We start from the raw sequence: 547408 nt of genomic DNA, 5'->3' as shown, positions 1-547408 counted from the left end.
GGCGACGAGTAAATTGCGTGTGGAAATTTCCAGTGCGTCGTTAGCAAAAAGTGTGACGAGAACATACAGAACATACAGACTTACGGTGTATCGCTGAAATTGGCGATAGGATAGTTACAAATACGCAGAGTGCGTCGAAGAAATACGATAAGAACATTCAAGTGCGACGCGAAAGTGAAAATTGGCGGTAAAACGCATAAAGACATACATACAAGTACATTTACACAGTGCACGCTACATTCAAGTGTTGTGCACTATTCTACGAGATTAATTATAGGGAAAAAAGAACGCAATCCATTTCTTTCAAAGACGCGCACATTAAAGTGAACAAAAATGGCGGAAGCAGAATACGCGGGAAGCAAGATGGCCACAACCCAAGCGCCTGTCCCTTCAACTTTTACGATCGAGCCCTTCGATCCGGCGGACATGCCGTGGACACGATGGCTACAAAGGCTTGAGGGAGCATTCAGAATTTTCAAAATTCAAGAAGAAGACAAGGTACCATACATGCTACATTACTTAGGTGCCAAAACGTTTAACGTGCTTGCAGACCGACTCGCACCGGCGGACCCGTACGAGCTGACGTACAGGGAAATCAAGGAAAAATTAAAAGAATTTTACGAACCAAAACCGCTGGTAGTTGCGGAAAATTACAAATTAATGCAAAGGAAGCAGCAGGAAGGAGAATCAGCACGAGATTTTCTAGTTGCCTTACAGAAGCTGTCGTTAAATTGCAAATTGGGACAGTATGCAGACACGATGTTACAGAATTGCTTCATATGTGGCCTACGAAACAAGAGGATCCAGAATAGGCTTCTGGAAATGGCGGATCAGGACCTGGAAAAGACAATACAAATTGCAACCACGATGGAGTTGTCCGAGAGGAGCACGAAGCAGCTTCGAGGAGAAGAAACAGTCGCAGCCGTTGGAGCAGCAACGAGGAAGGTGCCTTTTGTTAAAGATAAGTCATTCAATACAAAGAAATTTGAACGCGGGAAATTCACGAAAAATGGCGCGAATAGCGAGCGTGAAGATAGGCGCGAACCGAGGCGCGAATCGAGGCGCGATAGTCATTTGGTCGTTTGCTATAGATGCGGTAAAGATCATTACGCGTCCGCGTGTAAAATGGATAGATCAATCAAATGTTTAAAGTGCGGGAAAGCAGGGCATATTAAAAAAGTTTGCAAAGCGAAATCGTTTCCAACGAATACAGTAGACTACAGGGAAACGACGAGCGAAATACTTTCAATACAAGAACATACGCAATTTCGCGAGAAAATATATGTTACGCTTAATGTGAATGACAAACAAGTGCGATTCGAAATAGATAGTGGCGCGGCCGTTACATTGATGTCGGAAAGCGACGCGAGAAGATTGTTTGCGGGCGCGCGAATTCAAAAAACGGATTTACATTTAATATCGTTTTGTAAAGCACAGATACGCGTGTTAGGATACATTACTGTTAAGGTGAGGAGCGGTGAGACTTTGCGTAAACTAAACATTTACATTACCACGCAAGATCGCGAACCGCTACTCGGTAGAGAGTGGATATTGCAGATGAAAGAGCATGATAAAGTACAAAATTTTACGAATATCTTGCAGTCGATACACTCATTACAGGTTATGGAGAAAGCTGAATTGCAGAAATTATTACGGGAATTTAGAGAAATTACGAATCCAACAGTATCAAAAATCTCGAAAATACAAGCGCGACTAAATCTAAAAGATAACGTTCAACCGGTATTTTGCAAACCCAGGGGGGTACCGTTTCGCTTACGAGCTCAAGTAGAGGAAGAGCTGGAGAAACTAGTAAATACGGGAATTTTAGAAAAAGTCGACTGCGCGGATTGGGCAACACCGGTCGTGCCTGTTCTAAAGAAGAATGGTGCGATACGGTTATGCGGGGACTATAGTGTTACATTAAACCCAAGATTAAAGATCGACAAGCATCCGTTACCGACGCCAGACGAACTCTTAACACAAATGGCGGGCGGTACAGTATTTTCAAAAATTGATTTATTGCAAGCATACTTACAGTTAGAAATACGACCAGAAGACCGCGAATTACTTACTATCAACACACACAAAGGACTTTACAAACCGACGCGACTAATGTACGGAGTAGCATCAGCGCCAGCGATATGGCAACGCACAATTGAAAATATTTTAAAAGATATTCCGGGTGTCGTAGTATTTTTGGACGATATACGTATTGCAGGCGTAGATTCGAGAGACCATTTACAAAAATTACGGCAAGTTTTTACGCGATTACAAAAATATAATATAAGAATTAACGTAGATAAAAGCGAGTTCTTTACAGACCAAATACAATATTGTGGTTACATAATTAATAAAAGCGGTATACACAAAGCGCCAGATAAAATAGAGGCAATTAATAATATGCGAAGGCCCACAAATATTACAGAATTGAGAAGTTTCTTGGGCATGATACATTACTACGATCGATTCATTCCGAATTTAAGTTCAATTTTGAAACCGTTGAATACATTATTACAAAAGGAAGTAAAGTATGAATGGTCTCCCGACTGCGAAAAAAGTTTTCAAGCCGCGAAGAAAGCTTTTACAAGTCCGCGATGTTTAGTACATTTCGACCCTAAACTCCCAGTTACATTGGCGACAGACGCAAGCCCATACGGAGTCGGAGCAGTTCTTTCGCATATTTTTCCGGACGGTTCAGAAAAAGCTATACAATACGCGTCAAGGACATTATCAAAAACGCAACAGGCCTATGCACAAATTGATAAAGAGGCGTTTGCAATAATTTTCGGAATTAAAAAGTTTTACCAATATTTACAGGGATCTAAATTTACATTAATTACAGACCATCGTCCGCTTACACAAATATTTTCACCCGCAAAGAGTTTGCCAGTATTTACAGCCGCGAGAATGCAGCATTACGCGTTATTTTTACAAAGTTTTAACTATGATATACAATATAGAAAGTCAGAATTACATGCAAATGCAGATTGCTTATCTAGGCTTCCAATTCCAGCTACCGATACATACGAATGCGATACAATTGACGAATTCCACAAGGCTACATTCAATACATTGCCGGTTACAGCAGAGCAAGTTGCACAAGCTACATTAGAGGATAAAGAATTGTCTAAATTATTAAAATGCATTCGAACAGGACGAGGGGATTTGAAGAACAATAGATTCTATTCAGTTCCGCTCACAGAATTTACGCTTTTCAATAACGTGATTTTTAGGGATCATAAGGTAGTTATTCCGGTAAAATTACAAAAACAAATATTACAAGAATTACATTCAGGACATTTTGGTGTGGTACGAATGAAACATTTAGCCAGAGGATATGTTTGGTGGAATAAGATAGATAATGACATCGAAAATTTAGTTAGAAATTGTTCCGAATGTAACGCTTACAAAAATAATCCAACTCAGATTACACACCATATTTGGGAACCAGCTAACGTTCCGTTTGAGCGAGTTCACGTAGATTTTGCAGGACCATTTTTAGGGCATTATTTCTTTGTTCTGGTAGATGCATACACTAAATGGCCAGAAATACACGTAGTTAATAATATAAACTCACAAGTTACGATAGAAATTTGTAGAAAGATATTTGCAATTTACGGTTTGCCCCAGTACTTGGTCTCCGATAACGGAAGAGCGTTTGTTTCGAAGGAATTTACAGATTTCCTAAAAGTAAATGGAATTACGCAAAGGCTCACTGCTCCATACCATCCTGCCACAAACGGACAGGCAGAGCGTTATGTACAGATATTAAAGAACTCGTTAAAGCGAATGAAAGCGGATCGTACGAATATACAACCAGCGTTACAACAATTGTTAATACAGTACAGAAATACGCCACATGCGAAAACAGGAATATCACCCGCGGAATTATTATTTTCAAGAAAATTACGTACGCGATTAGATTTATTACGTCCTACAGTCACAAAAGAAAGATCATACACGCCCTCCATTATTTTCAAGGAGGGAAAGAGAGTCAGTTGTCGAAATTACATAGGAAATGTTAAATGGGTTTTCGGAAAAGTGTTAAAGCAACTGGGCGACTTACATTACAATATACTTTTGGATGACGGGCGTATTTGGAAACGTCATGTTAATCAGCTGAGACCGATAGGGGACAATACACCAGTTAGGAGCGAAGATTATATTCAATTTGAAGACGATATTCCTCCGACCGATATGGCAGGGAGTACAATCCGAAACACAGGGAACAATTGTCCAGAAAATGCGAGTTCCGAATTAACTGATAGTGAAACAATTGTTAATACTCCGGGAAATGGAACAGGAAAAGAAAATACACATGCGAATACAAGCGTTAGATTTAGGAGCGAAGTAAATACACCGTCCCCATCTTCTCATTCTCAATCTCATTCTCATACTCAGCCTGAAACCACATTAGAAAATTCTGATTATTCTACACCTAGAAATTCATTCCGTACATCCACCCCTCAACATTCCCCTGAACCGATTACCGAAAGTACACCGATAAATTCAAATACGCGTCCTCAACGTACGAGAAACCTACCGAAACGTTTCGAGGATTATTATTTATTAGAAAAGAAATAATTGCATTATGTTACGTTGCTTATAGTTTTTATTTTACACGAGGATTGGTATTCATAAGTAGGGGGAGTGTTATATACGCGATTGGGGAAGTAGTCCCACGAGCGGACTGCGCGATGCGGTCACGAAGATCGCCGGAGACAACCGAACGGTACCGAGCGAAAACCGCGCGATAATTCGATCGGCAATTGTTTTTACACTGCGTCTTCCCGCTCGGCCATGCGTTGGCGTCATTCTACGTTTTGCCTACGTCTCGTTCACACCGTATTAAATAAAGTTAATTGTTATTTAAAAGTATTACAAAAGTGTTCATTGGTCTCCCCGCCCAAACACAATAATATGTATATATGTATTAGTGTGCGCTGTAGTACAGGATATTGTAGAAAGCTAATAAAAATCTGTTGAGAGAATAAAGATAATGTAGCAATTAATTTGCTTCTAAAATGTTGAAGAAAACTGTAAGTTATGGAAGAAAATGTGATGAATACATAAATCGGACGATTGCTTTCTTCCGCTGTATTGAATGTCGTTCACATTAGGCTATTTTGACATGTATTTGCCTAATCTGAACGCCCCCTTATGCAGGTTCGCCGCAGCGCAATCTTGCAGTGAAATGCGGAACTTTGATTAAATGTCGTTCACATTAGGCTATTTTGACAGGTACTTGCCTAATCTGAACGCCCCCTTATGCAGGTTCGGCGCAGCGCCATCTAGCAGTGATACGCGGAACTACAATAGAAACTTCACAGATGGTATATTACCGTTGAAATGTAATCAATTATTTACCGACAGAACCGTTATTATATTGCGATTGTACTTTTGTTTTGACTGTAAGCTTAAATGCAAAATTCAATTCTGATTGCTACAAATTATTGTGATGCAATTGTTCATTACAATATTCTAATGTATAATTACTGTAATTAATGTAATAATTAAGTCTACAGAATACAATGAAATAGCTAGATTTTAAACGTAATAAATTGCTTGCGAAAATTCGTTATTGATTTCAAAGTAGCTATACCTCTTTTAGCATTTCTTTCTCACGCTCTTTACCCATGCAAAGTAGATTTCTACTAGCAGTGTACTATTATTCTTATATTCTAGGAGGGCCATCTAAAATTGTGTAATAGCCAAATGTTTTTCCAGATCTAGTACCTATTTTTCTATGGATGATAAGAAATATTGTTCTAGTGGTCACACTGTTACTAGTAACCGGTAGTGTATAAGAAGACTCTGTTGTAGGATGCGTAAGAAGGAAACGTGGGTTAAGTTTTAATTTTGTAAGGAATTTAAACAGTTATTGTCCATGTGTATTAATCAAATAAATATGTTTCGTCAAGTAAGTTACAAAAGGTAGTGTAACATAGAATGTACTGAAAATGTATCATCTATATTGTTAAATATACCTTTTTTAGGTTATACCCAGAATCATACCAAATATTTCCACACCAAGAAGTATACAAATGTGTACTGCCACTGATAATGTAAAGTTGGAAAAGAGTGAGTAAGAAAATTGAACACTTTTAGATATACTTATTAATAATTTCTCAAAGGACATCATTCATAATATGTACCATTCATGAACTTTATTTTTTAAGCGTGTCTCATTTCTTTTGTCTTTGAACATATTAAATGTTTTGAATGTAATGTGTTATGTTTACTAGTTAATATAGTTTGTTTTTATATTTTACGTTTTTCCAAGCCCTCTGTTATAATAATATTTCGTTTCTTCATTGTTTTCTTCTTAGTAGCAAACAAATGCCTGATTGCTTATTGTCATTTTTGAGTTTATTGTTATTATTTTTCTTCTTATTTAATCGTCTTGACATGTAACACAAGAATTATAAAAATTTTAATTATCAAAATAGAATATTGATGTAAGGAATTTAAATTCTGAGATAAATAATAAAAGAAATAAAATAAAATAGTTGTCTTAAAACTAAGAAGATTAAAGAACTTTTAGTATCAATTTTAATTAAAGTTTGAAACACTGATTATTAATTTGGAATATTATATTGAAATTTTGTTCTTTAACTTTTACAGCAATAAATCAAGTTACCTTATTAGGAAGGGTAGGCATTGATCCACAAAAAAGGGGTAACCAGGAACATCCTGTTGTTGTATTTTCTCTTGCCACGCATAATAATTACAAATATCCAAATGGTACGTTAATAAATTTTATAATTTTAGAGGTCTCATAATTTAATATCGCAAATATAGATTTGTGCATTTAAATGCAAAAAGGTTTTGAATTTGTTGTATTTTGTTCAGTTTATTAGTAAAGTACTTGAAAGACGTAACTATTTTCATAAAAATTCGAAAAAACATTTATACAATTAAGTATAAATATGTTCATAAAATTGTAACTAAAGTTTGTTTCAAATCAAAGAAGACTGCATGCGAAGTTTACTTATTTTAAACAAAATTTCAGGTGATTTTATGCAAAAGACAGAATGGCATAAAGTATGTGTTTTTAAACCAAATTTGCGTGACGCAGTTTTCAATTATTTAAAGAAAGGACAGAGAGTATTAGTTTCTGGGAAAATAAGTTACGGAGAATTTAAAGACGAAGAAGGTATTACGAAGCCCAGTACTGCTGTAATAGCGGATGAAGTAATATTCTTTCAAACACAACAATGATTTATAAAACTTTATATAGCTTATTATGTATATTTTTTTTTAATAAAATATAAAAAATTGATGTGTAAGTAATTTTGTTACCAAAAAATATATGTTTTTATTATTTAAAAAAAATGTTCATAAACTCATTGAAAAGCATAATTCATGCTCCAGCATTATATCGATGACAAAGTTTCTTTCTCCTTAGATTTCTTCCTTGTGACACTTTTAACGTTGCTCTTGAAGAGGAATAATAAATTGACTCAAAATTTACCTTAATAAGTAAATAAATCTCTATTTACACATTGCTAATTCATTTGCAATGAGTTATACAATGAACGATCCATATTTTCCTAAAATTGTACAAGTTTTATTTTATACAGAACCTTTAAAAAGAAAATGAAACATAAACTTTCTTAATAAATCGAACGAGTAGTCTGTAAATGCTAGAGAAAAGACCGTTTTTCTCAATAGCGTCGATATCGTTCAAAACTCTACGATGTGTACACATGTAAACGGTATATTTCTAAAGATATGTGATAACCCGAATTGAAATCGTAATCGAGATCAAAACGTGGTACTTCAAAGTAACACATTCCCTTTTTTTTTCCTTAACCGTTGTCGGTGAACATAAACAGTACATCCACAAAATTATAAAGATGTTATATGATTACGTATCAATAAATAAATTTCAAAATCTTATGAACTTTATATTAACATTACAAATGTACGGCACATCGAAAGATTTAAATTCATTTTACGGTCTGAATTCGGGTTATTGCCTTTAAGAACACAATTTGTGTACGTATTGTTTTTTTCTTTTTTTTTTGTTCTTTTAAATATATTTATCATTAATATAAATCATTCTTTTACGAAACTATATACACGAAACAAAAGTTTTTCTATGCATCCGCATTTGTTACTATAAAAATTTCACGGAGATCACAGTATACAAATAGCCAAATACAATTGTTTTTATTTCCATTTATAAATCTCTCTAATGCACTATTTATTTTCGCGGGTTTAATCTCTCTTTCACTCACGCGCGCACACACACACACACACACGTGCATCACACTCTCTTATTCTGTCACTGGTTTTTCCTATTCTTTCCTCGTCTCACAAATTCGTAACAATATTTCGTACTTCATGTCCGTCTTTTGTAGCGATTCCTTTGAAAAAATACGATCTTAAAACCTGTTCCTAATCGTACACACGCCTTCGGTCCCTAGTCACATTTTTTTTATCATTTTAATAGCCTAGGGTCCGTTGGCGAGGAATGTGAGCCACAATCGCATCGACAACGAACATAGAAATTTTGAATATAAATTTCTCTTCGGTAGTAAAATATATATATATACATATATATATATATAATATATATATATATAATATATAGAGATTTATTTTATACATAAATTTATATTCATATATGTATATGCATATATATGTATACATATGTGTATGCCCATATGTATACATATATAACTCTGGCCCCAAATTCCATAAAACTCTTTCATATTTTTTTTTTTACTACTTAATAGAGTTCGTTATTATTTTTTCTTAATAGTTTATCAACTTATTTACAGATGTCCGCGATTTAGGTATACGAACAATCCTTACAGTCGTTTTGACAGTTCCAAAACGATGACACGCTTTTTCTTCTCCATTTATACAGATTACTATAAACGCATACATATATGTATATATGTAATTATCGACGATTAGATTGGCACAACTGAGTGGGTGCAACGGGAAACTAGTTTAAGTTTTATCAAATTCAAGTATTTACAGGATAGATCTTCCTTTCTTCTCGTACAAAAGTAGATCCTTTACAAGATTGAACTAACATTACCTTTTATATTACAGTAATTGTTTTTATAAACTTATGTAAAGTTTCTCTTTTTAAATAAAAAAAAATTCTTTCTTTCAATAAATTTGATCTCTCGTTAACAACTAAGCATATTTCACCACGGGCAATTTATCTTTGAGCTAAATTTTACATCACAGAATAACTTTGGAATAAAATACCTTTCGATCCGTTTCCCGAACACCGATTTGTACATTCGTCGATAACGACCCTATCCAAGCCTGTTCTTTTTTTTCTCTCTCTCTAAATTAGTTCGTTGTAGAAGCGAGAAACGTTTCACACTCGCGCACGTGCGTTTACACGGAGGATGGAAAACAGATGGCGGAATATCCGCGAAAGTTTTAGCTTCATCGAAGCGTCCTTCACAATTGCAACACGACAATTGGCTGCCGGTTTTTCGTAGGCGACCAATCATCTTACGATTCGAAGCGCGCGGAAATTTGAACCGCGTTGATTATTCGATCGTTAAGTAGACTCAGAATCGGCAAAGAACTGGACATTGTTGAACATATTGTTGCGACCAACGTTCAAACGAGAATTTTTTAACGGTTCCGACCGCTACATTAGTAGATTTCTAAAAGCAAATCGGTACGTTACCGACCGAGCGAGACAAGAAGATTCTTCTTGATAGTTTTCGCAGGCTGATATCCGTAAACTTGTTGTTTTTCAGTCTTTTGTCATTACATACGTCCCGGAAACGTCGATGACTCGGCAGCTTTCGATTAATTTTCTCACAAATCTTCTTACGTGAACGGTGATTCCGACAGCTGACTCGGAAACAGATCTCTTCGAACGTTTCTTACAAGCACGGTCGTTGTCGTAAATGATCAGGGTGACAAGGACGTGCTGCAGCAAGGAATCCATTTTGTCAGTCGACAGAAATACGTAGCTGAATCAACGTTATGTCTCGCGTCACTTCTTCTCTTCCGACTCCTGATTAGTTTTTACCAGGTTATACGCGTGACTTCTGTATTTTGCAGGTGGGTCGTGAAGAGGTAGTGGTTGTTGCGGTTGCGATTGTTGCTGCTGTGATTGTTGTTGTTGTTGCTGTTGCTGCTGCTGTTCGGTAGATAGCTGACTCATGCTAGACATCGAGAGGTCTGTTGGCATATCGGTTTCCGGCTCGACGCCATTTCCGCCTTCTTCTTCCGGTTCTAATTTTATCCGCATTTGCTGACGCAGCAAAGATATGTTCTTTATGTTCTTCAGCTCTGTTGGGTTTCGCAGAAATCTGAACAAGAAAATTGTGTTGTTTTAAAGCTCATTCCTTCTTACATTTATAGTGCAATTATATTAATAAATTTCTTGTGTTTAAATTGAAGATGGGGATATTTGCATTCAGTAATAAAATCTTATCTTGAAATATAAATTTCTTTTTTCTTAATTTAAGAATATACACTTCTGTTCAAAAGTCATAAATTATTTATTAGATATGGTAATCAGTAATTTTGTAGTATACATTTTTTAAATTATGTAACAGCTTTACTATTATATTCATGCATATCTATATATATTACATAACTCAGACAAAATATTTCTGTTACAATGTAAATCAATAAGTACAATAGTACAATGTTAGGTTAGGTTATGTTATGTTAGGTTAGGTTAGTATTGACATATTTTGTCACTAACTGATTTACATTGATTATAATATTAAGGGAAATGTTAATAGAAATACTATTACAGAAATTAAAGACAAAAATAAGTTATTAGCATATTGAACGTTTTAGAGTCAATATTTATTGTGTGAAGTAGAACATGTTTTAATTAATGATTTCAGTAAAGTTTTAAATAAATTAGATTATATAATTGATTCCTTTTTTTCTGAATATCATAACGGTTCTAATAATTCTTTAGATTTTTGTTAAATTTTACTATGACTTCTGAGATAGGAGCGTACCTAGGTCTGGGTATGTTCTTTCATAAAAATGATACAATTTTGATTTTCAGAATATTGAATAAAATAACACTATATTAGATTATCCGGAAAGCTTAATAAATCTTTTCTCAGTAAACAGTAGAAAATTTAGTAATACTTTGAGGCAGTCCAAAATATACAGAACTTTGTACAGTCCAGGATAAAAGTAAAACTTTTACGTTACTTTTATGTAATAATCTAAATTTACAAGCTTTAAAATATGAAAGTTTCCAATTCTATAAATAAAAAAAGTGTTTAAATTTAAATTGTTTGTCAGAAAAAAAATGTAAATTTCATATGAGACGTTTTGCAACCGCAACACCTTCCGGATAAAAAAATACACATTTTTTGTCGTTTTGATCGTAAATTAAAGGTAAAAAAATAATAACGCAGAACTTACTGGTAACAATGTCGTTCTCCTTGAACCTTTCGTAAAATATTCACACGGTAATAGTATCGTAGAGCTCTACTCATTTTATCGTAATTCATGGAAAGATGATTTTTCTGAATGCCCCAAAGTCTCGCGAGTCCTGGAGGATCGACGATTTTGAAAACACCCATTTCCCGATTTTTCCACGCGATGTAGTGTGTGTATCGTTGTGAAGGATCGTTTAATAATTGTTGAAGGAAGTCCCACAGAAGTCTACCATCTGCAATAAAGAAGAATCATTTTAGTATAACGTACATTTTAATTCAATTATAGGCAGAAGTATGTAATTCAATTTTATATTAATAAAAATATTACAAAATTATTGTCAAATTGGTGCTGTCTTAAATTAAATAAATTTAGAAAATTTTTCAAATATTTAAATTCTCAAAATTTTAGGTTTTCAAATGCCCAGATATTTACAATTTTAAATTCCCAAATTTCTGACTATCAAAAATTAAATTCTCAATTTCCTAAATTTCCAAATTCTTCAATCTTTCAATCCCAAATGTCAAATTTTCAAAAATTCTAAACTTCCACATCTCATTCGCCTTTCCCACAAAACATTATACATTACAGAGTTAATTAAACGTATCAAAGCATGGTCAACAAGACCCCAGTGAAGTGTCATAAAAATTATCTGCTAAATTAGAACAAAAATTGCTAACAGAAACGACTTTCCTCACACAAGAGGAAACGACTTTCCTCTCTCAAAAGAGGAAGTTTATAAAAAAAGCGCTTACTGGTATTAGGTTCTGGGGAATCGTTGGGGAAAAACTCTCTGGCAACGTTGGTAGTGTTCGTCCTGAAGGCACCGGGCGTCAAAGGCATCATGGGCTGCGTAAGGGTAGGGCTGAGCTGATCCTTAACGCAAACTTCGCTTAGCCTTTGGGCGGCGAGGGCTGTGGGCGTAGCTGGCGGGCTTCCTGTTGCCGCTTGTTGATTATCCTCGTCCGAATCGCTCTTGTAAACCTGGCTCTGATTGCTCTCCATGTGTCCCGGCGAACCTGCTTGGCTGTCCACGGACGGCGCCGGCGATAACGTCACCGAATTCGCGGACATTAACGAGGCCAAGTTTGCGGTGTACGAGTTCTCCGTCCAAGTCGGTGTCGGTGGATGAGAATGGGGGCTAAGGGGATACGCGGACGGCCTCGTGGGCGTCACGGGGCTACTGGGCAGATACCTTTGGAATTGGTTAAAGTCCCTAGCCAGCATCGACAGCACATTGTGCAACACGTCGCCCGCGCCCGGGCATCTTTCGCCCAGGTCCGCTTTTGTTAACAGGCAAAGCGCTTTGCCGTTCATTTGGAACATGTCCATGTCGAATTTGGGCAGGTCGAACTCTCGCTCCGCCCATCGCAGGAACGTCGCCACATCCTCGCGGGACCACAGCCTTGGATCCGAAGCTGTTAAAAAAATTCTTTTGTTAGTTTTCTTTGTTTTAATGAAATATCTTTTTTTCTTATATAAGAAAGTAAACATTAATTAATTATTTACATTAATTTTATTAATTCTTATTAATTATCATACAATTAAATTCATTTTATCAATTTTTTATTAATTAATGTTTTTGTTAAGCATTAAATAATTAAATTAATTTTATCAATTTTTTATTGATCAATGTTTTTGTTAAGCATTAAATAATTAAATTAGTTTTATCAATTTTTTATTAATCAATGCTTTTATTAAGCATTAATTAATTAAATTACTTTTATCAATTTTTATTAAGCATTAATTAATTAAATTACTTTTATTAATTTTTATTATGCATTAATTAATTAAATTGATTTTATTAATTGTTATTAATTATTAATTACCAAAATTAATTTTTAATTCAATTTAAAAAAACGAACATATTAATAATAACATTGTATTTGTTTAATAACAAAAGATTTCTGAGATAAAAAATAGCTATGGGTACTAAAAGACCCTAAAGACCGTCGATCATTCAAAGTTCAATAAATAATTCATAAAGTTTAAACAATGAAGTTGCAAACAAAAAAGTTTTAAACTACATAGTTCAATTCATAGTTCCATATAATTAAATGATTTTTTAACTAATTAATTACTACTAATATTTGGTAATTAATTCATAATTAAATTTCTTTAATTAAGAGTCAAATTGTAATTATCATACGGACGATTATAATTTGATTCGATGATTAATTACTGGAAGTAATTAAACTCCTCTTAATTACGAAATAAATTACAATTGTTTGAATAATTTCTTAATTGAAAATTAGACAAATTATTTTATCTCATAATTAAAGAGATTTTAATTATGTAGAAAACCACTTATGGAATAAAATTAAAATGAGAAATAAAAAAATTTTAAGTTGGAATGAAAGCAAATATTAACTGAAATTTAGAGAAAGAAATATATAAATAAATATTAATATGTTGATTATTATAATTTTACTCCTTTTTAAAAAGCCTGAAATATCCGCATATAATTTTCTAATAGTGTACTAAAATTTTTAGAACTTATATTGTGGACGCCATATGCGAACTTATATGGCGCCAAATTCAAATCGTATACCGCCAATTCAGATCGCACGGCGCTAAATTCAAATCGCACGGCGCCAAATTCAAACCACATGGCGCCAAATACAAATTTTAAATTACAATTATCGTTTCTGTGCTCTCCAATATCGACATTCCAATAAGAAATGTAAATTCTTTTAAATGAATGACATTAATATAAAAATATATATTTTGCAAAAATTACCACCATTAGTAAAAGAACTATATTTAACTGTACTCAGAAAAGATTTATGATTGTCACATAAAGTGTTTGCTTTCATCACTAAAATTTAACAAATTGCAGGAGTTCAACTCACCGAGGCTTGTTGGCAAGTGCGTCTTGAAGTCTAGAAAGGGGCTGGGCGATGGATGAGAGGGTGGAAAATTCATGGCAGGGCTGTATCGCCAAAGTAACTCTGTAGGGCTGAAAGGCAATGATATACCCGGTGGTAGTCGAGACTCCATACCCGTCACTCCACCCCCGGCCGAAACCGGCGGCAATTGCGGCAACTGGATCGACGGCAACAATTTCATAACACGCCTTGTTTTGTGTCCTCTCTTTCCTGAAATCAGTAAAATACAATGGTCAATTTTCTCTATTAAAAGCGTATAGGTCTGCGGAATTAACGACACCGTAATTACAGCCGCAAAATGACGGTCGAATTGCTGCCGCAATTTTGCAACAAAGTTTATACCGCGAAATTCAATTTGTAAATAATGGAGCATTTTAAATGAGAAACACTGTTAAGTTTTAATAATAGTATTTTATGTTAATCAAATATCGTTCAACGTACTTGTATGAATAGAACATGTATTGTCACAACATGAATTATTTGCGAATAATAAGCAAATATTAAAATATGATTTAAATTATAATCCTTTTTAAAATGGTTATTTCTCGTAGTATTAAAAGTGAGATTAAATGTTAAATAATGATAATGTTAAATTATTTATCGACAAAAAATGTAGAAACGTTTACATGCATCGAGATGTGTAGTGCGCATGCGCAGCCGTGTCATGCGCATGCGCACGCAGCGTCTACGCAACGCAGTGTCTACGCAACGCAATGTTTTCTTCGCGTATATTTACTTTGTTCAAGAAAACATTTTGTTTCGTCTTTTTGGAATACCGTATATATTATATAATCTCACACACTGCGTCCTTATCTCAAGTATTGTTTAAAACTGATTAATCGTCTGTTGTCATACATATTATCACATTATTATTAGGTTATATAACACGTTGTAAGTACTTTACCCTCGTATGTAGGATATTTAAGACGAATGATTGAACGATATTAACCTATAAATACATTAAATTATTTTTAACAAGGACAGTAACAAAATGTTTTTGTAATAATTTTTGTGTAATACATAATAAGAAAAAATGATACAAAAATAAGGAACAGTAAAAATGTAAGTGCAATTGAAAATTCATTTATTCCTCTACTGTTAACACTTTAATTACTACTTAAATCAATTGATTTCGGCAAACAGTTGCATAACGCGAGGAAGCGTGTTAGATGAATGTAATCAATCGGGAATTCAGAACGGACATTTTTTAACTTAGAGGTCGTGACAAGCCAACGAAAGCAGGAAGTCGTGCCGGAAGTCGTAATCAATGCAAGAAATCGCTCGAGAATGATCTTCAGCACAAAAAATTGCCTTTTCAATCTTCGTTAGAATCTTTCCGAGTGCAGCCAACCGAATCTGCGTCTAGTATTTAAATCCAAATACATTACTGACAAAAATAAAAAAAGAGTACCATATCTGATTTTATTTCACACTAAATGATGATAAAACAATGTATTGTATCTAGTACAATAATCAGGAACAATTAATCTTGCATTCTTTCTGCCATAGCCCCTAGACGATTACAAACATATGTCAGTACACTAATTTATCACTATGAGAAAGTACTCGAAACAATTTTTCACAACTTTCAACATTTCAATTTTTCTTTAGACTCATCGGAACATTGGAATTTCGGGATTCTAAACTAGCAATATAGGGAAAGGGGAATCTAGGGAAATATGGTTCTAGTGAAATAGAGATCTAGGCAAATAGGGATCTAGGGAAACATGGATCTAGGGCAATATGAATCTAGGGAATTAGGGCTATATCGAATGAGAGATCTAGGGAATTAGGAATTTAGGGAAATGAGAATCTAGGGAATTTGGAATCTAGATAATTAGGGATCTAGGGAATTTGGAATCTAAATGAATTAGAGATCTAGAGGAATATGAATCTAAGGAATTAGGGATTTAGGGAATTTTAAATTTAGAGAATTGAGGATCTAGGGAGTTTTGAATCTAGGGAATTTGGAATCTAGGGAATTTTGAATTTAGAGAATTGAGGATCTAGGGAGTTTTGAATCTAGGGAATTAGGGATCTAGGGAATTTTGAATTTAGAGAATTGAGGATCTAGGGAGTTTTGAACCTAGAAAATTAGGGATCTAGGGAATTTGGAATCTAGGCGAATTAGAGATCTAGGGAATTAGGGAATTCTGAATTTAGAGAATTGGGGATCTAGGGAGTTTTTAATCTAGGGAATTAGGAATCTAGGGAATTCTGAATCTAAGGAATTGGGGAGCTAGGGAAATAGGAATTTAGGGAATTAGGGAGCTAGTGAAATAGAGATTTAGGGAAATAGGGATCTAGCGATATCTGGTAGAAATCTATGATCCCAGATTCTAGGGATATAGGAATTTAAGAATATACGTCTCAATTTAACAACATACACTTTTCTTGTACGGTATATGTATACTAAAAATGAATAAAAAATTAGTTCTCCACTGTGAGCAGACTTAATATCTACTAATATGCATATGGTGCTGTAGACACTTTTTTTAATCGCCGTCTACATGCAATGGTAAAGGTCTATTACGTATACGGTTGAAAAACGTATTTGCGACGTATTTATTGTTTTTGCTAGTATATACGAAGGAATTTCAGTAAAGCTGAATGACATAATTCTATCTAGGGTGAGAAACAGAAGGCGCACACAGGTGGTAGCGATAGACGTACGAGAATGTAAATACAAACGTAAACAGACGCGAAACGAGTGTTTTAGCCGATCTTCGTTTTCCTTAATGTCAGAGGTTCGTTATTCCTTATTCATAGTTCTTACGTAACTAACGAGAACACATAAACGAAGCTACTACAATTTGGTCGACATTAGCTATCCCACGCTTTGCAAGATTCGCTTATGAGCAAACTTTATCTTGACATTTAAATCTGACGGATAAACGCATGTGCATTTTCTTCTATTCTCAGTGAAATATTGAACATGTTTATAGATATGTATTTGGATTTCATTTTCATAAATTGTTAGTGACAATTACTAGTAAATAATTTTAGATTAATGATTGCAAATAGTAATTGTTAAATAATATTAAGAATTATTAATTGTAAATTAATTGTTAAAACTATTAATTATAAAATAATTAAACAATTATAGTTTAAACAAACTGTTAAATAAAATTAATTATCTCAAATATAAATTAATATACAAAATTATTTATTAACTGATTATGGCCATATATAAATAATGATCTATATTTATTAATAACAAATGAATTATTTATTAAAATACTATAGCAATAAATTTGACTACAAACATTTTTACTAAAAAATGTTTTCAAACAATAAAATGTATATACATATAAGTTCCTTGCTTGGCATACGCCATTTTAAAAATCGCGTCTCAGTGCATGAAGATAAATATGTTTAGCGAAAGAAAAGCGTGAAACTCGAATTGAGCACGAATTCGTTTCGGTTTAAAGTAAAGGTAGAAGGCGGAAGATCCTTGAAGATGATTCAAGATTTATCGCAGAGGGAAGAGTCGATTCTCTTTTCTTCCGGGTACTCAAACGTTTCCTCTCTCCTTCTCTCTTTCTTTATCTTCACGGCAGTTTCAAATTTCTGTCGAGCTCCATTATGAAGCAATCTACTATTGATTTATCGATAACACGGGATACATCAACGATAAAACAAGCTGATTCACTACCGTTTCAATACAAAGTATTAGCTACTAATTGACTAACCATTCGAGCAAAAAAGGTATTCAATTGTGTTCGTTTCTGCAAAGAATTAAACGGTTTTAATAAAAGGTTTACAGTTATACATTAAAATACGGTTTGACGCGGTTTGATGACGATGTATTGCAATATGGCGTCTTATGGTGCCATGGTTTTGATGGAAAATCAATATGGAGATATTTTATAATTTATATTTTACCATGAGTCAATTTTTATATTTGAAAATTTAGAAGTACAGAAATTTTTAGTTTTTCAATAAATAAATTTTCACATTTTAAGTTTCTATATTCTAAATTTTTCACTTACCAATTTTTCAAATTTAAAGTTTTCAAATTTTTAATTTTTCAATCACCACCTTGTCAAATTTTTAATTTTTCAATTACCATCTTGCCAAATTTTTAATTTTTCAATTACCACCTTGTCAAATTAAAAATTTTCCAATTACTATATTTTTAAATTCTAAATGTTTCAATAATCAAATCTATAAATTTCAAATTTCGCACTCACCAAATTCTGAAAGTTTCACTTTCCAATTTCCCAAACTTTCAAATCACCACATTTCAAAATTAATAATTTTCATGTCACAAAATTTTCAACTCTTAAATCTTCCACCAACCTCACATTTCTAAAATGTTCATAAATAATATACTTCATACTGTTCATACTGTAAATAAAGTATGTAATAATTATTGTGTTGCAATTTACTAAAAAATTGCCTATATAAAACTACTAATACAAACTTTACACTAAGAAAGTTGTTTTCATTAAAAGAAGCTTAACTCCTACGACAGGTTAAGTATACAACTAACCTAATATTTTAAACTCACAAAAAATCAGTTTATTGTCACTTATTTTATTAAAGATCTACGATAATAATTGAATATTATTGAAGATATACAATAATAATTTAATATTATTGAAGATAAGGTAACTGTAACACTATAACCTTTAAAATTGTTCATACCACAGTTATGGTGTCAGGTTAATTTTCTCGGTTCTTCGAGATCGTTGAAAGAAGTATCGTTCAGATGTCGCAATCTAAGAATAAGAGACGGTGCAACAGATTACATAATACCGGCTGTGCATCTATAGAGAACCGCAAAGAGTGAAGACTTTCTCCGATCTCGGTGCACTGTGTTTACCTCCTCTATAATTCACGTTACGCTCCAACTGCACAATGATTTATCGACCGTGCACTCCGTAGATCAACGATTATATGGATTTCGATATTCTTGCGTTCGAGAGGGTTGAATCGATACTACACTAGTTATAACGCCACTGACGGCTATTAAGGTAACTAAATGGGACTTGGGTGGGCCTTTAAACGTCTTTAAATGTCGAGAGAATTATTTCAGAAATTACTGATATAATTAGTCAAATACTTTTTTAATAATAATATATGTAGTTTATATGTATTAATGTGTTTATGTATACTTGACAGGTTTTAAATTTTATAATTTTCAAGTTTGAAGGTTTTTGACTATTAGTTTTTGTACTTGAAAATTTTTGAATTTTTATATTTATTAATTAATATTTATATGTATTTCGAATTTTCAAATTACTAAATTATACATTTTTTTATTTTCAAATCACTGAATTTATAAATTTTTTATTTTCGTGTTAGCAAATTTCAAAATTTCAAATTCTTAATTTTCAATTTCCAAAATTTCAAATTCCAAAATTTCAAATTCCAAAATTCCAAATTCTTAATTTTCAAATTCTTAATTTTCAATTTCCAAAATTTCGAATTCTCAATTTTCAATTTCCAAAATTTCAAATTCCAAAATTTCGAATTCCAAAATTTCAAATTCCAAAATTCCAAATTCTTAATTTTCAAATTCTAAGATTTCAAATTCTTAATTTTCAATTTCCAAAATTTCGAATTCTCAATTTTCAATTTCCAAAATTTCAAATTCCAAAATTTCGAATTCTCAATTTTCAATTTCCAAAATTTCAAATTCCAAAATTTCAAATTCTTAATTTTCAAATTCTAAGATTTCAAATTCTTAATTTTCAATTTCCAAAATTTCAAATTCCAAAATTTCGAATTCCAAAACTTCAAATTCCAAAATGTCAAATTCCAAAATTTCGAATTCCAAAATTTCGAATTCCAAAACGTCAAATTCCAAAATATAAAATTCCATAATTTCGAATTCCAAAACTTCGAATTCCAAAACGTCAAATTCCAAAATTTCGAATTCCAAAACTTCAAATTCCAAAATGTCAAATTCCAAAACGTCAAATTCCAAAATGTCAAATTCCAAAATGTCAAATTCCAAAACTTCGAATTCCAAAACTTCGAATTCCAAAACGCCAAATTCCAAAATGTCAAATTCCAAAATTTCAAATTCCAAAATTTCACATTCCAAAATTTCAAATTCCAAAATTTCAGATCCACAAATATGTAAAAATCAATGTTTCTAAAATACACAAACTATAAATTTCCAGATTCAAAATTATCACAAAAAAAAAGAAAAACGTAAGACATATTATGCAATATAAAGTAAAGAAACATTCAACATGATAAGTGCAGAAAAGAAAGAAGTCAAGCGTAAAGGAAGCAAACAGAAAGCAAGGAAAAACAGATTATACCGAATGGAATTATATTAGCAATTTTTGTTTACGAGACAGTTACAGCATTGGGTTATCGGTCAGCGGTATGAATTCGACGTCATTACATTCTCTTTTAACACCGAGTAATATTATTACTTAATATGCTTCACCATTTTGCTAATTATATCAATTAAATTTAATTAAACTCCAATTACGTTCAATTAAACGATTCCTAAAATGTCACCAGACCTATCTTATAAAACATAACAAATTACAATAAATTACAGCTCATCAGAATTTTAAATTAAAATATGTAATATCGGTATTTAATAAAAACTTTGTAATATCAGTATTCAAATTTGACATATCATGTTCAATAATTGCAAATACTTGAAGTTTTATAGATATCCAAAAAAATATTTAACTTATCAATACATAACGCTATGGATTTTCATAATTTTATTTTAATTAAATGTTATGATGGACTTCAACGACAATTAGAAAAATAAAATATCGTTCGAGTCACGCACGACGTAATTGACGCATGATGCACTCATAAAAACATAAAAATAAAAAATTTTAAATATTATTAGAATATCAGTTTTTGTTATCAGTTATATTACTATTGTACTTTATATACTATTGAAAACAATATTTATTTTCCACCACAATTAATAGTAATAATAGTATAATATATTAAATTTTAATATCTCACATTAAATCGATAAGTAAAACCTGTTACGTCACTGATTGTCCCAAAACAAAATTTTTCGGTTTGAATTTTCCCGCCGTTCGAGGTCACGTCTTGTTTAGATCAATATGGCGGGATATTTTCCGATCGCTCCCTCGAGGATCACTAACCTTCACCGTTTAGCAGTGCCATCTAACTTCGACGACGGGGAAGGATCACAGTTTACAGTAAGTGGAGGGCGTTGATTTGTTTGTGTGCGTTGCTTCACCACTGACTGGCTATCTCGGCCCGCATCACTCTTTTCTGATTCTGTTTCTCTCTTTCCTTCTTTAATCCGTGGGGAGAACCGAGAAAGTACTTCCTCGTGAAGTGTCGGCGAGAGCATGACGTAAGCGGACACACGAGCATCGGGTTCACCGACCAACTCAAGGTCGCGAAAACTCCACTTTTCTTCTTTTCCTCGATATTCTCAGGTTTGTTCCTCGGTTTACATACATCAATTCTTTTCTATTCACCTGTTGTTCGATTGTTGGATTGTGTTAAAACGTGTATAGTGGAACGTACATTATAACGATTTACATTTCAAGATTGACAGGTTGATATATCTTACATTCACAGCTTTCAAGGTAACAAATTTTTTAATTTATAAAAATTCATATTAATAAATTATCAAATTTTATAATTATTGTAATTCTAGATTTTAAAATTTTCCAGTTGTCAAATTTTCAGTTTTCAATTTTTTAAATTTCAATTTATTTAAATTCATAAATTTATTAAACAATCTGTTTCATTCTACAAAACACGTAAATAATATGCAGACAGTTATAAACATAAATATTTAAATAAAGTTCAATAATTTGTCAATTACAATTATTATCAGCTATCAATAAATTCTTATTTTAGTGCTCATAAATAATTTTCGTTAAATTATACTATCATATTTATTCAATTATTATTATTTTACCATTATGTTATTTTTAAATTATTACTACTATGCTACTACTAATTTGTAGTACTATATTATTATTAAAATATTACTATTACACTATTATGCTATTATTAAATTACTACTATTATGCTATTATCAAGTCATATATAATCTGTTCTAAATTTGGCCGAAGTAATTAAGATCGGTTAGAATTGAATTCAGCGATAAAATAAAAATATCAGAGAGAGAGAGAAAGATGGCGAGAAAGGGGGAGAAGAGAGAGGGGGAAGAGAAATAGCGTACGAACAGAGGGATAAAGGAGAGGGTCAGTGACACGTCGTCGAACAGAGGTTTATCAGACGAACGAGCAACCCACGTGGTTAGTGTTCTCCGCCCTCTTTTATACCCTCAATCGCTTCACGACTATGAACTGCTCCCGGAAAAAGCGATTGCAAACTGCTTCTTACATTTTATATCATTTTTCCACCACCTTGAATTCGTTCAAATAATTTTCACCTATTTTTTCCACGTACTACAATTCCCACAATATATTACGTTATCTTAAATCATATTTTTTTACGGGTTTCACTTTAATTTACTAAAACATTTCGCAATAAATTTTTCACTCGTATTCGACACTCGTTGCGTTTAAATTACTCGGATTCTGCTTTCGAACATTTCTTTCACACATTGTAATTACTATTATACATTACACATTATAATTCTTATAATAGGTTTAGTGTGCTATTTTAAATCATCTGAAATTGTACGAAATGTAAACGAATTGTTATAAGTCTAGTTGTAACAGTTTAAGTTACAAATATTAATATAGTTCAAGTATTTATTGAAAATAAGAAATGCTTTCTTAAAGCGATACGTGACGCGCATGCGCGTGGCACACGTGATACAGCGCATGCGCAGTATCAGTATACACGCTATATTTCGTAAAAGATTGTCACGAAGAATCATTATTAAAGAATTGTTTTAAAACAAAATTTGAACCACAAATATACAATAAATCGAAACAATTTATAACCTATAAATTGTATAAACCTGTGCTATAATATTCTATTGTTCGATGTAAGATTTTGTACATAATAATCTAATAATGTTTAGGTTAGATATACTGTCAATTTTACGTGACTACAGACGTTTCCTAAAATCTGCACAATGTTACAAGTGTTATTAAAACGTGTCATCAAGAGCAGTTATTAAAGAATTATATTGAAATTAAATTTGAAGAATGAGATAATAAATTTGAAGATTGAATAAATCTACGTAATTGTAAGTTATCTATTCTGCCAAGTACAATTTTATACACAAATATTAAACCCTAAATAAATAAGCAGTGAATTTACTGTTGACATATGTACAATACAAGTTTATTGAAACATTCGAATTTAATCAACGATATTTATCAAATGTACTAACACTACTTAATAATTATTTTAATGCTTACAGTCAGCAAATATTTCTCACAGATTACTGTCAAACAGATAAAGAAAAATCCATTCTTTAAACGGAATAACCACTAAATTTTATAATACTGGACTTTCATTCGTGGGGAATTAAGAAGGTGATAATATATCGCAGAAAATAATTAATATGTATCGAGAATTGATAGCAAGTAAATACTTGTGTATTAATGGTACACTTGCTGAGCTTATAGAAGGATGTATGGTGGGGAGCATGAGAGGTTAGAACAGACAGCGATATAGAAGATTGAGTCGTTATTTGATGAATTTTTATTGATGGATTTTTAAATTTGTATTTTGAAATGGGAATGTTAGAATTTTTGAAATTTTTGAATTTTGAGAGTTTGTGGGAATATAGGGATATAGAGATTTGAGAACTTTTTAATTTTGTAATGGACAAATTTGAGAACTTCTCACTTTGGGGAATTTTGAGTATTTGGGGAATTTGAAGAATTTGGGGAATTTTGAGAATTTGTGGGAATTTAAGGATATAGAAATTTGGGAACTCAAACTTTGTAATGAACAAATTTGGGAAATTTAGCACTGGAAATTTTAAGGTTTGGGGAATTTTGAGAATTTCGAAATTTGAAAATTTGGTATACAGAAAATTTGAGTTTTCAGAATTTGCAAATTTGAAAATATGAAAATTTAAAATTTTGAAAATATAGGAAATTCGAAAATTTTGAACTATGAGAATTTGAGAATTAAAGAACATGGAACACTAAATATTTGAAAATGTGGAAACTTGAGAAATTATGAAATCAAAAATGTTGGAAATTCAAAAATTTGAGAATTTGGGAAATTGGAAACTCAAAATTCTAGAAATTTGTGCATTTAGTAATTTAAAGATTAATCACTCTGAAAATTTAAAAATTCAAAAATCAAAAATTTTCAAAAATTCGAAAATGCAGAAATATAAAAATTTCGAAAATTCGTAAAAGTACAAATTTGAGAATTTGGGAAATTGGAAACTCAAAATTCTAGAAATTTGTGCATTCAGTAATTTAAAGATTGAATAGTTTGAACATTTTAAGATTAAAAAATCTAAAAATTTTCAAAATTTGAAAATTCAAAAATCAAAAAATTATTTAAATTTGAAAATGCAGAAATATAAAAATTTCGAAAGTTTAAAAACATAGAATTTAGTTATAAATTATTTATAATTTTAAAAAATTAATAACTTGGCAATTTGCAAATCTGCAAATCTATTCAACAATTCTTAAATTAAAAAAAAAATTGAAAAACCTCCACGTAAACACTCGTAAACATAAACACACGTTCCTCCCACATCAAATCCGTGACATAACTTTCGGTCACCCCATATATAACCCGAACAATAACAGCGTAACAAAGCTCCGCTGCGATCAAGAGTCCGAAAACTCGAAACAACGTGAAAGCTTGCGTCCCCGAACAATAACGTTCGCTACTTTCGTCCCGAAAACCTCTACAAGATCGGTATCTTTCGAAAAATTTGCCTGGTCGTTACAACTACCTGTTACTCGAAGAAAGAAAGAAAGAATGAAGGAAGGGCCCAGTAGGGTGAATGAGAATCTCTGCGGAGGTACAAAGAGAGCATCGAAGGCTCGGATGCACGTGCGTGCAACTAACGCCGACCGGAAGTCGATAAAAAGGCTGCTTCACCCTCGTCACTCGGCAGCAGCTCCTCCTCATGGGAACCAGCCTCTTTCTTCTCTCTTTATCCCTGCGCGTTTCTTGTCTTGTCTTTTGCCGCGCGCCATTCCGCGTCCACCCTCTCCCCACGAGAAAAAGGTTTCTTTCAAGTGGCCCAGTAAACTTGAAAACCATCCTCCGAAGATGCACTTTACTCTCCAAAGGTATTCCTTTCTCCCGACATGTCTTTCTCGACGAAGAACATTCCTACTTCTCGCAACTCGACAGTTTATTTTAGTGTTTCTTTTTTGCTTCTTTGCTTCTTCTATGGTCTTATGATTTGTACGCGTAATTACTGGTGGACGAAGAGATGTCACGATCGTTGACACTTTGATTTGATTCAAATTTTGGGGAGTTAGGTGTGGTAAGAGGAATTATTTGGTAGGAGGAGAAAGTGCAACTTTGAGAAATGGGGGAGTTATTCGCGTTTGAAGTTTGAGGGTGGGGGATATTTGTAGTAACTCAGAATAGAGGATTTTGGGATTGGGATTGGGATTTGGAAATATAGGGATTTTAATTTTGGAAATTTGGGGAATTGGAAATGTAGGGATTTTAATTTTGGAAATTTAGGGAATTTAATTTAAAAAATTTGATGAATTGGAAATATAGGGATTTTAATTTTGGAAATTTGGAAATTGGAAATTTAGGGAATTTAATTTTAAAAATTTGGGGAATTGGAAATATAGGGATTTTAATTTTGAAAATTTTGAATTTTTAGAATTTGGAAATTTGGAGCTTTTAAAACTGGAAAACAGATTTAGCACTTTTGAAAATTTAAGAATTTGGGAAATTAGAAATTTGGAAAATTTGAGAATTTAGAAAGAATTTATAAATAGGGAAATTTGGAGAATTAAACTATTAGGAATTTGGAAACTTGAGAATATAAAATTTTAGGAATTTGACATTAGAAAATTGAAAACAGGAAATCTGCAAATTTTGCAAATTGGAAAATGAAGATTTGAAAAATTAGAAAATTGGAAAATTAAGATTTGAAAAATTAGAAAATGGGAAAATTAAGATTTGAAAAATTAGAAAACTGGAAAATTAAGATTTGAAAAATTAGAAAATGGGAAAATTAAGATTTGAAAAATTAGAAAACTGGAAAATTAACATTTGAAAAATTAGAAAATTGGAAAATGAAGATTTGAAAAATTAGAAAATTGGGAAATTAAGATTTGAAAACTTAGAAAACTGGAAAATTAAGATTTGAAGAATTAGAAAACTGGAAAATTAAGATTTGAAGAATTAGAAAATTGGAAAATTAAGATTTGAAAACTTAGAAAATTAGAAAATTAAGATTTGAAAAATTAGAAAATTGGAAAATTAAGATTTGAAAACTCAGGAAATTGGAAAATTAAAATTTGAGAATTTGAAATCCCACAATTTGAAAAATTAGAAATGCGACAATTTAGCTTTCCAAAACGTGAAAATTTGATAATATAAAAATTTGAAAATGTAAAACTTTACATTGAAAAATCTAAAAATCCAAAAACTTGTAAATTAAAATTTAAAAATTCAACAATTTTCAAATCAAATCTTCACCAACCCAAAATTTAATATAAAATTCCTTTCCATTCTCCTACAATTCCACATCACAGCGTACATAGTTTTTCCAGTATATAAGTCTCTCATAAGCAAATTTGAATATCTAATTTTAATCGTAGCACAGCGCACGTCCCCCAGATTTGGGTCACGATTTCGTCCAGCGGTCACTCCGCGGTTAATTGATTGCACATTGTAATTACAATAACGATGCACGATCGAAGCGGTTTATTTTGATACCATAATTGTACTGCGCTGTGAAAAGTGAATAGTTTGGCAAGTTATCGAGCGAGTAGGAAGTCAGTGTTTATAAATACGAGATGGAGGAAGTACTGCAATAATACCAGTGGCGACCAGAGTCGATCGTTATTACCGTAATATCGAGCAGCCAAAACCGACCCACTCGTAAAGAGCTTTACTTATCGCTAAAATAATTCTCCTCAAATATCTACTCAAACGTGTTACACGTACCGGGTGACTCCCTTTAATAGATCATATAAATTATTACTGCTGTTATTAATAAATTATGGCGCTTTATACAGGGTGCCACATTTTGCCATCTAAATTTGCGTCGTTATTATTACTCATAGCAAACAATGTTTTAGATGAAGCTGAATGGTTTTCAGGGGGGCACAGGTGGTATATTTTTTTGTGGTGGACGTGTAAAGGACATATGAAGGTCATTAATGTTTTTCTAAATGTAATCATATATTTTTTATTGCATCAGCTGATACTCCTTCATATTCTTTACAAAAAAGTATTAATCATAAAAGTATAATAATATCGCTTGCATAACTAATTTAATTACAATCACTGTAATTAATAAATCACCCATTTGATCCGATTAAAATGTTCATTGATCGTTTTACATTCACCGAATGTTTACAATATAATACAATACACGTGTAATACCGACACAATACAAATATTTGAGATTGTCTAAATAATTAATGGAGACGATTAACGTTAATTCGAAAGAAAGTACACGATTAGTGCCGCAGGTATTATAACCGCGCATTAAATGCAATCAATTTGATCGGTAAACTTCGAATCATATATAATAGGCTATATTAATCAAGATACTATTATAGTATTCAGCGAGGGAAAGCTGAGTTCTGGACCGAAAGATCTGTGGCGCAGATAAGGGGCTGAAGGGAAGAAACCAAAAGGAGGAAAAAAAAGCAAAGGAAAGTAAGTATAATACGTGGAAGAGAAAGGAACATCGTCTCCTTGAATTCGATTCGTCATAATAGTCGAGGAATGTTGCAATCTACACTCGATGAGCGTTGCGCGCTTTCTTGGGAAAAATAACGACGTACGGGAAAAAAGCTCCGTCAAGCGTACATTTTTAGTTACTGAATTTGTACGTATGAAAGCTCAGACGTTCTCGAATTTACATATTTTTACATTTAGAACTCCGGCAAAATGGAAAACTTTAAGATTTGGAAGTTAGGGACTTTGAAGATTTGGAACGTATGGAATTTGGAAAAGTAATTTGAATCTAGGGAATTTTGGAGATCTGATATTTTAGGAATAGGGAATTCGGAGAAATAGTGATTCAGATCTAGGGATTTTTGGGGATTTGATATTTGGAAGCTGGAAAATTCAGAGAAGTAGTAATTTTGATCTAGGGAATTTTTGAGATCTGATATTTTAATTCTAGGGAATTCGGAAGAATAGTTATTTGGATCTAGGAATTTCTGAAGATTTGATATTTGTGAGGTAGGGAATTCAGAGAAATAGTAATTCCGATCTAGGGAATTTTTGAGATCTGATATTTCAAGGCTAGGGAATTCGGGGAAATAGTGATTCGAATCTAGGAAATTTTCGACGTTCGATATTTGAAAGCTAGGGAATTCGGAAAGAAAATACTTTGGGTCTAGGGAATTTTGGGGATTGATATTTTAATGCTAGGGAATTCGGAAAAATAGTTATTTGGATCTAGGGAATTTTCGAGGTTCGATATTTGAAAGCTAGGGAATTCGGAGAGAAAGTAATTTGGGTCCTGGGAATTTTTGGATTTGATATTTTAAAGCTAGGGAATTCGAAGAAATTATAATTTAGATTTAGGGAATTTTCGATGTCCGATATTTGAAAGCTAGGGAATTCGGAGAAATAGTGATTTGGATCCAGGGAATATACGGAATTGTTAATTTAGAAACAAGAAAATTTGAGGGATTAAAATTTTGAAATCTAGTGAATTTAAAGACCTAGGGAAATTTGGTAACTGAAGAATTAGAAATTTCGAACGTCGAGAATTTAGGGAATCTAGTGATATTGAATCTTGAAATTTCTGGGAATTTGAGATTTAAAAACCAGGGAATTTTGGGAGTTAGACTTTGGAACCTAGGGAATTTGAAATTATATTCATTAAGAAATTTGAGAAATCAGAGATTTGAAAAGTAAGGAATTTTGGTAACTTAGAAATTTGCAAAATTTTAGAAACTACTAATTTTGGAAATTTAGGGACGTAAGAATTTGGGGACTTACAAAATTAAAAATTTGTACACACTATAAAAATATAAAATCTATTCGCATTTTCTAAAAATAACAGGCACAATTGAATTTTTCGCCAAGGTAATTGATCTCAATAAAATTATCTGTCAAAAGTTAAACAAACTTTCCAAGACGAAGAGCCAGGAGGAAAATGTCAGAAGAAAAATGAGGGTAAGTGCCTGATCGAACATCAGCGAAGATATTTTAAACGTGACTTCCTCTTCGAGTTTTCCTCGAAAGAGGGGAACCGGATGCCATCTATCGCGACCGTCTTGCTTCCTTTTGCTCTCTCTGGGAATTAACCGGACGAACGAGAAAGAAGGAATACCTCTCGTCAGACAGCTTACCAAGAAACAGAGAAACGGAAAAGGAAGCAAGAGACAAGAAAAAGGAGATGAGAGAAGCGAAGAAGATCGAACCGAGTAAAGTATTCGTTCCTTTCGAAAAGAGAGAGAGGCGACATCGGAGAGAAAGAGACGTCCAAGGTCCGCACTTCCGGTCCGGATACAGACCGGTTCTCCTCTCTGTAAAGAGAGAAAGAAAGAGAGGCACAGACGGACACATTTTCTGGAATGCTGCTCGTTACGGGATTCGCTTTTTTCTCCTTCAGACATGTTAGATTTTTTATTCCCTCTTGTGTTACTTCAAATTTTTACCTAAGCGTCATTTAAACGTATAAGGATCAAATTAGAAAAAGCTTTACAACCTTCAAGGTTTTCAACTTCGAATTTACGACACTGAAGTCAGTACATGTACTTTAATTCTCCTTAAAAGCTTGTACCTAACCTAATATATATTCAATTGTTTTATCTTGTCATTTTAATTAAAATAATTAAAGTAACTTGTTCTACAGTAAAAAATTAATTTTCAATATCACAGTCAATATCATTAGAATACAATTTTGACACTACAACAAGAATTAAAGACGTACGTATTATGATTACCTATGTATATTCGCTGCACGTGTGTCTTAAATTCCTTGAGAAAACAAATTAAATAGAAAACTACTCTTTCACATATATTTTTTGAAATAAGAGTTTAAATTATTTATACTGGTAGAAAATTGTTAGAATTACAGTTCTAGTTGGTTAAATTTAAAATATTACTACAGTTGAAATATTTATTAACAGAAGAAGTAAGAAATTGTTTTCTGAAATGAAGTGCAACGTACATGCGTAACGCGCATGCGCGGTGTACTACGCGCATGCGCATTACGCATCTCGGCTAATGAGAACATTTCCGATATATTTCGATATTTTATATCGTATTATATAATACCAAAAGTGGTATCCAGAGTGCGCCACATAATTCTCTTCCTTAGTTGTGACATTTAACCTTTCAATAAGGTTATATTACATAAAATAATATATATAATAGACAATTCTTGTTACTTGTTAAATACAAATAAATTATTAATATATTTCTTTTCATTCCGAATTGATATAATGTTGCAAACTAACCTACGGTTAATTTAATCTATGGGTGAGTAAATTTGTAACACAGATATTTATTTACTGTTATTCTTTACTCCTATCATTTACAATAAAGCTAAAAATATAACTATCACAAATGGAATTGACAATTACGTAAAAACCTTATATAAAATAACTACTGTACAGTTTTTTATTATACAATTGCATAGATTGCATAGATTATTTTCTTTTTATTTTAACCAAAAGAATGTGTAAAATTGCGTAGATTCAGAGAATGGTGTAATGGTGGTCAGCAATGGTGGTTACTATTATTGCAAAACGAAACCTCTAAAGCGTGCAACAGTTATCCAACACTTTCCATTGCACCCCAAACTGATTTATTTCATTTAATGTAACCAATGTTTTTGTTATTTCGTTTTTACTCAACATCATTCGCGTGCAGAATACATAGTATAAATGATAGCTTCAAAGTTTTCTTTACAAATTAGTTTCATTTAAATATATTATACATCGAAGCAGAAGGTTAATTTTTTATTATAACAAAATGTTTTGCAGTAGTAAAAGCAAGAAACCTTTGCCCGAAACGATTAAAACGTACCTTTTAATATTACATTATTTAAATTTTCTTTCATAGATATACTATTTAAACATAATGGTATGTTAAAATTTCAATGTTTGCAATTCAAAATGAACTGATTCGAATTCGTAAATAATTTATGAAAATCAGGAATCTTAACGAAGTTGTAGGAACAATTGCAAACCACTATAATGAAAATAATGAAAGAAAAAAGAAAGATGGAAGAACTTTGCCAGTGGTTAGACGTCGACACCTCGTCCGCGATCTTAACGATCGATCGAGCCCTCCCTCGAGGCTCTGGAAAATTTTCCACCTCCCTTTCCACCCCGCTAGCATAGTGCTTCCTCCCTTACTTCCGGGTTCCCGGCTCTTCCGGCCGGAATTACGTTTCGAAAGGCTTTCTTCTCCCGCCCTCCCGCCACCCTCCCCACGCTATCCACTTCCTCTTCCTTCTACACCGTTTCTCCCCTTTAACCTCTTATCAGCTCCCTTTACTGCGATAGAAAATGGATGCGAAAATCTTTTCGCTAAATATACATCATTATTTATTTAAAAATTTTCTTTACTTATAGCTTAGAAATTATTTAATATTTCTACCTTTCATGCTATATATAAACATTTTTATTGCGACAAAATGACGCGATTTTAGGGTAAATAAAATGAGTAAAAATAATTTTTATATTGATTATTGCAGTTATAATATAATTATAGTTAGGGACTAGGAAATTGAGGGACTTTTGAAGTTACTAATTTTCAAATTTCAAACTTCATGTTTTCAAATTATAAATTTCGAAATTATCAAGTTTCTAGATTTCTAACTATCAAAATTTACAAATTTCTAGAAAGAAAAATTCCTAGATCTACAAATTTCTACAATCGAAAATCCTTAGATCTACAATTTTCTAGACTAGAAAATCACTAGATTTTCGAATTATTAGATTCAAAAATCCCTGAATTTGTCATTTTCTAGACTCGAGTCACTAGATCTATAAATCACTAGATTCTAAAATCCATAAAGCTATAAATCCCTATATCCAAAAGTCCCTGGATCCAAAAGTTACTAGATTCAAAAATCTCTAGATCGAAAAGTCACTAGATCCCAAAATCCCCGGTTCAAAAAGTCGCTAGATCCCAAAATCCCTGGTTCCAAAAGTCACTAGATCCCAAAGTCCCTAGCTCAAAAAGTCACTAGATCCCAAAATCCCTGGTTCCAAATGTCACTAGATCCCAAAATCCCTAACCCAAAAAGTCACTAGATCCCAAATCCCTAGATCCAAAAGTCACTAGCTCCCAAAATCCCGGGATTAAAAATCCCTAGGTCAAAAGTCGCTACATCCCGAAAATCCCTAGATCCAGAAATCCCTACATAAAAATCCCTAGATAGTATTATCATCAAATTCCTAAATCCCTAGATCCCTAAATTTTAAATACTTCTGTTTCAAAATTCCTAACTATTCAAAACCCTAGATTCTTAATATCCTGGCAGCGATGTCCGTAAATCCCTATATCCCTAAATTACGAAGTTACTAAATATAGCTACATTCTTAAATCCCTAGATTCTTATATTTTTATACCTTGAAATTCTTCATCGACTGCCAAGTTACTAAATCGTTGAAAGTCCCTAGAAATTAGCGAATATCTCTTTTCTCTCGGAGAACAGGGAGATATCTTTTTCCTCCGTTGTCATATTTTACCGAAGGAAGTCAGATTTGCTTCCGACTGTACGTACAAATGCTGATTCGCGTCCGCGCATGCGCAAAACGCATACAAGTAAAGGTTAAGTTTGTGACGCGACGCGCTAAGCGTAGTAGCAGTTGCTTACGCTCCTTTATCGTTATTCAGGAAGTTGCACGTTATCATTTACATAACACGTGAGCTTGAACAAAATCATGCATAATTCCTTCCTCCTTAGCGCAGCCGCGTTTACCACTTCTCTCTCTCTCTCTGTCTTTGGTTTCCCTTTTTCTTCCCCACTTCGGAAAAACGAACGACTTTTCGCCTACGTTCGCGTTCAATTTCTCGTACATTAGCCTCGAACAAATGCGTCTTTTATTCGCGCAACTTACATCGCGGCCTTTGCCTTGTTCTTTGTATCCGGAAGAACGATATTCTTTCCAATTACAATTCATAGCGGTGCACTAACTTTGCGCTATTTATGTAACCGATACTTTTATTGAGGTTAGGATTTTGCTCTTCTCTCGAATTGTGAATTATGTCCATAATTGTGGATTATTTTCGTTAAATTATGAACGATTCGGTTTTATTGCGTGATTGATTAATAGGGACTTCATTTTGACGTTTAATGTGGAGGACTTTACGGTGATTATTTATCGTGCGAATAAAATATGTGGATATGTAATGATTACCGGTTCAATACGTAAAGATCACGGTTTCTAAAGTTATCTAAAGTGTAGCCAAAAAAGTTAAGAGAGTTACAGGAAGCGTTGCGTAATATACAAAGTCGTGTATTAGACTGATCGTATTATATTTAGTGTGTAATTTTCGACAGGTATGCGCGGGATATGGCGGATATCTGACACTCTCGGATGTTATGTAAAGTTTGATTATTCATAGAATTTTGTGATAATTAAATTGTTGGAACTTTGTTAATAAATATTGTATCAAATATTACGATTTTAAAAATTGAGAATTAGAAATTTTTAAATTGATTGATTTCGAAATATAAAAATTTTTAAATAGAAAATTTTGAAAAATTGGAAATTGTAATATATAAATTTACAAAATGAAAAATTCAGAAATACAAAAATTTGAAAGTCGAAAAATTTGAAACTTTGGAAAATTAAAAATGTACAAGCTTGAAAATTTTGAAAAATGTAAAAACCTGAAAATTTGAAAAATGGAAAAAGTGAACAATGAGATGAAAGAATAAAAAACCTTAAAAATTTGAAAATTTATTAATTTCGAAATCCAAAAATTTAAAAATAGAAAATTTTGAAAAATTGAAAATTCTAAAATATAGAAATTTGAAAAATTAAAAATTCAGAAATACAAAAATTTGAAACTTTGAAAAATTAAAAAATGTACAAGCTTGAAAATTTTGAAAAATGTAAAAACCTGAAAATTTTAAAAATGGAAAAAGTGAACAATGAAAGAAAAAAAATAGAAAAGTTTGAAACCTTGAAAAATGAAAAAAGTGAAGAATGAAATAAAAAGAATGAAAAACCTTGAAATGTTAAAATTTTAGAAATGAAGAGTCTTCATATTTTAAGTATAAAAAATATGTTCTTATATAAAAGAGAGGCTACGTTGCATTCCGGTATGCAAGTAAAAGGGGAATATAAATAGGGAGGCGGGGACACAGTTTCCATAAATCCTTCGTATGGCTGGAGATTAAGAAGCAGAGAAGATAACGAGGTTATGTTAATTTCTTTTTTATATCTCCTATGGAATCCGCTTCCTCGATCGTGAAACTAATTAATTCGCGGAGGCCACGAATTTATTTAGATGTGTCCATTTAGTGGGACATGAATCGTGATGTAATTGAAGGAAAAGTGATTTCTTTTAGACAAATTATTGGGCAACGTAGTTGAGCAATTTTGCACATGGTGAGTTTTATGTAATTGTTGAAGCGGTTGTTGAACACTTGGTTTATTACTACGTTTACAGTAATAATTATTGATACATATACTTGTATATAGAAATAATATACAATGTGTAATACAATGTATAATGAGTGGGAAAGTTGTGTCAGTTCTTTTTATCATTTACAGTTTTATGTTGATTTTAATTAAATTTGATAGTAACTATAATATATTTAGTATGATGGACATATTGGATTTCTATATCCCTAGATTTCCACATTCCCACAATTCTAAATCCCCAGATTGTTATATCCCTATATTGTTAGATGACTATTACTATAAGATTATTATTATATTCAAATTATTATATCCCTAGATATTTGCACTCCTACATACGCATATCCCTAGTAATACATTAATTTTCAATTTCCAGATTTCCTAGGGTCCCTAGATTCTTATATTCCCAGACATCTTTAATTTAAGATTGTTATACTTTAAAATCACTAGGTTTCTATGCTTGACTTCAATATCCTGGGGTCCCTAGATGCTAATATCACTAAATATATATGTAACTGGAGATGATTATATTTTCATACTTTCAGATTTTAATTTTCGAGTATTTCTAGATGTATATATATCCCTAGATTCTTGTCTCTCTATATGTATATAAACATCCCTATATTCATGCGTCATTATATAAAAATCCCTAGGTACTTGTATCCGCATGTATAAAATCACTAGATTCGAGAATCACTACATATAAAAACACCCAGATTCTTGTGTCTCTATAAACATCCCTAGACCCGTAATATCACTACATATAAAAATCCCTAGATTCTCTTATGTCTGCGAATAAAAATCTCTAGACTCTTGTACCAGTATATATAAAAATCCCTAGATCCACGTATCATTAAATATGAAAATCCCTATATTCTTGTATGCGTGTGAATAAAAGTCCCTAGATTCAAGAATCACTACATATAAAAATCCCTAGATTCTCTTATCTCTGCGAATAAAAATCTCTAGACTCTTGTACCAGTATATATAAAAATCCCTAGATCCACATATCACTAAATATAAAAATCCCTATATTCTAGTATCCGTGTGAATCAAAATCCCTAGATTCAGGCATCACTACGTATAAGAAGCCCTATATTCTTGTATTACTATTTATACAAATCCCTAGATCCACATATCACTACATATAAAGGTCCCTAGATTCTTGCATCGCGTCCGTAAAAATCCCTAGATTTGAGCATTGCTGCGTATAAAAATCTCTAAGTTGTTGTATCACTATATATAAAAATCCCTAGATTCCTGCATCACTGCATAGAAACATCCCAGGATTTCTATACTCCTATGTATATCAATCCCTGGATAAAAATCCCTAGATTCTTGTATCCCAATATCTAAAGGAAAGAAATAGAGCTAGGATTTGTTGAATTTAATGAACTAACTAGAATGTACCTAGTTTTCAAAAGATACCTATATTTAAATAATTTATTAATATTAATTTCTATATTATTATATATATATATTTTTTTTTAATAAATTAGAATAAATTAGTTTGTAACATTTTTTTTCCACCATTCCTGTGTCTTTATATATCACTATTGTATACCTAGATCGTCATATTTGCGGTAATAATTACATATTCATGTTGTAAGATAACATATTAAAAAGTGAACAACTTCGTGATAGTACGACAACTCATACTGACAACATTAATTACACAGCATCGGCGGCGATGAAACGAGAAACGCGAGCCATAATTAATGCGAAATAATTGCATAATTAGTTATCTCGTGAGATAAAATCAAAGCTACGTGATTGATATTGTCGTTTTCATTCCTTAAACTGTTATAAAATTATCAACATATTTGATTGTAATTAAATATTATTGAAAAATAATTTGGTTATTTTATGTTAATTATCCACACTCATATTTTAGTTGTTAAATCATAATAAATAATAATAATAATAATTAAATGTATAATAAATAATAACAATGATTAAATATATATGTATGATAATTAATAAATAAATAAAAATAAAAAATAAAAATAAATAAAAATCCCTATAAATTTGGTAAGAAAACTAAATATCTGCAAAATTCTGTAAAAAGATATAAAACTATTTATTGCTTGTTAAAAAATTAAAAAAAAAATTATTTATTATTTACTTCTAATTATTTTGAATTTTAAATTACTCTCATTTAATTATTATTGTTTATTATTTACTTAAAAATTGTTTACAAAAAGATTTCATAAAACGATACAAAAATTATCTTATTATTTTATATAAACCTTTCGTATAAAAATTATCTTACTGTTTTATACACTGATCTGTCTGAAGAAGCAATTTTTCGCTTAATTATATTCATATTGATTTTCGGTGAACATTGAGTGGGAAGGAAATCTCTCTAATTAATAAATATGCAAGTATTATTTACGTTGTAATTGAATTATGGATTAAAGCATTTTCTATGGAAGAATAAGCCAGTTTTCCTCTTTGAATTTCAATTAATTACTTTCCGGCTGGTATTCCATTACAACAGCAGGAAAACCCAGCCATCATAACCTCGATGACATATTTCTCTCTGTGCGACAAGTTTCTCAGAAAGTCGTCTTATCTTTATTCTAAAATATCTTAATTGACAGAAATTGCACAAGAATTTCTAGTTTTACCAAAGTTTATAATATATGGGTGTTCCTGTAAAATTTAAATGGTAATTAAAATTGTAAAAAGATGTTGGATATTAATGGCGGGAATTTTAAATCTTTAAATTGATGATGGGGTGAAATTTCAATTTGCTAAGATAAAATTAATATTTAATATTTATGGATTAATACTTTCTACTTAATAATATTTTCTATTTAATAATAATGTTGTTTATATATTTATAATATTTTCTATTTAATAATAATATTTTTTAATAAAGTGATCATTGTTTTTTAAAAGTGCAAATCTTTTTAACAAATGAGTCATTTGAGAAATTATGGAATTATTTTAGTTTTATGTCACAGATCAGTATAAATTAATATTAAATTAATTAAAATCGTTTTATTTCATTTTTATTTATATTAAATATTAATAAATATTTAATAGTAATTTTATACAAAATTAAAGTTTATATTAATATTAATATAAACAATTATTATTAATTAGTATATATTTATACAATAAAAATTCATATTAATTAACATAATTTTATGTAATAAAAATCAGTATTAATTTACATGTTAAAAATTAATATAAATTAATACATTAGAATACAGTATATATCAATGTTAATTTATTTATTAAAAATTATTATAAACTTTTCTATTTTAAACAAGTTTAATTTAGTATAAATTTATGCATTAAAATTCAATGTAATTTAGTACAAATTTACTCAGTAATATTTAATATAAATTATTATAAATTCATATATTAAAATTTAGTTATTAATTTATGTATTAAAAACCATTATTATAAATCATTATTTACATTAAAGTCACTACAATTTCACAAGTATATTAAATATTAATATAAATCACTATTAGTTTACATATTAAAAAGTAATATTATTTACTATAAATTTAAATATTAAAAGTCAGTATTAAATAGCATAAATTTAGAAATTAAAAATCAGCATTAATATATATAAATTTCTATATTAAAAATTAATATTATTTATTTCAAATTTAAATATTAAAAATCACTACTAACCACTATAAATTAATAAATTAAAAATCAGCATTAACCATAATAGAATTACATCTTATCAATTAATATTATTTGCTACAAATTTAAAAATGAAAAATTACCAATAATCAATATAAATTTCCATATTAAAAATTAATATTGTTCATTACAAATTTAAATATTAAAAATCACTATTAACCACTATAAATTAATAAATTAAAAATCAGCATTAACCATAATAAAATTACATTTTATCAATTAATATTATTTGCTACAAATTTAAAAATGAAAAATTACCAACAATAAATATAAATTTCCATATTAAAAATTAATATTATTTATTACAAATTTAAATATTAAAAATCATTCTAAATCGCGTACACAAAATTAATAAGTTGCAGTATCATCCCAAGTAAAGATATCGAAAATAATATCACCTTAACCCCTGTCCATCTTATTCGTTAAAATAAACGATAAAAAGTCACGTACAAATTTCATCTGGCCATCCGGAATATTAATTTCGCGATAATCACGAGTAAACATTTTTAAAAATATTTTTTACCACGATGATACGCAGAATTTCATTATATTGACACGTGCTCGGCCGTATAAGAAAAAATGAAATAACGGAAAGGAAGTGTGTTTACAGTGTGCCTAAATTCGATAAACACGCTCGATGATAAGCCGCGTATAATTACAAGTTATCAGTTTAGGACAATTTCTCGCAGCGTTAAGCTATTCTTGAAAATCCTTGGTTGAGTCAACGGTTTAACAATAAATCAGTCGTTTATTTTGAAAGTGGTCTAAGTCCATTTGTGTTTGAATTCGGATATTCAACAGAGTCGATAAAATTAAAAATATACGTGTGGAAATGTATCACCTGAAGTCCAAAGTTAAATTTATAATTTCTGTTAAAATAATAGGAATCGTCTTCTCACCAAGAAATGTGCTTTCAAAATAACTAGATTTGTCATCAAAGAAGCTTAATATAATTCCAAATGCTTCGAATCGGAAAAATATTCAGTTAATTTTATATTTTATTGCAACGCTCGAAAACATTGTTTATGCGATTCAGGAAATCTGACTATGTAAATTACATAACAATTTACTGCTCTATATTTTGTGTAGGGATTCGAAGTTGTTTTGGTGGTATATATCGAATTAATACTAATTAATTATTGTATTAACTAGTTAATAATTCGTTGTAATTACCGTCACTGTCTTCGGACATTTGAAATTTCGCGGCTTCTGACGTCATCGATAATAGATTGCACTTAGGACGCTTTCGAACTCGGCCGTCAAAATAACCGCGAAAATTTAAATATCCAAATAAGCGTATGCTCTGAATATACTTTAAGTCAATATGTTTTTTATGACAAGTACATGTGACTATAGTTGACAAACTAGCAAACGGATTTAGGTTTTCAAAGTGTTCACTACAACGCATTACTACTTCCAGTAAACGCGGGAAGAAAAAATCTAAATATCAAGCTAATAGAATTTAATTGTGAAACAATTAGAAATTAAATGTGGAGAAAATACAAATGCAAATATTGTAAGGCGATTAGGAATTAAATAAACAAAATTTTGTATGAATTGTTTAGGATTAATATTTATTTGTGAGCTAATTGGAAATTAAATAAATTTAATATGTTTATGGGTAACATTTAATTATCTAGTAATTTGAAATTAAATTTTGAGAAAAGTTATATAAAGGCTATTTATGAAAAATATTTAATTATTAAAGAATTAGTGATTGAATTAATAAAAACTATTATGTATAAATTATTTATTATTGAGATTTAATTATTAAGTAATCAGAAATTAAGTTTTGAAAATGTTATATAAAAACTATTTATAAAAAATGTTTAATTATTAAAGAATTAGTGAGTGAATTAATAAAAACTATTATGTATAAATTATTTATTATTAAGATTTAATTATTAAGTAATCAGAAATTAAGTTTTGAAAATGTTATATAAAAAATATTTATGAAAAATGTTTAATTATTAAAGAATTAGTGAGTGAATTAATAAAAACTAATATGTATAAATTATTTATTATTGAGATTTAATTATTAAGTAATCAGAAATTAAATTTTAAGGAAAGTTATATGAAAAATATTTAATTATTATGCAGTTAGTAATTAAATTTATAAAGATTGTTATATTATAAATTGTTTATAAATATTTGATTATAAAGTAGTTAGAAAATAAATTTAAACAATCTTTATGTTGAAATTGTTTATGAACAATATTTAATTATTAAAAAATTAGAAATTAAATTTTAAAAAATTGTACAAAAATTGTGAATAATATTTAATTAATTACTAGACTTGCAATCTTTAAAAATTATATATTATGATACTTGGTGAGTCGTAAAGCAATGACAACTTTCATAAATAAATTACAACTTTCCATTTAAAATTATAGTCTTTTCTTAGATCTTATCAAAATGTAAATTTGCAACATTCAAAACTATGTTATTTTTTCTAAGTCAAACATTACATTTTTAAATAATTAAAAGTAGTAGAAAATATATCACTTTTATTATTTTCTTACTATTATGTATTTATAAAAATTAAAAACTACATTTTTCCAACCTAATATGTCATTTCTATACCTTCTTTAATTTATATAAATTATTTTGTTATTTTTGTTACAAACATTTTACTAAATAATTATTATTAGTATTATTACTACTAAATTATTATTACTATAATAATAATTATTACTATAAATTACTATAATAGTGATTTTTATTTTTTCAATAATGCACTAAATATAATTTTTTAAACAAGATTATATCAAGTTCAAAACGTTAGCTCGAGAACAAAATACAGTACAATTACAAATGTTAATTTAAGTGCGAAATGTGGGTATGATACGACCCATGAGAATATTCTGAAGAACGCATGGAGGTTGCAGCGTGCAATTTTAAGAATAAAATGAATGGGTAATTAAACCAAATCAAAAGTTAAAGAGTAAACTCTATTCCTAATGCGGCCGATAGCGATCGTGACCATAATTCTAAGCGTTATTAATTTAGCCTGTAATTTGCTGAACTATGCGAGACAGGTTGTCGACAGCGAGTTAAAAAAAATTCACATGACTCAGAACCTTAGTGTTTCAAATCATTTCCAAGATAGAATCATTATTTACGTCAACGCGTTATTTAAATTAAAAAGCTGGTGATTCAAAGAAACTTGGAAAATAATTATCCGTTATTACGATATGCACTTTTATAAAATTAACTATGCATACATTGTTCATGCAAAATTTCCAAAAATTAAGAAACCGTGTAATTTTAATTTTAGAAATTATTATTTCATTCATCTATGATTTGTACTTATCAAAATTTAGAACACTATTATAATTTATATAATAATCACAAACATGCAAAATGTTTTAAAAATTCAGAATATTTAATGTTAGTTGTTAAAAATTAATTTTTGTTTATTTATCATCATTTAATATATTTACAAAGTTTATAATATAATCATAAACAAAAATTTTCAAAAGTTAATAAATCACACAGTAATCTTAACTGTCAGAAATTATTTTGTTGTTTATATATCATAATTTCGTGTATTTACAAAATTGGTAATACGAAACATGCAAACATTCAGACAATAGTAAATTTGTTCATTAATAAATTCTTCTAGTTTGTAATACAACCATGCGAACACTAAAAAGAAAATATAAAACACGGTAATTTTACTGTTAGTCGCTAAAACTGTAAACAAAAATTAAATTTTTGACGCAATAACAAATCACAACATTTTTCAAATTTGCGCGCCAAAGACCACCATTTTCCACGCTCCGGATTAGAATCATTGCAGTGCACATAATTTCAAACAACCCAAACTGAAGTTTAGTCTAAACTATTACGTCGGCTGTCTACATTATATTCTTCCGTTAATTTACAGACTTGTATACAAACCCTGTGTTTCATAACTCTTCCAAAACTGAACGTATTTTAAAGTTTCAAGAGAGACTTTGAGTGTCCAGACACCCAGGTGGTCCTCAGCGGGTTTAACCAAACATGAAACCATTATGAAATAACGGTTGTTACTGGATGTTTGGTAATGACCAAAAATAGTTGGTTACATCAGTCAACTCTCAAGATCCATGATAGGGTCACATTTGACCCTGTCAAAGTTAAACACACTTTCCTCGTTCGAAAATACACAATGGTTTGTTAGTCAAAGAACTATTTTTCACGAGCTTAAATATTTTAAAAGAGGTATACACTGTTTAATAAATTTGTAAAAATACTATAATATTAAATAAATATGTAAATACAAAATTGTACTCTAATAATTTATAAGTAAAAATAAATACCACAGAAGTAAAGTAAGAACTATAATAAACTGCACTTAAATAAACACTTAACATAAATAAATACCTACATGTATAAAAAAAATTACAATACTTCATAAAGGGAATACATAATTCATAAAACAGAAATACTCAATATATACACAAAAATAAAAATGTACTATATAATAAGTATGAAGAGATAAATTGAATATAAAAGATAAAAATATAAATATAAAATAAAAATATGTATAAAGATGCCACCGATTTCTTACTAAAATGCTGGTCTATTTGAAAAACGTTGTGTACATGCGCGTCGAATCGAGAATCTTGTTTTGAAGTGGGTTAAAAACCGACGCGAAATGTGCGATGTAGAATAGATTCGAGAACCGTGGTTAAAGGGTTAAAAACAGTATCGTATTGAAACGAAGCGTAACGCGGAAGTGCATGCAAGAAAGAAGACGCAGGAAATAAAGACAATAAAGTAGTTACCTCAATTGCGGCTTAGCCGATAAACCATCTGACGCGGCGTAGTATCAGCGTTGGAGATCGGCTGGCAAGTAGAAACGAATCTGTACGGCGGTCATCGGGCAGAAATCCGCGCCCTAATACGTCGCGACTCCAGGCTGGCATCCACAGGTATCCTCGAGACACCGACCGACCACGTGTATCTTTTCTTCCGCCTCGAATCTCTTTTCTCCGATTCTCTTCTTCATATATTTATACATCCACTCCAAATAGCTCGTAACGATCATGCATACTATCGTTCGTTTGATCTTCGCGCACAACGTACGTACTTAGCATCCGCGACGAACGTTTATAGTTTCCGATATCTCTCATGCGAGTATCATTCCGATATAACGAGAAAAGTCCAGAGGTATGGAAATATCCATGTGTGCACGCGTATATCACAGAGCCTATCTACAGTTGGCTAAGTGTGTATCACAGTATCGGCACCACTCGAATCACACTCCTGTCTCTCTCGTCGAAGTCTTATCGAAGACGGGGGGTTAATATGGTAGAGCAGACGGACTCGAGGAGGACGCGGAACACGAACGAAACGGATCTCCTTTCACCTCGGACACGATTCGATTTGTCCGGCTGGCCGTTGAAAGTCACCGGATAACGTCTCGACGAAACAGATCCACCCGGTGTCGGAGCTGGCGAACGACTGAGTCGCGAACCGCGATCTCCGCTGGAAGCTTGCCGCCACTCCCCCCACTCCGCGCCCCCACGGAATAATGGCAGAGCGCATGCGCGTGACTAACCGCGCCGTATTACGCGTTCGACGAACGGAGACAAATGGACCACCGGATCGTACGAGTTGAACGGGTCGAACGAGGACGGATAGATGGACGATTATACGGCGCGAACGGAAATAATCGAAGCGTTGTAATCGAGTGGGAAATACCGTGGAACGATGGAGGGGCGGCTTTACCGACTTCCTCGTAGCTTCCTCGTAATCGCGATTCTGACTGGCGACGCGACGCGGACCTGCTTCTCGCCGGGTTCAAATGTCTCCCCGAGGTCGAACCGTTCGCTACGTTTTTAAATACGTCCAGACTGCCGATGCGATTATCGATTATCGACACCTTATCGATACCTTATTGATATTTAACCACAGTCGCGCATCATAAACCTATCATCTAATATATTTTTCATTGCTCTTCTCAGACTGATGGTTATCGGTTATCGATACCTTATTGATATTTAGCCAAGGACGGACGTATGATAAACCTATCATTTAATATATTTTTCGTTACTCTTTTCAGTCGGGTTGAGGATGGATACCTTATTGATATTTATCTGTAAACGAGATACATAACCTATCATTTGTTATATTTTGTGTTACTTTTTTCAATAGGTTTGTATTGAAGATGGATATTGATTATCGATAACTTGTCGGTACCTTTATTGATATTTATGCATAGATGTAATAGTCCTATTATCTAATATATTTCTTATTACCTTTCAATTGATTCAGACTAAAGGTGACTATTGATATTTTATTGATACCTTGCCAATATTTAGTTGCAGACAAAATACATAATTGATCATTTAATGTATTTTCTATTACTTTTTTGACAGTTGAGATGTGACGATTATCGATATTGATATGTAACCGTAACAATTTTATTATCTAATATATTTTTAAATTTTTATAGTTAGTTGAGTCTGGAGTTACGACTATCGATTACCAGTACCTTAACGATACCTAATCGATATTTAACTATAGAAAAGGTTAACTATAAAACATCGAATATATTTAAATCAATTGAGGTTAGGGATGTGACTATCGACTATCGATATTTGGACGACAGATTATCGACATTATCCATAGATGAAGTACAAGATAGATCTATTGTCTAATGCATTTTTCTGTCCTAAAGCTCGATTAACAATTTCAACGATTTCAACGATATGTCGATAATATCGATAGTACGAACAAGGAGAGGATACATTGAATAGGAATGCAGGTGGTATGCAACGAGTATTAAATTTAACATTACACGTTCTTAAGGTGATTGTATCACGATCTTTGTTATGAAATGTCTTTAAATATCAAATAAATGCAAATAACAATGATATCTATTCAGCGATGAAATTTCAGAAAGGTTAACGGTATCGAAAAGAATATAAATTCTGAATATTCAAATTTGCAAATTTTTTACTTTTACATATTTGTAAATTGGAGGTGTGAGAATTTTACGTTTGGAATTTTACTTTTTGGGAATTTGGGGGTTTGAGGTAGGAAGTTTGAGGAAATGGGGAGTTGGAAATTTGAAATTTTGCAATTTTGCAATTTTTGAAATTTAGAAATTTAGAAATTTGAAATTTGAAATTTTGCAATTTTGGAAATTTGGAATTTTCGGATTTAGAAATGTGAAATTTTGCAATTTTGGAATTTTCAGATTTAGAAATGTGAAATTTTGCAATTTTGGAATTTTCAGATTTAGAAATGTGAAATTTTGCAATTTTGGAATTTTCAGATTTAGAAATTTGAAATTTTAGAATTTTGGAAATATGGAATTTTCGGATTTAGAAATTTGAAATTTTTGAATTATGGAAATTTTAGAAATTTGAAAATTTGGAATTTGAAATTTTTGAATTTTCAGATTTAGAAATTTGAAATTTTTAAATTTTCAGATTTAAAAATTTGAAATTTTGGAATTGGAAATTTTTAAATTTTCGGATTTAGAAATTTGAAAATTTGGAAATTGAAATGTAGAAATTTTGGGACTCAGAAATTTGATAGTTTGGAATTGGAAATTTTTGAATTTTGAAATTCTAAATTTGGAAATGTGGAAATTAAAAAATTTCAAAATTTAAAATATGGAAATTTGAAAACTTAAAAAATTAAAAACTGAGAATTTTATAATTTAAAGATTTGGAAATTCACATCCACTTCAATCACACCTGTTTCGATTCGCCTTATCGATATGTCAACAACATTCTCGATATATCCAGATATCGATAATTGCACCTAATATGTAGCACCTGACTAAAAGCTTCCTAAAAATAGTGACACGTTTCCTTTCTAACGAATTACCGTTATAATATGCTAAAATTACTATACATTTGCATATTAACAGATAATTATGCAATACTTTTAAGTATCCTGATATTACGATAAAAATTGTAAAAATATTCAGAATTGATAAATTATAAAAATGGCACTTGATATGTAACTTGTTAAAAATACATAAAAAGAAATAACAAAAATTTACATTTTATAAAAAACGAATATTTATTTAATTACAAAAAAATGTCTAATTTATTTAATATTTATATTAAATTTATCAATTTTTAATTTTTTACGTTTTCAAATTTTCGTATTTTAAATTTTGAAAGTTTTTAATTTCCACATTTCCAAATTTTGAAATTTCAAAATTCCAAAATTTAATATTTATATTAAAATACGTTTACAAGTATTGGACCCATTATTTTGATTATTATCTATAACGTACTTAGAAAGATAAAAGCATAATACTACATAATATTAGCAATGTGTATGCACTCAATATGTACTTTTAACAATAACATAACACTCAACTGCGTCCCCATTTCGTCATCAAAATAATTATTCCACGAAAATAAATTTGATAAATCATACAGAGATTTCACAATTTACTTTCACTAAAAGTTTTAAATATTTAACTTACCTTTCAGAAACTTTTGTACTAATACTAATGTACTTTTGTATTAATACTAATTTTCTGTTCATAACGAAATACTTTCCACGGTCACAGATTCTGCTACTTGTTTGCGGAGACGCGGTGCCATATTAGGCGCTGTTCCATATTAGGTGCAGTTGCCCTACGATCGTAAAGTGCGTAAAATGCGCGCATTAAAAGTGCAAAATAAATCAGTGGTTTCAATAAAAAGCATAAAATAAAAGTGCGGGATAAAACAATAAACGTACAATAACAATGAGGGCAATAAACAATAAGTATAAATAAAAATTCAGTGAAGTCCTTTGACACGTAACGTAAACTAACCTCACTTTCGAACGCGACTATTTACCATCGGAAAGATTGAACAGAACGGTTTACAATTAATCGGAAGAATGAAACTGCGCATGAGTCACGAGAAGCGATAACAAAGTGATAACGAAGTAATTCAAGGAAGAGTATCCGGCTTGGTTAGCAGAGAAAAAGTGTTAGTTTTTACAGACAAACAAGAATATGACGTTCCGGTAGAATTGTTAGATCATAAAAACCGTGTGGAAGTAATCGAATCGAATAATTCCAATAAGCCGATAAGAGATAACGAATCAATAGCGTAATAATCTCCGAAAAATAATTTCTCTTTGTTTCCGTCGATTGTCGCACGAAATCTTTGTTTGTTCGGGCAATATTCATCGTTTCGATCACGAGCTCTTCCTCGTTTTATTTCGATACAAGTGAATAATCTTTCTCCTTAACTGACGCAAACGATTAAAATGATCTGTGTGTGCCTGTTTTATTTCCTTATTCGAATTTGCATAAAGACGTCTTTACGGCCATCTTTCAGACACGTCGAATCGACTAAGTGTCTCGCGTGCGTTGTTTTATTACACATGCATACATTATTTAAATCGGACTGATAATTTTTTTGTTACGTTTCTTGTAAATATTATGTCATTATTATACTGTTACATGTTATAATAATGTACTGATATGACTCTAATGTTTTTAGCAGTATGATTATGGTATTGTGTTATGATATTACGTCATACTTTGTTGATATTTTCAGCTGTGTAATAATTGTATTATGATGCATATTGTGATATGTATATTTAATAGAGATATTATATATATTATATAGTTAATACATAGTAGATATATTGTATATTTAATACATGTTATATATATTGTATATTTAATACATATTACCATTTGTATATTTTAATAAATAAATTTTAATATATGTTAAAATGTAAGTATGATAATGTGATAATATGGCAATATGATACTGTGATAATATAACAATACAATAATATAATCTAATGATAATATTCCAGCAAGATTAATACTATAATTATGATTTTATAACAATTATAATGATATAAGAACATGACAATATGATAATATGATACTATATGATACTAACAAAGTAATTATTAGAAATAGGTTGTAATTAAACCGTCACTTGATTTTCAAGAAACTTTATTAAATAAATTGATTCCTAACACTGTTACTACGCAACATGAAGTGAAGTTGCGATCAAGCACTCGTCGGAAAATATGACAGTCACTATGTATTGTTATTTGAAATAAATACTCACTGTTTCCCAACACAATTCGTTTCTGCTTCAAGAGTTACTTTCAGATAAATCAATAATAATAATTGTTAAGGAAGTAATTGCAAGATATACTGATAAGTCTATTCGATGACACGTGGCTTATAGCGAAGTGACGTCATCAACAAAATGAAGTTGTCGCTGTGGAGTGTAAAACGGTGCAACCATGGGTTTACAAAATGACTTGAGTAGTGGAATTAAGAATTTTTTTTGTAAGCGATGTATGGAAATGAAGGTTTTGAAAATGGCGCCAATTTGTACTTAACGATTACACTGTCAAGTCGGGTAATAATTTGTATAACCTAAACGAAGGTTTTGAAAATGGCGCCAATTTGTATTTAATAATTACACTGTCAAGTTGGACAATAATTTGTATAACCTAAACGAAAGTTTTGAAAATGGCGCCAATTTGTATTTAACTATTACACTGTCAAGTCGTGCAATAATGTGTATAACCTGAACGTCATTTTCTGTCAAAAAGAAGTAAATAAAAAACTGCTACAGTCTAAAAGTAATTATATAGCCTAACTAATAATAATAATTATTGCAATAAAATCACTGGAAAATACTGCACTCAAGAGACAATAATCGGTTTAACGAAACAGGTGCACGGGGTGGCCCGTTTCTCCCCTTTCTTCGGTTTTCTTCCGCAAGAATCGGCAGGCGAGTTTGAAGAAGGATCCCATCGAAAACCGATGCAGGTAGCCCACATTTCTGGACGCCCACAAACCTGTTTTACCTGTTATATCCTGGCTGACTTATGAGTACCACCGATTCTTGTGCTCGGCCTTTTCCCCGTGTCGCTTTTTTCCCGTTTTCTCCACGATCCATTCTCGAACAGGGATGAAGGAAGGAAACGCTGAAACGTCTTATCGATCGAATCAGCTGATTCATCGCTAATCGTCCATTGTGCACAGCACATTTCACATCCGCTCTGTATTCTTGTTCGTCGTGGAAAATGATATATGCTCTTTCGAATGATATATGCTCTTATAATAAATGTAGGCGTTGTTTATTTAAATTTTTAACGTGGAATTTCTTTTTCAGATGCAATTTGAGTGATGAAATTTCTTGAATTTTTGGGAGAGGCGATGGCGACTTTAAAGAGGTTTAGAGAGGTTTTGATGTCATTGGTGTTCATAGTTGTTTGGAATTGATTTATCGATGTTTTGCGTTTTGGGATTTGTAAATATCATAAATTTGGGCGTTTGGAAATAGTGAATTTGAGATTTTGGGGAGTTTTGAATTTGAGAATTATTAAAATTTCAAATTTTGGAATTTTAAATTTGGGAATTTTTGAAATTTGGAATTATAGAATTTGGTAAATTTTCGAATTTTGGGAATTTTTGACATTTGGAATTAAAAAATTTGGTAAATTTTTGACTTTTTTAAATTTAGAATTATGGCATTTGGTAAATTATGGGAAATTTTGGGATTTTTTAAATTTTGAGTTTTTGAATTTTGAAATTTGGGAAATTTTTGTAATTTGGAATTATAGAATTTGGGAAATTTTGGGGGATTTTTGAAATTTTGGCATTTTTGAAATTTTGAAATTTTGGAATTTTAGAAATTTGGAATTATGGAACTTGGTAAATTTTGAATTTTGAGAAATTTTGAAATCTGGGAAATTTTTGAATTCTTGAAATATGGAATTATGGAATTTGGTAAATTTTGGCATTTTTGAAATTTGGAATTTTGGAATTTTTAAATTTTGGAATTTAGGTTTTTTAAAAATTTAAGAAATTTTGGAATTTTTATATTTTTGAAATTTGGAAATGTTGCAATTTGAGAAATTTTGGAATTATGCAATTCAGTACATTTTGTAATTTTCAAATTCGGAAAACTTGAATTTTGGAAATTTTTAAATTTGAAAGTGTAGGAATTTTTGAACGTTTCAATTTGCAAATTCGAAAAAAGTTTAAATTTTGAAAATTAACCATTGATCACTCGTCATCTAAATAATCCAATTCCTTAAAAATTCGCCATTCATAAAAATCAAATAAACCTATAAATTACACAAAAATTCAAAAATCCTCCTCAACACAAAGCAATTTAAAAAACATCAAAATCTCCGTTCCACTCAAATTCGCGAACCAATTTCTACCACCGATAAAAAAAGAAACTCAAATTGCATCAAAAAAAAAAAAGAAAGAAAAAAGAAAATACATACAAGAGTGAATCAGTAAGAAAGAAATCGAGAAAAATGTTGACACAAGTTTAAGCGACAGATTGAAAGGTTGTTCGGTGGTGGGTGTATTGAAAGTTTTCCGTCGAAAAATATTGTGTCGGTGGTTCTTTTAGAACAAGATCCGTTGGAATTCGAGTTGAAGATTTCATAGGTCCCTGAGTAGGGTAGAAAGGAGCCGATAACTTTTCAGGCGGATCCTTTCTTCGATCGATCAGACGCAAGCGTAAGCAAGGAAGATCCGAGGAGTCCATTGTGGATCATCGTTCTTTCAGAAAGGAAGAAAAAAAAAAAGATTTCGACCTCGAGCCTTGGCACATACCTCCACCATGATTAATGTTACGCCTCCTCGGGAATCTTTTCGGTGCTTGACAATCCCCCGGAAAATCCAGGTGGACCAACAACGTTGCTTTTTAACCCTGTGTCCTATTAGAAAAAAAAATTCTCAAATTCAATAAATCTAGAATTTCTAATCTTCTCAGGTTCTCTGCATCTTGAATTTTATGATCTCTAAATTTCCTGATTTTCATATTTCCAAAATTTGTAGATATTAAATTATCAAATTCCAATTTTCAGATTAAAAAATTCTCAGGGTGTTAAAATTTTATATATTAACTTTCCAAATTTTCATATTTGTAGTATTCAAAAATTCTCAAGTTTAAAAATTCCTAAATTCCCTAATTTAAAAATTTTTCAATCCCAAATTTAGAAGTTTCCTAATTCTTAAATTGGAAAATTTGTAAATTCCCTAATTTTTAAATTGAAAAATTTCCTAATTTAATATTCACAAATTTAAAAATTCCAAAATTACTAAATTTCTTAATTTCCTAACCATGCAGATATTAAAAATAAAACTAAAAATTTACTTGTGATTTCAAATTTATTATCATAAAAAATCGTTCAGCTATTTAATTCCCAGCATTGTTTACTTCACCTAACAGAGACTGGCATTTTAAATTTTCAATTTAGCATTCTGTATGGTTTTGACATTTAACCGCAGGACATTTAAAGTGTTCGGTGGCTTAAGGGTGGTTCTAAAGAAAGGGTCATTTTATATTTAGATATATGTAGGCGTAAAAAGTTTGTTCTTTACACGACAAAGTCATAGAAAATATTTCAAAACTTGTTTGTGAGAAAAATACGTAATCAAATATAAAAATAAATTGTTGGTATAAAAATGGTTGAAAAGAAAATTTCTTGTAAAAGATATATATAAAAATAAATAAATAGATAAATGTAGATGTTCTGATTTGTTAGAGAAATTGTGATAATGGAATTTTGAAATAGTATAGTAGTTTATGCTATAGTATACTGTAGGAGTATAGTAGTTATTATAATAGTATACAATAAGAGTATAGTATATTATACTATGGTAATATACTATATAAATAGTAGTAAAACAGTATATTATAGTAACAGTATACTATAGCAGTATAGTAGTTCATTTTATACTATATTATAGTAGTACAAGAATTACTATAATGAGATTGTATAATAGTAGTATAATAGTATAGAAATTGATACTATATTACCCTACTATAGTATAGTAATTGGTATTGCATAATATTATAGTAGTATAGTAGCGACTATTACAATGCTATACTATAGTAGTGTTAATTATAATAACGTTATACTATAGTAGTACAGCAGTACATAGTAGTAGTATAGTAATAAGGTAGTAGTAGTGTAGTAGTATAGTAGTAATTTATATTATATTGTAAGAGTATAATAGTTACTATTGTAATAATATACTAGAGTAACAGTTAATACTATACTATAGTAATTCACATTAACATGTAACAATTGTACCATAACATATCTACTACACTATAGTAAACTTATTATAGCAGTATAGTTAGTAATAATAACATTATACTACAATAGTACATATTAGTATAGTAGTAGTATAGTAGTAATTTATATTATATTGTAAGAGTATAATAGTTACTATTGTAATAATATACTAGAGTAACAGTTAATACTATACTATAGTAATTCACATTAACATGTAACAATTGTACCATAACATATCTAGTACACTATAGTAACCTTATTATAGTAGTATAGTTAGTAATAATAACATTATACTACAATAGTACATATTAGTATAGTAGTAGTATAGTAGTAATTTATATTATATTGTAAGAGTATAATAGCTACTATTGTAATAATATACTAGAGTAACAGTTAATACTATACTATAGTAATTCACATTAACATGTAACAATTGTACCATAACATATCTACTACACTATAGTATCCTTATTATAGTAGTATAGTTAGTCATAATAACATTATACTACAATAGTACATATTAGTATAGTAGTAATTTATATTATATTGTAAGAGTATTATAGTTACTATTGTATTACTATATTAGTGTAATACACTAGTTAATATTATACTACAGTAATTCGCATTAAAATGTAACAATTGTACCATAATATATCTACTACAATAATTTTATTACAACACCACGACATTCCTACTATAGTACAGTGTTTCCATCACCATTCTTCTATTAAACTATAAAAGAAGCATCACTATATTAAATATAACAAAAATCCAATCAAACTCCGTACCAAGAAAGTAAACTGCAGACCAAGCTGCAGAAGCTGCATAAGCAAGTTTCAAAAGTAAAATGAGATACAAAATTTTCTGAACATTTCGTAACCGTCCCATGCAAATTCCAATTCAATACAAAATCCGAAACGACTCGAACGAGACTGACGCCACGGTACAATCGGCGAACGTCAGACGGAATCGTTGTCTGCAAGGTTCCTGTTTTCTTTTTCTCCATATTTTTTCAAAGAAAAAAACACTCCTGTTATGAGTGTTGTCCGGAGAAGCTGAAACCAGACCGATCAGAATTCCGAATATCTCGTTTTTAGAAAAGGAATTTGTTTTGTCGCGGTTACGTCAACGCGTCGAGCGAAGAAAGAAAGGGAGATCTTGCAGCCTCGAAGAATGCCACGTAATGATGCTGCACATCCGGGAGGACGACTGAAATGACGCCGATCCCCTCCACGCTTCGATACGTTCCCTTCTTCTTCGTCTTCTTCCTCTTCTTCTTCTTCCGTCTCTCTTGTTCGACCGTACCCCGTCTCGTTTTTCACCTCCGTATTTCATACTTCGTTTATGCCAATTATTTCGACTTTCCACCGCTCCTCGTACAGTCTACGGCAAATCTGGTATCGCGGCGGAAAAATATGCCACTCGAGAGGAAACCTGTTCTTTTATTCTTTTCGACTTTTTCGAATCCGAAGATTTTGGGACGTATTCAAAATTTCGAGACGTCGGAAATTGGGTACCGTGGGATATGGAAACTTTCAAATTTCAGGATGTGTGGATATGAGAATTTAGTCTGGGGATTTGACGAGTTGCAAAATTGTTAGTTTAGGAATTTTAGAGAGATTCAGGGAAACAGTTATTTGTAAGTGTTGCCATTTTAGAGTATTGGGGATTTTTATCTGTGGGTAATTGGAAATGTATGCATATTCGGAATGACCAATGGGATCTAGGGACATTTGGGTCTAGGAACATTGTGATCTAGGGATTTTGGGATCTAAGAATTTTGGGACATTGGAATCTAGGGACTTTGGTATGTAGGGACATTGGGCTCTAGGGATTTTTTGGTTTAGGAATGTCAGAACCTAGGGATTTTTGGGCCTAGGGATTTCAGAATCTAGGGATTTTGGAATCTAGGAATGTTGGGATCTAGGGATTTCGGAGTCTAGGGATTTCAGAATCTAGGGATATTGGGATCTAGGGATGTTGGGATCTAGGGATTTCGGAATCTAGGGATATTGGGGTCTAGGGATTTTTTTGATCTAGGGATCCTTGGATCTACGAATTTTTGATTCTAGGGATTTTTTGATGTAGGGATTTTGGGATCTAGGGATTTGGGGATATTGGGATCTAGGGATTTGGGGATATTGGGATCTAGGAATATTGCGAACTAGGGATGTTGGGGTCCAGGAAAATTGGGACGTCGGAGTCTAGGGATATTTGATTTTAAGGATGTTGGGATCTAGAGATATCTGCCTTTAGTGTTGTTGAGCTCTAGGGATATTCGGAAATAAAGATATTGATATATACAGCTATTGGTACCTAGGGATGTTAGATTCTGAGGATACTGTGATATAGTGACATTGCTATGCATATCTATGGTCATATAGGAATATTATACTTTACAGATGTTGGAATAATAAATTTGAAAATGAAGAAATATATGAATTCAGTAACTGAAATATTTAGTAATTTGGTAATTTATATATTTAAGAATTGAAAAATTTAATAGATTAGTAATTCACAATAACAATTGAAAAATTTGTAATTGTATGAATTTATACATTCATTGGTATAAAAGTTTGAGAAGTAGCAGACTTGAAAACTTACAAATCTATACATCTATAATTTCGAAAACAGAAAAACTTAAAAATACGAAGACACGAATACAATGTCCATATTTAAAAATTCGGAACGTCGAAAACTTAAATATTTAAAGTACATTAAAAATACCTGGTACCGCTACTACGGTAATACCTAATAAAAATATATGTTACTCTAAAATTTTTCACGTTCGCATACGTGTCCTCATCATAAAGAATCCTCTGAACTATACACGAGCGCATGTACCACCATTTTGTGCACTCACCTTTTCCTTTACCACCATTTCGTTCCCTTCATGTTTCTATTCAATTATCCCAGTCTCGTTTCCGCTTTTTCCGTCGTTTATTTTCCGCGTCTTTTCCTGCGCGATATTCGTGCTCCCGCGTTCTTGAACTTTGATTTTCCGTCGTTTTATCGGCCTCTGGTACTGCGTCTGTGGCTCGCGGTGTTGAAATTAGACGGAGGTGAGAGATGCAATGGCGTAATTGCACGAGAACGTGATGCGGAGATGAAGAAAGAGCAACCAGCGAAGAGAAAGAGAGCCGTGGATCAAACGAGGAACTTCGTGGATTTCATGACGAGTTTTCGCCATCGATTCCCATGCTTGTGTACCGTCCTGGGAATTGCTAAGCGTTCAATTATTTTAATCCTTGGTCGCCAATCTTCGTTACTGACCTCAGCTGCTAATTGTAAAATGGCTACAAATTCAATTCTATTCATTTTCATTCTTCTTCAATTTAATTTTATTCTTCTTCATTTTTCTTCAATTCAATTTTATTCTTTTTCATTCCTTTTCCATTAAATTTTATTCTTTTTCGTTCCTTTTCCATTAAGTTTTATTCTTATTCATTTTGCTTGTTAAATTTTATAAAAATTATGTTTAGACTTTTCATAAATATACCAACCGTTTAAAAGAAATTTTATTGTATTTTATGGCAAACACACTAGGTTTTAATAATTTATAATAATTTATATTTAATAATTTAGTGTGTCAATTATTGCAAGTTTTAATTCATAAACAACTGAATATGCAAGTTAAATAAAAAACGTTAAATATGTAAAACTAATATTTTCCAGAAATTTCCTATGGGATGACGTCAGGGGAACGAGTAGATTAATCTAATTACGTAGTACTATTTCCGGTAAACTATTTAAAGTGTATACAAATTTATGTACCAACTACTTTGCATGAAAATTAAATTTTTGTTGTGTTTCAATACAGTTACAAATAATTTTTTAATGTATCAATAGTTACTATTTATTCTGTAAGACATAAATAGTATGGAGTATTTTTTGTGAAGCGGTAATCTCATACCATAACCTATAACCGAAATTATATTTCGAAAAATATTTTACAATTTTTGTACATTCCGTAAATATGAATTAAAATTGTCTAGTGTATTTAAATTAAATTTTTTTTTCACTAAATATAATTTATAAAAGACAAATTGTAACTAGAAAACATTAATTTCTTTAGAATAAATATTTTTACTAACATTTTTCTAATCTGTACTAACGAAGCATTTACACTGAACGTCTCGTTGATTTATCTTCGATTTTCAGTTGTGACATTTTCTTCTTAACACAAAGATGTTATAATAATTTTATGAATAATTTTCACAACATTTAATTTGTACTAATCTCACACTTAACCAATATCTTCGCGTTAAAACCAAATCGTAAAATTTCACGTTTATGTCACAAACACTTTTCGCGGGAAATTTCAACGCTTCTCATTACGTCTTTCACTATAATCGTCGATAGCACTTTTTGAACGACCTATTTGTTTCACAACATAACCGTAACCTTTGCCTTCAATGCGAAAAGCATCGATCACCGCTTTTTCTCTCCCTGAATGTTCTTTTCCACGAGGCATTTCACTTTCTAACCTTTACAAAACGTACGAATGTAAAACGAAGCAGATGAGGCAACACAATGAATTTGTTTACGAAGCTCGATTAACGCCAACATAAGGACACTATAATAGGTTGGTATATTTATGCTGACTGGAACGCCATCTCCTGTAATGGAAAAAAACAAATAAACCGCATTTATGACCGCCTGAAAAGGATTTCTGTAACCTAGCTAATTTACGGTTCATATGTCAATTCGACGCGCATTATTTACGTATTACGAATTTGTATTTAAGGACCAACCATAATTCTTTAGTTGAAGATTCAAAATATGAAGGGTTGTATTTATGCACTGTTAATTTTTCGATAGTGAAATATGCAGATGAAGATGATGCAGTTTCCTAACCTGTCAAGAAGACATTTTTCGGGAAGATATTTTTTGTTAGCTGTCATTCGGTAACCGTCAAAGAACATTCTAGAAGTAATTAATATATAAGATTTTAGTTGCACACGGTAGAATATTTTCTCTGTGGCTAACCAAATACATTCTGAATTGGATAATCATCCTGCGGTAAAGTACGATGATGTTTCGAAACATTCTCACTCTTTCTGATTCTCCCTTCCTCTCTCCTTTACTCTCTCCTTCTTCCTAGTAGTTTCCTCGCTGTCTCTTGGCCTTTCTTTCTGCGGTTTCCCGCGATTTCTAATTGGGCAACGCAATTTCCTTCCTCCGTCTCGCAGGAGGAATTCCTCGATTGCGTCAACATCTACGTAGATTACTAAACTTTTCTTTCTTCTCTCTTTCTTCCCTGTTTCTTTCTCTGTCATTCTTTCGCCAGATCGTGATTCGGTAGATGTATTCTCGGTCGAAACGTCCTTCGATGACTTATTTAATTATTTCTCGTGACGTGCATCCGTCGGGCTCTAGTTTTCAGTTTCTATTGTCGGATTCTAATTTTAAAGTTGTAGACCTTTCTATTCTATTTATTCCGCCATTTTAATTTCTTCAAGATGCTTCTAAATTTTTCTATCTGAAAATTTCTAAACTTGTATGTTTGTAGATATAAAAATTTAACTAAAAAATTTCTAATTTTCTGAAATTTAATATAGTTATTTTTAAAATTGAAAATATACTTTGGAAATTTATAGATTTATTGATCTGAACATTTGGAAGTTTGTACATTGCAGATTTTATGATTTTAATCTCTTGCAAGAGCGCACATTGATAAATTATAAAAGTCTGTTGATTTGGAAATTTTTATATCTGTAAAAGATTGTAAATTTTAACATAATACAAGTTTGAAGTGTTTTGATTTTGAAAATATCTAAACTTGAGAATTTCTAAATCTTTAAATGTTTGTTAATTGAAAAGTGTTTCAACTTTTAAATATTTGTCAATTTAAAAATTATGAAATATTTTACAATTTGAAAATTATGAAATATTTGACAATTATTAAATGTTTGTCAATTTGAAAATTTTTAAATTTCTAAAAGTTCATAAATACTAAAATGTGTAAATATACAAATTAGAGTTTTTGTAACTTTAAAAGGATATACATTTGAAAATTACTGCAAGTTTAAAAAATGAGAAATAATTTTGAAGAAGTATTTGTAAACATGAGAAGTAATTTACATAGTAAAATATTACTACAAATCTGTTATTAATTACTCAATAAATCCAAATTAATATAGCTGCAATAAAGTCAAAATTTCCATGCTTTCAATTGAAACAAAAATCCTTATCGTTTTAGGAAGTATTGTTTTGATAAATTGCAGATATGTTGTAATATTATTAACAATTATGTATAAGAAAAGAAGGGGAAGGTCATCGTAAATTATCTCTAAGATTGTCGTGCGTTTTATTGAAAATTCTCAAGATATTTTATCAGTTTTAAGTACATGAAATTAATAATAATTAAATTTGTTGCTACAGGAACATCAATTGCAATTTTACAAATATTTAAGTACACAAATATAGAGATATCAGTGTTCGTATAACAATTTCGTTATTTTTGATAGTTCTCAAAGATTCTGAGTTCTTGTACGACAATTTTAAAAGCCCTTATCAGTGCACCAAATCCACGGAAGTTGTATTTGTTATCAATTAAACGTGATCGTTTACAAAGCGAGATAAGATACAACGAAGTAGAACGAGATAAAGGATCTGCATCTGAACGGTTTTTCGTAATTAAATGGGGAATTTTCTAACATGATAAGCAAACTTCAATTCGATACATCATCGTAAGTAAACAAGGCTAATACCTCCATCCTCATGAATTTTTTAATAGTACGTAATAGTCAATTATCATAATTTAAAGTTTATTTGCAATATCAATTTTTAGTGAAATTTATGTACTCGAATTTTTATATTCGTGAATTTCTTAACTTTTAAGTTTTTAAATTTTAAGTTACTAAAAATAAGAATTTTTGAGTTAAATAATTTCCAAATTTCTCTGTGCTACAATTTGCAAAATGTTTAAATTTCTAAAGTTCCCGGTAGTGAAATTCAAAAATTACTTAATACATTCCATAATTTTTAAATTTACTAGTACTACATTGTCCAATTCCCCAATTTCAAAATTCCCTAGAACTTCAATTCTCAACTTTCCAAATTCCCTAGAACTTAAATTTCCTAACTTTAAAAATTCCCTAGTATTTCAGTTCTCAATTTTAAAATTTCTCTAGTACTCCAATTTACGAATTCTAAAATCCCCTAGTACTCCAATTCCTAACTTCCAAAATTCCCTAGCACTTCAATTTCCGAATTCTAAAATTCCCTAGTGTTCAAAGCCTCAACCTTATGAATTCCCTAGTAATCAAGCCAAACGTTCCCTAGTACTTAAATGATCGCATAGCAAAATTCCCTAATACTCTTATTTCCTAATTTCAAAAGTCCCTAGTATCTAAAACCCTAACGTTATAAATTCCTTAGTACTATCGTTAAAAATTCCTAGTATTTAAATTCTCACATTGCAAAATTCCCTAGGACTCTTATTTCCCAATTCTAAAATTCCCTAGTGTCCAAAACCCTAACGTTATGAATTTCCTAGTGCTCACGTTAATAGTTCCCTAGTACTTAAATTCTCACATTTCAAAATTCCCTGGGAATTATTTCCCAATTCTAAAATTTCCTAGTGTTCAAAACCCTAACTTTATAAATTCCCTAGTACTCACATTAAAAGTTGCTTGGTACTTAAATTATCACATTTAAAAATTCCCTAGTACTCCAGTTCCTAACTTTGAAAATTCCCTAGGAATTCCAATTTTCTAATTTTTAAATTTCCTAGAGTTGAAATTGCTTAATTTCAAAATTTCCTAGTACTTAAATTTTTCAGTGCACAAATTCCCTAATTTCAAAAATCCCTAGTGTTCAAATATTCAAATTCATAAATTTCCTATTACCTGAATTTTCAGATTTATGAAATCCTTGGTACTTAAATTCCCTAGAGTTCACTCCTTCCACCCCAAATTTATAAATTCCCTAGTAGTCTATTTCAACAATTTTCAAATTCCCTAGTATTCAAACTTTTTAACTTCCCAATTCTCTATTGCCTAATTCCTCAAATATATAGTTACTAGCATCGAAATTCCCAATTTCCCTAGTACTAAACTTTCCAGATTTCTAAATTTACTATTACACAAATTCTCTAATTCCCATATTCCTTAGTGCTCAAACTCGCAACTTCAAGAATTTACAAATTCCCCAGTACTAAAATTCCGCAATTTGAAAATTCCCTAGTACTCAAATTCCCAAATTCCAAAGCTCCAAAATTCCCTAGTACTCAAATCCCCAACTTCCCAAAAAAAACTCCCGAAACCCAACACTCTACAAAGATTTGCTGCAACGACCCTCTGTATAACCAACGTACTTAAATCTTATCAGCCTTTTATTTCCAAATCGACGCGATAATGACTACAACAACCACATAAACATCTGATAAAAATTCGAACGATGCACCCGAATGAAGGTTAGAAAATGGCGTCGATCGTTCGCTTCGAACCGAACGAAATAATTTAATCGGTTCGCAAATGATGTTTGACCGATGAGTTCGGTGGTCGAAGAAGCAGCATGGTGGGGCGAAGGGGGCAGATAATTCTCGAATAGCCGCAATCGATCGAATCAGATTTGGTTGCGGACACGCGACTAGAATATCTCTGCCCCGTGATTCGAATGTCCTGCATAATTGAGTGCATTTCTCGGCCACGCGGATTCTGTTTTGCGTTGACACGGATTCCGTCTCTGCCCGATAATCGTGCGAACGACACGCACTTACGTTTCATGCATAAAAAATAAGCCCCTCTACGATATTAGGGTTAGATCGGAGCGGTCAACTATTACGCCGATGGCCATTTTACTGTGCTCGGAAAACTTAATGCGTGACTTTAATTTAACGACGTTATCGATACTCGATATATTATAGAAATGCTAGTAAATCTTACGATAATGGATTTCGCAAGATTTTACGAAAACGTCATTGGGACGTCACCAATAATCTGGAAGGAAGCGATAAAACCGGTACAAAAATAGGTTATGTATCAGAATCGTTTAATTTTTGATATCGGAGATATTCTCTATCGTTCCGATTCAATAATTAATCAAACTGACCCAAGATCGAGTCCGATTAGCCGAGGAAATTTATTATTCGTTTATCTATTAAGGAGTATCGACCCGATAATTGTATCCGTCTGTCCGATAAAATTTCGTACAAGAACGGTCAAACATCTCTAATCGCTTACGATTAAAAGATGTGATTGTAGACAAAGATCGATCATTTCACAAGAGTTAAGCTTCTGAGATATCGAGTATGTACTTATACGTAGTAGGTGAAAATGTGGAGATCTTTAATGCCAACATGAAAGATATTAGGGATATACAGCCACATGTTTAATCAATCACTCAAAATGTTTATCAAAATTCTTTTATTCTTCCTGTGTTGTATACTGTACGCATCAAGACAGTTGAAATGACCTTTAACTTCCTTATTTTAATTTGCAAATGTTTATTCAGGTTCTTCTTGAAATTAGTATTGAATTTTATCAAGATTATTAATGTATATTAATTTAGGTTTATTGTTTAACTTTTAATTTCAAAGTATGTATTATTACTGATTTTAGTGTTAAAATAAACTAATATTAAGTATAACTAGTTAAAATAAATAGTATTAGGAGAATCATTTTCAGTTCTAAAGTTTAACAAATCCACTATTTCAAAGTTCTGTACAAATTTTATAACTTTTACAGCCTCAAAGTCTTGAAGGTAGTGTTCTGTAAGAAAGTACGTAGTGCGCATGCGCGATGTACAGTACACGCATGCGTAGTATGCACTACGCGCACGCGCAGTATGTACTACGCGCGTAACGCGCCATGACAGTACATACGCTACGTTGAATACTTCAATTTGATCAACATTTGAAACTGAAGCAATCAAAACAGTACTTGTATCAATTACCTAGTATGCAAGCAATTAAATACTTGAAGAAATACAATGATTTGAGAATGTAAATATTTCATACTACATTAACTTAGGAATGTCATATATTTAAAATCGTTTAAATCACAACTTGTTGTTATAATCTACTTAAAAATTTGCTAGAGTAAAATGGACTGAATTGGGCTCAACAATTAGAACACTAGCAAATACAAAAGTTTAGTTATAAACGAGAGAAAGTATGGCAGAAAGAAGAATAGTATTGCGGTTCTTTAAAATATATGGAAAAAATTATTGTTAGTATGCTTAAACGACATGTTATTAAAGAAAAGGGTTTTACAAGAAAATATTAAAAATATTAATATTAAATACCAATTAAAATATTAAAAATATTAATATTAAATACCAATTAAAATATTAAAAATATTAAAATTAAATACTAATCAAAATATTAAAAATATTAAAATTATTTTGCAAGAAAATAAAAAATATTAATTCAAATTATTTATACAGTATTTATTTTTCAAACGATGTCCTAACATGCAATGAGAAAATATGGCAGCCTGTTTAACATTACACATCAAGATGTCATAACTGAGAAAAAAATTGATGTTTAAGTAAAATAAGTCACCTCGTATAATGTATAATTATTGTATAATAATAAACAGGAAAGTATTACAATGCCCAAAAGTTAACACCCAATTAAACCCGACGAAAATCAGCGCATAAGGAGAACGTTCGTTTTCAGCGCGAAAATGACAGTTCAGTTGCGTGAGGCGAGAGGAGGTTAGGGTTAGATTGGGCGAACAGGTTGAGACAAAGGATCGCAGTAGCGTACCGTTGTGGTGTAAGTGACGGAAGGGGAAAGCAAAGTAGAGACTAGAATCGAGTATTAATAGACTGTGGTGGCTGGAAGCCGGAACTGAAGAGCGCACCTCCTTCTAGTTGAGTCGCTCCGTTCGAGTTGTTCGAGTCGAGAGAGACGGATAAACAAAAAGAAAAAGGGACAGATCGAACGAGAGAGGGAGAGAGAGAGAGATGTTGGCTTATTTATAAACGCAAGATAAAGCGTGGCAGTGCCGTGAGAGGAAGCCGTTCGAGCGTGGCTCCCACGCTTCTAGATACGCATTACGTATGCGCCTTAGCCTTTCGACTCCTACATCGCGCAACCACCCAAATGGACAACCATGAACACCATCGTTATCCACAAATACCTACTGACATACCATCACTTTGTTCTACTGGACTTTAACCGGTTAACTGTGTCCGGCCGTGTACACCCGAAACTTTATTTTGCTGCGGCCTACCTTAACGAATTGAGAGTTTTTTGCGGGAATAAAATCCTTCCTTGTTTTGCTTAAACTCTCCGTGGAAGATTTATGGCGGACCATTTGCATTGCGTTCGACGCGTAGACCCGTTGCTTGATTTTAATTGCGACGAATTTTTTAAATTTAATTCTGATGAAATTAATAGGTAATTGTTTCAAGTTTTTTATGTTTATTATGAATTTGAAGGATTTGGAAAGGTACCAAGGTAGTCTCCTTTCGTTTAGGAAATAAGTAGAGGGATAGTCGTTTTGAGGATAGGCGTTGTTTTAAGGATAGTATTACGGTTATTATAGGGATCATTGAAGAGTGGTATTATTTTTTAGAAAAATGACTATGAAGAATGAGAATGAAGACATTTCAATTTGGTTTGAAAATTTTTGAAATTAACAAATTTCAAATTTGAGAATATGGGAATGACCTCTTATTATTAGGTTATGTTTACATTAAACAAATCTTTTCCTCACTCCCCACAATATTCCTTCAATATTCCACTCGATATTCAATTAACCTCTCATTATTTGTTATATTTACACTAAACAAACACTCACTCTCCCACAAATATTCCACTCGACACTCAATCTTCTTTTCGACACTTTATACTGCGTTCCGAAAAAACCGCGCATCTGTTCGTTTCGTATAAACGTAACCTTAAACGCACTAAACAGTAAGCGACATAAACGTTGCGTTCTAAACGACCGTTAAGTCTACCGATCTATAATACACACATAATTTAACATTAAAAATAAAATAAGCAAAAAAATAATAAAATATAAGTGAATATACACATTAATTCTTTATTTTTAGACAATATAAGTGAATTTAGAGATTAATTCTTAAAGTGAATTTACGCATTAATTTTTTAACCTCACAAACTGAAGTGAATTTAGACAATTCTTTATCCTTGCAAGACAGAAGTGAATTTATAAATTAATTCTTTACCTTCACACAACATAAATGAATTTACACATTAATTCTTTATTCTTAGACAATATAAGTGAATTTAGAGATTAATTCTTTAACCTCACATACCATAACTGAATTTATACATTAATTTTTTAATTTTTCAAACTGAAGTGAATTTAGACAATTCTTTATCCTTGCAAGGCAGAAGTGAATTTAGATATTAATTCTTTATCTTCACACAACATAAGTGAATTTACACATTAATTCTTTATTCTTAGACAATATAAGTGAATTTAGAGATTAATTCTTTAACCTCACATACCATAACTGAATTTATACATTAATTTTTTAATTTTTCAAACTGAAGTGAATTTAGACAATTCTTTATCCTTGCAAGGCAGAAGTGAATTTAGATATTAATTCTTTATCTTCACACAACATAAGTGAATTTACACATTAATTCTTTATTCTTAGACAATATAAGTGAATTTAGAGATTAATTCTTTAACCTCACATACCATAACTGAATTTATATATTAATTTTTTAATTTTTCAAACTGAAGTGAATTTAGACAATTCTTTATCCTTGCAAGGCAGAAGTGAATTTAGATATTAATTCTTTATCTTCACACAACATAAGTGAATTTACACATTAATTCTTTATTCTTAGACAATATAAGTGAATTTAGAGATTAATTCTTTAACCTCACATACCATAAGTGAATTTATATATTAATTTTTTAATTTTTCAAACTGAAGTGAATTTAGACAATTCTTTATCCTTGCAATGTAGAAGTGAATTTAGATATTAATTCTTTATCTTCACACAACATAAGTGAATTTACACATTAATTCTTTATTCTTAGACAATATAAGTGAATATTGAGATTAATTCCTTAACCTCACATACCATAACTGAATTTATATATTAATTTTTTAATTTTTCAAACTGAAGTGAATTTAGACAATTCTTTATCCTTGCAAGGCAGAAGTGAATTTAGATATTAATTCTTTATCTTCACACAACATAAGTGAATTTACACATTAATTCTTTATTCTTAGACAATATAAGTGAATATTGAGATTAATTCCTTAACCTCACATACCATAAGTGAATTCATATATTAATTTTTTAATTTTTCAAACTGAAGTGAATTTAGACAATTCTTTATCCTTGCAAGGCAGAAGTGAATTTATAAATTAATTCTTTACCTTCACACAACATAAGTGAATTTACACATTAATTCTTTATTCTTAGACAATATAAGTGAATATTGAGATTAATTCTTGAACCTCACATACCATAAGTGAATTCATATATTAATTTTTTAACTTTACAAACTGAAGTGAGTTTAGAAATTAATTCTTATACTTACAAGGTAAGTGAATTTACACATTCTATATCCTTACAGTTCCTCCTCTTAATAAAAATTAGGGGTTAGTGACCACAGTCCATAATTTTGAACAATCAACGAATCTTCATAAAAACTAGCACAGACGACGTTAATAAATTTTGTAAGTTAAAATAAGAAAGTAGTAAAACGGTCGTTAATCGCTCGGTTAGTTTTAGTGTTAAATGCCAACGAAAAGCTGCCGGTCGCGCAAACGTTGAGAGTAAATCAACGCATCGTTATGAGCGCCTCTAACGGACTCGTGTTCCCAACGTTCGCGAAAAAAAGAACTATGCATACGCTGAGAAATACAACTTATAGATAATACGTAATACCGTACCGTTGCAACCGGTACTTTATAACTCAAGACTCGTTTCCAGCTCGCGTTTCCCGCATTTCGCGTCGTAAGAGTAACGTGTACTATTTTCTAGATAAGCAACGGTGTATCGAATACTCTTATTTTTTCCATTTGAAATTCCATTCAGAAATTCCGTGCGAATTAATGAATTCAATTTCCTGTTGCGGGTTTTTTTTTTAAGGCTGCGGGGACAAGTATTGGCACTTTAATCGCGTTAAATGAACACTTACTTTTGAGATGAAGATAAAGGGAAATAAATGAATAGTATTAAATGGGAAATCTGGAACTGATCATTTTGAATGGTTAGTAGTTTACGTGTTAATGAGTAGACATTAGGTATGAAGGTGGAAGTATACGTTTGGTCTATGTGGTACCACTTCCGGTTAGAAATGGACATTGCAACTTTCAAATATTTAGTTTTATTATATATTTATAATAAATATATAATTTAGAATTATTATATTTCAAATATAATAATATTATATTCCAGATATAATAATTTCAATTTATATGTTTATTATAAATATATAATATTTATTATAGTTTTTATATTTTTATATATTTGGAACGATTTTTGGGGTGCAGAAAAATAACTAGATTTTAGAGATGTGTTATTAAATTTTAAAGTAAAATGATATTCAATTTTTTATATATGAGTGTTTGAAATTTTGTAAATATATATTCTTAATAATAATAAATAGGAAATTTTAAGTAGATATTGGAGCAATAAATTTTACATTTGGGAGATTGATGTTAATTTGTTCATTTAATAGAAATGTATGAGTAGGTATGTGTATGTGTATGTATAAGTGTATGTATAAATGTATGTGTAAGTTATGTATAAATGTATGTGTATGTGTATGTGTACATGTATGTTTATTGTATGTATATGTTTAGTACAATTTTTGTGGGATGAAATATTTAAATAAAATTGCTTGCAGGTGTTAATAATGCAATTATTTAAATTTGAAAATTTTAAGTTTAGAAATTCAGTAGTTTAGAAATTTTTAAATATAGAAATCTGCAGAGTAGCAAAGGAAATTTGGAGATTTGATAAATTGAACATTTTCAAATTCATGAATTAACATTTATAATTACAAATTTGAAGGATTGAAAATTTAGGAATTCATTGATTTAAAAATGTGAAAATTTGAATATTAAAATTTTGATATATGGAAAATTACAAGTTTGAACATTTGAAAATGTGGAAGATGAAAATATGAAAATTTGAAAACGTGGAAAATGATAAGTATGAAAATTTGAAAACGTGGAAAATGATAAATATGAAAGTTTGAAAATGTAGAAAATGATAAATATGAAAGTTTGAAAATGTAGAAAATGATAAATATGAAAATTTGAAAACGTGGAAAATGTTAAATATGTAAAATTGAAAATATGGAAAATGATAAGTATGAAAATTTGAAATTCATGAAAATTATAAATCTGAAAATTTGGAAATGATAAAAATTACAAATATAAAAATTTAATAATCCGTAAAATTGCAAGTTAAAAAATTTGCTAATACATAAAATTACAAATTAAAAAATTTGAAAGTACATACAATTACAAATCCATAAATTTTAAAATTACAAATCTAAAAATTTGAAAGGACACAAAATTACAAACATAAAAACTTAAAAATATATAAAAGACCTAACTAACCTACTAAGAGGCTAAATCTTTCTCTAAATAATAAACACAGACCGTTCACGCAGCGTTGCATACGTTTATTTCGGTTACGTTCACTAATTTTTTAACACAAATCGTTGCATATGACTTGTAGATTATCTATAAGAGATAATCGGTACAGCAAGATCGATGTTCGCTTAGAATATAGACAGCTATGTTGAAACAAAATGTGTATGCTTTTACATACAGGGTGTCCCAGATTTTACCAAACTTCATTAACATACTCCATTCACAAAAATTACTAAGTAACATAATCGTCTACTAATAACTAAATAACAAATTGCATTAGTAAAAATAAAAGAAGAATATCATAACGACGAGTTTCAAAAACTTTATCAAAAAGTTATAACAAGAACGCGAAACGACAGACTGTTTTGTTCGATATACAGGGTGTTCCATGTTCGTACAACTTGACCAGAATATTCTCTAAATAAAAATAAGAAAAAATGTTTATACGAACGTAGGCTCTCGAACGCGTGATTAAAAGTTATTAAAAAAAATATGAAAGTCGAGAATTATTCGTATGTAGTATCCCAGGAGAAAATCGTCCATTATTTCGTATATTCCTCGCAATCTTTCGATAAAACATTCAAGAGCCTATGTTTATACAACATTTTTTTATCGTTTTTATTTATAGAACGCGTCGGTAAAGTTTTACGTAGAAAACTCGGACACACTGTATGCGTCGAAAGACAAAGCGGTAGTCGTTTTGTACTTTTGTTATAATTTTTTAACAGGGCGTTCGAAACCCTGTGTTGATGTAACGTTTTATTGTTTTTGCGTGTGGAATATTTTGGCGAAGTTTGATGGTAAAATATTGAGAGAGTGCGTATATAGCGGTCACATATCTAGCGTTCATATATCTGGCTGTCACATATGCAGCGTTCTCACATATGGCGCTCACATATCTAACACTCATTCTTAAAGTTGTGTGGTACGATATGATGAAACATAATCTAATGTAGGTACATTCTAACAATTTTATTTTCTGAAAATATTCCAGCGTGGAAAATTTAATTTTGACAATGAAGAATTTCATATATTTTAATAATATCAAAAATCTTCTCTTTCAAAAAATAATTTCTTGATACAGAAAACAATTAAAAACAGTCTTTTCGTAAAATTACCATTTTTGAATGATGGTAAACAATTATAAAATTGTAAACAGTTATGAACTCGGTATAAAATGTTTCTATTACATACAAAAGTTTAAAGTCTCGTTATCAAAACTTTTTAATAAAGCGCTCGAAATCTTGTGTTAACATAACTTATTTTTGCGAGCGAAATATTTAGGTAGAGTTCGAAAAAAGTGAGACACCCTGTACTTTTGCATTGCCTCAGAAAGAATGTCTTGTTGGTTCAGATATTAATTTATTATATAACGGCTCTATTTCCTCTTTCACAGCTCAGCTCGTTCTATCGTTATCGTCGGAAGCGATTGAATACAAAATTAGGGATACGTTTGGCCGAGGAAGATGCAAGAATCCGAGATTCTTTATGGACTTTGTTGGCAATTGGCCGAAAGTTCGGAGGAGAAGAGAGGAAGAAAGTCGGGCATAGGATTTCCTCGGAATCAGAGGAAGAGGTCGAGCTGACGGATACCCGAGCGAAAATAGAGTCGACCTCGCATAGACGTGTCTCTAGACACAAGGATAGACGCTAGGAATTCGAGTTCTTCCGTAACACGTTCTCGCAACAATCGATATAAATACAGCGAAATACCAAATCGATATTATAACCGGTAAACGATCGTTTTGCGTGGTATAACGTATAAGGTGTTTTCGAAACGGTGTAACCTCAAAGCGGAGTCCACAAAAGAAATAAGCTAAAATGTAGAACGAAGTTTGTGCAAATTTAAATTTGTACATTTTTGCATTTTGAGATTGGAATGTGTCCAAAGTTTCTGGTTTGGAAGTACAATTACTTGGAAGTAGAATTACAAATTTTTGAATTGTAGAAGTTGGGACTTTGTTATTAAAATTCTAGTAGAAAATATTTTATTTATGCACTTACACATATTTTATTTTTGTTAGTATACAATTATTATTATTTATAGCTCTTTGTACTTGCATTATTGTGATATTATGCTATTTATGCTTACGCTATTATGATGTTATGCTACTTATATTATTATGGTTTATTTATACTTGCACTTATTGTTATAATAGTTTTAAAATGGTATACAAAAATTTGTATACATTTGATGTGTTTATACGTGTTATTTTATTGATACTTTTACACTATTATGTTTATATTTAAATTATTGTAGTATTATACTATTTATACTTGCATTATTATGTTAGTATAATAGTTTTAAAATTGTATACAAAAATTTGTATACATTTGATGTGTTTATACATGTCATTTTATATATTCTTTAATAAGTTTTTTTATATATTCTTAATACTATTGTGATTTTATACTATTTATACTTGCATTATTATATTAGTATAATAGTTTTAAAATTGTATACATTTGATGTATTTATACATGTCATTTTATATGTTCTTTTACACTATTATATTTATATTTATACTATTGTGATTTTATACTATTTATACTTGCATTATTATATTAGTATAATAGTTTTAAAATTGTATACATTTGATGTATTTATACATGTCATTTTATATATTCTTTTACACTATTATATTTATATTTATACTATTGTGATTTCATACTATTTATACCTGTACTATTATACTACTGTATTAGTTCAAAATTTATATCAAAAACTTTGTACATATTTTATGTATTTACTCTTGTTATTCTATTTATGCTATTACAAAGTTACATTATTTATACTTTCACTATTTATATTGGTGTTCTTATACCATTATACTACTTTTAAAATTATATAAAAAATTTCTGTTCATTTTATACATTGACACATGTTATACTATTTATGTGATTTTACTATAATAGTAGTTATATTGTTATATTATATTATTCACATTTATATTGTTACATTATTGCAGTAATTTTAAAATAGTATTTAAGAAATTTCAAGTTTTAAGTTACTGTACTTAACTTGTTATTTTATTTATGCTGTTATAATGTTATACTATTTATTCCTATGTTACTATGATATTATACTGTTTATATTTCTGATATTATATTACAATACTAGGCTTTAAAATATATTTAAAATTTGAATACATTTTATGGATTAACATGAGTTCATTTGTATTATTGTAGTGTTATACTGTTTGTACTTACAGTCAGTGTAAAAAGTATTCGTACAGTAATTAATTTCAACAAAAATGTTGTGAAACGTCATTTATTAACAAAATTTGAACAAATAAAAAATACATACACATTCTTACATAGAATACATAGACATCTAAGAATATGTATGTATTTTTTATTTGTTCAAATTTTGTTAATAAATGACGTTTCACAATATTTTTGTTGAAATTAATTACTGTACGAATACTTTTTACTGTATATTACTGTAATACTATACTGTTTATACTTATAGTATTATACATATTAAATTTATTACATTAATTATACTATTATACTAGATTTAATTATACCGGGTTATACTACTAGATTATGCTAACTATTATACTATTTACACTATTATAATAGTACATATACTGTGGAAATGTGAAGTAAAAGACCGGAATATTACGTGATAGGAGCGGCATACATTTTAAACACGTAATTAAATAAAGTGTTTTTTCTTACATTCTAGTCGCGTGTCTACATTCAGTAATCTCTTTGGAACCAAATAATGGTTGCGCTACCAAAGTCAAAAGCTAAGTACTTAACATTTCCACTTCTGTAAATCGAGAAATATGTTAATAAAAACATCATGTAATATATGTTTTGAATTTCCTCTAAAGCTATGAATAAAAAAAAATGTATGTTCCTATTTAAAAAACCCAAGGTGACCTTGACTTCGCCAAGAGAACAAACTGTTTTCAAAATTTGCTTTACTAATATCTATTGTGCACTTCATACCCTGCAAATTTTATTCTAAACTTTTTATCGTAAGGTGGCTGCGAGTGGGAGAAAAATCGTGAGTAGCGTTACAGGTAACACCCTGTATAATATTACAAATGCAATTTTGATAGTGAACTAGTATATACACATATTTAGTCATTTAAATAATATATATTATTTGAATGTACCTGACTATACCAGTACACAATCAAAATTGCATTTATAATATATCACGAGACTCTCATATATCCCCACACAAACAAACCACTCAAAACATTCTTTCTACACTCATAAATCTTAATTCCAACATTTCTCACACTAGTAAATGACATAATCCCTAAATCACAGTAATAAGATATACGTTGATAATTTGAAAAGGTATTAAAAGTTGTATCTCGGTGATCGAGGAAGGAACATCGAAAAGGTTGGGAACCGAGGAGATGGAGGAAGAGGAGAACGAGCGGAACTGAGGTCCGCGGAGCTTCCTTTCCTTCGGACATGCCTCGCTGCTTCTTCGTCCTATCCCACAGATTACGAACAACTTTGCTCTCTTTCTGTCTTCCCTCTGCTATCTCTGTTATCGCCGTTGTCTCTGTCCCGAATGCGACGATACAGTAACCACCACGATGCCGATCGCTATTACAACCGTCTCGGCCTCGAAAGTAGGAACTACGTTCGACGCACCTACTTCCTGGACGACTATCGCTAACACGCTCCTCCAAAGAGAAGCGGCGTTCATCGGGTTCTCTTTGTGAAAACGATTTATGCAAGAATTTCTTATCATGGGCCTGCTGGTGTACGTTTATGTGTCTTGTGGCTTTTGCTTTTCAGCGAATGGGGTTTGGTTTGTAGGGCGGGATGTAGTGGGTACGGGTAAGTGGGTTTTGGAGGTTGGGAAATTCGGGATTGGGAAATTGGGGAATTGGGGATCTGGGGAATTTCATAGTGGAAGTTAGGGATTGGGAGACTTTGGGGTTTAGGAATTTTGCGATTTGAGTTTTGGGATATAGGGATTTTGGGGTTTTGAAATTTGGATAGATTTAGGTATTGGAGATTTGAGATTTGGAGATTGTGGAATTGAGTATTTTGGATTTGGGGATTTTGGATATGGAGATTTGGAAATTGGGGAATTAGGGATTTGGGGAGTTGGGATTTCGGGATTTTGGGGATTTTGGAATTTTGGGATTTGAGGATTTTGCGAATTGGGAATTTGGGAATTGGGGATTTGGGGAATTAGGGAACTGGGGAATTGAGGATTTGGGAATTTAGGAATTTGGGAATTTGGGAATTTGGGAATTTGGGAATTGGGAAATTGAGAATTGGGGTTTTAGGGATTTTGGAATTTTGGGATTCGAGGATTTTGCGAATTGAGGAATTGGGGATTTGGGGAATTGGGGAACTGGGGATTTGGAAATTGGGGAATTAAGGATTTGGAAATTTGGGATTTGGGGATTTTGGAATTCTGGGATTTGAGGATTTCGCGAATTGGGGATTTGGGAATTTGGGAACTGGGGATTTGGAAATTGGGGAATTGGGAATTTAGGAATTTGGAAATTTGGGAATTTGGGTTTTAGGGATTTTAGAATTTTGGGATTTGAGGATTTTGCGAATTGGGGATTTGGGAATTGGGGATTTGGAGGTTTAATGACTTATGGATAGTGAAAATAGTAGATTTGAGGATTTAGATGTTGAGAACTGGAAATTTGGAAATTACAATTTTGGAGTTTTTTAAATTTTGGTCTTGTAGCTGCTGAAAATTTTGAGATTTGGGGATTTGTGGATTGTTGAATTGATGAATTGACTATCTGGTCATTTGGAGATTTGATAATTTAAGGATTTGATGATATGGAAATTTGGGGATTTTGGAACTAGTAATTTAGGGGTTGGATATGTAGATAGTGAGAATTAGAAATTTAAAAATTAGGTCATTTTGATTTTTTTAATTTAGATAATTTAAAATATTGAAAATATTGGAATTTGAACCTCTGGACATTTAAAAGTTCAGAGTTTAGGAATTTATAGATTTGAAAATTAGAGAATCTCGAGATTTGGAAATTTTATAATGTAAAAATTAAAATATGAAAATTTGAAGATATTGAATTTGCACAATTTAGAAACTTGTAAGTTTGATGTTTCAGTGATTTAGAAACTTAAGAATTTAAATATTTTTAAATTAAGGATGTGATAATTTAGGGATTTGGGAGTATTGAAATTTACGTATTTTAATTTGGAAATTTCTTAATTTCTAGTTTTGAAAATTTGGCAATTGCATTTTTGTAATTTTAAAGATATATAAATATTAAAATTTGAGAATTTGGCAATTGGATTTTTGTAATTTTAAAGATATATAAATATTAAAATTTGAGAATTAGCAATTTGGGATATGAAAATTTAGGTCTTTAAAAATTTGAGAATTTTGAGAACTTAAAAACTCGAGAATTTGAAAATTTAGACTTCAGAATTCATAAATTTGAAAATTTGGAAATTCAGAAATTTGAATATTTAAGAACAAAAGAATTAATGACTCAGAAATGTACCAATAGAACAATTTTAAGTTCATAATTTCATAAAATTTCGAAATTCGAAAAACTACAAATTTCCAAACCTAATCTTATAATTACTCGTTTCAAAAATTACTTTCCACATTTCACATTTTCCCAAAAACTCCTCCCCCATCCACATCGAATACTATCTCAATGTTCAAAAAGCGAAATATGTACCAGTCCGCAACGCGTACACACATATCTACAGTTCTCCATCGAAAGTGTCTGAAGCACGTGGCTAAATAAACTGGTATCGATACATCGACAAGATACGGTACACCTCTACTGCAGCTGTAAAAGCTTGATGACATAATCCAATCAAAATGTCTGTGCAGTTCACAAGTCCCTCCATTTTGTTTCCTGGAGCGCTCTTCCCTCCAAAAAATGATTAACGCGTTCAAATGAATCACCGTTGTTTGTTTAATCGCGAAAAGCCACGGTTTGAACCGTTCGAATCGGATTCATGATCAGCCACGACCTCCTCTCCTCGAGTTCCTCTATTCTCAGTAATTAGATAACAGCAGGAAACCGCTGCGGGTTGCATAATATCGATGTTGCGCAATCGATACCTTCACCTTATGTGCGCCTTACGTCGTCTCGCCAAGAGTGAAAATCAGCACGAGAGTGTGCGTGCGACGGAAGAAGGAAGGGGAGGGAGTACGCTGGAGAGAAATAAATGTTTCCAGAAAAACCGTTCTCCAAAAATTAAACGACGATGTTGGGAAACTGAGTTTGAATTAACGGGGGCAATACCTTTAGAATCTTAAAAAATTACAAAATTTTTGTTTCTATAAAATGTTAGTGTAACATATTGTCTGAAAATTTTAAAGCGAAATACGAAGCCCTTATCTTTCTGTCACTATTAAATAATATTATGTATACTTTTCATAAAATAATCAGAGAACATTTCTTACTATACATTTTGTCAATATTCTAACACTTCCAAACGCGGAATAACGAAAGAATTCGATCTACGTAAAAAACAGAAAAGCTTCCGTTAAAAACGATTGCAAAATGCACGTGCGTCATTTCCTCCGCGACAAAATGTGATTGCACCTATACACAAAACACCCTGAATCACTCATCTTTTTCCTCGAACATTTATTTCTAGCTTCAACCAGAAATGAGATATGACATGTTACAGTTGAGTGAATCACCCTGTACATGTTTCTGATGTTTCAGATAAGTTTAGGTTAAGTCTATGTTAGGTTTAGACTACGTTTATTTCGCGTTTTATAATTAAATGGTTCTAAATTCGAGTCATTAAATTTATTACCGCAGTTTAATAGCTGTCTGTAATATGGTCGCCATAGTAGAAATTAATTGAAATCGCTGCTGAAACTCATTTAATTAGCAGCTGGTTTGTTATTGGACCAATATTAGTTCGAAGTGTTACGAATTAATTTCTTAGTTATTACTAACAGTACTTATGCTCGATCTAAATTAATTGCCGTTGAAATACTTTCGAGTATAATTGAAAAAATAGGGTTATGTCGACACTTGATATGAACGACATTGTAACTGGTTTGTAGTGGGTTTGAAGGAAAGCCACTCACAATATTTCGATTCTATTTGTTACATATTCTGTTTATGTTAGTATAACAATCGTTATAATTGTTATAAAATTCGTTATTACTTTTTTAATATTCAATAATAATACTCTGTCTATTGTTAAACAATTGAAAGACAGTTTTTGTTTAAATTAAAATGTCGTAAACTTTAAAAACCGTACAGTGATAATATTGTAAGTAACAATTATAAGAACACGTGTAGATTTTGGTAAAAACACAAAAAAGTACTTACATACAGTGGCAATGCATTCTTGTATTTCCTTGAGCATCCACCGATCCATCGATAATTCTAAACAAGAAAACTGCACTTTACACACTATTATATATTCGTTTACTTATATTTAATATTACTTGTATTTAATATTTTTATATTTATGTACACGTAAATACACACTATATTATTGCTAAGCACGTATAACCTCTAAATAAACACGTCAAGGTTCAAACAAGTAGCAACACGCGACGACACTAGACGCGACAGCATCTACAATGTTCGACAAAGCCTGTCCCTTGAAATTGGTTGCGCGCGAAATTTAAATCAAACGTACGTCATTTCACGTCAATCGTTAATAGATCGAAATCTGTTGCCAACTTTCTATAAATTACTAATATTACCTTTTGAAGTATTTACATCGAGTTTACAACCTCAAAAAGTTGAAAAATAAAGGTATATATTAGAATAATTATAAAATATATTTGAATGTGTATTACAGAAATGATTATTACAAATAACCTATAAATGAACTGTATACAAATAAATTACTTGTAAACATATTATAGGGAAGAACAAAATGTATCTACAAAATACTAAATGTATTGTATCTATTATAAATTATTATTATATTAATATTATTTCTTTTCAATAAGTTACGAATGACAGATGAACGCGTCGGTATAAAGCATTGTTTTCGGAACGCCATACTGCACGCTGCGAACGTTTTTCGGAAGACCCTATCCCCACCCCAATTAGTTATCCGTCATCGTGTCGTCTCGCGTGCGTCTCTCGAACGTTTTCTTCGGTGCAAATACGCGAAGAGAAGTAAAAGTGTTAGACAGTGTTAGTCAGTGATATAAACAGTGATATCCATGACAGTGTTAGGTAAACGAATATGTATGTAAGTGAATCGGTAACCGTTCGAAAAGCGATGATCGTCGCTCGATGACCGATATTCGATATCCGATATGTGCTGGGTGGTCGGTAGCCGAGTATACGAACGACTAGTATATCGTTCGGCCCGATTGCGATAGATTTCTTTAGAGGAGAAGGTTTCTAGCTTATTCTGGAGCAGTTTACCCACCATGACATCACCTATCACGCTCGCTCGAGCATGCCGCAACACTCTGCTGCCTACCTGCTTACTGCCTTTTTCAATCTTTTCCTTCCCCCTCCTGCTTTTTCACTCTTCTTCTTTTTCCCGGCTGATTTCTAATCTTTTCCGGACAACTATCGCTTCCTTTTCAACTATCAAACGATGCTTGAATAAATGTATGACTGTGATTATGAAACTGGTTTAGCTTTATTTTTTAGACGCGATGTTTAAGGGTTAACGGTTCAATTAACCTCAAAATGCTGAAGTGTTTCTCAAAGTGTCGCGGTTGATAACCTGAGTGCTGTAATGAAGGTTAATTTGTTACTAGCAGTTGAGTTTACAGTATTTATATCTGAATGCAGAATAGTGTGTTTTTATGTGTCTGAAAGTGTGATAACTTAACTGATATAAAAGGGTTATTTTTTAAGGTTAATTATTAGCAGTTGATTTAATTTATTAGTGACTGATTATGTAATAGTATAATTTTTTTATATGTGTGAAAGTGATTATGATAACCTAACTGATATAAAAGGGTTATTTTTTAAGGTTAATTAATAGCTGTTGATTTAATTTGTTGGTAACTGATTATGTAATAGTATAATGTTTTTATGTGTATGAAAGTGATTTAACCTAACTAACTGATACAATAAAGATTATTTATTAATTCTTGTTATTATCAATTGATTTTAAAATATTAGTAACTGACTGCATGACAGTACAATGTTTTTATATGTGTGAAAGTGTTTCATTTAACATAACCTAACTTAACTAAAGACTACTTGTGAATATTTGTTAATATTCTTTCTTCTAAAAATGTTTGATGTATTATATCAACTAATTTTAATAAACATTATTTAATAAAAATAACAAACTTTTGATGCCTGTAGATGGACTTAAGACATTTTAAAAGTTAATGTAACAACTTTCTAATATTTTAACTTTCAGAATATTAATATTATAATTATTAACTTTCACATATTTTATTTATTTATGATGCGTTTATATCATTCCTTGATTGTATAATAATTTTGTATTTAAAACTTTTAATTTTTTATTTTTTTGTCTTAGGAATCTTTTAATTCTAAATTTCTTAACTTTGGAATTTTTTAAATTTTAGACTTTAAAACCTCAAAGGACTTGAATTTTTTAATTTGAGATTTTAAGATTGGAAATTTGAAGCTTTTATTATTTTTAATGAGTTTAATTTCTGAGATTGTTTAAATGAAAAATAAATTTTTGTTGTAAATTAAAATTTTGATAATTTAATAAACAAAATTTTCAAACTTTGATATAATGAATTACTTGAACGTGAATAATTTATAAAATTTGGACTCTGGAATGCCGGAACATTAAAAGAAGCAAAAAGAAAACAAGATCATTTGATTGAAACCAACCCACGTAAATAAACCTAACCAGTTAATCTAATTTACATAAACCTGTTTAATCTCCAACATCTTGATGCTATCATTATAATCCTATTTTTCATTTATAATTCATCTACATTCTATCTACAGTTTCATGAAAATTTCATAAAAATTCTATTTATATTTAACCTGTAAGTTTATTTAAATTTCATATAAAATTCTATTTAAATCCTTTTTAAAATGCTTTTTACTTTTTTCTAAATTTGAGATAAAATTTTATGCAAAACTCTATACTTTATCTACAATTTTATCTACGTTTCATCTAAAATTATATATAAATTTCTTCTAAAGTTCTGTTTTATTTTGAAAGTGTCATTTAAACTTCACTTAAAATTCTATCTTTTCAGCTAAAATTGTATGCAAAGGTCTATCTAAATATTATCTATATATTATCTAAATATTATCTACACTTTATCTAAATATTATCTAAGTATCTACATATTATCTAAGTATCTAAATACTATCTAAATATTATATAATTAAATAAAATTTCCACTAAAATTCTGCTTAAATCTAACCTAATATTTTATCTAAATTTATAACTAAAGCGTTATACAAATTTCATCTTAAATTCTAACCAAATTTTACCAAAAATTCTAATTAAACTTCACAAAAAATTCTATTGAAATTTCATTGAAAATTCTCCTTAATTGTTTCAAATTACATAAAAAATTCCCTCAAATAAAATATAATTATACCTAATCTTCCTCCTTTCTTCAAACAAAACAAAAAGAACTTAAGTGCCGTATAGGTGTTGCTGAAAGGAAAATAGGATGCGATGGCACGAAAGCATAAAACAGGGCGGAAGAAATCACGGAGGAGTGACGTTTTGGGGAAACTCGACACGAACAGATTATCGTGGCCGAAACGGTGGAGAAAGTCCGCTTCCGGCTGAAGGCGTCTTAAAGGCGTATTCACACGCCGACCACCGCGTTGTTTACGCACCGCACACAATTATATAATCGTTTACGTTGCGAGAAGTAATACCGGGAGTTATGACGAACCACCTTATGCCGCTAACCTAATTCCCCGACTAGCCTACTAGCACATACACACATAACTACGTTGCATACGGTGATCTCTCCTGTCGCTTTCCTGCTTCTCTTTCGTTGCTTTGTTATTCCTTCACGCAGTTGCTGCTGTCTGTTTTAACAAGGAAAAACGTCACGATGCATACTGCTCTATTTACAACGGAATCCGCGGCAAATTTGTTATTGCGGTTTTATCATTTTTTAGGATAAATTAAATTGTAATTATTTTTATCGTTTCAATTGAATTGTTTAGCTGATTAAATTCTATGGAAATGACGTGTTATAGCACAGATCACTGAATTTGTAAATTTAATAGGGTTTTTTAATTGTAGATTTCAGGTGTTGCATATTTGATAATCGACGTAATTCTTGTTTATGCAAATTTATAGATTTTCACGTTTTTTGATTCTTTTGATTTCTTAAATTTCTGCATTTTTTAATTCACAAAATTCTCAGAGCTCTCAAGATCCTACAAATTTACAAATTCACAAAATTCTAAAGTTTCGAAAAATTCTCAAAGTTCTGAAAATTCTAAGAGTTATAAAAGTTTTGAAATTTTTGAGAGGACTAAAAATTCATAAAGTCGTATGGTAATATAATTCTGTGTACACTAGTGTATGAGATATAATGTGTTGTGTACACTAATGTATGAGATATATTATGTTGTGTACATTAGTGTATGAGATATAATGTCTTGTGTACACTAATGTATGAGATATAATGTCTTGTGTACACTAGTGTATGAGATATAATATTTCGTGTACAAAGTGTACACAGTGTATTCTACGTAATGTCTATAGTGTATACAGGGTAGTATACTACTATAATGTATAATGTATAGTGTCTTGTGTGTAGTGTCTAGTATACAGTGTGTATTACACAATGTATAGTGTACAGTATTTAATGCAAAATCTATAATCTGTATTGTGTGTGGGTAATCAGTACAGTATAGTGTACATTAAGTAGTGTATAAAATGTAGTGCATGTTATACAGTGTATAAGGTATAGCATAGAGTGTGCAGTACGCAGTACATAATGTGTAACGTGTAACCTACAATATACAGTATATTGTGCACAATATAAAACGCACTGTATGTATTGTACACTATATAGTGTATAGTATGCATGATGTATAAAATGTAGAGTACAGTGTGCAGTATAACATATAAAACATAGTATAATGTGCAGAATATATAATGTATAGTATGTAGTGCATATTGTATAGTACACAATGTATAATATGTAGTGTACTGTATGCAGTGTATAATGTATAGTGTATAACCTACAAAATATAATATGCAGTGCATAATATATAGTATATCATGCATAATGTATAGTGTATAATATGTAATGTATAATGTATAATGTATAATATATAATGTATAATGTATAGTGTATAATATATAATATATAATGTATAGTGTATAACCTAGAAAATATAATATGCAGTGCACAATATACAGTATATCCATGCATAACGTATAGTGTATAATATATAATGTGTAATATATAATGTATAACATATAGTGTATAATGTACAGTGTACATCATATACTAAATGCACAAAAGAACAGTATGTTAAAGTGTCCATGCAACATCATAAAGGAAACATTTTACGCACCACCCCATGTGTATATTTAAGTACATATGTTACGAAGGTGAAAGATAATGTATACCTATATTGAATTGCCGTTTCGTGTTTTGTAAGAAATAAAGAGGGGAGGCAATGCTTCCGTACCCACGCACGAAATATCACCACGAGACTTCCTGCGACGACAAAATCATCAAGCCCTGACTGTTCAGTAATTAGTTTCGCCAGGATTTTAGTTCCCACGAGGAACTATTAAATACTTTGACAATTCTTCCACTTCCCAATCTTTCTTGACAAAATTTTCCAAGGTAAAATTATAAATATTGTTATTTGTTTGATCATAACCTATAAAGCTCATGCAAATTTTAAAATTCAGCAGAGGAATATATATTTTATTTCTTTATTTATTTATTTTGTTTTTGTATTTATTTATTTGGTCTCTTTACTTATTTATTCTTTTTGATTTATAAATTTGAAAATTTAAAAATTTTTAAATGATGCAAAATATATTTTGAAAGTTGTAAATTACTAAATTTGGAAGTTGGGTAATTTAGTAGCTTTAATTTTTTAAATTTTCAATATTTCAAATCACTGAAATTTCTACATTTTTCAAATTTTAGCAAATTTGCAAATTTCTAAACTTTCAAACTTTTAAATCTTCAGTTTCCCAAATTCTGAAGGTTGCTCAAATTTCCAAATTTTTAGACTATCAAGTGATATTTTTTTTTACCCCAAATCTTTTTTCCTAAGAAAAAATAATGAAAATTAAAATTAAAAGTAAATTTCAATTATATTTTATATTTGAATATTATATTATATCATATTTTATATACAAATATTATACGTCACATTTTATTATATATTCAGATATTATATTTTATGTACTATACAATTATATTTTATATGTAAATATTATATTGTATATTTAAATGTATATTATATATTATATATCATATTTTATATTTTAAATATTACATTTTGTGTAGTATGTATCATATCTTATATTCAAGTATAATATCTTATATTTTCTATATCATATATTACATTCCAAAATTATATTTCATATATCATATATCACATATATATCACACACTACATTTTACATTTAAACATTATACTTCATATACCACATATAACATTTTGTATTCAAATATTATATTTTATATATCATACATATTATGTTATACGTATTGTACATTATATTGTATATTTAAATGTATTTTATATATTATATATCATATATCATATTTTATATTTTAAATATTATGTTTTGTGTACTATATATTATATTTTATATTGAAGTATTATACCTTATATATTCTATATCATATATTACATTTCAAAATTATATTTCATATATCATATATCACATATATATCACATACTACATTTTACAAATATTATATTTTATATATTATACATATTATATTATACGTATTATACATTATATTGTATATTTAAATGTATTTTATATATTATATTTCATATATCATATTTTATATTTTAAATATTATGTTTTGTGTACTATGTATCATATCTTATATTCAAGTATTATATCTTATATATCCTATATCATATATTATATACCAACACTATATTTCATATAATATTACATATCATCATATATCACATGTATATCACATATTGCATTTTGCATTAGAACATTATATTTCATATACTAAATATAATATTTTGTATTCAAATATTATATTTTATATATTATATATCATATATCACATTTTATATTCAAGTATTATATCTTACATATCCTATATCATATATCACATACTATATTTTACATTAGAACATTATACTTCATATACCACATATTTGTATTCAAATATTATATTTTATTTATTATACATATTATGTTATATATATTACATACAACAGTTCATGTCCAAACATTATATTGCATGTACCATATATGACACTTCCTACTCCCAGTACGTATCACATATGGATACACAGCTACACATTCGCAACAGACTGTACTATAAAATATATCACGAGCATTTAAACGAAAATGTCACTCAACACATAAACATAAGTAGTTAATATCTAAGATAATGAATTAGTTTGTTTATAGGTAACCTTGAGTTATTATTGGTTTAAACAAACACGTTAGAAGGGATCGTATAGAAGTAAAATGGTAAGTTGGTAGGCGAACTGGGCTTGCGTTAGAATAATAGCGTTATTAGAACTAGAAACCATGCGACTTGGAAGGTATTCGTGTTATTCGCCTTTCACCGGTACCGCGGCTTAATGCTCTTCAGGGCCGACCTCTTCGAGACCCTCCGCATTTCTTGTTCGATTATTTCTTTCGATTCTCAGCTTCCTACTTCACAGCCTATCGCTTATTATCCTCGAACACCGTGCCGCTACAAAAATTACATAAAGATATCTCTTATTTCTTTTACCGCCTGGTTAACTCACTGGGTGTTCAAGAAATTGTTGCTTGATAATTCAACGATGTACTATTTTATTGTTTGCTGGAATTATTTTCATTTTTCAAGTTTTATGGAAATACGAGTAAAAGGTGTGTAGAAGAAAATTTATATAATTTATTTAGAATTTTTTATAAATCAGAAATGACTGATTGATTGTTTTATTTGAAAATTTATTTAATAATTTTGTGAGGTCATTTGTTATTGTTGAAGTTTGTAATGTCACTATAATATGTATAATATAATATTATATTATTATGTAACAATAATACTTTTATTAACTAATTTAGATAATATTAATAATTTTATTATTTTATGTTTGTAACATAACATATCATCCTTAATAATAATTTATTATTTTTGTAATTTATTTGTGAGGTCATTTATTATTTTTGTAGTTTATAATATGTACAATATAATATTTTATTATTATACAACATCAATAGCTACATTTATAACTATTTTATATAATATTAATAATTTTATCATTTTATGTTTGTAACAAATCATCCTTAATAATAATTTATTATTTTTGTAATTTATTTGTGAGGTCATTTATTATTTTTGTAGTTTATAATATGTACAATATAATATTTTATTATTATGCAACATTAATAGCTTTATTATACTACATTTATAACTATTTTATATAATATTAATAATTTTATCATTTTATGTTTGTAACATATCATCCTTAATAATAATTTATTATTTTTGTAATTTATTTGTGAGGTCATTTATTATTTCTGTAGTTTATAATATGTACAATATAATATTTTATTATTATGCAACATTAATAGCTTTATTATACTACATTTATAACTATATTATATAATATTAATAATTTTATTATTTTATCTTTGTAACATAACATATCATCCTTAATAATAATTTATTATTTTTGTAATTTATTTGTGAGGTCATTTATTATTTTTGTAGTTTATAATATGTACAATATAATATTGTATTATTATGCAACATTAATGCAACCTAACCTAACCTAACCATATATCATGCTGCAATATACGTATATATATGGTTAGGTTAGGTTAGGTTAATATATATTATACTGTAATATATGTATAATAGAATTATATATTTATTTATAATTCAGATAAATGCAAAATGTCTGACTGCTTCTAATAATTTATTCTGTAATTAATTTATTATTTTTGATAGTTTATTTATTAATCTCCTACAATGTTCATATTATATAATATTTATAATTTTGTTATTAAATTAAATTTATAACCCATAAATTAAATTAAATTTATAATCATGCTACATTTACAATTTAATTAAAACCACCTTTACCATCTCATATTACATTTACAATTCTGTAAAATTATATTTAAAATATTTATTATATAAATTAAAGTAATTATTCTGTTTGATAAAAAAAAAAACATAAATAACTACAGTTAATTTTCTCTGTTTGTACAACGATTACAACAGAAAATAGTTTGAAATCATAACCTTGTTAAAATATTACCATATTTATCACATTTTTCAAAGTATATACTCATGTCATTCGATTAGATTTGTACGATAAAGGAACCTTGTATATGAACACGTGGTATGTAGCACAGTGATGGGCAATTATGCCCGGGGGGCACGGATGTGCAAGTGCCGTACACTCAGGCTACTGATGGCTACTCAATTTCTCAATTAAAAAATCTCAGATGACTATATTATTAACTTTCTACATTCCGAAATTTTCGAATTACCAAATTAATAATCTACACAAATTTCTGAGCTAGAAAGTAATGGGTTTGATGATTATGAAACTAGAAATTTCCAATTTTCTCAATTATCAAATTACTCACTATACAATTTTCTAAACTTGGTAATTTCTTTAAATTAAAACATTCTAGTTTTGAAAATTTAGAGGTTAGGAAATTTGAAATTCCTAAATTTTGAAATTATCTACTATTAAATTTTTCAAACTTGCAAATTTATAACCTAGAAAATCCTAAATTGAAAAATTTGGAGGTTAGAAATCTTGAAATCCCTATATTTCTAAATTATCAAATTGTTCACTACACAATTTTTTAAACTTGCAAATTTATAACCTACAAAATTCTAAATTGAAAAATTTAGAGGTTAGAAAAATTGAAATTCCTAAATTTCTGAACTTTAAAATATGCAATATGCAATAAATTAAATCTAGACAGTTCTAGATTTAAAAATTTAGAGGTTAGGAAATTTGAAACTCCTAAATTTCTAAATTATCAAATTGTCCATTACACAATTTATTAAACTTGCAAATTTACAACCTAGAAAATCCTAAACTGAAAAATTTGGAGGTTAGAAAACTTGAAATCCCTACATTTCTGAACTAGACAGTTCTAGATTTAAAAATTTAGAGGTTAGGAAATTTAAAACTCCTAAATTTCCAAATTATCAAATTGTCCACTACAAAATTTTTTAAACTTGCAAATTTACAACCTAGAAAATCCTAAACTGAAAAATTTGGAGGTTAGAAAACTTGAAATCCCTATATATCTGACTTATCAAGTTACCAACTTCATAATTTATAAATTGGACCAAATTTTGAATATTCAATTTATTTTGACTGTTTCAAAACATTAAAAAATTTATATCCTAATATTTTCATTAATAAAAAAAATATGATTACTCAATTTTATTTTATCTTTAGTTGCTTAACAATTTTATTTAACAATTTAATATTATTACTTATAATAGTTAAATAATTTTGTATTGTTATTAATTTATAATTACTTAGTTACTTAACTACTTAATTAATTTCTTAATAACTTGTCATTACTTCTTAACAATTTAATATTATAATCTTCCATAATTTTATTATTTATTTTAATAATGTTTCTCAACAAAAAACTTACTAAAAAATGATTACTAAATATAAAATTTAAACAATGACGTATAAAATGAGAAATATCGAATTATTTTTCTTTGTGGAGTATCTTCGAATTTAAATAAGGTAATAAATATATTGGACCGAGACAAAAAATTCTCACGCAAGGTCATAAAAGATATAATCAATTAAGGAGACCTTGGTTGGTTAATATCGGAAGTGTAAAGTGAGTGTAGATGATTCGTTCCGCTTCAACGTGTCATCAAGTATTCACCGTATATTTCCGTAATAGCATTAATCAATGGAGGTCTTTGTAGTTGAATGCAAAGAACCTTGAATAGTAAACTGTTCTACTGCTTTGTAAACAAATTATTTTTGTTTAACTTTTTTGTCCTTAGTGATGCGTGTACCGTTTAAATTTTAATTAGGCGACGTTTTTATTTCATTTTTAATGAAATTTGTCTTTTTGCGGATTTGTGGATTTTTGAATTTGTGATTTTTCAAATTTGTGAATTTTTGATTTGTAAAATTTTGATATGCGAAATTTTGATTTGTGAATTTTTGAATTTGTAAATTTCTGAATTTCTACATTTCCAAATTTCTAAACTTCCAAATTTTCAAATTTCCAAATTTCTAAACTTCCAATTTTTCAAATTTCCAAATTTCTAAATTTCTAAACTTCCAAACTTCCAAATTTCCAAATTTTCAAGTTTCCAAATTTCCAAACTTCTAAACTTCCAAATTTCCAATTTTCCAAATTTCTAAATTTCTAAACTTCCAAATTTTCAAATTTCCAAATTTCTAAACTTCCAATTTTCCAAATTTCCAAATTTCTAAATTTCTAAACTTCCAAACTTCCAAATTTCCAAATTTTCAAGTTTCCAAGTTTCCAAACTTCTAAACTTCCAATTTTCCAATTTTCCAATTTTCCAATTTTCTAAATTTCTAAACTTCCAAATTTTCAAATTTCCAAATTTCTAAACTTTCAAATTTCCAAGTTTCCAAATTTCCAAATTTCCAAATTTCCAAATTTCCAAATTTCCAAATTTCTAAATTTCTAAACTTCCAAATTTCCAAACTTCTAAACTTCCAAATTTCCAATTTTCCAAATTTCTAAATTTCTAAATTTCTAAACTTCCAAATTTCCAAATTTTCAGGTTTCCAAATTTCCAAACTTCTAAACTTCCAAATTTCAAATTGTCCACATTTCTAATTTTCCAAATTTCCAAGCTTCTAAACTTCCAAATTTTCAAATTTCCAAATTTTCAAGTTTCCAAATTTCCAAACTTCTAAACTTCCAAATTTCCAATTTTCCAAATTTTCAAATTTTCAAATTTCTCAATTTCTAAAAATGCAAACCTGTGTAACTAAATTTTATAATTCATACCTTGAATACTGAAAAATCTAAATAATCCTATTTATAAATTTCTAAAACCACAACGTAACAAATTCCCACCGAAACTTCCTTATTTTCAAACATTAAAAATTTCTGACTTTCCAAATTTATAAATTTCTAAACTTGAAAATCTATTAACCCATAAATTTAAAAATTTTAACATGTCCTTCTAAAATAGTGAATCCGAAATACGAATATCTTGAGTGCGACCAAAATAAAATGGTCTTCGTAACGAGAATCAATATTCTTGATAGTTATCCAGCTTCATCCTAAAATATATATTCCGAAAATTCTTCGTCTGAAAATACGTATCATCAGACTCTTCAAAAATTAATTACTTCAGCGGCTAATTACTTTTGTCGATGTACATGTTCAAGAATATATTTCATTTGATTTTGACGAATTAATATATATTTATTATATTTATAATGTTTTAAATTGTTTTAAATTGTTTGCATGATAGAACATTAATATAAGTACTGTTTTAGTTGCACAAGTTTCAATATTGCTTGAGTTAAGGTATTATTTATTGGGAAAATATAATAGAATATTTTCTCGCTAATTTTTTTTTAATTGCTTGCAAGTTTTCTTTTTAATTGCTTGAGTTTCAAATATTGCTTGAGTTAAAGTAATTATTGGGAAAAAGTAATAGAATGTTCTCTTGCTAATTTTCTTTTAATTGCTTGCAAGTTTTCTTTCTAATCGCTTGAGTTAAATTATTCATTGGGGAAATGTAATAGAATGTCTTCTTGGTTAATGTGAAGCGTATATATTCTTACTGCGCATGCGCGTAGTACATACAGCGCATGCGCACGATACATGCGTCTTCTTCCTCATATCTTTCTACGATGCTGCTACCATACTCTTTATCGTAACTAATAACTCTGCTATTCCTCAATAAATTTTACCTCTTTTTCTCTCTGCGGTCAATTACAAGTTGTCTCTTATCAAAACTACTATTCTTTCCTTCTCGTTGCATGTTAAATTTTAATTGTTTACGCTTTGAAATACGAACTTGTACCGCAGTGTTATTCCAGGCGTATGTCCAGGTATAGTACGCACCGCGTATGCGCGTAGTACACACAGCGCATGCGCATGATACATAAGTACGTCTTCCATATACCTTTCTTATGATGCGGCTACCGCACTTTTCTTCGTAACTAATAACTGTGCTATTCCTCAATAAATTTTACCTCTTTTTCTCTCTGCAGTAAATTACAAGTTGTCTCTTATCAAAACTACTATTCTTTCCTTCTCGTTGCATGTTAAATTTTAATTGTTTACGCTTCGAAATATGAACTACTACCGCAGTAGTATTATATTCCAGACGTATGATGCGCATGATGCGCAGATCTTCCTTATACCTTTTCCCAACACTACTATTCTTTCTTCCTTACATTCAAATGAACTTTTCTAGCTTTCAAAATTAATGAATTATTGAAACCGATAATTAGACGAATATTGCAGTTATTCGGTTATTATTTTTCTTAATTTTTACTTCAAGTTTAATTTTAGTTACAACTCTGAATGATCGCCATATGCAAACTACTTATAACATTTTACCATTTTTTGTCCGTTTTAACATTATAATAAGAATTTTAATTTCTTTATTTGACGCACTCAAATATTAAATCTACCCCCATGTACTTAACTCTTCAAACTTCAATTTTCTAGTGAGTTACGTCATTCGCAACAAGTTAATTATCTTTACAACATGAAGACAACTGAAGAAACTTAAAATGTTAGATACGTATTGCATTCAGCGATCTTTAATTACGCAGATTACAATCAGAATTGAACACAAAATTCAATTACAGCGATATGTACATATCAGGAGGACCGAAAAGTATTCAAAATTTCTTCAATGACTTCAAAGTTTTACAATGAAAACTCGAAGGACTATTTTAAAAAGGGAATCGAACGATTGCGTTTACGCTGGCAAAAAGCGTTAGAAAATGATGGAAATTATTTTGTCGGTATTTCTAATTATTAGAGGTTGCCAATAAATTATATTTATTTGATTTAAATTTCCCGCGCGTCTATACAAACAATTTAAAGTGACAGTTTGCCGAACATCGACAGTACCGCCCGGAGTGCCTCTTGTACCTGCTCTTTGCTACTCGTTAGAATAATGCGATGATCTATGGGTGTTCGTAAAGCGTGCATTAGTACAACAAAATCGTCAACTAGTGGCGCTTCATTAGTTTGCCACTATGTTCGCATATATCATACCCCTCCTCTGTTCCGCTGTTCAGGTGGTTTCTTACGCATCGAAATGTCGCGACACGTGCTACGGTTCTGAACAAGTTTTTCTTTAATATGTAAAATAGTTATTCATTCTTAAGTAAATATCGTTTGTCGAGTATTAAGTGTTTATCGTGTGGTAAGTGTCTGTGCGGTCCATTATAAAAATTACTGAAAATTTATTAAAAATTTACTTAATTTTTATTTATTGCAGGACCGTATTACTAATGAATTTAAATACTTTCCATTATTTATTGCGTGGCCTGAATGGAATTCGCGTGGTGTTCAACATGTTAAACGGCAGAATAAACTTTCGGATTGCAAAGGGTTAAGAAACGAAATGAAATGGCTAAGGGTTAATTTCGGGAGGAGCCTCTAAATAAATTGTACCGTTGGCGAGGGTTTTCTGGGAGCTGTTTCGATCGCAATGGCGGCTCTCGAAGTACGGCGTGGCGGAATAGAAGGCAAGAGAAGCTCGGCAGGGGTTAGCTGGCTGGGAGGCATTTCATTTCCTCGGCGACTTCCGGCAAACGCGACGCTTCCGCCATATCGGGGCCGTCGCCGTCGCTGCCGCCACCATCGCCGACGTCGACGTCGCTTCGTCTTCCTGCTTCCGGTTCCGGTTCCAGCCTCTCCACCCTCCTTCCTCTTCCTTTTTCCTCGACCCACCCACCTCGTTCTCCTCGCCTCTCAACGCCTCTCCTCCACAACTCCGCACAGCCCTTCCGTTTTCTCTCCGACGTTCCCTTTTCGCTTCCGTTCGTTTCCAACCCCCGTCCACTTCCGGCACCTACCATTCTCCGCTCTCCAACCTACCCTTCCTACTTCCACCAACTTCTGCAGAGATTACTTCTATTTCGCTTCCGAGAATTCTAGCTACCTTCAGGCGTTGCCCTCGATGACCTTTCTGCTAAAGCGTTTTCAGAGAAACCGAGGGAAATCGATATATTTTCGGATGTATTCTTTGTCCTTTTTTAATAATAAATTTCACTTATATTAGGGGTACCCAAAAGTAATCAAAATTTCTTCGATGATTTCAAAGTTTTTCTATGAAAAATCGAAGGACTTTCTTTAAGTAGGGAACTGTTGATTTACGCTGGCAAAAAGCGTTAGAAAGTGATGGAAATTATTTTGTTGATTTAAGATTTCTTTAATAAATAAATATTTTTCGCCAGCAAACAAAATTTTGATTACTTTTCGGTACCCCTAATATTTTTAATCCTTTGCACTCAAACTTACATATTTCACTTAATTGTATTCACTTTTGTATTGAAAAGAAATTATAAAAATAAATTATTTTCAGAAATATTTGCTCGTTTACGTTCTTTTAATCCAAAAAGACATTCTAAAATTAGAACTATCAGTTGTGAGTAAGAAACGAGAAGAAAAGTACGAATAAATTTATATTGCAGATTATAGAATCATTTTCCTTCATGGGTCACCAGAGGACAGTCACATGGACTTAATCAAGTTTTTTTTATATTTTGTAAATAGTAGCACAGATTAGAATATCAAAATTTAGAATAGTTCCACCGGGGTAGTTAATTTAACACCGTATTCTAAATTATCTTGTAAATTTTGCAATAAAATTACTTACTGATGTTAAACTCATCAATGTTTATTAGTACCCGTCTTGCTAACAAATAGGTCAGACAGAAACGTTCAAATAATTCATTGAATTAAATGTATTATAAGATAGCACTTAACTGAGTTTGACTGCTATTTTTGATAAAAAAAAAGTAATTATATATTTGTGTCATATGCATATTTTGTATGAATAAATAAACATTGTCAGACAATTACCGTGTGCTGGACTACTACGCGTTGAATATCCACGCGTTGCATTACTACATACGCGTTGAATATCCACGCGTTGCATTACTACGCGTTGAATATCCACGCTCTGGATTACTACGCGTTGGATATCCACACGTTGCATTACTACGCGCTGGATTACTACGCGTGGAATTACCATGCGTTCCATTATTACGCATTGAATTACTACGCGTTGAATATGCACGCGCTAGATTACTACGCGTTGGATATCCACACGCAGTATTACTACGCGTTGCATTACTACGCGTTGAATTACCACGCGTTGAATTACCACGCGTTGGATTACCACACGTTGGATATCCACAAGCTGTATTACTACGCGTTGTATTACCATGCATTAGATTCCTACGCTTAGAATTACCATGCGTTGCATTATTACGCGTTGAATATGCACGCGCTAGATTACTACGCGTTGGATATCCACACGCAGTATTACTACGCGTTGCATTACTACGCGTTGAATTACCACGCGTTGGATTACCACGCGTAGGATTACCACGCGTTGGATTATCACGCGTTGGATTACCACGCGTTGGATTACCACGCGTTAGATTACTATGCGTTGGATATCCACACGCTGCATTACTACGCGTTTTATTACCACGCATTAAATTCCTACGCTTCGAATTACCATGCGTTGCATTATTACGCGTTGAATATGCACGCGCTAGAATACTACTACGCGTTGGATATCCACACGCAGTATTACTACGCGTTGTATTCCTACGCGTTGCATTACTACGCGTTGGATTACCACGCGTTCGATTACCACGCGTTGGATTATCACGCGTTGGATTACCACGCGTTGGATTACCACGCGTTGGATTACTATGCGTTGGATATCCACACGCTGCATTACTACGCGTTGTATTACCACGCATTAAATTCCTACGCTTCGAATTACCATGCGTTGCATTATTACGCGTTGAATATGCACGCGCTAGATTACTACGCGTTGGATATCCACACGTTGTATTACTACGCGTTGAATATCCACGCTCTGGATTACTACGCGTTGGATATCCACAAGCTGTATTACTACGCGTTGTATTACCACGCATTAGATTCCTACGCTTAGAATTACCACGCGTTGAATATGCACGCGCTAGATTACTACGCGTTGAATATCTACACGCAGTATTACTACGCGTTACATTACTACACGTTGGATTACCACGCGTTGGATTATTACGCGTTGGATTACCACGCGTTGGATTACCACGCGTTAGATTACTATGCGTTGGATATCCACACGTTGTATTACTACGCGTTTTATTACCACGCATTAGATTCCTACGCTTAGAATTACCACGCGTTGCATTATTAAATAAATTCCAAACCTCCAAAATTCCAAATTTGTGCAAGTATAACATCTCTCAAACAATTTAAAAACTTCCAAATTGCTTTTTTTCTACTTGTAAACAAATCTTCAAATTATTTTGAAGAATATACGAGCACAATTTCCTTCAAACAGGTTAATTATACATTTTCCGAAAAGGTTTATTACTAGTGTCTTATTTTTAGCGAGTAGAATTACATTATACAGAACATCCTGTTTAATATGAACACATATAATCAAGAAATAAAAATGTTTAGTCTTTTTCGTACGTTATCAGAATCTCGGCTAATTATAACTAATCTCAATACGACTAATTGGTAAATGCGTTATACATTATGCAATAAATTTATGCAATCTCGTGATAAGGGACTTGTTACCATAACCGAATCATTTATGAAGTACATGTGTACTATTACCAGAACAGAATTTGATTGTCCTCAATCTGATTTTTTATTTATACTTTTTTTAAAATTATATTTTCTGATTTCATATTTGTTTTAGTAATTAAAGTTTCTTTAGTATTTATTTTAACTATGATATCTTCTTGTTCAATATTTATTTTAGTAATTATATTTTCTTGTTTAATATTTGTTTTAACAATTATACTTTCTTGTTCAATATTTATATTAGTAATTATATTTTCTTGTTTAATATTTGTTTTAACAATTATACTTTCTTGTTCAATATTTATTTTAGTAATTATATTTTCTTGTTTAATATTTGTTTTAACAATTATACTTTCTTGTTCAATATTTATTTTAGTAATTATATTTTCTTGTTTAATATTTGTTTTAACAATTATACTTTCTTGTTCAACATTTATTTAAATAATTATATTTTCTTGTTTAGTATTTATTTTAACAATGATATCTTGTTGTTCAATATTTATTTTAGTAATTATATTTTCTTGTTCAATATTTGTTTTAACAATTACACTTTCTTGTTCAATATTTATTCTAATAATTATATTTTCTTGTTTAGTATTTATTTTAATAATGATATCTTATTGTTCAATATTTATTTTAGTAATTATATTTTCTTGTTTAATATTTGTTTTAACAATTATACTTTCTTGTTCAATATTTATTCTAATAATTATATTTTCTTGTTTAGTATTTATTTTAACAATGATATCTTATTGTTCAATATTTATTTTAGTAATTATAATTTCTTGTTCAATATTTCTTTTAACAATTACAATTTCTTGTTCAGCATTTATTTAAATAATTATATTTTCTTGTTTAGTATTTATTTTAACAATGGTATCTTATAATTTCATATTTATTTTAACAATTATATTTTCTTGTTTAATATTTGTTTTAACAATTACACTTCCTTGTTCAATATTTATTTTACTAATTATATTTTCTTGTCCAATATTTGTTTTAACAATTATACTTTCATGTTCAGTATTTATTTTAACAATTATATTTTCTTGTCTAATATTTATTTTAGTAACTAAACTTTAATATAACCTCCTTACCATTTATTTTAATAATATTTTCCCGTTCAATATTCATTTTACTAATTATATTGTCTTAACTAACATTATTATACACTACATACATTTAATGAAGTTAATTACTCGTATCTGAATTTTAAAATTAATAACGAGTTCATTATTTTAACATGCTTCAACAAAATAAAGGTTATCACACCACGGATCTACATAAATCTTTCAAAAATAAACCTCAGATTCATTTCAGAAACTTTTAGTCAATCTTCGTTCTGGTAATTTAATAAGGGCAGCGATTTCGTTGGAAATCAATAGGGTCGAATGAACTAAAGGAATTTGAAGGTATCAAAGTTGAAGCAGAGACAGGACCTCTTGATGCACTTTAGCGGCTTCTTTGCCAGCTTTGCTTTGCACCTGCTGCTACCAAATTCTTTGTCAAAGATCTCTTATTTCCTTCTTATACATGGTGTTCCCTCTGTCAATGTATTCACAGGATTTTCTAAATAGTATTTTTCAAGCTTATTCTAACTTAAGCATTTTTTACTTAATAATAGTTTTACAATAAAAGTCACTATTTATTACAGATTTGAATATGAAACAATTCTGACAAGTTTTTTAGTGTTATGTATGGAAATAGAAAAAATGTAATAACCAAATATTTTAATATACAAAAATGTAATTTCCAAATATTTGTGTATGTAGGAGAATGTAATGTCTAACTATTTCAATGTTTTCTATTGTCATTTTCAATCAATTTCCAAAATTTCCAAATTCTTAAATTCTCAAATTCTCAAATCCCAAATTCCTAAATTCCTGAATTTCCAAATTTCCAAATTCTCAAATTCCCAAATTCTCAAATTTCTAAATTCTCAAATTCCTAAATTTTCCAATTTCCAAATTCCTAAATTCCCAAATTCCTGAATTCCTGAATTCCTGAATTTCCAAATTTCCAAATTCCTAAATTTCCAAATTCTCAAATTTCTAAATTTTCCAATTTCCAAATTCCTAAATTCCCAAATTCCTGAATTCCTGCATTTCCAAATTTCCGAATTTCTAAAATTCCGAATTCCTAAATTTCCAAATTCTCAAATTTCTAAATTCTCAAATTCCTAAATTTTCCAATTTCCAAATTCCTAAATTCCCAAATTCCTGAATTCCTGAATTTCCAAATTTCCGAATTTCTAAAATTCCGAATTCTTAAATTTCCAAATTCCCAAATTCCAAATTCTCAAATTCCTAAATTTCCAAATTCCCAAATCCCTAAATTTTCCAATTTCCAAATTTCCAAATTCTCAAATTCTCAAATTCCCAAATTCTCAAATTCTAAAACTCTCAAATTTCCAAATTTTCAAATTCCTAATTTTACAAATTCCCAAATTCCTGAATTTCCAAATTCTCAAATTCTCAAATCCCAAATTGCCAAATTCCTAAATTTCCAAATTTCCAAATTTCCAAATTCTCAAATTCCCAAACTCCCAAATTCCCAAATTCCCAAATCCCACCACTAACAAAACAAAAAACCACTTAACATTCATATAAATAACAATTTCATCGCGATTCTAAAATTCTAAAATAATTTTTATAACAAAAATAGCAGTCACTGCTAGACAAAAAGCACCGCATATAAACACACAGCATTGAGAAATAACAGAAAGTAAATAATACAGTTGAAATTGAAATTGGAAGCTGAACTATAGTTTAGGTTAGATCTACGAACTGCAGTTTTGCGTAGTTTTCAAGAAACGATGTTTGTGGACCCTCCAGAAGGCTCATGTTCCCGGGTCAGACGAAAGGTTACCCTCGTTCAACTGTGACACACGTGCTCCTCGTAACATTTCGATCATTACCAGTCTTTTAAACGGAAACTGTCCAAAACGTTTTCTGAAAACGGTGCATTCTTAATTCTAGTTGTGTGGAAGTAAATTTGAGAAGGTTGAACTATTAAATTATCGTCGAGTTAACCTAATTAATTATTCACTATGAAGTACATACATGTACATATACAATTTGTAATAAATGCGACTAAATATTTCAACTCACCCTATAACACATTCACCAGTAATTTATTTGTAACAAATACCTCGTCCTTTTCCTCTAATACACTCATCCGTATTTTCTCCTAATAAATAGTTCGTCAACTATTCTTTTCAACCGTTCAAATTCTCTTTACACTTTTCAACATTATATAATCGATATAAATACTTCGAAAGCCAATATTAATAATATACAAAAAATTCACGACAAATAGATTTCTAATTATTAGAGGTTGCCAATAAATTATATTTATTTGATTTAAATTTCCCGCGCGTCTATACAAACAATTTAAAGTGACAGTTTGCCGAACATCGACAGTACCGCCCGGAGTGCCTCTTGTACCTGCTCTTTGCTACTCGTAAGAATAATGCGATGATCTATGGGTGTTCGTAAAGCGTGCATTAGTACAACAAAATCGTCAACTAGTGGCGCTTCATTAGTTTGCCACTATGTTCGCATATATCATACCCCTCCTCTGTTCCGCTGTTCAGGTAGTTTCTTACGCATCGAAATGTCGCGACACGTGCTATGGTTCTGAACAAGTTTTTCTTTAATATGTAAAATAGTTATTCATTCTTGAGTAAATATCGTTTGTCGAGTGTTAAGTGTTTATCGTGTGTTAAGTGTTTGTGCGGTCCATTATCAAAATCCTATTAATTTTTATGACTCGCAACTATGTACGTGTATTGTGTTAGTGCGTTGCTGAAAAACCGCCATTTGTTCCTCCACCACGCGCCACTATTCGTGATTTTGACCATTTCTTTCGATCGTTTTATTTACTTGACTCGTGAGGACATGTTAGAAGAGAAATGCAACGATTCGAAAATGGACCTGCCAGGAATCGAACCTGTGCATGAAAAGAGGGTGTATAGGTCATCCGACACCCTGCCAGGTCTCTAGGGTGAGTTAAATAGTATCATTCCCATATGGAAGGGCCTGCACTGCGTCGTAAACCACGAACGACACCATCTGTAACCGTTTCGACTAAACTCCCCTCGTTTTTCCATCGATCTGTTCTCTTTCCACGAAGACCACCGATCAAGCGCTTCTGCCATGCACCCGAACGAAACCTCCGAAATCTCTGAAACCTTCGAAATCTCCGGGAGGTCTTCCCGGAGGATCGAGGATTGCGACACACGTGAGACCTCCCCGGGAATCTACTGTCAGGGAAACGATACGCTGTGCATGGTGCACCTCTTTGCTTTCGTTGCTTCGACGATATGTAAATTAACGATGCGTGAGTGGTATGCGTGGTTAGGTTGGGTTAGATTAGTTTACGATACGTAAATTAATACGACGTGAGCAATATACGTTGTTACATTAGGTGAGTTTACAATATATAAAATAATAATACGTGAATAGTACGCGTGATTAGATTAGGTTAGATTAGTTTACTAATTTTATTAGTTTTATTGTCGTCTAATAATATAATAATCTAGTAATGTAGTAAACTAGCAATTTTGTCATCTTGTCATCTAATAATATAATAATCTAGTAATCTAGAAATGACGTCACCTTGTCATCTAATAATGTAATAATGTAGTAAACTAACAATTTTGTCATCTTGTCATCTAATAATATAATAATGTAGTAATCTAGTAATTTTGTCATCTCGTCATCTAGTAATATAATAATCCAGTAATCTAATAATTGTCTCATCTTGTCATTTACTAATTTATTATTATAATGATATAGTACTCTAGTGATCTAGTAATGTATTAATCTAGTAATCTAATAATATACAAATCTATTACTCTGGTAATCTAATAACCTAATAATCTAATATTTTACTAAGCTACTAATAAGATAACCCCATAATTAATCCAGTACTAACCTAACCAAACAATTTCCTAATCTAACACTATAACAATACAACCCCTCACTGTTAAGCTAGTAATTTTTTAATCTAATAATACCCTAATGTAATAATCCACTCTACACAGAAAACAGAAGAGAAAAAACGTAAGATAAAAAAGAAAACATAAAGATCATAGAAAAAAGGGAAAAGAAAGAGAAAAACCATAAGATAAAAATGGGAAGAGAAAATGAAAGAACATGAAGGAAAAAACGTGAGATGCAAAAGGAAAGAACGTAAGGTAAAAAAGGAGAGAGAAATAACGTGGCACCGAAGAGAGAGAAAGAAGGGTGGGGAGAGAAAAGGAGAGATAACGAGCGTAAGGGAGAGAGACAGTTGGGGGGGGTGAGTCAGGGAAAGAAAAAGGAAGAGCGGATAAAGAGAAGGGTGGATAAAGGTCCTCCCTATTGACAACGGCTTTCATCTTTATAATTCAACCCCTCGCGCCACCCTCAATCCATTTTGCTTTTTCTCCCTAATGCTTTTTTACCATCCTTTGCCCGTTGTGTTCCACGTGTCACCTATCACATACCATCCACGGACTTACGCCCTTTTCTTTCGCCAAAATTTTCTGCTCTTCTCTCACCGCGAAAAGAACCCTTTTCAACTCTTTCTCCCCCGCTCGTTTTTGTTGCCAACTGTCTCGTGTGTTTCTGTTATTTGCATTTGCCTCGAGAATCACCTTTGTTAACGGTTTGTTGCCGATATCTTGAATTACATTCGGTGCCAGACGAAATTTCAGGATTTGTAAGTTTAGCGTTTATTGATTAGCGGTATTGATTTTTTGTTTCGAGTTTTTTTTTAGCGTTGAGAAAAAGTAATATTTTGTGTACTTTGTATATTTAATAGGATTTGTGGTTTATTGGGGGAGTTCAGTTTAAGGGAGAAGTATCTTGTTTGGTTTTTGGGATTTGTTGTTTATTAGTTGGGGATATTGTTTTTTAGTTTGTATTTTGGGATTTGTTGTTTATTAGAGGGGATATTGTTTTTTAGTTTATATTTTAGGATTTGTTGTTTATTAGTTAGGGGTAGTGATGTCTCGATTGGTTTTTGGGATTTGTTGCTTATTAGTTGGGGATATTGATTTTTAGTTTGTATTTTGGGATTTATTGTGTACTAGTTACAGGGGTGGTGATGTCTTCTTTACTTTCTATGAGTTTATTGTTTATTAATTAAGGGTATTAATATCTTGTTTGGTTTTTGAGATTTGTTGTTTATTGGTTAGGGTAATAATGTCTTGTTTATTTTCTGTGAGTTTATTATTTATTAGTTAGGGGCAGTGATGTCTTTTTTATTTACAATATTTATTAGTAAATTAGCAATATTAATATATAATCAGTACCAACATCAAATTAAATTTCATTAATACAATTGTATGTAATCAGTTCAATTAATCACTTAGCATTGTTTTACTCTCTTCATTTTCACACATTTGTTAAAACATGTTCAGATAAAACCCCATATCACAAAATATCTAATAAATATCTTTCTGAATAACATGTACCATCATCTTATTTTGAGAACAATATAATAATAGAAAAAAATAAAATAATGTTAAGTTAGTATTATTAATAATAATACTTAACCTTAAAATGTAATTATATTCACCAGAAAATATACACATATTTCTATATAATACATCAAAAATATATACCAGTATATAATACATAGAAAACAAATACCTATATACATATAAATATAATACAATATTCAATATTTAAAGACTTACCTCAGGCACCTAGCTTATATAAGGGTTGAATTAAATTTTCACCCTCTCAGTGTCGACCGCAAGAGCTGTACCTAAAGCAAAAATATAAAATCTAAAAAAAAAGCTAAAAAAATGTAGTCAAGCTTAAAAAGAGATCCTAAAAAAGGACTGACATTTAGAAAATTCAAGAAAAAGAATATATTAAAAAATAAATGTCAACTATCTGCAAACACCGTCAACAATTACATATTTATAATTTATTGAACACTAAAATAATTTAAAAAAAGAGACAAACAAACAGTGTAGAAGTAAATATATTCAAGAGAAAGAAAATATTAAAAAATAAATGTCAACTATCTACAAACACCGTTAACAATTATATATTTATAATTTATTAAATACTAAAATAATTTAAAAAAAGGCAAACAAACACTGTAGAAGTAAACATATTCAAGAAAAAAAAAATATTAAAAAATGAATGTCAACTATCTGCAAACACCGTCAACAATTATATATTTATAATTTATTGAATACTAAAATAATTAAATAAAGAGAGACAAACAAACACTGTAGAAGTAAATATATTTAAGAGAAAGAAAATATTAAAAAATAAATGTCAACTGCAAATTAATGCAAATCTGCAAATAAATGTCTGCAAACACCGCCAACAATTATACATTTATAATTTATTGAATACTAAAATAATTAAAAAAAAAGAGATAAACACACAATGCAGAAGTAAACATATTCAAGAAAAAGAAAATATTAAAAAATAAATGTTAACTATCTGCAAACACCGTCAACAATTATATATTTATAATTTATTGAACACTAAAATAATTAAAAAAAGAGAGACAAACAAACACTGTACAAGTAAACATATTCAAGAAAAAGAAAATATTAAAAAATGAATATTAACTGTCTGCAAACATAATTGATAATATTTAATAAAAAAGTCAAAACTTCTAAATATGACAATACATAAAGCAATTGTATATTATGTTGATAAACGTGTATATACAATAAAGCAGTAGTCTAACGATAGAAAAAGAAGGGCGAAAAAATGATTCCGTCAAAAACAATTAAAAAAAGACACACACTGTAGAAGTAAAAATAAATTGTTTGTACGAGGTTGTATCGCAACAGAGAAGACATAAAAGATGCGAGAAATATCGCGAGAAAGGTGTGGAAAATTTCGTAGTTGTTTAGAGAAAGGAACGATACAGGAAGGGTGCAAAACGCGTGTAGGTTCGATCCGAGATTCGATTCAGCTCGTTTCCACCCTTGAAAATCTGGTCGCACCCAGACGAACGTTTGGTGTATTAGTCATTCGGGTACAGCTGGGAACCGTGCATGGGGGTGCACGCTCCCTTTTGCAAGGTCGAATCAATTCCGGCTTAGCTTGCGGCTAGGCTTCATTTTTCCCGTTAAATTTTCGACTTTCAACGCTCCGTATTCCTCTTTTAACTTGTCGCGAACGTCCCACTTTCGTCACGTGGCTACATGAAATTTTGGAATTTGGGGATTTATGAGTTTATGGTTTTAGGAGTTTGGAATTTGGAAGGTGGAGATTTTTGAATTTAAGGGTTTAATTTGGGGATTTAGTAAATTAGGAGTTTTGGAAATTAGAAATTTGGGAATTTAGAGTTTTGGGTATTTGGGGATTTAGGAATTGAGGATCTAGGAATTTGAGGTTTTAGGAGTTGGAAACTAGGGATTTAGAAACTTTGGAAATTAGAAATTTGGGAATTTATAGTTTCAGGAGTTTGGAATTTGCAATATAGGAATTTATAGATATGGGAATTTTGGGTCTTAAAAATTTCAGAATGTAAGAATTATGGATATAGCAATTTATGGTATTAAAAGTTTAGAATTTAGGTTCTTGGAAATTTTTGGATTTTTAAATTTTGTATTTAAGAATTCTAAATTTGTAGGAATTAAAAAATCACGTACCTAGGAATTTAGTAATCCAAAAACTCAAAAATTACGTAATTTAGCAATTTACCAATCTACTTATCTAAAAATTTAAAAATCTGTCAATGTAGTGCTTAAAAAATCTGACTGTTCAATATTATAAAATAAAATAAATCTTAATATTGTTAGTGAAAATATTATTGCTGTTGTTTATCATAACATGTACAGACGCCAATGCCGAAGCCATTAAGCGAAACAAATGTTACAATTTCACTTTTGACTCGAAAGAATCACCCTCCACGTGGCGATATAATGCGTAGCAAATTACACGCCGATTTTCAAAGCCAGTTACCGATTCGTCTCGCGTTTTACGACTCTGACTATTCCCACTAGGGTGAGAAAAACTAAACGGGCATCTTTGACAGAATCATTTTTTCTCCTTTCTTTTTCTATCGTTAGACTGCTGCTTTATTGTATATACACGTTTATCAACATAATTTATAATCACATTATGTATTGATGTGATATTTAAACATTTTAGCTTCTTTTATTAAATATTATTGATTACTAGTCAAGATGTAATTTGATGTTTTTAAATTTTACAAGTTATAATAAAATAAAATAAATAAATCAAAATAAAAATTTAATAAATTATATTATTGATTGTAATTTTCATCTTGTAGATTATAGATTATTCTTATATCTTATAGATTATAGGTTGCAGACAGTAGATTCTAGATTATACATTCCATAATATGTACTTTGCACTACACATAATAGATTGCACATTACAAATTATAATTTAAAGATTATAGATCATAGATAAGTACAAAGTCGTCGCTAGTCATAAAAAGGTTATCTATAATATCGCAAAGAGCAAGACTCGTAAAACACATTTTCACGGATCACAGAAACTATCGATAAAAACAATAAAAAAGATTAACGTAAAATAAATGGTACCTGGTGGAGGAACAAATGGCGGTTTTTCAGCAACGCACTAACACAATACACGTACATAGTTGCGAGTCATAAAAATTAATAGGATTTTGATAATGGACCGCACAAACACTTACCACACGATAAACACTTAACACTCGACAAACGATATTTACTCAAGAATGAATAACTATTTTACATATTAAAGAAAAACTTGTTCAGAACCGTAGCACGTGTCGCGACATTTCGATGCGTAAGAAACCACCTGAACAGCGGAACAGAGGAGGGGTATGATATATGCGAACATAGTGGCAAACTAATGAAGCGCCACTAGTTGACGATTTTGTTGTACTAATGCACGCTTTACGAACACCCATAGATCATCGCATTATTCTAACGAGTAGCAAAGAGCAGGTACAAGAGGCACTACGGGCGGTACTGTCGATGTTCGACAAACTGTCACTTTAAATTGTTTGTATAGACGCGCGGGAAATTTAAATCAAATAAATATAATTTATTGGCAACCTCTAATAATTCGAAATCTATTTGTCGTGAATTTTCTGTATATTATGAATGTTGGCTTTCGAAGTATTTATATCGATTATATAATGTTGAAAAGTGTAAAGAGAGTTTGAACGGTTGAAAAGAATAGTTGGACGAACTATTTATTACGAGAAAATACGGATGAGTGTATTAGAGGAAACGGACGAGGTATTTGTTACAAATAAATTACTGGTGAATGTGTTATAGGGTGAGTTGAAATATTTAGTTGTATTTATCACAAATTGTGAGGAAGTTACAAAGTATTTCTTTTTAATATGCTACGAATAAATGACAGGCGAATGCGCGGGTATAAAGCATTGTGTGACGGCCGCCATATTTGCATGCTACGACATTTTTCGTAATACGTCAAAATCCCCACCCTGCGTCATTTAGTTTCTTTCTCCGTGTCGCCTCATAGCTACTCTTTACAAAGAGGTTATCTGCAAAAGTGAAACACGAAACAAACGAAATAATCGACAAAACCAGTAAAAGTCAAAGAAATTAAAGTAAAATAAGATGAAGAGGCACGTGTCGGAGGAACAAAGGGCGATACACGAGTACAATAAACATAGTAGCGAGTGGAATAAAGGGTCAATCGAAGGCAACGAGTACAGAACGAGCAAGGAGATCGCAATGGATGAAATTGAGAGGAGGTAAAGCGCAGACGAAAAGAGGGGGAGAGATTCGAACGAGTTAAGTCGTTGGTGAGACCGAAAGCGATCAAATAGCCGATTAATAAAGGAACCGAGGAAGAGACGAGGATAGGACTAAACAGGGAGGCGAAGCGTGGAAAAGGAAGATAAGGAGATAGGAAGGGAAAGATTAAACAAAGAGGCGAAAAGAGAAGTGGAACGGGAGGTGGGAGGAGGAGGAACTGAGGGAGAGACGCGGAGAGACGGAAGGAGAGATTTATTCCCGAGATATATGGGAGCCTCTCGATCTGATCGTACACACGGACAATGTCGAACGACTTTAATTGATTTTGCCATTAAAAGAAGAATCCGATCGAGGATTTCGGGTAATTGGAACGCAGACGAATATAGAGGAAAGTAGCCAAATATGGAACTTTATTTGCTCGGTCAGAAGGTTTCGGGGGTTTTTCGAGGTTATGTTTGAGTACCGATTTAATAGACGTAATTAAAATATTATTGTTTGACATTTATTGCTTTCTTTTATGTATTATTTTTAGTGGAACTGAGGAATCAAATGGAAAGGCGGTTTACAAATTGAAGAATTTAAGAATTTAATGAATTGAAGATCTTGGAATATAGAAATTAAAGCTTCCAAATACTTGATGTGGAAATTTGTGAACTGAAGGATGTGGAAAATTTGGAATATGAAAACTAGAATTATAAAGTTTGGAAATTTTAGAATTAAAGTATTTGGATATTTGTGTAATTGAAAATTTGATAATGTGAGTGCAAAAATTTTTTTCAGAACTTTTCAGTACAAATATTAAAAAATGTAACATTTTGGATATTTAAAAAAGATTTCATTTGTCAAATGAACTCAAAAAGTTCATTTGGATATTATCAGCTACTTCAATTTTGAATTTCACAATTTTCCAAATTTCTAGAGTTTTTTAATTGTCAAATTTCTAATTTCTCAAATAAAAATTTTCAATCTTAAGATTCTAAAATTTTTTAATTTTATAAATTTCATATTCAATTTCATAAATTGTAAGACTCCAAAACTCTCAATTTCTTAAATTCTTGATTTCTAAAATCTTTAATTGTTAAATTTCTAATTTTCTAAACTACAAACATTCCAAATTTCTACTGTCCCAATTCTTAAGTAATGGATTTCCAAAATTTTTAATTTATAAATTTATAAATCTTTTAACAGTTAAATTTCAACTTTTACAAACAACTTCCAAATCTCTAAATAAAGAATTCCCAAATTCTTGAATTCTCAAGGTCTCAAATTCTTAAATTCTTAAATTCTCAAATTCCTAAATTCTCAAATTCCTAAATTCTCAAATTCCTAAATTCTCAAATTCCTAAATTCTCAAATTCCTAAATTCTCAAATTCCTAAATTCTCAAATTCCTAAATTCTCAAATTCCTAAATTCCTAAATTCTCAAATTCTCAAATTCCTAAATTCTCAAATTCTTAAATTCTCAAATTTCTAAATTCTCAAATTCCTAAATTCTCAAATTCCTAAATACAAAATTCCATCACCCCTAAATTCTAAAATCTTCAAATTCCTAAATTCTCAAATTCCTAAATTCTCAAATTCCTAAATTCTCAAATTCCTAAATTCTCAAATTCCTAAATACTCAAATTCCTAAATTCTCAAATTCCTAAATTCTCAAATTCCTAAATACTCAAATTCCTAAATACTCAAATTCTCAAATTCTCAAATTCCTAAATTCTCAAATTCTTAAATTCTCAAATTTCTAAATTCTCAAATTCCTAAATTCTCAAATTCCTAAATACAAAATTCCATCACCCCTAAATTCTAAAATCTTCAAATTCCTAAATTCTCAAATTCCTAAATTCTCAAATTCCTAAATTCTCAAATTCCTAAATTCTCAAATTCCTAAATACTCAAATTCCTAAATACTCAAATTCCTAAATTCTCAAATTCCTAAATTCTCAAATTCCTAAATACTCAAATTCCTAAATTCTCAAATTCCTAAACTCTCAAATTCCTAAATTCTCAAATTCCTAAATTCTCAAATTCCAAAATCCCAAAATTCCTAAATTCAAAATTCCATCACCCCTAAATTCTAAAATCTTCAAATTCCTAAACTTCCAAATTCTAAAATCCCCAAATTTCCAAATTCCAAATCCTATCATCCCTAAATTTTCAAACTCCTAAATCCCCAAATTCAAATATCCTCAAATTCCCAAATTGCAAACTCCCTAAATAGTTCATGTAACATAAGGCCAACTCGGAAGTTTGTATAGTCAGAAGATAAAAAATAAATAAGGTAGCCGATTTGGAAATCGATAGGAAAGGACGTAGTGCGTATGTAATTGGGTTGCGAGATCGTTCCCAGAGGAAGCTGAGGGGAAAAGCGAAGCAAGGAACGAAAGTCCGCAGAGGGGGCTGGACGTTGTTTGTCGGAAACCGGGGCATCCTGCTAATGCCTTGGTTAGTACTCCAGTTTCCTTTGTGCCACCCTCGTGCGCTGCAAATCCACCCCTCCACGCGGATACGCACCCCTTGCAGAATGCAATTTAAGCCGGCAGGATACGCACTATGCTTAACCGGCCACCACGTGACCAGCCGATCGATGCTTACGAAAATTTTCATGAAACTAACCCCCCTCTCCTTTTATTCTTCTCGGTGTTTCACGGTGAAATGATTTGGAAAGGATAGGAAAGTTGGTGTTTGAAAATTGGAGGATTTTATAGCTTTGCTGTTTTAGGGAATTTGAAGTTTATGGATTGAGGGGTTGGGGGTGTTTTAAATTTAAGGATTGTGAATTTGAGTATTTGGTCATTTTGGTGAGTGAGGGATTTGATATTGAGCATTTGAAAATTTGAGAATTTAAGAATTTAGAAATTTGGTAATTCTGGTGAGTGGGGGATTTAATGTTGGACATTTAACCATTTTGGAATTTAGTAGTTTTGATGAGTGGGGGATATACTATTGGACATTTGAGAATTTGGGAATTTGAGAATTTAAAAATTTGAAAACATAATTTGGAGATTTAGGAATTTGAGAGTTCATAAATTTGCAGATTTGGTCTTCCATACATTTTTTTCTAAACTTTTAGATTTTATTACATTTATTAAACTCCGCAAACTTTCCCAAGTATTTTAACATTTCAAACTTCTTAAACTTTTCAAACTACACAAATGTCGGGAATTTCTTAAACTTCTCAAACTTGCAAAATTTCTTTAACTTCTTTAATTTCTCTCAAATTTCTCCAATTTGCAAAAGTTCTCAAATCTCTCAAATTCCTCTAATTTGCAAATGTTCTCAAATTTCTGAAATTCCTCAAATTTGTAAAAGTTCTGAAATTCCACAAACTTGCAAAAGTTCTCAAATTCCTCAAACTTGCAAAGGTACTCCAACTCCTGAAACTTGCAAAAGTTCTCAAATGCTTCAAATTCCTCAAACTTGCAAAAGGTCTTAAATCTTTCAGCTTCTTCAAGCTTGCAAAAGTTCTCAAATTCTTTAAATTCCTCAAACTTGCAAAAGGTCTCAAATCTCTCAAATTCCTCTAATTTGCAAAAGGTCTCAAATTTCTCAAATTCCTCAAATTTGCAAAAGTTCTCAAATTCTTCAAACTTGCAAAAGTACTCCAACTCCTCAAATTTGCAAAAGTTCTCAAATTCCTCAAATTTGCCAAATTTCTCAAATCCCTCAAATTTCTCAAATTCCTCAAATTTACAAAAGTTTTAAAATCTCTCAAGTTCCTTAAATTTGCAAAAGTTCTCCAACTCCTCAAACTTGTAAAAGTTCTCAAATGCTTCAAATTTCTCAAACTTGCAAAAGGTCTCAAGTCTCTCTAATTCCTCCAATTTGCAAAAGTTCTCAAATTTCTCAAATTCCTCAAATTTGCAAAAGTTCTCAAATTCCTCAAACTTGCAAAAGTACTCCAACTCCTCAAACTTACAAAAGTTCTCCAACTCCTCAAACTTGCAAAAGTTCTCAAATGCTTCAAATTCCTCAAACTTGCAAAAGGTCTTAAATCTTTCAGCTTCATCAAGCTTGCAAAAGGTCTGAAATATTTCAGATTCTTCCAGCTTGCAAAATTCTTTAAATTCTTCAAACTTGCAAAAGGTCTGAAATCTTTAAAATTCCTCAAACTTGAAGTTCTCAAATTTCACAATCCTCGCAAACTTCCCAAACTTGCAAACTCTAACTTCTTCAACTTCTCAGATTCCTTACATTTCCAAATCTTGTCAAACTCGTCGTACTCGTCAAACTTCTAAAATATATTAAATCTCTCAAGTTTACAAATAATGCAAAACCTAATTTAAAAATCCCTTAATTTCCATATCTCTCCATCTCCACACACCCACCTAAACCAAATTCTCAAATTCCCTTATCCAAACACCAAGAAGAATCAATAAAATCCATTAAGTTAATTCAGCATACACATCGTTTCAAAGTTAAAGTTCCACGCGTGACCATTAAAACCGCGTTGCCTAGGAAGTGGACCTCTTTCTTCTTGCCTTTCTCCCTTTTCTTTTCATTCCGGCATCGGAATGATCTCGCTCTCTCCCTATGAAGAAAGAAAGAAACAGGGTGCTGGAGGAAGAAGAATGAGGGGGTGGAGGGGGTTGAAACCCTTTTATCGTCGCGTACTCCGTTGTCCTTGCACAATGGTCCGTGTAATCAGCGGCGAGTGATTGTCACACGACGTGTACCTTTCCCTATTTCTCTCTCTTCTTTCTCGGCTTTCTTCCTTTTTCTGCATTTTTCTCGAACTGCAAGGGCCAGCGTACAATGATGTCGGGGATTCGTCATTGTTCCAAGCAACCGTAAAAGCAAAGCAAAAGCCGTGACAGAAAAAAAGGAGAGGAGAGAAGAAAAAACATCTGAGCAATACTTTAATATGGCCTCCTCCTTCTGTGCGCCGCGTTTCCTCAGCCATCCACGAAAATCTCATCATTTAGAGTGGCTGTGCGATATGCAAAGCAACCCGACGTAGTGTGAACTCCTTTTTACAACGAACAATTACGTAATGTGGCCAACGGAAAGAGATCATCGGGAGACGATTCAGAACGCGTTGTGTTCTCGTTACGACTGAAATATCACGTTTCGCGCGTTTTGCGCGGTTTCATCGCGCGGAAACTCGGGGTGACGGATCAAGTGTGACTGAGAAAATGGCGGACGGAGCGCGGGAAAGTCTGAGCTATTTGAACATTTGGGGTATTCGTGGGTTACGGTTAGAGGTTATTACTAGTTGTGGATTTTGATCAATTTTTTTAACTTATGGAATTTGTGAAATTTGTGGAATTTGTAAAATTTATGGAATTTGTAAAATTTATAGAATTTGTGATATTTGTGAAATTAGAATTTGCAAAACTTTGCTGAATTTATAAAATTTATAAAATTTGGAGAATTTATAGAATATTTGATATTTGTGAAATTATTAGAATTTGCAAAACTTTGCAGAATTTATAGAATTTATAAAATTTTGAGAATTTATGAAATTAGAGAATTTGTGAAATTTATGGAATTTGTAAAATTTATAGAATTTGTGATATTTGTGAAATTATTAGAAATTGCAAAACTTTACAGAATATGTAGAATTTATGGAATTTATAAAATTTTGAGAATTTATGAAATTAGAGAATTTGTGAAATTTATGGAATTTGTAAAATTTATAGAATTTGTGATATTTGTGAAATTATTAGAATTTGCAAAACTTTGTAGAATATATTGAATTTATAGAATTTATGGAATTTATAAAATTTGGAGAATTTATGAAATTAGAGAATTTGTAAAAATTATGGAATTTGTAAAATTTATAGAATTTGTGAAATTATTAAAATTTGCAAAACTTTGCAGAATATATTGAATTTATAGAATTTATGGAATTTATAAAATTTAGAGAACTTATAAAATTAGAGAATTTGTGAAATTTATGGAGTTTGTAAAAGTTACAAAATTTGTGGAATTCCTAAAATTTATTAAATTTGTGAAGTTTCTGAATTTTGCAGAATATATTGAATTTATAGAATTTATGGAATTTGTAAAATTTTGAGAATTTATGAAATTAGAGAATTTGTGAAATTTATGGACTTCATCAAATTTAGAGAATTTGTAAAATTTATGTGAAGTTTCCAAATACCTAAGTACTCAAAGTCCCTAATTCCCAAATTAATAAATAAACTTTTCAAATTTCCAAATGACCAAATTTCAAAATTACTAAATTCTGAAATTTACAAACATTTTCAAATTTTCAAATTCCAATATTTCCAAATCCTGAAATATCAAATTTTCCCAATTGCCTATCTCCAAATTTCCAAATACCTAAATACTCAAATTCCCTAATTCCCAAATTAATAAGTAATCTTTTCAAATTTCCAAATGGCCAAATTTCAAAATTACTAAATTCTGAAATTTACAAACACCATTTTCAAATTTTCAAATTCCAATATTTCCAAATCCTGAAATATCAAATTTTCCCAATTGCCTCCATCCAATTTTCCAAATATCTAAATACTCAAATTCCCTAATTCCCAAATTTATAATTAAACTTTTCAAATTCCAAAATATCCAAATTTCCAAATTTTTAAATTCTGTAATTTACAAGCAGACTTTTCAAATCCCCAATTCCCAAATACCTTAATTTCCCAAAGTCCTTTCCAATCCCCCAAGTACATACAATCACCGTAAAACAGTTATCTCATAATTTTAGTCACATAATCGATAATAAGCAAAGATTACTAAAATTATTGGGTGCCTTTTCAATACAGATACGTCGTCTAACTGTAAGCGGCCGCAATGCAAACAAGAATATATAATCACTGTTTTACTATTACTTTAAGCAGTCAAGAAGCAGTTAGAGGTATCTTAAATCGCATCTAGGGAGTTGACTTCTGTTCTCGTGGGGAAACCGGAAATGCCTAGAGGCTGCGAATCGAGCAGGTAGGACAGGTAAAACGGGTGGGGTTTCCGTTTCGAGATCGTTCATCAGGATTGATTCATCTTTCGTATTTTCTTTGCAGGAAGCATCCTAATCACCGGACGAACGAACTTTTCACTGATTAATGCTATAATCGTGCTAATTAGCTCTGCGTCTAGTAAGAAAGCTCAACTATAAATATATGGGGTATTAATTTTTTTCTATATAATCGGGAAGGATGCAATTTTATGAGATTAATGTAAAAGTAAAATGGAATAAAATTGCTGATATAAAATATTGATGCAAGCGGAAAATATTAAATTTGAGGATCATTTAAATAATTGTAATATTATTTGTGATGGAAGTATAGTTGAGGGATAGTATAGTACACTGATATATATTGGAAAAAATGAAATACAATAGTGAAATGGTTAATCAATAAAATAGTGAGATAGTAAGAGAAGTTTATAGTAAAAATAAAACTGAGTGTTATAGTAATAATTGAAAAAATAAAATATGATAGTGAAATAATTAATGAGTAAAATGGAAAAATAATAGTAATGAAGAAATGATAAAATATGTAAAATAGTATGACTGTGTTATAGTACAATAGTAGAAAGCATTACATGAATACAGTAGTATAGTTTCATAACAAAATAGTAAAGTGGTAAAACAGTATTATAGTAGTCCATGAAAGTATAGTTGAGGGTTAGTATAGTATACTGATATATATTGGAAAAAATGAAATACAATAGTGAAATAGTTAATCAATAAAATAGTGAGATAATAAGAAAAGTTTATAGTAAAAATAAAACTGTGTTATAGTAATAATTGAAAAAATAAAATATGATAGTGAAATAATTAATGAGTAAAATGGAAAAATAATAGTAATGAAGAAATGATAAAATATGTAAAATAGTATGACTGTGTTATAGTACAATAGTAGAAAGCATTACATCAATACAGTAGTATAGTTCCATAACAAAATAGTAAAGCGGTAAAATAGTATGACTGTGTTATAGTACAATAGTAGAAAGCATTACATCAATGCAGTAGTATAGTTCCATAACAAAATAGTAAAGTGGTAAAATAGTATTATATTAATCCAGCAAAATTAGTATAGTAATAATGCAGTAATATAACAGAGTATAGTGGCATGGCAGTATACTGAAGTAGTGGCATAGTAGTATATCAGTAGTACAGTAACAGCATAGTAGAAGTATAGTAGCAGTACAGTTGTAATGTAATAGTAGTATAGTAGTACCAATGTAATAGTATTATAGTAACAATATAGTAGTAGTATTATAGTAACAGTATAGGAATAGTGTAGTAGTAGTAGTATAATAGTTATATAATAATAGCATAGTAGGACAATAGTAGCAGTAGTATAGCTGCAGTACAGCAGCATTATAGTAGTAGTACAGTACTAGTACAACACTGTAGTAGCAGTATAAGAACAGTATAGTAGTTGTATAGAAATAGTATAGTAACAGAATAATAGAAACGGTACAGTAGCAGCATAGTAGTAGTATAGTACTGTAATAGCAGTATAGTAGGTGTATAACAGTACAGTACTGTACAGTACTATAGTACCTGTATAATAGTAGTATAGTAGCACAATAGCAATATAGTTGTAGTGCAGTACTAGCATAGTACTATAGTAACAGCAGTAAGAGCAGTGTTAGCAATAAGAGCAGTGTTATAATTGCATATTAAAAGTATAGTAGCTCAATAGTATCAGTAGTATAGTAGTAGTGCGGTAGCGTTATAGTAGCAGTACAGTAGTAGTATAGTACTGGAGCAGCAGTATAAGGGCAGTATAATATAGTAGCTCGATATAGTAGTTCTACAGTAATAGTGTAGTAGCACAATAGGAGCAATAATATAGCAGTGGTGCGGTAGCGTTATAGTAATAATACAATACTATAGTAGCAGTATAAGAGCAGTATAGTAGTTGCATAGAAATAGTATAGTAACAGAATAATAGAAACAGTACAGTAGCAGCATAGTAGTTGTATAGTAGTAGTGTAATAGCAGTATAGTAGTTGTAAAGTACTAGTATAGAAGCAATATAGCAGTAGTATAGTGACAGTATTATAGCACTAGTTTAACGCCAGTAGTATAGTAGTTATATAGTTGTAAGGTAATAGCAGTATAGTAGTAGTGAAGTACTAGTATAGAAGCAATATAGAAGTAGTATAGTAGCAGTATTATAGTACAAGTTTAACATCAGTAGTATAGTAGTTGTATAGTAGTAGTATATTAATAATACAATAGTAAAATAAAGACGTATTAGTAGTATATTCTTATTATAGTACTTTGGTAGTACAGTAGTGGTGTATTAATGATATTGTAGAAGTATGTCAGTACTATAATGCAATATTAGTATAGTAGTGCGATAGTGTAGTAATATGATATATCAAAAGAACATAATAATAGAATAGTACAAATAATAGAAATTTAAAATCTCTAAGCATTAAAGCGTCCAAAATTACAATTATTTTGTTATCAAAAAATTGTTTAATTTTTCAATCATCATTTTTCGTCAAAAGTTATTTAAACTCGTCGTCAAAAAATTGCTTAAAATTGCAATCGCTATATTCGTCTAAAAATTTTACAATATCACAAGACTACAATCGCAATCAGTACATTAAAATCTTTCTTACAATCTATATGCAAATAAACATTACTTCAGTTCCCACAATAATTAAACGTTCCAATCGTACAAGAGTGAAACACATCGACGATTTCAGGAACCACAGCAACAGCGATCAACTATACAACGATCGTCTACACAAGATTTTCCGAAAAGCGCGAACCGGAAAATGGCTCGTAACCGCGAGTAACTTGGAGGTCGTGGAAGAGGAAGACGAAGAGAACGAAGAGGAACAGAAGATCGGTGGTTAAGCCGCTTTTTGCTAAGTGGATGAGAAGCCAGGAGAACCGACCCGGTGAACCGAGGTCCCCGAGAACAGAACGGTACCCTGTGCCCTCTTCCTCCTCCTCCTCTTCCTTCTTATCCCTCCTCCTCACAGAGTTCCTTCTTCTCCCGTCATGCAGGCTACCGAGGACGAGGAGTCCGGTAGTGCCTTCAGGCTCTTTTCCGTAAATTCCTGCTTACGTGTTTTTGACGTACTATACCATACATGCGTGCCACTTGCATCGGTTACGTCTGCATCTACCGTTCCTTTCGAGAATTCGAACATAACCGAGTCTCCATTACCTTTACGATGGGCTACCTAACCTTACTTGGTTACATCTTTTATTTTCTAATTTGCTTCTGGGATGAAAATACTTGGGACTTGATTAAACGTAACTTGGATAAATAGCTTATTTATCAAATTTAAAAATTCAAAGTAATAAAACCATTTTTGATAAATATATAGTTCTGTCAATTAATAAATATACAATTTTGTCAATTTTTAAGAACCTAAATTTTTAAATTTCAATTAACATATATTTAATTTTAACAATTTCTAAAGTGCAAATTTTCAAATGTCAGTTAACAAATATATAATTTTATCAATTTCTAAACATTCAAATTTAAAAATCTCAATTAATAAATATACAAATCTATCAATTTTTAAGAACCTAAATTTTTAAATATCAATTAATAAATATTTAATTTTAACAATTTCTAAAAGTGCAAATTTTCTAATGTCATTTAACAGATGTATAATTTTATCAATTTCTAAACATTCAAATTTAAAAATCTCAATTAATAAATGTACAATTCTGACAATTTTTAAGAACCTAAATTTTCAAACATCAATTAACAAATATTTAATTTTAACAATTTCTGAAAGTGCAAATTTTCAAATGTCATTTAACAGATATATAATTTTATCAATTTTTAAAAATTCAAATTTAAAAATCTCAATTAATAAATATACAATTCTGTCAATTTTTAAAAACCTAAATTTCCAAACATCAGTTAACAAATATTTAATTTTAACAATTTCTAAAGTGCAAATTTTCAAATGTCAATTAACAGATATATAATTTTATCAATTTCTAAAAGACCAAATTTAAAAATCTCAATTAATAAATATACAATTCTGTCAATTTTTAAGAACCTAAATTTCCAAACATCAATTAACAAATATTTAATTTTAACAATTTCTAAAAGTGCAAATTTTCAAATGTCATTTAACAGATATATAATTTTATCAATTTCTAAAAGTCCAAGTTCAAAAATCTCAATTAATAAATATACAATTCTGACAATTTTTAAGAACCTAAATTTCCAAACATCAATTAACAAATATTTAATTTTAACAATTTCTAAAAGTGCAAATTTTCAAATGTCATTTAACAGATATATAATTTTATCAATTTCTAAAAGTCCAAGTTCAAAAATCTCAATTAATAAATATACAATTCTGACAATTTTTAAGAACCTAAATTTCCAAACATCAATTAACAAATATTTAATTTTAACAATTTCTAAAAGTGCAAATTTTCAAACATCAATTAACAGATATATAATTCACACAATTTAAAAAGGTCAAAATTTCCAAATCTTTAAATACAACAAAAATGAAAAAATGCAATATTTCAAAATAATGTAAAAAGTCTGAAAACAAAGAAAAACCCTAGAAAACTTTCCAAAAATATTTTCCCAAATAAAACTCACATTCTTTCATTTCTATTGTGTTGTATCTTGTATTTCCCTTATAAATTATAAATAATAATGCAAATACTAATTATGAAGTACTTTGCAAAATAAAACTAGATTTTCCCTAAACACTTATAACCCCAACAAATTGTTTGAAATTTCCATCACAAATATTAATAAATACTAATATAAATAATTATTAATAAATATTTTTGTATTGCAAATATCCTTAAAGATCAAATACCTGAGTTACTGCAATAAATTAATGATTAACAAGAATATATCAAAGTTTTTTCTTAACCTATTACAATAAAATATGAATGATGAATACTCATATTTATTAACGACAAATAACCTTCCCACATTTAATTTTTAAATTTCACTTATTTCAACTGCTTCCTCTCGCGCAAGAAGATCAAAAGAAAGGATCGTTTCCGTGTTATAATACGCACAGTAGAGGATTCATACAATGGCGAGCAAAAAAAGATCAGACGCGATAATTAACTGTAAGTAAAAGAGGAAGCTAGAAATGTTTTTCGGTAGAGCAGAGCGGTACGCCTGCAGTCCCGTAACTCTTCTTGATATTACCAATATTACTAGACGGACACTGAACCAACACTGCGACGAAGTCATTACCAACAACGCGTTGCTTTCACCCGATATAGTGGAACCGAGGTGTTCGAACACCGTTCGATCGACCTGGCTTGAACGCATGAGCGCTTGTCTTCTTTTTGTTACTGGGAAGTGTTCTTTGTTATCTTAATTTTCAATATTTTCTGAATGGTAGATGTACGGTATTATTAACGTATTAATTATATTTGGTCAGTATTATTTAAGTATTGAAAGATCATTATTATCTATATATTAAATTTTCAGTATTATTTAAGTACTCGATCTTCATTATTATCTAAACATTAAATGTCCTTTGTTACATAAAAATTAATGATTTATCTAAGTATTTAATGTTTGTTATTATCAAGATTTTAGGACGAATTGTTGGAATTTTGTGGTGGAAGATAATGTACAGAAAGGATGTCTTTACTATATATAAATAAACTTGCTTTAGTCACATTAATTAGTATAATACAATAAAGTAATGAATTATATGTCTAGTAAATTTCAGTACTGTGTTCATTGTCAACTTTAAGTTAATAGGACTCTATACAGGATATCAATATTAAACATTCAGTATTATCTGAACGTCAAATATTCAGTATTATGTAAATATTAATCACTCGATGTTATCTAGATAATCAATGTTCGTTATCTAGATGTTAAATGTTCATTATTATGATAATATTAAACGCTTATTACTGGCTAAATATTAAGTACTCATTGCAATCTAGATATTAGATGTTCAATGTTATCTACATATTAAATGTTCATTAGTATCTAAATATTAAATGTTCAATATTACCTAAACATTAAATATTCATTATTATCTAAATACTAAATGTTCATTATTACCCAAAAATTAAATACTCAGTATTATATAAATATTCATTATTATTAGTACAATAAGCTGTCAACATATGTTTCAACGTATCTAACCTTTTCAGGAACGATTCCAACCTCACAAAAAGAAGTGATGTATAAGTTCTAAAGTAATTATGCTTTGCTTATTTTCAATCTGTAGCAAGTAAACAAACAAATTCTAAAAGTATCAGTAATATACGGAAGAAGTGGTAATATACATATGTATGTTCGCCACTGCTTGTTGAATTTGAATTCTTAAAAAGAAATTAACGATCGAATATATGCTAGTGTCCTTGACAAGGTTAACCGTTCTATGACTTTTGAAGCTCCGTAATATATTGCGTTTGTAACAATGTATGTACGGTAGTGTGGAGAAGTATTCGGAACTTCTTTATTGCAGTACAACGAAGAAATGAATACTATTGAAATATGGAGATAAAATAGAGAAATAATACTATTTCCAATGGATTTATTTATGTATAATTCTGTCGATTACCGAGTTTTGAGGATATCGTATCATGATACTATAGTTTTTCAAATTTTAGAGAATATTCAATAAATTATAAATATACATCAACTAAGCTTTAAGAAGTATTTGAAATTCCTCCTTGCGGTACAAATGAAGAATCAAAACGTTTCCATTTATGATGGGCTTATTTATGAATAATATTTGTTATTAAATATTAAAGATATAACATAAATACTATAGTAATTTTTCCAGTCTCAAGGAATTACAACTGAAAAATTATAATTAATCTACGAAGCGTCGAAAACTGTTCAGAAATCTCGCCGTAATTCAAGATGGCGCCATATTGGTTACCGCGTCATTTCTATTCTAATTGCATTCTTGCTGACATTCTACACTATATTAATATGAAACAGCGTAAAATTAACGTAAAAAATATTTGTAATTGTACTAAAAACGAAGTGGAGTAATTAGATGTAGAAATACGGACATTAGTATTAAGATCATCGGTAATTTTTCATCGAAAGATAAAACATTACGCGTCGCAGATATTAATATTAAAAGGTCCACGTTTACGATTTTATTGGAGCGACGTTTTTACCCAGAAAAGTATTATTTCCTTATCATCACCTCCTACTCTCAGATGCATCACAGTTAATTTTCGTTGAAATCATTCCGAGTCATATTTCTAACAAAATAAACCACAATTCGTAATTAATTTTCAAAGAACAGTGAAATTGTTTGGGGGTTTTGTGCGCCGATCCTAAAACAAGAACCGTGTCGACTTTGCGAGTACTAGAAACTGAACTAGAACTTGCAAGCTGACAACAGAAGCAATCATTCCTAGACAGACCAACAGATCTCACTCATATTGACGTCACGCAACCAATATTATACAATTCGTACTTTTAGAATTGTCCTTATTACTAAAAACCAGAGGCAAATTCCGTAAAGTACTCGGCTAAATCTGTCAACCCAAAGTGAACTTACACCACCTTCAAAATAATCTTTCCAATACCACTAATTACCCAAACCATCAGTATTATCGAACTTCAAATATTTTCACTGCAGACTGCTCACAGATAAGAATACCATATCAAGTTCTATTCTCAATTTTTCAAAAATGGACGTGCCCCACTTCCAAAATAAACGAACTAATCCAAACACAGAATCCATATTTTCGAGCCGGGGTACGTGAACCCCCAAGCTCGTCCGTTTTCGTCCGGTAAAAACCGAAGCGGTAAAGAATAATACGAGTCGGTATAAAGCGATCCCGGCTAAGAGCAAGGAATTCGAGTCGGAGCAAAAAAGGGAGATGGACCTAACCGGAAGTGGCCGAGACTCGATCACCCTCGGATCGTTACAATGAAGCTTGCCGGACTCGTGGAACGGAGGAAAGCGACGCGAAAGAAAGAAAGAGGGAAAACAGGTGGAGAGGATAAAAGGTGGGGATCGTCGAGAAGGAAGAGATGTAAGGAGACGAAGGTGCGAGAGGGGAGGTGGTTCTACTGTCGCGGGAACGCCACGCGTGATCGAGTTACCTGGACGAACCGGCGTGGCGCAGGTGAGGTTGGTACACGGCCTACGGGACAAAGAACCGCAAGAAATACCGATACTACCTCACTCCGGGACTGTAAGGTCGCTGTCACGACCCACAATCAAAATGTTCACACGTCGAACCGTCGACTGCGAACGGTTCAGGGAGTCCACATCGAGTAGACAGCTCGAAGAAATTCGCGAACGCTCGCGAAATGCCGCGTCGGACGCGAACCGAGTCAAATTCGACGAATTGTACAACGTGGAAACGCGCTTTTAAGGGATACCTAGACACGCGAGCCCTTCTGAGACATCGATACGTCGATACATAGATACCCGAAGCATTGCCTCATCCTTCCTGTGCGGTTTGCCCGTTACGTTGCGTACACTGCCGTCCACAAGTATTGGGACACTCGCTTTTCATAATTATATGGATTATCTAATAAGATATTGCTATATAGTGATCACTGGATAACGTTATGGTAGAGTGGTTGCTAGACAACTTTATTTTGTAGCAATTACTAGACAACATTATCTTATAACAATTAATAGATAACATTATCACAGTAATTATTTAATAATATGACTGTATAATAATTACCAGATAACATTACTATATAGTAATTATTAAATAATATTATTGTGTTGTAATGTCATTACAATAATTATTAAATAATATGACTGTATAAAAATTACTAGATAACATTACCATATAGTAATCATTAAATAATGTGACTGTGTAAAAATGACTAGATAACATTACTATATAATAATTATTAAATAATATTATTGTATTCTAATATCATTACAAGAATTATTAAATAATATGACTGTACAAAAATGACTAGATAGCATTACTATATAGTAATTATTAAATAATATTATTGTATTCTAATATCATTACAATAATTATTAAATAATATGACTGTATAAAAATTACTAGATAACATTACCATGTAGCAATTATTAAATAATATAATCATGTAGTAATCTCCATACAGTAATAATTAGATATTATAATAATCTAGTAATAACTAAATAACAAATTTCATTCATAAAAATAAAAATATGTCACAACATAGAGTCTCAAAAACTTTATCAAAAAGTTGTAACAAGAACGTTCGACGGTAAAAGAGTGGGTTATGTATACAGCGGTCACATACATAACGTTCACATATCTAGCGGTCACATACACAGCGTTCACTTATCTATCGTCCTCATATATAGCGTTCACACTGAAATGCACAATACCAGAATTTTATCTAAAATAAAGCATCGTATAAATGAAAATTTGAAAAGTTTTATGACAATACTTATGGCAGACAGTGTACGCGACCAATACAAGAGAATGATGAAGCTGATCGGTAACAACATCTAGATGGTGGTCAGTTTTTGCGAGCCTCCTCGGATGATATCTTTTTGCTTTCGCGTTCTCTCTCTCTGTCTCCCTCTCTCCGTTTGTTTTTCTTTCTCGTTACAAAATATACTTTTCTCGCGAAGCAGCCACAAAGAAACCCTTAATTTGGATACCGTCTGAAAGAAAAACAGCGGCGCCACACACTACCTTTTGTACAGCGCTTCCTGTTTTGCAAGGACAAAATTACGAGAGGGCCGAGCAACATGCAACAAACTCTTCCTTTGTCTCGACCTTCAATGAGATCCTCGTTCTTCCTTTTTCCAGGAGTAAATAAACCGAGCAAATTTCTGGTTGTCCGGCATTTTACATGTGATCCTCCCTTGATTTACCATGCAAGCAGCCGGACTGAGGATGATTATACTCATTGCTGGAGTCACCTTAGGCTCTGGATTGGTGTCAACGCTATCCTTTTTTCGATGGTTCGACGAAAAAAATGATTAAAAATGTGCGGAAATATTAGTAATTTTAGTAACGATGGTTTATTTGCTCTTTTTTAGAACGTCATTTGGCTGGGAATGGAAGCTTTTTAAAATTTTGTTTGTAGGTTTTAATATTTTCTGTGAAAGATTTTAGATTTTTTGTATTTGGTTAGGTTTGCTATTTAAAATTTGTTGTAATTTGTGTTTAGTTACGTTTGCTGTGTAGGGTTTAGCAAAATTTATATTTAGTCATATTTGCTATTTAAGGTTTGTTATAATTCATATTTGGTTATATTTATTAATTAAGGTTAGTCATAATTTAAATTTGGTTATATTTTCTATTTAAGATTTATCATAATTTATATTTGGTTACATTTACTACATAAGATTTGTTACAATTTATATTTGGTTATATTTACTACATAAGGTTTGTTATAATTTAAATTTGGTTATAATTTCTATTCAAGATTTTTTAAAATTTATATGTGGTTATATTTACTACATAAATTTTATTATAATTTAAATTTGGTTATAATTTCTATTCAAGATTTGTTATAATATATATTTGGTTACATTTGCTATTTCATATTTGCTATAATTTTTATTCAGTCACATTTGCTATTTGACAGTTATTATAAATTATATTTGATTATGTTTACATTTACATTTCATATTTAAGCTTTATTATAATTTATATTTAGTTATATTTACAATTTAAGCGTTGTTAAAATTTATATTTAGTTACATTTCCTATTTAAGCGTCATACTTTATATTTACTTACATTTTCTATTTAACATTTGTTACAATTTACAAATATATTTTTTAAACTAAGATCCAAAATATTCCACATATTAAATAGCATATAAACTTAGCTTAAAAAAAAATAACAATTCTTTAATTCATAGATACAAATGTTTCAACAAACTTTTATTAATATTAAACATTTAACATAAAGACCTCTCAATCGTCAACTTATTCAGCCACAATAAAAGTGCAATACATAATTCTTGAACCGTAACTAAATATTCCCTCTGTCTAATAATAATAGTAGCAGTTGAATTTAATTAGTCCATAATAATAGCAAAAGAAAATAAATACAGACATTTTAAAAATGACTTTTGTTTAAAAAATAAATACTCAACGTTTAAAAAACTAGATTACATTACACAATAAATTAAAAATATTATTCCCAACTTTTATTTTGAGTGTTCAAATACTTTCTGAATTTTTCAATAATTCTGTTTTTTCATGTTAAACTTGTTTCCTTGATTACATATCTTCTCTTTAACCTACATGCATGAATTTAAAATCATTGCCATCATTCTCCAGTACAATAACTCTTTTCTTTTCATTTTACACTGGGTTAATATTCAACTGAAACAAAATAATTGATTTTGATCAACAGTTGAAAAAAATAGTTATAATTAGTAAGGTTAACCTACAAATTGAAATGTGTCAATACAAATGACTTACAGCTGTCAATTCTTCTCTAAATATTTACTACTATTATTATAGCACAGAGGGAATAATATTATTAATGATATAATTGATAAAATGTTTAAACATTTTTAAGTGTTAGTTACCGTCAAATTTTGTCGTGGAAAGTGCCGAAGGAAACGAGCTGACGGAAGCAGACGAAGAGCAGGGAAGAGCAGAGACGTACGACAAGAGAGACAGGAACACGATGGGAAGATACGAAAAGAATGTAACGAGAGTGACCGAGCGAGGACCACGTTGCAAATTGCCTGAATTAATGCTACAGTAGGGTCATTTGAACGTGTCGAGATAAAACTCGTCCCGTAAGAAACGATTTCTGTTAGCGCAAGTCGATTATAGTTCGCGTACGGCCCGCGATTATGATTCGTTCGCACAGGTGAATCCCCGCGGAATCACCGTTGCGAGTCGTCGATCTTTTCGCCGTTTCCAACGCGCGACAAACGGCTTCGTAACGCTCGCCGACGGACAAAACTTCTTCGGTTCGCGTAGATTGACGCAAACCGAATTGAAATGATCTCAATTAGAGGTTCGGTGTTAAACCGAGGCGAAGAGCGTTCTTCGCCGGCTTCGACGTCTTCGACGTTCAAAAGGTTCATCCCTAAATATCGACTGTGCTGTTTGCAATCGTTATTTTTCTATTTTTTATCTCACACGGTTCGGTTTTGGTTTCACTGTGCGGTTTTGACGGCTATTTAGAAAATTTGCATCGTTTTCAAGAATTTTTTTTTTATTCTTTATAGGTTAAAGCTTCATAAATTTTAATACAGTTTTTTTTATATTTTCTATTCATGGTTTTAAGGTAATTTTATTTATATTATTTTGTGATTTTAAGATGATTTGTTAAATATTTTTATGATGATTTTCAGATGATTTTCGAATGTTCTCTTCTGCAATTTTTAGTGAAGTGATGATTTTATTTATTCTTTTTTTTAAAGATGATTTTCTTCATATATTTCATAGATAATTTTAAGATTATTTTTAATATACTTTGCAGGCGATTTTAAGACAAATTTCTTTATATTCTTTGCAGATGATTTTAAGGCTATTTCCTTTATTATTTGTATAGATGAGTTTAAGATAATTTTCTTCGTATTATATATAGATGATTTTTAGATTATTTTCCTTGCAATTTTTATAGATGATTCTAAGGTGATTTGTTCAGATTTTTCACAGATAATTTTAAGATTATTTTTAGTATACTTTGCAGATGATTTTAAGATTAATTTCTTCATATTCTTTGTAAATGATTTAAGGTGATTTTCTTTATTATTTTTATAGATGAGTTTAAGATAACTTTTTTCATGTATAGATGATTCTAAGATGATTTTCTTTATATTTTGTGTAGATGATTTTCAGATTATTTTCTATATAATTGTTATAGACAATTTTAAGCTGATTTTTCTTTATGTTTATGCAAGATTTTAAGATGAATTTTATAGCATGTTTATAGATTATTATAAGATGATTTTTTATGTTCTTTACAGACGATTTGAGGATGACTGTCTTCAGAATTTTTTATGCAAGATTTTAAGATAATTTTTGTATTATCTTTGCAGATTATTTTAAGATGATTTTTATACTACTTATGTAGATTATTTTAAGATGATTTTTTATGATTTTACAAACAATTTTTAAGTGATTTTCTTTCTATTTTTTTAAGACAATTGTAAGATGATTTTGTTTATAATTTTTGTAGATGATTTGACAACTTTAGAGATATTTAAGTTTGAGGATTTTGAAACTTAGGAAACAAAGGTCCTAGAGATTTAAAAATATGTAAATTCGAGAATTTGTGAAATTTTTGGAGATGTAAGGACTTGACAAATTTTGAAAACTTAAGGAATTTTCCAATAATCTGGAAATTTGGAAATGTGCTAATTCAATAATTGACTAATTTGACAATTTGGTAATTCGCTAATTGAGTAATTTGACAATTTAGTAACTTGGTAATTGAATAATTTGACAATTTGGTAATTTAGTACCTTCATAATTTTGTCATTTTGTAATTTGAAGTTTTTAAAGTTGAAATCCTACTAACTTTAAAATTTCAAAATAATACATTTTTCAAGTTTCTGTACTATTTTTTTAATTTTCAACTCTCCTCTTTGACACATACATAAATGTTAAATTTTTAAATTATTTTCAGTAATTAAATTTACACACATGGATATTAAATCTCCATCTCTACAAACGTTCCTACAATAAATTTATTCAACCACCGCGTTAAAACTTGAAATATAATTCCACATTTCTTTTCCAACCCCAAAACACTGATCTCAGTTAAACCAAAACATCTCTCGAAACATCATATCAATCGAAACCCGCAGTCTAAAAAAGAAGTTCAAACCGTAGTGAAATTAAATTGATATTCAACGAATTTGCAAGCGCGCAACGCGAAGTTTGCAAAGAGCTTTATAAATTCTGTACGGCATTTAAAATGTTTGCCTTTTTCCACGCAAAGAAACTGAATCTGTTTGAAAAGACTCAAAGGGAGCCTCAAAGGAAACCTCCGTTAATTGCGAGCGAACCAATGCCGAGAAACCGGCAATTAAACGCAATTAGGTATTAACCTACTTTGTAGGTTAGCTCTGTCTTACGATTTTGATCTCGCGCCTGTAGAAATGTAAAAAACAACTTTGGAAAAATCCATCGTGGATACGTCCGTTCCACTTTCATCGCTGGAAAAAGATAAAGCAATAAAAGAAGAGGTCATTCTCTTAAGGATCTTGGTGATTATCGAAAACGAGGTGGGCTCGATCAAGGAAGAGCCTCGCCCTTTTCCTTCGTGAGAAACGAGGAGGGCGTGTCCAACTTCTCTTCTTTCATTTTCTTCATCGTGGAACTTGAATGCATATTGATTGATCACGACACATATTTTATCTCGCGATAATGAGTTTAAGTGCGTTGTCAATTTTCGGTTATGAATGACGAATCTGTAAACTGCCTTCACGCTGCTCGCTTTTTGAGAGATTTAATTTCGAAACGAATTGAATTTTCAAAGGTAATCATTTTTCATGGTTTAAGTATGAACGTTAAAGTGCATTTGCGGAGAATGTTTGTGTACACCCTTATGAATGTAACGATGTATATTTTTGTAGTGTTATGAGTATTTAAATACGTTTACGTAATGTTCTAGCGAGAAACACCGGTCGTTCGAATTTTTTGGGATGTTTTTTAGTTTGCTTTAAGAATTAAGAGTACGAGGCAAAACGTAATTATGACGCGTGATAGAGCAGATCTTGAGAAAGTTACGTAAGAAAATTATGACGTAGATTTCGTTTTCGATCGGGGAAATAAAATAGTTCGGAAACACGAGATATTGCCGGTGATCGTCCAGCGAGGATCACTCGCGGTATATCGCAGTACGATGTTCGCGAATGTTGGCGTTCAAGGTCACTGTTAATAGTCTGTATCTTGCGGAACTATTTTATTTTCTCGATTCAAGATAATACCCGTTTGTTATATTGCATGTTTTTAAAAATTTTGTTATATTGCATATTTATTAAAATTTGGTCATATTGCAAGTTTTTAGAAATTTTGTTATATTGCATGTTTATTAAAATTTTGTTAAATTGCATATTTATTCAAATTTTGTTATATTGCATGTTTTTAAAAATTTTGTTATATTGCATTCTTTTGAAAATTTTATTGTATTGCAAGTTTATTAAAATTTTGTTATATTGCATATTTATTAAAATTTTGTTATATTGCATTCTTTTGAAAATTTTATTGTATTGCAAGTTTATTAAAATTTTGTTATATTGCATATTTATTAAAATTTTGTTATATTGCATTCTTTTGAAAATTTTATTGTATTGCAAGTTTATTAAAATTTTGTTATATTGCATATTTATTAAAATTTTGTTATATTGCATGTTTTTAAAAATTTTGTTATATTGCATTCTTTTGAAAATTTTGTTGTATTGCGAATTTTTAAAAATGTTGTATTGCATGTTTTTAAAAATGTTGTTATATTGCATGTTTTTAAAAATTTTGTTATATTGCATTCTTTTAAAAATTTTGTTGTATTGCAAGTTTTTAAAAATGTTGTTATATTGCATGTTTTTAAAAATGTGTTATATTGCACGTTTTTAAAAATTTTGTTATATTGCATGTTTATTAAAATTTTGTTAAATTGCATGTTTTTAAAAATTTTGTTATATTGCATGTTTATTACAGTATTATTAACCTTCTGAAGTTCCAAATTTCGAAATTTCCGAATTTCCAAGCTTCTAAAGTTCTAAATATGAAAAAGTACTTGATTTCCCAGCAACTTCACCCCCTCCTTCCCATAAATTGAATTTTGCAAAAAAATATGATCGAAAAAGTGGTGAAGAAAGTAGAGGAACAGCTTAAGTGCCAAACAAAGTTCCTGATGTTTCGTGTTCCCACGTGTATCCTTTGGTTCACCCCAAAGATCGAATTCCATCTCTCCTCTGAATCACATCGACCTCTGAAAAGATTCTTACATGCGGTAGGTTATAAAAATCCCAGAAGATCAATGGAACCTTTGTCTTACAATATTCTCTAACTTCCGGTACGGATCGTACAGCTACCTCCTGTTTCGTACTAAATCGATATCGTTATCTGTGTTGCAACTTTCAAAATTTTGTTAAGAAAATTACTATTTGTACAAATAAATTTGAATTTTACCGCCATTGTGTAAGGATTACCATTGTCATGTTTTAAGTAAACGATCTTTTTCGGTTTGAATCAGTATAGACTACGAAAATGTAATTATTAAATTAAAAAGAATATAAAAAAGGATATTAAGAATGTATTTTAATTAGCTATGGTAGTCTATGAGTTTCGTTTGAGTCACTCAAACATTGTTCTCGTGAAGAATGAATTAATAGAACGCTTTACTTTCACATATTCGAATTATTATATTTTCTAAAATAACAATTATATTAATTTACTTGAAACGCCAGAAAATTGTTGCAAGTCTAATTCTGGTTTCTTAAGTTTAAAATATCGTTTAGTTATTAATTAAATTATTTACGGAAGAAGAAAATAAAGGATTGTTTTCTCGGAATAATGTGTTTTTAATGCGCATGCGCAGTCTTCTGTGCGCATGCGCTGTACGTACTGTACGCATGCGCACTACGTATATCTAGTCAAGAGAACATTTTCCACACATTATATGATATATTTAAATATTTTACGATATATTCTGCCCTATAATACCAAAAATAATATACAGAGAGCTACACAAATCATCTTCTTTAATTATAGATGATTTAACCTCTCATTGTAAATATATTACATAAAATATGTACCCAATATATGTTTTCGTACACTATAACCTCTTCATTATTACTATCACGTTCATCCTAACAACCCGATAAATAACAAAAATCAATATAATCTCTAATAAATTTTATTTACAAAATATTCACAGAACAAATAAATCTATCAATCCTCTACATTAATTTTAATTGAATTTCCTCCTGAGACCAATTTAACACAATAAAAACTCACTCATACATCCTGCCATAAGCTAAAATCACTGACTACGAAGTCAACTACCAATTACATTCCATAAAATACGCACTAAACACTCGATTGAAATAATGTATAATGTAACTAAGTAAAATTTATCAAAGTCCTGTCAGCCAAGATCTAACATTAAATAATTTTTCAAGATCGCGTTATCGCACGATCTACGAGCGGAGACGATGACTCGGACGCTCATATAAATCGGATTTATAATTGAGTCCTAGATACGATCGGTTCGTTCCAAATAAACTCGATGGACAAAAGAATCTGGATGTACCGTAGATGCCGGAGTCGACGTACGGCACTGAAAGCGTCGGTTAATCGATAATTAGTTAATGGGCAGGTTTGCTCTGCTCGCTTAGCCGGTTGCTCACGAGCGAGGTATTCGATCGAGCCGATGACAACTTCCGGTGGTGGTAATGAGCGCTCGACACGCGACGCTGGAGTTCCGTGTGGATTAGTCCTCGTCGATTCACTGGACACAACTTTGATCATTTCGCTCCTAAGCATTTCGAAATGGCCGTTCATACTTTGCCAGCGACGTCCAACTCTTGAACGTGCTTCTCTTCCTCCTTTTATCCCGTTTTCTGCATGTGGTCAGGGTGCTCACTGATATTCTAATTAATCATTGCAGATCTTCGGTTTATAACTATTTTGTATAACGCAATGACACTGTTTAAGATATTTCAGAACTGCTAGGGTGGCTCACTTGAAGGCAGATGTCTGAACATTGTTTATGGAGAAATATATTTTTTTGTAATATTTTCAAATTCTTATATTTTTAAGTTTATTGATTTTCAAATATCAAGATTGCAATAGTAGATTAATTTATCCATAGATTCTCTTGTCTTTATATTTATATTTCCCTAAATCACCAAATCTCTAATTCCCCAATTCTCAAACTCATAATATATAAATTCATCAAATACAGTTTGTAAAATTTGAAATCTCTGAATTTGTCAATCTTCAACTCCCTAGATTCCCATATTTCCAAAGCACCGTATCCCTAGATTACCATGTCCCTAGATCTCTATATCCCTAAATCTCCATATCCCTAGATCCCAGTCATCAAATTTCAAGTTTCCTAAGTGCCTATACATTACAAATTCTGCATCTCCAAATTTCTAGGTTATCATATTCTAAGATATTAATATCCCTAGATTCACATATTCCACTATACCTATATCTCTAGATTCCCATATCCCTAGATTTTCATATTTATATATCTCCAAATATTAATATTATCAAATTTAAAATTTACCAGATACCTCTATTCACAAAATTTTATATCTTCAAGTTTATAAATTGAAAATTCCCTAGATTCCCACATCCCTAGACACCTGTATCCCTAGGTTTTCATATTCATTTATCTCCAAATATCAAAATTATCAAATTTAAAATTCACCAAATACCTCTATTCACAAAATTTTATATCTTCAAGTTTATAAATGGAAAATTCCCTAGATTCCCACATCCCTAGACACCTGTATCCCTAGATTTTCATATTCATTTATCTCCAAATATCAAAATTATCAAATTTAAAATTCACCAAATACCTCTATTTACAAAATTTTATATCTTCAAGTTTATAAATGGAAAATTCCCTAGATTCCCACATCCCTAGACACCTGTATCCCTAGATTCTCATATTGATTTATCTTCAAATCAGAAACTCATCAAATTTGAAACTTGTCAAATACATTATTATTTATAAAATTCTACATCCTCAAATTTAAAACTCCCTAAGTGCCTATATCCCTATATACTTATATCCCTAGATCCCCAAATCTCAACATTATCCAATCACAAAATTCCCAGATACCTATATTCTTAAAATCCTACATTTCCAAATTTCTGGATGTCAAACTCCCTAGATTTCCACATTCCACTATATCCATATATCTAGATTCCTATATTCCTAAATACCCAAATCTCTAGATACCAATATCCCTAGATATCCATACCCATTTAATGTCCCTAGATGTAACCTAATATACCCAAGAAATGTCCCCAAATATCTATAACCCTACAACCCCAAATTTCTCCATCTAAAAATCCCTAGACTTCCACATCTCTATATCCCGAAACCTCAAACTAATCAACTCGCAACATCCACAAATAAGCATTCAATACCATCACTGTCAGCCAACGTACTCTCAGAACTTGCCCGAAGTTAGATTTGCACCCGTAGCTGTAACTCTAGTTTCTTTTAAGAGTCTTGTCTGTGCACATCACCGAAAGCGGTTAGCGGAGAACAGCGTCGAGTGCCGCTCGAGGACGGTCAAGAAAGAAGAAGACGAAGAGGAAGAAGAAGAAGAGGAAGAGGACGTTCCGTTATCGCTCTCCTCCACATAACCGTATCTCGAACGGAGGGCGCGATCCCAGATCACCTCTCGTCCAGAGGAAGGTCAAATCACCTATCGATGCTTCTTTTCGTTCCTTGTACGAACATTTCCTCGTGGAATATTCCGTTTCGCATTAATTTTCATTAGGCTGTCTACCGAAGCGTCTAACGGAAAATGAACAGCGATAAAATAGAATTATATGAAATGTCTTCTCAAGGGGATTAAAATGTACGTATTGGCTTGTTAGGAATATGAGATTCTCGTTAACGGTGGATCAGTCTAATTGCAAGTGTCTAATATTATCCGATTGAATCGTTCGTTCGTCAACATGTAGTTCCGGGTACCAGAGGCGAGTTTCTATGGGTCTAAAAGGCACGTAATACGATGGCAGACGAGGAGCTAATGCGCCGAGTCGAACGAACTTCCGGGTCTTCGGCGACCCTCGTTTGTCTCGGAAGCCAAAGAAGTCACAAGGAGCCGTTACGTACTTGCATCGAGGCATTAAGGCATCAAGGCATTCGAGCCTCTCGATTGCTCTGCCTTCACCCATCGTCGGAAAAATAACTTGATCCTCTGTTATACCGTGTAACGTTCTATTTCTGTGTTTCGTGTGCCTTTCGAAACTCTGCACGACACGTATTCCGTCTATCGATACTGCAATGTCGAATCGATCCTTTCGTTCGGAATTAACTGTACCGCGGAATAAAGTTTAATTTTATGCAAATCTAATCAATCGATTCGCTGATAAAATTTATTTACTTTGAATGAGCAGAAATTTAAATATCTTTCGTGGAAATATTTCGGAAACTTTACAGATTATTTGTAATTTATATTAGTTAATAATTTTTAAAATTATATAAGACATATAATAATTCTTACAATATTAGTTAATAATACTTATTATTATTATAATCATAATAATAATTTATATATAAGGATTATTAACTAATATTATAAGAATAATTTTAATTATACATTTAATTTAATAATAATTTTAATTATAATTAATTTAAAATAATAATTTTAATAAGTTATAATAATAATTAGTTAATAATTTTAAAATTGGCAAGTTTAGAAATTTTCCTAAAATTAATATACAAACAAGTCAGGCAATGATAATTTAATTTTATATTTCTATCTTGTAACTAATTTATATTTCTAGCTTGTATTCTGGAAAAATGAAATACGCCATTTTGAAAACAAAAATGGCGGCTCTTTACCCCTTTATTTCTTATATTTTACAATATTTAATTTTATATCATATTTTGTTACACTGTCATATCTTTTATTATATTTTGACACTATATTATTATGTTATGTTACACAATATTTTGTGTGTAATAATATGCTTGTATAATATAACTTGTATAATAACATACAAGTTCAAATACATAAGTGTTGTGCATAAATACTTCTATAAAGCACTTGCTTATAACCTAAAAATATGTATTACCATATTCTGCTAAGATTAATAAATAAGGAGGACCTTTATTTGAAACAGTTGACACTCAATTTTCTTACAATATTTTCTCCAAGTAAAATATTCATGAGAAATTTTCTGTTTACATTTAATATAAAATATTTGTTAAAATTATTAATTTTAACAGTAATCCTAACAGCCGACATTGAGTAATATTTCTGATTTCTAATTTGTAACCGAATTTGTAACCGAATTTAACCGAAACATATCGAAATAACGTAAAATATTTAAGCATCAATTATAACCTCGAATAACCTATAACACATTAAAATAACCTACATAAATATCAAAATATCCTAAAATAATCTACAATAACTGAGAATTACCGATTCAGACGTTAAAATAAATTGCATTAATCATATGACAGATATTACATAATATAAATTAGATTTTCAACAACACGTATAAACAGTATTACGACATATCAATTCACAGTACACACCGTCACAATCGAAAAGAACTAATCCACAGATAAAGTCACATATTCCGCTATAAATAATGCGTCATCAAACTTAATAAATTAATCTTTCGTGTTACGTACCTCATCTCTTCCTCATAGCGATACATCAATCGGTTAAGCTTGATAAACTCGTTCACTGATCATTCCGTCCACTGCACACTGAGTCTTTTCGACACGAAATATTAATCTCGAAATCCACGTATTCACTGCACAAATAAATATACACTAACAATAACGAACAATCTCGCAATAACTACGCAATAACTAAGCAACTAGAAGTTACTTTCTTTGAAATCGTATACCGTACAAAATCGTATCGGCGTACCGAACAATGCAACACGAGGTGACAGTCCGCACACCTTTGACCGGAAGACGGTTCCGAAATTGTTTGCATAGACGCGCGGGAAATTTAAATCAAATAAATTGAACTTCACGTCAACCTCTAATAATTTGAATTCTATTTATCGTAAATTTTCTGCGTATCACTAATATTGACTCTCGAAGTCTTTTAATGGATTTTACAACGTTGAAAAGTTGAAAAATAGACATATATTAAAATACTGTATAAAATATACTTGAAGAGTATATATTACAGAAATGATTGTTACGAATAACTTATAAAGGGACGTTGAACTATTCATTGCAAAATATGGATGAATGTGGCACAGTGAAATGACAAAATATTTGATACAAATAAATTATTTTAATTATTAATATATAAATACAGAGTGATTATATGTACTGTAATGTACAGTATTGTAATATATGACAAATATGTTACAAATGACACATGGAGTGTGTTACAAAGGACAAAATATTTACTGGTATTTATTAAAAATTACAAACAAGCAAACTATTTCTTCTAAACAAGTTACGAATAAACAGATGAGCAAATATAAAGAATTATTCGCTGAATGACAAAATTTCTTGGAATAAAACGAAATCTCATTTTCATTTGGCATGACATAAATCTGAGAGTAGTTTCTTTGTCGGACTGTCGTCTCTTGTACCTACTGTTCGGTTTGCAGGTTTCGCAATCGGCGATTCGATACGCAAGAAGGTAAATACGTAAGTAATGTCGGGGTTCGGAGCCCCGCGGGCGCGGGCAGGCTCGCGGAGGAGATATTGGTCAGAGCTCGGGTAGAAAGCTTGAGGACGGTGTGTATCGGTGGTGGATGACGTAATTGGACAAGAGGTCTCTTAATTGGCTCGGCGTCTAGCGCGTTAGGATCAATTGTCGACGTAATGCGAGGCAGAACGGTGCGGAGTAACGTAGCGTGACGAGGCGCGAGCCAGGCCAACGCCGACGCAGCTTCCCACACTGGCGTGTCTCGAATGGCGCCTTAGGCCGGCTTCCGATGTAACAGGTACTTCGGATTAGACACGTAATCCGAATTCGGGTATTCGAATACTTTGAATGATCGATGATATTTGGATTTGAAATTTGAGTAGTTTGAATACGGTCTATTCTAATAGTCAATTCAATATTTGAATACTTGAATACGGACTATTTGAGAACTTCGGGAAATTCGAATATTATGAATTATTTGAGTACTTTAGGAAATTCGAATATTATGAACTTTTCGAATACCATGAAAGATTTGAATATTTTGAATATTAGAATAGTATGAATTACTCGAGTACTTTGGAAAATTCGAATATTCCGAACTATTCGAATACCATTAAATATTTGAATATTTTGAATATTAGAATAGTATGAATTACTCGAGTACTTTGGAAAATTCGAATATTCCGAACTGTTCGAATGCCATGAAAGATTTGAATAATTTGAATATTAGAATAGTATGAATTACTCGAGTACTTTGGGAAATTCGAATATTCCGAACTATTCGAATACCATTAAATATTTGAATATTTTGAATATTAGAATAGTATGAATTATTCGAGTACTTCGGGAAATTCAAATACTGCGAAGTATTCGAATACCATGAAAGATTTGAATATTTTGAATATTAGATTAGTATGAATTATTTGAGTACTTTGGGAAATTTGAATATTCCGAACTATTCGAATACCATGTAAGATTTGAATATTTCGAATATTTGAATATTACATATGAACTATTCGAATACTACAACAAATTTGAAGACTTAGAATGTTTTAACATTATGGACTATTCGAATATTTGAATATTACGAATTATTCGAATATTCCAGCAAATTCAAATACTATGAATTACTCGAATACCATGAAAGATCTGAACACTCGAATATTCGAATACCTACTATTTGAATAGTTCAAGATATTCGAATTCCCAGCTATATTCAAAGATTTTGAAATTATTCGAATATTTGAATAGTTTGAATACATTAAGAATGTACAAGTTTTCTAATTCTAAAAACTTTCAAATGTTTATGTTTCAAAATCTGTATACCCACAAATATAGTAATTTTTTAACTTGTTACGTTGACAAATTCTTAAAATTTTAAATCCCTAAATGACCAGATACCATAATTAAAATTCCCTAGATTAGTCAGGTCCCAAGATAAAAATATTCCTAGATGAAAAATCCATAAAATCTTACCTCTTCAAGTCCCTGTTCGCAAAAATCCCTAAAACCTATAATCTTTATATTGAAGTATTTGAAAATTCCAAAAATTACTATATCCACAAATTTGTAATTCATTCAAAAATACGCAAATTTCTAAATGACCTAAATCTCTATGTCTCTAAATCCGTAAAGTCGAAAGATCCCTAGATAAGTCAGATCCCAAAATAAAAATATCCCTAGGTGAAAAAATTCACAAATTCTTACATCTTCACGTTTCTATACGCCCCATTCCCATAATCAAAAAGTCCCTAGAACCCATAACCTCTAAATCCGTAAAGTCAAAAGATCCCTAGATAAGTCAGGTCCCAAGATAAAAATATCCCTAAATCAAAAACTCCACAAATTCTTACATCTTCAATTTCCAATACGCCCCATTCCCATAATCAAAAAGTCCCTAGAACCCATAACCTCTAAATCCGTAAAGTCAAAAGATCCCTAGATAAGTCAGATCCAAAAATAAAAATATCCCTAGGTAAAAAAATCCACAAATTCTTACATCTTCACGTTTCTATACGCCCCATTCCCATAATCAAAAAGTCCCTAGAACCCATAACCTCTAAATCCGTGAAGTCAAAAGATCCCTAGATAAGTCAGATCCCAAAATAAAAATATCCCTAGAAAACTCCACAAATTCTTACATCTTCAATTTCCAATACGCCCCATTCCCATAATCAAAAAGTCCCTAGAACCCACAACCCCTAACTCAACATACGCAATAATCCCTAAATCACTTTATCCGTGAATCTGTAATCCATCCCAAAATCTCCGAAGCCCCAAAGCCTCCCCGTATCATAGTTCGTCATATTTTCTCCAGGGAGAACAGATGCGCTCTCGACTGTAAACCAATCAAATCGAGAAACAAGGAAGTCGGACTCCATTTCCCTGAATTCGTAGAACTCATCTTGCGACGGGCGTATAATACTTCTCGATACGAATGAATCAACATACGTCGAATCCGTGCTTGTCCGGCAGGAATTCGGTAGACAGGAAGCGCGGCCGGTGACGCAAGACATTCGCAACACCAACTAGGTATCGCGTGACGTCAGAAGATGTTTGAATTTCCTCGATCGAGTCGGATTGAGATAAAAAAAAGAAAAGAAACACCGGTAGGTACGTGTTTTTTAGATGGCTGATAACGAAATGCCAGAGGAAATGTCAAACGTTGAGAGACGGAAGGAGAGAGGAAGAGGAATTTTGTGTTCCATGGGACAGGTGCAGCGAGTTTCATGAGGTGACGTGATTAGAGGATTGATAGGTCGGAGATTAGGGATTTGGGTGCTGAGGAGTCAGAGATTGGGATTTGGGAATTTGGAGATTGGGGAATTGTAGGTTGGGATGTGGGAATTTGATAATTAGGGAATTAAGTTAGATGTGGACGCTTGGAAGATTTGAGATTTAGAAAGTTGGGATTTGGCAAGTTGAATATTAAGAACTTGAAATTTGGAGGCTTGAGATTTGTAGATTTGAAAAATTTGGAGATTATACAATTAGTAAGTTGAGTGTTGAGAATTTGAAAGATTGAAAACTTAAGATTTGGAACTTTGGAAATTAGCGATTTGACAAGTTGGAGATTGGAGATTTGAAGGTTGGGATGTGGAAATTTGATAATTAGGGAATTAGTAAGGTGGATATTGAGGTTTGAAGTTTGGGATGTGGGAATTTGATAATTAGGGAATTAAGTTAGATGTGGACGCTTGGAAGATTTGAGATTTAGAAAGTAGGGATTTGGCAAGTTGAATATTAAGAACTTGAAGTTTGAAGGCTTGAGATTTGTAGATTTGACAAATTTGGAGATTATACATTTAGTAAGTTGGATGTTGAGAATTTGAAAGATTGAAAACTTAAGATTTGGAACTTTGGAAATTAGGGATTTGGTAATTTGGAGATTGGGGAATTGTAGGTTGGGATGTGGGAATTTAATGTTTAGGAAATTAGTAAGTTGGATATTGAGAATTTGAAGAATGTGGATTCGGGACTTGGAAATTAGGTATTTGTCAATTTGGAGATTAGGGATTTGTGAATTTGTTGACTAAGGATTGGGTGAGGTGAAGATTAGAGATTTGAAGGTTGGGATGTGGAAATTTGTTAATTAGGGAATTAGTAAGTTGGATATTGAGAATTTGAAAATTGTGGATCTGAGATTTGGAGCTTTGGAACATATGGAGATAATAGAATTGGTAAGTTGAATATTGAGAATTTGAAGGTTTGAAGATTTGAGGTTTGGAAATTAGGGATTTGCCAATTTGTCGATTAGAAATTGGGTGAGGAGGAGATTACAGATTTGAAGGTTGGGATGTGGAAATTTGTTAATTAGGGAATTAGTAAGTTGGATATTGAGAATTTGAAAATTGTGGATCTGAGATTTGGAGCTTTGGAACATATGGAGATAATAGAATTGGTAAGTTGAATATTGAGAATTTGAAGGTTTGAAGATTTGAGGTTTGGAAATTAGGGATTTGCCAATTTGTCGATTAGAAATTGGGTGAGGAGGAGATTACAGATTTGAAGGTTGGGATGTGGAAATTTGTTAATTAGGGAATTAGTAAGTTGGATATTGAGAATTTGAAGATTGTGGATCTGAGATTTGGAGCTTTGGAATATTTGGAGATCATAGAATTGTTAATTTGAATATTGAGAATTTGAAGGTTTGAAGATTTGAGGTTTGGAAATTAGTGATTTGCAAATTTGTCGATTAGGAATTGGGTGAGGAGGAGATTAGAGATTTGAAGGTTGGGATGTGGAAATTTGTTAATTAGGGAATTAGTAAGTTGGATATTGAGAATTTGAAGATTGTGGATCTGAGACTTGGAGGTTTGGAACATATGGAGATCATAGAATTGGTAAGTTGAATATAGAGAATTTGAGGGTTTGATGATTTGAGGTTTGGAGATTTGGAAATTAGGGACTTGCCAATTTGTCGATTGGGAATTGGGTGAGGAGGAGATTACAGATTTGAAGGTTGGGATGTGGAAATTTGTTAATTAGGGAATTATTAAGCTGGATATTGAGAATTTGAAGATTGTGGATCTGAGATTTGGAACTTTGGAAATTAGGGATTCGTAAATTTGTAGACTAAGGATTGAGTGAAGTGAAGATTAGGGATTTGAAGGTTGGGAATGTGAAAACTTGATAAGTACGGAATTAGTAAGTTGGATGTTAAGAATTCGAGATTTGGCAAGTTGAACATTAAGAAGTTGAAGTTTGGTGATTTGAGATTAAGGATTTGAAAATTTGGAGATTAGAGATCAGGTAAGTTGAATATTGACTATTTCATGATTGAAGATTAGAAATTTGACAAGTTAAATATGAAGTATTTGGAGATTAGGCATTGGAAAATTTGAAGATAAGGGACTTTGCAACAGGAAAATTAAAAAATTGTGAATTAGGTACATGGTGAGTTGAATATTGAGAATTTGAAGGTTTGGGTTTTGAAAAATATAGAGATTGGGGATATGGTAATTTGGCCATTGCGGATTTGAAAATTTGAAGATTAAGAATGTAGTAAATGGAAGATCTGCTAGTTTCAGCACTGAGAATTTGAAGATTAGAACTTTAGAAATCAGGAACCTTGCTACCCCATTAAAACAACTACATAAATCCACCAAACTTTTCTAATACAACACCAACCCACTTATTGCTATTATCTTTAAAATCGTATTCCAAAAAATAAGAAAATAAAACAATTGAATAAGTGGTTTGTACTTGTACATGTGGAAATACTTGTGGAATATATTGCATCTGTAAATCAGTGGTCACTGGATATTTCTCCGATCGATTTCCTTGTAAGGAACAGAGAAATAAGATGAGTCAAGAGGAAGGTCCTCGCTGAAAGACTTGCTTCGTCGAGTCGACGAAGTCAACGGCAAAAATAACGGAGTCTGGTGCTGACGATGGGAAAGGAGAAGGAGGAGGTCACGGCTACCTGGAACGAACATTAATGGAATGCTCCCCTTTAGTTTCCTTCCTCTACAATTTCCAACAAACATCCATATCTCTTATCAATTTATCTCAATTATTACACTGACCAACCTGTTTGGGTAATTAGTGGTACTGGAAAGATTATTTTGAAGGTGGTGTAAGTTCACCTTAGGTTGACAGATTTAGCCGAGTACTTTACGGAATTTACCTCCGGTTTTTAGTAATAAGGACAATTCTAAAAGTACGAATTGTATAATATTGGTTGCGTGACGTCAATATGAGTGAGATCTGTTGGTCTGTCTAGGAATGATTGCTTCTGTTATCAGCTTGCAAGTTCTAGTTCAGTTTCTAGTACTCGCAAAGTCGACACGGTTCTTGTTTTAGGATCGGTGCACAAAACCCCCAAACAATTTCACTGTTCTTTGAAAATTAATTACGAATTGTGGTTTATTTTGTTAGAAATATGACTCGGAATGATTTCAACGAAAATTAACTGTGATGCACCTGAGAGTAGGAGGTGATGATAAGGAAATAATACTTTTCTGGGTAAAAACGTCGCTCCAATAAAATCGTAAACGTGGACCTTTTAATATTAATATCTGCGACGCGTAATGTTTTATCTTTCGTTCGATGAAAAATTACCGATGATCTAATACTAATGTCCGTATTTCTACATCTAATTACTGCACTTCGTTTTTAGTACAATTACAAATATTTTTTACATTAATTTTACGCTGTTTCATATTAATATAGTGTAGAATGTCAGCAAGAATGCAATTAGAATAGAAATGACGCGCTAACCAATATGGCGCCATCTTGAATTACGGCGAGATTTCTGAACAGTTTTCGACGCTCCGTAGATTAATTATAATTTTTCAGTTGTAATTCCTTGAGACTGGAAAAATTACTATAGTATTTATGTTATATCTTTAATATTTAATAACAAATATTATTCATAAATAAGCCCATCATAAATGGAAACATTTTAATTCTTCATTTGTACCGCAAGGAGGAATTTCAAATACTTCCTAAAGCTTAGTTGATGTATAATTACAATTTATTGAAAATTCTCTAAAATTTGAAAAACTATAGTATCATGATAGGATATCTTCAAAACTCGGTAATCGACAGAATTATACATAAATAAATCCATTGGAAATAGTATTATTTCTCTATTTTATCTCCATATTTCAATAGTATTCATTTCTTCGTTGTACTACAATAAAGAAGTTTCGAATACTTTTTCACATTACCGTACATACATTGTTACAAACGCAATATTTTACCGAGCTTTAAAAGTCATAGAACGGTTAACCTTGTCAAGGACACTACCATATATTCTATCGTTAATTTCTTTTTAAGAACTCAAATTCAACAACCAGTGTCGAACATACATATGTATATTACCACTTCTTCCGTATATTATTGATACTTTTAGAATTTGTTTGTTTAGTTACTACAGATTGAAAATAAGCAAAGCATAATTACTTTAGAAGTTATACATCACTTCTTTTTGTGAGGTTCGAATCGTTCCTGAAAAGGTTAGATACGTTGAAACATATGTTGACAGCTTATTGTACTAATAATAATGAATATTTATATAATATTGAGTATTTAATTTTTGGGTAATAACGAACATTTAGTATTTAGGTAATATTGAATATTTAATGTTTAGGTAATATTGAACATTTAATATTTAGATGCTAATGAACATTTAATATGTAGATAACATTGAACATCTAATATCTAGATTACAATGAGTACTTAATATTTAGCCAGTAATAAGCGTTTAATATTATCATAATAATGAACATTTAGTATCTAGATAACGAACACTGAATACCTAGATAACATCAAGTGATTAATATTTACATAATAATGAATATTTAACGTTCAGATAATACTGAATGTTTAATATTAATATCCTCTATATTTAGCCTGTTGAACTAAAGTTGACTATGGACAAAATACTGAAATTTACCAGACATATAATTCACTACTTATTATATTATATTAATTAATACGACGAAAGCAAGACTATTTATATACAGTACATCTTTTTTATACATTAATTTCCAAAAATCACTCACCAATAATTTAAAATTGACAAATAATTTCGCAACAAAAAAAAAAAGAACCTGTCCCACATTCAAAACGTCTCCTAGTCTCTAAAGCGTCCCATAATTTCTCCAAGATTTCTCCGAAGTCCTCGAGCGGTTATCAATAGCAGACACCTTCATTACACAGTCTCGTAACGTTTTTCAAATTCAATCGCGTTACGAAATGTCCGATTAGAAAGGAGCAGAAAGAAATGGACAGAAATTCCGGTAAGGTGAACACTGTTGTCCGGCCAGAAGCACGCATGCGTATTAGAAATTTTTACACGGCAGTGAAAGAAGAAGAAGAAGAAGAGGAGGAAGAGGAGAAGCGCATACCCGTAGATGAGAAGAAAGAAGGTGAGTCAAGGGAATTTCAACGAGTTCCTTCCTGGTAGCAGCTCGCTTCCCCTCAGCCTCGGTTTCTTCCTGTAAGAAGACCTTCAGAAGGGGAAGGGGAGCTGGCCTCGTGGGCGACTCTCGCGTTCCTAAACTGCATTCCAACCTGCGTTGCCACGTCTCGTCGTAAGCATGCGGATACACGCATAAACGAACGAACACGCATAACCGAAGCTGCGTGCGGACGCGTACAGTCGACAACAAATCTCCCTTACGAACGAAAATCTGGCAACCGAGGGGAGATGGATAGAGGGTTTGATCCTTTTGGGGAATTCTGGGGATTCGATGAGTTTGGGGGATATTGGGATCAAGAAACTTTGCGAGTTGGCAATTTTGGGAATTTTGGAAATTTGGATTTGATAAGTTTGGGAGCTAATAGGATTCAGAACTTTGGAACTGGGGAAATTAGGAGATGGGAATTTAAGAGGGAGGGATTTTGGGAACGGGGAGTTTGGAAGTTTGCATTTGACAAGAATGAAAGTTATTGGAATTGGGAAATTTTGAAATTGAGAACTTTTAGAAGATGAGAATTCAAGAGGGAGGAATTTTGGGAGCGGGGAGTTTGGAAGTTTGGGGACTACAGGATTGGGAACTTTGAGATTGGGGAAATTAGAAGATGGGAATTTAGGAGGGAGGAATTTTGGGAGCGGGGGTTTGAAAGTTTGGAGTTAACAAGTATGAAAGTTACTGAAATTAAGAAATTTTGAGAGTTGGGAAATTTTGGAATTGGGGACCTTTGCAAGATGAGAATATTATAAAATAGGAATTTTGGCTGCAGGGAGTTTAGAGGTTGACACTTGTTAAGTATGAGAGTTACTGGAATAGGGGAATTTGTAAGTCGGAAATTTGAGAAATATTAATTTTGGGAGAGTTTGAAAGCTACTGGAATTGGGGAAATTAGAAGATGGGAATTTAAGAAGGAGGAATTTAGGGAGCAGTTTGGAAGTTTGGACTTCATAAGTATGAGAGTTACTTGAATTAGGGAATTTTGGTAGCGGGGATTTTGAAGTTTAGAGGTTTGAAAAATATGGATTTTGAAAATATACAAATTCTGGAATTTTTTCTTTAGGAATTTGTGGATTTGGGAATTTTGAGATTTAAAAATTGTAGGTTCGAAAATGTGGTAATTTTGGAATTTGTTATTCTGAAGATTTGAAAATTTAACAATTCAGCAACTTGAAAATTTACCAAAATATGAATTTGAAAAATTCAATATTAGAAATAAACTTGAAAAATTTACACTCTTTGATGGATTAAGAATTTAAGATCCTTGACATTTTTGGACATTCAGTTTTCTATATTTTGAAGAAGTACAAATCTAGAAATCCACAAATTTAGAAATTTTAAAAACTAAAAGATTGAGAACTATAAAAATTGAAAAATTTTATTTGAAAATTTGCAAATTTACAAAGCTTGAAATAATTAAAATCAAAAATTTGAAGACGTAAAAATTTAAAAATGTAAGAATAAATAGTAAGAAGTTTGAAAATATTAGAACTTGAGTATTGATAAGTTTATATATGTTCCTGTCAAGACTATGTCCTTCCTTCCAAAGGAAGAGTACATTGCACTCGAGTGTACTCCTATATAGAGACCCTCTAATCAGAGTCCCGAAATAGTCAACAAGGTTAGGTCAATGACGCTATTCTTCAGCGAAATCCATACCGCGAAATTTAATTTACGTATACTATAACCAACACGTATAGATTGCATAACAAAGTTATCTAAAATAAAATCTAACCATCAACGAATAAAATTCAAAATAAAAAACTTTAAAATACAATTTTAATATACATATTACAATATCAAATATTTATCAAAGAATACACATTACATTTTCAATAATATTTAGAGAAATTCTGATCGAAAACCTTAAATACTTACTGAACTGTTTCACGTAACTCGACCATAAACAGCACCTCCACCATACAAAATGCATATAATATCGTAAAATGCTCTGACGTAATAAGAAAAGAATAAATTCACACCTACGAGCCTTTCATTTTTATTTCCTCCTCAATTCTGTGACACCGCAAGATTTCCGACCTTGTCGTAATACGGTGTCATAATTCAATTATTTACCACGTAACGACAGCGTTCGGAAGAAAATCGTGACGTTTCGCAAAAGCTAGGTTAGAGCGACGTTCGATGACACCGTAACGGGGGGCGCCAAAACATAGACGGACCCCTTAATTGGGGCACCGAAATCAGCGACAACTGAAGCACCCCGTAATACACACAATAACGTCCGTTTTCGTTTCACTAAACACATCAAAGATTGAATTTTACTTAAAAACATTGCTCATTAAAAAGTGTTAGAATAATGTGATCTATATGCGTTCGTAAAGCGTGCATTAGTACACCGAATTTGTCAACTAGTGGCGCTTCATTGGTTTGCCACTAAATTCGCGTTTATCGTGTCCTGTATTTTGTTGCACTGTTCAAGTGGGATGCTACATGCGGAAATGTTGCAATACGTGCTACGGTTCTAAACAAGTTTTTCTTTACTGTGTAAAATAGTTCATACTTAAATAAATATTGTTTATGTGGGAGTTATTATTAAAATCTTATCAAAAAGTGTTTGTTCTATGACAGATACTGGTTTAAAGAATATAATATCCCTGCAACGGTTTTTAATTTATAGGTACTTTTCCTTAAGTAAATATTGTGTTTGTGTGTGTCATTATGGAATTATTGTGTGTGTCTTATCAAAAAGGAACTGCATAATAACAGATACTGATTTTAAGAATATAATACTTCTGTAACGATTTTTAATTTATGGGTACTTTTTCTTAAGTAAATATTGTGTTTGTGTGTGTATCATTATGGAATTACTGTGTGTGTCCTATCAAAAAGGAACTGTATAATAAAAGATACTGATTTTAAGAATATAATACTTCTGTAACGGTATTTAATTTATAGTTATTTATCCTGAAGTAAATATTGTTTGTGTTTGTGTGTGTCATTATGGAATTATTGTGTGTGTCCTATCAAAAAGGAACTGTATAATAACACATACTGATTTTAAGAATATAATACTTCTGTAACGGTTTTTAATTTATAGTTATTTATCCTGAAGTAAATATTGTTTGTGTCTGTGTGTGTCGTTATGGAATTATTGTATGTGTGATTATGAAATTATTGTGTGTGTCCTATCAAAAAGGAACTGTATAATAACAGATACTGATTTTAAGAAAATGTGCTGTTCGATAAGTGTATGATTGTGTTAACCTGCTTAAAACATTTTTTGAGAAGACAGCAATCGAGTCTCCTCGTAAATATTCGGATAAATACCTTTACACGCCTTCTTCGTATTATATTCTTTTCTTCCGTTATTCACGGATCTCACACCTCACTTCGCCATCTCTCTTTGTTCCTGAGTGCGGATTTTCACTGCTGCGTTCGACTCGATGACTTGTTCGATATGTTGACGTCATTGTAAGGTTTTAACCCCTTTGCTTTGTACTGCTTACTTAGAATGACTGGTTATTTCGAAGTTTATAAGACGACTCTGTTTATACTGTTTTGATTCGAAGGTTGGCGATTTTTGCAAAAATTTTAGATTCTTAAACTTTGGGTGTACGAATTTGGAAAATGCGAATTTGAGGATGTTGAGTGATTTTGAGAATTTGAAAATTTAAGGATTCATGATTTCAAGTTGGAGTTTTAGAGATTTGGAAACTAGGGAATTTAGAATTTGGAAGTACGGGAAATTGTAGATTTAAGCTTTCAGAAATTTTGAAAGTAAATGAAATGTCCACCGACAATAACCAACTAAATATGTTTAGGTCAATACACGGGTCCGTTTAAACTATTTTTACTTCTACCCGTCGAATTGTATCTCTGTCCTTTTACCGGTGGATGTTATTTATTTTTTTACCGCGGACTTCTGACATCCGGAGAATCGACAAGCTCGAGGTTAAGGTGGGACGATAAGCCGGTGAAAAATGGAAAACCTGTTCCTCTTCCTGTGTTGGGATGAGACGGTGGTCATTACATGGTCGAGCGCACACGGAGATCTCGAATATAGGTACCTGCCACTGGCCGTGAGTATCACGAGAGGCTATTCAAAGGATATGAGAAAAACCTCGAGTCGACCGGAAGCTGGTATCCCGATAGGCCGTCTTCTGCCAGGGAAACGACAAGCGCGCTTACGCTACTTAACATGAAACTGCAAAATGTTTGCCAGCATCGAAGATGTTTTTTTGCGCCGTGGAAAGAAGCGGCTTTACACAGAACGTAGTCGCTTTTTCGTTCGTGAAAATATCGGGGAAAAGATACTATTCGAGGTAATTACAGTCTAATGGATTCTGGAACGGAAATCGTACGCGAAGGTGCGAAGAACACGCTTTTGACGCTCGATGGAAATCGCGTGCGTGGCTGCGCAGTGAAGTGCGCAGTTTATTTCCTGCTAGGCGCCATTTTGCGGTTTGCCTTTGGGGGAATTTTTTTATTTCTAGAGGGTTTTGTTTGGATGGAAAACTGAAAGTGTGGGGTTTGGGAATTTCGAATAGTGGAATTTGGGTATTTTGAAATTTGGAAATTTAGGAGATTGAAAATTTTGGGGTTTGGTTTCTGGGGAGATTTTCGTTTGGGCTGAGAAACTAGGAGTGTAGAGTTTGGGAATCTGGAATAGTGGAATTTGGGTATTTTGGAATTTGGAAATTTGGAGGTTGAAAATTTTGGGGTTAGCTTCTAGGGGAATTTTTGTATTTCTAGAGGGTTTTTGTTTGGGTTGAGAAACTGAGAGTGTGGGGTTTGGAAATTTTGAATAGTGGAATTTGGGTATTTTGAAATTTGGAAATTTAGAAAGCTGAAAATTTCAAATTGGAAATTTGAAAATTTGGAGATTTGAGAAATGCATAATTCGGAATTTTTTAAATTTGAAAACGTGAAAATGTAATTTGGAAATTTGGATATTTGCAAATTTGGCAATTTGGAAATTTGGAAATTTGGAAATTTGGAAATTTGGAAATTTGGAAATTTAGAAATTTGGATATTTGCAAATTTGGCAATTTGGAAATTTGGAAATTTGGAAATTTAGAAATTTGGATATTTGCAAATTTAGAAATTTGAATATTTGGAAATTTGAAATTTTGAAAATTCGAAAATTTGAAAATTTTGCAACTGTTAAATGTAGCAATTTAAATATATGCAAGCGTAAAAATTTGAAAAAATAGAAATTTGGTAATTTGAAAAGTGGAAAAGTAAAATTTCAAAATTTTGATATTAAAAAAAATTTGAACCGAAAATATGAACACCCCTATCTAAAAATTGAAAAAACAGTAAATCTCACAGTTCCAAACCAATAAACTTAAAAGACTTAAAAATGTTGGAAACGAGCCATTTTATAGCGAACGAAAGGAATAGTGTCCGGAAAGTAACAGGTACATTTATCGAGTCGGTTTCTTTTCATTCTGGCAAGATGAAAAAGAAAAAGAGATAAAGATCGCTAGGACGAGACGGAATTGTGAGCAAGGAAGGTGAACACGATTAAACATAAGTAGGATGCGGTTCGCTAGTTCTGAGACGTCCTGACACGCCTACGGAATCTCATGATCGATCCTGTTTTAGGATAAAGAGGATTATGAACACTGCTTCGTCCCTGACGCAGGTGTCCCTACCGAACTAGCGGCACCTTTGCTTTCATTCTTGTCCTCCGATATTTCTTTACCCTCTTTTGCATTTTCAACTTCCTCCTTTTCTTCGCTGCTTTTTTTATCAACATCTCGATTACATACTGCTACCTTGATACAAGGTATGGTTACCTGTGAATATGTTTTTGCGTCTAAAAACTGTCCGGGTAGCTTTTTCAAAAATGTTCATATTACAGGAGTAATTGAAGGATGATCGTATGGGACCGGTCTAAGCCTTTTTTATTGTATTGACCAGTTGCGGTGAAAATCTCAGTAAGTACAAGTGATTTCTAGTATAAATAGAATTTTAAAAAAGGAGGAGGACTATACATTTCAAATTTGATAATAATAATTGATAATTAAAAAAAAATCACTGCAATAATTTTTAATAAATGTCCATATTACAGGAGTAATTGAAGGAAGATAATATAGGACCGGTCTAAGACTACTGTAACGGCCAGTTGCGATGAAAATCGGACTACAAGTAATTTATAATATAAAAAAAATTTTACTAAAGAAGGAAGACCCGTGAGTTGATTCAAAATTTGATGTTAATAATTGATAATTAGAAAAAAATAACAACGCAGTAATTTATGGATGAAAAATCGTCGTTCAATACCGATTACTTCGTAAGTTAGAAGGTATTTAAGTATTAGTGATTAATAGCAAAGATATATTTAAACATTTGAATGAATTACATACTTCAAATTTTTATTTGCAGACATTACCGTAAATTGATGGATATTTTCTTGATCCATGCAGTCGATGAGTGTTTAACTTTTGCGTTTGATGCACTACACTCGATTTTTGATAAAAAAACTCTTTGTGAATGTGGCGCCAGTGATTTATGTGATAAAATATACTTTCTTCTTTGTTTGGTTGTCATGCGTTTGTTGCAGGTTGGAGAGGGCATGCGTAGATGCGTAGACGCATACGCAGAATGGTAGACGCATACGCAGAGTGGTGAACGTATGCGCAGAATCGTAGACGCATGCGCAGAAGCATTGACGCATACGCAGAGCAGTAGATGCGCGCGCAGATTCGTAGACGCATGCGCAGAATCACCGACGCATACGCAGAGCAGTAGATGCGCGCGCAGATTCGTAGACGCATGCGCAGAATCACCGACGCATACGCAGAACAGTAGATGCGCGCGCAGATTCGTAGACGCATGCGCAGATCGTACCGAAGCTAGGACTGCGCATACGAGTGTGTGACAAAATCTTACAAATAAAACTGACAGGTATTTGACTCTATAAACAAGAATGTAACAAAAACCTATCTGTTCATTAACCAACAATAACGAATATTAATAAACTACGTATAGTGCACTGTGATGAAATAGTACTTGCTATTTTTAATAAAAGACATTAAAGCTTCATAAGAAATAAGAGTAGCAGAATTGTAGAACGTGTTATTGTAATGTGTAGAAATTTAACAATTTGAATATTTGAATGCACTATATCGTTTACTTACACACTGCAGTAGAAATATAATATAAATTTGAAGATAAAATACAACCGATGCAAGTAAAAGATTATAGACTTATAAATTTACAACTAAACTAAATTCTAGTTAACATAACCTTAAAAACTCAATGAAAAGAATCTGTTTTAATTTTAAATGACATTTCTCCTTTCTTGTAATTACTTCACGATCCCTTAGCTGAAGTTTTACATGCCTATATGGACAAAAATGGCAGACAATGAAAGGCACGCGGTGAAAAAGTAAAATGGTGGAAGGGAATATTGAAATACAAGGGATCAACGGGTAAAAATTGTGAATGCACATCGTGTATTTATGAGTTGTGATACACGTATATGTATGGAGGAATGCTTATGCGGGCACAGCCTTTCTTCATGGCCGTGGTTCATCGTCGTCGGTCATCGAACTTGCAACAAATTCAAAATAAACGGTCAAGGCGTACCGAACTGTGCATATACGGTCACCATCAACTATCCTCGTTTTTTTACACCACCAAATAAATTTGCATTTTGCGGTAGAGTTCCTGATAGCCGATGTGCACGTGTTGGATGCGACGGTAAATATACTCGGATATTATATTTCGATATCTTTATATCGGGGAATATAAAGTAGTGTCGCTAGCTCCAGAGACAAATACGAGGCCTTCAGAACTGATAAGCGTAATGCAAGGTGAGGTGCGTTGTTTATAGGCTGCCGACCTGCTAATTAGAAATAATTTATTTATATTTTTTGTAAATGTGAAATTTTTGGATTTTTTAGATTTTTATATTTGTGTATTGTTAAATTGTTAGGTATTTTATTTATGAATGAGTTTAATTGACGGATTGGAAATTGTTAAGTTAGATGAATTAAATTGGCAAGTTATTAATTATTCAATAAATAGTCAATTGTTAAATTGTTAGTTATTAAGTTTTATAACAAACTTAATTGTTAAATTGCAAATTATGAAATTTTTAAATACACTAAATTATTAAATTGTACATTGTGAAATCTACAAATAAATTAAATTGTCAAATTGTAAATTATCAAATTAAGTGACAAACTATATTGTTAAATTGCAAATTATGAAATTTTTAAATAAACTAAATTATTAAATTGTACTTTGTGAAATCTACAAATAAATTAAATTGTCAAATTGTAAATTATCAAATTAACTAACAAACTGTATTGTTAAAACTACAAATTATGGAATTTTTAAATAAATTAAATTATTAAATTGTACTTTGTGAAATCTACAAATAAATTAAATTGTCAAATTGTAAATTATCAAATTAACTAACAAACTGTATTGTTAAAACTACAAATTATGGAATTTTTAAATAAACTAAATTATTAAATTGTACTTTGTGAAATTTACAAATAAATTAAATTGTCAAATTGTAAATTATCAAATTAACTAACAAACTAAATTGTTAAACTACTAATTAGTAAATTTCTAAGGAAACTAAATAATAAAACCACAAATTATTTTCTAAATAAATTAAATTGTTAACCTAAAAATTATGAAATTTCCAAATAAACCAAATTATATATTATATAAATTATAAATAATATTGTCATGTTAAATAATGTAGGTTTGTACTGAAATTTTTAACTGCAAGTTTTATACTTGAATATTATTACAGGTGAAATGTCACAAAATGGTGGACTTGGTTACTAATTTAGAAACCTCTTCTGCTAGTAGGTCGGTTAATGGCCGCCACACCTGACAGGGAGTGGAATGTATGAGGAAAAAAATATCTTCTGACATACAAACAAAAATTTATTATTATATACAATACAATACAATTAACATAACAAATTTAAAATTTACAAATTATCAAATTTCTGTACATTTTTAATTTTTCAATTAACAGAATATTTTTATATTTTTCAATTTTCAAATTTTCAAATGAAAAAATTGTTAATTTGAAAATTAAGAAATTTTGAAATTTCTAAGTTTTATAATTTGATTTTTGAAATTTCATATTTCTTTACTTTTTAATTTCTTAATCTCTGAATTCGTAAATTTCTTAAATTTATAAATTACAAAACATTTCAACTTCTAAATTAAAAAATAAAGTTTAAATTTTCAAATATTTTAATTTTCCAGTTTTAAAATCTTCAAATTAAAAATTTAAAAAATTCTCAAAACTTCAAATTTTTAAACTAACTAAAAAATTGCAAAAATCTTGAGATCTTATTAAATTTAAATAACCACCACACAATTATATTTTTCTTTCTAGAATTTTTCTAAATTTTCATGTACTTACCAAAAATTTATAATTATCATCAAAATAGTTGCATAACCTCAAAATCTCTGCAGATATTGTTTCTATTTTCCTGCTAGAACAATTGTCGAAATTATTTATATTTTATAATATTTTTATTAATATATTTATATATCATTTTCAATATATTTTTTTTATATTTAAAGAACTCCATACAGAACTCCATCCTCTGAAGACTTAATGAATCCTCCATTTTAAAATCAGATACCATAATCTTCCTTAATCCAGCCTCTTGAAAATTCCCATTATTTTCATTTGAATATAAAATTCCGCGACTTCACCTTCCACAAAACATTTCCTTACGTTAAACCTCTCGAATCGCGTAATGTGAAGCGTAATTACGTTAATTCTTTTCCGTCTGACAACGATCGGATCAACAAAATGGGCGAATAAAGCGCGGACCGTCCGAACCGGAAGCAGATAAGCGGTTCGATATGCAACAACGTGATACATTATCAAGAAAATGAACGGAGTCGAAGGTAGTTCGGTTAGATTTACTAAATAGGCGAATTGCTCTAAAAGGATAGCAACGTTACCGTTAGAGTAAAAAGAAATCCTGAAACGCGACTTCCTCTCGGCCGTGATTGCAATACACAAGCATGATTAACTGGCTTCTTTCAGTCGCGAGGGTTCGCCAAAACCTTTATCTCCGATGCGTCTGTTCATTACAGAATCAGAAAATTCCTCTTTTTATGAAGAAACCGAGACGTGTATCCTGTTTATGTGAATGAAGACATTAGCATGCGGCTTCATATGGAAATTAAGTCGCGAGACATGCTGAACCTATTTCGAACACCACGTTGTAAATCTGAGAATTTCGATGCTGCGGCATTTCGAAACTTCGAATGTACCAACTTGGAAACTGTTTCTTTCTAAATTTATGTCGAGTTTCGAGATGAATATAGCGTCTTTCGATTTCGGATGTCGTTTCGGTGACGGGTTGTTTGTAGATTTAGAAATTTAATTTTAGAACTGACGTGGATGGAAAGGAAGTAATTTAGAGTCTGTTGATGGAGAAATTTGGAAATTTGAAATTAGGAAATTGGGGGTTAGGAAATTAGGAGATGGGAAATTAGGGGATAGGACATTAAGGGGATTAGAAAATTAAGGGATGAGGCATTAAGGGGATTAGGAAATTAAGGGATGAGACATTAAGGGAATTAGGAAATTAAGGGATGAGACATTAAGGGAATTAGGAAATTAAGGGATAGAAAATTAAGGGATGAGGCATTAAGGGGATTAGGAAATTAAGGGATGAGACATTAAGGGATAGGAAATTAAGGAATGAGGTATTAAGGAGAATAGGAAATTAAGGGATGAGATATTAAGGGGATTAGGAAATTTAGGGCTGAGACATTAAGGAAATTAGGAAATTAAGGGATGGGACATTAAGGGGATTAGGAAATTAAGGGATGAGATATTAAGGGGGTTAGGAAATTAAGGGATGAGACATTAAGGGAATTAAGAAATTAAGGGATGAGACATTAAGGGTATTAGGAAGTTAAGGGATGAGGCATTAAGGGGATAGGAAATTAAGGAACAGGAAATAAGGGAATTAGGAAGATAAGGGATAAGAAATTAAGGGATAAGGCATTAAGGGGATTAGGAAATTAAGGAATAAGAGAATAAGAAGATCAGAATATTAGAAAATTAGGGAATAAGGAAAATAACTAATTAGGAAATCACAAGTTCTGACACTAAAGAATTAGGAAATTAGAAGGTTGGAAATTAGGAAATTGAAAAATTAAAGAATTAAGCAATTAGGAAATTAAAGAGCAGGAAATTATGAAATTAAGAAATTAATAAACTGAAAAGTTAGAAAACTAGAAAATAATGAAATTGGGAAATTAGGAAAATAGCGAATAAGCAATTTAAGGAATTCAAAAATGATAGAATTAGGAAATTAGGGAATAACAGAATTAAGAAATAACAAAGTTATGAAACTGAGAAATTGGGGAATTAGGAAGCTGGAAAATTAGGGAATTACGAAATTAAAAAATTGAGAAATTAAAAAATTAGGAAATTATGACATGGAGAAATTATGGAATTAAGGAATCAGGGAATTAGGAAGTTAAAAAACTTGGTAGTGAAAAAATAGCAAATTAGGAAATCAGTAAATTAGCAAATTAGCAAATTAGGAAATTAGAAAGTTAAAGAATTAAGAAATTAGGAACTACAAAAATTCTAAGTTTTCAACTTTACAACTTTCACAATTATCAACTTCTAAAAATTAAATATATAATAAATTATAAATTCAAAAATGTATAAACTTGGAATTCTAGAAACTTTTTCATACAAAACTACCAAATTCATCAATACGCAAATTTCCAAACTTAAAAATGTTCACCTATAAAATTTAAATATCTGATAATTAGCAAATTCAAAAAATTTACAAATACAAAAATATCAAACTTGCAAATATAAAAATGTAAAAAGAAGCAAAATCAAGGTTACCAAATACAAGAGTAACCGTAAGGAGCACGAGAAGGAAGGAAGAGGTTCTCGACCAAGCCAGTGTTACGTGTCAAACGGTAAGGCGATCCGAACGCCTTCGAAAATATGTTCCGAAGCTACCGGCAATTTTCCCACAACTCCTCCCACAACCTACAGAGATTCTTACCGAGGTCCTTCCTTGCCTTTTTGCCCCTCTTGTTCTCTACTCTCCTCTCTTTCCCTCGCGAACAAATCGTATTGACCGACTCTTCTTCCCGAGGCTCGCTCGGTCATATAACGGGATGCAAGGAAAACGCACTCGAATTCCCTTTGATTCGATCGCACAATGACGGCTTTCGTTTGAACAATGACTAGTCGAGGGGTCCTTTTCGTAGGTACTGGACCACTCCTCGCAAGTTGAGAAAATCAGGACCGCAAAAGACGGTTTTACCTGCCGGCGATGTATGACAGAGCGGAACAACGCGGGAAAAGAATCGGGAACCACTTTTTTTCACTGTAACTTGGGGTAACTTTGACGTAAATCAAATTGACTATGATTTATAGCTAAAATGAAAATTAAAAAAAGAATGGAAATTGTTCATTTTAAAATTTAATAAAAATTTTTATAATAATAATTGATAGTTAGAAAAAATAACAGAGTTGCAATTTTAAATGAACGAAAAATTATGGAATAGTATCTAACAGCTGGTTGATTAAGAGATTTTTAAGTGTTAGTGATTAATAATATCAGCTAAGATACATTTACATGTTTACGTAGATGACTTACATTCTAAACCTTCATTTGTGTAAACTACAAATAAATTAATTGATATTTTATTAAGTTGTGTAGTTAATGTGTGTTTAAAATTAGCATTTAGTGCACTGTATTTGATTTTTGATAAAAAAAACTGTTTATAAATATAATTGTCAGTGTTATTTTCGATAAAATACACTTTCTACTTTGTTTGGTTGTCAACCGTTAACCGTAGATCGCAACGCGCATGCGCAGATCTGTCGACGCATGTGCAGAGCTTTAGATACATGCGCAACTCTGTCGGCGCATGCGCAGATTCAACAACGCATGCGCAGATGAGTGAATATATGCGCAACAGATATATAACCTCATCACTAAATAAAATGTTACAAAAACCCATCTATTTATTAACTAACAACTACAAAAATGTGTAAATTACATATAGTACAATATAATTATATAACAGTTAATATTTTTAATAAAAGAAATTCAAGTTTCGCAAGAAATAAACAAAGCACAACTAAAAACAAGAATAACAGATGTGTTAAAAATAATAAATAATTAAATTTGAAAAAACTCTCACCTAGTGCTGTATAATAAATGAGTTAAAATTAATAAATAATTAAATTTGAAAAAACTCCCACCTAGTGCTGAATAACAAGTGTGTTAAAAATAATAAATAATTAAATTTGAAAAAATTCCCACCTAGTGCTGAATAACAAGTGTGTTAAAAATAATAAATAATTAAATTTGAAAAAACTCCCACCTAGTGCTGAATAATAAATGTGTTAAAAATAATAAATAATTAATTTTGAAAAACCTTCCCAGTGCTGTCGAATAAATCTTATAACAAAATGTATTTTCATTCCGCAAGATTTCCCTAACCTTTCTGATTTTTTTCAAGAAAGTTATTGGGGAAACAGGCACGTGAAATTGTGTTATTATGCCCAGCTACCTGTCGGCGTGGCCAGACGGGGAGGCGCAGGAAAAAGATCCCAAAAGAAAGGAGGGAAAAAATGGAGAAGGGAGACACGAGAATGAAACGTGCCGGAATGGGTCACCTACGTCAATATACCGGTTACGCGCGCGCGATCTTCATCCCCCTTTTGCCCGTGGACGAAAAGTTTCTCACGAAAGGGAAGAAGCGTGGTGTCGCGAACAGAAGACTTTGTCGAACAGAAACGAAAAACGATCCTTCCACTCCCGGGGATATGCAGCCTTTTTTTCCTCTCTTCTCCTATTTCTCGAAGGAGTCAGGGAAGAAGGCGTAGTCTTCACGGGGAGAAAAAAAGAAAACAGAACGAGCATGGTGATGGGCGACTGTCCTGCGCTGGAGGGCGTGTAAGGGTGGGCAAGTGGCGTGCACCTGCGGGCAACCGATAAGGACGATTGGAGCAATCTGTGAATTTGTAGCTTTTTAATTTGGAATGGTGGATCGTATTTTTTTCATATGTACTTTTGTGAAGTTGTTTTTAAAATTGTAAATATGCAAGGTCATGAATTTTTGTGTATGTAGATTTTTATTTTGGGAAATTACAAGGACTGCGAAGTTGAGAGTTTGGAATTTTTCAAATTTGTATTTTTGGGAAATTAAATTTCTGAATTAACGAATACTAAAATCTGATATTTCCAAAATTTCAAAACTCAATATTCATAAATTTTCAAATAACTAACTAAAAAATCTCCATATCCCTAAATTTCAAAATCATCAACCACAAACATCTCATACTTTCCAAATCTACAAACAGCGTACCATAAAAATTCGATATTTCAAATCTCCCGCCAATTTATAATATTGACGGTAACTACAAAATTTGTTGTTTATTTTGTTAAGGCCTCTGATCATTGGCCTACTACAAAATTTATCTCTAAATCCTAAAATAATTAATCACATATCCAAACAAAATCAAATTCGATGTGTACATATGTAACGCTAGAATTTTTACTGTCATGTCACCCATCTACTTACAGTTGTAACACTTAACCTATACAAACCAAACATCTCCATTATCAAAAATTTCTCCACTTTCCTAACCAAAAATACCCGCATTAATTACTTGGAACAACGAAAAATAAATATAATAAAATATTTGCTATGAAAATCCGTATAAAAATACTACCTAACGCAATTTTCAATTACCTAAGTCAATACGCTAAAATAATTGCCCTCCCCATGCCGAATTGCCCGTGAACGCTGTACCTGCTCGTTACCGGGACACAGTCTCGAAAGAAGCCTCGGTACAAAAAAAAGCAGAAATTACCAGTGGTGTCATCCCGTTAGTATTTACGAAGAAAATGTCAGGCCGATAAACGATTCGCAAAGTTTGCGCTTCTACCGCACCTTTGACTCTCGCTTAGGTCGCTTACGTTACTTACGTTGCTTACATAATAAGCGATGAACTCTCGGTTAACTCTTTTCCCTTCACCCTCTCCCATCATGTCCCAGTCTCTTCTCCTTTCTTCTTCTCGTTTCCTCGCCGTGGCACATAATCGAGGCTTCTCCGTCAACGGTATAAAGGAGAAACGATCTCGATCGGGAGGGAGTAGAGAACGGAGGTCGACATTACGCCACAGAATTTCTTCTACGAATCCTCTTCGTAGATAGCTGTCCCTACTGTCTTCCTCTCATCTTCGACCACGGTTTTGCGCAACTTCGCTAGCTCTTTACGCGTTACTGTTGAAGGGAATGGGAAATGACCAAAAGTTCGACGAATATCGAATATGTATTTATTGTTGCGAACACGTCCTCGCTCGGTCGATTATGAGACGGAACTGCCCGCTACGAAAACATAACAACGTCGTAACCGTCGCGCGACAAAAAACGCTCGAGGCGCGTTCCGGCACGATTCGATGCGAAAAACTGTACGACACAAATGGGGTGATTTTACGATATCAACAGTTACATTTTACGCTTCTGTAACAATGCAGGTTATTTTCGAAGGAGAGGAGTTACGATATTTTATTTATGAATGTGTTCGTTTTTGTATCGGGAGTTATTAAATTTTCAAGTTTTTTTAAATAGAATTTTTAAATTCTTAAATTTTCAATAAATTTCCAATAAGATTCTCATACATTTTCCCCTAAAAAAATTTATTCTTAATTACTTAATACGCACATAGAATAATACATTTTCCTATATATCGTTCGTTGCACCACAAATTAACTAGTTTAAATAAATAAACTGTACCGTATCGTCAAGAGGAAACGTTTCATTAAAATAAAAGACAAAAATATATTAATTTAATTACAAATAAATATATAGAGCAATTGATAGAATATTACAGTATTGAAATATCAACACTTTGACTTCCACGTCACCCATATATATGTCACTTAAAAATTTATAATGATCTAACATCTGTATTGTTAAAAATTTATTATTAATAAATTATTATTGAAAACACATAACAGAAAATACCTCCACGTCACCCATATACGTGTCACTTAAATATCTATAAAGATGTAATATCTGTATTATTAAAAATTTGTTATTAATAAATTATTATTAAAAACACTTACATAATAGAAAATACTCGTAACTATGGAAAATAAATCTAACAAGCTAAAGTGAAGATATTTCATAAGATTTATTGAAAATAAAAAAACTAATGCAATTTTCAACTGCCGCGTAGCTGTCATTGTGTTAATAAGAGACCGATGAAAATGAAAATGGACGTACCTTGCGAGCCATCCGTTAATAAAAGAAAGCACGTTTAAAAAAAAAAGGAAGACACGATTTAGTAGCATCCTTTCTCTTGTTTCCTCGCGTGTTAGAAGTCGGTGAAAGACACGAACGAACCTTTAAGCAGCCGATCCTCCTGCTAGATTATTTCATAAGCATTCCCAATACGGAAAAGTTCATCCGCTCTTACCGAGCTACGAGTTCGAATCATTGCGCAAGCAATTCGAAGTTGAGGATCGCTCCTTTGCTTCGTTGCTTACACGCATCCGTGTTCGGATACGACGACACGAATACATACGTGAAATACATTCCTTTGAAAGCTGAGCTCGACGATTGACTTCTCTCAAATTCGTCCGGTTCAGAAGCTGCACGAGAAGTGACGAAAAGTTTGAAAATACATATTGTGACGCGAGGTGGACGGGTGCCGCCATCTTGCGTGATTTTAGAGAAACGCCGCAGGGGATAGGAAAATCAATTTCAAATATTTTAAAGCGTAGGATTTATGGTAATTTAAGATGAGAATTAGTACAGGTAAAGAATTTTTTAATTTGAATTTAATTTTTAGGAGAGGGCGGTGAAAGAAAACTTGAGGATTTTTAATTTCTAAATTTTTGTACTTGTATATTCCCTAATATGGCATTCTTCGAATTTGGAAATTTTGAAATAATTATATTGTTAGCTATACTTCAAATGTTTAAATTCCAAGTTTTATAAATTATAACAGTTTTTCCATAGTTGAACTTTTCTATATTTTTATATATTTAAATTATTGATTTCTTGGTCTGTTAAATATTCAAATCCCAACTTAGCAATATACAATTAGATAAATTTCTAAATTTACAAGATTTCGAATTTCGAAATTTTCAAAGTTGTAAATGTTTTGATTTAAAAGTTTTCAAATTGTTCACATGTGTAATTTTTAAATTGTGACATTCTTACATTTCTAAATTTTTTATTTTGTATTTCTGATTCTCAAATTTTCGAATTTTTATATTTCCTTATACCCTAATTTCTGGATTTCAAAAATTACAATCCACAAGTTCCCTAATTTCCAAATCATTTAATTTCCAAGTTTACCAATTTCTACATACAAAGATTCTCAAGTTCTCCAACTACCAAATACCAAAATTTCCAAATCCCTAAATCTCCTAGTTTTCAAATACCAAAATCCCCAAATCCCTAAAACCCCTAGTTTCCAAATATCAAAATCTCCAAATCTCTGAACTTGCAAGTAACAAAATCCCTAAATCCTGAAATTCACCAATTCCGAAATACCAAAATCCCCAAATCCCCAAAGTACATAATACCAAAATCCCCAAATTCCCCAACTACATAATACCGAAGTCCCTAAATCCTAAAATTCTTCAAATATCAAACATCAATATCCCCAGTATTCTCCAAGTATATAATACCAAAATCCCTAAATTCCCAGCTACATAGTATCGAAGTCCCTAGATCCCGAAATTCTCCAAATGTCAATTACCAATATCCTCAGTATTCCCCAACTGCCGAATACAAAAATCCCTAAATCCTGAAATTCCCCAAATACCAATCACCGATATCCCCAATATTTCCCAACTACCAACTATCAAAATCTCTAAATTCTGAAATTCTCAAATTTCCAAATATTAAAATCCCCAAATTTTCAGAATACCAAAATTCCCCAGATTGGAAATGCTACTTGTGCAAAGGTGTATAAAAACACTTCGTGCCACAACCAATAAAACTAAAGTTACTCCCTCAAACAATAATTCTACTTACGCCAATGTTTATATCCAGCTGTAGTCATAAGACGTAATATCCTAGCGAAAGAGAGGACAAGATAAAGCAAGGTTGGTACAACACGCTTGCTTCTGCAGTGGGTGCAATCGAGAGCTTCTCTCTCATTGGGTAATACCTGACGTAGCTACGATTGAAAACGTGGAACCGGTTTCTTTTTCTTTTCATGAATTTTGTCAAATCTTTGTTTATACAACTCTCTTATAACACGCACTTATAACTCTTACACCCCATGCTCTTCTTTTGTGTTATTTTACAGCCATGTTAACACTAAACGTATCGGTGCACATTCTTCAAAATGAAAAATAAATAAAAGGTGAAACGTAACTCAATATACATGCTAATTCTTTATCTCCGTGAAAGTTAACAAAAATTTCAAGAAAAGTGTCTGAAGAAATGTGATTTGAAATGAGGAACGTATGAAACTCATTTCACGAATTTGGTTAGGTTAGTGTTAAGTGAGACTTATGCAATGAGGTTGTCAAGTGCATTTCTTTTTTTTTTTAATTTTATCAAAAACGAAACTTTTAGCATCAAATAACAAAGCTGCATAATTACTCGAGGAATATTTCGCAAATAAGAGCTTGATAAAATATTTGTTCGAAAAACGTTGCTGTCCTCGTTATTTCTCGCGGGAGAGGCAAGCATCGGTAGCTTCCCATTCTCGCCAGCAGATGTCCCGAAAACCGATCGACCCCCGAAAAACAATGTCGTCAGTGACTCACCGGTGTACAGAACGTGACGATGTTTATCTCGAAATTATTTCATATCGAATCCGTGTTCGGTTGTGAAGAAATTCCTGTAACGGCCGTACGTACGCACACCTTTTCCGGGATAACGCGAAGCGGTGGGCCCTTTGGGGAATAATTCTTCCGCGTACACGAGGCCGCGGAAAAGAAAACCCGATCACGTAGGTGCGCACATGGGCGTGAGTATGCTCGCGACAACGTGTCCCGTTTTTGAAATCGCCCCTACGTGATCGAGGTAAATCCGCATGAATTTCTCAGCAGGCGCGATTAGCAATCGACCGTACGTAGGACTCTGCCAAAGATTACCAACGAGTTTGCGGCCCGATATCCTCGTCGGTTTTTTAAATTTTACGTCGGATCCGATCACCCGGCGAATGTTAAGCGAGACGAACTTACATAACGGACATGTAACTGCAAAGGCTAATCGAATCTTTTACACACGTCCGGTTTATTGGGATAAATGAGTCGTGCGCTGCCCAAACTGACTGGATACGCTCTTTCAATTTTTAATGAACCCTTTTTTTCGTTATTTAACCTTTCGAATTTGGTTGCGAGTGAAATATGCTGAATGAAAGGCGGCAGTGGGGTTTTGATAAATGATTTGGGATAACTGTGAAGTAAGTGGAAGCGTCAGATTACTGGTTGAGATACTTGTAGGTGTGCTGTTAGGTTAGAGTTAAGATAAATTAATTTGAAATAAGTTAGGTTAGATTAAGAATGTGGTGACAGGAACAGTATTACAGTAATATAGTAGGTTATGTTAATAGTAATCTAGGTTTTATAGTAGGTTAGGTTAGCAATATAGTCCATTAGATTAGGTTAGGATAAGTTATAGTAATATCGTAGGTTAGGTTAATAGTAATCTAGGTATTATAATAGGTTAGGTTGGGACCACAGTCGATTGGGGGTAAACGTTAAGGTTAGGTAAGTTCATTCTTAGGTTAGATTAGAAATGTGGTGGTAGGGATTATAGTAATATGTCACACTGGATTTCTGTCAAAATGATATTATATGCAAATATTTAAGTTTATTTTTTAAATTAATTTTAAAATTCAAAAGCATAACAAAATTTTGAAATTACTTTCTCTGTTTATATTCAATTTACAAAATTCATTTTAATTATACTACATTAAACATCTACCCAATAAAATGTCTACTATTCTTGTTATACGTATCATCAATAACTAAATGTCCCTAGGTACATAAACTCCCCCTAGGTTTCCCTAGATTTATTTCCAGTTTCCCTAACGAACCGTTAAAACTAAAAAACCAAAATCCACAGAATCAATCTAGCACAGTAACGATGATACAACCGACAGAACATAGAGCAACCGGAATAGGGGAAATTCGCTTAATCTGATTGGCACGAGTGTTTTACGCGTAGATGCGAGTATACGAGCCGCTTCGATTGCACGAGCCACGCTTTCCTCGTGACATAATATTATTTAACCCAGAATAATGCCGTATACAGTAGTTGCGTAACGATAGAATTCGCGTGCCGGTAATTCGCGACATGACTGCGAACTCGAGGCTGGTTCTTTTATTATATAAACCGAAGGAGGTTGCACAGTTCGCTCGAGCTACTGCTATGTACAGTCAGAAGCAAATCTGCCTTTCATAGGGAAAATATGAAAGTGTGAAAACCACCCACTACAGGATTTTTCAGGATTTTGAAAAATTTGAATGTTGGTGACGGGTTAAGAATTTGGGGATTTGTGGATAGGGGAATTTGGGAATTTAGAGATCTAGGGATTTCGGGATTAGGTTTTTAGAGAATTAAGATTTTTGGGAATTATGTTTTTGGAAATTAAAAATTTGGGAACTTTGGAATTTGGGGATATATGGATTTTAGGATGTTAGAATTTAGGGATTTTTGGATAGGGAAATTTAGGGATTTCTGGATTCAGTAGTTAGAGAATTAAGATTTTTGGGAACTATGTTTTTAGAAATTAGAAATTTGAGAACTTTGGAATTGGGGATATAGTGGCTTCCTAGTGATTTTTTAGAATTTTGGGATTTAGAGATATGGGAATGTAAGGACTTGAGGACATATGTAGATGTTTAGGAAGTTAGTCAGTTGGAAACTTTTGGGGAATTAGAAACTTAGGAACTTTCGAATGTGGGGACGTAGGGACTTTAGGACGTCAGGATTTAGGGATTTATAGAACTAGGAATTTAGGGATTTGGAGACATAAGTATTTGGAGAATTAGAAATTTGGGAATTTAGAAATTCAGACCATAGGTATTTAGGGAACTAGAGATATGAGTCCTTAGAATTTTAGGAATGTAAAAACTTAGGGACTTACAAATGTAGGAACATAAAAATTGTAAAATTGAAAAATTTTTATATGAATATTTGTGAAAATATAAATTTGGAGATCTATATTTTTGAGAACCTAGAAATTTGATTTCCTAGTAATTTATAAACATAGGTATTTTTATTTCACATAGTTTTGATAAAATCTGGCTTCTTTTCAAACTTACCGTTCCGTGCAGGTACACCTGTTGCACCACAAGGTCCCTGACAACACCTGATTATAAAAATCCATCTAGAAAAAAAATCTAGTTCCTTTTTCTTCCTTCACAAACAGTTATTTCATTGTAAGTAGCAGAATAGAAGATACAGAAAATACAAAAAGGTATTAACTCGGAAAAAAGTGTTTGCAAAATACTTTCATTGTATTTTTGTCTCGTTTTATTAGGGTGCCCCATAATTTCCACAGACTCCCCCTCTATATGCGTTACTGGTTACCGTCTTGGTTGCGGTAGCACCTTCGCGACAGAAAGTTTTCTTTCGTACAAAACCAACGAAATTTTCGAACGGCTTCCACCGAATTGAGCAACTGTTGCACGAGCGTGGAACGTCGAAACGAGATAATGCTATGCAGAGTACGATGTTGAGTCTTTTACGTAGCATTGGTATTCCAGAAAGCGTACACGCCTTTCGTCGAGGAGTAACAAGGAAAGTTGGTAAACGTCGTGCCATTGCATCGTTAACGCGACTCTCTTTTTACTCGTGATTCCCCCTTCGTGAATCTTCGTGATTCCTCGTAACTCATGATTCGCAATTCGGCCCTAAAGGTCGCCATCAGGCACAGGTTATGTTAACTTACGTAACCTAACTTTACTTGACCTGACTCTTTCACTCTGTTCCTCTTTTCTTTATGTTACTATTAAACAAATAACTTGTGTCTTGCAACAGGTGGTTCTTGTAAAGTGCTTTTATATCTTTTGAATATCTAACCTAATCTAATTATTTTGTATTGATATAGACTGTTACAATTAAAAGTACAGTCTTTTTTTAATATGAAGTGATATACAAATTCAAAGGTTATGTATGTATTTCAGGATTTTATATATTTTTAGGTCTCTACATATTTTTACTATTGTATATATTTATAGTTCATATGTGTATTCATTTATAGGTTATAATATATTTGTGATATTTGTGATGATGTGAAGGAGACTTTTTCTTCAATACATTCAGGATTCTCCAAGAATGGAAGAAGAAGAAGTGCTACATTTTACTGGCAACATGACTCACACCAGTTTTTTATATTTACATTATTTCTAGAGAAGTGAAGGTGACGTTTAGTTTTTTAAAGGGAAAGCTATGTACATTTATATGTTTATATATATTTTTAGTTTATTATAGTTCATATATGAAATTATTTCTAGTTACATTTATAGTCTATAAGTATATTTATAATTTGTGTATAGATTTACAGTTTATATATATGCATTTCTAATTTATATATATATTTATAGTGTATGCGTACATCTATTGTTTATACGTACAATTGTAATTTATATTATATAGAACATTTATAGTCTATATGTATTTATAGTTTCTACATACATTTCTAATTTATATTTACATTCATAGTTTCTATGTATATTTCTAATTTATATTTACATTTATAAATTATAATATTTCTAGTTTATATGTATCTTTATAATTTTCAAATATATTTATACGTTGTACATACATTTCAGTTTATATACATTTATAATTTGTGTATCAATTTATATTTTATATATATATTTACATTTTGCATATATATTTATAATTTATAACTATATTCATAATTTATATATATCTTTATAGTTTTTATATAAATTTATATGTTATATATTTGTACTTTATCTATGAGGTTTAGTTTATATACATTTGTAGACTATCAGTACATGTATGTCTAACTTTGTAATGTACATTACTTGAAAAATTCTCACGCAAAAAATCGTGGAATGTCATACTTGCGTAAACTTCCGCAATTTGTGGAGGCTCACTATGAAAGTACGAAAAGGAATAAGAAGGATCTACATAGTTTCATTTTTGTATGATAATGATATGGATACCATACCCACGTGAACTGGTATCTAATGACGGATATTACATTAACGGTTGTTGAAGGATGCGATGAGCACTAGAAGGATGAGAGAAAGCGAATCTGTCTCTCGCTGTTGCGTCAACATAATTGCAGAAGCAGTTAAGAGAGGCTCTCGTGGAGCGTCTTCGAGTGTTACATCAGCACGATAGATGCTGCAAATTGGAAATTATGTACCGGGTACATCGTCTAAATTTAACATGCAATGTTCCATGTATTTTGCCTTTGTAACACTATTAAAAAATATCAAAATATTGTACATTTATACAGGGTGTATTACTAGCTTTACTACAAGGTGATATCTTTAGTGTTTGCTGACTTTGTTAAATTGTTAAAATTATTTTTATTATAATTTCTTTCTATAATATATTTTATTATGAATTGTTAAAATTATTTGGTTCATATAGTCACACATATAAAAGGATAAATTTTTTACAGGAACACATATATTAGAGGATAAATTGTTTCACATACACACATGAGGATGAATTGGTCACATCGGCACACATGAGAAGGAGAATTTGGTTCACATAGACACACATAAAAGGATAAATTGTTTGAATTATATATGAAAAGATAAAGTGGTACACAAAACACATATGTGAAAGGATGAATTGGTTCAAATGAACATATACATAAAAGGATAAATTGTTCTTTAAGACAAATATTATTATAAACAAATTCTGAAGTTAGATATTAAGCTACGCTATGTCCTTAAAATATTTGTTGAGGTTTAGAGTCAAACTGTTATTTTAAATTTGATATCATATATGGTATCTTGACATATATCAAGTAAAATCCTATAAAATAATTATAACCTTCATGTGACCTTCAATATGAAAAAATTGGAAGACTTTTTCTAATAAAAATATGAGTTACAAGTTAAATAGAAGTGAAATGAATAAAAGTTAATGTTACAATTCAACATGTGATGATATACTTCACACTCAGGATAATACAAATCATTTAAAGAAAACAACCCTTACTCCAAGTTAAAGAAACGACCATAATGGCAACCATTCTGCTACAACCAGAATAACAAATTCCAATTATCCAAAAAGAAGTAATTTTCTTCCACATAAGTTTCAATTATAATTACAAAGTGTGTCGATACGTGTCCACATGCAAATCCCGGCGCACGGATGTACCGATCGAGCATTAGGAATAAAATAATCGGTTAAACGTAAAGAGTAATTTGTATGGCACGCGATTCGAAGTTAGATCAACCGGTCGGTCATCGATAACAGGGTCCGCCAAAGAAAGAATGCAAAGCGAATATGGTCAGGATACAAGGTAGTACATAAGCCGGATGGGTTCGTCTCGTGTTCCAAGTACTACAAGAGCGATGTTCACGTGTTGAGACTGTCAATTCGGAAAGTTGCGCGCGACGAGCATCCCCGTTCACCTTCGCCCACCTTCGACCATCAGGTTTTGCCCCTTCCTTCCTCACCTTATCCATGGGAACGTTGACTTCGAGGCGTGGCGCCGGAACTCGGGGAACGTCCTAGTCTGACGACCTCCTCGATAATTACGTGATCGACTGCGTTCCATTCACGGTACTCTTTGTCACTAATTTACACGAATTCTTAGCCCTTTGCTGGGCCCAATTAACTGTTTACCTAAATGGGCATATTTGTGGGACATGTGTAGGGACGGGTATGGGACGTATGGGATACGTGTATGCAACATACACGACGCAAGACATATGGGGCATATGTATGAAGTTTATGTATAGCACATGTATATGGAACATGTATATGTGCTATATGTATGAAACATATGTATAAGATATGGGTATGAAACATATGCATAGGATATGGTTATAGAACACATGTACAATACATATGTATAGAATACACTCATGAAGCACTTGTATAGGGCATACATATTTAACCTGTAAATATGGGACATGTATATAGAACATATAGATGGGACATATATGTAAGGTGTATTATGTAAAAAACGTATACATGTACCTATGAGGTACCTATATGGGACATATGCAAAGGGTATGTGTATAGAGTATGCATACATACAGGGCATATGTAAACAATATATCAAGGGAAGAGAGGCACCACAAGAAGTCCTCTATTGTTTAACATCTGGAAGTCACAGACTTTTAAAATTTCAAAATTCTGAAACTTTCAGATGTCAAAATTATTATTAAAATTAAAAGTCCTAAAAATGTAGTCCCAATGCAATAAAATTGTAAAATTGTAAGATTGTAAGATTGTAAGATTGTAAGATTGTAAGATTGTAAGATTGTAAAATTGTAAAATTGTAAAATTGTAAGATTGTAAAATTGTAAGATTGTAAAATTGTAAAATTGTAAGATTGTAAGATTGTAAGATTGTAAGATTGTGAGATTGTAAAATTGTAAAATTGTAAAATTGTAAAATTGTAACATAGTAAAATTCTAAAATTCCAAAATTCTAAAAATTTAAGATTAAAAAATTTAAAAATCCTAAAACTAAAAAAATCAAAAATTCTAAAATTACATTCTGAAAGTCCTAATACTCTACTCTCCCAAATTTCTAAAATACCAAAAATTCAAAACTACAAAATTCCAAAATTAAAATTCCAAAACTGTAAGATCTCAAAATAAGAGATTTTTACAATTCTATTTTAATGTATTAATGAATTTTGTTAAAAAACAATAGCTATTGTTGATGTTTACCTTTATAAGTAACGCCAATGTCAAACTGTTTTGCAAAGGGTATCGGTATCTAGTCTTATCCGTAAGAGGTGTTAGTCAGGGACTAATCTAGAGCGGCGATTGGCGACTGCATCCGTGAAGGCGCTATGGATGAACATACAAGTGGCGTAACCTTGCGGACACTATTCCGTACTCTATCTTTCAATTAGACTACTCTTTTCCATTTAATCTGTTTATATTTCTATATTACTAAATTTCTGAATTTTTAAATCTTCAAATTGTTAGATTATAAATTCATAAATTTCTGTTTTCTAAGTTTCCAAATTTTTAATTCCTGAATTTTTAAATTTGTAATTTTTCAAATTTGTCAGTTTCTAAATTTTTAAAATCATACATGACTGAATTTTTAAGTTTCTAAATTTTTAAATTTCCAAATTCTAAATTTTCAAATTACTAAGTTTCAGTACACCTACATTTCTACATCTCCTAAATTTCTAAAATTTCTAATATTTCTAAAATTTCTAAAATTCCTAAATTTTTAAAATCATAAAATCAATGTTTGAGTTTAAAAATTTCAAAGTTTAAAAATATGAAATTTAAAAAGCTATAAACTTGATATTATACTTCCATAATATTGAATTCCTAAATGTTTGAATTTTCAAATTTGACAATCCAATAACCATTTATACATGTACTACCAAATAAAAATATCAAATAATGTAATGTATATATAAATAACAATATATTAATGAAATATTTACAAATAATTTTTGAATTTTTCAGAAAAGATTAGAAAATATAAATGAGCATAAACAACGTACATATTTATATTCGTCACTGATAATAGTATTTATCAATCTGCTGATATGAATGTGTACAGTAACAGGTATATGAAATATGATTCTTGGGATAGGTGCAGTTAATTTGCCGGTTGCCTCATTGCAGCATGAAAATGCTTAAAGGTGCACACAGAAATAGCCTACACCAAAATTTGTTGAAGAAAATGACAGGTAAGTACATAAATAATAAATAAATAATACAACCTTGATTTTCTTTTTTCAAAAATAATTTATTTTCACACAAGAATAAATTTTATTTTATTTATTTAATTTCACTTTGACTTTGGAAATGATTTCACTTTGGAAATTCGAAAATTTGGAATTTTGGAAATTTAGAAACTTGAAAATATGGAATTTTAGAAGTTTTTGTAATTTGGAAATTTGAAAATTTGGAAATTTGAATTTTGGGAATTTTGAAATTTGGAAATTCGAAAATTCGAAAATTTGGAAATTTGGAATTTTGGAAATTTTGAAATTTGAAAATTCAAAAATTTGGAAATTTGGAATTTTGGAATTTTGGAAATTTGGAAATTTGGAAATTTGGAATTTTGGAAATTTGGAAATTTGGAATTTTGGAATTTTGGAAATTTGGAAATTTGGAAATTCGGAATTTTGAAAATTTGGATACTTGAAAATTTGGAATTTTGAAATTTTGAAATTTTGAAATTTGGGAACTTGAAAATTTGAATTTTAGAAATTTTAGAAATTTTAGAAATTTTGAAATTTGGAAATTCAAAAATTTGGAAATTTGGAATTTTGGAAATTTGATAATTTGGAATTTTAGAAATTTGGAAATTCGAAAATTTGGAAATTTGGAAACTTGAAAATTTGGAAATTTTGCTCTTCCTATATTATACTTTTTTTTTTATAAAAAAATCTTTCATTACATCACATAATTTTTCATTAAAAAAAAAAAAAAGAAACAATAAGACATTCCTTAACATTCTCCAAAATATCAAATTTCTATCGATCAAAATTCCCTTTCCCAAAATCCCCCAAAGCAAGTATAATAATTACGAAACGCATAACAGTTACGCCGTGTTTACGCTCTAATAGTAAAAGAATGTACCCCCATGGTGTCCAGTTACAGGGCCGTATCGAAACGTTTAGGGGGTTAAAGTGTCCTCGTGCACCTCGAACAGGAAACGGACTAGGAACTGAAGTCGCGAACGTATTATTGATCGGCGTCCGAGTGCGCCAGCGCAATGCAATTCTCGGGGCAAAACAGTAGCAATCTACCCTCATTCACGTTTCGTGTGCAGTGCTTCTAGTGTTATTCTATCGTCCATTTGCTATTTTGACACTGTCAAAGTGTCGTCGCGCGTGGCTAACATGTCCGGTGGTACGTGTGCTTGCGTTTCATTTCGTCTCCCATCTTTCTGCCCAAAATAGTGGATAAAAACAATGCAAATATAACGGGGTGTACCATAACAACGGGTTGTTGCCTCTGTTGTATCAATAAATTCCTTTAAATAGTACACCGGTTATGCGGGGTAGATGCATAAAAAAGTGGGTGGGTTCCTTTTTTAAAATAACGGTTTAATTTATTAGGTATTTTTTTGGGGATGGGGATTTAGTTTAACTATTCTTTGATGTAGGTGTGTGAGAGGTTGTGACGAGGTTTTAATGATTCATCGGTTTTCAGAAATTTTTAACAATTAGTGAATTTTTTTATGATTTTGGGATTTTAGGAATTTTTTGAATGGTTGTGATATGATAGTCAGATAGTAATTGATTTTTGTTATCATTGCATTTTTATTGGATTTTAGGAATTTTTTTTAACTAGTGTGGAATTTCAGAAAATATTTATATTATTATTGTATGTTAAAAATTTTGTTTTAATAATTATTGAATGTTAAGTGAATTTAAAAATTGTATTTAGAATTATTTAACGATTACTGGATATTAATTTTAGCTGAACAATTATTTTAAGAACTGAGTGTCATAAATAAAAAATTACTGGTATGTTATATTATCATTTAGTATTATTTTTTAATACTAGAAATTTAGGATGAATTTTATCAAAAATGTGACAAGTATTTAATGTGAAAATACTTTACGTAAATGTGAAATTACTGTAAGTAAAAATATAGTAGACACTGACTAATTATATATTTCAACAATATTAATAATGAAATTAATTAATTTGTAACGCTCATTGATTTATTTACTGACAAAATTATTAAGATTACAATTTCTCCTGTCATAAACAAATATTTTATAAAAATGAAGTTAAAGATAAAGAAATCATTATAAAGATCTCCTAACCTCATTATATTTATAGTAGAACACAGTTGCATAATAACCTCAAATCTATAACTTCAACCTCAAAAAATTAATGGATTACTATAAAGTAAATTACATGAAATTTTCTCTAATGTCATATTATGGTACACCCAGTATAATATAAAAAAAGTAATTCATTCGTTAATTAATTAGTTTGCAAATCAAGTGTACAATAAAAGTGTCATAATTAAAATTATGAAAGATTTATAAAGTTTAATTGTTTCGTTTTATTTCATCAAGACAGGGATTATATCGGATTTGCAACATTGCCCGAGCAAGTACATAGAAAATCGGTTAAAAGAGGATTTGAATTCACTTTGATGGTGTTAGGAGAGACCGGTCTTGGGAAGTCCACGTTGATAAACAGCCTTTTTCTCGGTGACCTTTACAAAGATCGGCGAATTCCCGATGCAGCTGGTTGGTAATATCAACGTACTTTTATATACACACATACACACATAACTGTATAATCCATTGGGTTGGCCATAAGGTTTTGTCGTTTTTTAGAAACATATTCAGTTACAGACTTCACACGTGCGACATATTGACTGTTTTTATAACATATACGGAACTATCCATCATAAAAAAATTTACATAATAAAATCAGCACATTTGTTAAAATAATTGTTTTAAATTGATTAAAGTACTGAATTGATACAAGGGAATCGATACAAGTACTGTTTTAACTCATTAAGTTTTAAATATTGTTCCAGTTAAAGTAATTATTGAGAAAAGGTATTAGAATGTTTTCTTGAATAATACGAAGCGCATACATCCTCACTGCGCATGCGCATAGTACGTACAGCGCATGCGCAGGATGTGCATCTCATATCCTTCTACAATGTTGCTACTTTTCTTCGTAACAAATAACTGTGCTACTTCTCGACAACTTTTATCTTTCCCTCTGCAATAAATTACAAATTGTTTCTTATCAAAACTGCTGTTCTATCCTTTCCTTACATATTAAATTAATTGTTTGCATTTCGAAATGTATTTCGAAGATTGATATGAGATTGTAACCTTATATCAAAGTAAAACTACATTCCAGGCGTTTGTATACAAAACCTATCCTGCAGTTCTAATTATTACTTGTCAAAAATATACCAATGTATATTAACTAAAATGTAAAAATACATATTATTTAAAATGATTTGTTCTACTGAATATTATAGCAAAGGAAGTTATATTTTACATCTTTCTGTAAAATGAGTAAACTCTTAGAAACAATAAACACAGGAATAGTGTCGGAATATTGATATGCACCTGTTTAACATAAACGAAATAACTTTTTGGACAACCCAAGTGCAACAATGTAGCGGGCTCATCTTCGTGGTCGTTTCTTTTTAGAACGCATCGAGAAAACGACGACAATAGAGAAGAAAACAATGGACATCGAAGAACGTGGAGTTAGGTTACGTTTGACGATTGTTGACACACCTGGTACGATTTTAATTTTGACTTTGTGATACTGGGGCAAGTTGATACATTATGCAATTTTTATCTTTTTTCATTTTTATTTTAATTAAGATAAAAGTATTAGCTGTTATATTTTGATTATATAAACTGTTATATTTTTATTAACCAACAGCTTATTTTTTTATTGTTTATCTTTTCATTACTTTTTTAATGACAACGAGTTTTTTTATTGTACACAGCAATAAAAATAAAAATTACGCAAGCTTTATCAACTTTATCAAATTTTATTAATTTCTTTATCGACTTTTTTCAATAAAATTTTTAATTTGAGAAAATAAGAAAAAAATCAAAGTAAAAATAATTTTGTAAAAATATTCCAGGAACGTATCAACATACCCCATGAGTTTTAGTAAGAATATGCAAATCCCATATCAGATCGAAAAAAATTCGCGCAATTTAACGGATTTCTGTCACTAAAAGGGTCTCTATTTAGGATTTGGGGATGCTGTGAATTGCGAGGATACTTGGAAAGCATGCTCGGCATACATCGACGAACAATTTCGGCAATATTTCACGGACGAAAGTGGTTTGAACAGAAAGAACATTCAGGACAACCGAGTACACTGTTGCCTGTACTTTATACCGCCTTATGGACACGGGTACAATATATTTGTTTGCGTATACTGTGAGATCGATATAAGTTGCGTTAAATGTAAATTGGAAAACTTTTTTGAGATTGTAAATGTATTTGACAAATATGTAAATTTGAATAAGTGGAAATTTTACATTTTAATTTTTTATTTTAATTATTAAAATTTTAATGACTTGTATATTTTATAATTTTAACAACTTGAATATCTTATAATTTTTATATTTTGAATATCTTATGATTTTAATAATTTGCATATCTTATCATTTTAATAACTTGAATATCTTATCATTTTAATAACTTGAATATCTCATAATTGTAATAATTTGAATATCTTATAATTTTAATAACTTGAATATCTCATAATTGTGATAATTTGAATATCTTATAATTTTAATAACTTGAAATTAATTGTATTAAATTAAAACAATTTGAAAATTTATAAATGTGGAATGCTAGAAATCTTAAAATGTAAATTGAAAATTTGACTAATCACCTTGCCCCGATCTCTCCTATACTTATTCTCGTAGCTTTCCTCTGTCATAATCATCGTTTTTCAACAGACTCAGACAAATCGACTTGGAGGTGCTGAAACGGTTACATCGCAAAGTGAACGTTGTCCCCGTAATCGCGAAGGCGGATACGCTGACCACATACGAGGTGAAAAAGTTGAAGGAGAGAATTCTGGCCGACATCGAGGAGCACGAAATTCAGGTATCGTCTGCCGTTTCTTTCGATTGTTTTTCGACTTTTTTATCAAGTTGAATGAAATCAAGAAAGGCTGCGTGTAAGGGTGAGTGAATGAAAGGACACAAGATACTTTGTATGTAGATATATCAGTTTCCGGACTGCGACAGCGACGAGGACGAAGAATTTAAGCAACAAGACAAAGAACTTAAGGCTTGCATCCCTTTTGCTGTGGTTGGCAGTTCGACGGTGCTTGAAGTGGCGGGAAAAAAGGTGCGAGGTCGTCAGTATCCTTGGGGAGTTGTAGAAGGTAATTTTATTATTTCAACATTTACACAAAAAATGTTTTGTTAATTATCTATATAGAATAGAGGACATAGTGACCTTCAGATATTTTGTCAAGGATAATATTCTCAACAACTTTTATTGATACAACCTTTAGGTGTCTTCAGTTTTTGACTTAGATATGAAAGTATTTTTGGTACTACACAGGGTGATCCAAACAACTGTCATTTTCTTTTTTGATTGATGTAAGAAAAATGTTGGAGGAAAAAGATGAACGTTCAAGGTAATATACGTACTGACAACTGTGAGTTATACTAGTTTATAATAGTTTATATTATTTTGTACTATTTTATACTGTTTTATTTTATAGGTTTACACAGAAGTTCAAAATTGTTTACAGCTTATAACCAGAACTTAAGTATACCATTTTCCTATTTTTAAAATACCATCAAATAATAATATACGCTTCATGAAATGATCAGAAAGTAATTCTTACGTGTTCTTATTTAATTACTGGGTTTATTAAGTATCACTATTAATATTCATTTACTTTCTTAGTTATTGCTAAATGCAAATCTGTCTCAGGTCATCACTGGTGTTAAAAATACTTTCAAGTGTAATTGAAAAAGTGAGGTTATGTTAGCAGAAGTCCTCTATGCTAAATAGATAATTATCAATGATTGTATATATGTGAATACATATGTGAATATGATCGTGTACATTGAGTTTATTAATGTTTGACTTTCGATCGAGTACAGTGGAGAACCCGAAACACAGCGATTTCGTGAAATTAAGGACAATGCTGATATCCACGCACATGCAAGATCTAAAAGATGTGACGCAGGATGTACATTATGAGAATTTCCGGGCACAATGCATTTCACAAATTTCACAGCAAGCGATTCGGGAACGGAGGTATTTACGCATGTAAATAAGTATTGCATTTCAGTAGGTATATTTCTCTCTAGATGTATATAACTCTATGTACAATATTTCCTGTTTTTTCTCCACTCTTCTTTTGCGTTTTACTTTTCTTCTTACTTGACCAGTATCGTTCTAGCATTGGCCAAACGGGGGCACTTGCTCCGCGTTTGAAGTTTATGACAGCACTCAAAATCAAGTTTTGAAATTTTCAGATTTATACAGTTTTTATTTGAGGAATTTAGGAGTTTGAAATTTAAAGATTCAAGAATTATTAAACTTAAAATATTTTGTATTTAAAAATATTTAAATTTTGTCATTTTTATATATAGAAATTTTATGATCATGAAGTCGTAAGTTCTGAAGTTTAGAAATTTCAAAATTGTAAATTCTTGAATTTAGAAATTTTTAAATCACAAACTCCTAAATTTCAAATTTTCACATTTACAAATTTTAAAATGACACATTCTAGAATTTAAAAATTTGCACATTTAGATACTTCAAACTCACAAATTCTTCAATTTAGAGATTTTTAAATTTTTAAATTGCAAGTTTTTAATTTGAAATCTCAGCAATTTTCAAAATCGCATATTTTCAAATCTAGAAACTTTATTAATCCTCCGCGTTTTGATCTACCCTGTAATTTTAATAACCGAACTTTATCCAACGAGAGTAACTAACATATCAGTGTATTAATATAAATAAAATTTTGTTTCGTTTCATTCGCAGTAAACTGAAGAGAGATTCGGGTCCACACTTTGAAAATAGTATATCGGACACGGACCGACTTCTCCTGCAAAAGGACGAGGAGGTAAGAAAAAGGTTATAAAAAATTACTAGATATATCTCAAATCCTATCAAAAATTCTATCTTTACAGATACGAAGAATGCAGGATATTCTGGCACAAATGCAAGAAAAATTAAAAGCGACGGGTCAGGTTGGCCCTGGAAGTGGTCTCAGGGCAAGGGTTGGTAGCCTTGGAAACGATTTGGACGCCACCGACGTCGAAAAGAAACGCAACAGTATTATAGATGTTTGAGTCTTCGAATTACATGATAAATTAACACTAAACTACCACACTGGTCGATTGACCAGTCCACGAATTTATATTAAATTGAAAAATTTGTTAAGGTGCTTTTTAAGGAACTTGAGTCAATTTTTATCTAGGTAATGAATTTATGTTTTGTAGTTCGTTTTTCTGCTGTATTTAACAGTTTTATTATAGGTAAGTTTAGTGTTAAATTATCTCTACGTTAATACACGCGATTTAGCATAAGCGATCATTCTTGGTTCTACACGAATACGCACAAAAGCTGATGAACATGTTTTGAGACACTCAGAAACAAATATGGCTTCTCTTGGGAAAAATAGGGTGAGAGATGTATTGATCACTTATTTTACTTATTGATCACTTAGGGACTTTTAGAGATTAACTTTAGGGACTTTTAGGTTAGGGACTTTGTTGATTTATGGATGGAATGAGAATGAAAAATTATTGCATATTTTTATATTTACAAATCCTATTTTAGCTCATTTTTATGAATCAAAATCTTTAATTTCTAAATTGTTATGTTGTCCAATTCTTAAATTTCCAAATTTCTAAATTTGCACTTTCAGAATTTCTATGTTTGCACTCTTTTTGTGTGACACTTTTAAGATTCCAAATATGCAAATTTTCCCCAGGAAGCCAAATTTGTCTATACACGTCATGTTCTGGAACACGAAGAGTTTTCTACACTCGTACACGTATAAGCGATTATTAGCTATAAGAATTTAGAACGAATTTGTTAGATGAACGATCATGTTTGCGGGCCAGTTTTCACTTTTATATGTATGTATAGTACTCGAGGGATCCTTTCATCGACAGTATTTGATATCGCCACAGTTATTTCGGTAATCAAAAACTTGTACTGCGTATATACATATATATATAAAAGATACTGAGGCAGAAATAAACAGAACAGTATTATTTCACCAGAAAGTTCTTTCCTCGTTTATTTGAAGCGTCGTAAACGATGCTTTATAGAAATGTTGTGTTTTATAATTTCTATGACAATAAACGGATTTATGTAACAAACTTTTATTTTTCATTTATTAGTACGATGTAATTTAAGTAATTTGATGGTTTATGAAGAAATATAACCTCACGAAATAAATTGTTCGTTGAGACATAGGTATTCGTAATGATGGTAGGAATTCTGAGCTAACCTTAATGGCCTATGTACCTTCAACCGACCGGAAATGTACGACGTCCAACAATCGGAGATGGTCTTCAAGACGAATGGGTCAGCGTAAGTATTTTTCCGTTAACTTTTTACCTTTCGTTATCCACACTCGACGAACATAAATTAAACAAGATGTTGAAACAATCATTAAAACAAAAAGCGGTAGACGGCTTGAAAATCTTTATCTTATGACCCATGTCAAATTGCACATACAAGTAACAAGTAAAAACAAACGTACGCAGTATAAAACACGAAATATTCGATAACCTAATCTGAGTAAAAGTTTTTGTATTAGGACCCGGCGAACTACGAATTCTCGTGCGAAATCGAAAACGCAATAGTGGAATTAAACTTTGGCCATCACGAATCACGGAAAAACTATAAAGCGACCGGAAGTTACCACGTGTTATTACCAATTACCAAATGACAAAATACTGATCGTTGATTATATTGCAGTTGGTTATCGACCGATGGTACAAAAGAATAGCAAGGTTTGAAAGGTCCTTTTGTCACTGAGGGCACCACCAACAACGAAGGATACAAATATTAACCTAAATTGCTTCGTTTTTAACTGGCTGCCGCTATTTTATTGTGAGTTTATTCATTTACCTAATTAGAAATACTAGTACTAACTGTTTCAAACTGTGAATGATAAATATAACAAGTATCATTAAAATGTTTGGTAAGATTTGTTAAAAATATTACCTAATCAAACTTTCTTCGTGGATGATTTTTGTAAGGTTAGGAAAAGAAGTTTTTTGGTGTATTTACATTTTACTTATTTTAAATCTGTAATAATTATATAAATAAAGTTTATAAGAATTTATAGCATACAAAAACAATTGTGATATATACATATTTGTCCTTTGGTGATTTAAATTAAACAAATGTGCAAGTATCCTGGAAGAGGTTAGGAAGCAAAAAGTTCTCTTTGTTTTAATACCTTAAAGGTGAAATAAAAGAATATTGATTTCAATACGAAATCTAATTTGTGAAGTGCATCTATAGTCAGCTACAGAATAATATTATATTTGGGTTGCAATTGAAATGTTTCTGCTATTCGACCTCAGTTTGTTGAACAAACTGAATTTAGACACAAAAGCGCAATTTCAATTTTTATATATATTTAATACCTAATATAAATACATGTACATAATATAAATATGACTTTACAAACGGTTTTACAAATGATAAAAGTGAAATTACATTAAAAAATATCAATAACAAATATTGAATGTATACTTTTGATTTACAAAAACACTTTGATAGCATTAACAAATTATACCTGTAAATAAAAATTCTATAAAATGTTGTCTGTTGTTTCATTCAGTCTCTACAATTATTCTTTATGATGATTTATACTTCTTGATATATTGCAAAACTTCTTCAACATTTTCTTTTGAACCCAGAAATAGTGGTGATCTCTGGTGAATATGCTCAGGCACAATATCTAAGATATCAATTTCTCCATTTGATGCCAAGCCACCAGCTTTTTGCAATATGTATGCCATTGGTATACATTCATACAGAAGTCGAAGCTAGAAATATTAAAAAAAGTATATATATTTCTAGGTTTTTAGAATTATTATTATTTAAAATTTGTAGCAATAAAACTAGTAAGATAAGAACTTCAAATACTTTTGGAATCAAATATTTTTTAGATGGTTGCATGTTATTCTAATTTAGAATGTTATATCTTGAATTTGGTGTAAGATAGACAAAACTTTTCAGAAAGAAGTAACCATTACCATTCAGAAGGAAAAATGACCATTTATCTATGACTTCTATATAAATGTAATGACACCTAGAAAGGTGTTATGAAGTCATAGAAAAAAAAATCGTCATAGTAGTCAAGTTTTCCTTCAACAATTTTTTCCTAACCTATACCAAATTTTAAATATAACTTATCTTAGTGTAACAAAAACAAATAACTATGTAATAAGTAAGAATATAATACATGCTAATCAAACAATAAATATTAGTTATTGGGATTCCCCAAGTTGTGTACACAATATATGTACACACCCTCGTTGACATAATCTTGACATGATCGCGGGAAACTATTTATACTCTCAATAACTTCATAAGAGGTCAGAAGACACCGATATCCACTGTGCTGATATAGCACAGCACATTGAGCAGTTTCCATCAACAAAACTAAATACAACTTCGCAAAAAATTCATAGAAATGTTTCAAATAACAACAGTATTCACCTTGCCGTTTGGGTGACTTTTGGTCGCCGGGTAAAGAAATATTCCTCCATATTTGATTGTCCTGTGCACGTCAGCCGCCATGGAGCCCACGTACCTCGCACTGTATGGTTTCCCATTAACAGGATACTTCTTTGAACGTGTATATTGTCTGATAGATTCGTCCCAAGCGCTTTCGTTGCCTTCGTTAATACTAAAACACATTGTTTTATTACAAATTATGAATGAATTTTATTTTTATTTGAACATTAATTATAATAAAAGCACTGAAGATTGTGGGGACGTATTACATGTTATTATACAGTATTATACGTTAGACGTTATAATATATTTGATGAAATATAAAAGTTAAAAATTACTACTTCAGGTATTTTATAACCATAAAATTTCTGCAACACCCAATTATTTATAATACCTGTAAATTTCTCCTCTGGATGGAACGCACATGTCTTTGTCGGTCAAAATAAATTCCCCTATGGCCGGATCATAAGTGAAACCGTTCACACTTTGACCAATCGAGAGTACAATCATCGTAGCGGAACCGTAAAGAGCATAACCGGCTGCAACTAAATTTTTGCCAGGTTGAAGAACCACCGACTCCACGGAACCTGTCACATTGTCTGGTTTCTTGTAGATGCCGAAGATCGAACCGATCGATACCAAACAATCGATGTTGGAGGATCCGTCCAACGGATCGAAGCACACTATGTATTTTCCACGTTTCTCGGTTTCTACTTCGATGACGTTAGTGTTCTCTTCGCTCACGAGAAGATACGTTGTGTACGAGGACGTTAACATATTGATGAATAGTTCGTTACTCAGGACGTCCAACTTTTTTACCTCTTCACCTTGAACGTTCGACTTCCCGGCTATTCCATACCTACAAAAATAATTAAATTTATCTCGTAATTAAACTATAACTATTTTCTCTTGTAATAACCAGTTAAAGTGTGTTGTTTTCGTGCATGAGTTACGAATCTGCAGTGTCTTTCCGTTACTCGGTGTTTAATAAATATAATTTCGAAAGGAATTGAATTTTCAAAGGTAATTTTTTTTATGGTTTAAGTATGAACGTTAAAGTACATTTGCGGAGAATGTTTGTGTACACCCTTATGAATGTAACGGTGTATATTTTTGTAGTGTTATGAGCATTTAAGTACGTTTACGTAATGTTTCTAGCGAGAGACCGGTCGTTCCAATTTTTTGGGATGTTTTTTTAGTTTGCTTTAAGAATGTAATTAGGCAAAATGTAATTATGACGCGTGATAGAGCAGATCTTGAGAAAGTCGCGCAAGAAAATTATGACCTAGATTTCGTTTCCAATCGGGGAAATAAAATAGTTATGAAACACGAGATATTGCCGGTGATCGTTCAACGAGGATCACTCGCAATATATCGCAGTGCGATGTTAGCGAATGGCGGCGTTCAAGGTCACTGTTAATAGTCTGTGTCTTGCGGAACTATTTTGTTTTCTCGATTCAAGACAATACCCGTTCTGTAGCTTTCTTCGATAGCCGTCCGAGGAAGACCCGCATTATCGCGCGATATAATTAGATTTTGCTGCGGACTCTTAATTTCCATAATGAGCTAAAAATATCAGAAGAAATCGTCGCGAGACGAGTGTCTCGCATGATTTAAATATTTTTCAGACGTACTTAAGTGTTTGTAATGTTACAAAAATATACATCGTTTTATTCGTTGAAGTCTGTGGAACCGCTTCATGCGAATAGAATTCGTATGACTTTTTATTAAAATTTTATTATGTTGTGTTTATTAAAATTTTATTATATTGCAGGTTTGTTAAAATTTTGTTATATTGCAGGTTTGTTAAAATTTTGTTATATTACATGTTTTTGAAAATTTTGTTACATTGCTTGTTTATTAAAATTTTGATATATTGCATGTTTGTTAAAATTTTATCATATTGCTTGTTTTTCAAAATTTTGTTATATTACATGTTTTTTAAAATTTTGTTATATTCCAGGTTTGTTAAAACTTTGTTATATTGCATGTTTTTGAAAATTTTATTATATTGCATGTTTTTTAAAATTTTATTATATTGCATGTTGGTTAACATTTTATTATATTGCATGTTGGTTAACATTTTATTATATTGCATGTTTTAAAAAATATTGTTGTATTGTATGTTTTTTCAAATTTTGTTATATTGCATATTTTTAAAAAAATTTGTTATATTGCATGTTTTAACAAAAGTGTTGTTATATTGCATATTTTAAAAAAATTTTGTTATATTGCATGTTTGTTAAAAACTTGTTATACTGTTATATCATTTATTAAAAATTTCTCTATGTTGTTTTTCAAAATTCCACCACATTATTTATTAAAAATTCTTTGTTATTTATTAAAATTTTCTACAAACATTCAAACCTAACAACTTAATTTTAAAGATATAACATATAAACTATTTTAAATGTTTTTTTTTATAATACATAATATCAATAACCATTATTGCCATATATTGAGTGTAACACTTACATATTAGCAATTCCAGCTTTTCTCACCGCGGAACTAACCGCCTTAACAGCGGTTTGAATACTATTTAATAGTTGACTAAGATCTCCCGTGGCCGTCGGAAAGTGTCGTTGCTCCGCAAGCACGAATCTCGTCAAAGTCATGCAGTTTGAATCGAAAGAGTGGCTTTTCGACGCCATATTCACAACGGTCAGCTGCGGCTACTTGTTTCGAACGAGTTGCAAGCAGAAACTAGTGAGAGTTCGTTAGCGGCGCGTGCTATATAAAGACAAGTAACTTCTCGATACTGCTTTATCTTGCTAGTAAAAGCGGTAATCAGTATGCAATGTTTTGAACGTTCCTTTTTTGCTATTTGTTTCGGAACGATGTAGGATAATGCGTGCGTAACGAGAAACGAGTTTTACTTGTAATATTTTATGAGTGCTTTGCTGACTAGTGTATACGGTGCGTTTTTGTTTTGTTTGCGTCGGTGGAGAATGTTTGAGCGTGTTTTATATTTTTTGGAGGTTATTATGGTGTTATACTTTACAGATTGTTACAATTTGATTTTAGAATTGAAGAATTTAGAAATTAAAAAATTTTGTAATCGTTAAATTTTTAAATTTGTTAATGTAAAACTTGGGAAATTTAGAAATATAATACTTTGAAAATGTACAATTTTAATAACTCAAAAAATCAAGCAGGTCAAATTTACAAATTTAATCAACTAGACATAAACAGAATGTGTAGAAATGTTGATGCGTGTGTTGCAAGATTTTTTGTAAATATTTATGTTTTGATGATATATTTCGGCGATTTGTTCACGGGTTATCGACACGGGGAATATCCTCATTTAATCTTCACAGCGTGTCTTATTTTTTTTTATTTTGAAACACTGTCATTAAGAAATTTAGTAATTTGGAAATTTTACGGTTTATAAATTTGGTAATTTGAATATTGAAAGTTTTATTAATCTGGTAAATTAATAAATTGGTAATTTAGTAATTTAATAATTTACTCATTTGTAAATTCATAAACTTAATAATACAAAAATTAAAAATATTAATGTAAACAAACGTAGCAAAAATTTGTATTTATTGATTTCCCTTTACTAATTTCCCTCTTTACTGTTTAATGAATTTAAAATACGGTGAATTTATATAATTACCAACCGGTAATGGCCATTGTGATAAATATTTTGACTGATTGAGCCAATAGAATACTGCGCAGTTTTGTGAGTAGTTACTAGTCTGAAGGGTAGTTTTTCGTTGAACATTATAACGCGAGAGGTTAAAATAATATATAGATGTGACAAGCTAGGTTAGGGCATATACTTAAATCGATGCTTTCGTTATTATTTAAACACTATTGTTTTAAGAGCGTCGCTTTACGGCGGCCAACTTTAACGCTAGATTTACGGAATCTGTCAAAATGACGGATCTCTTATTTTAAATGTCAAAACTTGTAAAGAAATTTTTGTAAAAATGTATGTCAATTTTCGTCAAGCTAAATGATTAATGTCTTAGGCAGTTTAATTATTTATCTATTTTAATTCAAATTTAAATACAAGTGACGTCCGTAAACCCAGTATTAAATATGTAACCCAACGTAACCTATCACATCTGCAGTGAATCGCAAAAGTATTTGCACACCATGTTAAACAGAATACCTCATTTAGAATTGGACCAAGTGACTTGAATTTTCTCGAGAAGAAATACAAATTAATTTTGTATAACATTTCCTGAAATTTAGAAGACTCAAAAATTGAAGAATCCGCAGCATGCCCATGGCAAAGCAAAAGAGATGATATGTCCATTCGATAAATTGTTCTTTCCGTGGATTGTCTTCGATGAATTCTCATTCGATGAATTGTCATTCGATAAACGGTTCGTAAACGCTGTGAATGGTACTGCTGGCGCCGTCTGGTATCAGGAGCACAGAAAAGTAAAGGAGGTATGCGGAGTAAGAGTTATCCCGCGCAACTGACGCGCATGCGTACAAGCGTTGCGTCCCACAATATATACAATAATATTGTTATAGAAGAAAAGTTAATTACATACTTTCCAAATATAATTTATGTGCTCTTATGATTGAAGAATGATCAGCGATTCATTAGCTATTTACTCGTACTAAATTTGTCCAGATGTTTGTTAATAATAATTTTTTATTAATATTCTACTCGTAGTGTAATAATGATATAATAATTAAATTCATTTGTCGATATGAAGAGTGAGGAAATTGAATTTCGTCAGCTATGTATGTGTTGCAAATAAAGTTTCGAATTCTATTTCTGGTATCAGGAGCGCAGAAAAATAAAAGAGGTATGCAGAGTAAAAGTTATTCCGTGCAGTCAACGCGCATGCGTAGTAGCTTCGCATCATTCCGTATGGATACTGCATACATATATATATAATTTATTATTTGGTTCCTCAGTACAATTTATACAGTTTTATGATTGAGGAGTGATCAGTGAATCATTAACTATATTTTCGAATCACATTTGTTCATATTATTAATGAATATAGTGTACTATTTATACAATTGCAGTGGAATATTAATAAGTAATTACTTTTAATAAAAATCCCAACAAATTTGATATTAGAAAATAGCTAAAACATCACTGATCATTGTTCAGCTATAAAAATGCATACGTCACGACCGGAAAATGTATAATTAACTTATTTTCTTTAATAATGTTATGGCATTTACTGTGGGACGCGAAGCTACTGCGCATGCGCAGCAGGTGCGCGGGATACCTCTTACTTCGGATGCTTTCTTTACTTTTCTGCGATCCTGATACCAGGAGTAACTTCAGAGCACCGTCCAGTGGATGGTACTAAAAGTACTATTCTCAGTAGTACTTGTTTCGAACTATTGTACTAAATATCAATTGTTTAGAACATTTTAATAGGACAGCAAAATTGATAAATACTAAAATTGTATTCGAAGTTTGGTAAAATTATGGAAAACACTCATGTTCCGATATCGACTAAATTTTGCAAGTAAGATGTTTTTGCAAAAGCAGATATCTGTGAGAATGATTTCTGGCGACTCGAAAGATAATTTTTTGCCACTCTTATGCCATTCTTTACGTGATCGACGAAATACAGTATAGTGTGCGAATTGTTTTGAACATATAATCCGCATTATCGGATCAATGGAGCGTATTGTAAACAGCTTAAAATCAATATTAATAAATATGTAATAAATATACAGCATATTAATCGATAAAACCAATATAAATTGAATTTTTAAGAAAATGGAACAAGTGGCGCCATCTCTTCGGCGGACAGGGTAAACTACACACTTTAGGAACTGTAGTTCATGTACGTATCGCAATGCTGACACAAAATAATTAATTACTCATTACCCGAACATTATTTATGAACTTTTATGATTGAACCATGTAAATAATGCATTGCTGACCATTCTTTAATCATAAAAGTTCATAGGCTGTGCTCAGAAAGTGAGTAATTAACGATTTTGGATACTCATTGTCGTGTATATTCCTCCTACGCGCCGCCCGCGCATGCCACGGAGGAATAATTACCGAAAAACCATATCCTCCTAGACTTTAATGCAAAATTGAATTTGCTCGCGCTTATGTACTTGACTTTTCAACTTTTTTGTCTACGCTTTTCTCTTGCACTACTCAACCAATTCAACCGGATGACACGGTTGACTATTTTTGCTTTGGCGTGAAATTTACTCGCTCGCTCAACATTGTTAGGTTAGGCGCGGAGCGCCTAATCAAACAGACCTAGTTAAATTTTTACATCTAAATTCTAACGGTTCAAACAACGTAAACAAACTAACTCATACCGTCTAAAAGTCAGAGACAAGATAAGTCAAATAAAACAATGCATCTCTAAATAAACTTATTTAGAGATAAGGTGATGTATAAAAATAGAAGCAGCCAGGCGGGTGCGATCAGACCGGAAGACCAGAAGATCAGAAAGCCAGAGGAGCAATTCTCAGTTCGAACCAGCTTTGTAATATGATTCTACATATCAACAACACATCTGAAATTCATTGTAACGTTTAATATCGCAGTTATCGAAATAAAGTTTTTTCAAAACCCTCTTCACAAGACCTTGTTTGTAACAAAATAATTTTTTCTTACAAATTTCCCCAAAAGTGAAGTTTCATATAAACAATACTTAATAGAATTGATAAAAATCTATAACATATTACACAAAAATATGACGTTTTATCGAATACAATTTTTCCGAATGTAAAGGAGTCTGATTCGATCCATAGAGCCGTTAGCGCATGCGCAATACTATTTTCTGGTTCTGCGCATGCGCGCCTTCAGTGTCTTTCACCTCGAGTTTAGGTTTCGTTGTTGCTCGTCCTCTCAATAATGGGAATAAAAAACCGGAACATTAAACTGAATCAGAACACGAGATTTGTTTGAAAAAAGGCAATCATGCGATGAAGTTTATCAGATAATAGGTGGTTCGAAGGAACTGCCGAAGATTTTGTGTCAATTAACAATCGAAAAGGTTCGTCTTTTGTTGTGATACTGTAAACAGTAATTTAATATTTTTAAATGCACTTAATGAATTGCAGTCAATAAATGAATAAAAAAATAAAAACGAGTTCGTTATATATTCTTTTTTGTTTCATAGTTTTTTTTTTAATAATAATACATAAACAATATGTTTGAATTTTTATTTTTGTCTCTGTTTTTGTTTTAGTAAATAAGATATGGTGTTTTTATTTCGTTTAGAATTTAGAGCTCACAACCTTAGTCTTTATATATACTATTTTTATGTCCACATGTAATCTGCTTGTTAATATATTTTTTATATGTAATTTACTTATTTCTATTTATAGTAGAATTTTATAATTATACATTTTGTTGTGAAATATGTTTACTATAAAATTAACATTTTTTAAAATAATTTAATAGTTTAATTGTTTAAGAATTTAATAGTTGAATATTTTAATAATTTAATAATTTAATAATTTAATAATTTAATAATTTAATAATTTAATAATTTAATAATTTGATAATTTGATAATTTAATAGTTTAATATCTTAATAATTTGATAGTTGAATAGTTTAATATTTAAATAGTTAAATTCCTTTAACAATCATTTGTGTAATTAATCATTATAAATAATATTAAAATTACACACAGTTATTAAAGAACAAAATAAAATTCAAAGTACATTTTTTAATTACAGATGTGGTCACGCAAGTTGGAATGCATTTGCACGAAAATCTGCTTTGTTTTTTCGACCTTGACTGTGATACAATGCTACAGTGTGCCATGTACATTCAACACAATGTGCATGTGTTGGGTTCAAGACGACGAAGATTTCACGAAAATGGATATTACTTGTATGGGCATACCTTTTGCTAGATTCCCAGGTATGTTGTTATATAGAAAAGTATATACATTAACGCAAAAAAAATTTTTTTCCGAATTTTTAATTTCTGAACTTTTATAATTTGCGATTTCTGATTTTATAAATTTTTGGACTTCATAAAATATGAAAGTAACAAGTTATTCAGTTGTAAAATTGATAAATTCTCAAATTTCGAAATTCCGAAAATTTCATATTAACAAATTTCCAAATTTCTAACTTCTTAAATTCTCATATGTCTAAACTTTTAAATTCTCAAATTCCAAATTCACAAATTCTTAATTTTCCAAACTCTTAAATATCTAAATTTTTAAATCCCAAATTCCCAACTTTCCAAATTGTAAAACTCAAATTTGGAATTTGTGAACAACTAAGTCTCCATATCCCCAATTTCTAAATTCTGGAAATCCAAATTTCCAAAATTTCAAAAATCCAAATTTCCAAAATTTCAAAATTCCAAAATTCTAAAATTTCCAAAATTCCAAAATTTCCAAAATTTCCAAAATTTCCAAATTCTAAAATTACAAAATTTCAAAATTCCAAAATTCCAAAAAATTTCCAAAATTCCAAATTTCCAAATTTCCAAAATTCCAAATTTCCAAAATTCCAAATTTCCAAGATTCCAAATTTCCAAAATTCCAAATTTCCAAATTTCCAAATTTCCAAAATTCCAAATTTCCAAGATTCCAAATTTCCAAAATTCCAAATTTCCAAAATTCCAAATTTCCAAAATTCCAAATTTCCAATATTCCAAATTTCCAAAATTCCAAATTTTCAAAATTCTAAAATTCCAAACTTTCATAACTTCAAAACTTCAAAACTTCAAAATTCCAAAATTCTAAAATTTCTTACTCCACCCTTCAGATGTATTAAGTATATCTAATAAACTTAATATTAACTTTTAATAAATTCTTTATAATTCACTAAATAGAACCTAATTTAATAATTACAGACGTTTCTGTAAATTATGTGGCTCAATTGGACGTGGTTGGTAGCGGATTACAAGCGATGGACAACGACGCACTCGCAAGCTCAGTTGGGGTCGAAGCTTTAGGGTTGATGAGCAACAGATTGTCCAATATTGGTGACAAATCTTTTTCGTAAGTTTCTATCATTACAATCACCAAAAATATATCAAAACCAAAAAATTTAACCAAATTTCACTAAAATTTATAAAAAGTTCTCAGAACTCGTTTCAAACAAATTATTTTCTGTTTCTTACATTTATCTTTATAATCTTTTTAAAACAAACAGAGATACTAAAATTTATATTTTTGTCACTATTAGGCGAATTGCGGACAGTTTACGTTCATTGGACCTCAGCTACAATGCCTTGGAGGATGTACCTTTCAATGTTTTCCACGATTTAAAGAAACTCAATTGGCTCAATATGCACAGGTAAATAAATAACAGATGCAGGTATGAAGCATTGTTTCGACGCCATACTTCTACCTAACCTAACCGAAATCTAATGGCGGCCACTTAACCTTAGATTCACGCACGTTTAACGACTTCTATTTAAACTGAAACTAAATTGCAAAAATAAATAAAGGATACGTAAATTAGCTTATAAAATTGATCTCGACGAAGGTCATTTTGACAAAAGCTTCTTAATTTTCGTAATTGAAAATAGGAAATCTAAGATCCGTCATTTTCACGGGTTCCGTAATGTGTCAAGCTGGCTAAAGTATGAAATCAAATATTTATCGCGAGACTTTTGCAAAGTTTAAATGAGTTGTTCCAGGCTGAGGAGGATTAACTTCGTTGTTCATTTTTTTAACGAGTGATTAAATACCGACTTTGACCGCCATTTTGTGCATTAGTTGGCAGCCATGTTCAGGGTATAAAATAATGGCGGTCATTTAGATGGACCGAAGTCTGAAATACTTGTGACGTTTTGTGAACTTAAAATGAATTATTAGAATATTTGATAAATATTGAAATATTAGTATTGAATTAATAGGATAAATATATTGCTCTTTATTTCTTGCATGAGCGATTAAATAAATACTGACTTTGACCGCCATTTTGTGAATTTATAGTAATCTTGTTTATGGTAGAATTTAAACACAGTAAAATTTGAATGAAATATCTGTTGTGAATTACCATTTTGTGAACTTAAAATGTTGAATTATGAAAATAACTGTTAAAAATATATTGAATAAATATTTATTAGTATTGAATTAGTAGAAACTTTGCTATTCATTTTTCAGATACAATCAGTAATTTAACAGACACATATGTTGACTACCATTTTATGAATTAATTACCGGAATAGGATACAAAATGGCAGTCGTTAAAATGGACTGAAGTTTGAATGTCTTCATTTACAGCAATCACTTAACGACACTGGATGGCGACTGGGGTCACACGAGGGACACCCTGACGAACGCCTTCTTCGGAGACAACTCCATCATCGAGATACCAAAAGTCTTCTCCACATTCGAGTCCCTGGTCTGGCTGAACCTCGACAACAACAACATCGAGGAGATCTCGGAAGAAAGTCTGCCCCCCAACATGCACACGCTCAGCCTAAACAGTAACCTCCTAAAATCCTTCCCCCAATCTCTGAAGATGCTGAAGGACCTTACATGGTTGTACTTGCGAGGCAACGATTTCAAGAACCTCGAGCTGCCCGATTTCCAAAGCTCGAACCTGGAACTAGTAGATGTCAGTGAAAACTGCATCGAATGGATTCACACGTCGATCCCCAACAATCGATCCCTGAAGATCAAGGACTTCAATTTGGACAGCAACAAGCTCACCTCCTTGACCGCTGGAATGTTCGATCGTCTGGAGACGAAGAGAATTCATTTGTCCTCGAATTCGATAAAAAACATCGACGAGGACGCCTTTCGGGGGCTCGAGAACGTTCTGGAGTACTTGAATCTGGAAAATAACGATCTGCCGAACGTTCCTAGCGCTGTAGGTCACTTGAGAAAGCTGTCTTACTTGTATCTGGCTAACAATGATATCAGAAACATTTCTGGAGAGGCGTTTCAAGAATTCGCGGAGAATCTTAGGGCACTTTCGCTGGCTACGAATAGTTTGGATGCTGTGCCGGTTGCGGCTTTGTCCAGGTGGGGTTTGTTGACTTATGTAGGTATATGGGGTTCTAGAAGTTATTAGCAAATTTTTATAGTGTATTTTGAGAAGTTAAAATAGTTTTTAGTTATGTTGTGAATATTTGTTATTTACTTTAGTGGTTCTTGATTGGTTTCGATGACATTGAAATATGTTACCAAGGTCAATGTTCTGAAAAATTTTTGTTTGTATGTTTTATTGCTATCTGGTCTTTGTTTTTCAAATATTTGCAAAAAGGTTTGGTTAAGTTTTACTTCAGTTGCAATTATGTTTTGCGTCGCATGGTTGCTATTTGTTTCATACAGCATAATCTAACCTAACCTAACATGGTGACTTAATTACATCATCCACTTATCGACTAAGATAAGAATAATTAGATATTCCAGTTGTTTTAAAGGGAGAGAGCTATGGTGTAAGATATAGTAGGTAATCATAACCTAACCTAACATAAACCTTAACTCAACCTAACCTGGCATGGTAACTTAATGACACATCCACTTATTGACTAAGTTAGGTGAAGTTTGATATTTCATTTGCTTTAAAATGAAAGAGGTATGGTGTAAAATATAGTAGCTAATCATAACCTAACCTAAGCTCTAACTCAACCTAACCTAAATGGTAACTTAATTATATTATCCACTTATTGACCAAGTTAGGTTAAGTTAAATATTTTAATTGCTTCAAAAGGAGAGAGATACAGTGTAAAATGTAGTAAATAATCATAACTTAACCTCAACCCTAACATGTTGCTTTCTATCACTATAATATATAGTACAATTATCTACTATAACATAGCAACTGTTTGATTTATTTCTTCTAAACAATATGTGTACTATAATATTGTTATGAATACTACACAACATATATGTTATTATATAACAATATAAGTCAAGGTTAAATATTGCATTAAATGGGAGATTTAATGCAATCAAAACAATGTTCCTATTAAAATGTTTATAATTATTTATTAAACAAGAAATGTACAGAGAATGCTATAATTTTAATGTCATTTTCTATTTATCAAAAACTTCATGCAATAATTATTGTTTAATTATGTTTGATATTTTTCTGTAATAGATGCCAGAGGCTGCTGCATCTGAATCTAGGTTACAACAAAATCTCTCATATTCAACCCGGTGACTTTGAATGGGCAGAGGACCTTGAGATTCTGTTACTTAGAAACAATATTCTGACCAAACTGAAAGGGGAGACCTTCAAAGGAGCGAGTAAGTGCATTCTATAAGGTATTTTAACACTTGAAGTCAAGGTTTCATTACTTACAAATTTTATATTATTAACAAGAAACATGTACCCAATTTGTAACATGTTTCACATTATATCCAAAAAGTTTCACTCAATGCATCATTCAAGATATTTTAAATGATCAGTTGCTACTTATTTACTATCAGACTTTATTGGTAATATCATTTGCAGGTAAGCTGAAAGAGCTCAGTTTGTCCTTCAACCACCTGACAGAGCTGGACGACGACTGTTTCGTGGGCATCGAAGAGAGTCTGGACATTCTAGAACTGAGTTTCGCCTTTGCCACCGACGTTTTCCCTCAACGAGCGCTCAGACCTCTCTCAAACTTGCTCTGGCTGGTTCTGGACAACAATAATTTCCAAACGATCGAGGCCACCGCGTTTTACTCCTTCCAGCAGTTACGTTACATCAACCTGGAATCGAATCGACTGCATTATTTACCGGAACGAATATTTCTATCGAGCGTCCATCCCGAATTAAGGGACGTGAAGCTCGGTTATAATTTCCTGGAAGCCATCCCAGAGTTCAGTTTTCATAACCTCACCGAGTTGAGGTCTCTCGATTTGACCGGGAATCGAATAAAGCTGCTCGGTTCCGATTCTATCATGGACTGCCCAAAATTAGTCACCATATCACTGGCTTATAATCGAATCGTCAAAATGGAGAAAAATGCTCTGTATGGTTTACCCAGCTTGCGTTTCCTTCATTTGGAGTTCAACAAGTTGACGGTGTTGGACTTGGACGCCATTGCTGAAATCGGAGGCCCGGATTTCGCTCTGAACGTCTCCTATAACGCCATTTCTTTGATAAATTCCGGAGGGTCCATGAATAATCTGACGAGGCTGGATCTGAGCTTTAATAATATCAGTCAGTTACCTGCCGACACGTTTTATGGCACGCCGGATTTGAGGAGTTTGGATTTAGAAAGCAATTTCATTGTTGTTCTTGAACCAGGTAGGATTTGAGGAGTATTAGACAATTTTTTAAGCTTCCTATTAACTCTTCAAATCTTCTACTAAATTTCTTCTTATCAAAAATCACTTGCACTTTACAGGTACATTCGCCTTAAAGCACCTGGAAACACTGAACTTACGAGACAACAAGGTAGAAAGTTTACGAAAACAATCGTTCCACGGTTTAGATTCCTTACAGCAGCTCGATATGAGTGGAAATCAGCTGAGTCAATTATCGACGGAGCAATTCCGCAATTTAAAGAATCTACGAATCCTCAATTTGTCGGGCAACAAGATAAGATCTCTGCCCAGAGACGTCTTCGAGGGAACGAAGCTGGAGATCCTCGACTTGAGCAACAATAAATTTACCGTCGTGCCCTCCCCATCTTTCCTGGAGGTTGGATACACGCTGAGAGACCTGAATCTAGCAGACAATTTCGTGGACCACCTGGACTCCACTGCTTTTCCAACTTCGCAGTTGGTATCTCTGAATCTGGCACATAACAGGCTGACTATTCTGCCAGACAACTCTTTCGTCTCTCTGGGCAAGCTTCTGAGCTTGAACGTGTCGCAAAATGTACTTCAAGCGAACTTCAAGGAGCTGTTTCATTATTTGCCTGGACTCCGGCAACTGTATCTGGCTAACTGTGGTCTTAAAGATATTCCACTCTTGCCACTGACGAATCTAAATGTCCTGGATTTGTCATTCAATTATGTGGACTCCACTAGTGATAAACAGTTTCAGTATATGAAAAATTTGAAGATTCTTTTGCTGGTGAACAACTCGTTGACTTCCATGCCAAACGTGAAGCTGAATCTGCTGAGGGAACTTGATGTATCTGGAAATCCGATAGAGGTGAGCTGTTTGAATGTTGATGTATTTATAACAAATGTATTTGGAGTGTACGTAACATAATTCTTCTTTGTTCAGGAACTAACAAAAGAGAGTTTTCTGAGTTATCCAAGGCTAGAAAAGCTGAACTTGAGGAACCTGAATAAAACAAGGTCTGTGAACAAGGATTGTCTTCGAGTGTTGAAATATTTGAAGCATCTTCGAATTCAAACTTGGCCCGAAGCAGATGGTTTTCATCTTCGTTTCCTGTTGACTGGACTGCCATTGAGAACTGTAGAGATTCAGGTCACTGAACACTTGTTGAAACATCAGATACAGAATGTCTTCTCAAAACAGTTGAGAGAGTTGACAATTTCCGGGAGTGATCTTGAAGTGATCTCTTCGGAAGCATTTTCTACAATTGAAGGTGGTGAACTGATACTAAGGATCAAGGACACTAGAGTTCGTAGACTACAATCTGATATTTTTCTCTCATTGACCAAGAGATTGTCCCAACTGACTTTGGATTTGAGGAACAATCATATAAACGAGCTTAGTCCTTCCATCATTTATGGAAATCTTTCGTGGGAAAGTGTTGGGACCAATATGGTTGCCGGTGAGTGACACTAAATGTTATACAAAATGTCCCAGTTTTTTATCATCAAACTTTATATAATGTACTCTATTAGTAAAAGTAACAAAGGAATGCTATATGAACATAAGGTTTCAAACACTTATCCAATTTAAAAACTGATAAATTTACAAGTTGTCAAAGCTAACAAAATTGCGAATACTCTAATTTATACATGCAGACATTTTCAAATTTTAAAAATTATAAGTTCTCAAGTTCTTAAACTGAAAAATTTTGTTTTAAAATTTTTAAATCTCCAAAGTTCCATGTTTATAAATTTTTAAGTGTTTCTTCCTACATACATTGCCAATTGCACTGGAAATGCAATAATAACACAAGAGAAATCAATTACTATTTATTAATTTTCATTAATATCACTTATCACAGATATCATTAATTTAAAACACTAACTAAAAACGTTAAAAGTAGCGTCCACATTCACTTGGGGTCCTCAAGCTGTCCTCTACAGCCCTGCCGCCAATATCCCAATACGCCAATGCAGGATTAAGCGAAGTAAAATAAAGTTAAGAGATTATACCGTGTTCCAGGAGGATTACAAGTGTCCGGAAATCCCTTAGAATGCGACTGCGAAATCGCATGGCTCAGCCTGTGGTTGAGAAGATGGCTCCGGGAATCCCGACAAATTCACACGGCATCTCAATCGGATGCCAGACAACTGAGAACAATAGCAGGAAGAGCTGTCTGCACGGAAACTACGCCATCCCATTCATCCGACAAAGTTTTGTTGACTTTAGGAACGCCTCACACTGCCTGCCAAGCGTCAGCCCTTAGTTCGGGGAATTACGAGAGATTAGCGACTACCTGGTTGGCCTTAGTAGACGTTGTCCTCCTAACGATAGTTGCGTACTGAGTCCAGACACTTTTTGAACGATCATACGGGAGTTGAAAATTAATTTTGTACCAATTTTTATTTTGGCATGGACTACAAATGTAGAAGATTAATGTCTTTATTCTTGAGATGAATTTAGGGACCCCTAGATGAATAGTAGAAAGCAGCAATATCAACAGTCATATCTATTTTATTTATTTAACTTTTTCCAGTACGGTTTATTGGTTTGTTTTCTTTTTCTCACAATATGTTTGAAAATAGTAAATTGTTTGTAAGACATGATCTTCAATATGGTTGACAGTCTTTAATAGTGTAAAGTGTGTTAAAATGCTGCAGTATGAAATGTTTTATAATTTTATACTAACAATAAGATGGAGTAGATGGCGCTCGTGTTCCAAGTCACAGTCTTGCTATATCTGTAGTCACTGATTTTGGTATTTGGATAATGGTGTGCTTGGTAAGTTGTCAGTTAAGTTAATTGCATCAATTTCCGACTGCCATCTTGATATCTTAAGTTGAGTGAATTGTATCAGTTTTCAACTAATAGATAAACACATATCTTTACATATGTATAAAGATTTTGTAGGTTAAAAGTTGTAGGACACTTATTGAATTATCACGTAGGGTTTAAAGACAATTGAAATTGTTAAAATGGTTACAATTTGTTGGAAAACAAGGTAGTTTTTAAGTTTCTTCTGATGACTTTGAGATAGTGGATGATCTTGACATTTTTATATATAGTGTGGTAAAAAATAATTTGGTTGGAAAAGGTTCTAAGTTGATTTTCATAGATTTTAATGAAGTTTTATTTTATTATACTTTCATGTCTGAAATAAACATATCTGTGATTTTAATCTTAGAATGGTAACTAGTTATAAAAAATATGTTTGTTTGGAAAACATTGCATATCAATAGAAATACAGTTATTAGCCATGTGTTTTTAATATTGATTTAGTTATGGAATATTTCAATTTTTTATAGGTCTTTTGTTATCGATATGTAATTATGTATTTATTTTTAACAAAACATTTTTATAAACAATGTGTAACATATACATATCTATACTTCAAGGCAATATATTTTATTAACGATAAATAAAATATTATTTATTGTTCGTTTTTAATAAAATGTTAAAAAAAAAATAGCGTATACATATCTGTACTTTAAAGTAAAATATTTTATGAATGATAAATTAAATATTTTTTTTTTTAATTTAGGATAATCATTATTTAAAATAAAGAATTAGGATATTTTCAATTTTATATAAATGGAATTTATACTTGTGTGAATATGATGTATATAAATAGCAAGAGGATGTCATAGACATAGAATTCATTTCTGTTACCTTAAATTATTTAATATTTGTTAATAAATTTATGTTAACAAATATATTACTCGTGTGGATGTTGAAATTAAAATTACAATAATTACAGTGATAGATCTTTTTTTTCTTTTTAGTTCTTAACTTTTTATTTCTACTGTACAAATAATCTATTATAACAGAAATTATGAATCTAAAATTTTATTATAATTTAAAAAAAATTATTAAGTAATATATTCTTGTTTTAGGAACAAGTTACAGGAACTTATATTTTATAAACTTGATTATTTAACTTACCTCTGTTTGTCACAAGATTGTATATCATAACAATCAATGATAAAGAAGTTTATAAAAAAAAATCTTGAAAATAATTATCAATAAATTTATTAATTTGTATCACTTTTCAAAATTACTTTTTCAAACATTTTACGTATTTGCCACTTAATATTGTCCCTAGTTAAATTTTTGTTACAATTTACTGCAATTAAATTTATTAAACAAGTTCACAAATTTTGTTCTTAAATATTACGAAAATTTTGGGCAATTTTAATAATAAATTGCACAATGAGAATAAAACAGTCAATTATTTATTTTAAACATAAGAAGCAAATGAAAAAATTCTTATTAGAACTGAAACTTAATAAAATATGTGTAAATTGTTTTCTAATATATAACAATTTCCTAAAATAATTTTATGCGTAAAATTTTTTTTTAATGTAAGCAAATTATTTACACATTTATTTCTTCAATACTTCAATTAATATTTATATCACAATTATTGAGCAATCGAGATAAATTGAAAGTAATTAAAAATCAGAAATAATGAATGCTAATTACCAAATGCAAATGAATTAATAATTTATGTCAAAATAAAAAGTTGCTCTTAACTTTTATTGCGTGAAATTTTTCAGACTGTAAATATTTGAAAAGTAGTAATTCAAAAATGTTCTTGCTTTAGATTATATTAACAAAGTTAGCGCACAGTGTGAAACGTGTGAAGAATTCCATAATTAAGATTTTGCTGTGTGTGGAATTCCATATTTAAAATTGTGTTAGGTGTGGAATTCTACATTTAGGATTTTTCTGTATATGGAATTCTATATTTCAAATTGTCAGGTGTACAGAATTCCACATTTAGGATTCGTATATGGGTGAAATTCCACATCTAGAATTTGGAAATCAGTGGAATTCCACGTTTAGGATTCGTATATAAATGGAATTCCGCACCTGGGATTTGGATATTGATTAAATTTCACATTTAGGACGTGAATATGAATGGAATTCCACATGTAGGAGGTGCATGTAGGTGGAATTCCACGTTTAGGATTTGGATGTTGGTGGAATTCCGCATTTGAGATTTGTATATTAATGGAATTCCACATCTAGAATTTGGAAATCAGTGGAATTCCACGTTTAGGATTCGTATATAAATGGAATTCCACACCTGGGATTTGGATATTGATTAAATTTCACATTTAGGACGTGAATATGAGTGGAATTCCACGTGTAGGAAGTGCATGTAGGTGGAATTCCACATTTAGGATTTGGATGTTGGTGGAATTCCACATTTGAGATTAGTATATTAATGGAATTCCTCATTTAGAATATGGATGAGTGGAATTCCATCTTTAGGACTTGCATGTTGATGGAATTCTACATTTGGGATTTGAATACGAGTGGAATTCCACCTTTGAGATTCGTATACGGGTGGAATTCCAACTTTAGTATTTGGATGTTGGTGGAATTCCACATGTGGGATTCTGTTGTGCGTAGAATTCTAAATGTGATGGTTTATTATCCCTAGAATTCCATACTTAAGACTTTGCTAAATGTAGAATTCCACATTTAGAAGTTCGCTAATTGCAGAATTCCACATGTAAGATTTTGTGAAATATAGAATTCCACATTTAAAATTTTATTACGCGTAGAATTCCACACTTATAATAAAACTACAAGCGGAATTCCCTATCCACTAAAAGCTCACACGAAAATAACCTAACCTGTAACACCACAAGTACACGTACGCAGTTGTAAAAAAAATATCATTAAATTTAACATTGTTACTTTAGACAACTCTAAACTCAATTAAAAAACAAGAGAAGGATGAATCTACAGCAAAACACAAAGACGACTACAATCATGGTTTTTTATGTAAAGTTACAAAATAAAACGAAGAACCGTACTCAGTTAATCTCACAACTTTCTTTCCCTCTGCACTTTTCAACAAAAAAAAGAAAAAGGTTTCAACATTCATTTTCGTAAAATCTTTTTTTCTTTTTATTTACAAAACATAACTGTCGTGGTAGTTAGATAGCGTGCGTTTTTATACAAATGACAGAGACAAATAAAAATCGGTAAGAAGAGGTGTGGGTTTAAAAAAAGGAATTCCGGAAGATCTTAAAAAAGGAAAATAAAATTGAAAATTTCGTGAAAAAAAAAAAATTTCACGGCAACGCGTCGATCGAAATTTTACGACGCAATCGTAGAGGTTATGGTTGTTTCGGTCGCTTTTTTTTTTTCGTTTTTACAGTACAAACCGCGTGCCGCAGGAAACAGGTTTAAATTATACTGTGTATTTTTGTCTCTTTTGTTTTCTTTACACTGGTGGCGCTTGCGTGTGTTGCAGACAACCCTCGACATTTTCTGGCCAATCGCAGACGTTCTCGTTAGGGTTGAACACCAGATTTACTGGACAGGGCATGTGGTGTTTTCTCTCACCCTCGCACATGTAATACATGGTGCAGTCGTTCTTGTCCTGGTGGTACGATATGTGGTTATCCTCCTCGTCGCAGGTCACTTCATGCGCTGTAATAATCGATACAGCTATTTTTATTCCTGCTTTTGTTTTTGACTATTTTTGGATGTTTATTGAGTTCGAGTGCTCTTGAGAATTATGTACTTTTTGTACGTTTTTAATTTATATGCTTGGTTAGGAATTGGTGTATGGAGAGATTTGTCTACAAATCTTTATATATTTCAACTAAAATTTTGAATTTGTTGATTATATAAAAATATGTTTAAATATTCAATTCTTCAAGTTTTCAAATTTAGAAATTATCAAGCTTTCTAAGACTCAAAATGTCAAATGATCAAATTCTCAAATTATGAAATTTATAAACTCTTATAAATTTGAGACTTCCAAATTCTCAAATACTAAAATTCCCAAATTCTAAAATTCTCAAATTCTTAAGCTCTCAAACACTCAAACTCTTAAACTCTCACATTTAAAAATTCTCAAGCTCTTAAACTCTCAAATTGTTAAATTGGTAAATTGCCAGATTCTCAAACTCTCAAATTTAAAAATTCTCAAACTCTCAAATTATTAAATGGGTAAATTACCACATTCTCAAACTCAAGCTGTCAAATTCTTAAGCTCTCAAACTCTCAAACTCTCAAACTTTCAAACTCTTAAATTCCCAAATTCTAAAATTCTCAAACTCCCAAATTGTTAAATTGGTAAATTGCCAGATTCTCAAACTCTCACATTCTCAAACTCTCAAACTCTCAAATTGTTAAATGGGTAAATTACCACATTCTCAAACTCAAGCTGTCAAATTCTTAAGCTCTCAAACTCTCAAACTTTCAAACTCTTAAATTCCCAAATTCTAAAATTCTAAAATTCTCAAACTCTCAAACTCTCAAATTGTTAAATTGGTAAATTGCCAGATTCTCAAATTCTCAAACCTCAAACTCTCAAAGTCTCAAACTTTCAAACTCTCAAAGTCTCAAACTTTCAAATTCTCAAATTCCTAAATTCTCATTTTATCAAATTAAAATGAATTTTAAATTGTTATATTGAATTACACAGTAAATACTTACGATCTTTGGTGGTATACCTCCCGTTCCTCGCTGTGCTCTCATAAGGTCCATCGTATTCTAATTTTACCTTGTAGTCTTGCAGCTCTTTCTTCATAGCTTTGATCAACGGATATTTACCAGCTCCACAAATTCCTCTGAAGTCATCCATATCCACGGACCAGATCATTATACCTCCAAAACCTTCTTCTTTCAGCCATTGCATCTAACACATTCAATTATACATCTTAAAACTTGTATTCAACACTAATTCCACATATTGTATTTAATATAATTCTTATAAAACATAATTGTGTTTCATTATTAATTCAATTCAATTGATTATAAAAGAAATTTAATTATTTTAACATTAAATTCTAATTCAAATTCCATAACCTTCAATTTTAATTAAAATTCAATTTGCTAATATTTTAAACTGAATTTTAAATTGAATTAAAAAGTAATCAAACTTCGTTTAAAATTAATGTGAATGTAATTGAACTAAACCCAATTTTTCATTATACAGTAATATTATAATTAATAAACTCTTCAGACATGACCTAACTTAACCCTTTTATCAATTTTCAACCAACCTTCATTTACAGCAGAAATAAAATAAAAATGAAAATGGTTGCTACCTTGTTTATCAGGCTTCTTTCGTCGTCGAAACCAACCCACTGATCATCCTTGTACGCAAAAGGTACTTGTTGCTCGCTGTCCCAGACTAGAGTAGTGTTATCCTCGTTCAAGAAGCCACAGATCTACGTTTGACGGAATTACTCTTAAATATATTGTGAACACTCAACAGGACGCAAATCCGTTATGTTCGTTTCACGTACCTCGTAGTAAGATAGAAATCCTGATTCATTTGTGAAATTGCCGGCTGTGCCGCCTCCGGATGCTGGTGCCCCTATATCAAACTTCTCTTTGTCGACCAACGTGAAAGACCTGCCGTAAGTTGGCATACCGATCATTAATTTTTCCTTTGGAGCACCTTGCTTTACCCATTCTCTCGCGCTGTAGTCCTGTGGCAGATAAAAATTTCGTATCATGAAACAAAATTACTGGGTTTGAATAAAATAGATGTAGAGTTACAGAATTTTAGAATTGTGAAAATACAGAATTGTTGAATTGTTGAACTGTTGATTGCCTACATTCTTGAATTCTTGAATTACTGAATTTCTGAGTTTTAGAATTATTATTACTGAATTATTGAATTATTGAATTGTTGAATTGTTGAATTATTGCATTGTTGAATTGTTGAATTACTGAATTACTGAATTACTGAATTACTGAATAACTGAATCACTGAATTACTGAATAACTGAATTACTGAATTACTGAATTACTGATTTACTGAATTACTGAATAACTGAATCACTGAATTACTGAATAACTGAATTACTGAATTCTTGAATTACTGAATTCTTGAATTACTGAATTCTTGAATTACTGAATTCTTGAATTACTGAATTCTTGAATTACTGAATTACTGAATTACTGAATTACTGAATTCTTGAATTACTGAATTCTTGAATTACTGAATTCTTGAATTACTGAATTCTTGAATTACTGAATTCTTGAATTACTGAATTCTTGAATTACTGAATTCTTGAATTACTGAATTATTGAGTTACTTAATTCTTGAATTATGAAATTGTAGAACTGTTGAATTGTAGAGCTATACAATTTCAGAATTGAAAAATTAAAAAATTATTGAATTATAATATAGAATAGCATTGCACAGTAGTCTACAGTACCGTCTCGTTATAAAGCCATAAACGGTATTATTTGAAGATTGTGAATGATCTATGATGTTTAAATGTTAAATGACAATGTGTACATTTATTATTAATATATTATTATGGAAATAATTTGAATGTATTCTATACAATTGACAAGAGAGAAAATTTTAAGAAAATATTTATTCATTTTTTTTTACTAACCACTGTCAATTTCTTCTGGTAACTGGTTGCACTTTCTAAGGGGAACAGAGGACTGTTGTGACCCACTTGTCTTTCCCACTGTCCATGAAAATCGTACGTCATAACATTAATGAAATCCAGGTATTTAGATATTTCAGGTACGTCGTATCTAAAATCAATAAAAATATGATAGATTAGAGATGGTAACTGTGTATTTTATAATAATAAATATAAAATAATTGATTATATCATATTAATTGAGTAGATTTAAGTATGATTTATTCAAATTTAAATATTAAGCGCATAAAAATAAAAAAATTACCCTGCAGCAATAGCTTCAAAACTAGCAGGCACAGCAGCTGACAAAATTAATTTCGGTTGTCCAGAACTCTTCGCTTCACCTTCGAAAGCAAGTCGAAGCTCTTTCAGAAGATTCACATAAGCTGCTCGGTCATCTCCACCTCTGAAAAATTGATTTTATTAAAAATTGTTTGTACCACAAATTAACATACAGTTAACGCCTAAATAAATAATATGACATATTATTTCAGTGACGTATGGATTTATATTTGATTTAAAAAATAAATAATCGTATTGAATACTTTAATGAACTTATATAAATTATTTATTAAATACTGCAATATACTTGTACTAGTTATTGTACAAAATACTTTAATACACTTTTATAAATAATTGTATTAAATATTTTAAAGTATTTACACAAATAATAAATGCATGAAAGTCAATGAAGAGGTCTACTTTTACAAAATGCAAACAAAAATAAATAAATGTATTGTTAATAAATAAATAAATAAATGTACTGTTGTTGTAAAATGCAGTAATTTATCAAATTTAATGAAGATAAAATCGTTTTTTGTTAGGACTTGCAACTAATTAAATAAGATAAAGTTGTTAATAATACAAAAAAGAAAAATAAGATGATTATAAAATAATTTTTACCGAGGATATTCCCAGTCGACATCCAAACCATCGAATTTGTATTCCCTCAAGAAATCAATGGCTTCATAGACGAATTGATTCATACGGAAAGTGTTGCTGGTCAATTCTTTGAATGGCGTTGATCCGAATGCCCAGCCACCGATCGCTAACAAAATCTGTCAAAATTATAATCTCTGTGTTAATTGAAATTTTTAAACATTTGAATTTAATCAGAAAAATGTAGAAATATTACAAGAATTTTTTATGATGATGTAAAGTGTTGACAATGTATAAAATAGTATTTAAGATATATTAATGAAATTTAATATTTCTTAAAGATAATAATGATTAAGTTAACAATTTAATTATCAATTGAAGCAATTAATAGTCAATTCAATTATCAATTTAATTATCAATTGAAGCAATTAATAGTCAATTCAATTATCAATTTAATTATCAAATCAATTATCAAGTCAATTATCAATTCAACTATGAATTAAATTATCAAGTCAATTATCAATTCAATTATCAAGTCAATTATCAACTTAATTATCCATTAGATTTTCCATTTAAAAATTACCAACCAATATTAAATTTTTAATTACTAAACTTGAAAATATAAATATATAATACATATGTATATTTATATAATCATATACTGTATTTACTTTACACCTGCACGTTCATCTGTCATTAACACACAGAAAACTAACAACAGATCTCTGATTACTAGAGGTTTACATGAAATTCAATTAATTCAATTTAAATTTCCTGCTCTACACAACCAATTCAAAACCGTTTGCCTAACATTGAACAAGATGTCTCTTTCTACTCATCGCTATGTAAATCTCAGTCAACAAAATCTGCTGAAAACGCTCATAAAGATCGTACTTTGATATCTGGATTCTTATCGCGAAGAGCGATCAGTCGCCCATACATCTCCGCGTCCTTTTCGCTTTCTTCCACAAGCAAATGATTCTTCAAGGTCGCGAAAGCGTAGACTATGTGAGTGCAGAGAGTAGGATCAATGTCTTCTGGCATAAATTTCCCACCACCTGGCCGCCTGTGTGACCAATTCGTTAGATAACAGAAAGATTGTGCCTCCCTTTCTGCGAACAAGATACAAGAAAACGCCATTATTAAAATTATCTAATAATTTTTCTGTTCTTTAGAGACCTCAAATCACATCATCTTTTTATACTAAATTCATTCTCTTTGGAAAGATAAAAAATCTTTTACAAACAAACAAAATTTCTATTTTGTATTTTATCTCTTTAGACTTGAAATTCTATTTAAATAAATTTGGTGATCGTCGAGTTTTTGGACTTTATGTATTATATTTTGGTTTGTCTTTGTTTTCTCTCAAAATTCTACAATGAGTCAAGTTATTAATATTTCTCAAAAAAGTACACTAAATGAATCAATAAAATTATTGCAATTTAGTATGAACTGTTCTGTCAACTTCAGAATAATTAATACATAATAATTTGTATATTATAATATATATATAATATACAAATTATATATTATATTATAGATTATATTATATATTATATTTACATTATATTAAATAATAATTTCATTTCCACATTATATTCAATTTTTGATTTTCCTTTCTTCCTAAAATTACACAATAAACTAAATAAACTTATAACAAAATTACCATTTGTTGGAGGACTAATAACAAGCTGCGACGTCGACTTCTGAATCTTCTTCGCTTTACCGATAACATCAGACACAGAAATTTTGTACGGTTCTGGTTTTTTCAAAATATTTTCCGAAACGGTGGAAGCTACAGCGCTCCAATCAACGTCTTTCGCATTCGGGCCTCTCGATACTCCTAGTAATTCTTCCCTCATCGCGCCGATTAACGGATATCTCACGTTTCCTCCGCAAACCGTGCCGTTGAAGTCGTCCATGTCGACCGTCCATACCATAGCTCCTCCATAACCCTTGTTTTTCAACCAATCCATCTTGATTCTGATCGATTTTTCGTCGTCGAAACCGACCCATTGATCGTTCTGCACTAAGTATGGTACTTTCATCTCGTCATCCCAGATGTAGATCGCGCCATTTTGTAGCATCTCGCAGATCTGGAAAGAATATTGCGTTTTTCTTAGTTTTTGGTTGCTTTAAGTTTGAAATATTTGGGGTGGATAATTAGTAAACTAACCTAACCATGAATCTTGTCTAATTAATAACCTAACCTAACCATGTATCCTATTTAATTACTAACCTAACTTAACCATGAATCTTAATTATATAGTAACTTAACTTAACCATGAATCTTATTTAATTAGTAACCTAACTTAACCATGTATCTTATGTAATCAGTAACCTAACCTAACCATAAATCTTATTTAATCAGTAACCTAACCTAACCATGAATTTTATCTAATTAGTAACTTAACCTAACCATGAAGATCTTTTTATAACTAAAGAATTATTACACTAATACATTATAACTGGATTACAGTATGTATATGATATAGTTATGCACTAATAACAAAATCTATATCTTTGTATCAGACACAAAGACAGATTTGTAGTAAACTACACCATTTCACATTAATATCACATAATAATTCTTATATTATTATAGAAAATAGACACTTTTGAATCTATGGTCATTTATAGTAGGTACATTTGTTTAATAAATATTTGTCATTTGCTATTTTGGTAATTTAGTAATATAGAAATTAAAAATCTTGGAAATTTTGGAACATTAAACTTTCTGATTTAAAAATCTTTATCCTTAAAAAATAGGACAGTTAATAGACTTCAAAACCTGGCAGTAAATTTTGATAATCTTACTACTTAAAGACATAGAAATTTTTAAATTTTCCATGTTTTAAATTTGAAGATTATCAGATGTTTCAACATTCAAATTTTTAAATTTAATAATTAAAAATTATCAGATGTCTCAACATCTGAAGTTCCAAATTCAATAATTTAAAAATTTTCAGATGTCTTAATATTCATTTTCCAAATGCAGTAATTTGAAAATTTACCAAATGTTTCAATGTCTGATTTCTCAAATTCAATGATTTAAGAATGACTAAACAACCCAGCATCCAAATGTCCAAATTTAATAATTAAAAAATTACCAAATGTCTCACCATCCAAATTTCCAAATACAATCATTGAAAATTTACTAAATGTCTCAGTGTCCAAATTTTTAAATGCAACAATTTGAAAATCACCAAGTATCTTAATATCCAAATTTCCAAATGCAGTAATTTGAAAATTATCAAAAGTCTCAACACCTGAATGTTCAAATACAATAATTTCAAAATCACCAAATATCTCTACATCTAAAATTTCAAATTCAGTGAATAGAAAATCACTAACTGTCTCAACATCCAAATTTCCAAATTCAATATATACATATTACCAAGTATCTCAATTATCCAAATTTTGAATACAGAAAATTTTGAATATTGGAAACAGAAGTTGAGAAATTTAGTAAGTAGACCTGGTTAGGTCACCTAACAATTTAGTATCTTCTCGAGCAACCTCAGAATGAAAAGTGTCCGTTTAAATTAACGTTCCCCAGTTCTAAATGCCACCAGCTGTCAACGATGCTCACGCTCCGGGCTCCGGGCAAAGTGATTGGCAAATGTTCGCGAATACCTACTTCGTAATAGGCAAGAAAGCCAGATTCCTTGGTGTATTCTCCAGCCTTTCCACCGCCGCTAGCAGGTGCATGAACACGGAAATTGGCCAAGTTCGAGAGAGTGAACGATCGGCCATAGGTTGGCATGCCGATTATTAATTTCTCTTTGGGTGCACCTAACCTGACCCACATCGAAGCAGCGTTGTCTACGCTGAGTTGCTTCTGCCACTCGGAATCCAACGAGGAGGCGTACAAAGGAGCGTTGTGGCCAGTTTCTCTCTCCCATTTTCCGTGGAAATCGTATGCCATGAGATTGATGAAGTCCAAATAGCTAAACAATACATGTATCGATCATTATCAGAAGAATTATACAGAAATCGTATATACTGTCTCTGTATTTATACAGGGAGTTTCAACTCTTAATAACAAATTCCATTAGTAAAAATAAAAGAAGAATGTCATAACATAGAATCTCAAAAACTTTATCAAAAAGTTATAACAAGAACGCGAAACGACAGACTGCTTTGTTCGATATACAGGGTGTTCCATGTTCGTATAACTTGACCAGAATATTCTCTAAATAAAAATAAGAAAAAATGTTTATACGAACGTAGGCTCTCGAACGCGTGATTAAAAGTTATTAAAAAAAATATGAAAGTCGAGAATTATTCGTATGTAGTATCCCAGGAGAAAATCGTCCATTATTTCGTATATTCCTCGCAATCTTTCGATAAAACATTCAAGAGCCTATGTTTATACAACATTTTTTATCGTTTTTATTTGTAGAACGTGCCGGTAAAGTTTTACGTAGAAAACTGGGACACACTGTATGCGTCGAAAGACAAAGCGGTGGTCGTTTTGTACTTTTGTTATAATTTTTTAACAGGGCGTTTGAAACCCTGTGTTGATGTAACGTTTTCTTGTTTTTGCGTGTGGAATATTTTGGTGAAGTTTGATGGTAAAATATTGAGAGAGTGCGTATATAGCGGTCACATATGTAGCGTTCATATATGTGGCTGTCGCGTATCTAGCGCTCATATATCCGGTTGTCACATATCTGGCGCTCATATATCTGGCTGTCACGTATCTGGCGCTCACATATCTGGTTGTCTCATATATCTGGCATTTACTTGATATAATTAATGTACCTCGCAACAGCTGGAACATCATATCCGCTCTTAACATTATCAGGACCGACTGGCACAGCCGCTGTTAAAAGAAGTCTCGGCATTTTCTTCTCTTGCGCCTCTGCTTCGAACGCTTCCCGAAGCTCTGTACATTAATTTTAAATAAACAATTAAATTAGCCTTGTAGCTGATTCTTGAGAAGGAAATAAATCACGTTTTTGTAAATTATTAATTATTTTTAATAATGAATATTAATTTTGATGATAAACATGTTATGATAATAATTATTAAAGTTTAATTATTAATTATGTTTAATGTTAATAAAGGTTATTGATAATAAATATAGTATATAATATCGTTTTAATTATTGTTGAAAAATAGCGTATTGTATTAATTCTTAAATAAGGATATTATTAAAAATAGTGTTAATTCTGTGTCAATTAAATGAATATATTGTTATTAAAAATAGTCTACTATATTAAGTATCTTGTTCAAGCGTTTTTCATAATTTTACCTTTCAACAAAAGAACATAATTCTTCTTGTCATCCCCTCCTTTCGGATATTCCCAATCGATATCGAGACCGTCAAAGTTTCTGTCTCTTAAATATGGTATGGCGCTGTAAATAAATGTCTGCCTCGCGTATCTGGTCGCTGAGACATCTTTGAACTTTTGAGTGCCGAATGACCATCCACCTAATCGAAATAAATAAAATTTGCATTTCATATTCAATAACGACTCAAGTATAGTTATTGAAACATACTTTGACTTTCACTTAATATTATCCATAACATATTAAATAAATGTTTGCCGCTTTCAAACTCAACAATCCAAATAACCGCGAAAATTTAAATATCCAAATTATCGTATGCTTTCGAAATTTTGTTTATGACAAGTACAACTACAGTTAACAAATGAACTTAGACCACAAAGTAGACATATTATAAGGTCTTAATAAAAACTATTGAATATCAGAACTTTTTCAATGGAAACAAATGAAGGTTCATGTAAATGTTATTGTCTAAATAATTTACCTATCGCCAGTAAAATTTTTAAGGACGGATTAGCCTTCTTCAGGTTGACAATTTTTTCATACAGTCCAACCTTTCCATCCTTTGTCTCGTCGTTCGATTCGAAGCTTGTCAGTTTGTTCTTCTTTAGCCAACCAAACGCGAAGATGATGTGAGTGCACAAGTCAGGTTGTATGTCTTCGGGCATGAATTTTCCAATTTTCGTCCGGTATTGAGACCAATTTGTGTAGTAACACACGAGCTGCACATTTTAGTGAAAATAATAACAAGGTTTATATTTAAACAAGGTTTATTTTTTTTTTTAAATTTGACTTAAATTTATTTATAAATTACATTTCAAGGTCAATTTAGAAAAATCAGATGAACAATTTAAATGGAATTATAATATTTTTAAATTATGGTAAATAATTTATAATGATATTACTGTATATTTATTATAATATTAATAATTTATAATAATATTGCTATGCATTTGTTATAATGTCAAATAGTTTAAGATAAAATTACTCGATAGTTTTATTCACTTTTATGTTAAAAATAAATTGGTAATAAGAGCGAGAAAGGAATGAAAAGTAACAGGTAACAATATTCTTTCATTTCCTAAAAAATTAACGTATATTTTAGTAATATATAGAATAAAATAATTTTAATAATATCTACAAAGAATTATCTAGAGTATTAATCTGGAGTAATATTTACAATAAAATAATTTTAATAACATCTTTAAAAAATTATCTAAAATATTCATCTGGTATGATCTCTAAAATAAAATAATTTTAATAATACACTACCGTCCATAAGTATCCGGACACTTGGTTTCGTTACATAAAACATAGTTGAATTTTGTACGAAAGGTATTTAGGGTTATCATATCATTTGTAAAAATTATTATTATCTTTTTTGAGGTGTCATAACATAATAGAATTAATTTTTAAGTACAAATTATACAACGAAAGTGTGAAAGTAAAATTCATGTCCAGAAGTACAAAGTCCAAATTTGTGAATCTAATGAAACGCTTTCGATTCTAAAAAAAATTTTAATTTCTACTGTGTTTCATTTCTATGGTGCAGAACGTATTCAGAGGGTTCTTTGATATGTTTCAAGTGTTTTTAAACTGTTGGTAGATGTTTAGGTTCCCTCAATGGAGATAAGAATGGAGGTAACGCTACGCACTCGACAGTTTCGGTTTAGTTCGTCTGTAGCTTCTTTTCCATCGAGATACGAGTTCCAAACGAGAATTATCAATCGAAAAACGTTCCAGTATTCTGACCTTCGCAGAAAAAAAATCGATTTTAGTTACTGTTGCGGATACTTGAATAACTTTCATGCAACGCGAATACATTCTTCGCTTGTGTCCGGATACTTATGGACGGCAGTGTATCTTCAAACAATGATCTATGTTATTAACCTGGAATAATATCTAAAATAAAATAATCTTAATAAATTTTTCAAAAAACTATCCGGAATAATATTTAAAATAAAATAACTTTATGTAGAATATTAATGTGGAATAATATCTAAAATAAAACAACTTCAATAATAATTACTTAAAGTATTTAAATATTCACCTTAATTATTTTTTTTGTTCATAAAAATCAATACAGATTTAAAGGAAAGTATCTTAACAAATTTTTGTAATAAATACAAAATTAAACAAATTTTAAAACAAGAAATGTGCGAAACGATAATTTAAATAATTCAGCAGAAATAATTAGCGTTAACAATTCAGTAATAATTATTTGACAATGAATTATTTTCACATTGAAGCAATTATTATTGTCGTACCTACCTTGTAGTCCTCCGATTTACCCGTTTGAATTTCGGTCTTTTTACTTTTGTTGGTGATTCGATTTCTAGTGACTTTGAACCTGTTCACACTAGCTGAGACCTCTTGATCGTTTGATAACGACGGGGCCGAAGTTGTTGGCCTGCGAAATCTTTTCCTCGCGCCTGTTTTAATCACATTATTCGATATTAAAGTACGGTACTTGGAAATATAGGAATTTGGAAATTTGCAGATTTTCAGAAAAATAAGTAATTTGGAAATATGGGGGTTTGAAAATTTGATAATTGAAAAATTAGGAAAATTGAGAACTTGGAAATCTAGAAATTTGAGAATTGTAGATTTTGCATTTTGAATGTTTAGAAATTGCAAGAATTGGAAATATAGGAATTCAAAATTTTAGAAATTCGAAAATTTAGAAATTTGGGGGTTTGAGGATTTAGTAATTTAAGAATTAGGAAAATTGAGAAATTGGGATTTTAGAAATTTGGAAATTGTAGATTTCTAAATTCGTAAGTTTGGAAATTTAGGAATTCGAAAAATTAGAAATTTAGCATTTGAAAATTTAATAATGTGAAAATTAGGAAAATTGAAAAATTGGGATTTTACAAATTTGGGCATTGTAGATTTGTAAATTCGTAAGTTTGGAAATTTAGGAATTCGAAAATTTATAAATTTAGCGTTTGAAAATTTAATAATGCAAAAATTAGGAAAATTGAAGAATTGGGATTTTAGAAACTTGGAAATTGTAGATTTCTAAATTTGTAAGTTTGGAAATTTAGGAATTCGAAAAATTAGAAATTTAGCATTTGAAAATTTAATAATGCAAAAATTAGGAAAATTGAAGAATTGGGATTTTAGAAACTTGGAAATTGTAGATTTCTAAATTTGTAAGCTTGGAAATTTAGGAATTCGAAAATTTATAAATTTAGCATTTGAAATTTAATAACGTGAAAATTAGAAAAATTGAAAAATTGGAATTTTAGAAACTTGGAAATTGTAGATTTCTAAATTTGTAAGTTCGGAAATTTAGGAATTCGAAAAATTAGAAATTTAGCATTTGAAAATTTAATAATGCAAAAATTAGGAAAATTGAAAAATTGGAATTTTAGGAACTTGGAAATTGTAGATTTCTAAATTTGTAAGTTCGGAAATTTAGGAATTCGAAAAATTAGAAATTTAGCATTTGAAAATTTAATAATGTAAAAATTAGGAAAATTGAAAAATTGGAATTTAGAAACTTGGAAATTGTAGATTTCTAAATTCGTAAGTTTGGAAATTTAGCAATTCGAAAATTTATAAATTTAGTATTTGAAAATTTAATAATGCAAAAATTAGGAAAATTGAAAAATTGGAATTTAGAAACTTGGAAATTGTAGATTTCTAAATTTGTAAGTTCGGAAATTTAGGAATTCGAAAATTTATAAATTTAGCATTTGAGAATTTAATAATTTAAAAATTAGGAAAATTGCGAAATTTGAAAACTTCGAAATTGAAAAACTTACTAAATACAAAAAATTACTAAATACTGGAATTTGAAAATTTTGAAAATTGAAAGTTTAAAAAATTTTAAAATATGCACTTCGTTTCAAAGAACATCAGATGTACATTTCGTTAGAAGAACGTCAAATATACACTTTGTTCGACAGAGAGCAAGTAGATAGTGTCAGAGGTTAAAGATACGATACCTTCTGCATTGTCGAGGCTGCCGAAAAGTACGATCAAGCAGACGAGTAGCAGCCAACAGGTCGTTCTGCTGGTCAACACCTGAAAAGAAAGTGAACGTGTAACTGATCTGTGGAACCTGTCGTTGCTGTTACGTTTCAACACTTGTTTAATAAAAGAACCACCAAATACTCGAATGATTCTCTACCTCGAGCACGTGGTGTCAACTGGTGAATGGTGTCACCATTCAAGTCTATTTCATTTTTTATGTTCGTTGAAATCGATGAATCGTCAAAAATTTGGGATTTGTTGACGGGGTAGCGTAAAAGTGTCTAAATGTCTCAATGTCTCAGTAAATGTCTCACTTAAATACTTCACTAAATGACTAAGTATTACGTAAACTGTTTTACTAAATGTCTAAATAGTTCACCAAATATCTCAATGTCTCAGTAAATGTCTCAGTGTCTCGGTAAATGTCTAAATGTCTCATTAAATGTCTCACTTAAATACTTCACTAAATTTCTAAGTATTACACAAACTGTTTTACTAAGTGTCTAAATAATTCACCAAATATCTCAATGTCTCAGTGTCTTAGTAAATGTCTCAATGTCTCAGTAAATGTCTAAATGTCTCAATGTCTCAGTAAATGTCTAAATGTCTCAATAAATATCTCACTCAAATACTTCACTAAATGACTAAGTATTACGTAAACTGTTTTACTAAATGTCTAAATAATTCACCAAATTTCTCAATGTCTCAGTAAATGTCTCAGTGTCTCAGTAAATATCTCAATGTCTCATTAAATGTCTCACTTAAATACTTCACTAAATGTCTAAGTATTACACAAATTGTTTTACTAAGTATCTAAATAATTCACCAAATATCTCAATGTCTCAGTAAATGTCTCAGTGTCTCAGTAAATGTCTAAATGTTTCAGTAAATGTCTCACTATCTCCCTAAATGTACATAAATGTTTAATTGCAAGTCTAAATGTCTTCTTAAATCTCTGAATAAATGTAAATGTCTAAACATTTTCCTAAATATTCAAATGTCTCACAAAATGTCTGGATGTCTCACTGAATGATTCAGTATCTTTCTAAATATATATAAATGTTTAATTACAAGTTTAAATGTCTTCTAAAATTTTTAAATAATGAACTAAATATGTAAATGTCCGACTGCCTCTTTACATGTCTCAGAAAATGTCTAAGTAGCTCCTTGAATGTCTCAAAATGTCTGACTGTCTGATAATGTCTCACAAAATAAATGTCCCACAATTAAATGTCTCACAAAGTATGTAACCATCATATCAAATATCTCACAAAATGGCTGACCGTCTCCCTAAATGTCCCACAAAATGGCCGACCGTTGCTTTAAAACGTCTCACAAAATGTCTGACTGCCTCCTTAAATCTCTCAATAACTTTTTATCGTTCTAAACTATTAAAATAATAATTCTTTTCGAAGTAAATATATAAATAAAAGCATGTCGCAAAAAATATCTATAATAACTTTTGAATCCACAGTAAAACAGAAAAACGTTTAAGCTAAATTCATTATTGTCCTTGAGTTTCATTTCCTGATTAAAAAGACGAGATAATGCTAGTCACGAGAGATAGTGTTATAAAAACTAGCGAAAGTTATTTGCGGTTTCTTCGATCGATTACCAAGCGGATATTTGACGATGAAGAATTGAAAATTGAAACTCACGAACTTCCTCGTTGGTCCAAGATGCAGACAGCTTAAGCAAGAAATGAAATACAATTTCATTGAGGAAGACTACTTAGAAAGTTCCCTTTCTATACAAGGCAAACGTTAAATTTCATTGTGTCATATTTACAAACATGATCAAGCATTCTAATACTAGTTTAAAAAATTTTATACTCTTTAAAGAAAATATTTCATACAAATTTTGTAATATTTGGAAAAAAATTTGTATTATTTCAATAATAATACTGATTTTTGTTCATTCAATGTATAATGAAAAGTAAATAAATTATATTGCAATTGATGTTACAAGTAAAATTTGTATATGCATTTAATTTTTATGATTTATGTATATACATATAAACTAAATGTATGTATCAAACTAAAAATAGAATTAATTTTTAAAATAGTCTTCACTTTAAACATTAGCATAATTATTTAATACAATTAATTTCTATATTTATTTGTTTCTTTATTTTTCTATTATTTTTCATTATAAACAATATTATTAATATTACACAAGGGACTATAGCATTAAAATATAAAAATTTATTAATAAATTTTCATATATAACTAAAAAAACAAATTATTTATTTTGTACATTTACAATATGTATATATGCATGATATGTATAATATTAAAACACGTAATACATAGTATTATAAACTATCATAATACATACAGAATAATGTACGCGTATGTTCTAACATTAGAACAAGAAATAATACATATTTCATGAAACGCAGGCAAGTTTTCATATAAAGAAATTGGCCAATTGTTTTTTATGTTAGAACAGCAGATTTACTGTGTGAACAGGTGAAGCTGAGGTGGCAAATAGCGGACAGGAAATTAATTTCCGTGGTTAACTAATACCAGTTCACGTAACAATTTTTCTATTTCTTAAAAGTGCAACATTCTCTTGCGAAGGCCGATTAACTCGTTGATTATACATACAGCGTGTGTTGATAGTAATCACCGCGTTAAATTTATTATATTCAAATAACGCGACGAGAGAAAACGGAAGGGTTAATTTGAAATAATAATACATATTATATTATGCAACATTTACATTGCAGTCGTCATAATTACGTCGCTGTAGAAGGATATATTATTTTACGGTAACGCTATGTTGACGGTACGTTGACGGTACGCTGACGCTATGCTAACGCTACGGTGACGCTACGATGACGCTACGGTGACGCTACGGTGACGCTACGATGACGCTACGGTGACGCTACGCTAACGCTACGGTGACGCTACGATGACGCTACGGTGACGCTACGCTAACGCTACGGTGGCGCAACGCTAACGTTACGGTGACGCTACGATGACGCTACGATGACGCTACGATGACGCTACGATGACGCTACACTGACGCTACGCTGACGCTACAATGACGCTACAATGACGCTACGGTGACGCTACGCTAACGTTACGGTGGCGCAACGCTAACGTTACGGTGACGCTATGCTAACGTTACGTTATGTTAACATTCCACTAGGTTAACACCGTCCTAGACTAACACTGTGCTGTGTTAACGTTTCACTAGGTAACACCGTGCTAGACTAACACTATGATATGCTAATGCTTCACTAGGTTAACGCCGTGCTAGACTAACACTGTAGTCTGTTAACCTTCCACTAGGTTAACGCTTTACTAAACTAACACTATGATATGCTAACGCTTCACTAGCTTAACGCTGTACTAGGTTAACGTCGATCTGTATTAACGCTGTACTAAGGTAACGCCGAACTAGATTAAAGCCGCTCTATGTTAACGCCGTACTAAGTTAATGCCGAACTAGGTTAAAGCCGTTCTATGTTATCTCTGTACTAGGTTAACGTCGATCTGTATTAACGATGTACTAAGGTAACGCCGAACTAGATTAAAGCCGCTCTATGTTAACGCCGTACTAAGTTAATACCGAACTAGGTTAAAGCCGTTCTATGTTACCTCTGTACTAGGTTAACGCCCATCTGTATTAACGGTGCACTAACTTAACGCCGAACTAGATTAAAGTCATCCTATGCTAACGCTGTGCTGAATTAACGTCCTACTAGATTAACGCCGTCTTATGTTAATGTTGTACTAAGTTAACGCCATGCATAGTTTTCAATAAATAATTGAATATTTAAAGAATTTTTCAACTTTATGAAATCTATTATTTGTAATAACTTTATAGTCTAATTAATACTTAACTGCAATTGTTCTATGTGCAAATATTCTAGAACATCTTAAAAATTAAAAATTATTTAATAGTATTCTAGTAACACATACAGTTATTTTAATATTTAAACAATAAAAACAATTTAAGATGATCACTGCAAAAATATTTTAATACAATATAATTAGTATAACTACTTAACTCCAACAGTTATTATAAACAATTAACCCAAACAGTTTTAACGTATTACCATTTTATTCAAACAAATATTCAACAATAAACTTTCCACTTTATTACATATACAAATATTGTGTAAATAATTAATAAATACGTATGCAACTTTCTAACCTTTCTTTAATCCTAACCCAACAAATTATCCATATTAACAATCATTCATTATTTTCACAATTCTCCGATTTCACCGTTCTTCCGGTCGTTAAAGCCTAGTAGCATCTTTATAAAGAAAAAATGATCTCTCACGTTGTCCCGCTAACCGTGACCCCGTAAGTGTAGCGAGCATAATTAACGGCACCGAGGACGACAGGTTGGAAACTTGTTAATATAACCTTTAATTTCGCGGCAATTGGAACACAATGAGGAGAGATCTCGGCGAGCATTCGTTCGCGTTCTCGTGACACTTATCGCAGAGTCGCGTCGAAGGGAAAGCAGTGTTGACATAAATAGAAACGTAAAATGCAATGGTGCGGTAAGTCGTGTACGTTTTCTAAAACGTTAATCGTCGTCGAAATCGTTTGTTGTCCTTTCGCTTTTCTTCGCCATTTTCCCGCGCTCGAAACGCGCTCATCGCTTCGCGGCGAACTGCTTTCATTTTGCGCGATGCACCTTTCTTTCGAACGAATCAAGATAACAAAAAATGGAACATACATACATATGTTGATTTTATAATTTCATAAGAGAATCTTTCTATTTAATTGCTGGAGTGTGTCACGTAATTGGGACGGTTATATACACGGTGTTCAGATATATAGCGGTTATGTATATGACGTTCAGTTATGTAAGGGTCACATATGTGGCCGTCAGATATAAAGCAGTCATATATATAACGTTTAGATATGTAGTCGTCATATATATATAACGTTCAGATATGTAACGGTCACATATATGATATTCAGATATGGAGCGGTGACATATATAACGTTCAGATATAAAGTGGTCATATATACGTTATATAACATATATACATAACATTGAGATATGTAGTAGTCATACATGTATGTATATAACGCGCACATGTACAGCATATCATATCATACCGTGCAGATAGGTAGTGGTCATATATCTGACGTTCAATTGCAGGGTGTTTTATATAATTGTATCAAATCATAACTATGTTATCAAGGTTGATATGAAATTGTGAACTTGAAGATATAGAGAAATAGAAATGAAAGGTTTGAAAAATGGAGATTTAACAATTTGGTTTTTGAAAATTTGGGAAATTGAGAATTTAAAAAATTAAGAATTTGAAATTTAAAAATTATTTAAATTGAATATTTAGGATATAAAAATTTAGAAAATTGAGAAGTGAAGATTTAGAATTTGGCAAATTAGAACTTGAAAATTTTCAAATTGAAGAATTTCAGAATCTACAAATTTTCAAATTTAAGAACATGAAAATTGTAAAAATTGAAAATTTGACAGTTTCAGAATTAGGAAATATAGGACCTCCAAATATAGCCTATAATATATGTATGAATATATGAACGCCATATACATGACCGCTATACAAGCGCACGTCATATAAATGACCGCCACATATCTGACCGCCATATATACAATCACTAGTTGTAAATGAGCGCTATGTAATATGACGTAACTCGATTTCCATCTCTTTAACTCGTAATAACACGAATATTTTAAATTCCGTTGAAACTATCGGCGTGCGTCTGTAAATCTGTATAAATGAACGAGGTAAGAGTTGAATAAGGAGAAGGTTGAAAATTATCGTACTGTCTAGTCACGGATACTTGACTGACTACATAACACGAGAAGTCGTGCACCATGGTAAAAGGAGCCGTCCTAAAAGCACAGCATAGAAATCTCTCTCTCTATATGCGTCTCGCTTTACTTCGCATTTTCTACCTCGCTCTTTGCACGCCTCCGCATATTTAATAGCGTTGCAAACCGGCATACCAGAATGTTTCGACTAAGTAAATTTTCATCGATCGTACATCGATTTTAATCTGTCGATTCATTTACTAGCTTCATTTACTAGATTTTTCTATTCGTTTATCTATGCACATATTTTATAAATTTTATTTTTTTATTACACAAATTATTAATATTTACTAATATTTATTAATAATTATTAATATATTAATATTAATTATTAATATTTACTAATATTTATTAATAATTATTAATATATTAATATTAATAATTAATATTTATTAGTAATTTATAATTTGAAAATTTAAAGGTTTTTAAATTTTTGAAAAATTAAATTTCAAATCTTAAAAATTAAAAATTCAAATATTCTATTTCTTCAACTATAGAAATATGCAAAACAAACTTATAAATTTCTATTTGTAAATTTGAAAATTCAAACATTTGATAATTTTAAAAACTATAAGTTATATTTTTATACATTCACATTTCTTAATTTCCAATTTTGTTTTACAAGTAACCAGAATTTTAAATTCCTAAATATAGTAATTAGGAAATCTTGAAAGTGATAAAAAAGAACTTGAAGTCTACCTTTCATTCCCTAATTTATAACGTGCAGATTTCATCAATAAACAAGATGGGTTTCACATTTCAATTACGCGCCAAAACATCTGTATGTTTATATATCAATACACGACCACGCTAAAACATAGGTTAGAAGTCAACGTACCGTCGCGTCGACGCACAGAATTTTCCGTGTCAAGCCAATTAAAGTTCAATCAATGTTAATTAAAGTGTATACCTAATGTTAATTAAAGATAAATCCCAATAAAATATATCACGGTTTCTATAATTTCTATCCGCGAACGATTATACTGCGCAGAGATCACAATCGTCGAGAAGAATCGGTTATATGTTAATGTGCGATCCAGGTGTCCGCTTACCAATCTCCTGACAAGATTAATTTACGGTTTTGCTCGGTGTATCGCGCTAATTAACGAGCGAAGATAACGATGCATCTACGAAGTATAACGTGGAATAATCGTGAACATAATAAACTCTCTCATCAGTGTAATTGCTGCTTAAGTGACAATGCTGTGAAAATACTTTTTCACTTTATTATGAAACACTTCTGAATCGCATTCCGTAGCTTCATTTAGATTCCAGATGCAAGATTGTTGCTTGGAACACTTTCATATTTTATCGTGCATATATTGCAATATACAGGGTGGAACATACTGCTTGGGAAATCTTTTATATTGTTCGGTATCCGTATAATGTTTGTTCTTATTTTGTTCTTCGATAACCAGATTTTTAGATAGAATTGTTTGTGCGCGTTAATTGTAACATCGCTGCAACGTTGCGTTACAGGTTAGGTTCCACAGATGACTTTCCTCTTAAAAGTAAACCTCACTTTCAATTAAAATATTGAAATTAATAATTCAAGAAAATTTTCTTGTTAAATATTATGTTATAAATTTCGCGTAAAATGTCTTACGGTAAGTGCTTTTATGTCATCGTAACATAATATACATGCCTCGAAATCGCTCATTGTTTACTGTAATTGACAGTCGCCCATTTGGTATCAAGAGCATAAATGAGGGGTGTACACGCTCATTTTCTTCAAATTGATATGCCATAACTACCATTTTGCTGTAATTATATGTTATCAAATCATGTTAGACTTTCCATGTTTCGAAATCAGCCATCTAGTATGCAATCTAACGCCAACCATTTTCCTTCCACTTTTCTGCAAGTACATTTTTATCTCATGATAAAATTAGAGAAACTGTCACTATTTTCCAAATTTTTTCTATATTTTTTTATTTGACTTTTTATAACTTTCCTTCTTATGAAATTTAGTATTTAACTTAAAATTTAATTCCTTCAGTTAAATTTGTCATTGTTGAACAAAAGTGCACAGAGTGTTTCAAATTTCCCGCCGAAAATGAACACATTCTATTCGTTACAGATTATCCAATTATCTACAAGCTTTTCGATGGAGTGAAAGAACTTCCGTACGTTTCATTAGATTTCTTTTGATACATTGAAGAGAATTTACATTTTACATGGAAATAAGAAATAAACAGCACTGTTCCACTTGACGTAAGTTTAATTTTCAATCTTTAATCTTTAAAATACGAAACACGTGCTGCACAATATTAACTGAAATTAATTATATTTTAGAATGCACACTCGTTCGAATAATAGAAATTTAATGAAGAAAAGGGATTGATTTACTCAGTCGCGGTCGATTCTACGTTCCGTTCGGTGGATCGATCGACCATCCGTAAAAATTTCACCGACGTTCCAGATTTTCGCAACGCAAATGAACGGTCGATTATCGATTGCTCCGCGACCGGTGAAATCGATTCTCAAGATCGCCTATTAAGGGGAGAACGTAATTATTCTGTCGATTATATAGTCGGCGGATATCGGCCGCGACGCGTGTTCCTCTTTTTTTTTCTTCCCTCTTTTGTCTTTTCAAACGCCACGCTTCGTTCGTCGTTCTTTCTCTTCCCCCGTGTTACATAAACGGCGGTTTTACGAAATTTCTTTGTGTTCGTCCCGTTTTTAGACTCGTTAGGTACTTCGGTTCCTGTTATCGAACACGGTGAGTTCTTTTCAAATATTTGCTGGTTTGTTGACGGGTCTTTCAACACCTTGAACGTTGCGAGGGTCATTTAGGAGCGTATTGAGATTTTTAGAGAGCTAACGTTTCTAATGAAAGATTTTGGTGAAGCTGTATGTATTTAATTTGTATCATAAATTGTAATATGAGATTTTACTTTCTGAAATGCTATTTTGAAATTTTTAGGTGTTGGAATTTGGTGTATTGGTGGAATTTGGAAGATTGAAAATTTTTTGTTAAGATGTTAGAATTTATGTAGGTATTTGCAAGATTTTACTGTTATTTATTACTGTCTATTGTTATGTATAAAATAATATATTATGATATTTATATTATAGTTAATGTTAATTAATGTTAGTTAATGTTAGAATTATGATATTTATATAAATTATTCAAGGCACAATATCAAAATTAAATTTAAATACAATTCTTTATTCAATGTTAATATTATTATCTATAATTATCTGTAATTATGTATTATTAAAACTAAAAATACATAAAACTACAAATTCTTAAATTGTCAAATTCCCAAATTGCTAAACTCCTAAATACTTGCATCTCCAAATCTCTACACCCTCAGGTCCACAAATCCAAACAATTGTCAAGTTTCTAAATTCCTAACATTTCAAATTCCTACATGCCCAAATTCCCAGGTACTGAAATTTCTAAATACCTTAATCACTATAAACCCCTAGATCCCTAAACATTTAAATCACCAAACTAGAAATCCCTAAATCACCAAACTTGAAAGTCCCTAAATTTCCAAGCTAGCAAATCTATAAATCCCCAAATCCTTAAACATTTAAATCACCAAACTAGAAATCCGTAAATCTTCAAACTTGAAAATCCCTAAATTTCCAAACTTGAAAACCTATAAATCCCCAAAGCCTCCCATATTAAAATCACCAAACTATAAATCCCTGAATCCCCAAACTTGCAATTTCCTAAATCCCTAAATTTCCAAACTAGCAAATCTCTATATCCCCAAATCCCTAAACATAAAAATCACCAAACCATAAATCCCTAAATCATCAAACTCACAAATCCCCAAGTTTCCAAATCTCTCATACGACACCCACTCATCAAATCCTTCGCCTCATTTAATTTCCCGCCTTTTTTCTCTCAATTACAGTCTACTATTTCCCATTCCTGTCATGCACCACCTTATACAATATGGCCACCGTTTATACGAAAATACTATTACGGTATCCACCGTCCAAAGTAAGCAAGTATGTAATACTTATTAAGAGCTTGAACACGATTTCACCGTGAAAAGACATTTTTCAGTATGGCTGTCAGGGATCTCCGGCGAATAGCCACACGCATTTCCGGCGCACAATCGGCCGACTTCCTGTCTCTGTCTAGTTCGTATGTACATTCCATCGTTGTGTTTCAACGACTCTCGAGAACCTTGTGCTTTTCCCATCTTGCAATCACCTCCATCCTCGTTGCTCCTCGAGATTTTTTTTTCTTCCATTGTCAGTCCTGTTTCAGCGTCTCGCAACAACGTTGCTGCAATTCTTGCGATTTCAGATCGAAATCGATGCAGCCGTTGCTCGAACGTATCTGCATTGTCGTGAGCGATAGAAATTTTATCGGAAACTGTATTGGAATTTTGGGATAATAAATATTGAGATAACTCGAGATTTTAGAGGGATTTCAACATCTGATGATTTAGAAATTTTGCTAATTTAAATGTCAATGTTTGAAAATTTGAGATTTGGAAGAATCAAAAATATCTGCATGTGAAAATTTCAATACCTGAAAAATTGTGAGTGAAAATTTTTAAATTTAAAAAATTAATTTTAGAAATTTCCAAATTTCATTAATTGTAACTCTGAAAACTTTTCTGTTAAGAAAATAGCAATTGGAAATTTGTTTATTGGAGAAATTGTGACTCTGAAAATTCTCTATTAGAAAAATTGTGACCCTGAATATTTCCCTATTAGAAAAATTGTAACACTGAAAATTCATTATTAGAAAAATGGTAACCTTAAAATTTCTTCATTAGAAAAATTGTGATTCTGAAAATTCCTCTACTAGAAAAATTATAACCTAAAATTTCTTCATTAGAAAAATTGTGATTCTGAAAATTCCTCTATTAAAAAAATTGTAACCCTAAAATTTCTCTATTAGAAAAATTGAAACTCTGAAAATTTCTCTACTAGAAAAATTAAACTTTTAATATTTCCAATTTTCTAAATTCGTTGAACAATCCTAAAAAGTCTCAGTTTTGCAACAAATCCACAATCTGTATGTTAACATCACCCATAAACCCCGTTTTTCTAAGAATAGTTCATTTCAATTACACGCTCCTTCGACTCCACTAATTATAACATTCTAATTAAACACCATTCGCGTTGTACGTTTATACCTGCGATAACAAATGCGTTCACCTAATCTCGTTTTCCCTTGTTCCTTAATGGTTCAATGATTTATCGAAATTTTATGGAAGCTCGAACACAAGCATTTTTATTAGCCATCCAATCAACGTCAATAATTAATCGATTGCTGTGGTGACATAACTGTAATTAGTTTCGTATAACAACTTGTCCAATCAATACTCTGAGTATTGATTCAGTACGTTAGCACAGAGCAATTATTTTAATGTTATTTACAGAATAAAACTATTTACTTTTATGTACAAAGCTATTGTATAAAACTATTTATTTTTATGTAAAAAGTTGTATATAAAACTATTTTACATATAAAAGTATTTGTCCTTATAATATTTGAAAAGATTGTTTGAAACTTTTATTTTTATCAATGTATGATATTCAAATTTGGCGGTAAAAAACTGGAACAGTCTTACAGTTTGTTTTACTCCTTCAAATGGGTCCTAACCACTAAAACAGTCACTTCTAATGGAAGAATGTACTACTTCAAATTATTTCAGTAAAATTAATGTTAAGTTGGCAATAAAAAAAAATTAATTTCGTCTGTTGGCGACACTGCCTCAAATTCTTTTTCTAAGTTGCTGCAACTTGTCGGAACCGTCGCGTGACAGTTGTCTTTTCGCGCTAAAACCGTAGAAACAATGTGCGCAGTGACCACGCAATGCTAATAATAACTGATCTTCAGTTGTAAATATAGAAAGTGTTATAGTGTGCCCTTGAACCGTTTTCTATCAACTAATTAACGATCTATTACCTACCCCCGAAAATTTCAATTACAACCTCATCGTGACTGAAGCAACGCATCGTGGGAATTTTAATAAAAAATGCGTGCTACACGGCGTTAACATTGTATAATAAGGTCGGTGTATTCGTGAAAGCTTTTAACATCACGAAGGTCGATGTTCTCGTTAATTAATGCGACCGGCATACATACGGCAAGTTGTTCTTGCAAAACGTAACAAATGATTCATCCTTTCACGTAAACTTCTCGTTCAATTTATATAACGATTTGTATGTCGCGTTTATCAACCGGGCTAATTAATTCTTATCTTTCATCGAACGTAACCGTATTAAACAACTATATATGCTCGTTTATGGTCGTAAGAAAGGAATTTTTAATTACGTTTTCACAGAACTTTCAATTTGGTTAAAGGACTTGTAGAAATTTTCTTGGATTAATACTTTCTTTATATTTGTATAGGTTATGAATATTTATTATTTTGGAAAGATTTCAGATTTGTTTGAGGTTCTCTTAGAAAATGGGATGCTAGAACAGAATAGTAGATAATTGTATTGTTAAATTAGTTGCAAATTTTTTATTGGGACAAGTTTGAGAATTTACATACAATTTCATATTTCTGAATATATAACCTAATATGTATATTTAATATATTAATATTTTAATACTATTTATTAATGAAACATACTTTTTTTTATATTTTATACTAAATATCAAGTGCTTTATGTCAACCTGAGACTTGATTACTTTTAGTAATACTTGCATGAAAATAAATTTATTGAAATTGATTTCTTTATGGGGCTTTTATGAAAGACACTACTTTAGTTAGCAAGGCATGTTAATGTAACACTCTTATATTAGTATACTATACAATATATATTTACTTAGATAAATAAATTAATTTGTCTGTTACTAAATACACTTTCCTAGCCAATTACTGAAACACTTACCTCCAGAAGACAATATTTATTAATTAGTTTCTAATTCTAACCTAATTAAAAATTAAATTTAAGTACTAATTCCAGAAATTAATAAAAATATGCAATATAAGACAAAATAAAAATCTCTGTAAACAGATACCAGAATTATATACGAATTTCCTTAGTATTTTTCAAGAATAGTTAATATGAAAGAATACTGTCGCAATAAAGCATTCACCTTCCGGATGTACCCATTTCATTATTCAGTCGACATACATCTACGATAATTTATCTTCTGAAACAAGGAAGTTATTCACCTATTTTCTTCGTTCAAAAAACGTGTATCGAAAAAACCATAATACAATGACCAGAACCGAAGGTAATTAGATGATCCAAAGTCAAAAGAGTACGTCGGATAGTACACTTCCGTTTCGACAAGTAGCGTTCGCTCGACCCGAAACAAAATGGCGGACCGCGTAATCACGGAACAAAATGTCTTCGCGTCGTTTTGTCGCACAAATTACAAATTTCTCTCCAAGCGTCTAGTTCGAGTAATTCAGTCGCTCTTCGCAGCGTTTCTCCGTGATTTTCCCATCCGGTAGGAGCTCGCAAAGTACCTTTTCATCCCATCGGATACAAAACAGCTTATGCCCACGAATGTTGCGCTTCGGTGTCGACGTAGACAATCGTTCGGGATCTACCCATGATTCGCTGCGCTTAGAATTATCGTAGACCCATTTTCACCCCCCGGATTTGCCGCAAAGTCTCTTCAGAAGACAACGTCCATGATGCGAGTTAACACGACTTCCACTTTCTGCATCTCCCGCGGTAAGTAATTAATTGGAAACGTTTCATATTGTCGCATGACAGGTTTTTAACCGTATCAACTTTTTCATTGAAAAATTCTTTTCTACTCTTGCTAATACGATCTATAAATTATTTCACAACGTTTTATACGCATTTACTAATTTCTCGCGTAAGAACTTAATTCTACACGTTTTTGTCTGTCACGGAAGGTGAAAGTGTCCGGATACTTCACTACAATGTATAGAAATAAAAATGAACGTTCGATCGCATTCGAAATCGAACACGGAGGAAGGAATTCTCCCGCTCCCGCAGCAATTAATCAGGAATCAGGAAATGCAGCTAAAGAATTGCAGACTCGTTCCTACATTTTACATAAATCAACGCAAAAGAATTTCTTTCGCCAAAAGCGTCGAACTCGGTCCGCATCGGAAGAATAATAGATCCTTCTCTTAGGCGGTCGAAGCTTTCACTCGATTCCAGGTTAAACGTTAATTACGCCGGTTAATAAAATCTGCAACCTCGTTTTAAGGTTCCGCAGAAAAATTTCGAGCGTGCTCAAAATTCAAATTTCGGTGAAAGTAGGAAGCAACCACACCGGAAGCCTCTAGATGGCCTAAGGCGATTTTGACTAACTAGATGTGTAATTCTCGTATTCTATTAGCATATTTTTGTTAAAATTTGCTAATGATTGTGTTCACATGTGAGCTTGTATGTCGATCACGTAACGTTTACACTTGCATTTATTATATAGTTAAGTAAATTAAATAAGTATTTTTTGTAATTGATAAAAATATTCAATGTAATTTAACCTTGGGAAATTTTAAATATAGTTTTTCATTTATTCAAAAATTAATAAATAATATACAGTAGTGCTTTCAAGTTTTATAAATAGTTTTATAAAATGTTTTTAACAATTTTAACAAAAATTTACATTTTTAATGTAAATTCAAATAAACAGTAGTTTCTTATTTTTTATTAAACTTCAAACTCCATTGCCTCTCTTCCAAAAATTATTTTAACGTTTTATTTAGTTTCAATTTTATAAAATATTTTTCACAATTTAACAATTTTAACAAAAATTAATATTTTTAATATAAATTGAAATGAACGGTAGTTTCTTATTCTTTATCAAACTTCAAACTCCATTGCCTCTCTTGCAAAAATTATTTTAATTTTTAATTCAGTTTTAATTTTATGAAATATTTTTAACAATTTAACAATTTGAACAAAAATTGATATTTTCAATATAAATTCAAATGAAAAGTAATTTCTTATTTTTTTTCAAACTTCAAACTCTCTTTCAAAAATTACTTTTACCCAATAATTTTGATTTAAATAAAATCTTCCAAATTTGAAAGAAACAAGCAAGAGTTTTGATTCCGTGTCCAAATAAGATCTGCGTTCTCTATGATTTCGATTTCTCTCGGCATGGCGCGTTCCAGTTCACATGGCTCCCGTATAATTCACAATCGCGCGCACTGCAGTTACTGAAGGCGCTTTTCAAAAAAGAAGTTCAATCTCCACGCGCTGTGTGATCCGTCTCTTTTACGCGGCGAGCCGATAAAGAAGGCAATGACCGACTTTCGTGGCCTCGCTTCAATACGAGCATTTACGAAGGAAAAGTGTGCGCACGAGGCGAGCAACGCGAAATCACGCGCGAATTTCTCGATTCTTCGTTACCGAGACCGTACAGTCAACGGCAAATATGGCAAACGAAAAAAAAACAGGCAACCACTTATTCGTTTAGAGAGGTTTTTAACAACTTGCAAATTTAGGTACGGTTTAAGAATTATGGTTAGGACCTAATATACCTAACATATGGTTAGGTTAGGTTGAGAGTGTAAGGATTTTGGGACTTTTACATTTGTGAATGTGAGGATATGAAAATTTGTGAAATTGGGGGTTGTGGAATTTGGAACGATAGAAATTTAAGTATCTAGGGATTTAAAGGCATAGAGACTTCGGGAACTAGGAATTAATTGCTGTAGGAATTTGGGGCATGTATTGGTGATGTAGGAATTTGGGAACTAGACATTTGGGGATCTAGGGATGTGGGAATTACAAGATTTGGTGATTTAGGATTTTGGAAACTAGATATTTGTAGATCTAGGGATTTAGAGATGTGGGACTCTCAGGATTTGGTGATTTAGGAATTTGGGAACTAGACATTTGGATATCTAGGCATTTGGGGACCTAGAGAGGTGGGAATTTAAAGATTTGGCGATTTAGGAATTTGTGAACTAGACACTTGGATATCTAGGGATTTGGGGATCTATGGATGTGGGAATTTAAAGATTTGGTGATTTAGGAATTTGGGAACTAGACACTTGGATATCTAGGGATTTGGGGATCTATGGATGTGGGAATTTAAAGATTTGGTGATTTAGGAATTTGGGAACTAGACACTTGGATATCTAGGGATTTGGGGATCTAGGGATCTGGGAATTTAATGATTTGGTGATTTAGGAATTTAGGAACTAGACACTTGGAAATGTAGAGTTTTGGGGATCTATGGATGTGGGAATTTAAAGATTTGGTGATTTAGGAATTTGGGAACTAGACACTTGGATATCTAGGGATTTGGGGATCTAGGGATCTGGGAATTTAATGATTTGGTGATTTAGGAATTTAGGAACTAGACACTTGGAAATGTAGAATTTTGGGGATCTAGGAATTTGGTGATTTAGAAATTTGAAAATTAACCACTTAGATATCTAGGGATTTGGGAATCTAGGGATATGGAAATTTAAGAATTTGGAAACTAGACATTTACATATCTAGGGATTTGGGAACATAAGAATTTGGTAATCTAGGAATTTATAAATACAGATATTTGGAGATTTAGGAATTTTATCAACACTAAAATTACCAAATAATCACTCCTCAAGTTTCTTATTAAGGTACACATTTTGTTAAAGTACATTCCTTGAAATCAGCATTGATTTTCGTCAAGATGAAGAATAAATGTGTGTACTAATTTATGTTTCGTCGTTTATTTTTTAACTTCATTTTTAATTTCAAATCAAGTACACATTATGTATCGGTAGGTTTAGTATTAAAAAAATAGGAAAACGGTATACTTAACTTCTGGTTACGCTAACGTTTACTAACAGCAATTATAAACTATAAATCTACAAAGTACTATAAAATAGCATTGCAGTTCGAAATACCACGAATTGCATCCTTCTGTGGTTTGTGTTTGTCAACTATTTTTTGTTTTATGCGCAATCGTTTAGGTCGACAAGCGACCTCTGCGTCGGGCATCCAGTAAAACTAAAAACGCACGAGATCAGTCAACAAACAGCCTCCGTACGGAACGCAATAATCGGGTCAGTAAAATGTAACTTCGTATTAAAAACAGTAAATATTTGTTGTACTCGATTGATTCACAAAATTGTATCAATTGATGATTAAAGTGATTTGTGAATTAATTGGTTTATCATTTGCACTTCCCAAACTATTCGCCCGATATTAAACGCTCGAAGCGTATAAACGTAGTTCGTAAACATAACACGGTTTAAGTGCGCGCGCATCTGGTTACACTAACGTTTATTAACCCATTAACTGTCAAATTTTACAAACACAAATTTCACTGCATGGTTTCTACATTTATGTCAAATTTATTGCAAAGTATGTCGAATACTTTTATAGGTTATTATAAAGCAGAAAATTTAATATAATCCTATTTCAAGTTATAAAAAAACATATATACACAAGTTCCATTTGCGGTAAGAAATAGGTTAACAGCTGTCAAAAATTGTAAATCTACGAGATAATATAAAACAATAAGAAACAATTTTCATATCAGTCAAGAATTAAAAGAATTATTAAAATCCACAAGAATTTTACGTATTGAACACAGATCGTCGGAGACACGTGCCAAACACAGTTTCGTACCTACTACCGATTTTGTAATAACCTAAAAATTGTTCTCGTAGTTACCGTGCTTCGTTGCGAAAAGCATACTATTATCTAACCACTAAAATTGCTGTATTTCTCATTACGTTGACGCACATTATTCTGGATAATTGCGTTAGTGTAACAGAGTCAGAATCTCGTTGAAATTCGATGCATAATATTATTTGCACAGTCTATTATTTCCAGATCGTAGACTCGTATAATAGAATAACACCGCAAAGGGTAGCTCCGTGTAAAACCACCTGACGAAGCTTACATAAGGTGCGAGTTGTCAGACCTGTTGTTTCGAAGCCGAAGTATTTTAACCTGAAAACTTCGCCGACCTGTGCGCGGCAAAAACTCGTGGCGAGTTGTTCCTCGCGGTCGCGAGAATTTCTTTCTGTACACTGCACCTAACCTAACCTATCGATTCGTATCGTTTTCAGGCTACACACGTTTGCGGACCGTTTTCACTCGACTTCCGCCGGAGGCTCGCAACGCTTATGAAACTTTCAGCAGTTTCCTGCCGCTACGGGAAATCTATCGAATTTCTTCGATTTCCTTTACCAACAGATCTCCTTTTCTGTCCTCATTCATTTATGGAACATTCGGTAAGCCGATTGATTAATTCATTGTTCTCGTCCCGATGGAGACGTGGCCATTTTCTATTAACATTTTAATGACTGTTTCATGAAATTTTAGATTCCTTTTTTGCACCGGTAAAACTCTCCGTGTGAATTATGGTGGAGTTTACGAAAGTTTTTGTGATGGAATTATGGTTGTGTGGTATGATTTTATTAAGCTTGATGTGGTAAATTTTATTTGACGTGACAAGTTTTATTCAACTTAATGTGACAAATGTGATTAAGCTTGATGTGATACAAATGTTATTAAGCTTGTGATATAAATATTATTAAACCTAATGTGACATAAATATTATTAAACTTGATATGATATAAATATTATTAAGTTTGTGACAGAAATATTATTAAGCTTAATGTGATAAATACTATCAATTTTGTAACAGAAATATTATTAACCTTGTAACATAAATGTTATTAAGCTTGATGCAACATGAATATTATTTATCTGATGCTTGAGATATTATTTAATAATATTTATACATGTGAATTTGGTCATTTTATAGTTTGACAACTTAACATTTTAATAATTTTATGATTTAACATTTGGACAATTTACAAACTTAGGAATTGGATAATTAGACAATTTGATAATTTGCAAATTTAGGATTTTGATAATTTGGCAATTTATAAATTTAGAAATTTAAACATTTAACAATTTAACAATTTTATGATTTGACAATTTAACATTTATCATTTTGACATTTTGATTATTTGACAATTCAACAATTTAACAAAATCTCCTAGATCCCTAGGAGATTTCTAAATCCCTAAATCTCAAACTCTTCAAATTTTTAAATCTCCAAATACCCATATCTCTAAATTTCTAACCCTACATATCTACAGAGTCAAAAACTGTTCCCTCTAAAAATTTCTGAGTTTCAGAATTACTGCACTATCAAATCTCTATATATCCACATCCATAAATTTGCAGATTTCAAATTTACATTCTCAACCTATCCTTACAATTTCAAATTCTCAAAAATCCTTCAAAGGTCAAATTTAGTATCAAAATATTCCATATTTAGAAAAATAATACTCAGACAATTCTGTCACTATACTTGACCCTTAAATATCAATTAGTGGATGTTCTCTTTTCACATAATTGCCGTGTTTTTCCTAGGGTAACCATATTTGCTAGCGACTGTACATAACGCCATAAGTGAACGCACCAAGTGCACCAGATACGGGGTAAACTCTGCATGCCTCGATAGAAATTCGACCGGATTCCAGCTGCTTTCTACCGAATTTTTTTCCCACTGGCTTCTCCGAGGAATGTACCGCGTGCAAGTAGATCAAAATGACTAGATAAACGCGTTAGATAAATAACTAGATGAATGAACATGCTGGACCACTTGTGGGGATAGCGGACCTACCGGTGCGTGCACACGGCTTTGAAACTGAAAATGAAGTTGAGAAATCTGTACTGTATTATATTATTCTAATTCTGTACTGTTATTATTTATTTTTTATTATAAATTTTTTATTTTTACTTATCTACTATTATTACATTTATTTGTTATTATATTTTTTGTATAGTAGTATAGGATTTACATATTTTCTTAAATCTATATTTGGACGTTTTTAGAAGCTTAGGCAGCTAAATACCTAGATACCCTAGATCCCTATATCCTAATTTCGATATTTGTATATGACAATACAGAAATACGACTCGAGTATTTCAAAATTTAGGAATGTAGATATTTGGAGATATAGAAATTTTAAAATCTAGGGATTTGGGATTTAGTGATTTGGAAATCTAGGGATTTGGGATTTAGTGATATGGAAATCTAGGGATTTGGGAATTTAGTGATTTGTAAATCTAGGGATTTGGGAATTTAGTGATTTGTAAATCTAGGGATTTGGGAATTTAGTGATTTGGAAATCTAGGGATCTGGGATTTAGTGATATGGAAATCTAGGGATTTGGGAATTTAGTGATTTGGAAATCTAGGGATTTGGGGATTTAGTGATATGGAAATATAGGGATTTGGGGATTTAGTGACATGGAAATCTAGGGATATGGGGATTTAGTGATATGGAAATCTAGGGATTTGGGGATTTACTGATTTGGAAATCTAGGGATTTGAGATTTAGTGATATGGAAATTTAGGGATTTGGGCATTTAGTGATATGGAAATTTAGGAATTTGGGCATGTAGTGATTTGGAAATCTAGGAATTTGGGGATTTAGCAATATGGAAATCTAGGGATTTGGGATTTAGTGATATGGAAATCTAGGGATTTGGGGATTTAGTGATTTGGAAATCTAGGGATTTGAGGATATAAAAGTTTGGGGATTTAGAGACTTAGGGATATAGTGATTTGGAAATCTGAAGATTTGAGAATTTAGGGATTTGGGTATCTAGGGATTTTGAAATCCAAAAACTTGAAAGTCTAGAAATTTAGGCCTATTTGATATTTAGAAATTGAAATACTTGAAAATTTTAGTGTTTGATGACTTTGAAATATGTAACTTTGAAAACTGCAAAAATTCAAAATTTTGAACTATGGTTGTTTAAAAATTTTAATGATATAAAGTTTAATTTTAAGAACTTGAAAATTGTCAAGTTTAATTTTGTAAAATTAAAAATTGTTAAGTATAAGTTCAAGACCAAGTTTTAAAAATTGTCATGTATGAATTTAAGTTTGAAAATACTCAACTTTCATTTTAAGGTTAAGTTTAAAAATTGTTAAACTGAAGATGAAGATCAAAATTAAAATTGTCAAACTTAAGTTTATGTTTAAGTCTGAAAATTGTCAAATTGAAGATGAATATAAAAATTAAAATTGTCAAGTTTAATTTTGTCTTTAATTTTAAAAATTGTTTAAGTTTAAGTGTTTAGAATTGTCATCTTTTATTTCAAGTTTAAGATCAAGTTTAAAAATCGTCAAGTTTAAGTTCAAAATTTACAGCTTGTCAAGTTTTTTTTAAACCTAAAAATTATTAAGCGGAAATTAAGTTTAAAAACTGCTTTAGTTTTTAAGTTTAAAAAAATCTAGTATTGTCATCCGAAGAAAGGCATCGTTGCACTCGAGTGTACATAGACGTACAAGAACGCACAAAAATGTCTGCTCGATGCGCAAAAACCGACTGCGTCGTCATTCAACATTTTCTAAAAAGCAAACGTTACGAATCGTCACGTGTTTCGTTTTTGAGTGCGGTTTCTATTCGTGGCATGGATTCTGACCGGTAACGTTTCCCGCATTCGATTTGCATGGAAATTGTCGATGTTCCAGTTTCATAGCGATTTAATATACACAGGGTGTTCCATAACCAGCTCCGCGGACTACGAGATGATTCTGGACGGAGATGATAATTGAAACCCACTTTCACACTACAAGAGAAGGTGTATTGTATAATTTATAGAAATTTGAGAAATTGAAATCTGCCAATTTTTATGTTAGACAATTTGGAAATTGGATAATAGGTAATTTGAAAATATTGAAATTGGAGAAAATAGAAATTTGAGAATTTTGGAATTTGTAAATTTTGGAATTTGTGAATTTTTGAATTTATGAATTTGCCAGTTTGTATATTTAGAAATATAGAAATTTAAGTATTTTGAAATTTTTGAATTTATGAATTTGCCAATTTGTACATTTAGAAATATAGAAATTTAAGTATTTTGAAATTTTGGAATTTGTGAATTTGGATATTTAGAAATGTAGGAATTTGAGAATTTTGAAACTATGAAAATTTTGATAAATTGAAATTTAGAAACAAAAAAGTTGTAAATAGACATTTGGAAATTTAGTAACTTAGTAATTTGGAAATTTAGAAATTAAAAATTTTAATATTTAGAAATGTAGGAATTTGAGAATTTAAAAATTTGAAGAATTAAAAATATAGAAAATTTGAGAAATTAAAATTTGCAAATTTAAAAATATAAAAATTTGAAAATTAGAAACCTCACTAAAACTAAAATTAAAATTAAAACTTCACCAACACATATTCACAATACTGTTCACAACATTCCTTAATTTAATGAACTAATAAATTAACGATCATACAAACAAATATAATTAACTATCGGAGATACTATGTTCATTAATCACAGAATTAATTAACGAGATTGAAAGTCGCGCGTTATTAGTTGTCAAAAATATGGCGGTGAACGTATTGACCCGCGTGAACCAGGTTGTTGGAGGTTTCACCGATCGGTGTCATTGGATGTAGAAACAACTTTTCTCTTTTCTTTACCGTTACATGGCTAGTCACGATTAGCGATTGCCAGGGACGCTCATTAATAATTCAGCGCAATACGTTGCATTCGAGGATGGCCACGGAGCCGGCGGCCATCTTGAACTACAAAAGGAACCTCTGTTGTTCAACAAACACCAAAATGGTACCGTTGATTGTATTGTACATATTTGCATTCTCTCCAACGAACATCTTTGCTTTCTTCTTTAAACAAATTTAAAATATAACAAGCTGAATGTCTTTGGTCAGATATCTTTGTTGTTATTGTTAATTTTGTTGTTATTAGTATAGTTGCAATTAATATGTATCTTAACTGTAATTTGTGTTCATAATTGACATATAGTTTAGCTGTAATTAATGTGTAGTTACAATAATGTGTAGTTAGTGAATATTTAATTAAATATGTAAATTAAATGTAAGTAACAATTGAATTAAATATATAGATAAATAAATATTTTAGTTGTAATTGTAACATGTAGTTGTAATTAGCTGTATATTATAATTTTATAATACATAAATAATATGTAATTATTCTATATGTTATGTTTTATTAATGTTTTTATAATACACTTTAGTTATAATTAAGACTAATTATTAGTTGAACAAATTGGTCTAATAAATTTATATACAAGAATAATTTTTTGTAATTATGTAAGAATAATTTGTTGTAGTTATTTAATATAATAAGAATTTCATAATTATTTAATATAACAATAATTTGTTGTAGTTATTTAACATAATAAGAATTTAATAATTATTTAATACAACAATAATTTGTTGTAATTTTTATAACATAAAAAAAATTTGTTCTAGTTATATAATATAAAGTGGATATAAAAAAGTGTTCTTTCCTTCAGTTGAAACCATAAATTTTATTCGATTGAATGGGTTACGAGAGATATCCTGTATTATTTATAACGCCATTTATGTAACCTGTGGTTAATTCAACTGAAATGCTAAACGTACTACCTAGGATATAGTTACGTGCATTATTTATGTAAAAGATATAATAACAATTGTAAGGATCACTATAAAATAACAAATATATAAATTATTTTTTATTTGCATTGTGGTGAATAAATTTTAATCTGTAATTTATTGCGGTGATAATAGAAAGATTTGTTAATTCACGATTAATTTGCTTAATTTGTATAAATGTGGTTCTATAGATATTAATTTTGTTTTATGTACAATTTTATATTTATTATGTGATTATTAAAATGTGTCGTTTTTATTTAAAAATTTCATCGTTATTTACCTATATATTTAGTATTGTGAATTGAATTTATATATAAATAAAGAAAAATGTGATAAAGGAACCTAAAAAATTGTTGAAATAACAAAATCAATTGAGGGGTTCAATATTACAGTGATAAGAATTCAAATTTCGCGCCGTGGTATTTTAAATTACGCGCCATCGGAAATGAAGTCATAAAGCAAACGACGCTTGCTATTTATTATTACGCAATGCACGCACTACTTTTACTAATAGTTTTAGTTATCATTCTGAATAACTTTATACAATTAGTTTTTAAAATTTCTTAATTTGGTAATATTAATAGAGGAATACAAATAACACTGTTTAATTTATTTTTGATTATTTTTAAATTGTTTAATGATAATTTTATAATTCACCTCGAAATGTTAGTAAAGCAATGGTATTAACAGAGGTTGGTTTATTTTTTACTATTATTAAATTATGTACTGATAATTTAAGTCAGTAATTTATTTTGAAACGTTAACAAAGTGCTGCAAATATCACAGTCTCTATTCAATAACTTTTAATTTCTTCCACAAATTACTCGATATAAAATCAATTTTTAAGTCAGTATAAAACTAAATACGTTCACAAAATTGTAACACATTCTATTATCCTAAAAATATGTCACAATAAATAACCCTTGTACGGCAATATAACAAACGTAATAAACACGCGTAAAAGTGTAAACACACACATAAACGTGAAAACATAAGAGAAAAACGAAACGCTATTGAAATTCTACGTCCGTAGCATCTTCTCTCATTTTGCAGATATCGTTACTCAAGATCGAGAGAGTTCACTTGGTCGATCGATGTTTTCACCGTCACGATTTGATTAATATCACGGCTAACCTGCACGTTTTGATTCGAATTAAACGTGACGATGGTACAGGTGCTCGTGAATCATCCTTTCCTCGGTCACAAGATTTATCTAACCGAATGTTGAAACTCACTGTACTCGTCTGAGAAAGGCGAATTTGCCGTTTGTTGACGCAAAATTTTAACTTTCTAATTCGCACCATTTTAGGAACATTTTTAAACACTGTTAGCACATCTGTTACTGGTATTGATGAAAGATGTTGTAATAATAATTAGACACATATATTGTTTATTTATACACTAGATATTACTTTTAATATATTTTAGGAAAAACGGTGATTGTTAAGGAAGATAACTGCGTGTTGATCATGCGCGGAATGAACCTTTCGTTACGAGGTTACGCCTGACACTATCTACTTAAAACAAACGAAAAACTGCACTAGGAGGCGCTAACATTCTGCACTCAAAAAAGCGGGAAATCGAAAACATATAAGTAGTGTAAATATGTATTTAGTATTACTAGTATTAATATGTGTTTAATATTATTAGTATTTATATATGTATTTAATATTATTAGTATTAATATATACTTAATATTACTAGAATTAATATTTATTTAATATAATTAATATTAATATGTATTTAATACATATTACTATAAATATTGAATTACTTTTTGAAACCAATGCATTTTGTATGTTTTAATTTTTTCACACATTATTTAATAATATACTTAAAAGATATTACTAAGAAAAGTATACTTAAGATATTTATTTCATTGACACCTACATTATAAAACTATTAATTTTTTAATTGCATTTGACATTTAACAGACTACATAAAGGTAAAGTAGAAATAGTAGAATAGAAAGTTAAGACTCAAAATCACGACTTCGTGACAGCAACCGTCAAAGTATTAATTGTATTAGTAACTTTCCGTGATCAAGTTTAGATAGTGCTAAAAGCAATGCACAGTTGCGTAAAAGAAAATGGCGGTACCGTCACGCGAGGGAGTTTGAAAATCGCGCGCAATTTATTAATCGTCAAAGATTTGCATTATACTTCACGAGAATTTAATATAAGAATAATATGATAAAAATAGTTCAAATATTAATAAACGATTGTAATAAATCGTTAATATTGACATTACAACATCAAAAGTCAAATAAATCGTGTTTACATAGAATTTGTGTCATCGACCGAAAAGTAGAGCGATTATCTTATCACAATTAATATATCGATAAATAAGTAGTGCATTTCCTGAATTCCTCAAAAATTCGACGGAAATAAGTGTTGTAATAATTCTATTCGAAAAAAAATATTGAAAATATCGAAAAAACAATTATTCGTACACCTGTCAAAATAACTCATTGTTCACAGTTAGGTTAAGAACTTGTATTCATAGTAATCTGCAGCAGTGAAATTAAAACTGAAACTTGAAAATAATAAATAATTGTTTAAACTATAACTAAAATTTAATAATTTTTAAACACCTCTCTTAATACTTTGTTACAAAATGTTACACCCTTCACACTAAATGCGTAAAATATCTCCACGTAAAAGTGACCGTATTCAAATGAAAGTTCAAAAAAATCATAAAACCTTGATATTTAACACGTTGACCGTCACGCTGAATTTTCAGAAAATTTTCGTAAACACTTTTATTCTTAACTAACCTAAATATGTTCACAATATTTTGTTACACTATCCACAGTTCTAAATTAACATAAATATTTCCAATTAGATAAATAAATTCTTAATAATACAGATTCATATGGTAAATTAAACTTCACTATAGCAGTCAATGTATTATAACACGTTTCCGAAAATCAAGGAACACTTGTCTGAAAATGATCGCAATCGATTAACGAGTTATTCGAGGTCGTGACGTTAGCAGAGTGAGCGTGTAGGTCTTTTCGATCTCGTTTCGAATTTGTTCGATTATCGCAGGACAGAATCGACCACGAGGTCGTCGTTCGACGAAAGTGAGAGGGCTCGGGTAACCCGGAAGGACAAAACGAGTTCTCGGTACTTGTTACAGCGAAGGTCCTCAGGAACGCGTAGGTAGACTGTCACTGTTCCACCGATTTACGGGACAGATATCGGCAAACTTTTCTCGATTCACTTTTCTTCCAAGTTTTTTAACCTTGCCGCAAATGATTCCGGTACCTCGCGGTTCAGGCCTTGGATTCCGGAATAAATAATTGCGACGCCGAGATAATCTGTTTACGCGAATCTCAGGGAGAGATTTTGCAATTAATAATTGCACATATACATTTATTTATACACTTAACATTACTTTTAATACACTACTTTAAGATTTTATTTAAAATACTACTTTAAGCTTTTATTTAATATACTACTTTATGATTTTTAATATTTAAGATTGCTGTGCGTTGAAGATCGTGCCAAGTGGTCCATTTTTAGGTTACGCTTAAAAGACGTGAAACTGTCTACTAAAAGGAAACGAAAAACTGCACTAGGAGGTGCCAACTATGTGCACTTATAAGAGCGGGAAATAGAAAAATCCTTCGGTTTTAATTGAAAGGAATTCAAGAATTTCGAAAGTATCAATTTCGTCGATTGATCAACGGTCGTTTGCAACACGGATTAATTAATCATAATTGCGTCAGTGGTTCTCAAAGTGGGCGTAGAGCTATATGCAAATTTTTTGGTAGTTTTTAAATATCCGGTACAGATTAGTAATTCAATAATATGGAAATTAGTAACTGTCAGTTAGGTTCTAATAAATAATAAATATAAACTGTAATTTGTTAAATGTGAGCTACAAATTGTTAAGTGGCGAGAAGTATTACAAAAGAAAATGGAAGTTGATAGCAATAATATTGTGTGAAATTGTGAAGTGTTAATATTTATATTGTTTCATGAATATTTTGTAATTCCTTAATTTGTGAGATAATTTTAATGATTGTCTAATAGAAACAATATTATATATTTCTGAATGTTAGAATTAGTCTGTGAAGTATAATGTCACAGTTTATATTTGTTTTATTAATTAGTTTATATTTGTTTTTAGTAATATAGAATATTTAACTGATTTATTTTGATAACATATAATATTACTTAACTGATTTATTTTGATAATGTATAATATTATTTAACTTGTTTATCTTGATAACATATAATATCATTTAACTCATTTATTTTGATAATATATAATATTATTCAATTGATTTAATTAATCTGGCAATATGTAATATTATTTTATACATTTATGTTTTGCAATAAATTTTAGGAGAAACTTTTTGTTTAATATTTGTTGTCCAATATTTAACTAACAATTAATAATAAAAGTAACTAACATGATTAAAAGTCTAACAAACAATTGAAGGTAATTTTGCATTACAAGAATTGTTATTATGTCTATCTTTTTTAAAAAATTGTAAAATAATGTAACACATAGTAAAGATCCCTTAAAATAATTTCTATAACTATTAGACAAATAAATAAATAAAACTAGTATTATATTATAAAAAATTGTTCTTATAATATTTTATCCTTGATTTTAACAACTTGCAAATTAATTTTAATTTTTTTTAATAAACTGTATAAATATTACTTCTCATCTAATATGTAACAACCCTTCATAAAAACCACCAACAAAAATAATTTCTACAAATATTTAACAAATATGTAAAATTAGTATTTTTAATATTTAATATTAATAATAGTTAATATTTACCTACTTCTGCAAAATTAAAAGATATAGTCATATTTAATAAAACGTACATCATTTATGCAATTAATGCACCGCCAAATAAAAGAATCCAAAAAGTCACTAAAAATCACCAGTTCCTTTCAAAAAACCTTGCAACGGTACAAAAAATCCTCTGAATTACAATGCCCAGAAATGATGCAATTATATTCAGCACTTTTTGCGTGCAGCACGTCAAAACGTTTCAGTTGTCAAATTCGCTCGGTATCGACACGCGGCTTAAATGGCCGAAATATCGTCCTATCAGTCTGGCCACGAAGGTGGAAAAAAGAAGAAGGAAAAAGAATGACACAACCCTGTCACGATCTCGATGTATGTTTTAATCCTTTCCGAATCGATCTCTTTTCAGACCGGTTCCACGGTGGTCTTACATGAATCCACGCGTGATGTAATATCGTTCGAATGGAAAAAATAAAACGAGTTTGAAAACGGAGCCGGCTCGTGTTGAAAAGAAACGAAAAATGAATACTAAAAAGTGTTCTTTTCGAAAACCGCAAACTATGGGTTTGAAAAAAGTCATACAATCGACTTCAAACTTTGATGAACTGGCTTTTTTCACAAGTCAACATTTTAATTTTTAAATAAATTGTGTGTATAAATCATTTGTGAAAAGTAAAAGTTTCATATCTAGCTTTGAGACATTTAAAGTGCGTTCATATATGAATCATTTATAAATTTAATTAAATATTTTTTAGTTTTGTATAAATCATTTATAGATTTCTAAAACATTCTATATTTGTATATAAATCATATATAAATCATAAATCATTATCACTTATAATTTGAATTTCCAATTTTATATTTATACATGAACTTCTAAAATTTACTATATTTCCATACAGATTATAATTTCACTTAAAAATATATTCATACATAAATCCTCTATAAATTTAAAAATGTGTCCTAAATCCATAAATTTAACACAAATTCTTGTGCGTATAAAATGAATATTAACCGTAAAATAAACTTCCATCATTAAAAACACCCCAACCGTTTGAGAAAACTCGAGGAGTAAATCGCGAGTCTCCAAAGTTTTTCTCGTTTCTTCCCGTTCGTTTTCCACGATACGACAGTTTCGCAAAGAAAATAGCGCATATTTCAAGATCGCACTCACCATGATCCGTCTAGTTTTTCGTGCAAGCGTAACGTTCCCAGAGTAGCACCAAGATCGTGGACGAAAAAACGCGTCGGACCGCGCTCGAGCGGGAAACTAGCGATCGAATGCGGCAAAAACAAGTGTCCAAAGTGGAACCGAAGTGGAAAAAACGAAGAAGCGTGATCGATACGAATCAATGATCGAGGATCCACCGCCACATGATGGCAGAACTGTCACTGACAACAGTTCAGAAAGCACTGACCGTAGTGAACCAGAGCCCCCTGTCATTCTCCCCCTCTCTTTCACGCACAAACACTTTGGTTTCTCTGCTATATAGCTAGTACGAATGTTTCAACTCCCTTCTTCCAGCAGCTCCTTTCTGTAGCCTCGTTTCTATCCATTTTCCTGCTTTCTTTCGGTGTCCAAATTACGAACATCAGCTGCGAGGGACAGCAATCTTAAGACACGTTTTCTCGAGTATTCTCAAAATCTCCAGATTCAAAATTCTGCTAACGTTATGGAAATTTCAAACTGATAAAGTTCATACATATAAATCATTCTCGTCTTTAAACAAAAATTTGATAAAAAATCTTTATGGAAAAATATATCATTTATGGAAAAAAATTTTAAGTAAGAAAATTTTGCTACCTCGTATATTCTTGAAATTGCCGCTGTCCTTGTCTCTCCGCCATGGAGTGACGTAAGAGAGACGAGGACCACCATAGTTCGTATTTCGCCGCCATGAGGCGCTCAAAGTCGACGTACAGTTCTATATTAGTAAAATTCGTTATGGGAGGAAATAGTGCAGCAAAACCATGGTGTCAACATTGTCCGCCTGGAAACAATTAAACGCACCTTTCATTTTGTGTACAGTTAGAGCGGTGTACGCGATTATGTACACGCATGAGCGTTCCGTTGGGAATAGACGGGTGATAGACCGGCGTTGAATCGGTGAAGGAAGTGAAGCATGTTTGGAATACTGTTGGTGATTTTGATTGAACAAGTATGTGAACAGCTAAGAGGAACGTTGCGTTTAATACTATGCGAGTGAGGGGGTTAGGTAACGATATCTGGAAGTACGGTAATTTTGACGTATTTAGTTTCTGTTACGATTCGATTTGCATTTATTCGTTCTTTTGTATGCTACAGGTTGCAATTCTGAGTTTTTTCACTTGAAATTTTTAGGATAGACTTGTGACGCACTAAATTATCGTTTTCGATAATTTTTTACAAGTAGAATTAACTGGAAGCGCGTTAAAAGCTCTGTAGCTTATTAGTGGCGACGATACTTGGTGGTCGTTGACGTCGGTCGTGATGAAATGAAGAATAATCGTGTTTGGTATCGTTTTCGATAGTTTCAGACACGTTTAATCGATTGGAACGACTTTAACATTTCTGCATTCCGTTTTTGTTCTACCTATATGTTTATGGTAGGTTCTCGAAATTTTACTCGTTCGAATTCGTGTGGATAATTAATATTGAAGCATAATGTGTTTTATGTGTGAACCAGTGTATTATCGCGTCAAACTTTAAATGAGATTAAATTGAAGGTGAATACCATATAAGACGCTAGAGAAACATATAGTGACGAGAAAAAATATTGGAAACTCCTGATTCTAGTATAATGAAGAAAGAAATAAATAATATTTCTATTTCTGATTACTAAATTGTTTAGGAAGCATTGGAAATATTCTAACGTGATCAGTACTCTAGTTTTTTAAATTACAATGAATAATGTTTGATAAATTATAATGGTAGTTAAAAAGTATTCGGAAATAGTTTCCCGCCATTTTTCAAAATCATATTGGTGACTAACTCGAAATTGTTTTAATTGCAATCTTACCGACATTCTACTATAATAACAATAATAAAAATGATGATAATATTCTTTCCAACAGACTCTCTTGAAAGGAATGAACATATGACAAAAGAGCGAATGAATTTTTCCTCCATTCTCCGCCATTTTGTATTAATACCTTAGTCCAGTTGCGTGGGATATATCACATGTTTTACCAGTCTTAATACATCCGTTTAAAAGTCAGAAACTTGGAAAAGTCGGAATATCCATTCGTATCCCGATTGATTTATTATATGACCAGTTGCAAATTAAATTCAAATGCGTCTGGTAAGAAGTGGACCGCAGGATTTGCGAACCGGTTTCTTCAACGGCAAAGCAACACGAATGTGCAACTTTGAACTTTGTAGGATGCTAGTAACGTTTAGGAAACTGTCCAAATATCTCTATTCTTGTATTTATTTATTCATGTATATAACAAAGTTATATTTATAGAAAAATGATAAGTAAACATGTTTTTACTTGAAGTTTATTTTATAATAAATAAAAATATAACAAGTAATTAACAATGATAAAAATTTAGTAAATAATAAATAATACTAAATATATATAGGTAAGAAATAGTAGAAATAATAAATAATTGTTTTAATTATTCTTTGAATTATAACATTTTAACTGACATTGTAACTAACAGGATAATTAGAATAATAATATTGTAACTAATATAAATATTGAAAAATGATTATACTTTAAAATATTTAACGAATATGAAATTTATACATATAATAAAATTATACATAAGCGTACTTTATTTAAAGTTAGTTCTATAATAGATAATAATAAAAATATAACAAGTTATGTATAGTAATACAAATTTAACAGGTAATCAAAAATAATGAATACTTAATAATTGATAAATATTAATAAATATATAATAAGTAATAAATTATTACAAATATGTAAGCAACATATAACAATAAAAGTATAACAAATAATAAATGGTAATAAAATTTTAATACAAATAAATAATAATAATGTAACATGTAGTAAATAATAATAAATATGCATAATAACTGATAAATAGTAATAACTTAGAAATTTAGAAATGTAAATTTAGGATTTGAAAATTTGTAAATTTAGGAATTTGGGAATTTGGGAACTTAGGAACATGGACATTTTTTATTATAAAATTTGAAATTTTGAGAATTTTTAAATGTAGAAATTTGAAAATTTGAGAATTTTGAAATGTACAAATCTGAAAATTTGAAAAATTCCTAAAGTAACTATTCAAAAATTTAGAAATTTGGCAATATATAAATTTGACAATTCTAATATTCAGAAAAATAGCAATCCAAAAAACTTAAAAACATGAAACATAGTACACCAATAAAAGTTAAACACAGCCTGTCAAAAATAAAACTACAGTTATGGAATACAACAGACAACGTCATAAAACAAAAATACAATTACGTAATATTATACATAACGTCACATACCAAAAATGCAACCATGTAATCTGATAGATAACGTCACTCAACAAAAATGCAAGCATGTAACACTATAGATAACGTTACATAAAAATGATAAGAAAATTTAGCATTTCACGTTTCCATGAATGGAACGTTCTCCAGGCATTAGAAATATTTGAGCCCGTTCGCAGAATAAGAAAGCTTTTAAGTCTTTCATAATAATCGTTAGCGTATTTACATCGCAATGTCGTACCGTGAAAAAATATAGAAAGTCTACTGCGTTTATGCTTAACAGTTGCTTGCCATGAAAATGTTCTCACATGCGTTACAAAATAACGGGGGAAACAGTATCGATCATTGATGTTGTATCGATAAATTCCTCCGGTACTTCCATACGAGTTTACATTTCAAAGCATAATTTTTCTTCCCTCAACAAATAAAAGCTCCAAACTATTATTACTAAGAATTATAAAGATTTTTATGGGTCGTTTTGAAACTAGCCAGAAATCGTTTCATAATTGAATTAAATTACGACTCCAGTTTCTGTGAATTGCTTAATTTTAGCAGAACCTGTTTACTGTATTTATAACATCTGTTTTATAGAGTCTGGCGATTCAGAGCATCTTACGAAACAGTGTTCGATTATCAGTTTAGTGAATTTCAAAATGTTAAAAATAAACACCGAATATAAAAATTTTGAATTATGAAGCGATGATGATAAAAAAGGGGGTATTGTACGCGAAATAGAAGAAAGCATTAAACGATGTGAATATATTATATTTTCCGTAAGAAATTCGCAGAAATATGCATAGCATATTAATCGTACGACATATGGTATAACGTGTGTACATAGAATGACGTTAGATTACACTGTGTACTTAAGAATAAATAATCCTTACGATATAATGAACGGTTCAAAAGAGTTTTCATGGTACTAGATTCGAAATTGCACACGGTGTATATGACGCATAACGCGTTATCGATCGTTTTATAAATCGATTCGGAACAACGACGAGGCGGAAGTGGTATACGGAGCCGAGGCCGATCTTGTTCCTGTCTGCATACTTTCCGTTTGGTCTTCGTTTATTTTCCTTCCATTCAATTTTCATCCTTACTGTTGCTTCGAAATGGTCGCCCTTTTGTTGTCATTCGAGAATACATTCACGTAATCTTCGCTTAAGAAATGTATTTACTCGCTGTCATGCAATATACAAAGAGAAACTTAAAAGGTAAAAAAAAAAGCGAGGAAGAGAGACGGACGCAACGATGTGAAAGTCAAACCAATTAATATCGATGCGCAATCATTGGCGTAACTAGGATCTTTAGGGAGCCGTTTTCGAGCCGACTCGCGTTATATCGCCACGCGTAAAACTGTGGCGAATTTGGTTACAGTTGGTTTTAGAGCTACGAGTTGATCACCGCGCGTAATATCGCCGTACGTTCAATCATTATGTGTTATATCGCTGTACGTTATATAGCCACGCGTTATATCGCCGTACATTATATAAGCACGCGTTATATCGCCGTGTGTCAAATTACAGGTTGTACGTCCGTTTGTTATATTGTTACGCGATATAAGGCCACGCGTTATATCGCCGTACGTTATATAGCCACGCGTTATATCGCCGTCCATTACATTACCAGGCGTTATATCGCCGTGTGTCAAACGATTACAGGTTGTACAACCGTGCGTTATATTTTTAGGAGATATATGGCCACGCGTTATATCGCCGTACGTTATATAGCCACGCGTTATATCGCCGTCCATTACATTACCAGGCGTTATATCGCCGTGTGTCAAACGACTACAAGTTGTACGACCGTGCGTTATGTTGTTACGCGATATATGGCCACGCGTTATATCGCCGTGTGTTATGTGGCCCTGCGGTAAATTACCGAGCGTTATATCGCCACCCATTAAATAATTACGCAAATCCATTGAATAGCCACGCGTTAATTTTCCTCGCATTAGATTGCATATGCGTTATATAGCCATCCGTCAGATCATCACGCATTGTACAGCCACACGTTACATAGCCACTCGTTGAATTGCAATACGTTGAATCTTTACATAGTGTGTAACTACGCGTTAGATTACCACGTGTTATATCGCCACGCGTTAAATCGCAGTGTGGTAGATTGTTGCAAATTTTATATATTCACGCAGTGCATCGTCTTGCGTTCTATTACCAGCTGTATAATCTCCACATATTATACAGCCACACATTAGATCGCCTCTCGTTATATTGCAACGCGTTAGATCTCGACATATTGTATAGTTATGTGTTAGTATACCACGCGTTGTACCGCAACGCATTACATCACAACGCGTTAGATCACCACGCGTTGTATCACAACGCATTAGATCACTACGTGTTGTCTTATCTCGCGTTATATCACCATCCGTTGAACCGCCACACGTTATATATCGTCACGTGTATATATAGACACGCGTTACATCTTCACATATTGTACAGTCGTGCGTTAGGTAACCACTTGTAAACGCTTCAGTTCTTCATATGTCAGAATGGTAAGATCACCACCCATTAGATCGACACGCGTTTTATCGCCATTCATTGTATATGTTAGATCTCAATATGTATACTCATGCAATATATCGTTACACGTTATATGGTCATGCGTTGTATAGCTACGCATATATCGTTACACGCTAGATAGCTACTCCTTACAGGCGTCGTACACCTTGTTATATCGTCACATACCACGTCAGGCAACATATCGTTTTACGTTACATTACCACGCGTTGTACACCTACACATATGGTCATTCATCGTATGGCATTATCACGTATTGTAAAGCTCCGTCTTCCGTTATATGGCCACTCAACACATTAGGGGTACATCCTCGCAATATATGACCTCTCGTTATATGACCACTCTATCACGCGTAGTTCACCAATGCAATATATCATCACGCGTCACAAATCCCCGCGTTACATTACCAGTTGTACATCCACGCGAAATATCGCCGTATATAGCCACGCAGTATATGGCCACGTGTTATACGATCACACGTTACATTATCACGCGTATATCTCCGCAATATATCGCCATCCCTTATATAACCCCGCGTGACGTTAAGACTTGCATCCTTCTCGCGATATATGGCCATTTGTTATATGGTCACACGCTACATTATTACGCGTAGTATATCTGCATATTACCATCTATTGTATAGCCCTGCGTGACAGTTCCTCTTGTATCCGCGCAATATATGGCCACGCGATATATCGCCACTTGTTATACGTACACATATTACATTATAACGCGTAGTATATCGACGCAATATATCATCATCCGTTATATGACCCCGCGTAGCATTATGACTTGTTATATTTCCGCGGTATATATCGCCACGCAATATGGTCTCACGTTATATTACCACGCGCAGTATACCCACGCAATATATCATCATCCGTTACATAGCCCCGCGTAACATTACCACTTGCATATCCTCGCGATATATCGCCACGCGTTATATGGTCTCCCGTAACATTGTCGTACACAATACCAACACAATATATCGTCATTCATTATAAAACCTTGCGTAACATCTGTTGCATATCCTCGCGATATATCGCCACGCGTTATATGGTCTCCCGTAACATTTTCGTGCACAATACCAACGTAATATATCGTCATTCGTTATAAAACCTTGCATAACATCTATCCTCGCGATATATCGCCGTGCGTTATATGGTCTCAAGTAACATCGTGCACAGTATACCCACGCAATATATATTCGTTATAAAACATTGCGTAACATTTGTTGAATATCCTTGCGATATATCGCCACGCGTTATATAGCCACGTTACCTAATCAGGTGACATATTTCCACATTAGCTCGTAGCCCCATTTCAGCCCCCCACCTAGTTACGCCACTGCGCACAGTATACTTCTGGCGTTGCTCGAGACGCGAGATTCAACCTGAGATTAGAAAGACGAAGAAAACGACCCGTTCAATCCAGCCGCTCGTTACTTTGCATGCCAAACGGGAAAGTTACTACGAACAGGTAACCACGAAGAATTAGATTGTTGAATAATTTGCTCCAGCTACTTTGGTTCTCCTCCGCGTCAGCCTCGCTCCTCCTTATTCGTTTTTGGTGTTCGCGAACGACACTTGGCTCCTTCCTGATCCAACCGTTCGGTCGAGCATTGCACAACTCCGTCGCAGCCATCTCGCGATTTCTCTTCTTCTTCTTCCTCCTCATTGTTCTATCCTTTTTGTTATACGTCTTTTGTTTTTTTGGTTTGGTTTTATAGTTTCTCTCGGTTTTTCTTCGACCGCCGCTAAACGATCCGACCTCTTCTCCTTCTTTTTTTTGTCTCTGCCGATGGTGCCTTCTGATGCTCTTCGCCTCCTCCCCTACCCGGTTGCGGTTCTACGTCCTGATTACATGATTATGCATTTGCCTTTCTCGGCCCAGGGATTGTTCTTCTTGTCGGGCGCGTGTATCAGCGGGTCAGTCTTCTCGTTCTCTTCGACGTACTCCCTCATTCTGCAAACAGGAAATGGTATCGGTTAGGTCATAATTTGATTATGTGGCACAGGTGTTAGGGAAATATGATGGGTATACAAGCTAAGAGTCTACTGTTTTTTAAGGAATTTGTGATAATTGGATTAATGAATTCTTGTCTGGCATTTTCGGAGAACTGATTGAATTCATCTGTAGCATACTTTTTTTATTGGAAGAAGGTTCATGGTGGGATGAAAGAATAGTAATGAAATTGGTTAGGTTATATATAAGAAAGTTGTGATGTAACCTAACTTAACCTGAAGAAGTTTTGTTGGTATCAGTTTACTCTTTTATTATTGTTTCAGATTCTTGTTTTATTATTTTGGTATTCTACTATTTTTCTACTGCGTTATTACAATGTTTCAGTATTCTGTTATTTTATCATTTTACTGTTTCGCTATTTTACTATTTTTATATTTTGTTAAATCTACTAGTCTAATATTTCATTATTCTTCTTTCCGCTGTTCCACTATTTCACTATTTTATTATTCTACTATTCTACTATTCACTATTCACTATTCTACTATTCACTATTCTACTATTCACTATTCTACTATTCACTATTCTACTATTCACTATTCTACTATTCACTATTCTACTATTCACTATTCTACTATTCACTATTCTACTATTCACTATTCTACTATTCACTATTCTACTATTCACTATTCTACTATTCACTATTCTACTATTCACTATTCACTATTCTATTATTCACTATTCTGCTATTCACTATTCTGCTATTCACTATTCTGCTATTCACTATTCTGCTATTCACTATTCTACTATTCACTATTCTACTATTCACTATTCTACTATTCACTATTCTACTATTCACTATTCTACTATTCACTATTCTACTATTCACTATTCTACTATTCACTATTCTACTATTCACTATTCTACTATTCACTGTTCTACTATTCCAACATTTTACTATTCTACTATTTTACTATCCCATCATTGCAGTATTTCACTATTCTACCATTCTACAATTTTACTATTTCGCTTTTGTACTGTTCCACTATTCACTATTCTTCAGTAATACTATTCCACAATTTTACTATACCAACATTAACTATTCCATCATTTTACTATTCTACTCTTCCACTACTTTAGAATTCTACTATTCTACCATTCTACAATTTTACTATTCCACTTTTGTACTGTTTTACTATTTCACTATTGTCCAATATTACTATTCTGGCATTCCACTATTCTACTATTTCACCATTCTAGTATTTAACTATTCTACTATTCTTCCAATCTATAATTTTACTATTCCATCCTTCCACTATTCCACTATTTCCCTATTCACTATTTCACTATTTTAACGCCACATTATTCCATTATTTTGTTACTCTACTATTTAACTACACTAATGATTGTATTATATTATAGAGCAACGCTGATATTTCACTATATTACTATACTACTGCTGCACTCATCTCGTTGGTTATAGTAACAAATCTCAAAGTATGATGAAACGTTTAGTCAGACCTTCCCTCTCATAAAGTCGAGTCTGAGTCATACTGTGACCACACTAGAACCCGATGCATAAGCATTTGCGCTTAAAGAAAACAGTACAGCAGTCATGTAACAATATAGTAATGCAATGAAACATTGGAATAAGACAATAGTAGTATAGTAATAGAACAAAATAATATTATAATGATTATAGTATTGTTATGATATTGTCATAATGGTGTAGTGGAAGTTTAGAACGGTATTATAGAATTAGATGATTAACGGAGGTAGTAGTACAATAGTATAGTAGCAGAGTAGCATACTATAGTAGTATTGTAATAAGGAATTTGTCTATTTAAACAGAATAGTAAAATAGTAGAATTGTGGAACAGTGAAATAAAAGCATTGTAGTAAAGAAATATAGTATAGTAGTAGTATAGTTGTGGGATAGTATAGTGACATAAGCGAATAGTATACACATGAGGTAGAATAGTAGTGTAATATAATAGTGGGGTTGAAAGTAGTAAAAATAAAATTAGTAGTAATAAGTATAGTAACAGTATATAGTAATACATATGGTAATAACATAGTGATAGTAATCATGTGGTAATAATATAATGATAATGTTACATTAGTAGCAATTAGTATAGTAGTAGTTTATAATAATATATAAATAACGCAGTGATGATATTTTAATAATATATCATCATTAGAAGTAAGTATAGTAATATTGTAAGAGTAGTATAAGTATAGTGATAATACATAATAATATAGAAGTAACATAGTAATGGTAGCAATAAGAATATAGTAATAACATAAAAAAAATACATATAATAAAATTACTAGTATAGTAGTACTAGTATAGTATTTGTATTAGTAAGTATAGTAATAGTATATGAATAATAATATAGAAATAACATAATAAGAATGTAGTAAACATATAGTAATAACATAATAAAAACATAATAAGATTATAGTACTAGTATAGTATTTGTATTAGTAAATATAGTAATAGTATATGTATAATAATTCAGAAATAACATAATATAAATATAGTAAGAACATAATAAAAACATAATAAAATTATAGTACTAGTATAGTATTTGTATTAGTAAGTATAGTAATAGTATATGTATAATAATTTAGAAATAACATAACAATAATATAGTAAAAATATAGTAATAATATAATAAAAATATAATAAAGTAAAGATATAGTAATAATGTAACAAAAATATAATAAAATTATAGTACTAGTATAGTATTTGTACTAACAAGTATAGTAATAGTCTATGTGTAATAATTTAGAAATAACATAACAATAATATAGTAAAAATATAATAAAATTATAGTATTAGTATAGCATTTCTGGTAATGAGTATAGTAATAACATTTATAGTAATAAGTATGGTAACAACATATAATAATATACTAATAACACAGTAATAATATAACATAATTGACAAAGAAATAATTTACGTTATTATAGTGTAGAATGTCATAAGAAGTGAATGACTAATATTTTATAGATCATAGTATACCTTCAGCACTAAGAGGTTATAAAATGATTGCAGTCAATATTCAAATGGAATTCTACTCCACATATCCCCTGGTATTACTGAACGTTCTACTCATTATACTCGTTATGTAACACCACCGTGGTGTACTTTATGTAATATATCCGAGCATTGCAATATTTAATCCTGAAGGATCAACAGTTACTTATGTAAAATTATTAATTAACATAAGTATGTTTCAGTATTTTCAAATATATGGAAAAATATAATAGGGAAATTTTTCGACTAATTCTTAAGTGTTTAATTATTCAATCAATATTAATTTAATTTAATAATTTAGTAATTTAAAAATTTAACAATTTAATAATATCAATGTAATTAAAAAATTAAATTGTTAGAATAGTATCGACGTGTATCAACAATTAAATGATTAAATATTCTGATCAGTATCAATTTATAATTAATATATTAATAATTAACCTCAGCCAAATAATTATATGATTAAATTATTCAGACGATATCGATTACATAATAATGAAATAATTCTAATAACGTCGCTATAATCGAACAATTAATTAATATCCACGCAGTAAACTTAATGCCTAAATATTTTAAATAATGTCAATTTAATATGAACAATTAAATAATTCAAAATCAATTTAATCAATTAATCATATATTAATAACACTATATTGTATAATACACTCATTTATAGTTTTTTAAAGTAAACAATAATTTTAATAACCTATAAATAATAATGGTTAGGTTAGGTTAGGTTTTGCCAGCAAAATATTATACAATAGACTCATTTACAATTCCTCCAAGCAAATAATAATAAATTTAATAACCTATAAGTAATAACATATTATAATGCTTAGGTTAGGTTAGGTTAGGTTAGGTTTTGCCAGCAAAATATTATATAATAGACTCATTTACAATTTCTCCAAGTAAATAATAATAAATTTAATAACATATAATAATGGTTAGGTAAGGTTAGGTTTTGCCAGCAAAATATTATACAATAGACTCATTTACAATTCCTCCAAGCAAATAATAATAAATTTAATAACCTATAAGTAATAACATATTATAAAGCTTAGGTTAGGTTATGTTAAGTTTTGCCAGCAAAATATTATACAATAGACTCATTTACAATTTCTCCAAGTAAATAATAATAATTTTAACAACATATAATAATAATTATACATCAAACTTGAAAGCAAGGTTAACCTCAAAATTTCATCAGTGATCCAAGTTTTGTGAAAACGTGCGACGTCGCATGTTCAGGATTCAGCAATAAATCTGTGCAATTAGTCAGTGAATAAACGGTCGGAAAAAAGGGGACACATGATCGCCATAAACGTAACAAGGTTCTGAACGATGCAAAAGAAAAGTGCGCCGGGCAACGGATAGTTCGTCGTTTCGCTGCGTCGCGACGCTTGGTGAAAGGAACTCGGTTAATATGGCCGATTTTGCGTTCAAGGAGAATTCTGAAGGAACGCGGCTGCTCGATCGCGATCAACCGATTTTTCGTATTTCGCCGTTAAATGTCTCGCGCCACGATCAACAGGTTCCGAATTCCAGTGACGTCGATCCAGTTTACTTTTTTATCGTGTAAAACGAAACCCGCTACGTTAAAAATCACCAACTTCAATTTATTCATAAACTGACCTTTCTGTGAAATTGTTAATAGCGCAATTTTAATTGCGTCAGTATCATTTTTATTTAGTATTGAACTAATTTTGTTGATAAAACTTTTATATGCAGTATTTTATTTAATATTTACGAATTTTATATGTTTATAAATGTTATTGTTAGTATTTTATATTTTATGGGATTTTAATGTTAGTACTTTATTGCTAATGTTATTTATTTTAATGTTAATACTTTATTTTGTTTTGTTTAAAATGACGTTTAAAAATATTGTAAGCATATTATGTATATTTGAATATATATATGTATAAAATATACAATATATAATTAATATGTTATGTATAAAGTGTACAACATGTATTCACATGTATAATGTAGATATAAAGTATACAATCTATATTCACATGTGTAATGCATCAAAATATATTACATATGTAATATACAATATATAGAGAAAATACCTAAACATATCATATATAAAATATATAATATATATCTAAACATATAATGCATGAAAATATACTACATATGTAAACATATGTAAATAGAATATAGCTAGATATATAATAAATAATAAACATATATTGTAATAATAAAAATATAATCTATAATATATAAATAATGTAAGAATAAAAATATAAACAATACATATTGTACAATGTGCAAAGAAATAATAAATACATAACACATAGAATGTGTTAGTACACATGGACCATGTACCTAAATAAATATAGAATGTACAGAAATATATACAAAAATATATCACCCACTTTCATATCTCATAATTACAAAATCTTGAAAAAAAAATATGTACTGTGTACGTCCAGAAAGTTGGCATCTAAAACACGTGCAACTGGTACTAACTCGCGCGCCAACTCACCTAACCATACATTCACAATGCTACACATATTTAAACAACAATACATTTAATTCTATAACTAAAAATATATACAAAAATGTATTAACAAAATAATTTAATATTAATTTTAAATTTGAATCTCCTTTATACGTATTTTTTATTTTACAATTATCTGCTTATATAATAATTAGCTTTCCACTTGATTTCATAAAAGAGTACATTAATTTCTGTAGTAAAGAAAAATGCGATATAACGCGAGGAGAACGCAAGACTTTTATGGCACTCGTACCGTAATATTAACAACTTATTGTTAGACAGTTCCAGTGCACATTTTATTGCAATTCCACGTAGTGCAACAGTTTTAGATTTCCCGAGTAGAAACCTGGATTTTGAAAGACTTTCTACATTCTGCAGTTTTCGCCGATCTTGAGATATCCAATGTTATATCTGAAGTCTACATCTGATCGTAAAGAATAGTTGGAAAGGATTGAAATTCCTTTAGTACGTTGCCCGTTAAACGGGTCATTTTACATGCCGATAGAATTACAATTCTATCGACCTTTCTGTGTTAATGGACAAGAGGTGAAAATTGTTGTGTAACTATATTACTTTGGGATGGTTAAACAGAATTATGCAATTATAATTTCTACATAGGTTGAATAAAGAATTCTTGTCACGAAAATGACAGGTTTCAAGGCAAGTATATTTTAGTAGGTATACTTTTACGTACAGAACTTATTTTTGCATCAAATTGCAATTATTTTAGGTGAAATATTCAATCCTTTTCATTTTTATTGAAACTGTTATGGATTTTTAAAAATTGGATGTATTAAATAATAAAAATTAATGATCGTCAGGGAGTGATAGGAAAATGTCCGCCATATTGATTTAAATCGGGTGTCACCTTGCGTGGCGCGAAAATTCAAATCTTTTTATAACGTTTTATTTTTTATTGTTATGAAGTGCTTAAAAATATGCAGATTTAGTTTCTCTGTGATATTATGCAGTTTCATTTGTTCTCAATTTTTAATTTAATTTTTTGTTCATTTTAAACAAAGTATTACAGGTATGCTGCATTTGTGCTAGCATAAAATAAATTTTATTACTCTGTGTCAAATAAGAGTATTTGATTTGTTATTTTATTTTAAAAATTCATTTTTAAATAAATAGATTTGAATCTTCCCGCCATTTGAGTCTTCATCCGCTCTAGATCAACATGGCGGACCGCACAGAAACACATCACGCATAAGACTTATTTAACTCATAAAAAATTTCATAAGAAAGAGTTTATTGGGTGTGAAATTCCATTGTAGTAAAACTTTGTAGTGAAACTTTAAAGAGTGTATTACATTTTACGTGAAGATTCATTTCATATGCAAAATATCTATAAAACTGTTATTTACATACGTAAATCAAATCTAACCTTAAAATGGATGCGCCAGTGCCATTTTGCGCTATTTTTATTCCATTAAATTAAGTGCTACTTCACATATTCCAGAATCGATTATTTGGTAAGTAACAATACGATAAATTAACTTAATGCAAACGTAGCAATAAAATTAAGTACCTAAGATATAACAATAGCCCTAAGTAGGTAAAAGCGTTGCAATAAAACTGAATGGCTGAAGAGACAACGATGCTGAAGAATTAGCTGAATCGTAGCTAACGAATACTGGTAGCAATGATAATAACAAGAATCTTCTGTTCTCGTTAACCAGCATGGAGCTTAGCGGAAAATACGAGAAAATTATAGGCTTTCACTTATCACTCTGTATTAGAAACGAATGTGGGTTAATGACCTGTTGCTACCAGCACAGATTGGTTTTCGACGCTCGTAATTTCGATCAACGTTTTATACGTTCGAATACGAACACTTTGATCGTAATTTTATTTCAATGCTTTGTTTCATTGATACGATTTGTTAGGTTCCACTTTACATAGCCACTATTCAGATACACAATATACACAAACATTATTTTTTTTAACAAAATTATAATTCTTTTTCTGTATTTACAATTGTTATAACTTTTTTGTTATTAATAGTTGACTATAATTTACTGTATAAAATTATGTGTATTTTGAATAGTATGTAAGTGTTAATTTGTTAAGAATTAATTTTGTAAATTAATCTTTTAATTATAATTTATTAGGTATTGAAAATATAACAGATATAGGAACAGTGTCAAAGAATTTATTTGGGATTCTAAAATATATTAATTACAATCTTCAATGATGATATTATGTATTCAATAATATACATTATTAAAAAATATTATCAAAAATATTTACAATTAGGTTACTATTCAATTAGGGTTAATAATCAATAAAAATATCTAACAATATGTACTATTAAAAAACTATTTATGATTAGGTTAGATTACTAATCAATTAGGGTCAAGAACCAACAGTAATATTTCATATTTATTATCAAAAAGTATTGTCAAAAATATCATTTATCATTAGGTTAGATTATTAACTAATTAAATTAATTTTTAGCTTCAATTAACTTTATTAATTAATTAAGTTATTATTAATTATTATTTATTATTCATCACTGAATATAACTAAAAATATCTTTAGTCAATGATATAACTATAAATTATAATTTTAATCAAAAGTAATTTTCAAAAATAGTGATTATCCAATGAACCCATAAAACATCCACAATTACCTAACTATCAATTACTATATTGCATAACAGCATAAAAATAATTATATACTTTATATAACTAAACATTTTCCCAGGAAAATCTGTCAAAAAGAGTATAATGATCCATAAATGAACCTGTTTCTACCGCAAATAAAGTGTCATACATTTCAGAAGTTTATTGGAATGTAGTCAGTTCAAGATATTAATCATAAACTTCAACAGTACTCGATATTGCTATCAGCAAATGTTGTTAGGTTAAATTCCTAACCGATTTCCAGGAATCAATACTAATCTAACAATCAATACTAATATTCAATGGCATTTATTATTTGTCACCGTAAATTATTATTAATTAATCACAATCTTCAAAAATAATCAGTAAACACAAAACATTTAACCAATCATTAGGGTTAATAATCAATACTAATCATTCAGTGACATTTATTATTTCTCACCGTAAATTATCACTAATTAATCATAATCTATGTACTCACAAAACATCTACAATTATCTATCACTCACTCTGTTACATAACGACAAAAATGACCATACATAACCTATACAACTAGCCATCATTTTCCAATGAAAATCCGCCAAAAGAAGTAAAACGTTCCATAAACGAACCTGTTTCTACGACAAGTAAAAAAGTGTCATTTCAGAAGATTATTCAAGTGTCGTTGTCACAGTAAAACACACAATAGTTCGTTTCCTCGAACATTTCTCGATATCGCCGACGGTAAAGGGAAACAGTGAGGGGTTATAGAGGGAGAAAGGGTTCGCGTTAGACGGACGTGATGTCGATGCAAGGAGTGAGAAGTAAAGACAGAGAGAGAAGTAAAGAAAGAAAGAGAGGTTAGTTTGATCGGCAGGAGAGGACAAAAATGGGAGGTACCTTTCACTCCGGCACTCTCCGAGAAACCAACCGTGGAAACTTTTTTTACTACCGCATGCGATTCGCCTCGAAACCCGCGACTACGGTATAACAACGTTGTTAAAACGCGGTTCCGCGTTGTTCCGCAACCAGGAACAACGACGAACTTCCCATATGATGTGACATTATCAAACAGGGGAGATTGGTTTCCCTTGAGACAGTTTTTAATTAACCTACGAAACTGATCTGAATGCGAAAGAAACGCGGGAAAGTATTAGCGAGGCGATTGCGCCATGTGGGGAATTCGGAGACCGGAGATTTAGAGAATTTAGGAATAGAACATTTGAATTTATAGAAATTTGAAAATTTGAGACTTTTGAAATTGAAAAATATAAATTTACAATTTTTGAAAATTAAGCTTTCGACATTTGGAAATTTTGAAGTTACATACGAGAGTTCTCAGTAATTTTTTGAAATAACATTATGATAGTAGCAGTTTATAACAAAAGTAGGGTTAGGTTATTTAAAAAAAATTTTATCTGTAACATTCTCTACAATATACTTGCGTCTCACGGTACTACATGACATAACAAAATAAATTTAAAAAAAGAAACACACTGAATCACTTTAACTCTGATCGTTAAATATAGTATTTACGATACAAAAATATAACGAATCGACATGAAATAAATAACAGGTCAACCTGCCTTTTACTTTGCAACGGACGTATGTATAAAAATTAATACGTAAGTGGCAAAGACAATCTCGATCGTGGGTGCGTTCGAGATACACGTAATTAGTCTGGAATTCCATTACGATCTCGAAAAGAACACTTTTAGAAACGTGAAGAAACTGTAAACGTCTGTTTAAAGAGCCAACATATCACTAGAGAAAACACGTACCTATTTCAGGATATATTTCAAAACATTTATTTTCAGCTGCGAAATTTCGTTTACCTTAATTAACTATATTCGTACATTTTATACACTTTCAGTGACAAAATTAATGTTATCTTTTAAGGATATTGTATGCATTCTAAATTCTAGATAGAGTCACAAATTTTGTTGTAATAATGGAATGTTTCACAAATCCGGTTGTTGATAAAAATTGGCGCAATAAAATGTTACTAGGGTGACATAAATTATGTAATATTGAGGATGAATATCTTTATTTGAATTTGTTGGTTAAGTGGACATTTTGAAGTGCCTTTTAATTTAATAGAAAATTAGAGATGCAGGAATCTCGGGATATCGAGAACTAGGGATTTAAAGAATGCAGAAAATATTTAGAGTTCCAGGGAATTTGGAGATTTAGGAATTTTTGAATTTGGGAATTTTTAATTATTTTTAAGTTTTGGCATTTGAAAATTATGCGATTTGGGCACCTAGGGATTTCGGAACCTGGGGATTTACAAATCTAGGGACTTTGGAATCTAAGAATTTTTGATCCAGAGATTTGGAGATTTGCAAATCTTGAGTCTAGGGATTTTTTAAATTTAGGGGTTTTGAGATCTGGGGAATTTTTTATCTAGGTATTTTTGAATTTGGTATCTATGGATTTAAGGTTCTAGGGATTTGCGAATCTGGATATCTAGGGACTTTTAGGATCTAGGGCATTTTGGTGTCTAGAGAATTTGAGACTTAGGAATGTAGGAATCCTAGGATTGTAGAAATTTTAGTGATATAAAGATCCTAGAAATATAGTCATAAAGATAAAAATCTAGAGTTCTAGTAATATACTGATCTAGTAATATACAACGATCATTTTCAATTTATCTAATCTTCGACGTAAATTTAATTTCAACTCAAGTTTTTCAAAATACGTAATGCATTAATTATTTAACCTGTATAAATCAATAAAAAGAAGTTTCTAGTTAGTAAATTTGTTATATTGCCCATTGCATGGAATTATCCACGTAAGTACCACAGATCTACAGTAGCGTGCAGTTCGTACGGTTTCGAAACAAAGTCCGTGAGAAGTCATAAATTTAATCATAAATCTAATAACATTTAGACAGTATTTATATTCTACATTATAAATTCTAATAACATAAGTTCTATATCATAAATTCTATTAAATAGTAGAACGTATATTTAAAACTGTTCGAATAACCTCAACCTCTAATTCGAAAAGAAAGGAAATGGTTCTCAGCTGACAAAATCAACGTTTCGAACAATAAGCAGAAATATGACTCAAGATTAACTGGAATGGTACAGCAAAAACTGTGTCAACGTTACGGAATTATGTAGTCTTCGGTAGATAGTGATCGTAACGAGTCCTTGTAAAAGTATAATAATTCCTATGATCGAACACTGTCGAACGAAGAATGTCGACGACCTTAGTGCACTATTTACATTGAAGTAATTACCGAGACGATGATCTACTGTCGGTAACAAAAAGATTCGAACAATGATACTATTTTAATTCCTTTGTTTTTTCTCTATTGCTAATTATACACTATAATGTGACGAAGACTATTTTTGTTATTTCTTGTACATTCAGTATATTTCCAATATAACAACTTTTCAAATTACTAAATTACAAAATTACTAAATTTCCCCATTTTCAAATTATAAAATTACTAAATTTCTAAATTACTGAAATACCAAATCACCAAATTACCAAATTACTAAATTACTAATTTACAAAACTACCAAATTATCAAATTTATAATTATTCAATTTTGAAAATCTAGCAATTAGAAATATCTACCTTTAAAAATTTGGTAATTTAAACATATAGAGATTTAGAAGTTTAAATATTTAAATTTTCATATTTTTAAATTTATAAATTCATATGTAAACAATCTGAATTTTTAAATTTCCACATTTATAAATTTCCAAATTTTCTAATTTATAAATTTCCAAACTACCAAAGTCCTAAATTAAACAATTTTCATATTACATTTTCATTTTAAATTTGTAACACAATATCTATCTCCTACTTAAAAGACACAATTATAATTTAAATTTCGCGCTTTACTTTTTGCCCAAAACTGTCATTGTTGACATAACCTTCTTGACTTTTTCTACACTCATTGTCAGTAAGGACTTTGACAATGGAACTACTAACCAATAAAAACGACTATTTTCAGATGTCACATTCTATATTCTAAGACTTTACAGTCGTATTTTGTTGAAACACCATATTTTGTTGAGACGAAGAATAATTGTGTACATCAGCTGAGCTTCAATATTTACTCACTCATTGTTCTATTTTATTTTCAACCTAAAAGTGCAGTGAAGAGTAAGTGCGCCGGAAGTTCATGTATTAATAGAATCGAATTTATAGTGGCATTTAGACATATTTTTGAAGTATGTACGTTTCGTTCTGTTTGTCCAGCGAATATGCGATTAACTATGGACACTTCACGTCCAAGGAGATCCTGTCTCCGCGTGTAACATGGGAACGACAGTGCAATTTAGCCTTGGTTCTTGGCTACCAGCTAACTATTGCGGCACACCACACCACATAGATTATGTCCACATCTGCATTTAAATATTGCACATTGTCTACCACGACTCGTTAATTTGAATCCAATCAAAATATGATAGGAAACAGGCATTAGGTTATGTTCTCATCTAAGCTGTTGTCAAAGACCTCAACTATCTGTCACTTTAAAATTTTCTCAAAGCTGTTTTGTAACTTTCAAGTTTTTGATATTTTTCATCTTTTAATTCTTATAATTCTGAACTGTCAAATATTTTTAATTCTTATATTTCTGAATTGTTAAATTTTTAATTCCATTATAGGAATTAAAATTTATATTTTAAATTGTAAAATTTTTAATTTTTCAGATTTTCAAATTCCCAAATTACTATATTTTTCAAGTTTTAAATTTTAAAAACTCCTAAAGTCATGAAGTTTTTAAATATTTAAATTTTACAAATCTGCAAATTCTCAAATCTTTCTTTTTAATTTAAATAACACAGCAAAGAAATTTTGAATAAAATATTAATTATAATTCCCAATTAATATTACATGATTTAAAATAATTTGCAAGAAGAAGTTTAACATAGATCTGACCCATAATTCCAATATAATGTAAATATTAAAAATAACGTTTACCAATAATTGCTTATTTCCTCCCTTTAAAAAAGGAAATCAAAACACTTGTTTTTGTTTAATCTTAATTTATACTTGCAAAGTATATTATTACAATGCAAATTGAAAATTCTAAATATAAATATTGAACATTAAATTTCTGAATATAAACATTGTACTTACAGTTTAAAAACAAATTTGACAAATTTAAAAATGGAAACGTAAATTAATAAATTTCACATTTATTAATATTATGTTATTATTTTTAGCAATTTTTAATAGCACTTAATTTTAATTTATATTTCACAGTAATAATATACCATTGAACTGAATATTAAATAATTTTTAAATATGTTCATATTACTTTTCTAATAATAATATATCAAAATTAAATTATTATTTTTTTGTTCCATTTAATAAGATAGTGAATATTACATGAATGATACAAAAATAACTAATGTAACATTTAGAGGGTGATTTTCAAAATTTAATAAAAATAACTTTTCACTTAAAAATGCAGAAAAATATTGAATTAATAATATTTTAAATATATTGTACTAATATAATTAAATGACAATTGTAAAATATATTCACGACAGTAAATATATTATTCTAAAAATGAGTTTGTGCTAACAATTATTATAAGTATAATTACACATCTATAGTCACACATGGTACTATAAGATTTTACTATGTTTACATGTCATAAATATATTGTAAATTTTCTGTAATGATATTGTTATGTATTATGTTTTGTATTATGACGATACTATTTATGAGCCAAAGTGACACCGTGTTCCATTATTGCGTCAGTCACACAGCATCCATTTTCCAAAGGTTAGGTTATGTTAAGATTAGGTTAAATCGTTGCAGTGGAAATGGACATATGTGTCAAGACATCGGTCTACTAAAAATACAACAGCCATTTGGATTTCCAATATTTGATGAACATTTTTTATTTTATTAGGTGTTATAGTTATATTTTCTTCTAGATTTTGAATTTTTCAATAAATTTTAAAGTATTTACAAAATTTAATATCTGTTGCATTAATTATAGTTGAGCTCCTTTTGAGGCTTTATAATTTTAGGATATATTTTTAAATGTTTATAGTAGATGAATTGTTTACACAATTTTATTTAAGAAAATTTATAAATAATGGTTAAAATGTTTTATTAAAGACACAAAACTGAATTATACTAATTTAATGGTAAAATATGTTGTTTAAATATTAGAAAATATTGAAGTTTATGGAGATAAATATTTTATACAATAACATGTTACAATAATTTGAATAATTTGTTTAAGTAAATTCCACTGAGATTACATGACTTTTTACAAAATTTTAAGTTCAACGATTATTATAAAAATGTAATTTTGTTAAATTTGTATTAAACTGTTAAAAAGTTCATTTTTAAAAGTGGTAAAAATACAATTATAAATTATTAAAATTAGTAAAATATTATTTACTAAATATGGAGTACATTATTAATGGATAATTATTATATTATAAATATGTAATTATTGCATTATAAAAATAAAATGATTGCATCCTAAACATGTAATTATTATATTGTAAATATATAATTATTGTATTATAAAAATATTATTATTGTAAATATGTAATTATTACATTATAAAAATGTAATTATTATATAAAAGTGTAATTATTAAATCATAACGTATGTATTACTGCATAATTAATTATAACAAAAATATTTAATGTTTTAACAGATCCATAAAAATACATCTGCTAAAATAAATATAAAAATACCTCATTCTATTCATAAATACTTAAACAATTCATTATTAACAATCAGATCTCTCCAGATTCATCTAAAATCCATAACTCCCCTCTCCATAAATCAAAACAAATCACAAATCCTAAAATTCCAAATTTGCAGCAAAATCCCATCACCACACAAATCTCCAGCTAAAATAAACAAACCCAAAAAATAATCAGAAATAAAACAGCAATAGTTGAACACAAAATATATCAGTATACTCCGCATCTCCAGATACAAAAAAATATAAAAAATTTTGAACAAATCAGATGAAAATGGTACAAAAACGAGAATCAGTCTCCGAAGAGTACATGACGGTGCAAACGAGATTGTCGACCCGCAAAGCTGCTGAACCTCTCGCAGCGATCGACCATCGCACAAAATTAAAAACTAAATCGGATAATATAAAAAAATATGAAAATTAGGAATCGATGAGTAGAGGGAAAAAAGAGGGGGTTGGACTTACGCGGCAATGCTCTTCGACAGGGGCCATCGTTCCATACTGGCCTGGTACTTCATGTTCTCGATCTGCTTCTTCAGTGCGTCCTTATCCATGTTGGCGAGTACACTGGGATCCATGGTTATAGCCGCGCCTCCCTTTTGCCAGATAACACCGAATAGCGCTTGCGCCTCTACGAAAAATCAATAGAAGTGTGTATGGGGACTCCTGTTATAGGAACGCCGGAGCTACGTCATCGACTCGCAACAGGAAATTCGATTCTATGAGAAAAATTCGACAATTTTTTAGCACAATCGCTTGTACTTTCATTTTTATTGCTTCTGGCTCTTGTGGATTTTATTTGATCGTTAACCCGTTGCGCTGTTTAATTTCTATTATCTGAGAACTTCTTAATTTCTGTTATTTACCAACTCCTTCATTTTTAAGAAAGGGGTTGTATGCTAAATGCAACAGAGTGGAGTATGTGACATTTTTCCTCCATTATAAATAGTGAAATATATTCAATAGATAATCTATGTATTTGAATTACTTATGAAGTCCAAGTGATATTATGAATGATCACAAATGTCGAGCCACACTTGACGTGGAAGGACAAAGAGTTAACTTATGACTAGATTGAACATTCATAGTGTTAAGAGGTTAACTAATGACTAGTTTGAACAATCATTCTTTAGGGGTTAACTTATGACTAGGCCGAAAATTCATACTGTTCAGAAGTTAATTTATGACAAGTCAGAACGTTCATACTGTTCAAGAGTTAATTTATGATTAGTTTGAATGTTCATACTGTTCAAGGGTTAACTTATGACTAGTTTGAACGTTCATACTATTCAGGGATTAAGCTATGACTAGTCTGAACATCCATACTGTTCAAGGGTTAACTTATGACTAGTTAGAACCTTCATACTGTTCAGGGGTTAATTTATGACTAGTCTGAACGTTCATACTGTTTAGGGGTTAATTTATGACTAGTCTAAACGTTCATACTGCTCAAGGGTTAACTTGTGACTAGTTTGAACGTTCACACTGTTCAGGCGTTAACTTATGACTAGTCTGAACGTTCAGATGTTAACTTATGACTAGTTTAAACATTCATACTGTTCAAGTGTTAACTTACGACTAGCTTGAACGTTCACACTGTTCAGGGGTTAACTTATGACTAGTTTAAACATTCATACTGTTCAAGTGTTAACTTATGACTAGTTAGAACCTTCATACTGTTCAAGGATTAACTTGTGACTAGTTTGAACGTTCATACTGTTCAGGGGTTAACTTATGACTAATCTAAACGTTCATACTGCTCAAGGGTTAACTTGCGACTAGTTTGAACGTTCACACTGTTCAGGGGTTAACTTATGACTAGTTTGAACGTTCACACTGTTCAGGGGTTAACTTATGACTAGTTTAAACATTCATACTGTTGAAGTGTTAACTTATGATTAGTTAGAACCTTCATACTGTTGAGGGGTTAAATGATTATGAACTTCTATGTCTCCAAATCCCTGAATCCCCAATTTCCTATGTCCCTAAATCCCTAGATCCCCAACTTCCTATGTCTCCAAATCCCTGAATCCCCAATTTTCTACGTCCCTAAATCCCTAAATCCCCAATTTCCTATGTCCCCAAATCCCTAGATCCCCAACTTCCTACGTCCCCAAGTCCCTAGATCCTCTATTTCCTATGTCCCCAAATCCCTAAATCCCCAACTTCCTATGTCCCTAGATCCCCAACTTCCTACGTCCTCAAATCCCTAGATTCCCAATTTCCACGTCCCTGAATCCCCAGATTTTCAATTTCCCACGTCCTCAAATCGCTAGATTCCTAATTTCTCACGTCCCTAAATCCCTAGATTCCTAATTTCTCCCTAAATTCCTAGATCCCCAATTGCCTACGTCCCCAAATCCCTAAATTCCCCTAAATCCCTAGATACCCAATATCCTATGCCTCCAAATTGCTAAATCCCCAATTTCCTAAATCCCCAAATACCTAAACCCCCAATTTCCTACGCCCCCAAATGTCTAAATCCCTAATCTTCCACATCTCCAAATTTCTACATAAATTTCAAAACTACTGAACTTACAGAGTGAACGCAACTGAGAATTACTTATCAATTGCTAAATTCCAAAATTTCTAATCTGAGAAGTTCATACCGAACGAGCATAAGCCACATTCCACTGATTACAAGCATCAAAACGTAAAGAACAAATTTCTTTCCCGTTCGTTTAAATTTCTCCGAAAGCGAAGGGACACGAATTACACGTTTGGTATTCTCCTCACGGGGCTCTGTAATAAGCATCCGGCACCAGTTACAAAACAATATACGTGTTGGACTAACAGCAACGAGCATAATCATCGGCCTAGATTCGTCGGGTACGTGGCACACTCGCGAAATCGGGTTCGTATTTTTCGTCGCTCCGGGGTGGAAATTTACGACGAGAATGTGGGCACTTACCGAGCAGGCGAACAGGAAACCACGGGACACGTGTCACAGAAAGTCCGTTTCGGGAACTCGTCCGTCGAATATTACGGTAGCACTCACCTTGTCGGAGGTCGGCGAAGTTCTGAGAAGCTCTGACTCTTGGCAGGTTTCTCGATTCGCTTACGGAAGCCTCAACAAAACTCGGCAATCTAATTTGCTGGTAATTTACCTGCCGATATCTTCAATCATTGTTGTCATTGGAATATTTCCACGGAGAACTAACGAGGAATATTGTTCGAGAACGTTAGGGACTCCATCTTGGGCCGAAGTTTGACCGCCATTTTGTTTTGGATTTGAGAGATGCTTCGCTTGGAGTCAGATAGGGTGCCAAGGACGTAGCTGAGAAAAGAAATTCTAGTTTACCTGTTAATTTAGTATTTAGGTATTTAGGTTATTTTTGGAAATTTTGTTTTATGGTATATGTAGAAAAATAAGATTTTTGCTTAGTTGATGAGATGAGGAAAATTAGATTGTAAAGACTGTGAATGGGTGTAGTAACGTCTTTAGTCATTTTTTAAATAGTTTGTTGTGTTGTGATTTGTATTTATGGACAGGGTTTTTGTAAATGTCATTTTATGTAATATTTTATGGGCTTTGTATAAATGCTATTGTATATACTATTTTATAGCTTTTATTCAAGTATCATTTTATATACTATTTTGTGGTTTTTATATAAATATTATGATTTATATCATTTTGTGGTTTTTATATAAATATCATGATGTATATCATTTTATGGTTTTTATATAAATACTATTTTATATACTATTTTGTTATTTTTTTATAATGTTATGTAAAATTATATAATTTCATATAATTTTATGTAATTTTATGTATTGTTCTATGATGTTTATATAAATACCATTTTATGTACTATTTTGTGATTTTTATATAAATATCATATTACATATCATTTTTTATTTTTTTATAAATATTATAATTACATAATATCATTTTTGTAGAAACTGGCAAAATTAACATTTATTACTTCACATTTATTTACTCCTTAATTTTTAATTTATGTGTTTATTGTTTTTATTTTGGGAATAATAAAAAAAAAGTATTTTTGACAGCTGTGTTTGACTGTAGTGAGTTAACCTGTTACCTTATTTGAACAAATTTATTCCTATTTAACTGTTAAAAGTTATTAATAATTATTTGAGGTTAATAGAAATGATTAGAAATTGTTAGATGTTATTAAAGATTATTAGATATTATTAACAATTATTACAATTTATTGCAAATTATTAGAAATTATTAGAAGTTGTTAGAAATGTTAAAAAATAATTTAAAGTTATTGTTAGAAGTTATTAGAAATTGTTAGGAATCTTTAGAAGTTATTAGAAGTTGTTGGAAATTATTAAAACTTGTTAAAAATTGTTAAAAGTTACTTTAGAAGTTGTTAGAAGTTACTAGAAATCATCAGAAGTTACTAGAAATTGTTAGAAATTATCTAACAATTATACATTGTTATTGTAACATATAATTATATAAATATTGTGAGTAAATTTTTTTTAACACCCTGTATATTATTATTTAGTCCCAGTTTATTACATTGTTATTGTAATACATAATTATATATTGTGTGTAAATTTTTTGGAACACCCTGTATATAGCCCCAGTTTATTACAATGTTATAATTATACATAATTATATACTGTAAGTACATTTTTTTGGGACACCCTGTATAATATTATGTAGCCCCACTTTATTATATTTGATCCTCCTCATCTCCACATCTCATAATTTCATGTACTTCAAAGTTTGTATGAGTTCAAGGACTCTCAAAGGCCACCGCCTTTGTGTCTAAAAACACAGCTGTTATTGAAGATGTAACAGTGTAAATTTTGTTCAATTTCTTCATATGACTCTTGACAGCAGAGAAATCAAGCTGTGATTTTTAACGATTTCCTATAGTATACAATTTAAAAAATTATTTAATTATTTTTGCACTTTGCAATTGTGCATCAATAATAAAAAATTAAAGTTGTCAACTATTTAGAAATATTGCTTTATACAATTGCCAAAATAACCTAAAATACAGTTATTTAGATTAAATATCTGTATGTTTAAATTAATTTGTATACCTGTTTATTCTGAAACAGGTTACATATACTTTACTTTATATAAATATTGAAAAGTACTGTGAAACTTTTTTTAAAGATACATATATTCAGATATAAAATTGTTTGTTTTTCGTCCACGAAATTATATTTATACAGAAAGTAATTGTGACATCTAAGAAATTCTGAAGTTTCAGGAAATATTTATTTTTAACCTGTTGTCAAGGATTGAATTAATTTGTGCATGGAATTAACATAAATTACCGCTCCTTCGAATATGACTTTCTTTCAATGTTTACATAGATAACGAAAAGGTTATAATTACTGATTCACGTGATAATATGTGAAGATATCATAATATAATATTACAATTAATTTAAAAAATTAACAGCACTTGAAACTTGTTTAGATCACTTTAGAATTAAAACACATATATTTTTATATATACACATGCACACATATATATTTGCATTCATTATTTGACATAAAAAATTGCATATTTATTTTGCTAATTTATTTCTGTGACATTTCAAATACTATACTGTATGGGAACTTAAATTTTAATTTTCAATTTATGAAAAACAAGCAAAAGAATAATGAATTATCATAAACTAATTAATTTAACAAGTTAAAACTACTTCGAAAGCCACGTTCTTATTTATTTTTTAAATCTATATTTACACGCGCATTTATTAAAGAAAAAAAGGTACCACTGTCGCCATCTTGCGGTCAAGTGCGAAACTATCGAAATAAAAAATTACGTTTTATCGTGAAATAAAGTATTTTTTCGTGTTTTGATTTTTGCAAATTATTCTACGGACTTGATAAAGTTAGAAAAATGGCTTTATAGTGACTTTGGAGCTTTGTATTTGAAAATTTTTTAGAATGCATTTGGTGGACGTTAAAATGCTCAGCCATCTAGCGGCGAGCGGCGAAACTACGAAAAACTAAAATTTCGATTTTCTACGAAATTAGGCAATTTTACGTATTTCTGAGGGTCAGAAACTGTTCCGTGACCTCTCTAGAACCTATATAATGCCACAAGAACCTCCTCAGAGCGCTAGAAAAGAAAAGAAAAAAATAGGTCAAAACATGGACTAAAAAATTGGCGTCCATCTAGCGGTGAAAGTTGGAACTACAAAAACATAAAAATGCGATTTTCTCTAAAATTAGCGAACTTTGAGTACTTCCGAGGCTCAGAAAGTGTTATGTGATCGCATTAGAAGCAAAATAATGCAACAACAGCTTCCTAGAAGCTTTAATAAGAAAAATAAAAAAAATGTCATTTTATGGAGAAAATTTGTGGCGCCATCTAGCGGCGAAACTGCGAACTAAACCGAAAAACCGTATGTCCGAACACGCGTTAAAGAAATATATAAAAAGTAATATTTCGCAACTTTGACGACGCAGTATGCTTCTTTAGACATTTTAAAGCAATTTTTCTTAAATGAGTTATTTATTTTATTGCCTATTAAGCCCAGAAAATCAATTTTTATTTGACCCCTTAACGCGTGCTCGGACATACGGTTTTTCGGTTTAGTTCGCAGTTTCGCCGCTAGATGGCGCCACAAATTTTCTCCATAAAATGACATTTTTTTTATTTTTCTTATTAAAGCTTTTAGGAAGCTGTTGTTGCATTATTTTGCTTCTAATGCGATCACATAACGCTTTCTGAGCCACGGAAGTACTCAAAGTTCGCTAATTTTAGAGAAAATCGCATTTTCATGTTTTTGTAGTTCCAACTTTCACCGCTAGATGGACGCCAATTTTTTAGTCCATGTTTTGGACTATTTTTCTATTTTCTTTAATAATGGTCCTAGCGGACTATAATTAGATTCGTTCGATTCCGCAGGCGACAAGGAACAATTTGTATATCTCAGAATTTCGGAAAAGTGCCTAGTTTTCGAGAAAATCGAAATTTTAGTTTTTCGTAGTTCCGCCGCTCACCGCTAAATGGCGCCACCTATATCGTTTTGGACCAAATTCTACAAAAATTGATTTCCTGGCTTTATTAGGCATCAAAACACATCAAACCCTAATAGAAATTTGTTTCTAAATGCCTCAGGAACCGTACTACGTCGTCAAAATGCCGAAATATTGCATTTTGCATGCGCAGTAGAATTGACATAGGCGGCTCACGTACCTATCGTAATGCTGATACAAAATAATTAATTACTCATTTCACATTATTTATGAACATTATTTATGAACTTTTATAATCGAAACATGTAAATAATGCAGTGCTGACCATTCTTCAATCATATAGTTGATTTTATTAGACTAATCGACTACAATATGAATCAAATTACATTGGAGTGCAAGTCTACTTAACCTCGAATTGTTTTGATTTTACTAACCTATCATCAAATAATATTAACATGTCGATAGAGTCAATAAAATTTTTTCCATTAGTTCCCACCTTTCACCGCCAAATAGCTCAGCATTTTAAAGGCCATGAAATGCAATTTTTAAAACTGGTTTTTGACTTCATCTTGCATATAAAACATTTTACGAGTGTCAAATAAGTGGAAGAAAGTCTAATTTTATAGAAAAATACAATTTTTCGTTTTGATAAATTCGTACTCGACCGCCAGATTCACCGCCATTTTCAAACGTTGCGCGCGAAAATATAAATTTTCAAATACGCGTAAGATTTCTATACTCAACTTTGTTAATATACTTAAGTAATGGTACATTAATATTATAAATATTTATAATAGTATATATAAAAGTAATGTATATATTTTTATATTTTAATGTATATATTTTTTTTATCAAAGTTGCTTTTGTTCATTCAGTCAACAACATACATTTTGTTAATTATTTGTAAAACTTATAAATATTTCTCAACTTTTATTTACAGAATTTTTAATCACTTCAAAATGTATTAAGTTAAAACTTTCTGTCTGCTGGGTATGTATACTTTCGGTATCAGTTTCTGCGTTATCATAGATTATAGAGTATGTAGAACCAAACTCGGTCAACATGCGCAGAAGGAAATGTCGCTTGCTCATTCCCTCCCTCATTGAATGCTTTATAATCTCACTTATTTTATTACTATAAAAACCTTTTTATACGTTGTCATGAAAAATAAAAAATAATAAAAAAGAAATGTTTTATGATATGATAAAATATTATGTTGATAAAGCAAAATTAAATTATAAACATTGTATATATTCAAACCTATTTGATCATTACTTTGTTTACTATACATAATTAATTGTAATAAATAAAATATTAATCAAAACTCCCTGCTCTTATATTTAAGGAAGTAGTAAAAAAGCTATGTGAACAATCACAATCATAAAATTAAAATTGATACAGGTGAAAACTTAATTTTTTTACAATTCTAGACTATAGTTTTTATTCTTATAAAAAGTTCAGAGTTGATTTATAATTAGAAGGTATACCTTATATATTTTTATAAGATAAACCGAACGATGCATCAGATTGTCTACTTATAGTGTACAAAAATTTCAAAACTTATGTCGCAATAGTATTTTTGAGATTGTGTTGAATCCTCTATATATTAGATACGAGTGGTGTAAGAGGATGAACAAAGAGGGGATAAAGGAAATAGCTAACGAGCGATAAAGACACAGGATGATAGAGGGGGACAAAATGTCTACGGCTCTCAATATGTTTACTAGCAAACGTTTACATGCAACGTGACATGCTTGACATTGTTCAAGAAATGATTGATGAAATGATAGTAAAGCTGTGGCGTGATGGCCGTATCGTTTAATCGGTATCTTATTTTACCGGAAATTGAAAAAAGTGAGTTTAAAGTATCACAAGAAAATAAACATAAATATACGGATGAAAATACTACAAGAAATTTGTCTAATGAACAAAAAACCTCCGTGATACCGGCAACTGTTCCCTTATGTGTCCTGGGTGATGTCCAGTTACGTTTCCTTTGCCCAGATGATTTGGAGGAAGTACGGGCACTCTGTCAGGATTGGTTTCCAATTGGTATGAATGTTTTTCCCACCAAGTTTAAACAAATGATAGCTTGTGAAAAATAATTATGTTACTTTTCATATGTAATTAATCCTTTCTGGTTCTCTATTTACTGCTTCCAAATTTAATTAATACGAGGCTTGCTAGTCCTCGGTATTATTTAGACTCTGTGTATTCAATTAAGCTGATTATAAAATTTTTATTTCAATGAGATGAAGTGTGTAAACATAATACAGAGGAGATGCTTTAATTGAATATTTTAATTGTAATATAAGATCATTACTAAGTTAATTATAATTTAAATGCAAAGTGCAATAATAGTTTTGTAATTTATACGTTAATATGAATATTGTTTCATAATACTTATTTTACATATGCAATAGGGTATTGTATAATGAACTAATTTATTTATAAACCTTGTTTATTATAGCTTTTATTTATTATAGGGTACATATGTATATATATTTAACATGTTCATGGACTATTCATAAATCAAGTCCATTATTAAGGGTCTTCCTTTAATTGAACATAAATCCATTAAGTGCTAATGCATGACTGGCTATCTACAAACCTCATCACACATTGATGAACATGTTAATTATGATATATACACTCTTAATATGAAATATGTAAAATAAAGACACACAATTGTATGTGTATTATAAATATAACTTATTATATCAAAATTGTATATATTGTACATATGTGTACATTTATAAAAACATAAGGAAGAAGAGGGAGAAGAATCATCAATGACTTTGATTGAACCATAAAGGATTAATTAGTATGAGTATCATAAATTGTTTTAGTAGATAATAAAAGATTACTCCAAATTTTACAGTACATGTAATTGCATGTTACTTTTATGAACCATTTATTTTATATTAAAGTCTGCATTAATATTGATGTTAAAGTATTAATTTATTTTGCCATAGATTATCCTTATTCATGGTATGAAGATATAACAAGTTCCTCACGGTTTTATGCACTTGCAGCTGTATATGGTGGAGTAATAATTGGACTTATTGTCGCAGAGATAAAGCCTTATGCCAAATTGAACACAGAAGATCGTGGTATTTTGTGTTCAAGTTTAGGAAATGATTGTTTAGTGGGTTATATCCTTAGCTTAGGTGTGCGTCGTGCATATAGAAGAAATGGAATTGCTTCATTATTATTGGAACAATTATTAGCACACGTTACTGCTCCAGAACGTTCTTCCGTAAAAGCAGTCTTCCTGCATGTTTTGTCCAGCAATGCCCCAGCTATTTTGTTTTACCAGAGATGTCATTTTCGATTACATAGTTTTCTACCATATTATTATTTAATTCATGGTAAATGTAAAGGTGGTTTTACATACGTTTTGTATGTTAATGGGGGACATGCACCGTGGGGTATCTGGGATTGGTTGCGTCACATAGCCAGTGCAATGGCTAGTCTTGGACCATGCAGAGTACCACGTTGGATTTGGCAACGGCTTCTTTGGGCTACTACTATTCTTTCATATCATAGATGATACTTTTTAACGAATACCAATGTTAAACCAAATACTTGTTTTTGCCTTATTTTTTAAAACATGCATATAGCATAATATATGCCCAATTTGGATGTTGTGCCCATTCAAGCAATAAAATTATTAGCTTCATAATTGTTTTTACAATTTTACGAATGAAATTGTTGAAACGAATCATTTATTGCTAAAGTGACAATACTTAAATCAACAAACATCAGTTTATATTCAATTGAAAGTAATATAAGCAAACAATTTTATTATATATGTTCCATTTCATAGTTCTTTCACCATGGATTATATTATGAAGTGATTCAGTAGTTTAATGTTTAAGGTAAATAATATAAATATTAAAAATAAAGCGTTTAACTGCCAGAGAATTTGATCGATTTAAAATGAACGTTTTTGAAACACATTATATGTGTATTAAGGGTTCATATTTTGTTAAATATAAAATATGTAAACATTCAAAGATAGAATTCATTACAGATTAAAATGAAATATTGGTGATGGGTTAGAACTTCTTAAAATATCACTCATTATGTTGAACTGTTAGATACATTTTATCATCTTGACTAAATATTTTGATACATATTGTTTAATCTTCGAAATTTAAAATTAATAACATGCATGACTTATTATATAAATAGTTTTTATCTTCTGTTTCATCATTTCTTAGATTCTTCTGTTTAAGTCTGGATTTAATTCTAGTCACATAGCTGATTGATTTTTTAAATAATTTTTTGTCATCTATGGTTTTTTCATATTTCTATTATGATTTTTATTACACGTATTCTTCTTTGAGCTTAGAAAAGAATATTTCTTTTAGCTTTGGTATTTTAAATATTTATTTCATTAATTTTCATGTATTTTACTTTAGATCACTAACTAAATAAAATATTGTTTGACTAAAGACATGTGATTCTGGGGCCATTACCCATCACCAGTTTAAATACAATTAACAATGCGCTGTTCAAACTCCTCAGTCTTATTACTAGTTGAAAGATTATAATGATCATTGATGCAGCATAGATGCTGAGACTGACATCATTCTTTACTTAGTTTTTTCACTGCATACTCATGACAGTAATCTTTTTCTAGTTTTCCAATAATCATTCTTCATTCAAGTGATACTGTTTTTTAATATAAAAGTGCAGTTATTCTTCTCCTAGTATACTACAGTATTTTGGAGTATACTGCACTTTGTTCTAAGAATTATTATCAATTTTTTGAGTGAATTAGGATTTTAAATTTTAATTGTACAGTTTGTTGAAAACTACATAACAAATTTAATTTGTTGAAAAAAGAAAAGAAAATCTTTTTAGTAGATAATGAAAATAAATAGAATTTAATTACATCTTTTGCAGAAGCAAGAAATAGGAATATATTATTCTTGCAAATAATTTATGATATCCAGATAGAAAGGAAAATAAATTGTATTGAAAATACTAACTAGTATTCAATTAAATTTTCTTTTGTATCTAGAATTATAAAATTTGTTTGAGTAGTATAGATGTATTAATTTATATCATACATAATGCAGTCACAAATTATAATAGTGGATAAATATTTAAAATATCTTTTAATGAAATGATTTTTAATTTCATTTTTATTAATTACTTTCTATCTGTTTGTGTGGAAGATACAGAGTTTATTTAGAACCATAAAGCTATATAATATTCTTTTTCCTAATTGTAATATATACATAGTATATAGAAATATATAATGTTAACACATAAAATTTTATGCAACATAATTTAATAGAATGGACCGAAATAAACTCAGTATCCACCAAAAATAATTTTTAAATATTTCGAATAATACTGCTTTTATAGAATCATATTTTGGTATAATAAAAAATATAAAGTTGTGTTTAATATTAAGCAGTCATGGATATTATAAATTTTGTATTTTAATAGATAATAATTATGTATAAACAAGTATACTATAAGTAAATCAAAGTGTGCAATGTATGCACTTATTTATACTTCTGAAGATGTTACTTTTACGTGAAAACTGAAAATAAAGATTTATACAGGAAAAAAAAATTAAACCAGTTTCATAACTAAAAATTCTAAAGTGAAATTGATTCGAATAAATAATACATACAGAAATCAGTATTTTCCATGGTGATAGAGTAAATTAAGTTGCTTCTTGTTTTAGGCTGTGCATGTATTTTTTAATTGAAAATACTCTAAGACCTTGTTTGTATTTCACTATCAGTTGATAAAAGAAACAACAACATTGTTTATATTTATATATTCACATAGGAAAAGCTTTTGTATCAATGACATACATGAATGTGAGTTATGAATGTGTGTGAGTATTATTTATACATAATGTACATATATATATTAAATGTATTGGAGTAGTTGTACATACTAATGTATTGACTTTGTTTGTAATAAATTGACATGTTACAAGTTTTGTTTCTTGTTTCATATTTTCATAAACAAGAAAGATATCCGTGTAAATTTATATTGTTAAAACTACAAATGAAAAATAAAAGTTGATAGAGATTTTTTCTTTAATAATGTGTACATAGTAGTTGTTATTTGTCACTGAAGAAACAATATGATGAACACAATTTGGAAGTCTTATTATCAAGTTTTATACATATGCGAAGAAATTGATTTAAATTTGACACCCTGTATATTGTATAGTTCGGCACATTTACAGCCTGTAAATAATATTCGTATAACAGTAACGTATTACTGTTCATATTATTATAGTACAAAGTGATATTATCATCAAATATCACTTAACGTTAATAGAATTTTAAGTTAAAACATAGTACAAAATTAGATAATGTTACATATGTTCTTATGATTTATATAGTATGGTTAGTAATAACCTAACATAATCCTAATTCTGCAAGAATAGCAGTAGCAAATATAAACAAGTTGATGTTATAAAAATTAAGTTTAGAAAATAGAAGCAATGAATTTATTGCCAAAAACACACGAAGAATTTAGCCAAGTTGAATATTGGAACACATTTTTCAAGAAGCGTGGTAAAAAACATTTTGAATGGTATGTTCTGGTGTATTTATTAATAAATGTAAATTTATGGTATTAATCATTGTTCATACTTTTCGTTTAGGTATGGTGAATATCCAGAATTATGTGGAATACTTTTAAAATACATAAAAATAAAAGATAATATTTTAATTGTTGGTTGTGGTAATTCTACCGTTAGTATGTGTTTATATGATGTGGGTTACAGGTATGTAACTCTTAAACATTTTTTTTTTATTTTTCATATTTAAATTATAACAATTCATTTAATATTGTAATAGTATACCCTCCAGTTTAACAAGATAAATATTATGATGATTTTGGTATATCATAAGTGCATAAACACCCAAAATTTAGTCATGAGTTATTACACTGTTTGTTCATGTATCTTAATATATAACTTCTTTCTAACTGTAGAAATATTACTAATATTGATATATCACATATTGTTATCAAACAAATGCGTGATATTAATGCATCTGTGAGACCTGACTTAGTTTACGAACAAATGGATGCTACACAGTTGTCATATTCGGATGATACATTTAGTGTTATATTGGATAAAGGTACTTTAGATGCTCTTATGCCAGATACCAAAGAAGAGACATTAACTATCATTAATAAATATTTTAAGGTAAGCTTATGTGCATTGCATTATAAGTACTAAATACTGAAGCAAATATACTTTAGTAGATATCTGTATAATGTAATATAATTTTGTAGGAAATTTCAAGGGTTTTACGCAATGGTGGTAGATACATTTGTATTTCATTACTCCAGGAACATATTTTGAAAAAACTGTTATCTTATTTTCCAAAAGCTGGATTTATGTTTCGTGTAGTGCGTTGTCACGAGGCTGAAGCAAAAGCACGAATAGATGAAGGAAGTTCAATTCCAGTCTTTGCAGTGATTGCTACAAAATTTATTAATTCACTTCAAACTGTGAGCACTATATTAATAGCATTACATTAATAATAACATGAATTTGATATTTTCTTACTCCATATTATTTTTAACAATATATAATTCAAAATGAATGTCTTATTAGGTATTAGAAGTAGCATTAATTGATGGTCCTCCAAAGAGATTGTCATCTATGGATGATATGGTGTCAGCCATATTATCGGTACAACAGTCTGCGCTAATCTGCAATAGCCTTCAAAAGCGTAGTGTGGCTGACATAGGGGAAATCTCATTAGATTTACATTATCCAGACAATAAACATCCACGTTATACGGTCTACGTGTTAGACCAGCCTAGAATTCGTGGCACAAAAAGTTACGCAGCGTTCATAGTACCGCAAGGAAAGTAAGTTACATTGATTCTAGATAAATATTTAATATCAAGAAAAAAATTAAGTAAATGATTCCTTCTTTGTTAGAGAAACAGATTGGTTATTCAGTACAAAAGAAGGAAGACAACAAGTTCTAAAAAGTGCTCAACAAGACAGACTTGCAATTGTTACATTACGCAGAGAACATAAGTTTGAAAGTTGGGATGCTGTAAAAAGTGAACTCGAAGAATGCATTTTAAATTTAGCCCCCGATGGTTTATCCGGTAAAAATATTCCGTTTCTGTCGTTGGGTTCGGATGTAGGAGTTAGAACAACATGTTACGAAGGAAAAAGTGATCTAAGTGGTCCTTTTGTTGTGGAAGAGATTGAAAGGGATGGTTGTGAATTTAGAAGATTAGTATTTTTAAATAATCCTTATGTAATTCAAAGTGAAGCTCGCCTTAAGCAAGGTATACATTGTCTTATTAATATTAAATGATTTCAATGATCTGATTTATATGTGAGATTTCTTTTAGCCAAGTCTAGGCGAGGTAAAATGAAAAAAGTTATTGATCCTGGATTCCTGGCATGTGATCATCACCTGTACATGAGTATCGGTGTTACTGCTGCCATAAAACCTAAAGAATCTGATGAGATCATGATTGTAGGATTAGGTGGAGGAAGCCTGTGTACATTTTTGTATAACTGTTTTCCTAAAGTATGCATATTAATGTATTTTATATTACTAAAAGAATTATTAGAATATTAAATAAAATTTTTATATTTTTCAGTTAAAGATAGTTGTAGTCGAAATTGACAATGCAATGTTGAAAATCGCCACCGACTACTTCGGTCTCATTCTCGACAACAGAATGAATGTTGAAATCGCAGACGGAATTCAATTTGTCAAAGACAATGCGGCGAACGGTAGAAAATATAAAGCTGTACTTTTCGACGTAGACAGTAAAGATACTACGGTCGGAATAAGTTGTCCGCCCAAACAGTTCTTAGAATCATCTATTATCAAATCAGTGGCCGATTGTTTAATGGAAGATGGTCTTTTCGTTCTGAATTTGGTTAGTCGAGATCAAAATATAAAGAAGAAAGTGAAAAGTGATCTGAAGTCTGTATTTAAGTCCATGGCATGTTATTCTGTGCAAGATGAAGTGAACGAAATTATAATATGTGCCGTAAATGAAAATGACAGTGTTAAATGGAAGAGTAAATTACAAACAGCTGCCACAACTTTGAACGAACAAGTATCCTCAAGAAAGTTACTAAATAATGCAGACACATTTGACTTATCGTCTTTCATGGAAAATTTATCCATAGAATCATAAATTTGTATATACATTGTTTGTATATTTTGTAAATAGTAAAATGATAGAAACCTTTTTTATAAATAACCTTGTTTTTTTGTATTTTTGTATATTTAAGATATCAATATTTTTACAGATAGAATTTCTGCTGGATGGTGCTAAGAATTTTGCATTGTATTATTGGTAAAATAATTTAAAAAAATCGCTTCCTGTACATTGTCACATGTTTTATAGCTCTCGGAAAGCGTCACGCGAAAATAGTGTACAAAGCAAAGTAAATAACGTTGCGACCCTTGATATTACGATACATTTGATTAAAAATCAAAAAGACGGTGAAAAAACGCGAACTCAGTTCACGATACTCGCATATTAGAAAGATTGCGTGCTATTAAAGTAACGTGAATCGTGATGAACACGAACCATTATCTTTTATACAGATTTCATAGTTATGCAGAGTATATGTATAGTTACAGTCGGCAATAATAATTATGTCTACCTTTCAAATCTAAATCTATCCAACGACCTGCTTTCATTTCCTTGAAATTATTTAAATTATAAGTATGTACAGTGCTTAATTTATAAATATTGGAATATTGTTTTATAATATGAAGATTAATATTGAATATATAATGTAAAGACAAATATTGAATATATAATATAAAGATAAATATTGAATATATATTGTAATAAAAATATTGAATATATATAGTAACACAAATATTAAATATTTCTAATAATGCATTGATAAAATAATTTAATATTGAATGTTTGAAATTTGAGTTAAGATAAAGTTAAATTTCTGCAACTTTGTAATTCAATGTTCAATCAATAATTTAGTATTTTTGTAGTCTACTGAAATTGTAACACGATTAGACGGTAACAAACGCTTTCCACTTTTATTTACAAAAATTATCGCGTTGTTCATCGATTTTGTCGAATGGCGTTATGCAGGTAAAATTATAATTGTCTCGTGTGCACGCATAAGCAGGATCGTGGTAATTCATCGTTAAAACGTCGAGCAAAGCAAAGTGGTTATCTTTCTTTTTACAATCAATGATGACCCACTTTATCAGCCGTCGTTGAGCATTCTTTTATCGACTTCCTTCCATTTATTATAATCACTTTTGTGGAACAAGCTTTTTGATCAGGTTTAAAAATTTATGGAAGTCTTGCATTATTCATGTCATTTACTTCGATGTGGTGAGTAATTAAAAAAAAAGGGGAAAGTAATGCTTATTACACACGGATGTGTGGAAAATAATTCATTACTGAAAACACCTTAGCACGGTATTTTATGACAGTATGCTAATGAAATTTGATTTCGATCAATTATTGTGATATTGAAGAAGAATGTCGAGTTTAAATTCTTTCCTCAAATTTATGAAGATTAATATTTGTCGTTAACTCATCTTATAGTTTATCTTTTATTTGATCTGTTCGAGATGATTGAATTCTGAAAATTTAAGCGGTCACTTATTTACTGACAGAGGATACAAAGAGTTGATTTGATTTGATTTGATTTTTGTTGTTTGGGCCTCGACTGCTATGGTCATTGGCCCACAAAGAATTGAGGTTAGAAAATAGTTGACATTTTACAATTTTATGTCCCAATTTTTCAAATATAAAAATTGTTAACTTTCCAATTTTTTTTTTTAATTTAAACTTCCCAAATTTTCCAAATTTCTAAATTTTTATTTTATAAAAATATCAAATTTCTAAATTTGAAAAATTGGAAGTTCTAAAATTTAAAAATTTTAAATTTTTAAATTAAAAATTGAAACGATAAAAAATTTGTAAATATGAAAACTTGAACATTTTATATTTTTAATTTCCTAAGTAATGAAATTGAAAAATTTGCGAACCTGAAGTTTCTTAATTCGGGAAATTTAGAAAGTTTGAAGACATGTGTCAAACGAAACCATGAAATCTGTTACAAACTGCTCGTAACACAATGTGATTTATCGCCGCAAACAATAATCAGGTGTCTTATCTGCCTGTTCTAAAAGCGAAGCATAATTTAACGCAAACGAGACTATTCAGGAGACTAAACAGCAGCCACTTTGAATATAAACGCTTGTCGAAGTAAATGAACAAAATAAAAGTGAACGTATTCTGGCGAGACCATTGTGTTTCCACGTTCTGACAATTTATGCGCGTTTAAGGGCTTCCAATGAACTGGGATGCTTTTGAATACCTGTGAAAACGAACACCCTTGGTCGTTGACTATAAATGAATAGAAGTGTCCCTTTCGCATCCTATAGAAGGGGGAGACGTTGAGTTAGTTCAATCAAGCGAAAATTTAGAAAATTATACGCCTACTATATTTGAAAATCTATGAAAGATATGATGTGATATAAATTTGGCGAAAAAGAATTTAGAAAATTTAGGAAATGTATAATTAGAAAATATATACATATATGTATACACATAGCATATATTTTTTTCTCCGGTAACGTTTATAGGAAAGGAGGATCCTGGAGTAAAGGTGGATATTATTTATTTATTATTTTAATAGCAAATATTTTGTTGCAATTTTTATAATTTTATAATAACTATTTTATTCGAAACGAACAACATTTGTGGTACAATGCGCAGCAATTCTATGCATAGTAATTCGATGGGTGATGATATAACGAATAGCAACTTCACGAATAGCAATTCCATTCGCGGTAATACAGCGCATAGCAATTCCACGCATTGCAATTCTACGCGTGGTGATATAACGCGCAATAACTCCATCCATCATAATACAACGCATATAGCAATTCCACACATGGTGATATAAAGCATGGCAATTCCACGCGTATGAATTCTACACACAGCGATACAACGCGTGACAATTCCACCTGTGGTAATATAACGCATTAAAATTCCACGCATAGCAATTCCATGCGTGGCAATATCACGCACAGCAATTCCAGCGCGACAATTCCATATATAGCAATTCCACGCGTGACAATTCCATGCATGGCAATTCCGCGCGTGACAATTCCATGCACAGCAATTCCACGCGTGACAATTCCATATATAACAATTCCACGTGCCAAAATTCCATACGTGGCAATTCCCTGTGTGACAATTCCATATATGGTAATTCGACGCGTGGCAATTCCGTATATAGCAATTCCACGCGTGGCAATTTCACACACGGTGATATAACGCGTTGTAATTTCAAGCGTGTAAATGCAACGCGCGGCGATATAACGCGTGGCAATTCCATGGACGTTAATGTAACTCATAGAAATTCCATGGGTGGTTATATAATGCATTATAGTAGCAATTCCACGCGGAATAATTCTGTGCGCGGCGATATAATGCGAGGCAATTCCATGCGTGGTAATGTAACGCATAGTAATTCCAAACTCGATTATGAAGCTGTATAACAGTTCCACGAGCAGTGGTATACGTAACACTTCCAGGCATGGTGATATATCATATAGCATTAGCTGCTGTATAGTAAGTGCATAATCGGTGATATAACACGTGTCAACTCTATGCGTCGTAATATGATACATAGTAATTTTGACCGTGTTTATACGACTGTATAACAATTCCATGCATGGTGATATATCACATAGTCATTCCATGTATGGTAATATAATAAATCAGTTCCACACGCGGCAATTCCATGATTGATAATCCCACGCAATTCTACCTATAGCAATTTCACATTGTTTCTACAGAGCGATGTATCGCGCATGGCAATTCCAAATTTTCAAAATAAAAAATTTCAGAGCACCTTCACTTGTACACTAAAACACTTCGAGATCGCAACTTTTGTAAATTGGAAGTTTTTTGTTGAAATAATCTGATTGATTAAAAAATGAATTCATTGTTGCACGTAATACTCGTGTAATAAACGAAGAGAGTAATAAAACAGACCGGTATATAATACCGAGAGAAGTAACTTTGGTCCAATTTGTTCGACATACCGAGGTCGAAAGGCAATTTACGATCAGACTCGTGGAAGGCCACAAGCCAGGATTGAAAATCAATGCGTCGGTTTATTACGCGTTCCCGTTTCGGCATGTCTTTTTCGCGGAATCCAACGATCTTTCGCAATTATTTATAGGTCTTTTCTCGCGAAATTCGTGGTTTTCCGAGCCTTGACCATAACTGGACTACGCTAGAGCTTATTCCGTATCGTAACCGAGGTTTTACGCGCCACTCTTAACATCCTAACTCCCTTATTCGCGATTAGCTGATTATACTTCGTAACTGAGACAACCAGTTTTGCCATTACGTCTACCTTTTTTTAACTATCTTCTTCTGAGAACATCTGGGAGTACAGTTCTTTACTTTAGTTTGTTATTTTTAATTTCTTGGATTATTATCATTATTGTTTGTTATTTTTATTTTTTGATATTTTTAATGTTAGTATTGGTATTGTTTGTTATTTTTAATTTTTGGTGCTGTTATTGTTCTTCGTTATTTTCGACATTTGGTATTGCTATTATTGTTTGTTATTTTTCATTATTAGTACCATTTTTACTGTTTATTAATTAAAATTTTTAGTATTAGTATTGTTCATTATTTTCACCTTGTAGTGTTATTAATATTATGTATTATTTTTAATTTTTTAGTATTATTATAGTTTGTCATTTTTAAACTTTAGTATTGCTATTGATGTTTATTATTTTTCATTGTTAATAGTATTATTACTATTTATTACATTTAATTTTTTAGTGTAATTATTACTTTTTATTCCTTTTAATTTTTAGTATTATTGATGTCATTTATTATTTATTGTTTGTACAATATATATTTTATATTGATTTTATGTAATTGAGTACGAGTATGTTACATTATAACATTTATTATTATTATTAATAATTAATTATAAAACAATTTGTCATTTAACATCATTTATTATAATTTTATAATATTATATATAATTATTAATAATCTAGTAATAATATCATTATTTAACAATAGATTTAATAACCATATATTATTTAATAACATTTATTATTATCCAGTACCAATACATTTAATAACAGTTCGTTATCAAATTTCTATTTAATTCAATACTTTCAAATGTATCACATTTATTACACACTTATTAAAAATGAATTAAGTATATTTAAATGTATTGTACATATTACACGTTACATATATAAAAGTACAAAAAGTTTAAAAGTTACAAACAAATCATATTTTATGCATTACATATATTACGAATAAATTAAGCAGCCGACGTGATTAAGTTTTTGAAAACACGAAAATGGCGCCATACGAACAGATCAAGCGAGTGAAATGAGATAAGAAGGATATGCTCTTAGCATAATTCATTTACAGGGAAATTAAGCATAATAGTATATCTGCAGCAGGAAATTATGGGTATGTACGTATTCCGTGGAAACCCCCTCGTAAAATAATCAGCTTCTTGGTAGAGCATTCATTTTAAGCGTTGCGTACATTAACGCATTTAAAGCAATAAGAAATTGATACACCGCCGAGAAATTTCTTCGGCGGAAATAATCGCCGTTCGCGTTTCACCTTTCTTTAGAAATAATTTCATTAGCGAAATTATTCAATAACATTTCAATCATTAAATAATACTACATATAAATTATTTCTTCAAATATACAATTCGAAAAAATCATACCTGACTTCTTATAAATTATAAATTAGTCCTATTTTATTGGAAAATAGAAGAAAAAATTATTGAGAGGAGTTGTAATGATAGTTAGGCACGTATATATTTATTTGTACACTTAACATTACTTTTAATACACTTCAGTACACTTAACAACTACTTTGAGAACAATTATCGAAAACATAACTGCGTGGTGAACACCATGTGCGGAATATCCATCTAAGAGGTTACTTTTAATGACGTGAAACTATCAACTAAAAAGAAACGAAAAACAGCAACAGGAGGCGCCAACTATTCGCACTTACAAGAGCGGGAAATTGAAAAACGATTTAAAATTTATTTAATTATTGAAATATAATTATTGCACTACTATAAGTAAGTACATAATACTTTCAGATATATTTTGACGTTTCTTGAAGCAAGATCATAAATTTTCAAAGTTGAGAGTTAATTAATTTCGAGCAAATCATAATGATAAATGGCGTCGTCTTTCACGGTTAAATATCCAGCGGCAAATGACCGAACGCGCTCTTAATTAATAAATAATCATTCTAAGATTGATACCCGCCGCAACCGAAATTTCTTTACCGTTAAACTAAAACTTAAATACGGTATGTCATTTGTTTTATAAACGTCTCATTAACTGGTGAAAGTTCGCCGTTACACATTTTTCTGGTGTTCAGAAAGCAATGACCACCTGCTGTGTCTTCCCTACAGCGTCGTGCTTCTAAGCTTTCTTTTTCTGCCAAAATCTCTTATCGCATGCCAATTTACGCGTTCAACCTCATTCAGAACTGTTTATTTTCGATATTGATTCAACCGTGATCGCTGGAATCTGAACGCTTCCTGGTAATATTAAAATATTTCATGAATAATTTATTCTACTGCTGAATTATTTATTACAAAGTTGCTAAACAATTTATCAAATTGCTGTCAAACAATTTATTAGAGTTGCTGAATAATTTAATAATCGATAAATATTTTATTAAGTAATTCATAAGTAATTTATTAGGTAGTTGTTCAAAAAGTTATTTAATAAATTTTCAATAATTTATGTACTTGGTAAATAAATAAGTAGTAGTGAAATAGGTTATTAAATAATTACTACGTAATTCATTAAATTGTTACAAAATAATTGATCTAGCAGTTAATTATATAAATTAATATAATTTGTTAATTTTATGATATTACATAACTTAATATATATCTTACAATTTATATTTTATAAATTATCGTATGTTTTACAATTATACAAAAAGTCCCTAAATGCTTTCAGAAAAAAAAACATGAAGGAAGAAAATCTTGTATGTAAATATCGATGGTAAACGCAGTTCTGAATTTCATCATTTCTATGGCTGACAAACAAATCATTAGGTAAACAGTCGACAGTTAACCCCATAACGTCACGGTGTCCCGAATCGACCGAATTACATTTTCCAAAGGACCACGATTAGCATAAAGAGGAATTCTGAATTCCAGCCAGCTTGACATCGATTTTAAGGTACAAGTTTCGAAGGTGCATCCCGAAAACGGCTAATGAGTTGTACAGAAATCCACACAATGCAAGTCTTTATGGGAAGAACGTCGAAAAGTTAACACAGGTGTTTTGTTGTGCTAACAACGTATCACGTTCCAATTAATTTCTCTTCAGGAATAACCTGGAATCGGGTAAACGATGTTTCTCATACAAAATACCTTGCTATTTCCTGGTATATTATGTGGAAAGATTTATGGGTTATGTGTATAATAATTTCGTAACGAAATCAATGTCAACGTTTGCGTATACCTATGTTTAACATTTAAATAATTATTTTTCAACAATTTTAATTATATTAACTTCTTTTTTCAGTGAAATGTAACTGACAACTGTTATGAGTGCAATTTTAAAAAATACAGATTGTATTATGGATATTGTTATATCTAATTCAATATATAGTTATGAATGTTGATATAACCAAAAGTAAATGTAAATATTTAATATTATTATTATGAATTAAATATTTAATTATGAATGATATTGTAAATAAGTAAGTATACAATTATGAATATTATAAATAAAATAAATATACAGTTGTTGATATTATTGAAAATAAATGTTTCATGATGAATATTATTGTAGGTAAACAAATATTCAGTTATGTATAACATTATAGAAAAATAAGTATTCAGTTGTGAATATAATTATTAATAAATATAAAATTATGAATATTATTATCCATAAATGAATACATAGTTATGAACATTATTACAAGGAAATAAATATTCAATTATGAATAATATCACAAATAAATAATTGTAGAATTACAAAAATTATTAACAAGATAAGTATACAATAATAAATATAATAAATAAGTAAGTACAAGTCTAATTTATATACTTTCTTGTAGTTGCTAATAATTTCATGGAATTTTTAATTATACTGTATATAATTTTATCAGAGCATAAAAATGAATTTATTACACAATTTTACAGACCGGTTTAGAGCATCGTGCCTGATGATGCCTTTTAAATTGTTAATGTCCTTGCTACATATTTCCATGGAAAATATCTCTTAAGGGATTGTCCACCGTGGAAAATAGTATGTTTGCCATAATAACGGAGCCGGTCGTGAGTTTTATACCTCTGGGAACAGAATTAATCGCTCGTACGAGCGCGACACGCTTTCATATTGTGTTTTATAAACCCCTGCGGATGGATTGACCTCAAGGGAAGTAATTATGATAGAAAAAAAGACCGCATTTCCCTTTTACCACAGTTTTTAGAAAAAACAAAACCACGGAGTTTATATTGCATTTTTTGTGCGAGTTTGTATTGCACTTTTTATTGAACTTTATTACACGCTTTTTCAATTTAACTTTCATACTGCACTCTAATATGAACTTTTTGCACGTACTTATATTCAATACAAATGGAGTTTACATAAATTTAAGCTTCTTTTTAATTTATTATTTTTCTTTGTTTACATTTTTGTTAATTTTTACATAAACAAATTTTACAAGGAGGTCATTCACCCTTAGTTTAAAAAATTGTTAAAATTGTACAGAGTTATTTAAGTAACAAATATTCAATATTGTTATTATTTTATAATATTAAGTATTATAAAATTGTTACATACATTTGTTATATTATTTGTATACCATAAACTTTATTTTTTAAACTTGCAAAAATAAAGTATCATTGAAAAGATTAATAAAATGTATTTAAATTAATACAAATGTTATATTTAATATAAATATGAATTTTATTATAAATTTTTAGTTAAGTGTAAAATATAATTGAGTGCAAAAGATAAGAGGAAAATTGTTATGTAAATTATCCATTATGCATTCTTAACAAATAACTGAAATAATAATTCACTTATTTTTATATGTTTTTAACAATGATTGAGAAATTAATATTCGGATGTTCCTAGATGAATACCAATTAGTATTAAAATTCAGGAAAGTATGCGTGAAATCGTAAAATTTCCAAAGCGTATCGGATTTTTTACGTGCTACTCGGTCTTTCCGCTCTTTTCGAATAAAAGTTCGACTAACGGTCGATTCACTGATGCACAGCTAACATACATCGTAAAAATCAATATTATAATGACCTATCTAGCGTGAAATTTCGTTTCTAAAAAAGAAAATAAATTTTTGGAATTATTTTTGAGGAAAGATTGAATTTTCATGATGGAAATATTTAAGTTCTTTCACGGCAAAATATAAATTTTTTTAAATATAAGTCTTATGTACATATATGTTAATATACATATAGTAGCATAAAAATGTAAATATACTGTTTAGTATACACTTAGTAGTAGTATATATTTTTTAATATATACTTTGTAGTATGAAAGTATAAATACATAATTTAGTATGTATAATAATATAAAAATATGAATACATACATGAACACATACATTTAGTATACATATAATAACATAGAAGTATGAGTTATTATATCAGCTAACATATACAGTAGTATAAAGGTATAAATATATCATTTAGTACATATAGAATAAAGAAATTTTAGTTTCTTTCGCCACCCAGTAGATGGTGCTGTTTAAGGCTCTTCTTTATCAACGGAGTAAAAGAAAATCTAAGGGAAAATTAATTGTGAAGTTTCTTCCTTAATTTTGCTTTAGATTCTTCCTAAGCTCTTTCTAAATTTTCTTCAACATTTTCAAAACTTTCTTTAGATTTTACAGAAATGTAATTAAGTATTTTCTTTCACTTACACTTATTCAATTACTTATTCAATTCATTATTAATAACAAAGCAAAGTATGAAACTTCATTACTTATATAATTCACTAACAATAACATTAAAATTTATATTCCCCATTTCACAATTAACTAGGAATTGACATAGAATTAATTTGTAAATATTTTATATATAAATTATTATAATTGTACTTTAAATAACTTGTCAATCATTGTAACATTAACAAAATATGAGAAAGAGTACTAAAAGAAATTTATTCCATAAATAATGTAGACTACAATTAATATGTATTCAAAAATGTATATAATATATGCAAATATGTGAGAATGTAAAATGTACACCTGTAAACCTGACATAACTAAATTAAGTTAAATTAAGTTCTAAATGGCTAATTATTATTTAAAATGTTTAAACAGTTGTATGTAGTACAATAAAAAAAATTAAGAAATAATAAATGTTCAATAATTAGTTCAATGTATAGTTAATATTAATTTGATAATTTAGTTTTAACAACTAACTTCATAATTTAATTCAACACTTAACAACCAGTTTGATAATTTAGTTCACTTACTTAACTAGTTTGATAATTCAGTTCAATACTTAGTTAACAATTAAATTAATAATTTAATTCAACGCTTAGTTCACAAATAATTTCACAATTTAGTTCAAAACTTATTTTACAACTAGTTTATAACCTAATTTAATACTTACTTCATAACAAGTTTAATAATCTAGTTCACTACTAACTAGTTTAATAACCTACTCAATACTTGATAACTAATTAAATACTTAATTCAATACTTACTTGTTAACTAATTTAATAACATTGCACAATACTTATATAACAGCCACTCAATCATTACTTATAAATGCTATAAAACAAAGGATTAATTTTGCAAAGCTCGTTGCTCGAAGCTACCAATAAACATATGTGCATAATTACACGGCAGGCATGATTCGATACCTGAATTATCTGCAAACGATTAACATAAAAATTTCACGTGTGTGTGGGAGGGTTCCCGTGGAGACCCGAGTAAAAACATTTATTTGTTTTCCCGTAAGGGAATTCTCTTCCTAAGAACGATTTTAATCGTGTCTTTTTTCCATGTCGCAAGAAACCTGCTCGATAAATGTCGACAGAGAATTGTCCCCATGGGGGTGATAAATAAAAAATAAGACGATTTCTTTCATTACCTATGTCATTCTTCGCGGACACTTTTTATGCCTGTATTTATGTTATTTTCTACAATCACTCAGTTGGAAGGGTTAATGGTTGCATACAGCCTTTTATTATTTCTTCTGTTTTCTAGAGTCTTGAATGTTTTAGCATTCAAAGCTTTTAATTTTTAATTACCCAAGTTTTTAAGATTTTTTAATTTCTAGTAACGTTCATACATTTTTTATTGGTTAAGTTCTCACAACTTCTTATTTTAAAATTTTTTAAATTTTAAATATTTATAATCTCTTAATTTTAAAATGGTGTCAATAATCAGATGCACATTTAGATACATAAAAAAACAAAAAGGTACATACATATAAATTGGAGAGTTTTCCTGTTTCCCGCTCTTATAAGTGCAGATGGTTGGCGCCTCCTGTTGCAGTTTTTCATTTCCTTTTAGCAGACAATTTCACATCTTTAAGAATAACCTCTAAAAATGACCATCTCAGTGTTCACACAATTATCGTTTTAGCAATCGTTCTTTCTAAAGATTTATCGTATTATAGTATTAAGTATGTAGTCATAATTAAGTAATGTTAAGAGTATAAATAAAATATACCTAATTATTATTACAACTCCTGTCATAAATGCACAATGAACCGAACAGTAGCGAGGCGAGATTAACGACGCGGAGGAAAAGCCGTGTTTCCAAACGACTGCGTTACAACGAGGATTTACTACATTTGCTGCATCTATAATTATAGGTAATAAACTCAGAGACGTGGAAACCAGAGCGGCATTCTGCATTTCGAACCGAAATGTTCCTTATTCGCCAGAAGTGTTTCCAGAAACTGTTCTTTACAATTCGAGCAATGCCGTTTTCGCGCACTATTTTAATGCCGGCTCTTCCTAATAGGAAAACGCGTTCGATTATTATCGAAAGTTGAACTTTCTCGAAAGTCCTTCTACAGCTAGAACGAAATCGAGACTACTTCGAATGTCATCGAACGAATTATTGTCATGTAATAAATTTGACGATTACGTTATTTTCTTATTTTAAGTGATTTTGGATATTTTATAAAATAATTACGCTTTCGAATGAATATTTGTTGTAATATTTTATATAATAATTGGAATAGAATTGAACAGTAATTGCTTACAATTGTATCGATAATTGTATAATTAAATTTTACTACTATTAAGGTATTATAATTTTCTACAAGGTCTCATAAGATTCTAATATTTTACTCGATTTCGCAAAATAGTCTCATAACATTTTATACAATTTGCATAATAACCTCATAATATTTTTGTACATTTTTACAAAGGTATTTATAAAATTATATTCCATATATTTTAAACAAACTTTTACATCAGTGTAACACTAAATTCCAGTGAAACTACAAATGCGATCGTCTCAAACGATTTAACTGCAACGAAAGTGCGAACACATGAATATTTATTCTCGTTATGAATTTATTCCAACGGAAGTAATCTGAAGAAGTACAGAACATTCGTTTTACTCGAGTAACCTACAGAACAATTATTTTCATTTATACTACTTGTTTGATTCTTTTATTAGCAGAATTTTTTACTGACTCTTTGTTTCAGGTAGACAAATACAGACAACTGTTCCACTAGAAAGACAGAAATCAGAGGACATTCACCATAACGATATATTATTTTATAGAGAATTATAGGTTATGGTGATAAATTAATTTTTATATAATAAAATTTTATGTAGTGAATTCCTATTACTAAAATAAACTTTATAAATGATTTTATATATTAATGAAAATTATATAATAAATTTCATATAAAGAATTTTTATATAATAAATATTTGTATTATATAATGAATATTATGTAGTATTATGCACTGTATAATGAAATTTATATAACAAATTTTTACATTATATAATGAATTTTCAACTTAGTTAATAAATTTTACATAAAAATCTAATTATTTTTATTTATTTTCAGGTTATGTTCCTTTACACAAAAAATATAATGCAGAAGAGAATTTATCACGTTTTGAAAAAAGAATAGAAGAAAAGGAAAATAACGTAATATAATAAAATATAATGTACAAAACATACATGTCGCATGTAAGCAGGAAAATATAACATGATTACCTACGTAATTTCAATGATTTAGCGCAGCGAAGGCAGTAATGTAAAATGCTAATAATTCGTAGAAGAATCAGTGGACCAACGTCGGCTAAAATAAAGGAAGAAGATGGTATCTCGTATAATTTATCTTTTTTTTTCTATCGCGCTTTCATCGGTTATCCGTCGAAGGAGGCGTTCATCGTTGGTAATACATCCCTACGGCCAAGGATAATCGTCGATAATCTATTATGCCGGCTGCCTTCTACTTTTTCTTTTTTATGTACCTTTTTTCTCACCTGCTTCGCTCGGAGGCTCTGTCAGCCAAAAATCGAACGGAGATGTTTCAATTTAAAAATTCAAATCTGAACGGTTCCGCCTAAACTCATTCACTATTTGCATATTTTTCATGTTATCTCATACTTTATTAATTTTTTATTTTGTTTTAATTTTTATTGCATCTGATTCTTTTTTAATTTTATATTGTAATTCATTCTTTTTTAATTTTATATTGTATTTCATTCTTTTTTAATTTTGTATTGTATGTCATTCCTTTTTAATTCTTTATTGTTTTTCTTTTTTTTTTATATTCTTTTTTTTTTTCAGAGTAACAGTTTTGTGATATATATATTATTTTTTTTCTACAAAAAATTTCATATTCAACAAATCCTTAAACATTACAAACAAACATATAATCATTCTTTAATTTTCTTTAATAACAAATATTGAAAAGAATAATAAATAAATATTAATAATAATTTTCCTAATTAAACATAAAAAGTCTAAAGTCTGACATTTTGTAAACACCACTTAATTTGTGTACCTCATTTGTATACAACAAACTTTATAAACGCAAACTGTTAGTAAAAGACAAACTCAGAAACTTTATAGCATAATAGCATTTGAATGTGGTTCTAAAGCAATTTAAAAGTTGGCAGCATAGCGTGTCGCGTGTTACTGTGCAAAACATTATTGTTTACATAGCCGTTATTTATATAGCGGAGACATTGGTAATAGCCGGGTCATACGAAGTTAACCGGTCACCGGTGCACCGAAGATAAGCGAAACGCCACGAAACCTACGCTTATATACCCTTATCCGTGTCACGTGATCAATATTGGCGCGAGATATGAATATTAACACGTCGAGGACAGCTCACGAGAATTTTTTATTGACTTCTTTGATATTCTATAGCCTGCATGTTATACGTATTAGTACGTAGTGTTGGATACAAAGTTCTGGAGTGATATCGAGTGAGTTTTTTCAATATTTTTAAATCTGGAGGAATTAAACAAATAATAGTTTTAAATAGTACGTGAAAGGCTATAAATAGAGCATTTGGAGGAGGTTTGAGAATCTGAAAATTTGGGGATTAGAGAAGTTGAGAATTTGGAAATTTTTAAATTTGGGAATTTTAGAATTTAGAAATTTAGAAATTTAGAAATTTAGAAATTTGGAAATTCGAGAATTTGGAAATTTAAGAATTTAGAAATTTGAGAATTTGGAAATTTGAGAATATGGAAATTTGAGAATTTGGGAATTTGGAAATTTGAGAATTTGGAAATTTGGGAATTTGGAAACTTGGGAATTTGGAAATTTGAGAATTTAAAAAATTTTTTAATTTGGGAATTTTGAAAATTAAAAAATTGATAATTTCATAATTTGAAAAATTAAATATGTAAAAATCCAGAAAAATAGTGATTAAAAAATCAAATCTATTTTGAAATTAAAAAATTTAAAAATTGCTAAGCTTGCGCATTTGGGTAGTTTTTTTAATATTCAGAAAAATATCTCCTGCTGTTCATATAACCAATCTCACCTAAAGAATGTGAACGATTTACCCTGTTTCTTCCGCTTCGCTTCTTCTTCTTCTTAAATGACAGCACCACTAAACTCCAAGATACAACGTGCACACTGTCGAACATTCTTTCGAAGCAGGTGTTACGAAAATATCCACTATTTTGATGAATTGATACTGCATATATTTAAAAATTATTTGTCCAATTAACTGTCTCTAATAACACAGTTTTAATAAAACACAAGAATAGTTATGAATTTTTAATATTAATTACAATATTAATATTTATTTTTAATTCTTTTTTCATTTTTGCAATTTTAATACTTTTTGCAGGATTTTTACCTTAATTTGTAATTTATAATTTTACTAATTTGTAATTGTAACGAGTATTAAAAATTAAGTAATTATAATGTTTGTTAATAAATAATAAGAAATAAAAATAGTATAGAAACTGCTAAAAAAATTTTTTAAAATATTATTATTATTATTATTAAAATAATATAGAAAATATTTGTCTATTAATAAATAATATATTATAGAAATAAAACTATTGTTTCTTTAATTACAAACCTAACCTACAACTCTAAAGAAAGAAGGAAAAAGATTGATAAATTTATTTAAAAGTAAAATGTGAAGGAAATAATTTTCAGTATATCTGTCAGAACAAATTATTTGAACTACCATATTAAATAAATAAATAGACACAAATTATAAGAAAAACAATTTATTCAATCGATACCGTCTTTATACCAGTTATAAACATATTTTTGGTTTTACCGATTAACACAAATGTTCTCGCTCATCATCACTCATTCACTTCGCATTTAATTAAACCTAATTATCTCATCCGTTTCAATTTCACCTATCATTAACCCTCAAAAACAACTCGTCGCACATGAAAAATATAAACCTTCGAAAATCCAAACTGCGTAATGAAATACATCGTCGAAGTATTTCAAATTATTTACAAAAACCATTTCTCGAAAATGTGCACATTAAATTTATTAACACTTTTGGTAATAGTTTAAGGGTTAATCAATTGATTTATCTAAATGAGTCTCCATCACGCAATTACAAGTGACACGTGAACACGAGATCGCATAATTTTTAGGTTATAATTACAACGACACTTTTCGATCACGTCACATCGATCTTCCGCACATAATTATTGAAAAAATATGAAATTTACTCGCTTACAAATCCACGATCTTAATTAAACGATCACTTAATCTAATGGTATGATACAATCTGTACGTACGCACACAGGACCAAAGTCTTCGGTGAATTTCTCGGGTGTTACATTTTAGAACTAACAAATTTCCCGCCAACGCCCGAATAAATACCGCTCGACCAGGTCCGACTTATTCTATCTTTGGTCCTCTAGCCGCTATGATTCTTTGCCATTTCGAATTTTTGCAGAAATTTTATTACAAACCTTCTTTCTGCCTCGTTTTCACTACATTTCGACAAATAAATTCACTGCACAGCGTGTTTCATTTTAATTCACAATAGTCTCGCGATAGTACAATAGTCTCACGTTATGCTGCCACTTTTGCAAGGACTTCTGGGCACGTTAGTGTTCTTCTGTCATTGTGACGGTTGTGAAAACCATTGTAATATTAAAAAAGAATAATTATATAAGTTAATAATATTAGAAGTGAACTTTTTAGGAATGGACAATTTATTTGTGAAAAGAAAAAGGTTAGTTTAATTTTATAGTATTACAGTATTAAGTTTTATTATATTTTAGTTAAAAATTGTATTACTGGTTTACCTGTCAATTTCTAACCTGTTCTAACCTGTAACTGTCAATTGATTATAGATTTATTTTTGTAGGGAAAATATTCTTGCAATTTTATATTAAAATATTAATATAAAATATTGAAATTGTATTACATTAATATAATTTTTTCTAAAAGTAGACACCAGAGAAAGTAAAATATAATTTTTTTATGACAGAATAAACTAATTTGTTTTCTCTACATCCACATGTATTTTTCGATATAGTAATATGGCAAAATAACGAGTGTCTATTGTATATCTGTTCTGTTGATTAATTGAATGGAAGATAAATATTTTTCCATGGAAAAATATTATTCATTAATGGAATGTGTAGAATTAAAATTCTTCTCTGATGAGTTGTAAATCAAAATGGAACATTCTGTAAAAAATATAGGTAGATAAAATGTTTTTTATCAAGAATTAATAAATTGTTCTTTTTTTTATAAATCTGATTAAAATTCGAGATATACTGTTTTTTGTCATTCTAAAATTGACAAAATATTAAAAAGTCTAAAATGTATATATAAGTATATTTTCGATGGCACCAATTAGATCTCATCGAATTAAATGGTAAATTTGATCGCAAACATAAAATACATTGGAGAGAGTACAATAAATTATTTAGTAATGAAGTAAATCGATGAATAAATATTTGTAGATTACTTCTTCGTACAGAACGTTGTGTGAATTTAGGTTAGGTTCTACCTAATCTAACCTTACTTTAAAACTTTTGAAATTTTGCGCGGGAACAGCATTTGAAAAATAAACAAAATGAATGACTGCAATTTTTTGATTATTAAAATATCAGTTTTTACGTATGAAAATATTCTAATATTTGTTTATTTTGTTTATTTACAAAATTGAAAATAAATCTTCTGCAAATGGCAATATTTTTATTACCATTTTCAGAAAAATTAAAATAGATTTAAATGTTAAAATAACAAATACTGAAATACTAAAATATTTCACTGCAAATATTAAGATATTTTAATATTTTTAATATTTAGTCAATTTATCTTTCAAATATTATAATTTATAGTGTAAACCTTATGCACTATTACACTTTTGGCGCCATTTTTGATCAGATTATAAATTTTTAAACATTTTCAAAAAAAAAAACGAAAATAAAATTAATATTGTACTCAAACCCGATATATTTTTTGTGTTTGCAACGTATTAATTTCTAATCTAAAAGTACGTAAGTCAAGTGAATCAATATTCGCGATTGATAAGAAGGCACATTTGTTTAAAGCCTGCGAAAATGGACGCTTTTTCCCATTCGTGGCTTCGATTGCGGGAGGTAGAAGCAATAAAAACAAATATTACGCAAAATACCGGATAATGTGGAAACGATAATCGATTATTGCGGCACGATCGCTACACATTCTTAAAATATCATCATTCAAACGCAGGTATTTTTTTATCGTTGCTGAAGAATAAAGAAAGATGTCATTCTTCAATCTCTTAAGTGGCAGATTAATCGTGATATTGTCAAACTAAAAATTTCCAAATTTCCAAAATTTTTGAATTTCAAAATTTCTAAAATTCCAAATTCCCAAATTCTAAAATTTCTAAATTCCAAAATTCCAAAATTCCAAAATTCCAAAATTCCAAAATTCTAAAATTCCTAAATTCCAAATTTCCAAATTTCCAAATTTCCAAATTTCCAAAATTCCAAATTTCCAAATTTCCAAAATTCCAAATTTCCAAAATTCCAAATTTCCAAAATTTCAAATTTCCAAAATTTCAAATTTCCAAAATTCCAAATTTCCAAAATTCCAAATTTCCAAAATTCCAAATTTCCAAAATTTCAAATTTCCAAAATTCCAAATTTCCAAAATTCCAAATTTCCAAAATTCCAAATTTCCAAATTTCCAAAATTCCAAATTTCCAGAATTCCAAATTTCCAAATTTCCAAAGTTCTAGATTTCCAAATTTCCAAATTTCTGGATTTTGAATTTTGAAATTTCTAAATTTCTAAATTTCTAAATTTCTAAATTTCTAAATTTTCAAATTTCTAGATTTTCAAATTTCAACCAGCAGTACAAATAACAATTATTCTGTACTGTAATTCTGTTGCACATCCTTGCATCTCATTTTTTGCGCTAGTAAAATATAATTAAAAATTACACATATTCTATATATCACTATGATAATTGCCACTCAAGTGGTTAATAAACTACTTTCTGTTGTAAGTGGACGTACACTTAAATATTTCAAAACCCTGCATGTGCAATTGGTAACGCTAGCTGGTATTATACGGATTTGTGCTTCGAGCACCCACACACGCTTTTTCACACATACGCACATACACACGAGTAATAATACACGAAAGGACAAAACAGGGTTCGTAATGCATGTACTACGAAGACACTCGCTAAAAAATTTTGATCGATTAAAAAATAATAATTGTCAATTTTTCAATTATTAATATAAATTCAAACATTTCTTGCAACAAGTTGATTAATTATTATACTTCTAAAATAGGTATAAACTATTCTTCGTATCATGAAAAATAAAAACTTTCGTCGACTTTACGTAAGTACATACATATAACTAACTTATATCTCTTATATAAATTATTGTATTCGTCGATTTGAATTAATTTCTATTTTCTTTAAGAAAAGAAGCTGATTTAATTGCTCTATTTTCACTGTGTACCTATTCACGCATACAATCGCATCATTCACGTTGATACGTGTAAATATATAATATGTATATGTACACTTTTGTCGATATATTTATATGAATGTATGTTTATATACATGTACGTACATACCGAAAGTACAGCAATAATGGACGGTTAAAATTCCCTATGTTATACAAGGTGTCGTGTGACGGTTGGTACTAACTGAAAACTAGTTATTTTTAGTGGTAAAATGTGTGTAATAATGTGAAATCATTTTAATTTTGTTCGGAAATTGGAAGATGTGTATTTGATAAATAAGCTTCTAGTAAAATTATTAAAACTAGTAAAATTACCAAAACAATGTGGTTATAGTAAAATTATTGTTTAGCAAACAATGTAATTATTTTTGTAATAAAATTATTTTTTGGTGAATAGTATAATTGCAGAAAAATTATTGTTTAGAAAACAATATAATTCCAGTAAAATTATTATTTAATAAGCGACATAGTTATAGTAAAATAAGTGGTAAATTTTAGGTTAACACCACTATAATTTTTATATCCACTCAGATTTTACAAATCACCTACTGTACATCATGTACATATACATTATGTATGTATACATAAATCTCTTTTTAAATTTATACATAAATCTGAATTTAATATTTTAAACTGAATTTAATATTTTAATATTTTAAATATAACCTTAAAAGCAAAATCTAGAAAAGACATTGTATATTCAAATCACTTAAAACTGTCAAATATTTGTCGAATATATTATGAATATTTTTCAAATACACTATGACATGCTATGAATATTTCAAATGCACTATGAAACACTATGAATATATTTGTCAAATGTTCCATGACATACCATGAATATACTTGTCAAATGTGTCATGACACACTATGAATATATTTGTCAAATATACATAAATATGTGTCCTTTTCTTCTTGTATAATTAAAATTGAATTAATCACACATTTGTACCACCACATACCTGACACCTCGTATAAAACTAATTTCTCTCGACCATCGAGGACCGCTAGTTTAGCTTAAAAAATATGCAAAAGCGAAGCTCTCTTAAGGCGCGTTTTCATTGTTGAACGTATCGCGGGTATTTGAATACCGGTTACCGACGGAGCCAGGTGTTTTCTATGGTGTACCGCATTCCTATTCATGGTTAAACATGACTTTCTCAACGTTCACCAATTACTCTCTGTAATGGACGTATATTTTTCTAGGTTCAATTTAAAAGATATGTATTATATAATCATTTGAGCTACTTATTCAGTGCTAAACTCTCGGTACAATTCCGTGAACCGTGTAAATGTCACAAGATGAGCTCTGAGAATTAAAAACAGATTTTCTTTATTTTTCAGTGACATGGTGTGATTAATTCGTGTGGTGACGAAAATGAATTGTGACGTTAAGAATAGATTTTTCGTTTTAATATGTTGTTAAAAATTTTGTCAGAGATCATCTTGTGGCGAGCTGTACATGTGTGAAGCCTTGAAAATTGGGTTTAAGATTTTAGACACAAGAGGTTAGAAAGTTCGAGAAAAGTTCTGAATCGATTTGAATTTTTTGTGAATAGTTTACTGACAGAATTTTTTTTTTGTGATGATTTATTTTTCTTCTGTTTATTAATGATTTAGTTTAAATTATTTCATTTATCAATGACGTCGTTTCTTTTGAATTTATTTTTCTATTGAAAATAATTTTCAAGAGAAATTTCTTTGGTAATGTACGAATACATTTTCACGGAATATTAAGATTAATTTGTTATTTTATCAAATAGATTTTAAAAATAGTGCTGAATACGATAATAATTAGCAATAATTAAGGAATAACGATGCATGAATAAGAAATTTTCTAGAAGTTTTCAATTCGTAATAGACCAGTTTGAAACTATTACAGTCAGTTATAAATAACTATAATAAGAAAGTTGATAAAAGTTTATCGGATTACCTTGAATCACTTTCGCGAAGATATTTATCAAGAAATAGACAATTTGAAAATTATTAAAAGGAAATGTTAAATAATGCAAATTTTGAAATAATTTAAAAATTACCATATAATGAGGAAAATAGAAAAACAAAATGATAAAAATAATTTTATTTCGTTCGAACAGCATTTAACGCCATCTTGTAAAAAATGTAACCCAATTTTCAACACTGGTAATATAATTATTTGGATTAGGAAATTTTTTAGCAATTTTAATAATTTTTGAATATGTTATCAAGGTCATAATTCTGAATAATTTTTTAAAACTCAGATTCTGATTTTGGAGGAATGAAAATTTTGAAATTTGTAAATTTGTAAATTTGACAATTCAATGATCCTAAAATTTCAGCTCCTAAACAACTCCAAAAAAATATTCCAAAAATAATATAATCTCATCTCAACTTTCTCCAATCATCACAACCAATTCAACCACTTACCAAAAAAAAATTCAGAATACTCACCTCCACAACACTAAATTCAAAATCCCTAATCCTCCTAATTATTCACACAAGTACCCCAACACACACACACACACATACATTCTTCACATAACAACACTTCATCGTCCAACTCTGCACAAATCTCCACATGTACTAAATATCCACCTTACCTCTTCATCCTCTTCATCTTCCCAAACACAGAAGACAAAGAAATTCGACGATTCCCAAAAATTCCTTGCCACACATAAACTGTCACAATATTAGAACAAATAAAAATACAATACCATATCAATTTAACAATCATTGACAACTAATTAGACTCAAACTTTAAATTGAACCGTATACAAAAATAAAGGTTAACCTCTTAACCTATAATTTCTATGACAGATTTCGACTGATATAATTTTGTCAAAGTTAATTTCTGACTGTTCACACAAATAAAGAAATTCGAATATTGTTAACGTAAGAATCTTTGATTAAGTAAATTATAACTTAAGGTTAATTAACCTTCAAATTGAATGTAAATATAATTTTAACTTGTATCGAATATACAACGATATATACACGATATTATAAGTGAAGAGGTTAATTCGAATTTTGAACAGTTTCAGAATATGGCAAGTTATGGTGAATTTGAATGAAGATTAGGAGGAAGTTGAATCGAAGACGAAGAGACGAGCCGCGAGGAGTCTCAACTGTTACCCGGCACCGAGATCACGTGGTAAGCTGCGTTTTGCTGAAGAGATGGCGAGTGTTTGAGGTTATTGGGCTGCGACGGTAGCTGAAGAGAACGATAATCGAGGGCTGGTGCCGCCGGATGTTGTCCTTCTCGGTGTCTACGAAGGTCGACCTTCCTCTGGAACGCCTTGTCGCACAAACCACACTCGAAAGGCTTGTAGCCCGTGTGTTTGCGCATGTGTGTGATCAGATTGCTGCTCTGCGAGAACGCTTTGCCGCACACCACGCACTTGTGAGGTTTCTCGCCTGCAACAGGAATTTCGGAACATGCGGGTTAGAGATGCTTATGGGGTCAAGTATTGTAATTTGAAGGTACACTACTAGACAAAAGTTTCGAGGTGATTTATTAGTGGGGAAATAATATTTCTTTTTGGTGGATTTTAAAAGGAGTCGTAGATTAGGTTAGATTATTGGTATATGAGGATGTGGGTGGATAGTTTTAATGACGAAAATATATGATCGGTTAAGATTCAGAAATTTGCGAATTTTTTGAATTTTGAGAATCTGGTGATTTTTCAATTTGGAGAATTTAGAGATTTTTCCAATTTTGGAAATTTTCCAATTTGGAGAATTTTGAAGATTTTTAATTTTGAGAATCTAGGGATTTTCTCATTTTAAAAATCTAGGGATTTTTCCAATTTTACGAATTTGGAGATTTTCCCATTTTGAGAATTTGGGGATTTTGTAATTTTCAGAATCTAGGGTTTTTTCATTTTTGAGAATCTAGGGATTTTTCCAATTTGAGAATCTAGTGATTTTTCCAATTTTGCGAATTGGGGTGGTTTTAATTTGGAGAATCTAGGGATTTTTCAATTTTAAGAATCTAGGGATTTTCAATTATGAGAAACTAGAGGTTTTTCTATTTTGAGAATTCACAGATTCCTCGATATTGAAAATTTTTGACTTTTGAAAATATGACAATTTAGTGATTTATGAGTTTGTGAACTTAAGGAATTTAAGAATTTTCAAAGTTGCAGAATTAGAAATTTGAGAATTTGAGAATTTTAAAACATGACAACTTAAGAAATTGAGAATTTTTATTTTTTGTTACTATAACTGAAATAAAAGTATATATAATTATAACATTTATAACAAAATATAATTTTAATTAAACTACACAGAAAGATGTATAATATTATAATATTAAAAAATATGATTCTCTTAATATTGTTCAAAATAATTTCAATTTTGTAATCCCTGTATACCAGAGGTTTTCAACTTTCATTCGAACGACGTACACAATGTAAAAAAATTGAAAATATTCCTTGCAAATGTATTCTTCTCATCTATTCGATGAAAAATTACTTGGTAATGCTTAACTCTTTAATTGATCAACTACACTCTTATTTGTGATCGAATGATTGGTCGTTGGTGGACATTGCAGATGATCGCAAGACAGGATGCAAATTCGATTAACGTACGAAGAGGTGTACAGAGAATGATTTGGAATAATGAGTCAAGGTGAACCGAGTGCACCTGTATCAACTCATAAATCGTGGAAGATATTTGTCATTCGCAGTTCGAACAATCTGTTTGCGTCAACGATGAGCAAAGCTCCATCCATCGTGCTTCTTCTCTTTATGATTTCTTTCCTCAAAAGTCAAACAGACGAGCGACAACGACAACAATGAATTTTCCTCTTATATGCAACTCATAAACTTCATATAATTTTTTATTGTAGAAATTTATGAAGCTTGAAACTGAGGAAATTTGAAAACAAACACTGTAACTTTTGTTCCTCAAAAATTTTGGTTTAGAAATTATCATATTTTTTAATTTTGGAATTTAAAATTTTTAATTTTTAAATTTTTATATTCAGAAATTTGAAATTTCATATATCTCATATATTTTATAATTTATATATTCATATAATTCATGCATTTCATATATTTTATAAAATATATCTTTCACATTTGTAAACTTAAAAATTGCAAAGTTAAAAATAAAAAAAATACATAAACACAAAAACGTCAAACTGAAATTTCCACTGTCATAAACCACCCCCTTAACATTGCAATCGCAGTGTAACCATTGCCTGCATCATTAAACGCGTAAAAGTAAAACCCGTTCATTTTCTGCAAAGGGTTAGAGCTATTTCTCCATGAACTATAAGAAATTCCAGGTAACTTAAATATTTGCTCGGAACCATTATCGTCTGGCCAAGAACGACCTTTTATGCGGATTGGGCTACCGATAAGTGGTAAAAAACTCGTTCGAAAAGTCCTCGAGCGGTCTAACGATGATCGTTTGATAATTCGTGCAAACAACCGTTCTATCTGTAAATTCCAAACAAACGGTTCACCGATTGTAAAACGCCGATAAAAAAAGAAAGCTCATACGTAAGCTGGGTACGAACGGGGTCCGTTGTTGTTAAGATTCTATCGAGAAGAAATTAATTTTCGCCCCCAGCGACGTTACCACATTTATTTATTTGCCGGAGCAAACAAAGCTTCAAGGAGAAAAAATGTGCTTCGCGTGGAAATATAATCTCGTGTGACATCATCTTTGCCACTTTGCTATTTTTTATGGCGTTCGTTGGTGATTAGGATGTACACTGTGTGTTAGGAAGTGTATGATAGTTTGGAGGAAAAAAGAAATATTGATGAAAGATATAGAGGAAGATATAAAAGAAATAGGGAGAATGAAAAGTGAAAGAAAAAGTGGAGAAGAGAGTTATTGAATGAAGAAAAAGGAAAGAAAGAAAAAGAAAGGAAAGGAAAGAAAGGAACATAGTAAACAAGTGCAACATAAGTGCATTTTTCTAGAAGAAAATAAATGAGAGAAGGAAAATATAAAGTAAGAAGGAATATACTAATTAAATATTAATTAATGAAGTAAAGTTGATAAAGAAAAAATCAAATGACAATCTTAAATAAAATGATGATTAAGGGGCAGTGAAAATAGAAATAGAAATGAGAAACACAGAGAAGAAAGAGTAATAATAAAAACTGCTATTCTGCAAAGAAATTAAGAAGTATAGAAGTCAATTAATAGTCCAAAAGAAATAGTAATTATGAAAAAAGAAATTATGGAAAAAGATGAAAAAAAAATTAGAAATAAAAATTTGATAGCAATGAAATGATACATATATTTAATATTTTGGTTTACCATAAAATGAAATAAATAATTTTCATAATATTTAGATCTTTATGATTGTATAAACTTCTACACATTTAATAAAATTATATGCAGTTTATAATACAACATGGTTTCCACTAAAATAAGTAGTAGATATACATAAAAATTCATACCTAACCTACAGATGGCTGGTAGCACTCAAAATGTTATTGAGTGCCACCCTAAATCACAGTACACTTTTCTAGCCAATTATTTTACTTTTAGTATTTCAATAAACAATTTTTGTTGTCTTTAACTCTCTTTTATTAGATAATGTTTCATGTATACAGAGAGAGTATTAATAATTTATAATGTAAAATAGTTTATATTGAAATAAGTGATATATGTATGTAAACATTCATACATAACCTATATATGGTTGACATATACAGAAAATTTTATTACAGTGCCACTCTAAAATCATAACAAGTTTTTTAGTTAGTTATTTTACTTTAAATATATTCAATAAACAATTTTTATAGTATTTATCTGTTTTTCATTCAACAAGCTTTCTTGAATTTTATATAATTTATTATAAATTTATTATAGTTTATAATATAACTATATATTTATTGTAGTTTGTAATTTATGATAAATTAACAATTTTCCTAAAATAAGTGATAAATTGGTTAACAAAATTATATTATAATATTGTTTCTAACATAACAGATCTACAATAGTTATCTTAAAATAAGTAATAGTTGTATAATATTTTTCTTAAAACAAGTGACAGGTCTATAATAGTTCCTTTAAAATAAATGACAGATCTATAATAGTTCCTTTAAAATAAATGTCAGATCTATAATAGTTCCCTGAAAATAAGTGACAGACCTACAATAGTTCTCTAAAATAAGTGTTAGATGTAATAATTTATAAAAAATAAATGACAGATCAACAAGAATATGAATTCATACCAAATCCTTACACGTCAATATGCGAGATAAAAGTTTCCACTCAAATTGCCGAGAGGAATTACTCATCGAATCGACATCTATGCAGTTATTTCCGTATCAATTATTCTATCATTTGCACCTGCGGAGACAATACGAAAAGGAAGGAATAATAGCACGAGACCATAGAGAAACGATAAAAACAATAAGTACCTTCCAATAATGAAAACATAAGGAAGTTAACGTCACGTCTGTCTCTAACCTCTTCACTGTTGCCGAACTATTTAGCTCGCCATCGATTTCGCATCGATATATCATCAGACATATCGACTTCGCTATAAATACGAACAATGGATAAAACACGGAGGCGTTGATGACGCTTTGTTATCGCAAGCGCCGGTACGCTTGTTAGGTTAGGTTAGAACGACGCGAGGAAAAATACCATTATCGTAATTGTTCGCTCGCTTTCCGATCTGCCTAACCCTTTTACAACTAATGAAAGATGGTTGTCTGCGCGAGCATCATCGACCACCACTCGACTGCTCTTCTGCCATTATCGAAATGATTTTCGTGCAAATTAAAAGCGACGTACACGTGTCACAACACGACGCACAGCTTCAGATTAATTGATAAGAAGGGCAATACCGTTAACGGTTATAGGGAACGACCACGCTCGATTAATTTAAATGGATAGCGGTTGTTTGACAGTAGTACAATTTAAAATGTGGCGAGCACTAAGAAGATTTGACTCCATGACACTTTTTACGGCCGTGTCGTTGATAGATGAGGCGGTACTTGACTCCGGACACTTTCTGACCGGAGTTTCGAAATAATTCGACCGGATTAGGACGGCGTGGCGCGAAATTTAAATTGGTTATTTTGTAAAAGTATTTTTAAACGAATTGTATATATTTTTTTTAAATATACAATTTAATTCGAATGTAAATAATAAATCTTTTTTATTCTTTCTTTATGTATTATACATTTTATTATCAGATTATTTCTCTTCGTGTTTTTTTAGGTGAAATGTTAGAAATAGCAAATTTTATAAAAACGTTTAGTTATAAATTATGAAAAGCAGATACAAAGTTGTGCTTTATGAAGATAGCGAAGTTTACAAATTTCAAAGAGTTCTGTTTTAAGTGATTAACCGTGACAAATAAAATTTAATTTATTCCGAAATATTTACATTATCTTAAAATACAGCTGCATTGTAAAGTACGTGATACGTTGTTTATAGCCATTAATGTTTGTAATTGTTAAAAGTCGTGTAAAACGTTTTGTGTATATTTATTCAAGATATATACAATTACGTGTATTATATAATACTTTTAAATATGTATGAACCTTTTGATTACACACAACACAATAGTATTATCGTAAATCGTTAAATAACAACTGTAATATCAAGGTTTTGTTAATGGAATTAAACGAGTATTTGCAAAGTTTCTTTTAAAACGGAGGCATTCGCAACAGAAAGTTTCGCGAAGGGAGGAAGAAACGATATAGAATCGTGTCTTTATATTCCGATCACAGATACAACCTATCGTCGATGAAAGAATTCTACTTTGCATATTAGAGAAACGTCTAGAGACGGAAGTGCAATGTCATTCGAAACCTCTTTCAACTGTTCACTATAAGGCCTACTGTAACGGACAAATTGTTTACATGTTTATGAAACAAAAATGTTTATATAGCAAAATTAAATATGAACGAAAAGAGTGATCTATAAATATGAAATATAAAGACATTTACAAATTTCAAATTTACTATCAACAATAATAATATTTTACTAAAACATTCTGAACGTCCTTTTCAAATTTCCCGCGCTTTTTTCCATCTTCAACTCATAATTTTATTTTACAATAAAATCATAAATTTTTTAAATACGAATTTACAATATTCCCTTAATATTTTTATTATGAATTTTTATTTGAAACTAAATAAGTATTTATATAGTCAAGTTTCCCGCCAATTTCAAATATGAAATAAGTAACAAAGTTAGGGTATTAAAAAGTATATTTATTCCAGAAAAAATGTTAATTTATAAAACTATTAATATTTATTTTGAATTAATAAATTTATTTATACAGAAAATATTAAAAATTGTATTAAAAGTAATTATTGAGTATTTCTCGTATAAATGTCGTTGCAATTTAAACGAATCGAATTAATTTTATTCGATTCGATGAACGAAACAGCTTTAACAAATTCAGCTGCAGAAATCAGTGAATTTACAGCTTTGTTTAATTTTCCATCGCGATAAATGGCCGTTAACGATCAGCTGAACTGCAACACAGAAACATTTGGCCAAACAGAAAGGAACGATTACAATTTTTGCCTCCACTCGGTTCTGATTGCCTGTTTGCAACTTAACATTAATCATGCTGTCACCCGCATACGATTTCACGGATACACACGTCACATTTTTTGTTATCCGCCGCACTGTCCAGGGATCACCTTCCAAAATGTTGGAAAAGAGAAAAAACTCGACGCGATTTACGCAGAAAGAAAACACGTGCTCAAATTCAAGACTTATATTAATAATTGTATTTAACAAATTTATGTGAATAATTTAAAAGAAATATATGTAAAAAATTATATAAGTAATATACAAAAATATATGTAAAAAATAATATATAAATAATGTAAAAGAAATGTACTGAAAAAGTTATATGAATAATGTAAAAGAAATATATTTTAAGAACTTATATTTTAGTTCGTTTATTTAAATGGTTAAATCTTCAACAAGAAACAATAAATTTATTATTACAAACTTATTTATTTCCAAGTTTCCATAATAAACATATTTCTCAAAAAGGTGAACAACAAAGTGTTTATCTCATACTGAGACAATTACAAGTTCATAAACCGGTAAAACGCAATTAGTTTGCTTAAATGGCCATTAGCGGTTTTTAACTCAAATATAAAATGGCTACTATCGTTAATTAATACAGAAAATGGTAGACAAGATAAGTGCCTGTTTAATTACTGATTGTGTCTGAAAAATGAATAGCAAAGTTTCTGTTAATTCAATACTAATAAATATTCAATATATTTTTAATAATTATTTTCATAATTCAACATTTTAAGTTCACTAAATGGTAATTCATAACAGATATTTCATTCAAATTTTACTGTGTTCAAATTCTGCTCTAAACAAGGTTACTATAAATTCACAAAATGGCGGTCAAAGTCAGTGTTTATTTAATTGCTCATGCAACAAGTAAGAGCAATATATTTATCCTATTAATTCAATACTAATATTTCAATATTTATCAAATATTCTAACGATTCATTTTAAGTTCACAAAACGTCACAAGTATTTCGGACTTCGGTCCATCTAAATGACCGCCATTATTTTGTACCCTCAACATGGCTGTCAACTAATGCACAAAATGGCGGTCAAAGTCGGTATTTAATCACTCGTTCAAAAAATGAACAACGAAGTTAATCCTCCTCAGCCTGGAACAACTCATTTAAACTTTGCAAAAGTCCCGCGATAAATATTTGATTTCATACTTTAGCCAGCTTGACACTTTACGGAACCCGTGAAAATGACGGATCTTAGATTTCCTATTTTCAATTACGAAAATTAAGAAGCTTTTGTCAAAATGACCTTCGTCGATATCAATTTTATAAGCTAGTTTACCTATCCTTTATTTATTTTTGTAATTTAGTTTCAGTTTAAATAGAAGTCGTAAATGTCCGTAAATCTAGGGATAAGTGGCCGCCATTAGACTTCGGTATTCCGAAAATACACAGTGTGCAAGTATGGCGTTAAAACAATGCTTTACATCTGCATTCATCTGTCATTTCGTAATTCATTTAGAAGAAACACTTTATTAATTTGCAATAAATACTAGTTAATATTTTGACTGTATTCACCGGTACTTGTAATAAATATTTTGTCAGTTCTCTGTATTCATCCGTATTTTGTAATAATTTCGTCTTTTTATAATTTATTTGTAATAATAACTTCTGTATATATTCAAATATACTTTGTAATCATTCTAGTATACACCTTTCTTTTCTAACGCTGATCGATGCAAATACTTCAGAAGTATTAGTAACATACAGAAAGTGGCGATAGATTTCTAAAATTCGATTTAAATTTCGCGCGCTATAACCAATTTAAAGGGTCTCCCGAACATCAAAGGTAGACGCCGGAGTCTTGCAGCCACCGTTCGACTTCGATCGAGATAAACGGAATATTGTTAGGAAAATAAATTTATCGGGAATGCCGGCGACCGATGAACGCGAACTGGTATATATACTATTATACCCGTACGTGGTCGTTTTATACGTGTCCATATCGATCCATCTCGACTCTCATTACTGAGCCCTTACCGGTCGACTTAAATATTTACCGTCTGAAACGTTTACTTCGTGGCCGATTTTAATGATAGCACCGGATACCTTGGTCAACGTGTGCGTCCGTCGTGCGTGTGTTTTGGTAGCAGCCCACCCTGTTTAATTATGCAGCGATCGCTTAATGAACTTCATGTAATGGCGTCGCGTGGATTACCGCGTTGTTGTCGAGAAAAAAGAACAACGAGCGTATACTTCGCGGTTGGAAGTTATTTTCTTCTCTCGTTTAATACCTCGGGAGGATATCGGAAGAGATAACGGCGATAGAGTAATATCTTTGTTTTCAGTCACTTTATACAGTTTCTTGATAATTTTATAGACTTTAGGTGTATAATTCTGTTTTGTACGACGAGGGTTATATTAGGCTTTTGTTATATTAGGCGTTATTTTATTTTATATGACTTCTGCTACATCGCCGGTTTAGTTTATAGATCTATAGGATTTCAGGTTTTTTAGTTAATAAATTGGGAAATTAACAAATCTGTAGAAGAGTGATGTTTTTAACTTTTAGATTTGTGGATTTTTTTATTTTTAGATGATTAGGCTGTCATGTTTTTGAATTTTTAAGTTATCAAGTTATCAAGTTATCAAGATATTAAGATGTAAAGTTATTCAATTAGTAAGTTATTAAGGTATCAAGTTGTTAGGTATTAAGTTGTCATTTATCAAGTTGTCTGTTATGAAATTGTCAGTTGTCAAGTTTATCAAGTTATCAAGTTAACAATAACAAAGTTATTAGTTATGAAGTTTATCTAGTTATAAAATTAACAATTACCAAGTTAACAGTAATGAAGTTATCAGGTATTAAGTTATCAATTATCAAGTTGTCAGTTATCAAGTTTATTAAGTTATAAAATTAACAATTACCTAGTTAACAGCAACCAAGTTAATAGTTATCAAGTTGTTAGTTATCAAGCTGTCAGTTATCATGTTAACAATTACCAAGTCAACAGTAAGAAAGTTATCAGTTATCAAGTTTATCAAGTTATAAAGTTAACAATTACCTAGTTAACAGCAACCAAGTTAGTAGTTATCAAGTTGTTAGTTATCAAGCTGTCAGTTATCATGTTAACAATTACCAAGTCAACAGTAAGAAAGTTATCAGTTATCAAGTTTATCAAGTTATAAAGTTAACAATTACCAAGTTAACAGTAATGAAGTTATCAGGTATCAAGTTATCAATTATCAAGTTGTCAGTTATCAAGTTTATCAAGTTATCAAGTTATCAAGTTAACAATTACCAAGTTACCAATAACAAAGTTATTAGTTATGAAGTTTATCTAGTTATAAAATTAACAATTACCAAGTTAACAGTAATGAAGTTATCAGGTATCAAGTTATCAATTATTAAGTTGTCAGTTATCAAGTTTATCAAGTTATAAAGTTAACAATTACCTAGTTAACAGTAACCAAGTTATTAGTTATCAAACTGTTAGTTATCAAGCTGTCAGTTATCATGTTAACAATTACCAAGTCAACAGTAAGAAAGTTATCAGTTATCAAGTTTATCAAGTTATAAAGATAACAATTACCAAGTTAACAGTAATGAAGTTATCAGGTATCAAGTTATCAATTATCAAGTTGTCAGTTATCAAGTTTATTAAGTTATAAAGTTAACAATTACCAAGTTAACAGTAATGAAGTTATCAGGTATCAAGTTATCATTTATCAAGTTGTCAGTTATCAAGTTGACAGTTATCAAGTTAACAATTACTAAGATAACAGTAAAAAAGTTATCAATTATCAAGTTTATCATGTTATAAAGTTAACAATTACAAAGTTAACAGTAACAAAGTTATCAGTTATCAAGTTATCAGTTATCAAGTTATCATTTATCAAGTTAACAATTACCTATTTAGCAGTAATCAAGTTATCGGTCATCAAGTTGTCATTTACCAAGCTGTCAGTTATAAAATTAACAAGTGTCAAGTTAACAGTAACGAAGTTATCAGTTATCGAGTTGTTAAATATCAAGTTGTCAGTTATTCGATTTATGAAGTTATCAATAACTAGTAAATGATATTAAAGTAAATCATATTAACAATTACCAAATTAACACTAATCAAGTTCTCAGCTATCAAGTTGTCAGTTACTAAGTTGTCAGTTATCAAGACGTTAGTTACCAAGCTGTCAGTTATCAAGTTATTAGTTATCAATTGTTAGGTTATCAAGATTTAAATCAAGTCTTCCTCAAGTTATTAAATTATCAATTATTAGTATAAAATTAATATAGTCCCAAGTGATCGAATACCTAAACTATTAATCTATCAAACTACTAAATTATAAAATTTTAAATAACAAAATTAAAATTTCAATTCTGTATTCCCAAAACCAATTAAAATCTACCCCTTTCAATACAAAACTTATACTTTCAAAGAAAAACTACTCTATCAGCGAAAATTGAGAAAAGAATTGTTCGTAAAATCGTTTCTGTTATTACGCTGGCAAACTGATATAATAGATTGCTGCTCGAAATCACCAGGAATTTGCGATCAAAATCATTCATAGATGACCATAGGATTCCTCGATACACACAATTCGATCAGAGAAAGAGTACTTCCTCGTGCATTGCGGTGCAATTTTCTACAATAACAACGTATCATGGGAAAAAGGAAGGCTATCGTAAATATCCATAAACTTAGATTCCTGCTTCTACTTCTTTTCTTCTTCAATCGTTTCGCAATCGTGCAGCAAATTTCTTTATCAATTGTTCATCGTAAACGATCAATTTTCTGTTGAAAAAATTATTCTTACTTTTAAAATAATTGCACCGATTTATTGGTATTTTTTTTTTCATGTTCGATGATGTATTTCTTTGTATTTTATTTTGTACATAAAATAACTATTAATTTTCTGAAGTACAGTGAAATAAGTGAATTTTATATTATTTTATGTACTAAATAGTTAGTATTGTCATTTCAAATTAGAATAAATTAATTGTTAATATTTTTTTGCTATTCAAGATTGAAATAAATTAATTGAAAATATTTTTTGATATTATGCAACTACAATAAGAGTTACAATATTTACAATTTTTATATTTTTGCATTTTTGTATTTTTATCTTTTATGTTTTACATTTTACATTTCATATTTTATATTATATATTTTTTAATAATATTTATCAATATTAGTAACAGTCTACCACTAACAAGAGACAAATATTTAAATGGAACATTTTTATTAATACATATATAATAATTGAATAATTAATGTATTGATTTATTTATTGAAGAGAAATCTGACACAAAGTTGTAAATTGAGAAAGAGATGAACAGTTCACATGGGGTGGCGATAAGGTGTGCCGTATTTCCCATGGGAATTATTGATGGGGTAAGTTTTCGTCACAAAAACGTACAGCAAACAATTTACAACTTGTGTGACCATCATTTCAACCGCGCTGCTAATTATTACTCGGAAAGATTACTAGTATACTGTTTCATTTCGCATTTTACTATGATTCGATCATGTGGAACTCTTTATTGAACACTTTTTTATTACGAATAATTACTTTTTTTGTTTACGCATCTTACAATTTGATTTTTTATAATTTTTTGCTTTTAAACTTCTTTAATTTCGAATTACAAATTTATTTACAATTATTACAATTTTAAAAATAAAATTATTTTATTATCAAAAATTAAAAATGTAGAAATACAATTTTTGTTTCAATTTGAAAAATTAAAATTATAGAAATGCAATTTTTGTTTCAATTTGAAAAATTAAAATTATAGAAATGCAATTTTGATTTTATTTTGAAAAATTGAAAATGTAAAAATACAATCTTTATTTCATTCTAAAAAATTAAAAATGTAGAAATACAATTTTTGTTTCAATTTGAAAAATTAAAATTATAGAAATGCAATTTTGATTTTACTTTGAAAAATTGAAAATGTAAAAATACGATCTTTATTTCATTTTAAAAAATTAAAAATGTAGAAATACAATTTTTGTTTCAATTTGAAAAATTAAAATTATAGAAATGCAATTTTGATTTTATTTTAAAAAATTGAAAATATAAAAATACGATCTTTATTTCATTTTAAAAGATTAAAAATGTAGAAATATAATTTTTGTTTCAATTTGAAAAATTAAAATTATAGAAATGCAATTTTGATTTTACTTTGAAAAATTGAAAATATAAAAATACAATCTTTATTTCATTTTAAAAAATTAAAAATGTAGAAATACAAATTTTGTTTCAATTTGAGAAATTAAAATTATAGAAATGCAATTTTAATTTTATTTTGAGAAATTGAAAATGTAAAAATACGATCTTTATTTCATTTTAAAAAATTAAAAATGTAGAAATACAATTTTTGTTTCAATTTGAGAAATTAAAATTATAGAAATGCAATTTTGATTTTATTTTGAAAAATTGAAAATGTAGAAGTACAATTTTTATCTCATTTCAAAACACGAAAAATTATAAAATAGAATTTTTAAAATTTTACGACTTTACAAAGCGATAGTTAATTAATGCTTCTGTCATCGTTTTATCTGTTAAACGTTATGGCAGGGTTAGATTATAGTTGTCATATCTCCAAAACCATTTAGTAAAACGAGTTAAAATCATTTTTCGTTCTGCAAGGTTTGTTAAAAACAATTTGCTTCGACGTCGAAGGAAACTTTCTATTATCGATTAAATGTAATTGGTAGCCGTTTAACGACATGGAAGAAAATTGTGGTTTAACAAAATGTATTCGAGATAATCACAAACTTCTAAAAATAATGCGCGGAATGTTTGTAATTTGAGACTACGGGCTTTCAAATAAAAATTAATGATTGGAGACTGTTAAATAGAAATTGAAGACTAAAGATTTTCAGGGTAAAGTTAGAGATTAAAGACTTTCAAATAAACAACGAAGACTGAAAATTATTAAATAAAAATTGAAGATTATTGATTTTTAAATAAAAATTCAAGATTAAAGATTTTTAAATAAAAATTCAAGATTAAAGATTTTTAAATAAAAAATGAAGATTAAAGATTTTTAAATAAAAATTCAAGATTGAAGATTTTTAAATAAATGTTAAAAACTAAAGATTATTAAATAAATGTTAAAAATTAAAGATTGATAAATAAAAAATAAATATTAACAATTATGAAATAAAAATTAAAAGATAAAGATTGTTAAATAAAAACTGAAGGTTAAAGATTGTTAAATGAATATTGAAAAGTGAAGATTATTAAACAAAGATTGTTGAACAAAAATTAAAAATTAATGACTGAAGAGTAACAAATAAAAATTTTAAATTAAAACTTGTTAAATAAAAAATGAAAATTAAAGACTGTTAAATAAAAATTAAAGATTGAAGATTTTTAAATAAACGTTAAAAATTAAAGATTATTAAATAAATGTTAAAAATTAAAGATTGATAAATAAAAAATGAATATTAACAATTATGAAATAAAAATTAAAAGATAAAGATTGTTAAATAAAAAGTGAAGGTTAAAGATTGTTAAATGAATATTGAAAAGTGAAGATTATTAAACAAAGATTGTTGAACAAAAATTAAAAATTAATGACTGAAGAGTAACAAATAAAAATTTTAAATTAAAACTTGTTAAATAAAAAATGAAGATTAAAGATTGTTAAATAAAAATTCAAGATTGAAGATTTTTAAATAAATGTTAAAAACTAAAGATTGATAAATAAAAAATAAATATTAACAATTAAGAAATAAAAATTAAAAGATAAAGATTGATAAATAAAAAATAAATATTAACAATTATGAAATAAAAATTAAAAGATAAAGATAGTTAAATAAAAACTGAAGGTTAAAGATTGTTAAATGAATATTAAAAAGTGAAGATTATTAAACAAAAATTGATGGTTAAAGATTGTTGAACAAAAATTGAAAATGAATGATTGAGAAGTATTAAATAAAAATTTTAAATTAAAACTTGTTAAATAAAAAATGAAGATTAAAGATTGTTAAATAAAAATTAAAGATGAAAGATTTTTAAATAAATGCTAAAAATTCAAGATTGAAGATTGTTAAATAAAAAGTAAATATTAAAAATAATGAAATAAAAATTCAAAGTTAAAGATTGTTAAACAAAAATTGAAAATAATTTCAGTAGAATATGTATTAATAATAGTTTCAATTTTCCTTTAATGAAATATTTTAGGTTAGGATTTTTACTTTTTATTAAATCAAGGTTTTTTAATTGTATATTAATTTTGTTAGGATATTTTTAGTGTCATATATTATTATTTTTTATATTTTATACATATTATTTTTTATATGTTCATTTTATATTCAAAATGGCGGTTTTGTAAAGAGCATATAAAATGGCGGTCATAACCTAACCTTAACGTACAATATTTACGACATTTAATAAATCTCAGTACATAATAATATCAAGGTTCTCTTAAAAATATCGTAACTGTACTTCTAATACGAATAAAATGATTAACTATCATTTAATAAATGCAAATACTAAATGTCACATTAAACATGAAACACGTGATTCAATCGAAAGTTTCATTATCATAAACATTGTTAACACTAAAATTAATCGTCGACTAAAATTAACTTTAACTACCCAAAATCATTTTAAACGACACTAAATGCAATTAGAAGTCTCATAATCATCAAAATTGTTTACATAAATATTCATCATCAATTAAAATCAATATTAATAACTCAAAACCATTGAAAACGTTACGAACTTCGATTAAAATATCCATTACCATAAACATTGTTTACATTAAAATTAATCTCCAACTAAAATTAACATCAATCAACCCAAATCATCGAAAACGACACGAAATTTAATTAGACCTCCCATTATCATCAAAAACTGTTTACATAAAATTAATAATCAATTAAATTTAATAGAATTTGACAAAAATGGCAGAGAACGTTGTAAAATTATCGAACATTCTAATAAACTGTATCCGTTACGCTTTTCATCGAGTTATTAAAATTCGACATCCGTTCATACCATATTTTTATAATTCTCGAGTAATTAAGCGCAATTATCTGTCAAGGCTGCTTTTATCGACACGATGTGCCGTGAAAAGCAGAGGCGCATTGAAAAAGCTGATTCGCTTAAAAAACGCTGCAAGTGTGCAATATTGTACGCCGCCAGGGTTACGTTACGCAATACTAACGATGTATTTTATCTAGTTGCTAATTATGCGACGTCTAGTTCCAAACGATTTGTCGCGAACGAGTTTCAGACCAGAATTTATAACGCACGGGAAAACTTTTCGTTGACTAGATTATTTTTTATATAGCAAACTTACGGTTCGATTATTTTGTTTTTATTTCAGTAGGAGGATTTTTGAGGTTGGTGGTTTTGGGGAAATTTTACGATTTTTGAGTTTTGGAATTTTAGAATTTTAGAATTTTGAGACTTTGGAATTTTACAATTTGAGAATTTTGGAATTTTAGAATTTGAGAATTTTGGAATTTGAGAATTTTGGGATTTGAGAGTTTTAGAATTTGAGAATTTTGGAATTTTGGAATTTGAGAATTTTGGAATTGGAGAGTTTTGGAATTGGAGAGTTTTGGAATTTGAGAGCTTTGGAATTTGAGAGCTTTGGAATTTGAGAATGTTGGAATTGGAGAGTTTTGGAATTTGAGAATTTTGAAATTGGAGAGTTTTGGAATTTGAGAATGTTGCAATTGGAGAGTTTTGGAATTTGAGAATTTTAGAACTTGCGAAGTTTGGAATTTGAGAGTTTTGGAATTTGAGAATGTCGGAATTTGAGAATTTTGGAATTTGAGAATTTTGGAATTTGAGAATTTTGGAATTTGAGAATTTTGGAATTGGAGAATTTTGGAATTTGAGAATTTTGGAATTGGAGAGTTTTGGAATTTGAGAGCTTTGGAATTTGAGAATGTTGGAATTGGAGAGTTTTGGAATTTGAGAATTTTGGAATTTGAGAATTTTGGAACTTGAGAAGTTTGGAATTTGAGAATTTTGGAATTTCAGAATTTGAGAATTTTAGAATTTTTCATTCCTTCAATTTTTCATTCCTTCAATTTTTCATTTCTTCATTTCTTCAATTCTAAAATTCTTCAATTCTAAAATTCTTCAATTCTTCAATTTTTCAATTCCTCAGTTCTTCAATTCTATAATTCTTCAATTCCTCAATTCCTCAATTCCTCAATTCCTCAATTCCTCAGTTTCTCAATTCCTCAGTTCCTCAATTCCTCAATTCCTCAATTCCTTAATTCTTCAATTCCTCAATTCTGCAATTCTACAATTCTTAAATTCCTCAATTCTACAATTCTTTAATTCCTCAATTCTTCAATTCCTCAATTCTTCAATTCCTCAATTCTACAATTCTTCAATTCCTCAGTTCTTCAATTCTTCAATTCTTCAGTTCTTCAATTCTACAATTCTTCAATTCCTCAATTCCTCAATTCCTTAATTCTTCAATTCCTCAATTCTGCAATTCTACAATTCTTAAATTCCTCAATTCTACAATTCTTCAATTCCTCAATTCTTTAATTCCTCAATTCTTCAATTCCTCAATTCTACAATTCTTCAATTCCTCAGTTCTTCAATTCTTCAATTCCTCAGTTCTTCAGTTTTTCAATTCTACAATTCCTGAATTCTTCAATTCTTCAATTCTTCAATTCTTCAATTCTTCACTTCTTACATTTTCCAACTTTCCAATTTATCAATTTTCCAAACTTTCTAATTAACAAATTTTTAATAAATTTACGTTTTTAAATGTAAAATATGTCGTGCAGAAAATTGAAGAAAATAATCGGTCGAAAGAAATCGCGACGATGAACGATTAAATTTGCATTAACGGTTGTTTCATGAAACGGGGGCACAGACGGTTTCCAGTAACGGATAAAAAAAAAGAGGTGTCTTCGACGAGCACGCGTCCAGCCCTTATGATGCTAATTAAAAAGGGACGCGATCCTCGTGGCACGTGTCTAACCGGAAGTTCCCTCGGACCGTGACAAACACCGCGTTTCCCATCAGTCGCCTATCTCCTTCCGGTTCTTTCTATCGCGAGAACCCGATCAAAACCGTCCCTAAAATGTTTCCCTCGCTACATAAATCAAGATTTCTTACACAAACCTTCTTTCGCTTTCGTTAATCTTTCGCTATTAGCACTTGTGCATAGAAGAAGTAGCTGTAACAAAATTGCTTTGCTTAAATGGCCATTAGCGGTTTTTAACTTGAATATAAAATGGCTGCTATCGTTAATAAATACAGAAAATGGTAGTCAAGATAAGTGTCTGTTTAATTACTGACTGTATCTGAAAAATGAATGGCAAAGTTTCTGCTAATTCAATACTAATAAATATTCAATATATTTTTAATAATTATTTTCATAATTCAACATTTTAAGTTCCCTAAATGGTAATTCATAACAGATATTTCATTCAAATTTTACTGTGTTTAAATTCTGCTCTAAACAAGGTTACTATAAATTCACAAAATGGCGGTCAAAGTCAGTGTTTATTTAATCGCTCATGCAACAAGTAAAGAGCAATATATTTATCCTATTAATTCAATACTAATATTTCAATATTTATCAAATATTCTAACGATTCATTTTAAGTTCACAAAACGTCGCAAGTATTTCGGACTTCGGTCCATCTAAATGACCGCCATTATTTTGTACCCTGAACATGGCTGTTAACTAATGCACAAAATGGCGGTCAAAGTCGGTATTTAATCACTTGTTCAAAAAATGAACAACAAAGTTAATCCTCCTCAGCCTGGAACAACTCATTTAAACTTTGCAAAAGTCTCGCGATAAATATTTGATTTCATACTTTAGCCAGCTTGACACTTTACGGAACCCGTGAAAATGACGGATCTTAGATTCCCTATTTTCAATTACGAAAATTAAGAAGCTTTTGTCAAAATGACCTTCGTCGAGATCAATTTTATAAGCTAGTTTACGTATCCTTTATTTATTTTTGTAATTTAGTTTCAGTTTAAATAGAAGTCGTAAATGTCCGTAAATCTAGGGTTAAGTGGCCGCCATTAGACTTTGGTATTCCGAAAATACACAGTGTGCAAGTATGGCGTTAAAACAATGCTTTACATCTGCATTCATCTGTTATTTCGTAACTCATTTAGAAGAAATACTTTATTAATTTGCAATAAATACTAGTTAATATTTTGACTGTATTCACCGGTAATTTAAAGGTAGTTAAAACGTTATGTCAATTTTGTATTCAGTAATTCTCAATTATGCAAATGATAATTATAACACAATTCCAAATTGAGGGGTATTAAAAATTGGAGTAAGACTTATTACAGTCAAAGCTCCTGTCACAGGCGATTTAAACAGTAAATTAAAATTTATTACTGTAATAAATGGTATTTAGCAATAGCAAGTAGTATTTATCGTCGTTATCACCTTGTAGGAATGAAAAATTTGAAAACAGTTAGAAGTAATTAATCAAGTTGCAAAAATTAGACAAATTAAACCATTTTAATTTGTTTAAATAATTAAATAAATAAATCATAATTGAATCGCATGATTAAATTAACTTAAATAATTTTTATGTTAATTTGTTCAATTAAATAAATAAATAAATAAATAATAATTCTACTACATGATTAAATTAAACTAAATAATTTTTATGTTAATTTGTTCAATTAAATAAATAAATAAATAATAATTCTACTACATGATTAAATTAAACTAAATAATTTTTATTCTTATTCGTTTAACTAACTAAATAAATAATAATTAAATTCAATTAAATAATTTTCATGTTAATTCGTTTAATTAGTTTAAAATTGCAATTCGTAAACGCAGCTAAATACAAAAACGCAAGAAAATTTGTAGGAAAGTTGAACAATTCATTGCGTAAGAAATTGCAACACATTCTTTGTATTTCCGTATAGCCGCCATTTAAGAATGCGTCAATGATCCGTCGACTTAGTTGTCCAATCGCACGTGGCTCGAGAGAATCAAATTTACAACTAATCTGATTTAATATGTTGATCTCCTTTTTCAGCTTATTAGTCCACCGGTTGGAGTTAATTGAATTCCTGTCCCCTGTTTTTATGTCTTATAAATATTTACTCATTTAATTTCGTCGCTTCTCTAAAATTATTTATTTCTAGTTGATAATTATTTCTTAAATAAATGAGTATGACTTTACTAAATATTTGTACTATTCTTTTTATGTTTAATGTTCTTATAATATTTGTGTATGTATTTTATAGAAACACCATGTATTATTTTTAATTCATGTATTTTATGGATACATTCTGTATTATTTTTTAATCTGCATAATTAAATAATTAGTAAAATTGTCGTTCTAAGTATTATATTGTAAATATTATAATTTTCTATTAATTTATATTGTAGTCATTATATTATTTTATAAAATTAACCAGGTTAGGTAAATGTCGTTAATAAAGCAAGTTTAATAATTTTTCAATCAATTTTTATGTTAAATATTCTACAGTGAAGTACTTTTCCAGATAACAAATATTTTATTGCTTAATAATTTTCTAGTCAACAAACATTTCTTAGTTCAATATTTTTTTCAGTCGACAAAAACAATTTTCAGTTAAATATGTTTTAGCGAAGTACTTTTTTTTAGTCAACAAGTATTCTATAACTTAATAAATTTCTAGTCAAAAAATGTTTTTCAGTTTAATATTTTTTTCAGTCAATAAACAATTTTCATCTAAATATTTCTTCAGTCAATAAGTATTTTCAGCTAAATACTATTCTAGTTAATTCCCCAGGTTATGTAACTTAAACTTCGTCGTGAATTTTCCAAAAACGCAACCAACTCGCCAGACTAGGAAAACTTGCACGTACGATTTTTCAATTATTCAAACGAACCGTTTCGTTTCTGATATGCTCGTTCACTCGATGCATTATTCAAACTGCCATCGTTGCGATGAACAAGAGTTATGAACATGTGCTTCAGCAAGTAAGACACCACTTTTTAAGTTCCTCCGTTGTTCCTGCCTGTAATACTTTGTGCGACGAACTTTTTGCAATGGCGAAAACTCGAAACTTTGTAAACTTTTGATAACGAGACTAAACTTTTGTATAAAATAGAAACATTTTATACCGAGAGTTTATAACTGTTTACAATTTTATAATTGTTTACCATCATTCAAAAATGGTAATTTTACGAAAAGACTGTTTTTAATTGTTTTCTGTATCAAGAAATTTTTTGAAAGAGAAGATTTTGGATATTATTAAAATATATCAAGTTCTTCATTGTCAAAATTAAACTTTCCATACTGGAATATTTTCAGAAAGTAAAATTGTCAGAACGTATTTAAATGAGATTATGTTTCATCATATCGTACCACAAAACTTTAAGAATGAGTGCTAGATATGTGAGCGCCATATATGAGAACGCTGCATATGCGACAGCCAGATATACGAACGCTAGATATGTGACCGCTATATACGCACTCTCTCAATATTTTACCATCAAACTTCACCAAAATATTCCACACGCAAAAACAAGAAAACGTTACATCAACACATTTTCCAATTTTTCAATTTTTCAATTCTTCACTTTTTCAAATTTTCAAATTTTCAAATTTTCAAACTCTTAAATTTCCAAATTCTCAAATTTCCAAATTCTCAAATTTCCAAATTCTCAAATTTCCAAACTCCAATTTCCACATTCTCAAATTTCCAAACTCTCAAATTTCCAAACTATCAAATTTCCAAATTCTCAAATTTCCAAATTCTCAAATTTCCAAACTCTCAAATTTCCACATTCTCAAATTTCCAAACTCTCAAATTTCCAATCTCTCAAATTTCCAAATTCTCAATTTCCAAATGATTAAACTTCTAAATTCTTTAACTACCAATTCCTCGATTTCCAAAGTCTCTAACTTCCAAATTTCCAAATTTCCAAAACCCCAAATTTTGAACCTTCTAAGTTTCCCAAACTTTCAATCCCCAAATTCCAAAATCCCCCAATCCCCCCAATTTCCCCAAAAAATTTTGTTTACATAAAAATTGAAAAATGAAAAATATTCAAATATTGAAGAACATTCAGAATAGAGACTCACCGGTGTGAATATAGGTGTGCTTCTTCATATCCGACTTCTGATGAAACCTTTTGCCACAGTATTGACAGGGATACGGTCTGGTGTCAGAATGGATCAGTAGGTGAGTGCTAAGAGTGCTCGATCGTTTGAAGGCTTTTCCGCACTGTTTACACTGTAACATAGTAAAAGATCATCGTACCATTTTAAACATCGTATTAACCAACGTATAGAGTACATGGTATCGTATTATTCCTCCCGTTATTTGCTTTTCCCATGCAGTTATACCTTATCGAACTTTCTCCTATAACTGTACTTATTGTTTGCAATTATCAATACACGTAGAGTATCATTATACAGCAGCGTAATTATGTAGCTGTACTTATAGAACTTTTTGTATTATTTTTATGCTTTTTCAAGTTTTAACAAGTGATACTTTTATTTTGTGTTGTTTTATTCCTTGTTCTATTATTTTCAATTTTTTTTTATAAATTTCATTGTGCAAGATTTTAGCAAAGATTAATATTAATATTTATGTTTTATTATAAATTTCATTGTATAGTAATTTTGCAAGGTTTAATATTAATATTTATGTTTTATTATAATTTTCACTGTATAGTAATTTTGCAAGAAATAATGTTACTATTTATGTTTCATTATAATTTTCACTGTATAGTAATTTTGCAAGAAATAATGTTACTATTTATGTTTTATTATAATTTTCACTGTATAACAATTTTGCAAGGATTAATATTAATATTTCTGTTTTATTAAAAATGTCACTGTGCAATTTCACAAAAATTAATATTAACATTTAATTAATTCTCCACACAAATTAAGTTTAGTTAACAGACAAGATTTAGGAAATAGAGATTTTTAGTTCAGTTTTAATTTAAACAAATTTTAGTTGAATGTAAAATAGGAAATAAATATTTGAAGTTGCATGTAAAATATGAAATGTTCTATTACTGTTGTTTGAAAGTCCCGTTTTAAAAAATAAGTCTCCATTAAGAATACTGTCATTAAAATTCGATACAGTTTTCGAAACCGTTTCTTCATAATCAAATGAAAACTAAAATTGTACAAACACACAGATTAAATGCTTTCCTAGAGATCCAGTCTGTTCCCGGAACTTATTCCTTCCATATTTTTTCATAAATTAAACATTCGAGATCTATTTCTTCCATAGTTTGTGTAGGCCCAATAACTATACCCTTCACCGACAGATACATAAAATAAACCACCCTAAAATGTATAAAGCGTCATCGGGACCCACAAGGACCGTCGAGGAAACAGATTTCACAAACTCGATTCGCGGAAGAATACAGGAAAAATAAGTTTCAGACTAAACTCATCGTTCACCGAGACCCTCCTCGTAATAACAATTTCCAGGGTGCCTTTTCGAAACAATAGCGTTACAACTATCAAGTAGCTTCGAGGTTGAGTCTCCGTTATTCAATGACGCGCAGCCAGTAAGTCCTAACCTCCATCGCGCGCGCTATACAATAGTATCTATAAAAATGATTACACGCCCAGTATCGTCGAGGCATTCGCAATTTAATCGAACCGCTTCAAAAATTTTCTGCGACGTATTTCGCGAACGTGCGATCGCTCGACGCGTTCAATCGATGACAAAGCCGATGCGCGGATAAAACACGCGTACACGGTTAGTTACGAAATAAAACGGCATCCGCGCGACTTTCAAAAGCTCCACAACGGAGATAAGCTGTGCCCTCGTATTAGGAGAGGTCCTCGCATCAGGCACCTTTACCCCGTAATAAAAATTCGCTCGCAGGTCAAAAGCGATTCCGTTGTCCACATACCGCGTCCTTATTTTGAAGTTTGCATCGACCATCAATTTTGAAGAATCAGTACGACGAACACAAGGAAGATTGTTGATCTGTTTATCAGAAGCGGTGCAACGCAGTTGGTACACGAAACCGGAACGTTTTAGCTCGCCAATCGAAATCGGCGTGGTGTTCGAGGAAGAACGACACGCCAGACGCACCTGTGTTCACGGAGCCTCAGTTTTTTTTTCTCGGGCTTATTGTGACACGGGCGCCAGTCCGGACAATGGTGTCGACCTAGGCGTGTCTCTTTTCACGATACACGCGTGGAATCGCGTACGAACCACCATAGAATATTATTACCAACGTGCATCGGTACCGGTAGTCCCGAGTTGCGACCACGCATGATTCACATCCCTCCTCGATCAATAATGAGGAGCGATGATAGTCTTTCGAACCTTAACTGCATGCTTTCGTTTGGCGAACTTAACACCGTTACGCACTGCTTTTATTATGGATGATGCTTTTGTTGCAAGGAAATTCACATTTTAAGTTTTGTAAAGGAAAGTGTGATGTGATCTTCAAGTTTACAAACTTTCTATATAAATTTTCCAAATTCATATTTATCGAAATTCTCCAAATTCCCTAAACTCCCTAAATTCTCTATATTCGACGAATTCCCAAATTCTTCAAGTTCTTAGACTTTCACCCTAAACGTCTCGAATTCATAGATATCTGCATTCCTCAAATTCCCTAAATTCTCCAAATTCTTCAAATCTCTCAAATTTTTCAAATTGTCAAACTTCCACTCTGAACTTCCTAAATTCATAAATATCCCAATTCCCCAAATTCCCTAAATTCTCCAGTTCTCAAAAATTCCCCAAATTCCCTAAATTCCTCAAAATTCCTAAAAATTCTCTAAATTGTCAAAATTCGCCAAATTCTCCAAGTTTTCAAACTTCCTACCTAAATTTTCCAAATTCACAAATATCCAAATGCCCCAGAATTCCCATTCACTAAAATGATTAAATTGAACAACGAATATAAACAGTAGAAACGAAAGATTTACCCGAAGATTTTTATATAAATCCGCAGAAATATTGTTTTGATCGAGCATCGAACGGGAGAGAAGAAAATGGAGTCGGACAAGGCTTGCGATGCCTTTTTTTTGCGACGATCGATGTTTCTTCTGGGAAACCTCGAAACGAACGATTTATAAGCTCTTTAGAAGCCATTACACGTTCTACGGTGTCCCAAAGGGACACGCGAACGAGTTTCGGTGGACTTCTTCCATGTCGTCCAAATGCAGTAAGCGGTGCATCGCAAGGTGCATTCTGGATGACGCGGCTCGTCTCTGAACTTGATGCGAAAAGATTCGAGACGAACATGTCGTCGAAACCTCCTTTGCGTCGGACTTATCACGTTTCTTTTATCGGTTCTTCGGAAGATTTCATCTTAAGTTTGATATTATTCTATTTGGAAGTTCATAGGAGGTTCATAGAATTAATTTAGAGAAAATTTGATAGCGGAATCTTTTAAATTTCAGGAAAACTAGTAGCGCCATCTATTATAATATGTTATCTGAAAACAGTCCTCCCCTACAAAACACAACAATCATTATTGGAATCGAGCAACGGATTGTAAACTTATAGCGTTTAATGCGACGGAACCTTTCGTCACCGCGTCACAAAATCACGGGCAAGCGCAACAAATTGCTCGCGTTGAATATTGCGAGGATCTTATCAAAACCAGACGAAACTGTACATTCCTGGAATCAATTGTAACTAGTGACGAGACTTGGTGCTTCAAGTATGAACCTCGAACAAAGCGCCAAAGTGCTACGTGAAAATCTCCAGGCTCTCCAAAATCAAAAAATTGCGATTCCAGAAGTCCCCCGAGAAGACAATGTTAATTCGCTTTTACGATTCTAAAGGAATTATACTTCGGGAATTCGTTCCACAGGGACAAAATGTTAATGGCGAATATTATCTGGGTGTTATGGAACATTTGTGGAAGAGGATCGTTCGTGTGAGGCCCGAATATCGAGCGCTGGGAAGTTGGTTTCTGTTGCTTGATAACGCACCATGTGAACGAAAAAACAAGTCTGCTCTAACATCCTTCAAATTCTGACTTATCTCCACGTGATTACTTCCTTTTTCCAAAACTGAAATTAGCTGTAAAAGGAACGTTTTATGACATCGTTACACAAGTCCAAGCAGCTGTGACAAGGGTGTTTGAAGCGATTCCGCAAAACGACAAAAAATTAATTTTGTCATAATAACTAATTCTTTTCTTTTTACTTAAAAAGTTCCGTTATTTTTGCGACATACTAATTTGTTCAGGCACAGTAAATCGAAGGAACAACGGTATGGTATCGTGTGACCCGATGGACCCCATTGCGTACATTAGCATAGAAGGAGAAATCCACGGGAGTCACGCGATGGTGGTTTCACGGGTGGCGCAAGTGTCCCAAAGTGTGCTCGAAGAAACGGGTCAAACGTTTGACGAATGTCGGCAAAATCTCGACAAAAGGCGGCGGCGCAATTACGGGCTGATTGAATGGAAGCAGAAACCCGCTCGGCGAGCGTTTTACACGGGACATGTAACTGCGAGCGGACATATTAAGATATCTGGGGCACACGCTCGTCATACCATCCTGATTCCGGACGAAAAAAGGCCGATCTGCCCCCGTCGCTCCTCGCCCCTTTCAAAAAACCGGATCGTGTGTCAAAAATTTTGCCCAACGGTGTCCTTCCTTTACGGCAGCGAGGACATTTCGCAACACGGAAACCGCAGTTTCGCTACCTTTCACGCTTTTGCATCACGCGCAGGCGCAAAGGTGCTCTGCGCATGCGCGTAAATAGAACGAAGCGTAGGATTTGAAATTGTGAAGTTAAGTGTTAGATTATATGATTAAATGTAGCTTGTATTATATTCTGTTACGCATGTGTTATGTGTAATAGGATGTAAATAATATAGTTATACTAATGTATACGTATTAGTTGTTTATATAAGTAATATAATATGTTATTGTAATATACGGTAGTGTAAGAAGTACAATAAGAGTAATATATATAATATATATCTGCGCATGCGCAAAAGTGGAACAAAGCGTCCTATTTGAAATTGTGAAGTTAAATATTAGATTAAGTGATTAAATGTAATTTTTGTTACATACTATTACGAATATGTTGTTTATAATAGAATATAAATAATATATATTAGTATATATAATATATACAAGTATTAATTATTAATATAAGTAATAGAATTTGTTACCGTAACTTACGGTAATATGAATAATATTTATCTGCGCATGCGCAGAAGTGAAACAATATGGCGTACAATTAGAAAATGAAGAGTTAGATATGATTTAAGTGTCGCTGTTGATTTTGAGCTGAGTTTGAACTTTTGTTGCATTCTTTTGGAGATATGATATGTAAAATATAAATAATGTATAAGTATTAGTTGTATGAGTAATATAACATAAGTAATATATATGTACAAATATCATTCACAGAAACAATGTAATATAATATAAATAATATACGTATGTATAAGTATCTTTTATATAATTTGGAAAATTCCAAATTTTTCTATTTAAAAATGATTAAACTTGAAAACTTGAAAATTACTAAACTTGAAAACTTAAAAATTACTGAACTTGTAAACTTAAAAATTACTAAACTTCTAAACTTATAAATTATTAAACTTGAAAACTTGAAAATTACTAAACTTGAAAACTTGAAAATTACTAAACTTGAAAAGTTGAAAATTACTAAACTTGAAAACTTAAAAATTACTAAACTTCTAAACTTAAAAATTATTAAATTTGAGAACTTGAAAACTTGAAAATTACTAAACTTGAAAACTTGAAAATGACTAAACATCTAAACTTGAAAATTACTAAACTTGAAAACTTAAAAATTACTAAACTTGAAAACTTGAAAATTACTAAACTTCTAAACTTGAAAATTACTAAACTTAAAAATTTCAAAATTATTAAACTTGAAAACTTGAAAATTACTAAACTTCTAAACTTGAAAATTACTAAACTTGAAAACTTGAAAATTACTAAACTTCTAAACTTGAAAATTACTAAACTTGAAAACTTAAAAATTACTAATCTTGAAAACTTGAAAATTACTAAACTTGTAAACTTAAAAATTACTAAACCTAAAAACTTGAAAATTATTAAACTTGAAAACTTAAAAATTACTAAACTTGTAAATTTAAAAATTACTAAACTTAAAAACTTGAAAATTACTAAATTCAAGAACTTGTAAATTAACAACCTTAACCCACAAAAACCGCAACTAAAATCACTTTAAAAATAAATCCTCCATCCACAAATCAATAAACTCTACAAATCTTGCAAAGTTACAACAACCACCAATATAATCTCAGATCGATCACTGTACCCTTTAGCTTGCAACTTTATTACCAATAAAACCTCGAAACATATGTTTACCAACCTCGTAAAACAACTTGGCACGTTGACAGAAGTACACGAATATACAGAATATTCGATTTATACTTATTTTCGACTATTACTATCAGTTCTCTGGTCGAAAAACGACACGTAAAAGATTTCCAAGAGTGATATCGATTTTATTTTCCAGAAAATCATTCGCCACCCTTCTTACTTGACCTGGTGATCCTTTTTTTCTTCTGTGAACCATCGACTAGTTTCAAGCAAGCATTTTTATGTTCACACAATGATTTACAAAATTATTATTTATCTCCTTAAAAATTTGTTGAATTGACATACATAAAGAGAATTTGTTTAATGAATATAGGTAAATAGAATTTGTTTAGTTAATATCAGTAGAGAGAAATGGTTTAATTAATATGAATAGAGAATCTACCAAATTGAATGAAAATTATTTAATTTGTTTAATATTAATTTTGCTTTAGACAAGGATTTTTATATTTCTAGTTCAAAGAGTTATTTGTATTTTTAAAAGGCTATTTAATTACTACAAAAACTAAATGGAAATTATTTAACTTGTTTATTTATTACGTTCATTTAAACAAAGATTTTTATGTTTCTCATCTAAGAAAGAATTTTAATTTTCATCAAAAGAATTTCAAGAATTAGAAAAATTATTTGCAGTTTTAAAAATTTCTTTAATTAACATACAATAAAGTATCAGTCAAATTATTTATTAAATTATGTTTAGTACCTAATAGTGTTTACAGTAAAATCAATACTATTAATAATATAAGATAGGCTAATAGTACTAGTTAATAAATTAATAATGCTTTGATATTATTTATAGTAAAATTTGAACAGAAAACTCACTTGGAAGGTTCTCTCTGACGAAGATGGCGGCGTTAAGGGTGAGTGATGAATTTGTCTTGTGATTACAGGCGTGGAAGATGGACTCCTGGAAGATGGTATCCTAGTTTCTTTCGCTTCTCTCTCGCACACTGTTCCTGGTGACCAAATTTCACTTTTTCGACCAACACTCGACGAAACGTCGTTTGGTTTGGTGCTCAAATTCAGTGGTGCTTCCTCTTCTGAAAATTAATAACAAGAATTTTCTTTTTCACTTTTTGAACTACTGAATCAAGTATTTAATAAATAATTATATATTTCTCAATTTATAAATACTGTATAGTTTCTCAGAAATTGAAAAATAAATAAATAAATTGAAATTTTACAATAATTTAATATTTTCAAAATGAATAATTTAATAATTGTTATAAAAGAAAATTTTCTTTGTGTATACTAGATAATATATGTATGTATATGTAATAAATGTAGCACACATGTATATAAACGTATAATAAACCTTGTACTAAAAATGAAATTTTTATCAATTGAAATTTGTCAATTTTGTCAAAAAAATTTTGACAAACTTTTGTCAATAAAATTTTGACCAAATTTTGTCAATGAAATTTGTCAAAATTGAAATTTGTCAATTGCAAATGAACTATAAATAAATTATAAACATATAATACAACAATAATAATAATATATAATATAATACATTATATTACTACAATAATAATTATAATTCCATTACATACAATATAACAAATGTATCGTCACAATTATAATATAATCACGTTCTATTACATCAAAAGAACCACATCCATTCAAAACACAAAATGCTGCAATATAAGTCAAAGTTTCGACTCTCGTCAGATATAACGAGCGTCGTAAACCATTTTCGCACAGTTACGTATCGCGCAAACGTTTTATCGTCGAAACACGAACCTAATTCCTTATCGGTCGACAAAACGAAGGAAAGCACAATCGTTGGTGTACGATTATCGAAATCGTGGGGTATACATCACCCGGAAACGATTCGTAACTAGTTTAATTGTACGCTTTTTCGTTATCGATAATAACAGGCCAATAACCGTCGCTCGCGATAACATTGTCGCGATAATATTTTTAAATCATTTCTAATAGCCAGAAGAAAAAAATAGCACAATAAAAAAAGGCAATTTCAATTTTAATTACTTTGCGAAAAATATATTTGTTCAATTCTTTATGAATTTTGACATTGAACTTGCTTTTATGTGTTTTTTTGTTCTTCAAGGTCAAGTGAAGGTCAGAGTATTATAGGTCGTTGCATTTGTAACATCAAATCATAGTATGATTATGCCATTTAAATAAAATATCTGTTTACCATCAAAAAGAAATGAATGACCTTGAAATCTCAAAAATTCCTCAAGAAAAATTTTATAACCACAATATTTGACCATCTAAACAAAATAATTTCCTCTGACACTTTTTCTATCATTAAAAATAAAGTAAAAGTTAGGAAACCCTGTATAATGAAATTACAGCACTGTGCTATGGCGTACGAAACGCCTCCCACAGTCTCATTTTACAACGACTGATGATATTAATCAAAATTCTCACCGAACTTAGGCTTCTCAGGGGTGCACCTCCGGGGTGAGCCGGCTCTGGATGTGCTCAAAGTGTCGGGGGGAATGGGGGAGCAATTTGCGACCGGTGTGGTGGTTTGTTGATTAGGGATCCTCGAGGGTGGCAACAGTGAAGGGGGCAACAGGATACCCATGTGTCGTGCCCACCATGCGGCCCCTGTCGATCCATAACTCCCATACATTAGTCCGCAGCGCATCTCTGAAACGCAATTTTGGTTCGAACTTGAGAATTGGGTGTTTGGGAATGTGGGAATTTGAGGGTATTGGGGTTTGGTGTATGGGAAATTGGAGATATAGGGATTTGGAGATGTACGTACTTGGGATATAGGTATGTGGGATATAGGAGTTTGGGACATAGGTATTTGGGATATAGGTACTTGGGATATAGGCCTTTGAGATATAGGTATTTGGGATATAGGGGTTTGAGATATAGGTATTTGGGACATGGGTATTAGGGGTTTAGGTATTTGGGATATAGGAATTTGAAATGTCGATACTTGGCATATAGGAATTTGGAGAAATAACGATTTGGACATATAGATATTTGAGGACGCAGAGATTTGACGCTATAGAAATTTGGGAATCTTAGAATTTAGAGAGGTAGAGATTTAGTATACATATAGGAATTTGTGGATACAAGGATTTGAAGAAATAGAAATTCGTGTATATAGACATTTGAGGACAAAGCAAAGCATTGCTTATACAATACTTATACAATACTTATACTGTACTGAAGTTGGAAATCTGTAGCTTTGATATACACACAGCTATTTAGAGATACAGAGATTTGAACATATAGAAATTTGGAACCACATGAGCCTCAGCATACCAAAACTTAAAAATATATATTCTTGACATCATAAATTCTAATAAAATTTGAAAGTTCTACGAATGTACATATATGATCATGTCCGAATTTGAATTTTTACATATACTAGTTACTGATCATGACTGCATACACATCCGCAAGAATAAAAGAACAAGACTTTCTTACCTCGTGCCGCAGTGGCGGTAGTTAATGGCAGGTTTTGAAGTCTCGTGTCTGGATTGCAGGTCGAGACGAGGGTGAAAGCGCTAAATCGGTCCGTAGTCAGTTGACTGAAGTTCACAGAGGAAACCGATGAAGGATTGGAGGATGCGGCGGTGCTCAGGCTACTTCCGGCGGTGCCAGGGCTCCAAGGCGACGGCGGCAGCGTGACACTTGGACTACTGGGTGGTGAAAGTGTGGCCGGGGGTGACAATGCACCCGCCGGAACTCCAATTGCATTGCAGTGAAGTTCCGGTTTCATGTACCAGGTTCGTGGCACCGCTTCTGATAAACAGAACAATAATCTTCCCTGTATTCGTCGTACAAATATTTCAAAATTGATGGTCGAAGCAAACTTTAAAATAAGGATGCGGTATGTGGACAGCGGAATCGCTTTTGACCTGCAAGCGAATTTTTATTACGGGGTAAATGTGCCTGATGCGAGGACCTCTCCTAATACGAGGGCACAGCTTATCTCCGTTGTGGAGCTTTTGAAAGTAGCGCGGATGCCGTTTTATTTCGTCACTAACCGTGTACGCGTGTTTTATCCGCGCATTGGCTTTGTCATCGATTGAACGCGTCGAGCGATCGCACGTTCGCGAAATACGTCGCAGAAAGTTTTTGAAGCGGTTCGATTAAATTGCGAATGCCTCGACGATGCTGGGCGTGTAATCATTTTTATAGATACTGTTGTATAGCGCGCGCGATGGAGGTTAGGACTTACTGGCTGCGCGTCATTGAATGACGGAGACTCAACCTCGAAGCTACTTGATAGTTGTAACGCTATTGTTTCGAAAAGGCACCCTGGAAATTGTTATTACGAGGCGGGTCTGGGTGAACGATGAGTTTAGTCTGAAACTTATTTTTCCTGTATTCTTCCGCGAATCGAGTTTGTGAAATCTGTTTCCTCGACGGTCCTTGTGGGTCCCGATGACGCTTTATACATTTTAGGGTGGTTTATTTTATGCATCTATCGGTGAAGGGTATAGTTATTGGGCCTACACAAACTATGGAAGAAATAGATCTCGAATGTTCAATTTATGAAAAAATATGGAAGGAATAAGTTTCGGGAACAGACTGGATCTCTAGGGAAGCATTTAATCTGTGTGTTTGTACAATTTTAGTTTTCATTTGATTATGAAGAAACGGTTTCGAAAGCTGTATCGAATTTTAATGACAGTATTCTTAATGGAGACTTATTTTTTAAAACGGGACTTTCAAACAACAGTAATAAAACATTTCATATTTTACGTGCAACTTCAAATATTTATTTCCTATTTTACATTCAACTAAAATTTGTTTAAATTAAAACTGAACTAAAAATCTCTATTTCCTAAATCTTGAGTGTTAATTAAACTTAATTTGTGTAAAGAATTAATTAAATGTTAATATTAATTTTTGTGAAATTGCACGGTGACATTTTTAATAAAACAGAAATATTAATATTAATCCTTGCAAAATTACTATACAGTGAAAATTATAATAAAACATAAATGGTAATATTATTTCTTGCAAAATTACTATACAGTGACAATTATAATAAAACATAAATATTAATATTAATCCTTGCAAAATTGTTAAACAGTGAAAATTATAATAAAACATAAATAGTAACATTAATCCTTGCAAAATTACTATACAGTGACAATTATAATAAAACATAAATATTAATATTAATCCTTGCAAAATTACTATACAGTGAAAATTATAATAAAACATAAATAGTAACATTATTTCTTGCAAAATTACTATACAATGAAATTTACAATAAAACATAAATATTAATATTAATCTTTGCTAAAATCTTACACAATGAAATTTATAAAAAAAAATTGAAAATAATAGGACAAGGAATAAAATAACAACGCAAGATAAAAGTGTCAGTTGTTAATGCATTTTTATAAAATACAAGTTCCTCTTTAAAGGGAATATATGTTGTAGTTAAAACCGAGCTCCAGTTAATGCATTATTCCGACGACTCATATACAGCCACAGTTATCAGATTTATAAGGAAAATCAGAAACATGTTCGTCCCTCGAACGAGTATTATGAATTATGTATCGTTGAACATGCACGCGTGTGTTCATCCAGGAGACACAGCTCTAATCTGATCGCAACCTGAAACGGACGTGATTGCTCGACGAACTTTATTCATAACGAAACTCACTATTAATTCTGCGTCTGTTTAAATCCTTCTTTGTATTTATAAATTACGTATGAACACTAAAAAAAACCACTTTTAATATCTTATTAAAATTAATATATTTGTAGAAAACTAATATTCTATATTTGAGGTTATATTGCAGTATTTATTTTGACAGTCGAGGTTATTTTTTATTTATTTACTTTGACTGTAAGTTTAAGGTTATATTTTTATGTATTTAAGATTATATTTCTCACGAATTCATTTGTGTATTCACAATTATTCTTTCGGTATTTATTTGCATAGTAAGTATTTATTTGTAGTGGTACTGTTTATTTATACGTTGTGTTTATATACTGCAAGTTATATCTTCTGTTTATTTGTATTTCATCTCTTATTCTTCAGGTATTTATTTGCATACTGTTGTTATTCGATTAATGAACTTTTCTTGAGGCGTAGAATTCTTTATTATTTCGACTCGTACATACTCGGTTCCTCTGTTGCAAGAGACGCGCATATAAAACAATAAGGCGGGATGATGGGTTAAAGGCATTTCCGCGCGAAATTCAAAACCTTCAAAGTACTGAGGATGCAGATATTCTTTACAACAATGCTACACATATAAAGTGTATTTATTTGTATATGTACTTTAAGTACCTTATATTTATTTATACGTTATTTCAGGTTAAATTATTTATCTATTTATTTGCATGTATAAATATTTAAATATTGTACCCTATGTTTATTTAATACATCAAATTTTCTTATCTATTTAATTTTAATTTTACAAAACAATCAGTACACTATAATATTTATATTAATTTGTTTTTAAAATAATGTTTTATAAAATAATATTTAAAGTACACAATAATACTTAAATAATAATAATACAAGTATGGAATAATACTTAAACAAATAATGTAAGATTAGTGAAGCAACTGATACCAGCCTTTGTTCATTGAATAATTTTAACATTAAGCTTTGTTTTAAAAAAACGAGCGAAGATAAGTTATATATAAAGTAGAAGTAAATAAGTAAATCGTTAAGTCGAAGGTTTTCTGAACTACTGATAAGTTTAGCGTTTTCCCGCGAATGTGGTTAGGTTGTTGTTTGAATAAATCTGTAATTCGATTTGCAAACATGACTGTGCAGGATATGTGTACAAGCTGGCTTTATTTAACATAGATAAGTGAACCATAAAGTCCGAGTTCGATGTCAATCACCGACTCGTCACTTATTCCTTCGAACCAAATAACATTTGCATAGTGTTTTCACTAAAATAAAATTGAGCAAGTGGAAAAACAGTGAACGGGATATACGAGTCTCGATTATACAAATTCGCAAATTTTCGATTTCTTAAATTCCTAATTTCAAAATTTTCGATTTTTTAATTTCCAAACTTCCAATTTTCCAAATTTCCAAATTCTCAATTTTCCAAATTTTCAAACTTCAAAATTTCGAAATTCTCAATTTCCCAAATTTCCGAATTTTCGATTTTTCAAATTTCGAAATTCTCAATGTCCCAAATTTCCGAATTTTCGATTTTTCAAATTTCGAAATTTTTTATTTTCCAAATTTCAAAATTCTCAATTTCTCAAATTTTTGATTTTTCAAATTTCCAAATTTTTGATTTCCCAAATTTAAAAATTCTCAATTTCCAAATTTTTGATTTTCTAAATTTCCAAATTTTCGATTTTTCGAATTTCCAAATTCTCGACTTCCCAAAGTTTCGATTTTTCGAATTTCCAAATTTTCAAAATTCCAAATTTCCAAATTCTCGACCCCAAATTTCCGAATTTCCAAATTTCCAAATTTCCAAATTTCCAAATTCTCGACTTCCCAAATTTCCGAATTTCCAAATTTCCAAATTCTCGACTTCCCAAATTTCCGAATTTCCAAATTTCCAAATTCTCGACTTCCCAAATTTCCGAATTTCCAAATTTCCAAATTTCCAAATTCTCCACTCCCCAAATTTCCGAATTTTCGATTTTTCAAATTTCCAAATTTCCAAATTTTCCAAATTTCCAAATTTCCAAATTCTCGACTTCCCAAATTTCAAAATTTTCAGTTTATTAAATTTCTCAAATTTCTAAATTTTTTAATTCGAAATTCAGATGTCACTGCACTTGTTTCTTTATTCATGATAAAAATTAATATTTTACATGATCTCCAATAAATTTTGTTACTTATTTACTGAGATATTGCAACGTTCCATATATTGCACATTTGTATAACTTACAATTTCATAAATAAGACACTATCATTACAGTATAATTTTACGGAAGTTACAACTTTATATATGACAAAGTTTCGTACACAGTACAATTTCATATATGACACAGTACCATGTATGGCACATATGTATATAAGGCACAATTTCATGTACGACACAATTTCATATAGGTTAGAATTTCGTATATGACAAAGTTTCATATATAGTACAACTTCATACATGACATAGTTTCATATGTAGTACAACTTCATATATGACATGCTTCCATATATTGCACATTTTCATATAAGTTATAATTTCATAAACGACAGTTTCATATATATTTAGTACATATTTCTATATACATGACATGTACATAGCACATTTTCATATGAGCTATAATTTCATAAATGCCATAATTTCATATACAATGCAATTTCGTATACATATAACACAGTTGCATACCAATTTCCCCATCTTATCGTCTTCAAACGAAAATATAAGAACTATGATTCTAGAATGAAATGACGTCAATCCGAGGGAGAAAACGAGAACATAATAATTTCGAAGCACATGACGTCAAATTGGGGCAGATACGTAAGTACGAATTATCGTGGTAAGAGGATCTGTTGTTCGGGTATTAATATTCAACACACTCCTGCTTGATTTAATAATTAAATTGGGTGATTCACGATTTACTGATGCAATCTTAGCCCGCAGATGGAAATCTACGAAATTTTAACCTTTATTTTTTTTATTACAATACGTGATTTTATAATACAAATTATTATAACTTAATTTCTGCAAAAATAATTAAAATCGGTTTTATGGTACTTGTATTATTCACGTGTATTATTTATACATCATTTATAGTGTTTCATAGTATTCATTTTATTAATGTATTATTTACTTTATATCATTTAGGTTATTTTGTAGTATTTGTATTTACAAATTTCTATTGTTTTTATATTGTTTTTATATTGGATTTATATTGTTTATGTACATTATTTTGATATCATTTATATTATTTCATTTAACCTAACATTATTCCACTCGGTACGTTTGTCACACAATGTAAACAGGGTATAATAAATCATTTCTATCTAAGAAATCTAAAGCTACGAATTGCGATTCTAATCAAACAAACCTCCCTCGCTTTCCGATATTGAAAATAGAAGAACAGGAAACGTCAACATACCCAGAATAGCAGACTTCTCGATCGATTCGGCTCGCTGTTTATCCACTGATTACCAAAGAAATAACCGAAACACTGTTCTCTATAAATCTCCATTGTATTCAATAAACCAGACAGTTCTGTCGACTTTAAAGAAATATTTATTGTTGAGCTATTTTGTTGAATCAATTATTATAACTACGAGATTAAATATATATATTTGAATATAAGAGAAATCTTGGCTGTCACAATAAGACGCACGTGCGTTCGTACGCACTGCTCTCGCAGTAAACGGAACTTGTCACAAAATGCGTCGCGGTGGTCACGTGGTCCAAATCTCGCGGCAAATTTAAATACAAGAATATATAAGTCTTGACTACAAATAGAAATCTGACAATTAAAAATGTTACACACGTTGCTACAATTTTATTATTTAATGAGACAAATTATCATACAATAAGAAACTATCTTATTGTACAATATAATTTCTTCAAATGAGTGTAATATTATTTAATATCATTTAAAAAAATTTTCTTTTGAAAATTAATAAATTTATTTGTATAATCGTTATAATAAGTGAGATATAATTACCCAAATGAATGTGAAAGGATACAAAATCAATTTTTTAATAATGAATAGACTTTTTCATATAATTTTTACAGCAAGTAAATTTATTTATATAATTTTTGCAATTAATAAATTTTTAAAATTATCTTAAAGAGTAAAAATAATTACACCAACAAAATTAAACCACTTCTTTTTCCTTTGAAGAAATTAATCTATGAATTATTTTTATTTTTCTTAATGTTGCAATAAAAAATAATTAATTCTGACTAAGTAGATACAAAAAAAATTAAAATAGAAGGCTTAACCTATGATAATAGATTAAAAAGCAAGAGTCAATGCAAACGATTGTGAACGTTCGTCATTAAATTCTTTTAATCAAACTTTCTGGAACTGAGATAGCAATAACAAGAGTTGATAAGTTTTCTTAATCGGTGATAAGAACAGCTGTCCACTAAAATCTGGTACGAATGTGTCAACCACAGAACAGATTGTACAAACATTTGCTTTTTATTTATGCTTTTTTTGGAAGCAGAAACTTGAACAATGTAAGAATGAATCAAGAGTTTTTAACTTTGAGAATTGCTTTTTTATCGATTTTGAATTTGAGTTATTTTTAATTCTGAGATGCAAATTTGAAAATTAAAAAATTTGAGAATTGGAGAAATTTAGGGGTGTTCCAATTTGGGGAATTTTGGAGTGTTGGGATTTTGAATATGTAAAGAATTTTGAATTTTGGAATTTTGGAATTTGGGGATTTGGTAATTAGGAAATTTTGGGATTTGGAAATCTAGGGATTTAGGTATTTGACAAATAGGGAATTTGGGGTTTTGGGGATTTGGTAAGTTCAGAATTTAGATATTTGGGGATTTGGTAATTAGGAAATTTTGGGATTTGGAAATCTAGGGATTTAGGTATTTGACAAATAGGGAATTTGGGGTTTTGGGGATTTGGTAAGTTCAGAATTTAGATATTTGGGGATTTGGTAACTAGGGAATTTTGAGATATGGAAATTTAGGGATTTAGGTATTTAACAAATAGGGAATTTGGGGTTTTGGGGATTTGGGAATTTCAGAATTTTGGTATTTGGTAATTTGGGGTTTTGGAAATTTAGGGATATGGTTATTTGGTTACTAGGAAATTTTGGGATTTAGTAACTTAGGAATTTGGGTATTTGGCAGTTAGCGAATTTTGGTGACTTTGGAATTTGGGAATTTAACTATTTGGTTATTAGGGAATTTGGGAATTTAGTAACTTGGGTATTTGGGTACTTGGCAATTAGGGAATTTAGTGATTTTGGAATTTGGGAATATGGCAAATTAGGGAATTTGGTGATTTTGGAATTTGGGGACTTAGCTGTTTGGTAATTATGGAATTTAGAGATTTATTAACTTAGGAATTTTGGTATTTGGCTATTAAAGAATTTGGTGCTTTTGGAATTCAGGGATTTAGCTATTTGGTAATTAGGAAATTTGGAGTTTTAGTAACTTAGGAATTTGGATATTTGGCAATTATGGAATTTGGTGATTTTGGAATTCAGGGATTTAGCTATTTGGTAATTAGGAAATTTGTGGTTTTAGTAACTTAGGAATTTGGATATTTGGTAATTATGGAATTTGGTGATGTCAGAAACTAGGGATTTAGCTAGTTGGTAATTAGAGAATTTTGAGATTTAGTGACTTATAAATATAGGTATTTGCCAATTAAAGGGTTTGCGAATTTTTAAATTCAAAATTTCCAAAAATTTGAGAATTCTGAAAAACTAATTTCAAAAATTTTGAGTTTTGAAATTTCTAAAAATTTGAAACTAGAAATTTACAAAAATTTAAAAATGTAAAAGTTCCACAAATTTAAGAATTTTAGTATTTTGAAATTTAATACCCGAAAGTTAAAAAATCTAAGAGTTCTGAAATTACAATAATTCTAAATTTTTAATATTCATTACAAATATTCTTACGACAAAAAAATATTAGAACGACAAAAAATTCCCTCAACTACTCAACACAAAATACAATTTTCGTTCGTGCAATCATTTTTCTATTTCAATATTATTAAAGAACCAGTTTTCCCTTAAATATGTGCATACATTTAACATATTTTTTAATACGATAGATACGCAAAGTTATTCTAACGATGGTGTCAGAGGAGCTTCGTAGTTAAATAACTATTTTTCTGCGTCTATTTAAAAACAACATGGCGTGCTATTTTTATACACAAACGTGTAATATTTTCAAAACTTGAACACTACATTTTCATATATATTTTTTTTCTTACACATTTGTAATTTATTTTATATATTTTTATTTTTCATATATTTTGATGCATTTTATATATTTTTTTATATTTTGATGTATTTTATATATTTTTTTATATTTTTACTTTTCACCTATTTTTTTATATTTTTGTTTTTTATATATCTTATATAGTTTTTATATTTTTATTTATTATGTATTTTGATATAGTTTAGAGATGTTTATTTTTAACGCATAATCTACATATTTTTATATTTTACATCTTTTGACATATTTTATATATTTTTATTTCTATTATAACTTAATATATTTCATATATTTTTTTTCTATTTTTATTTTTGATTTCCTTTGATGCATTTTATGTACTTTTTTTATATTTTTATTTTTTACTTATTTTATATCTATATTTTTATTTTTGATATATTTTCTATATTTTCATTTCTGATATATTTTACATATTTTTGCACATTTTCAACTCTTTCATTTTGTGGATATTCAACGAACAATAACATTTGAACCAAACCAAATATTGCAATTAAAACAATAAATAAATAATTAATGAATCACTAATTAATTCACCCAGATATTCCTCATTTAACCAAAAGTTCCCATACAAAAGCCTTCCAATAATTTCCACAATGCGAAACATCCCAGGTGCGTCATCGTGACGCACCAATAAATTCCGTCTAAATAAAAAGTACAAATTATTAACAAAAAAAGGAGGTAAGTGTTATGAGTTTACACTCTCGTATTTTTAGTCGCAATGTGTACGTTACGGTATAATCAGCGTAATTTCTGAAAATTAACGTCGTGTCCTAAATGATTTAAGTTCGTTTGAGAAGATTAACGATCGAGATAAATAAATTAATACGGGCGATACTTTGCACGGTGAAAAATCATTAAAGCGGGTACACGGTAAGAAGGAAGGATCCAATTAATCCGATAGTATCGCTCATTTTCGACTTAATTAAAAGCATACGACAGTGCCTTACTGGATGCTGTTAAAGCCGTATCGTCAGATAGCAGTTTTGTCTTTCACATGGAAAAATAAATATCGTTGATTATAATTTAATTAACCGGTTTCGATAAACCGAATATTGCGAAGCACTTGTAATTTTGATAAATTATGTGATTTATGGGTATTATAGTTTTAGTTGTGTAACTGTTTAATGGTATTGGTATCACTGGTATAGTTATATGTTAGTTTAGGTATTTAGTAGTGTAGTTAGATTTTAGTTTCAGTATTTGCTAGTGTGATTATTACTAGTATAGTTATTTTTTAGTGTGAGTATTTGCTAGTATAATTATTACTAGTATAATTATTTGATACTGTGAGTATTTGCTAGTATAGTTATTACTAGTATAGTTATTTGATACTGTGAGTATTTGCTAGTATAGTTATTACTAGTATAGTTATTTGATACTGTGAGTATTTGCTAGTATAGTTATTACTAGTATAGTTATTTGATACTACGGGTATTTGCTAGTATAGTTATCACTAGTACAGTTATTTCTTACTGCGAGTATTTGCTAGTATAGTTATTACTAGTATAGTTATTTGATACTGTGAGTATTTGCTAGTATAGTTATTACTAGTATAGTTATTTGATACTGCGAGCATTTGCTAGTATAATTATTACTAGTATAGTTATTTATTTGTGTGAGTATTTGCTAGTATAGTTATCACTAGTATAGTTATTTTTCAGTTTGAGTATTAGCTAGTGTAATTATTACTAGTATAGTTATTTGATACTGTAAGTATTTGCTAGTATAGTTATTACTAGTATAGTTATTTGATACTGTGAGTATTTGCTAGTATAATTATTACTAGTATAGTTATTTGTTACTGCGAGTATTTGCTAGTATAATTATTACTAGTATAGTTATTTATTAGTGCGAGTATTTGCTAGTATAGTTATCACTAGTATAGTTATTTTTTAGTTTCAGTATTAGCTAGTGTAATTATTACTAGTATAGTTATTTCTGACTATGAGTATTTGCAAGTATAATTATTACTAGTATAGTTATTCGATACTGCGAGTATTTGCTAGTATAGTTATTACTAGTATATTTATTTGTTACTACGGGTATTTACTAGTATAGTTATTACTAGTATAGTTATTTGTTACCATGAGTACTTGTTAGTATAATTATTATTAATATAGTAATTTATTAGCGTAACGTCTACTAGTTATATATTAATTATATATTCTAAGTCTAATTATATATTAATATAACTATGACCATTACAATTATTTACTAATATAATTTCTTACTAGTATAACTAACGTCTAGTGCAAATAGAAAATTACTATACCATTTTCAAACTTTTAAATTGGTAAATCAGAAAACTTTTGTACTTATAAATTATTATACATATTTTTTAATTTGTAAGCTTCTCGATTCTTCAATTTACTAATTTTCTATAATTTTCAGATTTTTGAATATTTGAACTTTTGAGTATTTTCACTTATTCAATTAACAAACTTTCAAGGATTTTAAAATTTTAGTTTTTTAAATTAAGAATTTTCAAATTTGTATATTTGAAAATAATTGCACTTTCTAATTTTCAAATTTTCAATTTTCAGTCTCAGAAATTTCAAATTTTTACATTTCCATTGTTACAAATATTTTTCAATTTCCAATTGCACTCTTTTCCATTCTAAAAGTGACATCAAGCATATAGTATTCAATATGCAACAGCAGAAGTCTTATTAAAAGGTAATTAATAAATGATCAATGAATAATTAATAAATAAATCAATTGTGATTAACAAATGATTAACATATAATCATTGATCACGATTACTTAATCATAATTGATATCCGTTAATATGTGCGTGTCGAATAACTTGGCACTCAAAGACACTACAGCTACTATTGGCTCGCCTGCCAACTCGTCAGACGCACGCAGTACATCTACTTACAAATTTATTTCAATAAAATTTCACCACAATTTACTGATCTTGTCTCAATAAAATTTTATTATTTAATTAATCTTCTATTAATTCCACTTGAAATAAAATTCTACAACTAAAATTTCTTTTTAATTTTTCAGTAATAGAAAATTTTGGTACTCAGTTATTGATCACTTTGTAATCTTGATACATTGACATGTATACTGACAATATTGAATTACACTAAAAGTACACCTTTAAAAGTAATCCTCTTACGGCCTCTTTTACACTATGTACAGCTGACTTGTTGGCCCACGTAATATGCCTCTAATTCATCATATAATATTTTTTCCAATAACAACCATAAATATCTCACCATGTTCAAAAATTGTCACATATGTTATTAAACTCAAGCAACTTAACAGAGTCAGCTAACAACACATTTCTCCCTATATATCTCACTAGCCAACATCTCTACACAATATCATTAACAACCTAAAATATTGACAATGATTCAAGGACCAAAAATCGACACCACAAATATTTTTTAAATTACAGAAGCTAGATATGTTCCACATTAGATGATCTATATGATCTTCAGAAATCTGAGGAGACTTCATCTGAAAAATCTGATCATAAAATTTGTATCTGACAAGGATTTCTACAGTATCTATAATTAGAGTGCTAATATAACTAGTATAGCTAATATAGCTACTAGCTAGTATAGTAATAGAATATAGAATAGTATAGTGATCATTCAGAGTCCACATTATAGTATGGACATCAAAATGTCCCCTGGAACAATCTATCATCTATACAATTTATATTTGATAGTACCTAACTGCTACACTTTGGAAAATATTCATAGAGCTAATTTATGTTGATTCTACTAGTATAGTGATCATCTGAGACATACACTATGATGTGAACATCAAATTATCCAGTGGAACTATTATCTCTATCCATTGTGTTTTACCATGTTAGCTCTAGCTCATATGGTTTGGGAGATACTCATAGTGCTAATATGTGCTGGTCCAAGTGATATAGTGATCATTTGGGGTCTCCATTAAGACTTATACCTCAAACTGTCTCATAGAACTATCATAACTAATCTAACATCATAACTAATCTAACATGATAACTAATCTACACATATCATAACTAATATATTCACCTCATAACTAATCTACACATATCATAACTAACCTATCAGACCATAACCAGTCTCACATCCACTGGTCCCTTCCTCCATCATAGCTAATCCATCCACATTATAAGTCTCCTGCCCATCTCATAACAAGTCTCCTATCCACGTCATAACTAGTCCCCATCCACATTATATTTAAATTTCCTATCCACATAATAACTAGTCTCTCACCCTCATTATCTCCCATCCACATAATTTCCCATCCTCCTGAAACCAGGTTCCTAACCCTACGCACAGCAAATATTCCAATAAGCACGCATTAAAAAACTCACCACACATTACGTCCAAGTTCGTCGATCAAATCTTCGTTCAAATCTCCCGACAGTTCATGGAGCCGGTTCCTCAAACGGCACTAGTCGGCTCACAAAAATCCTGTACACAACGTAAACCCCACAGAGTTCCACCGTCTTTCCATTCACATTCGCGATCTCGCACGTGGTTGAGCAAGGTCGCGGTCTCGTTGGCGCCAAAGCGGCCGATAACGGGGCAAGTAGCCCTGGGTTCCGTACTCGCGTAGCACTCGAGTTAAATATATATTCCGATCGAAGGATCGAGTAATAAAACGAAGGAGAATGTTAGAGGCACAGGTAGCCCTCGGTTCGGATGCTCTCGGAGCGTCCTGGCTAACAGCAGGACCCTGACTGACCCCGATCTGCCCAACAGGGTACACGCACGGTCTCGCGTGGAGCGCGCGTCACAGTCTGCTCGTGGACGAGCCGCTTACCTGCTCGGGTTTCTCTCTTCTCACCTGCACTCGCCGCTCGTGCCTCTCCGCTACCTGCAGGCCACGCCCACCGAGCTCACACGCGACCAGTTTACGCCAGAGGAGTGGGGGGAGAAGCGATCCCCTCTCCAACCACCGGAAAGGATCTTCCTTCCTGCTTTGCATACGCGGAAAGCTTCGCGCTTCATTGCGCACGAGGTACGCGCACGCGCGGCCAGGGTGACGCGTGCGTTTAACCTGTGACATCAAACGTGCGCAGCTCTCAATTTAATTTGGGTACATGGGTGAGAATCGAAACGGGGTGGTTTTATGTATGGTGCATTTTATGGGGTTTTCAGAGTAAAGATTTGATGGTAGATTTTTTATGTGTGGGTTTAGAAGTAATTTATATAGATTCTGAAAAGGTTTATGAGATTATGTAAAGGATGGTTATGAGATTGTACGATATGTAATATTGTGGGAAATGGGATTAAAGTGTTCAGGAAAATTGGTAGGTACGTAGGATGGCAAGAGAGGGGTACAGAAATTTTCTTTTGTTAGTTTTACTGTGGCATACCTTTGTAAGTCCCAAAATTTGAAGGTCATAAATTTGCGGAATTTCGAAGTCCCAAAATTCCGAAAAACGTCCTAAAAGTCCCAAAATTCCAAATTTCACATTCTGATGTATCAAAGTCCCAAAGTCTCTAAATCCGAACTTCAAAAATGTATAAGTCCCAAAATTCGTAAGTCCCAAGGTTCCTGAGGCCCAAAATTCTAGCACCCTAAAGTTCCTAAGTCCCAAAATTGTAAACTTCTAAAATTCTAAGTCTCAAAGTCTCAAAATTCCAAAAAACGTCCTAAAAAACCCAAAATTCCAAATTTCTAACATTCTGAAGTCTCAAAATCCCAAAGTCCCAAAATCACAAAATCCCAAATTTCCTCATTCAAAAGTGCCCAATTTTCAAAAATATCTAAAGACTAGTCACACTCTTAAAATTTCCAAATTTCAACTACAACATTCCTCAAAAACAAAAATTCAAAAATTTTTAATTTCTAATATTCCAAAGTCCCATATTTACACTTTCAGTTCCAAATGTGTACTAAAATACTATTAAATTATGAGCTATATTTGAAACTAAAAATTGACAACATAAATTGTAACTAAAATATGTGACACGTGCACAGTAGTAAAATGGTAAAAAAAGATACTGCTTCTTTTTAAAAATAATCATGAAAAAAATGGGCACTTAGCATCGTTTTTAGTAATTGATGTAAATAACACTGATATTCTTATCTGTCCATTACATGATTCAGTACACTTATTGCATACACGTGTGTCTACCCATAAGTTGTTTACTTCGTACACAAATTTTTTCTAATTGTCAAAAAATTAATATTAAAATATGGAAAAATTTATGAGTATATTGATTTAGTTGCACTTAACCTTACAGATAAAATATATATTACATGTACAAAATATATTACACTATAAATTATATAATATTATTTTATAAAATAAAATTGATAAACCTATCACATATCAACTAATATTATAATCGAATTCTAATATTATGAAATCGTTAACAAAAATCAATGTATGATGCAATACCTTCATTTCCCGCGTAAATCTGTTAATATCCTCGTCTCCTAGCAACAGCTCTCACAGGAAACATCTTCTACACTAACGCTGTTGGTTCAATTCGATTAATTCAAATATTTCTACACTTTTAAACACAACTTGTCACAGAACATGTACTAAAAATTAAAAATACAACATCACAAGGCCACTAGAACAATATATGTTATCACTCAAAATAAGCATACACTATTCGACTTCATAAGATGGACGTTACGAAAACAATAAATGGTCCATACGTTCAGTTAATAGACAGTGACAATGAGAACAGTACCACAACCGAAAAATTTAAGCGCGAAATTTGAAACTTCACGTATCAAACACAGAATCTGTATAATAAGAAAGTAGCAAAACTCGGTAATAAATTCAAGTCATTCGAATTATAATATTAACAATATAAGATACAGGCAGTAGACAAAAGAGTATCGTAACCGAAAAATTCAAACGCGAAATTCGAAACCTTGATCGAATATCGAATATCAAACGCAGAACGTAGAAGATTAGATAGAAAATGGCGAAGGTCGTTGGCAAGATAGAGAAGGAAATCGTGGATAGCTAAAGCTACGAGTGGTAAGAGCGGGATGATTGTGTGAAACCAATAGGAAGTCGGAGCGGCGGAGTGAGAGAGATGCGCGCGCACGCTAGGGACGCGAGTAGATTTGATTCGCGAAGAAATGCCGCGACTGCGCATGCGCACACTGCACACGTTCTATTGGGCCGCTTCCTAGAATCGGATCCACCTTCGTTGATCGCGCACGCGGTTCTATTTAGTTCAATCTATGTTGTATATGGATTAGGTTAGCTGCTGTGACCTTGAAACATTTAGTGACGCGTTTTCATTGAGAGAGGAGGCAAACTGGAATCGAACCCTCTCGTGGCTCTGCAGTGGACTTCGTGTCGATGTAGGTCAGGACCGCAGGCTCTTGCAACTCTGAGTCTTCCGTTTTGTGCGAACAAGATGCAAACTACTTTCTGCAATACTTTTTATTTTTTATTGCTGCTATATATTGTTATTTTTATGGTATCATATAGTTTGTTGAGAGAATAAATTAAATCTTTTTGAAAGTATGGTGAGATTCACTGAAAGAGATTGTAGAAATAAAACAATTAAATTTTAGTACAGTTGTTTAAATAAATTAAATAATATTTAGTCAAATGTAGATCACTTTTGAAGTTATGTATAGATTGATGAAAGAGATTTTATTTGAGGAATTTTGAAAAATCAGGCATTACAAAAATTTGAATTAAATTTAAGAGACTTGAAATTTTGGAAAAGTGAAAAATTAGGAATTTTACAATTCTATATTATAAAATTCATGATTTTGAAAATTTAAAAATTCTAAAATTTAGAAATTGATAGTGGTTTGCGTCGACTTTGAATAGCGCGGTTAAGGGAGCATCGAGAAGGTTCTAGTAGACTCGCGATTTCCGCTGGCTACCTCGCGGATCGGAAATTGCGAGTGTATCGACTCACTTACCTCGTGGTCGCGTAGCCATAAGCACGTGTTCATCAACGATCGATTGCGAATACATATTATATATATATATCTTTTGTTTCATGTGTGCACAGAATTATAACCATTTATATTAATAAAAGCGCGAAGCTGCTCACAAAGGTTATGGGCCCAGTGATTAAATTGTGCGTGTATAACTAGTGAAAAGTAAAAACTAGAAATATTTGAAATGTCCGGTGAAGCAAAAGGTGAACTCAAAATTACAAAACTCTCCGATGCTAATTATCAAACATGGAAAACCGAGATATCCTGGTACCTTAGAGGAAAAGGGTTACTGGACCACGTGCTGACTGAGATAAAACTACCACAGAATCCCACGAATGACGAGGTAAGAGCACACCAGATAAATGAAAATAAAGCGTTTGCCGCGATCGGATTAAATATAGAGGGTGACCAACAAATACATATCGAAGATTGCGCGACCGCACACGAAGCGTGGGAAGCACTAAAGCAAGTGCATCAACCAAAATCGCGTGTCCGAGTTCTACATTTGAAAAAGGAATTTTACCACATAAAAATGCGAGATAATGAAAATATGTCGAGTTACATGTCTAGAGTAAAAGCCGCCGCTAGAGATCTGAGAGAAGCAAATGTGGAAGTAAAGGACGAGGACGTTGCCTACGTGATGCTGTCTGGACTCCCAGACTGCTATGAGAACATTAATATGTCTCTGGCCAATCTACCCGACGACAAATTTACATCGATCGAAATCAAAAGAGTTCTACTAGAAGAATATGAAAGGAGAATGTCCAGATTAGATGCCACGGCCGAATACATCAACGAAGCATTGCACGTGAGTAAAAAGGCTCAAAACAAGAAAGAAACTAATATGATGAGTGATAGCCCTAGGCAAGCACCCATATGTTTTAACTGTAAAAGAGTTGGTCACATTGCTAACAATTGCCGTGCCAGAATGAACAGAAGCAAGTATAGAGGAAAACCAAGGATGCAATACAGATCAGACAAGAGAGATAGAGATGACGTATTCCTGGTAAGTCTGAATACAATAAGCTTAGAAGACTCTTGGTTATTAGATAGCGGGTGTACGCATCATGTTTGTCGAAGAAAAGATTGGTTCGCGAGCTTCCGACCGATAAACCACGAAATCGTAAATACTGCAGGTGACCCCAACAAACAAGGGGGAGCAACACTGAAAGCCGAAGGAATAGGAAATATAAAGCTAAAAATGATTGTCGGAAATATTAAAAGAATTGTAGAATTGCAGGATGTTTATTATGTGCCTAATATCAGAAGGAACCTGATGTCTGTATCCAGAATCGAACAGAAAGGAAAGGAACTCTTAATAAAGCATGGTATGGCAAAGGTTAGAAACGTTAGAACGAAGGAAATCATGTGTATTGCCCATAGAAGAAATGACCTATATGTAGTGGATGCCAAGGTTTGCATGGAAAGAGGCCCAACGGAATTATATGCAACCAGCGTGGAAACTGATCAGATATGGCATCAACGATTCTGTCACGTGAGTACTGACACAATAAAACGACTAATTAGAAACAAAAGTGTCACAGGTTTAAACACTAAGGCGAGCAAATATACTTGTGATGCGTGTAATATTGGAAAAGCTACCAAAGTTCCTTGCAAAAGAACAAATGGAAGGCAATCGAAAGAAATCGGCGAGTTAATCCACTCGGATGTGTGTGGACCCATGCCAGAGAATTCCATGGGAGGAAACAGGTACTTTATAACCTTTACGGACGATTTCTCTAGATATACTAACATCGCATGTATAAAATCTAAGGACGAAGTCAAAAGATGCATACAAGAATACATTGCACGAATGGAGCGCGACACTGGAAAGAGAATTAAGAGATTCCGAACCGATAATGGGTTGGAATATTGTAACAAAGAACTAGACGCATTTTTCAGAACGCTGGGCATCAAGCACGAGCGATCAAACGTGGAAACCCCGCAAATGAACGGCATCGCAGAACGAATCAACAGAACACTATTAGATTTGACCCGATCTATGTTAAAATCATCGCGTCTACCGCAAAAATTTTGGGCAGAAGCAGTGTCAACAGCAGCCTACGTCAGAAATAGAGTATGCCACTCAGCCATAAGCGACGACGTTCCGCTAGCAGTGTGGAGAGGCCGAGCACCGAGTGTCCGTCACTTAAAGGTCTATGGATGCTTAGCATATGCCCGCCTACCACAACAAGGAAGGAAGAAGCTAGATGATCGAGCGATCGCATGCATTTTTGTTGGTTATTCAGAACAGACACGAGGGTATAGATTATGGTGTCCACAGAAAAATGAAATAATAATCACTAAACACGTTAGATTCGCAGAGGACAAGGTTGGATATGAATGGATACAGGGCAAGGATGCGAACACTTGGAACAGTGGAGGATGGCTAGACAGTAGCGAATCCGAAACGGAAAGCGTCACGCACGAACACATACCTGATGAGATCACAAGCCAGACAGAGCAAAAGGGAGAACCGGAGCACTCGAATAAGAAACCAGTGGGGGGGCGGAGTAGACGCCCAGGACCCCGAAAAATTATAAGGAACCCATACGGACGAAAGGGTAAGCCAACAGAAATTATTAGTAACGATGAAACAGAGAATTCTCTAGCAGGAAGCGATGTAGAAGCCAATTTTTTGCAAATAAATGAGCCACGAGACATTGAAGAAGCCCTAGCTTCCCCACAAGCCACGCAATGGAAAGGCGCCATCAAGGAAGAACTAGACAATCTATCCAACAGAAAAACGTGGGAAATTACCAAGCTTCCAGAAGGAAAGAAATGCATAGGTTGCAAGTGGGTATTCAAATTAAAAAGGGATGCGGATGGACGAATTCACCGATACAAGGCAAGACTAGTAGCACAAGGCTATTCCCAACAGAAAGGTTTGGATTACGACGAAACATATGCACCAGTAGCTAGTTTCTCCGTGATTAGAATAATGTTAGCGATAGCAGTAAACTTCCAATGGTACACCAGACACATCGACATTAAATGCGCATATTTGTATGGAGAACTAGAAGAGGAAATATTTATGAAGTTACCGCCGTTGCACGAATGTGCAAAAGAAGGATCCGTAGCGAAGCTATTAAGACCGATATACGGATTAAAACAATCCGGAAGGAACTGGAATAGGGAACTAGATCGTTTCCTAGTCGAACAAGAATTCAAAAGACTGAAATCTTCGGGATGCGTATATGTAAAAGAGCATTGGATAGTCGTAGTCATATATGTAGATGATATCTTTGTTTTTTCCAGAGAGCAAATGCCAATCGTGAAACTAATAGACTCTATCAATAGAGAATATGAAGCCAAAGACTTAGGTGAGATAAGTCATGCCTTAGGAGTGAAGGTGGAGTGGATCAATGATGAAAATGTCTCACTGACACAAACAAGCTACATTGAGACAATTTTAAAGGAGTATAACATGATTGACTGTCGCGGAGCGGCCACACCGTTAGAGCCAGGAACGAGACTTTCAAAGGAAGATGCCCCACGAACACCGAAGGAGAAAGAAAAGATGTCCAAGGTACCGTACAGAAAACTCATTGGAGAATTAATGTATTTAGCTTTGCACACCAGGCCAGACATATTATATGCAGTGACAAAGTTATCCCAGTACAATGCCAATCCTGGAATGACGCACTGGCATCAAGCAAAGCACATATTACGCTACCTAAGCAAGACCAAAGATCTAGGACTAAGGTACCCCGTAATTAAAGATCCAAAATTAAAGATATATTCAGACGCAGACTGGGCAGGCGACATCGACAGCAGACACTCTTATTCAGGTGTGATTACCAAAATTGGAGAAAGCACGGTGGAATGGTACTCATCAAAACAAGGATGCGTATCGACATCCACGATGGAAGCTGAATACATTGCCTTATCTCGAAGTGCCAGAGAAGCCGCATGGATGCGAATGTTTTTAAAGGAACTAGACTTATTTGAATTTTTTGGTTTCAGACACCATCGAAGTTTATTGCGACAATCGAGCAGCTATTCATTTCTCTAGGAACAGAGCTGAAAAAAGTAAAACCAAACACATAGATATAGCCTATCACGTGGTGAGGGAAAAAGTAGAAGAAGGTATAATGAACGTTATTTACATCGCCACGAACGAGAACCCAGCAGATGCAATGACGAAGGCATTGAAGCGGCCATTACATACGAAAGCTATTCAAATTTTGGGATTAGGCTCCGCAAAAGTGGGGGATTGATAGTGGTTTGCGTCGACTTTGAATAGCGCGGTTAAGGGAGCATCGAGAAGGTTCTAGTAGACTCGCGATTTCCGCTGGCTACCTCGCGGATCGGAAATTGCGAGTGTATCGACTCACTTACCTCGTGGTCGCGTAGCCATAAGCACGTGTTCATCAACGATCGATTGCGAATACATATTATATATATATATCTTTTGTTTCATGTGTGCACAGAATTATAACCATTTATATTAATAAAAGCGCGAAGCTGCTCACAGAAATTTTCAAATAGAAAATTCTAAAACTTAAAAAATTTAAAATTGAAAAATTGTAACATTTAAATTTTCGAAAATTTAGTCTAAAATTTTTAATTTGAAAATTTAAAAAATCTAATGTTTAAAAATTCTAAAATTAGAAGACTAGAATTTAAAAAATTCTAAAATTAGAAAACTAAAATTTAAAAAATTATAAAATTTGAAAAACAATTTCTTGAAAAATAATCTTTAATTTCCCTAAATAAACATTATCAATAAATAAAAAAATATATATAAAAATACATATAAATAAATATATTTATATCTATAAAAGAATGTATAAAAATGTATATATAAAATAGATATTTAAATCCTCACACGTTCGAATATTCTGACACTAAATACCGGCACTCTACGTCAGCCATATAATTAAAGATCAACAATGTATTCAGCATCTTATAATTACCTTTCCACGTATCCCGTTTTTGGCCTGTGCTTTTTACACCTCGCAACAGCAGCACGAAAGAAGAAAAAAAAGAGAAGTCATGGCAGTATTATCGTTTCTTCTTACTCGTACCCAAGATTTTTATTAATTTTTTGATGAGGTTACACATTACGAGCGGACAATCATTTTCAGACGCGTTAAAGCATTCATTCGTTTCGAAATTATTTCTCCAATGATGGCAAGAATTGAAAAACTCTGGTGGTCGGTTTAATTTCCTGTAAATTACGTTGACCAATTTGAGCACCGATGCTTAATCGTTAATTTCCACCTTGTCAGTTGCGATGTACACTCACCTTAAGATAATTAAACCACTTTCTCGATGCTCAGAAATATTTACGGTGACTTTTATAAATCAACTCGCCGCGCGTAAATTGTTAATAACATAGAGTTTTGCGTTAAGAAAGTAACGATAATACGCGATTGGAAATTACTTAACCTCACTTTATAATTTATTACGGTGGAAATTGAATTAAATATGGCGCGAAAAGTGCTTTCGATGAATGCTTCCTTGCTTGACAACAGTTAAGTGTGTTAATCAATGAAATTGAATGAAAAAAAAAATTACGTTTCGAATACAAATTTGCCTGTACACCTTGTACTTGCGAAACCTTTTTTTTATTACTTTTTTTATTATTGAGTGATAATTCTTAGTCATTTTATTTAATAGTATAAATAACAATAAATAATAATTCATAGTAATAATAGTTATTATTTAATAATACTAATAATAGTCATTATTATAATTATTATTTATTTTATTTAATAATAACGTTAATTTACATTAATACAATTTTAATAATTACACTTTTATGTTATAATTGTTAAAATATTGCAATGATTAATAACCTTAAAATTGGTGCTTACTGTTATTTTAAATTAAACAAAAGAATTTAACTGCAAACGAAATAATGAATTTATTATTTTTATAATTTTAGTGACTAGAATGTTTTAAAATTCTTTCAAGATTTGTAGAATAAATAATTATGTAGATAATATTTTTTAACACTATACAGAGAAATATTTTATTAACAGAAAAATTCAAATCACATACATTGTAATAATAGAAACTACATTTGTCATTAGAAAATATTCTTAGGTTATATTTTGTGTGTAACTGACTATTTTATAACCTAAAATTACTAGATACATATTACACAAATATTACTAGATAAATATAAATCTTACACTAGTATAAGGTATAAATATTGATACTAATATTAATTCTTTATTCTACCAAAAACTTTACTAAAACCTTCCCTTCAAAATTGATCAAACACAAGCCTCAATAAAACTTCACTAAACTCACTCATTCAAACAAAACATTACCAAACTCAACCACACTAAAACAATTTTCTATTTATTCATAAACTGTCAAACGTTACACAATTTTCTATATATTCACACACAAACTTTCAGCACATGTGGAACAAAATCGATGGACAGAAATGACGGAATGTGACTGCAACAAGTTTATTTAGAAAATACACGTTTACGCACGTAATGCGAATGTCCGTGACGCGTCAATGAAAACGCACTCGATTAGCATTTATGCCGTTAGATGGAGAAAAAGGCGCCAATGCGTGTGTCGCCCCCATCGCCATTACGTAAATTCTATAAAACATTAAATATATTAACCCTCTATTACAATCCATTGCCAACAGGGGACATAAATTTCAAATGATTTCTACAGAGAACGGACAAAGGTAATAAAATGCAAGGATAAATCCAGTATGTGTGAGAAATGTCAGATTTAAGATTCTATGTTAAAAAATATTCGTGATTTTCAAAGTAAGGTTATTATATGTAATACATGGAGACTTTGATCTTGTATGTGCATATATAAAAATTGCCCGTGCAATACTAAAATGCAATAAATAATTTTCATAATAAAATATAATATTATTTCATAATAAAATATCACTTCATAATAAAATTTTTAAGTACATTAATGGACATATATATTTTTTCAGCTATCATAAAAATTCATGCAATAAAGAGTTAATATGTACTACAGGAAATCGATTGATTTCGAGGATACAGTCAAAGGAGCGGAAGGCAAGGATAAAGGATGGCGTTTCCTTTATCTTTGGAGAAACGTGTAAGAGGAGAAAGGAAAGGAAAGGAAAGGAAAGGAAAGGAAAGGAAAGGAAAGGAAAGAATGGTAGTTCAGGAGGAATGTATTGAAAGCAGGTCCCGATGTCCTTAACCCACTCGTGGTCTTGCATCCCGCGATAACAAGCTACCTGGCAACTTCGGATAAGTGAAACTTGCATAATTGGCTGGCGCTGGTGGAACGAGGAAAGAACTCGACCGGCAGGTAACTGCACCTGCGATGTCTCCAAGGTGCGCGCGTGTGCCGGCCGTGTGCCGTGTGCTTCCAAGCAGACAACAGGACTGCATACTCAACCATGCTTCGAAAACGTCCAATGTCTTTGCAATCGAATGATTTGTAGATGTATTGATTGCTGAAATATACAGATGGTACGTTAAATTATCGATGATGGTCATTTTTCAGTTATGGTTTTTAGTTATAAAAGTTGTTGGATATTTGGAATTTTAGATGTTTGAATATTTAGATTAAATTGGGAAATTTGCAAGTGTTCCAATGTTTAAATATTCAAAATTTTTGGATCTGTAAAATTCTAAATGTCTAAAATTACAAATATTCAAATTCTTAAATCTCAAAAATTATAATATCCAAATTCTAAAGTGTCAAAATTTGCAAATATTCAAATTCTTAGTTTGCCAAATTTTCAAATATCAAAAATGATCATTTTCAGAACTCAGAACGCAATTATCTAAAATTAGAAATTTTGGAATTTTCAAGTACCCAAATTTGCAAATATCCAAATTCTCAAGTTACCAAATTTCCAAATATCAAATATGATAATGTCCAAATTTCCAAATATCCAAAATTACAATATCCATATTTCTAAATCTCAAAATTTTCAATTAACCAAAATTTCCAAATATCCAAATTCTCAAGTTACCAAATTTCCAAAAATCCAAAATTATAATATTCAAATTTCTAAATTTTAAAATTTCCAATTACCAAAATTTCAAATTTTGGTCTCCAAATTTCCTAATGTCCAAATATTCGAATGTCTGATTTGACAATTTCCCCAATTTTCAAAATTTCTCAATTGTCAAAATTCCCTAGTTCTCAAATTACCAAATTTCAAAATATCTAAAGTTCCACAATTCTAAGAAACTTCTAAATATCCAATTTCTCAACTTTCCCAATTTTCAAAATTCCTAAATTGTCAAAATTCCCTAGTTCTCAAATTGAACTAGGGAAACCTTAGATGTTCTGAAACCAACTTTCAAAATATCTATAGTTAAAAAATTCTAACAAACTCCTAAACATCCAATTTCTCAATTTCCCCAATTTTCAAAATTTCTTAATCATCAAAATTCCCTAGTTGCCAAACTACTAAATTTCTCACCCTCTACAGTTACGCAGTTCTAAAAAACTTCAAAAGTTCCTCAGCTCCTAAATTTCCAAATTCATTAACTCTTCTGATATTTTATTACATTACCCGGTTCGAATAATTGGTATAATAAAATTAATGTATCGAACGTGATCGTAGTCGACGACTGCAGTAACCAATACTTTAATTTCAGGTCCGATGTGCGTAGGTTGATTATTACGCATACACGAATACAAAGTCATTGGCAATGACAATGTACAATATCGAACGAAATACAAACGCTACTATAAATAATCTTTTATCGTTTTCCATATGAATGCAACATCTGCAGCCGTATGATGATATTCCACCACTTGCTGTGCCTTCTATCATAAATAATATTTTATTGTTCAATAACGCTTACTACCTGTGCTTTTATTGCGCGTATGTATAGAGTAATGCATAAATACGTACTTCTTTCTTAAATGAAAATTCGAACGTAAACGGCAATAAAGGGAAAAATGAAAAGTAAAAGTGGATACTGAACGAATTTGTTATACAACAGGAATTATATAGAATATAATGAGAATTGGTTATAGTTAGTTTAATTGGTTATTAGTTAGTTTGTATAAGTACAATTAATTGTATAGTTAATCATTGTACATATATAATTGTTTATTTGTTATTATGTAATTGAAGATACACATAGTTCATTATTATATCACTGTTATTAATTATAGTACATTACTGTATTGTTAAAATTAACTACATCTATTTATAATTCATTACATCACTATTATTAACTATAGTAAATTATACAGTTACAATTAAATACAGTTCTGTGTAGTTCATTGCGATATACTATTACTAATTATAACAAGTTGTTATATAGTTGACTGTTATTTGACAGCTTTCAATTATAGTAATTATTATACAGTTAGATTTAACTACAGTTATTTATAGTTTATTATTGTATCGCCATCATCAACCACAGTAAATTATTGTATAGTTACTATTATTTATACATACGTATACTTCATCATTATAATACTTTTATCAACTATAATGAATTATTATATAGTTACAATTAATAATAGTTAACTACTACATAATTTACATTTGATACCATTTATGCGTGTATAATTGACTATATTAGTAAACCATATTAATGTAAATTAACATAAATTAATATTGCTTACTAATATAGTTAATGGACCTATAATAATATTAATTAATGTGAATATTGTTGTAACATTAATACTGATATTAATAATATATTAACAATAACAATATATAATATTACAATTACTATTATTACAGTGTTATTACAATATTGATATAATATTATATATAATTTTAATTAACAACACTATGTACTATGGATAACATAATGTAATTATTAATATATAATATTAATTGTGTTCATATTAATTGTTAACTTCCACAACACTTGTCAAGACAATAATTATTATCCACCTTTTCAGGTTATGTCACTTCTATTATTCATAAGTGATCTTCAAGTATAATTACGGTCATCAAAACATATTATGACTAATTTATTTTTCTCATAACCCGTTTAAAGATACCTTATACATCTCCGATATCTGAAACACTTCACGCTGTGACACTTTCGACACGTTGCGTGACGATGCACGTAAATGTGAGAATGAATGTCCCACGATTCGACCACAAACTTTCCTGCCATTTGGAGAGGATGCATCTTTCTCTTTGCATCGGTTCGTTTCAATCTGAACCGGAAGGAACATGTCAACTTGTCAAAAGAATGTCTTACGGACATGAATTATTTGTTGTGAAATCGTCGGAGAGAATTATTTACGAATTTACGCACTTTGTATCAGAAGAATTATTCACAAATTTTTATGTGTATGAACAAAATTTCTTATATTGAAAATTTGGAGGTTATTGAATTTTTGAATTTAGAAAATTTAGAACACTTTGATAATTTAGTTAATTTAAGAAATTTTAGATATTTAGATAATTTAGAAAGTTTAGAAATTTTCAAATTTATAAATCTTCAAGTACAGACATTTTTTAATTTACTCACAAATTTTCAGGTTAAAAAATTTTAAATTCACTCCTTTACAAATTTTATGTTCTTATTAAAATTAGACGTAACGCTTAAGTTTAAATTATAAATTATACTTAAAAATGTATAAATTAAAATTTATCGTTATATAACTTATATAATATAATTTATATTTATACAATTACCAATTTATAATTACTATAGAAAGTATATTCTCTGTAGATTATCAGTTTGTTTCAAAAACCGGTACAACACCGTACAACCCAATTAAAGGAGAGATTTTATTATAACAGTCCCTGCCACTAAATTTATTGCAGTGCAGTGCAATAAACTGATACAATTGACATAACCGGTAACGAGATATTTTGTATCTTCGATCTTCACAGTATTAATATTTACGCATATACTTCCGAATCGTATCTTCGTCAACTTGTCAATCAAACACCTAATTATTAATACACCTTCGGTACAATTTATCATTAATTATGCATCAAATGGCCAATAACCCACTTTAACGATTGCCGCTATCTAAACAAACAAAGTAAAAAGAACACTGCACACATGTATATTAACACTGCAATGAAAAAAGTAATTGCCTTTTTCTGCCATACACCGTATCAGTTTCGCTGATAATCAATTACTTTGTGCCGCCGATCATCAAGATATTAATATCCGCATTTACTCCTGCCAATTCTATCTTCATCGGCATGCCAATCAAACAGCAAATTATTAATTCACAGCCTCTACAAAATATCGTATATCATGCTAATTAACCAAACCGAGGATGAAAGTGTTATCGAAACAAATAACGACAGCAAAACACTTTGTCTTTCAGAGGAAACGTATACTGGTGTTCATAAATATGATGATGTTATACGGAAGGGATTAACAGTATAATCTGCCGCCATATTGATTTAAATGATGTGGCGGGAGAATTGAAATCAATCTATTTGTATGATGGATTATTATAATGAAATAGTTCAACAAATATTCTTAGCGATTTAGTATAAATACTAACATTTAATCTGTTATAAAATTATGTAATATTTATGTAATTAATCTTGATTTTACTTTTTATAATTTTAATTTTAATATTTGTATATAGATGAATCTTTATAATAGAGTAGTGAAATAAATATTTCTAGAGATTTAATTAGTTTTAATTTTGGTTCTATTTTCTTTTTTTAATTTTAATATTTGTAATTTTAATTTATAACCAATCTGCTATAGAATTAATTTTAACTTTGGTTTTATTTCTTTTCAACCATAATTTACATGTAGACTTTTTGTAAAGGAACAACAAAATAAATATTTTTATCAATTTACTATTAAATATCAAAATTCATTCTATTAATCTTGAAATATATTTATTCTGCAATATTATCATAAACCTTCTGCAGATTTGAATTTTACCGCTATCAGGAAATTTAAAATGGCGGGCAAATTTCCACGTTTATCGTTCGGTTCGACTTAAAAATGATATCTAAAGTTTTTCAAGATCGTGCATTACCAAATTTTTTGCCCAAATTTGAAAATTAAAAATGGCAGCACTAAGATGGTAGACAAATTTCTTCATTTATAGTCCGTTTCTGCTCAAAATCGATATCTGGACATTTAAGGGATCGCGGATCATAAAGTACAGTTTTCAAATTAAAGATTCAAAATGGCGGTTCCAATATGGAGAACAATAATTCTCTTATATACTTTATTTCTTGAAAAGATTAAAATAAAATAAAATATTCTTTCCTCTCACATTTTTCTCAGCTTTCGTAGACCACACAAAACATCCCCAACACTTGCATAAAATGAACCCATAAAACTGTTGCATTTACATAACAAAAATAAAAGCATAAGCACTTCCTACACCGAATAAACGATTGCTGAACCCCGACACGAAATCAAGGTCTAATGGCTACGCATATTTAAAGATCGCCACGCGCTTTCATCTCTCGTTATTTAGATCCCAAAATTACGATATCGTATTACGTTGATAAGTTTCCACGGCAATTTCTCCTTAATATAGGCAGCGTACAATGTATCGGCGAATTGCGAGGTAATTAAATTAAATGATAAAGAGTTTCGATGATGGTTGACGTCGCGAGCGCAAGCTGCTCCGTGATAATTGCTCTTACTCGTTAATTATTCCTTTTACTGCTGATCCTCACCCCTCAAGCTGCACTCGCTATTAGGTATTCTCCCTTGCACCTGCATTTTAAGCACCGTTTCGTAACGATTCCAGGATCTCGACGGGAGATTAAAAGCTTTCGCTCGGGACAAATCTCGATGGTGTACCGTTCGGAACGATTAATAATTATCGCACGAAACGGAACAGCTTGTACGTACACTACCGTTCAGATATACGAGGACATCTTTTGGACATTTCGCGCAAAGCAACCACGCAATATAATGCATTTTTTTTAGATTTTTTAGAAATTACGTGAACGGGACATTAACTAAAGAATCATTAACTAACGGGACATTAACTAACAGGGCATTAACTAATGGGACATTAACTAATGGGACATTAACTAACGGGACATTAACTAACCGGATATTAACTAACAGGACATTAACTAATGGGACATTAACTAACCGGATATTAACTAACAGGACATTAACTAACGGGACATTAACTAATGGAACATTAAGTAACGGGACATTAACTAACGGGATATTACCTAACAGGACATTAACTAATGGGACATTAACTAACGGGACATTAACTAACGGGATATTAACTAACAGGACATTATCTAATGGGATATTAACTAATGGGATATTAACTAACAGGACATTAACTAACAGGGAAAAATTCGAAAATTTAAGATCTTGAAAATTCTAAGATAGCAAATTTCCAAACTTAAAAATTAAAATATCTAAATATTGAAAATCAAAATTTCTAGAAATAAAAATTTCTTACTAAAAATGAATCCTATGTTTTATAATTCCCTGCATAGAGTCTGTAAAGCTCATCCGCATTTTCCTTAAGCACAAATAAAATTATAACACTCACCACCCCATACGATTGCACCCATTAATTAAAAAATAATATTTACAGTAAAAGACACATATTCGTGTCAGAAAAATAATAAAAAATATCTGTCGAACTCGCACACGAGTTCAACGTCCGTCGAACGTTAAAACGGCCCAGGAAGAAAGAAAAATTCATCTTCGTCCTTTCGACTGTGGCCACTTCAATCGAATAACGTTTCTGTTACACCTGCATCGCGGAGTGAACGGCAGAAAAAGTAGGTGTGCAGAAGGCAATTAATGAGTAAGCGTAATTATTGGTGGATGGACAGATCGGGGCTGACATCGTGATTGCGTGGTTCGCGTGTTGCGACTGCTTCCCGTTACCTTCGGGCTATTCGGAAATCATTCGACATCTTGCGGACTCATTTCTACACGTGTCACACGTAATTTCTTCATTTTCAATCACTACACTTTCCTATACTTAACCGCGATTTTATATACATAAGTACTCATCAAGTTTTTGCTTTGCAACCTTTTTCCCAAATTACCAAATTTTCAGGTTCATACATTTTTAAATTTTCGAGTTCATAAATTTTTGGACAAATTCTTCATTATTTCTTTATTTATCTAATTTACTGAATTCCCATATTTTCTCAGATGTTTGAGTCTGCAAATTTTCTAAATTTTCAAATATAAACTTTTCTAAATTTTTAATTTACGTTTCTAAATTTGTTTACTTTATGAAATGTACAATATAAAATTAAATCTTGTCGAACTTAAAAAATTTTACACGTCTAAAGAATTTTTGTAAGCCTTGCAAAGAAATAAGTAATAAGCACTTCCTGAGTCTTGTAACGTATACTAATTCGTTTATTTATATGTTTATGTAGGGGATAGTTTTTGTGTAAATTTTTTGCATGCAACAATGTAATGCTGGTGTTTCAAGGAAGTGACCAAACAGGAAAAATAAAAGTACCACGTTCAAGGACTGTTAATGGAGTCTGGACTGGTTCAGAACGTTTTTTCTTTGCAACAGTGTGGCAGTGATGAATGAAGTGATCACAGTTAATTGCGTTACTTGTCAAGTTGGATGAGTTGTTAGGTGAACACTTGCGAGAAAGTATATGTAGATATAGGGAGTGAGACATCTAGCGGTCGATTTGTGAAGTGCTGCATGAAGGAGGTAACTATATGATTTATGACGATATGGTGACACAGTAAAAGAGGAGTAGTGAGAGTCATTTATTTTTTATTGAATTTGGTGACTTAATTAATTTTTCATTTGGGAATTTGGGAATTTGGAAAATTGGGAATTTAGGAAGTTGGGGATTTAGGAAATGGGGGATTTAGAAAGTTGGGAAATTAGGAAGTTGGGAATTTAGGAAGTTGGGAATTTAGGATGTTGGGAATTTAGGAAGTTGGGAATTTAGGAAATGGGGGATTTAGGAAATGGGGGATTTAGGAAACGGGGGATTTAGAATATTGGGAATTTAGGAAATGGGGGATTTAGAAAGTTGGGAAATTAAGAAATTGGGAATTTGAGAAATTGGGAATTTAGGAAGTTGGGAATTTAGGAAGTTGGGAATTTAGGAAGTTGGGAATTTAGGAAATGGGGGATTTAGGAAATGGGGGATTTAGAATATTGGGAATTTAGGAAATGGGGGATTTAGAAAGTTGGAAAATTAGGAAATTGGGAATTTGAGAAATTGGGAATTTAGAAAGTTGGGAATTTGGGAAATTGGGAATTTGAGAAATTGGGAATTTGGGAAATTGGGAATTTGAGAAATTGGGAATTTAAGAAATTGGGAATTTAAGAAATGGGGAAGTTAGGAAATGGGGAATTTGGGAAATTGGGAATTTAGGAAATGGGAAATTTCGAAAGTTGGGAATTTGGGAAATTTCAGAAGTTGGGAATTTAGGAAATGGGGGATCTAGAAAGTTGGGAAATTAGGAAATTGGGAATTTGGGAAATTGGGAATTTGAAAAATTGGGAATTTGAGAAATTGGGAATTTGGGAAATTGGGAATTTGAGAAATTAGGAATTTGAGAAATTGGGAATTTAGCAAGTTGGGAATTTAGGAATTTAGCATTTTGCAAATTTAGGAATTTTCAAATTTAGAAACTTGATGATCCGACAATTTACAAATTTGAAAATTGCAAAACCTGGTGATCTGGAAATTCGGAAACTGTTGAAATATAACTTACACATACATCTTATATTTGCGAATATAAAAATTTATTAATCAAATTTGGTGACAAAACTATCTCACTGAATATTACAATAGAGATCCATTTATCTTTTACGACTGCCTTCACTGTCCGCCTCACCACATTATAACGGCGTATGACCATCCACAATGCATACCAACCACGAATCGTCTGGTGACCATGATCATCCCTACCAATAAACCGTTTAAAGGACACAAATGGCTTCCCCATGAATCAGAATGCCACACCATCCATCCCCACACAACATACCTAAAATCTAACGGCTCAAGGGGTGTTCCAATTTCCCCCAATCAAAATTGGGACTCGACTGAAAGGGGGAGCTTTCTTAATGTGTAAAGAAACAGCAGACAAATAATCTTTGTACTGAATTGATCGAAAGGTTCTGTCGTTTTTTAAGGCGATATTCGATCACAAATCTTAAAGGTGTAACTAAAATCTTATTATACAACATATTAATTGTTTTCCAATGTACAAGGAGAATTATCATTCATCAAGATCTTCGTTTAATCGTCGCAGGTAAAAGGGTAAAACATATTCCACGTTAAAAGAAAGAAAAGAAAAAACTCGACAGTTTTACCGAAGTAAATCTGACACCTAGAATATGTCCGTAAACTGTGCCTAACCAGTTACCAGACTAGTGAACGTGTTCGACAGATTCAACGGATAGTAATTCGCAAAAATCGACATTCTGTTCATTTGTATCGCTTCCAATTTCTCAAATTTCCAAATTCTTAAATTTTCAGTTTCTAAAATTTCCGAATTCTTAAATTTCAAATTTCTCAAATTTCCAATTTCTCAAATTTCCAAATTCTCAAATTTCCAATTTCTCAAACTTCCAGTTTCTAAAATTTCCAAATTCTCAAATTTCCAATTTCTCAAATTTCCAAATTCTCAAATTTCCAATTTCTCAAATTTCCAAAATCTCAAATTTCCAATTTCTCAAATTTCCAAATTCTCAAATTTCCAAATTCTCAAATTTCCAATTTCTCAAACTTCCAGTTTCTAAAATTTCCAAATTCTCAAATTTCCAATTTCTCAAATTTCCAAATTCTCAAATTTCCAATTTCTCAAATTTCCAAAATCTCAAATTTCCAATTTCTCAAATTTCCAAATTCTCAAATTTCCAATTTCTCAAATTTCCAAAATCTCAAATTTCTAAATTCTCAAATTTCCAATTTCTCAAATTTCCAATTTCTCAAATTTCCAATTTCTCAAATTTCCAAATTCTCAAATTTCCAAATTCTTAAATTTCCAATTTCTCAAACTTCCAATTTCTCAAATTTCCAAATTCTCAAATTTCCAATTTCTCAAATTTCCAAATTCTCAAATTTCCAAATTCCCAAATTTCCAAATTCTTAAATTTCCAATTTCTCAAACTTCCAGTTTCTAAAATTTCCAATTTCTCATATTTCCAATTTCTCAAATTTTCAAAATCTCAAATTTCCAAATTCTTAAATTTCCAATTTCTCAAATTTCCAATTTCTCAAATTTCCAATTTCTCAAATTTCCAATTTCTCAAATTTCCAAATTCTCAAATTTCCAAATTCTTAAATTTCCAATTTCTCAAATTTCCAATTTCTCAAATTTCCAATTTCTCAAATTTCCAAATTCTCAAATTTCCAAATTCTCAAATTTCCAATTTCTCAAATTTCCAATTTCTCAAATTTCCAAAATCTCAAATTTTCAATTCCTAAAATTTCCGAATTCTCAAATTTCCAAATTTTCAAATTCCAACCGTTACAAATGTATTCCAACGAACGACCGTTGGAGTCCGAATGAGAACATGAGGACCGATTCATACACTTACAAACATATTTCGGACGTTTCGGATAGGCAACTCCGGACACGATGAACACTGCGGAAACAAGCGACAGAATGCCACGCAAAAGGATCGAAAGAATCCACTCTGACCTTCTCCAGATTTTAGTTCTTACATGCTACACCTCTCAGGTGAGGGGACGTCTGTGAGCCTTGGTACTTGATGACCAACTGATCCTAAACGAGACATTTGTCTCTGCAAACTTCTTCTAGGATTTTTGAACTTGTGTAACAAATGCGAGAACAGGGTTGGCTAACTTATTTTGGAGAGTTCGCTTCGCTCAGTCGTGCTAAGTCACTTGGTTGATTCCTCACTACGTCTGTGGTCAAAGTAACCTTATCTTACATGATTGCATTAACATTTTGCAACACACGACAAATGCATAAATATGCGCAATCTAGTAATCACAATCGAAAGCGTACGACCTAGTTCGATGAATGTGTAAGTCTAAGAAGTTTAGTAATTAAAAGTTTGACGTATTTTGCATCGGCTCTTATATGCTTATCGAGTCACCAGGTTGGTCCAACATCTGGTACCAGCATCTAATTCATTATGGTTGCATTTTTGTGAGACCTCCGTAAAACATATTCCGTGTTAAGTAACTTTTTGTCCCATCGTATCTATGAAGAATGCACGGGCAAGCGGGCACGTGCACGAAGGATGCGTCCAAGGATGCACCGAGCGGAACGCGCAGCCGACTTCCCTTCCTCTTCGGTAAGCGGATCGTCCATTGGCGTATCACCTGCCTTTCCGTTCGTTGGCTCGCGATTACCGGATTTTGATTCGCACGCCAAATGTCGGGGCTCGCGTTGCCACATATCGAATGTCGAAATCGCTGCTACACGAGGACCGTTATCGCCGAGTTCTCGGCTGCTCCTCTGATCATCGCCATCACGATTATCTGTCGGTGGAATCTGCGTTCTCGTCCTCTTTCGCTGGATGGTGTAGAAACTGGGCGTTGACGCGGTAATTTCAGGTTAGGAATTTGCTTTTATGTCGGGCCATCGGGGAATCTTATGTTCGTTATATTGCATGATACGGGATTCAGATTGAACCGGGCGGAATCTTTATGATCGTAGTTAGTCAGATTCTGAGAGCGATACAAGCGGTCATTTGTAGAGATCAGGGTAAATGGGCTGAGAAATGGTGTTACTCGATGTGTTTTAACGAGGGAAAGTTCTGGGGAATACTAAATTTTTGAGGAAATATTAAATCACTTTTTTTTGAGGTAAAATATTAAGAATATTGGGGGTTAGGAATATTTGGGGATTAGGAAGCTGGAGAAATACAGAGATTTTATTGTATTTAGTTGTTTATTGTTACTATTGGTAAGGGTCTAGGGATATACTGTTATAGGGATTTTGTGATATGGAGATTTGGTGACTTTAGGTTATAGAGATCGAGTGGTATTGGGATCTGGGGACATAAGAGTATAGGGGAATAGATATCTAAAGTTCTAAGGATCTAGGAATATAGAGATCTAGGGAATTTGGAATTCTGGGGATTTAGAGATCTAGGAATTTACAAATCTGAGGATATAAAAATGTAGAGATTTTGAGATATAGTGAAAAAAAGGATGTTAGTGAAAAAGGATATAGGGATATTGAAATATAAAGATATAGGGTTACAAAAATTTAGGAATATATAGTTATATCTAGAGATCTAAGAGTATAAGGATATAGGAAAATTTCTACAAAATCTATAAATCCCCAAATTCCTTAGATTTCCAGTTTTCAAAATTTTGCGAATTCTTTAAATTTAGAAATTTTTTATTCTTTGAAGTTTCTATGATACTCTGTTATAATTTACCATATTACTATATTACTGTACCAATATATTATTGTATAACCATACTATTATATTACTATATCACTAAATTATTATTTTATTATACTACAATATGAATATATGTACCACCATACTATTACACTGTAATATCATTCTACTATACTATTATAATACTATAATAATACCATAATATACTATTATAATACTATAATGTTGTATCACTATACTATTGTAGTATTAGATCACTACACAGTTGTACTACTATACTGCTGTACAGTAACAGCTACTATATTACATCTATTACTATATCTATACTACTATGTTAGTGAATAATTATATTGCTGTACTGACACGCAACTATACTAGTATATTACTGAATTATTTATATTGTTATACTACTATACAACTATACTATTAAATTGCTGAACTATTATATTGTTGTACTATAATACAATTATAAAAGTATGTTACTAAACTACTACATTGTTGTATTACCGTACAACTATAGTACCATACTACTGAACAATTATATTGTTTTACTACTATAGAACTATACTACTATATATTACTAAACTATTACATTGCTGTACTTCTATATAACTATAGAAACATATCACTGAATAATTACACTGTTATACTACTACACAACTATACTAACATACATTACTAAACTATTACATTGATGTATTACTATATATATAACTATACTAGTATACTACTGAAACATTGTGTTGTATTGATACACAACTATACTAGAATATATTACTAAACTATCATACTGTTATACTACTATACAACTATACCAGTATATTAATGAACAAATCATATTATTTCACTACTAAAAAACTGTATTAATATATTACTAAATTATTATATTGTTCTACTATAAAATAAATGTACCATTATATTAATGTATAAATTATAATATTTCACTACTAAAAAAGTTTATTAATATATTACTAAATTATTATATTGTTCTACTACAAAATAACTGTACCATTACATTAATGTATAAATCATAGTATTTCACTACTAAAAGCTATATTAATATATTACTAAATTATTATATTGTTCTACTATAAAATAAATGTACCATTATATTAATGTATAAATTATAGTATTTCACTACTAAAAAACTATATTAATATATTACTAAATTGTTATATTGTTCTACTACAAAATAACTGTACCATTATATTAATGCATAAATTATAGTATTTCACTACTAAAAAACTATATTAATATATTACTGAACTATTAGATTGTTATACTACAAAACAAGTATACCAGTATATTAATGTACCAATTTTATTATTTTCCTACTGCATAACTATATTATTACATACTAATACTATACTACCTACTGCATAACTATTATATCACTATACTATAACAATTACAAAAATGAACTTAACAATCTCCTAAAAACAATAAACGACGAAATTTCATCCTAAAAAAACCGTTGACCGAAAGTGCATTCGAGACCAAGTTATTTTCAGGATCGTTGAACAAAATGGCGCCAACTACGCCAATGATGGACAGCACGTGACTACGAGGCACGCGCCGGCACGTGCCACATTTATCACAGAAAGCACGCGCCTTTCTTCCCCTCTTGTTCTCTCTTTCTTCCTCTTCCTGCCATCCCCACTATTTTCTCTCCCCTCCGTTTCCTTATTCCCTTTCACGTCCTCCTCCCTCCTCGCCACTCTTCCCCTCCCCGCGTCACCCTTTTTTTCACCAAGTCCTCGCTATCTCCTTTCATCTCTCCTCGGAGTTCCTCTCGTCCCGAAATCTCCAATTTCTCTTGTCAGTCCTTTCTTCTCGTCCTCCCTTTTCCCTCGCCGCTTCCCTATCGTTTTCACTCACGATCGTTATCTCCCGAATGATTTTTCAATCGAACCATCAGTTTCTTTCTCTCGGTGATAAATGTTCGTCGTTCTTGCGACGGCGAAAATTTCGAGGCTCGAGAAGATGGCGAGAAACCGGCCGCCGATCATTTGTTAACCCCATTGACGTGCCACGTTGGTTACATTGTTTTTTCGCGGAATTAAAAAGTACGGGATTATTGATGATGCAGTGGACCGTGACGGGCTTTCGGATTTTCGTCCGGTAATGCAGGATGAATATATTTTTGTGACGAGAGGCATCGGCGAGAAAAAGTGTAACGGTTGATGGTCCAGTTTGATGTTTGTCAAGATTTGTTTGGGGAAATTGTAACAGTATGTTTCGAGATTGGTTTTTGTTGAAATAAGTGATTGTTTGATTTACTGTTTGGAAATTCTTGGTTTCTTTGCAGGGATTTATGGGTATGGAGATCTAGGGATATGTATAGAGGTATTAGTATTCGGAGTTTTAGGGAATTTGGAGATTTAGGGATTTGTAGATTTAGGGATTTGTAGATTTAGGGATTTGGAGATTTAGGGATTTGTAGATTTAGGGATTTGTAGATTTAGGGATTTGTAGATTTAGGGATTTGGAGATTTAGGAATTTGGAGATTTAGGGATTTGGAGATTTAAGGATTTGGGGTTTTAGGGATTTGGAGATTTAGGGATTTGGAGATTTAGGGATTTGGGGTTTTAGGGATTTGGGGTTTTAGGGATTTGGAGATTTAGGGATTTGGAGATTTAGAGATTTAGAGTTTTAGGGATTTGGAGATTTAGGAATTTGGAAATTTAGAGATTTAGAGATTTAGAGTTTTAGGGATTTAAAAATTAGGAAATTTGGAAATTTAGGGATTTGAAGTTTCAGGGATTTAGAAATTTGGAAATTTGAAGGTTTAGAGATTTGGGTTTTTAGTGATTTGGAGATTTAGAGATTTGGAAATCTAGGGATTTGCGGATTTAGGAATTTTGAAATTTGGGAATTTAGGGATTTGAGGATTTAACTATTTGGGAATTTAGGAATTTGATGCTTGAAAATTTGGAAGTTTAGAATTTTAAAGATATAAAAAAATAGAAATTTACGAACCTAGGAATTTGGGGATCTAGCTATCTAGGGATTTGAGGATCTTGAAATTTAGTGATTTGAGATTTTGGGGAACTAGGGATTTAGGAGTCTGCACATCTATAGATTTATGGATCCAGAGCTATAAGTATTTGAAAATCTAGGGATTTAGAAATTTGGAACTAGAAAATTTCGAAAGCTGGAATTTTTGAATCTTCAAGGTCTAAAAATTTAATAATTTAGAAACTCAAAAATTCTAAAATTTAATAGTTTGATAGTTTAGAAATTTCATTTGGTAGTTTGAAAATTCTCAAACTTCGAAATCTACAATTTCAAACATGCAACACTTAAAAATTAAGAAATCTAGAATTGCAATAAAAGGAATATTTATTTAAAAAATCAGCGTTATACATAAAAACAATATCAAAATGTATTACAAGACTCAAATTTTTACTATCACGTCCAAAAATCCGTCTTCTATTCCTCACATCACAAACAAACTTGTGACATGTAACTCAATGTCTCTCCACAATCCACTCATTATATCTCCACAATCCAGACATTATATCTCCACATTTACCAGCAGATAATTTAACCCATGTACAAGAAGATCACTGCACGGTTTGTCCGCGTCGAATCACGTGGCCAAAAAGTGAGTCGTCAATAATGGCGGAATCGTGTTCGTCCGATAGCATCAAGCCCGAAGAGAAACATGGCCGACGATTCGTCATTGTAACGAGGTGTCGGGTCAAGCGTTCTGGAAAAAAGAAAGAGCATCGAGCAAGGTGGTGGGGCAGGCAGTCAGTTTGCGAGGGCATTTTTCAGTCTCGAGCGGATACTATCGTTGGAAGCATCCAAAAATCCTGGCCCGGACGTCCCATGCATTATTCAGAAGGCGCATGTTCCTCATTCCACGTGTTTACGTATGTAGTACACAGGGCACGCGTGTGCGGACGGGGCCCAGTGCGTTGCAGTCGACGTCACTCGGGAAGATGCGAAACGCGGGGCACGCGTCCCTCCACGAACACGAACGCGTAACGGACACACACGAGTACGTAAACACACAAGTAACAGAGACACCAGACCGACAGCTGCACCGCTGCAACCACGCGCTACACCCGCGCACCGTGAAGCCACGGTGGCTTCGCGGGCAACTCTGCCCACGGAGATTAAACGACGCCCCGGGCCGTCTTCGCCACGGAGCGGACAGTGGCGGACGAAAGAAGGTTCTAAGCAACCGTTTGCATATTAGGAAGATCAGGTTTGGGCAAATGGAGAATGTGATATGACATCTGTATTTGAAAGAAAACAGTAGACTAAAGACAGTGATTATACATATATTGTATTTGGTCAATAATAAATATTTGTGAGGTTATGATGTTGTAACTTAACTGAGACGCATTTGTCAAAATTGTTAACTTTTACTGAAATAAAAAATCATTGTATGAATCAATTTAGGTGTTCTTCATTATATGTTTGTTTATATAAATTTATGAATTCATAGATTTTCTTATGTTCAAGTTCACGGATTTCACTTATCTGAACATCACTAGGGTTATACATTCTTAATATAAATATTTTGCAATAGAACATTTCAGTTCTGTGAATAACCTCAAAAGTTTGCAGACAATTTTATGAAGACGTTTGTCTCAATATATTATGAGAGCGTTACAGTTTGATCATAACCTCAATATATTGCAATAAAATATGGCAGATGCGTACATAACCTCAATATTTCGTATGGCAGATATATTCATAACCTCGATATTTTTAAACAGAACATTATACTTCTGCACGCAATCAATAATTTTTAGGCAACTTTACAGAGATAGTCATAACCTTGATATATTGCAAGGGAACATTGCAATTTTGTTTATAACTGCATTTTACTGGAATTCAGTATGAGAGATTTGTCATAACCTCAATATTTTGTAATAAAACATGACAGATCTGCTCATAACGTCAATCATTTTGTAATAAATCATGTCAGATCTGTTAATAACATCAATATATTGCAAGAAAATATTTCAGTATGGGCAATGGCCTCAATATTTTGCAACAGATCATCTCAAAGTTATTTATCACAAGGTAATAGTTTACTCTTGAACACCATATACTTAAGAAATTCATAAAAGTGTATTTTTGAAGAAGTTATAAAACTGTGTATATAAAAATACACGAAAATGCAAGAAACTATGCGAGAATATACAAGAATGCACTAGAATACACTAAAAATATACGACGATACCCGAGAATGTACGAGAATACACGAGAATATGCGAGGATACGCGAAGATACACGAAGATACACGAGAATACACGAGAATACACGAGAATACACGAGAATACATGAGAATACACGAAGATACACGAAAATACACGAAGATACACGAAGATACACGAAGATACACGAGAATACACGAAATGATAAAAAATAACACAAAATCACACAAAAATATATAAAGTTATATAAAAATACATAAAAATTCATAGAAATACATAACAATTCAAAAAAATACATAAATATACATAAAACCTTGTCATACAGAAAAGTTGTATGGAATCTTACATACCAGAGTCTTACATACAGAATTCCCCATATAAAAATGTAACGTACAACAAGATATTCAAGGTTGTGATCTTTAACCGTAGGTTAAAGTTTCGGGAGTCGGGTCGTTGGAAGGCGATGGGGGCGCAACAGTGTTTTACGGTTGGTTTCCTTTGTGAATCGTGGTGCTTCATTTAATCACCCTGCAGGGGATGAGCGCACACGTTCACCAGCCCCTCGGCATCGAACTAGGTGTCCGTGCCGTGACACCGGCTAGAAACAGCTGCTGTCGTCGAGTTAAGTGCTTTCCACTCGAAACGCCACGATTTCGAATCGATTTTCGACGTGTGGGATAACGGAGAAAGCGGTGGGTTCGGCCATTTTGATTTTAATTATACCTTCCACTCGGTCATTTGGGTATTGGGAGTATTTGGGAGGTTTGAGAGGTTTTGGAGGATTGGAGAATTTAGAAAATTTGAGAGATTTGCAGAATGTGAGGGATTTAGGAAATTTGGGAAATTTGAGGAATATGGGGAATTTCAAGACTGAGGGATTTAGAAAATTCTGGGGAATTTTGAGATTGTGAGGGTTTCAGGAAATTTAGGGAATTTGAAGGATGTGAAGGATTTGAGGAATTTGGGGAATTTCAAGACTCTGGGGAATCTACGAAATTCTGGGGAATTTTGAGATTGTGAAGGTTTCAAGAAATCTAGGGAGTTTGAAGAATGTGAGGGATTTGAGGAATATGGAGAATTTGAAGACCTTGGGGGATTTAGAAAATTCTGGGAAATTTCGAGATTGTGAGGAATTAAGAAAATTTTGGGGAATTTTGAGGTTCTGAGGGTTTTAAGAAATTTAGGAATTTTGGAGAATATAGAGAATTTAGAAAATTTAGGAAATTTAAGTATTAGAAGAATGTAGGGAATTTAGGAAATATGGGGAATTGTTAGACTATGAAATATTTGAGAAATATGGGGTATTTTAAGACTGAGATATTTGAGAAATATGGGGAATTCAAAGAATGTAAGAGACTAAGGAAATCTAGGGAATTTAGAAAATTCAATAATTTGACAATTACAAATTTGAAAAATTGTGACTTCAAAAACTTAGAAATTAAATAATTTGAAAATGTTTAATTTTGTAAATATTTTATTTGTATACTAGTAATTAAATTTTATTTTAATGTTATAAATATATATAACGGTAAAAATTTTAAAATATGCAAGCTGAATCATGTCAGAAGTCTCCATCTTTTTTTATTGGCCGCAAGCGAATAAGCACAACGGAAATAAAGCTGTCGACGCAATTGCTCCTGTGAGCGACATAATCGCTTTCCCACCTCGGAAATTATTCATTAGCCGCTTTATGGTTGCTCGCGAGTTGTAGTAACGTTTAATCGTCTCCTTAGTCCGCGATATCGAACCACGTTTAGTGCCGTTCGTAGCCAGGGCCGGCGATAACGATTATGTAACAGATGCATTTACAAAATTTAGAAATTTGAAATTCTGAAAAGTTGAAAATTTGGAATTGAAAAATCGAGAATTTGAAAATTTTAAATTCAGAAATATGCAAATTTAAATAATTAAAAATTTGAATTGTGGAAATATGGAAATTCTAATATTTAAAAATTGGGAATTTGGTACTATGGAAATTCAAACATTTGAAAATTTAAAAATTCAGAACTTTAAATTTGTGAGATATGAAATTTGCAAATACAAAAATTAAAAAATTAAAAAATTAAAAAATTAAAAAATATATGGAATTATAATATAGAAAATCTATAAACTCTAAAAATTAAATATACACATTTAAATTAAAAATATTGTAAACTTGAAAATTTTCTAAAATTTTAAAAACTTAAAAATTTGAAATATTAAAAGTAATTTGTAAAATTGAAAACCCAAAAATTTATAAAAATGTAAACTTAAAAATTTTGAAATTTGTAGGATTGTGGATCAGGTTAAATGGCACAGGGCGACAAAGTTGATAAGGCCAGACCTGTTCGCAACGTCAGGGTCAAACGGCTGCAGGCTCGCACTGCGGAGGATGATTTGTATCCGCTCGTAAACCCGTGAGACTCGGCCAAACATTTCACACCTGTTCTTTAATCAACGTTAACAGAAATATTCTTTAGCGATCTGAGCTTGTGGAATAAAATTCCAGGTGGGAAGAACGGTTAGCTCTTCTTCTCTTGTTCCTTCTATATGTTCCAATATATGCACATACACCGGAATGTCTTCGAATCTTTTGGTAGTGGGATGCATTTTATGACAATGCATTATGAGTAGTCAATTTAGAAAATATAAAAGGTTACTTATTTGTGGATTTGTTAAAGAAGGATTCAGTCAAATCAAAGAATTTGTTATAATTATATACATAATATAGTTTATATATATAATTATAATTGTAATCATATTATATAATTATAAATTTATAGATATAAATATTATGAAATTTGAAGATCCATAAATTTGACAATTTGGTAACAAAAATGTAAAATTCAGCAATTATAAAATTTTGAAATTTGACAACTAGTCAAATTATAATTTTAATTTATAATTTATAAATTAAAATTTATAAATAATTTATTGTTCATTAAATGCATTAAACAAATGAAAAACATCAAGTACACTAAGCACACTAAATACATTAATTATATTAAGTACATTAAATACTTTAACTAAATACGCCAAATACATTAACCATACTGAGTATGCTAAGTACATTAAATACACTAACAAGTACATTCAATACATTAAATATGTTAACTAAGTACGCCATTAAATACCCTAAGTACGTTAAGTACATTAAATACAGTAAGTTCAGCAAGAACATTATACAATAAGTACATAATAAGTACATTAAATACACGACAATATCATTTACAATATTTACCTTCCGACTCCCCTATAATTTCACGAGTTCTCTAACCCAACAGGTAGCGAGGTTAAAAAGGAACGGTTGGAAAATCCCGGAAGAAGAGAATCGTACGGTTGACGGAAGAACGATTTGGAAGGCACGCGATGGGCACACGCCAGAAAGAGGGAGAGGCGTGGAGGAGAAGGTAGAAGAGGAGGTGGGTCCTATTCCAGGGCCCGTATGTCGCGCGCGTGCACAGGGGGGCAGGGGGCCAGGGGCTCCGGGGGCAGTGTGCCGACGTTTCGTTGGATCGAGAGTGGTCGGTGTCATCTGGCAAGCAGACCCACTCGAAAACACACGGCTGTTTTGTCTCCTTCTCTGCCTGTGTGTGCTTACACTTAATACGTGCAACTCCGTATAACGGTCGAATCCGCCGATTCGCCTGAACTTTCCTTTCATCCAGCCGAATTTCTCGGAAACGATCGAACCCGATCGTTTAATCTCTTCGGTTTTTAAATCGTTGCGCCTTGTTCCAGGAGAAAATTCGGTTCGCTGTCCTTGATTTATCTCTTTGTTAGATTATGCTAAGGAAATGTATTTTTTATCGACAAAATTTGAAACTTTAAAAATTAATTAAATTTATTATAAATGTGTTTTGTAGAATTATATACTGTGTTTTGGAATAAATAAAATTGTTACATAAAATTTTGTTGAGTATTTTGTTAAATATGAGTGACTTGCAATTTTGGAATTAATGAAATTATTTTGTTGTAAATGTGGTATATACAAAATTAATTCTTGTATTTTATTATGTACATATGAATTGCAAGTTTTGGGATTAATAAGATTTATTGTAAATATGGTAGATAAAATATTAAACTATTCTTGATATGTTACAGTAAATAATATATTATAAAATTCTTTAGGTACTTTTTTAAAATTTAATTTCAAAATTAAATTATTGAGAACATTTAAGAATAAATTTATAAATTTTTCAAGAATTAATTTGTTAAGTTTTTAAGTTTTCAAATTTATTAATTACCAAATTCCATATTTCTAAAGTTACTAATTAGTAAATTCTAAATATCAAAATTCACTAATTACTAAATTCCAAATTTTTAAACTGACTGACTATCAGATACCAAATTTCCAAATTCACTAATTATCAAATCCCAAATTTCAACGCTTCTAAAATGACCAATTATCAAATACTAAATTTCCAAATCACTAATTACCAAATTTCCAAATTCCTATTTATCAACTTCTTGGGAACTAATTACCGTGTCCCCAAAGATTCAAATTTTCAAGTACTCAAACTTCCCCCAAAAAACTCCTCAAATTCTCCCTCTTCCAAATACCAAAATTCCCTAAAATTCCAAATCCCCAACTTTATATTACCCTTTTAAATCACTCTAAAAACAGGTCACTCAGTATATTCCATAATTGGTAGCAAAAACGGTCATGTTGTATCTCATCAGCTGTACACGTAAAGTCGGGCAACGGCGTTGATCTTGGCAACTGTACCGTCGGACCGTAAGATCCGCTTCGATGATTTCGAGCGGTTAATCAGGTGAGCGTGCACGTGCTGTGGACAGGGACGCGACTTGTTCCTTTTTAATTGAAACCAATGGACGGAAAAAGCTTGATCGGTCACGATGCGTACGCTGCGAAATTGAAACGAATTTTGGTGGCAAACGGGACTCGTTCATACGCAGTACAGGCTGCGTCACGTAACTGGGACAATTTATATCGCAAATTCACTGACAGGCAAAAGATAATCGCCTGATATCATAATCACTATTTTTCTACAACTCACTCCACGGGAACACAATAACACAACCAAAAAAAGCAAAGTAACTTCCTAAACTGCACATTTTTTTTCTCGTATAACCTTAATCTTCTATTATACAATATGCGATATTTCATATTTTTGTCACTTGATTAAAAATGTTCAAACGTTGTTTTACACAGCACTTCTTTTTTCGCAACGAAATTAATCCGATTGCGGCTTTCGAACGACGGAATTCTTTGGTGTCCATCGATATCTTCGAGATAATCCATGGAAAGAAATCGAGACGATCGAGATCGAGTGGCCATAGTGTTTATAGGATTACAAAGGTCCACGATTACGAGATAAACCAGGCTGAACGATTATCACTCAATAACAGGAATTATTACACAAAACCACTACGTGTTTCCGCGAAGATTACGCTCGACGCCATTAGCATCCGCGATGCTCACGTCACTCGATCGACCGAATATATGTATCGATCGATCACGCACAACGTTCGATACAACAGTGTTTCTATGTGTTCCAAACCACCATAGATAATTATAGTGCGTGCATCATGTGCAACTGCTTATCTTTCACGAAATATTCAACTCATCAAAAGCTTAAGGGTACTTTAGACGATGGAGATATACTGTTTCACGGAAATTCGTGTTGTTTCTACCGTTCAACGATAATTAACTGGTATTAAATTTCACGCGCTTTAACACAAAATAGTACTGGGTTCGCGCATGCGCACTAAACCTCCATTACCGCCATGTTGGTTTTTTAGATTTTTGACGCACGAAATGTTTTTTAAATAATGTATCTTAAAACTTCTCCACGCAGAATCGACACAAGTAAGAAAAAAATATGCAATTCCGTCTAAAAAATGCGTTCGCATTTTCTGAGTGCGTCTTTGTGTTCGCGAAAGAAATAAAGTGTTAGGAAAGTAGGTATTACTCCACTCAATTTTTTCTACATTTTAATGCGATTCGTCCGAATGTGATGCGTCCTGTACACAAACGCGGCCGGCTATATAAGGAAACGAAGGCCACGGCGGAACGAAACAAGACATCAGCGTAACCAAGGATCTTTGTTTAACGAATTAACACACGCTACATTTTTGGTATGTGCTTATAAAACCCTCGATTTAAATTACCGGTACGGTGCTTGTCACTACTTGCTTCAACTACTGGATTTCACCTGCGCAAAATTTTATGGTCGTCATTAACGAGCTCTCCTTTCAATCACTATCTATGAGGGCAGGTGCAAGGAAGTTAAATCATATCAACAGAAAAAAATAATTTAAATCGAGAAAAACATTATTGGGAGAATAGTTTTAGTGTTATTGGATTCTTGGTAATCGGCGACATGAATCAGGTATTATTCTTCATGGATTAGATTTGAGATAAACATCTGCACCTTTTGAAATAGATTTAATTATAGTTTAAATATTACTTGTGAATATTGGAAAATTTTAGAATTTGAGAAGCTAAAGAATTATTAAGTTTGTCTACAGAAATTTGTGAATTGTCGAAAATTAAAAAATTTGTGAATTTGGTGATTTATTGTATTTTATCTAATTAAATTAAACTTGATTAAATCTGTATAATTGAATAAAACTTGAATAGATCGTAACTATATTCTAAAATATAATTTTGTTAGAATCACCTACTGGTTTTTTCAAACACCCGTTATATGAATCAACTGCTATCGCAGAAGCTACTCGATCATAATTAGTGTGGATCGTGTATACGATAAAACACATGAAACATTGATCACCATTAATCAAATTTCTCATCGACATTTACAAGCTACAAAATGACGGACCCGCTTACTCGTATTTCGTAAATTATAGGACCATGTAAACCTAAAAACGTCCGATAAGTACAAAAACATATGTATATCAATCAAAATTAATTGTACTCACCCTCAAATTTTTATTCCCAAATTTGCAGATTTCCAAGTTTATATAACCTCAAAACTTTCATTCCAATAAAAACTAAAAAGGCTGTTCCATTTATCAAAATTAATCAATAAAATTTGTATGAACTAACCTAAATATTATTTATGTATTAGTTATATTTAATTCATAACCTAAATTCACAGTAATCTGAAATCACAATCAAAAATCACATTGAATCAAAATATAAAATCACATTAAATCAAAATGTAAAATCACACTAAATCACTATCTAAAATCACACTAATTAGTAAGTATAATAAAACACTATCAATATAGATCACAATCATGTTCTTGATGAATATATGACATATGCACTGTATTTTCTTTTATTTCGTTTTTACGATGAGCATCATTTTTAATCCGCTTTCCTACTGCAAAAATGAACAGACAGTTTCATAGTTTTTTTTTTAGGGCGCAAGAATCGTTAACCTTACGTTGGCAAGACTGTACAAGGCACCGGTTATCATATAATAAGGACCAGTTTTTCATCGGCGTGAATTGGCCTGTGTTTTCCGTAAAAGAAATACCATTATAACCGTGTTTCGTACGTCTTAATTGGATGAGATGGTTCTTGAATTCGGATAACGAACTGGTTGATCGTTAAAAGTCCCTGAACAGCTTGACTTTTCTTCTGCGTTTCCTTTCGTTTACGTAACATTTTATCCCTCGAGGTTTACAAACCTCGATTCGGCGAATCTTCGACAATTGCGGTGCAAAATTTGATTGTAATTTGATTTAAAGATGTTTTGCTGTGAAAACGCCTTTTATCTTTGTTTGAACGAATAAGATTCGATTGCGATAGTTGAGAAAGTAATTGTTTAAAAAATTTTTTGTGGATTTTATAGATTTTATTGATTTTATAGACTTTATAGATTTTATAGATTTTAAATTTCTAAATTCTAAGAGTTAGTAAATCCAAAAATTATATAGTTCTATAGTTCTAAATTTATTATTTTAAGAACTTGTAACGCAACAAATTTATCCATCGAAAAGCAGTCTTTAATAGTTGCAAGTTTCTAAGCTTGACAGTTGATGAATTAAAAACTTGGATATTATTTCAAGATTTCTCAATTAAGTTTAAAAGTTTACTGTTCTAAATTTGTAAACCTCATACTTTAAAAAATTGAATAACCAAAATCTGCAAATGTGATAATTTACAAAATTTAATAATCTAAATCTGCAAACCCAATAATTATAAAAACTTGATAATCTAAATCAATGTATAAACCTAATAATTATAAAAATCTAACTCATTATTATGTTTAGATTTAAATTTATAAACATAACTATAAAAATCTAACAGCTTAAAACTATAAATCTAACTGCAAAACTACAATACTCTAAATTTCCATCTTCTCACTTATGAAGAAAATATCAACAACCATTCCAATCTCCCAAAATCCAATTATCCCTCTAACCTCCTTCTTCCACACACATCACATGTTCCAAAGTTCACATTCACCACAATCTATCGCCTTACGCATAAAAAAACCATTTCAACATCCACTTAAATCATTAATATTCGCATAATCACACCCTGGTCCGAAGTCCAACATTTCACACCGATAATCGTCAGCAGGGTGTCATAAATAACCATAAAAAAAAAATCGAACGTTAGATGAGGACGATGCAATTTTTCCGAGGGTTAGGTTAAGTGTCGTACGAAGAGGCACGTGGTCACGGGGACATATGCATCTAGGTCGACGTATATATACGGCAGATCGCAATCTGTTGGCCCTGAAACGGTGCAGGAAAACCACTCATTAGAAATCGAGGCAGCAAGTGGTAGCGTCTCATTAACGAACCCTCGATCGAAACGGCACGGATATATGCTCGTGCCTGGAAAAGAAGAACTGAATGGTCAGGTGCAACCTGAAAGCGCATGCGTGCAGTTGGCTACGTAATCGTTCTCTCGTCTTCTATCTCTCTCGGTCTCATGGAAACAACATTAATAACCTCTTTGTCCGTCTGCCTTCTTTCCACGGCTTATCGCGAACGTATCTTCCGGGGAAAGCTCCCGGTTGCTCTTTGCCTTCAACCGCTCGACAAATTAATCGCTCGAAATGAGAATTTTAACGCGTTACATCTTCGTCGAGATGATTTTGTTACTGCGGATGTTTCGCGGCGCGAACTGGAACTATGAACTGTGGAGACACGTTTATGGTAATAGGTTTATGGTTTATGGTCGATGGACTCACATTAATGCGCGTCTGGTGCAGAAAGGAAATGGAGGGAAAATAAAATAAGTGAAGTGACAATACTTTGAGATTAGAATGTGGTGGGTAACGTTAGAATGTTAGGCGATTAAAATATACTGCTTCACACAAAAATAAATTCGTGTTGCTTACAATTTTTAATGGCAATTAACTAGTATTAAATTTTACGCGCTTTAATGTTTGCAACATAACGGTACTAGGTTTGCGCATGCGCACGCAGCCTTTATTGCTGCCACCGCCATATTGGTTTTTTAAATTTTGCTATCGATTTAGAACTTATTTTAGAAGTGCAGGATTTAAGAATTTGAAAATTGGAAGATTTGTCAATTTGTGAGTTTACAAATTTGAGGTTATGGATATTTAGGAATTTAGAGATTTGGAGATTTGCAAATTTGGGAATTTGGGAATTTGGAAATTTGGGAATTTGGGAATTTGGGAATTTGAGAATTTAGGAATTTGGAAATTTGGAAATTTGGGAATTTGGGAATTTGGGAATTTGGGAATTTGAGAATTTGGGAATTGCGGAATTTGGGAATTTGGGAATATGGAAATTTGGGAATTTAGAAACTTAGAAATTTAAGAATTTGGAAATTTAGGAATTTGGAAATTTAGGAATTTGAAAATTTAAGAATTTGGAAATTTGGGAAATTAGAAATTGGAAATTTGGGAAATTAGAAATTAGAAATTTGGAAATTTAGGAATTTAGAAATTTAGGAATTTAGGAATTTAGGAATTTAGGAATTTAGGAATTTAGGAATTTAGAAATTTAGAAATTTAGGAATTTAGGAATTTAGGAATTTGGAAATTTCCACAATTAGAAATTGAAAAATTTAGAAATCCATAAAATTAGAAATTTAGAAAATAAAAAATTAAAAAATTTAGCAATCTAAAAATACACAAAATTGAGTAACCTAAAAATTTTCAGATTTTAAAATATCTCCTTGTAAAATGATAGAACCTTTGATCAACCTAATACGCATATACAAAGGGGGAACGTCACAACGCAAGCTATACAAGACCTGTCTACGCACTTACTAAATGACCGTGGCAAGTCGATCTTTGCAATTCTACACGACTTCATTGAAGAAAACGAGCTGTGACTTTTACGACTTCATTCACAGTCTGCGGATCCTTTGAACGGCCCAAGTGCAGACGGAAGTACCAGCTCTTTTCTTACACCCCTCGTTTAACCCTGAAGCGGTTACCATTTTTACACTCCGACGATTACACCTTCGAACGTTCAATTGTAAATGGATAACGAGGATGTAATTTCACTCTGTGAATTGCATCGAAACCCTTTCACTCCTCATCTTTCTTTAATTACTCTGATATTAAGTACCTCACAAACGATATTCCCGATCGGTCATCATCTTTCCTGCAGCATTATTCGATGCTGAAATAACACAGTCGATCAAGCGTCAGTGAAAGTATATTTTTGATTAATTATATTTATAATTATATATACTTTTCAACTGTTGGATATAATTATTCCTGATTAACAAAATTGGGAAGTATAATTTTGGAAAATAAATAGTCGGTTTAATTATTGTATTTAATTGCAATTAGGGTAACTTAATTCTAATTTGTGTTACTATTGATTTGGTTATGTCATAGAATCGAACGCGTATGAATGAAACTCTAATTTTAATTAAATAAATAATCAGTTTAATTATTTAATGCTACTTAAACAATTCAATAATATATAAATAATAAGGGAAATAAATTATTTATGCACAGTTTCAACACTGATATTCTTTCTACGTTTACAATAAACTTCTGAAGATAAGTAGCACTACAATCTTTTTACCCTTCGTACATAACTTCGGATAACTTCGTTCCTTTACGGCGCTGTTCGGATAATTACGCAATATGTCCGACATGAAAATGAACTTCTACGACCGAATTGTAAAAATTCAGTCGAAAAAGATAATAGAGGTTATTACGGAAAGGACATACGTATATAAACAGATTAGTTAACATCTCAAATTATAAATGATTGGATAAAAGTAAAAAGAAAGACTTGTGAAGTTCTAAATGGTGTGTATTCAAATTAACTTCGTGAAGTATAGGGTCGCGAAGTGTATGATAGCTTCGGAAAGGATCGGCAGTATCCGGAGATGTTCGGACAGGGATCGACAGTCGACACGAGATCGGCATACGGGACGTACCGAAATAAAAGTACACTTTTATAGTTAATATATGCTGAAATATATTATTGGTATAGTTAATGTTTCCCCAACCACCTCATTAACACTCTTTTTATGCAAAAAGCAGGAATAGTACCGTGTGCAAATACTAATGTAACTACATTTCTAAGGTTAGAAAAAAGTGAAGCAGAGCGCAGCAGAATTTTCTCCGGCGTGTTCGAAGATTCGAAGTCAAGAATTGCAGGTTCTTAATAAAAAGGAATGCAGAGGGGCCATTAACTAAAAGATCAGCTGTTCTTCGGGATACTTCCTGAACGGTCGAGCAGAAGGAGCCCGCCCTTTTAAATCTCTGTGCAGGACCGTAAAAGATTGGAGGATGCAACGGTCGTTCGACTGTGCCCATTAAAACTTTAAGCATTTATGCTTCACCGTTATGAAATTCCTGTGAACCATTCGTCGATCGTTTCTTCTTTTTTTCTTTCCATCTGAATAACGCTCCACATTTTGCTTACACCAGATTCGTGTAACACGTTGCCGTATTTATTTTTGTTAATCAAATTTCACCATGCAGATGTTGGTTTTTGGTGTAGTTTATGCTTTATTGGAAATGTGGAATGGTACATGTTATTAAATTTGAAATTTATTTGGGTAGTGAGCTAGAAGGTGATATTGTATAAGTAGTATTATCTACCAAATTATCTATTATTAATATTGAATGTAAATAATATTGTATATAAAATATCAACTAGTAATATTATATATAAGTGGAATTATCTACTAATATTAATGAGTTACAATTATCTACTTTATTAAAAAGTACTTATCTACTTTATTTTTCATATATTTCACTGCCATGTAATTAGAACTAGCACATCATTTATCTTACCAATGAAACTTTAAAAAGCATATTCAATTATAAAATATGATGACTGTAATTATGTGTTTCACACAGCAATACAATAAATGAAGCATCCATTTTGCAACAACAAATTACCTCAAAATCGACGACTGGTTTAACGAGAATTCGACAATTCATTTCAACAACCAACCAGGAATTAAGGATCATTTATTTCAACTGAATGATACTATTTAAGAATGATACAGGATACGTTAAATGCAGTTGAATTCCAGTTGCGTTCTTTACACTGTACCTTTTGGTTGCACGAGTGTATGCGGGAATTAACAATGTAATAAAATGAGCTGGGAATAAAAGCACAAAGTGTCACTATAAATCTTGTTGCTCATCGTAACGAAGATCGTTAGGTTATAAAACAGACGAATCGATTATACGGGTTGCATTGTAGTAATATAACCTTCATTAAGAAATGTTTGTTTCATGATTGAGATAAATTTCTAAATATAATTTTGAATAAAAAATATTAGATCAGTATAGAAGACAAAAATAAACAATAATAAATTTTGTGGAATTAAAATAGTAATTGTAAAGTAAAAAAATAGACTTGTGAAATTCTAAATGGCATCTGAATTAACTTTTGTATAAGATTGCAGAGTGTACGCTTAGCTTCGAGAAAGGTCGGTAATGTCCGGAGATATTCGGACACAGATCGACAGTCGACGCAAAATCGGTATACGGGACGTATGTATAAGAATTCGTGCTAGAGTACCATGACCTGAACAGTATAATAATATTCATATTTTTATTGTTAATGTATATATCTAAATATATAGATTCTTGATAAAGTTAAGTAAACATATCAACATATAGTTGATTCGTTAATCACCTCGTTAATAAAACTGCTTTTATGCAAAGTAACCAAGGAATACTGTGTCCGAGAAATTAATGTGAATAACTAACCGTCCAACAGAGGGATTCCAGTCGAATAACAGCAATGTTGTGTAAGTACGTCATCTAAATCATTTTTCACTGTCATCTAACAAGTAAAGAATATACGCCGCGTAAAGTCAATCGAGCATAAAATTCGCGACAAGACGGTTAGTGATAAATCGGGTAGCTTCGTTTCACTTCGGCGCGGTTCGGATAATCACGACGTAGGAATAGCCTTCTATAATCGGAACGTAAAAGTGCAGTCGAAAAGAGGTTATTATTCCACCGACGAAAAAGAAGAATGATTTGGTAAGGTCGCCAGCATGAAAAGCCACGCGTATCGCGAAGGGCAAAGCCGGAGGAGGATCTCGGACTGGTTTGGTAATTGAATGTACCGAGGTGTATGATTTCGTCGATTTATCCCCGAGGCGCGAGCGAGCCGCGGCTAATTTAAACTAAATGCCCGGCCGGTAAACAACCCGTCTTGATCAATTTCCTTGATTTAAGCCTCGCCGGCATTTCCAAAGCTTCCTCTCGCTGCTCTCTGTACTTTCGTGTCGTTAAAGCGAACTAATTAAATAGCATCGCGGCCGGCCACCGTTCGCGATTCTTTCTCCGCTAAAGCGTCGTGAAAAAACGAGCACGACCCACTGTATACTTAGCCACGGTTATTGTGTGCCTAATTATCGTCTTACGCGACGATTAACCATCAACCTTTCTTGCCCCGACAATGATCGAGCCTCGATATAATAAATCTACCGAACGGCGGGGCAGCTTGTTATCAAAATCTATTATGCTTTCCGTAATTCTACCGTACACTCGTTCCATTTTAATTGCGATACGGACCACTGGAACGATTACGCGAAACCATCATCGTTACCGATCGATTATTATACTTCGGCTGTTTCGTTGTCCGAGTGATTTTGTTTCGTTTTTTCATTTTTTTTTTTTGTGCTTCGTTGTTCAGACGTGTGGTGGCAAATGATGGTGGAGCATTTCGATTTAATTATCTCGGGGATTTTTTATGTGGGTATTTGATTGAGGTTTTTTGCGTGTTTTGAAATGCGGTTTATAGCACGCTTCGGTGTGAATATCTGCAGATTTTTTTTTAATTATTGGTGTTACTTAAATATACATATTGTTTGAGTACTGTTATTATTTATATTTTGATATTATTTGAATATTAGTGCTGTTTATGTACTGGTACTGTTTTAATATTGTGGATACTGTTTTATTATTTTTTTAATGTTTAAATATTGTTATTGATTGAATATTGTGGTATTGTTTGATTATTATGGTATTGTATACTTGTAAATAGCTGTATATCAAACATGTCTGGTAAGTTGTCACGTGAACGAATAAGATATGAGTTTTTATGCCTGTCTACTTGTTGGACGCCATTTTGTTGCGTATTAAATTATTGTGCATTGAATGGCTGATTGTGGCGGGAGATTTAAAACGATAAAAGTATTGTCTCATTAATATATTATATTACTATTATATTTATTATATATAATCTACAATTATCTTTATTAATAACAACAATAAATAATAAACTAAATAAATATTAAATTTAGCTGTAAATATATGAATACATTATGTATTTGAAAATAAAGTCTGAGAAACTTAAAAGATTGAAAAATTTAAAGAACTTTACAAATTTAATTAACTTAAAAAAATTTTTTAATATAAAAAATTTAAGAAATTTTTAAATTTAAAAATCTTTAAATACAATAATTTAAAAACTCGTTTCACTCGAATTTGCAAGTGAACCCACAAAGCCGAATAAGTGAAATTGAAACAGCAATTGATTTCACTGATCTCCTTCAGCAATAATCAAAAGAGCAATCATTGACAATAAAGAATAAGCAAAATATACGTGTTCAGTTATGGAAATTTCGTTGAGTATATACGAGGACTGTCCCAACATACAAGAGACAACGAAATTGTCGGATCGAAAAACCGGAATCAGTCTCTGATCAAGAAATCGAAGGAGATTCAAGGTGAAAGGATCGATAAATACATCGGTTCGACGGAAAGCAAGACAAAATGCCCGCGGAATATTAATTCGTGAAACGCCGCCAGTATCGGCGCGGCGAGCACTTTAATGGGCCGTGACGAGAGGGGCGCGGGCAACGGGGCAATGTTTCACGCTCATCGCTGTGTACCACGCAACCGCATAAATTTCCATGCGTTCGTGTATCAGGAACGCGTAATATCCAGGTGATTTTCAAAGAATTATTAACTGCAGATGCGAATGGAAGAAAGTGTCGCAGATCAAATTTGGCCCCCATTAAAAGAACACGAATCCCCTTCACGACTTTTCTCTTTTCAACCTTTCTTCATCGAACTAGGTCGTACGCTTTCGATTGTGATTACTAGATTGCGCATATTTATGCATTTGCCGTGTGTTGCAAAATGTTAATGCAATCATGTAAGATAAGGTTACTTTGACCACAGACGTAGTGAGGAATCAACCAAGTGACTTAGCACGACTGAGCGTAGCGACTCTCCAAAATAAGTTAGCCAAGCCTGTTCTCGCATTTGTTACACAAGTTCAAAAATCCTAGAAGAAGTTTGCAGAGACAAATGTCTCGTTTAGGATCAGTTGGTCATCAAGTACCAAGGCTCACAGATGTCCCCTCACCTGAGAGGTGTAGCATGTAAGAACTAAAATCTGGAGAAGGTCAGAATGGATTCTTTCGATCCTTTTGCGTGGCATTCTGTCGCTTGTTTCCGCAGTGTTCATCGTGTCCGGAGTTGCCTATCCGAAACGTCCGAAATATGTTTGTAAGTGTATGAATCGGTCCTCATGTTCTCATCCGGACTCCAACGGTCGTTCGCATTAGTGAACGTATCTAGGAACTTGATAGTTAGAAGATTTGGAAATTTGAGAATTTTGAAATTTTTTATTTTTGGAATTTAGGATTTTTGTAATTTTGTAATTTATAAATGTGGAAATTAAGGTATTTAGTAATTTAGGAATTAAGGTATTCAAGAATTTGGAAATTTAAAAATTTAGGGAATTGAAAATTTAGGAATTTGATAATTATTAATTTGAAAATTTTGAGATTTGAAAATTTGCAAGTGTAGAAATTTAGAACTATAAAAATTTAATATTTTGAAATTAAAAAGTTTCAAAATTCCATAATTTAGAAATTTAGAAGTTTAATAATTAGTTTAATAAAATTTGATAAATTAAATCTTCTAAAATATCAAAATTACTCAATATAAAATATCAATATGATTTGACAAAGCTTCAAATTTGAGAATATAGAAGTTTACAATATCTACAAAATCTACAAAATCTTCAAAATCCTGCAAAATTCACAAAGTCCAGAATATTAAAAAATGAAAAAATATTGCGTATCCGGTAATAAAGTAATTTAAAAATCTATATTTTGAATTTTACATACGTCGCACGTGAGCGTACAACCGCGGCACACATGTCGCCAACAATTAGTCGTCGATTTCTAAAGACGTTATTCAAGCCCATCAAAATAATTCTCACGTTGCGATACACGCCATTTCTTGATCTCATCATCGGGAAATAAGGCTTCGATACGCGACTCGATTTCCTATCAGACGGCAAACTGTTATTGTTTGCGCACACGCTCCACGTTTATTATGCAAACAAGCGCATTAATAATGTTGCAGAGAAGCCGAGAAGTGCAACAGGCGGACGGCAATTTTCTTTGTCGAGCCACGTGCCAGACTTTGAGTTACGAAACCGTAGCCTGTGACACAAAAATATATTACCGTATTGCCAGTATTCCTTCGACCCTTACGTAACTGTCGCGTGGAACTTTTACGCGTGTATGCTTCTCTTATTCTTCGACGAGTGTCATCGTTTCCTTTCTGAAAATCGTTTCACTTTCCCCGTTCCAACGATTCGTGCGCCTTCGGGCCGGATATACTCGTGGCACTTGTTACACAGCACGTACATTTTACTCGCGATACTCTATACAGAAAACTGCACTGAAAGATGTAATGGTCCTGCAGCCATTTACTTATTTCATTGCGATAATTTTTATTCGATACATAGATTTGACGGAGGGAATCAACTCGATTAACAATAACGACGTTTAACTGCGCCATCTAAATCATTTTTCGCTGTTCTCTAAGTCACAAACAATATAAACGCTGCATAATGTCAGGGAGTATAACTTCGTGACGGGTAGCAATAAATCGGACAACTTCGTTGCACTTCGGCGATCTTCGGAAGATCGCAGCGCCCGACATGGAAATAGACTTCTATGGTCGAAATGTTAATATGCAGTCGAAAAGAATTATTGAGGTTATCACGAAAAGGACGTATGTGGATTACAGGTTAATGAATGTATAAATAGATTACAGGTTAATATATATATAACTGGATTACAAGTTAATGAATATATAAATGGATTACGGGTTAATGAATGTATAAATAGATGACAGGTTAATGGATGTATAAATGGATTAATACAGGTTTAATAAAATTACGGATTAATAACTTAAGTTATAAATGATTAAATAAAAAAAGAGACTTGTGTAAAATGGTACGTATTTTAAAAGGCAAAGTTTCTAAATTTATTTTCAATAATATAGGTGTACATAATTTAAACTTTATTCCTAAATATTTTAATAGATTGGAAAGTGTTCTACCATGCATATGAAAAGATTGAATGACATATTTTGAAACATTGGATATAATAAACAGTTTCATATAGGTATAGCATTACAAATTATTATACTTAAATATTATATATTACTATTATATTTAAATATTATTTACATACTACTAGTGTATCTATATATTATTATTATTTACATATTACTATTGTATTTAAATATTATTATTACATACTATTACTATATCTAAATATTATTAAGCATTATTATATTCAAATATTATATATTATACATGTATCTAAAAGTATTATATTTCTCTTTATAGGTTATAGTTTAATTCATATGATTTATAGGTGATTATGTTATTTATAGGTTAACATTTGAAGTGAATAAATAAAGGACTGTTCTCAAAACAAAATGGCGGATATTTCCCGTGAAATATCTTCACGATACGAATCAAGAGAATTCATATTAAGAAAGAAAGAAACGTGGAAGCAGAAGAAACAGCCGTTAGCGTGTTTTTGGGATTAACTGGTCAAGTTACTCTTTTTCTTGACAGGATTAGCATGGTGCCGGCATGAAGGATTCATAATCCTCTTTTACCGCCTTTGTTCTTCAGCACCCGCGTTACTTTTCGCCAGCAACCAACGAACTCGGCTGCACAAAAAATTAGTACACGTTTTAAAAACCGTTCGCGTTTAACAAACCACCCGCTGTTAACATGTGTACGCATCGTCTCTCATTAATCAACTATAACGTACTGTTTTAATCATTTTAGCAAGTTCTTTTATTTTTCGATGGGTTCTCGAAACTTACTTTCGGGGTGAGCGTATCCTTTACATCTCCGTGCAAAGAGGTGGCAATTAAAGATTCGAATCTTGATAAAGTTAAATTATAAGGAACGGATATAACTTTTTGTGGATTTTATTATTTCGATACGTTTTAAGTATGCTTTTAATTAAAAAGTAAGGTAAGTATTACTAATTGCAAGGTGGTTTGAGAAAATACTTTTATATTTATTTCTTTTCCAATTCAGGACTTTTTAGATTTTCAAGTTTCATTTTTAAAATTTGTAAATGTAGGAATTATGAAAAGAATTATATATAAAAATTTGGAAATGGAATTATATGAATGACAATTTTTAAATCTATAAATTTGCAATTTTTTAAAGTTTTTAATTTAGAAAATTAGAAATTTAAGAAATCACTCATTTTTAAGTTTACAGATTAGCAAAATTAATAATTTAGAGATTTTAGGAATTTACAAAATTATAATAACTTAATACAAACATCACATCCTCAACCATTCATCAGATATCTGAATTTGGATGCCTTCTACAACTTCAAAAAACAGATAAATGATTTTGCTTTACATCCATTAAAAACAAGATAAAATCTTCCAATAATTACATACATTGAAGACATTTAATTTGAACATTTAAATGGGCTCCAACATCCTCCCAAAAAAAGAGTTAAAACATCAAAACTTGTGAACAGGTTTACCCAATACACCGACAACGTATCAGAAACTTCATGAAAGGTGCAAAAAATGAAGTTGATTGTTTTTGCTTCTAAGAGGTTCAATTAGCTGCGGCCGCAAGTTCGATCAACAGGCTATCGTTACATGACCGCAAGGAATGATTCAAACACTTTTTGGACCGTGGTAAGAAAAGAAAAAACGGTGAACAAGCGTCAAGATCAGGTTTCATCGAGATCGGGTCCAGATTACAGCGACAAACCGCAGAAAACCTCCGCAAATGTTGCATTGCTGCTCAATGAACGGGATGTTGCGCGAAAACGTGCGACTACGTGCACGAACAGATGTTTCCCGTATGGTGTCGGTGCTTCAAAGGAATTCGCTTATTCCCTGCACGTTCATCCTTCACCGGTTGAAACCAGGCCTACCAATTTGACGTTTTTGACGTGAAATTTTAGAAATTTTATTTTTATACTTATCTGGTAACTTTTAGTTGAGGTTATGTAGTAAAATTTATGATAGTTAAATATTGTGATTATAAATAGTATTTTATTTCATTAATAGCATTACACTCTTGTATTTGTCAGTAATATTTTTGTAATTTTAATATACCTAGATAAATATTGTTTATAAACTAACCTAAACTGACTTATACTACTTTTTTCTCTAGGGAAGTTTATCATTTTCATTATTGCAAATTAGGGAGCACTATAGGTGTTCCTAGGGAAGTTTATAATTTTCATCATTGTAAATTAGGGAGCACCATAAGATGTCCCTAGGGAAATCAGAGATTTTAACTAACCTAACATAACCTATATGGTTTTTTTTCTAGGGAAGCTTATCATTTCCGTCACTGTAAATTAGGGAGCACCATAGGTTTTCCTAGTGAAATTAACCTAATTAACCTAACATATACCATTTTCCCTAGGGAAATTAGTAATTTTAACTAACCTGACCTATACTATTTTCCCTAGAGAAAATTTCTAGAGAAATTAAAAATTTTAACTAACCTAACCTATACTATTTTCCCTAGGGAAAACTTCTGGAGAAATTAGAAATTTTAACTAACCTAACCTATACCATTTCCCCTAAATATAGGGCAAATTAAAAATTTTAAATATAGTAATTTCCAAAGTTATCTATCTCCAACTTGAGAAACTTGAAAATTTTTTAATTTGGGAATTTGCTTACTAAAATCTTCGACAATTTGAAAATTATGGAATAAAATAATTTTGAGATATGAAATCATTGAGTTTAAGAAATCGAAGGAACTAATTAATTAAACTTGAACACTGGTGAATTCTGAATTTAAAAATTTATAAATACGTATAATTAAAAAAATTCCAAAGCAAATATTTGATGTCACAAAATCAGAGCCAACTATTAAGATCCTTCCCTACACTAATTGTTCCCCAAACAAAATCCAGCCTTCACATGCAAGGCCCTATCATTGCCATTCTCTCCACCCGAACTTTTAATCTTAAAAATTGCCCGTACACCTGTGTATCATTCGAATAACAGCCCGCGACCTCTCAATTACTTGGTATTCACCTTCCCTGAACGGCAATCGTTATCCAATAATAATTAGTTCCCTGAATCGTTCATAACCTAACCCCTGCCGCAGAAAGTCCAAGTCACGTGGTCCCGTTTGTCAAACCGCGTTAACGAAAGCGAATTTTATCGGCGTGTTTCCCGTTAGAGTGTCGTCCCAGTCGCCGGTGTATGACATTCTAATGTGAAGCGAAGCTGAAAAAGAAGAGGAACGGAAAAAAAAGCACGTGGAAACGAACGCGTGGACGAGATGAAACGACAAAGATAAAGGCGAGGGGCAGAGCGGAGATAAAGCGGAAATCGGGTACGTTCTCTGTTCAACACCTGGAAGTGACTGCTGGTAAGGATCGCCCTGAAGGTTGAATTACGAGGTAGCGAAGGAGTAGGGGGCACCTGTGCGGCAGGTGACCGCTATCCTGCGAAGCATAGCGGAGCTTGAATATTCACGCACAGACAGACGCGTCTCGTCTTGACTCGTGTGCGATCGCTATCGCCTACGCCTACCAAGCGTTCGCCTCGTTTCTAATTACTGCACAACGCGCAGCCATACGCGTTCCATCCACCAGGCGTATTAACCACGCTGTATGTTTACTCGCTATTACGGTCTGCGTCTAAATGGATTTCGAGAAAAAAAAGAATTTTAGGCTTAAAAAGATATACCCCTGTGTTCCGAGGGCGCATTCATTACCCGTGATTACCTGCGAGGATGCGCAGACGCCTCTGCGCAGCGAATTGAACCGCGCGTGCGCGGCGCGTGTATGCTGCCACGCGTATTAGCTGTTTGAGATCGGAGTGATTTTTGATAACGTATTTCGTGCGTTTGTGGATCGAGATTGTGTAACGCACATCTGCCTTAGCACCCGCGATTTGTCTTAGTGAGCGTAGATCTACAGTCAAGAGTCTTGAAGCTTAAGGGTATTTATACGTAGCATTGTTTTATGATATCTGTGTAGAATTTTATTTTACTTATTGCGAGTTGAGAAGCTATATTCCTGTAACTAACTACGCGGATGCGCAGATGCTTCTGCGCAGCGAGTGGAGCTGCGCATGCGTGATGTATTATAACGTCTGAAATATCTTTTTTTGTACTTGTAATAAATATTTGACTTCATATGGAAAGTAGATTAATCTGCAGTATCCTCGACGTTCTTGATAATTTTCTTTCATATCTTCGATTTATTTTTCATTCTTTTACTGTTAAATAACAGTGGTTAGGTAGTAAAATATTTTTCGTAGAGAACACTGGTTATGACTTCTGAGCACCTCTAGTATTATTGAACGTTCGTTACGTTCTTTATAATGAAATTGTTTTAGCATAATAAAATTGTTCAATATTGTTGTTAACACTGTATAATGAAATTATACGTTTCATTATTAACACTGTATAATGAAATTATACGTTTCATTATACAGTGTTAATAAATATCTAATCTTTTATTTTATTATTTTATTAATTCAACTATTTCACTATTGTGCTATGCCATTATTTATTATTCTACTTAAGTTCTACACAATTGAGTAAATTTAAAATAAAATATTGTGTTATTCTCTCTAAATACGTACAATGAATAAATCCATTCTAACTTAAATACAAAGCCAATCCTATATATTTCATACAACTTGAACTGTTAAATCGAAAAAATGTCTTCCTCATTCAAATACTGTAAATAAAGAATGTGAAATTTGTTGACAGATGTGACATTCACTCGTTAACATATGTGCATACGTAATTTTCCCGTTAAAGTATGCGCATGCGTAATGCTCTCGTTAGCGTACGCGCATGCGTAAATCACTCGTTACCGTACACGCATGTGTAAATCATTTCATTAGCGTACGCGCATGCGCACACCAATTGCATTCGCCGAAACTACGAAAGTACAAATGTTTTCACAATATTACATCAAAATACATCTTGCAACCTGAAATTTAAATCACTTCTTAAAGTAGTGTTAACATACTCGTTTATTTCAACGTAAAACACAATGTAACATTCTGATTTATCCGTAAATTCGTAAAAACAATTTATGTTAGCAAAAAGTGTACTACTTCATGGCTGGCTTGTACAATCATTTTAATCACCAACTTATTGCCCCTTAAATTCTTCAAGGCTCGTAAATAGCCTCGTAAAATCAATCCATTCTGTGCTACTATTTACAAACATTACATCTTGTTACACGAATAAAAATATCAATTACAGTGTCCTGAAAATTTCAATCAACCAAAACCCGCATCATTTACACGGTGTGTACAAAAGCAGTACAAGCTGTTCAAGTCCAAAAACGGACCTCATAAGACCAAGATGTGTTAACATACGCCTTAATTCAACTAATTTGCATCCAATCGCCATGTTTGCGGCTCGGAAGTCGCACGTTGTTCCATTTCGATTAACGAAAGGTAGACTCTGTTTTCCAGAACAGATTTTCAAGGTGGTGCGTGTCCCGTTGTCACGTAAATCGGGCGCCCCAAAATATAACAGCCTGGAAGAAACATGGTTGCTGCAAAGATGCAATCCCACTAATTAGAAGGTGTGCCATTGCCGCCCGTTCGATTCTTGCGAATTCTGCGCGAACTCTGGCGGATAATTTGCTGGCGGCACGATTGTGAGAAGAAAGCCGGCATGGCACTTCCTCGCGAGGAAAGACAGAAAGGGACTGGCCACAAAAAGGGTTTCTTGGCCCGCGTTCGTTAGGGCGCTGTGATTGGACCTGTGGCCAGGGACGGCACTAGTTGTGGGGCATAGGTGGGGTATTTTATATTTCAGATTCTTTTTTTGGTGTATGGGGAATTTTTGTATTTTGGGATTTTGAAGATGTTTGACTATTTCTAAATTTTTGAATTTTTGAATTTTTGGCTATTTGAATTTCTGAATTTTTGAGTTTTTGAATTTTTGAATTTCTGAATTTTTGAATTTGCGAATTTTTGAATTTCTGAGTTTTGAGTATTTGAATTTTTGAATTTCTGAGTTTTTGAGTATTTGGATTTTGGAATTTGTGAATTTCTGTATTCCTGAATTTGTGAATTTCTGAATTTTTGGATTTGCGAATTTTTGAATTTCTGAATTTCCGAATTTCCGAATTTCTAAATTTTTGAATTTCTGAGTTTTCGAGTATTTGAATTTTTGAATTTCTGAGTTTTCGAGTATTTGAATTTTTGAATTTCTGATTTTTTGAGTATTTGGATTTTTGAATTTCTGAATTTGTGAATTTCTGAATGTTCGAGTTTCTGAATTTCTGAATTTTTGAGTTTTTGAATTTTTGTATTTTTGAATTCTTAAATTTTGGATCTTTGAGTCTCCAAATTTCTAAATATTTGGATTACTAAAATTCTTCATTTCGAAAATTTTCAAGTCTCAATTTTTTACAATTTTAAATTTAGAAATTTGTAAATCTCAAATTATCCCAAAATTAATTTTCAAATTCAGAATTTTTAAATCAAAAAATTCTTAAGTTTGCAGTGCTCAAAATTCCAAATCATCAAGTTGTTAAATTTTGAAATGTTAAATTCGAAATTTTATATTTTCTAAATTCCAAATTTACAAATGTCCAAATTACTAAATTTCACGATTTCTAGCTGGTGAATACCAAATCTCCAAATTTTCAATTTACAAATAATTTAAACATCCAAATTGTAAAATTGGAATTTTTCAAATTTTTAAATCGCTAAATTACCAAATTCGGAAATTTCCAAAATTCAAATTGTAAAATTAGAATTTCTCAAATTTTCAAATCACTGAGTTACCAAATTCAAAAATTTCAAAAATTCTGCGTTTTCAAATTAAAAATTAAAAATTTTCCAAGAACCTACATCTTCCAGTTTTCTACTTTGAATTTTTCAAATTTTCACATTGTCGTCTTACCAAAACCCAAATTTTGAAATTTCAAAATCCCTAAATTATCTAAATACGGCTCCAAGTTTCCAAATCTCCAAGAACCAAAATTCCCAAATTTACCCAAGCTCAAATTCCCAAATTTAAAAATCCTAAAACTACTGTCTCCACACCGCAGAAGAATATGGTCCGCCGTCCCTGTTCGCGGTCGGGACAGGTGCGTATCATCGTGCGAGCACACACGGCTCGCGTCGTAACGTCGCTTCCTCATTTTTTACGCCCGGAAATCTTTACGCCCGTGTAATCCGCGTTGAGTAATGATACGAGCTGGCAACGACGACGATTCCAGCTCGAGTGCGATCAATTTATTCTCCGCTCTGTTGTTGGTACTGCTATGCTTTGGTAAGGGCGCAGGTTGGTGGTAGTGAAAACACAAAGCCAAGGTGAATACATTCGATACGATACACCTGATTGTAAATAACTGCTGGAGATGGAGAAATAATGTTTTCTAAATGAAACATGACTAAATTAATAGATGTTTATGTATATTGTCGGCGAAGTGTTAAGCTCAGATGTACATACATTCATACATATTTATGCTATGTACCGGCAATATATAGGGTGAATTGTTAAAATGATTCAAATTTAATATTAAACTTTTAGGATAGGGATTTGTCATAAATATTAATTTGAATTTCGTGCTAAATTTTTATCGAGAAGGTCCGAAGGTTAAACATACATTTGAATTTCGCGCCAAATTTCTGTTATGAAGATTTTGTTGTTTTAATATTAATTTGATTTTGCTATCAATCTTTTGTTACAAAGCGGTATATAAATTTTAATATAGAACCAAAGTATCAGGAAGCTTCAAAGTTAAAACACTAATTTAAATTTCGCGCCAAATCGTGATTTCAAAACTGCAGAATCTAAATATTATTTGAAAAATCTCGTCAATGTATTTATTTGTTATGAAGCTACATATTATTAATAGAAATTTGAATTTGACGCTAAATATTTATTATGAAACTATAAGTTACAAATATTAATTTAAATATGGCGCCAAATGTTCATTATACTATTATAAAAAAGTACATATATATAAATTTGAATTTGGCATCAAATGTTTATTATAAAAATATAAAGCATAAATATTAATTTGAATTTGGCGCCAAATGTTCGTTACAAAACTGTGAAAAATAAATAACAATTTGAATATAGCGCCAAATGTTCATTACAAAACTGTAAAAAATTAACAACAATTCGAATTTAGCGCCAAATATTCGCTACAAAACTATAAAGTTTAAATATCAATTTAAATTTGGCGCCAAACGTTCATTAAAAATCTCCCCAATTTAAATAACAATTTGAATTTGCCGCCAAATCACACACCATATAATTTACGAAAAAGAGTCACGCGTCAAAAATAATTACAGTATTTCGAAAATAAGTATGCAAGAAATATTCGTTTCCCCCGAACATGTGCGCAAAAAAGGACATATTGGAACTTCGGTAGACGAGTTCATCGTCCTCGAATCACGAATCTCAGTCGACCTTCATCATCGAGCGGGCAATTAATCGAACAGGATTCGAAAAAGGGACGAACAGGGTGAGATCCGATTCCGATAAGCATCAGGAGTTGCCTAAATAAAGGTGGAACGTTAATTTTAGAAAGGGTCTGCCCACTGCTCGAGTCAGAATAATGAAAGCAGCACGCACACCGGAAATCAGATGCGAACAGCAAGAGAGGCAAGAAGTTGAAACGCCTACCGAAGTTTTTGGCGATCGGCATGGGACACGTGGTACATTGTCTGTTTTCTTGCCTTCGTGGCAATCTTCATTAAACTTCTTCTGTTGTGAAGACATTTTTTAAATTTTTAATTGTAAGCGTGTTCGGTAATTACGGGATGCAATTAACATTTTTAGTGGTTATGTATTTTTTCTATTTTTGCAGTTATTCATCGATGTAAGTACTTTTTTATATTTAGTTCATGTATTGTAGCTGTTATGTACTTATTAAAAGTTAAAAATTTGTATTATAAGGGGTTAACCATCATGTCGCAATTTAAGTTATGTAACATAATCTCTTATGTCAATGTGATGTATCTGAACATAACCTCAAAATTATTAAATATAGTGGTTACATATAAAAAGTTATAAATACTATTATTTGTTATTTTTAAATTATTCGTTGGTTGTAAACAGTGTTTATGTAAAGTATGTAGATGAATATAATTTAAATGTAATCACAGTCATCTACATTGTCAAGAAACAAGTGTTGCTATACTCCATTATTAAATAATTATTATATTTGCAATATTTGCTCAATTTTATTTAACAAATATTATTTTCATGAACAGAAGCTTATTTTCTTAAGAAATTTCATTCTTGTACCAGCAGATTCATTTATTTAACCTCCTCACACAGTAGAATACATATCCCCTACTTTTGGCGCGAAATTCAAACTGCGTTAAGTACAGAACCAGTTTCTCGAACAGTAATTTTGAGAAGACCTATACAAAATTCTTTTTTTGACAACAAGGATAATCGTTCTTCTCCACCTTTTTGATGGCCGTTTCACACAATTGGTCGCAGCTGGATGATCCAGAGGAGGGGTGTGTAACTAATCCGGCGTCGACGACATCGTTACCAACCTGACGCGATGCGCGTCTCAAGCGTGTAATTAATATACACAGGTTGCTGGTAACTCAATCGACAAGGTTGCTGCACTTGTATCTTTTATGGCTGCAGCGTGCACCGCGATACCTCGCCCTCGACGAATATATACGCGCGCAGGCGTACGCCGTGTGTGGCGTGCGTGGCGCGTAAGCCCGCAACCGGACACCGAGCGGAGGCTGGCACGCGCCGAAAGCCAACTCGTTGGTTTTCTTGGCTGGTTGCTCGTCAATTTGCCGCTTCGATACTCTTACACCGGGGGAAAGGTGTTTCGAGGACGGTCGACGAGCGTGGCCACGCGTGCCACATAGTGGAACGCAAGATTCTCGTAATAGCGTATGTGCGTACTTAGGGTGTGACGCAACTGATGCGTCAGTGGTGAAGGTCAATCAAATGTGGAACCGATCTCTCATATAGGTCTTTACGATTTTAACCTACCTAATACATCTCACGAAGATCTCTACGTTTTTGACGTAATGAATGCATCATAGGTGGTCTCTATGTTCCTGACGCAACTGATGCGTCATTGGTGAAGATCGATTATGAACCAACCGATCTTTCATGTAGGTCTCTTCAGTTTTGACGCATCCAATGCGTCTCACGAAGATCTCTACGTTTTTGACGCAATGAATGTATCATAGGTGGCCTCTACGTACCTGACGCAACTGGTGCGTCATTGGTGAAGATCGATTAAGAACCAACCGATCTCTTATGTACGTGTCTTCGGTTTTGACGCATCCAATGCGTCTCACGAAGATCTCTACGTTTTTGACGCAATGAATGTATCATAGGTGGCCTCTACGTTCCTGACGCACCTGATGCGTCACACAAACATTATATATTTTACGCATTGTGTATCGATCATAAAGAGAATTACTATGCTCTTGACACAACAAGTGCGTCATCCATGAAAGTAATTATTATAATTCTTGACGCAACAGGTGTGTCATACATATGAAGACAGTTACTACGTCTTTGACGTAATTAGTGCGTCACTCATGACAAATCGGAACGGGTGCATTTATAAACATGACCCATATATCTATGACGCAAATAGTGCGTCATCTGCGGAGATAGTCAACGCATTGTTGACGCAACAGTTGCGTCATCCCTGAATAAGATCTTTGTATTTGATGCAAACGATATATCACTTGTGGAAATATAAGGTCATAGTCTTTTGACGCAAGTGGTGCGTCATCTATAAAGGCGATATGTAGTGGCCGCAACTGGTGCGTCATTCTTGAAGATAATACACATTTGACGCAATAGATACGTCATTCGTGAAGGTAGTCACATCTTCGACGCAACTAGTGCTTCACTTGTAAAGATGGTCACTAGCTTCTTGACGCAAGTGGTGCGTCATCTATGAAGGCGATATGTAGTGGCCGCAACTGGTGCGTCATTCTTGAAGATAATACACATTTGACGCAACTGGTGCGTCATTCGTGAAGGTAGACGCATCTTCGACGCAACTAGTGCGTCACTTGTAAAGATGATCACTAGGTACTTGACGCAAGTGGTGCGTCATCTATGAAGGCGATATGTATTGGCAGCAACTGGTGCGTCATTCTTGAAGATAATACACATTCGACGCAATCGGTGCGTCATTCATGAAGGTAGTCACATCTTCGACGCAACTAGTGCGTCACTTGTAAAGATGGTCACTAGCTTCTTGACGCAAGTGGTGCGTCATCTATGAAGGCGATATGTAGTGGCCGCAACTGGTGCGTCATTCTTGAAGATAATACACATTTGACGCAACCGGTGCGTCATTCGTGAAGGTAGTCACATCTTCGACGCAACTAGTGCGTCACTTGTAAAGATGATCACTAGGTACTTGACGCAAGTGGTGCGTCATCTATGAAGGCGATATGTATTGGCAGCAACAGGTGCGTCATTCTTGAAGATAATACACATTTGACGCAACCGGTGCGTCATTCGTGAAGGTAGTCACATCTTCGACGCAGCTGGTGCGTCACTTGTAAAGATGGTCACTAGCTTCTTGACGCAAGTGGTGCGTCATCTATGAAGGCGATATGTATTGGCAGCAACAGGTGCGTCATTCTTGAAGGTAATACACATTTGACGCAATCGGTGCGTCATTCTTGAAGATGATACATATTTGATGCAACCGGTGCTTCATTTTCACTACGTACTTAACACAAACAGTCTATCAATAGTAAAAGTATTAACTACATCAACGCACCAGGTGCGTCATTCATGAAGATGACCAGTCTTTGACGCAACCGGTGCGTCATTCGTTAAAAACTGATGACCGTATTCCTGTCCCACAGAAATTGAATTACAGCAGCACGACAGTTTAATTGTCGTATAAATTACAAATCGCCGCCCGGCACGCACAAAGTTCCTTGAAGTAAACGAAATTGAAGCTATCAAAACGGTTCCAGTCGCTTCCGGTGAAGAACGTCGGGTGACGACACGCGCGGCGCTCGTAATCGGTCAATTTGCGTAATTAACCGATCGCCGTATCGACAACTTGTAAAAATGAAGTAGTAGTAAGAGTTAATTGCCGAAATCCTGCTGTCCAGCTGCCGGCTCGCGCGAAAAAGGGAAGTGATTCGATGGAATCCCGTTACGCCGTGACAAATTAGTTAGCTGGACCCTCGCGACACGAGCCGCTGGCTCTATAAATTATTCTGTCCTTATTAAACGGGAACGTCGAATTATTATTATCGGTCATTCTCAGCTATCGATTCGTCCTTGTCCACTTTCTTCGCCCTCTCTGTCTGGTGCCTCTAAAAAAATAAAACGCGGCCTTTTCACTCGTGTATTTCACCTGCTCGAAATTTATCACGAATCACCAACTGATTTCCGGCTCTCTCGGACCGACGTTTCACCGAAACTGCGAAACATGGAAACCGTTCGCACGAATAAATCTTTCGAATCTTATTAATACGAGGAGGGTCCTCAAATAAATGAATCGGAACGGAGATAAATGTGATAGTGTATGGACATATCGGGGGCGGAATATGGTTCGTTTTTTTTATGATTTGTCATGGCGGAAGTCATAAAATGGCGTCATAAAAAGTCTTAAAATGGCGGCTGTCACGTGACACGTGGTCTGGAGAAATTGAGTTGTACACTTGTTGGTGACAAACGCTTTTTGAATATAAAATTCCTATACTTTTCTATGTAGGTAATTTTAGTGCACCACTTTTGCACTCTTTTTGCCGTTTTTAAAAATATAAGCTAACAGTTTTTAGTAATTATTGAAATTTCTTACAGAATATTTAAGTTGATGTGTTTGTATGACTGGGGTTAGGTTAGGTTTAAGACCACATGCCTTTGAATATATTTAGTCTAATATTTTTCTACGTAATACTTAATATATAATATTTTCAAGGTTCACAAGATAAATTTTACAATTAACATCTGAAACTAACACTATACTTTCAAGGTTTAAGTTGATGTGTTTGTGTGACTGGGGTTAGGTTAGGTTTAAGATCACATGGCTTTGAATGTATTTAGTCTAATATTTTTCTACATAATACTTAATATATAATATTTTCAAGGTTCACAAGATAAATTTTACAATTAACATCTGAAACTAACACTATACTTTCAAGGTTTAAGTTGATGTGTTTGTGTGACTGGGGTTAGGTTAGGTTTAAGATCACATGGCTTTGAATGTATTTAGTCTAATATTTTTCTACATAATACTTAATATATAATATTTTCAAGGTTCACAAGATAAATTTTACAATTAACATCTGAAACTAACACTATAGTTTCAAGGTTTAAGTTGATGTGTTTGTGTGACTGGGGTTAGGTTAGGTTTAAGACCACATGGCTTTGAATGTATTTAGTCTAATATTTTTCGACATAATACTTAATATATAATATTTTCAAGGTTCACAAGATAAATTTTACAATTAACATCTGAAACTAACACTATACTTTCAAGGTTTAAGTTGATGTGTTTGTGTGACTGGGGTTAGGTTAGGTTTAAGATCACATGGCTTTGAATGTATTTAGTCTAATATTTTTCTACATAATACTTAATATATAATATTTTCAAGGTTCACAAGATAAATTTTACAATTAACATCTGAAACTAACACTATACTTTCAAGGTTTAAGTTGATGTGTTTGTGTGACTGGGGTTAGGTTAGGTTTAAGATCACATGGCTTTGAATGTATTTAGTCTAATATTTTTCTACATAATACTTAATATATAATATTTTCAAGGTTCACAAGATAAATTTTACAATTAACATCTGAAACTAACACTATAGTTTCAAGGTTTAAGTTGATGTGTTTGTGTGACTGGGGTTAGGTTAGGTTTAAGACCACATGGCTTTGAATGTATTTAGTCTAATATTTTTCTACATAACTCTTAATGTATAATATTTTCAAGATTCACAAGATAAATTTTACAAGAACATCTTAAAATTACACTGAAAATTGTCAAACTTATATGATTGAGGTTAGGTTGTACATAATATATACTACTTAATATATGTACATTTTCAATGTCTGTGAAATAAACTTTACATAAATAGCATCTTAAACTGAGAAACATATAAAAATATACAACTTTATTTATAACAAAATTTCTACATTTTGCAAACAAAATATAAAATTATTTATCACCAAAAATTTCTACATTTTACCACAAAATATATAACTTTATTTATCACAAAATTTCTCCATTGTGTAAAAGAAAATATAAAATTATTTATCACAAAATTTCTCCACTGTGTAAAAAAAATATAAAATTATTTATCACAAAATTTCTACATTGTGTGAAAAAAAAAATATAAAATCATTTATCACAAATTTCTGCATTTTTCCAAAAAAAAAAATATAACTTTGTTTATCACAAAATTTCTACATTGTGGACAAAAAATATAAAATCATTTATCACAAAATTTCTACATTGTGTGAAAAAAAATATAAAATCATTTATCACAAAATTTCTACACTGTGTAAAAAAAATATATAATTATTTATCACAAAATTTCTACATTGTGTATAAAAAATATAAAATTTCTACATTTTCCATACCTGCCCAATACACTTCAGCGTCAACAAATACCGAACATTTCACCACAAAAAATACACCTTATCTCAAAATTAAATCACCAAAAAATTTCTACATTATCCATATACGTTTAAAACGACACTTTCAGCATAAAAAAATATTGCACGCTTCAACATTGATCAAAAAAGTCAAAATTTTCCATATAAGGAAAAAACACATCCACGATTATCAACCCAATTCGTCGCCAACTATATTGCTTTCACCAAATTCGGCGCGTCCAATAACAATTTGCAAAATGCACGAAATTACGAAACGGGTTAACGATAGACATACATTACACCGGAAATTTCACCGAAATGACATTTATTTAATCTGCAAAACGATATTGCAGCTATATCGGAATATTCCGAAAAAAACGGGAACATTTTATCGAACTGTTCGCAACCTTGTTGAAAGCAGACGCGTTAATTATATTGCCGGCCATAATTATCTTTACATCGATCGTTCGCGGTTTATCGATTTTAATTGCAGCAGGAGGATTACCGTGGACGTAATAAAAAGAAATAACATTTCCCCACGGGACGACCTCCTTTTCCTCATCCTGAATTTCGTTCCAGATTCATAACGCCCGGATAAATCGTTAATAAATTAACGTTTTCGCCTGGACATGCTTTTTTTTGCCAGATTACTGACAAACGGGTTCAAATGAGCGAAATTCGTTCCGTTCCATAAACGCGGACGAACGCGTTTGTACGTTTCAATCCGAACAGAGGAAGAATCAGAGATCCATTAACTCTTTCACTTCGCTGTCCTTTGTGCGGTGATTGATAAATACAGTGAATCGAAGAGAAATTGAAAATTGGTAAATAATTTTGTTGATCGCGCCGATTATTTTAATGATTTTGTAATTAGCTTCAGGGTGCTTGATAAATGAAGCGAATCGAAGAGAAATTGATGGTTGATAAATAATTTTAGTTGTTCGTTGTGATCGCTTTAATGGGTTTTTAAGGGGCAATGCCTTTAGACAGATGAAAATAAGCTGATATTTGGGAATTTTTTTTTTATAGGACACCTTTGTTTTGCATCTTCGAAATTTCAGGTATAATTTATTATAACTGTTGCCTGTTACAGAATATTTTCTGTTTTGCAAAATATTTCAAAATGCCGGAATTGTGACAATCCTTTCTGGAAGTGTTTTGGCGTGTCTCGTGAATTTGTGTGGGTTCTAGCGGAAGATATATTGGTCCGAAGCAAGTTTGCAGACAATGTTTCGAAAGCTAACATTCACAGTTAGTAGATGAATCTCAGAGATGTACAAAATATGTAAAATTGAAGAAATGGCGCGCTTTTAAAGAAAAACTTTGAATTTTATTGAAAATTTTTGCAATGTTTTGCAATAAAAAGGACTTTAATGTTCAATTTATTTCGTACATTTAGGTTCATATGTTAGATAGTATTGTCATGGATAAACTAGTTTTTGAGTTATCAGCCACGCCAATTTTAAAAACGTAGTTTTGAGAAAAATGCGTTTAAAGTTTCGGTCCTCCGCACTGACGCGTGTATACCCGCGGCGTTAATCGGCCATAACTTCAAAAGGGCGTCGTATTTCACTTTAAAATTTTGAGACAATATTTCTAAGATGTTACACTAACATTTTATAGAAAAAAAAAACTTTGTAATTTGTTAAGATTCTAAAGGTATTGCCCCCCTTAATTAATTCTTGAAGGGGTTTGTATAACCGTGGGTTTATGACTGTAGAGATTATTTAAAGAATTGAAAATGGGTCATTCCACGACTAAACACGATAGTAAAATTGTGTAATTGTAATATTGTATGATAGTAGAATACTAGATTTGTGAAACTGTAAAATAATATCATTGTAGAATAATAGAATTATTGAATTGTAATATTGCAAACTAACAGAATAATGAAATTGTGAAGTTATAGAACTGTAAAATAGTGGAATAGTATAACTGTAAACTAGTAGAATTGTGGAATTGTAATATTGTAAAATAGTAGAATAATAAGTTTGTGAAATTTTAGAATTGCAAAATAAGAAAATAGTAGAATAGTAGAGTAGTGAAATAGCAGAGTCGTGGAATAGCAGAGTAGTGAAATAGTAGAATAGTAGAGCAGTGGAGTAATAGAATAGTAGAGTAGTGGAATAGTAGAGTAGTGGAATAGTAGAATAGTAGAATAGTAGAGCAGTAGAGTAATAGAATAGTAGAATAGTGGAATAATAGAATAGTAGAGTAATAGAATAGCAGAGTAGTGAAATAGTAGAATAGTGAAATAGAGGAATAGTAGAATAGCAGAGTAGTGAAATAGTAGAATAGTGAAATAGAGGAATAGTAGAATAGCAGAGTAGTAGAGTAGTAGAGTAATAGAGCAGTCGAGTAGTACAGTAGTGGAATAGTAGAGTAGTGAAATAGCAGAGTAGTGGAATAGTAGAGTAGTGAAATAGTAGAGTAATAGAATAGTAGAGTAGTGAAATAGTAGAGTAATAGAATAGTAGAGTAATAGAATAGTAGAGTAGTGAAATAGAGTAGTGAAATAGAGTAGTGAAATAGTAGAATAGTGGAATAGAGGAATAGTAAAATAGCAGAGTAGTAGAGTAGTGGAATAATAGAGTAGTGAAATAGCAGAGTAGTGGAATAGTAAAGTAGTGAAATAGTAAAGTAGTGGAATAGTAGAGTAATGGAATAGTAGAGTAGTGGAATAGTAGAGTAGTGAAATAGCAGAGTAGTGGAATAGTAGAGTAGTGAAATAGTAGAGTAGTGGAATAGTAGAGTAGTGGAATAGTAGAGTAATAGAATAGTAGAGTAGTGAAATAGTAGAGTAATAGAATAGTAGAGTAATAGAATAGTAGAGTAGTGAAATAGAGTAGTGAAATAGTAGAATAGTGGAATAGAGGAATAGTAAAATAGCAGAGTAGTAGAGTAGTGGAATAATAGAGTAGTGAAATAGCAGAGTAGTGGAATAGTAGAGTAGTGAAATAGCAGAGTAGTGGAATAGCAGAGTAGTGGAATAGTAGAGTAGTAGAGTAATAGAGTAGTTGAGTAGTGGAACAGTAGAGTAGTGAAATAGTAGAATAGTAGAATAGTAGATTAACCAGTATAGTAGAATGGTATGATAACAAAACATCAAAAGTGTATAATACTAAAATTGTAAACTAATAAAATACCACTATAATAAACTAGCATAACAACAATTTTTCTCCCTTCTAAAAAAAGAAAGGAAAAAGAAAACACCCAGATAACAGATAACATCAAAAACCAACGACAAATATCTCCCATACAACTTAAGCTGATTGTTTAAGGATAACTAATTTCCAGAGGTCGTGCAAACAATGAACGGGCAACGTTACACGGTTGCCTCGTGAAGATCAAGTGTCAGGTAAGGAACCGTGGCATCGGCCAGTTTCGAACAGCCTCGAGGATCTTGCACGACAATTAATCGAATGAGGCAGCAGCTGCTCCGTCACGGTTGATTTTCGTAATTACGATTCGTCTTCCCCTTTGGTTATTCCGTGCAAAAAACGCTTGCCGTGCATCACGTACTCTCACGCATCGCGAAATTCATCGGCTCGTCTCCTCACAGTCGCTGTATCACGCGTTAACTTAATTTGTTACGAACCGATCATCCACAGCGGTAATTAGCTCCTGAAACTCCGCGCTGTCCCCCATTTGTTTGCTCAAACTTGTTCTTCTTTTTACTGTAATTCGGTTTTCCAATTTATTATTCTATAATTTATACTCTCTTTCTTATTTATTGTATAATTTATACTCGTACATTTTCTTGTGACACTTTACTAGATTTGCGAACGTGTGGTCACTTATACACAGTATGTCGGAAAAGTAACGGAACTTATTAAATTTAAGGAAAACTACTAGCGCCATCTATTAAAATATGTTAACTGAAAACCTCCCCTACAAAACACAACAATCTTTATTGGAATCGAGCAACGAATTGTAAACTTATAGCGTTTAATGCGACAGGACCTTTCGTCACCGTGTCACAAAATCACGGGCAAGCGCAACAAATTGCTCGCGTTGAATATTGCGAGGATCTTATCAAAACAGCCAGACGAAACTGTACATTCCTGGAATCAATTGTAACTAGTGATGAGACTTGGTGCTTCAAGTATGAACCTCGAACAAAGCGCCAAAGTGCTACGTGGAAATCTCCAGGCTCTCCAAAATCAAAAAATTGCGATTCCAGAAGTCCCTCGAGAAGACAATGTTAATTCGCTTTTACGATTCTAAAGGAATTATACTTCGGGAATTCGTTCCACAGGGACAAAATGTTAATGGCGAATATTATCTGGGTGTTATGGAACATTTGTGGAAGAGGATCATTCGTGTGAGGCCCGAATATCGAGCGCCGAGAAGTTAGTTTCTGTTGCTTGATAACGCACCATGTGAACTGTCGCTGTTCGTGAAAACAAGTCTGTTCAAACATTCTCTAAATTCTGACTTATCTCCACGTGATTACTTCCTTTTTCCAAAACTGAAATTAGCCATAAAAGGAATGTTTTGTGACACTGTTTTGTATTAATGTGAACGTCGTAACTCGAGTTAATATAAATAAAATCTTAAATTGTACGAACTGGAAATCCTACAGCAGTATTTTCTTGGAACGGTAACAAAATGATCTCGAGGCAACAAAAGGAAACGATTAAAGACATTCTTTTGTACAAAGATAATGAAAACGGCCGGGAAGAAGTCGTGAAAGAATATAGAACGCTCAAGCTGTTCATTATGTACCTAAGGAATAAAACGTTTCCTTGAAACGCGGATGACAGATGTTTCACTTGGAAGTGACAAAGGATTTACCGATTAAGGCGTTCTATTTCTCAAATTCAAATCGGATTACTGTCCTGTGAAATTCACGGCGGAGGAACAGTAAACCGGATGCGATCGCCTATAGATTATCGACCGTGTAAATTATGGAGAATATTAGAATTGCATTTGCATTCTATTATGTTTCACCGCACTCGCTCAGACTTATATTAACATTCTCTCACATTTCACTTTCGTGACTTTCATTTCATACAAATTTTTCAGTTACATCAATAAGTAGAGTAATTATTGTTAATTACAAATGGACATTGTTGCTTTGGACGACTATTTTAGATTATAAATGAATATTATTTTCGACACTGTATGTACTTATATTAATATTAATATAAATACAATACATTACTGCACAAGTAGATAAAAACCCAACAGCAATCATAAGAGCAACACTGTTCCCAATCGATCACTTACGGCGAGACGTAGAAGAAAAGTGGGAGTCGCGTTAACTGATCGCATGGTGGACGGAACGAAGAGACTTTGTGGCAAATCTAGAGAACGAAACTGGGTCTATTACAATAATTCCAAGCGCAGCGAATCATGGGTAGATCCCGAACGATAGTCTACGTCGACACCGAAGCGCAACATTCGTGAACATAAGCTGTTCTGTACCCAGTGAGATGAAAAGTATTTTGTTGCGAGCTCTTACCAGAACGATAATCACGGTGAAACGTTGCGAAGAGCAACTGAATTACTCGAACGAGAGATGGAGAGAAATTTGTAATTTGTGCGACAAAACGACGCGAAGACATTTTGTTCCGTGATTACGCGGTCCGCCATTTTGTTTCGAGTCGAGCGAACGCTACTTGACGAAACGGAAGAGTACGACGTACTCTTTTGACTTCGGATCATCTAATTACTATCGGTTCTGCTTATTGTATCATGGTTTTTTTAATACTGGTTGAGACGAAGAAGTTTAATAATTGGTGATTAGCTTCGTCGTTTGAAGATGAATCATCGTGACATCAGTATGTCGATTGAATAATGAAATGAGTGCATTCTGAAGGTGAATGCTTTGTTGCGACAACATTCTTTTGTAATTAACTGTTCTTGAAAAATAGTAGAGGAATTTGTACAATTATCTGATAAAAATACACCTGCTACCTTAAATACAATACTACATCACAATTTTAATATAATATAATAGCACATCACTACCTTAATATAATATAATAGTACCTCACAACATTAATATAATAGTACATTACTATCTTAATATAATATAAAAGTACATCACAACCTTAATATAATATAAAAGTACATCACAACCTTAATATAATATAATAGCACATCACAATCTTAATATAATATAATAGTACCTCACAACCTTAATATAATAGTACATTACTATCTTAATATAATATAAAAGTACATCACAACCTTAATATAATATAAAAGTACATCACAACCTTAATATAATATAATAGCACATCACAACCTTAATATAATATAATAGTACCTCACAACCTTAATATAATAGTACATTACTATCTTAATATAATATAAAAGTACATCACAACCTTAATATAATATAATAGTACATCACAATCTTAACATAATATAAAAGTATATTATTAATAAATAATATAATAGTACATAACCTTACTATAACAGCACATCACCTTAACATAATAGTACATCAAAACGCTATTGATTCTAACAGTACCTAACAATAAATTCTAATGTTAACTCCGACTTTAATACAAAGTGCGAGTTGACTGACGTATGTCTCCATAACTGACCGGAAAGGTGTCTAATAAGTACAACATCAATAAACGTAAACGGATATAAAGTATCAAACCATGTACACACGAGTGTACATTCACATAGTGATGCAAGAATGGCAGTAAAGAACGTAGCCGACAATGGAGTGCAGCTGCTGTTTCGGTAGCAGCACCGACAATGCAATGGCGCGAATAATTCTTACGATAATTACGACTGTTCCTCTTTTTCTCCTGACATACCCCTTTCTATATAGCCACATTGTCTTCTGATTCCCCATCTGGTTCCGTTCGTGAATCCTTCTTTCGTGTAGCTTTCTCACGATACGACTTCTCAACGGATCCTGATTGCGAACGCTTTATTTCATCGACAAATTGCGTATCACCTCAGGAAATAAAATTAAAATTGTATTTGTGCGTTCCATTTTACAATTAAGGATAATATAATTATATATAATATAACAGATAATATAATGGATAATATAGTAGATAATATAATAGATAACATAATAGATAATATAACAGACAATATAATCCTTACTCTTTATATACTGTGTTATGGATGTTGTAATTCATACCCTTTATAATTTATTGTATAATATACTCCTGACCCTTTATATACTGTTGTTGGAATAAGGACGGTAGGCAGTAGTGAGGAATGCTTATCAACAGGATAACCGGCCATAGCACGACGAGGGGTAGAGAACACCCTTCGCGGCAGGTAGCGGCGAAGATTCATTCTGTGTTGAGCTATCGAAGCGAACAGTTGTTTATATACAATAGTACCGAATAAACGAAAGTGAAATAGAAACGTAGAAGTTATTTATTGAACCTAAATTTTCATTTAAAACTTTATTTTCTAACATCAGAAGTGGGATACATTTTTCAGTGTCTTATTTTCTTTTTCTTAAGTGATTCAACGTGAGTGTGTGTGTATTAATTGTCGGTGAAATGTCTTCTCCTACTCGAACAGGAGCGGGAAGGCCTCGCAGTAGTGCGCCGAATTCAAGCGTGAAACAACAACTTCAAGCAATTTTAGAACGTTTGACTGTGCTGGAGGATAGTTCAGGTTTGAGGAATTCTAATAAGGACACTGCGGATAGTGGATTATTAGGTGCAGCGCCACCTGTGCCTATTGCAACGTCTGTTGCACACACAAATTCAATGCCATGTTCGGATGCAGTGAGTGATATGACTGACCGGATCATGAATGCTCTCAATTTCATCCCTGAAAGGTCGAATCATTTATATTTCAAATTTTGATCCGGCATTAAATGACTTTCAGGTATGGTGCAACGAAGTGAACTATGTTTGTGCTTTAAATAAATGGGACGATAGAGAATGTTTATCGCGCATCGGTAATTGTTTGAAAGGGGACGCACGTTCGTGGTTAAACGAATGGGTAACTAATGATCGCAGCTGGTCGAATTTTAAAAAAGATTTTGCAGCATTGTGTCCGCGAAGAATTGACATTGCAAATATACTATTCGACGTGATGAAAGTTAATTCTGATCATTACTCCACTTATGCGGAGTATGCACGCCGATTACTACTACGTCTGCGGATTGTGACGGGTTTAAGTGATGAATTGATTGTGGCCATAATTATACGAGGAATAACTGATCCTCAAATCCGGGCAACCGGACAAATGCAAAATTAACTCCTGATGATTTAGTAAATTTCTTTTCTAGCTACATAAAACCGTTGACGTCAAGTAGTGCACGACCACGTGGAGTAAGTGGTCGTAATTCAGAATCTCAAGTGCCGCACAAACGTGATTGTGATTCTCGAAGTAAATGTTTTTCATGCGGCCGATACGGACATAAACAATATAACTGCCCAAACGAATGAGAGTTGAAAATGCCACTGTTGCGGATGCTGGTAGCGTTTCTCGAACTATCCCTGTGGTATCCAAAGCAACGAGTTCGAATAGTCAGACACGAAGACAAGAGCCTTGTTCTTTTTGTAAAAAATTGGGGCATGTGGTTCAGGAGTGTTTTGCCAAGAAACGGTCAGGTTAGGCCGAGTCCTCACAAGATACAAGCACTGGTTAATTTGAGTGTGAGTATGAGCAAGATGAAAGATGATTTTGTTTCCTTTGGAGCATCCCGAGGGCTCTGCTCATTGTGTGACGATTTGAGACATCCTGAGGGCTCTGTCTTGAGAGTATCCTGAGGGTTCTACTCCGGTGGCCTGGTTGAAAGACATCCTGAGGGCTCTGTCTTTTGAGTATCCCGAGGGCTCTACTCCTTTGCTTTGGTTAAAGGACATTTTGAGAAGTTGGTTTCTGGATGTTTTGAGGACTTAACCCCAACAACTTGTGAAGTAACCTGAGGGCTCTGCTTTTAAAGTTGCTTGCTAATTCAAGGGGTTGCTAATCGTACAGGAATGCTCAATTGGAGCTGAAATTGGTTAATCCATGCTGATAATGGTATTTCAAATGATAATAAAGATCCCGAGGACGGTGTTGTTGCAGGCCCGTCAAATCACACATACAACTCCTTGATGCAACCGGAAGAAGAAGCGGGCGAGGACGCGCCGCAGTCAGGAGAGGCCGTGTTGGAATAAGGACGGTAGGCAGTAGTGAGGAATGCTTATCAACAGGATAACCGGCCATAGCACGACGAGGGGTAGAGAACACCCTTCGCGGCAGGTAGCGGCGAAGATTCATTCTGTGTTGAGCTATCGAAGCGAACAGTTGTTTATATACAATAGTACCGAATAAACGAAAGTGAAATAGAAACGTAGAAGTTATTTATTGAACCTAAATTTTCATTTAAAACTTTATTTTCTAACACTGTATTATAGATGTTCTAATTCACACCCTTTACAATTTACTTTTAACTGTGCAACAAAAACGATATGGTGTTTTCAAAAATATTGTAATCATATTCTATGATGATACAATAATAAATACAGTGACGTTACCAGGGACCAGGATGTCCACATAGTCCACATCTTAGCAATTTCTTCAATCAGAATTCTGTTACTCAAGAAATATATAAATGCTCAAGAATGTATTATATACTAACGTTAAAAAAAAAGATTGGAATTTTTAAGTATAAAACAGAAAATGGATATATTAAAGTTATATCCATCTTCGTGTACGCGAATGATAAATGAAGTAGAAATGTCGTGGACGTAGAGACACGAAATGCAGCCCCGTTAGCCATGGCGATTGCAGATCGGTAATTGGCAGCTTCAAAAATTTACTAGAGAGTGAAAATCAGCCGGCAGCGGCAGAGAACAGTCGGGTCCTCTTCGCTGTGGGTGGAGAAGAGTCGAATGCGGTGATTACCGGGTTAATTCCCTCCATTATCGAGCCACAAGTGACCCACATCTTCGGGGCTTCCGCTTTCGGAGAACTTCGGGTAGTGATGGCTTCGAGAACGCTCGAATCTGATCAAGCGTTGTAGAAAAATCAGATAACTGATGCGAACTGCAGTAAATTTCCGGTGCTGATAAATAAAAATGTTTTTATATAAAAGTAATAGTTAAATTTGTTACAGAAGAAAATATACAAATTAGTGTTTACTGTAAATTGTAACTATTTGCAGTAAATTGTTATAAATATTTTATTTTGGTAGTAGGCAAATTGATGTGTTGATAATACTTACATTTGTTAAAGAAAATGTTTAATTTGGTATTCAGTGTAAACTGTATCTGTTTGCTCTAAATTGCCATAAATATTAATTGTTAGTAGTGACTAAATTAATTGTTGATAATAGTTAAATTTGTCAAAGGAAATATTTAAATTGATATTTTAATAGTAAGTAATAGTATAATAAAAAGTAATACTAGTCAGAAAGAATTTATACTAGTCAGCAAGTATAGCACAATACTTTATTATTTACCAATTTTACTATTGCACTATTACACTATACTGTTGCTATACAGTTCCACCAATTTATCATTCCACTATATTGTTCTTCATCGTTTTTATCATTTTATTATTTTACCACTTTAATATTTCACTATTTTGTTACTTATTCACTATTATTCTGTTCTCATATTTTTGTCGTTTTTTATTCCACCATTTTTTTATTTTACTGATTTTTCTCACACAATACATTGCACCGCACTGATTCCTAGACTTGTCAAAAAGCATCATATCAATAAATTTACCAAAATCAAAAAAACAGTAATTTTTTACAAATAGAGAAGTAAAATTAGCATAAAAATAAAATATTTAAACTTGCAAAATGTACAAGAAAAATCATATAAATGAATGGTAAATTGTCAAATACATGTTTTTAGAAAGTATAAAAATTGCAATAAATACTAATAATCACTTTCAAGCATGTCATAGAACTACTGACGTTATAAAATACTTATACAAAAGTATAGTTGTTATATCTATATTGTACATAATAGTGACGATTATATTTGTGCGCGTTTATTATTGACATTTACTACTTACGCCGTACCGATGCTATTTCTAACCTCTCACTACTTTCAGTACACGATATCTAACGACTCACTGAAACAACTTCGAAAATCTTCTGAGTTACTTTTATTTTTTAATCTGTCTTATCAAAATAACGCTTCCAGAGTTTAATATGTAAAAAACGAAGAAAAATAGTTATACACACATACAAGTATATGTATCTACACAAAATGTGAAAATGTTTGATAAAAAATTAATATCCATCTAAATACAAAAATCTGATAAATGCCTTGCACTTTCTACAAATTTATTTTGTATATTTTAACTTGTCTACATGTCGTTGTCCACGCATGAATGGAATCCATTTTCTCAATTATTACCGCCATAATATACTTCAAATGATAAAAACACAAATTATAATACTATATTATATTAATAAGAAACCTGTACCTAATATGGAACACGCTCCACATTACGTACACTTAACATGTTTCATATTGCGTCCCCGTGCATTTCGCTGGGAAAATACTAATTACCTCAAAAAAATAAATTTAACGGTAAATTGCTTGTAAATGTTCGAAAGTGAACATGTTTAACAATAAATCATGTAGAAATATTTTATAACTTACTTTCGTCAAAAAATTAATTATTCAACATGTCTTCTAGAAACTTCCAAGCACGTAACAATGCTGTGCATTCGAAACATTGTCGATTGAAGCGTTAACACGATTGTTTTTCGTTTGTAACGAAATATTTTTTATGGTCACTGATTTTTTAGTTATTTATCGACATATTGCGATGTTTTATATTAAACGCTATTTCGTATTATGTGCAGTTACCCCATATCTGATTTTATTCGAAATATCATGAACAGATAACCTAAAACACCTAAATTAGTCCTGCAACCTCACACAAACGATGATTACGAATATTAATATCTGTACACCATCCGATAGAGGGGCACGAGTAACAATAGCGACATTTAAGTACGCCATGTAAGTCATTTTTCACTGTCATCTAACTCATAAACTATGTAAACGCTGCGTAAAGTGCAGCATGAAGTTCGTGATAAGAAGGGTAGAAATCGGATAACTTCGTTCCTCTTCGGCGCTGTTCGGATAATCACGCAATACGTGCGACGTGCAAATAGACTTCTACGTTCGAAATGTAAAAATGTAGTCAAAAAGGATGACAAAGGTTATTATGAAAAGGACATACGTATATAAACAAATTAGTTAACATCTTAAATTATAAATGATTGGATAAAAGTAAAAAGAAAGACTTGTGAAGTTCTAAATGGTGTGTATTCAAATTAACTTCGTGAAGTATAGGGTCGCGAAGTGTATGATAGCTTCGGAAAGGGTCGGCAGTGTCCGGAGATGTTCGGACAGAGATCTACAGTTACGAGATCGATATACGGGACGTATGGAAATGCACGACAGAGTGACGTGAATAATGTAATGATATTTATACTTTTATAGTTAATATATATTTAAATATATTGTCAGTATAGTTAATATATTTTCTCAACCAATTAACAGTTCTTTTATGCAAATAAACGCATAATATTGTGCCCAAATATTAACGTAACTGTCTCGTATAAGTACAGTGTTAAAACAACAAGCTGAAGGACTATCATTGATAAGATGGCGTTCAAAATGGCCGTGGGTGGGTTGCTTATTACAACCGCACCTTGGATATTGCTCCAATTCAAATTCCGATTGCCAGAGTGGTATTTTCGCATAGTTGATTACTGATCGGTGATTGCCATTCACGTGGCGAGGATGATTTTCGTGTACGGGTCTTTAAAGACGCTCCAGAAATTATCCGTGGAATTTTCAGGTCCACGATAATCAAGTACAGTTACGAGCAAATGCTCCGGAACATTTCACCGCGTTTATTTAACGAAAGTGCTATAAACAACGAGGAGGCTTATCAAACTTTTCGTATGCAGACGTGTATGTATATGCGTGTGATATGTATACGCGTGCATCAATGGATGATTGCCGTTAATAAACCTTCTTGACGATGATTATTCTGAATGAGGAGAACGCACTGTTAACGGTACATCGACTTATCCTTGATTTGATACCGTGTTTTTTTCGGAAAGCACTTCCGTTACTTGAATATCTCGATATCGGAATCTGTTATGGTACACAAGTTTTTATTTTAACACCTTATTAACGATAAGTATGTTAGGGTAGTTGTGAAAATTACTGAATTTGGAAAGTGGGGAGTTTTAGTGTTTGGAAAATAAAAATTGTAGTTTGGGATTTGAAAATTTGAAATATTTGTTTTGTTTAAATTTGAGAATTTTCTGGTTACTTTATTTGAGAATTTTAAATAGCGTTACCATATTAACAATTTCCTAATTTTCAAAATTCCCGCATTCTCAATTTACCAATTTTCAAAATTCCCACATTTTTAATTTACCAATTTCCAAAATTCCCACATTCTCAATTTTCCAATTTCCAAAATTCACAAATACCAAAATTTCAAAAGAAAATTCAAAAATTTTCCAATTTCTAAAATTCCCAAATTCTCAATTTACCAATTTTGAAAAATCCCAAATTCCAATATTTCAAAAGAAAGTTCAAAAATTTCCCCATTTCTAAAATTCCTAAATTCTCAATTTACCAATTTTGAAAAATCCCAAATTCCAAAATTTCAGAAAATCAAAATTCCTAATTTCCCAATTTTTCAAATTTCAAAAAACCAAAATTCAAAAACTTCCCAATTTCCAAAATCCTAAATTTCAAACTTCAAAACTTAAAAAACTCACAATTTGACAAGTACAAAAATTTGAAAATTTAATACCTTAAAAAAATATTAATTAACCTCTTTATCCACTTACATTTTTAATTATTAACCTACTAATTAATCCACTGTAGTTGTCCCCACATAATTTGCATATTTATTCACCTGAAAAGTACCATTCTCCTCAATCAACGAAGTATCATTATCGCACATGTTTCTGCAGCTTTTAACGAGTTACGAAATTCACGATTATTTACCCGATGTATTATGAGAAAGTTATAAAGCAATATTGACGCCGATAAAAATTCAGCTAATTAATCAGCCAGGAAATCGGCAGTGAGTTCGTCGTAAATTGGTGGCAAAGATATTCGATGTATCATAAAATTATTATTACCAGAGAATGGAAAAAGATTACTAATAACTGCTGTGAATTGTCGGTTTATCATTCGGATGTTCATCGTTCGAAGATGATATAAAAGATACCAACGAAATGTATCAACATGAATGCTGATGGAATTATATGTAATCGGTTTTACAAATTTATTATAATTGACTGGGAGATAATGAGTTACAGAAAATTGTGACAATAAATTGGATTAATTTTGTAAGATAATAATTGGATTAAATGTATAATAAATAATTACTGTCATTATAGATTTTTAAACTTCTAAATTCACATACTGCCCAACTTCCATGTTTATAAGTTATTAAAAATACAAATTTTATACATACAATTTTAAAAAAAAAAATTTATAAATCTCTAAAAATTCTGAAGTACCCAAATTCATCTAAATTTTATATTTATTTCAATAACAATTTTATACATGAACAATAACTAACCAGATTAATTAATAATCACTTCTGTAAGGAATAACTAATAATAATAAACTAGTAATAACAATAAAATAACTAATAATAATAATAAAATAATTATACATTGCTAATTATATTAATAAAATTGTCCTAACCTATAAGTCTTTTCAACAATAATTACTTCCCAAAAAACTATTATTTATAATAGGCAAAATTTTCTGGACTGCAAAGAGGAAAATATATTCCTAATAATCTAACATATTTACATAAACAAAAATTCTACTGGGCACTAAAAATTTAAAATTAAGTATTCGTAATATAACCTTTAAATCACCAAATGATAAAATTGTAAACGAAAGTAAAATCGAATTAAGAATGGTATGAAAAAGAGAAGAAATCTCAGTTAATTAAATTATACAAAATTATTCCGTATTCTTCGAAGGGTAATCTCCTCTGCGGTATTTCTTTGTGGTTGTAGCAAAAAACTGACTAAGTACACACGAGTGCCGGCGGCTGGTACCGCGAGAAAAAAATATAACTAGCTAACCGCATTATACCCACGAAAATATATTCATACCTGACAATAAACACAGTACGAGCTGCGTTTGATTACAGGCCGCGGGTCCTATTACGATGCCAAAAACGTCTCTGGTAACGGCTACCTGTGGAGATTTCAAAAATTACTCCCGGAAATTTCTCCTGCTCTTATTATACGAAAATAAATCGCATTGTAAATTGTACCGATCGCAATTTCAATGTCTATCAAGTCGTTCGATGTTCGGACGTCGCTCCGTCAAGTTAAACAAGGTTTAATCATGTTTCATACGAATGTATCTTTTGAACGTGTCATAAAAAATGTATTATCGAGTGTTAATTAGATGGCATCGAGTCACTGAAAATATGTTTTAAAGAGAAACCGCATTATAACAGCAATTTTGATTTTTTTTTCTTTGTTATGCTTTTTTATGAAAGTTTCGAGTATTTATGGTTGCAAATTACTACATTATTACAGTTGTAATGTTTAAGCTTTAAATATATAAATTTTTAAATTGCGAAATTTATCTTCAAATTGTTTAAAAATTTGTAATATTAATATATCAAATTTTCTAATTTACAGATTTTCAAATTTTGATGTCAGATGTTCAAATTTATTAATTTATAATTCTTTAAATTTACAGGTTCAGAAATTTTCAGAATTAAACATTCTGAATTACAGAATTTTTTAGATTTATTACAGAAATTTTCAAGAAGTCAAAAATAAAAAATTATAAGTAAAATAAAGTATAAAATTCTCCCTATAAAACATTTATTTATTTCCATCAACCTCTTTATTAAATTCAAACTAATTATATATAATAATTAACCTAGTCTTCAACAGTTAAACATAATCTACCTTTCAAATGCAATAAAATTATCCAGTTGCAATAAAAACATATATAAAAACAATCACCATTTTATTTACGACAAAATATAAAATAAAAATTGACATAACTTAAATCAGAAAAAATGGCGGACCGCGCAGATTCGAACACAATGATTCACCGAACAATTTTTCATGAATTTTATAAAATTTCTTTTCACGTTAATTCCTTTATTGATTGTTCAATTATCCTGATATTATCTTGCCAGTACTTCATGTTACCGTAAGAAGAATATTTAAATAAAAAGATACTCGAATTACATTACCTATACAACACGGTGGATCGATTGTGCGGCGTTATTTATTGAACTGGCATCAGTGGGTATCTTAGGAATGGCTTCGTTAAATGCACTCAGTTCATTAACTCAATTATTATCTTATCCCTCGGAGACTCTCTCCGAATTTCTCACTCAATTTCCTTTTCTGCTTCTCCTTTATTCGATATTTGGTTCCTGTCCAGCTTGTTTCCATCTGCTTTTTTTTCGTTCAAAATAATTATTCAAAATAAGCGTATTATCCGAACGACTACAACGAAGTAATTTGTCGTGTAAAGTTAAATTCGGCGAAGAAGATACCGCTTTATCCGTGCACTTTCATGATTATTAATTCACAGAATCGCAAAAACACTGACAAGTCCCTAAACGGAATTTTTAAATTTTAATTCAAGAATTTATGATATAGGAAAATTAAAAATTTTTGTAATTTCTACATTTGAAAAATTGAAAGAAATTAATTTTGTAATTTTGTAATTTTGTGAATTTATTAATTTATTATATTGTGAATTTGTGAATTTGTAAATCTGTAAATTTGTAAATTTGTGACTTTGTAAATTCATAAACCCAAAAATTAAAAAATTAAAAAATTTGAAAGTTTAACAGTTCATAAATTTAAAAATGACATTATGCAATTTGAGACATAAAAACTTTGAGAACTTTCTGCAAAAGGTCCCAGTTAATATAAATCACCTTAAATCTTTCATCCAACACGACCAATCAAAAAATTGACCAAAAGTTCCATCAGTTTTCCTCCCATGCATCACACTTAACCTGACACCTTCTAACATTAAACTTTCACAATAACTCAAAAACTCGCATCACCTTTAATCGTTCAATAAATCACCGACGAAAATTCAAAACCAAATGGGCGATTATATCACATCAACATTAATAAGTTCCAATTCACGGCACAATTCAACAATTTTCTTGGTAGCTTGTATAATTATCGGAATCGATTCAACCGGTAGAAATGATTGAGTTCGTAAAAGTGTCTGTAAAGGCGAATTCCCATAAAAATTCATAGCGTCGTGTATCAGGTTATAATGAACATGGCAAGGTGAACTAATGTGTTCAAATTATTCATCTTGTACTTATTCGGTGGTGGTTACAAAGTAGAAAGGAGTAACCGATCCCGATTACGATTTCTCTTCTCGATGCCATGAAAAACGTCGACACTTTCACGAAACGATGCGTGCAGCTGTTCCGAAAAGAACTCCCTGTATCTGAAAATTGCCGATAAATACCGACAGGGTGGACATTTGCAGTCACAGTCACAGTCACAGACCTGTCACCTTCACGCAAAGCCTTCTATTTCGCACTGCCACCATAATTAGCCGCGACAGCTTGCTATCGAACTTCAACACCGAACATTCGAACACGTATCTGTAACTGCGACACAATGTGACGCAAGTTATGTTTCCATGGGGAATTTCGAAACATAGAAAGTGCGACATGATTCGATGACATAAACGCACCGCAAGATGGCACTTATGTTATAATAATTTGTTCCATGAATTGATTATGCAAATTTAATTATTCAATTATTATTTCATTTTGTTTAATGTTCTGCGTGGCGGGTGGGATGTGAATTTACGTGGTTTGTGGAATTGGGGAGATGCGGGAATTTTAAAAATGTGGTTTTAGATTTTTAGAAATTTTGGGAATTTGAGAAAATTAGGAAGACTGCGAATTTGGGGATTTTTGAAAGTTTTGGAATTTAGGGTATCTTAGGAATTTTGAAAATTCTGGGAATTTTTGAAATTTGGGGAATTTGGGAAAATTTAGAATGTGGAGAATTTTGAGAGTTTTGAAAACTTTAATAATATTAAAAATTTTGTAATTTTTCAAATTTACAATTTTTTTAATTTAAAAGTTTAGAAATAACAAATATAAAAAATTAAAAATTCTCTAACTAAAACACTTAGAAATGATCAAAACTATGACTAAAATTTTCAAATTTTTAATTCTTCAATTACAGAATACCAGACACCTCACAGGATTTTATTTGCAATTATTAAAATTAAAAAATTAAAAATTGAATTTATAAAATTGCACTTATTTTCCTACTCATCACGTGATTTTAATATATCCTTTTATGATATAATTGTTCTCCATATTAACTCTTATAATAACTACAACACAACCCACATTATATTAAAGTGTTCTTGTAAAACATTATCCCAAACGTGTAACATCAAAAACAAGAAGTAATTATATTTATACATTATTAACATGCATGTTGCTGAAGAATTACACCCTATCGGTCCTTAAATGATTCAAAGATTAAATTCCGTTTTTCATTATCCATTATCGAACAAGATGGCCTTTTCATCAAAAAGAACAGCGCCGTGGTTATTTCGATGGTGAAACCCAGCCTAAAGGTAGCACTTTGCGTTTCAATTGCTACACCGAAACTTTAAACCGACAATTTATGCGAATAATGTTTCGAAATTGTTAAAACAACGTGTTCCTCGATGAAGGAGAAAACAACAGCTCGCAGCAACGGACTCGCGTGCGTCGGCTTGTATCGGGAACAAAGTTGATCTCCTCCAAAATGATTGATTTTATGTAAAAACGAATAAATGCCCGGGGAGAAGACATATTAAAATCATTCGAGGTAAGGGAATTCACCACGGAAGCTATAAACGATCAACGAACGATTTTTATTATCTTGGAGAACTTGAAATACATAAATGGTATATGTATTATAGGTTATGTGTGTATGACAATACCTATATGCATATTTTTGCATTATAAACTCATGTATATACCCATGTATTTATATGTATTTATTTATTATAGCATTTTTATTTTGTTTATGCAAATTTGTATTGAAAATTTTGTCAGTTTAAAAATTTGTATGTTGTAAACTAACAAAATTTTTATATTTTTAAATTTCTAAGTTTCTGAATTTTTAAATTCATAATTTCTTACATTTTCCAAGTTAGAAATTTAGGGATTGGAAAATTAGAAATTTGCAAACCTAAGGATTTAGAAAATTTTAAATTTAGAATTTGCAAGTATTGAAATTTGAAAAGTTGACAATTTGGAAATATTCATCACAAATAATTGTTATAATGCAGTGTAGTATATACTAGTACATAGTGTAATGTACTATAATATGCTGTATGTGGTTTATTATAATTTATATTAATGTATACAAGATTTAATAACTAACATAATATACATTGTGGTTTGTAATACAAATTCTGCACTTAACATTATAATATATTACACATGTAATATTATATACTTATGATATCAATTAAATACAGAAATTATATATACTACAGTGTAACATTATACATACATGTATCGTTACATTGTAAGTTTATTAACAAATAATTGAGCAGACTAAATTTGCACAGTTCCATATTAATATTATGTGGTATACAATAAAGCAAATTGTGAATAGTGTATAGTGTTTAATTTATAGTTCATAATATATGTATGATACATACTACGTAATGTACAATGTATAATATGTAGTGCTTAACGTACAGTGTATAATACAGAGTGTAGTGTTTAATGTAAACAACGTAATGCATAATTTTAGTGTAAAATGTATAAAGTATAATGTATAATCTACAGTATATAAAATGTGGTGTATATTGTATAGTGTATATGCATATTCTATAGTGTGTTATATAGAATATAATGAGCACTGAATAATGCATAAGGTATAGTATTTAATATAAACTATGCAGTTCATAATATTTAGTGTAAAATATGTAGTTTACAGTGCATAATGTATAGTGTATAATACATGGTGTATAATACATAAGTGGGTACTATGTAATGTATAGAGTATAGTGTTTAATATAAACTACACAGTGCATAATATTCAGTGTATAGTAAAACAAAATGTTTGAGCAATATTTCAAGCATAACCCCGTCGATACGTGTCGGAATAACCGAAGCATCGGACAGGACGTGAAACCGCGTATAAACGGTCGAGGCACGAATCGAATAGCCGGTGTTGTTTGTCAAAAGTGAACGCGAGGTCTCGGACGGTGGAAAAAAGGCACGTTGCGTTGCTGTACGTTGCTGTAAGTCCGTAAATGGCGTACAGCTGCAAATACGCGGCAGCAAGTGCGCGTATCGAGAGAAAAGAAACGGGGGCCCGCGTAAGAATCATCCGGATCAGATATTTCAGTATCTCGACTGTGGCTGGCTCTGCTCGTTTTTGGAGTTTGCCATCGACTCGAGACCAGAACCGGAACCCCTTCGCCAATGTGGCTACGACACCGGTGATTCCTGGAAGCTTATGGTCTTTATGCCGTCCTCAACCACTGCTGCACCATGTGTTCCATAGATTACACTGTTATAGGGGCTCTCTGAACATGAAGATGTTCATAGACGCGGGAAATATAATTGCATGTTGAAGAGCTTTGTCAATAGACATATGTATGTTTGTATACAGGTACTTCCTTTACTTTTAGTATACATTATATAGTACTACTTGTATTATATATTTTTAAATATTATAAATTATTTTTTTAACATATATTTTTACATATTATTTTCATAATTTTAATCATTTATATTATTTTTTCTTATTTTATATTATATTAAAAAATTTAATGCGATATTAAATAATGGTTAATATTTTAAAAATATATACTTTAAATATTTTTATTATATTGTTTTATTTAATATTTTTTTATTTTCTTATTTTTATAATATGGAATACTTATTGTCAGTGTAATTTACCACCATTTAAACAAAGTTTTCACCTGTTATACCTACACATTAACACGAGTGTACTGATCATCGGTGAAAAAGAAAGAATACAGCTGCCGCTGCACAGAAGTAACAAATACTTATAGTACCGATAAAAAGTTGTCCACCTAATTAATTCTCAATTAATAGCGATCGATCGCCATGAAAGGGAAAAGATTTCTTCACGATCGAAAGCTTTCGTCCGCAATTAACAGCAATTACATCGGATAGCAATAACGCTCGATAAATCCACAATGCCGGTGGAAAAACAGGCAGGCGAGTAATCGTGCGGGCAAATAAATCGGTGTATTGAGTCGATCGTTCGAGGCAGATAAAGTTAAGGGGAAAGAAAAACGGGAGGTGTTTAATGGTTAATTGGATACACGACGGAGACGAGAAAACGTTAACGGTAACACGGTTAAATAACTGGGTCGATCGCGCGAATCCGATTTCGAGCCGATCCGATACAAAAGAATTACGAAAATTGATTTTCAAATAAACGCGCCACTCGCTCGCGATATATCAGCTGCCATGACAGTTTCGAATTAAAGTTCGAAATGCGTTATGGGACTGACCTAAAATTGTGCCTTATGGTACGATGTTCTTTATGTGTAACATACGAATGATATTCTGGAATAATTAGCATTCATTCTTTTTAATATATTTGGGAATATTTTTTAATTCTGTAGATTGGTAGCAATGGGAAGTAATGGTTATTTGTGCAATTTTGTGTTTGAAGTTGAAAGCAATAAATATAATAAAAATATATTATATTTTTGGGAGAATGAATTCGAAAAATTTTAATTTTCAAAAATATATATTTATGAATTGTGAAACTCTTTTATGACTATCTGAAATTTTCGAAATTTCAAAATTGTAGTACACAGTTTAAAATGCCTAAATTAATGAATTCTCAATTTTCTAAATTTTCAAGTTTGCAAATTCCCAAATTCTAATTTTCAAGTTTGCAAATTCCCAAATTCTAATTTTCTAATTTCCAAATTATCAAATTCCAAAATTCTCAAATTCCAAAACTCTCAAATTCCAAAATTCTCAAATTCCAAAAGTTTCAAATTCCAAAACTCTCAAATTCCAAAACTCTCAAATTCAAAAATTCTCAAATTCCAAAATTCTTAAATTCCAAAATTCTCAAATTTCAAAATTCTCAAATTCCAAAACTCTCAAATTCCAAAATTTTCAAATTCCAAAACTTTCAAATTCCAAAATCCCCAAATTCAAAAATTCCCAAATTCCAGAATCCCCAAATTCCAGAATCCCTAAATTTCAAATTTCCAAAATTTCCAAATCCTCAAATTTCCCAAATTCTCCAAATCTCAAACTCTACTACATTAAATACTAACAAATCCAAACTACTTATTTCCCTAGAAAATAATTTTTTACACAAATTGACACAAATCTGTTCAATTACAAAAATAAATCTTCAACAGCTACCAAACTACCCGCATGTAGAAAAAGATACTACGTAATTAAGATTCCGTTTCCGGACTTCAATTGGCGGCAATTTCAAAAGCGAAGTTCGATTAAAAAACGCACCTCGTAATTTCGTCAGCCTGTGTACCCGTATTTGATCGACGTGCAGACTTCGCTCGTGCCAAAATGGATCGAGAGAATGAATAATTGCAGTGGACGCGATTGCTCGTCTGAGAGAGTGATCCGATTACAGCACCTGTTGATGTTTCGGAACTTTTCACGACGAGAGACACATAGGGACCTGTTTCACGTCGAGTTCCAATATGGTATATCTGTATATAAATTGATGAGTACTATTGGTTTCACTAGGAAAAAATTGTTAGGTATTATTCAGAAATTTTGAATTTGGAAATTTGGAAATTTGGAATTTGAAAACTTGAAAATTAGGAAGTTTGGAATTTTGGTATTGTAGATTTGAGATTTTGGGAATTTTTAATTTGAATTTGGGAATTTGGGATTTGGGGAATTTGGGATTTGGGGAATTTGGGATTTGGGGAATTTGGGATTTGGGGAATTTGGGATTTGGGGAATTTGGGATTTGGGGAATTTGGGATTTGGGGAATTTGGGATTTGGGGAATTTGGGATTTGGGGAATTTGGGATTTGGAGAATTTGGGATTTGGGGAATTTGGGATTTGGGGAATTTGGGATTTGGGGAATTTGGGATTTGGGGAATTTGGGATTTGGGGAATTTGGGATTTGGGGAATTTGGGATTTGGGGAATTTGGGATTTGGGGAATTTGGGATTTGGGGAATTTGGGGTTTGGGGAATTTGGGATTTGGGGAATTTGGGATTTGGGGAATTTGGGATTTGGGGAATTTGGGATTTGGGGAATTTGGGATTTGGGGAATTTGGGATTTGGGGAATTTGGAATTTGGGGAATTTGGGATTTGGGGAATTTGGGATTTGGGGAATTTGGGATTTGGGGAATTTGGGATTTGGGGAATTTGGGGTTTGGGGAATTTGGGATTTGGGGAATTTGGGATTTGGGGAATTTGGGATTTGGGGAATTTGGGATTTGGGGAATTTGGGATTTGGGGAATTTGGGATTTGGGGAATTTGGGATTTGGGGAATTTGGGATTTGGGGAATTTGGAATTTGGGGAATTTGGGATTTGGGGAATTTGGGATTTGGGGAATTTGGGATTTGGGGAATTTGGGATTTGGGGAATTTGGAATTCGGAATTTGGGGAATTTGGGAATTTGAGAATTTGGAAATTTGGAAATTTGGAAATTTGGAAATTTGGAAATTTTGAATTTGAAAATTTGGGAATTTGAAAGCTTGCAAATTGAAATTATAAATGTATAATAATTCTAAATTAAAAAACGCACTAATTCAAAAACCTAAAAATCAAAGATTATAGAACCACCATTTTCCATAACCGCGCGCTCACTTAAGGGATGAAAACGGGTCATTCAATTTAAAAACCTCCAACAGATTGGTCAATTAATTAAAACCATACAAGTCACGTACCGTTCCGATATAATAAAGAAATAAAACGATATCCGGCAAAGTTACATTTGTTTGTAAGGTAATAAAAATTTATCTTGTAGCAGGTGGTCTAAAACGTTTGCACAATACGGCAAGGTATAAGCACGTATAGACACGGGTATCCCGAAGCCGTTTGTCTCAATCCTTGCAGGCACGCTTTCACCAAGATCGAATTTCTTATCTTCTTTCGTGACTGGATCGGAAAAAAATTAAATGACTCCGTAATCTTTCGTACGGTCATTCTTGAAATTATAGCATTGTTCGATCGTTTTACATTACCTTGTCTTACATAAAGGCAATAATAGTTGATGATGGACAGGTGGACTTAAAATGATCATATAAGGAATAACACTGAAATATGAAACTTTTCCTTTACTTTCAAACATTTTCATCTTTCGAGTTTCAGGATTTTATTACCCGTGCACGTTCAATTAACTCCGACAAAATTTCGTTCGAGTTAACTCCTACGGAATTTAATTAACATATTTATGATTTTGTTAATTATGCCAGATGTAATTAATGTATGTATGATTTAATTGTTTATACAAAATTTAATTAACTTGTGTAATTTAATTAATTATTCAAAAAGATTAAATTAATCTGTGTGGGATTTAATTAATTGTACGAGATATAATTAACCTATGTATGATTTTTGTAAATATATAAATTAATCCTTGTAACATTAGCTAGTTATTTGTATCATACTGTTGTTATATCTTAGGAACAAAAATAAATTATTTTCATTATAAAAATTGTATTTCTGTAAAACGGATAAGTAAGGTACAATACTTACATATGAAGACATATTTTTAACTTTTATATATGTATGTACATAATAACAAATATTCAGTATTGTATAACTCATGCATTAACCAGTTTATTATAGAAATTCTATTATATGATGAATTTTGGACTGCATATTATTGGAGCATTTCAGGGTGTCAGAAGCAATTGGGGGTGTGAGCAGTCGAGAGTCTGGGGCAGCCTGAAGTTTGGGGGCAATCGTGAGTCTGGTGAGGTGAGCCCGGTGAGTTCAGAGCAAGCATGGGTGTGGGGCAGTCTGGGTTGTGAAGTAATCAAGGGTCTGGGGCAATGAAAGGTGTAGGACAATCGAGGTGTGTGGCAATCAGGGGCATACTGATGAGTTTGAGGCATCAAGGGTGTGGGGCAGTTAGGGAGACACTGATGAATTTGGGGCAGTCAAAGGTGTGGGGGCAGTTAGGGGCACACCGATGAGTTTGAGGCAATCAAGGGTGTGGGTCAGGGCAGTCGGGGCACACCGGTGGGTTTAGGGCAATCGAGGGTGTGGGCAGGGCAGTCAGGGACACAGTTTAGGGCAATTAAAGGGTTTGGAGTCAATATAGTATGGGGGCAGTCCGGCTTTGGGGCACTCTTATAGAGTTTGGGGGCGAGCACTCTCATGAGTTTAGGACAGTCAGGGGCTTGGGGCATCTTACAAAAGTTCGGGCAGTCAGGGAACTTTGGGCACTCGCGGGTTGGGGCAGTCAGGGGGATTTTAAGGGCGATCCGCTGGGTCTAGGGCAATCCGGGACAATTCCTCCTATACAAGCTTCCTTCGTAATTCCACCATGATGGTGTAAACAGGGCAAACTATATGACAGTGGTATTCCACAAACAGCTGCAATAAGCGTACCATCCGTGGAATATCACCAGGGCTTTTGTAAACGGGACGTAGGTACAAAACCAACACGCTATCCCTAACATCAAAAACAGAAGCATGTCTCCGCTTACTTCGTTATAGGTTGCACTTATATACGCTAAGCAGAATCATGCCTGCCGTCTCCGTCTGGCGGCCGTATATTAATATTCGCGGGAGACCATTTTAATTGCGGGAATAGCGACTCGCGACTAGCCACCTAGCGGCCGCGTGTGAAGCTCGCGGCCTGCTTACGCAGTCGTCGCAACGTACGCTTATCTCTATAGTTCAAGCAAAAATTATCACACCGCTAGAGAAAAGAAATAATCGAACAGTTCAATTTTCTTCAAATAATTGAACAATTTATAACGTATATTAATTATGTAAGAAGGTAAATGATTTATACAGTTTATATATTAATTTATACAGTCATGTTTAAATTTTGTCCAGACTTCAATTTTCAAAATATTTCAGAAAGTATTCTTTACTATCTTAATTTTCAAGGATGTTTTCACTGTTTTTATATAAATTACCAGTAACAATATATATTATATTGTATACACAACTGTACAACATGAAGCTTCTTAAAAATATCATATTTTAGATTATTCAACATATTAATAGATTAATAAAAATTAACTTATTATAACTTTAACATTAAACAAATAATTCAACATTAACTTCAACATTAAACAAATACGTGTTAAGTATAATAATATTTAAATATTTTATTTAAACTTATTCATCCTATACATGAACCTTCTTAAAACTACCACATATTTAAATAAAAATGAACCTATCACAACATTAATAAAAAATAATTATAAAAAAAAAATATACCCTAAATTTTGCACCCCTCCAACATACACATACATATGTATAAAACTTGAAAACATTTAGTTCCAATAAAAATTCAAAGATCGTCTTCTCACATTTTTAAACCGATCACCCTTGAAACCGGAAATTGACGACAAGACATAAGTCTGTTATCAACGGAAGAACGCAGGTGTATAAAAAAGAAAAGAATTAGGGTCGCACGTGCGTGAGAAAAGTCATCCCCTGAAGAAGAAACTGGAGGAACACCTTAAACAATGTCTTAGGGGAAGAAATTCTAGTAAATGGCACTTGTCGCGGCGAAATATGCGGGAAGAACTTAACGTACTTTCGAATTAATCGTTGGTATAAAACGCACGTGTGTTTTGTGCAGTGTAATGCTTTCTTTTATTCTTTTTCGGTATTTGTGTTGTTTTGAGCACGTGTCTTCCGCTCTGATGGCCATTTTGTTCAACGGACGCTAAGGTGTGTTATGACAAAATGGCGTCTGGGATTGTTATTTATTTTGTGTTTGAAACTGTGATACTATTGTCTTAATTTTTCTTTTTTATCGTTTTCAAGAATTTGTGTTAAAATATGTTCAAGTTGAATTTTTGAAATTCCAAATTTCTAATATTTCAATTTTTTTTTTGAGATTTGAAAATAAAAATAGTAATAGAAATAGAAATATAGAAATATAGGAAAATAGAAAAATAAAAAAATAGGAAAATAGAAAAATAGAAAAATAGAAAAATAGCAAAATAGAAAAATAAAAAAATAGAAAAATAGAAAAACAGAAAAACAAAAAAAAAGAAATACAGTAAAATACAAATATACTAGGAAAAAAACTTCTCATCAGAGTTCACCAAATAAAAAATCAAAAACTTTGAAAATTCAAAAATCTGTAAATATGAAAAACTGTAAAATGGCTATCTAACCAAAACGGCTATAAAACCGAAGTAATGCAGCAAGTTTCCCACGGTAGACCAGTTGTTTTTGATATGCGGGTAGAAATAACAAATAGTTTCTGTTGATTGGTTCACACGGTCCATCGGCTCGCCGTTAAATGGAAGACGAAAGAGAATAAAAAGGAAATGGTGGACAATCGACGGTACACCTGCAAAACGCATGTACTTACGTATAATTAAATAGATCGTTGTCGGCCCGTATTTTTTATGATACCTCGAACATCGCGAAACGTTTATGAATATTCAGTGTCCGATGGCGCGTAAGATGGCGCCGATAATCTACTGGATTCAACTTCCGGTTTACACGTCTCGCGTTACTTTTTCCTCGTTTTCGTTTGATATACGTCTGCATATGATATGAGGCAAAACGAAACTGATTTCTATAGCTTGATTACGTTGTTGCTTCTTGACGCAAATTATCAGCGGTATGAAAGTAAAAATTAAATTAGCACATTAACATTTCTCGTTATATAAATAATCTTGTAATTAGTACGTTTTTAATGTACAAATACTTATGTTAATTTAAATATGGTTGTACTGCAATGTATAGAAGTTCTTATTAAAAGTAAAAGAGAACGATAATATATTAAGTATGTGGAGAAATAGTAATTGTGCAATTGCACGGCGATATATCGCGAGGTCATAAGACACGTTCGACTTTAACCTATACTCTATGTATACTGGTATATGACACATGTATATACAAGATATAGCAATTTAACGATTAATAATTTAACTTATGGCGATATAACGCGAGGTTACCAAACGAGTTCAATTTTAACTTATATTCTATGTATACTGGTATATGACACATGTATATACAAGATATAGCAATTTAACGATTAATAATTTAACTTCCGGCGATATAACGCGAGGTTATCAAATACGTTCGATTTTAACCTATACTCTATGTATACTGGTATATGATACATGTATATACAAGATATAGCAATTTAACGATTAATAATTTAACTTCCGGCGATATAACGCGAGGTTATCAAATACGTTCGACTTTAACGTATACTCTATGTATACTGGTATATGATACATGTATATACAAGATATAGCAATTTAACGATTAATAATTTAACTTCCGGCGATATAACGCGAGGTTACCAAACGAGTTCGATTTTAACCTATATTCTATGTATACTGGTATATGATACATGTATATACAAGATATAGCAATTTAACGATTAATAATTTAACTTCCGGCGATATAACGCGTGGCCATATAACACGTGGTCGTATAACGTGTTTAAGTAAAACTTATATTCTGTGTATGCATCATGTACAGAATGTATAACACAGCGATATAAGGTCTACCAATTTAACTGACGGCGATATAACGCGAGACCATACAACGCGCAACAACACATCGCGTAACGCGGTACATTTTACCAACGACAGCTTCCGTTCTCTTCTCGTTACAATAAACCTCCCGACTCCGCGAAATAATAAAAAGATCTTTGTTCAGAATTTATGGAGTGGCCTGTTAATAAAAATGACCACCTCCGACGTATTTTACGACCTATCGCCCGCGAAAGAGACGAAAGGATTGACGAAAAGAGCAACGAAGAAGAGAGTGGTTAACGGAGAAAGACGTAACTGTTGTACGCGATGAAGAAGGTCGGAAGACGAAGAAGAAGGTGGAGTAGAGCACGAGCCATGCGGCTCCCGCACCATCTGTTGCACCGTAGACGGTACACGGTACACGTTCATGGGGACACCATATGCTCTCTCTCTATTGCATCGGTACCTACAGCCGTTCCGATGCAGGCATACCTCGCATACGTAATGTTCTACCGGTTTTCTCAATCACACCGTTTCATCATGATTTCCGTAAGCCGTGTGCCGTGTGCCGTGTACAGTCAATTGCAAATCTGCCTTGACTACGATGAATACGGCGATAAAAGGAGATTGTGACTCCTATTCATTGATTTCTAGGAACTTTCGAAAATCGGAATATTTGATCAAGATTTTTGGAGACTTCGGGATTTCGAGGTTATAGATGGAGATGTAGGGATTTTGGGAATTCACAATTTGAAGATCTAGGGATATCAGAATTTACGGATTTGATAGTCTGGAAATTTGACAACGTCGACATTTAGAAATCTAGGAATTTTAGAGATCTTGAGATATGGGAATTTGGGGATTTGATGATCTAGGAATTCAGAAACATAAGAATGTGAAAATCTAGGGATTTTTAAATTTACAGATAAGGGAATCTAGGGATTTGACCATCTAGGAATTTTGGAACATGGGAATATGCAAATCTAGGGAGTTTTTAATGTGCAAATATGGGAATCTAGGGATTTAATGGTCTAGGAATTTTGGGCCATAAGAATGTGAAAATCTAGTGATTCTTGAATTTACAGAATCTGGGGATTTTTGAAAACCTAGGGATTTGGGGAACTAGAGATTTGACGATCTAGGAATTTTTAATCTAGGGACATAAGGATGGAGAAATTTGTTAATTGAAATATTTAGAAATTTTTAAATCTCCCAATTTCGCAATTTGAGATAAAAAATTTTTGAGTTTAAATATTTGTAAATTTGTAATTCTAGTAATTTAGTGCTGGAAATTTGAAAACCTGGAAATTTTGAGATCCAGTGATTTGGAAGTGAAATTCAGAAATTTACTATTTTAATATTTATTTAATCTCAAATTTATTAAATTTAATATTTAAGAACTAAAAATAATTTTCAATCAAATAAATCTAAGGTTGTAAGTGTTCGAGCACTCTCAGATTTGAGGATTAAGAATATTATCAACGATCAAAAAATTCTTTCAATCTCGCAAGTATCAAATTACAAGTACCTACGCACTTTGATTAGAACTAAAGCTCTACGATTGGCAATTTATAAAAAGGTTTACTCACAACGAGGCGAGGGTTGTAATCCGGATAAAAGAGGACAGTCGATCGGAAATCAAACTGTTGCGAGGAGAGCGGTGGTCATGAAACGAGGCCGCCACGGAGAAATAAGTTTGCTCCTCGTCGATGGCTTTTACCTTTCTTGTTCCTGTTTTATTTTTTCGTTAGCTGGCCACGTGGCGACGCGTGCTAGCCTCGGGGGACAGTTGCGAGGGTCCGATGCTCCTCCGTCTGTCGCGTGGAACGAAACACTGCTTGTATAACACACCAACTATCGCGAGGACGTTGATCGACCCTCGATCCTTCTCACAATCCATCTCCGATACGATTTTTACGTAATACGGTAGATTCATTATCGGGAACAATAGTCACGGCGATATAACGCGAGGGTTCAACACGGTTCAACCGTTTAAGTTTTTTATTTTTATTTTTTTCATAGAAAGCTTAGTTTTTGAGATAAATGAATTTGAAAATTTATCAAAGTATTTGCGCAAAAATTTATTTACCACAAAAATATAATAAGTTCAGTTAAATTTTCGTTAATTTATTATTTAGTATTGTAAACAACACTTTAACGAATATATGTGTCACTTGTACGTTAAAAGTCAACGTAGTCAACATTCTCCGTATGTTGTAGTTAATGGTTAAATCACGTGTTACAGTTAGAGGTTAAACTCGTACAGTTAATGGTTAAATCGCAAGTTTCAATTCGAAGTTCAATCTTGTGTAGTTGTGGATTAAATCGTGCGTTAAAATTAAAGATTAAATCACCTATAGTTAAGAGTTAAATGATACGTTACAGTTTAAGAATTAAATCACATATAATTAATTATATATAATACACTTTAAAGTTAAATCAGTTAATGGTGAAATCAAATACTACAGCTAAAATCACTCACAGTAAACTAAACCATATGTGACAGTTAAAAGTGAAATCATACGTAATCAAAAATCATAAGTAACAATTAGGTTAGTTTCCGTCAAACTTATCAAACAAAAAAACCTTTTTAACAAAAATTGAGAATATAGAAATTTTTCTAACCAAAATTATAAAAATTGAGTACCAGTATAATAGAATGATCGTTATTAGAATACGTCATAAAAGAGGGAAGCGAAAACCGCAGAGATACACGTGTAAAATGCAATCACTGATGACGGAGCATCTGCCCCGTATATTGGTTCTAAAACCATATATCTAACCCCATATATTCTGTCACGGGATCTCTGAACGTTTTATATTGCAGCTCTGTATTTGCTGTGGGTTATGTGCATGGGAACTTTTGAGGAAGCAGATACTCACGGGTTACTTACCTTGATTATAATTCATCGTGCGTTTAGGTATATTCCGATGGCAAATATTTGTGTTGTTTGATGGGTAAAACGAAGCAATTTCATATGGATAATTATGCACAAAACTGTTTGGAACTTCTCGGTTTCGCCGCATGAGGCCCTCAAACTCAATTCTTAATTGACTCGCTGATATAACCTTTAATGGTAAATATTTTTTAATTGATACATTAAAATATTCTGTAAAAGAAATTAATATTTAACATTTTATTATTTCATTGAAAATAATTTAAAGTATTTTATAGAGAATAAAAGTAACTGTGTTAAGACATACATCACATTTTAAATGCAAACAATTAAACATCACAAGGTATTCATAAAATTACAATTTAATATATTTAACGTTTTAATATTTAATCGAAAATAATTTTAAATATTTTATAAAAAATGAAAGTGAACACTGTGTTAAGACATACATCATTTTAAATGCAAACAATTAAACATCACAAGGTATTTATAAAATTACAATTTAACATCATAATAATTTTCGACTACATTTTTCTAACCTTTAAAAATTCATGTTTATATATTTCTTCTTGTAGCATTGATCCTAACAGATCCCAAGCGTAATTTAAAATTATCTTAATAACAAAAGAGGCGATAATAAGAGAACTATACAGATGTAATATGTGTGTACATATCATATTGTAGGGACTATAAAAATTGCAAGTGGTATACGCGCCATGTTTCTTCTTTTAATTTTCAAGCTTTTGCGAACACCAGAAGGTATCTTTTTTTCACAAGTTGGAATTTCGCTGTTATATACACAGTCGTTAAACGATCGGACAACGTTCAAGAGGTTCGTCTTTGTAGTTTCATCCAATTAGGATCTCGGAAAATCGGGCGTGTCTGATCGAAGTGTGAAATTGTGTTTGCCACATGGCACGCGCCCGCAGACAGATTGTTAGCGAGAAATTAGCAAAAGTCTTTGTTCCTTTAAGGAATGAAAAAACACGTTACACCTCGATCGTATCTGCTCACTTTCCGTAAACCTTGCAATTAAGTTTGCAATTAATTCGATTTTGGGGATAGAACGTCGATACCATACTATCATAACCTATGAAGGTTCTTAACCTTTATTAAGAACTAACGTTATATTATGACAAAGTTTCATTTCAAATTTTTATTTATATTTAATTAATGTATATTGCTTAAGTTTATTTTTTAACGTGTAGAGAAGAAAATTCTAGCAATTTATTTAATCCGTTTACTAGTGCTTCTTCCACTTAGGTTATACAATTTTATAAAAATTGAAAATATTGATTATATATAACAATAAAATTAACGAATTTTTTATTTGTACATAAATATTTTTTTTATTTGTATTTTATTTTTAAATTGCTGTAGTAAGTTTAATTATCAAGATATTACGTTAATAATACTTTCAGTTTATAAAAACGCGCCAAAACATTAGAACTTAATCAAAATTTTAACAAATTACATATTTATAGAAATAAAATTAATAAATTTTTCTTTTGAATTATACACGTGTATTTTATTTCTAAATAGCTATGATAAATTTAATTTCTGAGATATTACATATTGATAATATTTTAACTAGCATAAAAGCGCGGGAAAATTTTTAAATTTAAATGAGTAATTTGAAAAATATATTTTTCAAAACGTTCAATTAATTTTTAAATTTTTATGCAAAGTAATAATAAAAGACTTTCCTTAAATTATTCTATCACCGTTCAGTAATTACATCACTTATTATGAAACACCCTGTATATTGCATAAATCAAATATACCTAATATCAGTGACTCGTTTCACTTAAAATTTATAATTTTGCAATTACGACATTGTTTTTATAAAAATCATTAAAGTACATTAAAATTTTGAGCCAGCAATATATTTTTGGTCAAATAATCTTAATGCTGGGAAAAAGGAGCAGATTGGAAAGCTTTTACGGATTCGAAAAATCGCAAGAGCCAACTGACGTTTCCACGGTAGCGTGGCCGAACGATCAGACTGAATTACAGATTAACAATTAACTTAGGACCCCTCCAGGAGTCGGACGTCTGGCAGTGTGCCCCCCCATTTCTCCACCCGACAGTCCCTTCACCGATTTCCGTTCGTCGGAAACGTCATGTGGCGTATTAATTGGATCCCCATGAAATAAAAGAAGATTCATGTTCCACGTAGCGGTTCGGAAGTCTCGCGAACCGCCCACCATTGAGACATAAATTTGTACGTGATCGTTGCTACTTGTGGTATTCCCAAGCCGGTACTTGGACTTTTTAATTCCGTGAATGCACAATGAAAGCATAAATAAGATGAAGAATACCATTTTATGACTCAAATGATAGTCATTATGAATATATACAGTTTAAATTACGCGCCAAAATTTATAACATTTAAGGTTATATTTAAAACTACTATGTGACATTACGTAGTAAAATATTACTTTGTTTACTTGTATATTTTGTTAAACTTTAGTTAATAGCATAATTCAATAGAATAATGTAAAATTAAATTAATATTTTTAACGTGAATGTGTAATAATGTGTAAATAACTGATAGATGAAAATTTCTCCTTGTATAGATTTGAATTTCCCCGCCACTTGAGATCACTGCACCTAATCGAGTCGTCTGTCTATTTTTCTTCCGATCGAGATCAATATGGCGGGCAAATTTTCTACCACTGAATCACGTGTATTCGAGTATCTGTCAACGTAGGAGAAACAGAAATGCGAGAAGGTTGACGAAAGACGAGTAGCATTATTGTGCCGGTAGCACTCATTAATAAAAGGTGAAGCGTTTCGAGAGATGTGTTTTACGACGGTACGAATTGCGATATCTCTTCTTGCGATCCGAACCACCGAAAAGTGGCCCCGGCATACATAACTTTAAACGAAGCACCGAGATAGCACCACCTGCCTCTCTCGCCCATTTTAATTTGTCACCACGTTCTCACCATCGACGTCGGGGAGTAAGACTTTCTCTGTCTTCTGGCCTGGTGTCATGAAATCCGAAGGCTCGAGCTCCAGAATTCTCTTCCTTTTTCGCGAGAAACCGTGGAATGTGTGCTATGTCGTGCGAGGAAACCGGCTGCGATGTTTCATTGCCTCTTCTTTTGCCGACCGTTTATCCGGCGAGACAAAAACGGGATCATTTCTGCGATGGTCAAACTTTGACGAAATGTGTAGGCCTATAGTTAATGAGATACACAGCTGTTGCTCAGTGAATAGGGGTTAACCCTTTCTACTTTTATGTAAGTATTTTTTCTATGGGAATATGGGAGTTAGGTTAGGTTATGGGAGTAATGTTAGGACTCGTATACAGTTTATGGGCTTTTAAAAATTTGGAAAGGTCGAGTATGTAGAATTTAGAAATTTGGAGATTTTAAGAAAATAACAAGAAAACCTAACCTATAGCCTAAACCAGTTAACCTATTGAACTAAAAATTAAACCTAAATTTAATATTCCTAATAAACAATAAAACAAATAAAAATGAAATTAAAAAGATAAAAAGTAAGAAAGAAGGCAGTGTGTGGAAGAAAATGAAGAGAGAAAGATAAAAGATAAAACCAACGATGCGTGACCCCCTTGAGAAGGGTCAAGTAACGGAAATAGAGCTCGGTTTTCGACCCTCGAAAAACAGTCGCGGGGATGAACAACAAATTAACCGGCAGTTCAATCCAACTGGCATTCCACGATATAGGCATCATCGACGTGGATCATCATTCTGCACGTAGAAGCCCCATTGCCATATGTTGTGCAGGTGGAGGCACACGGCTCGTGCCAATATCCCAACATGACTAACAACTATACTATACCAGACATGTATGTAGAATCTAGATAAATACATTATTCAACCCCTTTGATGAATACTTTTATATTTGATACGTTATTTTAATTTTTTTATTGTATTATTGTAATACGCTAAATTTTAGTGTATTAAATTCTTTATTTTTTTTAATGCATTATTTACATTTTTTACATTCTTTTAATGCGTTATTTTAATTCTTAACATTTTTTAAATATATTATTTAAATACTTCAATTTCTTATTTATTATTTAGATTTTATTATTTAGATCTTGTATATTATTTAGGTGTGCTTAATTTTGCAATATTATTAGATTATAAATTATAAACAATTGGAGAAATAATAATAAATTTTAAACTTATTAGAACAAATCCAAAAGGCAACAATTAAGTTTACATGATGCATTTTTGTTAACTTATATTACAAATACAAATTTTGCAACACTTTTACAAATAAATATTTCACTTCAAAATAACAGATACAGTTTATATAATAATTTTCAAAATAAACATAAATCATTTCAAATCATAGACATTTCCAAAAAATTAAATCTCAATTTAATTCAAACTTCAAAATAGCACAAAGTAAATGAAGTTTTCCAATGCTTTTATATTACCAAGTTTTTCCGATATTTTCGAATCGATTATATAACACGCACCAACTTAAATCTAACAAGAGGTTCAATCGTGGAAATTGTAAATACAGACCACACACGAAGACTCGAAAAAGTATCACGATAAAAATAATCTACAAGGCAATAAATGGAAAAGTAAGGAAAAAACGTGAAGAATAAAATTCATGCGAACAGCGAAAGAAATCGACTCTGTTCAATTTTAACGCCAACGTCGCGTGATGATCCCGAAATGGATTTACACGGATATCGAGGGACAAGCGACGCTCCGGCATCGTCAAAGCAAAAATTTTCCCCAGGGACGTTGTTCCCCCTTCGCATTTGTCATTAAATGCGCATTACCGAGTTGCTTGCATCGTGTCCACGTGACTTTTAATCGAATCGATCGACGATACTCGTTACGGCGCGTGTTCCATCCCGCGAAACGACATTTAACAACGCGAATGTGACCGGCCAAAGAAAACGGACGATTTATGTCGCAACGTTTATGTATTCTCAACCATTCTCAAGATTTATAACAAACGTTTAAAAATTGATTCAAAAACTCTATTATAATATATAGACATAAAATCAACGTGAAAAATATAAATAAGATGGGGAATATTTTATGAATTAAGGAATGATAGTTGCCGTTTGAATTGCGCGCCAAAATTTATAACATTTAAGGTTATAGTTAAAGCTGTCATGTGGTAACACTGTATAGCTACTATTACTGTGTTTACTTGTATTGTTTACTGTGTTATTGAAACTAATTAATAAAGTGATATAATAGAAGAAAAATTATTTAAATTCAGTTGTAGTGCGTAGTGTATGTAATATGTGAATTCTTCTTGTAAAATACTGTGGTATACAGCAAATTTATAATGCAATTCGAGTTGATATTGATTAGGTTACGCTTTAAGGTTAGGTAATTTATATCGGACGAGTATCGATAGAAGTCTGATTCAATTAAATAATTTTCTTAATAATTGAATGTAAACTAATTCTAATTTTTAATATTATAAACTTATTTTGTTATTGATTGGTTATGTATATAATTAAACATTTAATTCTTCGCAAAGTGATTTAATTAATTTTGAACAAGCTTGATTATTTCTAATTTGAAATTAAAAGATGGTGTTATTGATTAGGTTATGTTTTCATGTTTGATCATAATAATAGAGCAGGTATCAGTAAAAATAAAATAAAAAGTTAAATAAATCATTGCCTAAGCTACAATTTTTATTAAATACAAGACAGTTATAATTTATTCTTATGTAAATAATAAAATGTTATTCTGAATAATAAAATATTATTTAAGGTTATATTTTTAGGTTAGGTTGCAAAATTAACCGAGTAACAATGAAACCCTCATTTCGGTTAAATAAATAACTCAGAACACTTAAAAAATCATACAATAAATAAAAATTCATAAACAAATTATACAATAAATTCCAATTTGCAAATATAAAAAATCAAGCAACGACCTTGAAAATGTGACAATTTTAAAAATTCAGGAAGTTATTAAATTGAACTTACAAATGTAAGAAATTGAATATTTGTAATATACAAAAAGTTGTGTTAATCGCAGTTTAACCGTGATCAAATAACGCGACACGTGTCCAGGTGCATTCTTAAGAAGTAAAAACATCATGAGCCGTTAAGCATCAGAGATAATCAGGTGTTAGTATATGTATTTAGAAATCGTGGTTGAAGTTAACGACTCGATTGAAACCGGGATTGCAAAAGAACACGAGGATATGCGGGTTATTTCTTTGCAACTGTTTCTACAACCGATTTATACTTGTACAAGCCAGTTCTCGATGTCTTGGAGCGCGCAGCTGACCATTTTCCATTGCCACCTGTACCGATCTTCTCCTTTCGTGTATACTTTTCCGTTTTGTGCTCCCACACCGGTGAATTTTAACGGAAAAAAGTTGCCTGCACATAAATTATACTACATCAATCACATATTTTGAACTTTCATATTTCTTTATTGCTTATACGTACTACATTATATTTTGCAACTATATTTTATTATTATGTTCTTTTTATAGTGATATACTTTGTTGATGAAAAAACTGAAAAATGTCAAACTGTCAAATTCAGAAATCTCGCTTTCCAAAATTTCTAAATCTTCCACCAATAAAAGAAACCATACTTTTTACATGTTTACAAAAAAAAAATGGCGGAATAATAAACATTATCACAAGCATTCACAAAAAAACAAAATGCCCGAAAAATAGACATCACATGAAACTTTGTACTGCAACAGTGTTTTGTTTCTTACACAAATTCGAGATATAACACGTCCCAATTGCGTGACGCCGACAACGGATTAAAAATGATCGCGTTTTAGCAAATTTCCCTCGCGAGATGTTAATTGATTTTCGCGAAAATTTATGAGCACGAACTATAAGCCGGCGCCAGTAATTGTCAGTAATATTTAACTGTAGCAGTTGTTCAACTAACGGGACGACAAGCCGAATTTACGTGTGCCGTAAAGTAGCCTCGGCCGACCATTTTGTACCTGTTGCATGCGTGCTTGGTCCTGTTCGCATTTAAACACAGACATTTCGCGGGTGTAATTAATAACGCGTTTCTTAACCTGGAAACGAGCATTGCATGTTTCTTTTTAACTCTGCGTTTCGTGCACGCGTCTTTCATTGCGTTCATAAATTTCATCTGTGCGAAATGTAACGCGACGAACACGCGTCCGTGGTAAACTGTGTAACCCTTCGGTATTTTCCGTTGAAGTATTTATGAGTACACCGATGGTTATTGGAGAGCATTGTGGGATTGGTCGGCAAGATGGCGGTATAGGGGAAAATTATCGGGGCTGCTTGTTGGAACTTGAGTCTTTGGAATGTTGGAAATTTGAGAATATGGGGATTTTAGGATTTATAGATTTAGGGATTTGGAAATTTTGGGATTTGGGGATTTGGACATTTTGGGATTTGGGGATTTTGGGATTTTGGGATTTTGGGATCTGAGGATTTGGGGAATTTTGGGATTTGGGAATTTTGGGATTTGGGAATTTTGAGATTTGGGAATTTTGGGATTTGGGGATTTGGTGATTTTGGGATTTGGGAATTTTGGGATTTGGGAATTTTAGGATTTGGGAATTTTAGGATTTGGGAATTTTGGGTTTGGGAATTTTGGGATTTGGGAATTTTGGGATTTGGGAATTTTGGGATTTGGGAATTTTGGGATTTGGGGATTTTGGGATTTGGGAATTTTGGGATTTAGGAATTTTTGGGATTTTGGGGATTTTAGGAATTTCGGGATTTGGGAATTTGAGAATTTAGGGATTTGGGAATTTTGAGATTTGAGATTTGGAATTTTGAGATTTAGGAATTTCGGAATTTGGGGATTTCATGATTTGGGGATTTTGGGATCTGAGGATTTTGGCATTTAGGGATTTTGGGATTTTAGGATTTGGTAATTTGAGAATTTGAAAAATTGAGAATTTAAAAATTGTGAATTAGAAAAGTTGTAAAATAGAAAATTTATAATTGCACATTTGGAAAATTGAAAATCTATAATTTAAAAATTTGGAAAATTGGGAATCTGTTAGTTTGGAAAATTACGAATTTTTAACTTGGAACTTGTTGATTTAAACATTTTGGATATTTGAAAATTTGAAAATTAAAAATTTGTCATTCCAAAAATGTTAGAATATAGAAATTTGAGAATTTGGCAATTTTGAAACTTGAGAATTATAAAATTAAAATTTTAGGATTTGGGGATTTTGGAAATTTTTTTTATGATATGAAAATTTGAAAACGTGGAAATTTTATAATTTCATAATTTGAAATTTTGAGATTACATAACTTTGTACCTCTACATACCACGTGTCTTCCATTACCCAGCATACAAACCACATAACAAAATATCGAATCATTACTACATTTCAGTTTCCTTCATTAAACTGTTCCTTTTCTTCATTTCCAAGGAGATCGTACAAGCAGTAAATGCTCCAACAGATTCTTATCTGAAGTTGTTTCATACTAAACCACCCAGCCTAAAGTGACCCATCGACGCTAAAACATCTGAGCCACGAGATAAAAGAGTCAGATGCGAAGAAACATCTGTATTCAAATGTATGAAACGCACCTTGAAAATTTAGTTACATAATTGAATTAAACGGTCATGTACAGCCGCTATCAAAGAATTCGTATTCTTTCATGATTATTAGGCAATAAGCATAATTTATGCATCGATATCGCTATCGAAATCCGAGAGTTTTGTCGAGAGTGACAAATGGCCTAACTTAGTCTTACATAGCAGATGGCGCGATATATCATGACATGGCGGATACAGGAGTACATGTAAACTTGGGTAATTACACAAAATACAGTTAATAAAACGGGTCATTATACAAGATGCAAATAATAAAAGTATATTATAAAAAATATTGGTATTAAAAGTGGGGTTGTTATGCAAAATACAGGTAGTGCAATTTAGATTTGTATTACAAAATATAGATAATAAAATTTAGATTTATATTACAAAATATAGATAATAAAATTTAAGTTTTTATTACAAAATATAGATAATAAAGAGTTTGAGAAATTGGAAATTTGAGGAAATGGAACTTTCAGAATTTGGAAATTTGAAAAATTTGAAATTTGAGAATTTGGAAATTTGAGAAATTGGGAATTTGAGAATTTGGAAATTTGAGAAATTTGAGAATTTGGAAATTTGAGAAATTGGGAATTTGAAAATTTGGAAATTGGAGAATTTGGAAATTTGAGAATTTGGAACTTTGAGAATTTGGAAATTTGAGAAATTGGGAATTTGAGAATTTGGAAATTGGAGACTTTGGAAATTTGAGAAATTAGGAATTTGAGAATTTGAAAATTTGAGAATTTGGAAATTTGAGAAATTTGAAATTTGAGAAATTGGGAATTTGAGAATTTGGAAATTGGAGAATTCGGAAATTTGAGAATTTGGAAATTTGAGAAATTTGAGAATTTGGAAATTTGAGAATTTGGAAATTTGAGAATTTGGAAATTTGAGAATTTGGAAATTTGAGAAATTTGAAATTTGAGAAATTTGAGAATTTAGAAATTTGAGAATTTGGAAATTTGAGAAATTAGAAATTTGAAATTTGAGAAATCCTCAAATTTCAAAATTCCAAATTACCATATTCTCGAGTCCCAAAATTTCCGAACGCAAGGAACCTAACCTCCAATCCGCACGAACACTTAATTACGTGGCTACTTATTCAATATTATCAAACGTTATAAAGTAGAAATGAAAAATTGTTTCTACAATGATTATTTATCTCACGTTTACATTACGTTTTCAGCACTGCGCGTGATTACCCTGGTATCCTGTGCCACAAATCTTACTCAAACTTCTCATGAATTATTTCTCACGATTTAAATCATTCACGCTGTCTGTCCGATACTCGGTGCAATGTGCGGCGATGTGACACAAGTTCAATACCAATGCATCAGCGTGAATGTGCCTTTAACTGGGCCAAGTATATGATAATAAATAATTCGCGCGTCTTACTCGAGCCGGTTTTTAACGCATCCTTTTATAACACACGCACATACTGGGTGTCCTGAAAGTTAATCACGCGTGCAATTATTTCCATACGACCACCGTTATTCGAATTAAATAACGAAGTTTTCGGATAACGGGACAGTGTTCACCTTTCTCGCGATTATTATTTTACACCGCGCTGCTGGACACAATTACAATTTGATGACGTTTACAAAATGGCGGTGGGAGGAATGGGTTTCTAGAAAATTTTTGTAATTTTCTTATTTTATTGTATGGTTTGTTTTTGATTCAAGAAATAGGAATACAAGTATCTAATCACTAATTTATTATATATCAAAATTTTTTAAATTTTGAAATTTATAAATTTATAAATTTCTGAATTTTTAAATATTTAAGTTTTGATGTAAGCTTATTTCAAAATTTCTAGCTCAGAAAATTACTAGATCTGGATTCTATTGATCATTAAACTACCTTATTTCCAAAATTCTACAATCTCTTAGTCCCAAGTTTCAAAATTCCCAAAATCTTAAATTGTCAAACTATAAAAATTCTAAGACTTTAACCCTCCTCCATTTCAAACCCCCGAGATCCCAAAACCCTCAGACCGCAATACTCCTAAATCCCAAAATTCCAAAACTCAAACTCCCCAAGTCCCAAATTCGAGAGACCAAAAATTACACCCAATCGCAAGTAAGATCTTTGTCCATGGCCACCGCGTTCGAGAAGATGGTTAGGTTAGGAAGAAGTAGCATCGAAACGATTTCTTAGCATGGCTGAACGTTTGTTATGGATTATGGAGGCGGCACGGGGCCCGTTCAATCGATCCGGGTAGCACGTGCTCGACCATAAGCGGGCGCAAATGAGAGGGCATAAAAATAAATGTCACGCGGGAAACGAGTCTTCCTCTTGCAACGCATTCTCTGTCGTTCTTTCTCCTTCGCTTCTTTCAATCCCGTTTCCTCCTTGAATTTCGCGCTCTTTCCCACCGTGACGCGTAAATAACGACGAACAGGTGAAGACGTATATGTACGGACGGGAAACGTATTTATGCGGGATCGTTGAAACACTTCGATCGAGGCTCGGATTATTTGTCGGAAATATCATTCGCGCGATACAAGCCGCTTTAACCGAATTAACTGGGAAATTTCGATAATGTAATGCCCACTTTCCTTCTGGTGATCGCATCGTTTTTAAGAAAAGTGGTACGAGGGATAACGAAAATGAAGAAATTATATAAACATATCTCGTTCTGGGTTTTTGAATTGCTAATTCGACTCGTTTCGATTAACAGGTAAGTTTATATGGCTATAATCAGAAGCAGTGGTTCAGATGATGTTCTCCTGTGAAAAAGATAAGTGCGTCAGAAATTTGATAAGATACTGTTCATAAAATTTATTAATTTTTACCAAAATTACCAGAAACATTTTTAGGTTATCTTTTTGACATTTTTAGTGTGATGTTCTCCTGTGAAAAAGATAAGTACATTAGAATTTTGATAAGATACTGTTAATAATATTTATTAAATTTTTACTGGAATTACCAAAAACATTTTAAGGTTATCTTTACGACGTTCTTGGTATGTTATTTTTCTGTGAAAAAATAAATATATTAGAATTTTGAGAAATACTATTAATAAAATTATACAATTGCAATATAGTATAAAATTGCACAATTTATTATATAGTACATTATGCAATGTAGCACATTGTACATATAATAAAAAGGGGTGGGTGAAGTTGATAAGTAAACAAATTCAGAAATTTTCAAATTTGTAATTCTTAAATTTCGAGCATTAAAACTTAAGAATTTTTAAAAATAAATTTTGTAGTTTGAGATTTTAGGATTATGAAATTTTGAGACTTCAGTTCTTTAGGAATTTGAAATTATAGAATTTTGGAATTTTAGAATTTGAAACTTTAGAATTTGAGAATTATGAATTTTATATTTTTGAGAATTTGTAATTTTGGAACTCAGAAAATTTGGTATTTTGACACTGCAATATTAAAATTTTTGTATTTTATGGAATTTTGAAAGTTTGGAAAAAGTTTTAAGGTATCAAAAACTACAGAAACTTAAAACTTGACTCAGTTCAAAATTTAAAAATCTAACCTTCAAATGTCCAAATTGCCAAATTGTTAAATTTTAAAATTTTAAAATTCCCAAATTGTCTCCTTCCATTATCAAAATCTTAAATTTTTAAATTCTCAAATTGTCTCATCTGAAAAATGTACTAATTCCAAAGTCTCCACTTTCTCCAATTAACTTCTTAAATTCTGAAATTAAAAAATTACCAAATTACCTCCTTCCGTTTTCAAAATTTCAAATTCTCAAATTTTTAAATCATCTAAATTTCCAAGCGCCCTTTCCATCCATAATACCAGACATAACCTCCACCTCTCACACCATCTACCCACCCAGCTCATATCCCTCACTATCTCTCGAATCTCGAAATTTCTGTTAAAAAATGAAATTTCTCGTCCGTCCGATCATAATGAAAAGATTTTCCGATTAAATATACTGCGAAATTTTGCCATGTAATTTCGCAGTTACCGATCAATGCATTTTCAGATATGTAGTTACTTTCTTTCGAAAATGTACCGATGCATTAAAGGTGAATCATTTTACGATCGTATAGCTTCGAGCCGGGTGTACATAAGTCGATAAAAATCTTCGATCAGATCACAGCTTCTTAATCATAGCAACGGGACGTTGTGCTTACAGGTACGAAGTACATTCTTCTCGAACGGTGAAACATGAACAAAGAAACGTTTGTGCTTCGATAATAATTCACCGCGACTTTCTCGTGCACGAAGAGAAAAAAAAATGTATCGATCCACTTATATTCGATTTCTTTTCTTACAATTTCTTTATTTCAATCGACCGTCACATTCGCTTTGTAATTAATCTCTCAACGAGATCTGTGTAAACATGTAGATTGATTGATACGTGTAATATTTTGTTGAGAATATGTCACGAATTGCATACGTCATCTTTTAATTATAAACATGAATTTTAATTTTTGATTCGTGATAGTAAACTATTAATAAGTTCCTATTTTTAGAGTATGAAATAAGGAGGAAATATTTTGTTGAAGATAAATTATTTTGTAGATAGATAAATATTTATGTAACAGAGATAAATTAGTTAGATGAATATTTATACAACAGAGATAAATTGTTGCATAATTATGTAATAAAAATAAATGATTACGTAATTAATCGATTTGTAATTTACATAACCTATAATATTAACATTTGTTATCATTCCTTTTTATACACTGCACAATTTATTCCAACATGACAGTAAAAATATTTAAGAATTTATTTTAGGAAATATATGGAACAATGTATTTTAAAAAGATGTCTAAAAAATGTTATATAAATTATTTTTATCTAACCAATATATATATTTATATTCACAAAGTATCGATAAATTATATTTACTAAGTCACTTCCCGCCATTTATTTATTATTATTGCCTGAGTGTTCTATCGTAATAAACTGACTAACCAAACGCGAAGAGTGTCATAAATTTTGTCCGAGAATAACGAGTTAATTACAAGCGCGATAATTTGTTAACGTAACGGCATTAAAATCCATGTAAATTTCCGCGGGAAGCGGAAAAGAGAGAGACATTATTTCGGGTCGGGTTCCGAAAAGCTGCAATCGGTTCGAGTTTCTGAAATCGGAGTTAAACGCGCCTCGAGGCAGCGTGTTTAAGTCAAAAAACCGCACGGTTACATCGGCCCGATACCTCTTAAACCACTTTAATGACGCTTCGACGCATCGCGAATTTAAAATTACACTGACGACTCAGTCGAACAGCCTCGATAAAGATCATACTCGTGCAAAAACCGGCCCGAGTCACCGATGCAAAACTGAGAAGCCACGATAAACCGCGTGAACCTAAATCAAAGACGATCTAGTTTAGTTTATTTTCTTCCGTTATGGAAGATGGCGCTCGAGTCTACGATCGCGTTTACCGAACGAACTTTACCATCCTAATTACGTGAAGATTACTAGAATATTTTCCGATGTGGTTCTCATGAAATTTGATGTAAATCGTGACAATAATTTCGTGCAGTGTCAACTGTTTAACGATCAAATGCAGTTTAAATAAAAAAATACATAATTTTAAATACTAATTCAAAGTAAAATTATATGAAAAGATTTTGACGCATTAGTTGATTTGTGTAAAAACAAGCCTTCGATAAATATAACTGTTTGAGAAAAATTGTTTTATTGTGCTTTATATACGTGGGAGGATGTAGGAATAAATATTTATATGTATAAATGAGTTATATTAATCAAAGTGCTAACAACTGTACTTTTATATGCGATGACGTCACGTAATTAGGGTTATACCTTTGTTGTTGACACCCATTGTTGCGTCGAAGGTGTATATTTGTGGTTATAAATCAAAATGCAAGATTAAGACACAATATTTGTTGCGTGACTCTATAATTGTTGTGATATATTGTACTTACGTAAGTCAAAATGGCACATTGTACAAAGCCTGGGGAAGAAGAGTTTGAATTTATGACAGAGGTTTGATATGTTACCTTAAAATTACACGAATCAAAAGTAACGCCTGCTACGTGCAACAAAACGATACGCTTTCCAAAATTTCTCCACGAACGGTTTTCGTGATAATGGAAGAAACTTTAAATCATCTGAACCATAATGATTGTACATGAAAACTACCTTCGTGTGAATTGAAAAGTTGTTTGAACGAAATTTTTTAAATTGAGGATGCTGGAAAAGTGAAATGTTAATCTGTATGTAAAAGTCATTTATATTCTTCAACCTTTTATTCTTTTGTGAAAAGATAAACATATATTGTATACAATTGAAAATATTTTCAGTTTACAATTGTAAGAAAATAATAAACTGATAAATTAACATATTATATTAAATTATTGTAAGTATTATACATATTAAATATTAAATTTTTATAATAATTTATAACCTGATAAAATAATTAATGTAATTTATTAAATATACAATTATATTATAAAAATAGATTCTCAAAGGCAATTGTTTGTAATAACTAATATTTTAAATAAATTATTTCAGGGGCGATCTTAAAATAAATGATTTAAAAGAAAAATCTCCGCATTGAATCTTACATAAATTTTGAAGTATTTAGAAAAACATTTAAAATTATATTTATGTATGAAAAATGTATTCAAAATAGTAAAATTGAATCGCAAAAAAATTATCGAAACGAAAATTTGTATATTAACGTCAGAAAATTCAAAAGATTGTACAAACGTTCACTGTGGTAGAGCTATGAATTCGCAGTAGTACAAATGTATATTAGGCGCGACATCTAATACGCAACTACTTTCTTGCGTAATTACATATAACTTATAGGTTAAAAACAAAAGATATAGTAATTACATGTTCACTTATAACGTGTACATACAGGATGTATCAATAAAATATACACACGTTATAAATATCAATAAAATATGAAAATGGTAATAAAAATATTAATTTTGGTGTAATAATAGTCATTTTAAACATGTTTAGATTTTACCTAACCTATATAATATTAGTTTAACCTATATTCATTTTATTTAGTCCCTTATGCGATAATAAAGTGTGTTCAAAAAATTGTCTTAACTATTTTTATTTTTTAAAATAATTTTTGTGTAATTAGTTTTCTTTGTAACTGTAATATTTTATCATATCAATGTATCCTTAAAGCATTTTTCCAAAACAGTTTCTAACTTATATGGTAATTTATTTAAAAATCAGTTAACATTCAAAAATAGTCTTACACATAAATCTTTACAAATAAATAAATCTGTCTATAAAAATTTGAAAATCTAAGAAACGTTTTACATGATCACATTAGTATATATCGATAATTAGTTTAAACAGATTTGAATTTTGCCGCCACCAGAAGACATCCAGTTTAGATCCGCACGACGGAGGAACCTGTTACTCTCTTAAGGTTCGTTATACATCCACTGTTATCTTACCATAATTATCGAATAAATAATAATGATTAGAATAAACTTATGATCAAATTAAACATGTGATAGGATTTAATATACAAAATTCACCATAGATGAAACTTGATCTACTATCAGTTTCATTAATCAGCGTGATACGATCGAACGTATCACAAAATGCACCATAGATAAAACATGATCTACAACCGGTTTCGTTTAATCGAAGCCATAACACCTTGAACGCGGTTAAACAAGCATTACAAAGGAACATTAAAAATTGAAGTAGGTAAGCAAAATTTCATCACACACGGTGATCAAGCATTTCCGTGAAACGAGAACGCACGAGAGTGCAATAAAATGGCGCGAACTTCCGTGAACGGCGATTCCCGTGCAAGCTGCAGAAATACCGGCAGCCCGATGCGATAAAACGATTAAACGGATCATCGTGAGTTCGGGTGGCAGGTGCCAATAAAAATCGGTTACGTCTTATTACGGGTGACCTAGATTTGACCATGGCTACAACCGACCAACCTGTTGTAATCTTAATAAGGTGATGCACAGCGCAACGGCTCGAGCCGCTTGTCGCGTGATGATTGAATAATTTCGCGGAAGAAAATGAGAGGCTATGTTCGCGGAAGCAGAATACACATGCATATACACGTAAATACATATGTATACATGTAGCATGCCTGTACATACGTGTCCAGACACGCGACATTCTTTCCGCTTTCGCTTTGAAGCGCATCGATCGTCGCGCGAGCCGACGGCTTGATGCAACAAATAACCATAAAACGACCAGCTTTCACGATTCGACCGAAAGATATTATGATCGAGCGATTATATTAATGAATAACGATAACGATACGTAAACGGAAACTTGCTCGCTCTGTTCCTACGTTTGGATATCCTTTTTTTAGGTTATATGCGCACTATGGTGTTTGATGTTTTTTTACAGTGGGGAGACAATCTGGTGAGAACCGGAAATTCGGAAATTTTGACAGTTGGAGGATATTGGACGTTTGGACTGGTGGAGAATTTTTAGCTATGAACATTTGGAATTTTTGGTGTTATTGAATTTGAAATTTTTGAAGTTTTTGGATTTGGAAGTTTGTGTATATGGATATTGGAAAATGTGAAGGTTTGGAAAATTTAGAAAATTTGCAAATATAAAAATTTGGAGACTTGGAAATTTCGAACTTGGGGAATTTTAAATATGGAAATATCAACATTTGCAATTTTGAAAGTTTTAAGGGTTGGAAAATTTGCAAATGTAGAGAATAGAGAATTTGTAACCACTTTTATTGAACCGTTTAGCTTTTTCCATTTTAAATCATAATATAATAATGTACGTTTTTAAAAAAGTTGCAAAATAGCACTTCCTGTTAAACTTCACTACTAATTAAATACAGGGGTGATAGGAAAACATTCCGCCATTCTAATCCAAATCGGATGAGTCGCCAGGTGGCGCTATTATTGGTTTTTCTTCTAGTTTAGATCAGTATGGTAACAACCAATTAAAAACATAGACTTATGGATTAAAAACTACTTATTTTTATTTATATAGTGAACTTAAGAACAAATTAATTTGTTATAATCTTTTTATTAATTGAAAAGTAAAAATCTGAAAATTTTCGAATTTGAAATTTATACTTTAAAAGAATATTCAACATTTCAATTCTTCTTAACTTATAGAAATATTTAAAGAAAGTACAAACTTATAAATTTATAACAAAAAGAAAACAATTATTTAGTAACGCAAACAGTATCGAATCACAAAATATTTTATTTTAAAATAAAAGTTCCTACAAATCTATATTACAAATCAGTAGTTATACAAAAAAGTACTAAACCTCACCTCTAATTTGATATTTTCATAATTTGAAACAAAATTTTTCTTTCAGTACTCTGTTTTAAAATTTAAACAAACGAAATCGGTCATTAATTCGCCATCTGTGGCTGAAAAGGGAAAGCGTAATTGCAGTTGCAACGATTCTGACAATTCCAAGAATGTGGTGTCTCCATCTGTTAGTTGTGAACGGAAAGCAAAGGTAGATTGACACAATTGGCACAACGCGAGCGTAGCCCTGGGGATTCGGTTCAGAAAGTAGCGAATTGATATTTGGTGCATTGTGTGCATCACAGTAAAAGACCTCAAAATGAAAGTGCCCTCGTGATATCGTCCGCGGAAAAATTGGTGCATCGAATTTTCAGTTTGATTTCGATTTTTCAAACAGCATCGTTGCCTAACATTCGACAGCATGCTATCATTTTAACCATATCGCGAACGAACGAAGCTGAAAGGCTCATCGGATATATTTATTTATCGTTCGTTAGCCGGAAAACTACTCAAACTGTGCAGAAATTCGATCGAATTTGTGAATCGTACGTCATAAATCTTCGTATCCATCATACAGTGAGTGTCAATGATGTTTGTACTATCACTTTCTCACGCCTATGACTCAACGAATTTCTTAAAAACACTTTTACACGAACCAACGTGCATATGAATGTGTTTTTAAATCCATGTCACTCGTCCAACATACAGCATTACGTTTATAATCGTTTCCATTTTTGTTATTTATCTGATTTTCCTGTTTCAAAACACTGTACTAATATTGGGGATCATCTACATTATATATAAACAACAATTTTTCTGTTTTGATTTGTATTTTATGGTGATTGTAAAATTAAAATTAACAGGAAGCATTGTTTATGTATTCATATTAATTCTGTGCATTAATTTTGTATTAATATTTCTCATTTTATATTGAAATTTTAGCAGTGCCTGTAAAATATACAAAACATTGTACATGGCGTTTTCTAGAAGTTATGAAAGTTTATGGAATATTTATGATTCAATTAATAAGATAATTATCTTCATGGTAACAATATACATCTATAAAGTTTTAGGACTAATCTTTTTTCCAAGAATCGATTCATTGTTTGCAATTGATTAGTAATGTACATGAATTTGATTTATACATAGTTTCATTTGCGTAATCAGATATGTTTGGAAGTAACATTTTCTTTTACTCAATGCTATACGTAATAGCGTCCTGTTATGAAGCAAATGGCAACCAAATTTTATCTTATATTAGGGAATGTACAACAAAAGCTGAAAAAGTTGCATATAGTTCATATACAAAGCTTCTGTTCTAAACAACTTTAAAGACAAAACTATTACATAAAAATACATGTACAAATGCACAGTCTATGTATACATTATAGATTATATCTTCCATTCCTAACTATTACAGTTTTACATTTCCTTGTCTAGCTTTATGTATTTCCTTCATACAATCTATTCTTCTTCGACTCGTCTATCAATTCTTTTATATTTTTTGTTATTTTGTCCACTTTGCTATTGTTCATTACCAAATGTTCTAATGTTCTCTTTTTTAGCTCTATAATTTATAAATTTCTTTTATCGTTCCTGCAATTACTTATTATTCTGTTCCTGATCACTACGATTTGCATATTTCTTCACGTTTTATTAGTTAGACATTTTCATATTCCTAATATGCTTACCGCTTTATATCCTAGCTCACATTTGATGACATATTGGTACATCCAGGCTATATTAGCTGAACCTGCACCGAAGCTGTGCAATTGATAGATTAGTAAGTCAGACATACAAAGACGCACAAAAGATTAAAAACGTAGAATGTTACGTAGAAGAATCTTTTAATTATAAATGTAGTAAAAATGTTTAAATGAATTGTTTTAATTCCAGGAATTTGAGAAGATCAGGGGGCCTGGTACAGGCACGTTCAAGAGTCGTGGTGGTTGGTGAATGGTGTTGCAGATAGACTCGGTGTGGGGTTGGGCGTCACCCCCGCTGCGCCTCCAGCTAGGGGGGTCTAGGGGCGCCTCGGGGAGAGCGGCCGCGGGCGCCCCATCCTCGCAGAGGATGGGTGAGATGGTCGTGGAACGCGCGCCTTCCCCAGCCCGCCTCAGTCACACATCCGAAAAACATCCTCGTGCTACGCTCACCGAACTCAATGTTCTTCGTCGTCATCGAGAACTTTGCGATGTCGTCCTCAACGTTGGTTCCAGAAAAATATTTGCACACCGCGTTATTCTATCCGCGTGCAGTCCGTACTTCAGGTAACATATTACAACAAAACGTATGAATAAAATAAACCACATGAATAAACTACAATTATTCTTTGTCTGTGCAGAGCAATGTTTACTGGGGAGCTGGCGGAATCTCGACAAACTGAAGTTACAATCCGTGATATAGACGAAATGGCGATGGAGCTACTGATAGACTTTTGTTATACTTCTCACATCATCGTCGAGGAAGCGAACGTTCAAACTCTCCTTCCAGCAGCGTGCCTTCTCCAGCTAGCAGAGATTCAAGATATCTGTTGCGAGTTTCTCAAACGCCAGTTAGATCCTTCTAATTGTCTAGGAATACGAGCGTTTGCGGATACTCATTCTTGTCGTGAACTATTGAGAATCGCGGATAAGTTCACACAACATAATTTTCAGGAAGTATGTTCTCCACGTCCCTACGTATGATTCGTTCCTTTGAACGGTTTCGTTTAAGTTACGTTTGATGTTGCACAGGTAATGGAGAGTGAAGAATTTCTGTTACTACCTGTCGGCCAACTAGTAGATATTATTTCTTCGGATGAATTAAATGTACGAACGGAAGAACAGGTATTCAGCGCTGTTATGAATTGGGTTAAGTACAACGTCACCGAGAGAAGGCAACATTTGGCGCAAGTTCTTCAGCATGTACGATTACCCCTTCTTAGTCCGAAATTTTTAGTTGGAACTGTAGGCTCTGATCTTTTGGTTCGATCCGACGATGCGTGCAGAGACTTGGTGGATGAAGCAAAGAATTACTTGCTACTTCCGCAAGAAAGACCGCTAATGCAGGGACCTAGAACACGACCTAGAAAACCAACTAGACGTGGTGAAGTTTTGTTTGCCGTCGGTGGATGGTGTTCCGGTGATGCAATCGCTAGTGTAGAAAGATTCGATCCTAACACCGCGGATTGGAAAATGGTTGCACCGATGAGTAAACGAAGATGCGGCGTTGGAGTGGCTGTATTGAATGACCTGTTGTACGCGGTAGGGGGTCACGATGGACAGAGTTATTTAAATAGCATCGAACGATACGACCCACAAACGAATCAATGGTCCTGTGACGTTGCACCTACTACATCATGTAGAACTAGTGTAGGTGTTGCGGTGTTGGATGGTTTCCTTTATGCGGTAGGTGGTCAGGATGGCGTCCAATGTTTGAACCACGTTGAAAGGTAAAATATTTTGTTTTAATTTTGATTCTTTTACGTTGTAGCAAGGGCTGAAGATTTTTACTTTTCAAGTTCTTTTTACCATTGGGTTCCAGTATGTGCATGTTATGGATGCAAGATTGTTCTGATATTAATTTCCATATTAACTTTCTTTTCTATTAAACTCTTTTCCTACATTTGACCATCTTAAAAATTAATGCAGTAACTATTTTAATAGTCTTGAATCGCTAAAATCTTTGGCCCTTATTGTAGAATAATCGATTCAACTGTTTGATCTAATATTAACAGATGAACTAAAACAGTAGTATTATATTGTCCCAAAAGTTCATAGTGTTTTTGTGATGTTTTATTTAAGTTTGATTTTATTGCTATTTTTATTGTTTTATACCGGCATTGAATGTGATAGCAATTTTTGTGGAAAACATTAGTTTTAAATAATTTTATAGAATACTCACTACGTGATATATGGTACAAGTTTGAAAGGGAGTCCTACTACTGATACAACAAGAAATGTGCTTGCATAGTAAAATTAACATTGAGAATTATGTTAGATTTAAAGAAGGAAATTTTTTTTGTCAAAGATGAAAGCCTTCGACTGTTGAAGATGAATGTTGCTAACGAAGAAAAGTGACCAATACTATCTCAACATGATAGTGATAGACTACATGCAACAATAATCACTCAACAAATGTTATGTGAGTGAAATAGGGATGTTGTAATACACCCCTTATATTCTGACCTTGTCGAAGTTTCATTTTGTCCCATCACCCTAACATTCATTAACTAACAAGAAATAAGAATAGAATAAAATGACAACTGTATTTTACATTGAATTTCATTTCAAGAAACACTACGAACTTTTCAGACAATCTCATATTAATATAATGTGAACACAAAATAAACTCTTATATTGACATGTACTCAAATAAAAAACATGCTATGTTTTAATTATCTGTTAATAAAATATAATAGAAAATTTTAATATGAAATAAAACAACACTTTTCAATTGAAATAAGTGTGTTTTCAAATAGATTAGTTTCTGTATATAAACATTAGACTACAAATGATTTATTTATACTGTGTTGATATTTTACAAAGTTTAATAACGACATTTTGATATGGTTTATAAGACACCAGGATCACCTTTATCAGTCAAATCATTTTTAGTAATTACTACTGAAAAAGAAGGAAGCATATATTGCTCTTTGAAACGTGTGTTCTATTGAATGATAGTCATGTATTCTATGTGACAAATGATATGAACTATTTCATTTGTCCAGGTATGATCCGAAGGAGAATAAATGGTCCAAAGTATCGCCTATGACTACTAGAAGACTTGGAGTGGCTGTTGCTGTGTTAGGCGGTTATTTATATGCCATCGGCGGGTCTGATGGGCAGTCACCCTTAAACACAGTAGAAAGATATGATCCAAGACAAAACAAATGGTCTCAAGTATCCCCTATGTCTACTAGACGTAAGCATCTAGGCTGTGCTGTATTTAATAATCTAATTTACGCCGTTGGAGGAAGAGATGATTGCATGGAACTCTCCAGTGCAGAACGGTATAATCCTCATACAAACTCTTGGAGCCCAATAGTAGCTATGACATCAAGAAGAAGCGGAGTAAGTAATCTTACTTTTATAAATATTTTTAAAGATAGAGTTTTGTAGATAATTTCAAGTTAGACTTTTGTTCATTATTGAGAGTTGTCCTTTCATTATTAAATGGTGTCCTTGTATTACAGGTGGGATTAGCAGTAGTGAATGGTTTGCTATATGCTGTGGGTGGATTTGATGGAACTGCCTACTTGAAAACAATTGAAGTATATGACTCGGAACAAAATCAGTGGAAATTATGTGGTTGTATGAATTATAGGAGGCTCGGTGGAGGTGTGGGAGTAATGCGAACCCCACAAACCGAAAACTACATTTGGTAGCTCAGGCCCCCCTCTTCAGCCCAAATGGCTGAAACTCCTTTAACTCCTCTCACGCCGGTAACTCCTGTTACGCCTGTGACTCCTCCCGCTCCTGTATCGGTTCCTGTTGTTATAACTAATACTAGAAAACGCTACCGCCGATCGATGAGCATTATATAAGTAACATGTGCGTTTACAAGACTTTGCCTTTCTACAGATAAAATCATTTTCGTCACAAATTGTTATCCATTTTTTCGTTCGCTTTCATTAACTTATCATTCATTTTAAACTTTAGTCATTTTATTTAGGTTCATATTGTACTGAATATAAATGTATATTTTCTTTGCGTAAGAAAAATTACTCTTCGTCTATGCTCATACTGCCACTTTATGAATTTTTTAAGTAAGCTTTTGTAAGATATTCCTTTCTACGTTATTTACACATTCTTTCATGCATTAAAAAATATTTGATTCCAGTCGTTTTAGACTTAAGTGTTATATTGTAATTTTTTTATAGTATAGCTGTACAGATGGTGAACGTTTAAGACACAAATAATGGAAAGGCAAAATCTTTTTTTGAACATATTTTCGAACACGATACTTATTTCGACGGAACACCCGCTGTTTCCATTTTTTTAATAATTCAGAAAAACGAATTTTTAAAGCCCACATTAACATCAGAACTTCGTTATGAAGGGCCGCTTGTGCACCAACTGATACAAAGAAACAAAAATAAAGATTTAATCAAATGAAATGTTTCTGTCTCGATAGTATGCTTTCTACAACGTATTTTTATCAACAAGACTGAACTGAAACCAAAAGTTATGTATATCTAAATAAATGAAACAAATGTTTCTGGCTCTAAGCACACTTCTGTTTTAAGACAATGTATGAAATACACGTAAGTTATAGATATGGTTTCATTAAGTACTGAATGTTGTAGTTTCTAAAGTTAGGTTTTCTTCATTCTTCTGTACCATTATAATGAACAAAACTTGATCAATTTTGCGTTTCGTTCGAAGTAACAAAAGAGTAGTCTTATATGTACAAAATGGTGATAGGGATCATTATCCAACAATTTCATAATGTAACGTTTGTGATAATAATCTAGTAAGAGTCAGCAGATTCGGCTGAGTGTGAGCAATATTTTACTAACAATAACGAATATTATTTTATAATTATTTGAATAGAAAATTATAAAAGAAACTAAAAATTTTCGTCGATTGATTACAAAATTGAAAGTTTACGAGTCACTAGTTGTGTTACATCTATGAGATTGTTGAAAAAAAAAAAGAAAACAAAACACATGACTAGTATAAGATTATACTGAACGATATGATGTAACTGTCTCTAAATAACTTGTTACGAAATATCATTATTAGAAACTACAAATTCTCAACATTGTACCATGACCTTCTTCAATGGAACAACCAGTTTTAATTAGAAGTAAATCGTGAAAGAATTTCTATTTCTTCATAAATACAGTAAATTTGTAACATCAATATAGCATAAGTGAAGTAATTCTGTTGAGTTCAGGTAATCTAATTAGCGAATTAAAATGGTACAAATTATTGTAATCACTAAACGAAGTTCAAATAAGTGTTCAATATCAGATTCAATTTTCAAACAGTTGAACAACGTAGTTTCGGCAGAAAATGTTACTGTTTTCAAAAATTCGAAATTCTGCATAATGGTAGCTGTTTGATTTTTTAATTGCATTTCATTTAGAACTTTATAACAAGCATTTTTTAAGAGCTAAAACTATTTTTAGCTGTATTTTCTTTTACGTTAATTTATCATTTTTATTATTTAATTTTAAAAAATTGATTTTGAGAAATAAGTATTTTGAATATGATAAAATAATTTTATTATATACAGAGGAATTTTATTATACTGAAAAATATATCAGGAATTTTCAATTGTTTGTCTGTTTATGAGTCCTATTATTGGAGCAGACAATCAAAATGGAGGTGTCATGCAGAATAGAATGCTATATGTGAAAAAATTATGTTATTTGCTACTTATACTTATTTGTAAATAAGTACAAACATAAATAAAAGTGCGTTATAAAAAGTTACTGTCGTTATTTTAGTTTTTCTTTTATATTTTTATTTTACTTTTGTGCAAATGATTCCTACTTCTACCAGAAGATTACATTCTATTCTGCATAATGAAACAACTAACTTTTTTACCATAATTTTTGTTGCATCAAAATTTTTTTCATATTGCAGTCTTCAATAGTATGTCATTTATTTTTTATATAATTTCAGCTTTAAAATATTGAATCATTTTCATACAACCTTTGCACTATCAAATTGTTGAGTCTCATATTTTTGTAAAATTTTAAACTTTTTAAATCTTAGTATCAACTAATTCTTACTCTGTGAGTAAAACAGTTTTATAGTTAGCTTTTGTTTATATCTTCAATTATATTAGAAGGTAATTATATTTTTAGCATTTCTTATTTTCTTTATTTTATAATGAGACCATTATTTTAAAAATAAAAGCATTATTATAGTTGAAATTTACACAAAATAATGTGTATAAAATGTTACAAACCATTTTTGAAACTGATTATAATTTAATAATCTTTTTATATCTTTCTAACGCTTTAAGTAATACTATCTTACATTCTTAATGATCCTTTAAAAACTTGTTTGTAATATTATTGTACAAATTACTTTGTGTACCATTAAAAAAAATACAGGAAACTGGATTTAACATCTTTTGAACAAATGATGAGAATGTAGTACAAAGCAGTTTATACAATACTCTTTTCAGTTTTGAAACAGAAAGAGAGAAGGAAAGAGTGAAAAAGAATAAAATAGAAAATATGATCACTATGTAAGTAACATTATACAGTTTTTTCTTTTTTTATTATTATTATTATTAAAACAGAACCCCATAAATACTGTCTCAGGTAAGAGACATATTTATTTACACACCTATTATAATCAGAAACAATAAGTACGTTATTGTACATTCATTATATGCTTTGCTAGTTTTTATAAACTTTATTTGTAAATGGGTATTTGCTTTTGTATATATTAAAGATCTGTCCAAATGTTAATGAGCAAAAATATAATGTTAAAATAGAACAAAAAAATCCATTGATGTAGTCCACCTTTTATTAATTAATATTTAAACTTAAAAAAAAGAAGAAAAACTGAAATTTAAAAATAAGTGTTATACAAATTATTAGTTAAAATATCCTCCTTGTTTACCCAAAATAAAAAAAAAATACTGTCATTTGAAATCATGTTAAGATGTTGCAAATTTTCCAAAATGTCGGTAAATGCTTTAAGATTAAAGTAGAAGAATAAAAATATTAATTTGTCATATGCAAATTGTTAATTGATTATCTAATGTTACTCAAATAAACATTTTTTATGTGGTCTATTCTCATTGGCTGATTTTGAACATACCGCTTTATACTAACGAATAAAATATAGCCACCAAATAAATGGAAACCACTTATTCATATGCTATTAAATAAAATTGATATAAAACCTTTTTCTATATTAAACGATGCAGGAAAATGAATAAATCGAACAATTAATTTTTTAATGATTCGTGTTTATCATGTTTATCGTATATCATTCTTCAGACTGTGTTACTTCTGATATTGAACATGAGTATAAATAAATATGTATAAAATTTTTTTCAGTATAAGTGCCTTTATCTGTAATATAAGCGGGCAGTTTGGACACGTTAGCAGTATAATTAACATAGAAAATTCAGTTGTGATGCAATCTAATATAAATGTTCATAACCGTTCCGTGAAGTTCCTTTAATAATTATAATTTTGTAATTGAACAATGTACGTTTTAATGCAAATTATTTTGACGCAATTACTGTTTTCATATTTTGTAATCGGTGGTCCTGAAGAGGAGCAAGGTGTAAAATATGCCAACAAGTGTGAAGGTATTTGTATATATATCATGTATACAATATAAATATATTTGTTATAAATATATATTATATATAATACATTATTTTGCAGTTTGTAAGGTTGTTGCCACAGAATTAGAAGCAAGATTAGACGAAACCGGCAAAACACATGATAAGCTCGAAATTGGTTATTCGGTCGACGATGTTGCGCCTAAGAAAAAGAAAGAATATACAAAATCGTAAATTTCACATATATTTGAACATTTCCCTGTATTATACATTTATAGTGTATAATAGTTTTTATAAAGTTTATAACTGTCATTTTCAGAGAATTACGTTTAATAGAAAGCATGGAAGATCTTTGTGAACGTATACTGGAATATAATATTCACAAAGAGCGTTCAGACAGTACCAGATTTTCCAAAGGAATGAGTCAAACTTTTAAAACTCTTCATGGACTTGTGTAAGATAATACTTCCATATAATAAATATTAATTCATAATGATTAGTATTAGCATCAAGTTCAGTATGTAATTGAAACAAATTCAATATCTTAAGTTTCCTTAATTTTATATGTATACAGGGATAGAGGTGTTAAAGTTGAGTTGGGAATTCCATATGAATTGTGGGATAAGCCATCCGTAGAAATAACAACTTTAAAATCACAGTGCGAAGATTTACTTGAAAATTATGAGTCTGATATTGAAGAATGGTATTTTAATTATCAAAGAGATATTCCTTTAACTAGGTATTGATTTCAAACTATACATACATTATCATTAGTTGAATATAATGCGACAATATTAAATAATTTCTATTTTATTAGGTATTTGTGTTCAGAGAGAGCATTGAAAGGGGATGATGATTCTTGTCTTAAAGAAAAAGGTGAAGTTAGCAGCGATGTAAAGGAAAAGAAAAAGAAGAAAAAGAAAAAGAAAAATACAGAAACTGAAGATAAAAAGAAAGATGATAAGGAAGAATTGTAAAGTATTAACTGATGTTGAAAAATAAGCAATGAAAGTCATAAAGACATTATTAAGTCTACTTACAAAATGATGAACAAAATAACTTGATACTCTTCATTAGATAAATATACATCTTTTTATACGTTTATTTAATATTGTATCTATTCTGTAAATACAAATTTTGCCAAAACTTCTGCCATAATTAATATTGTATTTTTAGTCATTTTTTAATAAACAATTTTATGTTTAGTAACAACGATTTCTGTTAATATGCAGTTGCAATCTTACTATATTGAAGGTAGTCACATGAGAGCATAAAATGATATTTTGTATTTTAATCACAACAAATATGGGTATAAATATTTTGTTATTTTTATTATTAATAAATTCGGAACAATCTAAGAGTGTACTGCTCAGAGGAGAAAGAGCTCAAGATGGTCAGTTTCCTTGGTTAATACAATTTCAAACAATAGCACCATGCGGTGGAGTTCTTATATCATCAGACTGGGTTTTAACTGCAGCACAATGTGTACAAGACAAGAGAAACGTATGTCATTTTCTATTCTTGATATTAAAAATAAGTATTGAAGATTACACTTTTAATATTTATTAATATAGTCCATTGTTTTATTTGCGACTGGACTCAATGGAACTGATACTAAACAAACAGTATCTGTAAAAGCTACGTACATACATCCTCACTATGAACCCTATTCTGTTCTTCCTGATCGAGACTATAATATAGCCCTTATGAAACTTAATAAATCATTTGACATGTGTAACAGCAAAATAATATTACCAAATATACCTGTCAAATATGATACCAATTATGCACCATGTTTAATATTTGGATGGCAAAGCTATGTTTCATCATTTTCCAAAGTTTTGGCTAAACCTATCCAGTATAGTGAAGTAATTCTTAGTTCCTGGAAATTATGCACATATATGATAAAAACAAGCACAAATTATACAAATGTATTTTGTACAATGGTGGAATTTAAAGATGAAATGAAAGCATGTGCTGGAAATCCTGGGTCACCAGTTGTATGTGAAAATCAACATCGTGAAACAGCTTTACTTGGAATTGCATCTTGGACAAACTTTTCTTTAGAATGTGGAGATCTTCCAACATATGTTGATCTTGATGCATTTAGGTATATGTTTGGAAATAAAGTTTATAATAACATTATATATTATATTCATCATTTAATGATGTTGACAATTTTCTTTTTCCAAGATCATAAAAAATTATCTGTATATATGTAATTTAATCTGATAAATGTCTTGTAGTAAATTATTATAATTATTAACTTGCTAATATTTTAGGACATGGATAAAGGAGTTAATTTTCAATGATAAAGAAGTAGAAAACTGGAAAGACAATCATAGATCAAATGAAAACAACTGCAAATTTAAAGAAAATACAAATGTAGATAATTTACGGAATAACACAAATTTTTTAAGAATAAATTCACAAATAAATGATTGGCCAATAAATGCCAAAATAGGAACACAAACTGCAACATCTATGGAACATAAAAATCGATCCTTTATTTGGAATAGATTATACATTCCTATTTCCCACAAGTTTAAGTATATAAATGTAACTTCTTTTCGTCCTAATAATCTATCACATACACATACTGTGGATAAAGCAATTAGTACTAATCACTACAAAGAAATTGGTAAAACTAAAGATTCTTGCAATAATCAGACCATAACAAATTTAAAAAAAGGACAGTTAAGTCTCTCAAATAAATCAAGATTATGTAATAGTAAAAAACGTGATAAAATTATAAAAAAACACAATAATGATCATGTAGAATCAACTCATTTTGAATATTTATTACCACTTTACTTTGAAGAAATAACAACTTCTCATTCGAGGATTATTGTTGCACATTCAAGGAGTTTATACTTTCTTTCCTTTATATTTTTGTCTTTACATCATTATTTACATGTAATATATTTTATTTAATAGTATGTATGTATAATATGATATACATTATATACAAAATTGACAATTTTATTTTAGTTTATCTCTAAGATGTGGTGCCACCCACTTCGTTTTACCACGAAGCTCTCTCAAACGTTCATATTCTTCTTTGAAATCTTGATGTTCATCTCTGAATAAACCATACTCTCTGAGACGCTTCATTAATACAGCTGTTTGAGTATGACGTGGATAATAGCTGATAATTTCTGGTCGTTTATTTACCGGTTTTTCACTGAATAACTTAACAACTTTCATAGACTTGCTTGGAGTTGATCTTGTTACTTCACCGAATATTCGATTACTTAAGCGGTTCATATGTTTGGCATATGAAGTGCCTGCATTCTGGAGTTTTAAATATTTATTCATTTTTAATTCTTAAAAGTACGTTTTTACAGTTTGACTTGAATCATAATCCAAAGATTGAGGTTATAAAAATTTTGCGCTTTGATACGATTAGTGTACAGACTCTGCTTGAATTGTGAAAATATATACGGTGTAAATTATAAATCTATGTTATTCTGAACACAGTAAAATACAAATCTGGTTTTCCTGGGGAAAATGGCAGCCAAAGAGAACTTTTTGCCTAAGGTGCACTATGTCTAATTTCCAACAAACGTTTTCGAAATCGATGAATAATAGGTATCAGTATTTTGAAAACAATAAATAGAATATATAATTGTTTTAAATATTGAGTTCCATAGTTCTCACCTTATTATTCTTTTATTTTAATAATTCATTCACTTTCCATGGCTTTTTTGCTATTTGAAATTGATGATAATTAGCATAAAACAACTAATTGTTTTTGGGTAATCCCATATTTTATTAAACATAAATTGATAAAGTTGGTTCCCTGTGCACTACAATCTATCATGTGAATTCGCCATAACATTATTGCGGCAAGTTATCTTTATGATACAACATAGATTTTTATGTATATATGTTTGTTAATTTGTAGCAATAAATAATATCAATTGAAATAATGTCCTCTCGCATAATTTCTTTTTGTAAACTTTTAAACCTGTATTTCCTCGTTGAACTAAAAGCAAGATAAATGCGTGTAACTATTTAAATAAACATTTACATGAAAATATTTTATCGAACCTACATTTTACACATTGTTATTGTCCTTCAGTAATTTATTACTACTTGAACTATTTATGTACATTTATACGTAAATATATAAGTATATAATATATAAAGTAATGTAATACAGTGAATACAAGTACATATTTCATATCGAATATAAATACATAAGTGCAACATGTTCCTTATATCTTACAAAAGATTATGCTTTAATTTAACCAATGACAATTACAAAATTAATCAAATTCGGAGGATATGATTAATTTAAGTTAAATAACAAAAATGGCTATAACAAAGAACCATTCAATAACCCGATCTTCTAGTTGTTTACGAAAATATCGAATACTTTTTGTATTTGGTATTACTGTATTGTGTGTACAAATTTATTTGGCTCATACATTTTTCGGGTTGGAAATTCGAAATCGAAAATCGAGCCAACTATCTTCAGGAGAAGTAAGTTTATTAATAATAATGTTGATGTTAAACTATTTTTCATATTATATCATAACATATATTTTGTTTGTAGGATTTACCTCAATTCGAAGAAGATGAAGGTTTACCAAAAGGTTTACGTCAAGTGAAACTTCCACCAGATAAACATCCTAATTCGAATAAAGTATCACAGTCTCAGATAAACCGCACTTCTAGAATAAAACTAGATTATAAATCATTAAATTTTACACCACCTTGTGAATTTACTGGCAGAGAAGCTGTGAGCGCTGTAACACGTGCACAAAGTCAAATATGCAAACAACGCATTGTCAATGTGACGTGCCTTAATCAACAGGGATTACTATACCCAGAAAGAATACAGTCTTTGTGCTCTCATTCTCCAGGATTTATAAACAAACCAGTCAGTTTAGGATGTTTTAGAGATGATAAAACATTAAGAGTACTTTCTGGTTATTATCATATTTTTAAAGGGAACAATTCTCCAGAGCGCTGTGCTTTTTTGTGTCTTCAATCAGGATATTTATATGCTGGTACAGAATACTCGTAAGTATATAGATACAACACATCTATTTTTTAAATTAAATTGGTTCAGACATGGAACACAATGACAATTCTGATAGTTTTGTATTGAGAGCTTACTCTGAGCTTTCGCTTTCATAAAAAATGATATTAAATAGATATGTGGTACTTGTAACAAATATGTGAAGATACATTATCCTCAGATATACAAGTGTTTAATTTCAGAGTTGAATGTTTTTGTGGAATGGAAAAACCATCGCAGCTAAAACGATTACCAGATTCTAGTTGCAATATGAAATGTTCTGGTAATCCTAAATATTCCTGTGGTGGATATTTGACTATTAATGTGTTTTCGACTGGAATTCAAAGTAAGAAAATTAATCTATTAATATAATTATGCACGTAAAACTTTTATTTATATAATACTAACTTCTGTTAATAATACAAGTTTATGAAGAATTTATATCATTCATAGGATTCAAAGCTCAAGTAGCTCGAAATGCAAGTACTGATAGTGAAAATGAAAAACCTGCACGAATTGCTTACTTATTAACAGTGAATGGCAGAGCAAGTCGACAAGTGAAACGACTTATTAATGTTTTGTATCATCCATCACATTTATTTTATATTCATGTCGACGCGGTAATTAAACAAATTTTTAATACTTCCAGATAAATGGTTTATTGTAATTAACGTTTCGTACTTTTAGCGGCAAGATTATCTGTACCGGGAAATGTTAGAGGTAGAGAAATCCTGCAAAACAAATAATATCAAAGTGGCGAGGGGAGAAAATTTACGTCATGCAAGTATTTGGGGAGGTGCAAGTCTGTTGACAACTCTTTTGAAATCAGCACAACAAATGCTTGCGCATAATCAACACTGGGATTTCCTCGTTAACTTATCAGAATCTGATTTTCCTATAAAAAATAATGCACAATTAACGCAATTTCTTAGTTTGAATAGAGGTATGAATTTTGTAAAATCTCATGGAAGAGAAGTTCAGAGGTTTATCACGAAACAAGGTTTAGATAAGACTTTTGTAGAATGTGAAACTCGTATGTGGAGAATAGGTGATCGTAAGTTACCAGATGGTAAATTTCCTTTTCTACTTTTGTTTTATTTAAATAATTGTTTAGTTAAATAATTATTTGTTAAATAATTGTTTTATAGGTATTCAGATAGATGGTGGTAGCGACTGGGTAGCTTTAAGCAGGGAATTCGTAGAGTACGTTGCTAATCCAAATCCTGATCCATTAGTGACTGATCTACTAAAAGTATTTAAATATACTTTACTACCTGCCGAGTCTTTTTTCCATACAGTTTTACGTAACTCGAGATTTTGTAATACATACATTGATAACAATTTACACGTTACTAACTGGAAAAGGAAATTAGGATGTAAATGTCAGTATAAAGCAGTAGTTGATTGGTGCGGTTGCAGTCCAAATGATTTTAAACTTGAGGATTTTAGCAGAATCCGAAATACAATAGATCGTAACTTATTTTTTGCCCGAAAATTTGAATCTGTTATTGATCAAAGAATCATAGACAGGGTAGAAGAATGGTTGTACCCTGAAAGAATAAACAAAACAATTATTGCAAAAGGTTACGATACGTATTGGCAAAATCTATATCATACAGCAGACTTGAGTCCTTTGAGTGACGATGCGCAATTAACTATTTCGAATTCTTTAGCAAGATTAGTTTTTCGTAAGCTAAATATAGACTATAACAATGTTCGCCTTTTGGAAACTACTGCCTATTTCAGTCACAATCAGTTCGTCGGAATATTGATTCACGCAGAAACGACAATTAATGAAAAATATGTGGAACAAATAGAATCTTTGGTCTATTTAAGACGCAACTTTTCTACTAGTCGAGAGTGGCTGGGAAAAATACAAAGTTTATCCGTTAATACGGATTATGATCAAAAAGAGAAGACATTCAGAAATTTAATGGGAAGTATAGGACCATACTCAAATCCAGGCTTATGGTACGATTTCGATGCTGGAATTGTTACACCACAAAATTTATCTATACTTTGGGTGGATCCATATGGTCGGCTGGCAGATGTTAATTATATACAACTCGAAGAAACAACTTTAGTAATTATATCATTTTTGTTTAATTATTTTATTTGTAACATTCTTTAAGTGATTAATATATTGCTCATTTTCAGTCAGGATATGTTAAACCACAACTGAACGAACATCTAGTTGTGGGTACATGGCATCTGCTTTTAGTCGCTGATTCTTTATTAATAGCGAAAATGAAATTTCTGGTAACTCCTTTGGGATACTGGAAAAATAGAAAGATCAACGCTGAAAAATCCAAAGAAGTGAATGATGCATCTGGAAATGGTTATCATGTTACTGAAGAAATGAACAAAAAGTGGTCACATTTATTAAGCTCCATAAATTTTTATGAACGAACTGTTTATACCACTGGTGATGAAAACAACGTTAATTCTAATCTGAATGAGTGGATAGATAAATTAGTAGCAGAACATTACGAAATCGACAAAGTGTGTAACGTAAATAGTAAAATAGAAACTAAATTAAAATTACAGAAGTGTATTAATACTTACTGGAGCTCATTGAGTCCAGATTCAAAGGCTGATATCAGTAACTTGTGTTAAAACTATTAATTAATTTACTAAATATGTGCCATTCTCAATATTTTTAAAGTTTAACTTATTAAATACGTGTAAAAACTAATAATCTTTTTAAATATTTTTATATCAAATACACACTATACATATACATACAGTCTGTTTTAAAAATATTTTACATCCTAAAACTAAACAATTTTTATGCTACGGTAAGCCAATTTTTCATGTGTTTCTTTCAATTTTAATTTTCAGTATACCTAATTATTGATAGTATAATGAAATACTTTTATGTATTTCTACATATGTATATAGATAAACATTGTATAATAACAATTCATTTTTATTGGCTGTAACAATGTATTGTATAACTAATTAACGACATTCTACATAGTAGAAACCAAAAGTTTTCCATATACATTTACATAATTTGTATTACATTCCTGTAAAATATTTCTACATGTGCCTTCAATTTTATTAAATAACAGGAAATTTGAATTTCATTAATAATCAATTGTATATATTATAAAAAGCAATTGTTAGTCTTTCTGTTTTTAGCAATGGTAATATATTACCATAACATTTATAATTTGTCAATTTATTAAAAAATAAACCTGTTTAGACATTCTGTTATGTAACGTTATTTGTTACATATTGTATATATATTATACTGTGCATGAAGTAAGAGGAAAGAAAATTCAACTCCACACGTATATCACTTTTAAATCAATGCAAAAAATAACAAATTCGCAGCTACTTGTGAGCCATGTTTTCAGACCATTTTTTGTAAGGTTCTTTTCAAGTGCCTCGCTATTTGTTAACAGACTTTTACTGTTCGAAAGTAGTATTTGAAATTATTTTTAAATATTTTGTAGACTTTGTTAACAATGGACCATATGAACAACAATTCTTTTTAAATTTCTGTGATTTCGGAAGTGTATCTATAAATAAAATAAATTCTTCCGTAAGGTTTTGAATATTTTTTCCAAACAAACGAACGTGGAAAAAAAGGTTTAAATATATGGCGCCAAATTCAAATCACATCGTATTAGTTCAATTTGTATGGCGCCAAATTCAAATTGCATCGTATTAGTTCAATTTATATGGCGCCAAATTCAAATCGCATGGCACTAATTACAAATAACAAATACAAATATTTTGAATCACAAAATGGCAGTCAAAATACAGATATAAAAGTAATGTATATAACAATATTTACTTAAACACATATATGTTTACTTTTTAAAAATTAATATTATTATTATGAAAGAAAATCTCCTTTTTGGAAAAGCGCGCAAAGCGTTTGGCGCAAATTTAGTCTTCAGGAGATTTGAACGCCATCTTCATACTGCTGGAGAAATACGCAGTGTTTGCTAGGAAATTGACAAAAAAAAATAACTCTAAGAAATTGTTATACTTCTACTGTTGGTACTAAAGAACCTTCTGAATCCAACTTAGATGCGCGGAAGAATTCTTCCACAACTGGCTATAACCTTATAACTCTATTATGAGTAATTTTTGTGCACTATGTTTAGGGTTTCATATCCACTTTATTTTTGTAATAAATTCATAACATGTACTATAAGTAACATGATAAATTCGAAAAAGTAATAATATATTGAACGAAAAAAGATTTTATATGTAATTGCGAGTGTACAGCATCTGTAATTTACCGTACTAAAAGCTACCTGAAAATAAAAATTACCTCACGATTTAAGTATCTTATTAATATTTTTATATTCAGAATTTATTAGTAAATAAACTACACTACAATACAATTAAACAAATAATATAAAAAAACGAATAATATTCCAGTTAATCTTCTTACACTGTTCTTTCTTTTACAGTATTTCGTAGTTAATAAAATATTATATTGTTAATATAAACTTGAAAAATACTGCATAATATAAATGCGTTTGAAATGATATAGTATAAACAAAATCATAATGATACATAAAATAATACGTCAACAACATATTTTTCAAAATAAAACAACTTTATCTTTTATACACACTAGCATACAAAATCAAATATCATGGGGGAAAAAAAATAAAAAAACAGAGAAAAGTAAAGTATCTAACATCAAGAAGTATTGGTTTGATAGATACATAAATTATATTAAAAATTATGAACAAGTATTGGAAAAAAAATTCCCACGAACAATGCATGTGTATCGTGTATTTAGTATTGGAACTAAAGATTTATTTAAAGATGTAAAAGAGTATTTGGTAATACTGAAAAAACCGACTTCTTCTGAGGCTGAAAATTTAACCGTTGAACAATTACGATTGACATATACAGTGCCCAGGGATTTAATAAAACTATGTCCTGTTCTATTAATATCAGCTGCTCCTTTTACAAATTATATCATTTTTCCTTTGGCATATCACTTTCCAAAACAACTTCTAACTTCCCATTATTGGACATTACAACAAAGACTCGATTTTATGCTATTGGACCATAAGAAGCGATTAAAACATAACAGACCATTATTTAGATGTATGCAAGCAGAACTTCATCGTATTACAAATCAAAAATTGAAAAAACAATGGAACGATATTATTGCATGCCTTGGTAGTGGCACACATCCTCAAGTGGAAAATATTATTGCTTGCTCTGAATTATTTGCTGGACCTCCCTATTCATTAAACAGCCTTAAAAGAAAACATATAGTATGTTGAATTTATTGTAATTAAAATTAAATGTATTTTGTTCAATAATCCTAACATTTTTTGCTCATATTCATTAGTTTTGAAAAGAAGACAATTTATAATTTATCAAGTAAAATAATATTAAACTTCTGGATTATATTTCTAGAAAGAATTGCTCGGTATTCATGATATATCTTCTTGGACACTTTTTAAACAACAAAAATTGATAGAAAGAGGTATGCTAATAAAACGAATGGATCAAGCTATACAAAAACAGGGTGGAAGTATAAAAATGCCAAACGACGAAATACGCTGGGTGTGCATAAGTCTCTAATTGAATATATTTTAAAATTATGTATATAAACCCATATTATATTGTAATTACTATATATTTTTTAATTATAAATGTTTTAGGCACTTTCATTTAGGGGTGTAAGTCCTGCAAATATGTCGATAGAAAGTATGAGAAATTGGCTTGACCAGTGGTTTATTATGTCAAATGCTGTTAATGAAGATACGATCTCATTATTATTACATAGTCCAATATTATTAGCATATAATCATCCTACTAACTGGATTCTTATATACAGTTGAAATAAACTTACTAAATATTAGTTGCTTTCTTATTGTGTAAAAATGTATAGGTATTACAATATTGAAGTAGCTATTTATGTCTAAAATATTTGTATAAATTATTTCATATGACCATGTTCGAGTTTACCAACTTTGTATTCTTACGCAAAAATGTATTATACGTTTATATACTATATTGTAAATATTGTAAGTGTACACGTGAACAAGTCAAAAAAATATATGAAATTTGTATCATTTTCTGACAACACATATAAATACTTTGTTAATTATTTATTACAATATTCTCTTTTTCACGTACATAAATTTTGTTTTAATAGAATTATATTTTAGGGACAAGAGGAGAAATGAGACAAAGGTATATAAATAATTATAACATTTATATGTACATAAAATACTTTCATTTTGTTAAATATACATTCTTCATTTACACGAGTGTATATATGTTACAAAATATAATTCTTGATTTTTTTTTGTGTATATTTGAACATAATAGAATAGAAATCTAATGTTTTAATAACTATAAATATAAATTTGTTACTAATCAAAACATAAGTTGTTTTATCAAATGACAAGAACATGATATATTAGTCAAAATAGATATACACAAATGTACAGAGAACTATAAAAAATCTAGAATTTTATAGATGTAGTATCTACATCAATTGATAGGTATATAAGCAGGCAGAAAACCAATAGGAGGTCGTTTTGATACTGTTGAATTAGAAACTACTTCTAATTCAGTATTATTTTCACTTATTTCTACATCTGTGGTATTATTAGATGTTTCACTTGATATATCAGAACAAGCTATGGATTCTACTCTTTTCATAAGTTTTATTTTTTTCATAATACTTTCTCTTTTTTTGTCAAGAGACTTGTTTAAAGTATCTGCTTGTTCATAATATCTAACTCTGTTTTCATTATTAGAGGAAGAAGTATCCTTTGTAGCAGGAGGAACTACTTGATTACTACATATGTCATACTTTCTTTTCAAATGATTTTGTGTATTAGAAAATGATTGTGATTTATGTGGATAAGGACAATGCTTACCTTTGCTGCACTTGTTGGTTTTCTCAAATTCGGGACACAAATTTTCATGCCGTTGTTTACACTGTAAAAGAAGAAATCTCCAGGTGTTTTGAAATATTGTCTTTTATACATTATTAATACACAATAAAAGATATACGATGACAGTCTTAATATTTTATAACTAAAATTATTGTATAACAAGGTATATAAAAATAATATATACCTATAAATGCAATAATTGTTTAAAACTTTACATTTACGTAAGTATAGAAAATATTGTACTTACATCACTACCTTTGGCACAGTATCCTTGTAAAAATTCAATACAAATTGGAGTATTGGACGAAACTTTGACATGGCGGTAAGGACAAGCGTCTCGTGTACAGCAACCTTCTAAAAAGTATTTACAAGTTGGCATTTTTTCAGGACCCACATCATGAGATAGTGGACACTTGTCAAGTAAACAATTTCCTTGAAGGAACCTAGGAAAAATGGTTATTGTCAAATATGAAATGTTTATACATAAAGTGAAGTGAAACTATAGAAAAATCAACTTCACTTTTTACAGAGAGAAATTTGTTTTTTGTCATGGCGTTTTATGCAAGTTCCCTTTGTATGATTTGAACAGTATCCAAATCTTTGAAATATCAAACAGGGTTGATTATTTTTTTGCATTTTATTACGCAATATCTGTATACTTTTTTGTTTGACTTTATTGCTGTTAGTAAAAAAAGTAATTATTAGTATGAATAATGTATTATGGAACCACAAGAAAGAGGAAGGTAATCATATCAATTACATACCTTATATTGGTTTTATAATTTGTTTTTGATATGTTAGATGACAATTTAAATTTATTTGTATAAAATGCTTTCATATTAGGATTTTCTGACATTTCTTTTGCAGATTTTATTCTACGTAATTTTTTTCCATTAGTAGTAATAACAAATTTATCAGCTTTTAAATTTAATGTTCGTTTTTCTAAATTGAAAATATATGAAAGATAAAGTTTTGTATCACGTATTTTTATAATCTTAATTATAATCTATAAAAACTGTTAAAAATATCTTACTTTTTACTCCATAACTATTACGTACTAACTGATTTTTAGAAGATTTATAAACAATTCCTCCAATTGTTACTAATTGCATTTTATTATTCCTAAAATGTGTGTAGAAGAAATATAAATATTTATTAATCATCAACTGTAATTATTTAACACAACTACGATTACCAAAGTATATCTACTATTTTGTGATACATACACAGCCTTTTTTCGATTAATGCCTACATATTCTTTGTTGTTTGCTTTTGGTATGGTTCTATCAATTCTATACTTGTTTATTTTAGGTTTCACCATTGATGATTTTATTAGAGTAAAATTCCTATTTATTAACTGCTGTGAAGCATTTGATAATTTTGTTCTTACAACTTTTTGAGATATTGGTTTCACAGCTTTTACCAATGAAGTCGAAGACTTCTTAATTTTACAAAGTTCTATTTGAGAAGTATTTAATGATTTTCTTGATCCTCGTTTCACACGTATAAGTTTTCTACGCGATAAAATTAAAATGTTATTATTGCTAACTTTTTTTTGACTTTGAGTAGCCTTTGGAGAATTTGTACTTTTAACAAATTTTAATCTTGAACACACTGGATGTGTGATATTTTGTATTACTATTTTCTTATGCTCCTCTGGTTTCGGTTGCATAGAGGAAGATAGTTTTTTCATTAATTTTGGATTAACATGTACCGATTTTTTTATAGAATTTTGCACAGGACTTTGTTTAGCATTTGCTGTTTTGTTTACCAAATTGCATTGTACACTTTCATTAGATTTTATGACATTATTCATCATTTTTGGATTAATATGGACCAAAGATTTCATACGGAGTTTTGGATTAATGTGTATAGCAGAATTTTGAGGTTTAAAGTTTGGATTAATGTATACATTGGTACTAGTCAATTCGTTGCCTGAAATGTTATTAGAAATTTTGGACAATTGAGATTTATAAAGTGCACTTGCATACTTTTCTGTCTGTGCTAAATTTAAATTTTGATTTGTAATATCTTTTTCCACACAACATAATGTATCCAACGACTTTTTTTTATGATTTTCTATTAAACCTAGAACAGAACAAAATTTAACCTACATTAAAGAAGTTATTTAAGTACATCATTATTGAAGACAATTAGTTAAAGATTAATGTGTGAAAATATTATAAAAAACCCATTAATTTTTAGCATTCATATACAAAGACTGGTTTTAATATAAATTTTATTAGAACAGTCTTTAATGTGTTACTTTCTATTTCTATTAATAAATGGCTCAATGTTTACAATCTTGTAACAGTTAAAAGAATAATAGCTTTTAAAGTTAATGCACACATTTGTCCCCTAGATCTGGATGTAATTTTTTTTTGCAATATTTTTAACATGTAAATTTTGTCTTTGTTCATTATTCACGACCAACAAAGTAATTAACGAACCATAAACTTACGTGTCAGATATTGTATTTCTTTCAACAGATTTTCGTTCATATTTAATTATATGAAACTTCACTTTCCAATTATCACTTATTAAAATATTGTAATAACTTTACAATGTAATAAATTTATTTCACAAATCACTGTAACGTGTTGACATTCACCACATTCCTGGTAAGGAAACAAATTTCCACAAACTATATGAAGATAGATGTCGCAACGGTAACTGTTACTTGCGCTGCATACGTGCATTAACGCAACTAATTCTTAATATGACGGAACAGCGGAATATTTCAAATTGCGTCTTTGTTTTGTCATCGTTAAATGGTTGATTTCACGGTACATTTTTTAATTTATGCATTCCCGAATATGAGAATTTGTAAATGTAGCAATCTGAAAATTGGGAAAATGGAGTTTTGTGAATTGTAGTTTTGGGAACTTGGCATTTGGAAAATTTAGAATGTGGGGAATCTGTAGTTTGAGAAGTTTGGAGTGTGGGGTATTTGCAGTTGGTGGAATTTAGAGTATATGGAATTCGGAATTTTTGGAATTTGGAATTTGGAATTTTTGGAATTTGGAACTTTTGGAATTTGGAACTTTTGGAATTTGGAATTTGGAATTTGGAATTTGGAATTTTTGGAATTTGGAACTTTTGGAATTTGGTATTTTTGGAATTTGGAACTTTTGGAATTTGGAACTTGGAATTTGGAATTTGGAATTTGGGATTTTTGGAATTTGGGATTTTTGGAATTTGGGATTTTTGGAATTTGGGATTTTTGGAATTTGGGATTTATGGAATTTGGAATTTTTGGAATTTGGGATTTTTGGAATTTGGGATTTTTGGAATTTGGGATTTTTGGAATTTGGGATTTTTGGAATTTGGGATTTTTGGAATTTGGGATTTTTGGAATTTGGGATTTTTGGAATTTGGAATTTGGAATTTTTGGAATTTGGGATTTTTGGAATTTGGGATTTTTGGAATTTGGGATTTTTGGAATTTGGAATTTTTGGAATTTGGGATTTATGGAATTTGGAATTTTTGGAATTTGGGATTTTTGGAATTTTGGGATTTTTGGAATTTGGGATTTTTGGAATTTGGGATTTTTGGAATTCGGGATTTTTGGAATTCGGTATTTTTGGAATTTGAAAATTTGAAAAATAGAATTTAAACGTTTGAAAGATTGGAAGTTCATGCTTTCGCTAATAATATGATCATAATCGATACGTATTTTAATCGATAATATTGATAACGAGTACAAATACGATAAATTTATATAATACGCGCTTTTTCATACCATTCGACGTAAGTTACACGCAAACGCAGTAGATATTGATCTACATTCATGGATATACTGGGTCGCATATAAAAGCTTTGCAACTTACAATTATACTTATATATATAGGGTGTCCCAAAATAAATAATCCCGCTGACTTTTTATATAAAAAATATTGAAATAAGTATCAAGTGTTAATTTTTGTTTAAATATCAATTGACAAACTTTTATTTGAATTTGAAATATTGAAGTTTTATTTTTAATCTTAATTAATTTTGATAGAAAAAAATGGTAATAAGCAATTAATACAACAAATATAAATATATAATTTTATTTAAATTGAAATATATTAAAATAAGTACCAAGTTTAAATTTTTCTTTTTTAATATTAAATGAAAAATTTTTATTTTGACTTTAAATTTCAAGGGTATTAATTGAAGAATTTTATTTTTAAAAACATTTAGTTTTAGTTTTAATAAATATGAATGTATAATTTTGTTCAAATTGAAACACATCAAAGTAAGTATCAAGCTTTAATTTTTTTTTAAACATTAACTGAAAAATTTTTATTTAAATTTTAAATTTTAAGGTTTTTTACTTTAAATACCTTTGATTTTAACAAAATATTAATATTAATTTTAATGTACTTTAATTTAAACAAATTATATATTCATACTTGCTATATGAGTAATTTATTATTTTGCCAAAATCAAAACTAAGGTTAAAACCCTTAAAATTGTATTAGAGTATATTAATAGCCACGCAAAATCGTAAACTTGTTGACGAATGTCTATCAATCCAATTTTAAATACGTCGAGACAGATGATGTTTAACACATTCAGTCGTGATCGAATTTTAGAACAGCCTCAAAAAACATCCCGTGTGTATAAAGACCGAAACGAAAATTAAAAGTGTTATTTCAACGTTTATTCCTTCATTTGCATTACGTTTGTGCGTCTACGTGGAAATGTTGGTCTTTGAAAATTGATTGTAAATACTAATTTAACTAAAAGTATAATATTGTATTCTATAATCGATACATGAACTCGTGAAGCAATGTATTAATTAAAAAAAAATATATCCACTTGTCAGATTTTATTAACAAATTGTGAAATGTTGTTCATACTTGAAACAAAAAAGAAATAAAATTTTTATTAAAAGCAAATTGAGATAAATAATAAAAATAAACATTCAACATTCAGTATAAATAAACAAAATTATTTTTTTCAAATTAATATAAAAAGAGAACAAAATATTTTTTATTAAAATCAAGTTTCAACAATTTAATTAAAACTTGATAAAATATTAAATATACTTTATTTTAGAATATGAATAAATAATTTTTCATTTTCATTTTTAAATGATTTTTAGAAATTCATGAAAACTTAATTTTATGAAATATAAATTATAGGTTCATATTTCATAATGTAAATATAAGTTAAAAATAAATTTATTAACAAATTTTTTAAAATAAAATTATACGAATAAAAAATGTGTTAATATGTTTTTTTAACAGAAAAATTAGTCGATGAATTACTTTTATAGAAAATGTAAAAATGAAGAAAATTTGATTAATAAAAATTTGATTATTATACATGAATGATTATTAAATTTCAAATATTATGATATTGAAGTTTAAATTGTTAAAGTTGACTACCGAATGCCCTGATTCTGTTTGAATTGAGATAAACTCGGAACAGTGATGATAGACAGGGTGAAATAAGTAGAGGAAGACGTCTGACCCATTCATGTCACATTTTCTCCTTTCCTCCTTTCATGGACTGTATGACGGGGTCTTTCAAATTTTTATACGTCGGAACAAACAAGGTTATTCTTTTCTTAAAGATTTGATACTCAAAAATTGTAAAATTGTAAAATTGTAAAATTGTATTAAAATTGTAAAATTGTAAAATTCCAAATTTCTATAATTTCAAAGCTTCGACACATTAAAAATTCAAAGTTCTAAGATTTCTAAGATTTCCAAAACTCAAAGGTTCAAAAATTGTAAACTTCTAACATTTCAAAATTGTAAAATTACAAAGATTACAAATTTTAAATATCAAAAATCCTTATGTTTATAAAAGTTTAAAGATAAACTTATTAAGTTACAAAATTTCAATTTTCAAAGTTTCAAACATTGAAAGTTCTAAAGTTCAAAAATTCAAAAGCTTCAATATTCCAAAATCCCAACGTTCCAAAATTACAATGTTCCACAATTCTATTATTAAACATTTTCAAAGATCAAACATTGTGAAGTTTCAAAACTTCAGTGTTCCAAAATTTTAATGTACCGAAATTTGAATATTTCAATGTTTTAAAATTTTTAAATTACATAATTACAATATTTCAATATTCAAATATTCAAATATTCCAAAAATACAAATTTCCTAAATTACAAATTTCCAAAATTCCAGTATTCCAAAATTCCAAAATTATAATATCCCAAAATTTTAGTACCTAAGAATACTAATATTTCAGAATTAAAATATATCAGATCTCAAATACGTCAAAATTTCAATATTTTAAAATTCCAATATTCAACAATACCAATATACTAAAATTTCAGTATTGCAAAATTAAAATAATTCAGAATTCCAATACCCCAAAATTCTTATACCACAGAATTTCAATATCCCAGAGTTCCAATACCCCAGAATTCCAATACCCGAGAGTTTCAATGCTCCAGAGTTCCAACACCTCACAGTTCCATTACTCCAGAATTCCAATATCCCAGAATTCTAATACCCCAGAATTCCGATACCCCAGAGTTCCAATACTCCAGAGTTCCAATACTCCAGAGTTCCAATACCCCAGAGTTCCAATATTCCAGGGTTCCAATACTCCAGAGGTCCAATACCCCAGAATTCCAATATTCCAGAGTTCCAATATTCCAGGGTTCCAATACTCCAGAGGTCCAATACCCCAGAATTCCAATACCCCAGAGTTCCAATACTCTATTCCAATACTCCAGAGTTCCAATATTCCAGGGTTCCAATACTCCAGAGGTCCAATACCCTAGAGTTCCAATACCCGAAAGTTCCAATACTCCAGAATTCCAATACCCCAGAGTTACAATTCCCCAAAATTCTAATATCTCAGAATTCCAATACCCCAGAGTTCCAATACCCCAGAATTCCAATATCTCAGAGTTCTAATTCCCCAAAATTCCAATACCCCAATATTCTAATATCCCAGAATTCCAATAACCCAAAATTCCAATACCCCAGAATTCCAAACTTCAAAAATCTCAAAGTTTATCAAACTTCGACTTATCAATGAATGTAACACATTCCCGGAATAAATACATATATCCAGAACTAAACATTAAAACCAATTAAAAAATATTTGTTCAAACCCCCTACTAAATCCTCATATTACTCTACAAATTTCCCTGACCTCCTACATCAAAAATACCCCAATTCTTTTCCGTCTACCCCAATTTCGAACATCATTAATTAACGAGTCAAACACCTACAAAACGTCGACCAACTCGCCAAAGTGTGCAAAAGCCACCCTGTATATCAGTGAATCGAAATCGATGAAGCGTGCCATATACCCTCATAATAACCGAACAATTATAATTTTTGCACAAGCACACTGCGACTTTATTCCTACAGTGGGGTCAAGATGACCCGGTGCATCCGGTGTGCTATTGAGAGGTGAAAAATGAAAGGACAGAAGCGCGCAGCATCAGAAGAGCGCAGGCCTCGTTCTTCCAGCATCATCGGGGACAATCTCCATATCAGTACCGAAAATTTTCACGGTGCAAGGTGGAAGTCTTCGAAATCGGCACCGATCGTTACCGCGAGACTTCTTTTTCCCTCTATTCTTCCTCTCCCTAAGACATTTTTCCCCTACGGTGGTGTTTTATGTCAGTGCGTACATATGTATCTATCACGCTGCACAAGGGACTACGATTTGCTCGCGACGAACCACGGGATAAACTTTAGCACGATCTTCTGTTGTTTGCTTTCTTAATTCAACAGAAGCATCGGAACATCGATCCCCTACACCGATGGCAGATCACGATAACATTTACGACGACGAGGTAATTCGTTTGCATTCTACTTTAATTTTGTACTTGGATGAATTTGGAGCATGGTCTGGCGAAATGGTGATCTTTTGGTTAATCAGTTTGTAGGGATGCAGTTTTGGGGGATGAAAATTTCAAGTGAAATTTGTTTGATTATTGTGGGAGATGAGGTGGTTTTTGGATTTGACAGATTTTTTTGGGGGTGGTTTTTGAGTTGGTTGAAGTTTTTGGGGGACGTTTTTGAGTTTGTGATCGAGGGAGAGTAATTCGTTATTTGATTTAGGTGAATTAGAATTTATTGATCGCTATTTTTTGTTAAGTTATCGAAATTGAAATTAGTTTTTATTATATTGTGGGTTCTAGATGTAGGAATTTGAAATGAATTTTAAGAATTTTCATAATTTTATTTTAAGAGTAAACGAGTATAATTTTCTTATGATTCATGAACGAAAATATTTTGTTAAACTGGAACAAAAATTGTAATAGTATTTAATTTTATTCCTAGCAGAAAGTTTAAATATAATTTATAAAGAATTAATGATAACTAGTCTACATTTAATTTTTTTCAAATTGTTTAAATTTTTTTATAGCAGTACAATATTTATTTATTTAAAAATTAACATTTTAAGTAGCAATTTATTAATTGCATAAAATGATCAATTTTTCCAAGTATGAAAATATAGAAAATTGTTTATCTGTCAAAAAAAATTAATATTTTAAAAGTAAATTGTTTAACAAAATTAAAATTGATATTTTAAAAGATTTACAGTAATTATATGTATTAGTATAATTTGTACATTAAAGATTGATAGCAACTCTCATTTATATTTCCATATTTATTTCATATTGTTCCACATTTCATTATACATGTAATATAATTAAGAAATCTTCCTAACGTATATTTTTATAAAAATAAATATTTTCTAAAAACGGTAGAATAAAATATGTTTACCTAAAAACAGATATAAAGAACAAACAATATTTATGTATTAATAAATATTTAAATTTAATATTTAATAAATACAAAAATAGCATTTGTAATAAATTTAACATCGTTATTGATTTTCTTCGGCAAAAATTGAAGAAAGTGTACTTAACGGAAAAAAGTAGAAAGTTTAAACAATATAGAATATCATACTTTATATATTACAATATACTAGTCTGTAATACTTATATATAATTAATTATTAAAACGAGAGGTTAAGCATTATATATTTAAAATACTAAATATTATTTAAAGATTCATTAATATTGTTTAAAGAAATATTTTAATTTCATAAAATACATTAAATAAGAGCAATAAAATTGAATATAACAGAAAAGATTCTTTTGTACGCGTTTTAGAGGTAATAATGTAAATGGACTCACCGACTTTGATTTTAATATTCTTCCGCACGTTCACGCGCAGATTGTCATCGTAAGCTATTATTCTGGCAGTCACTTCATTTGTTTTTCTTTGTAGAATTTGCATTCATAGTAGCACTGCCGATGTTACCTATTACATTCAGTTATAATATTGTTGAAAAAGAAATTCGAAAATACAATTATTAAAAAAATAAAATAACTGAAAATTATTGAAAAATTAAAGGAAAGGTTAATGTTAAAAAGTACTATAGCAAAAAGATATAAACAAAATTGTTAATAATATATTTACTTATTATTTAAAAGTAAAATTGCAATATTGTCTACTATTAGTTACACTATTTATACATTTACAACTATCTTTACATACTTTTCTACATCTGTATCAAAATGGAATAAAAAGAATAACTAATATGTTATATTAAAAATTCAAATTTTTAGAAGCGGTTATTGTTATAACATAAAATCAATAATTAACAGATCTATAAATATAAGGAGCTAACATTGACCCACTAATCTAAAATAAATCACATTAATCAATTAATTGCTAAATTAGATGTATTACATAAATTAAGCAGTGGATTATTATCATAAATGTATATCTGTAATAACTAATGGTTGATATTATATAAATTATATAGTTTTTTTAAGTAATAAAATTCTTGTACTGAATAACATAATGATTAATTTAAAGAAAATAAGTATATTCTTGCTATAATGCAACTGTATCACCTAAGAAGCAAAACTGGTTTTGAAGAAAGAAATAATAAAAATAAGTAATAACTGGTTAAGAACTTCAAGTTCTTTGGCCTTGGATAATTTTCATATCAAAATAGAATTATAGGAAGAATTATATTTATAATTATTTATAAGGAGATGGCCTGAATAGCATTAAATTCAATAAAATACATGAAGAAATATTGAGTTTTTACAGAAATAATATCATTTTGTAGTCAAATATTCTTCAAAGTAAATTATTCTTCTTAGATTATTAATTTTCACTAAAAAATAATGAAGCTTTGATGAACAACGTTGTTCCAGAATCAGTAACTTAGCTAAAGTTGAGCTTCTTGTGGTGTTTTCCCTTAATTGTACTAGAATTTAAGTGCTTTCCAAGCACTCAGTAGTTGCTGAGGTTTGAGCATTAAGAACCAGAACAAAGAAGCTCAGATTTAAGTTCTATGAAGTTCCTACTTTCATTATTTACTTCCAGTTTTTATTTTGTGCTGCTTCTTTCATTATTTATTCTCTGCTCTTATTTCATATCAACAATTATATGGAGCTATTAAAAGATTTTTATTATTATGCATTAAAGTATGCACATATATTTTTGATTTATTAATTATAGTAAAATCTCTTTATTTTATTGTAAGTTATTTAATTCTCATTCTGAGATATGAAAGGTTTTATTAAATTAAATGAACATTTATTTCATTTATATATTTGACTGTTTGTTAGAGTAAACTTATTTGTACTATTTTTTCTTTTAAAAAACAATCATGTAAGAAATAATCATGTATCTACACATACAAGAATCTTTAAAATTTGTCTTACACCATTATTACTTGCACCTCCTCATATGTGTGTATCATAATTAGTGAACATTGGCGTTAGTGAGTACCTTTGTGATAGGAGCTAGTGTCAGCAAATCCAAATCAGCGGAACTGGCGTGGAATTTTGATAGCTCTACTTGTGATCGTTGCGGTCCTAGCTTTGATTGTAACATCAGTTGCCTTATTAACACCACCAGATGAGGGACCTAGAGTACAAGGTGCTAGACTACGACTTTCTGAGGTACATAGTACACTATTTTGATATATAAACACATATCAGTTATGCTATTATATATCTACATCATTAATGTGAAACAAGTTATAAAAATAAATCAATAATGTTAAATAAATAATTTTCAGGTACTTTCTGGAGAATTAACACCACTCCTTTTTAATGGATCATGGGTAAGCGGACAGCACATTTGCTACCGAGATGTGTGGGGTGGAATTTCACTGTTGCATATTTCTCAAAAGAACATCACTAGTCGCAGTCTAATGCCGAATGAAACTTTTGTAAGCTTTACTTGTTTTTAATCTTTTATTATCATTTTAATAATGTAAAGTTTAACGTATTCAAATACTTACATTTAGTAGCAAATATCCATATACTATTTAGGTCTTTTAGTAAAACACAACACTAATAGATATTCTGTATACAGAGGATATTGAATCCTGCCAAGTTCTCGTTGTCACCGGATCGTAAATACTTACTTCTTGCGCACAATGTGAAGAAACTCTTCCGATATTCGTATTTAGCGCAATATACAATTTATGATGTAAATACACGGTTAGTAAAAGTAATTTATAAGTAAAGTACTTTCAAATTATTGAACCAGTTTTCCTATCACATCTAACTGCAAGTAGATGAAATTTTTTTTATAAATTTTGTAATTGTGTAAAGACTACAGTTATTGCTCATGAATTGATTTCTTATGATTAGTAACTGATTAAAAACTGGCAAAACACTGAAAAAATAAATAATTAATTGTGTAGCAGATACATATACATTAGTATATAACTTATGGAAAAGCTATTTCTGAAGCTGCAGTGTAGTTATAAAAACTTTGATAATGTATACCAAGAGTGATACAATTATTATTTTATTGTTACAGGGAAACGATACCATTAACTCCACATCCCGAGAAAGAAGCACATCCTTATCTTTTGTTAGCAAAATGGACTCCACGTGGTCATGGACTAGTTATGGTTCAAGACTATGACATTTATTATTTACCAGGTCCTACAAGTAACACAGGATATAGAGTTACTAATACAGCAGTTCCTGGTATATTATCAAATGGATTACCAGACTGGCTTTACGAAGGTAACTTATTATAAATTCTATAGTATATTATATGATTTCATTATTACTGCATCAGATGCAATTAATATATACTTATTTTTTATTTGATAGAGGAGATTCTGCATTGTGCTGAAGCAATTTGGATGTCACCAGATGGTCACATGATGTTATATGCCTCTTTTAATGATTCGCTAGTTGAAGAAATGCATATATCTTGGTTTGGTGAAGGGAACAAAGCTCTTTATCCTGACATACGATCTCTACGTTATCCTAAAGTAATTTTGTTTTTGTATACTACTATTTGTCAGAAATAATTTGTATAATAAAATATTAATTTTGTCTTTACAGCCAGGGACACCGAATCCTGTGGTGCGACTGTATGTAGCAGACTTGGCAGATCCAAAGAATATACATACGAAGGTAGTGAAACCACCACCTATCATCGAGCATGTGTAAGTTTATTTATAAAGTTTGGAGTATGGTGTGCTTGAACAAAGTTTCTCTCATTATTTTTTCCTCATTAGGTGTATTTATTCGTCTTATTAAAAAAAAAATGAACAAAATTGAAAATGTTTGAATAGCGATTGCACTTTGTCGTTTTTTACAAGAAACGTTTAGATGTTTGTATGGTGACACTCTGAAGGTACCTCAAAAAAGGAAGCGTTTTTCTTTGGCAAGATATTTTAAAGATATACATGAGGCGTAGTTTTTCTGGCTTAAAATGAGGTAGTTTTTTAAATATATCTCTAATATTTTAATAATGATTCAAATTTAGCAGTTCATACATAACAAAATATGTAAAATTTGCACATCCATAAAATAGTACTATCGTTAACATAAAAGTAATTTTTGTTTCATATTACATTAGAAATATTAGATTTTAAAAATTAAACAGTAGATATTTCTCAAACATTAAAAACAATTTCAAGAATAGATATTTTTAATAAAGTAAAAAAATATATTAAGTATTTTTATATAGTCATTTTTTTTATATAATATAAATGTTTTATATAGATCTCTTGTACTTTTTATGTAATATCTATAAGCATGACTTTTGAATTTATGTAATAACTAGTAATTTAAAGCAAACATTTGAATAGCTCATAGAAATTACCTCGTTTTAATCCTGAACATATGATATATGTAGACAATATTTTATTTCAATATTTAGTACAGAGATGATTATTTAATTGAGTTTAGCATTTTTCAATTATAAAACTGTTTAGTTAGTATGCACCATAGAAATACCTTTCCCTTTTATCTGCTTTATTTATTAGTTTTAAACATAGCTTCCTTTTTACAGTCAATACAGTAACGTGGAAGTTAGAACATTAAAATCAGAAACTGAATAAAGTAATAAGTCAAGCATCATACATGTACATTTCATTATTATATAAATAGATTAATTCTCACTAGTTTGCCTAGATATAATAAGCTACTAGCAGTAATATATTAAGTTGCATTCTTATAGACTTAATTGCTATTAAACATTGTGTAAGTCTGTTTGAGTTAAAATATTCTAATATTTAATTATTAAGTATACAAATGTATTGATTATAATGTTTGTAAATGTTTGTGTCCATTAACAGTGAACATTATTTCACAACGGCTTCCTGGGTGTCTTTGACAGAAGTATGCATAACATGGTTAACACGTGCACAAAATATTTCTGTTGTAACCATCTGTAAGAGTGCAATGTGGCATTGTCAGGTATAGTGTAGTCATTAAGTTTGATTTTTGTTTTTAAAATAACTGATCACTCACAGAGTAATTTTTAATATTGTTTCATGTAGGAAATTCAAAAAATAGTAGCTGAAGATCGTGGCTGGGTAGATACTCCTCCTGAAGCACCAATTTTCTCAGCAAATGGTAGCAGTTACATTGCAATAAGTCCAGTTAAGGATGGTTCAGCTGGTTATTATAAACACATTGTTTGGGTGAATGTGGCTCGGAAATTGGTTGTTCCACTCACTCATGGAAAATTTGAGGTCGCTAAGATAGTGGCATGGGATCAAACAAATAATACTATGTGAGCAATATTTCACTGAATATTAATTTTTTTTTTAAATATACTATTTATAAATCAATATGTTATATATAACAGATGATATAGTATTTTTGCTTAAATCTAATGTAGTTCTTCTACATAGATACTTTATAGGTATTCCACCTATGAAGCCAGGTCAAAGACATCTTTATTATGTGAGTTCATTATTACCACATGTGGGTTCATCTTTACATCCTGCAGTTTGCATTACGTGTACCGAAACAACTGAGAGAAATCAAAATCAACATAGAACACTTTCATCGGGTCATCATAGTTCTTGGGCAGAAAATAGTTATATACATGACCATTATGAGACACAAACAGAAAATACACAAAATGCTGATCAAGGACAGCCCAAAGAAAATGTTACAAAAAAACAGAAATCGAAAGTACATGCTCCCCCAAGTAAGTTCATTATATTTTTTTGAAATTAGCAATTAAATTTATACATATATCATTTATGTTTTCATTTTCAGAATTCACTGATCTGCCTTGCCAGTATCATAATGCTATCTTTCCACCAGTTGGTACTGATTATTTTGTCCTGGAATGTTATGGACCAAGTATACCAACTGTTTCTTTATACAAAACTGATTTTCCAATGCCACGTCCAATTTATGTTTTGCAGAATAATACATTATTACGAGTACGTTTTTAATTCATTTTGTTAAGGATATTTTCAGATAGTTGTTTTTTGGAAACTTATATAATATCATACAACATGTATTTCTTTACCCATATGTCATTTTCTATTTGTTTCATAATATTTTCTGCAAAAACAGCTTGCAACTGTTAATTTACCAGTTGTACTTATTTAATAATTATTTAATATAATTGACAATTTGTTCTAGGAACGAATTTCCAGGCTTGCGCTTCCACAAGTGAAAACATTCCCCGTTCAAATAAGTGGTGGATACAACGCACAAGTAAAATTATATTTACCACCTGGATTAAGAGAAGATGAAATCACTCGATATCCTTTAATTGTGCAAGTGTAAGTGTGTTTAACCATTAAATTATACTTAATATTATATTACAAGATAATAGTTAAATCTTTTTTTCCTTGGTTATTTATTCTTATTTTATGTTCTTGTAGATATGGTGCTCCAGGCTCTCAATTAGTAACAGAAATGTTCAAAATTGACTGGAACACCTATTTAGCTAGTAGAAAAAATATGATTGTTGTGCAGATTGATGGTAGAGGAAGTGGGGGCCAAGGGTACAAGTTTCTTCATGAAGTCTACTACAGGCTTGGTTCTGTAGAAGTTGCTGACCAACTTGAAGTTACAGAGTAAATTATTGTTGTTTATTCATTGTGGATATAAAAGATATTCACGCATGCAACCAATACTTTTTAATGCTTAGTATCATTTACAATCTATAGTCAAATTAAATTTCCATTGCTTCGCTTTTGCTAAATGATGAAATGAGAAAAATGAATGTGAGATATATGTACATATAGGTGTCATGAATATTACTAAAACTTTAATGATAAAATTTATAGATATTTGCGGGATTCGTTGCATTTTGTGGATAAACAACGTGTTGCTATTTGGGGTTGGAGTTATGGAGGTTTTGTAGCTGCTCTTGCGCTGGCGCATCCTGAGCAAGATGTCTTTCAATGTGGTATAAGTGTAGCACCAGTTGTATCATGGAAATTATATGGTTAGTAGAGCTCAATATCATTTTAGAGTCTTGTATGTCTGTTCAATGTATGTTGATTTATACACATTTTATTTTTGTGATCATACAGATTCAGCATATGCTGAAAGGTACATGGGGTTACCAAACGTTGTATCAAATTACAAAGGTTATGCTGAGTCAGATGTGTATGATAAAGTGGAACACTTAAGAAATAAGATGTTTTATTTGGTACATGGTACTGCGGATGATAATGTTCAGTTCCAACAATCCATGGCACTTGCTGGCCATCTAGCGAAGAAGGGAATTCTCTTCCGGCAACAGGTACTGTTTGTAACTAATATCTTAGATACAATAATATTTATAGTAATAAAAATAGATCAGCTGTACAACTGCTAACTATTGTGAATCAAGATAGAGTATTGATTATATACTAATTTTTAGTATAATAATATTTGATGTGCTATCAGGTATATCCAGATGTGAGCCATACATTGGCAGGGGTAAAAGGTCACCTTTATCTATCAATGGCTCAGTTTTTGGATGACTGTTTTCAAAAGCAAGTACCTAAAGATACGAAAGCTGGTCTTATCAGCGGTGGATCTAGTTTTTAGTTGTAAATAATGTGATTCCAAAAACAATCCAACGTTTGTGAAGGAATTCCATACACAAAAATTACATCTAAATATCTCCAAATTGTGTTCCGTTTATTAGTACCTTTAGGAGAAAGATATTTTCGCGTTATTTTATATATTAAATTGATATTGTAAGAAGTGGGTAGAATAGTTGAAATTACGTTTGTTATATTTTAAATTAGAAATCAAATCCAAATGAATAAAAGCAAAGGATTTTAATATTATTATACAAAATTATTCTATCATATGTATTTATAGACACAATTCTTATATTTGTTATAATGTTTTAATATTTTATTGACGTTAATAGTTGCATTTTATTTATGACAACAATGTATGACATTAACATTGTGTTACGTTACATTGTTATTTAAACATATTTTACATAAGTTGATATATTTTTATGATTTAATAACAGCAGTGAAATTTTACAATATGATACACAAAGGTGGGAAGATAAATGAAGTAAAATATTAAAATAATGAAATTCAGTTGCAAAGAAATATCAATATAATAGTAACAGTAGCAATAATATATCATCTAACAGCTTTTATTCATTTAGGTATTGGTTTTCTTTTACATCCAGGTTCGTAAGAATAAAAACCATTTTAAACATCAAATGACTTTATTGAAGAAGTATATGCGTGACTTGTCGTGATTGGGAAACAAACATTACCGGAACGAGGTAAAATAAAAGGTAATTATATCTCTTCATCGAGTCGTACGATGAAAAATTCATGAACTCGTGAGTACTCGATGCAAGGGTAACTTATTTCTTCTTTCGTTGAAATTCCTGTAGTTAGTTGCACGCGTGTGCGGACAACATAGATTGTCGCGTCTAGGCTTATTTCTCAATACTTCTTTTCTTCAATCTCTTGTGTCATAAGAAACATTCGTTTCATTGGAAATTCATGTAATTTCTCTCACAACCGTTTACTCTAACCATTCTAACGCATACGTTCCTCATAACGATTAACGTAATAACATTGTAAACAGTATTAACCAAACTCGAGGAACAATAAAGAAATTTTCTAATACTTACATCTCATTAATTGAACTAAATAAAATATAGAATACATTTGCGGCAATAAGTCTCGAAATATAATAATAATAATATTAATAATAATAATAATGTACATTATGTTATCTGAATGTGAAAACCGATTAAAACAAAGTAATCACAAGGTTGTATAATATTAATATTCAAATGTAACTGTGAATCAAGCTACGTGCGAACTTTGTGTACGACTTCCTTCGAACAGTGAGACACATCTAGGGGAATAATTTTAGTTTTCACCGCCAAGGGAAACTAAAATAGTCGATAGATTTCATTGTTTATTTTTTTTTGGAAGAACGATCGATTCGATCAGTAGTCGGACATAGATTTGACGATTTTCTTATTGGAACATCTGCCGAGATGCAGTAGCATGTGGTTCTTGAGATTGGTAGGTTTACTGAAACCGCGGCTACAAATATGGCACCTAAATGGCCATAGTCCATTATGCACATACATATGACTTTTAAGATCTCCGGGCGTGGGGAACGACTTGGAGCATTGTGAACACTTGTGTGGCTTTTCCTGAAAAAGAAAAGAAAAAAAAAAAAAGAAGAAAAGAACATAAAAAATGTCTTTCAATGGAAACTTCAAGAATTAATTCATGTCTTTCAGTAGGGATTTTAATCAGATCATTCTATGAACGAGTTGAAGAAAATTACTATTTTGAAAACTAATGCAATCTTACAAACGCACCACTATTCGAATAATGTAGCTTTAAAAGCGTACTATAAATTAATTGCTTTCTTTATCGTAAATGTTAATCCGTTTGTATTTTTTACACGTCGTAAATTTATTTATTAAACTTTTTCGTCTGTGTATTGTAACTTTATTGTTAGTATAATATTTATTATTGTAGAAATGATCCGTTAAATTATAAGTTTAATCTTAGTAGAAAGATAATATGTATTCGGATATTGTAAATTATACTTTGGATCGTTGAAGAATATTTTGAAGAGGAATGAACAAATATATTAATATAATTGAAAAAAAAAGAAATTTCTTCTATAGTACAAAATAAGAATAAAATTCTAAATTTATTTTTACTTCTTCAATATAAATAAAACAAATGTAAAATCTTTATAGAGTACTATATTGATCTAATAGTAATTATATAAGAACAATCATCGTAAGAAAAATTTATTGAAAATAAATGCTGCTCGTTGATGTATAAATTACATTTAAGAATGTTAAATTTGAAAGAATAAAATGGAAGACTTATCCCCATATGTGCTAGATATATTTTTATAAACATTTAATATTCCTAATTTTTATATTATTTTTTGGTATGTTTAATTTCATTTTATTTTCGATACGTAAATTTAAATATTATTCAAGCTACGACTTTTATAATTTAAATACTATATTTAGTAATTAAATGCATCTCAATTTTTACCAGATTAAAATTTTTATTAATTGTATAAGCTTTACATATAAACATTTTTTGAATAAATTGTTAGAACTAAAATCACACTAATACATTAATATTTTGTATCTTATTTGGTTTCAAAACTATAAGATTTTCTATAGAAAATAATATTTAATTTTGCAAAAGTAATAAATTAGAATAGTCCATATAAAACATTAAAGTATTTATCGAAGAAAGATAAAAAGAATGTATTCTTGAATGGAGATACGCAACGCGCATGCGCACGTTACGTGCAGCGCATGCGCAGTACGAACTCATTCTTCATTGAAGAAAACAATTTTTTACCCTTTTCCATAAATACTTGAACTTTCGCAATATTTTAGACTCGAACAAAATAAAACTTGATCCACAGCATTTTCTAACACATCAATAACTAAAAAGTAATCGTTACTTAAAGAAATATGACAATACATTACGAACGAGAAGTATTTTCTTTCATTTTCTTCTCATAAATTTCTCGTAAGAGACTTGAAGTAAGCACAGTCGATTAAAATACGTAGACTAATATTTTTTTCAGCGTCGCGAGGGTGGCATTTCAAAAGAACAAAACGGCACGTTAAATGTTGTTCTATCGGCCGCGGTTTATTATTCCCGGTTCGATCATCGAATCGATCAAGAGCAGAGGGAAGAGTGTTCGCGAAAACACGATGAAAAGGTAGCAGGGTTGTCGGTTTGAAGGAAGTAAGGAAAGAGAAAGGAAGAGAACGCGAATGGAAGTCAGTAGGAATGAAAGAAGATGGCAGGGCGGATAGTATGCAGGTAAAGGTGGACAAGATAAAGGCGGAAAGCGATGTTCACGTAAGATCGAAAGAGAACCATGAGGGGACTGCCTCCGGTTATATTCTCCGTCTCCCTAATTGGATTGCATTCCAAGCAGTAGCGAGTAATGGACCAATTACAGTAGCTGATGGCAGAGCAACCTATATGGCTCCCGAGATATCATTACTTCGGGTGGATTAGAGAAACTCATAGGGGGTTTCCGCTCTGATAAAGAAAAACTTCGACTGCTCTTTTACCAACTCGCGCCTCGTATTACGCCGAGTGTACCGGTTTCCTTACGTTTTCCGATCACCACCGGCTTTAACTCCTGCCAGATAACTGAGAATAAAATCAAATCAAATTCCATGCGATTCTTGCTCCTGACAGCGGCAATTCTTCCAGTTTCTTCGAGGATACGTTTTAGAAATATTTTATTGCGTTTTTACACTTATTTACCCGAATTTTTTTATGGTTAATGTTCTATAATCATCTTACGTGAAATATCACTTTTATCATACATTTACGTAAAGCGTTTTTTTACTGTTAAGTATAGGTTATATATCATTTTTATTAAAATCTATTTTTTAGGTTAATTGAGAGCAGCATGACATCCTGAAGATACATTTGATTTTTTAAAATTAGTTTTACACTGTAATAGATGTTCTTCTCTTTATCGTTTTGTTTCATATTGTGTCTCATTTATTCTACTTCTACTTTCGTTTCATAATTTTACGAAAATTCATCGTTTCACACAAGGGCGGTTAACCTAATTAATGGTCACTATGTTTGTCAGTAATTTTTTAGACAATTCTGTAAATATCTTGTTACAAATCTTGAAAGCCTTGGAAAAACTTGATTGGTCTTAACGAGTTTTAAAGATCTTTGAAACCTTGAAAGACCTTGGACAACTTGCATGTGAATGAAAAAAAAATATTTTTTTTTGTTTTTCTTTTTTGGCAAGCACATGGAGTAGATTGGAAGTTATGATTACATGGGCAAATCTTGTTTCTTAACAAAAAAATTATAATTATAATTATAATTTCTTATATAATTATAATTTCTAGTAATTATAATTTCTTATTTATATAGTATTAAAATGGGAGGGGAAAATTGCAAGATTGTAAAAATAGTAAAGTAATTGTAAAATAAAGTGATTGTAAAAATAGTAAATAGTAAAGTCATGAAATTGTAAATTGTAAAGTTGTGTAACTGTAAAAGTGCAAAATTATAAAATTCTAAAATTGTATTAATTACAAAATTGTAAGACTAAGATTTTCAAGTGGTGTAACTTCAAAAATGTAAAATGATAAGATTATAACTGTGTGAAGATTATAAGATTATAATAATGCAATTATAAAACTACAAAATTGCAAAATTGTAAATTTATAAAATTGTAACACTGTAAAATTATAAACTTACATAGTTGTATGATTATATAATTGTACAACTATAAGATTGTACAATAACATAATTATATAATTGCAGAATTATTATGTTGATAAATTATAAAAAGGTCAATAAAATTGTAAGACTGTAAAACTGTTAAATTGTAAAGCTGTAAGCCTGTGACTGGAAATTTGTAAAACTGTGAATTTGTAGAATTGTAAACTTGTAAACATATAAATTTGTAAAATTGTAAACTTATAAATTTATAAACTTTTGAAATTATAAAATTGCAAACTTACAAAACCATGAAATGACAAAGTCACGAACTAATAAAATAAATTCATAACATAAAATTACAAACACATAAAATCATGCTAATAAAAGCCTGATAAAACAACACGATTATGCAATGAAATGATGAATTATCAAGCACCTAAACAAACATTAAATCCGCTACGCATCCAATTACCATCTTATAACGAATAAAATACTTGTAACAATAGGTGATTGTAATATCGATGTTTCGGTTAAAAGCAACCCGTCTGTAACTTACCTTTATGTGAGTCATCCGATGATAATAGAGATTGGAGGAGGCCGTAAACTTCTTACCGCAAACAAGGCATTGATGGGGTTTTTCACCGCTGTGGATTCTCTTGTGCGTATTCAAGGAGCTGGATGTTGAGAAGCCCTTGTTGCACACCATACAAACATGCGGTTTCTCTCCTTCAATTGAATAGCAAAACTAAATTATTACGACAATTATTGAGGTTGCGTGAAAAGTTCAACATTCGTGCTTATTTCTATACCTACAGAGGCTATTTCCATTTCAGAACACACGTCAATTTTATAAATTCGTTAACGAATATTTTTATTCAAAACATGGAAATAACCTCTTATTTATTTAATTTGTTAGGTTAGGTTAAAAAATTAGGATAACTTGACAGTAAAGATCTGTATCTAATTTTTATAAATTCTTTTTAATTGATATATTTTGATATTGTATATTTTACGATATTTATGGTTAGGTTAGGTTATAAAAATTTCTACGTACAAATAATAATGAATAAATATTAATAAAAAGTTCAATATATAAAATATCAATAAAATACCAAATGTAAATATAAATAATAATTTCTATACATAAAATATAAATGTATCAATATTATCCATTTGTACATTCACTAAAAATTATATATATAAAAGAAGAAAACAAAACCAGCTAATATGTAATGTATAGAGCTAAAATAATATTTGCAAAAATTGTATATTTTGCAAAATATAATTACATTATAAAACTGATAAATATTAAACCTCAATAAAATTTATAAATATAAGAAAATTAAGATTTATTTATAAATATGTACTGCGTACATCATTTTTTTGTAAATTATTGACGGTAATATCAGGTTTTATTAAATAATTTTATAATGATAGTTCTGAAACATTCCCCGGAGAAGTTTGATTGTAATTATTTTCGCTTCCCATTCTTTTTCCCGTTGTCTTATGTTCACTACTTTCTCTTCCCTCGCTTTTTTTCCTTTCAGCAAACAGTTGAGTAAAAGTGTTGAGTGTGAAAGTGTGTGCGATAAGCACTGAACACGTGAATGAATGTTTAATGTATGAATGAATTTGCGCGCCAAATATGAATGAAGTATTGTGAATTAAATATTCGATAAAATCAATTTACTAATATCGTATGGATAATATTGTACTTTATATAACATTTTTTCAAATGAATTTCTAAATAAAAATTTATTTTGTTATTTTTAATTATCATGATTTTTAAGTGTTAAGAAATGTTTATATAATATAATACTTATAATATTTGTTGCAAAATAGAAAAAATTATGCAATGAAGTATTAAAATCAAAAAAGTAAAGTATTAAATTAATCTTTAACTAAATAAAGTAAGAAACTTGCAATCATGTACAAAATTAAGTTTAATAAGTTTAATAACACAAAACGAATCAGCGAATACTCCGCCATCATAGTAGAAAGAAAAAATATGTATATTTATACACGTTTTTGTACCGTTTATAACATCATAAACTTTTTTCCTCTTTTATTTTATAAAGCTGATCAGTTTTACTTCTAAAAGGTTCATTTGCATATCCGCAATCTATTCGTTATAATTTCACGTGTACGAAGATATTTATTCACGTACCTGTGTGCGTTCTCATGTGGCGCTTTAAAAGCGACGGTCGATCGAAGGATTTCCCGCAGACTTCACAGGGTAACAGAACCCTCTCTCCTCTTTTAATCGTCGTCAGGATGCTGCAATCCAAATGATCGCTCGTCAAGGATAATGTTGATGACGAGGACTCCTCGGATGTTGATTCGTACTCGTCCATCTCGTAATACGAGTGCGAAATGGCTGACGAAGAATGATGGGAAAGTAACGCCATGGACAAGTCTAGTGGAGATTCTTTGAACAAAATTTTAATCATCAGATATTAACTTTACTAATTTTATTAATTTTAGAAGTTTGGGGATTTGAGATACTGGGATTTGAAGCTTTAGGAGTTTGAAACTTCGGACATTTGAAAATTCGCGGTTTCTCACATTATCGAATAATAGATTGGACTTAGGACACCTTTAAACTCATTTTTTCAACTATCAATATAACCGCGAAAATTTACATGTCCAAAATTATCACATACTCTCTTATTATACTTAATTCCAAAATGTTGCTTATGACAATTAACATCAAGTATGTGTTACTACAATTAACAACAAATAACTAGCAAGTGGACCTAGGCCGCTTTCATAATAAACAGTTCATAATTTACTAAATGGTCATTTGGTTCGGTAGTTTTAGTGCTAATTAACAGATTGTTCTTATCATCTTCAAAATTACGAATTGAGTAACATTAGTGTTTTCAGAGGCTTCAGTATTGTAAAGTATTGATAGTGTTCCAAGTATGCTGCACTTTTTATGTAATTAATAATAAATACCGCGTTTTTGGTTTCTTTTTCGATTTCTAGATTGTCGAATGGCTGGAACTGCAAATGATTATATAGGAACTTTGTCAAAAACACGTTCAGGACGAACGTGTGACTTTTGGCCAATAGGACCTGGTTCTCAATCATTAACGAGTACAACCAAAGCAAATGTCGTGACAATTCCTCCATTACGACTACGTACGGGAAATCCAAATGTTTTCGTTTTTGGTTCACCAAAAAAATCCACGACACCAAAACCTAAACCAGCTATGCCAACTAGTGTCAGAAATGGTCGAGAAGGCTTTAATAACACTATGTACCCAGAAGGCAGTGCTAAGAATGCTAGTAATTATTGTAGAAATCCTTCGCGTAATATCGCCGGGACTTGGTGTTATACGACGGATCCTTCGTTACCTCGAGACCTTTGCAATGTTAGAGATTGTGAGAAACCAGGTAGATGTTGCAATGAAATTTGGGAATATTGGAGTATTTACAAGTTGGAATTTGGGGTATTTGGATTTTGGGGAATTTGGAATTTGAGATATTTGGATTTTAATCAATAAAGAATAATGTTTTACTTCAGAAGAGTTTACGTATCTGATGAGAGAGGATGGTATAGGCAGACGTTTACGCGTTTTATCGGAATTTGGGATTTGAGGAATTTGGAATTTGAGGAATTTGGGATTCGGGGAATTTACGATTTAGGGAATTTGGAATCTGGGGAATTTGTAACCTAGAGAATTTTGAATTTTGGGAATTTGGAATCTGGGGAATTTGCAATCTAGGAAATTTGGGGAATTTGCAATCTAGAGAATTTGGAATCTAGGGAATTTGGAATTTAGGGGATTTGGAATCTGGGGAATTTGGAATCTAGGGAATTTGGAATTTAGGGGATTTGGAATCTGGGGAATTTGGAATGTAGGGAGTTTGGAATCTGAAGAATTTGCAATCTAGGGAATTTGGAATCCAGAAAATTTGGAATCTGTAGAATTTTTGAATTTAGGGAATTTGGAATTTGGGTAAATTGGAATTTGGGAAATTTGGAATTTGGGGAAATTGGAATTTGGAGAATTTCAAATTAATTGGACTTCGGAATTTTTAGAATTTCAATATTTTAAATAACTCAAAGCACCCCACCCCAATTTACCTACTCTTCTCATAAATAAATAATTTTATCTTAATAAATATTAAGATACACACAGCATTTCACGCAAGATTATGCATTTTCTCGATTTCTTCGGAGGCCAAACCTAACAAATACCCCCGGTTTCTACCGTGAACATCCCCCCTTCACCCCCTATGATCCTCGAGGTTCGCCTCTTCGGTCGGCGAGCCCTTCTGTTCGGAATTGAAGGTTCGCTGGCATTGTACTGTCCTTTATCCGTTGGTAAGCGCGGGGGTCTACGCATTTGAATCATGAGCGAACGAACGAGCACCTTGTGATCCAGCCGACAAAAATACCGACGCATATTTGCATTTCAGATTTGTTAGCCAACTTTCTTCTTTCTTTTACGATTGGCCCGCGATTGCGCCGATTAACGCGATTGCACCCGGCCGAAGATTTCGATCGCTTATTTTGAGCATGGCCGCTGCGTTTCGTACAGAAAAACCGATTTACTCGCTGTATTTTGTTACGTTGCTTTAAAATCCGGGATATACAATTATTGGTATCTTGCTTACTTTATTCGAAAAGGTAGCACTAATTGGCACATTAGGGTTTAATAGGCTGAAATTATTTATTTAACTTTTTGTGTTTGAAAGTTAGCTTAACTTAAATTTGAAAGTTAAAGTTTATTTTTTTGGTTTAATATAATAATTTATAATATGTGTGTTGGTGACTATAGCAATATTTTTGAATTGTATAAAAAAGTATGTTGGTAAGAGTGGAATTTTTGTTGATTATTTAGCTGCTTCAATAAAAAATTTTGGAGATTAAGAATTTATTTGATGAAATATTTTATTTCATTTAATATTGTAATTATACTAACTAGAATGAGAATTATTAATTTTATAAATGAACATTTTTTAAAAATTTATGTATTCATTTGATTGAAATAAATTAATATTGAAATTAATATTTTGATCAATCAAACTTTAGTTAAAAAATAAAGTTATGAATTTATCTGACAATATAATATTTTATCTAACATTGTACTTATGTTAGGAATTGCGAGTTTTATGAATGAAATTATAGTTTATGAAAGATTATGAGATGGTAATAGAATGTATTGAAAATTATTGGTAACTCACCATCTAAAATGGAATCAATAGTACATCTGTACAATGCCGACCTCGAACACATGTCGTGTGGTATAAGAACAAAATCTTGTTCTGCCGTAGGAAGAAACCAAGCTACTAATTCCGTGTCGGGTTGGACATCTTTTATTACTTCAAATATTGGATCCCCTGAAAAACATAAACATGAAACAAATACAATTTTAATAATTTAATTTTGCACTGCAATAATTAATTTTTTAAAAAATATTTTGATAATTAATTTGCGTTGATATTAAATACTGAGTTAGTATTAAATAGAATTGAAATTAGTATTAATGCAAAATAAAATTTTGTTAAATTCATTTATGTTATTATTGAGCTATTTTTAGAAAATAGTACTTCTTGTTAATATTATATTATAACTGCAGGCACACTTTAATAATTTTTTAAAAATAGGAAAGTAAAATTGTAAAAAACTAAAATGGTGAAATAGTAAATTAGTAAAATGATAAAATAAAATGGACAATGATACAATGATCAAATCGTAAGACAAAATAACGAGCAAGCAAAATAATAAAATGATACAAATAGAAAAATAAATAAAATTGAGAAAATTGATAAAATAATGAAATATCTGAATTATGAACCAGTAATCTTTGCCAAGATCTCCAAATTCCAAATTCCCCAAATTCCATATTCCTCAAAATCCAAATTCCCCAAATTCCAAATTCCCCAATTCCATATTCCCCAAATACCAAATTCCTCAAAATTCCATATTCCCCAAATTCCAAATTCCCCAAATTCCATATTCCTCAAAATCCGAATTCCCCAATTCCATATTCCCCAAATTCCAAATTCCCCAAATTCCAAATTCCCCAAATACCAAATTCCCCAAATTCCAAATTCCCCAATTCCAAATTCCCCAAATTCCAAATTCCCCAAATTCCATATTCCCCAAATTCCAAATTCCCCAAATTCCATATTCTCCAAATTCCAAATTTCCCAATTCAAAATTCCCCAAAATTCAAATTTCCCAAATTCCAAATTCCCCAAATACCAAATTCCTCAAATTCCAAATTCCCCAAATACCATATTCCCCAAATACCAAACTCCCCAAATTCCAAATTCCCCAAAATTCCAATATCCCAAAATGTAAATAAAAATAAGACAACAAAATAATATATGTGAAATGACAAAAACAATGTAGATCTTTCAAATAACAACTATTTTTACAGCTATACTATTTTTACATCTATTTTCACGTCAATCGAATATAAATAAGATATACATATTAAAGAGAATATAGTACGTGAATATACATTGCATGTATGTACATATATAATATCAACGTGAATATAGAATAAATGTTAGGTCAAAATAACCCAGCATTCGGTATATAATAGTTAATGTGTTAATGCTTGTACACAACTTACCTTTCACTTTAGTGCCAACTAAATTTACTTGCTCGTCATAGGATTGAACTATACGGAGGAATCTTATCCAGTTACACTGACGCTTATTGAAGTTGTAATTTGAAAAGAAAACTTCATCGTAGCAGCCATATTCACGTCTAATCTGGAACAAATCGAATTTAAGAAAACCCATGAGACTTTTCTCAAAAAGAAAATTTTTTAAATAATTTCGATAATTTCTTAAATTATCGTTTGACTTCAAATATTTTAAATAAATGTTTTTACAATAATTTTATTTATAAAAATTAACTTGTATATATTGCAAATATATTTGTATAAATATATACTGTATCGAAAAAGTATTAATATGGAGCTTGATGAGTTCTTGTAATTACTTTATTTGAATGCAAAACGAGTAATATATTATTTATTTATTTTCTTACTCATTAACGGGCACAACCATTTTTCTTATCAGAAAGATGATGTACATGCAATAAATTTGCATATTAGGACGCGAATAAATATAGTAATATATTTATAGAATATATTGCATTTTTCATATTAATATTGTGCTACATAATATTCATTTTTGTATTAGATTTAATTTTATATCTGAATCTATCTAATATTTTATATTTTATATTATATACAGTAATTAAATATTTTAATTTATTTTCTATCCTTCATTGACTTACTTTCCTAATTTGTTGTTGATTTAAATATGAAATATTTTTGTACTACATAATTATTATTATATTTCATAAATATTATTATTTTAAATAATTAAATATATATTCTTTACAAATAGTATAAAAAGTATTACTTAATTTTATAAAATATATTTGAAATGAATCAATAATTTTACTTTATTTATACTCAATGTTAACATCAATTTTTCAAAATGAAAAAAAGATTGTTATGACTAATATTTATCATCACATTTTGCTTTACATAATTAAAAAAAAGTGAAGAGTACATAATCAAAATAAATGTTAAATAAACAGTTTTAATTTTTTTATTTTAAGTTTAACAATTTTATTAACTCTTCAAAATAAATACTTAATGAAATTCTTACTATTTCAAACTTATAAATGCATATTATACAAAATTGAATTAAACTAATTAATTATAATAATTAATATGAAAATATCAACTGATTAATATCAATCATATGAATATGAATCTTGATCAAAGATTCCAATTAAAATAAATTGAAACGTTCATTAACACTAAATTTATCACAGAAATATTTCTTACATAAATATTTTTAACTTTTGTATACTGTTCAATATAGAAATTTAATACTTGATTACTTTTTAAGGATGTATTGAGTGTTCACCAATTATTAAACGTCTGCAAACGTTATTATTTTAATTGAGACTTCATTCATAATTTCTACTATTTTTCTTACAAAATAATATAACTGTGAGTTGTTTCTACATTACATTATTTTGTAGATTACACAATGCAGCTTAATTTTTATCAATTTTAAATTACAGAACAAAAATTAAGGTTCCAAAAATGTCTAACATTATACCTAACATTAATAATAAACATGTGTGTTTCATTAAATGTCAAAAACACTCAAAATATAAGAAAGGTATGATTCACAAATATAACATTTTCTTTGAATAGTACAGAAGGGTTAACAAGGTTAACAAATTCATGACATTAAATTACAGAAATTAAGATACTGTGTCTAGTTGACAATCAGTAACAATGAATTCTATTAGTTCACAATTATTCATAAACACACAATACTTTCATCAAAATCAACATCAACTTTTCACTAGACAAACAATTGTACTCTCATGTAATGTAATTTTCATCCCTTATTTTACTTATTTAGTTTCATTTCTTACTTTGCATTTCAGACTGTACTTATTCATTTACTTTGTTTCAACACTCATTCATTTATTTCACCTTTCATCTTTTACTTATTTACTTTATATTTTATCTACTTCTTTGTTTTGTTTACCTTTCATACCTTATTTATTCACTTTTCATCTTTTAGTTCATTTACTTACTCCTCATTCATTTACTTTGCGTTTCATCCCTTATTTATATTTTACCCCACATTTATTCACTTTACATTTCATTATTCATTTATCTATCTCACGTTTTATCCTTCATTTACTTCAAGTTTCATTCCTTATTTATTTAGTTAATATTTTATCCCTCACTTATTTCAAGTTTCTCTTATTTATCTCCTTTAAATTCCCCACTTTTCATTCCCCCTTTACTCACCCCCTTGTAATTTACATTTCATCCCTTAATACCCACCCCTCAATCCAAAAACCTCAATCATTAAATCTCCCAAAATTCCAGCTTACTTACATCATTGTCATCAAGAAGCGAATAAAGGTCGATCTTGTCGAACCGTATCGATCCCTGAAAGGGGTAAATCAACGTTCCTGAAGGTATGAGCACATTCGACCAGACGGATATCCTGACATCGGTGACTAGGCTCCCTGAATCATTCTTGAATAGACCCTTATACGAGGATCGGTCGTTAGCGAGCGCCAAGGAAAATTCTTTGGGTATCAGAACGCAGGTTTCCATAACAGAGGCACCGCGAAGGGATGCTTTGGAAAAGTCACAGCTACCGTTGTCTCCACTGTAAACACTTTTTATCGGGACACTCAACGACAGGATCTTATATCGACCTCGGCCTTTATCGCCCGCAGAGCATCAGTGACGATCTAACATCCGATCTATCAGAGAACAAACGATAGTCTGACGACTGACCGGTCAAACACCACGAGGTCCATAAAACGCACTCGGATTCTTTGACGCAATAAATAAGAGACACTGTAGCTCACTGGAGATCGTCCGGTCTAGACGGACGGGATCTGTGTGTGAAGCAAATCTCGGAAATTGGAGCAAATCGAGAGATTATGGCAGGATAGCAAATTTCTGATCGGACCGTGAGGGTCGTTCGTCCTCCAAGGTGCAAAGGCCTCGGCTGACTGGATAGGATTAACCGACTGATCTTGACCTTGCGACGGGTTACCAGCATTTGCTACCGAATGGGTAGCCCTTCCCCTTCTTTACCTCTTTTCCCACTCACAGTACATGGCCCGCTGCAGACTTTTTCAGTGGCGTAGTCAGCCGCTCACCGTACACATCTATACCGTGGAATTAGAGATTCTATGGTTAGCTCTGCTCTAGATCCATACTATTTGGATACTATTTTAGTTGTATACTGTCGAAAATTTGGATACTATTCTAGGTGCATAGTGGGCTGAGTTTGGATACTGGTCGAGTTCTAGACTAAAGAGAATTTGGATATTTGGACTAAAGAGAGCTTGGATACTATTGTAGTTCTATACTTGAATGAATTTAGGTACTATACTAGGTCTATTGTAGTGGGGTGAACCCACATTTTATTCTAAATCTATATTAGGGTGAACTTGCATACTAATCTAATTCTAAGTTGAGAAGAATTTGGATACTGTTCTGGGTCTTCTGAAGTGAATTTGGATATTATTCTAGTTCTATACTAGGGTGAGCTAGGATAATATTGTAATTGTAAGTCTATAGTGGGATGAACCCACATTCTACTCTAAATCTACAGTAGAAAGAATCTGGATACTATTTTAGTCCTATACTAGGTGCTATAATTCCAGCACCTAGTGATCTAGCATCAAAGTGATCCATATTAGGTGAATTCGAACATTAGGTTAAACTTACATACTATTCTAATTCAATACTAGGATGAATCTATTGTATACTATTTCAGTTTCATGTTAGAGTGAGCTTATAAACATTTGTTTTCTACTTGGAAGAACCTCTCTAATTTTTTACCAGATCTTTGCCATAACCCCTTGATTTGGACTGTGTCCCTTATAAAGTTGTAACTCATGCTTTGTTTAACAATTGTTATAACAATGATATGAATTGGAGAATTCTAAAAGACTTTTTGTTTACTAAGAAAAATGTATGAATATTTTATTAAGTATTTCAGTGAAGGAATAAAATAATTTATGTGTAAAGTGAATACCACTAACGTGAATGTAATAAGTATCATAAGTGAACAATTAATAAGATTTGTTCAAGTATTATGTATTTCTTAACTTGAAATGTATTATTATATATAATTTAGTTAGTATTTCAACTTGTTAAGTCTATTCGACAAACACTTCCAAACGACTGAATTTATTACATTCATAATTTAATTATGATATTTGTATAACTTATGTTTATAGCAAACTGCAATACTTAATACAACATTACATATTTATAAGTTTTGTGTCCCTTATAAACTAGTATCTTAGAAACTGATGCGGGTAATTATCAGACAAGCATTATATGCAGTAACAGTATCGACTATGAAGAGAAAATAAGTAACAACTGACTGAGATAACCTCCAAATCGAGTAACTATGAAAAGGGCACTGATTCAGAGGGAAACAGTACGCTCTATAAATGAAAAAATGGGTTGATACAACAGATAACCTTTAAAGCCCCTATAATGGGTAATTATCAAGCTAGTAAGTACTGACTATAAAAAAAATAGTAAAAATTACGAATGAAGAAGTGAATGATTACTAGAAGAAGCAGCCTCCAAAGCCCCTAAACCGAATAAATATTAAACGAGCACCGTCTACAGGTGAAACAGTAGAAGCTACGAATGAAGAAGTGAATGGCTGTCGCAAGAGACGACCTCCAAAGCCCCAAAAGCAGGAATATATTACTGTACGGTGGCAGTATGCGTTATGAATGGAAAAGTGAGCAGCATACGCCAATGAATCTCGGTGCCCCACTATGTTCATCCTGTGGCGAGTGCACTTGGTGTATAGAACGAGTATCGGCTGCTTCACCAGTACAAGGAAGCCGGCTGGTCGTCCTCGTCGTCATCATCGTCGTCTTCTTCACCCTTCTACCGTCTCTGCAGCACCGTAAAGAGAGAACCCACGTGGGCGATTGGGCACCTGTCGCTCCCTGTGTGCCCTTTCCTTCTCGTTCCCGCTTCCCGGCAACTCGACTCCGTCCTCGTCCACCTCATCCTCCTGTCCTCGTCCTCCTACCATCTTCCACGCCCTACCGTATATCCTTTTATCCGCCGCTCTCTTGCTCCTCGCCATTTCTTCCACCTAACAGCCTTCTGGGACTCTCTTATTTCTTTCTTTCGTCGCGTTTCCTCAGGCCTGCACCGACGATATTCTTGCAAGGCAGCCTCGCCCGAGAGTAGGGCCTTCCTCTCTCTGGATCCTCTTCTTACATCTGTCTTCTACCTTCCTCCTCTTCTTCTTCTTCTTCACCGGCTCGTTTTCCACTTTGCTCCGCGGGCTCGCCGCCACTTCTTTTCGCTCTCCTCTTTCTACCCGTCACCTGAAAGACTCGCCTTTTATTCATTCGTTACGACGGAACGCTCGAACGGCCACGAATAAAGTTACGAAATCGATCAGCAGCCAACGGGCGCGCGTTTTTCCCGCCACGATTATTTTCGCGTTCGCTTTTTCGAACGTTGCTGAATATCGCCTCGGTCAGGGGGCCTTTCGGACCATCCTTGACGCGTTTGACGCTTTGACATGTTAATGACGGGTGAAATTTGGGATTTAGACTACTTTCGTTACCTACCGCTCGCAAGTCGATACACTGACACTTTTTACAGAAAGTCTTGGAGGGTTTGTGGTAATATATCAAGTGTATATTCGATGACATATGTAATATGTATATAACGCATATATTTTATGATATATCTAGTAGATATATTTCATAATGTATGTAATGTGTAAAATGTATATTTTATAATATATGTAAATTTCATAATATGCATAATAAATATATGTTTTATGATATATGTAATATATCATATTATATTATACCAGAACATAATGCATACATATCTTTCATGATTATGATAGTATTAGGTCATAAATCATAGTTTACCTGGTTCATCAGTAGTTTGTTCATATTGTGTGTCACTTGTTAATGGTTCATACTGTGTGGTACTCGTAGTTGTAGGTTGTTTTTTTACAGCAAGAAGTTCTTTAGCACTTTCTCGAACTCTAAAAAATGAGAAAATAAAGTATTTAGTTAAATTAATAAGTAATTACATTCTCAAACTTATTACAAATTAAGAAGTAAATTATTACGTGTAAGTATATTTTAGTTATAAAATTACAAGTAACAAAAATGAAATAAATATCCTTAAAATTAGGAGTGTATCAAATATGTGAATAAAATACATATTCTAATGAGAAGCAATGTATAAAACATGTAAAAAAATGTTTTCTATTTAAACCTTATATAAAAAATAGATCCTGCCAGTGCACCTCCTACTAGGATCACAAAAAGGATAACTGCTAAAACGCTAACGTATTCTTCATTCGGTAGCCAGCCAAAAAAGGGTCGAGTTGCCTGGTCTTCCATCAAATGAGTTCGCCAATTTGGTGGTCCTAAAACTTGAAAATGTAAACGATTATTTTTCCAAATAAATAAAGACAGCATGTTCTGAAATAAAGTTACAGGTTCAAACATCTGTTGTGTATAAAATATTAGTACATTAGTATATTGCTTATTTATTACACACTATACTTCATGTAATTTGTATAAATTAGTTTTTACAATAATTTTTATAAAATAATGTAACTTGTTATGTTGAAAATGATTTAACTAGATTTATTTAAATAAATGATTTCTAAATTTATTGGAGTAAGTAAACAGTTAAATAATTTCTCTTGTAAACAATGTTACAAATAATTTGATTACATTTATTTAAATAAGCAATTACTAAATGTGTTCAAATAAATAAATAATTTCTATATTTATCCAAATAAGTAAATCATTACATTTTACAAATAATTGAATACCTTTAACGAGAATCATATTCGTTATCCATTCGAATCCCAAATCGTTTTGTTTAACAACACACTGCCACATCCCGTCGTGAGTTTTATTCACCGCAGCAATGTGTTCAATATCAGCGGCAATAGGAAGCGTGATTCCGTAATCTTTCCATACTTCATTTTCTATCAGCCAAGAAACTTGAAGCTCCGAGTAAACATGACCCAAAATTGTGCAGTGACATGTCACCGTCGTACTTAACGTTTCTCTTCTTCGTTGTACACTTTCCTTCGATGGAATTACTGCTAAACTGACCACCTTGATGATTGAATACGTTCCATCGATTCGACGTAGAGTCATTGCGTACACGCCAGAATGATTTAAAGAGGCCATCATTATTTCTGAAAAAATAGAATAATGAATTAGTAAGTATTTAGTACGGTTATATCTTTGATTTATTTATTTTTAGTGTATTGAATTATTGATGCTCTAGTTTATTGGGGAAAGACAGACAATTCGAATATCAAATTTCAAAATGGAGGATTTAAAAATTTTTCAAACTCGTTAATTCTTAAGTCCATGAAAATTTGAAGTTTTCAGGTTTTCAGGTTTTCAAGATTTCAAGTTTGCCAATTTTCAAGTTTTCAAAGATTCAATTATTCAATTTTTCAATTTTTCAATTTTTCAACTCTTCAATTCTTCAATTCTTCAATTCTTCAATTCTTCAATTCTTCAATTCTTCAATTCTTCAACTCTTCAACTCTTCAGCTCTTCAATTCTTCAACTCTTCAATTCTTCAGTTCTTCCATTCTTCAGTTCTTCAATTCTTCAATTCTTCATCTCTTCAACTCTTCAATTTTGCAATTCTTCAATTCTTCAATTTTTCTATCTTCTGACTTTTCAATTTTTCAAGTCATGATGATATCATGTTATCAAAATCCCAAAACTCTTAACTCCTAAATTATACTAATCACTGATAATTATTCTATTATTATAACTATATTAATGTTATAGTCGTTATTAATTCCCACAATACCGTATAAACCGTAATATAAAACACTTTATAATTCAATTCTTATCGATCATAAAACATAATCACATACCAACATTGTAGTCTTTCAATTCTAATCTGCCCGGTTCATCTTGCACGAAGACGCCATTTAAGGACCACTGTAATTCCGACCGTGGAGATTCCGCACTAATTAGTTTAATAATATCAGAATCAGACTCGATCGTAATAGCCTCGTATTGTTTTACTGTAAGAGCAGTGTGCTGGCTTCGAATTCTTCTGTTGATCAAGTTTACCGTATCTGTTTATCAAAAGAATCTCTATAGTAATAGTCTCCTACCTTTTAGTCGCCATCGTTGAACTTTTAACCTTAAGCGAATTGTAGATACTTTCAAAAATATTGATGTATCATAAATATTACTATTGACGCATTTTATACATATTAATGCACTATAAATATTACCTTAACTGCTGTAAATGTTGTTATGCTACTATAAATAATATTTAAAATATACTTTACACGTGTTGATATGTTGTAAATACTACTATGTTATTGTAAATGTCGTTATATTACTATAAATATATCTTATAGACGTTGATGTAGTATAAAAACTACCATATTGAGTAATTTCATAATTTTATAAAATACATTTATAAAATTTCGTAATCCAAAATAATTTTAAATGTATTATTACCTTCTGTTATATCGCCGCAGAGAATTTCATTGCAACGGCCACTCATGGTACTAGGCCCTACACAAGGCTCTCCTCTAACATTCGGTTTGGGAGAATCACATCGTCGTTTTCGCGTTCCTGTACCACCATTGCAGCTAACACTGCATGCCCATGGTCCCCATTCGGACCAACCACCATCAAGAGGAGGTCCATCTATGTCTATGCACATAAACATAATGAATATGTAATTAATACGTTTACAAATCAGGTGCCTTCGAATTCAAACGCGTAAAATTTCGAGCACCGTAAACATATAGATGGAACAAGAGACACAAAGATTTTAAAGTCGTTATAAATGATCAAACGTATCTGAAACTATCGAAAACGATACCGAACACGATTATTCTCGATTTCACCACGACCGACGTCAACGACGACCAAGTATCGTCGACGATGAGTTACAGAGCTTTTAACGTGCCTCCAGTCGATTCTACGTGTGAAAAATTATCGAAACGATACCGAAACACGGTTTTTAGTTCGACGATCGTCGACGGGTTCCTGTCGAATCGTCGCCAAAATCTATACAGCAAATTTAGGCTGTCTCGCGAGTCCACCCTGAAAATTTCAAGGGAAAAGACGCAAAATTGTGACTTGTAATGTGTAGACAAACGAACACATGCAAACCGAGTCGTAACAGGAGCCTTATTACGTTCAACAATACATAACGATGAAATTGTACTAACTTTTCTAGACTTCTAGATATTTTTCACGATATTTTGTTGTAATGTTATATGCAATACGATATTTTCTTGTAATATTACTTATAACACAATATCTTCTAATAATAGTACTTGTAATACGACGGTTTTTGTTCGCTGAACAAAATTTAATATTAATTTTTTCTTCGAGTAAATTTACCTGTAGGCATACAATTCACAGACCACGTGACCCAACTGTCAGAACTTGCACCGATCGAAAAATAGTAGAACACTAGAGGACTATTGTGTCTATAACGAAACACACTTGTTTTGTTCGAATAAATTTCCATACTACTTCCTGACCACCTGTAAATTTTCAATCATTATTAACTAATTTATTTTATATGTATTCTATTTTTAACTAACCATGTATATTACAATTCACTTCATTTTATTAACATCAACACAATTTACAATATTCAGTTTAGCAAATATTGAATATCAAGTTAGTTTTATTTGATTTTTATTATAGAATAATTAAGTGGGTCGTGCGTATAGCACTAGAAATTATATTTACGAGAATAATATTACTTATTATTACGCGCCAAAATATGCACGCCAAAATAATCACATTCCGTAAACCGTACGAAAAACGCAATCGCAATCGACTCACAAGATCCACACTAGGTGGCGCCAAAACAAATGGACCAATTATGTCTCAAAAACACACAACTACTGTACTTACACTGCTATTGCAAGTAGTTAAAACTAGTGATAGTGAAATAATTAAGACTTAATAACTAACAAATTTATTATAAATAGTTATATTATTTAAAGACTTTACCTGATTGTAATATTGGTCCATGAATTCGTTAAAAATAAAGGCACATGCGTTATTTGCTTATGAAAAATCACTACATTGGGATAAGTATTTTTCGAGAAAACAATTTGACGTTCTGCTTCGTTGAACGTGATTACATAAAATCTATTTGAGAAATAATTTTTTTAAATACAAACTTAGAATTGTTCGGTAGTAAATATATGGATGATAGATCTATGTAATGAATGAATAATTAAACGTTTTATATGAAAATATTTGTAGACCTACCCTGGAATTGCAAGCATTAAATATAAAGGTATAGTAATTTTCCCTTTTCCTCGAAGATGAAATGTTACTTCTTTTGGATACACTACTTCTGTTTGGATCCATGTTGACAGTGACAGGATTCTTGTATATCGTTCTGTTTTTGTATTTTCTATGTGACAACCTGTTTGCGTACAAAATTGTTCGCACGTAAATAATTAGTAAGGTTATGTATAATAAGTGATTAGTAAAAGTACAAATAATTAGTAAAATTTTATGTATATAATTAGAAAATGTATAAATATTTAGTAACATTACATGTATTTAGATAATTAATAACAATATAAATAATAAGTAAAATTGTGTATATATAAATAATTAAATGAATTAATAATTAATATACTCAATTTTTTCAATTACTAGATTTAAATAATTGAATTTATTAAGAGAAAAATAATTTCTGTTTTGAATTTTTTAAAAGAACCAAATAGTTTATTAAAAAAGAATAGTGTCAAATGTATTAAATTAAAATGTAACAAATATTTATACTTGAATCACGATCGAAAGCAATTCCAACGGCTCTTCCCATGTCACTGCCATAGTAATAATACATGGGCAAAAAGCAATGTGGTGGATCGACATGAGTCCATTCAAAGATCGGTGTTGGATCATCCTCGTAATAAAGCAATACTCGACCACGTGGTATTCGCAATATAAAGCCGGTCCACTTTCCCATATAAAGTAGATGCGGTAATGTTTTCTTTTTGACTATTGTGATACCTATACATTTCAGGTATAGTTCTAAGCTTTACTATGATAAAATACAAAAGAATAGATACTACGCAACTATTTATTCTAAGTAACATAAAGTGATATCAATTAAATAAATCGAAGTAAATTGCGATTAAAGTAAAATATAATTTGTTGTATAGAAAGTGTGCTAAGTAATAGATGATTATTAAGAAATCATTTACGAGTATTACAAAAATTTAACGGTATTGCAAAAGACATGTCATTTAATTAATGAAAAGCAGTAAAAATATAATGTATGGGTAGATTGTTGTTTGAAGGATATTGAGGTAAAGAATAGTTTATTATGTAAAAATATTAGTTAAATATTAAATTCAATACAATAATTTATTTATACACTAGTACTCAATACATCAATTTTTAATTAGTAACTAAACTAGTTTTAGTAATTAAAAATTACTGAAATCACTCAAATCACTGGAATTCCTAGAATCACTAGAATTACTAGAATTCCTAGAATCCCTAAAATCACCAGAATCACTAGAATCACTAAAATCCCTAAAATCACTAAAGTCACTAAAGTTACTAGAGTCACTAATATCACTAAAAACAATAAACTAACAAAAAATTACTGCAAATATTAAAATTACTTAAATTGTTTTAACTCATTAAAAATTAATGTATTACATAAAAATTGTTGAGCATACATCTTTCTGATATTTTAAGTAATTCAGTAATGAAAAATGATCAAAATGTAAGATTTACTTACGATCAGTTTCAGACTGATAAAAAAGAATCACTCTCTCATTATCCACCGTTCCTATTTTGAGGATGTAACGAGATTTGAAGCCATCGTCGGCTGTAAAGACGAAGCTGACAGAATCCGGATTATCTGGTTCCCAAGCTTTTAAAGCAAAGTGTAAACCTTCCGAACGATATTCCGGTAGAACGTATAACCGTCTGCCTGTACCATCTTCTCTCATCAGATACGTAAACTCTTCTGAAGTAAAACATTATTCTTTATTGATTAAAATCCAAACATCTCAAATTCCAAATTCCCTAAAATCCAAATACCCCAAATTCCAACTTGTAAATATTCCAATATTCCCAAATTTCATTGCAACATCTACCTGGTTTCTCACAATCTCTAACATTGCAAAGGTCTCGAGGTAACGAAGGATCCGTCGTATAACACCAAGTCCCGGCGATATTACGCGAAGGATTTCTACAATAATTACTAGCATTCTTAGCACTGCCTTCTGGGTACATAGTGTTATTAAAGCCTTTTCGACCATTTCTGACACTAGCTGGCATAGCTGGTTTAGGTTTTGGTGTCGTGGATTTTTTTGGTGAACCAAAAACGAAAACATTTGGATTTCCCGTACGTAGTCGTAATGGAGGAATTGTCACGACATTTGCTTTGGTTGTACTCGTTAATGATTGAGAACCAGGTCCTATTGGCCAAAAGTCACACGTTCGTCCTGAACGTGTTTTTGACAAGGTTCCTATATAATCATTTGCAGTTCCAGCCATTCGACAATCTAGAAATCGAAAAAGAAATTAAAAACGCGGTATTTATTATTAATTACATAGAAAGTGCAGCATGTTTGAAACGCTATCAATACTTTGCAATACTGAAGCCTCTGAAAACACTAACGTTACTCAATTCGTAATTTTGAAGATGATAAGAACAGTCTGTTAATTAGCACTAAAACTACCGGACCAAATGACCATTTAATAAATTATATTATGAAAGTGGCCGAGGATCATTTGTCAATTATTTGTTATGAATTGTAGTAACATATACTTGATGTTATCCGTCGTAAAAAACATTTTACTGTTACGTAATGAAGTGTGAACTTTCTTATAGTAATGAGTATTTACTTTTATTTCGAGCGATTAGGTAGTTGTTTGTTTTTAGTATCATTTACCTGATGATCTGCAGGTTTGTATGGTACAGTAATATTTCGAACTTGGCTCACTTTCCCATGGTTTATATGCGTAACAATAAGGACCATTAGGATCGTGAGTGGGATTTCTGCATTTATTTAGCGCCTTCAGTGCTGAGCCGTCTGTAAATTTTTCATCGACTTTATCTTCACTTTGAACCTGGTTGAAAAATAATATGAAAAACATTATGAAAAATACTGTGTAAAATTCTATGTAATATTCTGTGAAAAATGCTATGAAAAATAATATGAAAAATACTATGAAAAATATTGTGAAAAATTCTATAAAAAATACTGTAAAAAATACTATAAAAAGTACTTTGAAAAATTCCATAAAAAATATTATAAAAAGTACTGCAAATATACTGCGAAAAATGCTATGAAATTGTATATTATAAAAAATGCTATGAGAAATTCAGTGTAAAACTCTAAAAAAAAAATACTACAAAAAGTACTATAAAATATTACTAAAGAAATAAAACAATAAACATTACTTTAAATTTAAATATTAATACCAGAGCCAAAAATAACAAATTTATAATGCAAATGAGTGCATTTCCATGAAAATTGCAAGGAAAAATGTTCTAAGTGCAAGAATAATTTGTTCTCTCTATTAGGACTACCATAATATGGCGTCAGAATTGTAAATGTCACTTTTGTTGTGGTGAAAAACGATGAAAGTGCGAACAACCTTTATAGCTGTACATTTAATTTTCAATTTCCTCTGATGATAGAGAAAGCGAAAAATAAAAGTGGAATTAATATCCGCTTATCAGCGTTTGATAAGTTGATCGATCAACTTCTATAAAAATATTCGTTGTTATTAATATTCGAACGAAGAAGTCTGTGGAGAACACTGAACATTTTTACGACAAGAAAAAATAAATTTTCAATATTTAATGTTTGATAAATTGTTTAGTCGACTTTTGTAAAAATATTGTTAATAATATTTCAATAGAAAAACTTGAAGAGAAGGGTGAATCTAATTTTGAAAATTTACTTATTTTTGTTATTTTCTATTAAATTTATTTTTTCTTTAAAATTTGTGCGAAAAATTGTCAATGTTTAATAAATTATTTAGTCAAATTCTATAAAATTCTTGCTAATAATATTTAAACAAAAAAACTTGAAGAGAATTTTGAATATTATATTGAAGATCTATTTATTTTTATTATTTTCTATTAAATTTATCAAAAAAATGTTCAATATTTGATAAATTGTTTGATCGACTTTTATAAAAATTTTGTCAATAACTTTTAAATAAAAGAACTTGAGAATGCTTAGGTTAATAATATATTAATAGTTTATTCATTTTTATTATTTTTCATTAAACTTATTTTTTCTTTAAATCTGTAAAAATTGTGAATGTAGAAATTTCATAATAAACCAAATGATAGATTTAATATTTAGATAATAAATTTAAGTACGAAAATGAAGAAAATGAACATTATTATTGTTTCCACTGAAACTTTTCATTTTTGATGCCTGTATTATTATTCCAACTTCTAAATTATTGAATAATTATCATTTTAAATTTTCACATAGTTTTGTATATAAACTAAATATGTTTCAGAATTTACTTGACTTGAAATCCACGGAATACAGGGAATTTCATTGATGGTGGTCCATTGAGAACCTTTGTACTCGAAATCTCTAAAATCAGAAACGCAATTAGGTGGCCAAGGATCTTCCACTGCATCTGCTTCTGTTAATATCAAATAAGAAACAGCGTTATATTTCTAATATTAAAATTTTTTAAAGAAATCAGAAATACCAAATATTTATAAAAAATTAAGGTAAAAATAAAATAATACCTTCTGGAGGACAAAACAGTGTCCATTGTGCTATAGTCTTTTCGCTTCCAATACTAAACCACCTCAAGGTAGCGAAAAAGTTCTCATTCATGTATAAAATTTCGATTGCACCTCTGGTTTTTTGAGAAAACAAACGAAAATGTCCGCCAAAAATACTGTAATGTAATAATACTACACTTAATTTAGTTAAACAAATAATATTACAATTTAATTTTTAATTAAAATTGAAATTGAAAGGTTCAAAAACTTAATTGATAATTAAAATTAAAATTCCTTAATTTGAAATTAGACAAAAATTGTTTAAAGTTCAAGAATTCAAAATAAAATTCTTCAAACTGAAATAGTTTTGAAAGGTCATATCCTCTGATAAAAATTTATCAAATTAGAACTCTATTGTATTTTTATAAATTTTTGTATTAAATTACTGTTAACTTTTACTATAAAATAATTTGATTTAATTTTACAGAAGAACAGTTCATTAAATTTTTATTTTCTTTCAATCAGTCAACAATCAGTTAACTGTTATATTAAGAAAATTAATAAATAATTAGTACAACCATTTTTGTCTAACTTTAAATTATTAATTGTAAACTTTTACAAACTTAGGTATTTTATTTTACAGAATTGTATTTTTGTATTAATTATTTAATAATATTTTTAATACAACAATTGAAACAATTGAATATAACAATTGAAACAATTTTGTTTCAAAATTCAAAACTTGAAAAATAACGTAATAAATGGACGAACGTACCAACCTGATAGCAAATTCCCTCCAGGACCAGAAATCTAGCAATCCCCTAGTTGCAATTTCCTTCAAATAATGTTTTGTTGACTCCTCGCTTTCTTGATATGTGAGAGAGGTGACATCTTTTCCTATAATTACCTACAAAACAGTAACACTCACGTTATCTCCCCGTACTTCTTCGACCTCTTCACGTCATCTGCTTTTTATTATAGTATTTCCTCAGAAACACAATTATTGATGTAACGCTCCTTCATAATTAAATTATACATTTTTAATTAAAGTAATATAGTGACTTAATATTTCAGAGAAGCACTAAAAATAGAGTAATTGGTTTCAAGTAAAGAAGTAATTAATTTAGAAGTACTTCATTTAAAGAATTTTAAAGTATTTTAGAAACCGCATTTCTGAACGTTCTTCAAATTCATATTTTCCCGCGCGCGGTTTTAAAAATTGTACATCTAGCGGTGAACGAAGTTACTATTCTAGCCGAAAATTGTGTATTTCTTTAAAATTACTCATTTTTACGTTTCTCTACGACCTATATAATATTCTACTATCTTAAAAGAACAGATAATAATTCGCTAAGAACGTTAGAAACGTAAGTTTTAAAATTGCATTCTGTGGACGTCAAAAAGCATAGCCATTTAGTGGCAGATGGTAGGAAGGGAAACTTGAGAAAACCGTCATTTAGCTGAAAACTATTAAGTTTTGCAAAGTAGCTCATTTTTGTAAAAGAAGATATCTATAAGAATAATTTTTGACGATTCAGAAGTAAATTTTTTGCCACTTTTACGTCATTCCCTATATTATCGATGAGATAGAGTGTAGTGTGTGAACTATTCTGAACACATAATGCGTATTTTCGGACTCACGGAATGTACTGCACACACCATAGAATTAATATGAATAAATACATAATAAATATATATCATTTGAATCATTAAAATCAATATTAAGTGAGTTTTTAAGAAAATGGAACAAGTAGCGCCATCTCTCCGGCGAACAGGGTGAACTACACGCTTTTTAAACTGTAGTTTCATTAGTTCACATACTGCCGCTGGATGGCGCCATGGGTATCGTTTTTGTGGTGATCATCAGAGTCATCGTCGATCAAGAAGAATTTCATTTTCAAGCCATCGATAAAGAAGATTTCTATTTATATTTGACATTCAATTTTATTGTTCAATTGCATATTTTAAAAAGAAAAACGTTCGCTATTCATTCCTTAATCAAATTTAAATTCAGCAACACGCATTTCAAAATCAATATCAATAAATCAGTTATTTTTGAAGTTTTAATCTATTAACTAATTTTAAATATAGAGACGCATTCTCTATATTTTAGGTTCAATTCAGATAATATAGTTCATATTGTTAGCACAATTGATTATAATATGAATGAAATTATGTCGGAGTGGAAGAATAATTAACTTTGAACCGTTTCGACTTTATTAAACTAGTATCAATTTTAGCCATTCTTACCCTAGGAGTTTTTGTGGTGATCATCGGCGTCGTCGTCAGTCAAGAAGAATTCTATTTTCAAGTCGTCGATAAAGAAGTATTTTATTTGTATTTGATATTCAATTTTATTTATGTTCAATTGTATTTCTAAAAGAAAAACGTTCGTTATTCATTCCATAATCAAATCTAAATTCAACACCACATATTTCAAAACAAGTTTCAACAAATCAGTTATTTTTGAAAGTTATTATTAATTGACTAATTTTAAATATAGAAAAACAATCTCTATATTTTTATTCTAAATGCCGCCATCTGGCGGTAGAAGACGAGAACTAATTTAACTGCAGTTTCAAAAGTGTGTAGTTCACCCTGTTCGCCGGAGAGATGGTGCTGGTAGTACTTTTGCCAGTTTGCGCGCGAAAATTTAAATTTAATAAGATATGTTAGAGAATAACTCTCTTGAAATACATCTAACTCTCTAAATTAATTACTTCACGATAAATTATTACTTTTTGTCAAATCAAAAAGACCTCTACAAAGTAATTTCTGTTGTTATTATGTGTTACTATAATATTATGTAATATGTAAACTATAAAATGAAATACAGTATTTATTATAACGTAAATAAATAATTGAAAGAAAGAAAAGAATTATGTTATAAGAAAAATAGTGAAATAAAAATTTTTCAATTTTATTTATTTACCTATTTCTCAACTTGAGAACTAAAAATTTGTTATTGTTATTTTAGTTGTTTGAAAATTGTATCAAACGTTTTACGAACATCTTTTCACTTTTACATGATATTCAAGGTTTTTAATAGAAACATTATTACCGTTACAGAAGGATACTCGAGTGCAGGTGTTTCGTACAGTCGTATATGAATATTTTGACTCGCTCTGACGAAAAAACGAATGTCTTCCGTGTCATTATGTCTCTGCATGGCCCAAACCTTCGAAAAATCGATTCCAAACGTTGTGTAAACTTCGCAATCTAAAAATTAGTTACAAAATCATAAACGACGTACCATCCGATTTAATAAAATAATAAAATCACAGTAAAATTTCAAATTGTATCAACTATAACAATTAGAGAATAAGAGATCGGAAAACTCACACGATTGACAAAATGGAGGACTCCATAAAATGTTTGTACCTCTCAAACCATAATAAAGAAACGTTTCTGGGTATAAACTCGTAATACCGCGTTTCTTTTTGTATTCTTGCATGAGTATCGGTTTCATTGATCCTTCGATTCCTGCAGATACGAAACCACCGCCCCATGTTATCCATATTCCCGTCCATTTTGTTCCGAGTAGGATTTCAGGAGTATCCTCGAAACCTTCTTCGTCCTATCATAATAACAATAATAATAATAATGATAATAATCTAAATCGTTTGTAATAATTATGGTTTATGATAATTGAATATAATTTCTAATGATTTATAATAATTTAATATTGCTTCTAATTATTTAACGTGGTTTATATTAATTTAATAAGATATATAATAATTTAGTATGATTTATAATAATTTAATATTATTTATAATGGTTTAATGTGATTTACAAGAAATTAGCATGATTTACGAGTTTATATGGTTCATAAAATATTTTAATAGGTTTTATAATAATTCAATATAATTTATTAAAATTTATTATGATTTATAATAATTTAATATACATATTACTAATAAATAATCATTTTGCAACATATCTGCAAGATTAAGTTAAAAAAAATTAATAAATTTAAATAATTACAACAATAAATTTGTTAATAAATTACCAAAAAATATAAAATTATAAAAGATATGACGTTAGAATAATTATACAGCAACCAATGAGAGTGGCTGCACGCTATTGGTTCTAGGGAGGTCACAGAACAATTTCTGACCCTCAGAAATACGTAAAATTGCCTAATTTCGGAGAAAATCGGAATTTTAGTTTTCCGTAGTTCCGCCGCTCGCCGCTAGATGGCGCCACCTGTACCGTTTTCGACCGAATTCGACAAAAATTGATTTCCCGGCTTTATTAGGCATCAAAACGCATCAAACCCTAATAGAAATTTGTTTCTAACTGCCTCAGGAACCATACTACGTCGTCAAAGTGCCGAAATATTCATTTTTTTATTTTCCTTATATGCGCGTTCGGACCCTCACTTTTTAGGATCATTCGCTTGCCTTCGGCTCGCTCGCTCAATAAATATATTATGATTAACTATATTATACTAACTAAATAAATAAATTAGTTACTAACTTCATACTTTGGAAATGTTTGACGACTGCCAGAATTTGCAAACAGTAATTCTACACCCGCGGTCCAATCTTCAGCTATAAGTTCAGCAGTAGCTGGAACTGGAAGAAGACTCAACAAAACTTTTGCTTCTGCCTATAAATATTATTAATTTCTGTTAAGAAGTTATAAAAGAATAAATACAAAGTCGTTTCACAAAAACATTTTACCATATCTGGTAAAATAATTTCTTCGCTAAAAAATTTTGTTACAAATTTTTGAATGTTATCAAATTATTATTATTATATTTTTAATTTTAAATACATTTGTCCTTCACACAGAAAAATTTATTAAATAAAAATGAATTATATGAAATTTTTATATAAAAATTTGATGTATACTTATATCAAATATGACGATAATAATAAACGTACCCTTTTTTCGTCATTAGGGTTCCATAATTTAAACCAAAACGTTGCATTGCCACTGGGTGCATGCAATTTTGTTAGTACTCCATAGTGAGACACATTTTTGGTCAGTACTACACAATCTACGAAAAAGAAATTTGTATAAGTTTTGATAGATGACATAACTATATAAATAGTTAAGAAATTATTTAAAGAACTTAAAGAACCACTCTGTATTAAGCTAATTTTTATAGCTATTGAAAACAGATTTAGTAAACACAAATTTGTAAAATAAAATTGTAGAATAAAATTGTAAAATAAAATTGTAGAATAAAATTGTAAAATAAAATTGTAAAATAAAATTGTAAAATAAAATTGTAAAATAAAATTGTAAAATGAAATTGTAAAACAAAATTGTAAAATAAAATTGTAAAATATAATTGTAAAATAAATTCATAAAGTAAAACTGTAAAATAAATTAATAAAGAAAAATTGTAGAATAGAAATGAATAAGTATCTATAACAACTATTTAATATATCATATTTTGTTATAATTTATATTGATTTTGAAAAATTAATTTATGTTAATTTTCATTTTTAAGAGACATTAAAAGATATAAAATAGTTAAAAAAAGAACCTCTATCATCACAAAAATGAATATCGCAGTACTCTTTCTGAACATATTCAAAATTGTCCTGTTCAACATAACACCATGGACCTCCAACATCCCCTGTAGGATTTCTGCAAAAACTTTCAACTTTTTTTAGAGATCTATCTGGAAAGTTTGTTCCCTCGAATTTTGGGCTCTGTAAAATGATTTGTATTATAATTTTTAACCGTATTTTATGATTGTGATTTTTTATGAATGCAGTTGATTTTTTTATATTGCCACAGATATAGCAAATTCTCAAATTCTCAAATTCACAAATTCACAAATTCACAAATTCACAAATTTCCATATCAACGACTTCCAAATTTCTAAATTCCCAAATTTCCCAATTCCAAAATTCCAAAATTCCAAAATTCCAAAATTCCAAAATTCCAAAATTCCAAAATTCCAAAATTTCAAAATTCTTAAATTCCTAAATTCCTAAATTCCTAAATTTCTAAATTCTCGAATTCACTAGTTCACAAATTCCCATACCCCCATTCTCCCAAATTCCCAAATTCCCAAATTCCAAAATTCCCAAATTCCAAAATTCCCAAATTCCAAAATTCCCAAATTCCCAAATTCCCAAATTCCCAAATTCCAAAATTCCCAAATTCCAAAATTCCAAAATTCCAAAATTCCAAAATTCCAAAATTCCCAAATTCCCAAATTCCTAAATTCCTAAATTCTTATATTCTCGAATTCACTAGTTCACAAATTCCCAAATTTCCAGATTCCCATATCCCCATTCTCCCAAATTTCCAAATTCCCAATATCCCAAATTTCCAAATTCTAAAATTCTCAATTTCTGATATTCTGAAATCCTCAAATTCCCAAATTTACAGTATCCCAAATTTCCAATATCTCAATATCCCAAATCCCTAAATTCCCAAATCTCCAAATTCGCATTTGTCTAAATTTTTAAATTTCTAAATTTTCGAATTTCAAAGTTCTGTGAAACATAACGAAAGTTCACTAATTCTTAAATTACTTTCGCATCTTCAAGTTGATGTCGTTTGTGCCATGGTCTACATTTTCTTCCCGACGAAGAAGTTTCTTTACTGCCTCCATATTCTGCTCCTGGTCCAGATAATTTGCATTCTACCCGATAGAAAATAAATAAACTTATATACAAGCGAATTGATAATATGCTTTTCTAAAAGTTTTGTAGTAGTGTAAAGTTTAACTTTTTAAGAATCAGATTTTTGTTCAACTGTAGTTACAAATTAACGTTCATGTTTCACTGAAGAATATAGTAAAAGATATAGTCAATGATATACTCAAGAATATATTGAAGAATATACTAAAGAGTAATACTAAATAACGCAATGAAGAATATACTAAAGAATATATTAAAGAATACACACATAAAACACAAGCATTTCTACATCACCTCCGAAATTACACAGCGGTATATCACACACATCATCTATAAGTGAAGGATCTAAAGTGTAACACCATGGACCCTTAATATCTCCCGTGGGATTTCTACAATAATTTTTTGCAGCCTTCATTGATCTCTCGGGGAAATCTTGATCTCGTATATCACCGCTGACCTTATACATCAAATACCGATAAAAAAGTGAAGTAAAATAAAAATGTTCAGTGCTATCTGTACTAATATTAATACTACTTAGTAGTTAATTATTAACAATAAATTGTAGCAGAAAAGATTCGTAACAATTATGTATTGAATATTATTTTTTCATTATATTATTTTTTGTTTCTTATTTTTACGACGTTCATAAATTTAAACGTTTTATTACTTCTGTTTTTACTTGCAAAATTGCTAAAAATACAATATGTCGTTTTCTGATATTTATCAAAGGTTTCATGCTTCGTTTAAAATTATAAAATGGAAGATTGCTAAAAACGAATTATCTCTTCTATTTGTAAAAAGTTATATACTTAATTGTTAAATAAATAATAAATAATGGAGTTAATTTATGAGAAGAGAACCTCGTGTATCGGTTCTTCAGAGTCCCAATTTTGACAACGAACATCGCCTACGGTTCTTGCTATTGAACCTCTATATTCCATTCCCTTTTGTGTTAATTTACACTTCATTAAATCCGTTCGTGTAGCATTATGCACTGCAAATAGTTTACTATTAATACTACTTAAATATTAAGAACAATTCTATAATTTTCATTGAAAATTAAAAAAATTATAACTTTGAATTAAAATTTATTATTATTCTAATCAATTAAAACAAATATTTACCTTTTTGACCCATTACTAACAATGTTAAACTGAAAATGATTAAAAGGTTAAATGTCAAAGATGAAGCGTTACAGCAATGTATCTTGCAATAAATATTTGTCAACGATTCAACTTCTTTAAACATTCTAAATTCTTTTCTTCTTTGACACATAATATAATATACTGTTAATATACAACATACATCTTTTAACGATACTATTTTTAATATAATACATAAAACAATTGAATTGTAAATAAGGTATAAACATTCATATAGGATTAAAATATAGTAAAAGAAGACTAAACTAAACTTTAGTTATAATAAAAATAAAATATAATTGTAGGAAAAGGTGAAAGAATTATCACAACAATTATTTAAAATTTCCAAAAATTTAATAATACTTCTTGGATTTGTAAAATAAGATGATTATAATTTTCATTGTAACATACACGTTTACCTAAAAACTATTATTTATCATTAATGGAAATCCATTTGTCAACACACTGAAATATTTTGCAAAAAAGTCAATTGTCGACATTCGCACCAAATGTTTACATTCATATTGTTACACCGCTAATATCTTCTATAACTTTTAATTAACATTTCTTTAACTTCTAGAAGAACTAACTTGCACTTATAACTATAGTAACACCGAACCTGAAAGTTGAAATACAAACTTGCAAATTTCTCAACTTCAAATAAATCATGTAAGCATAAATAAAACATACTAAAATATTTCAAAAGAAATTTATGATTGCAAATTTTTCTTTAACTTTATGTAAAAATTAATTAAGTAAATCAACACAGTTGGAAGCAAAATATTTTGAAAATAATATTAGTTAAAAGAAAAATTTGTTCAAATTAAATATATGTTTTATTATGCTTAGAAAGAAATATGTATTTATATAATTTGCAAATATGCATATGATACAAACTTTCAAGCAGTGTTACGCGTTTCATATAAATTTAATGGATAACAAATTCAAATTCAATTTACTTAAATGTAAATAGTAGAAACTATGCTAAAAAGCGCACCGTATAATTAGAATATACTTTTACTAGCTACACTCACTATTAACGTTTTTACTATATAATTAAAAAAAAAGGTAAACGATAAAAGTGTTTAGGAACCTCCTATATTTGTAAAAAATGTATCGTAGATGACATATACAGAATGTTTTTTAAATCATACATATATTTTTATTCCGTACTTTTGATTATTCACTTTTAAACACGATTGTATATATAATATTTCAATGTCAGATAAGATGCATTTGCCTCGCAAACCTTCTAACATCATCTTATCGCATAAGAGCTTGCAACATGTATATTTAATTTTGACATTAAAAGATTCGTAAAAAGTGGAATCACCAAAAAATAGCAAGGATCAATTTATTTTTGTTGCAGGAATATTTCATTTCCTGGACACAACATAGCTTACTAATTGTTTTGTATGCAAGTCTTGTTGTACTTTTCTTTTTTTTTGTATAGTACACGTATATATCAGCTATATGTATGTATATATACTATAGTTTTATACATATGTATATATTACAATGTGTATACAATATTGGATTCATTATTCTGCCGTAGTATAAGAAACTATAACAAAATCTTTTGTGTCGATCCAATATTTTACACAGGAATAAATAAATTCGTATATGATTTTTCTGAAAAATGGACGTGCAACTCTATTCCCTGCCCTGCACTCACATTTAAGCTATTACTCTCTTGTCAATTGTTTAACAAAAACATATTTGTTTGCGACCTACTGATGCCTGATACTTATTAAATGCATATATGTAATACTTGAGCAGGATGTACACATTCAAAATCTAACTTAATCTTTGTTTATTAGCACAGCATTGCGATAAAAATACAATTAGGTAAGCATATTTTATCAATAAAATCGTTCTTTTACTATGGTCAACATTATTGCCACGTACCATAATGTTATTATATATTGTAATATGAAGAAATTACTTTCTGTGTAAATACTTCTTCGATAAACTATTTCTTATACGTAGAAATTTCTTCAACATTCTTAAAGCTGAATTGCTGTTTCCGATATATATTCAGTACAATGATAATCAAAATATGAAATTCATTTATCTTTTGTGTAGGTAATTCAACTATACTTGTGAAGATATTTCTACGCATTATAGTTGAGAGATCATTTCTTGTTCGAACATAAGTTCTCAGAATAACTAATACTGTGATTGATTGGCGATAATGAACTAACTTGCTTGGTAACGTATTATCCTATTAAAAAAAAATAAATATAAGTTAATCAATAAAATTCTGTGTATTACTTAAAAGTAGGCCAATAAAATTATCCTTATGATATTATATTATGCATTTAAAAATTCTTCAACGGTGTTTGTGAACATAATATTAAAATAGATGTTTAAACAAAAATCTTCTTTAATCTCTTATTTACTGTGTAAAGATAAACAAGGAACAAAACCTGTTACTGCATTAAATCAGTCTTAGTTCAGTCTTATATTGTGCGAATGTAACTAATATATTATTTCAGTTCATTAATGTCAAATTAAATTAAATGCGACAGCACTTGCATCTTTTTTTAAAGACTGAGACATTGGATTTTTACGTACAATGTAAAATTAATATCTTATGTACAGCGAATGCCATTATATAGATGAAGATTCGTATTGGCTTTATAACCACTGAATACTGGCAATGAAAATTAATAATAATAACAATGTTACTAGTCATAATGAGAATGTAAAAAATCATGAAAATATATAATTGAAAAATAGTAATGATAATAATCGTCATAAACATGAAACAAATAATAATTTTTTGTCCATTTACGCGTACTCATACTGGAATGCAAATTGAAAGTATATCTTTGAAGTATGATATGTTAAAAACATTACTACAACATTGATCTTGTATTACATTGATAAAGTGTTGTATCGTTTAGAGGCAACCGACATCTTTTAATCGATATTTTTCTTTATATCTCTCTGCGCTATTCTTGTTAGCTTTTTTTCTGCCTATGCCTTTTCCACATATATATGTCCACAATCTTTCTCGTCACTTACATTCCTTTCCAATTACATACACTTATAAAAACAATCTCTTAATCACAACGATCATGCACACATAAGTTTGTATGTGTAGCGTCGAATTGCATTTTAGTCTCCTTACACATTTAACAGGAGACATTATTAACTTATACAAATAGTTAAACAGTTTTATGACGTTGGTCACAATAGTATTGTATACTGTTATTTTTTAAGTAAACGTTGTATACTCAAAAAATTATATTTTTATATTTTATATAAAAAAAAATCATATCAAATAAAATAATTAGCTGCGCCAATTTTAGGAAATGTTAAAATAAAATAATCCAAATTAAAAATGAAACAAAGCTAACACAAGCAGCACATAGGGACAATTTTTCTTTTCACTTTTCAGCAAATTTTCTTTAATTGTGTTATCAAAAATTTTGTCAAACACCATTTAATGAGACAGTTACATTTTTATTAAAAATAGTAACCATTTTTCTTATATTTACCTCTTTGCCACTTGTATTGCGTTACTCTCAAATTTCCACTTCTAATGAGTACTTTAACCATATACTGATATAACTTTATTTATTTAATAGTATTATTTATACCTTCTGCTTTACTTTATTCAAAATTGTCGTCTGGCAAAATAGTTTAGAAACCTGGCCATCGTTTTAATATTAAAAGTAATATAGAATATAATTGCTCGGTATGAAAAACATTTTTGACAAAATGCATTCGCTTTACTCCTTCTTTATAACTTGCCGCTATCTCACAAGATAGCCAAATACTGGAATGAATCATCCCTAATTCTCTTTCATTATTTAAACTATTATACTAACATCTTTAGTTACTTTTTGTTTCTTCCACGAATTTATAGACAACGGATAACTACGTATGAATAATGTGAAAATAACATTTCTCTTCTGATGGGAACATCCATAACGATATGACTTCAGAACAAAAAGTTCATTTTTGTACTTGGTTGTTTGGCACTCAAAGTGAGAAAACCCGAAGCTTCAAAAGGAACCTATACGGATTTCCATATTTATATACAATCAGTAGGAAAATATTGCCTCTAACGCTTGTTATCTGTGGGCTTAAGCGTCACACGCTTACTTCTAAAATCGAGAAAAACAGTAACGTCATGTCCTCAATCACTGTCGCACATTTAACGTGTATAAAATCTTTCTCTTTCTCTCGTTCTCTTTGTTTCTCACGCTCTCCCTCTCTTTCTTTCTTTGATAAATCCAATTAACCATCTTAAATAATAAGGACTCGATTATTACCAAAGTCTACAACCGCAATACTACCATCTGGGCACAAAGCGATGCCCGAAGGTCTATCCATCTCATCTTCAGCTTTGCCGTAACAACCAAATCTCCATTTCAATACTCCGGCTGAATCGAATATTTGAATTCGATGATTCCTAGAGTCGGCTATGATAATATTACCTTCGTCGTCGATCACTAACCCTTGCGGTCTAAGGAACTGTTTTGCACCAGCTGCGCACTCACATTCTAAGATTTTGGCGTGCATGAAATCAGCTTCGATGATCACTACCCTGTGATTATTAAAATCCGTTGTAACCACGTTTCCTTCCGGATTGAACGCTACGCCGCGCGGTGAATCGAAATGCTTCCACATGTTCGGTGCCGATTCATAACCGTACTTTCGTAGAAAAATGCCCTCGGGACTGAATAATTGTACACGATGGTTTCTCGTATCGGATACAACTATTTGGCAGTCAGAATTCACCGCGACATCCCATGGGTAGTTGAATTGTCCACAACGACAGCCTTTCTCGCCAAAACTTAGAAGAAATAGGCCTTCCATTGTCAACACCTGAAGAGTTAGTAATCAAATTTGAAATATAATCTGATCTACTAGGTACTATGCAATTGTACCTTGTATACATGAATACTGTCTACAAATAAATTACCTGTATACGGTGATTATCCTTATCAGCTACAACTATACGCCGACGTGCATCAACTGCCACACCAGCCGGGCGATCAAATTGCCCTGGTCCAGTACCGTGAGTGCCAAACTTTCTAATGAAAGTACCATCCTGATGATATACTTGTATACGATTGTTGGACCTGTCGGCGATCACTACATGACCTTCCCTGTCACATGCTATTCCCCATGGCCGACAAAGATTGTCCTCTGCATCACCGTTGTTTCCAATGATTTTCTTTGGTTTCACTGACATATCAGAGGTACGATTTATCCTCACTACGACTGGAAATTTGTTCGAGGGAACTGGTCTTCCTTGTGGAATTGAAACCAGGGGAATCGAAACTGTTTGTCTGAGGAATATTTGAGGGGAATTCCCACGACCCCTTACTGCACGTCGATCGCCTATGGGACCAGGATTGTTCACCACAACAGCACCAAGGTTTGCGATAGCATTAAGTATAGAACCCTCTAATCCGTTAAACGAGATCCAGTTTTCTTCTTGCGAGGGAAGAGATTGACGACTCTGACGAATTTGAAAAACCTGCAATTAATGGAAATGCTGGACTAGGTGAACAGTAGGAATGCATATCTCAAACTTTAAATACTAAAATGCTTTAAGAGAAATGCACTGACTGTTACATATCAATATGATTTGTTGTTTAGTACGTACCTCAGCTGAAGCCATATCCTTGGTAAGTAACAAATTCAATGGATTGCTAGATAGGGTTTTGGATTCCATTGCTTCTCTAAGCTTATCAGCAGCGCGCGATAATCTGGCTATGCCATTTCTGAGTCCTTCGTCTCTTGCTTTTAACGCGGCAAATTTAAGCAGCCTAGCTTTTTCGATTTTACCTAGCAATTCCTTTTCTCTTACTTCTAAAGCAGAAGCCACTCTTCTTACGCACAACATTACATCTGTAGTTGCTTGTCTTGCTTTTTGCTCTAAAATTTCTGCTGCTATCTATTGAAAAACACAATTAAATTCTAAATATTGCTAGTTAGATTATCAGAATTTTACATAATTTTATGTAGCAACATAATTAAACTATTAAATTACTGTCATGATATATGCAAACATTTCATTTAAATACTAGAAACTCTTTTAAAACTTTTATACATATTATAACATTTTTAAAGCAATATTTATAAAGTTTCTGAGAATGTACTTACTTGTACAGCATCTAATTCTTCAGACAAAGCTGTAATTCCAAGCTTAGCTTCTCTTAATACTTGATTTGCTTGAAGTCCAGCACCTTCAACGGCTTCCATTAAGTTTACTGTAATATGGCCATGATGATGATGAATTCCACATTCACCGCAGAGGGGTTTACTACAGGTTTGGCAATAAAATCTTTGAGCATCACGATGTATATCACAAAACAGTGGCAATCCTGAAGAATTTAAATGTGGTGTAATGGTTATTGGAGGGCTTGGTGCTTCTGTAGATATAGTTTGTGCTGGATGATCATCTTCGTGGCCCAACTCTGTAGCATTCTGTAAAAACAATAATGACATTTAATAAAATAGCATAAATATAAATAGATATACATATTAAAATAATTACAAATTTGAGTAGAATCATCTAAATATACTTACCAAAAATCTACTAGGAGAACAAGAGTCACAAACTGCATCAATACAGTCCCTGCATCTATTGGTAGAATTTCCATTTTGTGAAAATTGAATATTGCAGGAAACCGGTCCACTAAAATTGTCACCGTTCACTACTTGTAGTAGACTATTAATGAGAGAGTCAACACTTAGATCATCAGGTGATTGACCATAACATTGAGAATTTGTACTGCTTCCTGAGGATGCAGTACCTGGTGAACTCGAATTGGAATAACCGGAAGTGCTAAATGTCCATGGATATCTATGCGTCATCTGTAACCAAATAAGAAACAAATAAAATTATATGTCCACTTTAAAAAAATATTTCAGTTTCTTCATACATTTACAAATGCTGCATTATAGATCGTCTTACACAGTAACAAACTGAGAATAAAATATTGAACACAAAATATTGAGGATATCATTTCAAAATTTTTATTTGCCATATATTAGATAATTTTTGTAATAAAATGCGATCGATAATTTTTATTTTGAAAGATAATATATTTATAAGTAATGTTCACGTGATTTATAGAGAAATTAAATTTATTGAAGTTAATTTATTAGGTCAGATCAAAAATACGTTATTACGTAAAGTAATGACTAAATAATTGAAATTTAATTAGAATTTTTCCGAAAGATGATGCGTACAAATATGTAAACATGACAGGTGCTCCCCCTAAAGACGGAAACGTCATTTCTTCAAATAAAAGAGAACATCTTTTTAACAATGACTAAATAAACAAAGAAATATATATAATTAAATTTAGCACTACAATAGGTTATACAAAATATATCGATGATGGTTCTCGTTCGATACTGAATATGAAATTGAAGAAAAATTATAAAAGATTTTAAGCGGAAATGGAAGTACATATAATACTACAAATTGACGAAAAATCGGAAATAAAAATATATTAATTTCAAACGTAAAAGAATAGTCAAAGTATTACGTTCATATGAAATTTAATTAACAATATGAATACGTAATTCATTAAATTTAATTAAACATGTAATTAATGAAATTCGATACAATATAAAATATTCGATTTCTTCTTTAAACTTGAATATAGACCATACCGTTGACAGTGGATCTACGTTCGTGTCTTGTTCGTTTTCTTGATTATCTTGAACGTAATTTCCAAACAAGCTCGTGCTGTGATTATAATTTCTAGCATGATTCATCGTGAGGTAGGTATGTAGTTAAAAATTCTACAGTAATTCGATGTTACGTTGTTGTTTCGTCGTGATATCTTTACCTAGAACAAAAATATACAACACTTGTTTTATTAAAAATGAATAATATAAAATACATTATAACACTACAACAATTTTTAAAATTCTTTTATTACATAAATTTTTACATAAAATTTGTAATAGATAAATTTATAAAATTTTTTTTCAAATTTATATTATAAATTTATACGATTATTTTTTTAGTAATAAACAAGATATTCTGGCCATATTAAATATAGCACAATTTAGCAATTTGCAGGTAAAATTTATTTTAATAATCTTGTATGCAAAATAAAGAAGAGAATTATTTTATCGTATAGAATGTGGAGGAAAAAATTTACAGTAGATGGATGTTATTTCGTTCAACTTGTTCTGAAAATTTTTTTCTCAATTAAAAGGGCTTACACAAAATTTTATTTAATTTTGCAACTACGTTCTGCAATTAAAACAAAATTGAAAAATTTTAAGCAGATTTTCATTTTCTCCTAAATAACAAATAATGAAATAATCCACCGATAAAGGTATTATCAATTTATAATTAAAATTGCAAATAATTACAATTTGTTTAAATATAAACAAAAAATTTGACAATTAAAAAAATAGAAAATTCTTTTTCGCAATATTAGAAAATGTTTATTTATTCAAAATACAGTCATGTGCCGAAATAAAGTATGGAATTAAAAGTTTCAAAATAATCAAATGAACATCGCAAAATAATCAAACATTATTCGAACAATAAAACCTGAAATTTAAAATACATGGGTATTTTCGATTTCCAACGCGTACAAACAAGTACAATTTAACCTGAAACGATGAATAAATAATATCATTGTCGCGGTGTTTAATACGTTCACGTACCAAACTTGAATTTATCTATCTCCCTTCTTTCCCTACTTGTTAGAATAAATCAAAATGGCCCTTGCACTATTCCGGTTTCCCTGCTTTAATAATACTGGTCAGCTTACTTTCTGACGCTCGATTGTTTGCTTTCTGACATTCACTTGTTTACTTTGTTCGTTTGCCTTGATGCAAAGGTCAGTTCCATTTTAATTGCATCTTTTTTGTGCAAATCGTTAAAGCTTCTGTACGCGACATACATTCGCAGCTTAATCAACCGTGAATTTACTTTTTACTGTTGCAAAAATAATAGCAGACTATTAACGTTTGTACTATTAGTTATTTATTTTTCATATACATATAATTGTTCATACTAAAAATATAGTATAAATTACATTACACTTTACATATTTATATATTCATATTATATTATTATACTGCAATGATCTTTTGTTATAAATAACTTTTTTGATTTCATATGATTAAAGGTTAAGACGATCCACATTTTACTAGCTTAGAATATTTTGAGAATTTTTATTGTTGTACTTTGAAGATTAAAAATTAATTTTTGTCATAGATTGTAATTAATATTTGTTGTATATCTTATACATAAAATATTAAAAAGTATAAATATAACAAATGAGATATTTATTTATAGTAGAGTATGTTCATTAAGTATAGTAGTTTAATTTATTATGGAATGTGTATGGCTGTTGAACACAAATACAAGCCCAGAATATCTGTGAAATTTCAGAAAAGAAAAATTCCAAGATAAGTCTCTTATCTTCAGGAGTTTTCCCACGGAATGTTAGCTGCAGATGAAGTTCTCGTTCGAAATAAATTCTACTCATTGGCAAAGTAAATCCAACGAAAAAAATACTTCCACAATTTTCAGAAGGCATCCTTCAACGAGTATGGTCAAAAATTGCAATGTTCACACAGGACTTTTAACCAACAATTCTTCAAATAATAAAATACTGCAATTTACAACACTATATTTTATACAATTCTATATTTTATTTCATTAAAATATTATATACATACATTATATAATATATTATATGTTACAGTTGAAAAAAGGATAACCTTAAATTATAATCCATGACACAAGAATTATGTCATATAAACGCGACATAAATCTGAAGCGGCGTTTAAAAAATGCCTCCTGCGCTCAACAGATGCCACTAAAACAAGAGTTTAAAGAGATAGAGTGCAACACAGAAAGTGAAACTTAAATTATAACCCGAGGGGTTAATTGCGCGCTTGCAGAAAGGAGTCGACGCGTTACAATATCGCAGTTACGAACTAAATCAAAAGCATTCATGGGGAGTCAACGGAAAAAGTATTTTGAATCGCACGGATGGCCCCTTGTTCCACTTTCAAAGACGAACACCCCTGCACAGCTGGTTCAAGGTCATCATACGAGTCCTGAACAGGGAAGAACCGTGATACCCTTTTTAGTTCGGGGATCGAGAGAAATGGGGTCCCGCTTGGAGGGAACCTCGCAGAAATCAATAACAGTGGGAAATTCGACGTACTCGCCCTTATGTGTGTACGTATATGTTTGTTTGTGCGTGTATTTGCGCACCTATGATCGTAAATGTATGTTTCAGACGACTTCTAATCACGTCCGACTGTTGCACATCGTATGGCGGATTTCGAAACCGAAAGTTGAGAATTATTTGATGACTATTGAATATTGGATTTTATGAGTTTTAACTGATTGTAGCGGTTTTGGAACAATGTATCACATAACCTGTTGATGATGATGATGATTAATGTTATGGGCATCGACTGCCATGGTCATTAGCCCAGCATAACCTGTTGATATGAAAGTGTAAAATGCTACGTCAATTTGAAACTATGATGAAAGTGATTGTAGATATGTTGTCGATAACACGACATGGCTGATTGTCAGTTATAGTAAACAATGATCGATTTTGAAAGATGAATGATTTGATGGCATGAAAGTGTTACAAAATGGCACTTATGGTATATCAATTTGTAGCTATAAATTTGATGAATAGTTTGCAAAATAGTTTGTAAATGGTCTACGAATGTTTTCATGATAAATGGTTTATTTTATTGGTTATAGTAAATGAGTTTGATATAATTTAAGGTCCTAAAAAAAATCCCAAAATGGGACCTATGATAAATCAATTTAAAGAATAGCATTTAGTAGAAGTGATATAAATGCTCTACTAATATTTTTATAGAAAATTATTAGTTTTTAAGGGCATTAAAAGTATTTATTTTCATTTAAATGAAAGCTACCATTTTTAATGAAAAATAATTGTAACATTTGTTGACTATTACTAAAAGAACCTCTTTTATTTTGATGGAATATTTAAGAGCAATTAATAAAAACAAATAAATTGAATTTTCTCATGGTAGATAAAAAATTAAATTCTTTAATAAAATTCAGAAAAAGAAACAAAGAAATTTAAACAAAAATTGAATATATAACGAAATTTGTATTAATTTTTTTTGTACAATAACAAGTATTGTAACTTAATAAAATCGTAGTTTGTATATAAACGTAGTTTTTTTTATATAAAACATTTGCATATAAAAATTCGATTTTTGTAATTGTGTAAATACTTAAATCGTCACGATTATAATTCGAACATAGTATTGATATACTATAACGATTTCAAAAAGTGGAAAGTTGGACAAACATTTAAGATTTGATAAAAATGACTTTGATTTTGCAATATCTTCGTGTTATCGAATTGTGTTGAACTTCCTGTTTCGAAGTCTGACATTTAATGGGTAATAACTTGATACAGTAGACTCTCACTATATTGCCACCTTTACTCAAATTTTCAGCGCTGTTCATCATTGTAGGACACGAAAATAATCGATAATAGATAATTATTAAAAGCAGTACCAAAGAAGGAAACTTTCTAATCAATTTATTACCAATTCCAAAAAATTTCGACTGCTGTATCTTTGCTTGTGGCAATATAACGAGAGTCTACTGTATAAGTATTCAAATACTATTATTTAAATATTATTATTTAATACTAAATATTTTAAATGAGCTGTTCTTTGAAATTATGTATATTTTGAAATTATCTATACTTTCAACTGTAATGTTTAATAATTCATTTTGTTAATATATTACTGTTATACTAAATTGTATTCAGATTAAGAGAGTGGTATGCAGCTTAAAAAACTGAAGGTGATGAATGATCAATTAGGAAAATATTATTGCTGTGATGTTATGAATCTTTTTCATACAAAATACAGTTACTGTATACATATACACAGTATAAGTTTATATTTCTAAGAATAAAGGGAAAGTTATTGTATCAAACAAATAAATTATTTTGTACAGTTTTAAACAAATTTAAAGCATCATACTAAAAATTTTTAAAATGTGCCAACTTCTACAATTGAAAGTGGTAGTCATATAATAATAATATGATAATAAATGGAACTATATGTAATATGTATTATATATCAAGATTTGAAATATTAATAGCAGATTGATACAATATTCTAGCAAGGTTTAAAATATTCATGACAGACTGATGCAACATTATAACAAGATCTAAAATATGAATAGCATGAACTGATACAGTATTATATCAAGGTTTAAAATATTAATAGTAGACTGTGAGAATATTATATCAAGATTTAAAATATTAATGTCAGACGGAAACAATATTATATTAAGATTTAAAATATTCATAGCAAAAGCTGTTTATAAAGAAAAATTGCGTATTTATAACCGAAGCGTCTGCTCGCTGTGTTTCTACATCAATATGTAAATATACAGGAAGATTCAAATTTAAATCACCAAACTTGAGTATAACAAAATAAATGTATGTTAAATGTTAAAAAAATAAATGTTTACATTAAATATATAGTCTAACCAAATATTTAGATTAAATTTTTATATCTCATTATATATTTTACCTTGTTAAGTTATACTAATATATAATAATGAAAAGAGCAATGTATATTTATTGTATAATTAACAAATTAATATTCTTGTCATACACAAGGTGTATATTATATTTCTTTAAATTATTAAATAGTTATTACAGTGTGTACTGAAGTATCACAATCTGAATTTGATAGACACAGATTTAAGATTGGGTTCTACATGACTCAGCATTGATGATAAACTATGATCATCAGATTAAATTATCATTTTCCAGTATTTAAGTGATTAAACACTGCTTAAACGTTTTAATTTAATTCATATAACAAGGAATAGTAAATTAGTAAAATATATTTGAGAAAATTTTAACTTCAACTTTACTCTTTAATTTATATTTAATTTATTAATGAATAAAGTCTCAAATATTTTATTAAAAATTATTGTAATTGCATTTTATCAAAATTTTATTTTATTAAAATTCTATTAAAAATCACTAAAACTGTGTTCTATTAAAATTCTATCAAAAATGATTAAAACCATATTCTATTAAAATCCCATTAAAGATTACTAAAATCATATTCTATCAAACTTCTATCAATTACTAAAATCATATTCTATTAAACTTCTTCCAATTACTAAAATTTCATCAAAATTCCATACAAAATAGTTCAAACAATATTCTATCATAACTCCACACAAAATATCAAAATATTTGAATAAAGGCTTACTCACAAAGACCAACAAAATAAAAGTTATCTCAAAAAATATCAAAAACATTCATATCTCTATAAATTCATAACAAACTCTAATAAATGTTAATTGTATTTTCACCAACATTTACCAACTACCTTAAAGTATTTATCAAATCGCTCAAAGCAGTTTCTCACAAAGTGAGCGATTAGTTCAAGCATAAATTGGTGCATCAGCAAGATGACAATGGCGATCAACGCTAAGAATTCTTTCATAGATTAGCCGTTTCTTAAGAGAGAATCTAGCATCTGGCTTTGCAACGGCTTCAAACGAAGCTCACGTTTAGCCTGCAAACTTTTCCCTTTTCCCTTTTCCGTTTTTCCAGCAGCTGGCCTGCAGCAGCTAGGGGGTGCTATCCTTGAAATCGCCATGGCGACCAAGGTTAGACCTGCTATTCTTTTCGAGGGTCAAAAAGAAAGAGAAAGTGAAGTATCTGTCATCCTATAGATGTTCCAGGAACGTATAGCAACGTTGAATCTCGGGCAATTGTGAACTTCGGGCATTTTCAAGTGTATAATAGGAATATTCGAATATCTCTTCTCGAATTTAAAATACATTGAACTTCAAGTTATAACCTCTTATTTACTGTAGTTAAATTATTATTAATTTTAGTTTAAGATGTAATAAAAATTTAGTTTGAAAATATTATAACAATTTACACTACTAAATAGTAGATGTAAAAATAATTTTAATTTTAGTATTAAAAATTTAATTTGAAAGTATAATAAATATAATTTTAGTTTAAAATATACTAAAAGTTTGGTGTTTTTAAAATATAATTTACAGGTTTAAAAAACTGTAGGTGACTTAATAAAAATTACTATAGATATTACTATGAATACAGTACACGTTGTTGAATTTATTAAATATTTTTTAAACTAAATTTTTATAATTGCATACTGGTAGCAAAATTGTTATAGTAGATACTTTTTGAGATAAATTAAATGGAATTATAAATAAAAAATGTTTGTTAAAATTAACGATAAAAATAAAACTATAAGGTTGGCATATAGAAATTAATTTGCAAAAATATTAAATTTGATATAACAAATAAATGTAATATAAAATTGTGACTTAATTATTTTTTAAAAATAAACTATTTATAATTCAGAAAATATTAGCTATTTTTTTTATTTTAGAATGTAATAATATTGTTTGTCAATTACTAATTGTTTATTATTTGTCTCTCAATTTAATTATACAATTTTGTATAATTTAATTATACAATTTTATACAATTAAAATTTATTTATAAAAAATAAATCATAAAATGATATTACAATTATATTTGAACAAATGATTAACTTATAACAGATACAATTTATTTTGTCAGTTCATAAGACTTCATAAAAAATTTTCAAAAATTCACAGGAAATGAAAAAAACAAAATGAGACATTATTACAAATATTTATTACTATATGTAAAAAATAATTGAGTTCAAAAAAGGAAAACCAAACCTAACCTCACTTAGCAACAGTACAAAAAGCATCTACTCCCAATAATTTTCATTTAATTCACAAAAAATGTGAAATATTGTTTCAAAAATATTACCAAAAATTGTCTTTGACTATTGTGCCAATATTATAAGGGAACACGACTGTATCTGTAATACAGTTTGTAAGATTCTCTTTTGAAAACATCTGTAGTACCGGAAATGCCGGTATTTAAAACCTGAAATACATTCTCTGAGTGAGTCTCTATCAGAATGCCTTTGTACAGCTATTCAAACAAGTTAATGCAAAAAAGATTACTTCCTATATGTATTTTTATGTATATACATGATACAGTTACTTTCAATATTAAACATTTAAACAGATGAATTAAACAAATGACTATACTAATAGATATTTCTAATTATTTTTAGTTAAAAATTGCTGGTAATAATATAACTGTATAATAAACAAAATATTTAACATTCTGTTATTAGAAAAATTCACTCCTATTTTTATTAAATTCATTCGTAGAAATAATATGTATACAAAATTCACAAAAATACAAAATTTGCAAATAAAATATATTTAGCTTTACTTTCTTCAATAGAATGATTAATAATTTTATTATTATAACAGTGTAGTTAAATTTAAAAAATAAAACTGTATATTATATAACTAAAACTCTCCAATATTTTTGCAATTTACAATACCTTAATTTATAATTGCAATACATTAAAAATTCCCCATTTAACAACATTCCAATAAAAAAAAATCATTTTTACATACTCGTACAAACCACCGCAACTTAAAATTTGCTCTCACTGTTTCAGTTACGACGAGCAAAAAAATTCCATACAAAATCATTAGTAACAATAAAATATTCAAACGTCACGCTCCAGTATTCGCTACTAAACTGAATGTACAAAATTCATGTCCACGAAGATCAAGTATACATAAACGTACATTCAATAATCGAAAAGTGACGCGGCGGCGAAACCGCCCGAAACTTCAAAAATGTTTTCGTCTTCGAATTTCAATGTCGTCGGAACACTTTACAACACAAACACGGCAACGAACGTTCGATCTGTAAATAGACTTCTAAGCTTTCCAATTATATCCATCGACCCAGCAACAATTATTCTAAAGCATCCGCGGGGAATCGATCGAACGGCTTTCACTTTCGAGCCCACACACCCTCCGTACCGCGATTTAAAATCATTTTGAAAACAAATACCTTTACCACGATGAAAGGTGGGGCCGTTTAGTGCGTCATGGGGCCTTTTGTCAAACGTGAAACCTTTCAGTCCGCGTTCGTATATGTGTACTATCGCGAGGGCGATAAATGAAGTTATCGGAGCACGTGTTCACCGAAACGAAATCGCCTGCGAACGCGTGAAGCCTGCGATCGCCACTGATCTCTCGAATTCGACTGAATCCTGTTGAGTCGAAACCCGAAGCTACGCCATCCCTCCCCTTCGTGTACGAGCCAGCTTTCCTCGACCAATCGAGGGAATGCATTTTTACCCCCGTGTCCCCTCCGCCCCTGTCGGTGATTCACACCCCCACAGTCCCCACTCTGCGTACACCTCCCCTTTCGTTCAAATTCCCCTACCATTCACCGTCTTCCACCCCCGAGTTTACGCGAACTGGAGACAGGGATAATTTCATTGTCGAACTTGGTCCTTCGGTTTTGATGAACGCGGATATAGGAAGACGGCTATATGGGACGAGGGCGGGTTGCCAGGTGATGGAATGAATGGCTCACCCTAAATTTCCTATGCGTACGAGAATGAATCGCGGTCATCTCGCGATGTCAATGGAGAAAAAACGGGATTGGACTTCCTTAATTTTTAAGGCTACCTGTTTCGGGGGTACTGCTATTTGAACAACCGGTATTTGGGCAACCGGTACTTGATCGGGTAGATGACACTTTGGGTGGTTATTGTATGGGATTTCTGGTAAGATTGAGGTGTGATGCTTGAAGGGTGTACTGGTAATGTGGTAGTTCACCACTGGTACTTGAGCAGTGTATTATAATACTTGTTATAGTAATTGATAATTGATTACTGTACATTGGTAGGTAACTTGTAGCTAATATGGGTAGCTGACACGTTCTGAGGTTATAATTCTATGAGATTTCTGTTAAGAATTGAGGTGTGAAGCTTGAAAGGTGTACTAGTAGGTGACCAGTATGGTAGTTGATCACTGATGCTTGACCAGTGTATTGATTATTGATCACTGTGCACTGGTAGTTGATTGGTAGCTAGTATACTAGGTGACATTTGTATTTTCAGTCACAAATTTTGGAAATTATAAATTTTCTAAATAAAAAATTGTCAAATTTGGATATTTTGGAAATTATCAATTTTTCAAACTAGAAATTTTGGAAATTAGAAATTGTCAAATGTAGAAATTTTGAAAATCACAAATTTTGCAAATTAGAAATTTCTGAAAGCAGAAATTTCCCCAACTAGAAATTTCCGAAATCAGAAATCTTCCCAACTAAAAATTTCCAATATTAGAAATGTCCCAAGTTAGAAATTTCCAAATTAGAAATTTTCCAAATTAGAAATTTTCGAAATCAGAAATTTCTCTAACTAGAAATTTCCGAAATCAGACATTTCCCCAATTAGAAATTTCCGAATTAGAAATTTTCCAAACTAGAAATTTCCAAAATCAGAAATGTCTCAAGATAGAAATTTTTGCAATCAGAAATTTTCCAAACTAGAAATTTCCAAAATCAGAAATTTCTCCAATTAGAAATTTCCGAATCAGAAATTTCCCAAACTAAAAATTTCCAAAATCAGAAATGTCTCAAGCTAAATATTTCTGCAATCAGAAATTTTCCAAACTAGAAATTTCCAAAATCAGAAATTTCCTAAACTAGAAAGTCAAAAATTCTCAAACTCAGAAATTCAACACCTCACAAATTTTCTTAAAAATATCGCAAAAACATTATCAGTACCACAAACATGTATTAATACCAAATGAACTATATTTGCACATACATTCAACATTTACGAACAATTCATCGAATCTATATTTTACAACGAATATATTCTCTGATGAGCGCACATTCTGCTAAATACATCAAAACAATCACATTCTTACGTTACCTATTATACCAAGAACATTATGAATTTATTCATCACAAAACCCTGCTATTACAATTCTAAACTGGCATTCAATATTACCTAATCAACTGCTTGAGCAGCCATTATTACGTTTGACAGTACACATTAAATATTTCAGTTGCCGTTAAACCCACCGATATATTTCAAATAATGACAATGTGCACTTTAGATAATGTCGATATGTCAATCTACTGTTTGGTACACTCAATAATATTGATTATGTGAATACATAGTCATCTGAGATCCTCTTCAAACGAATCCCAAATTAATAACAAAGTTTGTGATTTAGATTGCAAAATTATTTTTAAATTGTAATGATTTGATAGCCAGGTGGAGATAAAAATAGCTTGATCACGTAATAGTCGTGTCACTTTAAGGTCAATGTGTACTTTAATTTCTGATAAGGGCGCAAGGTTAGTGAAATGTGAATGTGTTCATGTGGAAGATGATGGAGAAGTATATTTAGATATTTAAGACTGAATTTGGAGATTTGGATAGGAACCTGGTTGGATAGAAATGGATTTAGATATTTAGACATGGATTTGGATATTTAGATTTGGATTTAGACACTTAGATCTGCATTTGGACATTTGGACCTGGGTTTAGACACTTAGATCTTAATTTAGACACTTAGATCTTGATTGAGACACTTAGACCTGGATTTGGGCACTTAGATCTTGGTTTAGACACTTAGACCTGGATTTAGTCACTTAGACCTGGCTCTAATTACTTACACCTGATCTAAACATTTATAGTTGTCCTTAACTGGACAATGGATTTAGGGATATACATTTAAACCTAGACCTAGAAATTTACAATTGAACCTAATCATGGACCTGGACATTCACAATTATGCTTAGACCTGGATATTTACAATTTAACCTGGATCTGGAAATTTAAAATTGAACCTAATCATGAACCTGGACATTCACAATTATGTTTAGACCTGGACATTCACAATTAAGCTTAGACCAATTTAAAATGACAAATTAATCCTACTGCTAACAGTGTAGATGTAGCATCAGTAGCTGTGTATATACCAAACTGAACTAACAGTTAGAAACAGTTATATGAAACCTTGTCAATCGTAGGAATGTGATATGACAAACTAACCCAACTGTTAGTAGCAGTGTAGATGTAGCATCAGTAGTTGTGTATATACCAAACTGAACTAACAGTTAGGAACAGTTACGTGAAACCTTGTCAATCATGGGTATGTGATGTGACAAGCTAACCTAACTGTTACAGTGTTAGGTGTAGTATCATTAATTGTACACATATACACCAAACTGAGCCAGCAGTTAAAAACCGTCATACGAAATCTTATCAATCTCGTGAACAAAGTGAGAAACTAACCCAACTATGTCAGTGATACGTGTGGCACCAGTAGTATACGTACATACTGAGCTAACAAAAACAGTTGTACGAAACCTTGACGATCGTGGGTATGTGATGTGACAAGCTAACCCAACTGTCACAGTGTTAGGTGTAGTATCATTAATTGTACACATATACACCAAACTGAGCCAGCAGTTAAAAACCGTCATACGAAATCTTATCAATCTCGTGAACAAAGTGAGAAACTAACCCAGCTATGTCAGTGATACGTGTGACACCAGTAGTATACGTACATACTGAGCTAACAAAAACAGTATAATATGAATAATTAACAGTGTATGAGTAACAAAGAGCAGTTCTAAGTACAAGGCGTGTAATAGCACGTTAAGGGTGGCAAAGTAAACCGGTAATCCATAAGGTTATCAAATAGCACGGTTACGTACGTGCATATGGCGGTCCGTTAGGGTGGTCCTCTAACCCGTTCCCTTTTTTTCCCGTGTATGGAAGCCTAGCCCCGTGCTGGCATTCCAGGATGAAGAGAATTGATCGCGACCACCTTGTCCAACATGCGTGTGTACACGTAGCTACGTGGTACGGCATAGTCGGCCATCCCCGAGCGGAGGAGATCCCATGCCATATAAGAGGTATAGCGCGTGCGCCGCGAAATCATGAATGGAACCACCGCTCAATGCGAGTCCGGCCACACAATCACAGTCATACAGTCGCTCTACTTTTATTTATATCCCTCCAACGACGACCTTCAGCCAAGGTAGGGTTGATCAGACAAATCAGGTTCTATTCTGCGGAGAAAAAACAGGTGTTACCAAGAACATCCGACGTCGTTTCGGAGATAATTGCCAGTTTCAAGGATGCGCGGAGATGATGCTTGAATGGCTCAATTGCCACTGGGTTGGGAATTTGTTGCGTTGGGAGATTTGTCGAGGTCTTCTAGGGATGTGTCTGGGTAATTGGAGTTAGGTTTTTCGTGCAGGGGTTGCCAGATTTTGGAAATTTCATGATTTGGGAATTTTAGTTCATACCTTTAGGTAGTTGACAAGTTGGTAATTTGGGTATTTGAAAATTTAGTAAATTTGGGAATTTGGGGATTTGCAAATTTGGAGACTTGGAGATTTGATGATTAGGAGATTTGGAGATTTGGTAATTTCAGAATTTAGAGATTTGGAAATTTTGGGGATTTAAGAATGTGTGGGATTTGAAGATTTGAAAATTTTACAATTTAAGAAATTTGGTCGAAATAACGTTTAGGAACCTAGAGATTTGGGGAATTTTAGAATTTGGAAATTTAGGAATCTCGGGATTTTTAGAAGTTGAAAACTAAGGAATTTGGAGAATTTTATAATTTGGAAATTTAGGAATTCGGGGAATTTTATAATTTGGAAATTTAGGAATCTAGAGGATTTTATAATTTGGAAATTTAGAAATTTGGGGAATTTGGAAATTTAGGAATTCGGGAAAATTTAGAAATTTAGGAATCTAGGGAATTTTATAATTTGGAAACTTGGATTTTGGAGAATTTTGCAATCTGAAAATTT

The 547408-nt window shown here is 31.0% G+C and overlaps 25 protein-coding genes and 21 long non-coding RNA genes across 99 annotated transcripts; 28 read left to right on the top strand and 18 right to left on the bottom strand.

Annotated features, from left to right (window-relative positions):
- The first annotated feature begins 5629 nt into the window (after positions 1-5629).
- On the top strand, positions 5630-7282 carry mtSSB (mitochondrial single stranded DNA-binding protein). Of its 2 annotated transcripts, none has more exons than XM_012282132.2 (4): positions 5630-5934; positions 5997-6081; positions 6625-6744; positions 7013-7282. In XM_012282132.2, the coding sequence occupies exons 2-4, from the start codon at positions 6045-6047 to the stop codon at positions 7219-7221; spliced, it is 366 nt and encodes a 121-aa protein (XP_012137522.1). In that variant the 5' UTR covers positions 5630-5934; positions 5997-6044; the 3' UTR covers positions 7222-7282. The 2 variants fall into 2 exon arrangements, with proteins under 2 accessions (XP_012137522.1, XP_003701968.2); XM_003701920.3 differs by having other exon boundaries at positions 5632-5920.
- Positions 7283-7469: 187 nt separating this feature from the next.
- aop (ETS variant transcription factor anterior open) lies at positions 7470-133122 on the bottom strand. Of its 4 annotated transcripts, none has more exons than XM_012282128.2 (7): positions 132998-133122; positions 100794-100864; positions 76498-76554; positions 14256-14501; positions 12159-12821; positions 11389-11638; positions 7470-10301 (listed from the first exon to the last, which is right to left on the bottom strand). In XM_012282128.2, the coding sequence occupies exons 4-7, from the start codon at positions 14470-14472 to the stop codon at positions 9983-9985; spliced, it is 1449 nt and encodes a 482-aa protein (XP_012137518.1). In that variant the 5' UTR covers positions 14473-14501; positions 76498-76554; positions 100794-100864; positions 132998-133122; the 3' UTR covers positions 7470-9982. The 4 variants fall into 4 exon arrangements, with proteins under 4 accessions (XP_012137518.1, XP_076390768.1, XP_076390767.1 ...); XM_076534653.1 differs by lacking the exon at positions 132998-133122 and adding an exon at positions 123219-123237; XM_076534652.1 differs by lacking the exon at positions 132998-133122 and adding an exon at positions 103647-103784.
- On the top strand, positions 46856-49364 carry LOC143265039 (uncharacterized). Its single transcript, XR_013039111.1, has 2 exons — positions 46856-49183; positions 49278-49364. It is a non-coding gene; the product is annotated as an uncharacterized LOC143265039 (long non-coding RNA).
- LOC143265035 (uncharacterized) lies at positions 54926-58419 on the bottom strand. Of its 2 annotated transcripts, none has more exons than XM_076534659.1 (3): positions 57707-58419; positions 57509-57577; positions 54926-57270 (listed from the first exon to the last, which is right to left on the bottom strand). In XM_076534659.1, exons 1-3 carry the CDS (start codon positions 57928-57930, stop codon positions 57228-57230), a joined length of 336 nt encoding a protein of 111 aa, XP_076390774.1. In that variant the 5' UTR covers positions 57931-58419; the 3' UTR covers positions 54926-57227. The 2 variants fall into 2 exon arrangements, with proteins under 2 accessions (XP_076390774.1, XP_076390773.1); XM_076534658.1 differs by having other exon boundaries at positions 57173-57270; positions 57406-57577.
- LOC143265036 (uncharacterized) lies at positions 57268-57666 on the top strand. Its single transcript, XR_013039107.1, has 2 exons — positions 57268-57344; positions 57473-57666. It is a non-coding gene; the product is annotated as an uncharacterized LOC143265036 (long non-coding RNA).
- LOC143265007 (uncharacterized) lies at positions 89953-91852 on the top strand. Its single transcript, XR_013039045.1, has 2 exons — positions 89953-90683; positions 90759-91852. It is a non-coding gene; the product is annotated as an uncharacterized LOC143265007 (long non-coding RNA).
- On the top strand, positions 97656-115248 carry LOC105662087 (uncharacterized). 5 transcript variants are annotated; one of them, XR_001095446.2, is made up of 4 exons: positions 97656-98110; positions 111554-111725; positions 111806-111909; positions 114456-115245. It is a non-coding gene; the product is annotated as an uncharacterized LOC105662087 (long non-coding RNA). The 5 variants fall into 5 exon arrangements; XR_001095447.2 differs by having other exon boundaries at positions 97661-98110; positions 111629-111725; positions 114456-115244; XR_013039106.1 differs by lacking the exon at positions 97656-98110 and adding an exon at positions 103991-104818 and having other exon boundaries at positions 111629-111734; positions 114456-115248.
- Positions 133123-134105: 983 nt separating the features above from the next.
- Positions 134106-141552, top strand: LOC143265038 (uncharacterized). The gene is made up of 2 exons (XR_013039110.1): positions 134106-134283; positions 136303-141552. It is a non-coding gene; the product is annotated as an uncharacterized LOC143265038 (long non-coding RNA).
- A 5510-nt stretch (positions 141553-147062) lies between these two features.
- On the top strand, positions 147063-149985 carry LOC143265037 (uncharacterized). 2 transcript variants are annotated; one of them, XR_013039108.1, is made up of 3 exons: positions 147063-147810; positions 147945-148166; positions 148259-149985. It is a non-coding gene; the product is annotated as an uncharacterized LOC143265037 (long non-coding RNA). The 2 variants fall into 2 exon arrangements; XR_013039109.1 differs by having other exon boundaries at positions 147945-148178.
- Positions 149986-168721: 18736 nt separating this feature from the next.
- On the top strand, positions 168722-176894 carry Septin4 (septin 4). Of its 6 annotated transcripts, none has more exons than XM_076534655.1 (9): positions 168722-168743; positions 171099-171275; positions 172206-172298; positions 172768-172933; positions 173487-173637; positions 173755-173920; positions 174654-174810; positions 175546-175627; positions 175695-176894. In XM_076534655.1, the coding sequence occupies exons 1-9, from the start codon at positions 168737-168739 to the stop codon at positions 175854-175856; spliced, it is 1161 nt and encodes a 386-aa protein (XP_076390770.1). In that variant the 5' UTR covers positions 168722-168736; the 3' UTR covers positions 175857-176894. The 6 variants fall into 6 exon arrangements, with proteins under 6 accessions (XP_076390770.1, XP_076390769.1, XP_076390772.1 ...); XM_076534654.1 differs by having other exon boundaries at positions 174654-174822; XM_012282134.2 differs by lacking the exon at positions 168722-168743 and adding an exon at positions 169521-169914 and having other exon boundaries at positions 174654-174822.
- Positions 176895-177000: 106 nt separating this feature from the next.
- Positions 177001-178428, top strand: LOC100883057 (uncharacterized). Its single transcript, XM_076534476.1, is given in 3 exon segments — positions 177001-177228; positions 177338-177457; positions 177459-178428. Coding segments are annotated over 3 exon segments (429 nt in total). The 3' UTR covers positions 177540-178428.
- Positions 178150-181990, bottom strand: fbp (fructose-1,6-bisphosphatase). Its single transcript, XM_003701921.3, has 4 exons — positions 181750-181990; positions 179669-180133; positions 179257-179446; positions 178150-178580 (listed from the first exon to the last, which is right to left on the bottom strand). Exons 1-4 carry the CDS (start codon positions 181923-181925, stop codon positions 178389-178391), a joined length of 1023 nt encoding a protein of 340 aa, XP_003701969.2. The 5' UTR covers positions 181926-181990; the 3' UTR covers positions 178150-178388.
- On the top strand, positions 180133-221025 carry LOC100883279 (uncharacterized). Of its 5 annotated transcripts, XM_076534650.1 has the most exons (13): positions 180133-180297; positions 186919-187105; positions 188054-188201; positions 188389-188499; positions 189435-190181; positions 191263-191411; positions 191620-192402; positions 192503-193257; positions 193333-193849; positions 194413-195171; positions 219883-220016; positions 220098-220655; positions 220729-221025. In XM_076534650.1, exons 2-10 carry the CDS (start codon positions 186919-186921, stop codon positions 194733-194735), a joined length of 3720 nt encoding a protein of 1239 aa, XP_076390765.1. In that variant the 5' UTR covers positions 180133-180297; the 3' UTR covers positions 194736-195171; positions 219883-220016; positions 220098-220655; positions 220729-221025. The 5 variants fall into 5 exon arrangements, 1 of the variants encoding a protein (XP_076390765.1); XR_001095454.2 differs by lacking the exons at positions 180133-180297; positions 186919-187105; positions 188054-188201; ... (5 more) ...; positions 193333-193849; positions 194413-195171 and adding exons at positions 218494-219189; positions 219282-219409 and having other exon boundaries at positions 220729-221014; XR_001095455.2 differs by lacking the exons at positions 180133-180297; positions 186919-187105; positions 188054-188201; ... (5 more) ...; positions 193333-193849; positions 194413-195171 and adding exons at positions 218494-219176; positions 219282-219409 and having other exon boundaries at positions 220729-221013.
- Positions 198168-241322, bottom strand: Cht7 (chitinase 7). Its single transcript, XM_012282144.2, has 16 exons — positions 241073-241322; positions 211940-212018; positions 210258-210418; positions 208471-208708; positions 207952-208131; positions 207459-207582; positions 206332-206641; positions 204358-204787; positions 203586-203803; positions 202716-202870; positions 202078-202218; positions 201777-201924; positions 200670-200855; positions 200469-200591; positions 199855-200056; positions 198168-198840 (listed from the first exon to the last, which is right to left on the bottom strand). Exons 1-16 carry the CDS (start codon positions 241073-241075, stop codon positions 198632-198634), a joined length of 2907 nt encoding a protein of 968 aa, XP_012137534.1. The 5' UTR covers positions 241076-241322; the 3' UTR covers positions 198168-198631.
- Positions 241323-241882: 560 nt separating this feature from the next.
- LOC143265016 (uncharacterized) lies at positions 241883-243402 on the top strand. 2 transcript variants are annotated; one of them, XR_013039057.1, is made up of 3 exons: positions 241883-242130; positions 242240-242484; positions 242953-243402. It is a non-coding gene; the product is annotated as an uncharacterized LOC143265016 (long non-coding RNA). The 2 variants fall into 2 exon arrangements; XR_013039056.1 differs by having other exon boundaries at positions 241883-242135.
- A 1672-nt stretch (positions 243403-245074) lies between these two features.
- On the bottom strand, positions 245075-291207 carry Ggamma30A (guanine nucleotide-binding protein subunit gamma-e). 2 transcript variants are annotated; one of them, XM_012282148.2, is made up of 4 exons: positions 291117-291207; positions 266807-266976; positions 264165-264330; positions 245075-248838 (listed from the first exon to the last, which is right to left on the bottom strand). In XM_012282148.2, the coding sequence occupies exons 3-4, from the start codon at positions 264275-264277 to the stop codon at positions 248733-248735; spliced, it is 219 nt and encodes a 72-aa protein (XP_012137538.1). In that variant the 5' UTR covers positions 264278-264330; positions 266807-266976; positions 291117-291207; the 3' UTR covers positions 245075-248732. The 2 variants fall into 2 exon arrangements, with proteins under 2 accessions (XP_012137538.1, XP_003701953.1); XM_003701905.3 differs by lacking the exons at positions 266807-266976; positions 291117-291207 and adding an exon at positions 266611-266745.
- On the top strand, positions 260979-261847 carry LOC143264936 (uncharacterized). The gene is made up of 2 exons (XR_013038900.1): positions 260979-261118; positions 261215-261847. It is a non-coding gene; the product is annotated as an uncharacterized LOC143264936 (long non-coding RNA).
- Positions 272163-276597, top strand: Naa60 (N-alpha-acetyltransferase 60). The gene is made up of 2 exons (XM_003701906.3): positions 272163-272675; positions 273599-276597. The coding sequence occupies exons 1-2, from the start codon at positions 272429-272431 to the stop codon at positions 274174-274176; spliced, it is 825 nt and encodes a 274-aa protein (XP_003701954.1). The 5' UTR covers positions 272163-272428; the 3' UTR covers positions 274177-276597.
- LOC100883504 (eEF1A lysine and N-terminal methyltransferase homolog) lies at positions 276738-280289 on the top strand. 2 transcript variants are annotated; one of them, XM_076534075.1, is made up of 8 exons: positions 276738-277202; positions 277273-277395; positions 277605-277821; positions 277911-278129; positions 278236-278495; positions 278569-278930; positions 278997-279178; positions 279252-280289. In XM_076534075.1, exons 1-8 carry the CDS (start codon positions 277111-277113, stop codon positions 279798-279800), a joined length of 2004 nt encoding a protein of 667 aa, XP_076390190.1. In that variant the 5' UTR covers positions 276738-277110; the 3' UTR covers positions 279801-280289. The 2 variants fall into 2 exon arrangements, with proteins under 2 accessions (XP_076390190.1, XP_076390191.1); XM_076534076.1 differs by lacking the exon at positions 277273-277395.
- On the bottom strand, positions 280649-282114 carry LOC143264937 (uncharacterized). The gene is made up of 2 exons (XR_013038901.1): positions 281642-282114; positions 280649-281232 (listed from the first exon to the last, which is right to left on the bottom strand). It is a non-coding gene; the product is annotated as an uncharacterized LOC143264937 (long non-coding RNA).
- LOC143264935 (uncharacterized) lies at positions 284884-288517 on the top strand. 4 transcript variants are annotated; one of them, XR_013038894.1, is made up of 6 exons: positions 284884-285119; positions 285775-286227; positions 286655-287046; positions 287228-287405; positions 287498-287730; positions 287851-288517. It is a non-coding gene; the product is annotated as an uncharacterized LOC143264935 (long non-coding RNA). The 4 variants fall into 4 exon arrangements; XR_013038895.1 differs by lacking the exon at positions 284884-285119 and having other exon boundaries at positions 285460-285989; positions 286096-286227; positions 287851-288511; XR_013038896.1 differs by lacking the exons at positions 284884-285119; positions 285775-286227 and adding an exon at positions 285462-285753 and having other exon boundaries at positions 287851-288505.
- A 376-nt stretch (positions 291208-291583) lies between the features above and the next one.
- On the top strand, positions 291584-293363 carry LOC105662090 (uncharacterized). Of its 4 annotated transcripts, XR_013038899.1 has the most exons (5): positions 291584-292070; positions 292138-292269; positions 292354-292442; positions 292725-292849; positions 292939-293363. It is a non-coding gene; the product is annotated as an uncharacterized LOC105662090 (long non-coding RNA). The 4 variants fall into 4 exon arrangements; XR_013038897.1 differs by lacking the exon at positions 292939-293363 and having other exon boundaries at positions 291584-291945; positions 292725-292884; XR_001095458.2 differs by lacking the exon at positions 292939-293363 and having other exon boundaries at positions 292725-292884.
- Positions 293364-296007: 2644 nt separating this feature from the next.
- LOC143265094 (uncharacterized) lies at positions 296008-305754 on the top strand. Of its 4 annotated transcripts, none has more exons than XR_013039261.1 (3): positions 296008-296348; positions 302111-302581; positions 303628-305754. It is a non-coding gene; the product is annotated as an uncharacterized LOC143265094 (long non-coding RNA). The 4 variants fall into 4 exon arrangements; XR_013039264.1 differs by lacking the exon at positions 296008-296348 and adding an exon at positions 300711-300805; XR_013039262.1 differs by lacking the exon at positions 296008-296348 and adding an exon at positions 300725-300800.
- On the bottom strand, positions 302197-348503 carry LOC100883617 (uncharacterized). Of its 2 annotated transcripts, XM_012282151.2 has the most exons (7): positions 348077-348503; positions 346037-346725; positions 333284-333601; positions 332264-332488; positions 330689-330906; positions 323621-323771; positions 302197-302489 (listed from the first exon to the last, which is right to left on the bottom strand). In XM_012282151.2, the coding sequence occupies exons 2-7, from the start codon at positions 346041-346043 to the stop codon at positions 302197-302199; spliced, it is 1212 nt and encodes a 403-aa protein (XP_012137541.1). In that variant the 5' UTR covers positions 346044-346725; positions 348077-348503. The 2 variants fall into 2 exon arrangements, with proteins under 2 accessions (XP_012137541.1, XP_012137542.1); XM_012282152.2 differs by lacking the exons at positions 346037-346725; positions 348077-348503 and adding an exon at positions 338870-339147.
- Positions 305874-307121, bottom strand: LOC143265093 (uncharacterized). Its single transcript, XR_013039260.1, has 3 exons — positions 306464-307121; positions 306275-306392; positions 305874-306172 (listed from the first exon to the last, which is right to left on the bottom strand). It is a non-coding gene; the product is annotated as an uncharacterized LOC143265093 (long non-coding RNA).
- LOC105662093 (uncharacterized) lies at positions 335191-336149 on the bottom strand. Its single transcript, XR_001095466.2, has 2 exons — positions 335789-336149; positions 335191-335539 (listed from the first exon to the last, which is right to left on the bottom strand). It is a non-coding gene; the product is annotated as an uncharacterized LOC105662093 (long non-coding RNA).
- A 7633-nt stretch (positions 348504-356136) lies between the features above and the next one.
- On the top strand, positions 356137-356744 carry LOC143265050 (uncharacterized). Its single transcript, XR_013039159.1, has 2 exons — positions 356137-356263; positions 356531-356744. It is a non-coding gene; the product is annotated as an uncharacterized LOC143265050 (long non-coding RNA).
- Positions 356745-356762: 18 nt separating this feature from the next.
- LOC105662092 (uncharacterized) lies at positions 356763-439933 on the bottom strand. The gene is made up of 3 exons (XM_012282149.2): positions 439795-439933; positions 437763-437978; positions 356763-357025 (listed from the first exon to the last, which is right to left on the bottom strand). Exons 1-3 carry the CDS (start codon positions 439931-439933, stop codon positions 356763-356765), a joined length of 618 nt encoding a protein of 205 aa, XP_012137539.2.
- Positions 390440-390931, bottom strand: LOC143264963 (uncharacterized). Its single transcript, XR_013038984.1, has 2 exons — positions 390822-390931; positions 390440-390640 (listed from the first exon to the last, which is right to left on the bottom strand). It is a non-coding gene; the product is annotated as an uncharacterized LOC143264963 (long non-coding RNA).
- On the top strand, positions 390636-394129 carry LOC105662091 (uncharacterized). The gene is made up of 4 exons (XR_001095462.2): positions 390636-391600; positions 391690-391771; positions 392046-392502; positions 392987-394129. It is a non-coding gene; the product is annotated as an uncharacterized LOC105662091 (long non-coding RNA).
- LOC143265017 (uncharacterized) lies at positions 413587-415375 on the top strand. The gene is made up of 2 exons (XM_076534577.1): positions 413587-414842; positions 415258-415375. The coding sequence occupies exon 1, from the start codon at positions 413733-413735 to the stop codon at positions 414042-414044; it is 312 nt and encodes a 103-aa protein (XP_076390692.1). The 5' UTR covers positions 413587-413732; the 3' UTR covers positions 414045-414842; positions 415258-415375.
- On the top strand, positions 418152-420596 carry LOC143265040 (uncharacterized). Its single transcript, XR_013039112.1, has 3 exons — positions 418152-418365; positions 418500-419320; positions 420149-420596. It is a non-coding gene; the product is annotated as an uncharacterized LOC143265040 (long non-coding RNA).
- LOC143264974 (uncharacterized) lies at positions 420963-424044 on the bottom strand. The gene is made up of 3 exons (XR_013038998.1): positions 423124-424044; positions 422425-422632; positions 420963-421400 (listed from the first exon to the last, which is right to left on the bottom strand). It is a non-coding gene; the product is annotated as an uncharacterized LOC143264974 (long non-coding RNA).
- dbo (Kelch-like protein diablo) lies at positions 437148-461595 on the top strand. Of its 7 annotated transcripts, none has more exons than XM_076534780.1 (7): positions 455682-456040; positions 457202-457278; positions 457392-457765; positions 457840-458155; positions 458231-458928; positions 460207-460549; positions 460672-461595. In XM_076534780.1, exons 3-7 carry the CDS (start codon positions 457452-457454, stop codon positions 460861-460863), a joined length of 1863 nt encoding a protein of 620 aa, XP_076390895.1. In that variant the 5' UTR covers positions 455682-456040; positions 457202-457278; positions 457392-457451; the 3' UTR covers positions 460864-461595. The 7 variants fall into 7 exon arrangements, with proteins under 7 accessions (XP_076390899.1, XP_076390897.1, XP_076390896.1 ...); XM_012282163.2 differs by having other exon boundaries at positions 455682-456071; XM_076534784.1 differs by lacking the exons at positions 455682-456040; positions 457202-457278 and adding an exon at positions 437148-437420.
- ZC3H3 (zinc finger CCCH domain-containing protein 3) lies at positions 443401-479315 on the bottom strand. 4 transcript variants are annotated; one of them, XR_013039158.1, is made up of 9 exons: positions 479131-479314; positions 477896-478757; positions 477703-477791; positions 477434-477611; positions 477190-477348; positions 476917-477112; positions 476652-476712; positions 468799-473729; positions 468490-468729 (listed from the first exon to the last, which is right to left on the bottom strand). XR_013039158.1 is itself a non-coding variant. In XM_012282157.2 (8 exons), exons 1-8 carry the CDS (start codon positions 479168-479170, stop codon positions 443978-443980), a joined length of 1728 nt encoding a protein of 575 aa, XP_012137547.2. In that variant the 5' UTR covers positions 479171-479315; the 3' UTR covers positions 443401-443977. The 4 variants fall into 4 exon arrangements, 3 of the variants coding, with proteins under 3 accessions (XP_012137547.2, XP_012137548.2, XP_012137546.2); XM_012282157.2 differs by lacking the exons at positions 468490-468729; positions 468799-473729 and adding an exon at positions 443401-444120 and having other exon boundaries at positions 479131-479315; XM_012282158.2 differs by having other exon boundaries at positions 468490-473729.
- On the bottom strand, positions 447144-450862 carry LOC143265051 (uncharacterized). 3 transcript variants are annotated; one of them, XR_013039160.1, is made up of 4 exons: positions 450111-450862; positions 449237-449285; positions 449112-449160; positions 447144-449036 (listed from the first exon to the last, which is right to left on the bottom strand). It is a non-coding gene; the product is annotated as an uncharacterized LOC143265051 (long non-coding RNA). The 3 variants fall into 3 exon arrangements; XR_013039162.1 differs by having other exon boundaries at positions 447145-449036; positions 450277-450862; XR_013039161.1 differs by having other exon boundaries at positions 447145-449036; positions 450295-450862.
- On the top strand, positions 464513-465899 carry CNPYb (FGF signaling regulator protein canopy b). The gene is made up of 5 exons (XM_003701908.3): positions 464513-464765; positions 464845-464971; positions 465061-465195; positions 465316-465480; positions 465559-465899. The coding sequence occupies exons 1-5, from the start codon at positions 464660-464662 to the stop codon at positions 465716-465718; spliced, it is 693 nt and encodes a 230-aa protein (XP_003701956.1). The 5' UTR covers positions 464513-464659; the 3' UTR covers positions 465719-465899.
- Positions 466017-468252, top strand: LOC100883728 (uncharacterized). 2 transcript variants are annotated; one of them, XM_012282162.2, is made up of 3 exons: positions 466017-466244; positions 466316-466851; positions 467024-468252. In XM_012282162.2, exons 1-3 carry the CDS (start codon positions 466017-466019, stop codon positions 467673-467675), a joined length of 1416 nt encoding a protein of 471 aa, XP_012137552.2. In that variant the 3' UTR covers positions 467676-468252. The 2 variants fall into 2 exon arrangements, with proteins under 2 accessions (XP_012137552.2, XP_076390900.1); XM_076534785.1 differs by having other exon boundaries at positions 466086-466244; positions 466368-466851.
- mRpS33 (mitochondrial ribosomal protein S33) lies at positions 467513-468188 on the bottom strand. Its single transcript, XM_003701909.3, has one exon. It carries the CDS (start codon positions 468057-468059, stop codon positions 467724-467726), a length of 336 nt encoding a protein of 111 aa, XP_003701957.1. The 5' UTR covers positions 468060-468188; the 3' UTR covers positions 467513-467723.
- Positions 469059-472510, top strand: oxt (Xylosyltransferase oxt). The gene is made up of 7 exons (XM_003701911.3): positions 469059-469229; positions 469303-469772; positions 469974-470116; positions 470224-470390; positions 470458-470839; positions 470919-471853; positions 471928-472510. Exons 1-7 carry the CDS (start codon positions 469059-469061, stop codon positions 472384-472386), a joined length of 2727 nt encoding a protein of 908 aa, XP_003701959.1. The 3' UTR covers positions 472387-472510.
- Positions 474288-475856, top strand: LOC100883840 (LETM1 domain-containing protein 1). The gene is made up of 3 exons (XM_012282160.2): positions 474288-475028; positions 475174-475323; positions 475422-475856. The coding sequence occupies exons 1-3, from the start codon at positions 474303-474305 to the stop codon at positions 475599-475601; spliced, it is 1056 nt and encodes a 351-aa protein (XP_012137550.2). The 5' UTR covers positions 474288-474302; the 3' UTR covers positions 475602-475856.
- A 4689-nt stretch (positions 479316-484004) lies between the features above and the next one.
- Positions 484005-495247, top strand: Dpp10 (Dipeptidyl peptidase 10). Of its 4 annotated transcripts, none has more exons than XM_076535180.1 (16): positions 484063-484438; positions 487418-487579; positions 487699-487851; positions 487998-488125; positions 488451-488662; positions 488753-488916; positions 488990-489093; positions 490231-490351; positions 490435-490670; positions 490792-491093; positions 491165-491334; positions 491540-491682; positions 491785-491979; positions 492193-492353; positions 492442-492653; positions 492800-493025. In XM_076535180.1, exons 1-16 carry the CDS (start codon positions 484406-484408, stop codon positions 492941-492943), a joined length of 2640 nt encoding a protein of 879 aa, XP_076391295.1. In that variant the 5' UTR covers positions 484063-484405; the 3' UTR covers positions 492944-493025. The 4 variants fall into 4 exon arrangements, with proteins under 4 accessions (XP_076391296.1, XP_076391295.1, XP_012137544.1 ...); XM_012282154.2 differs by having other exon boundaries at positions 484064-484438; positions 487421-487579; XM_076535181.1 differs by lacking the exon at positions 491785-491979 and having other exon boundaries at positions 484005-484438.
- Positions 494280-509179, bottom strand: LOC100882285 (uncharacterized). Of its 2 annotated transcripts, none has more exons than XM_003701914.3 (6): positions 506502-509179; positions 504186-504327; positions 502786-502941; positions 499757-500017; positions 498146-498315; positions 494280-494543 (listed from the first exon to the last, which is right to left on the bottom strand). In XM_003701914.3, exons 1-6 carry the CDS (start codon positions 506724-506726, stop codon positions 494331-494333), a joined length of 1167 nt encoding a protein of 388 aa, XP_003701962.1. In that variant the 5' UTR covers positions 506727-509179; the 3' UTR covers positions 494280-494330. The 2 variants fall into 2 exon arrangements, with proteins under 2 accessions (XP_003701962.1, XP_076391298.1); XM_076535183.1 differs by having other exon boundaries at positions 504186-504322; positions 506502-506602.
- Positions 509180-509327: 148 nt separating this feature from the next.
- On the bottom strand, positions 509328-526779 carry LOC100884062 (uncharacterized). The gene is made up of 26 exons (XM_076534474.1): positions 526648-526779; positions 526384-526517; positions 525818-525980; positions 525416-525525; positions 524413-524581; positions 523772-523917; positions 523392-523523; positions 522255-522489; positions 521974-522131; positions 519692-519819; positions 518934-519088; positions 518700-518824; positions 517102-517279; positions 516301-516711; positions 515936-516170; positions 515631-515773; positions 514970-515200; positions 514445-514604; positions 514181-514321; positions 513557-513702; positions 512660-512857; positions 512059-512265; positions 510982-511356; positions 510414-510573; positions 510059-510177; positions 509328-509497 (listed from the first exon to the last, which is right to left on the bottom strand). Exons 1-26 carry the CDS (start codon positions 526769-526771, stop codon positions 509487-509489), a joined length of 4494 nt encoding a protein of 1497 aa, XP_076390589.1. The 5' UTR covers positions 526772-526779; the 3' UTR covers positions 509328-509486.
- A 218-nt stretch (positions 526780-526997) lies between these two features.
- wech (tripartite motif containing 71 protein wech) lies at positions 526998-542826 on the bottom strand. Of its 5 annotated transcripts, none has more exons than XM_012282164.2 (7): positions 542618-542826; positions 534316-534494; positions 533221-533508; positions 532795-533118; positions 532295-532585; positions 531605-532165; positions 526998-531507 (listed from the first exon to the last, which is right to left on the bottom strand). In XM_012282164.2, exons 2-7 carry the CDS (start codon positions 534418-534420, stop codon positions 530926-530928), a joined length of 2151 nt encoding a protein of 716 aa, XP_012137554.1. In that variant the 5' UTR covers positions 534421-534494; positions 542618-542826; the 3' UTR covers positions 526998-530925. The 5 variants fall into 5 exon arrangements, with proteins under 5 accessions (XP_012137554.1, XP_012137563.1, XP_076390993.1 ...); XM_012282173.2 differs by having other exon boundaries at positions 531605-532147; XM_076534878.1 differs by lacking the exon at positions 542618-542826 and adding an exon at positions 542180-542331.
- On the top strand, positions 535324-539319 carry LOC105662095 (uncharacterized). Of its 2 annotated transcripts, XR_001095468.2 has the most exons (4): positions 535335-535505; positions 536063-536225; positions 536379-536860; positions 536922-539319. It is a non-coding gene; the product is annotated as an uncharacterized LOC105662095 (long non-coding RNA). The 2 variants fall into 2 exon arrangements; XR_013039186.1 differs by having other exon boundaries at positions 535324-535505; positions 536379-539319.
- Positions 542827-547408: the final 4582 nt, after the last annotated feature.

Source organism: Megachile rotundata, chromosome 8 (assembly GCF_050947335.1).
Source record: "Megachile rotundata isolate GNS110a chromosome 8, iyMegRotu1, whole genome shotgun sequence".
In the NCBI taxonomy this organism is placed as follows: Eukaryota; Metazoa; Arthropoda; class Insecta; order Hymenoptera; family Megachilidae; genus Megachile; species Megachile rotundata.
Note: the sequence above shows the minus strand (reverse complement) of the source record. Positions and strands in the feature narration are given on the sequence as shown.

Bases quoted from the DNA above. Each gene is read 5' to 3' on its own strand.
- CNPYb (XM_003701908.3), top strand. From the start codon at position 464,660: ATGTACGTTTTAATGCAAATTATTTTGACGCAATTACTGTTTTCATAT. The intron at 464,972-465,060 runs GTAAATTTCACA...TGTCATTTTCAG, and splicing joins AAGAAAGAATATACAAAATC to AGAATTACGTTTAATAGAAA. The intron at 465,481-465,558 runs GTATTGATTTCA...CTATTTTATTAG, and splicing joins AGAGATATTCCTTTAACTAG to GTATTTGTGTTCAGAGAGAG.
- Naa60 (XM_003701906.3), top strand. From the start codon at position 272,429: ATGGCCGTATCGTTTAATCGGTATCTTATTTTACCGGAAATTGAAAAA. The intron at 272,676-273,598 runs GTATGAATGTTT...ATTTTGCCATAG, and splicing joins TCAGGATTGGTTTCCAATTG to ATTATCCTTATTCATGGTAT.
- LOC143265017 (XM_076534577.1), top strand. From the start codon at position 413,733: ATGTCTTCTCCTACTCGAACAGGAGCGGGAAGGCCTCGCAGTAGTGCG.
- LOC100883504 (XM_076534075.1), top strand. From the start codon at position 277,111: ATGAATTTATTGCCAAAAACACACGAAGAATTTAGCCAAGTTGAATAT. The intron at 277,396-277,604 runs GTATGTAACTCT...TTCTAACTGTAG, and splicing joins TTATATGATGTGGGTTACAG to AAATATTACTAATATTGATA. The intron at 278,931-278,996 runs GTATACATTGTC...GATTTCTTTTAG, and splicing joins TGAAGCTCGCCTTAAGCAAG to CCAAGTCTAGGCGAGGTAAA.
- LOC143265035 (XM_076534658.1), bottom strand. From the start codon at position 57,930: ATGACAGAGAAAGAAACAGGGAAGAAAGAGAGAAGAAAGAAAAGTTTA. The intron at 57,578-57,706 runs GTGAGAATGTTT...AATTACTTCTAG, and splicing joins GGAAGGGAGAATCAGAAAGA to AATGTTCTTTGACGGTTACC.
- LOC100883840 (XM_012282160.2), top strand. From the start codon at position 474,303: ATGATACATAAAATAATACGTCAACAACATATTTTTCAAAATAAAACA. The intron at 475,029-475,173 runs GTATGTTGAATT...TTATATTTCTAG, and splicing joins GCCTTAAAAGAAAACATATA to AAAGAATTGCTCGGTATTCA. The intron at 475,324-475,421 runs GTGTGCATAAGT...TAAATGTTTTAG, and splicing joins CAAACGACGAAATACGCTGG to GCACTTTCATTTAGGGGTGT.
- aop (XM_012282128.2), bottom strand. From the start codon at position 14,472: ATGAAATTGTTGCCGTCGATCCAGTTGCCGCAATTGCCGCCGGTTTCG. The intron at 12,822-14,255 runs GTGAGTTGAACT...TTTTTTTAACAG, and splicing joins GCACTTGCCAACAAGCCTCG to CTTCGGATCCAAGGCTGTGG. The intron at 10,302-11,388 runs GTAAGTTCTGCG...TTTCTTGTTCAG, and splicing joins GGAGAACGACATTGTTACCA to ATTTCTGCGAAACCCAACAG.
- LOC100883617 (XM_012282151.2), bottom strand. The intron at 323,772-330,688 runs GTGAGTTTTCTG...ACTATGTTACAG, and splicing joins CGTCAGAGAGAACCTTCCAA to TGTAAACAGTGCGGAAAAGC. The intron at 302,490-323,620 runs GTGAGTCTCTAT...TTCCTGTTGCAG, and splicing joins GCACACCTATATTCACACCG to GCGAGAAACCTCACAAGTGC.
- LOC100884062 (XM_076534474.1), bottom strand. From the start codon at position 526,771: ATGTTTAAAGAAGTTGAATCGTTGACAAATATTTATTGCAAGATACAT. The intron at 519,820-521,973 runs GTAATAATGTTT...ACTGTTTTGTAG, and splicing joins TCGAGTATCCTTCTGTAACG to GTAATTATAGGAAAAGATGT. The intron at 510,574-510,981 runs GTATTCAATTAT...TACATTTTCAAG, and splicing joins GAATATGATTCTCGTTAAAG to TTTTAGGACCACCAAATTGG.
- ZC3H3 (XM_012282156.2), bottom strand. From the start codon at position 479,170: ATGAACGAAAATCTGTTGAAAGAAATACAATATCTGACAC. The intron at 478,758-479,130 runs GTAAGTTTATGG...GTTCTGTTCTAG, and splicing joins AGAAATACAATATCTGACAC to GTTTAATAGAAAATCATAAA. The intron at 476,713-476,916 runs GTAAGTACAATA...CTTCTTTTACAG, and splicing joins ACTGTGCCAAAGGTAGTGAT to TGTAAACAACGGCATGAAAA.
- Cht7 (XM_012282144.2), bottom strand. The intron at 206,642-207,458 runs GTACATTAATTA...TGTATTGTTTAG, and splicing joins GATGTTCCAGCTGTTGCGAG to CTATTTGGACTTCATCAATC. The intron at 203,804-204,357 runs GTAATTTTGTTA...TCTTGTTCGCAG, and splicing joins TATTAGTCCTCCAACAAATG to AAAGGGAGGCACAATCTTTC.
- mRpS33 (XM_003701909.3), bottom strand. From the start codon at position 468,059: ATGAATAAATATTTAAAACTCCAGAATGCAGGCACTTCATATGCCAAA.
- wech (XM_012282164.2), bottom strand. From the start codon at position 534,420: ATGAATCATGCTAGAAATTATAATCACAGCACGAGCTTGTTTGGAAAT. The intron at 533,509-534,315 runs GTATGGTCTATA...ATTTGGTTACAG, and splicing joins ACGTAGATCCACTGTCAACG to ATGACGCATAGATATCCATG. The intron at 531,508-531,604 runs GTAATTTATTTG...CTAACTCTTCAG, and splicing joins AGGATAATCACCGTATACAG to GTGTTGACAATGGAAGGCCT.
- Septin4 (XM_012282134.2), top strand. The intron at 172,934-173,486 runs GTACAATATATT...GTTTTTCAACAG, and splicing joins ATACCGCCTTATGGACACGG to ACTCAGACAAATCGACTTGG. The intron at 173,921-174,653 runs GTAATTTTATTA...GATCGAGTACAG, and splicing joins TCCTTGGGGAGTTGTAGAAG to TGGAGAACCCGAAACACAGC.
- LOC100883728 (XM_012282162.2), top strand. From the start codon at position 466,017: ATGATATTTTGTATTTTAATCACAACAAATATGGGTATAAATATTTTG. The intron at 466,245-466,315 runs GTATGTCATTTT...TTATTAATATAG, and splicing joins GTGTACAAGACAAGAGAAAC to TCCATTGTTTTATTTGCGAC. The intron at 466,852-467,023 runs GTATATGTTTGG...CTAATATTTTAG, and splicing joins GTTGATCTTGATGCATTTAG to GACATGGATAAAGGAGTTAA.
- oxt (XM_003701911.3), top strand. From the start codon at position 469,059: ATGGCTATAACAAAGAACCATTCAATAACCCGATCTTCTAGTTGTTTA. The intron at 469,230-469,302 runs GTAAGTTTATTA...TTTTGTTTGTAG, and splicing joins GCCAACTATCTTCAGGAGAA to GATTTACCTCAATTCGAAGA. The intron at 470,840-470,918 runs GTAAATTTCCTT...ATTGTTTTATAG, and splicing joins TGATCGTAAGTTACCAGATG to GTATTCAGATAGATGGTGGT.
- Ggamma30A (XM_012282148.2), bottom strand. From the start codon at position 264,277: ATGGATCCCAGTGTACTCGCCAACATGGATAAGGACGCACTGAAGAAG. The intron at 248,839-264,164 runs GTAAGTCCAACC...TCCTGTTTGCAG, and splicing joins CTGTCGAAGAGCATTGCCGC to AATGAGGGAGTACGTCGAAG.
- fbp (XM_003701921.3), bottom strand. From the start codon at position 181,925: ATGGCGTCGAAAAGCCACTCTTTCGATTCAAACTGCATGACTTTGACG. The intron at 180,134-181,749 runs GTAAGTGTTACA...TTATTTTTGTAG, and splicing joins AAAGCTGGAATTGCTAATAT to GTATGGAATAGCCGGGAAGT. The intron at 178,581-179,256 runs GTGAATACTGTT...TAATATTTCTAG, and splicing joins AAAGTCACCCAAACGGCAAG to CTTCGACTTCTGTATGAATG.
- LOC105662092 (XM_012282149.2), bottom strand. From the start codon at position 439,933: ATGAATCTTCTTTTATTTCATGGGGATCCAATTAATACGCCACATGAC. The intron at 437,979-439,794 runs GTTAATTGTTAA...TTTCTTTTACAG, and splicing joins GACTCCTGGAGGGGTCCTAA to AATATTTTAATGTATCAATT. The intron at 357,026-437,762 runs GTAAGTAACCCG...TGTATATTTCAG, and splicing joins CACGATGAATTATAATCAAG to CAATCAATACATCTACAAAT.
- Dpp10 (XM_076535180.1), top strand. From the start codon at position 484,406: ATGGCAGATCACGATAACATTTACGACGACGAG. The intron at 487,852-487,997 runs GTAAGCTTTACT...TTCTGTATACAG, and splicing joins TAATGCCGAATGAAACTTTT to AGGATATTGAATCCTGCCAA. The intron at 491,335-491,539 runs GTACGTTTTTAA...AATTTGTTCTAG, and splicing joins AGAATAATACATTATTACGA to GAACGAATTTCCAGGCTTGC.
- mtSSB (XM_003701920.3), top strand. From the start codon at position 5,888: ATGTGTATTAATCAAATAAATATGTTTCGTCAA. The intron at 5,921-5,996 runs GTAAGTTACAAA...TACCTTTTTTAG, and splicing joins AAATAAATATGTTTCGTCAA to GTTATACCCAGAATCATACC. The intron at 6,082-6,624 runs GTGAGTAAGAAA...TAACTTTTACAG, and splicing joins TAATGTAAAGTTGGAAAAGA to CAATAAATCAAGTTACCTTA.
- LOC100883279 (XM_076534650.1), top strand. From the start codon at position 186,919: ATGTGGTCACGCAAGTTGGAATGCATTTGCACGAAAATCTGCTTTGTT. The intron at 187,106-188,053 runs GTATGTTGTTAT...TAATAATTACAG, and splicing joins ACCTTTTGCTAGATTCCCAG to ACGTTTCTGTAAATTATGTG. The intron at 188,500-189,434 runs GTAAATAAATAA...CTTCATTTACAG, and splicing joins AATTGGCTCAATATGCACAG to CAATCACTTAACGACACTGG.
- LOC100882285 (XM_003701914.3), bottom strand. From the start codon at position 506,726: ATGGAAACCTGCGTTCTGATACCCAAAGAATTTTCCTTGGCGCTCGCT. The intron at 504,328-506,501 runs GTAAGTAAGCTG...GATTTGTTCCAG, and splicing joins CGCTTCTTGATGACAATGAT to ATTAGACGTGAATATGGCTG. The intron at 498,316-499,756 runs GTACGTGAATAA...ATTCAATTGAAG, and splicing joins CCACATGAGAACGCACACAG to GAGAGAAACCGCATGTTTGT.
- dbo (XM_076534784.1), top strand. From the start codon at position 457,452: ATGGTGTTGCAGATAGACTCGGTGTGGGGTTGGGCGTCACCCCCGCTG. The intron at 457,766-457,839 runs GTAACATATTAC...TTGTCTGTGCAG, and splicing joins GCGTGCAGTCCGTACTTCAG to AGCAATGTTTACTGGGGAGC. The intron at 458,929-460,206 runs GTAAAATATTTT...TCATTTGTCCAG, and splicing joins TGTTTGAACCACGTTGAAAG to GTATGATCCGAAGGAGAATA.